This window comes from Homo sapiens, chromosome 7 (genome assembly GCF_000001405.40).
Source record: "Homo sapiens chromosome 7, GRCh38.p14 Primary Assembly".
Taxonomy (NCBI): Eukaryota; Metazoa; Chordata; class Mammalia; order Primates; family Hominidae; genus Homo; species Homo sapiens.
Window position 1 is genome coordinate 24,015,429 of NC_000007.14, and position 551,169 is coordinate 24,566,597.

At 40.1% G+C, this 551,169-nt stretch overlaps 1 protein-coding gene, 3 long non-coding RNA genes, 1 other non-coding gene and 2 pseudogenes across 20 annotated transcripts, besides 28 other annotated features; 4 read left to right on the plus strand and 3 right to left on the minus strand.

Annotated features, from left to right (window-relative positions):
- Positions 1 to 3,190: 3,190 nt before the first annotated feature.
- Positions 3,191 to 12,421, plus strand: LOC105375188 (uncharacterized). The gene is made up of 3 exons (XR_001745008.2): positions 3,191 to 3,293; positions 11,034 to 11,066; positions 12,070 to 12,421. It is a non-coding gene; the product is annotated as an uncharacterized LOC105375188 (long non-coding RNA).
- Positions 104,338 to 104,926: an enhancer, noted in NCBI's record as "OCT4-NANOG hESC enhancer chr7:24159385-24159973 (GRCh37/hg19 assembly coordinates)". NCBI's record gives its function as "activates a minimal SCP1, AML or CMV promoter by ChIP-STARR-seq in primed H9 embryonic stem cells {active_cell/tissue: H9 hESC(primed)}" and the evidence as "EXISTENCE:reporter gene assay evidence [ECO:0000049][PMID:30033119]".
- Positions 113,754 to 114,953: an enhancer, noted in NCBI's record as "P300/CBP strongly-dependent group 1 enhancer chr7:24168801-24170000 (GRCh37/hg19 assembly coordinates)". NCBI's record gives its function as "activates an origin of replication core promoter dependent on BRD2, BRD4, P300/CBP, MED14 and CDK7 cofactors, with strong dependence on P300/CBP, by STARR-seq in HCT116 cells {active_cell/tissue: HCT116}" and the evidence as "EXISTENCE:reporter gene assay evidence [ECO:0000049][PMID:35650434]".
- Positions 117,277 to 117,409, plus strand: RNA5SP228 (RNA, 5S ribosomal pseudogene 228; annotated as a pseudogene).
- LOC107986777 (uncharacterized) lies at positions 125,854 to 429,710 on the minus strand. Of its 16 annotated transcripts, XR_007060257.1 has the most exons (7): positions 429,631 to 429,710; positions 303,929 to 304,057; positions 181,470 to 181,601; positions 167,450 to 167,589; positions 161,381 to 161,473; positions 160,569 to 160,904; positions 155,197 to 157,973 (listed from the first exon to the last, which is right to left on the minus strand). It is a non-coding gene; the product is annotated as an uncharacterized LOC107986777 (long non-coding RNA). The 16 variants fall into 16 exon arrangements; XR_007060256.1 differs by lacking the exon at positions 160,569 to 160,904; XR_007060254.1 differs by lacking the exons at positions 160,569 to 160,904; positions 167,450 to 167,589 and adding an exon at positions 240,133 to 240,271 and having other exon boundaries at positions 156,653 to 157,973.
- On the minus strand, positions 246,181 to 246,286 carry LOC124901831 (small nucleolar RNA U13). Its single transcript, XR_007060667.1, has one exon. It is a non-coding gene; the product is annotated as a small nucleolar RNA U13 (small nucleolar RNA).
- Positions 262,697 to 263,896: an enhancer, noted in NCBI's record as "BRD4-independent group 4 enhancer chr7:24317744-24318943 (GRCh37/hg19 assembly coordinates)". NCBI's record gives its function as "activates an origin of replication core promoter dependent on BRD2, P300/CBP, MED14 and CDK7 cofactors, and independent of BRD4, by STARR-seq in HCT116 cells {active_cell/tissue: HCT116}" and the evidence as "EXISTENCE:reporter gene assay evidence [ECO:0000049][PMID:35650434]".
- NPY (neuropeptide Y) lies at positions 268,762 to 276,434 on the plus strand. Its single transcript, NM_000905.4, has 4 exons — positions 268,762 to 268,847; positions 269,813 to 270,000; positions 274,071 to 274,151; positions 276,235 to 276,434. Exons 2-4 carry the CDS (start codon positions 269,813 to 269,815, stop codon positions 276,257 to 276,259), a joined length of 294 nt encoding a protein of 97 aa, NP_000896.1. The 5' UTR covers positions 268,762 to 268,847; the 3' UTR covers positions 276,260 to 276,434.
- Positions 310,464 to 310,674: a silencer, noted in NCBI's record as "fragment chr7:24365511-24365721 (GRCh37/hg19 assembly coordinates)". NCBI's record gives its function as "represses an EF-1alpha promoter that drives an FKBP-Casp9 reporter gene in an ReSE screen in K562 erythroleukemia cells {active_cell/tissue: K562}" and the evidence as "EXISTENCE:reporter gene assay evidence [ECO:0000049][PMID:32094911]".
- Positions 310,501 to 310,570: an enhancer, noted in NCBI's record as "active region_25740". NCBI's record gives its function as "activates an Ori minimal core promoter by ATAC-STARR-seq in GM12878 lymphoblastoid cells {active_cell/tissue: GM12878}" and the evidence as "EXISTENCE:reporter gene assay evidence [ECO:0000049][PMID:35858748]".
- Positions 328,613 to 329,113: an enhancer, noted in NCBI's record as "H3K4me1 hESC enhancer chr7:24383660-24384160 (GRCh37/hg19 assembly coordinates)". NCBI's record gives its function as "activates a minimal SCP1, AML or CMV promoter by ChIP-STARR-seq in naive H9 embryonic stem cells {active_cell/tissue: H9 hESC(naive)}" and the evidence as "EXISTENCE:reporter gene assay evidence [ECO:0000049][PMID:30033119]".
- Positions 333,484 to 333,984: an enhancer, noted in NCBI's record as "H3K4me1 hESC enhancer chr7:24388531-24389031 (GRCh37/hg19 assembly coordinates)". NCBI's record gives its function as "activates a minimal SCP1, AML or CMV promoter by ChIP-STARR-seq in primed H9 embryonic stem cells {active_cell/tissue: H9 hESC(primed)}" and the evidence as "EXISTENCE:reporter gene assay evidence [ECO:0000049][PMID:30033119]".
- Positions 380,451 to 381,110: an enhancer, noted in NCBI's record as "OCT4-NANOG-H3K27ac-H3K4me1 hESC enhancer chr7:24435498-24436157 (GRCh37/hg19 assembly coordinates)". NCBI's record gives its function as "activates a minimal SCP1, AML or CMV promoter by ChIP-STARR-seq in naive and primed H9 embryonic stem cells {active_cell/tissue: H9 hESC(naive and primed)}" and the evidence as "EXISTENCE:reporter gene assay evidence [ECO:0000049][PMID:30033119]".
- Positions 381,111 to 381,771: an enhancer, noted in NCBI's record as "OCT4-NANOG-H3K27ac hESC enhancer chr7:24436158-24436818 (GRCh37/hg19 assembly coordinates)". NCBI's record gives its function as "activates a minimal SCP1, AML or CMV promoter by ChIP-STARR-seq in primed H9 embryonic stem cells {active_cell/tissue: H9 hESC(primed)}" and the evidence as "EXISTENCE:reporter gene assay evidence [ECO:0000049][PMID:30033119]".
- Positions 383,225 to 383,879: an enhancer, noted in NCBI's record as "H3K27ac hESC enhancer chr7:24438272-24438926 (GRCh37/hg19 assembly coordinates)". NCBI's record gives its function as "activates a minimal SCP1, AML or CMV promoter by ChIP-STARR-seq in naive H9 embryonic stem cells {active_cell/tissue: H9 hESC(naive)}" and the evidence as "EXISTENCE:reporter gene assay evidence [ECO:0000049][PMID:30033119]".
- Positions 385,844 to 386,498: an enhancer, noted in NCBI's record as "OCT4-NANOG-H3K27ac hESC enhancer chr7:24440891-24441545 (GRCh37/hg19 assembly coordinates)". NCBI's record gives its function as "activates a minimal SCP1, AML or CMV promoter by ChIP-STARR-seq in naive and primed H9 embryonic stem cells {active_cell/tissue: H9 hESC(naive and primed)}" and the evidence as "EXISTENCE:reporter gene assay evidence [ECO:0000049][PMID:30033119]".
- Positions 386,499 to 387,153: an enhancer, noted in NCBI's record as "NANOG-H3K27ac hESC enhancer chr7:24441546-24442200 (GRCh37/hg19 assembly coordinates)". NCBI's record gives its function as "activates a minimal SCP1, AML or CMV promoter by ChIP-STARR-seq in naive H9 embryonic stem cells {active_cell/tissue: H9 hESC(naive)}" and the evidence as "EXISTENCE:reporter gene assay evidence [ECO:0000049][PMID:30033119]".
- Positions 391,083 to 391,142: an enhancer, noted in NCBI's record as "active region_25741". NCBI's record gives its function as "activates an Ori minimal core promoter by ATAC-STARR-seq in GM12878 lymphoblastoid cells {active_cell/tissue: GM12878}" and the evidence as "EXISTENCE:reporter gene assay evidence [ECO:0000049][PMID:35858748]".
- Positions 391,189 to 391,760: an enhancer, noted in NCBI's record as "NANOG hESC enhancer chr7:24446236-24446807 (GRCh37/hg19 assembly coordinates)". NCBI's record gives its function as "activates a minimal SCP1, AML or CMV promoter by ChIP-STARR-seq in naive H9 embryonic stem cells {active_cell/tissue: H9 hESC(naive)}" and the evidence as "EXISTENCE:reporter gene assay evidence [ECO:0000049][PMID:30033119]".
- Positions 411,226 to 411,797: an enhancer, noted in NCBI's record as "OCT4-NANOG-H3K27ac hESC enhancer chr7:24466273-24466844 (GRCh37/hg19 assembly coordinates)". NCBI's record gives its function as "activates a minimal SCP1, AML or CMV promoter by ChIP-STARR-seq in naive and primed H9 embryonic stem cells {active_cell/tissue: H9 hESC(naive and primed)}" and the evidence as "EXISTENCE:reporter gene assay evidence [ECO:0000049][PMID:30033119]".
- Positions 411,798 to 412,368: an enhancer, noted in NCBI's record as "OCT4-NANOG-H3K27ac hESC enhancer chr7:24466845-24467415 (GRCh37/hg19 assembly coordinates)". NCBI's record gives its function as "activates a minimal SCP1, AML or CMV promoter by ChIP-STARR-seq in naive and primed H9 embryonic stem cells {active_cell/tissue: H9 hESC(naive and primed)}" and the evidence as "EXISTENCE:reporter gene assay evidence [ECO:0000049][PMID:30033119]".
- Positions 417,483 to 418,041: an enhancer, noted in NCBI's record as "H3K27ac-H3K4me1 hESC enhancer chr7:24472530-24473088 (GRCh37/hg19 assembly coordinates)". NCBI's record gives its function as "activates a minimal SCP1, AML or CMV promoter by ChIP-STARR-seq in primed H9 embryonic stem cells {active_cell/tissue: H9 hESC(primed)}" and the evidence as "EXISTENCE:reporter gene assay evidence [ECO:0000049][PMID:30033119]".
- Positions 419,416 to 419,953: an enhancer, noted in NCBI's record as "OCT4-NANOG-H3K27ac hESC enhancer chr7:24474463-24475000 (GRCh37/hg19 assembly coordinates)". NCBI's record gives its function as "activates a minimal SCP1, AML or CMV promoter by ChIP-STARR-seq in primed H9 embryonic stem cells {active_cell/tissue: H9 hESC(primed)}" and the evidence as "EXISTENCE:reporter gene assay evidence [ECO:0000049][PMID:30033119]".
- Positions 440,730 to 440,779: an enhancer, noted in NCBI's record as "active region_25742". NCBI's record gives its function as "activates an Ori minimal core promoter by ATAC-STARR-seq in GM12878 lymphoblastoid cells {active_cell/tissue: GM12878}" and the evidence as "EXISTENCE:reporter gene assay evidence [ECO:0000049][PMID:35858748]".
- On the minus strand, positions 455,855 to 465,195 carry LOC124901601 (uncharacterized). The gene is made up of 2 exons (XR_007060259.1): positions 465,036 to 465,195; positions 455,855 to 456,161 (listed from the first exon to the last, which is right to left on the minus strand). It is a non-coding gene; the product is annotated as an uncharacterized LOC124901601 (long non-coding RNA).
- Positions 461,767 to 462,431: an enhancer, noted in NCBI's record as "NANOG-H3K27ac hESC enhancer chr7:24516814-24517478 (GRCh37/hg19 assembly coordinates)". NCBI's record gives its function as "activates a minimal SCP1, AML or CMV promoter by ChIP-STARR-seq in primed H9 embryonic stem cells {active_cell/tissue: H9 hESC(primed)}" and the evidence as "EXISTENCE:reporter gene assay evidence [ECO:0000049][PMID:30033119]".
- Positions 462,402 to 462,696: an enhancer, noted in NCBI's record as "tiled region #8696; HepG2 Activating DNase unmatched - State 5:Enh, and K562 Activating DNase unmatched - State 8:EnhW". NCBI's record gives its function as "activates a minimal TATA promoter and a strong SV40 promoter by Sharpr-MPRA in HepG2 cells, with weaker activation in K562 cells {active_cell/tissue: HepG2 | K562}" and the evidence as "EXISTENCE:reporter gene assay evidence [ECO:0000049][PMID:27701403]".
- Positions 462,402 to 463,095: a biological region, named in NCBI's record as "NANOG-H3K27ac hESC enhancer GRCh37_chr7:24517479-24518142".
- Positions 462,432 to 463,095: an enhancer, noted in NCBI's record as "NANOG-H3K27ac hESC enhancer chr7:24517479-24518142 (GRCh37/hg19 assembly coordinates)". NCBI's record gives its function as "activates a minimal SCP1, AML or CMV promoter by ChIP-STARR-seq in primed H9 embryonic stem cells {active_cell/tissue: H9 hESC(primed)}" and the evidence as "EXISTENCE:reporter gene assay evidence [ECO:0000049][PMID:30033119]".
- Positions 462,442 to 462,586: an enhancer, noted in NCBI's record as "145 bp enhancer 39 fragment used in the MPRA reporter construct; PK_construct_3434". NCBI's record gives its function as "activates an SV40 promoter by MPRA in HepG2 cells {active_cell/tissue: HepG2}" and the evidence as "EXISTENCE:reporter gene assay evidence [ECO:0000049][PMID:23512712]".
- Positions 462,509 to 462,519: a transcriptional cis regulatory region, noted in NCBI's record as "NFE2L2 motif; MPRA enhancer 39 activity is reduced when this motif is scrambled". NCBI's record gives its function as "necessary for full MPRA enhancer 39 activity {active_cell/tissue: HepG2}" and the evidence as "EXISTENCE:site-directed mutagenesis evidence [ECO:0005528][PMID:23512712]".
- Positions 463,096 to 463,759: an enhancer, noted in NCBI's record as "H3K27ac hESC enhancer chr7:24518143-24518806 (GRCh37/hg19 assembly coordinates)". NCBI's record gives its function as "activates a minimal SCP1, AML or CMV promoter by ChIP-STARR-seq in primed H9 embryonic stem cells {active_cell/tissue: H9 hESC(primed)}" and the evidence as "EXISTENCE:reporter gene assay evidence [ECO:0000049][PMID:30033119]".
- Positions 463,760 to 464,422: an enhancer, noted in NCBI's record as "H3K27ac hESC enhancer chr7:24518807-24519469 (GRCh37/hg19 assembly coordinates)". NCBI's record gives its function as "activates a minimal SCP1, AML or CMV promoter by ChIP-STARR-seq in primed H9 embryonic stem cells {active_cell/tissue: H9 hESC(primed)}" and the evidence as "EXISTENCE:reporter gene assay evidence [ECO:0000049][PMID:30033119]".
- Positions 506,984 to 507,191: a silencer, noted in NCBI's record as "fragment chr7:24562031-24562238 (GRCh37/hg19 assembly coordinates)". NCBI's record gives its function as "represses an EF-1alpha promoter that drives an FKBP-Casp9 reporter gene in an ReSE screen in phorbol 12-myristate 13-acetate-treated (for megakaryocytic differentiation) K562 erythroleukemia cells {active_cell/tissue: K562(+PMA)}" and the evidence as "EXISTENCE:reporter gene assay evidence [ECO:0000049][PMID:32094911]".
- RNU6-1103P (RNA, U6 small nuclear 1103, pseudogene) lies at positions 521,904 to 522,010 on the plus strand (annotated as a pseudogene).

Sequence of the window (551,169 nt, forward strand, 5' to 3'; positions counted from 1 at the left end):
AACCCACATGTATGGCATCAACTTATCTTTGATAAGGGTGCCAAGAATGTGCAAGGGGAAAAGGATAGTTTCTTCAACAAATGGTGTTGGGAAAATGGATATCCACATGTAAAATAATAAATTTGGACCCTTATCTTATACTGTACCCAAAAATAAACTCAAAATGAATTAAATATTTAAATGTAAGACCTGAAACTATAAAACTCCTAGAAGAAAACATAGGGAAAAAGTTTTCTGATGTTGGTCTTGGCAATGATTTCTTAGCTATGACTCCAAAAACACAAACAACGAAAGCAAAAATAGGCAAGTGGGACTATATCAAACCTAAAAGCTTCTACACAGCAAAGGAAACAACAGACTGGAAAGGCAATCTATGGATGGGAGAAAATATTTGCAAACCACATATCTGATAAGGATTAATATTCAAAATCCATAAGGAACTCCTATAACTTAATGGCAAAAAACCCCAAACAAACCAAAACCCAAAACCAAATAACTAGATTAAAAATTGGACAAAAGAATTAAATAGACATATTTCCACAGAAGACATACAAATGGCTAACAGGTATGTGAAAGGATGCTCACTATTACTAATTATCTGGGACTACAAATCAAAACCACAATCAAATATCACTTTATACCTGTTAGGATAGCTGTTACATAAAAAACACACAAAAAATAACAAGTGTTGGCAACAATGTGGAGACAAGGGAACTCTTGTACGTTTTTGGTGGGAATGTAAATTGGTGCAGCCGCTATAGAAAGTAGTATGGAAGTTCCACAAAAAAATTAAAATAGGACTACCATATGACCAAAAAATTCCATATCTTGGATGAGAATTTGAATTAGCCATTATCAGATTGGTGGTTTCCAAAAGAGAAGCTAATTAATTCTTATCCCAAGTAACTAAAATCAGTCTCTCAAAGAGACAACTGCACTCTCATGTTCATTGAAGCATTATTCATAATAACCAAAATATGGAAGTAACCTAAATGTCCATTGAGAGATGAACAGATAAATAAAATGTGGTATATACATACATGAAATACTATTCGGTCTTTAAAATGAACATCCTGTAATATGTGACAAGTGGATGAGCCTGGAAGACCTTATTCTAAGTGACATAAGCCAGGAACATAAGGACAAATACTGCATTATTCAACTTATATGAAATATCTAAAATATGCAAAACCATACAAATAGAGAATGGAGTAGTAGGTTGCCAGGAGCTAGGAGAAGGGAGGAATGGGGGATTGCTGTCCAAGGAGTATGCAGTTTCAGTAACAGAAGACAAGTAAGTTCTACAGATCTGCCATACAACAGTGTGCTTACAGTTAACAATGTTATATTGTGCACTTAAACATTTATTAACAGGGCAGATCTAAAGTTAAGTGTTCTTACTACAATAAAAAGACTAATGCATTAAAAAGAATTGTTAGTTTATGTTTTTGTATGGATTATGTGTAAAGATGAAATTCTGTGACATCAACAACTGAAAGAGGTGGGGACTGAGCTGTAAAGGAGCAGAGTTTTTGTATGTTATTGAAGTTAAGCTGTATAAATTCAAATTAGAGTATTATAACTTTAGAATGTTAAGTGTAATCTCCATGGTAACCACAGAGAAAGTAGCTATAGAATATACACAAAAGGAAATGAGAAAGAAATGTAAATGCTTCACTATAAAAAAAACAAATACATACGAAGAAAGTAATGCAGGAAATGAAGGACAAAAAGAAGCTATAAGGTATGTAGAAAACAAATAGCAAAATGACAGCAGTAAATATACACACAGTGGAATATTATTCTGCCTTAAAAAGGAAAGGAAGGCAAATCTGACGTAGTACAGCATAAATGAACCTGGAAGACATTATGCTGAGTGAACTAAGCCAGTCACAGTAAGACAAATACTGCATGATTCCACTTACATAAAATATTTAGAGCAATCAAAATTGCAGAGACAGGGAGCTGAGGCAGGAGGATCACTTGAAGGCTGGGAGTTTGAGACCAGCCTGGGCAACATAGCATGACCCATCTCTTAAAAAAATTAGCTTGGTGTGGTAGTGTGTGCCTGTAGTCCCAGCTACTTGCAAGGCTGAGGTGAGAGGATTGCTTGAACCTAGGAGTTCAAGGCTAATGCGCCATTGTATTCCAGCCTGGGTGATAGAGCAAGACCCTTTCAAAAAAAATTGTAGAGACAGAAAGTAGAATGGTGGTTGCCAGGGACTGGGAGGAGGGAGGAATAAGGAGTTATTGTTTAATGGGTACAGAGTTTCAGTTCTGCAAATGAAAAGAGTTCTAGAGATGGACAGTGGTGATGGTTGTGCAACATTATGAATGTATGTAACACTACTGAATTAGAGATGTAAAAATAGTCAAGTCAGTATATTTTATATGTATATTTACCACAAGAAAAAAAATTGTGAAAAAATTGCAAATCAGAGAATGTTGCTCTTTATTGAAACTCTTCAACAGCTTTCCACTGTTCTTAGGATGTAAGCTTAATTGGCTACCATGACCCCTGGAGCCCTTCAGAATCTGGCTCTGCTTCTTCTGCAACCTTATCTCCTCCTCGCTGACCCTCACTCTCTGGACTTCTTTGCTATTTTTTAACACAACAGGCTCATTTCCACCCCAGGGCATTGGTACTTGCTGTTTCCACTACTGGAATGCTCTGGATGTAGGTTTTCACTTGATTTGCTCATTCTAGTCATTTGGATCTTATTTCAGACTTGATCATCTTGTTAAGTAGGCCCTTTTTCATAGCAGTTACTTGAAATTATCTCAGGCATTTATTTATTTTCCTATTTACATCTGTTTTCCCTCTTAAAAGACATAAGCTCTACAAAAGAAACTGGCTTGTCTGCTTATTCACAGTTTCCCTGCCCCTAAAGCATTATTGATATTTAATATTTGTTGAATGAATAAACATTTTCATATAATTGCATTTATAAGAATGTCTTTCTTTTGGTTTCAAAACTGAATAACAACTGGACTAGGTCTGTCTTTCCATTTAAAATGGGCTCTGAAGCTCTACGAGGTTCTAAACATGGATATGAGCTTCAGGAGGATCTGTGAACCTTTTGTAATTGTTATGCCAGAGTGTTGCACAATTGTGTGTTCATTTTTGTTGTAGTTTATAGCTTTCATCATCTACTTGATGGAGCTCATGTCTAAGAGCTTAAAAACCACCAGTTATTTTTCTGTCATTTTCTAGCATTTGTATTTGCAGAAGAGATGGTTTACTTCCTCTGTGGGTAACCAGGTTATCAGATTTGGTGTTTTCCAAAGAAAAGGTAAGAGCGGTCTGCTTTCATTGTCTGCTTGGTGCTAGTACAATCTCCCTCCCAGTTCTATACCTGCAGCCTAGTTGATGTCTCAGTAACTAAAACACTTCCCACTGTCTGGCAGACACTCATCTAGTGCAATGATTTTAAATTGCTTATTTTTTTTCAAGAAGCCTATTTCATATATGAAAAATTATGCATAAGCTTGTTATTGCAAACAGGAAAAAGCGGACTCGCCCTGACTGAATTTCGGAGATGTGCTGAGCCCATTCTTTGACCTGTCCTTTCTCCCTGTAGTGGGAGATATTTTTGGGGAATCTCAGGGCACATAGCATGTTTAAAAAACACTGATTCTGGCCCAGCAGGGTGGCTTATGCCTGTAATCCCAGCACTTTGGGAGGCCAAGGCAGGTGGATCAGTTGAGTTCAGGAGTTCAAGACCAGCCTGGGCAATATAGCAAAATTCTGTTTCTACAAAAAATGCAAAAATTAGCTGGGCATTTTGGCGTGTGCCTGTAGTCCCAGCTACTTGGGAGGTTCAGGTAGTAGGATGGCTTGAGTACAGGAGGCGGATGTTACAAGTGAGCCTAGATTGCACCACTGCACTCCAGCCTGGGCAACAGAGACAGACTCTGTCGGAAAAAAAAAAAAAAAAAGGAAAAACACTGATTCTGCAGGGATGACATTGGTTCTTCTCTCTTACCACTTGCTCCCCACCACCAACCTGGTCATGATCTTTTCATGCGATACAGGGGAAAAGAGTCTATGCTGCTCCCAGCACCCTACCATCCCTGTTTCTACCTAGACCCTGTCATGTGTAGGGACCCTACCTCTTGGAATGCAAGGTGTTTCTATGCTCCCCTTCCTCTTTCTCTTCTATTTACTTCTGAGTAATGCAGTCTTGGTTTCTAAATGGATATAGGTTAAAAGGTGCCATTGAGGGTATAAAGGCAAGATCCAAACCCTACCTGTCTCAAAGCATCCTGCAGAGCCTGGGGGTGGTTGTTGTTTTCTGACACTCTGCTTCTCTGGGTCAGGGAAGACAGAGGGGGAAGGAAGGCACAGTCTTTTCTCAGCCTCCCTATGCAGAAAAGAGTTAGCAGAGTAGAACTAAACTGCTGTCCTTGAAAAGGCCTGCTTCAAAGGGTGGCCCTTGGCTGTCATCTGGGAGCTTAGATTCCCACTATGAACTGATAAGAGTGGCTCACTGTGCCCATTTAACTGTTTTTACACACAGCGTGGTTTACGCCGGACACCTCCTTTCCTTCTGAGAGTTTACAGTTTGGGTATGTGCCAGGCAGGGGGTTGCATCTGGGGACATCCCCCAATAAAAGCCTTGGTCATTGAGTCTAACAAGCTTCCCTGGTTGGCTGCATTTCATACATGTTGTGATGACTTGTTGCTGCGGAAATTAAACATGCCCAGTGTATTTCCACTGGGTGAGAAATCTTGGAAGCCTGTGCCTGCTTTCCCTCTTGCTTCACCCCAGGGGCCTTTTGACTTTGCTGAATGTGCTTGGTACCGTTTTGTTGTTATAGATCATACCTCTGACTACAACTATATGCTGAGTCTTTTGAGTCTTCCTAGTGAATTGTCAAATCTAGGGGAGGTTTTAGGACCTCCTGACATATTGCCACTTTCAGACTAGCATGGCTGTTGGTTTCAAAGGGCAGAGTGTTTGTAAACCACCAGCCAATTTTCTCAAGCAAGCTCCATAGGCCTTGAAGCTGGTGGGCATGCTCCCAGATTCTGGCAAAAAGTTGCTAACTTGTTTTTTGCCTCTGTGGTTATGTAATTTAGTTTTTAATTTTTATGTTTTTCTGATGTCTCCATATGTATTTTAGCAGAAAGGAAAGATTGTATCAGAGACTCATAGCATTAACACTGTTGAAATCACAATTTTGGGCATCTCACACTTTAAAATTTTGAGAGATGAGAGAATTTGGCTTATTCTGGTTTCTATTTTATTTTTATTTCTCATAGTGGGTTGAATAGTCCAAGTTCTAACCTCCAGTACCTGGGACTGTGATCTTATTTGAAAGCAGTGTCTTTGAAGATAGTATTAAGTTAAGGCTCTTGGGATTAAATCAACCTGGATTTAGGGTGAGCTCTAAATTCAATGACAGAGGGTTATTTAGAGACATAGAAAGGGAAAGTCTGGATGAAAGTAGAGGCAGAGATAGAAGTGATATGTTTACAAGCCAAGGAATACTAAGATTTGCTAGTAGCCACCAAAAGCTAGGAGAGAAGTGTGAAAGAATTCTCCTTCAGAGCATCCAGGAGGAACCACACCTGCCAGCACCTTGATTTTGGACTTCTGACCTCCAGAACTATGACAGAATATATTTCTATTGTTTTCAGCCACCTAGTTTATGGTATTTTGTTATGGCAGCCTTAGGAAACAAATACTATTCTTGATGCTTGGAATAATCCCTGGGAGAGGCGAGTGAGGAGGGAAGCCCTGACTTGCAGGAAAGGAGATCTGAGCAAAGTTTGAGAAGGTGTAAGCCACTTTCGAAAAATGTACAAATGAGCCCCATGTGGTGATTAAACCCCTCAAGATGTAGTTTTCATCTTATTCTAAACTGCTTGATCTTGAATGCCAGATGTTCTGGGTACTCCAGGCCTCTCCTCCATCATTGCATTTTGTTTGGGCTCAGAGACCCTGCAACTCTGGTCTACCTGGGGCATCTGACTTTGATTTCAACTCAGACTCTAAGAACATTAGAGAACTCCAAGAAAGGGCATAGCTGCTTGAGCAGCAGGAAGAGCTTATTCCAACCCCCTATTACGTGGCCCCACCTCCCACTACAGACAGGCTCCTCAGGTATGCATTTTTGACATCCAAGCTCTTAAGGCAGAAGTCCATCTGTTGGAGTGTGATGGCGGCCAGGAGATAGGGAAGACCGTCTTTACCCCATGACTCATGGGCTTTTACTTCTCAGTGAATGCTCTGCAGGCCTGAGGGTCACCCAGTATAGAAAACAATGGGTGCAATGACAGGTGCCTGTTTCAGACCCATTCTAGATGCCTGGCCTTTACATAGTCTCTAAAAGTGGCCTTCTTAGAGAAGGCATGGAACTGCAGGGTCAGGCCTGCTTGCCATTTCCCAGATGCTTGAGGAATGCCTTACTTGGCATGGAGACTTCATTGTTTTATGACTCTGTTTCTTGATGTTGTGGATGTTGGTTAAGAATCAGCAAATAGTTCTTTTCTTAGCTGTCACAAAGGCAAGGTGACCATTAGCAATTGATCAGTGACTCCTTCCTATCCTATTGGAAATCCTCTGACCCTCGAACTCTGAAATTCTTTTGTCCTTCCTCATATTGGCCCAAAGACTTCCCTTGCCTTGTTTTGATGTTTGCTCCACAAGAATATCTGGCTATTCTGGCCCCTGTCTCCATATTCATTTTCCTGAATGGGATTCTTTAAACCTGTGGCAGGGACTTTTTGTTCTCTCCCCAATATCCATTCTCCTTCCATTCTTTACCAGAATTCCTGTAGGGCATTTGTTTTTGGAAGGCAGCCAAATCCTTAGCTGAAACAACTATATTTCCCAGTATTCTTTGCTGGGAAAGGAGTGGCCAATGAAATATAAACAGAAGGCATTGGTTGGAACTTCTGAGGAAGCCTTGCTAACGACACTGGTGCCATTTCAGCCGTGCCTACCACTATTCTTCAGGCTTAGAGCACAGCATTGTACGTGCAGCCATCTTGGGCCATGATGCCATCCTTGAGGATGCAAACCATGCACTAAGGATGATGGCACGGAGAGTTGAAGAAGGCTGGTCCCCAAAGACCCTGGGGCTTCCTTTCCAGTCCTGGATCATCAACCTCTGAATTTCTTTTTCTTCAGTGAAAAATATCTTCTTTATGCACCATTATTTAAGGTTTCTAATATATGCAGCAAAACTTAGTCCTGATTGGCTAACCCTCCTCTTTCTCTAGGTTGGAATATTTTGATTATATTTGTCTTTTCTCCATTTATATTTGCCTAACACAGAGAAATTCATTTAATAATCATACAATAGGTAATTAACATTTCACCAATATTATCAAGTATATGATTGCATCTAATGTATTCCACAATTCTAGTTAATAATTATGTACCAAAATAGGTCAAAATAAAATAAAATAAAATAAACAGCAAGGCACATTGCATGTGTGATTCCTAAGATAATTGTATCCCATTATATTTAGTTTTTAAGTTTCTTATTTGAAAATTTAATTTAATGAAGAAGATGTATGATGTTGGAATGCTACCTATGTCACCATCTGGCTCCCCATAGCTGCCTGTCAGTACTAGAAGCTCAAAGTGGAGCCATATGGGCCATTTCTAAAATAAGTTTTTGCCTTTTAGACAGAATGGTGGCTCAACTTTGAGGCTCAATTTTTGTGGCTCATAGGATAAAGGATCAATTACCACCTATAAGCTTTTCTGCACAATTTATATAAATAAAAGATTATTACTGCCAAATGTATCTGGTCTTCATGACTTACAAATGGAAACAGAAAGAATTGGGGACCATAACTTGAAAGATGGCTTCACAGATTCACAGAATAAAAATTATGTATGCTTTTTTTTTTTTGAGATGGAGTTTCACTCTTGTTGCCCAGGCTGGAGTGTAGTGGCGCAATCTCGGCTCACCACAACCTCCACCTCCTGGGTTCAAGTGATTCTCCTGCCTCAACCTCCCAAGTAGCTGGGATTACAGGCACCCACCACCAGCCACCACGCCCAACTAAGTTTTGCATTTTTAATAGAGACAGGGTTTCACCATGTTGGCCAGGCTGGTCTTGAACTCTCGACCTCAGGTGATCCGCCCTCCTCAGCCTCCTAAAGTACTGGGATTACAGGTGTGAGCCACAGCGCCCAGCCTTTTTTTTTTTTTTTTTCTTTTTGAGATGGAGTCTCACTCTGTCTCCAGATTGGAGTGCAGTGGTGTGATGTCTGCTCACTGCAACTTCTGCATCCCGGGTTCAAGCGGTTCTCCTGCTTCAGCCTCCCGAGTAGCTAGGACTACAGGCGCGCGCCACCACACCCAACTAATTTTTGTATTTTTAGTGGAGACGGGGTTTCGCCATGTTGGCCAGGATGGTCTTGATCTCTTGACCTCATGATCCGCCCACCTCAGCTTCCCAAAGTGCTGGGATTACAGGTGTGAGCCACCGCGCCTGGCCTATGCTTCTTTTTATTAACCTTTGTTTTAAAAGAACTCTTGTGTCAGTTAACTGGAAATTAAAAACTGAAAGTGGGGATTTATTTCTTTTTCATTTTCCGTATCTCCATTCTCTAACTGATTATTCATCTTTAGTGAGACATAGCATCCAAAAGCCGCCATCCGTAATTTATGGTACTTTTTGCAGAGTGATTTCTGTCACATTAGTAGAAATTTGTCAACAGTTGCTTCTCCACAAGAGGAATTTTTAAAAGTTGTTTGTTCATTTGCTGAAGCATTAAAAGATAAATGAAATCTCAAAGAAAATTACACACACAAAAAATACAGGGGAAAAAAATCTTTAATTTCCCTAATTTGGAAAGTTTCTAAAATAAATCACCTCTCACTAATTATAATTCAATAAAAATTAAACTGCTAATATGCCCCCAAACATAAAGAAAACATGAAGGGAACATGTTTACAATGAATCAGTTTCAAGGTAGTATCAGTTTTAGATTTTCCCCTTGAACAGAGATGGCAGCTGTTAGAAAGAGTGTGTTTGTGTGGCTAGTTCCCTGAAGAGCCCATCAACTTAGTAAGCACTCACACATTCCCACACTTCTCTTTTTGTTTGGCACAAGAAATCCATGCAGATGGTAAGTGGAAATTAGCTACGAAGGGGAGATAAAAGGTCCATAGTTTGAGATGCAATTCCCCTGAAAATAATGGGCAATCACCCATCATATATTTCTTTGCTTCTCTTAAATGGGACAAACTTCAAAGTGACACGGACAACTTTTCAAGAATGCAGTGCCTCTGAGGCTGACATAAAAGGCTTCTTTTTCAGGAAGCCGTGATGTTTGTGTGTCTCTGCCCTTCCATGACTCCGTGTTCCATCTGTTCAGCCTGGGTGCCTTCAAACCCTCCAGCAGTCACTGTGTTCTGGGTGTTCATCTTGTTGCTGGTGTATCGTCAGATTTAGGGCCTTAACAATTCTCTGTGTCTCCTCCAGCTGGGCAGATTGCATTAGGGGGTGGAGCCCCAGGCATGATCTGTCTGTCTCTGCAGTGCCCCCAGTTATGCATGTTGTGTTCCTCTAGAGTGAGTTTCAGCAAAGACGAGTGTGTCTCTTTTGGTTTGTGTCATGGACAAATGGCTTCTTTCAGGGGGGTATTCTTCAGTAATCTGTTTCCTCACTCTGTGCCTGAACTCTATAGCCAGGTGCTAAACCTAGCCTTGAAAACTGAGGAATATCTGCTCTTAATCCTGACCTGTGAGAATCACTGGTGGTAGCATAAAGGCCTTGGTGCCCTATGAAGCAACTAAACTTTCCTTTGTATTTCAAAGATGACTCATTTGGTACAGTTGTTGGGTTAAGTTTCAAATGACATGTGATGTTTAAAATGCTTTCCCCCCCGGGATGAGCATGCTGGTCCCTGAATAGTTTTGCTTTTGTACTCAGAGACTGAAGGAAATTGTTTCTGTTTTGAGCCTGTGCTTTAGTCTCCCCAGTCCAGCCTCTGCACCTAGGTGGGAGTTGGGAGGATTAGGAGAGGGAACTGAAGAAGCCCACAGGAATGGAATGTGTTAGAAAGCTCTAGCACGATTTCTGGAGATGCAAAATAGACACATGTGAAATGATTTGGAAGGAAGCAATAAATTCCAAAATGTAAGCATTAAGTGCAGAAAGATCAACTTTCAACCGTAGTGTTTACTGTGGTAGCAGGGAAAAATGTAGAGGAAGTGGAGCTTGAAAAGCAAGAGAAGATGCGGGATGGTATTTATGGAGTGGAGACTAGCATAAGCAAAGTTCAGAGGCAAGGGAGTGTCAGCATTGGGTTGACATCAGACAGCATTGCCATGGATTGTGGTGGGAGATGACACAGAGATGTTCCATAACAGGGAGAGGGAGGCCAGATGCCTTTGGGAAGAGGGTACTTCTTTAGGTAGCAAGCGAAATGTCCTAAGAGAGAGAAGAGAAGAAGAGAACAGTACAAAGGGGAAAAGACGGTTTTTGCAAGGAGTTCAGGCCATGTGACCTGAGGGTTTCACGGTAAGAGGCAGGGTACACATAGCTGACTGAAGGGGGTAGCATTCTAAGTAAGGCATGACCCAGGCCATCCAAAAGCACCTCCTCAGATTACAGCAAAGGAAGTGCTTTACAGCACTGAGGAGCCCATTGGAGATAATCTTCTCCCACCTCCAACACCCCAGGCATCATAATAAGTGGTATCAAAAATGCCATCAGCTTCCTGAGCCAGCCATTGAATTAATGTTGCATTAGGTTATTTCAACTTATTACTATAAATTTCTAAAAGAGTTCACATTCAATATTTCATGTATTCTCAGAACTCTAGGTAGGGAGAAGTTATTACTAAACAATGCTCTGAGGAAATTAAATCACTGTGGTCACTCAACTAATAAGTGAGGGGTTAAATCTGGAGCCTGATCTTTGTGACTCTAAACCAGTGACCCAGGAGGCCAGGTAGACAGGATAGTTTTGAGGCAGGAGGCTTTTTCAAGTGTAGGCTCTCTGCAAGTGTATATATTCATTCTGTTTGCTAAATATTTTCATTTCTCCTTCCTGTCAGGCACATGGCATGATTCCACTTCTTGGCTCCCATGTGAGTACTTCTGGCCAATGAGTTGTGAGCAGATGTGTGTCACCCCTAGGTGAAAGTGACTGCCTGCCAGCATGAGAGCCTCCTGAGCTCTCTTGCTTTCTGCCCCAGTGACTGTCAGGCTCCAGATATTGTCTGCCTGATCAGCTTTAGGTCCCAGAGTATGTAGACAAGGAGCAGAACTCCCAACCAACCCATAATGAGCATGTATCATGAGGGAGAAATGAACCTTTGCTGTTCTATGCCACTGGGAGTTTAAATTGCTTAGCGCAGGAGAACATAGCCTGCCCTGGCTGAGATACCAAGTGTGAGGTATTGACAGCCTAGGCAAATAATGGAGGCAGAGGAAATGGGAAGCAAGAGATAAAGACTAAGGAGGAACATGTAGAACTTCATAAATGATAGAATATGATTATGTAGGAGAAGCAGGCTTTGAAGACAATGCCGAAGTTTGCAGTCCAGGTACAGGAAGAATGGAGGTGACTTTGGTTTGACGATAATAAACTTAGCATTTCTTTACTTAAAAAAAATGAAAATAGCTCCTGACCAGATTTTAAAAGCAAAATATACTAATCATAAAGATTCAAGAAATACCAAAAATTATAAAGAAAAAATTAAAAATTGACATGATTTAACACACCTCAATAATGATTGTTTGCATTTTGGCTCACATACACAGACATGCTTGTTTATGTATGCTTATAAACATATTTGGAAAAATTATAAACTATTTGACATGTACATGAAATGGATGTACATATGAGGCATTCATTAAAAAAAAATTACTGACTACCTATCACTAAGCAGGCAGTAGATTAGGTGCTGGAGTATAAATGTTAGTGAATGAGTTACCATTTATTTCCTCAGGGAGCTTAGGGACTAGTAAGGAAAATTCTCATCTATAAGGGAGCAATTGGAAATATGGAATTGGAGTTTACTGTGGTGCAGATTTGGGAATTTCAGGCCACAAACAGCAGTTATGGCTCAGGAATGACTGATTTTCCAGAGGGAAAAGAAGACAAGTAAAGAGATGAAGACTTCTTCCAGGAACCTGAGGTACTTCATTGTCTGCAGAGATGCCTCATCCTACACCCCTCAGTCACTCATATCTGGATACATTGGACCTTGTCAACATCAATAATGGACATACCTCTGATATTTGAACTCTGAATCTCACTCTGTGACCACAACTTTGTATCTTTCTAAGTCTTTAATCTTCAACCTCACAGAACTCTTCATACCCTAAAATATAGTATTTTCACCTGGTCTGTCATCCCCTTTTGTGCCTTCATTTTTTTTCCTTACCAAGACTGGTTCCCATGGTGATCCCATGAATGACTTTATCACTAATAACCACAACTCGCATATATTTCCCCTTTGTAACATGCTTGTCCAGCAACTACTTCAATCCATTCTACAGTCCACCTTCACTGTCTCCCTAGACTGAGGAGAAAGCATGAGAGTGTAAATTTAAGGTTTCCAGTTTGAGCTGGTGGCTGAGAACCTCAATTGCTTGCTCATTTAATAAGAACATACTGAGTGTTGACTGTGTCAGGATAGACACTATGATATGTTGGTGAACAAACCACATAAGAACTCCTGCCTGTGTGGAGTTGATATTCTAGAGCAGACAGATATACAATAAACAAATAAGTAAAATATACGGTATATAAGATGGTGAACATGGCATGGGGAAAAGTGGGGTGGGAAATGGTACAGGGAGGGCTGGAGAATAAATAGAAATTTCAAAGATGGTTCACTGAGGAGGAGTTGAGTGAAGACTTGAAAAGGGGAATACACTATGCAGGTAATCTGGAGGAAGAGAACAGGCAAGGGGAACATTAAATACAATGGTCTTGAGGCAGGGGAATGCCTGAAATATTTGAAGAGTAGCAACTTTGGAATGGAGTGAGGGAGGTGGCTAAGAGCAGGAGATGAGGTCAGAGAGGTAACAAAAGTCATTTTGTTTTGGACCTTGTCAGCCATTGTAAGAACTGTGGTTTTACTCTGAGATGCAAAGTCATTTGGAGGATTTTGAGCAGAAGTGTGATATGATCCAACTTATTTTTTAAAAGGATTGTTTGGGTTGCTATGTTGAAAATAGTATTGGGAGGAATGGGCAGAGGTTTGAAACAGAGAGACCAATTACAGGGTCATTGCAATAATCCAGAACAATGCTTTTGAGTAGTAAAGGGGGGGTGAAGGTAGTGAGAATTTTTTTAACTGTGTATATGTTTTAGAAGTTGAGTCAAGAAGATTTTCTTGCATGGATATGTGAAAGAAAGAGAAATCTCAGAAGTCAAAGATTTTGGCCTGAGCAGTAAAAAGGATAGGGTTACTATGAACTGAAATGGGAAAGACTGAGGAGGAGCAGGATTTGGTGGTGACTTCAGTAGTGGGTTTTAGATTTGCAGAGTCTAATGACTTTAGACATTCAAATGGACACCTTGAGAAAGTTCCATCTCTGGAGTTGAGGGAGAGATTCTTGTGAGAAATAGAAGTTTGGGGATTGTCAGAATGCAGATGTAATTTAAAATCGCAAGAGTGGATGTGATCCCTAAGAGAATAAGGGTGGATAGAGAAGAGAACAGATCCAAGGATCAAGCCCACAGGTACTTGAACATTTAGAGATCAGGGACTCAATGGGGACCCCATGAAGAACGATAAAGAGAAATGACCAGTGAAATAGAAGGAAAATCAAAAGAATGTGGGGTCCTGGAAACAAAGCAAAGAAAGTGTTTCAAGGAGGAGAATCACCTGTGTCAAATATTGCTGACAGGTTAAATAAGATGAGGATTGAGACTTAGTCACTAGATTTTGCAACAAGAAGGTGACTGACTGTATGATTGCATTTATATGTAATGATCAGACTAGGCAAATCCATACAGACAGAAAGTAGGTTAGGGCTTGCCAGAGTCTGGGGGAAGGAGGAAATAAGAAGTAACTGCTGATGGGTATGAGGTTTCTTTTTGGGACAATTAAAATGTTCTGGAATTAATGTGATGGTTGTACAATCTTGTGAATATACTGCATAATTGCACACTTTAAAATTATGAATTTTATAGTATTATGTCAATGAAAAAGATAATGGGAGAAGAGGAATTGGGCACAATGCATATAGACAGCTTTTCCTGTTTGGCTGCAAATGGGAGTAGAGAAGCAGAATGGTGGATTGAAGTGGATATGAAATCAAATTGGAGGAAGTTAAAATAGGTGTCCTTTTGGAATGACTCAGTGGAGAGGGAAAATTTGGTGATACAGTAGAAGAGGGGAATAGCTGCTTTGGCAATGTCCTTAAGTAGACAACAGTGGGTAGGATTCAGAGAATAAGTGGAGGATTTGGCCTTAGATAGGAGTGGGGGCATTTCCTTTAGGAACGCAATGAAACATATAATATGTGGTACAGCTACAGGTAGATGAGTACATGTGGTGGAGAGAGGATGTGGAAGTTCTCTTTAGCTGACTCTAGTGAAACAGGAACAAAGTTAGCTGAGAGTGATGATGGAAAGAAATATTAGAGATTTGAGGAGAGAAGAGAAGGTATAAAATTTTCATCTGGAAGATGGGAAGATTGAATAGACCCAGTAAATGTCATAGAAGTGTTATGCAACTCTAAGGGTCTACTTAAGGTTTGTAGTCACCAATTTAATAGACGAGTCAGCATGATCATGTGGTTTTCTCCAACAAGGCTTGGTTTGCTTGGATGCAGGTATAGAACAAGTAGAAATTCAGATCTAAACAAGTTAGGAGTTTTTCCGTGTGAGTTCAAGAAAGCCGAAAGTGAAGTGATGATAACAACGGACTGAGAAAGGTAAGCTAGGAAAGGATGCAAGTGAGAACATGAAGACATGGAGAATAAGATCAATGCCTGAAGGGCCAGTGGGATTGAAAAATTGTTAGAGGAGGGTTGCCTAGTGAGCAAGAAAGGTAGTGGGTGATGGTCAGAGAGGGAGATTGTTGAAACTGAGATTATGAAGAGGTTTCTGTTATTGGTAATGACAAGGCTGAGGCAATGACCACGGAAATGGGTTGCTGATATGGGGGAGAACAAGGTCATTAAAGAGGTTAGACATGAAAGCACTTGGTGTTAGGGCATCATCCACATTGCTAGGGTCTGAATGTGTCCCTCAAAATTCATGCATCGAAACTTAATTACCAATGTGATGAAGAGGTGGACATTTAGGAGGTGAGTAGGTCATGTGGGCTCTGCCCTCATGGATAGGGTTTATGCCTTATACAAGAGGCTTCAGAGATCTGCCTCCCACTTCCTTCCGTACTTGCCTATATGAGGACACCTAGACAGCACCATCTATGAGGAACAGGTCCTCGCCAGATACTGAACCTGCTGGTACCTCATCTGGGACTTCCATCCTCCAGAACTGTAAGAAATAAATTTATAAATTTCCCGGTCTGTGGTATTTTGTTGTAGCAGCAAGGATGAACTAAGACACACAAGGATGATAACAATGGAAAAAAAGTAACAAGATTGTGTTGGTGAGAGTGACAGTGAGCTGGTAACTACAATCTTAGAACACTAAGAACGAATGACCTGGAAGGTGTAGCTAATTGCAATAAGGAGGGGAAAGTTGGGGATCACCTGTTGATGTGAGTGCAAAAGCTGTTTATTGTTTTTTTAAGAGCAGAGGAGGGAGGGACGAGCATGGTCTTGAAACAGCAAAAAACAAAAAACAAAAAAACAAAAAGGACTCTACCTTATCTCCATGCCCAGTGTGGACAGCTGGGGAGCTAGGAAATAGCCACCACTTGAGAGGGCCATGGAGGAAGCAGATCTTGGGCAGAGCATGTTTTAGTAAAATAAGCAGTGAAGGAAATATTCCAAGAAGGGATTTTGATTATGATTGAACATGAATAAAGTGTCAGTGAGGCCATAGTGAAGTGTTTCAGGAGTCAGGGAGAAGCAGGAGATGAGGTCAGTGTGAGCTGTTGAGAGCTGTATAAGGCATGAGATTAGTTGGGTGTCCTGGCTGGGCTTGGTGGTACTGGATGCAATCAGGCATAAAGGGCACAACTGACAATCAGCAGTGTGTGCTTGTGGGGGTGGTCTTCTCTGGAGCTCCATGGTTCTGGACAACTCTCTTTCTGCTCATCTGCTTTCTCTTACTAATACAAGTGTCATACCCTTCTTCACTTGGCCAGCTCCTGTGCATTCTTCAGCTACAAGGAACCTTTACCAACTCCCTTCAGTGCTCCCTTAACATCTTGTAAGTAACATCACTGAACATCTTACCACTCTAATTGCTATTACCTATTTGTATGTATATCTCCATAAACAGATTTTACGTTTCCTGAGGCAGGATTGGTCTTGCTTGTGTCCTCTGTGCTAAGCACAATGTATAGGATAGAGTACATGAAATATACCTGTTTGTTGCAGCAGCTATGGAAAATAGTATGGGGTTTTAAAAATATTTAAAATAGTACTAACATATGATCTAGCAATTCTACTTCTGGGTATATGTCCAAGAGAATTAAAATCAGATCATGAACTGATATTTGCACTCCCATGTTCATTGCAGCATTATTCACAGTGGCCAAGATATGAAAACAACCCAAGTGTCCATTCATGCATGAGTGGATAAGCAAAATGCAGTATAGAGGCCAAGGATAAACTTTGCCTTCTCCATCTGAAGGTTCACTCAAAAATCAACTAACAAAAGGCAGATTAATAGGAGAAGGCATACAAATTTATTGACATGCATGAGAGTCTTACAAAATGTAAGACCTGAAAGAAATGGCCAGATGGTTGGTGACAGTGTCCAGGACACTGTTTTCCATGCACTGGAGTCATAATTACATGAGAATGCCACGTGAATGTGTTTGAATCAAAACTGTGAGTAATTTGGTTGGTGCTAAAATTCTGTGTTTGCATGGAATGTAGTTTTGATAGTTACTTCATCTGTCAAATGAGGGGATTGTAAGGTTATTGTATGACCTTGGGCATACCAGGAAATCTGTTTCCTGAATAATTAGGTGAATTCCTTACCTTGAGGCCCCAAGACAATTTAGGGCTCCTGAGCCTGTCAGAAAGTGACATTCTGTACTTACTACAGGTTAGGAATGCTGCACAGGGACTGTGTAGACAAAGTATGAGGTAGCTTTCCTAAGGGTCTTATATTTGCTCTATAAATCAACTCTGATTCTTTAAAATTAAAAAAATTAAATGTTTTTTATTTATATATCTTTTTAAACTTTTACTTTAGGTTCAGGGGTATGTTTGTTATTTAGGTAAACTCATGTCACAGGTGCTTGTACAGATTATTTCATCACCCAGGTACTAAGCCTAGTACCCAATAGTTATTTTTTCTGATCCTCTCCCTTCTCCCAACCTCCACCCTCAAGTAGGCCCCAGTGTCTGTTGTTCTCCTCGTTGTGTCCATGTTTCATCCTTTAGCTCCTACTTGTAAGTCAGAACATGTGCTGTTTGGTTTTCTGTTCCTGCATTAGTTTGCTAAGGATAATACTCCCCAGCTCCATCTATGTTCCTACAAAGGACACAATCTCATTTTTTAATGGCTGTATAGTATTCCATAATGTATATATACCACATTTTCTTTATCCACTGTGCCATTGATGGGCATTTAGGTTGATTCCATGACTTTGCTATTGTGAATAGTTCTGCAGTGAGCATATGTGTGCATGTAGAATAATTATAATTTATATTTGTATTCCTTTGGGTATATATCCAGTAATGGGATTGCTGGGTTGAATGGTAGTCTTTGAGGAATTGCCACACTGCTTTCCACAATGGTTGAACTAATTTACACTCCCACCAACAGTATATAAGTGTTCCCTTTTCTCTGTAACCTCACCAACAGGTATTTGCAGGCACAGATAAATCTGTGGCTTGGCTAAAAGCTTTGAAAAGTCTAACTAAGATTCCTTATGGAATAAAGTTCCAACAAAACCAACTAAAAAAAAGAGCCTATATGGCAAATAATTATGCTTGTTGATTTTATGCAAATACTCAGGCCAAGTATAATAAGACTAACACTTATTTTTATAAATAAATCTGTCCTATAATTTGTCTTTAGTAAAAATGGGAACTGGAGAGAGAAAAATTATGTTTGAAAATAAACTACAGTATACCTGTTTTTTTAAAAAAGGAAATCTCTTTCCTTATCTGTAGAATACAAAAGAGGGACTCTATGATCTTCATGTTGCTTCTGATTTCTGAACCCCTTCATTGTTTCTTTTGAGGCAGTTACTATAACTTGTGATCATTTTGTTTGCTTATTTTTTTGAATTTTTGAATTATAACACTAACTTGAATGTAAGTTCCATGGAAGTAGAGACCATAACTATTTTGTCCACTGATTTATTTGGCTAATGCTTAGCATATATTAGATGCTCAACAATAATTTCATAAGTAGTGATATGGTTATTTGGTCCAAACAAAGAGGAACTATAATTTTTTTGGAGGCAGATAGATTTATGACTCTATTTTATATACATGGTCTTGATATTTTTTGGTACACATGGTACTGCTTAGCAGTGATGTTAACTTGATATTAAAAAAAAACCACCCAGCCCTACATTAGTTAAGATACACTGTAATTCTGTAGTATATCTGTACAAGGTCCATTTTAAGGTTAAGGAAATTGAAGTGTACATATTTTGTATATGAATGAGCCTGGGCCCATTTCACTGAGCACATACAAGTACCTAGCTTCTGCTCCTCCCCTCAGCTACTAGTTAACTAGCATGTTACTTACATGCTGTTTTTATATCTGGTATTTGATATATGTGTGAGCACTTGAGCTTGCACTGTTGTTTGGTCTGTAAAAGGGAAAATGAAACATAAATACATTGATGTTGACCTTGAGATAATCAATTAAGCCCAAACAGGTTTACAAAAGAAGCTTTTAGTTTCTTAAAGATGTTAAGATTACACAGAGCACTAAAAGAGCAGAGGCCCAGACCAATTACATCTCATTTTATGAGTCCTGGAGAGGATGTATATTTGATTCTTGTTGTTTTTCCTCACGGAGTCCTTCTTTTTTTCATAAATCAAGACCAATCAGTCATAGGAACATGAAATTCCATTTATATTCTAAAATGACTAATGGCTTGGCTTTTGGTCCTTTAGTTCAAATTGGGATGAAACAGAATAGTAGCTATGTGTAATTCACAAATGGACCCTGTCAGGTCTGGCCATGTGCATGTCCACAGGGGTTGAACCTGAGTGCAGGTGTCTTAATCCATTTTGTGCTTTTATACCAGAACACCTGCGACTGGGTAATCTATACAGAACAGAAACTTATTTATCACATTTCCTGAGGCTGGGAAGTTCAATATCAAGGTGCTGGCACCCTGTGAGGGCCTTCTTGCTGCATCATCCCGTGGCAGAAGGGCAAAAGATCACATGCGCATGAGAGAGGGAAGGGAACCAAATTTGTCCTTTTGTAAGGAACCCACTCCCAAGATAACAAACTCACTCCCATAATATTGGCATTAAACCAGTCATAAGGGCAGAGCTCTTGTGGCTTAGTCACCTCTTAAAGGTCCCATCTCTCAACACTACTGCATTGGGATTAAGTTTTCAACACATGAACTTTGGGGGACACATTCAAACCATAGCACTCAGTCTCCTCCTTATTTTTTAAAGGAGTTAATAATAAGCATGGCTATGACTGGGATGAGACTGAAAGGCCACCCCTGCTTTCCTGAGATCCACCTCCAAACCAGCAGGGTAAGAGTCTCTGATTCAGATAAATGGCTGTGGCTACAGATTGTAGGATACGCTTTTTCCAGAGGAGGAAAAATGTCTCTATTGAGTGGTCTGTCTGTTGTCTTGAAATGTATATCCTTCTTTCCAATAACCCCTTATTCTAATGTCAACATTTACGTAATGAATTTCTTAATGTAATTGTGTAGGTTGATTTCAAACCTGGAATATTCCAGATATATCTTTTCATTAAGGAGTAGAAAAACAGGAAATACGTAGTAAGACATGTGGAGTGGAGGACTGTGTAAGGTTAACATCAGAAAATAATCTTCCAGGAGCAACCCCGTACTTTTTTTGTTGCTGAATATTCAAGGCAGTAGCATTTGCATTTTTGGTTAGCACAGTCAGTAATAACAGCCTTCTATACTGTCACAGTCTAGGAACCTCCAATCCCAGCTCTATTTCTTCTGCTCTTCCTCAGCAGGAAACTTCCTTTAGGATTGGAACATAAAGCCCCTGGCTCACAGGGTAATCAGAGCCATGCCAGTGACAGGTGATGGGAGAAGAGATTTAAAACATTCCTTCCTGGGCTTTAAAACCCAGCACCTACAACCCTTTAGATTCACCTTGGGATCATAACTCTAGATACGCTCTTTCCACTTGTTTGTGAGAGATAGGCCAAGTTACGTCATCAAATCTGTTGAATGCCCTCTAGATACAAAGCAATTTGTGAAGATGAAGATGGGACAAGGAGCCAGCACTGAAAATGATCAGTGTTGCTCAGCAAAACCGACATGTAAGCCTGTTAGCAATGAATGACCAGTGAGGGTTTTCCAGCAGGAGAGTGCCTGATTAGATCCACATTTCAGAAGGGTCATCCTGGAATATAGGTGACCTCAGAAACATGATGATTATGTTAGACACAAGAACTGATGTTATTTGGATTAACACAGCACCAGAAGCGATGGATGGGTGGAGGAGACTGTTGAGACATTTTGGGGATAAACTGAACATACTGAGTGAATCACTGAAAGTGAAAGTAAAAGAGAGGGGGAGTTGGTTGAGCTTTCTAGCCATGGTGTCATACTCCAAGATGATGAGCACAGAGGGTACTGCCCGTTTAGGAAGGGAATTTTGATTTTGATGTGACTACAGGATATCTAGGTAATAAACAGATGGAAATAATAATTCCAGTAAACAGATGGAAATAATAACTTAGAGCATAGCAGAAAGTTGAGGGTGAGAGAGAAAGATTTAGGAGTCATCAGTATAAGAGTAGATCAATGAAACATGCAAGTTTGAAACTGTTGTTACTAGAGTGTCTTCCCAAGATGGTGGCTGTGCTGGTACATCTTTTTGCTCCTGCCAACAGCTACCTCTTTCCACAGAGATCTTGAAAAAGAGGAAACAAACCAAAACAACCAACAGCAGAAGCTGGGGGTATGATTATTCACATGTCCATGATGATAACAGAACTAATGGTTCAGCCAACATAATTCCTGGCCTATGCTGAGGACATTGTAAATTACATATTACACCTGAACCTGCTCTGATCAAGGCCACCTCTGTGGAACAATTGTCTTGTGAAAACACTGCTGCTTTCGCAAGGGTCTTTCATTCTTTTCTGTGGCTAGGCCTTTGAGAGCTCAACTGGTGAGAGCTACTTCTCTCCTTCTGTTTTGTCTTTCTTATGTGTACAGATGGGTGCTGAGATTCAAGTGAATGTGCTCATGAACATGTGGATGTTGGGTGTTAAAGCATTTCTACATACATTGACTTTCTGGAGATGACAGTGGCATCACATTTTAAGCAACCCACAAAGCTGGACATCAGTTGAAAGTGAAAATCATCTCCTAAATACCAGTGACAAACACCTTAATTCTCTCTCCATCTTAGAATTGTAGTGCACGCAGTGTTTTTTTTTTTTAAAATAAATAATTGCTTTGGGGTCTATTAAGAGTTGGAGGTCAGCAAACCTGCTTTCTGTGATTCATATGCTTTGAGGGTATCTTAAAGCAGACTTGACACAAGCATCCTACAAGTCTGACAATACACAGTGCCTGGATACTTGCCATGTAAAGATCCCTCATTGCTATTGCTCCATTTGAGAAAGGTCTTAGATAAGTGATTAGGATATGTGCCATGCATCCATCAAGGTCACAAGCAATGTTTGGGATTTAAATTGCTGCATTAATAGTTCATTGATGCCATTTAGGATACTATCTAAAATTCATGTAGTCCTCTAGCAATACCAAATGAGACATTTTAGATGGCCTTCCAAATGATACTACTCAACAAAACAGCATATCTATGTCTTGTGGAAATTCAAAGACACTTCTAATACAAAAGCTGTCCACAGTGTGCAGGTAAAAGACAGAGAACACAGGAAACAGTGCTGCAGATCAGATTCCGTGGAGCATTCTTGGAGGTTACTGATCTTCTCTGAAGGCTCTGGATGAAACTGACTTTCTTCTATGGAAGTGAGTCTGAGCTGCAAAATTCAGGGTTGTTTCTTCAAGGGACGCAGTCAAGGCTGTCTCAAGGGTGGCCTATTTGAGGCCACATATTGAAGAGAACTTGTGTGACTGCTAGCACCTAGAAACTACAGAGCTCTCTTAAAATGTTAAGGAGGTTGGGAGGCCGAGGTGGGCGGATCACGAGGTCAGGAGATCGAGACCATCCTGGCTAACACAGTGAAACCTCGTCTCTACTAAAAATACAAAAGAAATTAGCCGAGCGTGGTGGTGGGAGCCTGTAGTCCCAGCTACTCAGGAGGCTGAGGCAGGAGAATGGCATGAACCTGGGAGGCGGAGCTTGCAGTGAGCTGAGATTGCACCACTGCACTCCAGCCTGGGTGACAGAACGAGACTCCATCTCAAAAAAAAAAAAAAAAAAAAAGAAAAAGAAAAAAAGTGTTAAGGAGGAAACAGGAGACCTGGATCAATCTTTACAGACTAGAGTGTCCAATTTGGAAGGGACATCACAGATCACCTTGTCCTAACCTTTTCATTAACCAGAGAGATTAAGCGACTTGCTTGACACAGTCTAGACAGTGGCAGAGCTGGGCCTGGAAATGTAGATGCTCCTTTGTAAGCCTGAGGCTGTCCTTCTTTTCTGAACTTGATTATGGCAGGAAGGCACAGAGGAACAAGGATGGCATTAAAATCAGGAGACTTGCGTCTAGGTTCTCTAACTCAGTCACTACTGGCAAGACCTTTGATATGATGATGGGCCCTATTTAACTTTCTGAATCGGTACCTCATAGATTCACCAAATGAGGATAAGGAGCTTATTTCAGGGGTGCCATTCTCTGAATCTCCCTCAAATCACTTCTTATCTTTGGCATTACAACAAACTGTTACAAATAGCATTAAATTGTGGTGGTCAAACTGTTTGCTGCCAAGGACCACTGAAATACACACATCAAAGCAGCTTCCTAGAGGGTGGTGTTGGAGCAGGAATGAGGTGATAGGGTCTGTCTGGAGGTAGGGCTGACTGAGTCTTCTGGTGGATGTGGGCTGCCCTCACTGGCAGAACAAAACAGCCAAAAAACTATTCTCATCCAGTCATATACAATTTTTAGTAATTAACCCTAGGAAAAGCTCAGAAAGATTTAGGAGAGAAAAATAAGTGTTTTCTTCTTTCACACCAAGTTTATTTGAAATAGTTGGAGACAGGGCATAATTATAAATATCGGCATTTTAACAGACTGACATTTGGTTTAGTTCAGGGTCCTTTGAGGACCCACCAGAATACCTTTGAGAATTGTACCAATTATTTCAGTTTCCCACGACTCTAAATGACCTGCTTTTACTCTTCAAGCTGGTTTCATGTTTAGCTGTCGTTTGTGGCAAGGGCTAAATGATATTTTACCCTCTTACCTTATCTGGCTGATCACTGCTACGCTTGCATGAAAACACCTGTGCCAAATTCAAATGTACTACTTACTAACCTACTTACAAAAGCCCATCAATTATCTTCACAGAAGCAGAATCCTCTAAAAGCCTGGAGTTTTGTGCTCCATTTTCACAAGACAGCTGTTCAGATTTGTGCTGCTTATGATGGGAACACTCACGATTGTGAGTCACTTGTACCATTCCACAGGGTGAGGGAGGCTGACTGCCAGGACACAAAGACCTTGGGCCGAATTGTACCTGGATTTTTATGAATACATGTAATTAGAACTGATACGTAACTCTACCCATCTTTTAAAAGTCATGTTTCCTTCTGGCCTAACCTTAACAAGTCTTCAATTGCCCTTACTTTTTTGCTTTAGGTTTTAAGATGTTTTATGGTTATCTGTATTTCAGACTCACTTAGAATTTATAGCAGCAAAGAAGGACAATAACCAATAATCATTATATATCTACCATTTGCTAGTCGGTATATGCAGGGTATACTTTCCACCGCTCTCTTTTCTTTGCTCTTGGCCACCATTGCTAATCAATCATGGGCACTCTTTTCACTGAACCCCGATAAGGCCTCACGATTCTCAGCACAGCACTCCAGGAAACTACTATCAATTGGTCTGAATTAAGATGAAATCCCTTTTTAACTGTAGTAGTAGATATTTAGTATTTTCTTTATTTCATTTTATCCTTGTAACAAAGATTCAAGCAGGCCATATTGTTTCTTACAGTCATGCATATTAGAGCTAAGTTTACTTAAATAGGTTGCCCAACCACATTCAGTAGTCTAAATCCACATTTACGTTTTTGGACATAAATTCCATGCTGTTTATACTACATTATAAAGATTCCCATCTAAAGACAAGGCTTTGTGTGGCTTCTGGATCAAAACATTATAAAATACAGACTGCCCCTAATTTGGGGGGAGATTTTATTCCAAAAGTTCAGATAAAATAGTAGTGATGGTAATCAATGTTTGCACAGCACTTGGTATCTGTTCTCCTTGGGAATTTGGGAATAGGCAAACGTAGAAAAAGTCAACACAACAGAGTCTCTGGCTCCTTAGCTTGTCTATTCATTCATTCCACAAATATTTACTGAGTGTTTAGCACCGTGACAAACATTAGGAAGACAGTAGTGAAGTAAACAGACACGATCCATATGCTCATGGAACTTATGAGCTAGTGGGGCAGACGGGCATTAAACAAATAAACCTAAACAAAAAAGAACGGAGCCTTTTGATAGGAAATAACAAAAAGAAGCTTACATTTCACTGAATGGTGAAGGCATCTCTTAGGCAAAGGTATGCAAGCTGATCACCAAAGGACCCATAAGAATTAGCAAGGAGAAAAGTTGGGGACTAGCGTTTAGGAAGAGGGAATGGCATGTGGGAAGACCCCAAGTTGGCAAAGAGTTTAGCTTGGTTAAGAGAGATTTGATTGTTTCTCTAAGAATCTTCTCTTACATTTTGTAGTCCTTGGAAAAGGGGAAAGTAATAAATCTATTCAGGACTATTTATAGAGATGTTGGCAAATAGCAGCTAAGATGGTCATGTTTAGAAAACACATATGCCTTTATAAAACATAACACTCTTAGTCCTCAGGGATATGGTATTACCTTTTAGTAATATGGTCACTTGGCTCCAAAGTAGGGAAGACATCTTGAGCGAGACCACATTATACCCCCTTGCCCATGACATAATAAGAAATATATATTTGGTCTCTGCCCCTCATTCCTGACACAGAGCTCCTAAAACTTTTGAAATTTCCTGAGTGATGGATGTGATAAGAGCATCTTACACAAAGCTCCTACATGTTTTGGAGTTTCCTGGGTGATAGGAACATCTTTTGTCCTCGAGATGACTCTGGGTAGGCTCCTGGATAGCTTCAGAATGGGGCTGGTCACCAGAAACACCAAACCATGGTTAGAAGCTTGGAACTTTCAGTCCTACCACCCATCCTTTGGGGGAGGAGAGAGGAACTGGAGATTGAATTAATAACCAGTCATGTTTTTGTGAGGAAGCCTCCAAAAAAAATCCCTAAACTATGGGATTCAGAGAGCTTATGGAGAACTAAGGAAATAATTTAAGAAAGCAGTACCACTAATAGAATTTAAAATGGCAGCAGAAGCAATAACAAAAAGCAAAATTGACCTTATAGAAAACTAAATCATGATACAATACCAGCATGATAAACTTAGATGGGTAATCCATCTAACCAAGTTTATGTCCAAGAATATATTTATCCCCTGGATATTTCCAGTTAAGGTATGGTAGTTGGGAAAGTACCAGGTATTTGGAGGTAGGAGTAAATGAGAGATAATCTTCTCTAATGACAGAAACATTCAGAGACTCAGAAACAGATGTTCAGAAAGTGAAGGTTGATTCTGTCTGTGTCTATTAGCAAGCTCCACACAATGAATGCCATGCAAATAATCATGTAGGCAATGTGGACTGTAGTTGAAATTTTTATTTAGATAATTCATGTGCAGTTGAAAGGAATAATACGGAGAAACCTCATGTGCCCTTTACCCAGTTTTCCCCAGTTGTAACAATGTGTAAAACTGTAGTACAATATGGTAACCGGGATATTGACATTGATACAATCCACTGATCTTATTCAGATTTCCTAAATTTTACCTGTGATAATGTTGATTTAAAGGCACTGGAACCAACACTTGAAAACAAGGTCCACTTACTTGTACTGTTTCCAAATCTAACTACCTCCACTAAGTTGATCACCAAACATCCTGTCAATATATCGATCCATGATTGTAAAAGTGCTTAGGGCAGTGGGAACTTAGAGAAGGCACTTCATGAATTTCGGCTCAATCTCAATCTGAAATTCATTTTGGGGAAGCGTAATAAATGTGCTTGCTAACAGTGGTCAACAAGGATGCTGTGCCTCGAAATTGTACATATTGTCCAAAACACTGTGAAATCAGTGTTCTATTCAGGATTCAAAACATAACGTGGAGTGGAAACAGAAAGCAGCATAATTATTTCTTTTGTCAGAGAAGTAACTAGGTGTTTACCATGGCCCAAAGTAGGGTATAAATGCTAATCTAAGAATAACTACCCTCACTTTTCGAGGGTAATTATTGTAATCAAAGGGCACAACAAGAACAGAGCAGTCAGCTGCCTGGTTACATAGTATAAATACGGTAAGTGGCAACTTGAGAAACAATGTGCAGGTATCAGGAGAAAAGCTCTTTACAATATTCTGTTATGGTCAGCCAAGAAGAGAAATGGAAATTTAATGTTTGCAAATGGCTTTTATTCAGGTACCCAGTACGACTCGTTCTGAACATTGAAAGAAAGGGAACATTGAAAATAAATTTCCATCACAGGAAATCACAAATATGCTGAGGGATGCATGGATTCTGGATATGAGGGGGCATTGTTAGTAATGAAACCCTTGGTGCTGGCCGCCATGAGTTGAGTCACGGGTTTTTTTCAAGGTGGATCATCTCTATTTAGTTTGAGGCACTTCTTTTGAATCCTCATATTAAATATGTGCTCTTTTTTAGTTCCGGATCTGTGGTTGGTCAAAATCCTAACTCAATTAAACAGAAAACACTTAAAGAATAGTTTATTTTCTCTCTTTCGAGCAGTGTTTCTCAGCCTGTTAAATGCATGTTCCTCTGTAATTATCCTAAAAACCTCACTTCTTCCTGCATATACTTGATATAGACCACTTTCAACCTTTTCACTTTTCCCCACCAGTCAAGAAGATTCTGTTGTTTGTTTTATAAAAGAGTAGATATTTTTCACCTTTTAGACCTAAAATTATGTTATAATACTGCATATGCTTCTTGAGCCAGTTCCAAAGATGATGATTTAGGGCTGTCGACTGTTGAGTTTCATTGCCGCCTCTGTGAACAGGAGCACTGACAGACTGCTCCAATTAAAACTTAAATAAGATGCTTCCACTTCGCTTGTTTAGCTGAGCTAAAAGGTAATATTTCAACTCACATAATCTCAGTGCTTTTCCCAGGAGTTGCTATCTGACCAATGGGCAGCACCTTGACAATAAAGTTGAATATAAAATCTCACTGTGGCCATTATTCTGATGTCAAGGAAAACATGACAAACACACAACCTACCACTGTTGTTATTCATCTCCATAAATACTCTCTTTCTGGGTAGCACTAAAACAAAGCGAAAATTGCAATGCCAGCTCAAGTTCTATACAGTCTGTGTGAATAGACTCAAAGACGACTAGAGCTGAAATAGCCTTAGGAATTGTTTAGTTGAGTTTCTTCATGTGAGTGATGAGGAAACCAAGGCAAAAATAAAATTGGAATCCACATTTTCCTGATTGTCAATCCTCTAACAATATTTTCAATATAACAAGGACTTCCATGTATATTTTTATGTTTCATTTTGCTTATTAATAAGCAGTTAAGATTTAAATAGATATATACATTTACAAAACATGTCCATAAAAAGTGCTTTCACAAAAACTATATGAGGTAGATACTGTCATTATCCTCATTTTAAAGATGAGAAGATGAAGCTTAGATGGTTTATATGACTTGTCTAAAATTTAGTTCTCCAGCAAGAGGCAGAATCAAGAAGCAGATGAATTTAACTCTTTTGATTCTAAAAACCGTAGTATCCCCACTGTACTACTGCATTGTTATAGGAAAATCAAGAAGATTGTTTCAGGCATCTTTGAACACAGTGTGTGTTTTCATTTGCAAATCAGCTGCATTTGTGAAAGAAGTAAGCAACTCTTCAACATGACTCTATGCAGTCTTATCTTATATTGTCACAACAAAGCATAAATTTGAAATAGACCCAGTACTGTTCAGTGGTTTAAACCCCCAGCACTGCCACATACTAGCTCTGTGATTTTGGGTAAGTTCTTTAACCTCTCCAAACTCTTAGTTTACTCGTTTGAAAAAGTGGGACAAAGATGTCTACTACAGGGAGTCGTTATGAGGATAAATGAGGTAACAAGTTTAAAGGCCTAGCACAGTGCCTGCCACATAGTAAGCTCAACAAGTGGGACTTATTCCTGGTGCCTAGAAAAGGAAGGGAAGGGGGAGAGGGGAAGCTCCTGACCGGCGTTGCTTCTGGAGAGTATAGGCTGCTGGGGTGCTTATGGGTAAACTTTTTCTTCAGGCTGTGAATTCTTAGTCACTCAAATGGTAAAAGAACCCAAAGGCAATCATTATAAGAATATAAATAGAATTTGTAATCATTAAATCGGCAAAAGAAAATTTGATCCATCCACTAAAAAGCAAGCAAATATAGTAAATGAAAAATATGAATAAAGTATAGTAAAGAAAGCACAGTGAATGAGAATCATGAGATGAGGTGAGATGGTAGAAAGAAGTCATAATATCATGGTAATGACAATTTGTTCATATGGATTATACTCACTGTGGTAAGCTGAAAAATGCCTCCCTTCCCACAGATTTTTACACCCTAATCCCTGGATCCTGTCAGTGTTATATGGCAAAACAAACAAACCAAACCAAACCAAAACAAAAAGAAGACTTTGCAGATGTGATTAAATTAAGAATCTTGAGATGAGAAGACTATCCTGGATCATTTGGGATAATCATAAGTGTCCTCATAAGAAAGAGGTAGAGGGAGATTTAATAAGACAGAAGGAGAGATGGTGACGTGACCACAGAGGCAAAGACTGGAGTGCTGTGGCCATAAGCCAAGGAATGCCAGCAGCCACTGGGAGCTGAAAGAGGCAAAAAACAGACTCTCCCTGAGAGCTACTGGAGGGAGTGTGGTGCTGCTGGCACCATGATTTTGACTCATGAAAATGATTTTGAACTTCTGCCCTCCAAATTGTGAGATAATAAGTTTTTGTAGTTTTAAGCCACCAAATTTGTGGTAATTTGTTACAGCAACTGCAGAAAATGGATACACTTATCAATTAGAAGAAATAATCTCCCAGACAAAAATAGAAGATCCAATAGTACATTTTGCATGAGTGACGTAGCAGTAATATACATCTGAATAATATAAATAATGAGACCAAGATTATATATATATGAACTGGATACCCACAAAACAGAGAAAATGCATCCTTTTTGAATTTGGAAAAAACGTTTTCAAATATTGAATATGTACTAGGCCACAGAGAATCATAAATCCAAGGAATTAATATTATGCAGCCTAGGTTGATTATAATGCAAGAAGAATAGAAACCAGCAAAAAAAATCTGACTAGAAATATTTCCTATAACTGGAAACTAACACACTGCCAAATAGCTCTTTGGTTCAAATGAAATTATAAGAAAAATTACAGAATAGTTAGAACTGAATCACAATGAAAATACTACATTTCAACATTTGTAGAATGTGGCTGAAGTGATATTTACAGAGAAATTTATAGTTCTAAATATTTTTATCAGGAAGAAAAACATTAATCTAAGTAATAATTCAATCCAAGAATTTTCTTTTTTTCTCTCTTTTTTGAGAGAGTCTCGTTCTGTTGCCCAGGCTAGAGTGCAGTGGCGTGATCTTGGCTCACTGCAACCTCCGCCTCCTGGGTTCACGCGATTCTCCTGCCTCAGCCTCCCAAGTAGCTGGGATTACAGGCACACACCAACACGCCTGGCTTATTTTTTGTGTATTTTTAGTAGAGATGGGGTTTTACTATGTTAGCCAGACTGGTCTTGAACTCTTGACCTCGTGATCTGCCTGCCTTGGCCTCCCAAAGTTTTGGGATTACAGGTGTGAGCCACCGCGCCCGGCTAAGAATTTTCTTAAAAAGAGCAAAATTCCCAAACCAAGAAAGAAACAATAAAAATAAATAACAATGAACAACAACAACAACAATAACAACAATAAAAATAGAGAAGATTAACAAAATCAAAAATTGTTACATTGGAAGAATTAATAAGTAAATGGATATGGTACGTTTTATCAAAGAAAATAGAAAGCAGATAAATTTGAAATTTAGAATATATAAGGAGAAATAACTACAGAAAGAACAGAATAGAAAATAGTAACAGAATTAGGGGCAACGAAATCAACAGAGAAGTGTAGATTGTTTAATAAATCATGTTAGGAAACTTGATTTATTATATGGGAAAAATAAAATGGGATCCCAATTTACACAATACATTTGGACTCTGGATTTCTCCAACTTCATGTAAAGGGCAAAGCTATAAAAATAATAAAGGTTATATCATTATGACCTACAGTTGGAGAAGGAATTCTTAACCCCCCATAAGGGTATCTGTAAGGTGAAAAATGCATAGATTCAATTATATTAAAAAATAAAAATTTCTGTTCTAAGGTGGAAATCATGAACAATGATAACAAATGACCGATATGCAGAAGATGCCTCCAATGTCTAAAACCAACAAGAAACTAATGTCTGAATAAAAGAATTTTGTAAATTAACAAGTAAAAATAAAATGTTATTATTTTTCAATGGAAAAATGGACAAAGGTTATGAACAACATGCAATTCCTAGATGCAACCCAAATGACTGAAATACTTATGAGGAGATGCGGAAACTCATTAGTATTTAGGAAAATGCAAATGAAACACAATTATGCTAGAAAGCCCAGATATTTGGTCAAATATTATTCTGGATGTTCCTGTGATGGTGTTTTTTTGTTTGTTTGTTTGTTTGTTTTGGGTAGGATTAGCATTAAAATCAATGGATTTTGAGTAAAATGGATGACCCTTCATAATGTAGCTGGGTGGGCCTCATCCAATCAGTTGAAAACCTTAGGAAAATGGTTGATGTATCCTGAGGGAGAGTGAATTCTGCCAGCAGATGCCCTTTGGATGCAAACTGCAACTCTTCCCTGAGTCTCCAGCCTGCCTACCTGCTGTTCAGATTTTGGATTTACCAGGCCTCCACAATTGCATGAGCCAATTCCTAAAAAAGAAATCTCTCTCTCTTTACATATATATTCTGATCTCTTAGCTCTGAGCTCTGAATATTTTTGTCTGGGGGATTATTTCTCTTCTAATTGGTAAGTGTATTTGTTTTCTGCAGTTGCTGTAACTGCAACTGCAAAGGAACAGACCAAAGACCAATAGGATGTGTGTGTAAATATATATATAGTACTATATATATAAATATATAACTATATATCTTATATATTGCAATCTTATTGCAAGATTATATTATCTTATATATTGCAATCTTATTGCAAGATTATATTATCTTATTATATATTGCAATCTTATTTCAAGATCTTATTGCAAGGTGAATCTTATTAAGAATACTCATGGTCTTGCAAAGGAACAGACCAAAGATATACCTCTTTGGTCTATTCCTTTGCAAGTCTGTGATTAATACAGACCCCAAACAAGACGTGCCCAGCTGAGCCCAGTCAATCCTCAGAGCCATGAAAATAAAATAATAAATTATTTTAAGCCACCTGGTTGGGGAGAGTTTGTTATGCAGCGATAAATAACTGGTGCACCTTCCACAGTCACTTTATTTAAACATACACTTTATGTAAATGTGCCTAGCAGAGTGTATGCTTTGGAAAAATAATTTTTGTTAAATCATTGAAAATGTTAGTTGGTCAAAATAGTTCTGAAACTTATCTGCTCTGAATTCTGACCCATATCTACAACGTATTCCGTCTCAGACACAAAGGGACCACCAGCTACATTTATTTTTTAAACCAAGTGTTTTCCACAATGTGATCACATTTAATGCAGCTTTGATTCAAGAAACCACCAGTTCCACCAACAATTTGTCACTGCCCACTTTATCCCCACCATACCTCTTCCAAACTTCCATCCATCGTTCTTCTGTTGCCAGGAGTTGAGGACAGGCTTCCATTGTTTTACGTTTTAGTGGATACCATTCATTATCTCTGATTGCAGGTTATGTATGGTAGTAGTTAGAGCCAGTGAATGCATGCCACCTAGGCTACAGGCATTTAAATGAGCGGATTTTCAGGAGGAATTGGTAATAACAGTTATGCCTCACAATTTTGGTAGATAACTCGATAACTCCTGTAATAGAAGTGTATTTTGGTTGAGTGAAATCCCTTACATTGACGGGAACAAGTGGAAATTTGTTGTTTTTTATCATTTGGTGATAAGCAATTTTCTCAAACAGCTGAAAGGGACAGCTATTTAGAAGGCTAAAAATTCCTTTAGTTTAGGCATGACACACGGTGCCTCACTGAGTTTTCACCCCTCTGTCACAAACTATGCCTGTTGGTACACATGACTTTTATCAGCTAATAGCTGACGAAACCTTGAGGATCAGCTAGCCCAGTCATCATAGCAGGTGCTCTATAAATATTTGTAGATTTGGAAGGCATGCTTCTAACTTTTCATCTTTTGATTCCCTTCATAACTATGAGCTGGGATAAAAGGAGTGGTTTTTGTTTGTTTGTTTTGTTTTGCTTTTTAATAAAAATTTTGAAGAGAGAGTGAATTCTGGAGACATTTGTGGTATGTAAGAGAACTGATGGGAGAGGAAAGGGGATTTCACGAAGTATTCCTGAGGGCTATGCATTCCCTTCAATTAAAAAACAAGCTTAGGTTATTTCGAAATTATTCTTTTTTATAGCATCTTTTCTCTTAACTGCTCTGAGGTGAGTTAAGTTATAGTTTGTAAATGTTACACAATTTTTGTTAGAGTGGTGTGTGAAATGACTGAATTGGCTTTGAGGGGAATTTGTAGGGGCTGTCTTATGAACGAATTTTCAGTTCACTGGTGTTTTGATACCCATAAAAGCTGTTAAAGAAAACTTACGTCCCACTTCTTAGTATTCTAGATAGGTTACTGCATAAAGACATATAGAAAAATTGCCCATCAATGATAGACTGGATAAAGAAAATGTGGTGCGTATACACCATGGAATACTATGCAGCCATAAAAAAGAATAAGATCATGTCCTTTGCAGGGTCATGGATGGAGCTGCAGGCCATTATCCTTTGCTAACTCACACAAGAACAGAAAACCAAATACCGTATATTCTCACTTATAAGTGGGAGCTAAACAATGAGAACACATGGACACAAAGAGGGGAACAATACTTACTGGAGCCTTTCAGAGGATAGAGGGTGGGAGAAGGGAGAGGATCAGGAAAAATAACTGATGGGTACTAGGCTTAATACCCGTGTGATGAAATAACCCGTACAACAAACCCCCCAACACAAGTTTACCTATGTAACAAACCTGTGCTTGTACCCCTGAACTTAAAAGTTAAAAAAAAAAAACTTATAGAAAAATTATTGTACTATAATTTTTCATTGTTCCTGCAAGAAACTTCCATTCTAGATAGGTATTATTTTGGTATGGAACAACTGCTACTGCTGTCAGTGAGTGACAGGAGCTGTGCTGCTGTTGCTAGTAGGGGGAAAGTTCCTTCTTTCCTCCTTGCAATTGGCACAGTCACAATTACCTCATGGGAGGTAAGAGCTGAGTTTTACTCTTGTAACATAATGCACTTGTTATCTTTAAGGAGTCACCGTTTTTGCCCCTTGGTGGTTTCCTTATTTGTAGAAAGGATGGATGATGCGGGAACCCTATGCTTGTCATCAGAGGAGCACATGATGTTGGTGTATTCATCTCTCTTATAGCATAAAAATACATGCCCTGGCTTTGCACAGGCCTGACATTGCTTCTTGACTGGTTTGCCACATACCCTGACTATTACCTCCTACAGGGAGGAGACAGAAGTTTCTTCAGGGTTATACCTGTGCTTAATATCACACCTGGATAACAATAGGTGCTTGATAATTATTTGATGAATGAAGGCAAGATTTGAGAACATGATGTGATAATGTATAAGAAAACTGCCTTGAAATGTCGGGTATTTTAATTACTATCCTTGTTACACTTCTGTGAATTCTAAATTTTGCTTTCGGATGTTATAACTAAACCTTCCCAGCTTTGCTGGAATAATCAATGTCCTTTAGAACAAGGCTATGTGTAAATTTCACGTTCTGAAAAGTTTGAACTTTTACCAGGCACCTGAGCTCTGACAATTGAGATCAAAGCATAGGATCTTATTTAACAGGTGATTGGCCCTCAGGACAGAGCCTTATTAATCAGTAAACTTAAAGTCCTGCATTATGCTACATGTTGAAAATACAATAACAAAAAACATGCATTCTTGACATCAAAGTGCGTAAGGGCTGATGTTATAGGTTGGCTTATGTCCTTCCAAATTCATATGTTGAAGTCTTTGTCTCTAGTACCTCAGAATGTGACCTTTCAAAACAAGGTCTTTACAGAGGTGGTTAAGATAAAGTTATTAGGGTGAGAGATGGGATCAGGCCTAGATTTTCTGAAAAGGGACGTCTGACCTGAGACTGGAATAGTGAAAAGGAGGCACTGTTTGAAGCTCTGCGGGGATAATGTTCCATGCAGAGGAACAGTGGGTGCAAAGGCCCTGTGCAGAGTGAGGTTGGCATGTTGGAGAAACAGAGGGAAGCCCAGTGTGGCCAGAGCACATGGACCAGTGAGAAGGGAGCTGTAGGGAGCTGTAAGGTGAAGTTGGAGAGATAGGACAGTCATAGTAAGGCTCTTTCTAATCAGTAAATGTCCAATATCCAATATATTCCTTTTTTTTTTTTTTTTTTTTTTTTTTTTTTTGAGATGGAGTCTCACTCTGTCACTCAGGCTGTAGTGCAGTGCTGTGATCTTGGCTCACTGCAACCTCCACCTCCTGGCTTCAAGCAATTCTCCTGTCTCAGCCTACTGAGTAGCTGGGACTACAGGCGCACACCACCATGCCTGGCTATTTTTGTGTTTTTAGTGGAGAGGGGGGTTTCACCATATTGGTCTGGCTGGTCTCGAACTTCTGACTTCAGGTGATCCACCCACCTCAGCCTCCCAAACTGCTGGGATTACAGGTGTGAGCCACTGTGCCCGGCAAATGTCCAGTATATTCTGGCATGTTTGTGGCACCTGAATGCATTTTATATGTGTGTGAGAAAGTGTTACCTCTCTTGTTTCTTTCTTTTGTTGTTTTTCATAGCTATTTTTCCTTCCTTATTATTATTATTGAGTGATTTAAGCCTACAGCCATGTTGAGGCATGGTGGCTCAGCAGAGCTGTCTGGGAAAAAATGCACGTGATTGCCAACTTTTGCAGAGTTAAGTGATTGGAAAGATAGTCCTCGCCAGCTGATGCACTTGGAGGAAGCCGAGTGTGCCGTGATACCATTCAGTCTGCATCATTGACTCTGCAGTCTCTGCTGCCCTTATAACTTAATGTTCTGGGCAGCCCAGGTTCCCATTTATCAGCAAGCACGATAAATTGCTAATGACTGCTGGCCTATCCCTATTCTTAAGTTATCTGCTAACACAAAGAGACAGATTCATTCAATTTGGAAAATGTTAATAAGATGCCAAAAACGTGTTCAGGGAGATTAAAGAAAAAGCTTTTTCAAATGGCTTGTATCATTGTTTCCAAAATTGAATTCCAACTGTCCCTGTTTGCGCAGGTGAATTAAAAGACTGTCAAAACCTTAAATGTTTCTATTAACCTAATTAAACAGTGTCTGAGTAGAGACTTGGAAAAGATGAAAGGTGTTCATGGTTCATGCTCTATCGAATGAACTTCCATGACAAAAGATAATGAACACTTGCTCCCCCCACCTAGAAAATCAGTTCTAACACTTTGATTCCATTATTTGGATAATATTGATTTTCTAGAATTAGGAAGTTCCTTTAAGTATGTTAGGCTCATTTTTTTTTAAACTTTACAGGCATGAATTTTAGTTTTGCAATACCTGGATTCCGGGCATCATTGCCGTTGCTTGGTGTTGTTGCTTTCACCACCTTGCCCGCAAGTTTGTGAGACACGTCACTACTTACTGGGATCCCTCTGTGAAAAGGTACAGAAAACTGGCGGGAGAACTGAAATCAGTGATTTTTGAAATCAGTGAGCAATTCATATTGTTGCTAAAGGAATACTTGGTATAATTGCCAAAATTGAAGTTTGGGAGTTATAAATATTTCAATTATTTGTTTTATGCCTGGACAGTAGTAAGTATTCTGATAGACAAAATCTCTTCTTAGTTATGGATCCAATAAGAAAGATGCTGAAGATACTATGTTGTTTTATGCCCTCTGTATGAAGACTATGAGGTCATATCTTTTAGAATTTTATACAAAAAAATGTTCTCCACTCCTGAGGAACTTATATTATTTCTGTAAAGATTTATACTTGTATTTGTTTAATCTTTTTTTAATATTAGGAGATAAGTAACTTGTAAGCCATCTTATTCTCTTTTTGCCTTTGCTGCCAGTACCATATGTAATGTTCAAAAGAGTTATTTAACAATACCTTATATATTTAGTATATTAATTTTTCTCCTTTTCTACACAATAGTTTTTGGGGTTATATATGATTCCTATTATAAGCTTCTTGACACAGTTTTTGGAAGTAGATCATAAATAAGTAAAGTAAATAAATATGTGTATTGTGTTCAGATCCCTGTCCTCTAGAAGGATTTTTCTACTGGATTTGTATTTGTTTCTAATATGTTTTACTTTAGTGGCAATTTGGTATGTTTGTTTTATTTGCTTTTTCTGAGTTCTCTTATCTGTAGTGTGATTCCTTCTGAATGGTGGGACAAACATTTGTGACTATATTTCCAAACAGGTTATTTGATGAGTTATAAGGACTTCAAAAATATTCTCATTCCTTTTGACTTAGTACTTTAAATTACAGCAAATGTTATTAAGGGCATTTTAGTGGGCATTCCAGGCATGATGCAAGGTTTTGGCAGGTGAAGCAACTGGGCCATAATAAAGCACACTTGTCCCGACAGCCATGTAAATAACATTTGGGTTACATGATGTGCTATCTTTCTATTACAAATGACATAAAGAATTGCTTTTCCGTACATTGATTTTTTTAAAATGAGGGTGTCTTGTATTGTCAGATGGGGAATGTAGTTCTGATAGCTCAAGTGTTGTTGAATCAAGTAAAAATCCCTCCCTGTGAAACTACAGGAAGTGAGTTGAAGACTGGAGCCGAATGCGGCAGCTGCCTAAACCACTGATGACTCATTGGCTAAATTGCGATTTAGTAATTTTGGTGTTGATAATTGGTAAGATAAGATGACAAACCAACCAGTCAGCTGCCTCAAGGGTTTTAGTGAGTATAGCGGAGAATTCCAATTACTTTCTAAGAGATCAGACTTCTCACTGGATGGCTTTTTCCCCTCTTGTTCTGATAAAGTATGTTCTCTACATGGCAAGACAAGTGATGATTTTGTCACATCTTCCTGGCTGGAGGTTAAGTTATATAGATTTTTATGGTTTCTCTCTCTGGGTTTTTGTACTTTACTCCTGTAAACCAAAAGCACCTGCTTCTGACACTCCTACCATACTCTTATCCAGGTCTGCTTTGAGGTTTTAGTTTCTCTCTTTCCTCTCTCCCTCTGTATTTGTGCCAACCTCAATGAATGATAAATATTTTAGTAAAGATTTGGAAGGATATGGGGGTTGGGGGTGCAAGGGATTCTTACATGGCATATCATGCAACAAAATCTCTAAATATTCCCTTTACCCATCTCTTTCTTCAGTGTTTCTCTCCCTACAGCAGATGTTCCATTTCTGTCACTTTCCATCTTATCTTCCTGCTTCCTCTCCCACACCTTCTCCACATCTTCCTGTATTCCTCCAGGTAACTCATTCTAAGTCTTCCTCTCCAGATGTTTCTATCGCACTATCTTTTCTTGTGTAAAAGCAGCTTAACACTCCCTGGGCATCTGCAATATGCATCCCTATATGTGCTGAGCCTCCATACCCCCTCAAAAGAGTCTTAGAGAGGTGGTACAATTTCCACCTTCTTCAGAAGGTAAGGAGGGAGGATTGTAAATAATTTGTGATTTTATTTAATTCTTTTCTTCTGAACATCTTTCCTTGACATTTTTTGAACATTATGAAAGGTCCTTAACTTCTCACTCTGTCTCTAAGACAAATCTTCTAAAACCATCTTTCTATAATCAGAGAGTTATATGTTATTCACAAAAAGCCCAGAGAAAAATATAACATCCTGTGTTCATTCTTTTCCTTCTTCTCTCTCCCCTCCACCCACCTCTCCCTGACCCCAGTCTTTCAGTGTATGTGTTCATTTGTTGCATTCTCCCCTCTCCTCTATTTCGTCTTTCTTTCTTTTTAAATGATGGAAATTGCAAGCTTTCCTTTCTTGACAGTTATGATTAAAGGACTGTGCACCTGCTCAGGTAGAATAAATGGGTGAAATGCTGAAGCAAGTATTTATGCTAACTAATTGAGTCTCCTTTCTTGCTTTCAAAAACAAGCCCGCAATTCAGATAAGCTGCTCCTCAAATAAGCATGCTGAAAACCTTTCCATTCAAGCTCTCTGATGTCAAAAGAAGTCCTCAAGTCTCAACTCCGTGAGGTTCAGTGGGGCACAGGTGCTGTTTCTGCAGAGATGAATGAGTGCTTAGTCACAGAAAAGGGGATAAATTGTCTCTTTTCTCTGTAAGAAGGAAGGAAGAAGGAAAGCAGAGGAAAGGGCAAAGACAAGAAGGTTTTAATAATAAAGGGTTTAGACACCCCTTCTCCTTTTCCCTCCCAACTTTTATAAGCTCCAGGGGTTCTAGAATCAAGTTTGACATACTTAAAAACAGAATACCAAATGCTCTTTAAGTTTATGTTCTCATTTTCAAAGCTGTCTCCCACTCCACTGAGGCTTCTCATCTATTTTTTCCCCTCTCTAATGGGAAGAAAGTCTTGCTAGGCATCTAATTAACTAGTAGGTAAACCTCATTGAATAAACAGCCTTTTCTTTAAAAGACAAGCTTTTTGAAAACAGGACACAGATCTTGTCTCTCTCCCTCTGTTCTGCTCACCTCTCCTTTTCTTCCAAATTCCTCTCACCCCTCACCTTTATGGATGGTTCAAAAGGTTCTTCATTGCAATCGGTTAATATATCTCTTAAGCCTATTGATTTTCCTCTCCATTTCCTTTTACTTTATTGCAGTTATTATTGTTTTTAGTAGAAAAAATCGATTGGTTTGCTCTACACAGCTCTCACAGTTTGGATTTTGCTGATAATCCTGGAGGAGGGTTTTACATTGTTTCTTACATTTTCTGTAAATTGACAGTTAGGTCTAGATGTTTGATTCAGATTCAGCACTGAATTCTGGGGCACCAGACTACCTCACAGGTGGTGCTGTGTGCTTCCAGTAAGAGATATGTCATGATGTTCAGTTGTCCCTTTGCTTCAAGGTTTGAAGTCAATAATTATTGCCCAGATTCAATAATTATTTGGTAGTTGCAAATGATGATATTTTAATTCTACCATTTTTCCTTTACCATTAGGTGGAGAACTTCTATGAAGGATTTTTTTTCTTGTCAAATATTTGGTAAGACAAATATTGTAGATGAGGCAGGATAGGTACTCGTTTCTTTTTCCCTGTTTATAGCTTTTAAAAGTAACAAGTTGGTTTCCTAGCAGCCTCTGAAGGTGACTACCTTAGGTAGAGTTCTGGCAAAATCAGACTTGGAAACAGGGATCCGAAGGTGCAGGAAACACCAACAAGGGGAGTGGAGAAGTACGACCAGGAAGGGAAGGCAGCCCAACCAGAACACGTTACTGAGCCAGCTAGCACAAAGGGTGATAGCGTTAAAGCTGCCTGGGACACTCTAAGGGCTAGTGTAGAATGCTTCCATGTTATCCCTTTTGAGGGACGTAGGTTGATGGATGTGCAAAACCCTACCTCTTCTGTCCTGATATGGGCCCTGGAGGCCAGAGAAAGCTCCCGGGCAAAGAAGCACATGTGCTGGCAGAGGGAAGTTGGGCCACTGACCCCTGACATAGTAAGAGGGGATGTGGGTGAGGCACTGACAAAGACTGCTATAGCCCACCGTTTTCCCTGCTAAATGCCCCACAGTAAGTTTACTTTATTCCATCATTGACACTTCAAGGTGGCAGTTAGCGACAATTAAAAAAAATAGACTTGCCACATGAATAGTCATAGGACAATCTACATCCCTCCCCTTTGCCATAGCAGTCCAGAGACTGCAACTATGTTTATCATCTCACTCCTCTTTTGTCCATTCTGCATTCTCTATCACCTTGGCTAGCTTGTCTAGGGTATATGACCAGTGGGATAACCCAGACCTTCATCTCTGAGGGATCAGAACCTCTGGTCGTTTTGCCCTTGTTGGACTGTGGTTGCTGTAGTTGCCTACTTACTGGAATCACTAGCAAGCTTCAAGGGGTAATCCACTGTAGCAAAGGAGGCCATAACTTCCAGCCCCTATTGTGCAGCAGCAATCTCAACCCTTCAGATAATCAGGGTCAGTTGCTCAAGCTGATATATTAATCTTGCTTGTTGAACTACTGGAATGGAAGTCCTAAATAACCAAGTGGCTGCTGTATGTTTAGTAGAATCCTATGTCCCCTAGTGGAAGGATCCCACTCCTTGGAAACATAACGTCTAGTCTAGCAGAATCTAAAGTGGCAGCACAAATTTCTCAAATGGGTCATTTGGAATGGTGGTGAGAGGGGCTGCTCTTACTTCTTCTCCTTAGTTTTTAGATCCAATTATTTTACCTTTCAGCTACCAAGAACCATAGATATATTCTTAGTTCAAAATAGGTACCACATTTTGAAGGATAGAACTTCTAACCTTAGGTGTCACTTCTAAGCTGGTGCCATAGCTGTATCTGTAAGAGACCATTCCAACATACTATTAGACTTGCTGCTTCTGAGTGATTCAATATATGGTAGGATCCTATGATCATGGACCCATTTTCACACCTCCTTTGCCACAATGTGAGTCCCTTGGTTTGATGTGATGTTAGGTAGTATCGTATGTCAGTAAATTAGATACTGTATACGTTCTTAGATGATGGTGTTGGCAAGAAAATGAATACCATGAAGGCATATCATCCCAGGAAGGACATATAACTTTCCCTCCAGGATGAGAGGGCTCCAGTGTAATCACCTAGCCCCAGGTTGCTAGTGGGTCTCTTTGAGGGATGACACCATATGGAGAGCTCAGTTGGTCTTTGTTGCTGACAGGTAGGACATTCAGTGGCAGCATTAGCTAGATCAGCCTGGCAAGGAGTACCTGGTCTGTTGGACTAATGCATAGCCTTCGTCCCTGCCTCCATGGCTACTCCATTTATGAGCTTATTGTATAAGCACTGGGGGACTGAAGTCAGAAGCTGGCTGACCTTCACTGGAAAAGCCACTCTGTTCACCTGGTTGTTCAGAGCCTCCTTAATTGTGAGTGCTTGCTGGTAGGCATTGACAGGAGTTACAAAGATATACACTTTGTTGGGCTGACTCCCATATGTCTACCCACATGCTGCTTCTTAGAACTCTTTGTCTCGGATCTTTTTCCCTCCAGGTCCATGACCAATCAGCAATGCCATTTGCCACCGCTAGGAGTTCACATCTATTTTAACCTTATGCCTCTTCACACTAAGTTAAAGACTAGTTGTACTGTTAACATTTTCCCCATCTGTCTTTCAGGGTCACCTGAAAGGCAGGGCTGTAGTGTGAGAGCAGCACTAACAATGGAACCATCCCATTTGTGAACCACATCTAGATTTTTTTTCATCTTCCATCAGCTGGTTATGGAGAATCCCCATGTGGCCAAAGGTGCGAGCCCAAAGTATAAACTTCCTTTATCCAGCCTTATATTTGGAACTGCCTCCAGCCCTTGTCCATCATCCCCAGGCATGCTCTCCAGGCCTCTGAGGGTGTAAGTTAGCCAGGTGTTACAGCTCTTTTACATCCCTCCTCCGGCCTTGATGATCTTTGACCCCAGCTACTAGCCTAGGAGCATGAGGGAAGACAGTCTTGAGGAGGGCAAGTATCTTACAAGGTATCTGCCTCAGGTATAGCCTCTGCACATTCTTTTGGCAAGGGGAAGCTGCTATCCTCCAGCAAGGGATTGCACACCACCTTTGCAGCCCAGAGGGTTCAGGAGCATCTGCGGCCAAGGTTCTCATTTATGTCCATCCAGATGTACCTGTTCCCTATCAGAGTTTCTAGAACAGACCTCCATCTCTATAGGATGATGAAGGTAGCAGCAATATTTGCTACCAACTACTGATTTGCGCTACAAAAGGGAATGAGCTCTGGGAAGCTGTCAACATTATTGATGGTGGAGCAGAAAAATTAAAATAATAATAGAGGTCTTTGATGGCACTGCTGAATCAACAGCCCCTGAAGTCTGCCTAAAATCTGGACTACTAGATACATGACTCAATACATTATTCACTGTTTATACCATGTTTGAGTTTTTTTTTTTTTGTAAATTACAGCCAAAAGCATGCTGTCTATCAAAGTATTCTGTTAAATGGTGTTAATAAATGGTATTACTAACACCATTTAACAGAAGAAGAAACTGGATCCCGAAGGGGTTAAAGGAATCTGCTGAAAGTTGGCATGGATAGTAAATGACTAAAACTGGCACTTAAGACCAAGTGTGTCTGACTCTAGAGCCCTAATTACTTAATCACCATGTTCTTTGTAGCAAGGTGTGAATCTCAGAGAAAGATAAAGCCTTCCTGAAAGGAGTTTCCTCAGTTTTCCCTTTAATTTATACAAGGGCTTCAAAGGCCCTTGAACATAAACAAAACCAGTGGAGAAGGGAGTCTACCTACCAAGCCAAGTTCTTGTCATGTGAAGGAAGCCATCAGTCCCCAGCCTAGAGTCCTGAAATCACCTTTATTGATGGGCCAGGAGGTACCCCGGGGGGTCCTGGGTAAGACTCGCATGGAGAATTCAGACTGGGGCAAAATTGTGGTTCTTTATGCTCTGCCTTCCCCAGGGGTCTGCACTGGGGGCCTGAGAAATGGAGAGAGCTGACTCTGTAGAACAGAGTCCAGCAGGAGCCTTGTAAACCCACACACCAGGCATAGCATGAGGAAGATGGAGGGAGACTGGCTGAACCTTCTTTTGAGGCAAAGTAATGCCAACTCTCATTATGTGGGACAGGACCTAACATATGGTGCTTCTCACCAATCCTTAGCCATTCCTTTCTCAGCGAAAGGAGAGAGAAGGAGGTTGAAGCCCTCTCCCAAGCACTTCTCAAAGAGAGAGGCAGTGCTGGTGGGCTGAGGTAGAGGTGTGGAGAGAAGGAAAATGTTTTGTCAGGTCAGCAATTTTTCTGTAAAAGGCCAGATAATAAATATTGTAGGCTTTGGGGGTCACATGCGGTTTCTAGTATGTATTCTTTGTTTTTTCCCTAACACTTAAAATGTAAGAACTGAAATGCCAGGAGGAGGGGCCAAGATGGCTGACTAGAAACAGCTGTGGTCGGAGGCTTCTGCCAAGAGAATGAAAATGGCGATTGAGTCCTGCACCAGCAACTGAGGTATCCAGGTTCTCTCATTGGGACTTACTAGGTGGTTAATGTGACCTGTGGAGAGTGAGGAAAAGCAAGGTGGTCCAACAGCCCACCCGGGAGCCACATGGGGCAAGGGGAGCTCCCACCACCAGCCAAAGGAGGCAGTGAGTGATTGTGCTACCCCGCCTAGGAAAGCATGCTTTTTCCGCCAATCTGTGCAACCCGTAGATCAGGAGATCTCCCTCATGAGCCCATGCCACCAGGGTCTTGGGTCCTGAGCACAGAGCTGTGCAGATTCTCTGTGCCACGCAGCTGGAGACAGCCTAAGACTACTGAGTTCCCAGGGGGAGGGGCGGCTGCCATCACCGCAGCTCCGCCATTGACAGAGTTGGGGAGGCTGGGCAGTATGGACTAGGGAGGTATTCCCCACAGCACAGCACAACCGCTGTGGCAGATTGTGGCCAGACTGCCTCTTTAGGCTGGACCCTAACCTATCCCTCCTCACTGGCAGGGCCTCCCTGTGGGAATTTCAGCAACTCCAGCCAGAGGTTTAGGGACAGAACTCTGATCTCCCTGAGACTGAGCCCCTGCGGGGAGGGGTGGCGGCGGCCTCCGCAGATCGGCGGACTTAGTCTTTCCCCCTGCTGGCTCTGAGGAATCCGGGCAGTCTGGCCGAGCGGGATTCCCCTCAGCACAGCACATCCCTTCTGCCAAGGGGCGGATAGAGTGCTTTGTTAAGCACGTCCTTGATCTCATGCCTCCTAACTGGGTGAGACACCCCCAACAGAGGTTGCCAGACATATTATATAGGAGCATTTCCCCTGGCATCAGGTTGGTGACCCTCTGTGATGGAGCTCCCAGAGGAAGAAGCAGGCAGCCATCTTTGCTGTTCTGCAGCCTCCACTGGTGATACCTCCAGGTGCAGGAGGGACCCAGGCAAATAGGGCCTAGAGTGGACCCTCAGCAAACTGCAGCAGCCCTATGAAAGAGAGCCTGACTGTTAGAAGCAAACAAACAGAAAGCAATAACAACAGCATCAACAAAAAAGTCCCCACAAAAACCCCATCCAAAGGTCAGCAGCCTCAAAGATCAAAGCTAGATAAACCTGCAAAGATGAGAAAGAATCAACACAAAAATGCTGAAAACTCAAAAAGCCAGAGTGCCTTGTCTCCTCCAAATGATCACAGCACCTCTCCAGCAAGGGCTCAGAACTTGGCAGAGGCTGAGATAGATGAATTGACAGTAGTAGGCTTCAGAAGGTAGGTGATAACAAACTCCACTGAGCTAAAGGAGCATGTTCTAACTCAATGCAAAGAAGCTAAGAACCATGATAAAACATTACAGGAGCTGTTAACCAAAATAATCAGTTTAGAGAGGAATAGAAATGACCTGATGGAGCTGAAAAACACAACACGAGAACTTCACAATGCAACCACAAGTTGAGGAAAGAATTTCAGAGTGTGAAGACTATCTTGTCTGGCTGAAATAAGACAGTCAGACAAGATTAGAGAAAAAAGAATGAAAAGGAATGAATAAAACCTCTGAGAAGTATGGGATTATGTAAAAAGAGCAAACCTATGACTGATTGGGGTATCTGAAAGAGACAGGGAGAATGGAACCAAGTTGGAAAACATACCTCAGGATATCATCCAGGAGAACTTCCCCAACCTAGAAAGACAGGCCAACGTTTAAATTCAAGAAATCCAGAGAACCCCAGTAAGATACTCCATGAGAAGATCAACCCCAAGACACATAATAATCAGATTCTCCAAAGTCAAAATGAAGGAAAAAATGTTAAGGGCAGCCAGAGAGAAAGGCCAGGTCACCTAAAAAGGAAAGCCCATCAGACTAACAGCAGACCTCTCAGCCAAAATTCTATAAGCCAGAAGAGATTGGGGGCCAATATTCAACATTCTTAAAGAAAATAATTTCCAACCCAGAATTTCATATCCGATCAAACTAAGCTTCATAAGTGAAGGAGAAGTAAAATCCTATTGTCTCAGCCCAAAAGCTTCTTTTTTTTATTTTGAGACGGAGTCTTACTCTGTCACCCAGGCTAGAGTGCAGTGGTGCGATCTTGGCTCACTGCAAGCTCTGCCTTCCAGGTTGATGCCATTCTCCTGCCTCAGCCTCCAGAGTAGCTGGGACCACAGGTGCCTGCCACCATGCCCGGCTAACTTTTTGTATTTTTAGTAGAGATGGGGTTTTCACCATGTTAGCCAGAATGGTCTCTATCTCCTGACCTCGTGATCCACCCGCCTTGGCCTCCCAAAGTGCTGGGATTACAGGCGTGAGCCACCACGCCCGGCCAGCCCAAAAGCTTCTTAGGCTGATAAGCAACTTCAACAAAGTCTCAGGCTACAAAATAAACGTGCAAAAATCACAAGCATTCCTATACATCAACAATAGACAAGCAGAGAGCCAAATCATGAATGAGTTCCCATTGACAATTGTTACAAAGAGAATAGAATACCTAAGAATACAGCTAACAAGGGAAGTGAAGGACCTCTTCAAGGAGAACTACAAACCTCTGCTCAAGGAAATCAGAGTGGACACAAACAAATGGAAAAACATTCCATGTTCATGGATAAGAAGAATCAATATTGTGAAAATGGCCATACTGCCCAAAGTAATTTATAGATTCAATGCTATTCCCATTAAACTACCATTGATACTCTTCACAGAATTAGAGAAAACTGCTTTAAAATTCATATGGAACCAAAAAAGAGCTGGTATAGCCAAGACAATCCTAAGCAAAAAGAACAAAGATGGAGGCATCATGCTACCTGACATCAAACTATACTACAAGGTTACAGTAACCTAAGCAGCATGATACTGGTACCAAAACAGACACATAGACCAGTGGAACAGAATAGAGATCTCAGAAATAAGACCACACATCTACAACCAGCTGATCTTCAACAAACCTGACAAAAACAAGCAATAGGGAAATGTTTCCCTATTTAATAAATGGTGATGGGAGAACTGGCTAGCCATATGCAGAAAACTGAAACCGGACCTTTTCCTTATACCTTATAGAAAAATTAACTCAGCTGGGCGCGGTGGCTCACACCTGTAATCCCAGTACTTTGGGGGGCCGAGGTGGGTGGATCACGAGGTCAGGAGATTGAGACCATCCTGGCTAACACGGTGAAGCTCCGTCTCTACTAAAAATACAAAAAATTAGCTGGGCGTGGTGGCGGGTGCCTGTAGTCCCAGCTACTCGGGAGGCTGAGGCAGGAGAATGGCGTGAACCTGGGAGGCAGAGCTTGCAGTGAGCCGAGATCGCGCCACTGCGCTTCAGCCTGGGTGACAGAGCAAGACTCCATCTCAAAAAAAAAAAAAAAAAAAAAAAAAAAGAAAAAGAAAAATTAACTCAGGTGGATTAAAGACTTAAATGTAAAACCCAGAATTATAAAAACCCTGGAAGAAAATCTAGGCAATACCATTCAGGACATAGGCATGGGCAAAGATTTCATGATGAAAATGTCAAAAGCAATTGCAACAAAAGCAAAAATTGACAAATGGGAGCTAATTCAACGAAAGAGCTTCTGCACAGCAAAAGAAACTATTATCAGAGTGAACAGACAACCTAGAGAATAGGAGAAGATTTTTGCAATCTATCCATCTGAAAAAGGCCTAATATCCGGAATCTATAAGGAACATAAATTTACAAGAATAAAACAAAAAACCCCATTAAAAAGTGGGCAAAGGACAAGAACAGACACTTCTCAAAAGAAGGACATTTATGTGCCCAACAAACATATGAGAAAAAGCTGAACATCACTGATAATTAGAGAAATGCAAATCAAAACTACATTGAGGTACCATCTCACACCAGTCAGAATGGTGATTATTAAGAAGTCAAGAAACAGATGCTGGAGAGGCTGTGGAGAAATAGGAACACTTTTACACTGTTGGTTGCAATGTAAATTAGTTCAACCATTGTGGAAAATAGTGTGGTGATTCCTCAAAGACCTAGAACCAGAAATATCATTTGACCCAGCAATCCCATTACTGGGTATATACCCAAAGGAATATAAATCATTATGTTATAAAGATACAGGCATGTGCATCATTGCAGCACTATTCACAATAGCAAAGACATGGAATCAACCCAAATGCCCATCAGTGATAGACTGGATAAAGAAAATGTGGTACATATACACCATGGAACACTATGCAGCCATAAAAAGGAATGAGGTCATTTCCTTTGCAGGGACATGGATGGAGCTCAAAGCCATTATCTTCAGCAAACTAACACAGGAACAGAAAACCAAACACCGCATGTTCTCGCTTGTAAGTGGGAGCTGAACAATGAGAACACATAGACACAGGGAGGGGAAAAACATACTGGGGCCTGTTGGGTGGGAGTTGGGGGAGGGAGAGCATCAGGATAAATAGTTAATGCATGCAGGGCTTAATACCTAGGTGATGGGTTGATAGGTGCAGCAAACCACTATGGCACGCGTTTACCTATTGAACAAACCTGCACGTCCTGCACATGTATTCTGGCATTTTCCTGCCAGCCGGCATTTTTCCTGTCATCTTCCCCTCCCCCACGCCTCATCCCGTGTTTTTCTCAGGCCCATTTTCTCACTGGGTAGGCTGTGCCTGCCTCCAGATGTTGAAATTCACTTACTAATTCCTGAAGTATTTCATGCTAGCTTTTGGGACCTGTCCCTTTTAAGTCAGTGCAACTGTCCCATGTATCTCCTGTAAGTGTCCCTCCCCTTCAAGGGGTGGTTTCCCCATTGCTCTTATTTTTTTATTTTTTATTTTTGAGATGGAGTCTCACTTTTGTCACCCTAGCTGGAATGCGTGGCGCTATCTCAGCTCACTGCAGCCTCCGCCTCCCGCAAGAGATTCTCTTGCCTCAGCTTCCTGAGTAGCTGGGATTACAGGCACCTGCTACCATGCCCAGCTAATTTTTGTACTTTTAGTAGAGATGGGGTTTCACCATGTTGGCCAGGCTGGTCTCAAACTCCTGACCTCAGGTGATCCGCCCACCTTGGCCTCCCAAAGTGCTGGGATTGCAGGCCTGAGCCATTGCGCCCCACCCCATTGCTATTTGCCACCTGCTGCTTGGAGAGACTGGCTGTTGATGGTTCCTGATGTTTTTTCGATGGTGTCCCCAAGCCATCGTTCCCTCAGCTCTCTGTGGTCTCCCCTGCCTTCCTCTGTTGGATCACATTGGCTCCATCACCTGTTCTGATCTGGTAATAATGAAAACGTCTGGCGCATCCCTCATCGCAGCTCAGTGAGCAGTTAGTTTGGAGTACAGCTTCTTTTCCTTTCACATCTGTTTAGCTTGGCCTTTGAGATCTCCTACTTTTCTCCTAAGGCAAGTTTTTCCTCCCTGGAGTTCAATCGTATGTCTTTTATTTTTACTTTTTATCTTCTTTTCTCACAGCCAGTGTTCTGACTGAAAGACTAAAACTTGTTTCTTAAGCTGATTTGATTCTCCCTTGAGTCACCAAGTAAACCTTATTTGTAGATATAGCATGTTCTTGCTGAAGTCTTTTTAATTCCCTTCTAAGACTCTGGGCTTGAAATAAATTCCATGGGTTTTTTTTTTTTTTTTTTTCCCTGCTTTTCATTCTAAGAAGACTACTTATTTCCTCTGTGATAAGCAACCCCACCTTTCTTTTGCTTGCCACTCAGTTCCTCTGTGCTTGCCCACTGATAAAAGCTGCTGCTGCTTGTGGTGGAATCTACAATTGAGGGCCCTAAAGTCCATCCTCATGGTGGCTTCACGTGGGTGACTTTTGGAACAGGTGGAGGTGACTGGTTTCTCAGAAGTTCATCCCTCTGCATTTCATATCTAGGTCTTGAGGATCTAAAATATAGGAACATAATTTGGGGCCACTGGTCTAGTGCCTCATATTGATGCCCAGCACCAAGGGTTGAAAGATTGGATTCATGTGTTAATGTTCCATGGTGCATGGGGAACTTAGATGCTCTTTGCAGTTTATAATCCTTGCCAGCAGTCCTGGCTAAGATACATTTAAAAGAAAGAAAACAGGCCCTCATTGCAAAAATTATTCCCTACACCTGTAGCTAAAAGGCCCACCTATTGAAGCTTCTCCTGTTCTGGGGGTAGCATTCTCTGGCATGAAGAGACTCCCTCTCCAGGGATGCAATATCTGCTTGGCTAAGCTCAAACTACCCAGAGCCACATTGAGCTGCTGTCCTGACACTGGCCCAAGGCCCATATGCACGCCAGCCGGCTGCTGTGGTCCTAGCATGGTGTTTGGTACCTCTAATGCTGGTCCTTGTGTTTACTTACAAGGTTTCCTTTATACATGGGGTGCTGGAGCTGCCCATTGCAGGCTTTCTCCCCTTTGAGTTTTGACCAATTGAGATCAGACAAAAGAGGCCAAATCAGGGACAACCTGCAGCACCAGCGTTAGGCCTATGGTGGCAGATCCCGTCAAGTTCATAACTGATGTGCCATTTCCTGCTTGACAACGTGCGGATGCAGACCATTCCCGCTTCGCAGCTGACAAGTGAGAAAAAGAAAAGCAGCCCCTGGCATCTGGGAGCTGGCCTGTGTCTACTAGTTAGGCCTGTGTTCTCCCATTGAACATGAACAATGTTGCAGAACATCAAGAACTAAAAATAGAACTACTCTTTGACCCAGCAATCCTGCTACTGAGTATCTACCCAAAGAAAAAGAAATATTTACATCAAAAAGATACCTGCACTGGTATGTTTATTTCAGCACTATTCACAATAGCCAAGATATAGAATCAACCTAAGTGTCCATCAGTGGATGACTGGATAAAGAAAACATGGTATATATACACATTGGAATACTATTCAGCCATAGAAAATGAAATCATGTCTTTTGCAGCAATATGAATGGAACTGCAGGCCATTATCTTAAGTGAAAATAATGTGAAGAGACACAGAAAGACACGTACAACATATTCTCACTTATAAGTGGGTGCTAAACAATGTGTACACATGGACATAGAGTGTAAAATAATAGACTTTGGAGATTCAGGAAGTCGGAGATTGTGAGGGGGGTGCATGATGAGCAATTACTTAACTGGTACAATGTACATTATTCTGATGATGGTTATATAAAAGCCCTTGACTTTACAACAGTGCAATTTATGCATATGCATGTAACAAAATTACACTTGTACCCCATACATTTATACACAAAAATCTACACAAAGACAAAACAGGACTATGCCTGAGGCTACACAAAACATGAATATTGTCCAAACCAAAATATCAAACATCCCTTTTTTGGCTAATGCGAGTGACTGCTGTTGTTTACCAAGTATAGCTTTAGCCATGGTCCAGTCATTCCACCTTCTAGATAAGATTTATTAAGATACCCAGGCCAGATGTGGTGGCTCACGCCTGTAATCCTAGTACTTTGGGAGGCCAAGGCGGGCGGATCACGGGGTCAAGAGTTCAAGACCAGAATGGCCAGCATGGTGAAACCCCATCTCTACTAAAAATACAAAAATTAGCCAGGCATGGTGGTGCATGCCTGTAATCCCAGCTACTCAAGAGGCTGAGGCAGGAGAATTGCTTGAATCCGAGAAGCAGAGGTTACAGTGAGCCGAGATCAGGCCACTGCTCTACAGCCTGGGCAACACAGCGAGACTCCATCTCAAAAAAAAAAAAAATACCTAAGGATAGAATTACCCCATCTTCATTTCCTGCAGCATCCAATTCAGAGGAATATCCCACTACCTTAAACCCTCCCCCAAATAGCTGAACACAGGCCAAAATCCTGTACGTTCTTTCCAGTCTCTGAGATGCACCACAGCCTCACTGTGTGCCTTCTCCTTCACTGAACAAGCAATAAACTCAACTTGTTCAACTGCAGGTGTGTCCATGGTGGCCTTCGGTTGGAGGGCAACTGGCATTAGGAATAGTTTATAAGAGAGACAAAGACACTTCATTCTTTAGCTTTTAAGTTAAAACAAAATCTCCTTTCTTTGGTGTGGGAGAATATGGATTCACTCACCAGTGTGGACAGACAGGGCAGGAGATTTGATGGTAGGTGTGCTCTGAAGACCAGAGGAATGCAGCAGGAGACTCAGGAGTGGAAGAGAAGGAAGAATTAGGTGCAGTGCTCTGATTTTTCTCCCCCGATTATCCCATCCTTTGGGGGCTGAAAGGGAGCAAGGGCCTGGGCTCAGGGGAACCTCTTCCTTGGCATTTGGGGCATCTGAGAGTGAGTGACCGCTGGTGCCCTGCTTCCCACAGGGCCCTCCAAGACTGGCAGCTCCATTTGTGCCATGAAACATGGGTGACGGCCAAATAAGTGGAGGGCATTTAGACATGTGAGGGATCCTAGACCCTACCACATCTTAAAGACAGATCCAATCATTTCCGCTGTCTCCTCATGGGCATGGAGATGAGTCAAGGGAAAGAATAAACATGTTTGTTTGGAGAGACATCGGTCAGGAATAGGGTCTCTGGTGGTGCCAAGGGTGACTCAGGGGCCACTTTGAGGATCAACTACAATAGATTACTGAGGTGAAAGCAGAATCTCACCAATGAGGCCAAGAAGAGCCCAGCAGCTAAGGCCGTCTATGTGTGCTGACCAAGGTTGAGAGGGTGTCCACTGGGCTGCAGCAACATAGGTTCATCAAAGCATTTGAGTCAACCCAGGAGGTGCGGAGACAGGAGTGGCAGAGAAGAGCCAGTCTCTGGCAGAAGCAAGTGGATGAATTGACCCCAAAGATCATTGCTAGAGAAGGTGAAAAAACACAGAATTGGCAAAGTGACCCCAAAGATCATTGCTGCAGAAGGTGAAAAGACACAGAATTCTGTGCACCCGTATACTGCATTATGTATATTGGGTGCACAGAATTTGAATTCAGTTCTAGAAATTTAATATATACACACATGTGTGTGTCTACATACATACATGTGCATTTGCTTATAAAGTGAAAATTCAGGCCCTCATACTGGAACAGTACAGTGGAGGAATGGCCAAGGCTCCTGCCTCCCACATGGTTTGGAGGGACAGGCCCAGTACTGGATAAACAAGCCGAAGTGCCACTTGTTTTGGTAGATGAACCCCACAGGTACAGGAATCAGAGGAGGAGCAGAATGTGCTGTCCTGGGGCCTTGCAGTTCTGTGTGTGTGTGTATTGCTGAAATTTCCTTTCCATATATAAGCTACAGCAAAACACAGGGGAAATAGGAGAATAGCTTCTCCTTTAAAAACTAGTATTTGTCGCCTGCACACATACAGCTTTTGGGGAGGCCATTGGGCAACCCCTGCCTGAGCTCTCAGCTCTAAGGTCAGGACTGGGTTAAGGGGAAGAAAAGGGGCCAGGTGCGGTGGCTCATGCCTGCAATCCCAGGACTTTGGGAGGCTGAGGTGAGAGGATCACTTGAGGCCAGCCTGGGTAATAAAGTGAGATCCCCGTCTCTACAAAAAATAGAAAAATTAGCCAGGTGTGGTGGCATGTGCCTGAAGTCTCAGCTACTCAGGAGGCTGATGGCACCACTGCACTGAATCCTGGGTGACAGAGTGAGACCCTGTCTCTCTCTCTCTCTCTCTCTCTCACACACACACACACACACACACACACACACACACACACACACACACACGAAGGAAGGAAAAGCATGATTTGGGTCCCACTTGGGTTGGAGAAGGTCATAGAATCATGGAGAAAGTCTGGAGCTGAGGATAGGATGTAGGCATCCCCCCACTTCCCTTTAAGAAGTCTATTATTTAAAAATGCACAAATATATTCTTCACTTACAAGTGTATTCTTCTCATAAAAATTCAAACACCGTTAAAATTTTTAAGTCCCCGTTTGCCATCAGCTACAGGCTAGTCTCTTGCCTAGTGGTAAGCTCTATTATTCATTTATTATTCATTCATTATTCAAACTTTATTCTATAAATAAAATTTATAGTCCTAGGTATTAACAAACAGTATGTACTTTCTGTGTCATGCCATTATTCTCTGCACATGTACTTACCCCATCCAAACTCCCCAAATTGGGATTTTACTGCACAGATTGTTTAACAACCTGATTTTTTCCTGAAAAATACTTAATGAACATTTTCCTTAGTCCTTAGATCATAAAAATTTTTTTGAATTTTAATCTAAGCAAGACATACATATTAAGATTTAAAGAAGTAATATAAGGCTTAAAATGAAGACCATCTATCCTCCCTGTGTATCTCTTCCTCCTAAACATTTAGCTGTTGCTTTTGGTAATTACTTTTAAGTGGTATGCTTATACTTATATTATTTAATTCACCACTTTTTGATATATCTAATGAACTTTTATTATAAAAGAGACTTCCTACCCCTATTGCTTCTACTGTTTCTCCTTCCATTCTACAAATAGAAGCATAATTATGGGTTAAATAAATGGAATGAATGTATTTATTCAGTCTTTCTTATATCTGTTATTATGAAAATGTGAGTATTGTTCACTGATGAACCAAGGCGCATGTTATGATCATATTTCCTTCCTTGTACAACATTTTTTCCTTTGCTTAGCTTTCCATCACATTGTCCAATGAATACACCTGGTCAAACATATCAGTCATCCCAATCAGTTGTAGATCCCTCTCCCCTGGAGGCCTCCCTCTAGACTGGTGCCCTCTTGACTTCCTGTACAGCTTTCCAAGTAGGACTTCCCACTGGCTCCCCGCTATGTTAGCTCATCTGTGTCTCAATTCTCCTGTCTTTTTTTTTTTTTTCTTGGCTTGCCCGCTCTCTTTGGTGGGGGCTGTCTTTCATTACACTCCTAGTTGCCTAACCAATATTTACTATTCTATTCCTACTGCTTAGTGGAATCCTTATTTTAACATTATGGGTTCAGCAATGCATTCATCTAATAAAGCTATGTTCTGTAGGCATCCTTGTGGGTAGATGTGATCAATGAGATTTAAGTGCGTGGGATTTCTGAGACAACTCTTTTCCCTGTGTGCTTTCTTTTTTCTTCTCCTTTCTCCTGCCTGGCACATGGATGCGATGGCTGATCCTCTCATAGCTATATTGATTTTGAGGATGAAAGTACTTACAGTAGAAATCAGAAGGTAGAATGAAATATGTCCCTGATGATTTTTTGGAGTCACAAACTGGCTGGAATTCTTACCTCTAGACTTCTTTTACTAGAGAGAGACTACAGTTGGCTCTTTACACAGTTCCTAAGTGATAAAATTGCTTCTTGAGAAAGAGTGCATGGAGATAATTTTTTTTTTTTGAGACAGAGTTTCGCTCTTGTCACTCAGACTGGAGTGCATTGGCACAATCTTGACTCACTGCAACCTCCACCTCCCAGGTTCAAGTGATTCTTCTGCCTAAGCCTCCTGAGTAGCTGGGATTACAGGCGCACATCATCATGCCTGGCTCATTTTTTTGTATTTTTAGTAGAGACGGGGTTTCATCATGTTAGCTAGGCTGGTCTCAAACTCCTGACCTCAGGTGATCCACCCGCCTTGGCCACCCAAAGTGCTGGGATTACAGGCATGAGCCACTGCGCCCAGCCGAAGATTTTTCTTTTATAGCTGGTGTTCTGAAATTTCATAGTGATATGTACTAAAGGAGGTATCTTTTTCATTAATTGCACTGGACATTCAATGAGCCCTTTCACACTGGGAATTAACGTTCTTTAGTTCCTTTCTTATTTACTTATTTACTTATCATTTCTTTGTTTTCTTGGTTTTCCTTTTTCAGGAGCTATTAATCAGATTTAGTCATGAAATAATCTAACTTTCTTACTTTTTTTCTGATTTTCCCTTTTGTTGTCTTTTGGGTGGGTCTGAGAGATTTCCTCATCTTTTAAATTTTGAAAATTTCAGGGGATTTTTAATTAGTTTGTTTTTCCAGAGCTCTTTCTTGTTCTTGGATTTTCTCCTTTCCTCTCTTTACCCTCCCCTCTCCTCCCTTTCCTCAACTCCTCTCTTTTTCCCTTCCTTCCATACACTGATCTTGTCTTAGGGATTCAATATCTTCTGCTTCTAAAGATACTAATTGTAGTCTGTGTTGTTCTGTAATTTATTTTTAGTTTTCTGCCAATGTCTATAGTATCTCTGTTTCTTTTGAGTTTCTTCTCTTTGTATGTTTGATTCTTGGTCTTTCATGTTAGGCTCTCCTCAAACATCTGAGGATGCTTTGAGATGTTTTCATGTTTACGTGCTAAAAAGTTAAAGCTCTGTGCACGTGTGTGTGTGTGAGTGTGTGAATTTGTCATTTGGTAGAGCTCATGGAAAATGACTGGCTATTTCTTTGGGAGACTCAACTACTCTGCACTTATGGATAATTTTTGTGCATCATGTTGGGCATCCCAAGATGTGCCATTTTGGAATAAGGATTATTTGGAGTTGAAGGCAATTGGGAAGAAGCAGGCACAAGAAAAGTTCTCTGCTCTTCTGCTAGCTGCCTAACAGCAGGACATAAATTTGGGAAGATTTCTCCCTGTCTCTTACCAGGAAGAGCAGAATTCTTAATCACCAGGAGACAACTCTAGACTTTTATCAGCCCAGAGGTGTCAAGCACTAAGAAAAATGTACATAACAAATCTTGCTAAATAATCCTTATCTTCCACTGGCTTCTCCCATATATTTTACCTTTTTCCAAATATTTGCCTTCCTGCCCCTAAAAGCCTCAGCCCATTTTCCTTTGTCTTGTCACTTCTCCTCAAATTTACTCTGCTTTGTTAAGAAGCCATGAAAAACTCAAGTTCTCACCACCCCTTTGAGTTACACATCATCGAGTTCTTCCACATGTATGTATGATGCAAGTATTAATTAATAAGCTCTGTTTTTCTCTTGTTAATCTGTCTGCTGTCAATTTAACTTCATAGGCCCAGTCACTGAACCTAAGAGGGTAGAGGAATTTTTTCTCCCCTTATAGTCATTTTTTTTCTGGGACCATTGCATTTTTCCAGAGAAGAATCCACTTATGTCCTCCTGCCCTCTGTTTAGCTGGGTGTTCTTCAAGTTGAGTGGGGTGACAGTGGTTTCCTGGTTCAGTAGAAGTCATCCATTTATCTTCATTTTTCAGTAGATGTCTTTGCCCCACCTAGTGCTCTGGGACCTGGAGCCACTCTGGTTCAATTTTTTCCCCTAGAATAAACCTCCAATGTCCTGCCATGGTAGGGGAAGGGGGGTAGTCTGGCAGATGGGCTGGGGGAAGGAGGCTGGGGTTTAATCTTATGGCAAATTCTAATGCTCCTCACCCCTTTTCGGCCTCCTCGGTGATTACCATCTTGCCACTTCACTGTCAGACATTCCTTAATTTCCTGCAATATGCCAGCCCCCTTACCCTCTATGGCTCTTAGAGTATCCAGTCCATGAGTCCTTCTAAGGCTCTGCAGTGTGAAACAGCTCTGTTCTCACTTTCATCTCTTTCTGATGCCACCTGGTATTTACTTTCCACATCTCTTCTAATTCTTCAGTCCATATTCCAGCTTCTAAGTTTGGTGAACATCTCCTGTCTGCTCTTCCCTAATTTCCTTGTCTCTTCTCTCAAATACTTATTATAATGTGGTTTCAGAGTAAATAGAATAAATTTGTATTTTAAACTATAAGTTAAATGGAAGACCTCTAACTTGCAGTTGAATGGAAGACTTCTAACATTATAAACAAACTGTGGCCAAAATGTGATGTGGCTCTACTCAAGGGTACTCAGTTACTGGCAGAACTGGAATAGAACTCTGAAAGTTTTGAGTTAGCTTCTGAGATGAGATTTATTATAAGTAGGTTCAACCAAGCACCTTTCATTGTTGAGATTAAGGGCCTGAATCCTCCTCTTCACCCTTCTTTTTATTTTATTTTATTTATTTATTTATTGAGGCAGAGTTTTGCTCTTGTTGTCCAGGCTGGAGTGCAATGGCGCAATCTCGGCTCACCGCAACCTCTGCCTCCCAGGTTCCAGTGATTCTCCTGCCTTAGCCTGCCAAATAGCTGGGATTCCAGGCATGCACCACCACGCCTGGCTATTTTTGTAGTTTTAGTAGAGACAGGGTTTCTCCACGTTGGTCAGGCTGGTCTCGAACTCCTGACCTCAGGTGATCTGCCTGCCTTGGCCTCCCAAAGTGCTGGGATTACAGGCGTGAGCCACCATGCCTGGCCCATTTTATTTTAAAAACTAAAGTCTGCTTTGGGGTTTCCCAGTTTCACGTAAACTTCGTTAGCCCATATGTTCATGAGAGAATCCCACTAGGACAGTCAGAGACTCATGGCAGCACCAGTAGAAAAGCCTCATCTGTTAAGATTGCTACCAGGGTAGTGTGCTTGAACCTACGGCAAAAGGCATCCCTACCCGTCAACTCCCCCATCCCCTGCAGAGATAATGCAGCTTGGGACGTCATGGGCTGCAGTTTTAGCAAAAGTGCTTTGGAGGGAGGGAAGAGGAGAGGAAGGGGGCTGGCATACTCCAGGAAATTAAAGAATGTCTGAACAGTGAAGCGACAAGATGGTAATCACTGCCAGGCTGGCTAATTGAGACTTGGCTTACAAGGCTGACAGCAGAGGAAGAACAGTAGTCTGGTTTCAGAACCAAGATTAACAGGAGAGAAAAAAGATCTAATTGGAAGCTGCATTAACTTTTTGAAGAGGCAGATAACCGCTGAGAGGCAGGGCAACTCTATTCATAGGGACAGGCTCATCATGGAAAGGAAATAGAAGATTAATCCACTATGGATTCTCTACGCTTGGACTGATTTAATTTCCAAAGACCTCCTTCAAGTCTGCCTTCTCTTTGCTCCCTCTCAGGGTCATTTCTAGACATGGAAAGGTGGCATTTGTGTTTCCCTTCCATGGAATGAACCTTGTGGGGCTGAAAAGGGGTGACAACCTGGTGGTGCCAGAGAGATGACTGCGAGTGACTGCCAGATGCAAACCGTGGAGGCTCAGGGCTGTTCCAGGTCTCTTGGGACCTCGGGACAGACATGCACAGGGGCTGTAAAAGAATGATTGCCTCCTAGCTGCACCCCGGCCTGAACCAGGGTCAGGGTAGCTGGTTTACAAGGAATTTGTCAAAGCTTTGCAGGGACTACATGTTGAAACGTTGGGGTTGTAAACATGGTAGGAAGGCATGGAGACAAAAGCATTTAGGAAAAAAAAAAATGAGTTACTTGCAAAGAGGTTTTGCAAGGGTGTCCAGGCTTTTCAAGATTAATCTCCAAGTAAAAATATGTTAGTTACTGAAAGAAAAGAAATCAAGATGACCAAGACTGCTTTGTATGTAGTATGTTCCCAGTATGCAAATAGCAGTTTTCTCACTTGATTAAGATATACTCAAAGGTAATCACGGGAGGCCGAGGCAGGTGGATCACGAGGTCAGGAGATCGAGACCATCCTGGCTAACACAGTGAAACCCTGTCTCTACTAAAAATACAAAAAATTAGCCAGGCGTGGTGGCGGGAGGCTGAGGCAGGAGAATGGCGTGAACCTAGGAGGTGGAGCTTGCGGTGAGCTGAGATCGTGCCACTGCACTCCAGCCCGGGTGACAGAGCAAGACTCCATCTAAAAAAAAAGAAAAGAAAAAAAAAAGGGTGATCATGTGTCTGGAGACATCAAGACTTCAGAAGTCAGGAATAAAGTTTTCTGTTGATATTTTTTAGGGAGTCCACGACCTAATGGCTCAAGTTCTCATTTATTTTGAGAACCAGAGTAATCCTGACAGGGTAATCCTGGTTTTGTTTCTTGTTTTGTTGATATTGTTGATCTCGGGTACAAAGTGCCTTCTGGCCGTGGGGCATGGTTTGCAGTTGCTCATAAAGGAGGCACAGCAAGGTTTCAGTTTTGCTTTCACAGACACACCTAGTCCTTAATCCCCTGCAAAGGTGTTGACTTGATCATAAAAGTTTGCTTAGCAATTTTATGATTCATATCATTAATTGGCTGCTTTCTTTTATTTGGCTGGTTTTACTAACCTAGGTATAAAAAGGGATGTTGGTTAATGTATAAATACCTTACTGTGATGTGGTTAATAAAACTAGAGTCAAAGGATACTAAGGCTTGGGAGCTAGTTTCTGTCTGAAAGCTTTATAAAGCCTTTAGGGTTGAATTTTTATTCATTTTATGTGCTAGAAGTATTTTTATTGCTCTTATTAACTTGTCTACTGAGACCAGGAACCAAGACCTGTCCAGTTCTCCTCTCCCAGGTTTCACTGCCAGTAGCTATAACTGTAGGGGCTTCCTACAGCTTCCCATGCTTCTGGCCAGGCAGAATATGGCATTTTTTTTTACCATCTATAAGGCTAGGATTTCATAAGCTACAAAGCATGTGCCAGGCCAGATTTTTCTGTGGAAAATTTATAGGCATCATTTTCTCATATGACGTACAGTTCCTGTTCCTTAGTCATAGGCTTATCATATCCAATTAAATGAGATTTGTTTTTCCATGTGACATTTATGGCATGACTGTGGTTATAAATTTGATTTTTCCAATTATATTCCAGTAGAAAGCAGGACATACTCTTTTTTTTTTTTCCCACATTTCTCCTTTTATTTCATTCTTAGTTAAGTGAAATACTCTGCCAGGAGAAAACTTAAATGACTATCCAATGGGTATTTTGTTTTGTTTTGTTTTTTTAAATAATCTAGTAAATTCAGACACTTTTTCTTTTTACGCAAAGTCACAAATGACATTATATGTTGTTAAGTGTTTTTTATTACTCTTAAGTAATGGTTAACTTAAACTTAAGCCAAAGTTAAGTTTATGATTTTCTGATTTTTTTTACATATCCTTCCTCTCTTCCCTACTTCCTCCCCTTAAGAACTCTATTCTTATTTTCTCATTTATATTCCAAATGACGCTGTCAGGAATTGAAACCTTTTGTAAGGTATGTAAACTTTTTGGGGGTTGATGTTTTTCATTCAAATAGTCTAATATCAATGGATATGAACTCTGCATTTTTTACTTCTAAATCTTATGCATCATTTAAATGTTAACTTTCAAAATATTAATCTTGAATTTTCACACTTTTGTGTGAGTTGGAATTATTATCCAATTAAATGAACATAAATTATACTGCCTACATAGATTGGAAAAATATCTTGGTGGGCTGTGTGTGTATGTGCACACATGCATTTATATAAAAGCAAATATCAACTTACAAAAACCAGTTCAGTCTTTTTTAAAAAATTTATTTGCATAGCTTATTGGGGAACAGGTGGTGTTTGGTTATATGAGTAAGTTCCTTAGTGATGATTTGTGAGATTTTGGTGTACCCATCACCCAAGGAGTATACACTGCACCCTATTTGTAGTCTTTTATCCCTCACCCCCTTTCCCCTTGTATCTCCAAAGTCTGCTGTGTCATTCATATGCCTTTGCATCCTCATAGTTTAGCTCCCACATATCAATGAGAACATACAATGTTTGGTTTTCCATTCCTGAGTTACTTTACTTAGAATTTAATAGTCTCCAATCTTATCCAGGTAGCTGCGAATGCCATTAATTCATTCCTTTTGTGGCTGAATAGTGTTCCATCATATATATATATATATAATAGTATATATATACTATATATATGTATATACTATATATATGTATATACTATTATATATGTATATACTATTATATATAATATATATAATTATATATATAATATATATATATAATATATATAGTATATACATGTATATACTATTATATATAATAGTATATATATATATAATGCCTTTTGGCTGTGGGGCATATATATATATATATATATATATATATATATATATATATATATATATATCAGAATTTCTTTATTTCTTTATCCACTCATTGATTGATGGGCATTTGTGCTGGTTCCACATTTTTGGAATTGTGAATTGTGCTGCTCTAAACATGTGTGTGCAAGTATCTTTTTCGTATAATGACTTCTTTTCCTCTGGGTAGATACTCAGTAGTGGGATTGCTGGATCAAATGGTGGTTCTACTTTTAGCTCCTTAAGGAATCTCCGCACTGTTTTCCATAGTGGCTGTACTAGTTTACATTCCCACCAGCAGTGTAGAAGTCTTCCCTGTTCACTGCATCCATGCCAACATCTACTATTTTTTTATTATGGCCACTTTTGCAGGAGTAAGGTGGTATCACATTGTGGTTTTCATTTGCATTTCCCTGATCGTTAGTGATGTTGAACGTTTTTTCATATGTTTGTTGGCTGTTTGTGTATCTTCTTTTGAGAATTGTCTATTCATGTCCTTAGCCTACTTTTTGATGGAATTGCTTGTTTTTTTTTTCTTGCTGATTTGTTTGAATTTATTGTAGATTCTGGATATTAGTCCTTTGTCAAATGTATAGATTGTGAAGATTTTCTCCCACTCTGTGGGTTGTCTTTTTACTCTGCTGATTATTCCTTTTGCCTTGCAAAAGCTCTTTAGTTTAATTATGTCGCAGCTATTTATCTTTGTTTTTATTGCATTTGCTTTTGGGTTCTTGGTCATGAAATCCTTGCCTCAGCCAATGTCTAGAAGGATTTTTCCAATGTTATCTTCTAGAGTTTTTATAGTTTCGGGTCTTAGATTTAAGATCTTAATCCATCTTGAGTTGATTTTTGTATAGGTGAGAGACGAGGATCCAGTTTCATTCTCCTACATGTGGCTAGTCAATTATCCCAGCACTATTTGTTGAAAAGGGTGAAACAGGACATATTCTTATTAAATCTATGTAAATAACATGATCATGGAAGGTAAAAATTTTAGTAAAGGACTTTTCATAATACTTAACCATTATTATTTCTATTTGAGTTGTTTTATAGAGAAGGCCACTCAATTTGTCAGTTTTACAGAATCATTCTTCTTAGATTTTTTCTGATCATTTATTAGCTTATAATATTATTAAGATCTTTCATAGAATTTTTTATCTGAATTCTGAGAGATTAGTTTGAAGATATCAGTTGGAGAGTGTTTCATTCTAGTTTAATATATGTATAGCCTATTAAATTGCAGTTCAAAGACAGATCAAGAAGAAATAAAAAGGGCTTTCTCATATGTCCATCAACATACATCATTACTCATACCTGAGTTAATTTCATTTGCTCCTAGGTAATTAATTCTTATTTTTCTTAGATTAGTTAGCAGTCTACTTAAAAAAATTTATCGGTTTTCGAACTAAGAGAGTCTTGGAATTACTGACCTGGGTCCCTGGTACAGATTGACAGACATTTGTTGGTGATGACAGTGTCAGCTTACCCTGGCAAACCTGCACCCCTTAGTCTATTGCTTTAATACCCCTAATTAAGAGAACATGAGACTTACCGAGGGTCTTCTGATATTTTTTCCAGAAGATTCCATGTCTGATCTGCATTTTGTGGAAGGAACCTGTAGGTAAGTTTGAAGAAAAAGCAGAAAATACCTGTCAATAATAATGTTTCTGGAATTGGCTCCTTCTGGTGGGTTCTTGGTCTTGCTGACTTCAAGAATGAAGCCGCAGACCCTTGCGGTGAGTGTTGTAGTTCTTAAAGATGGTGTGTCCGGAGTTTGTTCCTTCAGATGTTCAGATGTGTCCGGAGTTTCTTCCTTCCAGTGGGTTGGTGGTCTTGCTGACTTCAGGAGTGAAGCCACAGACCTTCACAGTGAGTGTCACAGCTCTTAAAGGTGGTACGTCCGGAGTTGTTTGTTCCTCCCGGTGGGTTCGTGGTCTCGCTGACTTCAGGAATGAAGCTGCAGACCCTCGAGGTGGGCAGCTCATAAAGGTAGTGCGGACCCAAACAGTGAGCAGCAGCAAGATTTATTGTGAAGAGTGAAAGAACAAAGCTTCCACAGCGTGGAAGGGGACCCTAGTGGGTTGCTGCTGCTGGCTTAGGTGGCCAGCTTTTATTCCCTTATTTGGCCCTGCCCACATCCTGCTGATTGGTCTCTTACAGAGTGCTGATTGATGCATTTACAAACCTTTAGCTAGACACAGAGCGCTGATTGGTGTGTTTTTACAGAGTGCTGATTGGTGCATTTACAAACCTTTAGCTAGACACAGAGCACTGATTTGTGTGTTTATAACCCTCTAGCTAGACAGAAAAGTTCTCCAAGTCCCCACCCGACCCAGAAGCCCAGCTGGCTTCACCTCTAAATAAGATTCAATGGCTTGGGTTAGTTTATTACAACAAATAATATCAGAAAGAGGGATGGTGGATTCCTCTGTTGATATATAATACATTGTGAAATTTACAAGGAGTTAATCAATAATTACCATAGAGGAAAAATATATTGTGGATGGGGTAGATATTGATATATTTCCAGAGCCTTTTAATATAGTCTTGAGTATTTGTCCCCACCCAAATCTTTTTATTTTGAGACAGAGTTTTGCTGTCACCCAGGCTGGAGTGCAGTGGCTTGATCTCAGCTCTGTGCAACCTCTGCCTCCTGGTTTCAAGCAATTCTCCTGCCTCAGCCTCCTGGGTAGCTGGGATTATAGGTGCCCGCCACCACACATGGCTAATTTTTGCATTTTTCATAGAGGTGGGCTTTCCCCATGTTGGCCAGTCTGGTCTCGAACTCCTGATCTCAAGTGATCCGCCTGCCTTGGCCTCCCAAAGTACTGGGATTACAGGCATGAGCTGTCCCTGCCCAAATCTCATGTTGAATTGGAATGCACAATGTTAGAGGTGGAGCCTAGTGGGAACTGTTGGGTTATGGGGGTGGATCCCTCATGGCTTGATGCTGTTCTTGCAATAGTGAGTGTGTACCTGTGAGACCTGGTTGTTTTATGTGTGTGGCACCGCTCGCCCTGACTCTCTCTTGCTTCCAGTCTGTCATGTGAGATGCCTGCTCCTGTTTTGCTTTCTGTCATGAATGAAAGCTCCCTGTAGCCTTTGCAGAAGCTGAGCATATGCTGGTGCCGTACTTCTTGTACAGCCTGCAGAACCATAAGCCAATTAAACCTCTTTTCTTTATAAATTACCCAGTCTTATGTATTTCTTTATAGGAATGCAAGAACGGCCTAACATACCTTTTAATTCAAACCATAATGTGTTATAACTGTTCTTAATTAGCAAGAATATTTAAACCTAGAAACAAAATTTTAATTAAAAAATCCATTTGTTGGAAGTTATGCCAGTCTTACAGGACCATTAGTGTATTCTTTCCAATCTGAGAGATACTAAATTCTAAAACATATTCGGATTAATAACATTTTACTTGTATGTCATTAATTTAGGGAGGTTATGTTTCCCTTCTGATATACTAGCTCTTTTATTCTTGCAGGCTTTGATAAATAGTGTGAAGGTAAGTAAAAATGTGGAGACTTTCAAATATATTCAACTATATCTAGTAATTCTTCTTTTTCAAAATGTGGGAGTGGGGAACAAATCTTTGAAATTATTCAATCTGGAAAATCCTAAAGATCAGTTTAGGTTATAAAGGATAAATTATTTTGAATGGGGGCCTAAATTGGGAAAGGTGATATCCAAAATATTTTTCAAAGGAAACAAGCTATGAGCTGAAGTCATAGGTGTGTAAAGACAAGAAATGAATGACTTCTGACAAGAAAGAACATAACCACAGAAGCATATAACTAATTATTTGAAATCCTAGCTTCTTCAGAGTGGACTTTTGTTAAAATTGTTTCAAGAATGAATAAAGAAAACACAAAGAGTTAAGAGGCTGCTGAGTAAAGAGAAGGCATAGAATGGTTTGTACTGTTTCTTGCTAACAAACTGTTACACAAAGACCAATTTGTCATTTCACAGGAAGAAAACTAAAATCTAGTTTTACTCTTTTTGTATTCTATACATGTAACATTTTCCTTTAAAGGATTCACAAATTTTGTATTGGTTTCTGGGGTCCAAAATTAGTCTCCTCTTTTCTATGTAAACCAGCAAGCAATTTCCATTATTTTATAAATGCATTTGCACTTCTTTGTAAATGCTTGTACCTAGTGTAGTCTTAATCTCTTATATTGGCTTCAACTTTAAACCAAAGTAACTTACTTCCCCCAGCAGGTATGGAGGCATCTGGGAAGCAGGTTGCCGAAAATAGTCTATCAACACAAAGGCTTAAGTAAAGCAGGAGAGCTCCCTTGTGGGCTGCTGTGCCTCATGTGCACACATATTATACATCTACCCATGGTCACCTACCTCCACTTCACCCTTCTTGAGGCAGAAAAAGTAAACAGGTACACTCACATTCCCCAGATAGATCTTCACATCCTTCTCCTGAAGCTGTTAGCTTTTCTCTAATGTATAGAAAGAGGTAAGGGAATGTATACATATATGTATTTGTGTGTGTGTCTGTGTGTTGTGTGTGTGTATATATATGTGTATATATATATGAATAGATGTGCATGTTGAATGTATATATGTGGATGGATGTGTGTATGTACCTAGGTAATATACATAAACTGGGCTGTGTATTTTGCATTCTCTTTATTTCTATGAAGTTTAATATTTAAAAGATTGTTTTTTCTTAATATTAGTCATAACTCTCAGAGTTAACTGAGAGGATTTCAGAAAATTATGTTCCTTAGAAAATTTCTAAGGATTTCAGAAACTGTGTTCAGGCTCACGCAAAACAGGTAAGCACAATTCCTGTTCGTACTATGAGTTTACTAGACAGAAGAAATTTAAATTTTACGTAGATTCATAACTGTTAATCTTTTTAAATAAAGACATTGCTTATCCTAATTTAATTTAGAATTTACAATTTTTATTTTTGATAACCTTAAATATTTTGTGGAATTGATGATTTATTTGACTCATATGATTAGTTTAGGAAATTTAGATAGCTTAAAACAGTTAAGACTTTTCACGGGTAACTAACACCAAGTTTTGTATAAAGTAGAATGTTATGTTAACATTTTTCATGCAATGATAAAACTGGGAATCGTTTATTTTGTTGAGAGTTTACCTTGATTAGAAATATTATCTGATCTTCATTATACATATATATATTACATATGTATATTACGTGTGTACACATTTACATATACACATATATCCATACATATCTTTAAAACTCTTTAACTTTTGTTTGAAAGTACTAAAGTCCTCTTAGGATAATTTTTCCCCCCTACAACTTGCCTTCCTTTGCTTTTTATCTTGGAACTTAGCAACTGTATTAGGCCATTCTTGCATTGCTATAAAGAGATACCAGAGACTGTATAATTTATAAAGAAAGAGGTTTAATTGGTTCACAGTTCTGCAGGCTGTACAGGAAGCATAGTGCCAACATCTCCCAAGGCCTTGGGCAGCTCTGCCCCGTGGCTTTGCAGGGTTCAGGCCTCATGGCTGTTCTCATGGGTAATTGAGTTCCTGTGGCTTTTTCATGTACAAAGTGCAAGCTACCAGTGGATTTACCATTCTGTGGTCTAGAGGACAGTGGCCCCCTCCTTACAGGTCCACTAGGCAGTGCCTCAGTGGGGACTCTGTGTGGGGGCTTCAACCCCATATTTCCCTGAAGCACTGCCCTAGTAGAGGTTCTCTGTGGGGGCTCCACTCATGCAGTAGGCTTATACCTGGGCACCCAGGTTTTCTCACACAGCCTCTGAAATCTAGGTGGAGGCTGCCAAGCATTTTCACTCTGGCACTCTGCATGCCTGCAGGCTTAACACAACGTGAAAGCCACCAAGGCTTATGGCTTGCATCCTTCAAAGTGGCTGCCTGAGCTGTACTTGGGCCCCTTTGAGGACTGATGGAGTTGGAGCAGCCTGGATGCATGGAGCAGTGTCTTGAGGCTGCACAGGGGAGCAGGCTGGACCATGAAACCATTATTTCCTCCTAGGCCTCTGGGCTTGTGATGGGAAGAGCTCTTGTGAAGGTCTCTGAAATGCCTTTGAGGCCTTTTCACCATTGTCTTGGATATTAGCACTTGGCTCCCTTTTAGTTACGCAAATATCTCTAGTGAGTGATTACTCCACAGCCTGTTTGAATTTCTCTCCTGAAAAAGTGTACTTTTTCTCTTCCACATGGCTAGGCTGCAAAATCTCCAGAGTTTATGCTCTGCTTCCTATTTATATATAAATTACATTTTTAAGTCATTTCTTTGCTCCTGCATCTGAACGTAGGCTGTTAGAAGCAGCCAGGCGACAGCTTGAATGCTTTGCTGCTTAGAAATTTCTCCCACCAGATTCCTTAAAAAACTAAAAGTAGAACTACCATTTGATCCAGCAATCACCCTACTGGGTATCTTAGGAAAAGAAGTCATTTTCGAGGAAAAGAAGTCATTTCGAGGAAAAGAAGTCATTTTCGAGGAAAAGAAGTCATTATTCGAAAAAGATACTTGCACATACATGTTTATAGCCCCACGATTCATAATTGCAAAATCATGGAATCAACCCAAATGCCCATTGATCAATGAGTGGATAAAGAAACTGTGATCTCTATCTATTTATAGATAGATAGATATCACAGAGTAGGAGGGGAGTGAGGGATAAATACAAGTGGCATTATAACACAAGATTCTCCCCAGGAACTGGAAAAGATTTGCCTTGACTTAAGAGTCCTGTGTGTGGTGCACCTATCTGCCTGTGGTAGTTCAGTTGGCTCTCATGAATAACACCGCAGGTCATCTCAGTGAAACCTCCAAATCATTTGTACATGCTTTAAGATATTTCAGTATATATTTATGATGAAATACTACTCAGCCATAAAAAGGAATGAATTAGCAGCACTTGCAATGACCTGATTGAGATTGGAGGCCATTACTCTAAGTGAAGTAACTCAGGAATGTAAAACCAAACATGATATGTTCTCACTGATATGTGGGAGCTAAGCTATGATGACACAAAGGCATATGAATGATACAATGGACTTTAGGGACTTAGGGGGAAGAGTAGGAAGGGAGCGAGGGATAAAAGACAACATATATGGTGCAGTGTATACTGCTTGGGTGATGGGTACACCAGGATCTCACAAGTCACCACTAAAGAACTTACTCATGTAACCAAATACCACCTGTACCCCAATAACTTACAGAAAAATAAAATAAAATAAGAAATTTCTTCCACCAGATACTATAAGTCATCACTCTCAAGTTCTAACTTCCACAGATCCCTAGGGCAGGGGCAAAATGCAGCCAAGTGTTTTGCTAAGGCATAACATGTATGACCTTGGTTCCAGTTTCCCAATAATTTCCTCATTTCCATGTGAAACCTCAGCAGCTTGGATTTCATTGTCCATATCACTGTCAGCATTTTGGTACCAACCATTTAACCAGTCTCTAAGAAGCTCCAAATTCCCTCCTCTTACTGTCTTATTCTAAGCCCTCCAAACTCTTCCAATTTCTGCCAATTACTCAGTTCCAAAGCCACTTCCACATTTTCAGGTATGTTTATATTAATACTCCACTCCTCAGTACCAATTTTCTGTATTAGGCCATTTTTACATTGATATAAAGAAATACCTGAGACTGGGTAATTTATGAGAAAAGAGTTTAATTGGCTCGTGGTTCTGCAGGCTGTACAGGAAGCATAGTGCCAGCATCTGCTTCTGGGGAGGCCTCAGGAAGCTTTTGCTCTATGGCAAAAGTTGAAATGGGAGCAGACACATTACATAGCCAGAGCAGAAACAAGAGAGAGTGTGTAGGGGAGGTGCCACGCACTTTTAAATGACCAGATCTCTGGTGAACTCAGAGCAAGAGCTCACTTATCACCAAGAGGATGGCCCAAGCCATTCATGAGGAATCTGCCCATAATCCAAACATCTCCCACCAGGCCCCACCTCCAGCACTGGAGATTATAATTCAACATGAGATTTGGGTTGGACGAACATTCAAACTATATCAGCAACCAATTTAAAACTAAACTCTTCCCCTTCCCCCACCCTATTCCCTGAGATATTGCTTCAGTAAGTATCTGAAGCTTTCTCAAAGGGCTAGCAATTTAAAGCAGTAGAAGTCAAATGGTTCTTTATTTTTCTGAAAATTCTGGATTTCTTTGAAATATATGCTTATTAGTCTTTATAAGACAAAACAAAGTGCTATTAAAATTTAGAGAATTTGTAATCTAATTTATTACTTTCCACTGGAAGTAGACAAGATATACCAGTACGTTTGCTCTGAAAATATTTCGCACTCACACAGTTGAAGAATCTATCAATTCCTGGGCAAGCTGGAGTTTTTAGCCGAATTTCTCCTTATTTTATTGTATGCTGTTTTCTGTGGTGATTGTTCAGATTGTGAATGACACCAAAGGCTCAACTTAAGGTTCATTTTTCTTTATATCTTGACTTGGCTCATTTGAAATCTATGTAATTATCTGTTTCTTTAAATAGAGGGGAGAAAAAGACAGAACGCTTGCATTTTCTTTGGAGGTCACAAAGCAGCAGACAAACCAGCAGTCATCCTACCCTGCCCATTCCAACCCAGGTTCTGGCTCATCCACATGGTTCTTATAAAGATTGTTCAAAGTACACAAAGCTCTTACAGATGTCGCAGATCTCTGTCTTCAAAGCCATACAAATCAGTTTCATTAATTTAAGCTTTTTGTGCATTTTCTCCCTTACATGGGTAGATCTCTGTACTTGGATTATATATCCTATAATGTGCACAAATTATAGATTTTTATGACCAACTACTTTTAAATTTTTGAGAGACAGAGCAGGAGAGAGAGAAAGCAAGAGAGTGACAGTGAGCACTATTAATGAACATAGATATAGAAAGAAGGGCAGTTATTCATAAACAACTTCAAAGGGCTAGTTACCCTCCTTTTGTGGAGCAAGGCAAAGGCCTTTTTATTTATTTATTATTTTACTTTAAGTTCTGGGATGCATGTGCAGAATGTGCAGGTTTGTTACATAGGTATATGTGTGGCATGGTGGTTTGCTGCACCTATCAACCTGTCATCTAGGTTTTAAGCCCCGCATGCATTAGGTATTTGTCCTAATGTTCTTCCTCCCCTTGCCCCCCACCCACCGACAGACCCCAGTATGTAATGTCCTCCTCTCTGTGTCCATGTGTTCTCATTGTTTAACTCCCACTTACAAGTGAGAACATGCAGTGTTTGGTTTTCTGTTCCTGTGTTAGTTTGCTAAGGATGATGGTTTCCAGCTTCATCCATGTCCCTGCAAAGGACACGAACTAATTCCTTTTTTATGGCTGCATAGTATTCCATGGTGTATATGTGCCACATTTTTTTATCCAGTCCATCATTGATGGGCATTTGGGTTGGTTCCAAGTCTTTGCTATTGTAAACAGTGCTGCAATAAACATACATGTACATGTGTCTTTATAGTAGAATGATTTATAATCCTTTGGGTATATACCCAGTAATGGGATTGCTGGGTCAAATGGATTTTCTGGTTCTAGATCCTTAAGGAATCACAACACTGTCTTCCACAATGGTTGAACTAAAGGCAAGAGTCTTTTTATTTACACAAACGATATAAAGAGAACCAGCAGCCTCCATTTCCCAACTGCAACACAAGTTAGCAAAATTCACTGGTTGGTTGCAGCTGGGTAACAGGAAGACCAGGGATACACAACAAGTCAAAGACACACTAGTTATCTGTTTCTTGAGTTACAATCTACTCTCCATTCTAGCGGGACCAACTTTTTTTTTTCTTCTTAATTGACTTTTTTCATAGTGGTGCACAAACAGATAAACCACAGGGAGGTAGCCAGAAGATGTCATAATCCTCAAACAAACAAACAAACACAAAGAGACAACCCAGTTTCTCGTCATCTTCCATTGAACAGATACCAGATTGTCTGTCATCTGCCACCCACAAGAGACCAGATTGTTGGACTATATAACCAAAGCCAGGTTTCCAATGAAAATCATAAAAAATGGTGGCCAATGCAAACTGACTCAGAAACAAAACATTAAAAAAAATAAAAAACAGAAACACAGAAACAGAGTGAGTGAGTCTGAAAGTGGTATTGTAACATAAGATTCTCTCCAGGAACTGGAAAAGATTTGCCTTCACTTAAGAGTCCTGTGTGTGGTGCACCTATCTGCCTGTGGTAGTTCAGTTGGCTCTCATGAATAACACCCCAGGTCATCTCAGTGAAACCTCCAAATCACTTGTACATGCTTTTATCTTTTTATGATATTTTTAATTTTCCTTGCATTATCCATCATCATACCAATCACTAAAATCCCAAACTAAGTTGCTGTTGTAACAGGGAATCATATTCAACTCACTCCTTCAGGAACATTCCTCAGAGCAGTGGTTTCCAACTTGGATATGGGGTAAAACATCATTGTAAGACACCTGTCAGCACATATATACACCACATATTGGCTGTGAACTAAGTAAATATGCATGCATGAATTAACCAGCATTTTATGAGTATTTTGTGCTGCTGTGGTAAATAAAATACAAATTAACTTAGAAATATATGGAATTTATAATCCCTTTTTTGGTCATTGTGTATTTTTTTTCCATGAGTTATTGGGGTACAGGTGGTATTTGGTTACATGAGTAAGTTCTTTTGTGGTGATTTGTGAGATTTTGGTGCACCCATCACCTAAGGAGTATACACTGCACCGTATTTGTAGTCTTTTATCCCTCATCCCCTTCCCACCCTTTCCCTTGGAATCGCCAAAGTCCATTGTGTTATTCTTACGGCTTTGCATCCTCATAGCTTAGCTCCCCCTAATGAGTGAGAACATATGATGTTTGGTTTTCCATTGCTGAGTTACTTCACTTAGAATAATAGTCTCCAATCTCATCCAGGTAGCTGCAAATGCCATTAATTCATTCCTTTTTATGGCTGAATAGTATTCCATCATGTACACATACACATATATATACATACACACATATACATATATATGTACACACACACACACACACACATATATATATACACACACACATATATATACACATATACACATACCAAGTTTCTTTATCCACTTGTTGATTGATGGGCATTGGGTTGGTTCCACAATTTTGTAGTTGTGAATTGTGCTGCTATAAACATGTGTGTGCAAGTATCTTTTTTGTATAATGACTTCTTTTCCTCTGGGTAGATACTCATTAGTGGGATTGCTGTATCAAATGGTAGTTCTACTTTTAGCTCCTTAAGGAATCTCCACACTGTTTTCCATAGTGGCTGTACTAGTTTACATTCCCACCAGCAGTGTAGAAATGTTCCCTGATGACCACATTCACACCAACATCTACTGTTTTTTGATTTTTTGATCATGGCCATTCTTGCAGAAGTAAGGTGGTATTGCATTGTGGTTTTGATTTGCATTTCCCTGATCATTAGTGATGTTGAGCATTTTTTCATATGTTTGTTGGCCATTTGTATAGCTTCTTTTGAGAATTGTCTATTCATGTCCTTATCCCACTTTTTGATGGGATTGTTTGGTTTTTTTCTTACTGATTTTTTGAGTTCGTTGTGGATTCTGGATATTAGTCCTTTGTCAAATGTATAGATTGTGAAGATTTTCTCCCACTCTGTGGGTTGTCTTTTTACTCTGCTGACTGTTCCTTTTGCCTTGCAAAAACTCTTTAGTTTAATTAAGTCCCGGCTATTTATCTTTGTTTTTATTGCATTTGCTTTTGGGTTCTTGGTCATGAAATCCTTGCCTAAGCCAATGTCTAGAAGGGTTTTTCTAATGTTATCTTCTAGAATTTTTATAGTTTCAGGTCTTAGATTTAAGATCTTAATCCATCTTGAGTTGATTTTTGTATAAGGTGAGAGACGAGGATCCAGTTTCATTCTCCTACATATGGCTAGCCAATTATCCCAGCACTATTTGTTGAAAAGGGTGTCTTTTCCTCCATTTTACATTTTTGTTTGCTTTGTCAAAGATCAGTTGGCTTTAAGTATTTGGGTTTATTTCTGGGTTCTCTATTCTGTTCCATTGGTCTATGGCCTATTTTTATACCAGTACCAAGGTGTTTTGGTGACTATGGCCTTATAGTATAGTTTGAATTCACGTAGTGTGATGCCTCCAGATTTTTTTTTCCTTAGTCTTGTTCTGGCTATGTGGGCTCTTTTTTGGTTCCATATCAATGTTAGAATTTTTTTTTTCTAATTTTGTGAAGAATGATGGTGGTATTTTCATGGGGATTGCATTGAATTTGTAGATTGCTTTTGGCAGTATGGTCATTTTCACAATATTGATTTTACCCATCCATGAGCATTGGATGTGTTTCCATTTGTTTATGTCGTCTATGACTTCTTTCAGCAGTGTTTTATAGTTTTCCTTGTAGAGGTCTTTGACTCCTTGATTAGGTATATTCCTAAGTAATTTTTTTTTGCAGCTATTGTAAAAGGGGTTGAGTTCTTGATTTGATTCTCCATTTCATCGCTGTTGGTGTATAGAAGAGCTACTGATTTATGTACATTAATCTTGTATCCAGAAACTTTGCTGAATTCTTTTGTCAGTTCTAGGAGCTTTTTGGAGGAGTCTTCAGGGTTTTCAAGGTAAACGATCATGTGGTCAGCAAACAGTGACAGTTTGGCTTCCTCTTTACCAATTTGGATGCCCTTTATTTCCTTCTCTTATCTGATTGCTCTGGCTAGGACTTCCAGTACTGTGTTGAAGAAGAGTGGTGAGAGTGGGCATCCTTGTCTTGTTCCAGTTCTCAGAGGGAATACTTTCAACTTTTCCCACTCCAGTATTATGTTGGCTGTAGGTTTGTCATGGATGGCATTTATTACATTGAGGTATGTCCCTCGTAGGCCAATGGTCATTGTGTATTTTGATGCTCAGTGGATACTAAAGTTGTGTGACATGCATAAGGAGGCAAATAGTGCTATGAATATTTTTTACATGAAAGTCTTCACACAAGCTTTGAGGGAACTTTACTGGGGGTCGGAGGGGCTGTCATAAATTAATCTCTTTCATTGTTACAGTAAAGGTAGGAACAGAAACTTACCTAGCATTTACCAAGAGTGACTACCCTGAGAAGACAGGAGCAGGGGGAGGAGCCTTAATTTTCTTGAAAGAAATTTAATGGAAAGAAAGGTAATTTCCTGGGGAAGAAAGGTGGCTTTCTTCTTCACCTTTGTGGTGAAGATTTGGAAGTGAGTTCCAGTTCCATGTTCCTGGGGCCTGCTCTGTCTTGGGAGGAGCTGTAACATGAAATTATGGTCTCTGAAGCTTTAGTCATCTGGACTGAAACAAGATGGGGTACAAAGACCCTGTGATTAGGTTTGTGTTGAGAATTGCCTTTCTTTAAAAACTTGTGAAAGAGTTTTCTCTCCACTCAGGGAATATAATGGTGGTGGTTTAAAACCCTTAGTTTAAGGAAAAGGAATCAAAACCAAAGAAGAATATGAAAACTTAATCAGGAAATGACAGCTTGAGAAGATGGAATGACATTAATTGTGCTGAATATATAATGAGAACACAGACTCCTAATTTATGAAGATCTATGCTAATGTTTATGTGAGGGAAATTAAAATACCAAGGGGATATTTACAAATAGTAATGCTTCCAAATAGTCTTGTTTTTATAATTCATTTTCATAGCCCTTTTAGAGAATTCTATATTTATGCTTATAATTCACTCTTGGAGCCTAAACATCTTCATATCTATCGCATCATCCTTAGTTACTTTGCAGCTCAGACTTTTTTCCTATCCTTCTCACTAGCTCTCTTCTCAGAGTTAAGTACCCACTTTTGAAGAGTTCCCTGTGATCTTGGCATGTTTGTCCTAAGGAGAACATTTTTCTGACATCTTAGCTAATTCACTGTGTGTATTATTGGGGGAAAATGGTCTTTCCATTTGTAGAGTTTTTGAATTCAGAGAAAGTATATTTGAATTGTAGACAACTGGTTTAAATTAAATAGGAAATGATATGCACATATTTAAATGTACACAATATCAGAGCTAATGAAGCAGTTGATTGCCATGCAATTTTTTTTTAACTATTAGAAACTTTAATTTGTCTAACAGTTTTTTGTTGTGCTTGGTTTTCTTTGAGTGTGTAAATTATAGGCAGTTTAATTTGGGCCACATGATTTTATAGACCTAATTTATTTCCGCCATGGTTATATTAATAGACTGTTTTCACTTAATATATAATTTAATCTAAATAGAAGCCTATGAGAAAGAAAAAAAGGCCTGTTTTGTTTGATATTTAAAATTTAAACTGAAGAAGTTACCTTCAATTTCTTTTCTGTGAGAGGGAAGGATGGGGGACACAGATGAGGTTGAGGAGGGAGACTGATTTTCTTTTTTTTTTTTCTTAACTTTTATTTTTAAATAATTATAGATTTACAAGAAGGTTAGAAGAAATGGATAGTTCCTCATCCATGCTCCTCTAGTGTCAACATTTAATATAACTATTGTATAATATCAATATCAAGAAATTGACATTGGCAGAATCTATAGAGCTTATTCTGATTTCACTAGTTATACAAGTATTCATTTGTGGGTGTGAGTATCTGTGCAATTTTACTACACATGTAGTTCCATGTAACTAGAAAAGATACATTTTCACTTATTTGTTAATTTTATTTTTATATTCTCTATTATTAAAAAAAATTTTTTTTGAGATGGAGTCTTGCTCTGTCACCCAAGCTGGGGTGCAGTGGTGTGATCTCAACTCACTGCAACCTCCGCCTCTTGGGTTCAAGTGATTCTCGTGCCTCAGCCTCCCGAGGAGCAGGGATTACAGGCATGTGCCACCATGCCCTGCTAAATTTTGCATTTTTAGTAGAGACAGTGTTTCACCATGTTGGCCAGGCTGGTCTCAAACTCCTGACCTCAAGTGATCTGCCCACCTTGGCCTCCCAAAGTGCTTGGATTACAGGCATGAGCCACCGCAGCTGGCCTATTTAATATTTTTAAATCAATACATTGTAATTGTACATATTTATGGGGCACAATTTGATGTTTTGATACATATATATTGTATAATGATCAAATCATGGCTGAATAATATTCCATTATATATATATCACATTTTATTTTCCATTCATCCAGTTTTGAACACTTTGGTTGATTCCATATTTTGGCTATTGTAAATAGTATTGCAATAAACATGGGAGTGAAAATATCTCTTTGACATACTGACTTCATTTCCTTTATATCCAGTAGTGAGATTGCTGAATACTACGAAAGTTCTGTTTTTAATTTTTTGAGGAAATTCTATAGAGTTTCCACAGTGGCTGTACTAGTTTGCAATCCCATCCACTGTGTGTAAGTGTTCCCCTTTCTCCACATCTTTGCCAACACTTGTTTTCTTTTGTCTTTTTAATAATGGCCACTCTAGAGATAGGTAGTATCTCATTGCGGTTTTTATTTGCATTACCCTGATAAATAGTGATGTTGAGCATTTTTTCCATGTACCTCTTGGCCATTTGAATTTCTTCTTTTGGGAAATGTCTATTAACATATTTTGCCAATGTTTAAATTGAGTTTTTGTTGTTGTTGTTGTTGTTGTTTTTTGCTGTTGAGTTATTTCAGTTTCTATGTTCTTGGTATTAAGCCCTTGTCAGATGTATGGTTTGCAAATCCCATTGTGTAAGTTGTCTCTTAACTCTGCTAATTGTTTCCTTTGCTGTACAAAGTCTTTTTAGTTTGATGTAGTCCCATTTGTCTATTTTTTGGTTGTGTTGTCTGTGCTTTTAAGATCTTACTTTAAAAATCCTTGCCCAGCTCAATGTTATAAAGCATTTCCCTCATGTTTTCTTCTAGTAATTTCATAGTTTTGGGTTTTACATTGAAGCCTTTAATCAATTTTGAGGGTTTTTTTTGTGATGGTGAGAGGTAGGGGTCTAGTCTCATTCTTCTGCATGTGGATACCCAATTTACCATGTACCATTTATTGAAGAGACTATTTTTGTTCCCCAATGTTTGTTCTTGACACCTTTGATGAAAATCAGTTGGCTGTGGGTGCATGAATTTATTTCCGGGCTCTCTATAATATTCCATTGGTCTATGTGTCTGTTTTTATGCTAGTATCATGCTGTTTTGGTTACTATAGCTTTGTAGCATATTTTGAAGTCAGAAAGTGTGATGCCTCCAGCTTTGTTGTTTTGCTCTGGCTATTCAGGGTTGTCTGTGGTTCCATGTGAGTTTTGGAATTGTTCTTTCTATTTCTGTGAATAATGTCATTGGTTTTTTTTTTTTTTTTTTTTTTTTTGAGACGGAGTCTCTGTCGCCCAGGCTGGAGTGCAGTAGCATCATCTCATCTCACTGCAAGTTCCAACTCCTGGGTTCACGCCATTCTCCTGCCTCAGCCTCCCAAGTAGTTTGGTCTATAGGCGCCCACCACCAGGCCTGGCTAAACTTTTTTGTATTTTTAGTAGAGACGGGGTTTCACTGTATTAGCCAGGATGATCTCGATCTCCTAACCTCGTGATCTGCCGCCTCAGCCTCACAATGTGCTGGGATTACAGGCGTGAGCCACCGCGCCCAGCCGTCACTGGTATTTTGATACAGATTGTATTAAATCTGATGATCACTTTGGGTAATATAGCCATTTTAGCAACATAAGTTCTTCTAATTCAGGAATACATGATATCCTTTCATTTATTTGTGTCATACTCAGTTTTTTTTTCATTAACGTTTTATAGTTTTCAGTGTAGAGATCTTTCACCTTCTTGGTTAAGTTTATACCTAAGTATCTTATTTTTTTGTGTGAAATTATTTTCTTGATCTCTTTTTCAAATGGTTTGCTATTAGTATACACAAATGCTACTGAGTTTTGTATGTTGATTTTGTATCCTTCAGCTTTACTGAATTCATTTATAGCTCTGTTTTTTGGTGGCATTTTTAGGGTTTTCTTTTTTTAACTTTTTATTTTAAGTTCAAGGTACATGTGTGGGTTTATTACATAGGTAAACTTGTGTCATGGGGGTTTGTTGTACAGATTATTTCATCACACAGGTATTAAGCCCAGTACCAATTAGTTATTTTTCCTGATTCTTCTCTCCTTTCTCCCATTCTTCACCCTTTAATAGGCCCCAGTGTGTGTTGTTTCCCCTTTTTGTGTCAATGTGTTCTCATCATTTAGCTCCCACTTGTAAGTGAGAACATGTGGTATTTGGTTTTCTGTTCCTGCATTAGTTTGCTAAGGATAATGGCCTCTAACTCCATCCATGTCCCTGCAAAGGACATGATCTCATTCTTTTTTATGGCTACATAGTATTCCATGGTAGATATGTACCATATTTTCTTTATCCAGTCTATCACTGATGGGCATTTAGGTTGACACCGTGTCTTTGCTATTGTGAATAGTGCTGCAATGAACATATGTGTGCATGTGTCTTTATAGTAGAATGATTTATATTCCTTTGGGTATATGCCCAGTAACGGGATTGCTGGATCAAATGGTAGTTCTGTTTTTAGGTCTTTGAGGAATTGCCACATTGTCTTCCACATTGGTGGAACTAATTTACACTTCCACTAACAGTGTATAAGCATTCTTTTTTCTCCACAACTTTGCCAGCATCTGTTATTTTTTGACTTTTTAATAATACCCATTCTGAATAGTGAGAAATGGCATCTCATTGTGGTTTTGATTTGCATTTCTCAAATGATCAGTGATATTCAGCTTTTTTTCGTATGATTGTTGGTCATATGTATGTCTTCTTTTGAAAAGTGTCTATTTATGTCCTTGGCCAACTTTTTAATGGGGTTTTTTTTGCTTATAAATTTGTTTAAGTTGCTTATAGATGCTGGATATTAAACGTTTGTCAGATGCATAGTTTGCAAATATTTTCTCCCATTCTCTAGGTTGTCTTCTCACTCTGTTGATAGTTTCTTTTGCTGTATGCAGAAAGCTCTTTAATTAGATTCCATTTGTCAATTTTTGCTTTTGTTGCAATTGCTTTTGGTGTCTTTGTCATGAAATCTTTGCCCATGCCTAGATCCTGAATGGTATTGCCTAGGTTGTCTTCCAGGGTTTTTATAGCTTTGGGTTTCACATTTAAGTCTTCAATTCATCTTGAGTTAATTTTTGTATATGGTATAAAGAAGGGGTCAAGTTTTAATCTTCTGCATGTGGATAGCCAGTTATCCCAGCACCATTCGTTCAATAGGGAATCCTTTCCCCATTGCTTGTTTCTGTCAGGTTTATGGAAGATCAGATGGTTGTAGGTGTGTGGCCTTATTTCTGTTCCATTGGTCTCTGTGTCTGTTTTTGTAACAGTACCATGCTTTTTTGGTTACTGTAGCCCTATAGCACAGTTTGAAGTCAGGTAGCACGATGCTTCCAGCTTTGTTTTATCTTAGGATTGCCTTCACTATTCAGGACCTTTTTTGGTTCTATATGAGTTTTAAAATAGTTTTTTTCTAGTTCTGTGAAGAATCTCAACGGTAGTTTGATAGAAATAGCATTGAATCTATAACTTGCTTTGGGCAGTATGGCCATTTTTACAACATTGATTCTTCCTATCCATGAGCATAGAATGTTTTTCCATTTGTTTGTGTCATCTCTGATTTCTTTGAGCAGTATTTTGTAGTTCTCCTTGTAGAGACCTTTCACCTCCCTAGTTAGCTGTATTCCCAGGTATTTTATTCTTTTCGTAACAATTATGAATGGGATTGCCTTTCTGATTTGGCTCTTGGTTTGACTGTTGTTGGTGTATAGGAATGCTAATGATTTCTGTACATTGATTTTGCATCCTGAGACTTTGCTGAAGTTATCAGCTTAAGAAGCTTTTGGGCCAAGACTATGGGGTTTTCTAGATGTAGGATCATGTCATCTGCAAACAGGGATAGTTTGACTTCCTCTGTTCCTATTTGGATGCCCTTTATTTCTTTCTCTTGCCCGACTGCCCTGGCCAAAACTTCCAACACTATGTTGAATAGGAGTGGTGAGAGAAGGCATCCTTGACTTCTGCCGGTTTTCAAGGGGAATGCTTCCAGCTTTTGCTCATTCAGTATGATGTTGGCTGTGTGTTTGTATTAACGGCTCTTATTATTTTGAAGTATGTTTCTTTAATACCTACTTTATTGATTTTTTTTTTCAACATGAAGGGGTGTTGAATTTTATTGAAGGCCTTTTCTGCATCTATTGAGATAATCATGTAGTTTTTGTCTTTAATTCTGTTTATATGATGAATCACATTTATTGATTTGCTTATGTTGAACCAATCTTGCATTCCAGGGATAAAGCCCACTTGATTGTGGTGGATATGCTTTTTGATGGCTGCTGGATTCAGTTTGCCAAGTATTTTGACAAAGATTTTTGGATCTATGCTTATCAAGGATATTGGCTTAAAGTTTTCTCTTTTTTTGTTGTATCTTTGACAGGTTTGGGATCAGGATGATGCTGGCCTCATAGAATGAGTTAGAGAGGAGTCCCACCTCCTCAATTTCTTGGAATACTTTCAGCAGGAATGGTACCAGCTCTTCTTTGTACATATGATAGAATTTAGCTGTGAATCCATCTGGTCCTGGGCTTTTTTTTTGGTTGCTAGGCTATTTATTACTGACTCAATTTCAGAGATCATTATTGGTCTGTTCAAGGATTCAATTTCTTCCAGTTTCAGTCTTGGGAGGGTGTATGTTTCCAGAAATTTATCCATTTCTTCTAGATTTTCTAGTTTATGTGCATATAGATGTTCATGATCTCTGATGGTTGTTTGTATTTCTGTGGGGTCAGTGGTAATATCCCCCGTGTCATTTCTTATTGTGTTATCTGGATCTTCCCTCTTTTCTTCTTTATTATTCTAGCCAGTGGTCTATTTATTAATTTTTTCAAAAAACCAATTCCTGGATTTGTTGATCTTTTGAATAGTTTTTCATGTCTCAGTCTCCTTCAGGTCAGCTCTGATTTTGGTTATTTTGTGTCCTCTCCTAGCTTTGGGATTTGTTTGCACTTGGTTCTTTAGTTCTTTTAGTTGTAAAGTTAGATTGTTAACTTGAGATCTTTCTAACTTTTTGATGTGGGCATTTAGTGCTGTAAATTTCCCTCTTAACACTGCCTTAGCTATGTCCCAGAGATTTTGATATGTTATATCTTTGTTTGTATTAGTTTCAAAGAACTTCTCGATTTCTACTTTAATTTCATTATTTACCCAAAAGTCATTCAGGAGCAGGTTATTCAATTTCTATGTAATCGTGTAGTTTTCAGTGAATTTCTTAGTTTTGATTTCTAATTTGATTGTGCTGTGGTCCAAGAGATTGTTTGTTATAGTTTCTGTTCTTTTTCATTTGCTGAAGAGTGTTTTAATTTTGATTCTGTCTAGCTAAATGTTTGGTATTTTTTTTTGTTTTTGTTTTTAAAAACTCTTCATTTTGTTATCTTTTGAATTTTTTAAAATCTCTATTTCATTTATTTCTGCTCTGAGTTTTATTATTTCTTTCCTTCTACCAGTTTTATGTTTAGTTTGTTCTTTTAGGTTCTTGGTTGAGTTGTTTATTAGAAATCTTTCTTTTTTGGTGTAGGCATTTGTTGCTATGAACTTCCCTCTCAGAACTTTTGTTGTTGTGTCTCGTAGATTTTGGTATGATATATTCCTTGTTTGTCTCAAGAAATTTTTATATTTCTCTTTTAATTTCTTCATGATCTGTTAGTTATTTAGGTACATATTATTTGTATCTGAAGTTTTTCTTTTTATTGATTTCTGGTTTTACACCATTGTAATCCGAAAAGATTCTTGATATGACTTCTAGCTTTTTACACTTGGTAAGACTTGGTTTTTGGCCTAACATATGATCTGTCTTGGAGAATGTTTCATGTGCAGTTGAAAATAATGTGTATTCTGCAGCTATGAAATGAAGTATTCTGAAAATGTCAGGTCCATTTGCAGTATGGTGTAGTTTAAGTCTGATGTTTCTTTGTTGATTTTCTGTCTAGATAATATGTCTACTGTTGAGAGTGGGGTGTTGAAGCTCTCTATTATTCTTCCATTGCAGTCTATCTTTCTCTTTAGATCTAATAAGATTTCTTTTATGTATTTGGGTGTTTCAAAATGTTGAGTATATATGTATGTACAATTGTTATGTCTTCTTGTCAAGTTGATATCTTTAATATCTTTATCTTTACATAATGACCTTCTTTGTCTCTTTTTATAGATTTGACTTAATGTCTATTTTATCTGATATAAATATGGCTATTCCTGTCACTTTGGTTTCTGCTTGCATGGGATATCTTTTCCTGTCCCTTCACTTTCAATCTATGTTTGTCTTTAACAGTGAGGTGCAGCTCAAGCAGACAGCATATAGTTGGGCCTTGTTTTCCTTTTAGCCATTCAGCCACTCTATATCTTTTCATTGGAGAATGGAATCCATTGACATTGAAGGTTATTATTGATAAATAAAGGCTTACTCCTGCCATTTTGTTTATTGTTTTCTGGTTGTTTTATAGGTTATTCTTTGTTACTTTCTTCCTCTCTTTTTGTTTACCACTGTGCTTTCATGGTTTTCTGTGTTGCTAAGCTTTGTTACCTTTCTCTTTTCATTTGTGTATCTGGTGTAATTTTTTTCTTTGTGGTTACCATTGGGCTAACAGAGTTTTATAGGTATATTTTAAGCTGATAGTAACTTAGCTTTATTCATATAGAAATACTCTAGGCTTCCCCCTCACCCTCACAATTTATATTTTTGTCACCTTAAGTTACTTATTTATTTGTTATATGTTCCTTAGCCACTAATTATGGCCAAGGTTTTTTTTTTTTTTTGCCATTTTGACTTTAAACTTGTATACTAGAGGGTTGAGATATTCACATGGCACCATTACATCAGTGGAGCATTCTGAATTTGATTTATAAAATTTACCTCTATTAGTATGTTTTATACTTTCTTGTCTTTTCATGATAGTAATTATTATTCTTTCATTTCCAGCTGTAGCACTCTCTTAAGCAACTCTTGTAAGGCCAGTTTAGTGGTGATAAATTCCCTCAGCTTTTGCTTATCTCAGAAGTTCTTTATTTTCTGCTTCATTTCTGAAGGATACATTTGCTAATTATAATATTCTTGGTTGACAGTTTTTTGTTTCCTTTTACCACTTCAAGTATATCATCCCCTTCTCTCCTGGTCTGCAATGTTTCTGCTGAGAAATCTGGCAATAGTCTCATGAGAATTTCTTTATATTAGGGGCACTTTTCTCTTGCAGCTTTAAAAGTTCTCTTTTTTCTTTGACTTTTGACAGTTTGATTATAATATGCCTCAGAGAGGATCTTTTTGGGTGGAATCTAATGGAGACCTTTGAACTTCCTGAATCTGGGTGTTCATACCTCTCCTAATACTTGGGAAGTCATCAGTTATAATTTTATTAAATAGGTTTTCTATGCTTTGCTCTATCTCTACTTCCTCTGACACTTCTATAAGTGAAATTTATTCACTTAATAACATCCTATAAGTCCTGTAGGCTTTCTTCATCCTTTAAAATTTTTATTTCTTTTTTTCCCTTCTGACTGAGATATTTCAACAGACTTGAAGTTTAGATATTCTTCTTCTTGATCTAGTCTTTTGTTGAAGCTCTCAATTATATTTTTTATTTCATTCATTGAATTCTTCAAATACAAGATTTCTGTCTGGTTCTTTTTAAAGGTATCTATGTCTTTATTGAATTTCTTAGTGAGATCAGAATGGTTTTTGTGATTTTATTGAATTGTTTCTGTTCTTTTGTATCTCACTGAGTTCCCCTAAGATTGTTATTTTGAATTCCTTTTCAGAGATTACAGGCATTTCCCTTTTATTTTTTTTTTAATTTTTTATTATACTTTAAGTTTTAGGGTACATGTGCACAATGTGCAGGTTAGTTACATACGTATACATGTGCAATGTTGGTGTGCTCCACCCAGTAACTCATCATTTAACATTAGGTATAACTCCAAATGCTATCCCTCCCCCCTCCCCCGACCCCACAACAGGCCCCGGTGTGTGATGTTCCCCTTCCTGTGTCCACGTGTTCTCATTGTTCAATTCCCACCTATGAGTGAGAACATGCGGTGTTTGGTATTTTGTCCTTGCGATAGCTCGCTGAGAATGATGGTTTCCAGCTTCATCCATGTCCCTACAAAAGACATGAACTCATCCTTTTTTATGGCTGCATAGTATTCCATGGTGTATATGTGCCACATTTTCTTTTTTATTTATTTATTTATTTATTATTATTATACTTTAAGTTTTAGGGTACATGTGCACAATGTGCAGGTTAGTTACATATGTATACATGTGCCATGCTGGTGCGCTGCACCCACTAACTCGTCATCTAGCATTAGGTATATCTCCCGATGCTATCCCTCCCCCCCTCCCCCCACCCCACAACAGTCCCCAGAATGTGATGTTCCCCTTCCTGTGTCCATGTGTTCTCATTGTTCAGTTCCCACCTATGAGTGAGAATATGCGGTGTTTAGTTTTTTGTTCTTGAGATAGTTTACTGAGAATGATGATTTCCAATTTCATCCATGTCCCTACAAAGGACATGAACTCATCATTTTTTATGGCTGCATAGTATTCCATGGTGTATATGTGCCACATTTTCTTAATCCAGCCTATCGTTGTTGGACATTTGGGTTGGTTCCAAGTCTTTGCTATTGTGAATAATGCCGCAATAAACTTACGTGTCCATGTGTCTTTATAGCAGCATGATTTATAGTCCTTTGGGTATATACCCAGTAATGGGATGGCTGGGTCAAATGGTATTTCTAGTTCTAGATCCCTGAGGAATCGCCACACCGACTTCCACAATGGTTGAACTAGTTTACAGTCCCATCAACAGTGTAAAAGTGTTCCTATTTCTCCACATCCTCCCCAGCACCTGTTGTTTCCTGACTTTTTAATGATCACCATTCTAACTGGTGTGAGATGGTATCTCACTGTGGTTTTGATTTGCATTTCTCTGATGGCCAGTGATGGTGAGCATTTTTTCATGTGTTTTTTGGCTGCATAAATGTCTTCTTTTGAGAAGCGTCTGTTCATGTCCTTCGCCCACTTTTTGATGGGGTTGTTTGTTTTTTTCTTGTAAATTTGTTTGAGTTCATTGTAGATTCTGGATATTAGCCCTTTGTCAGATGAGTAGGTTGGGAAAATTTTCTCCCATTTTTTAGGTTGCCTGTTCACTCTGATGGTAGTTTCTTTTGCTGTGCTCTTTAGTTTAATTAAACTCTTTAGTTTAATTAGATCCCATTTGTCAATTTTGTCTTTTGTTGCCATTGCTTTTGGTGTTTTAGACATGAAGTCCTTGCCCATGCCTATGTCCTGAATGGTAATGCCTAGGTTTTCTTCTAGGGTTTTTATGGTTTTAGGTCTAACGTTTAAGTCTTTAATCCATCTCAAATTGATTTTTGTATAAGGTGTAAGGAAGGGATCCAGTTTCAGCTTTCTACATATGGCTCGCCAGTTTTCCCAGCACCATTTATTAAATAGGGAATCCTTTCCCCATTGCTTTTTTTCCTCAGGTTTGTCAAAGATCAGATAGTTGTAGCTATGCGGCGTTATTTCTGAGGGCTCTGTTCTGTTCCATTGATCTATATCTCTGTTTTGGTACCAGTACCATGCTGTTTTGGTTACTGTAGCCTTGTAGTATAGTTTGAAGTTAGGTAGTGTGATGCCTCCAGCTTTGGTCTTTTGGCTTAGGATTGACTTGGCGATGCGGGCTCTTTTTTGGTTCCATATGAACTTTAAGGTAGTTTTTTCTAATTCTGTGAAGAAAGGCATTGGTAGCTTGATGGGGATGGCATTGAATCTGTAAATTACCTTGGGCAGTATGGCCATTTTCACGATATTGATTCCTCCTACCCATGAGCATGGAATGTTCTTCCATTTGTTTGTATCCTCTTTTATTTCCTTGAGCAGTGGTTTGTAGTTCTCCTTGAAGAGGTCCTTCACGTCCCTTGTAAGTTGGATTCCTAGGTATTTTATTCTCTTTGAAGCAATTGTGAATGGGAGTTCACTCATGATTTGGCTCTCTGTTTGTCCGTTATTGGTGTATAAGAATGCTTGTGATTTTTGTACATTGATTTTGTATCCTGAGACTTTGCTGAAGTTGCTTATCAGCTTAAGGAGATTTGGGGCTGAGACAATGGGGTTTTCTAGATATACAATCATGTCGTCTGCAAACAGGGACAATTTGACTTCCTCTTTTCCTAATTGAATACCCTTTATTTCCTTCTCCTGCCTAATTGCCCTGGCCAGAACTTCCAACACTATGTTGAATAGAAGTGGTGAGAGAGGGCATCCCTGTCTTGTGCCAGTTTTCAAAGGGAATGCTTCCAGTTTTTGCCCATTCAGTATGATATTGGCTGTGGGTTTGTCATAGATAGCTCTTATTATTTTGAGATACGTCCCATCAATACCTAATTTATTGAGAGTTTTTAGCATGAAGGGTTGTTGAATTTTGTCAAAGTTTTTTTTTTTTTTTTTAAGAAATCTGTTACTAGAGACTTAGTGTTCCTTTGTGGGTATCATGTTTCTTTGCTTTTTTATGGTTTTGTGTGTGTTTGTGTGTGTGTGCGAGGGTGTGTGTGTCCTTATGTTGCTATATGTGCATCTAGTGTAATAGTTGCTGTTTCCAATTTTATGGGGTAGCTTCCCTAGGGAGGGGCTTTTCCCTTTAGGTAGGTCCTAGGGAGTCAGTTGGGTGTGAAGCATTGACTTTGTTCCTGGGTAGACTCAGTGGTCTGGTTTTTATGTAGTTTCTTCAGCTGTAATCCTTGTCAATGCTGTGTTGATTACCTCAGTGGTCTAGGCTTTGGGTGTTTTTAATGGCAGTGGTGTGTTTTTGCTGGGAGTGGGGGTGCCCCCACTCCCAACAGGTTGGATGTTGGACTAATCAAGTGCAGCCATAGAGCGCTGACAAGGTGTCTGGCAGGCTTTGCAGGAAATTTCTGCCAGGCTAGCTTTCAGAGGCTGGGTACATTTGCTAGTGGGTATGGTGAAGCTGGGCAGCTCTGTAGAGGCCAGTCTAAGGAGACAAGGTTGCCACAGGACTTGCTGTCAGTCTATGCATGGGCTTTCATGGGTTCAATGGCTTTGGGTGACTCCATGGAGGTACAACTGGGGACACTGCAGGACTGGCTGTCAGGCTACACACAGGTGCATGTAGGCATGGTAGGGCTAGGCAGGCAGCAGCCTGTCCTAAGGGTAGGGACACAGCAGGACCAGCTGTGAGGCCAAGTGTAAGTGCTTGCAGGCTCAGGAGACAGGCATGGCAGCCAACAGGATGTTTGATAGCTTCCCTGCTGTGCAGGTCTGCTCCCCATACCAAGGGGATAGTTGCTGTGTGGATTCAAATATTAAGTTCTCAGTCATTCTGTCTGGCCTAGGCTCCAAGCAGTTGGGGTTGTAGTGCTACAGGCCCTTGTGTGAGAGTGGTGGAATGATGGCAAGGGTTCAGAGATGGAAAGAGTCAGTTGCTACTGGCCCCCAGGGCAAGATGCATTCTAGTAGTAGGTCCAGTTTCAAGATGGCACTGAGCAGTAGCAGCTTTGGCCATGGGGGTGGGCCAAGGTGGGCTGTTGCTATGAGGCAATGTAGCTGCATGGACTCCTAGCTACTCTCCATACTAAATTGGGGATCTGTGAAGACTGAGGTGATCTCTTACAGCAAGGATTGCTGGCATTTGTGGTAGCAGTGAGGACTGCTGGGGTTCTCTAACTTACCTTTTCCTCATAGGAAGAAGTTCCCCCTGGATCCAAGCTGATCCTGAAGGAAAAGAGAGTGTGGCAGAGGGAGGTTGCCTCACTCCCCTCTCTATGGTGCTATCCTGGGTTTCAGTGCTCCACAGAGTTTTTGCCATTCCGCTGGTGCTCTTTACTTCTTCAGTCACTCTTAGTCGAAATATAGGTCCCTTTTTGTGGGAGGGACAAGCACTAGGTAATCTAGTTGGCCATCTTCCTGACCACACACTCAAGATTATTGACTGTCCCATCACTTGTGGCTGGGTGCAGTGGCTCACAGCCACTTTGGGAGGCTGAGGAGGGCAGATCACGAGGTCAGGAGACGGAGACCACCCTGGCTAACATGGTGAAACCCCGTCTTTACTAAAAATACAAAAAAATTAGCTGGGCATGGTGGCGGGCACCTGGAGTCCCAGCTGCTCAGGAGGCTGAGGCAGGAGAATGGCGTGAACCCGGGATGCGGAGCTTGCGGTGAGCCAAGATCGCACCACTGCACTCCAGCCTGGGTGACAGAGCGAGACTGCATCTCAAAAAAAAAAACAAAAAACGAAACAAAACAAAAGACTCACTTGTGATCTCCTTGTGTAGCTACCTTCACACCCTCCCTCCTGAAACGCTAATCCCGGTAACCACTCACCTGTACTCCCTCACTATAATTATGTTATTTCATGAGTGTTATATAAATGTAATCATACACTTTGTATCCTTTTGAGATGGGCTTTTTTCACTCATAATTTTCTTGACTTTTCTTTCAAATTGCTGCATGTTGTCAGTAGTTTGTTCCTTTTTATTGTTGAATTGTTTTACATGGTATGTATGTACCACAGTGTACTTAATCAAACTCATGCATTGAAAGACATTGAACAGTTTCCATGTTTTGGATATTATGAATAAAGCTCCTGTGAAGGTTCATGTGTGAGTTTCTGTGTAAAAAATAAGTTTTGATTTTGCTGGGAGATATACTAAAGAGTATAATTTCTGATTTGCATGGTAAGTCTGTTTTTAGTTTTGAAAGGAAATTGCCAAACTGTTTTTCAGCCTGGCTTTACTATTTTACGTTTCCACCAGCAACGTATGAGTAATACAGTTTTTCCACATCTTGCTAGTATTTGGTGTTATCACTACTTTTTATTTTAGTTATCCTATAGGTGTGTAGCGATATGTCATTGTAGTTTTAATTTGTATTTCTCTAATGGCTAATGATGTTGACTATCTTTTCATGTGCTTATTTGCCATATGTATATCCTCTTTGATGAATTTTTTCTGCATACTTTTTGCCCATTTTCTAATTGGATTGTTTCTTTACTGAATTTTGATAGTTTTTTACATATGGTAGATATTAATCCTTTGTTGGATACGTGGTTTGCAAATATCATCTCCCAGTCTGTATCTCTTAGCAGGATCTTTTGTGGAGACAAAGATTTTAACTTTGTTGAAGTCCAGTTTATCCATTTTTCATGTTATGGAACATCGGTTTTCTTTTCACCAAAATGATTATAGAGCTTGAAAGGACTTTACAAAGATTCTACAGAACAGTGTTTTGTAAATTTTTGTTATTATTTTAAGCTTTTATTTTGAAATAATTATAGATTCACAAGAAGTTACAAGGCTAGAACAGGGTTCCCCTGGTCGACCTGGTTTCCCCCAATGGTTACTTCTTTTATAACTTTAGTACAATATCGTAACCAGAAAATTGATATTGGTATGATGTGTGTGTAAAATTCTGTGTCAATTTATCACACGTGTAGATTTATGTAACCACCTTATTCAAGGTACAGTACTATTTCATCACCACAAAGCTCTTCATGTTGCTACCCCTTTATTGCCACACCCACCTCCTTAAATGCCCCCACACCCCCAATCCATAACCACTGGCTACCACTAATTTGTTCTCTGTCTCTACCATTTTGTCATCTCAAGAATGTGCCGTATACCCAGACTTCACCACTGTACAATATATGCACGTAAGAAATCTCCACTTGCGCTCCCTAAACATATAACAGTAATTTTCTTTAAAGGAATGCACTAGAATTGGTATTATATAGTATATGAAGTTTTTTACATTTAAAAATTATAAAATAGTGGTGCATTTTTGGCCGGGCGCAGTGGCTCACACCCATAATCCCAGCACTTTGGGAGGCCAAGGTAGGTGAATCACGAGGTCAGAAGATCGAGACCATCCTGGCTAACACACTGAAACCCCATCTCTACTAAAAATACAAAAAATTTGCCGGGCGTGTTGGCGGGCGCCTGTAGTCCCAGCTACTTGGGAGGCTGAGGCAGGAGAATGGTGTGAACCCAGGAGGCAGAGCTTGCAGTGAGCTGAGATTGTGCCACTGCACTCCAGCCTGGGTGATAGAGCAAGGCTCTGTCTCGAAAAAAAAAAAAAGTGGTGCATTTTTGGGGTGCATATGATGTTTTGATACTTGCATACAATGTATAACAATCACATCAAGGTAATTGGGATGTTCAGTGTATGACCTTTTGAAACTGCTTCTTTTCTTTCACTCTGTATAATGCCATTAAGATTCATGCAAATTGTTGTGTGTATCAATAATTCATTCCTTTTTATTGTTCAGTAGTACTTCGTGGTATGTATATACTACAGTTTGTTTAACTGTTCATCCCTTATACGACATTTTGGCTGTTTCCAATTTATGGTTATTACACATAAAGCTGCTGTGAACAATCATGTATGGGTCTGTGTATGGGTATGTTTTCATTCTTTGGTATAAATGCTTAGGCGGGTGATTGTCAGATAGCATAGTAAGAGTATGTTTATTTTTCAAAGAAACTACCCATTTTTTTTTTTCAGGGTAGCTGTAGCGTTTTACATTCCCATCAGCGATATAGGAGAGACCCAGTTTCTGTGTATCCTTGCAAGTGTTTGCTATTGTCATTAAAAAAAAACAGCTTTATTGAAATACAATTTATGCAGCGTAAAATTCACCCTTTGAAGCGTACAATTCAGTGGTTTTTAGTACATTCACAGAGTCGTGCAAGCATTACTGCTATTTAATATTAGAAGTTTCATCACTTCCAAAAAACTAAAAATGACCTTTACCCATTAGCAGTCATCTTCCATCCCTTAGGCCCCTCCCAGCCCAGGGCGACCACTAATCTTTCTCTTCCTATGGATATTTCTAGTCTGAATATTTTCTATAAACGGAATTATACAATACAGCCTTTTTGTCTGGCTTCTTTCACTTAGCATGATATTTTCAAGGTTCATCCATAGCCTGTATCAGTACTTCATTCCTCTTTAAATCTGAATAACACTCTATTGTGGGTTTATACCACGTTTTATTTGTCAGTTCATCTGATGATGGATACTTGGGTTGTTTCCACTTTTGGTAATTATGAATAATGCCAAAAACATTTGTGTACAAGTTTTAAGAACATGTGTGCACAAATTTTTGTGTGGATATGTTTTCATGACTCTTTGGTATATACCTAGGAGTGGAATTGATGGGTCATATGGCACCTCTATGGTTAGCATTTTGAGGGACTTTTAAACTCTTCCAAAGTCCTGTATCATTTCTACATTTCTCCCAGCGATGCATGAAGGTTTCAGTTTCTCTGCACCCTTGCCGACATTTGTTGTTGTCTGTTTTTAAAAAATTATAGCTATCCTAGTGGGTGTGAAGTGATATCTCATTGTGGTTTTATTTGACTACCCTAATGACTAATGATGTTGAACAGTTTTTCGTGTGCTTTTTGCTCATTTGCTCATTTGTCTATCTTCTTGGAGAAATGTCAATTTACATCTTTGACACATTTAAAAATTGGGTTATGTGTCTTTCTATTGTTGATTTATAAGTGTTATTTATATATTCGGAATACAAGTTCCTTATCAGACATATTATTTGCAAATATCATCTCCCATTCTATCAGCTCTTTTTTCGTTGTATTGATAGTGTACTTGGAAGCACTAAAGTTTTTAATTTTCATAAACTCAGATTTACTGATTTTTTCTTCTTTTGCCAGTGCTTTTGGTACTGTCTAAGAAACCATTGCTTAATCCTACGTCATAAAGATTTATTCCTATGTTTTCTTATAAGGGTTTCAAAAGTTTTGCTGTTACATTTTGAGTTAATTTTTAATGTATGGTGTGATGTAGGGGCCCAATTTCATTTTTTTTTAAATGTGGATATCTAGTTGTTCCAGCACCATTTGTTGCAAAGACTATTCTTTCCTCATTGAATTTTCTTGGCAATCTTGTAAAAAATCAATTGATCATAGATACAGTGAGTTTGGTTTTGGTTCTCAATTCTGTTTAATTAGCTATATCTCTATCCTAATGCTAGTACCACACTGTCTTGATTACTATAGCCTTGTAGTAAGTTTTGAAATCAGGAATTACAGATATTCCAATTTTGTTCATTTTTTTCTAAGATTATTTTGGTTATTCTGGGTCCCTTGCAGTTCCATGTGAATATTAGGATCAACTTGTCAGTGTTTGCAAAACAATAAAGCAACTGGGATTTTGATAAAATTGTCTTAAATCTTTAGATCAATTAACAATATAAAGTCTTCCAATTCATAAATATTGGCTAGCTTTCCATTTATTTCAGCATTTTGTCATTTTTTTCAATGACGTTTCATAGTTTTTGTGTACAGATCTTGCATTTCTTTTGTTAAACTTATTCTTAAATATGTTACTGGTTTTGATGTTATTGTACATGAGATTTTTTAAAAATTTAGTTTTTAATGTTGCATTGCTAGTGTATAGAAATACAAATGATTTATGAATATAGGTCTTGTACCCTGAACTTGTTTGATAGTTTTTGAATAGATTCCTCAGGATTTTCTATACAAGATTATGTCAGGGAAGGCCTCACTGATAAGGTGGCATCTGAACAGAACATTTTAAGTGGGGGCAAGAAGGGAGTGACAGCAGAAACCTTGAGATGGGGCATGTTTGGTGGGTCTTCAGGGCACAGTGAGGAGGCTGGTGTGGGTAGTGGTGAAGGCTTTGGATTTTATCATGGGGGAGATGGGAAGCTGTGAGGTGGTTGAGAGCAGAGTAGGGGTATGGAATAATCCTCTTAGCCTTGGCCCTACCTCTTTTTCCAGCCACAATTGCTGCAACCATTTCCACCTTGAATTTCACAAGTGCTTCACTGCAGGCTTGTGCCACTGGCCTAGTCTCTTGTCCTGGAAGCTCCTCTGAACTTGTATGTAGTAAGAGACATCTCCTTAGACTCACACAGGTACAACAGGCTCTTGAAGCAATCCTTGATCACTGGGGTATAGAAGCTAATGCTCCCCTTCTCTTCCCTCAGGTGCATGTCTCTGAGACATACTAATAATGTTCATCAAGAGGTCCCTTGGGGACAAAGCATCACTTGCTTAAGTTACACTTTCTTGTATTGGCCCCACCTCTTTCCTGTTTCAGTGCCTGCCCCTCATTCCTGCTCCCTGCAACCACAATGTCAAATAAAATGTGCATACAGAAGCCTTTGTCTCATGGGTCCTAGGCAGGCATGAGGACTTTGCCCTCAGGGACCCTAGGCAGACATGCACTGGCTTTAGGAGAATCTCTGTGGCTGCTGGACAGATAATAGACTGGGGATGGGGGCAAAGAGCGAGAAGGAAGCAGAAAGAACAGTTAGCCCTGATTCAGTTCACCAGGGAGAGCTGATAGCCACTCAGCCTAGAGAAGGCTGTGAGACTGCAGGATATGGTTGGATTGGAGGCATTTTGGAGGTACAGCCAACAGAATTTGCTAATGGATTGGATGTAAAATGTAAGAGCCGAGTCAAGGGTGACTCCCAAGTGACTGTCTAAGCCACAAGGGAATGGAATTGCTATTGACATTGGTAGGAGCTGGATTGGGGAACTTGGTTCCAGACAATTAAGTTTGAGAATCCCATTAGGCATTCAAATGGACATTCCTTATGTTACAAATACAGAATCAGAAACCAAAAAGGGTGAAAAATCACCTATTCAAGATCATATCAGTAAGAAACAAAAATAAAAGCAAGAAGTAAGAAAAGGCAAAACAAAAACCCATATTTATGTATCTACATTAGCATATATCAATATATATTCTTAATGTCTCACTTCCTCTTTTACCTGACCTCAGTGTGTTCCCAGAAATTTTTCTGGGAGAAAAGTCTTCTAGAGCAAGCTGTGCTCTGGGTGTGAAGTGGCCTTAGGACCAGGATGGCAGGGGAAAAGCAGGGCTGAAAAGTTCAAACGGGTGGTGATCTCAGCTGTCATTTCATGTCCTTCTGAACATTCTTTGTTGATATTACTTACTCTTCAAAACAGCTGAGAGGTGGTGGTTCAGAATCCTCATTTCTACTTGAGGGTAAAGAAGGGAGGCTCAGAAAGGCTGAGTGATGTGATTGAAGCTGTGTAATTAATAAAGTTGATACCTAAGTAAGACTTTATACCCTGGTCTCCCCAGTTCTGGTCATGCCACAGCCCCTCCCACTTGCATGAATGTTCTGGGGAGCCATAGCTACTTCCAGGGGGAGCTCTTCCCAGCCTGGCCCAGGAACTTTGGATCCTGTCACTCTGGCTCCTCTGCATGCTCTCTGAGAAGGGCACGTGAGAGCCATTACAGAGCCCCAGGACTCGGAGCTGTGTTCCTGAGAGGGGCACTGTCCACATACATTTCTCAACTGGGATCCTTGTCTAATGTCTAATGTCTTGACAAAAACTTGCAACTGATATGGCAAAAGATTCCTTCATTGCTATGACATTAACTGAACAAGTGAGTTGTTCACTGGCCCAAGGCTAAGTTTAGCTGTCAGGTGCATGAAAGCTGTGAAGAGAAGATAATGCATTTTCCTCTCCAGGGAGAAGAGAAAACATGTTCTCCTCTTTCATCTGTATCAAAGTTATCAACCTAACTGTTCTCTGAGCTTAGAAAACTGAACTTAAACATCAATAAACATTTATTCTCTTTTATATTTTTGATAAAATGATGTATTTTTGTTTTTTTCTTTAAAGTGTTAGGAGTCTTTGTTCTGTACCTTGCATATTTGAATTTTCTGCCCCATGTGCATTACAAAATGTTCATATTATATGAATGAAAAGTTACAATCATACTTAGGTTTAATTCTAACAGTAATGTACACATAGTGTTGGCAAATGGTCAACAGCAGGTGTAAGGATGAATTGTTTTATTAGCCAATAAGAACTGAGGCACTGGGACCATCCTGGAAAATATTTGAGAATGAGAGTTGGCTTCACAGGTCTGGTAAAATCTCAAGGACAGGCAATAGAGGAAACCATATGAAATAAAAAAATGGAGGAGAAAAGTTATTTTAAACATTTTCCTATTCAAAGCATTAGGAACTAATTAGCACCTGATACCTCCACCCAACAAGGGGATAAATGCCAGGCTTTTTTCAATTTATCTTTTTATGTTCAGTGAAGATGTATAAGTTGGCACAGAAAGCCTTGAGGGTTTCATAAACAGCAAAACAGCTCATCACCAAGCGGAGCTATGTGACTAGGTTCCAACACCAGTATGTTTCTGTGATGTAGGGGTTGGCTTTTTGCCTCGTTAGTAAAATAAGATAATCAGTAGTTATTGCTGACAGAACTCATGGAGAGGTAGAAAGACCATGGATACTTTTGTAAATGTCTTAGAACAATACAAGTTCTGGTATGAATATCAACATTGTCCATTGCCAAGAGTGAGGTGAAAGCCATGCTAGTCTGGTAAGCAGTACTTGGTCGGGGCTTGCATTGGTCAACCAGACCATTTCCTTCTTTCTCATCCACGTCCCTCATCGTCCATGTTATCCTTTTATTTAGAGGTCTTGCTGAGCATTTTCTCGTAACAGGTTAGATACATATTATAACTAGGTATTGCTAACTTTGATCAATGTTTATAGTTTTCTGTTTTGCAGTCCGTCACCCTTCCCACTTCAGCACCATGTCATAAAAAGGGAGAAGTATTGCTTACATGGAGGACTTAACATGTGTTGACTTAGCACCTCTGTGGCTGATCTTCCTCTGCCTACTCTTTATACGTTGGTTCTAAGACTCCATCATTGACTGACTTCTCTTCTTACATTACTCTCTTGTAAAAGTCTTGATGACTTCCAAATTTGCAACCACTGAACACACACTTATTAAAAATCTAAGAGGCTAGATGCTGAGATCTCAAAGGTGAGTAAGACAGCATCTCTCTAGCTGCCAGTGTGCCCACTAGACATCATCCCTCCTTGGGTGTTCAGTGGGTGTACCAGAGTCAGCTTGTCCAAAACAAGCTCATCATCCTCTGAAAGTCTTTCCCTCTACTACCCACCAGTTAACCATCTAGAAGAAATCCTTCATTTCTCCCCCTAAAGCCCCATAACCAATTTGATTTTTTTTTTCTAAAAATCTCTTGGAAGCACACAGCAATGATTATGACTTTAGAGTAAGAATTGCCTGAGTTTGAATCTTGGCTCTACAAGTTTACTATCCATGTGATTCTGTGTCAGTTTCCTTATCTGAAGATGGGAATAATAATGGTGCCTGCCACAAAGTGACTATTGTGAAGTTTAGAGGACTTAACCCATATAGAGTCTTAGAACAGTGCCCATTACACAGAAAACAATCACAATTATAAACATGATTATACTTACATATTTTTTGTAAGTTATAATAATTTTGCAATAATGCATACAATTATAAATTTATGTGTTTATAATATATAGATATATTATAAATTTATAATATACATTGGGTATATATATGGAATCTTGACATTCATACCATAATTTTGTTTATAATATATGGAATTGTAAACACTATCATAACAATTATTTTTATGCATCCTCCCTTGTCACCACCACTGCTTTAGTTTGGGCCATCCTCATCTCTCACCTGGATTATTGCAGTCGCCTCCTAAATGTCTTCCCTATCACCAGGCTTCCTGCTTCCTATCCATTTCTCATACTACCATCAGAATTATTCTTTTTAATCAAAATTTAACCATTTTACTTCTCTTCTCACATTTTTAGGAGATTCGGAATAAAGCCTAAAGTTTTTATTGTGATCTAAGAGACTCTTAGGCCCTGCCTTTTACTCATTTTTCCATTTTCACTTTCTGCTTCCAGTGCTCAGCTGTAACTGTTTCACACCTTCCCTGCTCTCCTCCCTTACCCCCAGCCCACCTGGTAACCTTCAACTCCTTCTTCCAGACTCTTCTCGGGTGCTGCATTTTCTGAGGTCTTTCTATGACCCTCTGGGTTGGGGTTAGAAATGTTTCTGTCATGTCTGTGCTTGGGGCTCACCTCTGTCAGAGGCCTCATCATATAATATGGAGAGTTTGTCCCAGAATCTATTTTAATGGTAAGTGGGAATATGTTTAATACTGTGTCCTGTCAATCATATTGCCCTTGACTTTAATTTAAAAGCCGAAGTTATTTTTTTTTAATTGGGGATTTGTCATAGGTCTGTTTCTCCATGAGATTTTAATGCCTCAAGAGGACAGACCACTGTCCTTGTGTCCCTAGCATCTAATGCAATGACTGGCATGTAGTGGGCACTCAATACCAGCTCGCCAAATGGCCCGTCACCCAGTATGCCATTGGAAGACCACAGTGTGGGGGTCATGGTTCCTTAGATTGTACCACGGTAACCATATTGCCTACTTTGTCCCTTTCACAAATAACCTGCCTGTCTTTTCAGATCCGCAGGGGCAGAAAGTGGCCAGGAGAGCTCCAGAAGAGCCAGGGAGTTTGGGACATATGTAGTAGATAGTCTTAACAATAATGAAGGCACAGATTCCCCTACCCAAGTTCCAGGCATGGAGCTTTATGTACATTCTCATGTATGCTGGCAGTAACCCTATGATGTGAGCGCTATTGTTATGTCCATTTTATATTTGAGGGAACAGAGGACTAAAATCACACTTTTCCTGGTTGGCAGAGTTGGAGTTTGGATGCAGGGCTTGCTTGCAGAAAAGCTTATGCTCTTGATCCAAACTCCGTGCAAGACCCGCCCGCTCCCCCCTGCCCCCACGCCGTCTGTCCTCCATGGGCACCTTCAGCCTGTCTAAGAGAGGGCTGTGTAGGAGGCTTAGAGAGGCCCCCACAGGGGTGTCTGGGGCCCAGCAGAGTGCCAGTTGAGAATGTGGTGCATGTTGGAAATGCCATGCAACTTAGTAAACAGTGCTTCTGTCTTGTTAAGTGACCTGTGCAAAGACCATGTATGCACGCATTGCTAAAGCTGTGGAATGGTGGAGGCAAGGTCGGGAGGTTGAGACTGGCTAAAATGTGGATGGAAGTGAGCAGGGTAGACCGGGCCCAAATGAGCTGTGGAGGGTCTGACCAGCTGCCCTCTCTGCTGCCCTCTCTGCCCCTGCCTCTTTTCTTCCTCCATTCAAGCAGGGGCCTGGCCCTGTGCTCATTAACTCAGTAGGGGCATGTGGCAAGGCAGAAAGCAGAAATCCTGGCTTTTGTTTTCAAAGACTAAGCCATGAACTGGGGAGAGGTTCAGGGCATGGATCATGTATCTTGGTCGGAAACATGGAGGGAGAAGGATTTCTTCCCTCCAGAAGACAATCCTACCTGCCTGGAGCGGATGAGAGCAGAGGGGTCTGAATCCTTTAGGAGGAAGGCCCTGTGCCTGTCTTCCTGGCAATGTGCTGAGAAAGGAATGCCTGTATGGTTGATCAGGTAGACCTAGCAAAAGATTCCAGGTCTCAGGAGCAGCCCAGCCTGACCTTACCTGCACAGGGACACAGTCACTACCGGAACTATGACACCAAAGTGGGTAGAAAAGGAGGAAGAGATACCCCAATTTCTCTTTCCACCCTCCATCTCTTGCTAATAGGTCCCACTGAACAAACTCAACTAGAAGCCAGGCTGCAGGGAGGATACTGGGTGAAATAGTACATAGAACCCAGCCTCTCCAAACTTGGAACAGAGGAGAGAATGGATTTGTAGGTAGGAGCAAATGGAGAATAGTTATAACTCCAGATCTCCTCCTGCATCAAAGGGAAGCAGACATTGAGCCCTCCCTTTTAGGAGCAGAGATTTTCTAGCCTTCCTTCCTGGCATGGGGATTCTTTTCCACTCACCAATGGATGCATCCTTTGTTAATGGCCAAGGTTTTAAAATCCGTACATTTAAATTTCATTTCTTTGGCTACTCTAAACTTTCTTTGGAGGCCAAAGGCTATTAGTATCCTTCTCAGTTTTTTTTTTTCTTCATCTCACATGTGTAGTCAAAGAAGAATTACTTAGAGATTCCTTGGTGGTATCTAGATTAAGATTTGAACTTCCCTATTTGATAGAAACTTAAGAATTGTATGGGACAGAGCCTCCTGGGCTCTGGTCTCTCCTTCTTATGGAATTTTGCTTCCAATTCCTGAACTTCATACTGGTGTGAGTTGTAAAAAGCACAGAAGCTGGAGGGAAAATGGTATTGAGGGAAATGTTCTTATTTTTAAAATTTATTTTTGAAAAAATACCTGTTTTTATTGAAAAGATAATGCATGTAATTTACACAAATAGCATCATACTTACATATTGTTCAAGAACTTGATTTTTAAAATTTAATGTTTTTTTGAGATTTATTCTTATTGATTGATAAATGCAGATCAATTTATTCATTTTAACTGCTATAGAGTATTCTAGGGAATGAATTAAACAGTCTATATTAACATGACCTTTGTAATAGATAAATTAAGTTTTGTTAGCTTTTCACAACAATAAGCAATGCTGCAGTGAACCTCCTTATACCTGGCTCCCTGGGTAGGTATGGGAAGTTCAGTGGATGATGGGTTAGAATGGGCAGCTAGGAACATTTTACAGTATAGTGGGCAGCTAGAAATGTAAACTTCTGTTTGCAAACTTGGTAACACTGTTAAACACCTGCTATGTATGGGGCACTATCCTAGGAAGAGGGAAAAACTGAGGTTAGTAAAGGAAACATAGGCCTTGCCCTTAATGAGTGGACACTGTTGAAGGGAATACTAACACAAAATCAATGGGATCCAGCATAAGTTTTGATCCTATCTACTATAAGTATGACTGTGGGAACAAGGAGGAAAATGTGACTAACTGCTGGGGAAAATCTGGGAAAACCCCAGAAGAAGTAACCACCAGGCCTCGGACATGGAAGCTTATGGTAAGGAGGTAGGTATAGCAGAGGTTCTGCAGGCAGCGACAACATCATGGGTAATCATGGGTACATGAAAATGCAAGACATGTCCAGGGAGGTAAATCCAGGGAATATAAATCAAATAAAAAGAATCTTAGGAATGCTGTGATTTTGTAGCCAATCAGTCTTTCCTGTGGTCTAGGAACCACAGGAACCAACTAAACCACAGCCACCGACTAAAACTCACTATCAAAGCTGTGTCAGTTCATTCTTAGACCCATCTTTTCGGTGAAAGTGGCGAAGTGGCTCCCAAATGCTGAAGGAGCTGAGAAACAAAGGATGAGGCAGAGAAATCCAGTTTGTCACTAAAGGGTCATTTATTTGGGGAACTTATGGATAGAAGTTCATGAGCAGCAAGACAAGTAGACCCTGGTGCTGTTACTACCCAGATCCAGGGCTTATATGCTGCAGGGAATGGGGGATGTGCTCTCCTAGGGACAATTAAAGGTGACCCTTCAGAATTCAGGCAAGAATGCTGTGTGCATCATAGACTATGATTCGTGCCATAACATCAAGGTTGACATGTTCTTATACTAAGGACAGTAAATAAAGTAGGAATCAGGAGGCATGCATGGGACTGCGGCTAATGAGAAGCCAACATAATGAATCAGCATCCAAGATGGAGTCACTTTTGTCTCCATATCATTATACCATGCCGTCGTTTTAAAAAATTTCTTATTGAGGTCTAATTTGTTGCCTTCTGTGGTTTATGTATATCCATTAGGTTTGTATTATAAGATGGGTTAAAAACAGCAACAATAAGTGCTTAAATAATAAAGAATAAGATTTCTGCCCTTTCCATTTGCCTCGAATTGTACCCTTTTTTGTGCAGTTATTGTCACAGTGTGTTATGTACTAGTAATAAGTGTAATTAATTGCTTTTATTACACCTATCAAATGAGGCTCTTAAGGCTCATTACCATGCAGCCTTCCTTACATTATTCTTGCCTTTCCTGGTGCTCAGGTGAATTTGTGAGTAGTTCTCTTCATTCACATGGAGTTAAAATTAACTGCCAAAGATCAAAAGCTGATTGATTCAGAATTGATTTATCAATAAATGCATTTTTAAGACTGGAGATAGACTTAGGTTTTCCAACTTGGTTCCATTCTCCCCGTCACTTTCAGGTACACCAATCAAATGTAGATTTGGTCTTTTCACATAGCCCCATATTTCTTGGAGGCTTTGTTCGTTTCTTTTCACTCTTTTTTCTCTAATCTTGTCTTCTCACTTTATTTCATTGAGTTGATCTTCAGTCTCCAATATCCTTTCTTCTGCTTGATCGATTTGGCTATTGATACTTGTTTATGCTTCACGAAGTTCTTGTGCTGTGTTTTTCAGCTCCGTGAGGTCATTTATGTTCTTCTCTAAACTGGTTATTCTAGTAAGCAATTCGTCTAACCGTTATTAGCTTCCTTGCATTGGGTTAGAACATGCTCCTTTAGCTTGGAGGAGTTTGTTATTACCCACCTTCTGAAGCCTACTTCTGTCCGTTCATCAAACTCATTCTCTATCCAGTTTTGTTCCCTTGCTGGCAAGGAGTTGTGATCCTTTGGAGAAGAAGAGGCATTTTGTTTTTTGGAGTTTTCAGCCTTTGTGTGCTGTTTTCTCCCCATCTTCATGGATTTATCTACCTTTGGTCTTTGATGTTCCTGACCTTTGGATGGGGTCTCTGAGTGGACGTCCTTTTTGCTGATGTTGCTACTATTCCTTTCTGTTTGTTAGTTTTCCCTCTGACAGTCAGGCCCCTCTTCTGCAGGTCAGCTGGAGTTTGCTGGAGGTCCACTCCAGACCCTGTTTGCCTGGGTATCACCAGCAGAGGCTGCAGAACAGCAAAGATTGCTGCCTGTTCCTTTCTCTGGAAGCTTTGTCCCAGAAGGGCACCCAACAGATGCCAGCTAGAGCTCTTCTGTATGAGGTGTCTGTCGGCCCCTACTGGGAGATATTTCCTAGTCAGGATACATGGGGGTCAGGGACCCACTTAAGGAGGTGGCCTGTCCCTAATCAGAGCTTGAACACTGTGCTGGGAGATCCGTTGCTGTCTTGAGAGCTGTCAGGCAGGGATATTTAAGTCTGCTGAAGCTGTGCCCACAGCTGCCCCTTTGCCCAGGTGCTCTGTCCCAGGGAGATGGGGGTTTTATATAATTCCCTGACAGGGGCTGCTGCCTTTTTTTCAGAGATACCCTGCCTAGAGAGGCAGTCTGGCCGCAGCAGCCTTGCTGAGCTGCAGTGGGCTCTGCCCAGTTAGAACTTCCTGGTGGCTTTGTTTGCACTGTGAGGGTAAAACCACCTACTCCTCCCACCAAGATTGAGCATCCCAGGTTGACTTCAGACTGCTGTGCTAGCAGCGAGAATTTCAAGCCAGTGGATCTTAGCTTGCTGGGCTCCATGGGGGTGAGACCCACCGAGCCAGGCACTGGACAGAATTTCCTGGTCTGCTAGTTGCAAAGACCATGAGAAAAGTGCAGTATCTGGGCCAGAGTGCACTGTTCTTCCTGGTATAGTCTCTCATGGCTTCCCTTGGCTAGGAATGGGAAATCCCCTGACCCCTTGCACTTCCCGGGTGAGGCGACACCCCACCCTGCTTCAGCTTGCCTTCCGTGGGCTGCACCCACTGTCCAACCAGTCCCAATGAGATGAACCGGGTACCTCAGCTGGAAATGCAGAAATCACCTGCCTTCTCTGTTGATCTCACTGGGAGCTGCAGACCGGAGCTGCTCCTATTCAGCCGTCTTGCCAGCAAGTCCCAGGGATTCACTTGGCTTTTACTCAAAAACTTAGGACAGCAGAAATTGTTGCCACCCCTCAGTATCTATTATTCCTTTCTGTCTGTTAGTATTACAACTCCCTCCATGGGTTTTAGTAGTATTCCACTACAGCCTGTGTAATTAGGTGGAAGTGTTGTGTACAACTTCTGGGACATGCCTTTCTCCTGCCTTTGGCAGCTGGAACAAACCCTGATACAGGTGGAAGGCTGTATAGAGGATGGTTGAGCTGTACCTTTGATACCTGAGAGTACTCATGGAGCAGAGCTGCCTACAGCCCTGGACTGTCCACCTACTTCTAGTCTGTTATAAAAATAAATGTCTGTCATATTTGAGCCACTGAATTTTAAAGTCTTTTCATTTGTAGCTTAACCTAGAATCTAACTAAAATTCCTAGCTAAAAACATAACAAATTTATTTTTTAAGGATATAGATGAATGTGGCAGGATGGCAGGTCAGCAGACTTTATTTTGTAGGAACTTCTAGCACAGTTTTTTCTCTAATCTGAATACCTTTTGGTGAGATTTACTCTCATTTCCCCACAATCCATACTAAGTCTTATTTTCTTAGATCTACCGAATTCACACATTTGTCTTATCCTTCTGGCTTCTGTGGACATTTCAGCTTGTTTCTGGGAACAATACAAACCAATTTTTTGCAAGTTGGAGACTCTCATTTATTTTCCCCATATGATAATCAGCATAATTTCTTAGCGTCCTGTAGCCCAGACGTGATGACTTAGATCAGATCATACCACTTATGACATTGACTGGGCCCTGAGAATAAATGCCTGAGAATGGAGTGCTGCTGGGACCATCGTGATACCGGTTGACCATGCCAGATCTAGCTTGCTTATGTTCCTGGGGAAAGCAGATAAGAAAACAAATTTAGTGGGGTTCATGGGGGGATGAAGATAAAAAGTGTCACAGCCCAGGAAGCAAAAGAGCCTTGGGATTTTTCCCTGGACATGACAGGGACACTGCTTAATGAAGCCTGAGAACTCAGATATTTCAGTTCCTTAAACCAGCATCCAGTGAAAGTTAAAAAGCCAATTTTATAACTGAAAAAGAAGTGATTTTTCTTCGAAGTTTCCGTTCATCTTGACTTTTGTCACAGTGTTTCAGAAAGAACTGTGGATATGAGAAGTTTAGGTCGGGGCCTTTGGAAACCTTGGGCAGAGTGGCTGGCAGGGCCCAGGAGGTCTAATGGGTTATGATAGGAAATTACATGTGGAGGGGAGCAGGGGCAGAGTGGGGAGTCTCAGCTATATCTGGACCTGGTAATAGAAACCATGAAGTTTGGAAACTAAAAGTCAAAGCGAGTATGAGTTGATGCAGGATGCAAAGTTACCTAAAGCAGAGTTCAGCAAAATTGAAGCCTCTAGTAAGCTGCTGTGGAAATCTGACTAAGAAAGTGGCAACAGGCATCAAAACATCAGCACGACAAAGAGAAACTGTTAGGGACATCTGCCTGGCTTAACGGAGGCTCACATCCCACAGAGTGGCTCACCCAGGCCGGAGTGGATGAGAAATGGGCTGTGGGTTTAAAATGGTCTAGAATGGCACGTCTCAAAATTTCTTCCAGAATCACCAGGGATGTTTGTTCAACATACAGGTTTTGGGGCCCTCACTTAAAATGGATTAATTGCAATATCCTGGGACCAAAGCCAGGAACTGCATTTTTAATGAGTTCCCTAGGTAATTTGAGAGTCAATAATACTCGAGATGAGTTTGACCAGAGAGCACCAATCTGCTCTGAAGCTCTAGGATGTTGTGAACATTTGTGAGCCTTCTACTATGTATTGGGAATACAATGATGAATACGACATTACAGTGGGGGACCAGAAAAATAAATGAAGAATTTCAATACAATAGTAGAGATAGGTAGAAGATGCTATGGGGCCTTGGCTAAGGATGATGGGGAAAGCTTCGCAGAGCAGGTCATGTTTGACCAGGGTATTAAAGACAAAGGGGAATTTTCCAAAGAAAGAAGAACCATTCCCAGCATGTACTGGGTGGAGATGGAAGTGCATGGAAACTGAAAGGCAGCAGCTGGGGCAGTGAGCCCAGGGAAGCCAGATCTTGAAGATGGTTTCAAGAGTGATGTGTGGAAGAATGGATGCATTCTTACTGTCTTGAGAAACGTGAAGAGGAAGCACCTGGGTCAGTCTTTGGAGGCTTGCAGGGTGTCTGATAGAGGAGGTCCTCTGTGCTCATGCTAGTTTCTGCCCTGTGAGAAGGTATGATAGCGAGCAAGTTGTCAGTCTGCTGGGGGAGACAGAACGGAAACAAATATACAGAATTTTTCAAAAGTGGTTAGTGCCCTGAGGAGAATAAAGCAGTGATTTCTCTTTTTGGGAATACAGTCAGCTAGATTATTTGGACAAGCCCTCCTGCTGAAAACAAAAGCTTCTTGAAAGTATGGAAGGGCTGACAAGATCATGAAACCAAGGGGAAACAGGAACTGGGAGAGGCAAATGGAGCAGTGGAACTTCTCATCTTGCAAACCTGAACTTCGGGAGGCAAGCCAAGGTTGAAGCTCAAGCCTACCCAGGTGGAGATGCTGAGAGGAGGCCCTCAGGATGGGATGGACCCAGCCTGCCTGTGGCTGAGATTCCCAGAGCTGCCTGCTGCCTGTCCTTCCCGAGGCTCTCTTTTTATTCAGGTCTTCCTTCTGGCTATCCAATCTCCTGCTAGTAAAAATACTTCTGTATTTTTCAAGTTGCTCACTATCAGTTTCCTTGCCTTCAACCAAAGATCCCCAATCAGCACATTCTTTTTCATATTTTCTCTTTTAATTTTGAAGTCATTTCAAATGTACAGAAATCTTGCAAGAAGCATATGGAGAACATTTCCCCCTCGAATCATTTTTAAGTTGCAGACCTGATACCATGACTTTGGAATATTTTAGCATGTATTTGCTACATACTAGAACATTCTTCCACATAGACATAATACAACCATCAAAATCAAGAAATTAATATTGATTCATTAATATCATCGAAACTTCAGACCTGTGGAAGTTTCACCAGTTATCCTAATAGCATCCTTCATAGCAAATAATGCAGCCCAAGATCATGTTTTGTGTTAACTGTCATGTCTCTTTCATCTCCTTCAGTCCAGGACCATTTCTAGTCTTCCTTGGCTATCATGACCTTGACACTCTGGAAGATTATAGGACAATTTTAAAATTATGTAAAAATCTTGTTTCTCATCAAATTTGTATTCATCAGTTTCAGCAACAATATGTTTCTTGGCTCAATTGTTACTATGATAATTATCATATAATGATTTTCTAATCCTATTAGTATTTCTACAGTTATCAGTTGGCATTATATTGTTGTAAGAAATAGCTTTTTCATTCATTCATTCATCTGACTCCTATTGTATTCAATGAATTGTAATCTACTGATATTACTTATTTTGGTGCTCCACATGGTTCTAGATTTGGCCAGTGGGAGCTCTTTCAGTCTGGCTCCTGTATCCCTTTGACACATACCCATTATTCTTTGAGTTCTTCCTTACTTTCTGACATAATTTAATTTTCCAGACCCATCCTGTACTTTCCCTGTCCCGGCCCCAGAATCAGACATCTCTTCAAGTAGCACTGGTTCCTTTTAATGGGAATGGTATTTGGAAACCAAGATCTGCACACTGGGCTTGCCCATTGCTACACACACACACACACACACGCACACACACAGATCTATATTTGTTCCTATATCTCTCCATACTGAGACCCATGCGTTTATACTAATACTTCCAATTCCAATCCAACACCACATTTGTAACCACCTTATTTAACAACAAGAAATTTGGCTCCAGTTATCCATAATATATTTCGCTGTTGGATCAACCAACCTGGTATGTACTCTCTCTCCTGTAGGCATCACTTTCTCCTACCCTTGCCCCATGCAGATGTGGTCCTGACCTTTCTCCTGCTCTAAACCCCAACTCTGGGCTGCCACTGTCCCCCCTTTACCATGTGGGCCCCCACCTTACTCAGCTCAGGCTCCAGTGCTCCTCATCAAACCACCTCAGGACCCCCAACCTGTTCATGTTCCTCCTCAATGGAGGAGCCCCGTTCATCCCATTTAGGCTCCAACACCTGCTGTTGGCCATGGCCACACCCTGCCCTCCACACAGACGCTCCAGATGCTTGCCTTGCTTGGCCCATATAATGGCTTTTGGATTGGAGTGTCTGGAAAGGCGGAAAGGCAGTCAGGAAAAGCAGGAAGGCAGAAAGGCAGTCAGGAAAAGCAGGAAGGTAGAAAGGCAAGCAGGAAGCTGATATGTTCTTATTGGGGATAATTAGAAAAAGAGTAAACTGAGGAATATAAAAAGTTGGTAACAGAGACAGCAGAGAAGGGGTGGAAGTTAATTTAGTAAAGCCTCAGAATAAGTCAAGGAAAATGGAAACAGACCTTGGAATTGCACAGGAGGCATCGAGGAGAGAGAGGGGTGAGCTGCGTGTAAGAGGAAGGGAGATGGGGCAGTAGATGCTTTGATATGAGGTTATGATGGATGGAGTTAATCTGCATTGTTGAAGAGGGAATTTAGAGATATCCAACAAGTAGGCTGAATAGAGGTTATTTAAAACTTTTTTTTCTTATAAAATAGCCAAGTTATTCTGGGCCCTTGGGAACATGGCAATTTCCCAGAGGCAGGATTTAGGAACTCTGAGTCATAAGGCCCATTATTGTGCAAATTTCTACAACAAAGCAAAATGAATTTATAAACATCCTATTGAAGCTCTAGGAAAAGTAAGCAAGAAAGTTTTTAGCAAGTGAGGAATAGTACATGGAAATTAGTAATGCAGACTCACTGTTATTAATTGAAGGTATGTCAAATGTCATTTATTTCTTTTTTTTTTTTTTTTACCTTTATGTCTCAAGTGGGAGTCCCTAAGTTTCAAGCTATTTCTTTAAGGTGTCACTCCCTAATAGTTCTAAGAAATGTAATCTATGCAAAATGGCTGGCTCCAGAAATTCCTATAAAGCAGCAAGAGCCTATGAGAACATCTAATAGAAATATGACTGGTGAATAATTTGATCTTCTTTCACAGAAGTTAACATTTTAAAAGAATTAATTTCATCACTTACATTTTAATGTTTGTTTCTATTTAAATATTTGACATTAAATTTATATATAATGAGATTTCTAACAGCTTAATTTTATGCCATTTTCCTGTCATAAAAGGAGAGAAATGCTATTAAAACAAAAAAGAAAAGAAAAGAAACATTTTAGCTGCCTAACTATGCCCAGAAACTGGTTATGAATCAAGATGGTATATTCCTAATTAGCAGCTGTTTTATCTCCATTATTTTTCTAGTAAAAGAAAATGTAGAAATATTTTAGCTTTTACAAAGTAACTGTTTTTTTAGCCAGAATTATGAGTATTTTGTATGTTTGACATAAGTATTAAAAGAACTCTCTATTGTCACAAGGTGCTTCAGAATCTCTAAATCTAAAATTATTCTAAAAATAAAACTTATTTTAAAAAATGGTTCAGAGGACTCTAAAAGAAGAAAACACAATGGCCAAAAATAATGTCATATCAACAGATTCACCTCATGAATTGCAAAAAGGATAAAAAGGTAGGACCAAAGTTTAGAGAAATGATGTTTCCTTGACCATGAGTCAAGCAAGTGGCAGACCACACTTCCCCCATTCTCTAAGAAGGATAACATTTAAGGAAAAGACCTGAGAAGTCATGTAGTCCAACCCAACATTATGAAACCTGAGGAAACTAAAGTCCAGAGAGACTGAGGAGCTTGTCTGAGGTGAGGAACCCTTAGGACCGAGCTGGTTCTGGAGGTGAACCAGCCTCTGGGGCAGCCACTTTCCTTGTACCCCTTTGCTTCCTTAGTGAGTCTGTGCAGTTCTCCCTCTTACTCCGAATTATTCTTGGCTTTGCCTTTTTAGACTTTTAAAGTATCTTTAAAGATATCAAGGCATAATCCATACCAATTTGAACTAATCTTGCATAATTATAAAAGAGCAGCAGAAATGAAGAGCAAGAGGAGGTTGCAGAAGGGCACCCCCTAGGATGTGTGTGTGCAGTGTGGCTGGGAGAGAATTTTCTGGTACACGGAAAGCTGGAATGTGTGTTTTTGCAGCCACTGTGTGCCCTTTCTTTTAATTAGTTGGCTTTTACTTAATAAAACAGTTTTGGCCTTGGTGCATTAAATAATAACGATTGTAATCATAATAGCCAGTGATAAACTGTATGTACATTGCATACCAATTAAAATGCTTGTATAGTCAGATTTTTTTTAACTTTCTTTATAAAAGGGGGAAGAAAGGGGGAGAAATTTTATTCACAAAGGAATCAGGGAAGATTAAAAGCTGAGCAGAATGTAATATCTCTGAATTACCTTCTGACCTTTTTGAGGCTGCAACCAGTATGTACATGTTTTGGATTTTGTCTTTTTCTTTTTTCCTTACTTCATATCAGGCTTCCACAGCTGGACACAGTCCCTAAGCTTATCAGATTAATGCAACCCTGATAGATCCCCATTACATTTATATCCCCTAATTTTATCAATTGGCACTTGGATTGTTTCCAGTTTTCAGAATCTATAAACAGCCCTGCTAGGAACTTCTTTATGCAACTTACCTTTAGCTGTCGTTTAGGTTAACTCCTCATGATGTACCTCCCAAAGTGAAATTGTAAAGTGTTGCATGTAAACATCTCCTGGTTCTCTTTTTCATATTGCGGGATTGCTCTCCAGATTGAAGCAACTTACAATGTCAACAGTAATCGTTGTATTTTTCCACAGCATTGTGAACAGTGGGGCTTATTATTTTTATTTATTTTAACAGGAATTTGATGTCACCTCCAAGATTTTAAAATCTGCATTCTTGAATTGTTACTGAGGCAGTGCATTTTTTATAGTTTGCCATTTTTTGCATGTATTTCTCTTTTCTGATTATAGAATAAGGCCTTACATATATGTACCAATTATGTATACAGAATGCAAAACTTCAGTTACATTTATCACATTTCCCCCATTCTGTTGCGTTTCTACTTATTTAAATAGATTTTACCATATTTTGTTTTCATTTTTATATTTATACAAATATCCATCTTTTCTCTGATGGCTTCAATATTTTCAGTATGTAGAAGAGTTTCTCCTCTCTACAGAGATTCCATATAGTTTCTCCAATTTTATTTTCATTCTTAATTGCTGAAGTCTTTAAACTCAGCAGGAATTTACTTCAGTATATTGTAATACTGGATTCATATCACTTTTTTTTCAACACAGATTTACTGTGTCCCTCCTCTGCACCCAGCTCTGTGCTAGGCATTGGTGATATTAAGAAAGGCGACATCTTCAGGGCAGTTCCAGCCCTCAGGGATCTTTCAGTCTACTGTGCTATGCTGGTGAGGTTGCAGAACTGCAGAGCTGTGTTAGGATGTTAATAAGTAGAGGAACACCAAGCAGTTTCCTAACTCAGCTGTGAGGAGTCAAGGAAAGACTCCCCCAGGAAAGGAATGTCTAATCTGAAAACTGAAAATCAAGTAGGAGTTGGCCAGGTAACAAGGAAACAGGGAGAAAGACTGTTTTAGGCAGGGGAATAGCAAATGCAAAGCCTGCAAGAAGAGCATGGTGCTTTCACAGGGAAGTAAAGAAAGAGATCAAGGGTTGAGCAGGATTGTTGTACTAAAGGTACTTTGGAAAGGTAAAAGCAAGGTCACTTTGTACTCACCTATAATTGCTGACTGCCAAAATGAATGGTTCCTAGCTTGCCACATTTTGCTACACTCAATCAATGAAGCCCTGGGATCCTCATACAAGTAACCAGCCCTAGGCAAAAATAGAGCCCTGGAGAAGTGAGGTTCACTTCTGATGCAGCAGAATCAAAGAGAGCAGGAAAAAGAGTGGATGTTTCGTTTGTCTTGACATTTTAGCTTTCTCCAAATAAGCTCTTGAAGTTAGGGGATCCTGTCATGACCCAGGAAGTGTCCCTACCACCATTTCTATGCCAGCAGGAAAGCCTGGACCCAAGAGAGGAAGTATAATGGACAGATGAGTGGCACCAATACTTTCCAAGAAACTCTGAGAAATAGGCCTCTTTCTTAAGAACCTGGTGCTACAAATACTTAATTCAGTTGGCTTAAGTGAATGGGTCAGGAAGGAATTGAGATATATTTGGAATGGAGTTTTTGTCAAATTGCGAATAATTGAGCACAGATTGTAAGGCCAGGAAAGGGTAACAGAATTACTTAATTTTCTAGGATTTGCTTTTTTCACTCCAGATGTGTTCCTAAGATTCATCCATATTGTTGCTTACTGCTACAGTTTATTCATGTTGGCAGATATATAATATTCCATTATGTAAATATTTTATACTTTACGTATCTACTCTCCTGTTGATGGACCTTTAGATTGCTTATGTATAGTCTGTAATTTGTATTTTCACTTTCATTAAGGTATATATTGCTAAATGAGTATTTCTAATTTTAAGATAATCATATTTATCAGTAGATTTCTTCATAGTACTTTTGTGTGTGTTCTTTCCTATTTTGAGGCCATATCTTATCTACTTACCTATTTACCTTTTCTACTAAGTTTAAAACTTTGCTTTTAACGTTAAGCACTGAATCTACATGAACTGATTTTTTGGTATGGTGTGAAGAAAGGGTTCTATTTCATTTGTTTTTCCATGTGGATGACCACTCCTCCCAGATCCACTTATTAAACAGTCATTTCCTACACTTCCCACTGATCTGCAAAGCCACCTCTATTATCCATCAAATTTCTGTATATGCAAGAATCTCATTTTTGGGTGCTCTGTTCTATGTTATTGATCAATTTGTCTATCCCTGTATCAATGCTATGCTGATGAACTATTGCACCTTCTTAACAAATTCTGTCTGGTAGAGCACATTTCCTTTGTTTTTCCTCTTTGAAAATGCCTTAATTATTCTTGGCTCTTTATTTTTTCTTATACATTTTATGCCTGTCCTCTCTTCAGTAGGGCTTTGAGTATACCGTGATTTCACCCCAGCAGACATCTGTACTCCTTCTGCCTTGAGGCTGTGATTTTTGTAGCATGGTGGAGGACAGAACAGGACAGGAGCAGCTCCTCCCTCCTTCACCTTCTCACAGATAAGAAGTAGGCCCTCGCCCCAGGCTCCAGCATGTCCCATTCAAACCAGCTTAAAATAGTCTTTAGCTTCCTCTGTCCCATTTCTAGGTTTATTTCTTTTCATTATTCCTTATATTACAAGTTTTCTTTGCAAAAGTTGGGGAACCAGCTAATCATCATCTTTGCAGGAACTGGAAATATATTTGAATTTGTTATATTTTTGAAGAACTAAGTACAGGTTCTGTTGATACATTTTATTGTCTCTATTTCTCCATTTTGTTGATTTTTAATTTCATTATTCTTTCCTTGTTTATTCTGGCTTGCTTTTTCATCCCCATTTAACAATTTTAAAATTGAACATCATTTCCCCTGAAAAAAAAGACTGTAGACATTTAGAGCAATAAATTCTCTATTGGCATCACAGTGTTCCACAAATATTAACGTAGTTTATTTGTATTTTTTGTGTTAAAACATTTTGTGCCAGGTGTTGTGGATTTCTTCCAAGACTCGGTACTGTTTAAGAACTTTCCTTCCTCTTTTTTTAATGTTCATGGAATAAGGCACATTTTAATTCTTAAAAATTTTCAATTTTATCGCACTAGGAACTGAGAATGTGGCAAGCTGAATTTTTGACTTTTTGTTTTTATTAAATACACATTACATGCCAGAATATGGTCCCTTTCATGAAAGTTTCTTGAGTATACTTGCAAATACCTTTAGTTATTAGTAAAGTCTTCTCATTTGTCTATTACAACATTATTTATTGTATTGTTAACCCCCATAATCTCTTTACTCACTTTTTAAATTGCCTTCATTTGCTTCATATTATTAATTTTGACCTTGGTCTATACTCTCGTACATTTCTCCTCTTTGAATGGCTGTGATACCAAGAATCACTCTGTGTATATGTATGTTTACGTATGTACATATATGTATGTATGTAATTGGTTCTGTTTCTCTGGATAGCCTTTCTTCTGTTTTCAATTTTCCATTGCTTCTTATAGCCGTCTTTGTAGAGTAAGAACTTGTCAAATTATTTCAGTCATTAGGTCTTGGAATATGCTCCTTTCAGAGAGGAGAGCCGGCAGCTGGCGAGCACTGTGATCGCACCTACTTTCTGGTTTGTGCACATTCTCCTCAAGCCTCCTCCGCGCCTCACTCAAGGCAAAGTTTGATCTTCTTCTTCTCCTTATTTTAAACATTATCCCTTTTTATTCTCTGTGATTTGGAGGAGTATTAATTTGTCTTTAATGTCTAAAGCTTGGAAAGTCATTTTGTCTGAGTGGAGACTTCCTTTGAGGATTACTCTCAAGCGCAACCCCATGCCTGTCCCTGCTTTAATACTAAGGCTCGCCTGTCATTCAAGTGAACGGAATCGTTGTCCTTTCTCTGGCTGTGTGGTCTTTACATTTCTGGCCTTTTCGAGTCTATCGGGTTCAGTTATTCACCGAGGGGATCTCCTCTCTCTTTTAGGTCCATGGGTTTATCTTGGACTGTGATCTTTGGCCTGAGAATTTACTTTGGTTTGGGTTTGCCATGCAAGGACATCTTCAGGATTGCTCCTTCTTAGCTGGGTTTTTCCCAGCTATTGCCCTAGGGAATGGTTGAAGTTACGGAGGTTTAGGGAATCTGTAAGAAAAAGAGGTTAGAGAGAGAATAGCAAAGGGCAAATAAGTGCACCCTGGCCTGTGTCTTAGAAGGTATCTGGGATGGGACTATGAGGAAGAATAGACAGTGAAAGGGTAGAAGGATGAGTAAAGGGGAAGGAGAAGGAGGGCCAGAGTTGAACATTATAACTGGGTGCCCCTACAATTTGGAATAACTAATATGCCCTGTTTTTCCCTAGAGTACAAATATCGGAGATCCTCTCCACATCTCTGTCTTTTCAAAATAGAGTTCCCAAAGTTCTGACCATCTCCTTTCAAGTATTTAACTTGTTAGTGTTCAGGGTTCCCTAGTACTTATGAGTTTTAGGGCTGGGGACGGCTCAGTCTGGCTCAGTCTTGTCTCATTTTTCTGACTGTGAATAAGTAGAAAATCATCTTGGAGAGTTGTGTCCAAATAGCAGAACCTGGGTGACGTCCCAGTGATTCAAGTCCTTCAGATCCTGATGACTCAGAAAAGGCAGGCTGTGGAGGTTTGAGCCACTGTGGATGAGCACCCCAGCTGGTTCAGAAACACTGCGGGCAAGGTGTGTTAGCTTTCTTCTGTGGCTGAAGCTCAGGGGTGGAGTGAAATTCTCAGCTATACAGAGGGGAGCACTCATGATGCTGGGGAAGCCGTCCTGTACCCAGGGCTCAGACCACACTGCTGCAGGCTGGTCCTCGTCTCCTGGAGGCTAGTCCTGGTCTTTGTGTAAATGCTCTCTCAGCCATTGTTTGAGAAGTGAGTTTCCAGAATCACATTCATTCACAGGGTGCTCGAGTCCCAGAAAGCTGGATCCTGCATGCTCTCCCACTAGTGAGGAGATCCCCCAGGTTACATATCAAGCTACTGACAGGGCCAAAGCAGGAGTCAGAGGCCCAGGTCAGAGTACAGTCCCAGTACAAGACTCCTTCTTGCCTCCCTGATCACCCACACCTCTCCCACCATGGGCACTCTTTCCCCCAGCCCCTCTAAGGGAGGCCCCCTTTAGGAACAGCCAGGTGATTTCTTTCTCTCACCTGGCATGTAGTTGGCAACTTTTCTAACAAACACAGATTTTATCCATTCAGAGTGCCCTTCTGGTGGGACCTCCACCATCTATCACTGAATCCAAAGGAAGAAACCATTCATCAAGAAAGGGCACAAAAAGGAGGGTGGCCAGCTAGAGAGAGAACTGAGAAATTCAGTCAATATTGTTCCACTGATGACCTGGAAGAGCACAATTTCAGTAAGTTAGATCAACAGAAGCTGTACTGGAGGGAGTTTTGAAGGAAATGAGAAAATAGAGACAGCAGGTGTATTCTTAGATTATAGGAATTTAGTAGTAAAGAGAAATATATGTCAGCTATGGACACTGGGTGATTGTTTGATTTATCTTATCTCTGGTTATAGCCTTTCTAGTGTAAACCCCATGGTACTGCATACACTACTAGAATTGCCTTTTCTGCTTGGAAATATGCTGACTGGCCCAACTCCTACATATATTGCAGCAGGAGTCTCAGTATATGGCTCAGCAGGTTGTAGATTGCACAATGCATGCAAATGGTGTGAATGATGTTCCTGAGAATTGTACAGTGTACAGCCTGAGCAACCATATACAGCAACCCTGATTTTAGCACTCTGTTTTGAAGCAGAGAAGTAAGTATGTGCTACATTGTTTGTTTGACTCTGAATATATTCCTTTTTGTCTGGCAAGGTTGGGGAAATGATGCATCTGTCTTCTCTCATTTATGGCCAGAGTATAAATATCATTAAAAAGTAAATAATGACAAAAATAAATCTTATAAGCATATCTCTGACAGTAGTAGTAGCTGTCTTGAGGAGAACATATGGTCATTGGCTGAGTATGGGATAATAAACACATAGAGAGAAATTCAATAGAAACTCAAGGTCATAAATGTAATGATTCTCCATTGGAGAGCAGTACACAGTTATTATTTTCAAGTAATATTCCTTGCTTCACAGGAGTAAACAAGGCTGGATACTTAAAACATCTTGCAAAATCATTACCTGGTAGAAGCATTAAGCAGGCTTGAATTTAATAGCATTAAAGCTACAGGGAAAAATGTAAAAATTGTTCTTAGAAAATTGATCTTAATATATATTAACATTCTGATATATGTCAAGTATTAAAGTTGAACACATGAGTGTATATGGAAAATCAGAAAATGAAAAAATAACTTAATCTAAACTTCTCATTTTACAGAAGAAGAAACCGGACATAACAAGTAATTTGTCTAAAGTCACACAACTAGTTTGTATCAAAATTGGAACTAGACATTTAGATCCTTACTAAATGCAGCCACCAGCAGCTATTTACAAAATCATATTCTAATACATAAAAAATCTTCTAAATAAGGGAGTTTAGATGAATTGTTTTGCAAATTAAATCCATATGTATCCTACTTCAAGCAAATCTGAAATGTAAAATTACAGATTTACAAAATATATAAATTAGAAGATAACTTTAAGGTGATTATATGTATTACATATATAGATGTATATATAATAATAACTGGAATCATATATATATATGATCCCCTTAAATAGCAAACGCTTCCTTTTCTGGATTCTTTTACTTAAAATGCAACCTGACTCACAAAAGTTCAGTCAGCTTACACATTTAAAAAAGAATCTACTGTACAAAGCAAAGTTTATCTGTAAGTGTCATCCAATTTGTAACTTTTAAAACTCCCATTTTCATATGTTCTACAGAGAAGCATAGCACTAAAAAGGATTTATTAGTTTTCTTGAATATCTGGACCATCTTAAAGATTAGCACTTCAGAGCTGGCAAGCACAAGACTTCTAATTATGGCTCTAGCTGTAGTAGGATTCTGAATACATTTTCCCACATCTATTTCCTGAACCTTCTGCATTTGAGTGTTTTCCTTAGTGATGAATGAATGTGTAGAATATGGATGTTTTTTGCATGTGATCTTGACCTAAGTATTATGGATGCAAATGGTATCAGATAAGTTTCCTTGTTCCAAGTTTCATGTCAGAATTCAGCTCCTATTGAACAGAGCCCTGTTTGGCTGAATAGAGAGAAATTTTCTAAGATTGGTAGAAATGGCCTCAAAAGATTTTGAATTCCATTGGTGTTCAGTATGTTGCAATAATGAAATTTTGCTGAAATTTCCTTTAATATTCAGGAATCGGTTGAGCAGAGAGGGATTTTATCAGAAATTTAATTCCCACTGACCCCACAGGGTGGCTGGGAGAATCCAATAAGATGATGGGAGCAAAAGTGCCTTGTAAATGGTAAAGAACCACATAAAAATGCCATGTAACCAGATTTAAGCTTTAGGTTGGCCAGACATGTGTTGAGTAAGGACATTACTACAGGAGCATTAGTAAGGGGATATTATCACAGCTATGCTGCCCCGAACATGCCCCATCTCCTCTAATCTCAGAAGCTAAGCAGGGCAGGGCCTGGCTAGTACTTGGATGGGAGAAAGGGAACATCAGAGGACTTGCAGAGTCATGGTAGTGAGATGATTTTAACCCCTTCTGCTTTGGGAAGGGCAGGAATGTACTATTTACGGTTTGCAGTCCAGCGCAAGAGCCCCAGATAGGAGGTGGTTGTGGTCTAGAGTTGGCTAGTCTAGGGTCAGCAAGGCCCCAGATGTCAAAACATCAAAAATACAGAAAATAAAAAGGACATGCTTACTACAAGAGAACACGTTAAATGAAGATTTCTACTGCTTAGGCTGATGGCCTGTCAACACAACCTCCCAGTGTATACTAAAGAGACTGTGAAGTCCCCTCAAATGACCCCATCTTGGGATGGCTTAGAGGCCTAGGAGGTGGGGCAAGTACCCAGGGGAGGAGGCAGGGGGCAGATGCCACACAGGGGCCTAAGAAGCTGTGGAAAGTCTGAAAAGGACTTCCTTAGGAGGACTCTTGATGTGGTGATTAACTGACATAATAACCTTTTTCCTACCAGTTTTGGAGATTGCTGAGAAACACTTTCTCTACCTGGTCAGATTTAAAGGAGCACTGTGATATGGGTTTTTAATTTGATGCAGTACTCAGCAGGTATAACAACAATTGTGTTTTTCTTACTAGAAAGACCTTTCTCTTGTGTCTTTTAAGGTTTCGTAGAGAAAAGGTGGATCACTCTGTGTTCTTTTCTCCTTTAGGCCATTTCTAAAGAAAAAAAAATCAGGTCTTCTGTGCTCACAATGCCTTAGCTATATATGTAGGTATATAGGATCAACAACTTATGCAAGAGAACTCAGTCATGCCAGGAAGACCAGCAAAAGCCTGGTTCCTGCAACTGTTCTGGGACCAAGCCTCCCTTCTTCCTGCCAGTGGTGGGCCATGGCCAGGGAAATGTAAATTTGCCATTTAAAGATCCTAGCCTTCTTTGGTTTGAACATCTCCATTGAGTAAATGATCTACATCAGCCTTATGGGCTTCTCTACCCTGGCATCTCTCAGTCAAAATGGTGTCTGGATGAGGGCAGGAGCTTTAGGGGAAGGAAGTTGGTCTGTGTGGGTTTCTGTGTGGTCGCCGGGTTTCTCTTCCTCTGTGGGGATGCCATTAGTCTCCTTGGTCACTGGGTATCCTGCTCGTGTCTGCTGTCATAGTCCACCCTGGGGTAAGCTTCTGGTCTTTCTAGGGGACACATCAGGGACAGGCTATTTCCTATCCCATCTCCTGCGGGCTCTCCTCTGAACTGCTCTTTTTCCAACAGTAGGGCTTTCCCCATCCTTCCTGTCTGGTGGGCTACCCCCTACTCCCTTCCCAGCAGAGCCTCACTTTTCTTCCCTGTGCGATGAACTTCCCCTGATTTGGGCAGCTCACATCCCCATCTTCCTTGGCACACTAAACCTTACAGCTGAGTCTCAATAGCTGCTGGGACCACGGAGAAAACCCAGCTTCCTTATGAGGAAACATATGTTTTTACATGTTGTCACAAATGCACAAGTGTTTATAATGAGTGGAATTACTGGGAAGAAAGGCCACCTTAAACTAAGAAAAGGTTGTCACTATTGAAGCTTTTCATTTTCAAATGCAGCTATCCCATCCTTTCATACCTGAGAGTGGGATTGCCAGAATTAATTACCTGGAGGCTCTTGTGTGGTGGTTCTCATGCCTGGCTGCTGAGGGGATTCTAGAATATTGGTGTCCATGCTCAAGTCCCACTCACAACCAATTAAATCAGAATCTTTGGGCCTGGGGCCTGGGCTTTAGTATTATTTTAAAAGCTCCCTGTTGATTATAATATGCAAGAAGGGTTGAGAATAACTGCCTGATACCTCAGACCAGCAGCATCGACCTCACCTGGGTACTTTGTCAGACATGCAGAATCTCAATCCCAAGCCCAGACCCGCAGACCCAGAATCAGCATTTCAGCAAGATCCGCAAGGGAGTCCTGTGAGAAGTGCTGATAGTTTCTGGGTCCTTCCCTGGAGTCAGGACTCAGCGTGAACTCAAGGACCTGCAAGGCTCTGTATTGGACAGACCAAACCCTGCCTTGTGTTTCTCTGCCTCATACCTCAATATTGCTTTGTGAGTGAAATTAAGTTATAATGTTCATCAAGTGCAGCTTCAGTGATGACAACAGCCAGTCCAAGGTATGCACAGAGAGAGAGAGAGAGAGACAGAGAGAGACAGAGAAACAGAGAGAGAGACAGAGAGAGAGAGAGCGGCCCATGTGCTTGGCATTGGTGGCTTGGTCACCAGTGAGATAAACATGCTCCCAAGCCCCTTTGAGTTAAGGTGTGGTTGGCCTTTTGCTTATTTGAGCCCCAGGGCTACCTCCCTCTGGACTTCCTCTCTCTCACTTTTCTGGATTGCAGAAATAAGTGTTGTTCAAACCAGAGAGGTGGGAAGTGTGAGTGTGGAACAATGCATGGCCTTGGAGGCAGACAGACCTGAGTCCAAATTCCAGTTTCCCATGGAACTTTGTGCCATCCCATATCTCACCAACTCCCTATTATTAATTGGTGCTCAGGGAGTGACACTGTTTCTCTTATGGGTATCAAAGAAAAACTCAGTCCGAGGCAATAATTAGCCAAGGCTGATTTTTCATAAACTTGTGGCAGGGGCACCCATTTCCTGTTCTTTCATTTCAGCAGGGGTTCAAGGGTGTTTGAAGGAAAGTGAGGTTTTTAGGGTAAAAAGGAGGAAACACCAAGGCTGTGTCTGATTGGCGACTGTTCTATTAGGGTGGGATTTTTTAAGGCAGGGAACACTCTTCATTTGGCCTTCGGGTACATTTGACAGTCAAGTTTGGCTATAAGGGGACAAGCTAGCAGGTTGGGGACATTTCAAAAGAGGAAGGAAGGTTTTCTGTGGCTTGGCCATTTCCCAGAACCAATGGGGATTGATGATGAGGTGCTTTTTCAGGGTCACTGCCACAGCAGGTTTTTTTTCTCACAAAATTGCAGAGAGGATATTATTTGCATCTGAGGCCTGGACATGGCAGGCAACAATAGAAAAGTCCATCTTCCCGGGCTCCATCTCCTAGGGAAGCTGGAGTCTACTTTGTTGTTTTAATTCACAAATCTACCTTCATTCCCCTTGCTAGGAGCACAGAGGCTTATTCACTCTGAGTTTCAAGGTCAGATGTTTCACCTTGGGGGTTTTATTCCCTGCCTACAGCTGGAAAAGTGATAGTTTACAATTATGTCTTTCAAACAGATTTCTCTTCAAATAAAAACAAAGAAGTATGAGGTGAAACTCACCTAATGACAGCAACGCAGCACTGAAAAAAAAAAAAAGCTGGGGCATTAAATCACCATCCTTTTGGGTGACCTGTGTTAAATTAAATGTCATCCAAGTCATATAAATTATTCCCAGAGATGGATGAGCCACTTCTGCCTTTTTAACTACCGGTAGCCATCCCCACTGTTATGAAAGCAGTGAATTGCCTTTTGATGGAAATTGTGTGGTTTTGGCTGTCTTCAAGTTACCCATCTAATCGACATTGCTGGCTAAGAATTGGAAGAGAGTTTAAGGCTCTAATATAGGCCCTTTGGAGCATGTGGAATGCCACATCCTTGCATGTTTTCCAATCCTCTATACTTCTTGTGCCTTCTAGGAAAACTAGGCTTTTACAGAGTGACACGTGCCCTTGCTAATCCCAACTTTAAGACAAAGCAAGCCTTTGGAATGTTCTTATTTAAGTATACTGATGTCGGCACTGGGGAAACCTTACCAAGTCATCCAGCCACCTCCCCTCCCCACTGAGGGCTTCAGCATTCCTCACCTACTTTTTACCATCTCCCCTTCTCCTGGCTACCACCTTGAAGCTGGTTACTAGTATGGGAAATTGGGATCAGTTTGGAGGAAAAGAGTTTCTGAAAGTGGGAAGAAGGGAAGCCAGTCCTCTCAAATAATAAGGATTTTTGCAAAATTCTAGTGTGCCTGGGGCAAGAATAAGTGATTCAAGTTTGTATTTTTGGGGAGGAGAATATGGATCAGTAGATGAGGACTTGTAGAGGTCAAGGACAGGAAAGGAACATGTAGGAACCCAGCCTGGGGAGAAGGCCTCCTTAGAGTGAGTAACTGTCCCCAAAATACAAGTGAGTCCATCTGTGATGAATTTTGACACTGGATCATATTCAGAGACACATAGTGAAGACATCATAAAGTCACGATCCATAATTCAAATCTTTACACAGTCTCTGAGGGAAGTATGTCCCTAATGCAGCAAACTATCTTAAAATCCTCTCTCTCTCTAACCCCTTCTCAATTGATTCTATGCAGAATGCAGCTAATTCCTGAATCTCTCCTTTCCATTCCCTTGACTGTTAAGCCCAAACTTCCAAAATCCTGCATGACTCTTCTTTTCTCTGTCCATGTTACCCAGGATTTCTAGATGGTTTTACTTTTTCTTCTTTTATTTCAACATTTTTGCTTTTCTTTTCCTTTTCAAAATATATCTTCTTCCACTATGCATGACCTCAATGTGTGCAATGAAGTGTGAGCTGGGGGATGGACAGAGGGGAGAATGCCCTCTGAATTTTCAGACATTCCTAATTTTTGTCCGTGTCTCATCATGTTAAGGGGAAGATGTGTGAATCGATCTTGGAGGAACCAAGGGGTCCCAAAGGGTACAGAAGAAGGAGGAAGAGCAAAGGGATAAAAGCAGAGGAGACATGCTGTCTCTTTCTCCTGGGTTGATTGCCTGGGAACAGGCACCTCATGGGGTGCTTCTGAATGAAGGCCAGTGAGTTTGGTCATTGTAGGGAGGGCTGCTTCTCCTTCACAAGCATACACTTGAGTGCTGGAGAGCAAAGGCATTGGCTTTCTACTGAACAAGGGCTCTTAGAGAAAGAGCTCTGGCCATGACACAGAAATGGGAGAGAGGGCAGGAAAGACAGACGAGCCTGGAGTTTAGGGCTGGGGAAGTACTGCCTAACCTGGGATAAAGCAGAAAGGATTTGGAAGAGACTTAAAGAGGCATCAGACCATGCCATGCTAATTGGAGCAGGAGAGACTATGAACCCATAACTTACTCTTCTGTAACTGGGTTATGCTCAAAGATGCTTCTTCCTTCCCCAGCTCATCAGAGGACCATGTATAGCTATTTTTCCCAGGGCAGTGCCTGACCCCTTCTCATGGGGGGTCAGATTAGGATCTAGGGGCTTGAGAAGATGAGAAGGGTGAGAGGGCATGTGTTATTTGAGATCTGAGTTTGCAACAGTGCTTGAGAATCTTTCCTTCCTTCCTTAATTCAGCAATCATTAGTTCAGTGTATCTGATATGCCAAGCACTGTGCTGGTCATGTCACAGATGGAAAGCTGAGCTTCTGATGCCCAGCAACTGACCTGAGGTCACCAGTCAGACATGAGCAGAGCGGGTCTCCAACCCTCAGGACCTTCGCTATCACATCCCAAGGCCTTCTTCTCCCTTAATCAATCAAGCCACTCTGTGAATTCTAGTCATTTGCATATTTTCTTCTCTGTGAATGCAAAGGATCTCAGCCTAGAGTGGAATGACTTATCCTTGATAGCCCAGTAACTTTCTATTCCTAAACCCAGTGGACCTTCCCAAGATGTGAGCTATTGAAAATCTCTTCTTTAATTAAAAAGTTTTCCTTAGATTGAGCATAGCCCTGTGGGCATTTCTCATACCATTAGTCACTGGACACATTCAAGAAATGCATCTATGTTTCTGGTAAGTTGCATACAACTTGTTTTCTGTACACAACACCAGTCAGGGCTGAGCTCTGGACTATCTGTGCATGTTAGCAGCTGCAAATTCTAAACTGGGCAAAATGCCACTTGTTTGAAACACTGATAGGGTGCATCTAGGGGGTAATGGGATTGTTTGATATAGAGGCAGGAAATAGTTCAGTCAAACTGTAGGAAAACTACAGTGATAATTTCATGTTTAGACATTCCAAGGCCCCTTTTGTTACAGCATGTCAGGGAAGCATTTGAATGTACAGTAATACCTCTTAGTTATTCAAAACATATGTCCATGAAATATTTGAGCTTTTCAATAACACATTATTATAAAGGGCTTATATGTTATTTCTTCTTTTTGAAGGAAAAACAAAATAAGACCAGGACAAAAGAGAGAAAGTATAGAAAAGAGGGAAAAATATTGTTTTGATTTTAAATGCAACTCACGTAAAAAAATGAATCCTCCCTGTAATCCCAGCACTTCGGGAGACCGAAGGGGGCAGATCACGAGGTCAGGAGATCGAGACCATTCTGGCTAACACAGTGAAACCCCATGTCTACTAAAAATAGAAAAAAATAGCTGGGCTTGGTGGCGGGCGCCTGTAGTCCCCGCTACTTGGGAGGCTGAGGCAGGAGAATGGCGTGAACCCGGGAGGCGGAGCTTGCAGTGAGCCGAGATCGCGCCACTGCACTCCAGCCTGGGCGACAGAGGGAGATTCCATCTCAGAAAAAAAAAAAAAAAAAGAATCCTCAGAAGTGAGTCAAAATTCTTTCAAATCTGACTTTTCTGGATGGATGAAGCATAGGCAGGATGCGAGGAGGAGACTGAGTTCCTCTTCCGGTCTGGGGAAGAGTGTGTCACTGTGGGGCAATGAACCGAGAACCTGAAGCCTTCTTTTCTCTGTAAGTCACAGATGTGAAACCCCGAGGCTCAGCTGCATACTGGACCCTTGTAATGATTCTGCCCCGTACATGCAGGGCATTGGACAGAGGGAATAAAATCTTGAGGATTCAGTGTTTCAAGGCTGGGAGACTCGGGAGCTGTAGAAAAGGCATCTGGGAGTCTTTCTCCCCATTGTGGTCCACTGGCAGTGAATTTCTCCAACAGTACCAGGCAGTTGAGGGAAACCTTCATTCATTCATTCACTCATTCATTCCTCCACCAACAGATGCTTATTACGACTTCAATGTCTCAGGAGGGGTTTGTAAGTTTAAAGTCCCTAACTTAATTAGCCAATGTTACAAACGTATTTTTTCCAGAAGGAAGACAGCCATGCAGTGGGGAGCAGAAGCAGCAGGTCTCAGTAGAGCATCCTCTGGCCCCAGAGTCAGTAATGGAACACTCTGTTTGCCACGGTCTGAACTGATCTAGAGACCTTTTTCCTTGCCATGTCTCTGCCCTTGTAGCCTCACTGCAAATAACTCACACTAGCAGTCTATTTGCTTTCATTTCAGTGACTATTACAAATGTTACTCTTTCTGATTCTTGTGTAAACTCAGCGTCGGCAAGGATCCTTCCTCCTCTGAGAGGATAAAGCAGAATCAGTGCCCAGAAGTTCGAACCAGACAGTACCTCTGCCTTGCAAGACCGTACTACAAGTCAAGAACTGACTTCTCTGGGGACTCAGTGAGAGCCAGACACTCTGGGTCTATGCCCTGGAGGAGCTTGCAGTCAAAAAGGAAAATCAGGAAATGTGCCTCTGCCCAGAAGGCACAGTGGCCAGTGCAAAGTGCTGCAGAGGGGAGATCTCATACACAGTGCAGCCCTCGTGACTCTGAGCCATGCTGCCAGGCTTCAGTATCACTCTGCTGCTTACTAGCATGTGAGCTTAGGCAAGTTATTGAGGTGGTCTGGGCCTCAGTTTCCTCAGCTGTAAAATGGGCTTAATAATAAGCACCTACCTCTTAGAGTGGTCCGGAGGAGTAAATATCAATATATGAAAAGTGTGTAAACAGTGCCTGGTGAGCAGTCCATGTTGCCTTTTGTTATTATTATCTACATCTGCTTGTTATAAAGGTCAATTCCCATTACTATGGAACTCATGTTCATTGCTAAAAGCAATAGTGTGTGACCTTCCCTTGTCTTTTTATTCTTTGGAGCTTGTTTTATAAAGAGAGTGTTATCTCTCTGCAATGCAGCAGACCTTTGGAGATAGCACCAAGTTGGTGTCTGCACACACAAGCCATACCATACTTCCTTGGGCTGTCCAGAAACTCGTTGGCAGGTGGCCCTTGCACCCACATGGCTCAATGGGGTGGCCCCATGGTTGTGCCACATTGCCCAGGGACTTAACAAGCACCATTCCTAGCTCTTCTGGATCCCACAGTAACTTTTCAGGTGAGTGCTTCCTTTCCTGGATCGCTTTTTTTTTTTTTTTTTTTTTTTGAGACAGCATTTCACTCTTGTTGCCCAGGCTGGAGTGCAATGGCACAATCTCAGCTCACTGCAGCCTCTGCATCCCGGGTTCAAGCAATTCTCCTGCCTCAGCCTCCCAATTAGCTGGGATTAAAGGTGCTCGCCACCATGCCCAGCTATTTTTTTTTTTTTTTTGTATTTTTAGTAGAGACGGGGTTTCACCATTTTGGCCAGGCTGGTCTCGAACTCCTGACCTCAAGTGATCCACCTGCTTCGGCCTACCAAAGTGCTGGCATTACAGGTGTGAGCCACCACACCTGGATCCTGGATCACTTTTAAATGATGTTTAAATGTGTTATTCACACTTCCTAGATTTCTTCTAATGAGAAGAAAAGGGCTAATGAAACTGGAAGCCTTCTGGAAGCTTAGTGCCCTGCTCTGTATGATGGCATCTATACATCCCTCTCCATGCCTATCTTTGAGTCTCTCCTCTGCAACGATGTGGCTTTTCTCTATTTCCAGGCTTCCCGGGGTCTCTTAGAGTCTCTTACTATCTGTTTTCCCAAGTTGTTGTTAGACACAGCACCACCCTTTTGTGGCATGCGTTTCTGGTGTTTAAATCCTGGTGGCTTCATGAGATGTAAATGGGGACTCTTAGAGGACGTAAAACTGTCCATGTTTGAGGATGGAATGGATAAGACAGCCAGCTATTTAAATGTTGGTAGATTGAAATCAGCCATGGTAGGAGTCACAGAACATCATGGAACTTGGCAGATTCAGAGTGCCCCTTGCAATCTTGTCTTCTGGCATTTCTGGCATGGATTAAAAATAAGAAAGAAGTTGGAGCTGGAAGCAAATCAGAGGTATGCTTTCTCAGCTGTCTTCTTGAAAGTTTGGCTCACTACCTTAGAATCCAAGCTTTTCTACTTCCTAAAACAACAATAACAACAACAAAAAAGACCATTAGTTCACAAGATTTAAACAAAACAAAACATATTTTTTCTGCAACAAATACTTACCTTTTTGCCCTACTAAACTAGCTTCCCAGGGAACTCCAGCCAGATAAATGAGAAGAACAGAGGAGTGAATTCTCCTAGGAGCCATGAAGGAGGAGATATTCATTAAATAACCCAGTGTGGGGTTGCTAAATGTCACCATAATTAAGCAGGTCTACCTAGAGACGTTTAACTGGCCCCAGCACATTGTTGGTGATGACTCCTTTCCAGAAGTCCCCCGGGCAGTTGGCAGGACTCCTGCTCCCAAGCCAGAGATCTGAGCTTCTCTATCTCTCTGCCCAAGCAGTGTATGCACGGCTTTCCATTTCCCTTTTCACGGTGTCTCCTGAAGAGGATGAGCCGGGGGCTGCTTCATTTAGCAGTTAGCTTCTCGCTGATCCATAAATTTCTTGGCAGGCAGGGGGCATGGTGCGGAATAGCCAAGTGGATGTCAGATCCAGTGTGGGGGCACTGGGGAACTGAGCGGAACGTTGGTCCTGACTCCAAGGCAGCTGCTGGCTCGAGCTGTGCCAGCCTGCACACCAGGCAGAAGAGATGCTGGCCCGTCAGCCATCGCGGAGTCCCAGACCCATGGGGAAGGTTGACGTCAGCCACACATTAGAATCATCTGCGGCAGTTTTTAACCTTTCAGTGGTTAAAATCTAAAGACATAGCTTAGACCAATCACATGAGACTTTCTGGTGATGGTGCCCGGGGATAAGGGGTTTTGAGATAGGTGATTCCATTGTGCACTCAAGTTTGAAAACCACTGCCCTGAAGAGTGAGGGCAAATTCCCAACACGGATCCAGCTGGTGGTTCTCATTCTGGGGTAGCACAGCCTCTCTAGGGGGACATTGGAGAACCTAAGAAGGTTTGACAGCAACTGGGGCTACTACTGGCATTTAGGGAGTGTGGACCACAGGTATTCAAAGCCTCTGTATTTTGTAGGACAGTTCTTCACAATGATAAATGCCGAATCTCTAAGGTAGGGGTGTGTGTGTGTGTGTGTGTGTGTGTGTACTGAATGTGAGAGACACTGGATACATGTGGTCTCATCCGCTGTGGAGGAGGGGAGGCAGCCTGGTCAGCTTCAGTTGGAGATATTGGTAATGCAGACACGAGATGTAGAGTCTTTTCCTAGAAAATCAATAACCTGCTTGAAGAGGCCTCTCCACAGAGATTTGTCTAGAGAGAGCACACTGGCTTTGTATGTGTGTGTGTGTTTAAAGTAAGCTGCAAAATTCTTTGCTATTTTTCCCATTTCTGTGGGAAGAATTGCTATTTTTCCCACTTCTGTGGAAGATTCACAGAATATTCCTGAATCTGAATGCGAATCATGGCTGAGAGGCCAGGTCGGCGAGGTTGGGGTAGAGGCATTTGTGCAAATGGCACTGGCCAGGGTTCCCCAAGAAGGCAATGACTTCCCACCTTCTTAATTTGGCAGATTCCACATGATCCATTTGGTGCCCAAAACAAAGCAGATGAAATGTCTGGCCATCCCCATGCCAATTATGAAACACCTATGAGATCTGCTATTACAGGCAAGGAGTCACCTATGAACTATGAAGGTGTGTTGTCTAAATTTAATCAGCCACCTGCCCTGCCTGCATGGATGTGTTGTGTTTCTGTGGTATTTCCAGCATCTCACCTTAGTGTACAGCCTTGCCTTGCCCATCACGACAGACATGTCTTATCATGGCTTGCATACCATGGCAGACACACTTCATCATGGCTTGCACACTACATCAGGTGCATATTATGGTTTGCACATCATAGCAGACACACTTCATCATGACTTGCTGCAGGTTTTCACCACGGCTGGCACAGTGGGGAGACTGCAGCAAAAGGAATGGAGCACTGAGCTGGACCAAGAACTGAAGGTTCTCACTGGGCATGTTTCCAGGCTCCACAGGGTGGCCTGCGGTCACAGTCCTAGAGAGTCAGAGTTCTCTTTCGAAGAATCTGATCTTGCTGAAATCACCATCAGCTAGTTTTTTTAAAGTGTTTGTGAGCCACTCTGCCTGAGGTCACAAAATGCAAGGGCACTAGGGTGTGGGAGTCTGGTGACTTGAGAGCAAAGGACCTGACGAGGGGTTCCCAATGCCAGCCACTTTAGAATCAGCTGAGAGAGCTTTTTACAAAACACCACCTACGTTCCTACCATAGGCCATTTGAATCAGAATGTCTTCCGGGGGTCCAGGTATTACTAAACTCTCCAGGTGTGGAGGACACACTCTAGGGTGACCCCTGAAGATGAGTCACATCCTGTGGAATCCCCTCCCATTGAGCGTGTATAGAACCTGTGACCTGCTTCTAACCAATAGAATATGGCAAAGGTTAAGGGATATCATTCCCATTACATTATATGGCAAAAATCAAGGTATTTTGCAGCTATAACTAAGGTCCCTAATCGGTTGCCTTTGGGCTAATTAAAAAAGGAGATTATCCTGGGTAGGTGTGATGGGTGTAACCTTTACAAGAAGATTTAGACCTTCCAGGAAGTCAGAGACTTAAGACAGCAGAAACTCTCTCTTCATTGCTGGCTTCGAGGAAACAAGGTGCCACGAATTCAACCATCACAAGAAAATGAATCATTCCAGCCATCTGAGGGAGCTTGATGCCTCTTGATCAAGCCTCTGTGTGCCAGTGTTCTGGCCAACATCTTGATTTCAGCCTTCTGAGATCCTGAGTAGAGAACCCCTGCAGGCCATGCCTAGGCTTCTGACCTACAGACCTGTGAGATAATCAATGGGTATTGTTGACTAAGTTTCTGTTAATTTGTTGTAGAGCATAGAAACTAACATTAAGCGATTCTAACATTCACCCAGTGTCAAATATCCCTGGACTATGTGATTGCTAAGGGTCTGTCCAGCTTGGGAGTGCTCTGATTAATAATGAGGTTAGGAATGATTATCCAGAATTCAGAAATAAGGAAAAAGATGACTTGCATGTCATTGCTAACAGGCTCATGCAAGGTTTAATTATCTACGGGAATGAACTGGTGTTTGCTTAACTATTTGATTATATCCCAGATACTGTGTTAACTTGAATATTTTTTGTCCAGTGGAAATACAAATGATACTACCTGCCAGAAAAGATAATCCCAAAGGTTATGACTTATTGCACTGTAGTATCTTTACCAGTTTTGTAACTAACCCAGCAATTTTATTCTGACATTTATTTATTAAATTATATATAAATACTCTGCTCCCCAAATGTTCTTTGGACCAGACTTACTAATAACGATCCCTTCATTAATTAATGAATTAAATAAAATCTCTGACACACATCCATTTTATATTTGTGTGATTCATTTTCAGTTTTCTGAAAATTAAACTGATGACTTTTACAAGGTGATTTCAGGTAACAATATTTTTATATACACTCTTATTTGATGCTGTAGTGGCACAGGTAGGAAATAAAGGTGTGTATTCATTTTGCAGGTGAAGACACCAAGTCTAAGAGAAAGTAAATAATTTGATCAAGACCACGAAGCTAATAAGTGCTCCTGCCTCAGCCCTAACTCAGATTCTTTGCCAAGTCGTGTGTTCTTTCCCAACACCAAACTGTCCTTCTGCCTTACACAAACAGCACTTTATAAAGAGTGTAAAAGCATTGTTTCCCATTTAATCCTTCTAACAGTCTTTTGACATAGGCACTATATACTCCATTTTAAAATTAGGAAACTGAGCATAAACAGTTTTATATAACTTGACCCAAATCTCACAATGGCAGTTAGAATTCAAACAGGCAGCCTGGCTTCTGCATCCAGTCTCTTACTCCTCGTGCAGTGGCTCTGAAGAGGACTCTTGGTGAAGCAATTGCTTACTGGCCCAGGGTCCCCACTCCCATCTGAAACATCTGGTAAGTGGCTCTAAGACGTTGGAACTGCTCTGCTCTGAGATCAGATTGAATAGCACACCAGCCCAGGACCTGAGAGAGACTGTCAGCTCCTTCTGTGCATTTCTCATGGTTCCCTTTGTCTTCCACAATAGATAACTTAGAGGTTTGCAAGCGATTACAAGTGGGCGACTGCAGTCATCTACGAATGTGGTTAATAGGCAATACCTAGCCAGAACCCAGCTGTCTACTTTGAACCATTGATTATGAGTGAAAGAAAAAACATTCTTTTCGCTATGGGAAAGACATTTACACTCATTTACAGGGGGCAGTGTGAGCTCACTCAACCAAACAGAGCTATAGCTAAATTGCAAGATTTTTAGAGACAAGAGAGAATATTTGGGTTATCAAATAGTGGGAAATGTCTCAGTCACACATAATGTCTGTATCTTAAACTTCTTTAGTTTTTCTGGATCATCCACAATTTCATTTCATCTAGATCCAAATTCTCTTTCCTGTTAGAACCAGCTCTTGATATACCTGTTTTGTGATTAGGATAATGCTTTTTTTAAACTTGTTGCAAAAGATCTCTCTGAGGCATCAAGGAACATGGCTTGATTCTACTGTTGAAGGGCCAGAACTGATCTGTGGCCATCCCTCACCCACTCATATGATTGTATTCGTTATGTTATTCACTCAGTTTTCTTCTTTCCAAACTGGATTTCCATTTCTGTAGTGGCAACAGGGCTAACATGTATAACTGTGTCATGCCAAAGGGCCCCCAGCTGAGTTGGGGGGGCCTGAATCTGAAAGCTCAGTCCCCTCTCTGCAGGCCAATTGGGGTATCCCAGGGTCAACTATGTTTGCCTGAAGGAAAGGGCTTCTCTTTCTAATTCACACGCAGGAGCTATATGGGCAAATAGAGTATCTGCTGTAACCTGTCCTCACATGGAAGCTGAAATGGAGAATTCCTGTTTAAAATGGCCACTTCACTTTCACAAGTGAATAAATGTTTAAAACTTTATGCATTTAAATAGTGTTCAGTTTTTAAGGGAATTCTCTAAGTATTTCTCTATATCAGCAGTCCCCAATCTTTTTAGCACCAGGGACTGGTTTCTTGAAAGACAATTTTTCCATGGACTGGGGTGTGGGGAGTGAGGATGGTCTGGGGATGATTCACGTGCATTACATTTATTATGCACTTTATTTGTATTATTATTACATTATAATATATAATGAAATAATTATACAACTCATCATAATATAGAATCAGTGGGAGCCCTGAGTTTGTTTTCCTGCAACGAGACAGTCCTATCTAGGGGTGGTGGGAGACAGTGGCAGATGATCAGGTATTAGATTCTCATAAGGAGCGTGTAATCTAGATCTCACATGTGCAGTTCACAGTAGGGTTTGCACTCCTATGAGAATCTGATGCCACCACTGATCTGACAGGAGATGGAGCTCAGACGGTAATGGGGAGGGGCTGTAAATTACAGATGAAGCTTTACTGGCTCGCCCACCGCTCCTCCTGCTGTGCAGCCTGGTCCCTAACAGGTTGTCTGTGACCCAGGGGTTGGGGACCTCTGCTCTATATGACAGAAATACAGTACAGGAAGTCAGCTAATATAATTTCCCATGGAAACTTAATATTTCCTAATTGATGTTTTCATCATGAAAACTATCATCTTTGCTTTGTTATGACCATGTATACTTGAGTGAATTTTAATCTCAATCATATAATTTCCTTGAGAAAAGCTGTACTATTAGTTACAAATTGTGTCCAAGAAATTATATAGAATCCAAATAAACTATAAATGTTTGAGGTGATGAATGTGCTAACTACCACGGTTTGATCATTACATAAAGTAGACATGTGTCAAAACATCACACTGTGATATGTGTAATTATTATGCGTCATAAATATGTATAATTATTATGTGTCAATGAAAAACCAAAAACAAAGATAACAAGTCAGTTTTTAAAAATGATTGCTATTATAGAGGGTGGCTTGCTTATTTCTAAAGTAGCACATCCTTCAAAATAGTGTAAGGAAAGGTAACATTCAGTGGTTGTTGTGGAGATGTTGCCTTGAAAAGCATGGTTGCCTGCATTCTCTTTTAAGGAAAGAAAAGAAATTTATGAATTGGCCTCCAGTGCTTAAACTGCAACCCCTCCCCCCCACAAAAAAAATCCTCTCCTCTTGTCTCCTATCAGATATGCAAGTCAAAGACGCTATTACTCTAAATCTCAATTCATGGCATTAAAAATTCAGGTTTATTGAGGTCTTAACTTCATGCAGTAAAATAAATCTTGTTAGAGTACACTGCAATGAGTTTGACAAAGGCTTATAGTCATGTAATGACTACCACAATCAAGATATAGAACAGTTCTATTACTCCAAAAATTTCTCCTGTTCAACTTTTTTTGTAGACCACCTCTAACTCTATCTGTAACCCCTGGCATTCACTAATCTGATTTTTTTGTACCTATAGTTTTGCTTTTTTTAAAATGTCATATAGTTTTTTTATAAAACTTCTAGAATAAATAATAGGTAAAAATATGTAGTACTTTGAGTTTAGTGAGCTCCTACCATTGAGGAAGGAGAAGGATGTCACACAGCATGTAGCTTTTTGAACCTGGCTTCTTTTATGTAGCAGAATGCAGTTGAGATTAACCCATGCTATTGTGGGTATCCATAGTACATTCCTTTCTGTTGCTGAATACTGTGGATGTACAACAGTTTGTTCATCTACTCATCAGTTAAAAGATATTTGAGATGTTTCTAGTTTCTGGTGATTATCAATAAAACTGCTGTAAACATTCATGTATATGTTATTATGTGGACGTAAGTTCCACTTCTCTTGGGCAAATACCTAGGAATGGGAGACTCGGTGAATATGTTTATCTTTACAAGAAACTGCCAAACTATTTTTCTTCCCAGGTAGCCGTATGATTTTGCATTCCCACCAGCAATGAACAAGAGTTCCAGTGGCCACTTCACTAAAACTTGATATTGTCATTTAAAAAATTTATTGTAGCCCTTCTAATAAGTATGTGGTAGTATGTGAGCACTTTTTCATATGCTTATTTGCTATTTTTATACCTTCTATAGTTATGTAATTATTGCCACCCCCTTGTAAAATTGGGTTGTTTTTCTAGTGTTTTGAGACTTCTTTGTTTTGAGAATTCTTTATATATTCTGGATACAAGTTCTTTATCAGAGATGTGATTTTCAAATATTTTCCTCCAAGTCTATGGCTTGTCTTTTCATTCTTTTAAGTGTCTCATCCGCACTGTTTAATTTTGAGAAATCCCAAATAATTACTTTTTTAAATCGATCAGGCTTTTTATGTCATATTGAAAAAGTCATCACCAAACTCGAAGTACTACATATTTTTACCTATTATTTCTTCTAGAAGTTTTACAGTTTTAAGTTTTACGTTTAGTTCTTTGATTCATTTTGAGTTAATTTTAGTATAAGGTGTCAGGTGGTTTGAGTTGTTGAGATTCTACTTTTTTTTTTTTTTTTTTTTTTGCCTATGGGTGTCCAACTAATCCAGTACCATTTATTGAAAAGTCTATTCTGGCCAGGTGTGGTGACTCACACCTGTAATCCTAGCACTTTGGGAGACCAAGGCAGGGGGATCACGAAGTCAGGAGTTCGAGACCAGCCTGGCCAATATGGTGACACCCCATCTCTACTAAAAATACAAAAATTAGCCAGGTTTGGTGGCACGTGCCTGTAGTACCAGCTACTCAGGAGGCTGAGGTAGGAGAATCACTTGAACCCAGGAGGCGAAGGTTGCAGAGAGCCAAGGTTGCACCACTGTACTCCAGCTTGGGTGACAGAGAGAGACTCCATCTAAAAAAAAAAAAAAAATTAAATTCTATTCTTTCTCCATTGAGTGGCCTTTTAAACTTTGTCAAAAATAAGTTGATTGTGTTTGTGTGGTCCAACTTCTGGTCTTTCTACTTAATGTGTCTATTCTTTTGTCAAGTCTACAGTGTCTTGATTACTATAGCTTTTATAGTAAATTTTGAAATTGAGTAGTGTGAGTCCTTGAACTTTGTTCTTCATTTTAGTAATTGCTTTTGCTAGTCTAGTTACTTTGTCTTTCCATGTAAATTTTAGGATTGGCTTGTTGATATCTAAGCAAGAGCTTTTTGACTGAGATTGCCTTGAATCAATTAGAGAGAACTGACTTTTTAACAATATTCAATCTTCCGATCCATGAACATGGTGGATCTTTCCATTTATTTAGATCTTCTTTGATGTATTTCATCAGAGGTCTTTCATCAGTATACAGATCCTATGTATATTTTGTTTAATTCCTACCTAAGTGCTTCATTTTTTGTGCTATTGTAAACGGTATTTTTTTTTAAAAATTCTAAATTCCAATTGTTCACTGCCTGTATAGGGAATATGATTGACTGTTTTCTATTGGCTTTGTATTTCTACTAATTTTACTCATTAGTTCTATGAGCTTTTTGTGTACATTAGTTAGTCAGTTCCAGAAGCTTCTTTTTGTAGATTGTTTGGGATTTTCTACAAAAACATGTTGTCTGTTAATAGAGATTGTTTTATTTCTTCTTTCCCATTCTATTTGTCTTTTATTTATTTTTCTTCTCTTATTGCATGGGCTAGAATATAGACAATATTAAATAAAAGTAATGAGTGGATATGTCTTTCTTGTCCCATTTTGGGGGAAAAACATTCAGTCTTTCAACTGTTAAATATGATGATACCTGTAGATTTTTTGTAGATGCCTTTTTTAGGGGTGAGGTTCTATTCTTAGTTTGCTGAGAGTTTTTGTCATGACAAGATGTTGAATTCTGTCAAATGATTTTTCTGCACCTATTGATCTGATCATTTGGTTCTTCTTCTCTAGTCAGGTGATATCATGCATTATATTTGATTTTTGAATATTGAACCAGCCTTGTATTTCTAGGATGATGCCAACTGTTTCATGATTTTTTTTTATTATTGCTGAATTTTATTTGCTATCATTTTGTATGCATCTACATTAATGCATCAACATTAACGAAGGATACTGGCCTGTAGTTTTCTTACTTTGCAACGTTTTTGTCTAATTTTGGTTTTAGGGTAATGTTTTTCTTCCTTTCCTTGTGTGTGTATCTCTTAATTTTGGATTGAATGTGAATACTTTGTGAGATGGTAGAGACTGAAGTAAATATATTTATGCCTAGAAATGAACATGGCTCTTCTGATTGGCCACAAGAGTGTGTTTGGTGGGGGGTAGTTGGGAGTGAAGATGAATTGATCTGGAATTGAGCTGGATTTGGGCTTTTTGGTTGCTGTGGTTGCTGTCAGTTCACCCCGTCTGCTACTCTAATAGTGTTACATTATGCTTAGGGTGAGGACTGGGTTGCTGGAGGGCTTTTCTCAATGTTTCTCTCTGCCTACTCCAGAAGGTAGTCTCTCTCTGTACTCTTGCTCTTCACACAGCATTAATTTACTGTTTCTTGTCACTCTGTGTTTGCTAGCCTCGGGGCGGGAGGTGGCCCTGTCTCAGAATCAGGCGCCCTGTGCCTGTGGGTTTCACAGGCAGGGCTTTTCAGTCATCCTTCTCCTTCCTCGATGGTAGGAGCTCTCTAACATTCTGTGCTGATAGTTTCCCAATCCTTCCCCAGGATAGAGGTTTTCCTTTCTTTCTCCTTCCTTCAGACACTGTGGATCTTTCTCTGTGCCCCGGAGGCTACAGGTTTACTCCCCTTACTCCAGGAAGGTGAAGTCATTTGTTTCACAGGGGAGAAGGGCTTTGGAAGGGGTGATATTCACTACCAGAGGAGGTTCTCTCACATCTCCCATCCTGCCCTTCTCTGTGCTTGAAGAACCTGCAAAGTCCCTTTGTGTCTGCAGTTCCCAGGGTTTCTCTTCTTTGATGCTAGCATTAGCCTGTAGCAATACATTAAAAATTTCACCTGAGTTCTTACTTGTATGGTGCTTGGCTTTCCTGCCTTCCATATTCTGCCACAGGTGAGTTTGTGCCCACATTTCATCTCTTCTTGGAGATACCTGTCTTTCCTTAGACTTGGTTGCCTGTGGCTTCAGCTCTCTGATGAGTTTTACAAACTATAATTTTCTATTATCTGGATTTTTCTTGTTGTTGGTATGTTATCAAAGCTCTTTCCAGCTTTCAACATCCTAAGCAGGAATCAGAACTCCCATCCATTGCATCTTGATGGATACAAAATGCAAATGCTAAGTACAGTCTCATCCACATTCAATGCTACTACCTTTCCTCCTTGGTTTAAGATAATTTTATATATCCTTGATTTTTCTCTGCATTCCTAAAAAACTATTATGGATCAGTGATTTTCTTCCTAAATGTTCTTCTTACTCAATGCCACTTTTCTGGAATGTTTTCCTTCATAAGTCCCATCCCTTCTCCTTCTCCCCAGTCTGGAGCAGTGCTCAAGAGCCAGATTGGAAAGCATGAACCAGGGTTATGCAATGACGTGCCTGGGGCCAGAGTTCCTGTGAGAGGTGGGACCTCCTGAGGTCAAGTAGAATGGGGGCTGGGTCTAGTGTCATTTGGGCATTAAAAGAAAATAGGACCCCTTGAGTCCTGAAAAGTTTGAAATATCAGAATTTTAAACACTCTAGGAGGCAGATTGTTTTGACTGGTGGGGATATCTGGAAGATATAGGAAGAAAGTAATTAGGAAAAGAAAAACTCTTAAAAACCCCTCTCTTGATGCTCTCTTCACCTCTAAGCACTGTGTAGTAGACAATAAACTGCTCACTAAATATTTCCAGTTCTCCAGGTGGCACATGGTAGAGTTGCCTTTCCCTCCCCCTTGAGTTAAGTGTAGGCATGTGACTCACTTCTGGTAATAAAATGTGAGCAGAAGTGATGTGTGCCACTTCGAGGTGGAGGTTTTCAGAGCCAATGCATCATTTGCCAAGTTTTCATTTTACTTCTTTCACAGCAATGGGCAGTGTTCCACATAGGGACTGCCAGGCTGGGTCCTAAAGAGAGGACACAGAGCACAGTCCCCAGTTGTCCTCAATGAACTTGTAGCATAAGTGGAAATAAAATTGGAGCCTTGTTTGTTTTTGCAGCATAAGCTAACTCACCAGGACTAATACACATGAGAAAGGAACAATTGATACTTATTAAAGTTTGGATCCTAAGATTTGAGGGTCCTAACGTTCCTTTCTCTCAGCTTGTTACAATGCTCCCATTTGGCTTATGGAGACAGACAAGGGGTGTGCAGGGACCTTCCTGGGGCCGTGCCCTGGACTGGCTTCTCTGGCTGAAAGCAGAGTAATTTGCACTCACCCAAAATTGTCCTTTGTTGCAAGAACATTTTTTGTTTATAGTTAACCTTTTACTGTGAAATCCATCTGTTCTTTTACTGCTTGGGCGTGTCTCAGTCAGCTTGGGTTTCTATAACAACATACCTTAGACTGGGTGGCTTCAACAGCAGAAATTTATTTTCTCACTGTCTGGAGGTTAGAAGTATAATATCAAGGTACTGGGTGATTTGGTTCATGGTGAGGACTCTCTGGCTCGTAGACAGCTGCTTTCTCACCGTGTCCTCACATGGGAGAGAGCGAAAGACAGAGTAAGGGAGAGAGAGCAAGAGAGCAAGCAGACAAATGCAAACTGTTTGGTCTCTTCTTACAAGGGCACCAACAGTCCATCTTGAGGGCTCCACCCTCAAGAGTTAAAGTGAGCAGTTTATTTAAAGTGAACTAAATATAGCCTGAGAAGGACTCCGTACTTCTATATTTGAGTTCTTGTGGACAAACTGCAACCTAGCTTAATAGATAGACAAGATTGAAAACCTAATTTAGGAGTATGAGCCTGTAACAATAGCTGAGTCTTGGGCAATGCAGCGGCCATTCATATACTGCTGAGTGTTCAAACTGTGTTCAAATAAGGCAAACGCCGAGCTGTAACCAATCCAGCCATTCTGTACCTCACTTCCCATTTCTGTATGTCATTTCCCACCCCCCCCCTTTTTTTTTTGTCTATAAATCTTCTTCCATCACATGGCTGTGCTGGAGTCTCTGTGAATCTGCTGTGATTCTGGGGACTGCCTAATTCACAAGTTGTTCATTGCTCAATTAAATTTAAATTTATTTGGCTGAAGTTTTTCGTTTATCAATCCTCATGACCCAAAGACCCCATCTCAAAATACCATCACATAAGGCTTCAACATATACATTTTTGGGATAACAATTCAGTCGTTAGTGGGAGAAATTAAGGGTTTTAACTTTTCTTGCTGAATGTGTGGCATCTGATGAGAAAAAACGTTCTATCCCCTTCCCATGCTTTGTACTGCACATGGTGGGATACAGTGGCACACCTAAAACAGCAGGATCAAGTCTAAAGACTGTGGGATTAAAAAAGAAAGTTGATTTCTGACCCTAGAAAACTAAGAGAAGGTAAGATAAGGTAGGGAAGGACGAAAACCTAGAGACCCTGGAAACCTTCCCTGTTTTGAAGCAAAGGTGATTGTCTTTTTCCTGCACTAGTTTATGCATTTAAATATAATCCTCAGAAGTGAAGTTTTCATTTAGCCTGATGTTTGTAGAGACTTTTTTTCCTGAGTGAGTGGCATGGATAAAAATCTTTTTCATATATTTTTAAAGGAAACTAGTTACCACTCCTTAGCTAGCCCACAGACTTGGAGAATGATTCACATGTTGGTGGTAGGTATTATTGAGGAAAAATAATTCTAATGGTCATCCCTTGGTGGAATGGCCCTGTATGTATGATTAACAAAGATGTCTATGTTCATGCTTTTATTTTATAACAATCCTGTAAGTTAATTAAAAGCATTATTTTAATTCCCATTTTATAGCTAAAAAATTGAGATATTTAATGTCTGAACTATGTCAAAGATAGTGAACAGTGACTATGTCTGCCCTCATCATTGCCACTATGCTGGACCATGCTAAAGTGGAAATTTTGATGCCTCTACAGACAGCTCTCGATTATTTGCTATAATGGGAAACAGGCCCAATGCAATTGATTGGAAGTCCACTCTCCATCACCAGCTCTCAGTTTAGCTTCCTCTGCAGGCCCAATCACTACCTTGATTTAAGGCTACATTGACTTAACACACCTTTCTCCTTCCATTCCTTTATCTTGTTTTTTAAATCCTCTGTAGTAATGCTAACATGCATTTAAAAACATGCAATTCTGGGATGAGAATCAAGGAGACCACAAAAAGCTACAAACTGGCAAATGAATAATGGAAAACTTAGTGAGTGTTTAGTGTTGTGTTAAGTGAAGCCAAGTCCTGTGCTGAACATGTGGGGGATAGGGGCTGCCATCTCCATATTTGCATGGTAGGTCACACACTGTATAGCTTTTTCCAATCCAGCATCCTTTTCCTTTTTTCTATTGTGGCCGCCACCTTAATACAGTGTCACAGTAGTTGGGAAGAAAGTTGGAGGACTCTGGAGATTGACTATTATTGTTATGCTGTTACCTGTCACGCTTTGAAAGGTCACAGATTTTTCTGTGTGAGGCGCTAGCTCTGTTGGTTCTGCTAACATGAAGGGAGTGCGGTGCTGACACAGGTCAGGAGAGGGCCTCTGGGAGAGGGAAAAAGGGGGAAACAAGGTCAGCCTAAGCTGGAGAGGGCTACAAAACCACAAGGAATCTGCCTGCTCCTTAGAACTGCACAAGAGGGTAGAATGATGTTGCACATTTTTTCAGACATTCATTCATTTATTCAAGAAATTGAGGTAGGCATGTATTATGGGCAGGACATGAGGGGTAGAACGTTCTCATCTAATACAATCTTGGGAGGAGAGTCATGTATTTGGAAAACAAACAAAAAACTCTTACATCACCAAGCAGAGTGACAGCTGAGGGGTTTGCATTTAGAGCACCCGAGCTTTTTTCAGATGGGACACAGGGGTTTAGGAGCTTCATGGAGGAGCCAGTGACTTAATGGCTTTCTCATTATCATTGCAACCTGATCTAACTCAGTCTAGTCACATTCCAAACCTAAAGTTCTTTTGGGGATGATAAAAACAGATGCCAAAGAAGCCGTGAGGTGGGTGGGGCCTAAGGCTTTTCCATAAGCTGACGATTGTGTGATGTGGAAGTGAGACCAAATCCTGCCACGTGGACAGTTATTTATGGAACAGAACATACATCAGCAAGCACTCATCAGTTAACATCCTGTTCTGTGAAGTCAGTAAAGTCCTGGACCACTCAGAAAACCAGAATCTTCCCAATCAGGGCCTGGACACAGGACCATTTAGGGATGAGAACTAAAGCACCATTCCTAAGGGTGCAGGTGACAGCATAACTGGGCTCTTATACCCTAGGCAAGAAATAAAGAGATATGTCTCTAAGGATTTCAGCTAATCCATATATTTTAAATACCTGTAATTTTTATCGATGAAAGCCCATTTTTAGCATTTATCATCGCTAGTTATCAAGTCATTATTTTCATAATAAAATCCCGTTTCTGACATTCACTTTGCTAATTAACAAGGTCTTGGGCACTGATTGCTAGATGGAGTGCTGAAGCACGTGTAGTCATCTCCTCTAAAGGGTGGTGTTTCTGATGTATTGCCAGCTGGCCACCTTTAAAATGTGGGACTTCTGTTAGGACAGTTGAATGCTTAGAGTTGATGTTTACACTAGTTGTCAATTTCATATGTCACACTATCTATGCTGGGAACTATTTTAAAGTGACACCATGAGTAATATTGGCACCTTTTATTGAATATTTTCCTATTGAGTTGTCTGTTGGTACTAGTCTCTGCCTCTTCTGTCACTTTTCTGGAAATTACTCCACCCCTCCCGTCCCATGATAATTAATATCTATGACCCTGCCCTCCCTGGTCAGCAATGAACATAACCCAAATGTGGCTGATTAGCCTCTTGTCCTATAAAATAGGAATTGGGGCTCAGAGGGAGACCCAGTTACTTTTTGACAGCTGGACCCACCACCACAACAGTTCCAAAGCTCCCCAGTGGGCTACTCCCCAACAATAACCTTGCACAGCAGGATGAGTTACAGGTCCATTCCTGCAAGATACAGGACTCCTCAACCCAGAAACTTTGGTTCTAAGGTGTCTTGTGGGCCTGCCTGGGATGTTCTCCAGCTGAGCTGCAGTCCAAGGTTCTTTCTTGCCCAACCCTGCTTCCTTCCCCCTCTTCTCCACAGGAGTCAGACCTGCACCACGATCTGCAGGCTCTTTTTGTCTTCCCCAGCTCCTTCCCCTACTCCCTTTATGGGTAGTTCCTCCAATTAAACTCTTCTACAGCTAATCCCATCTTGGCATCTGCATCAGGAGGACTTGAACTAACACAGTGGCTCTAGTCTCTTCCTGAGGCCTGATGATAATCCTCCTCTTGGGCTTTATGAGCTGTGTAGCCTAATTTTACATTTCCATTTTTAATGCTTAACCCACATGAGCAATTTACTGTTATTTGCAACCAAAAGAACAAATAGAGTTACCAGGTACCAAGGGTTTTGCTAAGCTTCACAGATTTATTTTCTCACTTAATTCTTGGATTACCCCTGAGAAGTATGTATTTTTATCACCATTTCCCAGAAGAGGAATGAGTTTTAGAGACTGAGTAGTTTTCCCAGGATTACACCGTGGATCACACACAGCCTTAAGAGTGGAGAGGCTAGGATTTGAACTCAGAATTCTCAGACTCCCTGAGACTCAGACTCCAGAGCTTATGCTCTAAGCTATTCTTTTCTGCTGGGGTCTACATGATGATACAATTAATACTTGACCTCTGCCTCTTAAACCAAACTTCCCAGCAACTCCGTATTTCTTGGGATATCTTCCTGGACCCAGGTAACTCATTGCCCTTTCCTTCTTGCCTCTAAATCAATGTTGAAATATTCCTCAGACCTTTCATCCTCTGAGCTTGAAACATGTGCCATCTGTGGGCTGGAAGACAATCGGCTTCATTCCTATAGTAAATAAGGAAAGGTAAAGATTGCATGGCTGCCATCTCTCTACCATCTCCATAAATAGGCCTCATTTACATTGGTGTCAGAACTAGAGGAGGCAGAACAAATGATACTTTGTGAGGGGACAGACATAATTCAAAATGCGAAAGGAATTACAAAGAGACTTTCATGTGTTGTGCAATGCTGCAAGTCAGGAGAGACTTGGTGGCTCTCCCTACAATTTTAAAAATAGATTTTTTAAAAAACACCCCAAACATAACCCAAGTAAATAGTTTGACAGATTACTGAGAATTGCTATATTCTTGAGCCACTGAAGCAAGATTTTCACTCTCTTTAGAAAACAGCGCAAACTGGGCAATCGAAAGTATGAAATCCCATCTGGGAACAAAGTACAAGATGAATACAACTATGAAAATGGAAAGCAGTCAAGCCAGAGCCATCCCTTTCCTAGCACACACAGGCTGCCTACCTGGGGGGGTTATGCCCCTCCCCATGTACTACCCCTTAGGGTACAGCCAACAACTGACTGACATGGAGGACAAAAGGCTGGTCCCCTTTCCCCACAGAGGGATGGGCTCTGTGGTACATTCTTGTTCCAGAGCTCTCATGAGACCAGGCTCTCAGTCAGGGTCCTGCTGAGATGGCACACTTGCTTAGCCCCTTTCTCTGCCTCATCCTGTTTGTCTCATTTCTCTTTTGAGAACCCTCCTTCTTTGATAAGTTACATCTACAAGAATCCTTGTCTCAGGCTCTGCTTCTAGGGAATCCAATCTAAAATAGTGGCTTGCAGGAGTTTTATTTGGGAAGAACTGGAATGCAGGCTATCATCCTGGGTACTTTCTTGGACCCTGGGGAATGTTGGAGAACAAGTTTTGGGGTGGTAGAAAATCTTTAGAAAAAGGGGAGAGAGAAGAAGAACAATGCTGAAAAGTGAGAGAAGCTAGTGAACAAATGAAGCAAGAAACTCTTGACTGAGGAAAACTTTTCTCTGTAGGAGTTCAGATTCCTAAGAACACATGAGCATATCTGTCACCTTTCCAGGGTGTCCTTAATCTGGAAGATGGGGTATTTTGAGGATGTTGTTACAAATGCTCTTGTTGGATTTTGACTCCACCCTTCCATGCTTTCTGATTTGAACTTATTTATTTATTTATTTATTTTTTGAGACGGAGTTTCGCTCTTGTTGCCCAGGCTGAAGTGCAATGGCATGATCTCGGCTCACCACAACCTCTGCCTCCTGGGTTGAAGCGATTCTCCTGCCTCAGCCTTCCGAGTAGCTGGGATTACAGGCATGCGCCACCACGCCTGGCTAATTTTGTGTTTTTAGTAGAGACGGGGTTTCTCCATGTTGATCAGGCTGGTCTTGAACTCCCGACCTCAGGTGATCTGCCTGCCTCGGCCTCCCAAAGTGCTAGGATTACAGGCATGAGCCACTGTACGCGGCCTAAACTTATTTTTAACATTAAAAAGATTTCCTTGAACTCACTTCCAGTCAGTCTCAGCAGGGGCTCTTGGTTACTCAGTGGAGATTTTGCATTCCTTTAGCTGGCAGCTGGCATTGATTATCCTTCCACAGGATAATTAGAGTGCTGGCGCCTCTGCAGAGTACAGCATCTGTACAATGATTTGCTGTAATAGCTAAAGGAGATTCAAGAATTAGTCACTTCTTTTGTTCAGATCAGTCTGCAAGCTACCATTTAAGAAGGATGTGTCCGGGACTCAGGGAGGCATGAAGTTCTTTAGATAGCAGTAAAGTGGAATGGTTCAAAGCTTGGGCTCTGTGGTCAGCTTCCCTATATAGGGTTTGCAATGGTTAAATGAGACGATACTTTTAGAGCGTGTAGCACAAGGTGACATGAAGTAAGTACACACTAAATGTCACCTATCATGATGATGGATCCTGAGCCCCTCCAGCATTGATTCCATGAGTCCTCTCATGTTACCTCTTCCCTTTGCTCTGTCTAGTTGTTGGTGCTTTGGGGTCTCAAAGAGGAGATGCTGTTTTTGAGGATGACCCAGACCCTCCTTGTTGACTCCCAAACTGTTTAATCTTAGTTCACAGATGATTAGCTCCATAGGACCCCATGCCAGCTTCTGATCCTATCCCTTAGCTATGCCCCCATCCCATCATCCCCTAGTCTCTGCTTTTGGCAACTTATGCCTGGCCCTCCCAGTCAGCAATTCTTGCCTTTCAGATTTTTTTGTTTTGTTTTGATTTTTTCGAGACAAAGTCTCACTATGTTGCTCAGGCGAGAGTGCAGTGGCTATTCACAGGTGCAATCATAGTGCAGTACAGCCTTGAACTCCTGGCCTCAACCGAACATCCTGCCTCAGCCTCCTGAGTAGCCGGAACTACCGACTGCATCTCGTTGCCGTTCAGATTTGGACACTTACTGTGATCTTGGGTGAGAAAATATTTCATCCCATTATGTAGCTAGGGAGTTACCTGGAAACCTATCAGCTACACTTGCCTTCCCACCTCCTGAGTGGAAGGGAGTGCACCCCTCTCTTGCTTTGAGGCATGGAAAAGCAAAGACTTGGGAAGAAAGAACATACTCCAGTTTTTTGTTTTTTTTTTTAACCCCACCTTCAGCCTTGGATACCAAGACAGGATCTGTATTACCAATCAATATGCACATTAAAAACATGTTTTGTGTTAACTTAGTTGGACTTAATTGCTATTTTTACTTCCATTTGACTGGGGAATTATATGCTTTGTTACTATTTTACTAGCATCTCCTCACTATCTAGGCATGGCTCAATGCTCTCCATTCCTTTGGTGGCCAACTGCATTGCTGATGAAGACATGAGTAGAACATTTATGCAAGACAAATTTATTGTACTTTGTGATTTTCAGAGGTATGACCTGTCATGACAACATTTCAGTGCTTTGTGGCCTCAAGAGATTTGTGTTTGGGGAATGGAACACAGTGGGAGTGGGTGTCTCTATTCAACCTTTATGCCTGAAACCCTGTACTCCACATTCCTGATCTTTGAATTTCTCCAACTTTCCTACCTTAAGGTTCACACCAAGGCCTCTCCCAAAACCCAGTTCCCCATGATCATATTTTGTGTAGGATGCGGGGATCCTGGCCAAGGCAGCTTTTTCTTGAACATTTACCTGAGAGTAGGGTTAAATGCTCAAGAAACATGGAGCCTAAGACAAATAGGAACTTGAAAAAATAATCTAGCAGCTTATTTGTTTATGCATTTTTTTTAAATGAAAAACAATCCAGCAGTGCTGGGGATGATTTTTGTTGTTTGCTCTTGCTAGTCATTTTGCTGAAAGACAAAGTGCTGGATGCTAGTCCAGCCCAGGCTTCTCCATTTAGCAGCTGTGACTTTGGACACAGGACTTCACCTGGTTAAGACTTGGGTTCCGCTTCCTTAGAATGGGGATAATACCTACTCCATGGAGTTGTTAGGAGAATGAGTGCACCTGGCACACAGGAATCATGTAATACATGAGGAACATTATGATTATAAACTGCAAAGATTAGTCATAAAATATCACAGCTGGAAGGGGACCTCTATTATTGAGAAGGTTGAGGTTTTCAAGAAAGAAAACAAAGGTACCAGATGCTGCATTCCCTTTCCCATAACTTCCCATAAAAGTATTGAGTGTGATATGAAACCAGTTCACAGGCAGAGGAATAAAGACTGGTGATTTAATGTCTAATGAGGTGTTATTCATGTTTACTAAGGTTGCAATAGATAAACCTATATTGCTCACTCTTATTTCTTATGATTCCAGAATTTATTTTTAAGTATCCTTTTGAGATAGAGGTTGAGAAAGGAGAGACATCGTGGTTGAAGGTAGGAATAAAGCTTGTTCAACTCTAGGTATGTTTAATTCATTTTGTGAACTATTAGTACAATAAATGCTGATTTCATTCACAACTAAGTGGGGCTATTTATGTTTGAATGAAAAGCACGTGCACTTGCTCACACAAAGCTCTATTGTGAACTAAAAAAATCAATTTTTATTGTTCAAACAACTATGCATTAGTCAAAGGCCCCAAATGAGGGTTCTGAGAATTGTGGGCATAAACTAGGAATATTAATGTGTTAGAATTTTTATGTGGTTTCATAGGATGGATGGGGATGTAATAGAGGTGAGCAGGCTCAAGAATATTTTCCAGTGGCCTTGATGCTGCCCACTTAAGCTTTATTATGTTGCATTGGTGATTCTATAGCACACAGCAAGACAAGTCTTTGATTTATTCACAGCTTCATAGTGAATGAGAGATCAGCAATGTCTAAAGAAGCAGCAGCTGTGTTTGTGAGGACTACTTCACTTAGGGGTTCGAGAAACAAACAAGGAGTGCCACATGCATAGAGCCCACAAGTGCCTTTAGAATTGACAGAGATTGAAGCTCTGGAGGTCTAGAGAGAGGCCACAACACATTCTGCATTCCCATTGGCTTAGAGCTATGTCCACAAGGTCAGTTTTCAGAGAATGGCCATTCCCTTTATGCATTTTATACTCATATATATGACCTCCACAGGCAAAAAGCACCTTTAAATAACTGTTTTCTCTGGTTTCTATGAAGAATATTTGTAAATTGGGAAAATTCAATAAAATAGAATGAATAAAATAAACATCTTCTCAAATCTTCCCTAAAGATAACCTCTGTATCATCATGGTGTGAATAAATAGTACATATAATATACTCAGTACAGTGTCTGGAAGGTAGTAAGTTCATAATAAATAACTAAAAATGTTTTGTATGTAATTTTTCTTTCCGTTGTTTTCCCTACTTATATACATGCATTTGTTGAATAAGTGAATATCCAACAAATATTCACTGAGCACCAGGCACTTTGAAATGGGCTAAGGAGAAGGGAATAACACAGTGGCGTGAACAAGACATAGTCTTTTGCCCATAAGTTGCTCACAATTTTAGTAGAAGTTACAAACAGGTAAATGGACCGTTGCAATGTAATGGGAGAGGTGATGTAGAATGTGCTACGTTGAGACTATCAGACTGCTATGGTTTGGTTCTGCGTCCCCACCCAAATCTTAGCTTAAATTGTAATCCCCACTCGTTGAGGGAGGGACGTGGCTGAAGGTGATTGGATCATAAGGGCAGTTTCCCCCAGGCTGTTCTCATGATAATGAAGGAGTTCTCACGAGATCGTGTTGTTAATAAGTGTCTGGCATTTCCCTTGCATTGTCCCTCTCTCTCTCCTGCCATCTTTTGAAGACAGTGCTTGTTTCTCCTTTGCCTTCTACCAGGATTGTAAGTTTCCTTAGCCATGCGGAACTGTGAGTCAATTAAACCTCCTTCCTTTGTAAATTACCCATTCTCAGATAGTATCTTTATAGCAGTGTGAGAATGGACTAACACAGAGAATTGGTAACAGGAGTTGTGTACTGCTATAAAGGTAATATGAAAATGTGGAAGTGACTTTGGAACTGGATAACAGACAGAGCTTGGAACAGTTTGGAGGGCTCAAAAGAAGACAGGAAAATATGGAAAAGTTTGGAACTTCCTAGAGATTTGTTGAATGGTTTTGACCAAAATCCTGATAGTGATATGGACAATGAAGTCCAGACTGAGGTGGTCTCTGATGGAGATGAGGAACATATTAGGAAGTAGAGCAAAGGTCACTCTTCCTATGCTTTAGCAAAGAGACTGGCAGCATTTTGCCCCTGCCCTAAAGATATGTGGAATTTTGAACTTGAGAGAGATGATTTAGGGTATCTTGTGGAAGAAATTTCTAAGCAGCAAAACATTCAAGATGTGACCTGGCTTATTCTGAAAGCGTTCAGTTATATGTGTTCACAAAGAGATGGTTTGAAATGGGAACTTATGTCTAAAAGGGAAGCAGAGAATAAAGGTTTGGAAAATTTGCAGCCTGATCATGTGATAAAAAAGGAAAACCCATTTTCTGGGGAGGAATTCAAGCCAGCTGCAGAAATTTGCATAAGTAACAAGGAGCTGAAAGTTAATAGCCAAGACAATGGAGAAAATGTCTCCAGGGCATGTCAGAGACCTTCACAGCAGCCCCTCCCATTAAAGGCCCAGAGGCCTAGAAGGGAAAATTGGTGGGCCAGGCCCAGGGTCCTGTTGCTCTGTGCAGCCCTGGGATATGGCACCCTGCATTCCAGCTGCTCCAGCTTCATCCACTGCTAAAAGGGGCCAATGTACAGCTCAGGCCATTGCTTCAGAGAGCTGAAGCTCCAGACCTTGGTGACTTCCATGTGGTGTTGGGCCTGTGGGTGCACAGAAGACAAGAGTTGAGTTTTGGGAGACTCAACCTAGATTTCAGAGGATGTATGGTAACTCCTGAATGTCCAGGCAGAAGTGTGATGCAAGGATGGAGGCCTCATGGAGAACCTCTACTAAGGCAATGCAGAGGGGAAATGTGGGATTGGAGCTCCAACACAGAGTCCCTACTGGGGCTCTGCCTAGGGATCTGTGAGAATAGGGCCATCACCCTCCAGACCCCAGAAAGAAAGATCCACCAACAGTTTTGACCATATGCCTGGAAAAGCCACAGGCACCCAACGCCAGCCTGTGAAAGCAGCTGCAGGTGCTGTACCCTGCAGAGCCACAGGGGCAGAGCTGCCCAAGGCCTTGGGAGCCTACCTCTTGCATCAATATGTCGTGGATGTGAGACATGAAGTCAAAGGAAATCATTTTGGAGATTTAAGATTTAATGACTGCCCTGTTGGATTTTAGACTTGCATGGGGCCTGTGGCCCCTTCATTTTGGCCAATTTCTCCCATTTGGAACAGGAACATTTACCCAATGCCTATACCCCCACTGTATCTTGTAAGTAACTAACTAGCTTTTGATTTTATGGGCTCATAGGCTGAAGAGACTTGCCTTGTCCCAGATGAGACTTTGGACTTGGACTTTGGAGTAAATGCTGGAATGAGTTAAAACTTTGAGGGGGTGTTTGGAAGTTATGATTGGGTTTGAAACGTGAAAAGAACATGAGATTTGGAAGAGTCCAGATGTGAAATGATATGGTTTGGCTGCGTATCCCCACCAAAATCTTATCTCAGATTGTAATCCCCACGTGTCAAGGGAGTGTCACAGGATCCTTTAGGTGTTGCCTCACCAGCCAGCAACCTCTGTGGCTGGTTCTACTTACTTGGCCCAGCAGGCTATGCCTGGCTCATGCTACTGGCCCAGATTCCACACCCGCCAAGGGTAGCCAGGCATGCAATGGTAAGGGGTGTATGAGCAAGCAAGTGTGGGGTCCAGCCACTATGCACAGACAGGCATGTTGGCTGCTGTGGCAGGGTGGGCAGCTCTAGGAACTGGCACTGGGGGCTGTGGCTGGACCAGGCATACCACAAGTGGCTTCTGCTGCAGGCACCCACTTCTGGACAGTGGATGCAATGGCACCTGAAAACTCAGAGATGCCAGCAACTGTGGAGTCCCAAGGGGTGGAAGGCAGTGTGCTATAGCTCTCATTCCTGCTGTGCACAGCTGGGCAAATGGTGGAGGAATGTTTTCAGTTTGTTCAGACCCACCACCTTGCTCTGGCCTGTGGCTCCTGGGCTGGCCCAGCCCCACTGCCCCTTCCTGTCACATGAGGTGGCCACCCAGTAGCAACAGAGGGTGGGAGGGCTATAGTGTTACAGCTGTGGCTAGGGGATTCCTGAGGTCTGGGCCCCCAGAAAGGTCACTGCTTTTCACATCCACACTCTGGGAAACAGGAGTGTGTCACCACCCACATCTTGGTGAACCAACCAGAAACATGTTACAGCCCTTTTTGCTCCCACTTGCAGCTCGGTGAGCTAGCCAGAAAAGTGTTACAGCCCTTTTTGCACCCACCATTCAGCAGGTCCCGAGTTCTTGTCCTGCATCCAGTAAGAATGAGGTTAGGTGGAAAACTGGAAGGTGAGCAAGGCAGAGAAGAGTTTTATTGAGTGACAATGGAGAGGAGACCCTAAGTGGGTAGCTTCTATTAGCAGGCACGTGGTCCTTATGTGTGGCTGAGTCTGGGGGTTTTTATGGGCTTAGAATGGAGCGAATGCATGCTGATTGGTCCATGGGTGGCAGGAAGTGTGTGCTAATTGGTCCATGGGTGAGCTTGGAGAAAACAAACACCATTTGATTGGCTGAAAGGCATCAAGGAAGCTCTCACTCCAGGTTGTGGATTCTACCCGGAACCGAAAGCCTGGTTTTCAGGCTTCAGGTTGTCTTTGGCTTGAAGGTTGGCTTTCATGGGGGACCTTCCCCTATCTGCCTAGGAATTTGTCTCCTGCTGCTATCAGGAAGGACCTGGTGGAAGGTAATTGGATTATAGAGGTGGTTCCCTAATGCTGTTCTTGTGATAGTGAGGGAGTTCTCATGAGATCTGGTTGTTTGGTAGGTGTCTGGCATTTCCCCCGTACTTTCACTCTCTCCTGCCACCTTGTAAAGAAGGTGCTTGCTTCTCCTTTGCCTTCCAGCATGATTGTAAGTTTCCTGATCCATGCAGAACTGTGAATCAGGTAAACCTTTTTCCTTTATAAATTACCTAGCCTCAGGTAGTATCTTTACAGCAGTGTGAGAACAGAGTAATACACAGAGGCTCCTTAACCTTGGCAGGGGGCTTTCTGGAGAAACTGACACGCATTTTCAGACCTGAAGGATAAGCAGGAACCATTCAATTAACGGAGTAGAAATGAGAAAAATGTTTTCCACAGAGAAAGCAAACAAGCTACATTCCTGAAGCAAGAGAGAACATCACAGCCCATTTATGAAATAACACAGAATTCTATGTAGCTGAAGTGTACACAGTTGTGATTCAATGAGATAAATGGTGGGAGGGTTGGAGGGTGGAGTTGAATGGGTGGGACTGGGAGGAGTCAGCAGGAATAATAAACAAGGATACTGAGATGTGAGTGAGGCTGAGAGAGTGAAGGGCTGTGAAGATGCCCTGTGAGAGAATTTAAATTTTATCCTGAGGGTAGTGAGGAGCCACCGAAGCATGAGAGAAGCAGGATCAGATTTGTGCTTTAAAAAGAATACTTCTTAGGCCAGGTGCAGTGGCTCACACCTGTAATCCCAGCACTTTGGGAGGCCGAGGTGGGAGGATCACGAGGTCAAGAGATCAAGACCATCTTGTCCAACATGGTGAAACCCCATGTTTCTACTACTAAAAATACAAAAATTAGCTGGGCATGGTGGCACGCGTCTGTCGTCCCAGCTACTCAGGAGGCTGAGGCAGGAGAATCGCTTGAACCCGGGAGGCGGAGGTTGCAGTGAGCTGAGATCGTGCCATTGTACTCTAGCCTGGGCAAGAGAGCAAGACTCAGTCAAAAAAAAAAAAAAAAAAAAAAAAAGAAGAAGAAGAATACTTAAAATCAATACAAAATAGGTTGCCAAATAATCAATAAAAGAATTTGAGAAGAGTGGTCAAAAATAGTCTATCTTGAAACCTTTAAACGTCTTTTATATTTTGGATATAGCACAAATTTAATAATTATAACATTTAAAAAATAAACAACACTGACATCACTACATATTAAAAGCTGTGGTGTGTGGGAAAAGTGGCATCCCATGCGAAATTTACAGGCATGAAAGTATTTATCAGAAACTAATAAAAACTGAAAGTAAGTGACCTAAGTCTTCAGCTTAAAGATAAAAATAAATAAAACAGAACATAAAAAGTGTATTTGAACAATAGAAGCAAAATCTGATACTTCAAAATGATCAGATAAAACAGCTTGATTAAGATAAGATGGATGACCCTAGTAAATAGCATTAAAAATGAATATGAACACCAATAAGACCTTTTAAAAATGACAAAACTATGTGCAAGTTTATACCACTATGTTTAAATAAGATATACATGATTTTCTATGAAAATACAGATAATTAAAATAGATTCAAAGAAATAGAAAAACTACAGACTAATAACCATAAAAAAAACTGAAAATATAAGCCCTATTCCTAAAGAAGACAAGAAATCATTTTTAAAGTAAATTCTACTGAAACACAAGTTGAGAATAATTATTATTTATATAAATTCTTTAAAAGAATATGAAACATTTACGAACAAGGACACAAAGATAATAAATCATATTTTTAAGTTGAAACTAGCAATAAAATGAAATGATAATACATTATGACAAAGCATGCATTATCCTTGAAATGCAAGGATATTTTAATATCAGGGATCTGATATTATAATTCATTACATTGCTATATTAAAATATAGAAGTCATACGATCATTTCCATAGATACTGAAAGAGCACTTGATAAAATTTTAACACCTGCTACCAACAACAGTTCTTGACAAACTAGGAATAGAATAAAGCTTCCTTAATTTAGAAAATGTTAATAGAAACCTATAGCAAACATCATACTTAATAGAAAAAAGAAACATTCCTATTAAGTCAGGAACAAAACAAGGCTTTCAGCTATGACTTCTGCTGTTCAACATTGTACTAAAAGCCATAGATAATGTAGTAAAACAAGAAAAGAGATAAGAAATGGCAATATTGGAAAATTAAAAGCAACTTATTAATTGCAATACTAAGTTTTAGGAGAATCAACTGAAAAAAAAACCCAAAATTTTAAGTGATATGAGAAAGTTGAACAGGTAGAAGATCAACATTTTTCAAAATGAATAGCTTTCCTATATTCCTATTAGAAATTGATAGGGAAAAAGAGCCCACAATTACATCGATACTAGGAATAAGCCTAACCAGCAAAGTGAAAGATTGATATGCATGCATTTCAACCAATCTTAAAACTTTACTTAAGGCCATAAAGAAAAACTCAGCAAACAAGGAGATATTCTATGTTTTTTACTGTAAAGACTCAATACTGTAATGAAGTTAATTCTCCTTGAATTAATTGCTAAATTAAATATAGCCCAATATGATTTTTTAATGAGTCTCAGCAAAATAATGCTAAAGTTCATTCAGAAAATAATATGAACAAGGATGAAAATTTTTTAAAAAGATAATGAGATTTTCCATGCCTGATATAAAAATAAATGCATAGATAATAATAATTAAAACAATGTTATATTGGTCAGAAGTTAGGGAAATGGATCAATGGAATAGAATTTTAAAAATCCATAAACAGACCTGTGGAAACAGACTTATGTACAGACTGTCCATTTAGTATATGATAAAGGTGGCATTTAATTTTTCTGGAAACTGAGAATTTGATTTAATATAATGGCTTTATATTGACATGGTTCAAAAAATGAAACAATATAAAAGCTGAAAGAATATATTCAGTCTCTGTAACAACTTACCACAAACTTGGAGGTTTAAATAACCCAAATTTATTATTTTATAGTTCTGTAGGTTAGAGGGTCAACCTTGATCTCAAAAGACTGAAATTGATTACTCAGCAGGGTGCATATCTTTTTGGAGTCTCTAAAGGAGAGTCTGTTTTCTTGCCCCCTTCAGCTGCTGGAGGCTGCCTGTATTCCTTAGCTCTTGGCCCCTCCTCCATCTTCAAAGCCAGCAACCTTGCAGCTTTCAGAGCTTGCTTTTCTTCCATAGTCAGCTCTTCCTCTGACCCTCGCCTTTTGTCTCTCTCCCTCTTCTATCTCAAGGCCACTATGCTTACATTGGGTCCACCTGGATAATCCAGCATACTTTCCCCATCTTATGGTCATTTGGTTAGAAACCTTAATTACATCTGCAGATTCCTCAAAGAGGAAACTGCCAAAAAGCAGAACTACCATTTGACTCAGCAATCCCATTACTGGGTATATACCCAGAGGAATGTAAATCATTTTACCATAAAGACACATGCACGCAAATGTTCACTGCAGCCCTATTCACGATAGCAAAGACATGGAATTAACCTAAATGTCCATCATTGACACTTTGGATAAAGAACATGTGGTACGTATACACCATGGAATACCATGCAGCCATATAAAAGAATAAGATCATGTCTTTTGTGGGAACATGGATAGAGCTGGAGGCCATTATCCTTAGCAAACTAATGCAGGAACATAAAACCAAATACCGCATGTGCTCATTTATAAGTGGGAGCTAAGTGATGAGAACTTATGAACACAAAGAAGGAAACAGCAGACATTGGTCTACTTGAGGGCAGAGGGTGAGAGGATAGGGAGGAACAGAAAAGATAACTATTGGGTACTGGGCTTAGTACCTGCATGATGAAATAATCTGTATAACAAACCCTCATGACAGGAGTTTACCTGTGTAACAAACCTTCACATGTACCCCCTAACCTAAAACAAAAGTTAAAAAAATCCATCTTTGTCACACTGCCTAACAAACATTCACAGGTTCTGGGTATAAGGAAATAGTCATACCAGGGCCTGGAGTAATTTTTCTGCCTGCCACAAGGAAGTATTATTCCCATTTCTGTCCCATCCACTCCATTCTGTCACTTCATATCTCCTTCAGATAATCACTTATGTTATGATTTTGTTTATTATTTATTTCTTTATGCAAATATAAGCAAAAACAAATACATATTTTCTCCCTTTCTTACATGAATAGTATATGCAGTCTTTCCATACCTTACTCTTTTTTCCACTTAATAATATATCCTTGCCGGGCACGGTGGCTCACGCCTGTAATCCCAGCACTTTGGGAGGTCGAGGCAGGCAGATCACGAGGTCAGGAGATCAAGACCATCCTGGCTAACATGGTGAAACCCTGTCTCTACTAAAAATACAAAAAATTACCTTGGCGTGGTGGCGGGTGCCTCTAGTCCCATCTACTCGGGAGGCTGAGGCAGGAGAATGGCGTGAACCCAGGAGGCGGAGCTTGCAGTGAGCCTAGATCATGCCACTGCACTCCAGCCTGGGCAACAGAGCAAGACTCTGTCTCAATAATAATAATAATAATAATAATAATAATAATATATCCTAGTAAGCTTTCATATTGACATTGGAGAGGTTCCTCATTCTGCATAACATACATTGTATCAATTAACAATTGTTTGTTTTTTGAATGGCACTTCAAATCCATGAGCAGAAGGTAAACTACATAATAAATGGCATTGGGATTACAGAGAATGTAACACATACATACATATATGTCTTAAATGCTTAGTAAAATATCCGTAAGTATAAACAGACTTTATTAGAGGTTACTTTTAGAGAAAGTGGGGTGAGGAAAATGAGAGTAAAAAGCAACTTTCATATTTTATGTAATATTTCCATGTTACGTAAATTTTTTTACAATGACATATATTCATGTATTGTATAATTATATAAACATAATAGTTTTTATAAGCATTTTCATATTGCTTATATAATGTATAATATGGAAACTACATCCTTGTGGATATTTATGATTACGATTTACGTTTCCAGAAGTGAAATTTTCAGATCCAAGGTAATTTACAATGCTCCCTAAAAAAGAGCTCTCTACAATTAACTTACACACCCATTGTTGAACGTATACAAGAGTGTTCATCTTCTCCAGGACTTAGTCAGTAGGACTTTTTTTTTCTGTCCACATTTTGCTCATCAAACATATGCTAAGAATAGGTTTTCCCATTGAAATTAAACTGGTAGCTGTTTATATAGCAAGTAAATATTTTGAATAAAAATTTATTGTTTATAAGTGGTACTAAAAATATTGAGTTTATCTTTTCTAAAAGTGATATGTGCTCTTTATGAACCTTCACATTCATTTCTTATGTTTGGGTTGTGAGTAAAGAGAGGAAAGGGTGTGAGGTTTGGTTCATTTTCAGGGGATGAAAGAAGGAAAAGAAAATTTATCAAATAACTACTATGTCCTAGGTGACTTCATCTACAGTATCTTACCTGTGAGATTTTACATTATTTCATAGAAAGTAAGGGTCAGAGAGTTTAAGCCGCCATTAAGGTTATGAACGTCAACCACAAAGAAAATTCCTAGCCCCCTAAGTAATTGAATGGGCCCCCTTCTCAGACAACGGGATTCCAAAGAAACCTAAAAAACTAGTCCAGGCTATATGGAAAGTAGGGGTCAGACGTGCTTCATTCTACTCGCTCCCTTTTGGAGTTTAGATGCAACAAACCAGCATTAACATTCAAACAGAGATCTTAAAACTGACAAAACAGACTCTTTGTAGCAATACAGTAACAATTTCAACCTGAGTCAGGTATAACATCAGATGACAGATAGCAGGCCCTGAAGGAAATGGAAATATTTTACCCCAAAATATATCTTACTGACATATTTTGAAATGGCCCTGCAAAGCTGTCTCTTGTGGGAAGGGGGTGTGGGAATTTACATTCTTTCAAGGTCCTTTTCTGATCCTGAAGAGATTAGCTGAGAGTCTAGCATATTTTTTTTTTTTTTGAGACAGAGTTTCGCTCTTGTTGCCCAGGCTGGAGTGCAATGGCGCGATCTTGGCTCACTGCAACCTCTGCCTAGTTGGGATTACAGGCATGCGCCACCACACCCGGCTAATTTTGTATTTTTAGTAGAGAAGGGGTTTCTCTATGTTGGTCAGGCTGGTCTCGAACGCCCGACCTCAGGTGATCCGCCCACCTCGGTCTCCCAAAGTGCAGGGATTACAGGCGTGAGCCACTGCGCCTGGCTGAGTCTAGGACCTTTGAAAGGTCTGAATAGGAAACATTTGCCATCTATTGCTTCTAAGGGCAGCCTTCTGTGAGACTTATCTACATAATAAGAACTTTGATCTCCACAACCCCTTATCTTAACCCAGACACTCCTTTCTATTGATTCCAGGCTTTTAGATAGTAACTTAACTCTTTTCAGCCACTTGCCAATCAGAAAACCTTTGAATTCACCTATGACCTGTAAGCCCGTGCTTCAAGTTGTCCCACTTTTCCAGACCAATCCAATGTATACCTCGCACATATTGATTGATGTCTTATATCTCCCTAAAAATACAAAACCAAGCTGTAACCCAGCCACTTTGGGCACATGTTCTCAGGCCCTCCTAAGGCCGTGGGTCATGATCCTTAACCTTGCAAAATAAATTGATTGAGGCCTGTCTCAGATACATTTTTGGCTTACACATAGCCAGGGCATGGCAAGTTGGCATCTGAATCAAGCCTGGGTCCATTGCCCCTCCCTGCATGTCCCACCATGTGTCACGCTAGCGTCCTTTCCATTTTCCCTTCTCTTGGCCTCTTAGCAACCCAACCCCCAAATGAATTTTCTCCCCAGATGCTCCATTCAGAACCATGAAAATCTTAGAGGAAATAGCTTTTCCTGAATCTCTAATCCCTACATCTTTTTTCTACTTTGGTCGATAATCTTGGGCATTTAACACCTGGGTCTATTTAGACCTAGAGTCCTGAATCCTATACTTTAACCCAGAGTCCTTGTCTCCTGGACAGCATGAGCAAGCACCATTCAAGGATAAACTGCGCCTAGTGTGAAGAAAATCAGAGATTTTAGACAGACCTAGCCATTTCCCTAGAGCTGCTTTTACTTCCTGACAGCTAATTTATCCCGATGATTGGCCCTGGACCCATAAACCGTCTAGCTCAGCCTGGCCATTTGTGAAGGCACAGGCAGTCGGCTGGCTCTCACCTCTGATAGCTGTGGGAACCAATTACTCTGCAGCAGGGCTTGGTGTGTGGCTGGAGCATCTGTGTGGACCACATGGGCCCTTTCAGCTTGTAGGATGTGTGGTGACTTGGAGCTGTTTGTTTTAAAGGTTCCTTTTGCATTATCAGCAAAGAATATGGAAAACAGCTCAATTTCAGCTGATTACCCACTAAAGTGCCTGGGAGCCACTCTGTAATTTTCATCGCTGCTTGCTGGGCTCTTCAGGAAAAGTTTGCAGGCGAATTTAATGGAACGTATTCAGTCCTCTTGAACGGCAGACAGACAAGACAACAACTTCCTGTTCCTTTTGTTTGGAAGTATCTGTTATCACAACATAGTAAACATTTTTTTTAAAACCATTCTGAGAACAGTTATTTGTGAGATGCCTCTCCAGTATAGCCTTACACCCAGACTTCAGTTTTCCTACAACCTCAGCCCAGCAGGAATTGTCTCTATCACCCAAGGCCAATGAGATTGACTGTAACAAGGTTTCCTAGTAAATGGCTCCTGGCCATCTAGATGGATAAATTCTCCTAACACTAGTTAGAATCAAATGACTAAACTCTAGCCTCATGGCCCAATCATACAGTGGTGTAATTGTCAACAATTAAAAACGATGTTGCAGATCTGGGCTTTTCATACCTTACTGTGCAAATCGGTCACTTGGGGATCTTGTTAAAATGAAGATTCCAGTTCAGTAGGTCTGGGTGGGCCTCAGGTCCTGCACTTTTAACAAATTACCAGGTGATGCTGATGCTGTTGGACCTTAGAATTTAGTGGAATATTCCACTAAATGTGTACTCATTGACACAAACTTGTATAGGATCTCTGCACATTCTTACATGTGGGTTTATCTTAAAGTGGAGGATATCAAATTATATGAGTACGTCATAATTTTTTAAATGTACAGGATATCTAGATTTAGAAATAGATGTGCTGTAAGTAAAGCAAGCGTCAGACAGTACTGTTTAAAATATACTGTTGGCCGGGCATGGTGGCCCATGCCTGCAATCTCAGCACTTCAGGAGGCCAAGGCAAGAGGATTGCTAGAGGCCAGGAGTTCAAGACCAGCCTGGCAACATAACGAGAGCCCGTCTCTACAAAAAAAGAAAAATTATCCAGCCATGGTGGCACACACATATAGTCCTAGCTACCCGGAAGGCTGAGATGGTAGGATCACTTAAGCCCAGGAGTTCGAGGTTGTGGTGAACTATGATAGCACCACTGCAGTCCAGCCTAGGCAACAGAATGAAACTGTGTTTCTAAAAGATTTTTTAAAATTCTGTTATAAAATTATATGTGTGTGTAGGTATAGATATATACAATTAAAATACAATTTTTTGTCCCCACCATCACTGCCTCTGTATAAAAATGATATCAGGACTCTGGTTTCTTTGCTCATTTTAGGTAACTGGTAACAATTATGTTAAGTTGCAAACAGTTTTCATTCAGTACAAAAATAGAACATCAATCCTTTGTGTTGGGCAAACTTCCCACCTGATTTAGGCTTAAATGTTCGCACCTCCTGGAACTCAGATCTGGTGCTGTGAAGGGAAAGTGGGGTGTGGTCTCTCTGCTCTCTATTGGGAGGCCCAGGATGCAAGACTTTCTAAATCTGGAAAATCACAGGCAAACTAGGGCCAGTAGGACATCCCGAGCTGCTGTCTTTCCAGCACTTGCACTTGGGGCAATCTGATGTTTCTGAGCCCACTAGGCAGAAGTAGCAGAAGTGCTGAAGGGCACGGGTGCAGGAGAGTTCTCACCTTGATTGGGAGCTTCATGAGCTGATGCTGATGCCTGGCTCTGCTCCCAACAGTGGGAATAGCTGGCTTCCAGGCAGGCCCAGCAGGGAGTAAAGCTGAGTATTTCTGGTGCTTAGTTGATTCCTCAGATTATATATATGTATGTATACACATAGATGTATATATTTATGTGTGCATATATATGGATGTATATACATATATACTTATATATGTGCATGTGTGTATATATACATATGTGCATAATACATAAATAACTTGCAATGAACAAGTGTTACTTTTATAAATTAAAAAAAGCAAGACACAGGCCGGGCATGGTGGCTCATGCCTATAATCCCGGCACTTTGGGAGGTTGAGAAAAGAGGATTGTTTGAGGCCAGGAGTTCAAGGTTGGCGTGGGCAACATAATGAGACTCCATCTCTACAAAAAATTTAAAAAATAGCCAGGCGTAGGGGCATGTGCCTGTAGTCCCAGCTATTTGGGAGGATTGCTTAAGTGCAGGAGTTTGAGACTATAGTGAGCTACGATCAAGCTACCATACTCCAGCCTGGGAGACAGGGCAAGACCCTGTCCCTTAAAAAAATAAAATAAATAAAAATAAAAATAAATTTTAAAAAGACAGAGATGTGATTGTGTCAGAAAACCCTCAGTCTAAACTCAGTAACTTTCTAATTGTATTTAAAGTACATAACAACTAGCCATAATTAAAATGAGATTGTTTTGTGTCACACAGATAATTAGTGGATAACTTTATTATTTCTACAAAAATATTCAAATTTAAATAAAATTATAAGGAAAAAGTTCACTTCAAAAAGTTTTTCTCTGGGTTCTGTCTCCTGGAGCTATTTCATGGAGACAAAAGAGATTCTTCAAAGCCAGTGGCTATGGGGAGTGAACTATTTTAGGTTTTCAATTTGCATGGGCGCTAGAGTAGATGGAATGCTGCAGCGGGGGCTTCAGCGTGTGGGGCTGCGAGGCTGGCTGTGCTCTGTTTCTGCAGCTGTGTTGATGAGCTGGCCCTCTATTAATGGCCTTTGGGACTGAACTGTCATGTCTCAGAGATGTGCTTCTTTCTAGGTGTCTCATCATTGCCTCATAAACGCCAGGACCCACACTTGAAAGACAACCTGTCAACAGTGAAATCCGCCTTCATACCTTTTCCTTCAGCTTTCTCTCATGTGAGAAACTGGTGGAAACTCAGGCCTCTGGGTGGCCCCCAGTAGTCTGTGGGTGGATGGGAATACGTTGAAACAGATGAATCTGAATTAATGGCTGGAGGTGCCCCAAGTTTCTGCGCCAACCTTTAATGCATGGACAGGTTATGCCTGTGACCCCTGAGAATGGTCCCAGGGAAGTCCAGCCCTCAGCTGGATTGTGGAGGGGACAAAATGCCCATGGATGGGATCAGTGGGCCCAAAGCCTTCCATGAGAACTTCAGTAAAATCCTGCATCTTCCAAATACTTGTCTTGTATCTCAGAGGAGTGCAAACTCTAAGAACATAAGCATGTAGAATTGGAAATATTATAGAAGACTGGAAAATTCCAAATTCAAACATGTGTCCTAGTTTACAGAAATTAAGAAATTCAGCTACAAAAGCATTATGAATGTTATGCATGTGTGTGCATTATATATGTGTATATATATGCTTTTATATATTATCTTAAAAATAAGATTTAGCTTACAATTTTAGCTTAAAATCTATATTTAGCTTTTATCTTAAAAATCTATATTTTATCTTAAAATGCTTTTATCTTAAAATCAGTGTTTCTCACACCAAGATTTGTAAGGCCTGACCCAGCTTCTGTCTCTGCATCCCTGCTCCCCCAGCCTGCAGCTTCAATTCCTACTACGTGCTCCAGCCCTTGCAAACTTCTCTTATAAGCTCTGCCCCTGCCTGGAGCATTCTTACCCTCAATCTCCTCCCCGGACCACCCTCTAGGCAACCTTTCTGTCTCCCCTTGCTTACCACTTTCTTTTGGAAGCCTTCCAGGCCTCCAGGTGCTCTCTCTGGACTCCATGCAGCTGCCATTGCTTTGCACAGTCTGGGCACCTTGCATCCCTGCAGGTTTGTACATGTTAGGGCAGTGAGGCCACCAGCTCTGCTCTGGGCTGTGTCCACAACATCTGGCACAGCCTCAACTTGGCAGATAAGTGCTCAAAATTATTTGTCAGGGCATCAAAGAGAAAAGAACAAGGGAAATCATATATTAGAAGACTTGGTATTGGAAAGATGTCAATTCTCTCCAAATTGATGTATAGATTCATGGAACTCCAAACAAAATAATAGTAGTTGTTTGTTGCAATTCACAAGCTGATTCTAGAAATGATATCAAATCTAAATAACAAAACAGATTTGGGAGCTGAAGAAGAAGGAAAAGGAGGAGAAAGAAGAGGAAGAAAAGAAATAATCACAATAAAGCTTAAGCCCCTAATGTCAAGAATTATTATAAGGATATAATAATTTTTTTTGGATTTTTTAATAGAGACGGGGTTTCACTGTGTTAGCCAGGATGGTCTCGATCTCCTGAACTCGTGATCCACCCGCCTTGGCCTCCCAAAGTGCTGGGATTACAGGCGTGAGCCACCGTGCCCGGCCGGATATAATAATTTAAAACAGCTTGCTATTCTCACAAGAAATGAGAAATTGTCCAGTGGAATCTGTTGGCAAGTCCAGAAACAAACCCAGCACTTACACAGTCACTTAATTTATGATAAAGTTTACAGTGCAGTGGGGAAAGGGCGATGTTTCCATAAATAGTACTGGATCAAAACAAACAAAAAAAGAAAAGAACATGGGAAATACAAATACTTTTCTTAATAGTAAGACAGGAGGGTTTTAGATTTTTCCACTTTTCTATATTATAAAAGAAATGTGAAAACTTAAAAGTAATTTAAAAACAATAATCATACCACATTAACAAAATGACTTTTATTTTTCTTACTCTAAGATTTTGTCCATACATACCTGTTTTAATAGTTGTGCATTGTTATGCATTTTTATCTGTTTTGAAGTAATCGTTATTATTTAGGATGATAGTGTGTAAACACACTCCATTTTTCTGCATAGTGCTTAATAATTATATTTTTACATGTTGTGTAATGGATTGAGTTGATATGCTACACTTTCCTTTTAATTTTGTGATTATCTCTGGTATAGTGAATTTCCTAAACTCAGTGAAGTACAGGCATAAGCAATCTATTTTCTTCCAACTACCACCTCCCTTGCCTGTCCTTCAGTGACATCTTGGGCTGATCCCATAGCTTTAAAGTCATATCTCATTATTAAAAGTTCTATCTGGTCCAGTTTAAAATCTAATCTCATTTTCTCTTTTCCCTTCTCTCTCTGGCTGTATCATGGTCTTTGAAACCTGTAGTTGGGAGGGAATATGTTTTGGCTTTTACTCCTCTATCACCAGAGGGTTGGGTGGGGAGGAGGAGAAATTGGAGTAAAAAGGGAAGCTGTCGGGTTCGGTGGTTCATGCCTGTAATCCCAATGCTTTAGGAAGCCAAGGCAGAAGGACTGCTTGAGAGCAGAGATTATAGACCAGCCTGGGCAACATAGTGAGACCCCTATCTCTAAAAAATAAAAAAATAAAAATTAGCCAGATATGGTGGCACACACCTGTAGTCCCAGCCACTTAGAAGGCCGAGGTGGAAGGATCACTTGAGCCCAGGAGTTTGAGGCTGCAGTGGACTATGATCACACCACTGTGCTCCAGCCTGGGCAAGACTCTGTGTCTTAAAATAAAAAAATAAAGAAATAAAGGAATGGGGAAGGTTGAGCTACCTACTGTCACCCGTCAGTGGTGGGCAGTGGCCCTGAGCTTTCTACTGGTCACTCTGGTTGGCTGTTGGTGTGTTCTGCTGACATTGTCTTTGTCTCATGTGATTTTCTGGGCATGTGTTTCTGGTCCCTTTGTCACTGAGGACCCTCTCAGAAAGTAACAGCGGCATCCCTTTTAAGCCATGCCGTTGACGCACACCCTCAACCCCCTATCTCGGTAGGACATTACTTCCCTTGGCCAGGGCACCGTAGTTTCTGCCTCCCTCTTTACTCCTCAGCTCCCTCATGTGAGCCAGGAAAGCTACTGGTTTCTCCTCCATACCCTGCAAGGGCCACAGGGGACTGGAGGGTGGAGTGCCATCTTTTACTCAAGAACAGCTACACCATGATCCCTTCTTGCTGCTGGTGTGAGCTGCCCTGGCAAATTCCCACCCTCAGAAATCTTCAGCCAGGTAGCCATCTTCAAAGTGGGCCTGCAGAGACTGAAGCCTGGTACCTACCCAGTCAGCTGGTGGCTGCTGGGCTCCTCTTGCCTAAAAGTCACCTTTAGTCTCTATTTTTTGGAGTCCCAGTTTCTTGAACACCATAAGAAAGAGGGGAGGGCAAACCTCCTCAGCAGGAACACTGTACTCCCAATGATTCCAATTCCTGTCCCTGGGTGGTCTGCTGGTGCCTGGGAGTGGGTGTGGGTGATGGCTGGGGTAGCCTCATTTAGCAAGTATCTGGCCCTAACTGTTTTCTGCTCAATTAAAAATGTTGGAGGATGATTATGTTCATTTGATTGTGGTGACGGTTTCTTGGATGTACACATAGGTCAAAACTTAACAAATTAAACACTTTATGTGTACCTTATTGCCCATCAATTATGCTTTAATAAAGCTGTTAAAACTGTTGGGGGAAACTTACTGCCTGTTTGTCCACTTCAACATTTAGTTACACTTTTGTAAATAATGCTGTGTGAACACTTTTTCCTTTTGATGTTTTCTTAAGATAAATTCCTAGGAGTTTGGATTACTGGCTAAAAGATAAAAACCATTTTTATAGCTCCCAATACATATTGCTATGTTATTTTTCCAAACAGTTGTGCCAATTTCCAATGTAGCAGTAAGTATGAATATACTAGTTTAATAGCAACCTTATACTTGAGTATTATTTTAAAAAATTCTTCCTAGATATAAAATGTTTCATTAATTTTTATTTATTTGATTACAATAAAGGATAACAGGTGTGTATGTTAGATCACTTTTTATTTCCTCTTATGAGAACCACCTGTTCTTATTCTTCATCTATTTACCTACTGGGTAAATAAATGAGTTTTGATGTTCTTTTATTTTGATTTCTGTAAATGTTGTCAGGAAGTTGTTTGTGAAATACAAGGAATGTTTTCACCGAAAGTAGTGTTTATTCCCATGGTTAGAATTTGAGAACAAATTGACCAGAGTAAGTGCTGACTGTGTGGGCCCATCAGCTGCCTCTCCTGGTTTCTGGAACAAGGGTCCCTCTGTGCGGGCAGGTCAGGTTGTTTTCTCCAGGCATCCCTGTCTTCCTCTAGTCACACAGGTTCCCTGATTGTTAGCTCTCCTACTCTCTGAGTGAGTTTTCTCAAGCTGATCTGATTAGAGCAGCACATTTCCTCTTAGGACAGTGGTTTTGAACCTGGGAAAGTAGGATACCTAGGAATTGGGAAGAGTAGGGGTGGGGGTAGCATGTGCAATTTTTTAAAAGTCTGTGGAAAGAATTTAACCTCCCTGTCAAGGCAGTCATAATTTCATTTATAGTATTTTGAAATTGCAAATAGTATAAAAGGATTTATGTACAAAAACGAGATACCTAAGACTTTTATAAATGTCAAAACAGAATGAAGCCACTTTAATTGAGAGACTCTGCTCTTTGCTTCTTTTCAAGATGGTAATATGAGTTCAAGTTTTAAATTGCTCCAAATACAGCGCACATGCATGCGCACACACACATGCACATACTCCAAAGATAGCCATGCTCAAAAACAAACATCTATGTAGACAAAGGTCAAAATAGAAGCTTCTAGCCATAAGTGCAGGCTGAGGCCACCAACCCACTGGATTTTGAATCTAGAAATGCTCAGAGTTGGCCAGAACTTGGATTTCTGTGGGGTAGAAAGGACCTACAGCACATTGAGCCCTACTGGATAGTAAGAGTGACAGCAGCAAAGAGGTGGGGTTTCTTACCATGAAAAGAAACTGAGAAGAAGACATGACTGGGCTATAGCTTGTATATATCTAATTTAATACTGGCAATTAAAAGAAAGCTTTTTGTTTGTTTGTTTAAAAGAGTTAATGCAAGAAAAGCTAAGTAGCTGTGTAGCCAGTGTGGCCAGAAGGAGCAGAGAAGGCCGTGGAGACAGAACCTATGTCAGGGCACCTGCTGATTCAATAGCTAAATGTGTGAAATTGCCCCAAGAATGGAAGCCCTTGGCTGTTGACATAAGGCCTGTTCTATCATCGGAGTGCCAAGAGTTGGGTGGAGGTGCTGCAAAACCACGAGAAAAGAGTGCATGATGAGAGAGGGGAAATAATAAAGCACATAAAGAAAAACCACTTTAAGAAAGCAAGTCAATAAAGTGTGGAGAATTAATTCTTGAAAAAATAAAAATTAAACATTCTCAAAATGAATTTAAAATAAGTATGTGTAACTTATTCAGAAATAAAAGAAAAAATAATAACCATAAAATGTTTTGTGAAATTTAAAAGTGGGTAGAAATCAAAGATAAATGGATATAAAGAACCAATTTTAAAACCTGAAACTAGGCCGGGCACGGTGGCTCATGCCTGTAATCCCAGCACTTTGGGAGGCCAAGGCAGGCAGATCACGAGGTCAGGACATCGAGACCATCCTGGTTAACACGGTGAAACCCCGTCTCTACTAAAAAAAAACGTGAAACTAAAAAATGTGTGTAATAATCGAGACGAAAACTCAATAAATGGGATAAAATCTGACTGGAAAAATCAAAGAGAATTACTGAATTTGAAAATAGTATTGAAGAATTTACCAAGAAAGAAGCACAAAGAAATAAAGAGGGAAAAATATTAAGAAGATGTTAAGTGAAATAACAGTTGGATTGAGAGACTCAATATTGTTCCTCCCACCTCCAAAATTCAACCCACCCACAAACTTCTATTGAAAGCACTACTAAAGAACTCAGAACGTTCTTTAGTAGTTCTTTCAAAAAAAAGAAAACCTGGAATGATATGGGATGTAAGAAGCATTAATGAACAAAGTAATAGATAAAAAGATGTTGTTAAATTAATTACTGACAATTCAAGATTAACATTTTTGTTTGCTTAAAAGAGTTGGGAATAAAATGTAGACAGTAAATACAAGGAGGATAGAAGAGGTGGAATTCAATGGGCCAATGTCAACTAAGATCATCACTTTGTTTAAAAAGATGAGGATATTAAATTTCTTTAGACTTTGTCAGGAAATATAACATTTTATATGTATGTTGAAAGTAATCACCAAGATGATAGAAACGCAATCTATAGCTTCCAAACCATTAGAAGAGAAATAAAAAGAATAAAGATAATTTCATCAATCCTAGAGAAAGAATATAAGGGAGAAAAAAAGAAGCAAAAACAAAGTTGGGGGAGGTGGTGACGGGAAGATTATACAATGAAAACACAGCACAAAAGTGTATAAATTAACCCAGCTATATCAATTATCATAATAATTGTATATGGGTCAACCTCAGGCTATCTAAAGAAGATGATCATATTTGGTTAAAACAAACAAACAAATGCTGTTTATCAAAGACATACCGAAAGCAAAAATACCTGGAGCAACTGAAAAAGATATAACAGGCAACTACTAACAAATAGAGAATTTGGTGCAGCAATATTAATATCATATAAAGTAGAATTAAAAGCAAAATCATCACTAGTGATAAAGAAGCACACTGCATTATGAGAGGAGTTTTTCCTAGAAGATATAACAATTGTGAATTTGTATGCATTAACAACATGGCTTTAATACATATAAAGAAAAACTAACAATTATAAAAAGATACAGACAAATTCACAATCATAGTGGATAACTTAATATACCTGTATCAAAAATAAAGCCATCAGACTGGGCGCAGTGGCTCATGCCTATAATCCCAGCACTTTGGGAGGCCAAGGCATGTGAATTGCTTGAGCCCATGAGTTCGAAACCAGCCTGGGCAACATGGTAAACGTGGTGAGACCCTGTCCCTGCAAAAAAAAAAAAAAAAAAAATTACCTGGGTGTACATGCCTGTAGTCCCAGCTACACGAGGGGATGAGGTGGGAGAATCAATTGAGCAATTGAGCCTGGGAGGCAGAGGTTGCAGTGAGTAAAGATAGTGCTACTGCACTCCAGCCTGGGTGACAGAGCAACACCCTGTCTCAAAAAAAAAAAAAAAAAAGAAAGAAAAGAAAAGAAATAAAGCCATCAGACAAAAAATATTTAGTAAAAATATAGAAGATTTTAACAACACAATTAAAAAGCTTCCCCAATAAATATTTAAAACATCAAGTTAACATTCCTCTCAATCATATAATAAAGCATCTACAAGTTTATTAAAAACAAGTCTCAATACATTTAAAAGGATTTAAATCACAGAAAGTATGTTTTCTGAACCACAATGGAATTAAATCAGAAATCAATAATAGAAAAAAAGATAAAATTTGCAAATATTTAGAAACTAAGTAGCATGCTTCTAGATAACCTGTAGATTTAAAAAAAAATCTAAAAGAAAATTAGAAACTATTTTAAGCTGAATAAAAGTGAAAAAACATACATAAAAGTTGTGGGATAACACTGAAGCCATAGCAGAAAGAAAATTTCTAGCACTAAACATCTTTATTAGAAAAGAAGAAAGATCTTAAAATCAATGACTTCAACTGCAACCTTAAGAAATTAGAAAAGAAGAGAAAATTCAGCCTAGAGTAAGTAAGAAAAAGAAAATAAGAGTAAGGAAGAAACCAATAAGATAGAAAACAGAAAATCTAAGAAACCCAAAATGAACAAGATTAATAAAATTAATAAACCTCTAGCTCTGCTAATCAGGAAGAACAGAGAAGACACAAATTACTAATATAGGGCATAAAAGAGGTGACATGACTCCAGATTCTATAGATACTAAAAGGATAATATGGGAACATTATGAACAATTTTATGCTAGCAAATTTAATAATTTAGATGAAATGGATAAATATCCTGAAAGACTCATATTACTAGAGACTTCTTAAGAAAAAATAGATAAACTCATTAGCTTGTGTCCATTACAATTGAATTTGTAGTTAAAAATATTCTCACAAAGAAAACTCCAGGCCCAGATGGCTTTACTGGTGAATTCTGCTACATATTTAAGGGAGAAAAAAAAATAATTCTATATGAATTCTTCCAGAAAATGAAAGAATAAGATATACTTCCAAAATAATTGTGGAGGTCTGGCTTTATGCTGACAGCAAATACAGACAAATTACAATAATGTAATGTAGTAAACATAGGAGTGAAAATGATAAGCAAATTTAACAAAGTGAATCCAACAACCTAAGAAAGGCATAATATACATCATGATTAAGGGAGATTTATCTCAGGAATGCCATGCTCATTCAACATTTGAAAATCAACTGGTTTGCCATATTAACCAAATAAAAAATAAAACACACATGATTATCTCAAGAGATACAAAGAAAGCACTTAACAAAATCCAACATATATTACTTATAAAATCTTTTAGCCAACTCGGTATAGAGGGAACTCCCTCAACCTAATAAAGGGCATCTACAAGCAACATACAGCAGCATTATACCTAATGGTGGAAGACTGAATACTTTCCCTTGAAGATCAAGACTAATACGAATATATCTGTCTATTCTTACCACTTCTATTCAACATTATATTGAAGGTTCTTTCCAGCGCAACAAAGAAAAAGGAAAGACATCTATTATGGAAAGAAACAAGTAAGCCTGTTGTTATTCACAGACAGTGTAATTGTTAATATAGAAATGCAATGGAATCTGTAAAAACACTTCTAGAACTGATACAGAACCAATAAGTTAGTCAAGTTGCAAGATACAAGGTCAATATACAAAAATCAATTCTACATCTATATACTAGCAACAAACAACTTGAAATTCAAATAAAAAATACCATTTACAGTATCATCAAAATTATCAAATACTTAGGGATATATTTTTTAAAGATGCGAAAGATCTATAAAAGGAGAACTACAAGATATCACTGAGTTAAAGTAGAACCAACTAAAAGGAGAAATAATGTGTTCATAGGTCACAAGACTCAATATTGTTAAGCTGTCAGTTACCCCTAAGTAAATCCATAGATTCAATGCAATCCTAACCCAAATCTAACAGGCTTAAAAAAACTTGTAGAAAGAAAATACAAACAATACCAAAGAAAAGATGGCAAACTGTATTAAAAAGTATGTGTGTCAGTATGATGCTGGCCCCATAGAATGAATTAGGGAGGATTTCCTCCTCCTCAGTTTTTTGGAATAGCTTCAGTAGAAATGGTACCAGCTCTTCTTTATTTATCTGTTATAATTCAGCTGTGAATTCATCTAATTCTGGGCTTTGTGTGGTTGGTAGGCTTTTTATTACTGATTTGATTTTGGAACTCATTGTTGGTCTGTTTAGGGATTCAATTTCTTCCTGGTTCAATCTTGGGAGGTTGCATGTTTCCAGGAATTTATCCATTTCTTCTAGGTTTTCTGGCTTGTGTGCATAGAGGTGTTTGTAGTAGTCTTTGAGGGGTTTTTTGTTTGTTTTTGTATTTCTGTGTGGTTGATGCTAATGTCTCCTTTGTCATTTCTGACTGTGTTTATTTGAATCTTCTTGCTTTTTTAATTAATCTAGCTAGCAGTCTCTCTACTTTATACTTTCAAATAACCAACTTCAGGATTTGTTGATCATTTGTATGGTTTTTTTGTATCTCAATTTCCTTCAGTTCAGCTCTGATTTTGGTTATTTCTTGTCTTCCTTTACCTGTGAAACCCTCTATGTTCTATCCTTCATCCATTTCTCACTTCCCACCCCTGAATATAATCACTATCCTGATATTTGTAGGAAGATTTCAAACTATTGGTTTAATTACTTTAATAGGTATCAGATTATTTAGATTTTCTCTTCTTGGGTCAAATTTAGCAATACACTTTCTAGGAACTTGTTTATTTCATGTGTTTTCAATTTTATTGGCATAAAGCTGTTTATAATTCTCTCTAATAAATTGTAAGTATCTACAATATCCTTTCATTTCTTCTTTTGCTTCTGTCATTTTTTTTCTTAATCTATATTGGCAGGGGGTCTGCTAATTTAATTAGCCTTTTAGAAAGTACTAACTTTTGACTTTATTAATTCTCTATGTTATCTTTCTTTTCCAGTTGAGTACTTCTGTCCTTATTTCCCTCTTCTTGCTTCTTTAGTACTTCTTCTCTTTTCAACATGTTTAAGTTGGATACTTAGTTCTTTAATTTCTAGCCTTTAATCTTTTCTAATGTAAATGTTTAATACCATAATTTATCTTCTAACTGATGCTTTAGTTGTATCCCGTAAGTTTTGACATTATTATAATTTCCACTTTTATTTCTTCTTTGATCCAAGATTTGCTTAGAAATACACTTTCAAATTTCCAAGTGCATGGGTTTTTTAAAATATATTTTGATTATTGATTTCCAACTTAAAATGACCCCAATGATATCAATATTTTGAAATTGAGACTTGCTTTATGGATTACTGTGAAGTCAATTTTTATAAATGCGTCAGTGTTTAAAAAGAGTGTGAATTCTCCTATTGTTAAGTGTCATGTTTGAAATATGTCCCACAAATGTTAATTGTGTAGGTCAAATATAGGATATACTTATTTTTGTCAGCATAATCTGTCAATTATTGTCAGAGATATGCTAGAATTCTTCAGTATATTTGTTGATTTATTGATTTTATTTATAAATATGGAAATTTTTATTTCTGTAAGTTGAAGCTGTATTTTCTAAATTAATGGACCTTATTTTTAAGAGAAGTTTTAGGTTTACTGAAAGTTGAGCAGATAACACAGACAGTTTTCATATGGCCTCTGTCTCCCATGCTCACAATTTTTCCTATTACTAACATTTTGCATTTGTTACAATTGATGAACTAATACTGATACTTTATATTGACTGAAGTCTGTAGATTACATTAGGATTCACTCTTTGCCTTGTAATGCTCTATGGGTTTTTGACAAATGTGTAATGTCATATATCCACCATTACAGTATCATACACAATAATTTCACTGTCCTAAAAATTCCCTGGCTCCACTACTCATCTTTTCTTCCTCCAAATCCCTAGCTAGCAACTGCTTTTTATTTTATTTTATTTTATTTTATTTTATTTTATTTTATTTTATTTTATTTTATTTTTTTGGCAAAATCTATTGTTTTGCTTTTAACAGAATGTTATATAGTTGGAATCATAGAGCATGTAGCCTTTTAGACTGGCTCCTTCTTCTAGGAAGAACACATTAAGATTTCTTCATGTCTTTTTTTGTGGCTTGATGCTCATTTCTTTTTATCACTGAATAATATTCCATTTTATGGATGTACCACATCTTCTTTATTCATTTACCTACAAAGACAGCTTGGCTGCTTCCAGTTTTGGTAATTATGAACAAAGTTGCAAAATATTTGTGTGCAGGTTTCGTGTGGGCATAACCTTTCAACTCATTTGGGTAAACACCTAGGAGTATAATTACTGGATCATATTGTAACACTATGTTTAGTATTATAAGAAACTGTCTTTCAAAGTGATTCTATCATTTTATATTCCCACAGCAATAATGAGAATTTCTGTTGCTCCGCATTCTTGACAGCATATGGCATGTCAGTATGTTTTGAATTTTATCCGTTCTAATAAGTGTGTAATGGTATCTTGTCGCTTACATTTGCAATTCCTAATGACATATGATCTTGAGCATCTTTTCATATGCTAATTGTCATGTGTGTGTCTTCTTTGATAAGGTATCTGTATAGATCTTTTGCCCTTTTAAAAATTGGGTTGTTCATTTTCTTATTGAGTTTTAAGCGTTCTGTGTATGTTTCGGATACAAGTCCTTTATCAGGCAGGTATTTGGTAAATATTTTTTCCAACCCTGCAGTGTATCTTTTCATTTTCTTAACAGTGTCTTTTGCAGAGCAGTTTTAATTTTAATGGAGTCTAACTTAACAATTTTTTCTTTCATGGATTTTGCTTTTGGCATTGTATCTAAAAACTTACCACCAAACCCGATTTTTTCTGTGTTATTTTTTAGAAGTTTTTAAATTTTGCATTTTAAATTCAGGTCTGTGGTCCGTTTTGAATTAACTTTTGTGAAAAATGGAAGGTCAGTGTCTAGAGTAATTTTTTTAGCATATGAGTATCCAGTTATTCTGGCACCGTTTGTTGAAAAGACTTTCTCCATTGAATTGCCTTTACTCCTTGGTTAAAGATCAGTTTCATGTATTTGTGTGGTTCTATTTCCGAACTCTCACTTCCGTTCCATTGATCTATTTGTCTATTCTTTCACCAATACCACACTCTTTTAATTGTTGTAGCTTTATGGTAAGTCTTGAAATTAGTGGTGTCAGTTCTCCAGTCAGAGAAACTTTGTTCTTCTCCTTCAGTATTGTATTGACTATTCTGGGTCTTTTGCCTTTCCATATAATCTTTAGAATCAGTATGTCAATATTCACAAAATAACTTGTTAGGATTTTGACTTAAATTACACTGAATATTAGATTAAGTTGGAAATAACTGAATCTTAATTATTGAATCTTCCCATCTATGAATATGAAATATCTCTCCATCTTTGTATATCTTAGAGTTTTAAAACTATCCTCATACAGAAATTATATATATTTTGTCAGATTTATTCCTAAGTATTTTATTTTTTGGTATTGATGTAAATGGTATTATGTTTCTATATTTTCTTTTTGGTTGCATGAAGTTTAAAACTGTGTTATCTTTTTGGTGAACTAAAAATCATTTCGTTATGTAGTGAATTTATTTATCTCACTAATAATGTTTGTGTCAAAGTATCTATTATTTTTGTAAGCAGCCATAAGATCTTCTTTTTAACCTCATATATACTTTCAGTTTTTTGATTTTCAACTTTTCTGAGCCTTTATGTTTTAGGTTTGTCACTTGCAAACAGTATGTAGTCATACGTGTGTGTGTGTGCATGCAACACGTATCAAATATGACAATACTTATGTTTTAATTGGAAAGATTAATTGATTTGTATTTGTTGTTATTAAGTTACAATTTAACTTTATTTGGTCAGAGAACATACTGCATATAAATTTAATCCTTTTAAATTTATTGATAGTTGTTTTATAGTATATCTTGATAATGTGCATTGTACAATGGAAAAGAATGTGTGTTTTGTTGTTTTGGGGTGGAACATGCTATACATGTCAATTAAGTATTGAAATGTATTTAGCTTTAACTGTGGATTTTTCTGTTACTCATTGTATTTCCATCAGTTTACTCCATGCATTTTGAAGGTCCATTATTAGGTACATAGATGTTAAGAATTGTTATGTTCTTTTGATGAATTAGCCTCTTTATGATGATGAAATGACCTACCTAGTCTCGGGTAATATGCTTTGCTCTGAAGTCTACCTTGTCTAATATATTAATATTAGACACTTCACATTTCTTTTGTCACTTCACATTTCTTTTGACTAGTATAGCACATTTTCCCAACCTTGTGTTCTTTAACCTATTTTGTATCTTCATATTTGAAGTGCATTTCTTGTAGGCAGCATATAGTAGTCTTGCTTTGTTATCTAGTTCAACAATCTGTGTATTTTATTTGGAGTATTTTGATAATTTATATTTAATGTAGATATTGATATAGTTAGACTTAAATCTATCACTTTGCTATTTGTTTTCTATTTGTCCCATTTGTCCTTTGTTTTCTTTATCCTCTTTATGACTTCCTTTGGATTGAGTACCTTTTATTAATTATTTTTTTGTCTGCTTTGTTAGCTTATTAGTTATAACTCTTAGGTCGCTTTAGGGTTTATGCTGTTCATCATTAGCTTATCATAGTCAATCTTCAAATTATTACACTACTTCATATAGGTGTAAGAATGCTATAATAGTATACTTCTGTAATTAGGTTTTACCCTTTCTAGTTTTTCCTCTTTTCTTTTCTGTGTGTGTGTGTGTGTTTTTATTTTTTTTTAGATGGAGTTTCACTCTTGTTGCCCAGGCTGGAGTGCAATGGCGCAATCTTGGCTCACTGCAACCTCCACTTCCTGAGTTCAAGCAATTCTCCCGCCTCAGCCTCCGGAGTAGCTGGGATTACAGGCGTGCACCATCATGCCTGGTTAATTTTGTATTTTTAGTAGAGATGGGGTTTCTCCATGTTGGTCAGGCTGGTCTTGAACTCCTGACCTCAGGTGATCCACCCACCTCGGACTCCCAAAGTGCTGGGATTACAGGCGTGAGCCACTGTGCCCGGCCACGCTTTCTAGTTTTTGTGCAGTTACTATATACTTTATTTTGCACATGACATAAACTCCACAACATATTGTAATTATTTTTATTTGAATAATAATCTTTTAAATAATTTTAAATAATAAAAGATACATACTTACCCATGTATTAACCATTTTTAATGCTCTTTATTCCTTTGCATAGATCCATCTTGTATCATTTTCTTTCTGCTTACAGGACTTTCTTTAACATTTCTTGTAGTGCAGGGCTGCTGGAGATTAATTCTTTCAGACTTTGTATGTCTGAAAAAGTCTTATTTGCCTTCATTTAAAAAAGACATTCCTGCTAAGTACAGACATGTTGGGAGTTTGTTTTGTTTTGTACTGTCAGTAGTTTCAAGATGTTGCTACAATAACTTCTCATTTATATTGCTTCCGAAGAGAAATGTGATATCATCTTCATTTTTGTTTCTCTGTTCTTAATGTGTCTTTTTTCCTCTGGCTAACTGTAAAACTTCTCTTTATCTCTGGTTTTGAGCAATTTTGTTATGATGTTCCTTGAAATTTTCTTTGTTTCTTATGCTTGGGGTTCGTTGGTAGCCTTGAATCTAAGGTTTTATAGTTTTTATGAACTTGAAAAAATTCCACTTTCATTTCTTTAAATATATATTTTTTATTCCCCTCCTTGCTCTTCTCCATTGGGGAATCTAATTGCACTTATATTTGGCTTCTTGAAATTGTCCCTTAGATCACTGGTGCTCTTCTTGTTTCTTAAAAAATGAACAAACAAATTAAAAACTCATCTTTTTTCTCTGTTTTATTTGGAATAATTTCTGTTGCTATGTCTTAAAGTTCATGAATCTTTCTTTTGAAATGTTTAATCTAATGTTAAGCTAATCCAGCACATTTAAAAATATCAGATATTGTAGTTTTCATCACTAGAAATTCTTTTTGGGGTTTTCTTATATTTTCCATGTCTCTACGAAACACTTTGAACATATTGAATACAGTTATAATAAATTTTTTTTGCTAATTCTAATATCTTTGCCAGTTATGGGTCTATTTTGATAGATTTTTTCATCTTACTATAAATCATATTTTTCTGCCTCTTCACACATCTGAACATTTTTGATTGAATGCCAGATATTGTGAATTTTACTTTGTTGGATTCTGGTATATTTTTGCTTTCATATAAATATTCTTGAACTTTGTTTTTGCACGCAGTTCAGTTACTTGAAAACAGCTTGATCCTTTTTGGTCTTGCTTTAAAAATTTTTAGATGAGGGAGCATTTAATTCAGGACTGATTTTTCTCATGACTGAGACATGGTCCTGGCCCTTCGGCATACTACATTCAGTGCCCTGTTAATTATGAGCTTTTCCAATTGGCTGGTAGAAACAGACGCTATTCCTGGACTAGTGTGAGCCATAGGTAATGTTCTCTGTAATCCTTTAGGGTAATTTTATCTCCCTAGCTTTGAGTCATTTCCTTATATGTACATACTGATCAGTGTTCTCCCGAATATTCAAGAAGGACCCTGTGTAGATCCCTGGAATTCTCATTTTGGGCAGCTCACTTATCTCTAGTACTCTGTCCTGCAAACTCTAGCTGCCTTTATCTCCCCTGACTCCCACTTGTTCTCCTAAATTCAAAGAATCTATCAGGCTCTGCTTGGCTGAAGGTGGTAAGCTGAGGTAATCTTAGGGCTCTCTTCATTTGTTTCCCATCTCCTGGGGATTACTTTCATTACCAGTATCCAGTGTCTTAAAAAACATTGTTTCTTTTATTTTGTCAAGTTTTTTGGTTGTTTCAGATGGGTTGGTAAATCTGGTCCCCGCTGGTCCCTGCTATTCCATCTTAGCTGCAATTGAAACTCATTTCCTTGTTGATTAATGATGGATTTGGAAATTTTTCTGCCATTTTATTTTGTACTTTCTATTTATCTTGATTTTTTAAACCAGATCTTATTCTATATATTTCCTCTCTTTCTATGACCATAATCAGACATTTATCAAGTGCTTATGACATGCCAGGCCCTAGACTAGGTGGTTTGCATAGTTTCCTCATTGAATACTTGCAATGACCCAAGGAGGTAGCTATTATGAACGTGCTTTATTTACATAAGAGGGAACTGAGTCATAGAACTTTTAATTACCCCCTTCCCTTACCCAAGGTTACATATTGGGGCTGACGTCCAAGTCTTTCTCTAAAGCCTGTGCTTTGTGTATACAATACTGTCCCACATCTAGATGAATGATTTCAAACCACCAGCTTACAGCTAATATGCTATACTCTAGGTATGTTAATTCATGTATTTGTTAAGCTAATAGGACATTTCCTTCTTTGGATTGAAGGATCAGTGATTTGGTTGGCTCACTGGCCTCTACACTCATTTTCTGTGGAGCTAATCCAGAGTAAACTCTGGCTTATGTTGTCAAATAATTTAATATTAGCAGAGTAAGCTATGATATTAGTAACTATGAAAATGCTGCGAATAGTTTAATGACAAAGTACCTGGAGAAATAAGCCTATTGGTTTGGGAGAGAATGGATTATAATAATAACTTATTTAAAGATATTATTTTATCTCTCTTGGTATAGAAAGCAGACCCTGGGTGTCAGTAGAATTCACCCTCTGAATTTTAATAATCTGTTCATTACTTGAAGACTTATCCTGATTGTCTATCTTACTTGCTCTAGAGCTTAGCACAGGCCTCGTGATACTGAAGAGCAAACAAACATGTTGTAAGAAGGCTCCACTCTTACAATGCCTGAGCATTTACAGTCTGCACCTGGTGCCCGACCTCTGCTAGGGGTGAAGGGCACCAGGAGCCTGCACTCTTGGAAGTTCTCTTGGCTGCTCCCTGCACACTCTGTATGACTGTCATAACCATAGGGTAGTTTACCCGTTAGGAGGCATCCTCTGTTGTCCTGCCGCTTTGCCAGTGGAGCTGCACAAGGTTGTAGCAGGAATTTCTAATTTCATGTCATCAAACATTTATTTGGTGATCCTTAAATGTGCCTACCTGAGGCTGGTAATGTGACACAAGAATTATCCATGAAGCTTAAAGGCAGAAATCCCTTTTGAAACAGGTTGTACAATGGCATGGTATGTCATGTACCTCATTACTGAATTCTGAGCGTGTTCAAATCTTTGAATTTTATGATTTAATTAACCAAATGCACCTTTCAGAGCAAGGGAAAAATGGAAGACTCTGAAAGCCCTCAAATTTCTTAAGTCCCTGCTATGAACTACATTGAGCAGGTATCGCCTTGCAGACAAAGATGGAAACTTATACAAGCCCGAAGGCACAAGGCTGCTTCCTACTGGAGCTGTCATGAGAACAAATGGCGGAAACAGGAAGTCTGTACCGCATGGTGGAATTTATGCCAGAAAATTAAAGGGATATAATCCATTCGTTCCAGCTTCACAAACGGCGTGTTAGACATTTGCAGTAGGGAATGGCCTTGGGATTTTAAACATCTCTTTCCAAAGAATTGAAAGTTTTTGAGAAAGATTATTATTAAAAACTTGAACACACCACACTTTCCACTGTAAGGAGAAGACAAGCAAGAAGATTTGTAGATTCTGTATTCTTCCAGCAAGCCAGGGATGTGAGTGAAGAAAAAAATGTACTTCTGCATTCAGAAAGAATTTATAACAGGTCTAGGCTGTGTCAGAAATTGTGCTAGATGCTCAGGATGAAAGCCGGATTAAGAAAAATACAAAAATGACCTTCAGATTTGAGGAGAGATACATAAACATGCATAGGTGACAAGTAAGTAGCAGACGAAGTGGGGGTGCAGAGAGCAGGCAATATTGCTTGGGAGAATAAGAAGGTGTTGCAGAGGAGGCGAGGTTTGAACCGAGCCTAAAAGGATGTTTAAATGTCTGTAGGGAGAGAAGGGCAATATGGGAAGAGGCCACAGCGTGTACAAATGCATGGAGCCCTGAAAATAACCCACACCTGTGCTGGAGACAGTTGGTCATCCAGTCATTTATTGTGTCCTTTCATTTGTGTTACTATAATGGAACACCTGAGGCTGAGTAATTTATATAGAAAAGACGTTTGTTTGGCTCATGGTTCTGCAGGCTGTACAAGAAGCATGGCAGCAGCATCTGCTTTTGGTAAGGGCCTCAGGAAGCTTTTGCCAAGGGTAACTGATGGGTCATATAGTAAGAGAAGGAGCAAGAGGGAGGAGGAGGGGTGCCACCCTCTTTTAAAAAACCAGCTCTTGAATGAATGGAGTGAGAACTCACTACAGGGGAGGGCACAAAGCTATTCATGAGGGATCCACCCCCATGATCCAAACATCTCCTACCGGGTCCCACCTCCAACCTTGGGGATCACATTTCAACATGAGATTTGGAGGGGACAAATATTCAAACTCTATCACCTGTGTTTAAGAATGATTGGAGATAACAAGAAAAAATGTCCAGGTGTGGTTGGAGGCCACATTATTCTGTGGATTTACAGTAGGGGCATAACTGGATCATATTTGTATTGAGGAAGTTAATTCTGAAAGTAGCATGGAAATGAAAGAAGGCCTAAGAGTACATAGACACTAAGAAAGCACTGCAGTGCTCTGGGTGAAGATGATGTGTGCTAGACCATGGCTGAGGCTGTGTTTAGGTCTTTGTTGTTATTCGGTAATGAGGTTTGCCAAAAGACATGGCCTTCATTATCACCTGCCTGGTTCTATGACTGAAGGGTTGTTCTGGCTTTCTCCCACTTTTGTGTTTTGTTCTGGACTAGGCAAAACTGTGCTCTGCTTAAATGTCAGACAGGCCTGTGGTGGAATCCCATCTCCACCTTCTTTCAAATGTGAGACTTGAGGCCTTTCTGGCCTAACTTGACTCATCTGTAAAATGAAACAATGGTGCCCAGTGCAGTGCCTTTAATAAATTTTGGCTGCTTGTGACTCTTGGAAGGGGCAACTAAGTCTTATACATTTTCATAGACTGGACTCAATGCATGGATGTTAATTAATTTGTCTTGATTCAAACAATAAGTTCAAGCAAGGGATTTAATCTCCTGGACATCTCAACTCTTCTGTGTAGTGTGCTGTCTGTCATCCTTCCACTTTGGTGTAGTATGAGAAATTGCTTATGTTAACTTTACTGAGCATTGCTAGATGACATGATTCAATTTTGGAGCCAGATGTGCCTGTAGATATCATCTGTTAAATTTTCTTCTTCATGCATCCATTCATTCAGCAAACAATAACTAAATATCTAAATGTGCCGGGTGTTAGGCTAGGCAGAGGCAAAAATGAATTAAGCCAAATCTCTGCCTTCTGGATGCCCAGAGACTTTGGGGGTTGTAAGCACATAGTTTGTAATACAAAGTACTATGGAATTTTGGGGAGGAGAAGAGAAAATAGGGCTTGAATGAGCAAGAAAAGGATACAGAGGGTTCATGAAAGAGTTGACACTTGAGCCAAATTTTGAAAGATATATCCAGGTTTACTAGGTTGGCATTGGAGGTGAAGGTGGGTCAAAATTCCAGTATTTTTGTGTAACAAACTACCTTAAAACTCAGGAGGCTACAACATCAGTTTTTAATTTCTCATGATTGTATGGGTTGGTTGGGCTCCCTGGGGTAGTTCTGTTCCACATGGTGTTGACTGAGGTCAGTAAAATTGGGGGCTCTGATTGATAGGTTAGAAGGTGGCTTCTTTCACATGCTAGTGCTTCAGCTAGGATGGCTGGAATGACTAAGGTCTAGCTGAATCAGCTCTCCCTCTTCTCTCTGTCTGTCTCTCTCTCACATTTAGTTGTCAACCCAAACTTCTCTATGTGGTAGGCTGGATCCCAAGAGGGAAAAAGGAAAGGGGCAACACCTCTTAAAGTCTAGGCCCAGAAGCCTCAGAGCATCACTTCTGCCATTTCCTATTCATTGAAGCAAGTCATGAGCCAGCTTGGATTGAAGGGCAAGGAAGCAGTCTCCATCTTCTGACGGGAGGAGCAGCCTGCATGCAGACAGGTGGGAGGAATGGTTGGTGGCCATCTTCGGAGACAATTTAGCCCAGTCAGTCCAGGCAGAGGCCAGAGTATTTGTAAGAGGTGCCTCTACTCTCAGTAAAGGAAAAGACAAGGTCAGCTGCTGAGAGCACAGAGGAAAGGGGAGGGCCAGGGACCTGAGGAGAATAAGGGAATAGATGAAAATATCTGGTAGGGATCCTGAGGGTTACAGAGCCATGTTGCAAACCATACCACAGTGGTAACTACAAAATAGATGTTAGTTCCTGACCTCTCCCCCTCTCTTTGTTGTGAGATCATCTCCAGTGGCACTCCTCAGTGGGCAGCAGTGGAAATGACCTGTGAGGAATCAGACCCAGAGAGAAAAGAAGTTATCTCAGGTCACCCAGCAAGACAGTGGCAGAACCACGAGTCTCCCATACGAGACAGTGCTGGGCTTTCTGTGCACTATAAGAAGTCGTTTTGATACTACAAATTGCTACTCTCATCACTTCTGCTTCACTTTTGGTGATCTAGGATTGGAGAGAAGGTGGACACACAATGGGAAAGGATAAAAATAGTACTTACATATCTTTCTGGGGCACTGGATCCAAGAGATCAACTCATTCTAACAAACGTTTATTGAGAACCTACAATGAACCAGGAACTAAACTGCAGACACAAAAATGAGTAAGACGTGGATCTTGCCCAGAGAGGCTTATAGTCTAGGGGAAGACAGACATTCCAAGAATTAATTTCAGTACAGTATGATCAGACAGTGATTGACCAATACACAGAGAGGGGGAGCGGTCAGGAACTAACATTGATTTTGTACTTACCATTGTTGGAGACTGAGGCAGGAACTTTAACCTCAGAGGGACACTCAAAGCAGGAAGACAAGTTAGGAGATCAGTGTTCCTAGGCATTTGAGAGCATCTTACTCCAAAGAACTTAGACTTCTTTGCTTCTTCCTGAAGAAAAATCAGTAGGGAAATATTCAAGAATCGAAGACTGCAGATTGTCTCTGTGAATACTTGTTTCTAGTTGTTTCTTTAAAAAAAATTACTGTTAAGGCAGCTGGAAAGATGAATTGAATCAGGAAAACACTCAAGCAGGAGTGCAGTTGGGAGACCAGTGTCCAAGATGAAAGGGTTCAAGTGCTTCTTAGCGCAACCAGTGGGTTTAAACTTTTTTACCATCACCCCCCACATTAAGGGGTAGGCACAACACCTTGTCAACGGTGGTTCATCCCACCCGTGATTTTCCTGAGTGGATTAAAATCGAGTAGTGTTTAAAGGATTACTGTTTCGACATAGCAATGCACAGAGTAAAATCTTCGCCCCTCCTTCCAGTGGCCCTTCTCATTCTAGCCTCTCCCCAACCCTCCTTGTTTCCGTTTATCCTGTGTTCTATTTCACCAGATATTTTTGGCGTGTCCATTGTGTGCCAGATACTGCCAAGCACTAGGGAAATGACAGTGAACAAGATATAGTTTTAGACAGAGTGGTTTACTAGTAAGAAGGTTATAGGAGGGCACTTTCATATGGGGGGAGCCTATCTATTATCTTCCAAATCATATGGAAGCATACTGTTACCCTGCCTTGAAGAACTGGATCTGCAGAATAAAACAATCCCCACGTTTCACCCAGGACAAATTGATAAAAATTATTCAACATGGAGGCGTGATGGTATTTTAAGTTATTACAGTCAAGGATAAAGGAAAAAATTCTTTAGATATCAGGCCTAAGGAAAATAATAAATTACCCATGGGGGAAAATGGTGCTGGCCTCAGACTTCCCCACAGTCCCAATATCTGGAGACGATGTAGCAATGTCTACAAAATTCTGAGGGAAAAAAATGACCCAAGAATAGTAAATCCTGGCAAGTGTTTGTATAGACATAAGAGCATCAAGCAGATATTCCCAAGCACAGAAGAATTTAGAGATTCAGCGTTTCTGAGTCCTCCTTGAAAAATCCACTTGATAGACTCCAGTCAACTAAGACATGAGTCAGAATGAAAGTATTCAGGAATGAAGAAGCTATGTGATAAAAAGACAAGTGAGCAATAAATCCATTTAAACTGAGAACCCAACCTACAAATCCTGGAGTTATGAAGTTACTTCCAAATCCTGAGAATTATGAGTATAGCGTAGAATGTAAATGTTAAAAATCTTATTATTATCGAGTAAAAAAAAAGTAATATAACTAATGAAAATCAGAAGGTGTCAGAACGTGGGAATTAGGGCTACTTTCCTCACCTTTCATAGCATAGAATTAGTTAATGGTGTCTGAAATTGAAATATGAAGTATATAGGCCAGACACAGTGGTTCACACCTGTAATCCCAGCACTTTGGGAGGCCGAGGTGGCTGGATTGCTTGAGCCCAGAAGTTCAAGACCAGCCTGGGCAATGTGGCTAAACCCTGTCTCCACTAAAATACAAAAAAAAAAAAAAATTAGCTGGGCTTGGTGGCATGTGCCTGTAGTCCCAGCTACTCAGGAGGCTGAGATGGGGAGTTCACTTGAGCCAGGGAGGTTGAGGCTGTAATGAGTCTTGATTGTGCCACTGTACTCCAGCCTAGGTGAGAGAGTGAGACCTTGTCCATCTCTAACTAACTGTTTTTGATAAACTTATTTTCTTAACCCTAAAGAGCTTCTTTAGAAAATAATACCTCCTGCAGAGACTCATTTCTTCAGTTTCCTCTTTTTCATTCTTAGAACCAAGTAAAATATAATTTTACACACTTTATTTCTAGAAATAATTGCCCATTTTGTCTGTGTGTCTAGCCAGCTCCAGCTGGGTGTACACGTGTATAGCAAGGTATCTGGAATAATGCTTACCTAATATTAGTAAGTTTTTCCTGGATGGTGATGATGTAGATTAGTTTTGTTTTGTTATTCATGCTGTTATGTATTTATTGATTTTTTAAACAATTAGCAAATAGTATTTCCATAAAAACAATAATTTTAATACTAAAGAAAAAAGGCAGAGAAAGAAAGAAGGAAGGGAAAAAGTAACACCTAAGACCTGTTATAGGGAGGCACATGGCAGGCATATGTCTGGGCATGAGATGCAGAGCTTGACTTTTCTCTCTCTAGGCCTCGGTGTCCTCACCTGTGAATGGGATGAATAATTGTATCTGCTTCTGAGGGCTGCTGGGAGGAGCAAATGAGAGAATGCCTGGGAGGCACATGGTACAGTATCTGGCCCATCAGTAGTTCAATACACGTTGACTTAAAAGGTTAAAATCATGCAATATAAGAACAGAAGAAACTTCAGTGATTCACCTTTTTATTTAATTTTACCCATGAGAAAACTGAAGCCCACATATGGTTGCCCAAGATCACATGGCTAGGTATGGCAGGACTTCCGTCCTCAAAGCCAGCTCCTTGTCCATCCCATCCAGCAGGCATAGGAATGAGAACAGAGGCATATGTAATACACAGTCATCCAGTACTTGGGCTAATACTAAAATTACTCTTTAGTATTCTCAGAGCACACACCAATAGATACATAATAGGAGAGGATATCTACGTACCCTTAGCTAAGGAGAAACACTTGCATTTAAAATTTTACCCCAGAAAACTCCACAGCATGGATTACACATTTGTGGCTAACTAAGAGGTGACTGAAGTTGGTCCTTTTATCCCCATCCAGCTAGAGTTAATCCTATCTTTATCATCTCTTTCACTTTGAGATAATGAACTGAATAGCTGAACTCCCAATTGTTCAATTAATTAATTTTTTTCTATTGCCACTTTGTGGCAATAAACATGGTGTCTCAATAGACCCTGCCTCTTGAGTTTTTCCTGAGTCATTGGGAAAAGCCTATACATTAATATTCATGGCAGGGTGGGCATCAAAGTAGACCTCCTGGCAGAGATTTCACATGCTGTTTGTGCAATTAGTGAAGATTAGTGATTCTCGGAATGGATAGGGTTTTGCAAATGGTGGAAAGGAGAGAAGGAAAAAGTAGAAGATCATTTCATAAGCAATTTTAAATTTAAAAGTATGACATCAAGAAGCAACCTCCCAGGGAGAGATGTGATTATCATTGTGAAATTTGTCAAAGAAAAAAAAAAAAGTCAAGTTGACAGCTTCAAAGCCAGAGCAGTGATGTTATCACTTCCTGTGGTATTATCTGTACCATGGAGCAATTAGACTAGTACAAAGTGGGCTGGGTTAACATAGTATTCTAAGTAATAGGCCCAGACCATCCAGCTGCCTAAATTGATTAATGATATGCAAATGGAATTTACAGACTACAGTCATCTGTTTTCTTCCTCTAGGCTGTCTGTCTTTTCCTAACCCCATTCTTTGCTTTCACTAAAATGAAGAGAAAGTACTGTGAATATCAGGCAGCAAATTACTTTCTTTTTTTCAATTTTAGCTTTCTGAGCTATGATTCAAGCCATCAAAAGTCTATCTCCAGCCTATAGGGAACTGACATATTCATTGTTGTATGTCACTTCTCCAACTCTGCTGCCGTCATTTCAACTAACCTTAAATTGAATACTGTCGGCATCAGCTAGAATCCCTAACAAACGGCGCGCCTCATCACCATACTAATTGAATGAAAAATGTTCCATGATTTAAATACCTATTGCTTCATCATTTCCCCAGTCTTTGGCTTCCATTTTGTCAGGCATGAAGTTGGTGATTAAACCCAAGGCATAATTATTAGCAACAGAGAAACCGTTGTCCCATCTTGCAGTTTCCTGACCAGGTGCAGACTCCCAGCTCCACACTGAGCATGTCTGTCAGTCTTATGAACAATCCCCACAGAATAAGTGACTGATTTTCTCTTTATAATCACGGAGGCGCTTTACAGCAAATTGTCCCACTAGACCTCTACTTCTGAATGGCATAATGAACATTTCAGTGTGGCGAGAAGTTTATATATTGAAAGGGGGTGTCAGAGTTGGAACTAGGACGCTGGCATCTTTTATCAATACACCTACCGTGGCTGCCTCCCACCACTCTGGCCTCTGTTGCTTTTGACAGTTGTGTAAAATGAGGAAAGCCTTATGAAGCAGGGTGGGAGCAACCTGTTTACAAAGTTCTGGATTTGAGTGCAAGTAAAAAGGAAGCTTGTCTGAGCCTAAAGAAAGAGCTGTGTACAGGAGGGGTGTTGTCATAGAAAGCAATTTACACAGGAGAATGAGGACAGTTTTGTGTTCAGGAGTTACAGAAAGGACACTTTTTAAAAGCTCGTTTCAGAGACTAACAAAACAAGGCTGATTGACTTTAGATTTGAGTTACTCGAATTTGGTGCATCCAATTCAGTGAACCTGTCTGCCAAGCTATCAGATGGAGAAGATAACCTGGGTGAGTGTGATGAAAGACACTCAGAGTGCTACTCTTCCTCCGCCTACCACTAGAATGCAAAAGTGCAGCTGGTTTTTCTCACTTGTCCAGTAATAGAAGCTCTGGGGTTTGAAAGCCTAATGCTTTGTAGCTCAACCCAGATATCTGTGGACTTCATATGGGTTCTGCTTACACATTCTAAATTCTGGGCATTTTCCCATTGCAGGGATGATGTACCCCTTGAAGCGAAGTTACCATAGCATCTTCTTCTTTCAAAAGCTTTCACATTACTAATATTCATTTATGTCCACATTAAATTAAAAGGTAGAAATCTTCTAAAACTCAAATTTGTATCTGGCAGAGACTTTTCCTCTATGTTAATGCTCTTTTTCTTGCACCCAGATGCATATCCGTGGACTTTGAGGCTACATTCATGAGCCATTTCCAAGAGGTGTTATTTTCTTTCTTCTCAACTGCAAGGTTTACAGATTATTAGATTATTTGCAGATATGGAAATGTCTATCATATATTTACAAACTACAAACCACATAAAAAGAACATTGTCTTTCTAATTTACATTTTTGAAATTTAAATACTTGATAACTTTATGTGAATAAGTAGCTTGAACTTCTGGTGATTAGTTTTTGATTATTTTAACTTTTGGGAATAATTTATAGAACATAGAGAAATGTAGAATGCCCATAAAGTAATAGACCATTGCTGGGTGGTTTTGAATAAAATCTCTTCCTAATGAGAATTCAAATACATTAGGTTCTGGAGTTCCTCCACTTAAAGTTTAAGGTAATATTTTTAATGTCACATTTTTATCCATCCAGACTTTGAAAAAGTGTTTCTTCTACATCAAATCCAAAGGCAATGTGGTGTAAAACACCAGAAAATTGGGTGTAAAGGTGAAAGAATCCTAATCTAACCACTCATTGGCTGGTGACCTTGAACGAGTCACTCTACCTGGCTGTCAATCATCTGTAGAATGAGAGGTCATGACTCTAAGGTTCCTTGCAACTTGAAAAATTTTGTGAATTCAATCTCAGTGCTTTGCATAAAGTGGAATATGAGATGCCTGCTCGGAATATGTTTAGAATCTATTTGCTAGTCACATATTGAAAAATATCACAAGGATAAGGAATTCCATCGGCACGCAAATATTAATTTTGACTTGGAAATAACAAGACAAATGGCCGACTAATCACCCTTGATACAGAGAAAGTCAGGTTCAACTCCAGGATAATGTATTATTCTTGTGTGACAATGTGTGAATTGTATAACAGAATAAGGAATCTACTTGTATGTTAAGTGAATACACTTCTTGTTATGGAAAAAGCAATGTTTTCAAAGATGATCTTAAAGTCTGGGATGTGTTAGAACTCACTGTAGAAAGTATTGATGATAGTAATAAGTAAATATTAAATGAATGAATGAAGCATATAATTATAACAGTGGCTTTCTGAGTGTGTGTTTTAATAGGATATACTGTGAATATTTGTGCCTTGAAAAGTGCTAGGGTGAATTGTATCACAAATACATGACTTTGAAGGTTTTCAGGTCAACTCTAATGTGACAACAAATCTCATGAGCCTTGCTGATCTCTGCCTGCATTTGTTGTAATGCCATAAAAGTCATTCTGTGACACATTACACCATGACAAATACTTTGACCACTGCTCACACATCGATGAGGAGTAAGTTTTCCGGCCAGTTTCTGGTGGGGGAGGGAGAAACCACCTCCCATAATCTATCTATTAACCATCAACAGTATGAAACAGAAATTTAGGAAACTTTTCACCTGCTCATTTGATTTGAGTCAGTTCTAACTGGCAACTCATGGCAGCATCATTTTCCAGGAGGTTTACACAAAAGAAGCTAGAGGAAGTGGCCCTAGTTCCCCACATCAGTCAGTTTCTTCTTCAATTTTCTGGCTGTTTGAACCTCAGTCTTCCTGCAGGGTTTGGGCTTTGCCCACTCTTGCTGACCTAAGTGGAGGGGACCATGCCATGTTCTGGCCTTTTCCTCCTCTCAGGGTAGGTGACAGTCAGACATAGTCCCCAGAGATCTCTCCCTACCTGATCACCTCCAAAGGTCTCACAGTGTTGACTTGCCACATTTCAGTGGGCTGCCTATTCTTCCTTAACCTTTCCCAGAATCACAGCATGGCTTTGTATATATAAGAAGATTCAAAAATTCAGGTTATATAGCACATAGGACATGGAACATAGACTGCACAATAGCCAAGACACAATGCAGCAACAAAAGCTCAACCATGAAAGGAGAGGATATGTCCATTGCTTACAATCGATCATGCTCTGGCTGTTTATACTGATGGTTGAATGAAAGGTGCTTTGAAAGAGAAAGGATTCATTACCTTGTTTCTGTGACATATATTAAATCTCTGTAAAAGGGACAAGCCTCAAAAGAGAGAGCAGAGGAAAGCCAAGCTCTTGGGCACAAGGAGGTATCTGGCATCTTTTGGATGGATCTTATGGAACAGACTCTTTGCCCTATCTCTGATTAGATAGAGATCCTTTTGCTGACATTCTGGTTGGATAGGGCCCCTTTTGCTGTTTGGATAGGGATCCTTTTGCTGAATTGAGGATGACTAGCACTTACTTAGAGAGCAACTTTTGTCCCCAACCCTGGTTTTCAGATGATGTAACTGAGACTCTGAGAGACTGATGGACATCCTCAGGATTACCCAGAGACAAAGGGGGAATAAAATAAGATTCCAGACTTTCAGATCATACTATTTCCTTGTGAACATCAGGAAAAATGAGTTTTAAACATGGACAAACTGCTAGTAATGGGAATCCACTAATTCATTTAACAATTATTTCTCCTACTCTGTGCCAAGGCCTACTTCTAGGGGTCTGGAAATACAGTAATGAAATAAATACTGTCATTGCTTATATTCTATATGCAACTAAGCAAATAAACATCAATTATAATGTTATGTTCTTATTAGTGCTAGGAACAAAAATAAAGCAAGCAAGGAGAGAAAAGTGATATGGGTGCTATTTTAGATGACAGGGAAGCCCTCTCTGAGGAGGTGGTATTTGATCAGAGACCAGGACATAGTGATGGAGCAAGTCTTGTGACAATGTGGGGACAAGACATGCCCAAGCAGAGCCCCCCAGGCGGGATGGTTTGTGTGTTTAAAAAACACTCTAAAGGCCAGTGTGGCTGGATAAGAGTGAAACAGGAAGGGAGAGGTAGGAAGAAGACTGGAGAACCATCAGAATTGAGATCCTGGAAAGCTTTGGATTTTACTCTAAGTGTGATGTGAGCAACTGGAGGATTCTGAGCAAAAAGTGACAAAATGTGATTTGTTTCTGAGAACCATCAGCCTGGTTTTGGTGTGATTAATAGACTGTGAAGGGCAGGCATGTAAGCAGGGAGACCAGTTAGGTTGTCCAGGAGAGAAATAACAATGGGTTCATATGCACACACTGTGCCATGGCTTACCCAGCACCAATTCTCCATTTCCTCTCCCTTTCCTTCATCTACTAGACAAGCTGAAAAGCCAGATGTTTGGTCTCCTGATTCCCCTTGCAGCTCTAGGTGGCCATGTAATGTGGCTCCTGCCAGTGAGATATAACAGATAATCTGCTGAGAAAGCTTTAGGGAGATCCCTGCTTTTTTGGTAAGAAGGGTGACAGATATGGTTGACACTATTTTTTTTTCCTCCTTTTTCTCCTTAGCTTATCCCCTTCTTCTTATATGGAATTTGAACATGATACCTGGAGGTGCAGTAGTCAGTTTGTGACTGTAAGGCAATAAGCCAAGAATGACAGAATAGAAAACTAGAAAGATCTTTTGTCCTTCATGATATCATTTGGCCCCTGCACCAATCTTTGATCACATGCCTCTGGATGTCCTTACATGAGCCTAGTAATGACCCCCTAAAGTCAGGGGTCAGGATAATTTTTCTGTAAATGCCCAGGTAGCAAATATTTTAGGCTTGATGGGCCAGATAGTCTCTATCACAATGACAACTTTGCTGTTGTAGCACAAAAGCAGCCATAGACCACACACAAAAGAATGAGAATGGCTGTGTTTCAATAAAACTTTATTTACCAAACTAGATGGCAGGCCAGATTTGGTCTGGTGACCCTACTTTGCTGATCCTTGGTTTAAGCTTAAGTTTTCTCCAACTCTAGACATTCTTAAGTGATTCATGTAAACCAGAGTGGGACTCATGGAGGTGGCAAACGTGATTAAATTCAGAATGTATTTGGTATCAAGGATGACAATAAAGTTTGGGGTTTGAATTGAAAAACTAGTTGAATGACGCCATTTACGGAGATGAGGAACACTAGGAAGGATTAGATTGAGGAAGAAGATGGAAGGCAGTAATCTTGTCTTGGACATTTTAAGTTTGAGGCATTTACTTGGCATCCAAATGGAGATATCAATGAGGCAATTGAAAGAAAGGCTGGGGCTAGTGATATAAATGTGGATGCTATCATTGAGTAGCTGGAATTGAAGCCATGGGATGGGAGGAGATCACCTAAGGGACAGTGTAGATAGAGAAGTTCAAGGATTGAGCTCTAGGAGATTTGAACATTTTGAGATTAGGGTGAGGAGAATGATTCAGCAAAGGGGACTCAGAAGACATGGCCAGGTCTTTAGGAAGAAAATCATGACAGTGGGATTTCCTTGAATCCTAGTGAAAAAAGTGCGTGAAGGGCTTTTGAGAGGTTGAGTAAGATGAGGACCAAGAATGGGCCATTTGGTTTGGCATCATGGAAGTCATTAGAGACTTGACCAGGGAGATTTTGCAGAGTGTTTTTGATGGAGCGGTTTTGGTGGAGGATTGGGGATAAAACCATAACTCCCAAAGATGAATGGGCGGTAAGAAATTGGAGGTATCAATATTACAGAGTTATAATAGTTAGCACAATTTGGTGCCAATGAAAGGATAAACAAATAGACTAATTAGGACAGAATGAAAAGCCCAGAATCAGGCCCATGCATGTACGGACACTTGATTTCTCAAAAAAGTGTTGCCAAGATCAGTGGAAACGGATGGCCTTTTCAGGGAATAGTGCTGGGAGAGTTAAATATCGGTGTGGGAAAAAATAATTTCAGATTGTACACAAGAAACAATTACAAGTATACTGCAGACATATTTATGTATAAAAGATGAAGCAATAAAACAACTATAAAGTAACATAGAAGAACAGCTTCATGATATTGGAGAGACAAATATTTCTTAATCAGAACCAAAAGAGCAGTACTAATTATAAGGAATAGATTAATAATTTTGATTACACTGAAATTAAGAACTTCTTTTCATTAAGATACAGTATGTGATTAAGAGAGTGAAAAATCAAGCCAGTGAAAGCTGTGACTTTTGTAACATCTGTAACCAACAAATGCTTTATATCCAGAATAGGTAAAGAACACTAAAGCTCAATAAGAAAAAGACAAACAGCTTAGTGAAAATATACACAGGAGATATGAACAGATACTTCTCTAAAGAAGATATCCAAATGGTCAGTAGAGACGTGAAAAAGTCTCAACCCCATTAGCAATAAGGTAAATCAAATTAGACCACACATGCCTCTACATATCCATCGTAAAGATTAAAATTAGAGCCCCCAAAACCAAGTATTGGCAGGAATATGAAGCGACAATCCTATACTTTAATAGACAGTAAATTGGTACACACAACCGCTTTTAAAAACCGTTGACAGAATTCTACAACTGCACCTATGCCAACTCTTCGATCCAGCAATTCCACTCTTAGATATATACCACACAAAAATGCACGCAAGTGTGTGTTGGAGAAATGTACTGGAATCTTCATAGCAACATTGTTTATCATAGCCCCCGAACTGTAAACAGCCCAAATGCCCATCAATAGTATAATGTAGAAATAGTTTGTGGTAAATTTCTACAATATTATAACACAATAAAATAAATAAAATTCAAGTATTATGCAATAAATCATGAGACCTCACAAACATAGTGTTGAGTGAAAAAGGCAGACACCAAAAAATACACATGGTGTATGACTCTATTTATGTAAAGTCCTCTTGGGGAAGGGACCAGGCACCTGTTATAATATACGGCATTTAAGGATGCATGTGAGTTTCGGTGGCAAAGTCATTTTTAAAAAGCAAAGGAGTGATTACTTTAAAAATTAACTCTCTTATGCTGGGTTAGACTGGAAGTGGACTCAGAGGGAGTTTTGCATGCAGAAGATTTATTGACAAGTGCTTTCATGAACAACACATGTAAAGAGGAAAGAGAAGCAGTACTGGACAGAAGAGGAAGTTAAACTGCAATGCAATCACAAGGCCTTAGCTGATCCACAAAAAACTCTAGAGGTGGGATGTTCTTTAGAGTTATTCCCCCATTGAAGCAAGGTGGTTAGGCCTTTGTGCCCCATACAAATCAATTATCAGACACAGGCTTCCCCTAAGGAGGGGACCTATTTGGAGTGAAGCAATACCCAAATGTGATTTCCAGAGAAGGAATATTTCTGGTAGCTGAGGAAATGAATGCCTTTGTCCTGAAGAAGGGATCTGTGGTACATCACAGTGTCTACTACCTCAGGATAGTGGTTACCTTTAGTGGGCAGGTTGGGTGAACTCAGCATCTCAATGGTGTAATAAAGGATTCCATTTCTTTTCTTCCTTCTGCTCTGCTACCTCAGTGTGTTGGCTTTCCTCCATCGGCCAGCAGCTCTCATGGCTCCAAGATGGATGCTCCCATTGATGTAGACATCAATGTCCAAAAAAGACAAGGATGGGTTTTGTGAACTTTTTAAAAGCAAGGGGAATATTTTTAGGCACTCCCCACAGACTTCATCTCATATTTCACTGACCAGAATTGTGCCGCATGCCCATATTTAAACCAACCAAAGTGAAGGAGACTGGAACTATCCGTGATGGGCTTAGACCTGTCAAGAATCTTCCTCTGGGTGAGAGGAGGAGGGATGGTGGGTGAAATCCAGGTGTCTCTGAGACACATGGTCAACTGACACCTAAACAACATCGCAGTTTGCTTAGCAAGATAGAATGGCTATTGGGTGGAAAACCACCTGAATTTGCCAAGGGATACACTGAAGGCCTTTGACTCATGTCAGTTGGGTGCAAGATGGAAAAAAGAGCAAAAAAGTAGGGGTGGCAGTGCATAGACCCATTCAAATTTAGATGAGCTACCAAGGCAGTCGTGGATGATAGGCAAATCTATGGGCTGGATTTCCCAAACCCATTGAGCAAGACTCTACACTGTCTTCAGCTTAACATCCTTTCCTGTGCAATTTTGTATCAGATTTTGCCAGATCAATCTACATTTTAATGCAGAATAAAAATCCAATCTAGATATCAAGTCTGATCAAAGACCGGTGAAATATGTCCACAGTGTGCTATTCAGGTGCCATTCTGTCATATTTGAAAGCATCCCTCTGGAGAAATCTATAAACCATGTTTCCCTGCTTTTTACTTTATTATATTGGTAAAACTCCATTGCCTATTATTTTCCTCTGTCTGTTTCAAAACACTGTTTACTGATATGGAACTGGACTAATCAGTGACCTTTTAAGTACATCCTACATGCCCCTGAAACAGGAAAGCAACCGGAGGATACGCTTATGGTCATTATGCACAGATCCCTTTTTCTCCTTCAGCCTCTTTCAAAACACATGCCCTGTTATATCAAACACACTGGCAAGGAAACTCTAAATACGTTTGAAAATAGGTTTAAAAGATATCACTCTAATGTCACTTAATGCATGTGCAATAGTACAGCCATGCCATTTTGATCATTCTGAGCAAATGTAACTGAAATTGATTACTAAGTATTTACTGAGCGCTTCCACTGTTATTGAGGGGCTGTTTAGAACACAGAATTAAGCAGCATTCCTTACCAACAGAGTGCAATTCTCAGGGAGAGTCCAAGTGTTTAAAAACAGGATAAATGTTTCAGTCTTATAGGGTTTTCTGAGAGATATTGTTTCAAGGGAAATCAGAACAGAAGTGTAAAAGAAAAAGAAATAAAACACTACCAAATTATTAGGGAGGTCATTTTAGAGCTCAGTAAATCCTGATCTATCCCCTACTAAGCAGTCTTCTAAGAATTGCTTAGCAGGATTTTTTGGGGACTGCCAGGGTTCCATTTTTAAATAGATCAAAGGACTTCTGATTTAGAGGACTGGTTCATTAGGCTGGCATAATGAGCCATTTTAGGATGATGGGGTCCTATGGAAGCAGCTGTTGCTGGAAGCCACCAGCAAATGTATGAATGATCAGTGCAAGAATGATGTAAAGAACACTTAAGATATAATCTCATCAACTTTCTCTGGACTGGCAGGAAAAGCCAAGTCTTGGGAACTTCTTTGGTAATTTCAGGGAGAGTCCACACATTGTCATAAGGAGACCACTGTATGGCCCACTTTTTCATGACCAATGTCTCTGTGGCCAACCTGTTATCTGGATTTATAGACAAAGTCATGGCTAGGAAGATATATGTCTCACTCAACACTATTTCCCCTTCCACATCCTTGGAAGATTCTACCAATTACTAATCAGTAAAATATCACCCTACTCTCCTCCCAAGCTCAGATGACACCTCGGTATCCTTCTTTGCAGTGGGCTCCAGTGGACTGGAGATTGACTCAAAGCCTTCACCTTATGATTATGATTTTTGTCATCTTTATTGCTAGCAGTATTGCAATAATAATAATAAGCTAGCTATTTATTAATAGCCTTGCCTATTAGTAATAATAGGCAAGCTGGCGTTACTTTTTATGTTTTCTTTCCCACCCACTGGTTTATTATGTAATCGTTGCCAGAAACCCTTTATAAAATCCTTACATTATATTTTTGAATTTGCTATTGATTTTACTTGAGATTTTACTTTAAGAAGTAACTAAGCTTGCCCAACTAAAAAAAAAAATCTGAGTTTACTTCTCCTCACTGGCATCTCTTTATTCTGTTCACAGATGTCCATGCCATCTTACTATAACCTTTCCATCTCCCTGCAAAGAAACAAGTCCAATTCATCGACTACTGCTCTTGCGGCAAAAGCTCTATTTCTGTCCCTTAGGGCCTCCTTTCTGGCCCTGCGGTTCTCCTTGCCCCCAAAGACTGAAATCTAGCTCAGGGAAATCAGTGTGGCCTGGGAATAGCCTGGAAGACTCCAATGAAGAGCCAAATTTGGGTAGAAAGTGGCTGGATAGAGCTTTGCTGGGTAGTTAAGGCAGGCTAGAGGCAGAGGCATCACAGCAAAGGGAAAGGGTATCTGTGACTGACCCTGCCATTGGCCTATGCAATATCCATGACTCTGTTTTCCTACTAGCGAGCTCAGTTTGACTTTGGTAATGTGCCCAGTTGAAATGTGCATCTTCTAAGAGTTTTTCTGGGGCTCCTGGGCCTTTGATGACATCACTGACTGCAACATAAGCTCTGGCCTGGCAACCACTATACTTCTTATAATTAAGTGTGTCTTATATTAAGTGTGTCTTAATAATTAAGACACACTTCTTAATTATTTAAGTTACTGCAGCAGTAGGATTTTTCTGTTGCTCAGGATTGGATGCAATCCTAAAGGAGCAGGGTTTCCTGATGACCTCAGCACTGTTGTTGACATTTTGGACTGGATATTCTCTGTCATGAGTGGGGGTGTTGTGGTGTATTGAACAATGTAGGATGTTTTGCAGCATCCCCTGACCTCCACCCCCCCACTCAATGCCAGTAGCCACCCCCAGGTGGTGACAACCAAAAATGTCTCTAGACATTGCCAGATGTCCCCAGAAAAACTGCACTGCTTGAGAGACTGCAGCAGAACCTCCAAAGGCGTGGATGCAGTTATTGGTTTGAGTGGACAGAGATTCTGTTCAGATCTGTCACTGCATCTCTACAGTGCAGCTTCGAGTTTGCTTTCTATAACACTCTGCCTTGAATGTTTTGGGTTTTTCTGTGGCATTTACAAGGTAAGCACTGTTTTTCAGTATCACCATGTATTTTCCCTTGTCATTACTGTTGCCCCTTTTTAAAATTTTACATTCTATTTTTTATTTAAAAAAAACCAAAAGATTCTGCTTTATCCTTACCCCAAGATACCACTCTATTAATTGTTTATATTTAATTTGTGAGAGGTTTGAAGTTCAATTTTTAAACCATGAGGAATTATTTGCATTTTTATAAACATTTAATATTTACTTATGACTATCTGAAAATCAACTACACAAATTAAAACTGAATAGTATTTTCTATAAGAAACTCCATCACTTGGCTCATTCCTGGAGACAATCCCTGTTCCTGATTCCTTTTTCTTGTTAGTAACAACAGACACATTTACCATGTGACGTAAGCAGGAAAGAGGAGAGGGTACACCTTAGGTTACCCAGGCTCTACCTGGGTGGCCAAGCCTACAGGTGCATGCCTTGGTGGCATATGGCACCTTTGGATGGGTTCAGCCTGCAGAGGACAGGCTGTGAGATGACTCAACCTCACTCAGCCTCAGCCAGGTACCCCAAGGCCCTGAGAGCCCAACACAATCACATATAGTGGCTCTGCTTAGACAGAATGAACTATGATTTGTTGAAACTGAGGTTCTACAAGGCCATTCTGGCTTTATTAACTGAGAAAGAGTTTCTAGAACAAAGCTCCAGTCTGCTCCCCACCAAAAATGGCCTCTCTTTTAGGATTAGCATATATTTGCTGCTTATCTAGACTTTAGAAAATAGCTCATCAACTGCTTCCCAATTTAATATTTTTTAAAATTACAGGCACAGCCTCTAGATAAGAGGAGGGTAGTCTGCTGTTTCCACATCTTCTTGGTTTTAGAAAGAAAAACAGCCAAAAGATTCTCCTAACAGCTCCTCAGAATTATTCTTATCCTCCCCATGGTCTTCACAATTGAAAACGGAAATCTCTTCTCCATGCTGAGTCACCCTAGTTGTGTTATACTAAGCGGATGCACATATGTGTTGCTAGTGAAATTAACAAGGGACTTCAATCTTGGGGCTCAATTCTAATACTCAAAACCCATGCTAAGTAGAATGGTTGATACAATAATATTTATTTTTTTGGAGTGTTATCTGAAAGCAAAATGATAATACTTTTGGAAAAATTGTAGAAATCCAAGAGTAGCCTGTTAGCCTGTGGTTACATGTTTCTTATTAAATGGAAAACAATGGAAATATCAGAATAATAATAAAGCCAATCACTTCAAACTGTCTCACATCCACTTTAGACAAACAGGGTGAAAAAGCATATCGAAGAAATATTACTGCCATTGAAATGTAGAAAAAAATACCTAAAAGGATTACAGAAATGATGGCCTGTTACATCTTTATTTCAGAGACAAAAGACAGTAGAAAGAAGTCTTCAATAAACTCTTTTACTGGAGAGTGGAAAAAACATTGGGGAAGTGGATCTTCTTTTATGCCTAGTAATGGTTCTTTTATAAGGCAAGATGGGACCTTTAAGGGCCCTGGATTACCCAGAAGGACCATTAGAAAGTGGTGTTTACGTTTTTAGTTTCTTGTTTCATAAAGTTAGAACCATGCATTTGGTCCACCCAGATCCAAAACAAATTCAGTGGAGTTCACATAGAGAAGACTTGGGGGGCTGGTGGGGATCCAGTGGACAAGAGTGACCTGTGACACAGGGCTTCAGCATCGCTGGCCTACAGAGTTTGGCCAGCTGAGTAACCTTAAATAGGTAACTTAACCTCTCCAAACCTCGATTTCCTGAGCTTCCTAGCTGGTGTCAGTGATAGCTGCCTCACAGGGTTGAGGAGAAACAAAAATGGATCATGTATGCAAAGCACTTAGCGCTGGGTTGGGTACACACTAAAGAAATAATAGATGCATTGAGAAGCTCATTCTTTGACATTGTAGAAATAGCTGCTGCCTCAGAATCACCAAGGAGAGGGTCCAGGAAGCTGCATTTCTAACAGGCCCACCTGATGAGACTAATGCACCTGGGTTTTGAGAGCCACTGGTTAACCAGATCCATCTCCACTTACAGCTGGCTCAGAACCCACTTCTGGAATCTACTCTAAAGAGCAATTGACCAACAACTGCTGCCAAGTTTCCGAGTGCACTCACATGATTCTGGAAGTGGCAGTTTCAAGCAGCTGTGATGAGGTGGTGAGCAGTGAGTTGCTCCTCACTCATGCAGTGGGCCCTGGAATGAAGAGGAGGAAAGCAGACCTGGTAGGCAACCTGTCCTGCCCTAGCCCTGGCTCAATAGGAAAAATGGGTTGGAAGAGCACAGATTTTCTCAAAGATGCTCTAATGATGGGTCTACGTCCCAGAGGGACACAGACAACATGGCTTCTTTGACAAGGGACATCCAAGGGAAGTCCTGGGGCCGCTCTAGTGCCCAGCTCATCCACTCCTAGGCTATTAGGCTCCAGGTCTGGGCAGAGGTGGGAGCCTGGGTTCACTTGATTTAAGACAAGACACGGTGAAGGAAGAAGTACTTTCCTGCCAGAACGCTGCGGATTCTCCTTCCTCACTGCTTCCTCCTTCCTGCCCTCTCCAGAAAGTCTTTTATTAACTATACCATAGCTGTGTTACTCCTAAAAATCCTATTATGAATGTGCCTCTTTTTATTTCGGGCAATTCTATATGCTAGGCACTGCACTAAGAACTTTACAAACCTTTGCTCTTTTGGCCCTAACCACCACCCTATCAGATGAATATTATTGTTTTCATTTAATATGGCTGAGGTTCAGACATGTTTGGTGGGAATTTGTTTCTAGATGATGGAGTCAAGATTCCGACCGAGGCTCCCAGGACTCCAACCCACATCTGTTTTGTTCCAAAGCCTGCACTTTTTCTTTTTTTAATTTGACAATGCATCTAATTATACTTATTTATTGACCTGCTTATTATTTGCCTCTATCGGCAGTGAAATCACACGCACACACACACACACACACACACACACACACACACCCCTTTAAAATATGCTAGATTTGCCTCTGCACCATTTAATTTTAACTGTAAACTCTATCTGTGCTTACTCAGATGCTCATTGCGGTTATATTTTTTGAACTTAAACTTCAGGATATATTCATCAACAAAGGAGTTTTTTAAAATCTTTCCTATTTTAAATGCATTTGTCTGAAGAGACAAGAGCAGGCCAAAATATTTGCAATTGAGACTGTCCCAGAAAATCTGGGACAAATAAATGATTGCTGTAAACTGTCGATGTAAAAAATATTGAAAGGACTCTTGCCAGTTACCATTGCTGCTTGTTTAAAAACTGCACAAAACACAATTTCTCTCTTCCACTTTGCCATTTCTTTTTTTTTTTTTTCCTAAAGTAAAGTATACATGTATTATTTTCTTTCTTGGAAATAAAAGTAAGGAGAAAAGGGACAATTAACTATCAAAAGGAATGTGTCAGGGCCGATAAAGACACAGAGAAGCCAAGGACACGAATGGTCATTTCTCCCACAATCATCATAAAAAGGACAATGTATCTGTGATGACATCAGGATAACTGGGGTGATGAATGGCAGACACTGGACTGGGAGAACTGCAGACACAGAAATCAAATAGTTTCCTCATAAAGCAAAACTCCGAGGAAATGAATGTCTCGCTAAAAACAAAGCAGCAATCTGGTGGCTGCTCTCAGGAAAGCTCCCTCACCACAGTCACAGGCAAAGAAAAAAAAAATCTAATAGAAAATTTTTATCATTTAATGGCAGGAAGGGGCCATTAGCATCCAATATGCCAAGAGGCACACCTTACAGAAATATTTCTTGGATTTGTAATTAACTCTTCAAAGTGCTAAATCTGCTTAAAGAAAAAAAAAAGCCCCCTGACAGTTTAAAGGTGGAAGCAGTTCTTTTTTAATGTACAACTTATCAAGATTTACCAGGCACGGGGAAACTCACCGGCCAATTAACATCCTTGGAAACTGCTTTACTGAAGAAAGGCAAAATGGGCAGTTTAATTACATAGGCATATGTGCCCTTATTTCTCTAATTTCTCAATTAATGGGTCTACAAATCGCTTGGAGGAGAATAATTCAGTAGCCTAACATCCCAGCAGGAGACATTAGCTCCGTTAGCGCTGACAATTTTTTTCTTTAAAAATAAATGTAAGTAAGTTGTGTCTATTGCTTTCCAACTAGAAAATTATTCCCCTGTACAAATGGGCCCTTGATAAGAAACTACTGGAGCAGTAGGTCTCTATAGGAGACTGTTTTTGGAAGTACCTGCAACACACAGGGAAATGTGTGGTCCCGGGAGAACAAGGATGTGCAATGGACGCACAGAATGAGGGGACAGGGGCGATTTACTAATGAATCAGACAAGATCAATTACTGACTTCACTGTGCAGTATGAAGACGAGAAATATCGATGCACTAATTCTTGGCTTCTCTGGGGCTAGAGGCTGGGCCAACACTAACTTGGTGATCAGAGTGGCCGTAAGTGGGAGCCCTGTTAAAGAATATTTTTTTTTTTTTTTTTTTTTTTTTTTGAGACGGAGTCTTGCTCTGTCACCCAGGCTGGAGTACAGTGGCACCATCTCGGCTCACTGCAAGCTCCACCTCCTGGGTTCACGCCATTCTCCTGCCTCAGCCTCCCCGACAGCTGGGACTACAGGCACATGCCACCACGCCCAGCTAATTTTTTTGTATTTTTAGTAGAGACGGGGTTTCACCGTGTTAGCCAGGATGGTCTTGATCTCCTGACCTCGTGATCCGCCCACCTCGGACTCCCAAAGTGCTGGGATTACAGGCGTGAGCCACCACGCCCGGCCTGTTGAAGAAGATTTTAATATTGTTTCTATTTTTCCTTGTACTCCTACAAGGAAAATTTCAAGACCCTGTGTATTTATTTCTTGAAGAAATATATCTGATGATTCCATATTTTCATTGCATTGGAAAATGAGAGATAGTTTCCTGTGGTAATATGCCAGGAACAATTGTTTTCTTCTTACAAGAGCTGTGCCACTTTTGCATGAATGGGTAAACTTGACAGTGAGAGTCAGAGTTGCCTTCAGGTTAGGTCCCATAACCGCTATGTTTAACTGAGCAAGTACTTGCAAGTTCCTATCATGGGATTTATTCCACACTTTAACCTTCCCCCAAGTCAATCATTTTGCTGCTTCTGGGTGAACCTGGTTGAAGTGCAGTTTCCTTTGGATTTAGTAATAAGAAGTCTACCCTCTTTAGCCCCTAATCAGAACATGAACGCTCAGAATTCTGATGGGATTTGTAGTTTGTTCCAGAATGGGCTTTGAAAAGTGAAATTTCATTAGGGCAGGGCGACAAGATGGAACATCTACCTTTTCAGTTTCCCCTGCTGCCCCAGGCCACAAGGTCAGTCAGTGGACTAGAAAGCGCAGGGGCTGTGGAGACAGAAGACAGCTCTGAGACCTTGGCTGTGCACAGCACTTAGCAGAGTGCAGCTGGCTTGTCTGATCTCAGGATTGCCTCCCTTGTCCTGGATTCCAGCTGGCCAAGGTGTTGAGCAAGTAGTAAATTGCAGTCTAAGGCTAGGAGCCTCAGAAGCATTACACAGGCCACCCCCAGCTTACAAGGTCCTTGGGTTTTTAAGCTCACTTGTTAGTCACTAGTTAAAAACTTGGAATACATACTACATTCCCAGGCCAAACCACAAAAGCTTATTTAAGCTGTAATATAACTGAAATAAAATATGATAAAATCAAGTTTTTCATGTATGTTAAAACCTTATTCTTGAGGGAAATCTGGCATACCTAGAAAGGCAGAGAAGGACTTGAGGGATTCTAAAAAAGGCCTCCTTATCACTTTGAAGGACTTCCATGGCTCTGGTTCCTCATTCTGTCTAAGCAAATGTCGAAACATCCAGCTTTCTTTTCCTTCATGTGTCTCTAGCAGATCTTTATCATTCTGTTTAAGACTTGAGAGTTTTTCCCCTTCACTCATAAATGGAACAAAGAGAGAGGAGGAGAAATGGAAGTAATACAAAAGAAGATAAAATAGTAAGGTGCCTTGTGGTGAAATTAAAGGGATGATAGAAAAAAAAAAAGAAAAGGGAAATAACTTGCAAACCCCTTCTGTCTGTAATAAGGAGGGCTGGAAGGCACGTGGTTTCAGAATGGTGGGAAGAAGAGAAGGTAGAGTTTTGGGCGATATGAAGGACTTGTTGATGATATTACAGAAAGATGTCAACAGTGTGGCCGATTCTAGCCTCCAGAGGTAGTTGTGAAAATCTCTCCCATCCCACATGCTCCTGGAAGGGAAGAGGTTCAGGTCTCCTCCCCCTTGAATCTGAGTGAGCTTGCGACTCACACGTAACCAGTAGAACGCAGCCTGAGTAACGCTGTGTGACATCTGAGACCTGTCACAAGAAGAGATGCAGCTTCCTCCCTTTCTGCTGTGACACTGACTTTTGGAACCCAATTACCCTGAAGATCCCACTGGGTGAGGAAGCCCAGGCCACATGGAGAACCCATCTGTAGGCACTCCTGCCAAGCCCCTGCCCAGGCCCCAGACATGTGCATAAAGCAGCCTCCAGGTCATTCCAGCCCCCAGCCTTGGAGTCACCCCCAGACCACCAAGTCTTCAGCTGAGGCCCCAGACATCATGGAACAGGAGCAAACCATCTCTGTCATGCCTTTCCTGAATTCCTGACCCACAGAATTCATCGTTTCCATTTTATACTAAATTTGGGGCTGTTTGCAGCAAAAAAACACCTGGAATACATAGCAATCATCATTCTTATTGAAAATAATTGTTCCATTTGTTATTTCTGATACTATTTTCAAACTAGGCTTATAATACTCTTATAACAGAGAAATGACCCAAAACCTTCTAACCCTTGGGAAGTTGGACTCACTGTCATCTAATGGCAACACCCTTTAAATAGTTAGATTTCCTGACTCTGCAATGAACTCTTATCTATTTAAAGAAACTTTTTTTTTTTTTTTTTTTTTTGAGAGGGAGTCTCGCTCTGTCGCCCAGGCTGGAGTGCAGTAGCCCAATCTCAGCTCACTGCAAGCTCCGCCTCCCAGGTTCACGCCATTCTCCTGCCTCAGCCTCCCGAGTAGCTGCGACTACAGACGCCCACCACCACACCGGGCTAATTTTTTGTAATTTTAGTAGAGACAGGGTTTCACTGTGTTAGCTTTTTTCTTTATGGGACAGCGCCCCTTGCTTGGAGGCTTTGGACTCAGTTCTAACAAGCACGGTTATCCAGTTTCCCAGACCACGGCAGATGCAGAGGAAACCCAAGGAGGTGAAAGAGGTGCCACTCGCTGCTGGAGGCTATGATGGTGGCTGGCTAGGGTGCAGGCTGAAAATGACCTTCTTGACAACCCTAGCGGTGGGTACTAATTATTATTAACACCTTTTATTAGAAAAAAAACCCTGATGCTTAGGGAGGCTAAGTAATTTGTCTGATCCTCAATTTGAACCTAGGCAGCCTCCCTTGTTAACCAACCAGTAGGATGTGATTCCTTTTGCTATACATCTCCTCTGGGCAAGTCAGAGTAAAAGCAAAAAGTAAATATACTGATGCTGAAGATGGTCTCGATCTCCTGACCTCGTGATCTACCTGCCTTGGCCTCCTAAAGTGCTGGGATTACAGGCGTGAGCCACCGCACCTGGCTTTAAAGAAACTATTTATGAGGAAGGTGAAAGGCCTGGACGACTTTCAAATGAGAAGGAGCATGAGTCAGAGTTGGAGTTAGCAAAGCCTTAGAGTCACCTCAGCCCACCAGCCAATTCTCAATTCCAAGTGCATTGAGTTTGAATCCACCAACGTGCAACTCACTGACCCCAAGACAGCCTGTTTCATCTTTGGACATTTCAGACTGGTGAAACAGTGTTCCTTGCATTGATCCCAAACTGTCTACTTAAAGTTTTCACACTTTGGACTTAATTTTACTCTAAAGCCCAAGTCTAATCTCTTTTTTCAAAAGTTTAGTGGAGCATGAATGGAGAACATCAGAATTAACATTATTTTTGCAGACAGCATTTAAGTGCTGTGTACTGGACTTCCCCACCACCCCACCACCATTTTAACTATTATAAAGTGTATAATCCACTGGCCATTAGTGCATTTACAGTGCTGTACAATTGCTACCTCTACCTAGTTCCAATACATTAACTCTTAAACTCACCCTTCTCTCAAGTCTTCTTCATTAAGGTTCTCATCTTTAAGAGTTTCTTCTTTTTGTCAAGAAATAACAGATGTTGGCAAGGTTGCAGAGAGACAGGAATGCTTTTACACTGTTGGTGGTAATGTAAATTAGTTCAACCATTGTGGAAGACAGGGTGGTGATTCCTCAAAGATCTAGAACCAGAAATACCATTTGACCCAGCAATCCCATTACTGGATATATACTCAAAGGAATATAAATCATTCTGTTACAAAGATACATGCACATGTATGTTCACTGCAGCTCTATTCACAATAGGAAAGTCATGGAATCAACCCAAATGCCCATCAATGATAGACTGGATAAAGAAAATGTGGTACATGTACACCATGGAATACTCTGCAGTCATAAAAAGGAACGAGATCATGTCCTTTGCAGGGACATGGATGGAGCTCAAAGCCATTATCCTCAGCAAACTAACAGGAACAGAAAACCAAACATCGCATGTACTCACTTCTAAGTGAGAGCTGAACAATGAGAATGCATGGATAGAGGGAGGGGAACATCACACACAGGGGCCTGTCAAGGGGTAGGGTGTGGGGAGGGAGAGCATTAGGAAAAATAGCTGATGCATGCGGGGCTGAATACTTAGGTGATGAGTTGATAGATGCAACAAACCACTATGGCACATGTTTACTTATATAACCAACCTGCACTTCCTGCACATGTACCTTGGAACCTAAAATAAAAATTAAAAAAACAAACCACCACAAAAAAAACAACAAAAAAGAATTTCTTCTTTTCTCCTCACAGAACAAGGTGTTGAGCTCCCACTTCAGGACTCCTCATCCTTCCAGCCTTGAGTTGAGATGGAATCAGACTGGTTGGAATTACCTACACTAGGGGACTCGAATTAGGCCTTCTAGTTGGTCATTTCTCTTCTCCATTGAAAGGGTCAAAGTGGGCCAATAAGATGGGTAGAGATTTGCTCATAACATATCTGCAGGTGCTCGGAAGTTGATAGTGCTTCAAGTCTCTGACCTCCTGGAGGTCACTCTAGAACACTCTAGGGAAACTTCTCTGAAGGCCAGTCCAAGAAGAACCCTGGTGGTACCAAGGAATGTTTTAATGACAGCGAAAATTCATGCACCCTGAAATATTAGAGGAAGAACTCAGATCATCTGACCCAATCTACTCATTTTACAGATGGGAGAAACTGAGACCTAGACAAGCAAATTCTACTATTAATAGAATGAAAGAGAAAAATCATATGATCATTTCAACAAATGCCTCAAAAGTATTTTATAATACTCAACACTCACTCAAAATAAAAACTTCAAACTAAGATGAAATGGAAACTTCCTTAGTATAATACAAAAATCCTACAGCCAATATACTAAATGTTGAAATACTGAAGATTTTCACTATGAGATCAGAACAGAACAAGGATGTCCATTATCATCATTTCTATTTAACATTGTATTAGTGGTATTATGCAGTATAATAAGGCACGAAAAAATAAAGGATATAAAAATTGAAAATAATAAATGTCTGTCAGTATTTGCACACAACCTGATTATGTTCAGATAATCTATTAGGATTAATACACATATTTAGCCAAAATGGTTTAAAGGTAAATATTTAAAAATTAACTGCATTTCTATATACTAGCAGCAAGCAATTATAAAATAAAAATGGAAATATAATAGCATTTACATTAGCATAAAAAATAAAACATAGAAACAAATCTAACAAAGGATCTCTTAAACAGGAAACTACCAAATGGTTACTGAGAGAAGTTTAAGAAGTCCTAAAATAGTTGTGGTCATGTACAAAGTTCATGGATTAGAAGACTTAAAATTATAGAGATACCAATTGCCATCCAAATTGATCCATAAATTCAATGCAATCCAAATAAAACTTCGGGTAGCATTTTGGGGCAGCTCACAATCTGATTTTAAAATTTCCACAGAAATGCAATAGGTTGAGAATAGCACTGATGATTTTTATTTATTTATTTATTTTTTGGTCAAACTTGTTTCTCTTGCTAAGCACTGCTAAAATTGAAAAACAGAGTTGAATAACTCACAATGCTATCAAGAATTACTATAAAGTTACACATATTACAACAGTAAAGCGTTGGCACAAGGATATACAAATAGACAATGGAACCAAGTAGAGTCCAGAAACTGACTTATACACACAGAGTCACCTGCTCTGCAACACAGATGACACTGACGTGCAGGGGTTGGGAGTGGTGACAGTCTTTTCAATAACTGGAGCTGGACCAATTCCATAGCAATATCAGTGAAAAAATCTTAATTCTTACCTCATGTTATACTCAAATATCAACTCCAGAGGAAGTTGGAATAGTGGTTACTTTTTGGGAGTGTGATTTCTAGGAGGGTCATGAAAGAGCCTTCTGTAATGCTGGTAATGTTTCACATCTTCATTTCTATTGTGGTTTATTAGGTGTGTTTGCTTTGTGAATACGCATCAAGCTTACTCTTAAGATTTGTGCACTCTTCCATATGTGTGGTATCATTTTAATTAAAAATTACTGAAATCTGTATATTAGGCATATGTTTTATTATTAGGTTGGTGCAAAAGCAACTGTGGTTTTTGCCATTACTTTTAATAGCAAAAATACTTCACATTTTCCTTTATGCTTGGAAACCTTTATAAGAATAATAATCCATATATGCTAGGCAATGTAAGGAACACCAATATAGACATGTGATAGTCTGCTGTGATGCTATAAATTGGCTGGGTAATGAGCACATCTGTCCTCTGCAGCCTCAGGACAGAAAAATCACTCTTTTTTTTCCAAATTCAACATCTGGTTATGTCACCTCTCATTTGCAGGCTTTCCATTGCTTACAGGAGTAAGCTCAAAAACTCCTGAGCAAGATATATATAAAAATCACTGTTTCCAGTGCAGTCTTACTCCCAGATGTATATGCCTCCCTCAGTGTCACACTCCTCTGCCCCAATCCATTCCTCTCCACTGAATGGGCCAGTTATGTGGAAATGCCCAAAGTGTGGTTGCATCTCTGTATCTTTGCTGCTGCCCTAGTTTGTAATAATGCCCCTCTCTTCCACCTCAGCCTGTCAGACTCCTACTAGCCTTTTAAAATCCCAATTCATAGACTTCTTTTTCCCTGAAGTCTTCCTTAACACTCCCAAGTAGAGCAGAGCTTTCCCTTCTTTATACTACTGCTTTGCCTTATATTTGCAATGATTTGTGGTTTTTACTAGTTTTAAATGCAAAATGCATAAGCGACACAGACTATCTTCTTTAAAAATGAAAATATTCATAAGGTTGCAGGACACAAAATCAACACAAATGTAATTTTTGTAACCAGTTACATTTATATACACTAACAATGAACTATCCAGAAAAGATTAAGCAAACAATCTCATTTATAGTAGCATCAAAAAGAAAAAAAAAATACCTAGAGTAAACTTAACCAAGGACGTGAAGGATCTGTACACTGAAACCTATAAAACATTGATGAGAGAAATTGAAGGAGACCAAATAAATGGAAAGATATCCTGTATTTATGGATTGCCAGAATTAATATTTTTAAAATGTCAAACTACCTGCCTTAGTCTGCTTGAATTCCTATAAATAAATACCTGAGGCTGGGTAATTTATAAACAAAAGAGATTTATTTGGCTCATGGTTCTGCAGGCTGTACTAGAAGCATGGCACCAACATCTGCTTCTGGTGAGGACCTCAAGAAGCTTCCAATCATAGCAGAAGGGGAAGGGGAGTCAGCATATGACGTGACAAGAGAGGGAGTGAGAGAGAAGGAAGTGCCAGTGTCTTTTTAACAACAAGATCTCACAGGAACTAACGGAGTGAGAAGTCACTCATTACCCCAAGGACAGCACCAGGCTAGTCATGAGAGATCCACCCCCCATGACCCAAACACCTCTCACCAGGCCCCACCTCCAACATTAGAGATCCAATTTCAGCATGAAATTTGAAATTTGGAGGGGACATATATCCAAACTATATCACTACCCAAAGCAATCTACAGTTTCAAAGTAATTCCTATCAAAATTCGAATGGGATTTTTCTTAGAAATAGAAAAAGTAATCCTAAAATTCATATGAAACCATAAAAGTCCCCAAAGAGCCAAATAATCTTGAGCAAGAAGAACAAAGCTAGAGGCATCACACTTCCTGATTTCAGAATATATTGCAAAGCTACAGTAATCAAAACAGTATGGTACTGGCATAAAAACAGACATATGGACCAGTGGAACAGAATAAACAGACCAGAAATAAATCCACACATTTACAGCCAACTGAACGTCAACAGGGTGCCAAGAACACACAATGGAGAAAGGATAGCTCTTCAATAAATGATATTGGGGAAAAAAAGGTTAAACTCTTTTTTGACCACAATTCTTCATTCATGTTCCCTCTCCTCCCACGTGTCTAGGGGTAACTACTGCTATGAGTTTGGTGTGTATCTCTAGGGTCCTTCTCTCCAAGACTCTGTGTCCTAGAGACCTGTCTGTATTTTTACCTATGGAAGTAGATCCTTTCTATTAACAGCTATATAAAATTGCATAGTGTGCATATACCACATTTTATTTAGCAGTTATTATATTGATGAATATTTGGGTTGTTTCCATTTTTTTTAGCCCAATCATACTACAGTAAACATTTGTAGCTGCATCTTTCCACATATGTGTGGACATTTCTTTAGCTAGCCCCTGAAAAATGCAATTGCTAAATCATAAGTTATGTGGCAGTTTTTTCTTCTTTTCCTTTTTGTTGTTGTTGTTGTTGTTGTTGTTGTTGTTTTTCACCCAGGCTGGAGTGCAATGATGTGAACTCGGCTCACTGCAACCTCCACCTCCCAGATTCAAGCTATTCTCCTGCCTCAGCCTCCTGAGTAGCTGGGATTACAGGTGGCTGCCACCACGCCCAGCTAATTTTTTGTATTTTGGGTAGAGATGGGGTTTCACAATGTTGGCCAGGCTGGTCTCGAATTCTTGACCTCAGGTGATCCGCCCACCTCAGCCTCCCAAAGTGCTGGGATTACAGGCCACCACTCCCAGTCAGCAGTGTTAAAAGTAATTCTATCTCAGCTAGCTAGATGGTGAGCTGCTGTCTTTGTTTTTGTAACTGTAAGCTTACACAGAACCTGATGTGTGTATACTATAGGACCCAGCAATCCTACTTAGTGTAGTAAAGGGCTCAATGAATAGGGAATGAATTAATGAGTGAAAAGATGGATGATTTTTCAAGGTAATAGATTTGGCTCAGTTCTTACTAATATGATATTTCCTGTCAGAACTTTGAAAATTAATAAGGATCAATTAGAGAAAAAAACCAAACCCTCCAATATGATGCCATAAATGAAGTGGGCATTAAAGTATATGTCGATAAGATGATTTTAAGGCGATGAAATGGTGAGACTACAGCTTTTATGGGCAAGACCCTTACCACAGTATCTAACAGGATAATGATGACAGACCTGGTTTTGGCAAGCACAATGTACAGAGCAACATGCAGTGGCCAGCGAGGTAGGTGCTTCCTGTCCCTCATTATATACTGGTACTTGGAACGCCAACCTTGCTCTTTGTGGCTGTAATGCTGGTCATGATTTCCAAGAACAAATGGACATGGACGGATATTTTCTCAATTATTCTCTAATTTTTTACCTTCCAGTTACTTGGTAAACATTTTAAAAATATATTACCCAAAAGGACACTGATGAAAGCAGCTTGTTCTTGGTGTAGAAGCCACGTCCAGGGCCGGAAGACAGCACACAGGGAGAGTGCCTGATGTGCTCCGTGAGCACAGCCAGGGCATCGGGGCCTTCTTTTGGTTTTACCCAAATAAGGGAGTCAGAGTAACAGAAAGGCTCAGGTGCTCTGGCCCGGCCTTTAGGAGTTCCACTTACAGAATCAAACCAAAATTGGTGCTGTTGACATTTTGGCTAGATAATTCTTTGTCGTGGGGGACTGTCCTGTGCCTGGTAGGACATTTGGCAGCATCCCTGATCTCTATTCACTGAATGCCCGTAGCATCCCTCAGTTGTGACAACAACAAAAATATCTCCACACATGGCCAAATGTCCCCTGAAGACAAAATCGCCCCCAGGTGAGAATCACTGCATTAATTCCATTTTCCTGATTCACTTAAGAGATTCCTTTAAAATCCTTTAAAGACACGTTTAAAACTTTGTGGCTTTTTTTTCTTTTTCAACTTTTATTTTAGGATTAGAGGGTACATGTGCAGGTTTGTTACGAAGGTACATTGCGTGATGCTAAGGTTTGGGGTATGATTGAGCCCATAATCAACATAGTGAGCATGGTACCCAATAGGTAGTCTTTCAGTCTTTGCCCCACCTTTCTATAGTAGTCCCCCTTGTCTATTGTTCCCATCATTATGTACATGTGTACCCAATGTTTAGCTCTCACTTATAAGTGAGAACACATGGTATTTGGTTTTCTGTTTGTGGATTAGTTTACTTAGGAAAATGGCCTCCAGCTGCATCCATATTGCGGCGTAAGATGTGATTTCATTCTTCTTTATGGCTACATAGTATTCCATGGTATATATGTACCATGGTATATATGGCTACATAGTATTCCATGGTATTCCATTTTAAATACCAAGGCCACTGTTGATGGGCACCTGGGTTGATTCCATGTTTTTGCTATTGTGAGTAGCATTGCAGTGAACATACGGGTTCATGTGTCCTTTTGGTAGAATGATTCATTTTCCTGAGAGTGTATATCCAATAATTGGATTGCTGGGCCGAATGGTAGTTCAACTCTTAGTTTTTTGGTTATTTTGATTATCTTGCTCTTTTAGATTATTTTGTACATGTGTACTTATTTGTACATGAATTTACACTGGAAGTGTGCAGTGCAGAGGCAGCACAACAGGTCTTAAGTTGGATCCTCCAATTTCTAGCTTTGTGACTTCAGGTAAGTCATCTAACTTCTCTGAGCCTTAGTTAACCTCTGCAAAATGGAGATACTACAGTGCTTGCCTCAGAAGGTTTTTGTGAGGGTCAGATGAAATGATATGCGTGTAAAGTTCCATAACTGCAGTTTCTTCTAAAAGTCATAATAATTTTATAACCCCATGTATGCATGTATTGTTATTCATTAATTTAAAAAATACATGACTAAAGATTATTGTATAATCAGTCATACTTTTAAAAGAATTTGTATTTGAAATATTATAGTACATATAAGTGCCAGGCATTACATTTATTCAATATATAGGACAATGCTTAGCGTCTGTGTGAATTCTCAGACCTCATTCAATAATCCAATGCCCTCAGGGCTTTGGGGGCTGCAGACTAAAGGTAACTAAACTGCCTTGAACACCTCTGAATTGTTTACTTGCATTGCTCTTTGTAAGAGAAAGACCTTCACTTCCCATCTTCTGGCCAGGACACATCAATGAGAAATTTCTCCTAGGTGGAGTTTACCCTCCCACTGCTTCAGGGAAGTCTAGAGGTGAAGCTTCTGCTGCTCTTGCTCACCCTAAGTCCACCTGCCACCTGCACATAGAGAGTGCTGCCTCACACCCTCTGGCCTCATTCCCCTGGGAGCTCTTGCTCTTCCTTGCCTTCTTTTGGGGTTAGCTTTCTCAGTCCCGATCTCCATGACCCCAAGAGCAGCCTGTAGCTCTGAGATAACCTGCCTTTCATTTCAGTCTCAAGGCCAAGCTACACTGTGCATGAGAACACAGCCACTGGGCTCCCAACTCACTCCTGCCTACAGGCCTTGCAGCAGATGCTATGAACCAGTCATCCATATCATGTGGCACTCACCTCTATACACCAAAGACTGCTAACCGTGAACACTTGTGACTCTCTGCCCAGGGACATTTCAGCCTGTAAAAAGGAGTTTGTGGCCTCAGAGCAGATGAGCTCCAGCATGGCCTGACTGCACAAAACACACTTCATTTTCTTCCTGTCCCTTCCCTGTCTCACTTCCCTATATCTACCGGTGTTTCCAGGGATCATCTCACAAGAAAAGTGCTTATATTCAATCCTTATCTCCAGCTTGGGTTCTGGGGGAGGCCAAACCCAGACGAAGGCCCCCTCAAAACTGTATTATTATTTTTTCAAAACAATTACCTTTGGATTTAAAAAAATGTTTTTCAGATTTAACCATTAACTTGAGGACAGAGCAAAGCTAGTGAAAGGAAGTTGAGGTTAAAAGTGTAGGCACCAGCTGATGAACAGTATGCGGTAGATATGAATGATAAAACCAGACACTTCAGAGTAGGGAAAAATCTGTTCTGTGATTTAATCTAACTTCCTCATTTTACAGAAATGGAGATGGGGCTCAGAGTCCCACAGCCTCCCACTGGCAGGCCCGAGTATCATCTGAAGCCACCCAGCTCTGTGCCTGCCTGCAGCCCCAGACCTCCAGCTTTCTACTAACGTCAGCATTGCCTGCCCTGGGGCAACCCCTGTTTCTCCATGTGTCTCCTCTGGGTCTGGTCATGATGCCTGGGGAGCCAATGCTGCTTTGCTGTGTTGTATCATTTGGGATCAACTTGCCTGACTCTTACAAAGGACTTGAAACCTTGGGGTATGGCCCTGTTGGGGGAGGTCACTGGCAGGACCACGGTAATATCCAAAGGGCAGGGGCCTATGTCAGCTCCAGCTACTCCACCACCCCGAATCCAGAAAATCCTCCTCCTGTTCTTACCGTGGCTCTCCGGCTGTCTCCCCAACCTGCAGCTCTAACTCCCCAGGCCCTGACCTCTATCCTAACCCCTCCCTACTCATCCCAATCCAAAAGCTTTCAGGAGAAGCTTGCATTTCTTGTTTGCAGCAGGACGCTCCTTAAAGAAGCTTACCTTTTTACCCCTACCCCCAAAGCTTTGATGAGCTATTTAACAGTAATTATTTAATCTTTCCTTGTGGACAGTTCTCTGTGCATTCACCCAGGCTGGAGTGTGTGCTTTTTGCCCTTTTGTGACTTGATCAGAACCCCAAGATTTTTCCTCCCAGCATGTTTCCTCCTCTCATGCATACGATGCCTGAAAAGAAATACATATTCTTAAATGATGCTGTCACCTCTCACTCAGAGGAGGAATAAATGTGCCAGAAAGCATTCACAGCTAATTCTGTGGAACAACTGGGACATTTAATAGCTAGCATTTTGTTGGCTCCATAGGGAAGTTAATGATTTGATTTGATTTATTGAGGAGTTTTGTTTGTTATGCTTTGCTGTGTTTCGCCTCCATGCAGAGAAGGAGAAAATGACAAAAGAAGTGTAAGACCCAGGTAGAGCTCTCTTTTAAGGCAGCATTTCTCAACCTCAGCGCTATTCATAGTTGGAATGAATAATTCTTTTTTGCAGGGGCCTGTGCTGTGCATCAGAGGATGTTGAGCAGTGTCCCTGGCCTCTACCCAGCAGATGCCAATAGCACCCTCCTTTCCAACTGTGACAATCAAAAATGTCTCCAGACATTGCCAAATGCCTCCTTGGAGCCAAAACCACCCCTGGTTGAAACCACTGCCTTAGGGTCATCTCATTTTGATTATTCAGATAGCACATCATCAAATAACCTTCTGCTCCATCTCAGCTTTTCTCCAATAAGTCTAAACCTTAGTTAAGGGATTGCCACTTACTGGTTATCAGATGTGGCTTTTTAGCTACATCTGAATCTGCCTATAAATTAATAATACATAGATAATCTAGTTTATAAATCTATTGTTAGTTTAGCTTAAGTGAGTCCCTCTTCCAGACATGAATATACACTGAAGTAAAAAAAAAAATTAAGTTTCTGAATCAATAAAACTGACCATCAAAACCTGTGCCAAGGAATTTTGGCTGAAAGACCTGTAACAGCCACACAGGCTGGATCTTACATCCCAAGCAGGAAGAGGGTGCTTAGGAAAAGATACAAGGAATAACTACACACATCTACATAGAAAATTACATACGGCCTGTCTTGACTCAACTTGTGTTTCCATAAACTAATTAGCCTATCTGTGATTGGTAAATTTTTGGTTACCAATCACATGTAACTTAATGACGTGGAAGCTGTCTTGGTTCAGGTGTGTTTTTTTCCCAAGGTGAAGGGAGCCAGAGAGGAGAGAGTCAGTAGAATTAGAACCTCCAACGGGAAGAGAAGAACCTTTGGCTTGCCCATGGGACTAGTAGGAGCCCAGTCAGATCTAGTGTATCATGCTGTAACAGAAAAACCTATTGTCACAGGAAAAGAAAAGGCTGGAAAACATCTAAGCAGGGAATGCTGTGGCCGATGAATAGGCATGGTGGGGGTCCCCTCACGAGGATTCCGGTGAATATGAGGTACTAGTAATTACAGACTTCTCTACTTCCTTCTATGATTTAGGAGATAAATAAAATTCAAGATACCTCAGGCTCTCAGCAAGTCACAAGAAAACAAGAAAACATGATGCTGTCTGAGCAATTGGTACAGGAAGCCTGGACACATTGCTGAGGAAATCAGAACTTCTTTGCAAAAGGCAAGTTCACGTCTCTTCCCAGTACGTAGATATTATGATGCTGACAGCTCCTGATATCACCTTCATCTCTGTTTTACTAAGCATCATGTTTTTCCTGTATTATGATCCAGATGGTGACAATCTGTGGCCAAGATGCTGCCGGGAGATGATTACAGGCACAGGAGAGGAGTTTCAGGCAGGTCAGTGAGTTCATGTGTATTTCAGATGAAGGGGTTGTCATCCACGTCAATATTTAAATAAATTCTTCCTGGTGCCTAAGTGAACTCTTGAATAGCTGACATTCTGTTAACCAGAATTCTCTACTAACTGTCACTTCTGCACATCTGTTGCCCAAATATGATTGGCGGTTGTAGTGAAGATGCTCTAGGATTTCACGGGATTCTCATAAATCATCCAAGAAAATTTGGATGAGGTTGAGAATCATTTTAGGGCTTAATTCATTTTTTCTGGGTTCAAATTTTTTTCTGGGTTAAATTTTTTAAAAATTGATATTCTAGGTATAAAACACATATGGTGATCCTCTATAAGCTGCTCAGTGGCAGAAAATAGCTGTCCAGTTGCTAGGTTTATTTTAATTTGCTTATCCAAATGTTCAGACAGCAGCCTCAAAGCTCAACTCTTATTATTACAACCAAAGATCAAATTATGGAGTTGCAATAATGATGGGAAAATATCTTGATTTCTGCTTTTGAAGGGGGTTCTTGTAGTCTGTCTTCACTAATGGAAAGACTCAGCCTATACCATTGTGACAAAATGTGGGATTTCAGGGGCTGATGTATATAAGGCGGGGCCTCACACATTCATCTGAGTGATTGTGCACTGTTTATAATATTTTTTTTTTGAGACAGGGTCTCATTCTGTTGCCCAGGCTGGAGTGCAGTGGCGTGATCACAGCTTATTGCAGCTTCTATCTCCTTGGCTCAAGAGATCCTCCCACCTCAGCCTCCCCAGTAACTGGGACCACAGGCATGAGCCACCATGCCCAGCTAATTTTTATATTTTTAGTAGAGACAGGGTTTTACCATGTTGCCCAGGCTGGTCTCAAACTCCTGAGCTCAAGTCATCCACCTGCCTCTACCTCCCAAAGTTCTGGTATTACAAGCATGAGCCACTGCACCAGCCTATATTGATTTCTATATGAATTAACAAAGAAAATCTTGGCCATGACTACACAGATAGATTAGCAGTGGAAATGATGCTTTCCTAGCCAATGCAAATACTAAATATTAAAACATATGTGGCTGAGGTGGAGACAGAGCGATTACAAGGTATCCTTGTATCATTGACGAAGGAGAATAAAGAGCAAGAGCCAGAGGCCTCGGGATTCCGAAGCATAATCCTGGCTCATTCCCTGACTTTTTTCCTTTACAAACACTGGAAAACAAATAGTGCAGTGAGATTCCCTATCTCAATTCATTGGAACTGACTTGCTACTTCTAGGTCAAGCCAAATGGATTAGAGAACAAACTAGGTAGGCCATAGGAATGTCTACGGGGGATCAATTTTTTTTCTCCTGTGCCATTTGAATTGGGGGCTTGACTGAGCCTTTAGACACTCCATCCAAAAGATGTCTCTTGTGAGGGCATTGGCTTTCTTCTCTAAAGAGAGGTTAACAATATATCCTCTATAACAGAAGTTTGGAGGAATAATTAATAATAATAATAATAAATTGTTCAAAAGCTAAGCACCAATCATGAAAAAAAGTTTATCTTGGTAGCCATTAGCTTTAAGCATGCACTTCTGGCAAACCACCAGAAAAATGCCATACTTTTATCTTGCTGGTGTGTGTGCTTGGAAATAGAGGAATTTTCTTTGGCAGAAAATTCCTAGAAAAATTTTATTTTCAAAGACTAGCCAGTTCTGGGTCAGACAGAGGAAGCATACCACACCTTGTGTCTCCTGCTGAATGCAGTTACAAATCTTGGAAAGAAGGCAGTGAGGAGTAATTTGAGGGCTCCGGGAAATAAGTGCTTTGCAGAAAATGTAAGCCATTAAATGCTTATATTAGAAAAGAAAAAAGTCTCAAATCAACAATGGAAATTTCTCCTTAAGAAAGTAGAAAATAAGAGCAAAATAAAACTAAGCAAACAGAAGAAAAAAAATAAATGGCAGAAGTAAATGAAGTTGAAAACAGAAAAGCAAAACTAGTGAGACAAAAGCTTGGTTTTTTTGGAAAGAGCAACAAAAATGGTAAGTTTTTAGCAAGACTGATAGAAAAAGGAGAGAAAGAGAAAAGAGACAAAAAAGAAACAAATTACCATGATCATAAATGAAAGAGAGGAAATCATTACAAGCCCCACAGACATTAAAAGGATAGCAAGCAATACGACAGGCAACTCTACACATATAAATATGGCAACTTAGATTTAATGAGGTAATTCCTCAAACTATCAAAACTCATCTTTGATGAAATAGATAACCTGAATAGTACTATATCTGTACTTTTATCAAAAAATAAATAAAATAAATAATTTATCTACAAATAAATTTTTAGATAAAGACCTCCTGAAAAAGTAATCTCCAGGCCCAAATGGTTTGGTGGGCAAATTCTATCAAACATTTAAAGAAGAAATAACATTAATTCTACACATTCTCTTCCAGAAAACAAAAGAAGAGGGAACATTTCACAACTCATTTTATGAAGCCAGCATTACCTTGGTACCAAAACTGGGCAAAGACAGTACAATAAAATTTCAGACCAGTATCCTTCATGAACATAGACACAAACACAATCAACAAAATATTTCAGCAACATTCATCAACAAATTCAAATCCAACAATACATTAAAAGGAACAATACACCATGGCAAGGGCAATTTATCCCAAGAATGTAAGGTTTGTTCATCAAAAATGAATCAATGGAACTGTCAAACTATCAGTATGAAGAAGAAAGAAACACATGATCATATTAATTGAAGCAGAAAAAGCATTTGGCAAACTAGAACATGTATTCATGGTAAAAACTTTCAGCAAACTAAGAATAAAAGAGAACTTCCCCAACTCTGTAAAGGGTGTCTACAAAAACCCTACAGCTAACATCCTACTCCATGCTGAAAGACTGAATGCCCCTTAATTCAGAATAAGACAAAGATATTCTCTTCCACCATCCAAATGTTCTTCAACTAATGGATGAATAAATAGGCCGTGGTAGATACATACAATGAAATTGTACTCAGCAGTAAAAAGGAACAAGCTATTGATACACATGACAGCCTGGATAACACTATGCTTAGTAAAAGGAAGCTAGTCTCAAAAATTTACAGATTGTATTATTCTATTTATTTGATGGTCTCAAAAAAAGCACTGGAAGACAGGTCAGAGGTTGCCAGGGATTATAGGTGGGGAAGGTGATGACCACAAAATACAGCATGAGGTGCTTTACTGAGGTGGTAGAGCTGTTCTTTATCCTGATTATGGCAGTGTTCACATGAATCTATACATGTGTTAAAATTCATAGAAATGTACACCAAAAAAGAAAAAAAGCATCCCTGAGAAATCCTTTAGGCCACCTGCATTTGTTCAAACAGGAGGATATGGAAGCCATTTCAGCCAGAATATATTGCTGGGGAAACAAATTCCATGACCTCTCCTGGCGCTAGTCCTAGAACCATCCAGCCTCCTGCCAACCACCACCTTCCTTTTCAGCGTCTCTTTCTCTGCCTCCTTCCTGCCATCTGCATCTCTGTGTGTTCACCTCCAAATCTGCTCCCAGAAAATATTCTTGTGTCAACCACTGGATATGAGTCAGTGAGTTACCTTGTTCCAAGTTGTCTGCATATTAAGTCTTCATTTTAAATACCTAATCAGAGTCTCTCCTTTAAGGGCATTCCAGGCACCTAAGAGCAGAAAGGAGTTGTTTTGGGAAATCCTTCCAGTGCCCATGAAATCACTTATGTAGGCAGCTGCCTATGGATAATGTTGGCCCCACTGCTGACTTTTTGGAACTTTCCATTGTTCTCAGCATTGCCTTTAAATTCGGGTTTTTTTGTTTGTTTGTTTTTTCCCACATGTCATAAAATGGCAGCCAGCAGAAATCAAGGCTCTGTGCCTCCTTACTCATATTTTGCAGGAGAAAGGCAGCATTAACGTATCTTTCAATCATGGAATATAGCTGAGTTTTTTCCCAGGAGATCCATGGTCGCCTCTAAGCCAATAACAATTGCCAAGAGAAGGAATGGGCTGTGTGTTGGACTAATTAACAGAGGGAAAATGTCTTTTACAGGGTCTTCATCAGTAGACACAGTAATGACGTTGGAACCTCTCAGACCCAGGTTCTAATCCTGGCTTTCTCTTAGTTATTTCAAGCTGACGATTTTCTGCTTAAAATAAAATTTTAGAAGTTATGCATGAAGCATTTGGTAGCTAGGAGGCACTCGATAAACGCTACTAAAATAATTATAACAACCCCAGAACCAGCTCATTTAGCTGCCAATATCTGAAAGCATCATAGTGATGGAAACAAATGTGAAGAGGAAGTGATGATGTGACAGGTACGGTGGAACTGAATGAGGAGAATAAGATATTTCTAATTCATTACTCTCTTAGGTGAAACTTAAGCCAAATAAGATATTTTTTAGTCCATTAGTCTGTGAAGTTTTTAGCAACCCCTAGTGTACAAAACAGCTTAGAAAAATTGTTTTTTTATTCACCCTCTGTATAGAAATACACTAGTGGGGGATCTGGAAATTATAGTAATTCACAGAAATCTGCATAAATAGGGAGACTAGAATTTTATTTCTTAGGCCTTAAGGGGGAAATAAAAACCTTCTACAGAAGTGGTTCCCATCCTTGGCTGCCCATTAGAATGACCTGGGGAGCTTTTAAAAGCCTTAAATGCCAGGTCATTAGACTCAGACCAATACCAGTAGAGTCTCAGAATGGGAGCCAGGTGGTTACAATGTAGAGTCAAGGTTGGGAGCTAGCGTGCTACAGGTATATGGTGCTTTTTGCTGATCTAGTTGAGCTTTACAAGAATGGACCACCTTATTAAAGAGCTTCCACTGAAGTCATTGAGATGATATATTCTGTTGAGTGCAAAAGCCTCTTAAAACGACACCCTACTGGGATCCTTAGCGAACATACAGCCACAAGTAGTTTTTAGGTAATCTCGACAGAGCTGAATTAATAATGTATTTCTGGTTTGGGTGAATAATTTCATACTTCAGCCCAGTAGGAGTTCCATCATTTCTTCTACAACTCTTCTCTATTTGCCACCCATGAATGAATTTTACATTCCCAGAGTTAAAGGCAGGGAAAGAACATCCTGAGAGATGAAGAGATTATGCAGAATAAAACACAAAGCTCTATTATTCAAATAAGTATTTGTGAAACAAAGAAACATTCACTCTAGCAACTTTGAGGAAATAGAATGTGGAAAGCAATTAGTCATCAACATTTAATTTCAAATTGAGAGCTTTGGCTAGCTGTTTTGCTGGAGGAACATGTATCTTCACTTAAAAGTGCACCTCAATTTAAATATGCCAAGTTTTCTCACTTTCACCTCTTCCCTGGAAGCCCATTTTGAGATTTATCAAATTGATGCCTTCTTATGTATTTACTGGCAGTGCATTTTAATCAACGAGTCTTCAAACAGTTTTGCTGAATTACAGGACTAGCTTAACTGCATTAAAATTGTCTGCTATAATTCTACACATAAAGAGAGGAATAGAGAGTTTAAAATTTTTCTAACAAATTCTCACAAGTAGACACTTGATGAATAAAAATTTAAAAATTCAATTTCAATAGAACTTCCCAAACCATTGCAAAATGGGTTATATAAAGAAAAGAAGGTTATTGTCAGTTTACTTTGAAAAAACATTGTGAGATGCCAGGAAAAACTTAAAAGAAGAAGAAAAAAATCATCAATGAGTGGTAATTTGATGACATACTGGATATGTATGTAGTCTCAAAATAACTTCCCGCAAATCACTTATTAATTCTAAGGGAGAAAGCCACAACTTTCCTGTAGAAAAACCTGGCAGACAATACCTAAAGGAGGTATCGCAACCCTCAGCCCTTGGGGAGGTTTTAGCTACCATGAAATCATATTATGGGAACTTACCTCCTCCCTTGAAACAGCCTTAGCAAAAACTGGTGCAAGTCTATCGGTGCTGGAAAAGTCTTTGGACTCACTAGCGGGAATGGCTTTTGATAATAGATGAGCCCCGGAATACCTCCTAGCTGAACAAGGAGGAGTCTGTGCTGTCGTCAGCAAAACCTGTTGCACCTACATTAATGTGTCTGGAAAAGTGGAAACTAAAGTGGCATCATTTGTCTGGGGTAATACCCAAGGTTTGTTGACTCATGCCAAGGAAATCAAGGATGTGGACACACGAAGAGTAAAGTTAAGAGTGGAGGTTTAATAAGTGAAAGAAAGAGAAAAGTTATCTCCTGCAGAGAGAAGGGTCCTGGAGAAGTGGGTTGCCACTTCCATGGTGAAATGCAGAAAGTTTTACAGATGAGCTTGAGGAGGTGGTGTCTGATTTACGTAGGGCAAAAGATTGGTTGGACCGGGCATGCCATTTGCATAGCATTCAAGAATCTGGCCACCCCCACCCCAATTTTTTATTATGCAGATGAATTCTCTACCTGGCCGGTGCCATGTTGCCTGCTGCTTTACTGTACATGTGGTGACAAAGAAAAGGGAAAATGGAGCCCCCGTGTTGAACACGCCTGGCTCTCAGGTAGCCTTTTCTATTGGCACAGCTGCCAGCATTCACCCGTGCAAGCTTCCAGCTTGCTTATCTATGCCTGCAGCTCGATTTTTCAGGCTGCTCTTTGTTAGAACAGAAATTATTTTTGGGGCTGCCTTTTGTTAAAAGAGAAATTCTGCTGAGGACTCTGTTGCTCTCACTATCTGCCTAAATAATTTCTTTCTAGCTCCTGTATCACTAATTTGAACATTAATGTTCAAATAAGCCAAATGGCTACACACACTTTCCCAAAGTAACCAAAACGTGCCAAAACCTTTACTGACTGGTTTCCAGAAATCACTTGGCTTCTCCCATTCCTTGGACCTTTATTCCTCGTTATTCTTCTTTTAATATTTGATCCTGCCTCTTTAAAACTCTCATTAAGTTTATATCTTCCAGATTACAAGGATTCCACCTGTAGATGACTAGGCAATCCCAATATCGGCCTGCAACAGCAACTTCCATTTACATGGGGCCTCTTGCTGGAATCCGGTCTTTCCCCATGAACAAGTTTCAAGTTTTTCATGATCTTTCATTCCCTTCATGACAGAGAGCAAGAAAGGGAAAAATGCAACTCATCCCCTCTATGGCCCCTTTCAGCAGGAAGTAGCCAGACAGACCCAATGCTCCTCTTCACTGTGCCATTTTCCCTTTCTTGAGACCGCAATAGGCAGCAGGTAGACATGAGGATGGAGGAATATAAAGCGGAAAAGATTCAACCAAGATATTTGTCAGGGGGAAAATGAGGAGAGCAAAGATCACCTGGTGGCCATCCAGCAGAACATCCAGAGGCAAAAATCTTTATCAGAAGTAACTGGACTTCCCTATTATCTAAAGCAAGCATCTGGTTCCAGGTTTCTTTCCCAAAAATTTATAAGTAACTAGAATTTCTATACATCTCTGGAATGCAAGCATATAGAAACTCCTCGTGCATTCCTTGCTGACTTAGGCACCAATGTCTACAAATGTCATCATTTATTATGATTTATTATGATCATCATTATTATGACCTGTGTGGCTAACATGGTCCAAATTACCCTTAAGCCCCCGTTTAGGGTTCATAAATACCCCTAAGGAAAATACCCCTGAGACAGGCACGCTCAGTCCTTGTCTCGCTGAAGGGCCTCACTGCACTCTTCTGCAGCGTTCTTCCTTTCCTTTCTAATAAAACTTTTCTTTTTCAAACCTATACTGTTGTCTGTAAATTCTTCTTACCAACCTGCAAGTGGACCACTTTCTGATGCCAGGGCTCTGACACCTCACCCAGCAAGAGGTGATTAAAGTTAACATCAGTAATGGGGCAAAGACACTTCATGTACCTCCTGCTTGGATGCACTGAGAACACAATATTGTTACCGTGGCTTTCCTACCAAAAATGCACAGTCTAAATCTAACCACAAGGAAACACCAGACACACTCAAATTAAGAGACATTCCACAAAAGAACTGACCGGTGCACATCAAAAACATTCAGTTCATGAAGGATTAAAGCAGTCTAAAGAGACATGACATCAAAGCAATGTCTGATCTTGAACTGGATTTTTCCCCCTTTTTCTATAAGCGACATTAGTGGGGAAAAAATGGCTAAATTTAAGTAAGTATTGTATGTGAAAGAATAATGTAGAATCAATGATAATTTCCTGATGCTGATAATTTATACTGTGATTGTATAAAAGAATGTTCTTGTCTTTAGAAAAATATACTTTGAAGTATTTACAAGTAAAGGGAAAGCATGTCTGTAACTTAGTTTCAAATGTTTATTAAAAATGTATGTATATATAATATACATATATGTGCATATAAATACAATTATATGTATAGAGAGAGAGAGGGGGAAACAAAAGCAAATTTGAAAATTGTCAACACTCAGAGAATCTGTGTTGATGAATCAATTTCAAGAATCATTGAAAATTGTTAAACTATTACAAAGGATTGCAGCATTCTTCGCAATATTTTTGCAATTTTCAGTGACAAATTATCTCAAATAAAAACTAAAAAATAAAGGAAGCAGAAATCTCCATGTTTTAAGGACAGATAGATGGGAAGGGCAATCCATATAATCCTACTATTTGGCACATCTGGGAAGTGCAGGAAGGTCTGACTAAATTGGGAAGGATATTACGAGGAAAGTTCAACCTATGCTCAGTGGAAGTTCATGAGTTTCTTTTTATGATTTAGGAATCAAGACTCCGAGAGTTTGTGCAACTCCTGGAGCATTTTGAAAATTTGAACTTGAGGCCCGGCGCGGTGGCTCACGCCTGTAATCCCGGCACTTTGGGAGGCCCAGGCGGGCGGATCATGAGGTCAGGAGATCGAGACCATCCTGGCTAACACGGTGAAACCCCCTCTCTACTAAAAATACAAAAAAAAAAAAAAATTACCCGGGCGCGGTGGCGGGCGCCTGTAGTCCCAGCTAATCGGAAGGGTGAGGCAGGAGAATGGCGTGAACCCGGGAGGCGGAGGTTGCAGTGAGCCGAGATCGCGTCACTGCACTCCAGCCTGGGCTACAGAGCGAGACTCCATCTCAGAAAAAAAAAAGAAAAGAAAAGAAAAGAAAATTTGAACTTGAATACTGCAGCAGTTTTCTTTTTTAGTTAAAAGAAAACATCTGGATTTTGTTCTAACTTATCTTGTTCATATTGTGTCAAATATGATATTCACACTGAATTATGTAACATGCTTGGACCTTTACAAATAATGTTACTTGCTGATCCTGTGATTATCTGCAAGCATATAGGTAAGTACAAATAATGTTACTTGCTGATCCTGTGATTATTTGCAAGCATATGTGTAAATGCAAATAATGTTATTTGCTGTTCCTGTTACTATTTGCAAGCACATATGTAACTAATTACAAGATTTAATCAGTAAAAATACTTTATCAGCCAGTCATGATCTGTAGAACTATTCTCACAATGAAACAAATGAAATTACTGATCTTTTCTATATGAACAGAATATATTTTTAGCCACTCCTAGAGGTGAACAGTTATTGCCTGATTATTTTCTGGATACTCAGATAAGTTCTTGTGATAGAATCGATCCTAAAATCTATTGGGAGATATTATCTTTTTTTTTTTTTTTTTTTTTTTTTTTTTTTTTTTTTTTTTTTTTGAGATGGAGTTTCGCTCTGTCGCCCAGGCTGGAGTGCAGTGGCGCGATCTCGGCTCATTGCAAGCTCCGCGTCCTGGGTTCACGCCATTCTCCTGCTTCAGCCTCCCGAGTAGCTGGGACTACAGGCGCCCGCTACCACGCCCGGCTAATTTTTTGTATTTTTAGTAGAGACGGGTTTTCACCATGTTAGTCAGGATGGTCTCGATCTCCTGACCTCTTGATCCACCCGTCTCGGCCTCCCAAAGTGCTGGGATTACGGGCGTGAGCCACCGTGCCCTGCGGGAGATATTAAATGCACATTTCTTTCTATTGCCTTTAGTTGGAAACTGTAAGGACCAATTTCTGCATAGAATAGATCTCTATCCCATAGGAAAGTGATTCAGGTGCTGATAAGTTGCCCACTGATGGTAGCATTGACATGTTCCTTCGACTCCCTGTAAATCTGTATCACACTATCACATCTTTATTCACAGCTGGCAACATCACCCCAAGCTTTGAACGTATGAGACAAATTCATGATTAAGAATATTTCATTTAACAAATATTAATTATCTACTAAATGCTTGACATTGTGCTAGTCTGTGAGGTTTTTCATGTGAAGTGTGGTTGTATTAAAAATCATTTTAAATGGAAAAGAAGTTTTTTTTTTTAACCTAGAATGGTAAGTCTCATTTGGTAGGTTCAATAGAAAGTGTAGTGTGAAGTGATGACCGGGTATATGCCAAGACATAGAGGTTTCCATCCAATGAATGGAAGCAGGAGAGGGAGGTTTACATTAAGCAGAGAAGGGAACTGGAGTACATAGACCACTGATATCATCAACCCTTCCTAGAGAAAAAATGGGTAACAAGAGAAGGGAGAGCAGTCTGCCCTCCCTAAATATTAAAGAAAGAGAAATAACCTCTTTTTTTTTTTTTCTTTTTTGCTAGAAGATAAAACTCATTTGACTTGAGGATGCTCTCAAAGAGTCAAAATTTAGGTTAACATAAGGGAAGGCAAATAGCACAACCAACCCCATAGTCACTAAAAGAAGAAATTATACTTCTGCTCTCAGCTAAAACTTAAAACTTGGGTATTTTTGCTTGGGAAGAAGATTCAGTATTCACCGTCTCTCCCATCACCCGCAGGTATCTAAATTATTCAGGGCATTTAAGCAGGAGCTAGTGACAAATTGGTGCCCAAAGCAGCAGACCTTAAAACCGAGTCATGTGATTACACAGGGGAGGGTCGCCTCTTCTGGGCTCTTTTGAAACCCCAGTAAGATAAATGAGAAATGTGTTCAAAGAAAGAGAAGAATTGTTAGGCTTCCTGTTCCTATAACATTAGACTTGCAGACAATGGGTACTTTCTAAATAATATCTCATGCCTTAAAAACAACAAACAAAAAAATTGCTTGGGGCTATTGTGCCATCAGAAAATTATACTTAAACCATGTACTGTGTGATTACTGAAAGCTCTCATCGTCATGAGCAGAATCAGGGTTTGTTTATGGCATTGTTAGTCGCAATGTTTTATTATGTTTGTCACAATTTACTCTCATATGGAAATGCATTTTTGATAAGGGTAAACATACTATTTTGGCCACAAGAAGGCTTTATCAGTGGAGTTGGAATTGCTGAGTGGAGCTCTAAAATTACTCATACATAGAACTATTGCATTAGTGTAGCTAGAATGCAAACCCACTCACCCGGAAAACGGAAATTACTTCGGCAGAAAGTCCTTCTGCGGTGGTAGGGATGAACCTTTTTCTCATTTCAGCTTTATTTTCCATTTGGCTTTAGTGCCCCTATCTTTGAAAAGCTCTGTTAATTTATTTTTAAATCACCAAAATATAATGACTTCAGGTACTTTTCCCAGAGTTGTTTTGTCCCCAGTCTCATAAAATTTCCATATGTATGTATATGCCAAGTGCACACTTTAGTTACAGGGCAGTCTATGATGCTTCAAGGTGAACTTTCTCTCCCCATCAATTAAGTAGTTGAGTGTTTTTCTCTTTGTAACAGTGGACAAAGAAGTATAAGGAGCTGCATCCAAATCGCCACTTCTGTTCTTAATATATAGGACCTGGGACTCAATATGGCAGACAGGGTACTTTACAAGGGGGGCTTGGATGGCATTCTCCTGGGAGAAATCTAGGCACTTGTGAAGAAACTGTCATGTACAAGCACTGGCTAACTCTCTCCCTAAAATGTCTATCTTTTGTCTTATGGATTGCCTATGAATTAAAAACTGTTTAAATCAAATTCCATTTTTTAGTTGGGTTGTTGCTTACTTATTTTTCCTTTTTTTTTTTCCTTTGAGACAGAGTCTCGCTGTGTTGCCCAGGCTGGAGTGCAGTGGCGCGGTCTCGGCTCACTGCAACCTCCGCCTCCCAGGTTCAAGCAATTCTCCTGCCTCAGCCTCCCGAGTAGCTGGGACTACAGGCACATGCCACCACACCTGGCTAATTTTTTGTATTTTTAGTAGAGACGGGTTTTCACCATGTTAGCCAGGATGGTCTTGATCTCCTGACCTCGTGATCCACTCTCCTCGGCCTCCCAAAGTGCTGGATTACAGGGGTGAGCCACTGTGCCCAGCCCTTCCTTATGATTTAATTTAAAAAAATACACTTTACACTAAAATCAAATATGGCTTGCATTCATTTCTACTCCTTTTAGTTAACAGGGTGTTAAAATTCTTCCTTCATGATTAAATAAAATATAAGTATAGGATTTATCCTCCAAATTAGACCATGCTATATATCATGTTTATCAGTATTTCACAGCTATTTTCCAGCTATAGTTCTAATTCATTCTTATAAAAGAGCGCATAATATTCGACACCCTGGATATTCTATAACTTAGTCCCTCATTTGCCTTTGGTGGATATTTAGTTTCTACTCTTTCGTCAACATAATCAGTGTTGCAGTTAGCATCCTTATGGACACATTACTGTATTTTCCATTTTCCCATTTGTATTTCTTCCTGTTAGATGTCCCCCAAAATGGAATTGCTGAGTCAATAAGTATGAATACTTTTAAATATTTAAAAATACCTTTAAATTATTTTCCCAAAACATTGAACTACAAAAATTCAACTCAGCCAACAAGCTATGAAGTATTTTGACTTTCCACGTCTGAAATCATTGGCTCTTTTAAATTTTGTCCAGGTCTGGGGGAAGGAATGCCTAAGATGAGCCTGGGACATCTTTGCATGCCAAAACCCAAGGATGCTTTCAGAGACTAATGGTGCTGGGCCACGGAGTCACATAAGCAAGTTCGAAGGGGGTCTCCCACAGATAAACTTGGGAGAATTTAAGCACCAATAATAATAGTTATTATTATAATGGATTTGAGCATACACACACACAGATCTTCATTTGTATCATATATGTGAAGGTAAGTATACCATATATCATAATATAAAATTCTTAATTCTTTTCAGCAAAAGACCACCAGAAACAGCTGTACTTGAACAAGTTAGATGACTTTCTCTCACTTATTGCAGCAAAGGAGAATGCATATCACAGGGAACAGGGGCTGATGGCGCGGAGATTGGAGGAGGGGAGAAGGAAACATCTCAGTAAGAAGGTGTTAGAAAGAACCTGGGCATTTGGGCTTTGGCTGGATAGTTTTGCGGGGGGTGGGGGGGTGGCCAAGTAAGGTTTGTTCTAAATTGGGTGTTGTCAGAAAGCAGAAGCAATTCTATGATTGAATATCTCAATAAATCTTATCTACAGGCAGGGCAGATTAGATTGAGGATAAAGCCATAATTGGTAAGGAGCAGTCACTCATATTAGCCAAGAGAGGCGAAGGTTGGTATTTTGTGGGCTGCACCATGACTGTCTGCAGTGGATGTTCTGTGAGATTGTTCATGTCCAACAGGATAGCAACATGACTTACCTGTGTTAGATCAGTCAGTAAGAACATTGAGACTTACCTGGCAGTGTCAGATCAGCTCAGAGACCTGCTTTTCCTATATAGGTAATGATAGGTAGGTAGATAGATGGAGCCAAACAGAGAAAGCCACATTGAAAAAAAAAAAAAACAACAAATGCAAGAAAGAAAAAAGAAGCTTCATGGGTCACCACTGGAGGTGGTTATTAAACCTATTTCATTTCAAAATTGGTTATTAAGCAGAAAGAATTAGTATTTATCCTGCTTTTCCAGAAAAAGTCTACATTAGGATAACCGAGTAGCCCCAGTTGATAAGGGATAGTTCTTCATAGAGAAGAATGGCAGCCAATAAATGTGGGAAAATGATAAAATTAGAAAATTGCCATTTTGCAACCCATTTAAAAAGAAGACTCAGGCTAAGATCATCTGAGGATGCTAAAGCAAATAGGGGAAAGATGAATGGAGAATTGGATATTTACATGTTGCCAGAATATCATGTAACAAATTACATACTGGTCACAACTGGAAAAACACAACTTTATAATGCAGGATCAGATTGTTGACACTTTGGATGAGAAATGCTAGACCCACTAATAGCGGACAGCAGACATTTTCTCTACATTATCTGTACACTAAGCAGTGCACTGCCTCAATATGATGTTTACTGCATCTTTTTGGTAAATAATCTTCATCAATTTTAAGTACTATAGTTTTCTTCTTCTTTTACTGTTTTTTTAAAAACCAAGAATGGCTTCTGAAATTAATTAATTGTCTTTTTGGTGTCTAATCATGTCGGATTTTTTCTGTTTAATTTGCTAGTTAATAAATTATTGATTGATTTAATAATATAGTACTATCCTTATATTGTTTAATCTGCGAACCTGGAGGATTATATTTTGAGATTACCCAGGTTTTCTTCTCTGCATTTCTGTGTGTGTGTGTTGTACTCATTGCCCTTAGGATATTCAGAAAGGCAGAAAATCTTTTGTTTGACAGGGCTTATGGAGCTCCTAACTGTGTACAAGCGCTGATTTAGGTGTTAAAGGTAGAACAGTAAAAACACAGGAAAGGCTTCTGCTCTCATGAAGCCGATATTCTAGTGGAGGTAAATAGATGATAGATAGATAGATAGATAGATAGATGATAGATAGATAGATAGATAGATAGATAGATAGATAGATGATAGTGTAGGTAAATAGATGGAGGTAAATAGATGGTAGATAGCTCTAGTGGAGGTAAATAGATGATAGATAGATAGATAATAGATAGATAGATAGATCAGGTTATATAGATAGCTGACTCATAAAGTAACTGGATGAACAAGAAAAATATCAAATAATGATCAATCTTAGGCAAATAAGGAAAATATTGTGATAGACAGTGTTCTATTTATCTATTGCTATATAACAAACTCCCAAAACTTAATGGATTAAAACAACAATCATTTTATTCTCTCACAATTCTGTGCATGAGGAATTTGGGGAGGGCTCAGCCAGGCAATTCTTCCATTCCACGTGGTGTTAATCTGGGTGGTATTTGGCTGATGGCTGGCCTTGTCTGGGTGTCTGGTGCCTGGGTGGATGGCTGGGGTTGTTGACTGGAGTGCCCACCCACAGTCTCTCCAGCACAGCACTGTCAGGGTAGTCAGACTTCTTAGATGGCAGCTCAGGACTCCCAGTAGGAGTGTTCCAAGAAGCTCAAGCAGAAGTTGCAAGGAACCTAGCTTCAGAAATCTCAGAATGTCACTTCCACTGCATCCTATTGGTCAAGCAAGGCACTAAGGCCAGCTCAAATTCAAGAAGAAGGGAATGAGACTTTTCCCAAGTCAAACAAGACTTGGGTGTTTCAGAAGGTTGTCCAAGGATGTAATATTAAAGATGAGAGCTGAGTAATATGAAGAATTGGGCTTTGAAGATATGAGGACTGTGGAGAGCAAAGGCTTGGTATGCTTAAGAAACTGAAAGTGACCACAGTGAAAGGGCAAGGGGAGGAGAGGAATGAGATGAAGTCAGCAAAGCCATCAGGCACAAATTATGTAAGATTTTGTAATCTGAGGCTGAAATTTTTGGGTTTTATTCTAAATACTTATTCCAATAATTCACTAACAGGGTTTTAGCAGAGGCCAATCAAATTGGGCAGATGTGGGGAATTGTTTATCAGGGGAGGGGCAAGAGGAGAAGCAGGGAGGCTAGCTAAGGGGCATTGCAATGGTGTATGGAGCAGTGTGCTTGTGAGGAAGGTGATGACAACTGAACAGATCCAGGATGTGTTTTGAGGTAGAGTCTAGTATACTTACTGATGGATGAATGGAATATAGAAAAAGCAAAGAATCAAATAACCAAGATTAACTCCACTCCAAGGTAGATTTTAAGAATCTGAGAGCATAAAGTCTCACAGAATTGCCTTCTTGGTTTCTCTGGTTCTTTATTCCATGTGCTGTGTACAGTCCATCAGAAAGCTCTGCTCATTCTACCTTCAAAACACATCCCAAATCCCATGCTTCTTACTGCCTTCTCTTTCACTAATCTGAGCCACTAGCAACTTTCACCTGGATTATTGTAATAAACTTCTAAGTGGTCTCTGCATCTATGCTCATTCCACCATCATCAGGTGTCCACGAAGTGGCCAGAGTGAGCCTTTAAAATTGTAAATCAGATCATGCCATGCCCCTTTTCAAAACCCTTCCATTTCTATCTCATTTGGAATAGAATGCAATGTCCTCTCCATAGCCATTAAAGCCCATCAGCATTCCACCCCTGTTGCCTCCTCAACCTCACTTTCACTTCCACCTTACTCTGCACTGGTTGCAGTGGTATGCTGTTCTGATCACAGGCTGAATGTAGCTGCCTCAGGGTCTTTGCACTTCCTGACTTCTCTGCCTGGAATACTTTTCTCAGAGATATTCACATGGTTTACTCACCCACTTCATTTGGATTTCCACTCAAATATTGCATCCTCAGAGACACCCAGAGGGTGTCTTGCTATCTTGCCCCTTAATCCTGTTTCATGTATTTTCATTGCACAAATTATCCACCTGAAGTTATATTTCACATGTTTGTTTATCATGTGCCTCCTCCATTGTAATATAAATTCCATGAGGGAAATGGTCTTGCCTGTTAGGTTCTTTGCAGTACACCCAGAGCCCATAACTGTGCCTGACACAAAGAAGGCACTTAAGTAATATTTGTGGAAATGAATGAATGAATTAGCTATTATTTTTTTAAATATTATGAGCAGTTGCCATATCTTCTTGATTTTTCCTTCTAAATGTCTCTTCATCCATTTCATCTTTTTGTGGCCTGGCCACCACCGGAATCCTCTTTCACTCCACACCTGGATGACTGCTGTCACCCTCTTCCTGGGCTCCATAAATCTAATCTGTTTCCTTTCACATACTCTGTCGTGTGACTGGTCAATCTTTCTGAAACATTGCTTAATCATTTCACATCTCCTTTCTAGCAGTATAAAGTCTAATCACTGCAGACTGATAGCCATTTCCCTCACAGCTGGTCTCCTTTTCCGGCTTAATTTCTCATTACTTCCGGTATGAACCCTTGCCCCAACCAAATTTCTATACTTGCTCAAAACTGGTACTTTTCCGCTCTTGTGATTTGACCCACACTATTCGCCCCACCCATCCCAAACTTCTTTACTATTCAAAGCCCAGTTTAAATCTCCCATTCCTGGTGACTGCCTCGGAAACAAGAACACACACACACTCTGTCTCTCTCAGTAGTCTTACATATATTTTCCTCACTATCCATTTGGACCTTGTATTGACTTATTAATTTTATATTGAGTACACCACTCTGTGTATGTATATATGGGTGTGTATACATAGTCCTATTTTCACAAATTATAACCAGAAGGTCCAATCGGTCACTTCTGCTTAAGGCTCTCAGATTGACCTCTTGCCCTATCCCTTACTATGTGAATTTGGACAACTTCTAGAGTCTCTGTTTCCTTTTCAGTAAAATAGGGAGTAATAATGTCTACCTCATAGTGCTATTGTTAGAATTAGATGAATTCAAGTACAATGCTTAATTCGCAGTGGGCCTCAAGTAATTGTTATTATTCCTTTATGTATTGCCCACAATGCTAATCAATGTGTGGATGGTGGTACTGTAAACAGGCAGAGAAATATCTGCAACAGGTATTATACCACCAGCTGGATTACTGCTTTAAGAAAATGTTTATTCTGGATACCTCTTTCTTCCTACTGTGCGTTAAACATTACCGTTTTTTCCTAAATGGCCCTACTCCTACGGAAGCACCAATCACAATGTCTTTCCCACTGTGGGAATATCAATAATAAATGAGAATGAGAATGATCACTTTTGCAATTAGATTCCTGGAAGATAAATGATTCAAGCAATGTGGCTACCAGAGAAGAGATTATCTGAGCAGCATGACCATTTGCTGGGATTGACTCAGGTACACATATTTTAATGCTCAAGCAGAAAAGATCTCTTCTCCAAAGTCTTAGGTTCCAGTAAAGTTGTCCCCATAATACTGAGCAGGTTGCCTCCTGTCCTAATGTTGCCTTTTTTGGTAATAGTATAGTTTATATTTTTGCTTCTTTCTACTTTCCTCTTTGTGATCCCAGCAGTTGAGTTGTTGCTAGAGGCCTTGCTCTGTTCTTTCTATGGTGAAAAATCAACACAGAGTGGGAGACAATGATAAAGAAAGCCCTGCATATTTGTCATTGGGTTTCACAGCAAAGAGTCAGCCTCTGCATGGGGATCCACAGTACATGCTCAGAGATAGCTGGACAGGGGGACAGAGGAATACACAGAACTGGTGGGACAGTATGCTTTGGTTTTGCTTCTCTCCTAATCAACAGGGACAAAACGGAGAATTTATAATTTGAGACTGAGTGATACAGCCAGGTAAATCATTCAGGATCTCAGCAACACCTAGCACACTCAAATGGGGAACTGAGGAGAGCTCAATAAAGGAACTGTTTACATAGGTGCATGCAGAGGTATGTGAAAGAAGGGCTGTTTCAATACTCCAGGCCAGCAACAGTGAGAGCTTGTGTCCTCTAGGCTGAAGGGGTAAGAGAAAGGAGGGATTACCAGAAGCCAGAGAAAGTACCCATAGATCTAAGAGACAGCACCCATAGATCTAAGAGACAGCCACCTAGCAGATGCTGTGTCTTCAGCAATGATGTTTCTAAGCTCATGGTGACCTGGCAGGGAGCAAGCTAGAGGAATTAAAGACCCTGACTTAGGCCGGGTATGGTGGCTCATGCCTGTAATCCTAGCACTTTGGGAGGCCAAGGTGGGCGGATCACCTGAGGTCAGGAGTTCAAGACCAGCCTGACCAACATGGAGAAACTCCATTTCTACTAAAAATACAAAATTAGCCAGGTGTGGTGCCATATGCCTATAATCCCAGCTACTCGGGAGGCTGAGGCAGGAGAATCGCTTGAACCCGGGAGGTGGAGGTTGCGGTGAGCCAAGATCAAGCCATTGCACTCCAGCCTGGGCAACCAGAGTGAAACTCTGTCTCAAAAAAAAAAAAAGAAAGAAAGAAAGAAAAAGAAAAGGCCCTGACTTCTCTTTCCTCTCACTGTGTATCTCCCCATAGTACCTCCCATTGGCTGAACCCAACTGGGAGGCAGAGGACAAGGGTGCCTGTTGATGCCTTCCATAAATTTCAGCCTCTCTTGTCACAGAGCAGAGTAGAGAAGTGTAGAACTTGGTCTGGAGAGGCAAAGGAGAAATGTGTTCAACATATTGGGGTTCATAGTTTAGGTCTAAGTGGTTTGGATAAATCAGGAGGGCAGGCTTACCAAGAATCAAGTTAAATGAGATAATTTGACATTGAGGGCTCAAAAAGAGGAAGTGGGTTTTGGAAAGAGGGAGATCGTAAAGGGAATAGCATGATGTATACTTTGTGATTTCCTGAGCTCATCCCAGGGACTCAGATTTGAACCTTTAAGAATAGAGGGGCTAGGTCGGGCGCGGTGGCTTATGCCTGTAATCCCAGCACTTTGGGAGACCAAGGCGGGTGGATCACGAGGTCAGAAGATCGAGACCATCCTGGCTAACATGGTGAAATCTCGTCTCTACTAAAAATATAAAAAATTAGCTGGGCGTGGTGGTGGGCGCCTGTAGTCCCAGCTACTCTGGAGGCTGAGGCAAGAGAATGGCGTGAACCCAGGAGGTGGAGCTTGCAGTGAGCTGAGATCACGCCACTGCACTCCAGCCTGGGCAACAGAGCGAGACTCCGTCTCAAAAAAAAAAAAAAAAAAAAAAAAAAGAAAGGAAGAAAAAGAATAGAGGGACTATCCGAAGGAGCTAAAGTGACTTTTCTTTTCAAAAGAGAAATAACCCACTGCCATCTTCTTTCCCCTCATGTGACTCCACTTTCCCCTTTCAATAAGCCCCAAACCCAACATTGACTCTTTTAGCCAAAGAAGCCAAAGCTTCTGGGGCTTTGGTGAAGAGTGAGAAGGGGAGTAAGTTCCTTACTTCACTGAAATAAGGTGGAGAGTTTTAGGGTATGTGGCATTTTTCTGGCCAAATGGGGCTTTGTAACTTAGGAACTACAGAAAATAAACTTTGATTCTCAAAGAATGCACCTTGGGGCATAGATATTTTAAGAGTGGCTAAAAGAGGAAGATCATGAGCTCATTTAAGATATCTTCAGGGATGACGTCTGCAAGATGGTGGAATAGGAAGTTGTAGCCTCCACTTTTCCCCACAGAAAATTCAACTAGCAACTATCCAAAGACCAGAACAACTTTTTGAAAACCCCAATGCAAGGAACAAGCCTGAGACACCAATGTGGTCCACAGAACTGAATGGAATTAAATTAGAAGGGTAAGGAGAACAGCCTCATTACAGCTGTGCTACCTCTCCCTCAGTTCAGCCCAGTGCTAAACAGAGAGGATTTCCATGGGCCCACAGTTTCTACTGGGAGAAAAGATACTCAGAGACAGTTATCCAGCTTTCCTAGCATTCCAGGAAGCCCACTCCAATCTCGCCTCACCTCACAGGGAAAACTGGGGATAATGGCATGGTTAGACCACCTTGGGTCACATAGAAACAAAGAAAGGAGGCAGAGATTGTAGTGACCAGCATGCAGATCTTGGTGGTACTTCTATGTTCTGCCAGCTGTAGCACCCTATTAGAAATATCAGCCAACTTCAGAGCCCACCTGCAAAGCTGAGCTGGTTGCCTTCAGAAGCATGGTGGGAGTTCAACCTAACTTGAGTCCCTAGATAGCTAGTCTCCATGCCAACCTCAGAGCCCACTACCAACCTATACCAAGTAGGGAGATGCTGGCCTTTGCCTATTTTGGACAAAGCATAGGGGTTAGACTTGCTTGACATGGGAAGACAAGCAGCAGTTCCACTCAGCCGAAAGCCCACTCCTTGGTTCCACCCTGACAGGGAGGCAATCCTCAATTGTGCATTTCTAAGGAGCATAGACTCTGGTCCTGCTCATCTCAACCAGTGACTCCACCTAACCTCAGAGCCCAGTCAGCATCCCTGCCCAACTAGAAATCCCAAATAGTTGAATTACCCAGTAGGGACTACATCTTGTGACCTGATTAGAAGCCATTGCCATCACCCACCCAATAGCTCCACCTCATAGCAGAGCCCACCCAGTGGTTTTGCCAGATAGTAGAGCCCATCCAAAAGCTCCATTCCACATCAGAGCAAAGGCAGCCAACTCCTACGACAAGCTCTACCTGCTTAGGGTCATCACTAGTTGGTCCTTCAAAAACCACAGACTGAATAGTGAAGGTCTATCTCTAGATGTTCTTTAGGAACATCTGCAAAGGCCAGAACAGGGGACTGTCTTCTTAAATGCAAAAATGCAGGTACACAAGATCATGAGGAGCCAGGGAATTGTGACACCTCCAAAATAAACTAATAACATTCCACTAATAGACCCTAAAGAAATGGAGATCTATGAATTAACTGACAAGGAATTCAGAATAATCCTCTTAAAGTTGTTCAGTGAACTACAAAAACGTATGGATAGAAAATTAAATACAATTTGGAAAACAATACATAAACAAAGTGAGAAGTGTAACAAAGAAATAGAAACAATAAAAAATAAATAGAAATCTAGAGATAAAGAATATAATGACTGAACTGAAAAATTTGATAGAAAGCTTCACAAGCAGACTTGATCAAGCAGAAAAAAGAATTAGTGAACTGGAAGACAAAACATTTGACATTATCCAGTCAGAGGAGCAGTAAGACGAAAGAATGAAAAAAAAAATAAATCTTGTGGGAATTATGGGACACCATCAAGAGACCAAACCTTTGCATAATGTAGTTCCAAAAGGAGAAGAAAGAGGAAAAGGGCCAGGAAGCATATTTAAAGAAATAATTGTTGAAAACTTTCCTTATTTAGGGATAGATGCCAACATTTAGGTTCAGGAAGCTTAGAAGTCTACAGTCAAATTCAACCAAAAGAGGAGTTCACCAAAACACATATTAATAATAATCAAACTATCATGATTCAAAGACAAAGAAAAATTCTAAGAGCATCAAGAGATAAGAAATACACCACATAAAAAGTAGTGCCAATATGATCATCAGCAGATTTCTCAGCAGAAATTCTGCAGGCCACAAGAGAAATAATACAATTCACCCTTGAATAGCATGGGTTTAAACTGAGCAGGTCCACTTATACAAGAATTTTTTCAGTAAAAGTTACCCAGTTTGCCTGCCTCTCCTGCTCCACTTTTCACTTCCACCTCTGCCACTCCTGAGACAGCAAGACCCACCTTCTCTCTTCCTCCTACTCTTCATACTACTCAACAGGAAGACAAAAAGGATGAAGACCTTTATGGTGATCCACTTCCACTTAATAAATAGTAAATACATTTTTTCCTCTTTATGATTTTCTTAATGACATTTTCTTTTCTCTACCTTACTTTTTTGTAAGAATACAGTATATAATACACATAACATATTAAATATGTGTTAAGTGACTATGTTATTGTTAAGTTGATAGTAAGCTGACATCAAAAACAAAATGTGAGATGGAGGAGTAAAAGTATAGAGTTGTTGTATGCAATCAAACTTAAGCTGTCATCAGCTTGAAATAGGCTAAGTATAAGGTGATCTATGTAAGCTTCATGGTAATCACAAAGCAAAAATCTTAGTATTTTTATTTTTATTTTTATTTTTTAGACAGAGTCTTGCTCTGTCACCCAGGCTGGAGTGCAGAGGCATGATCTTGGCTCACTGCAACCTCCACTTCCTGGGTTCAAGCCATCCTCCTGTCTTAGCCTCCTGAGTAGCTGGGATTACAGGTGACCACCATAATGCCTGACTAATGTTTGTATTTTTAGTAGAGATGGGGTTTCGCCATGTTGGCCAAGCTGGTCTTGAACTCCTGACCTCAGGTGATCCACCTGCCTTGTTATCCCAAAGTGCTGGAATTACAGGCAGGAGCCACAGTGCCTGGCCTGCAAAAATCTTTAGAAGTACGAAACAAAAATAGAAAGGATTTAAAGCATACCACTACAGAAAACCATCAAACCACAAAGAGAGCAAGAAAGGAAGAAACAAAAACACTTTCAGAAATTCCCACAAAAATTGAGATTTGAGTAAAAGTAGGAGATACTGGAGTAGGTGGTAGATACAAGGGAAATGTGGCTTTCACCATTAACATTGCCCCATTTGTACCCAGACGCTAATCAAGTTAGGAGAAATATACATTAGATTGAAATAACTTTTGCAGATGGGCTTATATTTAGTTCTGTCATACTGTGGTTAGCAGGATAATCTGTTTACATTTTAAAGTATGTTTTCCCTCCATCTCTGTCCTTTGTGTATTCTATAAATTTGCATCCCTATGGTGGGTGTCCTGAAAACTTTTTGTGCCATGACCCCCTTTGGTAATCTGCTAAAATCCCTCCTCAAAAAATTTTAAAATGCATAACAAAAATCAAAGAAAGACAGTAATATTAAAATGCTTTTAATATTATCAAAATATTTCAAATGTGCCATTATAAAATATATACTCTTTCATTAATGCTTTAAATAAAATCTAGTGGTGGGGGCCACTAATCACCACATTTTTAAAGTTGTTGTGGATATAATGCTATTTTCTTGTTTCTGCAATAACTTTAACATGACATAAACTTACTATGATTCCTATTGGTATCAAAATCACAGGTATTGCTAACACTGCTGTGGTTGTTGCCCACTTTCATGATTAAATATTAAATTTTAGTTAAAGAATAGTGAAAATAAAGATGTATTTTTACAATTCAAGTTTATAGACATCCCGAATTCTATCCACAGACTCCTTAAGAACCCCTGCTAGGATCTCATCCTTTCTCCATCTGAAGCAGAAATAAAGGCAGCATGAGACTAAAATTCTCAGATGTATAGTTTCAGAGACATCTGGTCTACCTCATCCCAACTTCTCCCTTTATGCCCCAGAAGATTCTAGGTGAAGAATAATGTTCCCAGGAGGAAGAGATAGAACTACCCCATTTTGAGGAGATTGGAAGAACATTCAAGGTGATTCCAAGAGACCCAGAGAGCTGACTCAGCTCCAGCCTTGCCCCAGAGACATGGCTGTGGAGGACACCCCGCTCCCTGGCTGCAGCATCCATGGTCAGCTTGTTGCCCACTGAACATACAGTTTGGAGACATACTCTCTGGTCAATCCCCCAACAATCTCCCTTGCACCCCTTCCCCCTTCTCCCATGGAGAACCCACTAGAAGAGAGAGTTCGAACATTTTCTAGGATAATCATGACATGAAGAGAGAGTCCAAACCTTTGACTAAAATTGCACTAAACACAATGTACATATCTAACTACTTTATATCCATGATAAGGTAAACCAGTTGCCAAGCAAAAGATGCCTGAGTTGAAAAGAAGTTGAGAGAATAAACTAATGACAATAGTTGTAGAAAATATCTGAAAATTAATCACAAATCCTAGCCCCCAAATGTGTTCTAAGTTATTTAGAGGATTTACAGTAGCTGCATACATTTGCATATTCAGATACTTCCTTCCATCTTCAGCAATATTTCAGGATTCTAGACAGTTAAGCAAGTTTTGGAAGTATTTCACAGACTCAGTAGGTGCTAAGGTTATAGGCACAGGCCTGAAGAAAACTTGCTATATCAACAAGATGGGAGACTGGTTCTAAGGCAGCTCCCTGGGCCATATTAGGCCAAGCAGTGAATGAATGGTAGATGACACCATTTCAATGGCTTGATCTCTAGGTCACTCCTGTGATTCCAGAGAAGCCACCACTACCTGAAGGGGGAACTGTGGTTCTACCAACAAAGTTGAAAATAGTTCATATTTTAAAGCCAAAAGTCAATAAGGACAATGAAAAATATAGTTTTAAATTCATATTAGTCCCCTTAGTTATCTCTGTCCAACTTCTGAGAGGTTCTAAGAGACAACTGGAAGATAGGGGAAGATGAGCATGATGGGCAGCAGGGTGGGGCCTCTTCTCTGGGCCTGGCCTCTTTGAGTCCCTGTGGTAACAAGGGACTGTTATAATAATAGACATTTGAGATCCTAGGCAAGAGGGAAGGACAGAAGATTCTGGCCCAACTCTTCCATTTTATGAAAACGATGACTCAGAGACTTGAAATGATTTGCTCAAAACAAGACAGTTTTAGATAAATAATCTAAGACTAAAATGCAGATTTTCTGACATCCGGCCATTGTGCTCTCCCAACATTAAAGAAAAATATTCTAAGTAAACGACAGAATATTTATATCTCAGCTTTCATTGCCCTGTCTTTGCAGCGGAAGGGGAAGTGGTTGGCGTGGTTTCTCAATGATGAATCTTGAAGATGAAACCTGGAATGAGTAGGACAAGATGCCAAAAGAACCCAAACCTACTAGGTAGACACTGAAAACGGGATCATTTAAAATCCACTCACATCCCATTCCATGCTTTCTTCTGTTATAGGCACTAGAAAGATAAAACTTACCTTCCCAGACTTTTTTGCAGCTAGCAGAGACAATGGTAGATCTGATGAATGAAACAATCCCAAGTTGGCTGGGCTTCTTCTGCTGCTTCTTTCTTCTTGACTAGAATTTGAGCTTGATGCTGGAGGTACATCAGTCATCCTCAGGGCAGTAGAGCAGGAAGAAAAAATGCTCAGTTCCCAGATAGCATCCTTGAACTACTGTTCCAGCCCTAATCTACTTCAACCCAGACTTCTTCTCACATGAGGCAGATAAATCTCTTCCTTGAGTAAGTCCATGTTCATCAGATTGTAAGGTTCTTGTATTGAACATAGCCTTACCTTATATTTTAGTCTGAATCAAAAGTGGAATCAAGAATGGCAAAGTCAGGCCAAACTGAATTTCAGCCAGGTAAAGTTCACAGACTAATATGAGCTCAAAGCTGACATGAGTCAGCAAAGAGGTCCAGTTGAAGAAGATAAGAAAACTGTCTAAACGAAATACTGAGTTTGTATGCAGTGCTTTTAAAGGCCCAGAATGTGATCTGTGGATGTGCCTTAGTTATCTCATTGACATTAGCCAGGACAGCGTGATTCAAGGAAGTTACTACTGTACTTCAGGCCACCTATCTTAGTTCCCCTCTTAAAAATAAAATAAAATGGCCATCAGAGGGTGTGAGAAATGGAATACTGAGGCAAAAACATGCCAGCAAACCAGACTGCTCTAAGAATATTGGCACAGTGGAGGCTGGAGGCAGCTTGGGGTCTGCTGGAAGAAGCGAGGATGAGAGGCAGGCATCAGAAGCAAACTTAGAAGAGGCTGGAGAGCTTTGGTTTCTTGGCCTTATTTCATCCCACTGGAGACAATTATCTTACCAGATAGTATTGCTGTAGCATTGAAATTTAAACAATAATATTCTCATGAGTAGGCTGCAGTGTGTTTCCCAGTCAGAGAGGATGCTCTCAAGATTTGGTTAAAATAGCCAAAGGTGCACACAGTGTGTGCTTGATTTAATTATTCCTGAAGGCCCTCTCATGTAGGTGGTTTTAAATTATCTCCCCCAGGACCTAATGAGAGAGGGAGAAAAAAAAAAAAAGAATTTGAATTGAAAAAGAGTATTTGGGCCACGCGCGGTGGCTCATGCCTGTAATCCCAGCACTTTGGGAGGCTGAGGCAGGTGGATCCCCTGAGGTCAGGAGTTCAAGACCAGCCTGGCCAACATCGCAAAACCCCGTCTTACTAAAAGTACAAAAATTAGCCAGGCATGGTGGTGGGCGCCTGGAATCCCAGCTACTCAGGAGGCTGAGGGAGAATAGCTTGAACCCAGGAGGTGGAGGTTGCAGTGAGCCAAGATTATGCCACTGCACTCCAGCCTGGGTGACAAAAACGAGACTCCATCTAAAAAAAAAAAAAAAAGAAAAAGAAAAAGAGTCTTTGAACAATGAAATAAATGCTTCCAAATGCAAAATCAGGTACTACCTTAATTTATCAAATAAGAATAAGGGTAATAAAATAAGGAGTTATCAATATTATGCTTTGACATTCCCGGAAAGCTAACAAATTGACCCATCCTTAAGATGCCCAAATACATTTATAAAAACCTAAGTCATTACTTCCCAATAGTACAAAACCATTAGACATGTAAGGGGAAATTTTGTATTTCAAAATTTGAACTTTGAAGTTGTTTCAAAATGAAAATAACTTTCTTGAACTAACACTGAAACAATTAGAGCCATGGGTATTTGGAAAAGAACTTCTGGTGAGCTCATCAGCATTTTACAGGTCTATAAAAAGAGGCTTCCCATAACCCCTATAGTTTAATAGAAACAGTAGGAATTCTCCATCCTCATTATGGGTCCATTTATTAACTTGCTCTTCCTTGTGGCTCAGTTAGTTTTTACTTCCCTTGGGTTCTAGTCCTATTATGGAGCAAAGATATTTTGAACACAGACATGGATTTTTCACTTTGGAAAGGGGATCCCTTCCATCTTGTCCTGAGGCCAGATGGGGGGACCAAGAATTTAAGCAGACACATTCATCTTCCTATCTTCAGGTACCTCTGAAGAAACTCCTGTACCTCTTCTATAAAAGCACACACCCTCTTTGGGGAAACACACTCTCTCACACATTATTGATACATCTCTTGGGAGGAAAATTTGGTAAGAACTATCAACATTCAAATGCATGCTTTCTTTGACCAAGAAACTACTTTTCCAGGAATTCAACAGCCACATGCACACATCAGCAAAGACAGATGTCCAAACTTACTTCTTGCTACAATTTTTGTAACAGGTGGAGACTAGGGAAAAAATTAAATGTCCATCAAAAAAATGACAGAGTAAATATATTTGAGAAGAATTTTCACTCCTGGCTATGATAGAGTAGCTTCTAACAGACTGTCCCTCCCGTCAAAACAACCAGAAAAGCTGGACAATACACATAAAACATTGTTGAAGGCATTTGAATAGCTGCTAAGGCAAGCAAGGGAAAGGGGACAGCCCAAGTAGGCAGATATCCTGGAAGTTGCTTTCCCTTCTGGGGCACTTGCTGATTCTTGGTGCTGGCAAGAGAGTGCAAGTCAAGGTGGAGGGTAGCTGTTAAGGAACAGAGAAACCTGCAGAACTTTGGGGGCTCTCAGAGAACTGAGGAGACAAAAGTTGGAGTTGGGGGCCCTGTGCAATGGCTCACACCTGTAATCCCAGCACTTTGGAAGGCCGTGGTGGACAGATCATCTGAGGTCAGAAGTTTGAGTCCAGCCTGGTCAACATGGTGAAACTCCATCTCTACTAAAAATACAAAAATTAGCCAGACATGGTGCCCACGCATGGTGGCTGAGTAGCCCAGCTACTTAGGAGGCTGAGGCACAAGAATTACTTGAACCTGGGAGGCAGAAGTTGCAGTGAGCTGAGATCCCACCACTGCACTCCAGCCTGGGTGACAGAGCAAGACCTTGTCTCAAAAATAAATAAATAAATAAATAAATAAATAAATAAATAAATAAATAAATAAAATAAACAATAAAAAATAATAAAATAAATTGGAGTTGAGGGTTGCCAAGGATTTCAGTGGTTAAGATCATGGTGAAAGAGGAGATGTAGGGAAATAGCCCAAAAACAACTGGTTTCTCTCTGAATGAATTGGAAAATTTTTTGCTGCAGAGGGCAAGAGATGAAGAAGCTAAGTGGAAAGCCACTGAGAAGCAGAGCAGAGGGTTTTTGGAAGACTGACTCACAGTCCTTAGAAAATAAAAAAAAATGGAGTCCAGGACCCACCAAAGATGTCCATTTGCTGACCTAGTAAATGCTCCAGATCTCAGTTCTGAGGTCCATGTGTTATCCAGAAGGAGATGGTAAAAGTATAATTTGTATTTGACTGTATTTAGTATAGAATCTCTAGAGTAAAAACCAAAACAATAGGAAAATAATATAGTAACAGCGGAAGAAGAGAATAACATAATTTTAAAATTGAATTATCCAAAGGCAAGAAATTTTTTAAAATGAACATAAAACATGATGACAAATAAAAAACAAATGGAACATGATAATTATAAAACCAAATTCGTTAGTAATTACATTAAATGTAAATGAACTAACTGGCTAAATTTAAAGACAAAGATGGTCACTCTGGGTGGGGGTGAAATAGTTGTAGGCTGCTTATGAGAGACACATTTTTAACATAAGGACACAAAAAAGGTTGAAAGTGAAAGAACAGGGAAATAGATTCCATGAGTAGAAGACACTGTGAGTGCCCTGCTTCATCTCTTGGCATTCGTCATGACTTTCCAGATGTCTTTCAGTGGCATGTAGCACTAGGTCTTGCCTGAGGGCATTCTTTAACCCTGGAAGCAGGCTGGTGGTGAATTTAAGCTGGTGGGAAATGGGACAGAGTAGAAATTCTGAGGAGCTGATGCCCTCAGGAGCAACCCTTGTCTAGTGAGGATGTGAGCTGGCAGTAAATACTCCAGCTTGCTCACCTTCAGGTGGAGAAATTCCAAGGTGTTCCCATGCAGTCTCCCAGCAAAGCCACTGAGGAGCCAAGAGGAGACTTCCAAGAGGGGAAGTGAGCCCTAGCTGTAAACAGCCAACAGCTCACTAGTGCATCCATTGTCAGCTTCCTTCCCTTCCGTGTCTACTCAGGCAACCTTACCAGTGTTCCTAGGTTTACTTCTCACCTTCTGTACTCAAAGTCTGCTTCTCAGGGACACTGGCTTAATACACCATGCAAACATTAGCCCCCCCAAAGCTAGTATAATTACATCAATATACAAAGTAGAATCTAAGGCAAGAAGCATCACTAGAGAGTAAGAGGGGTGTTTCTTATATATAAAACGGCCAATCCACCAACAAGATACAATAACTTAAAAATACATGCACTTGATATTATGGCTTTAAAATATATAAAGTGAAAATTGACAGAAACCAAAAAAAGGAAATAAATCTATTACCAAAATCAAATCTATTACCAAAAAACAAATCTATTACCAAAATGCAAGGTGATAACACAGTTCTCTGAATAACTAATAGAATAGGTAGGTGGAAAAAAAGGAAATATGTATGTAGATTTGAACAACACAATTAACAATTGAATATGCATTCTTCCTAAGTGCACGCAGACCATTTACTAACACTGATATTATGTTGGGCCATAAAGCAAATTTCAGAAAATCTCAAAGGATTGAAATCATACACAGTATGTTTTATGACCATAGTACAATTAAACTTAAAAAATACTATTTGGAAATTGTACAATAATAATGGCAGTGCATGGGTTAAATGAGAAATTCCAATAAAAACTAGAAAATATTTTCGCTTGAATAATAATGAAAATTCAATATATTAAAACTCATGAGATGTAGCTAAATTTGCATTTGGGGGTGATTTATGCAATAAATGCATATTTTAGAAAAAAGAAATGTTGAAATGGCAATTGGCTAAGTATAATCAAGAAGTTAGAACAACAGCAAATTAAACCCAAAGTAGATGAAAGTCAATTTAAAAAATGAGAAGAAATTAATAAATAGAAAATGAGCATGAAATAGGGAAAAATAAAAAGCTAAAAGTTTATCCTTTGAAAAGATTAGTAAGATTAATGGACAGCTACAAGGACAGATAAAAACAGAGACAAGTCACAAATTATCAATGTCAGAATGAAAAGGTGTACATCACTACAGACAACAGAGATATTAAAAAATAAGAGTGAGGCTGGGTGCAGTGGCTTACACCTGTAATCCCAGCAGTTCGGGAGGCTGAGTCAGGAGGATTGCTTGAGCTCAGGAGTTTGAGACCAGCCTAGGCAACATGGTGAAACCTTGTCTCTACTAAGAAAAAAAAAAAAAAAAACTTAGCTGGATGTAGTGGTGTGTATCTGTGGTCCTAGCTACTCAGGAGGCTGAAGTGGGAGGATCGCTTGAGCCTAGCAGGTGGAGGTTACAGTGAGCTAAAATCACACCATTGCACTCCAGCCTGGGCAACAGAGCCAGACCCCATCTCAAAAAAAAAAAAAAAAACAGATATGAGGAACTACTTTATGCCAATAAATTTGGAAATGTAGGGAAAATGAGAAAATTCCTATAAAAATAGACCTTACCAAAATTGACAAACAGAAATACGAAACTTAAATAGTTCTATATCTAGTAAAGTAATTGAACGTATAAATTAACACTTTTCCACAAAAAATTTCCTCAGCCCAGATGACTTCACTAGTGGATTCTTCCTAAAATTCTTCAAGATAAAAGAAAAAGAAGAAACACTTCCCAACATATTTTATGATGCCAGCAAAACTTTGATATTAAATTCTGAAAAGAACATTACTCAAAAGGAAATTACTTGCCAAGCTCTCTCATGAAATATATATAAGAATTTTTGTAAAAACAGTAAATTAAATCCTGTGATATATAAAATGGTTACTACATCGTGACTAAGTGACTTTTAGTCCAGGAATGCGAGAGTGTTAAAATTTGAGAACGAATCAACGTAATCAGACACATTAACAAGGTGAAATAGAAAAACCACATGATTATGTCAGTAGATGCAAAAAAGTATTTGATGAGAGTCAAAATCTATTTTTTTTCTTGTCAGATGGGTAATGTGCTGATGATGTAACAAACTTTAAGGAAGGCATATCTCACACATGAGCGTGAAAAAACCCAATCATCACACTTACAAACTACAAAAGGATCTCAAAATCTATTTGTGATAAAATGTCTTAGCAAATTAGAAATAGAAAAGAATTTTATTAATCTGGAAAAAAGTATATACAAAAAATATAAAATATGGTTAAAATAAAATTTAGAAGTTCTAAGCAAATGGAGAAAAATACTACCTACACCTTCTATATAGATATCCAATTGAATCAGTACCATTTATTTTAAAAGACCATTCTTCCCCCCTCTATACAGAAACTAAGTCATAATTGAGTCATTAGATATGAATGGATATGTTTTTATATTTCCTAGTATCAACTCTGCACTGTCTTAATGACTGGAACTTTATAATAAGCCACAATGTCCTGTATGTAGAGTCTCCAGTTTTTTTCTTCTTAAGGTTATCTTGGATATTATGCCCTTTGCATTTTCACACAAATGTGAGAAACGAATTGTTGACTTCTTAGAAAAACTTTGCTGGGTCTTAACTGGGATTGTATTGAATCTATAATCAATTTGGGTAGAATCTTTTCAATGTCAGTCCTTTCAATCCATAAATATGTTATTTCCCTTCCTTTGTTTAGAATCTTAAAATTTTCCCTTTCATTTGCTTAGAATTTTAAATTTTTCTCTTAATGATATTTCATAATTTTTGTGTAAGTTATGGCATAAGGATGGGTAGAGAGTCTTTTTTTTTTTTTTTACTGTAAGACTTTTGTACTGGTTACTTTGTTTCTATTGAGCATGCTGCTTTTTCACTAAAAAAAAAAAAGGAAAAAATATTAAGTTTGAAACACAAAACGAAACCCACACAAACTACACCCTGGGAAGTGACCCTGTTGGTTGCCTAACAGCCATCCTCCCATTCTTCTTTGCTGTCACAGCAAATTTTTTTATTTGGGTTTACTCTCAGGGAAAAGCAAATCCATCTTGCAATCCAGGGTAAATTCTGACTGATTGAATTCAACTCCTGAGCTCCCATTCCCATTGCTAGAGAACGGGTTAGGCAGAAGCTCAAAACCAGGAAGGCAGGAGGAAGTGGGAGCTAAGAGCATCCACACAAAGTTCTAGCATTTGTTAAAAAAAAAAAAAAGAAAGAAAAATCACACAGAAAAATGCACATTTTGGTACAAAAATACAGTTAGAAGGAGTTAGTTCTAGTATTCAATAGTAGGGAGGGAAACTATAGTTAATAATTTATTGTATACATCAAAATGGCTAGAGGAGAAGCTTTGTAATGTTTCCAACACAGGGAAAAGATACATATTTGAGGTGATGGATATCTGAAGTACTCAGATTTTACCACTGTTCATCATATACAGGTATCAGAATATCACACATACCCCCTAAGTATGTAAAACTATTATATATCAATAAAAAATGCAAACCTTTCTTCAAATGGATGTTGGTGTATCTGAATGAAACCAAAGCTGGGGACAAACATTTAACAACCCCTCAGGGAGCTAATCTCCAAGTCAAAGCCATCATGTCTTGATGACAGAGCAGAACGGTGGAGAGAACCTCTGCCTTGATGACATAATTGAACAGCTGAATTAACTTATAACAGAGATGCCCTATCTTTGGGCTTCTTATTTGGGGAGACAGTTTTCCATTACTTGCCGCCAAGCCATCCTAACTGTCATGACACTCTTGCTGTGAAGTGAGCAGCCTTGGAGAAGGAAGATTTAGTGGGAGTTCTTGGACTCTGCATGCTCCTTCATGCTTCCAGATGCCAGCTGTCCTTCCAACAGCACACATCTCTGAGAATCATGCCCTAGATCTCCATAGGACCATTTTCCTCGCTCCAGCAGTTAAAGTGGGCCCCTGAAAGCAGTTGGATGAGGCGTAATGCCTTATAGAGGCCTGTGTTTTCCATCTCTGAGACTCAAGAGAACCAATCTAACAGTGTTTCTCCCATGGTCCTGCTGTTGCTCGGAGATCTTAGTTTCAGGCCTCGGAATCTATTCTAGTTACTTGAAGCAGAAAGAGACTTATTAAAGGGTAGAGTCTGTAGGGGTGGGTGGCAAAGACGCAGGCTCTAGGTTGAGCTTCCAGAAACAACTCCGGAAACCTCACTGCAGAACCAGGCTGCCAAGAACACTGCCGCTCCTGCCTCAGTCAGGAAGTTGCAGAATCTGGAACCTTCCACCAGGGCCACCTGCTCCAGGCCACACTGCCTCTGCCTCAGTTTGGGCTAGGAAGAGGATGCCCACAGCCTGTTTCTCTCCTTATATAACTTATGCCCTTCGTAACTCAGAGTTGTTAAAAACTTTTTTAAAATGCTTAATGGTATAAATGGAGAAAATGGGACATTTCATTAGTGTTATAATTCAATTTTGAATCAAAGTCCCAAGCAACTGGATCTGATCTAAATCATATCTGAATTCTATCAGCAAATGAGGTTGGGAAAGTGGTGGTGTCTGGAGTCCTAGGAGTCTAGAAGTGCCTTTCAGTGGGTCTTGAAGGACATCCAGTCCACACTCTCCACACCAGTCTTTAAAATTGAAATGATACATCCTCATATCAAGCCTGAAACTTCTTCAAATCCAACTTACCAGAAGAGAAGACAAGACTCTTCAATAAGCCTACAGGCTCATCAGTGCTGTCACCTGAGGTGCAGGTTGCTTTCTGCAGCATTTGTGTCATCTACACAACAGGAAGTCAATATCTTCCTAGAAAGTCTGCCTTCAATGTGGCAAAATGAACTTGTCATTCCCACAGTCACCTTTAATGTTTTATTCTCAGTAAAATAAGGATTCTTCTATTGTATGGGTTGGTAAAACTAGAAGTATGGGACACGTGCTAATAATAATAGAAGACAAACTGTAACTGGTCAGAATAACACAAAGCCAGTCTCATCTCAGCACTATGGGTGCTATTTCAGAATCTTCAGTTTGTGCCTGCACATGCAAAGTGGAGGAGAGAATTGCAGCTATTATCAGAATATATTCAAATCTAAAAAATATATTTTTTCCTGCAATTATATGGATGTTTCAGGTAGATTTTGAGGTAATTTTGGTCCAAATAATCTTTGTAATTGCCACAGTTCTCTTGTACATGTACTTCTAGATACTGCTAAAAATACATAGCAATAGAAGCAGTGTTATCAATAAACTCTTTCAATTTCACAGATTCTCTGTGAAAGAAAATGCAGGATCAAGAAATTTCCCTGCTTCCAAATCTAACAAAATGCATAAAATAAGTAAGAATAGCCAAAGGGGGAAAGATGTTAGGAGCTTTCAAATTAAGGAAGAAGTACCACCATACTATAAGGGTTTAAAAATATCTACAGACAGCAGATTCTGGAAATTGACCGTAGCTTATGCTGGACTCCTCCGGAAGCAGTACAGTGGACAAAAATCTGAAGAAACAATGACTGAAAAAGCTCACTGATACCCTTTAATTTGGAAGGAAGCAGGCTAATTGAGAAATGGTAGTTGGAGAAGAAGCTCAAAAGAAAAGATTCAGAATCCCTTTAAGTGATTGCCTCTCTATACCAAGAGAGAAAAGTAGATATTCATTTATCAGAGATAGGAAGAACTACTAAGAATTGGGATTGGTTTGTTTCACTAGCTGGGAAAATAAAACACAATATGCAAGCAGAAAAGGGACAATAGGGACGAACTCTTTATTCATCCATTTTTTTTTCATAACCTTCCTACCTAAATCCCAGAAAGAAGCAGGAGAAGCAAGCAGGGAGAGGAGAGGGGAAAAGAATCACTGAAGGCAGCTTGTCTTTGAGAGAAGAAAAGGCTCTGAGTTCACCCAGGACCTGATGAACAACCTGAAAGCCACGGGCTTTTATCACAGAATCAGAAATAGCTCCAACTCTGCAGAGTAAACCTCAGTACAGGATTTTTAACTAACTTATAGAAAAAGCAGTGTCGAAATCCCCCAACTGTGATACCCATAGCCCTGGTTCCACACTTTCTCCCAGACTTCACTCAGTCCCATCCTTGCCACCATCTCAGACAACAGAAAAGCAAATGTAACACAACTCTTGAATACAGAAGGCCTAAGTTAGCCCTTATCTTTGAGATAAGGAGTCAACGAGAGCCCAGATAGCATGGTAAGAAAACAAAGGAAAATCTACTATAAATAGAAAGGTAAAAGTAAGGCCCAAGTAGAGATTTCTTTTATTAAAAAATAAATAACTTGAAAATAAAAAAATAACAAAAGTAATAGAGGAAAAAAGTCAAGAATGAGAAGTAGCTTGTTAATTAGGAATGCTTTTGGCTCCAAGTAGCAGAAAACCCAGCTACCAGTGGCTTAAACCATATGGTCATTTATTACTTAATGAGACATCTAAAGGCTGTAAGTCCCAAGACTGGCTTGGCATCTCACTGATTTTGTCAGGCACCTAGGCCCTTTTGGTCTTTGCATTCTGCCAGCCACAGTGTACTTTCAATATTGCTCTCATGACTGTAGGATGGCTACCACAGCTCTCAGCATCACCTCCAAAGTATCATCTCCAAAGCAGAAAGAGAGGGAATTATGGCAAAGGACATGCCTCTTCCTTGACAGAAAGAAAACCCTTTTTTAGAGTCCCCCAGCTGACTTAACCTAATATTTCATTGGCCAGAAACAGGTCAGAAATTCAACCGTTAACCAATCATTAGCAAAGGTGAGAGAGTTACCATAATTCAGCCCCTTGGCTGGAAATACAGATATCAGGGACCTATTAACAAAGAAGAAGGCAGGGGCTGGGAGCAGTGGCCCACGCCTCTAATCCCAGCACTTTGGGAGGCTGAGGTGAGTGAATCACTTGAGGTCAGGAGTTCGAGACCAGCCTGGCCAACATGGCGAAACCCCATCTCTACTAAAAATACAAAAATTAGCTTGGCTTGGTGGTGGGTGCCTGTAATCCCAGCTACTCAGGAGGCTGAGGTTGCAGTGGGCCAAGCCAAGCACTCCAGCCTGGGTGACACAGCGAGACTCCATCACAAAAAAAAAAAAAAAAAAAAAGAAGGCAGGAGAAGCGACTAGGTGGGCAGACAAAATAACAACCATTGTTCGGTTCAAATTACTCAAATTTGTTAAGAGAAACACTAGCGGAAATAAAACAGATTATATACTTTCCAATTGCCAAAATAAGAAATAAAAAAAAGATCACAGATCTTAAAGGATAGAAAACAAAGGAAACACAAGACTACTAAAATAAACCAAAAAAGTAACATAAAGGAAGGTGATGAAATATTAAAAGTATATTCAGCCTAATGAAAAATTACTAGAAAATCAAAAACACTGAAAAAAGAAAGAAAGAAAGAGACCAATGATGGCAAATGTGGAACAAGCCTTAACTACGTATTAACCCACATTACTAAAGCAGTGTGGTTCTTATACCTGTATAGGCAGAAAGACCAACGGAATAAAACAGAAAATCCAGAAATCAACACACATAGGAATTTATTACTGTATATGCTAAAGGCGGCATCCCAAAGCTGGCGGTCGTGGGTGAGGGGGCGGGGGAATTATAGACTTCTCAGTAAACAGCATTGAGAAAACTAATTGTCAATATAGAGAAAAAAACCTTGAAACTTTAATTTATTCACTATATCAGGACAAAAGCTACGTTTTTATGTAAAAAAAGAAAAAGCAAAACAAAAAGGAAAGAAAAAATAAATTAATCATAAAATAAAAGCACAAGAAAAAAAAAAACATGAACAAATTTACTTTTTACCATAGAGCAAGGATTGGCAAATCTTTTTCATAAAGTGTCAAATGTTGTAAATACTTTAGATTTGTAAGCTACCACCCTCTCCAAACATCTTTCCCCACAACATAAACTGCTCTAGAATATATAGTATTAAATAAGAAATGTTGTCTACTATTCTATTTAGTGGTTATACATAGTTCCACCCAAAATATAGTATTTTCTCATCATTCACTGTTATACTGAAAACTTTATGTAGTGTGTATTTACCACCATTTTAAAGTCACAACTACTCAGTTATGCCGTTGTGGTGCAAAAGCAACCATAACAAATGAGTGTGGCTGTGTTCCAATAAAACTTTATTTGCAAAAACAGGTGAGAGACTAGATTTGGTCCTTAGCCCTATTTCACAGACCTCTGCTGTAGAGTGTGGAAGGCCTTTTAAATAAACTAAGAGCTAAAATTCAGAAGCACACAAGAAAAGATTGATACATTCAACTTTAAATTTAAAACTTCTGTAAGGCAAAAACAACACATTAAAGTCAAAAGATGAGTGACAAACCACAAATTAGTTTTTGCAACTCATTTCACAAAAGAAGAAACTCTCAAATATATAAAATCTTCTAGAAGCTCTCACCTTCAGTGCCACTTTTTCTTTCTTCCTGATCATTCCATCCAGCAGACCAATATGCTCCCTTTTTCCCCATCTTAAAAGACATTTCTCTTGATGTCATTTCCCTCACCAGTTACTGCCCCTTTTACTACTTTCCTTTGCAGTGAAACTCCCTGAATTGTCTCCAATATCTTCTTTTTCTCTCTTAAATCCTATCTAGTGTCTTTCCTTCTGCCACTTCTACTGAAACTGCTTTTTGTCAAGACTCCCACATTGCTCAAGCCGGTGGTCAATTTTAGCCAGTGGTCAATTTGACTTTACTTTTCAGCAGTTGATGCAGAAGTCCATTTCCTCTTTCTTGAAAAAACATTTGCACATGACATCTAGAATACCAAATCTCAAACTCTTTTGGTTTTCCTCTACCTCTCTGGTCCCTCATTCTCAGGCTACTTTGCTCTTCCTTTCTCACCTTCTGGCCTCTCAATGTCAGCTCACTGCAAGACTTGATGTGGACACCTTCTTGCCTCTTTCTCCACTCAATTCCTTGGTCATCTTATCTATTGTCATATCTTTAAATGTCATCAAAAGGCAAACAACTCCTGAATTTATTTATCAAGGCCTGATCTCACTCCTTAACTCCAGATTTGGAGATACAACTGACATCTCAGGGTCTAATAGACATCCAAATCTTGACATATCTTCAACTGAGCTCCCAATGCCAACCCCAAACCTACTCCCTGTTACTGTTGGGGGCAACCCCATACTTTCAGTTACTCTGGCCAAAAAATCTGCAGTCATCCTTGGCTGTCTTCCTTCTTTCTCACAGATTATTTGCTCTATTTTTAACATATATCTGGAATCCAACCATTTTTCACCCCTTCCCTGCTACCACTCTGCTCATGCCCTCCTTAGAGTCATCATGTCAGGTTTTCTGTGGTCTCGGATGCTCTGCCCCCGTGATTTGCGTGGCTCACTCCTTCACCTTCTTCAAGTCTTTGTGACTTTCTGCATAGCACTCATCACTGTCTCACAAACCAAGTCATTTACTTGTAAAATTGTGTCTCTTATTCATTTTCTGTTTAAACTGTAAGCCTTGTATGTATTTTGTTTTTAAATATATCCCAAATGCTTGGAACAGTTCCTGGCCACAGTAAGCTCTCAAAATATTTATTAAAAGAATGAATAAAATTGATTTTAAAAAGATCAACAACCCAGAAAAAAGGTCAAAGAATATTTTAGATATTCTTATATAATATCTAATATTATATATAATAGAAAATTTTTAAGGAAAGGTAAAAAATGGCTTGTAAATACATGAAAAGATGCTTAATCTCATTTATAATAAAAGAAATGTAATTTAAGATAATTCAAAATACCTCTTCCCCTTCCCCCTTTTTTAATTGTCACATTATAAGAATCCAAAATGTGACTATATGTGGTTCAGGCTGTGGGAAAATGACATCTTTTAGATTGTTAGTGAGAGTGGGACTTTTTAAATCCCCTATGTACAGCAATTTGGCAACTATGTATAAGATTTACAAATGTCTGTTGAACCCACAATCCCACTTTGTTTTTTTTCTTTCCCACTCACCTGGGCTGGAGTGAAAAGGAGTGAAGACGGCTCACTGCAAGCTCAACCTCTCAGACTGAAGCGATCCTCCCACTTCAGCCCCCCAACTAGCTAAGCCTACAGGCTCGTGCCACCACACCCAGCTAGCTTTTTTGTATTTTTAGTAGAGGCAGGGTTTTGCCATGTTCGCTAGCTCAGATTGGTCTTGAACTCCTGAGCTCAAGTGATCTGCCTGCCTCAGCCTCTCAAAGTGCCTGGGATTACAGGTGTGAGCCATGGTGTCCAGCCTCACAATCCCACGTTTGAGAAACTTTCCTACAAATATACATATAAAAAATGACAAATTTATAAAGTTATTAGTTTCGTTACGTTTTAATAACAAAAGACTGGAAACAAAGTGCACATTATAGAGGACTGGTAAAAAAATTACAATACATCTATACAATGAAATTTTTTCTGTCGAAAATTGTTTTTAACAAAGATTGAAGATGGCTTTTAGTTCTAAAATGGAAAGATGTCCAAGAGAGAATATTAAATAATAAAATCAAGATGCCAAGCAGTGTGTATAGCATGTTGCATTTGTTTATAAGAAAAGGAGAAATATAAGAACATATATTAATTTTTGCTTTTATTTGCATAAAGAAAGTTGGGAAACATATGCAAAAAGTTAATAAAAATGATTACCCCAGTGGGAGGTAGGAAAATGAGATAAATGTTGACAGGGATAGGAGCAAGACTTTCAAGTTGCATCTTTAAAAAAAAATTACGGCCGGGTGCGGTGGCTCACGCCTGTAATCCCAGCACTTTGGGAGGCTGAGGCGGGCGGATCACGAGGTCAGTAGATCGAGACCATCCTGGCTAACATGGTGAAACCCCATCTCTACTAAAAATACAAAAAATTAGCCGGGCATGGTGGCAGGCGCCTGTAGTCCCAGCTACTCGGGAAACTGAGGCAGGAGAATGGTGTGAACCCAGGAGGCGGAGCTTGCAGTGAACCGAGATGGCGCCACGGTGCCACTGCACTCCAGCCTGGGCGAAAGAGCTAGACTCTGTCTCAAAAAAAAAAAAAAAAATTCAAATGATAATTCAAAAAATTAATCAAAAGAAATTATGTGTATGCATTAACAAATTTTAAAATAATTTTTTAAACTACATAATATAAATGTACATAGCATAAATTCTCTAAGAGAAAATAATCCTCAGATTATTTCTTAAAATTAAACTATTAGATTATCATCCTTTATCATTCTTAAATTTAGTTTAATTTTTATATAATGGATAACGTGGTCTTCTAGGTTACTAGAAAATATAAATGTTGTGTCCTTATCATCCCTTGCTTCTCTAACATCTAAACTAATTGTGCCATTTCTCTGTCCTATTTTCATAATTTCAGTTCCACTAAGAAAGTTCCCATCTCAAGAGGATGCTGTTTGATTTCTTGTTATTCACCATCCGTGTGATCCATGGGGGGAAGAAAAGGTATTAAAGAAGAGAAGCATATTAATGTTATTACTCCTTTCTAACTTTACAGAGTGGCTACTCTTTTAAATTCTTTTGAGACAAACACCTGAAAGAAAATGTTGATATGTGAGATAAGCAATAAGCAGTGTTTGAATACATGCATATGTTAAAGGACACCATTAAAATTAAAAATAACTCTAGAAAGGAAACAAAGCATGCAAAATTGCCTTATGTGGCTTGCTAGAAGTAAAATAAATGTTGAAAAACTAGAGTTTGTTTCTTAAAAAGCAAGCAGAGCTAAAGGTACGTCTTGCAATCTATAGTTTACTAGTGACAAACCTCGTATATTGATCTCTATGTCTGACTTCTGACTATTGATCAGTTTCCATGGTGCCATGGTGGCGGCAGGAGTGGTGGGTAGTTGTTATTTGTTGGACCCCTAAAACCCTAACAAACTTCAGCTACAAGTTATATATATAATCACACGCCAAGTCTCATGATCATTTAACTCATTTTTATTGAGCACCTACTAAGAGCCAAGTATCTTCCAAGTATACAAGTATGTTATTCTAAGTATGGGGATTTTAATGGTGAGCAAAACGAAACACGTATCCCTGCTCTCAGGGAGCTTACAATTATGAAATGTTAGACACATCAAACTAAAAATAACACTTTGACTATATACCTAAATAGACAGTTAGAGCTATCTTTAAAGATAAAGTTCTTTAAAGGATCTTTAAAGGTAAATTATAAGATATCGTGGGATCATACAATGAGGTGAGTTGGAGAGGAACCTAATCTAGATTGAGGGATCATGGAGAAATGACATATAGAGTAAATGTGAAGGATAAGTGGGAGTTCGCTGAAAGAGAAAATAGAATGATGAAGAGCCCCGGGCAGGAAGTAGTTTGGCATGCTCAGGAGAAAATAGAATGAGGAAGAGCCCCGGGCAGGAAGTAGTTTGGCACGCTCAGGACCCTCAAATTGTCTATCATGTTTACTTACCTATAGTTTATGTAAAATATTTAAATTCTAAATCAACGTTCTGCATACTTTCTATAAAGAGCCAGAAAGTAAATACTTTAGACGTTGTGAGCCATACAGTGTCTGTTGTAACTTCTCAACTTTGTCATTGCAGCAAGAAAGCAGCCATAAGCAATATGTAAATGAATAGGTGTGGCTGCATTCTCACAAAACGTTATTTACAAAAACAGGTGGTAGGGAGGTGGCCCATAGGTTACAGTTTGCCAATCCCTGTTCTATCAGGCCCTTCTAAAACTCAGTTATAAACTTCAGTTGCATAAAGATATTTATTTTGATCAATACATATTTATTGGAAATCTATTGTCTTAATTCATTTGTGTTGCTATAAAAGAATACAGGGTAATTTATAAAGAAAAGAGGTTTATTTGGCTTATGGTTCTGCAGGCTGTGCAAGAAGCATGGCACTAGCACCTGCTTCTGATGAGAGCCTCAGGCTGCTTCTACTCATGGCAGAAGGTGAAGGGGAGCTGGTGTGTGCAGAAATCGTGTGCCGAGAGAGCAAGCAAGAGAGAGAGGAGGGAGGTAGTAGGCTCTTTTAAACAACCAGCTCTCACAGGAACTAATAAAGCAAGAACTCATCCATTACTACAAGGACAACATAAAGCCATTCATAAGGGTGCTACCCCTATGACCCAAACACTTCCCATTAGGACTCACCTCCAACATTGGGGATCAAATTTCAACATAACATTGGAGGGGTCAAAGAAACCAAACTATAGTATCTATTGAGTGCTGGGAATCATAATAGAGATGCATCGTCCCTTCTATTAAGTTAACATAACAAAATTTATAGATATTAAACAAATACTAATACAATAACTAAAGAATACATGTAAGATTGAACTGTAGGTATATGTAACTAATGAGAAATTTAGGTCCTGTTAGAGCATATAATAGGGAACTAATCCAGGCTGGAAGACCAAGAAAATCCTCCATAGAGAAGTGATATTTCTTTTTTCTTTTTTTTTTTTATATTATACTTTAAGTTCTAGGGTACATGTGTACAACGTGCAGGTTTGTTACATATATATACATGTGCCATGTTGGTTTGCTGCACCCATTAACTCATCATTTACACTAGGTATTTCTCCTAATGCTATCCCTTCCCCAACCCCCCATCCCACGACAGGCCCCGGTGTGTAGTATTCTCCACCCCATATCCAAGTGTTCTCATTGTTCAATTCCCACCTATGAGTGAGAACATGCAGTGTTTGGTTTTCTGTCCTTGCGAAAGTTTGCTCAGAATGATGGTTTCCAGCTTCATCCAAGTCCCTACAAAGGACATGAACTCATCATTTTTATGGCTGTATAGTATTCCATGGTGTATATGTGCCAAATTTTCTTTATCCAGTCTATCATTGATGGACATTTGGGTTGGTTCCAATTCTGCTATTGTGAAGAGTGCCGCAATAAACATATGTGTGCATGTGTCTTTATAGTAGCATGATTTATAATCCTTTGGGTGTATACCCAGTAATGGGATCGCTGGGTCAAATGGTATTTCTGGTTCTAGATCCTTGAGGAATCACCACACTGTCTTCCACAATGGTTGAACTAGTTTACAGTCCCACCAACAGTGTAAAAACGTTTCTATTTCTCCACATCCTCTCCAGCACCTGTTGTTTCCTGACTTTTTAATGATTGCCATTCTAATTGGTGTGAGATGCTATCTCATTGTGGTTTTGATTTGCATTTCTCTGATGACCAGTGATGATGAGCATTTTTTCATGTGTCTTTTGGCTGCATAAATGTCTTCTTTTGAAAAGTGTCTGTTTATATCCTTTGCCCACTTTTTGATGGGGTTGTTTGATTTTTTTCTTGTAAATTTGTTAAGTTCTTTGTAGATTCTGGATATTAGCCCTTTGTCAGATGAGTAGATTGCAAAAATTTTCTCCCATTCTGTAGGTTGCCTATTCACTCTGATGGTAGTTTCTTTTGCTGTGCAGAAGCTCTTTAGTTTAATTACAACCCATTTGTCAATTTTGGCTTTTGTTGCCATTGCTTTTGGTGTTTTAGTCATGGAGTCTTTGCCCATGCCTATGTCCTGAATGGTATTGCCTAGTTATTCTTCTAGGGTTTTTCCGGTTTTTGGTCTAACATTTAAGTCTTTAATCCATCTTGAATTAATTTTTGTATAAGGTGTAAGGAAGGGATCCAGTTTCAGCTTTCTACATATGGCTAGCCAGTTGTCCCAGCACCATTTATTTAAATACAGAATCCTTTCCCCATTTCTTGTTTTTGTCAGGTTTGTCAAAGATCAGATGGTTGTAGATGTGTGGTGTTATTCCTGAGGCCTCTGTTCTGTTCCATTGGTCTATCTCTCTGTTTTGGTACCAGTACCATGCTGTTTTGGTTACTGTAGCCTTGTATAGTTTGAAGTCAGGTAGTGTGATGCCTCCAGCTTTGTTCTTTTTGCTTAGGATTGTCTTGGCAATGTGGGCTCTTTTTTGGTTCCATATGAACTTTAAAGTGGTTTTTCCCAATTCTGTGAAGAAAGTCATTGGTAGTTTGGTGGGGTTGGCATTGAATCTATAAATTATCTTGGGCAGTATGGCCATTTTCACAATATTGATTATTCCTACCCATGAGCATGGAATGTTCTTCCATTTGGTTGTGTCCTCTTTTATTTAGTTGAGCAGTGGTTTGTAGTTCTCCTTGAAGAGGTCCTTCCCATCTCTTGTAAGTGGATTCCTAGGTATTTTATTCTCTTTGTAGCAATTATGAATGGGAGTTCACTCATGATTTGGCTCTCTGTTTGTCTGTTATTGGTGTATAAGAATGCTTGTGATTTTTGCACATTGATTTTGTATCCCAAGACTTTGCTGAAGTTGCTTATCAGCTTAAGGAGATTTTGGGCTGAGACAATGGGTTTTCTAAATATACAATCATGTCATCTGCAAACAGGGACAATTTGACTTCCTCTTTTCCTAATTGAATACCCTTTATTTCTTTCTCTTGCCTGATTGCCCTGGCCAGAACTTCCAACACTATGTTGAATAGAAGTGGTGAGAGAGGGCATCCCTGTCTTGTGCCAGTTTTCAAAGGGAATGCTTCCAGTTTTTACCCATTCAGTATGATACTGGCTGTGGGTTTGTCATAAGTAGCTCTTACTATTTTGAGATACGTTCCATCAATACCTAGTTTATTGAGAGTTTTTAGCATGAAGTCCTGTTGAATTTTGTCAAAGGCCTTTTCTGCATCTATTGAGATAATCATGTGGTTTTTGTCATTGGTTCTGTTTATGTGATGGATAATGTGTATTGATTTGCGTATGTTGAACGAGCCTTGCATCCCAGGGATGAAGCACGCTTGATCATAGTGGATAAGCTTTTTGATGTGCTGCTGGATTCGGTTTGCCAGTATTCTATTGAGGATTTTCTCATTGATGTTCATCAGGGATATTGGTCTAAAATTCTCTTTTTTGTTGTTGTTGTGTCTCTGTCAGGCTTTGGTATCAGGATGATGCTGGCCTCATAAAATGAGTTAGGGAGGAGTCCCTCTTTTTCTATTCATTGGAATAGTTTCAGAAGGAATGGTACCAGCTCCTCTTTGTACCTCTGGTAGAATTTGACTGTGAATCCATCTGGTCCTGGGCTTTTTTTTTCGGTTGGTAAGCTATTAATTACTACCTCCATTTCAGAACTTGTTATTGGTCTATTTAGGGATTTGACTTCTTCCTGGTGTAGCCTTGGGAGGGTGTATGTGTCCAGGAATTTATCCATTTCTTCTAGATTTTCTACTTCATTTGCGTAGAGGTGTTTATAGTATTCTCTGATGGTAGTTTGTATTTCTGTGGGATCAGTGGTGATATCCCCTTTATCAACTTTTATTGTGTCTATTTGATTCTTCTCTTTTTTCTTCTTTATTAATCTTGCTAATGGTCTATCAATTTTGCTGATCTTTTCAAAAAACCAACTGCTGGATTCACTGATTTTTTGAAGAGTTTCTTGTATCTTTATCTCCTTCAGTTCTGCTCTGATCTTAGTTATTTCTTGCCTTCTGCTAGCATTTGAATTTGTTTGCTCTTGCTTCTCTAGTTCTTTTAATTGTGATGTTAGGATGTCGATTTTAGATCTTTCCTGCTTTCTCTTGTGGGCATTTAGTGCTATGAATTTCCCTCTACACACTGCTTTAAATGTGTCCCAGAGATTCTGGTACATTTTGTCTTTGTTCTCATTGGTTTCAAAGAACATCTTTATTTCTGCCTTCATTTCATTATTTACCCAGTAGTCATTCAGGAGCAGGTTGTTTAGTTTCCATGTAGTTGTGTGCTTTTGAGTGAGTTTCTTAATCCTGAGTTCAAATTTGATTGCACTGTGGTCTGAGAGACAGTTTGTTGTAATTTCTGTTCTTTTACATTTGCTGAGGAGTGCTTTACTTCCAACTATGTGGTCAATTTTGGAATAAGTGTGATGTGGTGCTGAGAATAATGTATATTCTGTTGATTTGGGGTGGAGAGTTCTGTAGATGTCTATTAGGTCTGCCTAGTGCAGAGCTGAGTTCAAGTCCTGGATATCCTTGTTAACCTTCTGTCTCATTGATCTAATATTGACAGTGGGGTGTTAAAGTCTCCCATTATTATTGTGTGGGAGTTTAACTCTCTTTGTAGGTCTCTAAGGACTTGCTTTATGAATCTGGGTTCTTATGTATTGGGTGCATATATATTTAGGATAGTTAGCTCTTCTTGTTGAATTGATCCCTTTACCATTATGTAATGCCCTTCTTTGCATCTTTTGATCTTTGTTGGTTTAAAGTCTGTTTTATCAGAGACTAGGATTGCAACCCCTGCTTTTTTCTGCTTTCCATTTTCTTGGTAGGTCTTCCTCCATCCCTTTATTTTGAGCCTATATGTGTCTCTGCATGTGGGATGGGTCTCCTGAATACAGCACACTGATGGGTCTTGACTCTTTTTCCAATTTAGCAGTCTGTGTATTTAATTGGGGCATTTAGCCCATTTACATTTAAGGTTAATATTGTTATGTGTGAATTCGATCCTGTCATTATGATTTCAGCTGGTTATTTTGCCTGTTAGTTGATGCAGTTTCTTCCTAGCATCAGTGGTCTTTACAATCTGTCATGTCTTTGCAGTGGCTGGTACCAGTTTTTCCTTTCCATGTTTAGTGCTTCCTTCAGGAGCTCTTGTAAGGCAGGCCTGCTGGTGACAAAATCTCTTGGCATTTGCTTGTCTGTAAAGGATTTTATTTCTCCTTCACTTATGAAGCTTAGTTTGGCTGGATATGAAATTCTGGGTTGAAAATTCTTTTCTTTAAGAATGTTGAATATTGGCCCCCACTCTCTTCTGGCTTGTAGAGTTTCTGCCGAGAGATCTGCTGTTAGTCTGATGGACTTCCCTTTGTGGGTAACCCAATCTTTCTCTCTGGCTGCCCTTAACATTTTTTCCTTCATTTCAACCTTGGTGAATCTGACAATTATGTGTGTTGGGATTGCTCTTCTCGAGGAGTATCTTTGTGGTGTTCTCTGTATTTCCTGAATTTGAATGTTGGCCTGCCTTGCTAGGTTGGGGAAGTTCTCCTGGATAATATCCTGAAGAGTGTTTTCCAGCTTGGTTCCATCCTCCCCATCACTTTCAGGTACACCAATCAAATGTAGATTTGGTCTTTTGACATAGTCCCATATTTCTTAGAGGCTTTGTTCATTTCTTTTTATTCTGTTTTCTCTAAACTTCTCTTCTTGCTTCATTTCATTAATTTGATCTTCAATCACTGATACCCTTTCTTCCACTTGATCAAATCAGCTACTGAAGCTTGTGCATGCATCACGTAGTTCTCTTGCCATGGTTTTCAGCTTCCTCAGGTCATTTAAGGGCTTCCCTACACTGTTTATTTTAGTTAGCCATTCATCTAATCTGTTTTCAAGGTTTTTAGCTCCCTTGCAATGGGTTCGAACATCCTCCTTTAGCTCAGAGAAGTTTGTTATTACTGACTTTCTGAAGGCTACTTCTGTCAACTTGTCAAAGTCATTCTCTGTCCAGCTTTGTTCCATTGCTGGTGAAGAGCTGCAATCCTTTGGAGGAGAAGGGGCGCACTGGTTTTTAGAATTTTTAGCTTTTCTGCTCCAGTTTCTCCTGATCTTTGTGGTTTTATCTACCTTTGGTCTGTGATGGTGGTGACCTACAGATGGGGTTTTGGTGTGGATGTCCTTTTTGTTGATGTTGATGTTATTCCTTTCTGTTTGTTAGTTTTCCTTCTAACAGTCAGGTCTCTCAGCTGCAGGTCTGTTGGAGTTTGCTGGCAGTCCACTCCAGACCCTGTTTGCCTGGGTATCACCAGTGGAGGCTGCAGAACAGCAAATATTGCTGCCTGATCCTTCCTCTGGAAGCTTCGTCTCAGAGGGGCACCCGGCTGTATGAGTTGTCAGTTGGTCCCTACTGGGAGGTATCTCCAAGTTAGGCTACACAGGGGTCAGGGACCCCCTTGAGGAGGCAGTCTGTCCATTCTCAGAGCTCAAAAACCATGCTGGGAGAACCACTGCTCTCTCCTGAGCTATCAGACAGGTACGTTTAAGTCTGCAGAACTTTCTGCTGCCTTTTGTTCAGCTATGCCCTGCCCCCAGAGGTGGAGTCTACAGAGGCAGGCGGGCTTCATTGGGCTGTGGTGGGCTCCGCTCAGTTCGAACTTCCTGGCAGCTTTGTTTACCTACTCAAGCCTCAGCAATGGCAGATGCCCCTCCCCCAGCCAGGCTTGCCACCTTGTAGTTCGATATCAGACTGCTGTGCTAGCAGTGAGCAAAGCTCTGTGGGCATGGGACCTGCTGAGCCATGTGTGGGATATAATTTCCTGGTGTGCTGTTTGCTAAAACCGTGGGAACAGCACAGTATTTAGGTGGCAGTGTCCCAATTTTCCCGGTACAGTCAGTCATGGCTTCCCTTGGCTAGGAAAGGGAAATCCCCTGACTCCTTGCACTTCCTGGGTGAGGCGATGCCCACCCCTGCTTTGACTTGCCCTCCGTGGGCTGCACTCTTTGTCCGCCCAGTCCCAGTGAGATGAACCAGGTACCTCAGTTGGAAATGCAGAAATCACCCATCTTCTGCGTCGATCAGCTGGGAGGTGCAGACCAGAGCTGTTCCTATTTGGCCTCTTGGAACGGACCTAAAGAACACTCAGAAAATATTTCAAGGTAAACCCAGAAGGTTGTGTAGGTGTTGGCCAGGTAAAGAGTAGGGAGAGAGAATATCTCAGAGAGCAGACACAGCACAATGAAGGCCCAAATAGGAAAGCTGATTGGCATATTTAAGGAGCAGAAAGGAGGACAATGGACAGAAATACAGGGAGTGAAGAAAAAAATTATGTTAGATGAGCCTAGGAGGTATGTAGGGTCCAAAATATGTGGGGCCTTATAGTTCAATGGAAGAATTTTGAAAACATTTTACACTTCATATGATATTTAATTAGACATTCATGTTAGTGGAAGCTCCACTTTGATAATCTAAATTTGAGGCCCTTGATGGAGTTTTTCTGAGCTAGACGTATCGCCCTGGTTTCCAGGTATGAAATCTGAGCTGAAGGGAGAGATTTCAGGATCATAAGCTGTAGGAGTAGATGAGCTTATGTGTGCAGTAGAAAGGTTAAGGCTAAGACTATGGGTACAGAAGGGTGAGTCAGCAAAGGAGATGGTGGTACATTCAGAGAAAAAGGAGGTGAATCAGAGAGACAAGAGAAAGTAATGGTTAAGAGATGTCAAATATCTGATAAAGATCCATGTGGTTTGCAATTAGAAGGTCTTACTGATAGCAGGTTTATAACTTGATTCAGATAGAACCTAGATCACAGTGGTTTCATGACTACACCTATGGTGAATAACCAGAGACAATGAATAGAAACATCTTTTTAAAGAAGCCTTGCTACAAGACTTGCTCTTCTGGCCAAGATGAAGAAACAGGAACTGGATTTACCCTCCCTGCTGAAACAACTAAAACACTAGACAAAAATAGATGAAACAACACTTAAAACATTGGACATCAGTAAAGGACAGTAATATCTTAGAGATAGAAAACAAATGACAAGAGCCATACAATGGTCCCAGATCACTGCCTGATATGGTTTGGCTGTGTCCTCACCCAAATCCCATCTTGAATTGTAGTTTCCTTAATCCCCACGTGTTGTGGGAGGGACCTGGTGTGAGATAATTGAATCATGGGGGCAGTTACCTACATGCTGCTGTTCTCATGATAGTGAGTGAATTCTCACAAGATCTGATGGTTTTATAAAAGGTTTTTTCCCCTTTGCTCGCCACTTCTCTCTCCAGCTGCAATATGAAGAAGGACGTGTTTGCTTCCCCTTCCACCATAATTGTAAGTTTCCTGAGGGCTCTCCAGCCATACAGAACTGTGAGTCAATTAAACCTCTTTCCTTTATAAATTACCCAGTCTTGGATATTTCTTCATAGCAGCATGAGAATACACTGCCTGAAGGAGTCATCCAGGCTACAGTGCAGAAGGAAGGAATTGAATCATCCTGGCCAAGGAGCTGGGGCTGGAAGTGTAGGGAGCCAGGGCAGCTAGTGTCCACAGGAAGATTATCAGGTAAAAGAAAGAATACTCTGAAAGTCTGAAGGGTGTCCCCCTTGAGGATTTAGTTGATTATTGATCAGATTATACACAAGAACAAACCACCTGAGACCAGGAAAAGAACTACACAAAAAGATAAGGGTAAACTGTGTCTGATGCTGACCAAGGGCTGGGAATAGTGTCTATCTGAACAGCCAGAGGGGAGAGCTGTGCAATTTGAGGTGTGCGTGTTGGGGGGAAGTCAGTTACCAGTTAAAGTAAAAAGAAGGAATTTTGCCTCAAAGTGTGGAAAGAGTAAACCTAGTCTAAAACCAGCTCTGGTCCCACCTAACAAAACTCACATCCAAGACCTGAATGGATAAAACTGTCTTTAAATTTTTAATTGTCTCAGAACAAGCTCAAGAACAGTCATAGAAAGACAAAAAAACAAATAACAAGGTAAAATCCACAATATCTGACATCCTATCAAAAATTATCAGGCACACAAAGAAGAAGAAAAATATAAGCCATAATGTGGAGAAAAATCAATCAACCCAAAGTATACAAAAATCACACAGATGTTAGTAGTACAAAAGTTATTATTAATGTATATTCAAGAAGCTAGAGAGAAGAGTGGACACGTTTAGATACGGAAGATATAAAAAAGATTCATTGCTTTATATTGTCCTGTAACTTAAAAAAAAGATTCAAGTTGAAACTCTAGAGATGAAAGCTACCAGGTATAAGGTGCAAAATACACTGGATAGGATTGGCAGTAATCAGATATTACAGAAGAAAACATTAGTGAACTCACAGACATAGCAATAGAGACTATCCAAAATAAAATATGAAGGAAAAAATGAGCAAAACAGAAGCAAAAACAGATCACCAACAAACTGTGGGCCAATATACACTCACCGTCTGACTCAGCCATTCTGGTTTTAAGTATTTTCCAAGAGAATTAAAGGCTTTATGTCCATACAAAGACTTGCATATGAATGTCAAGGCAGCTTTATTCGTAAAAGTTTCAAGTGAAAATAACCAAAAATTCATGAGCAGTAGAATTGATTAAAAATTTTGAAGTATATCATATAATGAAATACTGCCCAGCAATAAAAAAGAATAAACTATTGCTACATTTAACAATGTGAGTGGATTCAAAAATAATGATGCTAAGTGAAAGAAGTCAGACAAAGAGTACCTACCGTGGAACTATATTTATGTGCAATTCTAGAAAACGCAAACAAATCTCTAGTGATAGCAGATCAATGGAGGAGGGGGTGAGGAAGAGGCAAAAGGAAGGAATTACAAAGGTACATGTGGAAATTTGGGGAAGTGATGTATAATCTTCATTTTCTTGGTTTCAGTGATGGCTTCCTGAGCATATAACACACATGCATATGTGTAAGAATATATCCAATTGAATATTTTACACATTTGTAGCTTTGTATATATTCAGCAGTATCTATTCATTCCTTCTGCTTCTTTACCTTAGGTTTAGTCATGAAACCACTGGGTTTCATGTGGTCCAGGTTCTATCTGAATCAAGCTATGAACCTGCTATCAGTAAGACCTCCTAATTGCAAACCACATGGACCTTTACCGGTTATTTGACTTCTCTCGGTCATTACCTTCTCTAGTCTCCACTGATTCACCTCCTTTTGAATCTCAACAAGCTCAACAGTATCTCAATGTTATCTTAACAAAGCTGTTAGAAATAAACAACTTGACTTTGAAACAAAGGAGAGAAATGGCTCAGCAGCTAGGAGAAGATGCAGGGTTGAGTTGCCAACAGTTGGTTTTGTTTGTATTTTGGCCAGGGGATGTGGCTTGGACTGGAGAGAAAGGAGATAAGGATGTAAGCACATGTAGGGCATATCACCCCCTATTTTTTATTCTCTGAATCCTTAACCCTCAGAATAAGTTCTTATTCTTGAGAATCAATGACATTATCTTAAGCTAAATTAATCAAGCCTCCACAGTGTTCTTCTCTCAATAGTGGTGTGGGCCTTCCTAGAAGTAATTTTTCCCAAATTCAGTGATACATTTTAAGTTCAGATTTTAATTGATATGAATCTGTGATACACTCTAAAATAAGATTATTTTATTGAAAAGTGGACTGTAACTTTCCCTTTATCTAGGAAGAGCTCTAAGTTAGAAGATGTTTTGCACTTTTACCGAAGGCTGTGTCTTGTAAGCACCCCCGAGCAACTCTGAGAGCCTTGATTTTTGTGTCCTCAGCATATGTTTGTGTAATACAGAAAGAGAAGCAGTTGCCAAGTGAAAGGGATGTTGGTCTCCAAAATTATAGTTTGATCCCACAAACACACAAACACATACATGCAAAGGATTGTTTGCTTCACGGTTTTTGATATTTAATTCAATGCTGTTGGAACAGCACAAAAACTAAGTGTCAGTTTAACAGAATCACTTGTCCTTTTAGCATTAAAATAACATGGAACTTAATGCTTTAATTTCCCAACATGCCTTTTTATTTAGAAAGATTCAGACTTATATTTCATTTAGAAATAAAATGCCATTTTATTTAGAAAGATACAGGAGCATTCATTCACGGAACTTTCAGATCTCAGTCCACTGCATAAAATCTTGATCCTGTAATAATAGTTTCTGTATCTTGCATATTCATTCAACAGGTTTAACGCGATGAGCAAATTAATGTTCATCGTTTTTAACATGTTTCATCTTAATCAGAACCCACATTCTCAACGTTAATTGAACGTACATAGGACTATACAAGGGTTAGTAAATAAGACAGAAACTGTTGTTCATTTAACCACCGTCACTTTGGACCAAAAAAGAAAAAATATATATTTTTAAAATTGAGCTTAAAAGAGTCTCTAGAAGCTGGAAGCGTGGCTCTTTTTCAGCAAACTGGGGGAATAGGTTTACCGTGTTCCCCCTCTGGGGAATTTTGAGTCGCCACACTCATGTCTCGACCGAGCCTGGCTCGCTGCGTCTGAGCGAGTACTTGAGGAAGGCTGATCTAGAAAAACCAGCTGAGAGAAGGGGCAGAAGCCCCTGAAACCACGGGCGGGGGTGGGGTGGGGAGCGCAGCTTTGGGACCCTCTAGCCGGAGACTTCCGGCAGCTGCCTCCGACTTGTTCTAAGTACAGGAAAAATCTGTGCGCCCAGTTGCCTCACTCCAACAGCGCGCAGTTGTGCCCGGCGAGGATGCCGCGCTAGTCGTGGAGATGCCCCACCACAAAGAGGATTCAGGTGCTTCCTACTCCGGCACCCAGTGGGTTGGTAGTCCTGTTGGCAGGAGACAAGAATCGTCTGGGCTGCTCCTATCTCTGGCAGGACTAGACGGGGCGTGAAGGAAAGAAGGAAAGAAGGAAAGCAGGGATCGGGCACTGCCCGAGGGCAGATACTTGGGCTTTGGTGTTGTCCAGCGCGCTCGGAGTGCGCTGCCTCGCTCACGCGGTCCCAGGCCCCGCTTCTTCAGGCAGTGCCTGGGGCGGGAGGGTTGGGGTGTGGGTGGCTCCCTAAGTCGACACTCGTGCGGCTGCGGTTCCAGCCCCCTCCCCCCGCCACTCAGGGGCGGGAAGTGGCGGGTGGGAGTCACCCAAGCGTGACTGCCCGAGGCCCCTCCTGCCGCGGCGAGGAAGCTCCATAAAAGCCCTGTCGCGACCCGCTCTCTGCACCCCATCCGCTGGCTCTCACCCCTCGGAGACGCTCGCCCGACAGCATAGTACTTGCCGCCCAGCCACGCCCGCGCGCCAGCCACCGTGAGTGCTACGACCCGTCTGTCTAGGGGTGGGAGCGAACGGGGCGCCCGCGAACTTGCTAGAGACGCAGCCTCCCGCTCTGTGGAGCCCTGGGGCCCTGGGATGATCGCGCTCCACTCCCCAGCGGACTATGCCGGCTCCGCGCCCCGACGCGGACCAGCCCTCTTGGCGGCTAAATTCCACTTGTTCCTCTGCTCCCCTCTGATTGTCCACGGCCCTTCTCCCGGGCCCTTCCCGCTGGGCGGTTCTTCTGAGTTACCTTTTAGCAGATATGGAGGGAGAACCCGGGACCGCTATCCCAAGGCAGCTGGCGGTCTCCCTGCGGGTCGCCGCCTTGAGGCCCAGGAAGCGGTGCGCGGTAGGAAGGTTTCCCCGGCAGCGCCATCGAGTGAGGAATCCCTGGAGCTCTAGAGCCCCGCGCCCTGCCACCTCCCTGGATTCTTGGGCTCCAAATCTCTTTGGAGCAATTCTGGCCCAGGGAGCAATTCTCTTTCCCCTTCCCCACCGCAGTCGTCACCCCGAGGTGATCTCTGCTGTCAGCGTTGATCCCCTGAAGCTAGGCAGACCAGAAGTAACAGAGAAGAAACTTTTCTTCCCAGACAAGAGTTTGGGCAAGAAGGGAGAAAAGTGACCCAGCAGGAAGAACTTCCAATTCGGTTTTGAATGCTAAACTGGCGGGGCCCCCACCTTGCACTCTCGCCGCGCGCTTCTTGGTCCCTGAGACTTCGAACGAAGTTGCGCGAAGTTTTCAGGTGGAGCAGAGGGGCAGGTCCCGACCGGACGGCGCCCGGAGCCCGCAAGGTGGTGCTAGCCACTCCTGGGTTCTCTCTGCGGGACTGGGACGAGAGCGGATTGGGGGTCGCGTGTGGTAGCAGGAGGAGGAGCGCGGGGGGCAGAGGAGGGAGGTGCTGCGCGTGGGTGCTCTGAATCCCCAAGCCCGTCCGTTGAGCCTTCTGTGCCTGCAGATGCTAGGTAACAAGCGACTGGGGCTGTCCGGACTGACCCTCGCCCTGTCCCTGCTCGTGTGCCTGGGTGCGCTGGCCGAGGCGTACCCCTCCAAGCCGGACAACCCGGGCGAGGACGCACCAGCGGAGGACATGGCCAGATACTACTCGGCGCTGCGACACTACATCAACCTCATCACCAGGCAGAGGTGGGTGGGACCGCGGGACCGATTCCGGGAGCGCCAGTGCCTGCACACCAGGAGATCCTGGGGATGTTAGGGAAAGGGATTGTTTCTTTTCCTTCGCTCTATCCCAGGGCAGGACAGTATCAGGCACTTAGTCAGCTCTAGGTAAATGTTTGTACAGGGCACACTCTACACAAAATGGGTACCTTCCATTTTGTGCAACTACAGTCACAGAGTCGTGATCCCCAGATTCAGGTTCCCCAGGCTGGTAGGCTGGCAATCTCCTCTCACTCACCTCTTATGGTTTGTTGTGGTTCTTACGGCAGTGGGGCCCGGTCCAGAAATCTCGAAAGTACCCAGTGAAAGGGGCAAGAATGCGCCAGAGAAATGCTGTAGGGGGAAACGCTAGCAAGGTGTCTAGGAGAAACAGAACGACCACCAAAGAAAACCAAACCAAGGAGTAAACTGCAGGGTTGCCACAGACATTGTCAGACTTTCCGGCCTGCCCAGGGCTAATTGAATGACAGTATTTAGAAAAAGACAAATAGAGCTATTTTCTTTTCTTCTTCACTGTGTTTTTTTTGCAGTCTCACTCCCATATTTGAAAATTCTAGTCCCAATAATTAGAGATTTAGCCTGAAAACAGTTTATCTAAAATGCAGAGGTCTCCCTATTTTATAGCTGGTGAATTCTGAAAAGAAAGTGCCCACTTGGTATTTCATTAAGAAGAAACTTACGTTGGTCCAGTAACTTTAGGATGAATTCAGGGATTACATGGAATCTGAGAAATTGTAAACTTTATTCTGAACATTCCGAAAGTCAAAATGAAATGCCATATTTTCACTCTCAACATTGACAATTAAGGGAAAAATCAAATCCAAACTATTTTACAAATTACATAGGATTTAAATTTTGTTTTCAAAATTGGTTGATCTTAGTTCTAAATCATTTAATATCTTATTTTAATTACTGAGATTAAATGATTTTAGTCATTTGACCGTATCTAAAGGATAAGCCCTTTAGAAGCATTAATGTTAGTTAACATGTTTAAATTATATGTTTAAAGTATTGTGGGGTTTATATATTTATTTATTTAGTCCATATTTTTACTGTTTACAAGTCAGGGAGTAGTTGGAAAGGATCCAAAAGGGGGGAAGATTTATACTTTTAAAATAAAGTTTGCTTTTTCCTGTTTCATCAAAAAGGTATTTAACATCCTAAAACACTTTTGAAAAAGCCCCAATTTATATAGAATCTGAAAAACATGAAAATGCCAGAATTAAATAGTAGTTGTTTGTGATCCCTTGAAATCTGATCATTTTAATTAGCAAAAAGCAATAATATTTTATATTCCATACTTCCCAGAAAGTTAATTGATTCAAATTCTTGCTATGTTATGCCGTCATGCAGATCAAAGAGAACTTGTACAAACAAAAAGATATTAACTGTTTTTTCTAGAAAAACCTTTGTTAGTTATTTAGCTGTAGCATAATACACAGTAGAACTCATTTTTCCGAAGATGATTGCCATAAAGCTTTACCATTTTACAAAGCTCTAGCATTTTAAAATGTTTTCCTAGGCATTCTCTCATTCAGTCGTTACCTCAAAGCTTTGAAGGGAGTATAATTATCTTCATTTCACAAATCATGAAGCTAATGACATTTCATGGAAGCTATTTTTATAGGAATTATGGAATTGGAGCCCTCCTTTGAGTGTCTTTGGATGTTGTCACCACCATCAACAGGCAGTGTTATCTCCAACATGTTTGATGAGAAAAAAACATAAAGGAAAGGGACTTGGGTTTCATGGCAAGAGATTCAGCTTAGATGGGAATGAGCTGGTCTCTGAGGCAGAGTTTCCTGTCTCATCTTTGTATAAACTCCTTCTTAGAAACCAGCAGAGGCTCTTAATGTACGTCCATCTTCTCCTTCCCACCACAGACACCCACTCCTATGTGCGTTTCTGAAAATTACAGGGTCATTTGTGGATGTGCTTTAATTTAGTATAGATATAATCTGATATCATTATCTTTCTTTCCCCCCGCCCCCCGCCACCAGCATTCCCCCTGCACTCAATTTGTGCTTATATTCCTTTTGCTGTATATATACCCCTGGCTCATTGCTTCTGGAAGCTGCATTACTTATTCTAGAGTGTGGGTCTCCTACAATTTATTTATATAGCCCCCTAAATCAGTGGTTCTCAACTGGGGGTGATTTTATGCTCCCCAGGTGTGATTTGGCAGTGTCTGGAGACATTTTTGGTTTTCACAACTGGAGGTGGGCACTGCTGGTACCTAGGTGTATAGATGCCAAGGAGGCTGCTAAATATCCTACCATGCCCAGGACAGCCCCCATTACACAGAATAGCCAGTCCCAGAGAAACTCAGCCTTAGATTAGTGTTTCTCCTTCCTGGCTGCACATTAAAATTATCAGGGGAGCTTTTAAAATACACTGATGCTGGGATCCACCCCTGACCAATTAAATCAGACCCTCTGGGATGGGGCCTGGGCTTTAGAGTGTGTTTTTAACACTCCCCAGGTGATTCTAATGTGCAGCCAGGTTTGAGAATCTTTACTCTAAGGACTCAATCTTTGAAAGTTACAGCATTGTAGAGGGGAAGGATGATCCAGAATTAATTAAAGAAGGAAGAAGAGTGAACAGTACTGAACTGGATGCAAGATTATGACTGTGCAAATCCTCCTATTTCAGATTTAGGTTCTTTACTGGTAAATTGGATAAAAAGTTGGCAGTTCTTTTACTCACTGGAGCATGATGAAGATAAATGAGTTACAGTTGCCCTAGACTTTTACGATTAGTAAAACCAATGGATGGACAGAATAAATAAGTATAAGCAGACACCTATAGTCTAATATCGCAACTCCAGAAAATCTTTGAGAAAATCTCACACATGATGGGAGTGGGACAGGGAGTTGTTTTGTTTTTGCTTCCCTTGAGTCTCAGCAAAAGAACAGTCATAGAAAATATTTCCAAAAAATTTAGATATAATTTTGCTTGGCAATTAGAATATACCCTCTGTCAGCTTTGTTCAGTTGTTGGACCTATTAACCAATCCATACCAGACTAATTTATTTCTAAACAAAGTGGCGAATGGTGTCCAATGCCTTTTCTGAGAAAGAGAAAAATGGCCTCTTCAAAAGACGCAATTTGGTATAGACTTGTCTGGCCGTTTTGTAGTGTTCTGGAGTGGGGAGCATATACTACCCTCACAGGTAAACGAAACCTTACCTGTATGTATTGTCTCACCCATATCCTGCTACAGGAGAAAAAAAAAAAAAAAAAAAAAAGAACATTTCCATGGATCAGTTAGATTCCTTTAGACTTACAGGGAGGCTAAAATCACAGCATTAGGAAAGACTTTAGCATTTGGCACCTTGAATGAATATGGAAAATATAAGACCCAGGGTCTGTTGGTAGCCAGAAGAATGGATGCATTTCAACAGCAGTAATTTGCATGCGTGTATCACTTTGTCACTTTGAAAGCATTGTGACTCACATTTCACACTGGATGTTCACAAAGACTCTGATTTAAGCAGGGGTTGTTTTACAAACGAGAAAATTGGGATTCAAAGACACAGGTGGGTCTTGGACGGCAATCTGCTGATTTTTTTTTTCTAGGACTGTCTTTGAAATATCATCTGGTCTCCTTGTTAAGATTTAAACTGCTGTGTATCATCAGAACAATAGCCAATTAACTAATTGTGGAAACATTTACAATCATGCTTCCATGTTTTCAAATTTCCTGTCACCTAGTTATAAAAGTATGTATCTCTATACATATTATTTGTGGTTGTTTAAGAAGGCAGGAATTTGACTAGGAATTTTGGTTCGGTTTAAATAACCTCCTAGATTATTTATTATTTGAGCAAAGTTTAAATATATATACAAATAATTTGAAATAATATTTATGATAATGTTTCGATAATATATGCTTCATACACCTAGCTTGCTTGTTACAGATGAACACCTGACAATAATGTTTAGTTTTCATATCCCAAATAGGAGACTATCTTCCTTTTTCCTAAAGGTTTTTATGCCTATTCCAAACTTGCTTTAAAAGACTTTTTTTTTTCCAGATATGGAAAACGATCCAGCCCAGAGACACTGATTTCAGACCTCTTGATGAGAGAAAGCACAGAAAATGTTCCCAGAACTCGGTATGACAAGGCTTGTGATGGGGACATTGTTGCAGAGCTCAAGGTGCCCAGGGGAGGGAAGTCAGAGACAGGTGCCTGGTGGGAGGCACCACCAGGCTTCTAGACTAGGGGAGATTTCGGCAGAAATGAGGATGAAGAAGCAGGCAGAGGAGACCTCTCTTTTCATGTACTCATTGTCAAATCTCTAAACTTCTGTGGAATAACATTTTTTTAGCTCAGGTTATTTGGTGCTCCTTTGACGATTTTAAAAATAATTGACTTTTAACTTAGAAATTATATAGAATTTCTAACATTGTTGGAGTCAGGGGAGCATAGAGTGAGTCCCTGACTCTAAATTGAAATGACCAACTGTCCATCTCTGGCTGGGAAGATCTGTAGATTTTATATATGTGGAGTGTCCAGATGTCCTAGGAAATGTCCCATGTGGTTTTTACTCCAACTTTCCCAGTTTTACATGAAGCTGTAGGTAAATTAGGTGCTCTGGATTACTTTTTGACATATTTTAATTCAACTTGTGTCATATAGTGATTTATTACATTCAACGAATGCACGTTGAATGACAGTATTCTTAGGAGTTTATCTGTAGTCTCAGGACTTTCTTGCAGTTTGGGTCTGTCTTGGAAAGAGGTGCCCACCAATGTCTAAGTGTTAAACATTGAGCTAAGGTTTTCTGGTGCCTCCTGGACAAGGAGTGCTGCTGAAGAGGAGCCTGGTCCTCTTCCATCTTCATAACCTCCTGACTCTTCAGTCCTTGCTTCCTGTCTCTAACCACAGTAAGATCATAGTTCACAGGGTCCACCCACGTCTGTGGCAGCTTGGCTGCCTTAAACCAAGTTCTACAATGTCAAGAACCAAGTTCCCCAGAAGAGGTCACTACAACACTTGCTCAGTGAGTGTGACTGACGTGGCTCTCCATCAAGTTCTCCCTAGAGACTCAGCAGGGTGACCCGCTGGGCCACCCACCTTCCCTTCTAACCTCCCTCAGTTCTCTTCTAAAATGGCCAGCCAGCATGAAGGGTGTTAGTATAGAGTTGTGAGATTTGTTTTCTCTAAAGGGAACAACGATTTGAACTGAGATAAAACTCCAGTGCTCCTGTCCCTGGAGGAACCAGCCCAGACTTAAATAGCAAATGCAAGGGAAACAGGCAGAAAATTTGTAAGGGTTATCTTTTTTTAATTAAATAATAATAATAATAATTATTATTATTATTCAGAGACAAGGTCTCCTTCTGTCACTCAGGCCAGAGCACAGTGGTGCAATCAAAGATCACTGCAGCCTCGAGCTCCCAGCCTCAAGAGATCCTCCCTCCTCAGCCTGCCCAAGTGCTAGGATTACAGTTGTGAGCCATAATGCCTGGCCAGGGTTGTCTTTAACACTAAGCAGTAAATGTCTTTCCATGTTTCACTGACATGCATATGATGTTTGCCACAGTAAAAAGTTTAGGGTAGACTATATCGACTTACTGTTAGAAAAATAACAACGCAGACCTACTTAGAACCTTGGTTTTTGTCTTTGTTTTGTGGCCCAAGGTCACACAGTTAGTGCATGAAGTAAAATTAATTGCAACCTGATTGACAGACTCCATCAGGTGCAGTTAGAAGGAGACAAAACTTGACGGTCTTGAAGTTGCCTATGAGTGCTATTTTATTATAAAGGTCTTATTATAGTCTAATAAGTAGCATCTTACTACATAATAAAGCTGGCAGGAAAAGGAAGCATATTTAGAGTTGAGGAACAATAACTTTCCTGTCACAGCTTCATGTGATTTCTGTAATTTTGATTTTCAAAAGATCGGGGTGTTCTTCGGCTCCTTTGATACATACAGAGCCTTTCAAATGCTCTCTCTGATGTTTGCCCAAGACGCCTGTCAACATCGTGGAATGCTGCTCAGCTGGGGCTGTGCATATTGTGCCTCCGCCTCACGATCTGATATTCCACATGGCTTCTTATTTAGAATGCCAACAGGAAACTTTTCAACAGTTCCCGGTCATCTTTCACTTCAGATCTAAATGTCTCACCCTTGCTCATACCTCAGGAAGTTGGGCAGCTTTCCTTACATGCTTTGCTTCTTATGTTTTACAGGCTTGAAGACCCTGCAATGTGGTGATGGGAAATGAGACTTGCTCTCTGGCCTTTTCCTATTTTCAGCCCATATTTCATCGTGTAAAACGAGAATCCACCCATCCTACCAATGCATGCAGCCACTGTGCTGAATTCTGCAATGTTTTCCTTTGTCATCATTGTATATATGTGTGTTTAAATAAAGTATCATGCATTCAAAAGTGTATCCTCCTCAATGAAAAATCTATTACAATAGTGAGGATTATTTTCGTTAAACTTATTATTAACAATTAGTCATTATAGTCTCCCTCAACTAGCAGATTCAGGGTTCGTTTCGCTAATATTAAAACAGCGGCTATGAAAGATATGAAGATATGATTATTCATGATAACCAAGATCAGCTGTGTGGTGTGTGTGTATGTGTGTAAAACATATAGATGCATTTGAAGATATTGATCAAAGGAATGCTAATTTGGGAAATTTTTCTGAGCTTTCCCCCCATTAACATTGGAACCCTTTTGCTAACCTTGTTAACCAGTGCTGTCAGCAGAAGAACTTCCTGACTAACTAGAGCTTTCTGTGGAATGTCCTTTATCCCTCTGTCTAATATGGCAGCCACTAGCCACATGTGGTTTTTGAGCCCCTGAATGTAGTAAGTGCAAATAAAGAGATGAGTTTTAAATTTTATTTAATTTTAATGAATTTTAACTTAAATGGCCATTAAGTCTCTAGTGGCTACCATATCAGACCGTTGAGGTCTATACATCTATTTTGGTCACTACTGTTAGAATTTGAGTGAGAAATACAATGAGTGGGATGATTATCTTTTCATACAACATGGGGCATGTTAATTAATTTAGCTGAAATTTATTAAACTTCCTCCTTCAAGTACCTACTTGCATGGGCTTACTTTAGAATGAATGTTATTATATTTTTACATGTCATTTCTAAATCAAAGAAAATGAGTCTCATCCCATACTGGTACTTCATACCACACTGTAAAAAATATGTATAAATATGTTTATATGACATCTTAAAACTTTACCAAAAAATGCATGAATAGCAATATTCATCATGACCTAGGGAATCTTGTAGAATATACAATATTCTCTGCATATAAAAAATTATAACTTTTTTTCAGGCAATGGAGTCAGTGTTGCTGCAAAATGTAATTTCCTTTAATGAAACTAAGATAAAATTGTTCCGCAATTTCCCTAAAATTTCCTTTATTTTTATTTCTTTATTCTTGGAACTAAATACCAATATGTAAAGCATTTTTAAAATCTAAAAAGTTAAGTAAGTCATAATTTATTACACATCAAAGTTATTAACCTAGTATATCTGGGAATTTTCTTTATTAAAATTAGTAATACACAAAGAAAGTTGACTGAAAAATCCATCTTTCAGCACAAATAAGCTGAGTACTCATCACCACGCATATAGTCATATACCACTTCACAACATTTTGGTCAATGATGGCCCACACGTATAGCAGTGGTCCCATAAGATTATGATACTGAATGTTTACTGTACCTTTTCTATGTTTAGATACAAAAATACTTACCATTATGTCACAATTGCCTATAGTATTCAGTACAGTCACTTGCTGTATAGGTTTGTAACCTAGGAGCAATAGGCCATATCATATAGCCTAGGAGTATAGAAAGCCATACCCATCCAGGTTTGTGTAAGTACATTCATTCTATGATGTTTGCCCAACAACAAGATCACCTAACAATGCATTTCTAAGAAAGTACCCCTATTGATAATTGATGCATGACTGTAGAACTCTTGATTACATGGAGAAGAGCAAACAGGAATAATGTATATTACCCCTTCAGAGAGAATCCAGGAATTCAATTTTAAACAAAAATTTTAATCTCTTACCTCATCAAACCTAAATGCCTAGAAAACTTAGCATTAAACAACCGCCTTTTACTTATACTCAACCCAGGCCTTGATCCCTCTGCTTCTTCACCTCATCTTATTGGAAGGAGGACTTAACCTTCACACCGTGTGGGCCCCATGAACCTGACTCAGTGACTTTCAAGCTCTCTGACCTTCAAATTCACTACATGGCTGGGTTCTCATCCATGAGATGGGGATAATTATTCCTGCCTAAATTTCCATGTATACCTTTATGGGAATCAAAATTCAGGTTAAGATAACGTTACAAGTAATAGAAAAGAAGTGGGTAAAAATGAAGTTTTTGATGACTCCTGTGTTGAATTCTAAATCCCTAATGAACCAGAATTAGCTTTCAGAAATAAAAAGATAGCAAACTTTTAAAAAACTGCAAAACTGCATTTCAGGAGATTCTCTATAGTAATATTTCTCAAACATTTTCAGGTTTAGAATGGGAATAGGTTTGAAATACGTTTAAATAGGTTATAGAATAGGTTTAAAGGCACTGGATCACTCAGCTGTCATTGCAAACAATAATGATAATGCTTACTAGAGTTATAGTAAGAACAATCTAGCCTTCATTAATGAGATCCCTATGAGCAACATAATCATTATCAAGTAAATCCATCAGCACTTATTAAGGTCTCCTCTCACCCTAGCTCTAGTCCATCATCTATGAGGTATAATGTGTGCATAAATTTTGCAGGTGTCATGTTTTTATTTTGATTCCTGCAATACCCAAGACATACTCAAGCAGATGAATACTCCCCCAATTTTCACAGAAAGGCCTATAGGAAGTAAGTGACTTATCCTACCTCATTCAAGTTAGTGGGACAAGACAGCAGCTCCTCTTTACTTGAAAACTTTGCCCTGCTTGACAATGTCTTCCAGCAGTGAATGCAAATGGAGATCAGGTTGTGTATGATCTAGTTAAGAGCATAACTCTGGTGTACCACACTGAAAACAAATTAGAGAGTAACGAAGTACTAAACAAATTGTGTGAGAACTATTGAGAAAAGGAAATTAGTGTGGGCCGACTAGTTGAAAAATGCTTACCAGAGAATGTGGATTGACCTGAGAATAGGAGGTTTTGGGTCTGGGCTAAAAACTGTGTGGATTAGCACAGCTTGTGAAGGGAACCTTCAGAGCTCTACTTGACAGGAACAGAGAGAGAGTAGCAGAGGCTAGATTGATGAACTAGGTCTAAGAATGGCCAAACTCATTCATTCACTTAACATATTTTCATCACCTAATATGTATTGGTACTAAGCACTGAGGATACAATTGTGCTAAGCAGTGAGGATACAAAGATTAGTTTCTCAGGGAATTTACTATCTAATGAGGGAGGCAAATAATTACAGTACATTGTTGGAAGTGCAGAGATGTGTCAGAGGTCTAAGAAGTAGTTAGGTGCTAGAACCTTCCCACTCATCATGCTTCCCTTTGCAGTTTCCTAACAAGGGAGCCGTACATATAAGAGTCAGTTGCCAACTAGGAAACAGAGCCAGGTGAACAAGCATCCAATGAGGCCCAAATGTAGGGCTGCCTGGTAAGCTGAATCAGGGTGCCTGGCTGCCGCCCAAGCCTCCAGAGCACCCCGTTTCCAAACCAAATCTCAGCAGCCTAGTGAAGAGTGACAGGAAAAGTAAGGTTTCTGGGGAAGATTCCCAAATTCACTTACACAAATAGCCACATAGATCAGAAGGGCCAGCCTGTCACTTCTAGCAGCAGATGGAAAAAGAGAAACGCCACTTGTGACTGCTCATTACCTTTCAGTTGTGTCCCTGCCTGTTAAGACAATGTGGCCTAATGAATCAGTCAGAATAGCAACTGTCTCCCATGCAGAGGGAGACAGGAAAAGAGAAAGAACAGAGGCCAGAGGTCTCATGGGTTAAGGCTAAAATGTGGACATCCTATAGACCATTCAAATTCAATATGTTGGCTGGGCACGGTGGCTCACAGCTGTAATCCCAGCACTTTAGGAGGCCAAGGCAGGCGGATCATCTGAGATCAGGAGTTTGAGACCAGCCTGGCCAACATGGTGAAACCCCATCTCCACTAAAAATACAAAAATTACCTGGGTATGGTGGCACATGCCTGTAGTCCCAGGTACTTGGGAGGCTGAGACAGGAGAATCACTTGAACCCGGGAGGTGAAGGTTGCAGTGAGCCAAGATCGTGCCATTGCACTCCAGCCTGGGCAACAGAGTGAGATCCTGTCTCAAAAAAAAAGTTCAGTATGTCCAAAATTGGTATTTCCTATTTCAGGGGTAGCAATATCTCCTTCCTTAACAAGAAGTGGGCCGTGCTTTTACTGGGATAGTGAAGGTCACTCACCCCAGGCTGAGGAGAGTGCAGGAGTAGGACAGACTTCCTAGGGCAGCTGACTGATGCTTGAGCTGAGGTTTGAAGGATGAGCAGCAATTGCCAAATGAAGAATGCCAGATAGGAGGTAGAGAACATGCAGATATGACACAGTAATGCATATTTTGATTACTTTTTAATTATTTGTGATTCCCATACTTTGAATTTGATAGTGGCAGGCCTGGACAACTGGGTTATGTTCTAAGGCGAAAACCTCATTTAGAACAAAATCAAGTCTAGTCTCACAGTCATCTCAAACTCTTTTCTCCCAGGCATTCCTTATTTTTTATTTATTTTTTTTAAAAACATCCCATCTGCTCTTCCTACAGACTTGACTCCAGGGCATACTGAGGCCTCTCTACCAATATTTTTCCTTCAGCCAAATTAGGATTAGACTTCTCAGACTGAGATCTCTTAACCATAATCTTACGGACAAATTAACAAATTCAGAGAATAAATGTTGTAGGGTGGTTCCACACCCAGGGTCAGGAAGGCAAGGATTCGCTATTTCTTTGGAATATTTTATCTTGCATCCTCTTTCCCCTGCCTAGACAAGGGTCAGAACAGAAAAACAGATTTAAAGAGAAGGAAAAAACAGCACCGGCTTGGAGTTTGCACACCATCGTGTGATGCTTCCCATTAGGTGAAGTAAAGATGGTGGATGCGGCCGGGAGCGGTGGCTCCCGCCTGTAATCCCAGCACTTTGGGAGGCCGAGGCGGGCGGATCATGAGGTCAGGAGATCGAGACCATCCTGGCTAACACGGTGAAACCCCCGTCTCTACTAAAAATACAAAAAATTAGCCGGGCGTGGTGGCGGGCACCTGTGGTCCCAGCTACTAGGGAGGCTGAGGCAGGAGAATGGCGTGAACCCGGGAGGTGGAGCTTGCAGTGAGCCAAGATCGCACCACCGCACTCCAGCCTGGGCGACAGAGAAAGACTATGTCTTCAAAAAAAAAAAAAAAAAGAAAAGAAAAAAAAAGATGGCGGATGCAAGTGCTCAATATTATTAGATGGGTGCAAAAGTAACTGTGGTTTTTGACATTGAAAGTAATAGCAAAACCAATTTCTTTTCACCAACTTAGCACACCCATGTGCAGGTCCCACATGTGCTACTGATGACAGGAAGGTAAACATGATGATGGCAGTTAATTATCTCCTCTCTTTCTAATGCACAAACATTATGCTTATATGGTTACATATTAATATGTATACAATAGAAAATTGTTCTTTTCTCCTCCATGCAGAACATTGGAATCATTTACAATGTCATCAGAACTAAACAAATACCTTTTCTATCATCATAAAGGAAAACAACCTTTTGAATGAGGTGTTTCAGTGGGATATTCTTTTATCATGGTTCTGGGTAGGAGGAATGTAATATTGTCACAATAAAATTATTGCCTTTTCTTCTGCCTATTAGAAAAATCAGCACAGTGTGAAATCACACAGGATCTTTTTCTCTTTTTAAAATCAGAATGGAATAACATATAATTAATCATATGTGTCATACGGGCTCATTTTTTTTAATGTGCTAAGTAATAGCTATCAATTTAAACTCATTCTGATGCTGCAGTATTCAAATGCTGTGCAATTATGGGAAGGGTGGTATGGATATGTTGATACTGCCCTTGTTGCCTGACGCACAGGATTCTCCACGAGAGCTAGTTCAGTCTGAAGTTGATTGTAAATACTGAGAATGATCCCAGAGGAGCCAGAACAAGTGCAATGTTTGTTGAACAGCCTCACAAAGGTTTTTTGTGGTTCTTTCAGGAGGTACAGGTAGCATTTATGCAGGGTCTTGACAAAAATATGAAAGTTTATTTAACCATAGCTTTGTGGATCTCTGAAAGTTACTGGTTGAATACACAGTTCGTTTCTGTCATCTTGGAAGTTTGATTTACCTGGCATTACCTTTAATATCAAGTTCTTAAAAAATCTTTTTTTTTTCCAAAGAGTCTTGAATATTGAAGTACCAAAATTCTGTGAAATGCTTTTTGGGTCACTGATGATTTTTTCCTGGCTTTGAATTTAGTGAAGATTTTGGAGTTTTCACCAATTGTTACCACTTATATTGCATACTAATGTATTGGCTCTATTTAGGGGGTATATTTTACAACTCTTTATGTCCTTGGGTAAATTATTTTGATATTTAAACATAAAGAATTTGTTTTTTTTCAAACTGTTTTATCTATAAGACATGGATTCCTTTGATTCCCAATTTATTCCTAATTTCAGAATTCTTTGCTTTTTCAGAATTTAATTGAATTTTAAACTGATTTGTTCGGTGTATTTATCTGAAATTTGACTTCACTCATTAGTTTGGCTGCTTTACTATGGTATTATGAAGCAATTTAAGTTGAAATGAGAATCTTTCTATAGAATATAAAAGTCACATTTTACCCTTTCTTCTCACTAAATAACACCTTACTATTTGGGAATTATCTGTTAGAGAGAATAACATCATTCAAATAAGTTTTCAATTAAAGCTTGCCTAGAATAATTTGAATTTTATTTATTCTAATACCTGTATCTTTTCTATCACTGCCAAGTCTTCTCGAACCAGAACGGCCTACTGAATTAACTGGTCTGTGAAATTTAATGCAAGAATAAGCAATGTTGGCAGAACATATTTAATATAGTCACTCTTTCTAACAGGCTGGATTATTGATCAGGTTAAAATGGAACCAGCTGATCTCTAATGGGTTTCTAGAGTCCCAAGGATGTTATCAATTTCTGAAATATTCATTGAATAGTCTCCCTGTGACTGGTACTCTGCTAGGTTCTAGGGGTGATATAAAATGAGTGAGACAGTTTCCCTGCTCTTAAAGACCTAACAATTTATAAAGGAGATAGACACATGCTTAAGGAACTATAATGCAAGGCAGATCATGATCAATGTTTAAATAGAAGCATAAAGTAAGTGCTATGGGAGAACAGGGGAGGCTGAAATCATTTCCACTAGTATATGTGAGGAATGGGAAGTGTCATTTGAATTGGACCTTGGTGGATGGCAGTTGTTCAATAGCCTGTGCTTTACTTTTGTGGATGTCAAGGTCATTATTAACAACATCATATTCCTAGAAAAATGGCTGTGCAGTACTTAATCAAGCTCCAACTGGGATTCTGAAATCACTGTCTGGGGAAGTGGTGATGGACCATGCATCTCAGAGTGAGCATCTGTTGTCTGAGTTGATATGTGTGGGTGGTGGGATGAGAGAATAAGGACTGTGGAGGGGATATGACAGCATCTGATCCTCTTTTGCTGCTTATACCTCCACCCTGAACATGGGGGCCTCATTTTGGGCAACAATCAGAGAAGAGCATGTGATCAGAGCTAAAAATATCATGTTTTTGAAAGATGTGTTTTCTAGGCATAGGATAAGGCACACTGGGGTCTAAGGGATAAAATGTAACAGACAGGAAATGCTTATTTTATCTCCCCACGCAGAAGCCAGAGCTATTCGTCCCTGGGGGCTCAGGTGACTGTCAGAGATCAAGTGTTGTGCCCAGCCATACAACAGGAGGAACTTCGGCTCCTGGCAGAGCAGGGTTCCGATGAAGCAGCAGTGGCTGAGGCAGGCAGATCAGTTTTGGGGTGTTGGCCTGGCAAGGTGACCAACCATTCTGGTTGTCCCAGGACTGTCCTAGGCTTAGCATTGAAAGTCTTGCCTCCTGGGAAATCGCTCCGCTTTAGGCAAACCTGGATAAGTTGGTCACCCAACTTGGGAAACAAACTGCCATTTATGATCTTGTTTTAAGGGAAAACATGCTTGAGTGTCAAGCTGCTTACAAGTGGGCATCTCAACCAGCAGTCAGCATTTACACACCTGAATATAAATGTTCAACTGCATGCTATTTTCCTAAGCAACCTTACAGTACATTATTCCCGTTAGATAATTGTAAAAGGTAATGTAAAAATATTCCCATGATGGAGAAACATCAGCTGTGAAGACATTAAAACATCTTATAATTTCTAGACCAGCCACTTTCATATTGTAACATTATAAATACATTGGTTCTATGAATGCATAAATATTTAATTTCATGGATAATTAACTCTTCATAAGAAAAATGTTTTCTGCTTGAAATCCTAAATAGCTATTTGCCTTCTAAAGTTATAAGTAAGTTTTGCAGGTTTTATTTGGTGATAAGAAATAGGGCATGAGGGAACTAACATTTATTTAGAAACTAGTATAAATTGGCCCTTTATTTACTTTAATTATTTTAATTATCACTGAAACCATGAGAGGCAGAAACACTGGCCACATTTTACAGATGAGGAAACAGGCTCAGAGAGGTGAAATGAAACAAGACAACAAACGTGGTGGTTGGCGAGGCTGGAACTTTAACCAAGGCCAGTCTGACTATATACCAATGTTCCTTGAGTTATACCTTTTTACCCACAGGTAATTTAAATCATTGTGTGACATCATGCACTATGGTCACAAGGGAGAGGCAGCACTGAGAATTGCTAAGATGTCAGAAAGACCTGGGATCCTTATTATCATGTACCAACCCTCCTTAACCTCAAAAATGCATTTCATCTAGAAGTCTAGTGTGTCTAATACTCATAACAGCTATGCTAGCTTTAAAAAAATTGATATTTACCTATTTCTTTTATCTATTAACCTTCAACCTTTAGTAGCCATTAAGTTCTAGTTGTATCTTTTGTAACACAATGTAGCTATTTGAAAAATGTAAACAAAAAGTTCTCTTAACTAGTAAATTTAGACTATTTACATTTATTATGATTACTGAATATATATGGATCTATTTCTACAACTTATTTTGTTCTTTCTCTTTGCCATGCTTTTTTTTTTTCATTTTTTTTCTTTTTCTTGCCTTCTATTGAATAAATCAAATTTCCTAATTCCACTTCATATCTCTGCTAGCTTGGATACTATATTTTCTACCTAAACAAAGTAAGGGCATTAAAATCTGTTCAATTACAATAACCCGCTCTAGACATTTTGTTTGTTTGTCCTCCCAAGCTAGAAAGGCATTTTTTTTTTAAATGTATAGTCAAGGTTTATTTATATTTACTCATGTTTACCAATGTTTTGTTGTTCGTTGTTCATTATTACTTCTTTCAATGTATTCCTTCTTTCTGGGTTCAAATTCCTTCTTCCTGGAGTATATCCTTCAGTAGTTCTTCAAGACAGGGTCTTTCAATGCTAAAATATTTTAGTCATTTCTGTAAATATATGTTTTTCACCCTGACTCTTGAATGACACTTTAGCTGCATACAGTGCTCTACATCTCCAATTTTCTGTTAACACTCTGAAGCTAGTATTTCAATGACTCCCAGCCTCCACTGTTGATCTTGAGAAGTCTGTAGTCATTCATAACTTATTTTCTATCTTTTTTTATCTTTCCACTATGGTTGCTTTTCATCTTTTCCTCTATGGTTGATTGTAAGAATTTATCTTCGTCTTGGTGGCCTGAATTTCAGGATGATGATGTGTTCAGATGTGGGATTTCTTTTTATTATCCTTGTAGAGACTTATTGTGGTTTTAAATACATGAATTTATGCCTTTTATCTATTCACAGCCACCTCTTTAAATGTTGTCTCTCTCTTACTTTCTATGTTCTTTTGTTCATCAAATTCTATTGAGTAAACTTTCTTATTCTGTGTTCCAAATCTCTTAATTTACTTCTATTTCCCATCTATTTTTTACAATCTATGCTGCATGCTGAATAATTTATTCAAATCTTTCTTCTAGTTTCTGAATTTCTCTTCAGTGGGTCCTTGAGCCCTTACTACCTCAGTGTAGTAAGTGTACCCATCTATCTTTTGTGTTCTGCTTCCCTGTGGAAACTCCATATAACTTGGATTGTGGGAATGATCCTTCAGAGCAGCTTTGTATTTATATTTGCCAAGTATGCCAGGGGAATCACCAACCATCTCATATCAATTTTTTGGCTTGGTGACTTTTGGATTATGGGGGTAATAGAAATCTAACTGCCAAACCACCATGATGTACAACTAGGGTTTCAGTTCCCTATGAAGACAACCTCCCCACTTTTATAGCACAGGCATGGACAGGCAAGCTAAGCCATGGGCATAGTTTTTTCTAGTCCATCCTTTCATTATTTGTTGTATCTGTAATAAACCGCTATTTGATGGCTATTTGTGTTTATGCTGAAAGATCAGTTCCACCTTCCCAATTCGCTTGGGCTGGAGGCCTAATTTATCACCCTCGTGTAAGCATTAAAATCTAAGTTCCTAGTTTACTTGAACTTATTCCTGGTACTATCTTAGAAAGGCTGAAGCATGAGCACAGTTGCTTAGATCTTTGATTTTTTAGTTTTAATTTTAATTTCTGGTACTGTTATTCTTTTTGTGAGCTCTATTTTACATTTTCAACATTGTATATTCTATTCAGCATTTCTAATTTGTTTGTATCATCTTAGTACTTGAATTTTACTCAACTGGATCTTACAGTCACAGATTCTCCACTCGTTACTATGTCCTGTGTGTCCACAAAATGGCAGTCATTCCTTATGTCTCCTGCATGTACACGAGACAGTTACACAACTGTATTCAGGCAAATGTATCAGTAAGGCTACCATCAAAGAGAAAGGAAGATGCACATAACTTTATACCATAAATAGTTAAGGAAACCACAGAATAGTGAGAAAATCAGCTCCTATCAAAGAAGTATGGAATAGAAGAAAGAATAGGCACTTTCTTATAACAGGAGTTATAATCATGCTCCATCACTTACTACTTGGATGATCTCAGCCAAGTCACATTCTCTGTCTCCCTTAGTTTCAGCTTCTGAAAACATGATTAATACAACCTTGCACAATTGCTAGAATTAAATGAGGAAATGAATAAGATACTTGACAAAATACCTGGCATATAGTGAGTGCTCACTAAATTCTTGTTCTCTCCCTCCACTAAGACATAGCAAATAGGTGTGTATGTTGTCATACCATTAATTAGGGATGGTTTTACAAAAAGGGATTTCAATAGCTAATTTAGTTACATCATCAACCTGGCCTTTAGAAATCTGAGTCCTATGGATTCAATAGGGAAAGAAAGGACCAATAAAGATGCAAACCCTGACTTGTCCCTCACTCACGGCACCTACCACATTGATGACCTATAGCCTCTGAGTCCCAGATTGCGGGATCTCTCTAACAAAGTTGGCAATTAATATCTTTGAAAGATCTGAATGGGGTCATTGCTTTAAATTCCTGTTGCATCTGATCTTATCAAGGAGAAATGACTTTGGTATAACTGTTTACCTATGCATAACTGTAGAATGTTTCCCCATTGATGTAGCATTCATTCTCCCACATCTCAGCTACTAAAGTGTGAGGGGAGGCAGTAAGTAAGAAAGACAGCCACATCCCAGGCCACTTCTTCATAATGCCAAAATCGATGTCAGTGTTCCACAAGGATCAAGAGATAGGAGGAACTTTAAAAATAATTAACTTGTTGGAAATTGTCAAACCTTGTTCCTGGTATCAGTCCCTAGCAGCCTTTATTGGTAGTTTTTCATAACAGAATGATGAATAGTAATTACATCCTGAAAGATTACAATGCAGTTGCTCTAGAGGAACAACTTATACTAGAGAACTAAAAATTGTCTTCTACATTGTTAACATGGTATTTTCTAAGATTGGGATTTGCCAGAATGTTAAAGGTGGACTGTTTATTCATTTATAGCACAGACATTTATTTGTGGTTCATACTATATCTCGAAAAAATTTTTTGAAAGTAACTTTCCTTGGGAATAAGTTGTCATGGTCTATAGTACTGCAGGATGACTAGAGTTAACAATAATATATAGTTTCAAATTGATAGAAGGAGGATATTGAATGTTCTTAACACAAAGGAATGATAAATGTTTGAGATGATGGATATGCTAATTACCCTGATTTGATCACTATCTATTATATATATTGAAAAAGGTAACTTTTTTTATTCCAACCTTGTGGAACTTAATTTTCTTGCAAAGTAACTTTCACATTGATGGTGAGAAGAGTTAAACTTACCAATTAAATGTAACTCAATCTCCTCTGACTCATTTTAGGTATGTAATCAATTTAAATTTCAAACTCTATATCTGGATTGTTTCTCTCCTTCAAAAGTTTCCCTTCCTTTTTCCGACATATAATCTAAGTGCAAGGAGAAGCTTGGTGTTGGGGGAAGGACTTTTGACCTAAATGTTGCCCTCCAGGGACTTCTTACCCCCAAAGAAGCAGCAATTTATTGCCACTCGTGTCTGGGCAGCAGTAGCCTCTGCCCTCACTCATTATTGAAGTGCTCTTGGCTGTGATCCCTTCTCTCAGGGTGGTTCAAGCATCATGTGTCCTGTCTAACTGGGCCTTCACATTGCCTCTCATTATGCTGTTGATCCACTAATCTCTGGCTGTGAATCACATCCATCTAAGAGGTTGAACACTTACTCTCAATCCTCTGCTAGAGGGACACTGTGCCCTTCAACTGAGCACACGTGGTCCAGCCAGCACTCTGAGCTGCCTCCCCTGCCATACACACAGGAAAGCAGAGGGTATTGTCTTATCCTTTTATCCACCTAAATATTGCATGTTGCCATTTTTTTTTCTACTCTGGACACCAGTGTTGGAGAAAAGCATCCTACAAACCCCTTCCCTTTTTCTGGGTTTTCTATATTCTTACTTCTCCTCCATTCCCCATACACACTGAGCTAACCCCAAAGAGCAGCAGCATTTGAACCATAGTCTTATCATGTCTATATGTTGTTTTCTGTCTGGTAAAAGGGCCTCTACTTGTCCTTTCCACCTGTTGCCTCTATACCATATCGCCTCTTTCTTCCCACCTTCTTTGTTCTGGGCAGTAATCACCTTCCCCTTTCCTAGAGCCATAAAACAGCATTAATGGTGGAGGGGGCATTAGAAACTAAATTGCTGAGAGGAGATATGCCTAACGAGGTATTTCAATGACATCATCTCTGTTACATACTCAAGGACAAGCCAAAGTAAAACATGTAAAAACAGCGGTGGTACAGGGAAGACAGGGTGTCAAGTAACAGCTAATGGCAGAGCTCAGCTCAGCCTTGCAGCTCACGTGTTTCAGGAGAGCCTCCTGGGACCCCAGTGGCTGGTGGTGTGAGGCCCATGGGGCAGTGAGATCTTGGTCTCATTCTTGCACCGTCTCCAGTACAAGTTCTCTAGTCCTGGAGCTTTGACAAAATTTCTGTTTTAGGTAATTCTGAGATTTTTGTGTCATTGGTCACTCCAATCACCTTGCAAAGTGAAACATTAATCCAATCTTCACATTTCAGAGGTGACGAGACTGAGGACAGCAAAGTTAAGTACCTGTCCAAGAGCAGGGACTCAAATTCAATTCTTTTGACTCCACGTCCAGTGCTCTACATGATTAATGCTTCACAGGTAGAGCAATAAAATAACATGAATGAGGTGAGGAGGGGGCAGGTGGGAAGGCCCTCTCCAAAATATCTTTCTAATTAACCTGCTCCATACTTCAACACCATATGGTCCTGTTAAAAAGCAGATAACATATACCTGGGTGGGGGTAGAGGGCAGTTTATACATCATTGTTGAACATTACTAGCTTGGTGTGAATAGTTTATGAGTCCCTTTCCCAGGGACAGCCATCTGAGAGCAGATTTTAATGCACAGACACAGATAAAGCAGGACATGGGTCCTTCCCAAGGAGGGATCTTGGCTGGGGAGTGTGGGTGTTTTGGGTGGAACAACAGATAATGAGCATGAGCGAGGGCAGAGTGGAGCTGGGGAGAAGATTGAGGAAGGGGAGGTAGGAGGACTCCAGAGACAAACCAGACCTGCAGCGGCCATGGGCTATTGCTGGTGCTGGACTGAGGCATGGGTTACCTGGCCTCTGTAAGCCTCAGATCATAATCATTTCTGCCTCTCATAAGACTCAAGCAAGTTGGTGATCTGAAAGTATTCTGTAAGCACTAAAGCACCATACAAATGATAGCCATTAAGACTATTGATGTTGTTATTATTACTGAAGACCACAGGAATCATTTTGCAATATATTTTTTGATTTATTGCAAAATGTCCTTGTAATCTGTAAACTTTTTCATTTGCTGTACATTTTAAAAAGTGACAAGAGAACATGCTAGTTCAATGAGTATATAAAATTTTCTTTTTAAAAAAAAGTGAATATATTTTCCCCATTTACTTGAATAACATATTTTGAGATTGTGGTAAAAACATAATTCTGCAGCCTTTGTTCCCTGCTATTTGGCTTATGAATCTGGTGATGTGTTTAGGAGAAACAAAATGTTACCTGCATGTGACATGAGAAATTTACACGAAAGGCTAAGTACCAAAGCTAATCAATGCACCCAAAAGTTGTTGAGTTTTCAGCTCACAGGTAAGCTGAGTGGCAGGAGGAAAGGTGAAGAGCTCCCTGTAGTGGATGCTGTGGTGTGCTGCCCAGATTTCCCCCTCGGGTGTGAGGCACTCACTTCCCTAAGTCCTGGGGATGTTGACTCTCGGCTGAGTCTCCCTCTGGGAATTACCCTCAGCTGAGGACAGCTGGTTCACTCAAGGTCAAATCCCCTCTCTAGTGGCAGCCCCCACCCAAGTCTCCTCAGTGCAGAGGTATAAAGACCAAGCCCCCTTGCCCTAATTTGGGACAATTCTCCAGAATGTGAGACAAGACTGTGGGGACCTTTTCTATGACTGTATAGTAGTTCAGTTTTTCTCTCTCCAATCACAAGAGCACTCCCCAGGGAACTTCCTGACCTCGAATCTCCATCCAGAAGCTGTTTATCTGGAATCCAAACAGAGACACTCCCCCTGCTGAGGCTGGTGGAAGCTCAAGAGAGCAGGGAAGCAGGGCTAGTTATTCCAGATGAGATAGAGAGAAGCTGGGAATGAAGCCACTCTCTGCCGTCCTTCGTGGGGCTTGCTTGTATAAGGAGAGGATTATTTGTACTTGTTCACTCAACATGTAGCTGATTAAAAATTAATTTAGGCAACAGAAATAATGATGGAGCCTTTTGGAGCAGCGATGTTGAGTCAATAGGGAGGATGTTTGCTAAAGATCTTATTTTAGGGATCAATGTCTTTCAATTGACCAGTCCTTAAAACTTTTTTGCAGCATAGGAAACTGCAAGGCTGGCAATGTGGTAAAATTCCTGTTTTATATATTTACTAATTGCAGCGTTTCCTTATCTTAACATATAGTAAGAAAAAGCTGAGAAAAAATAAACAATAAGCTAAAAATACTTACTTTATCCATTGTAGATTACTAGATTAAAACACCCTTATTATCTGCCCATTGGCAAAGGTGAAAAAAATAATGTTTAGTGTGGGTGAGGCCATGAGGAAACAGTCACTGTCATAAAATATTGTAAAGATTTCAATTCTCTCTCAAACTAAAGTAAATAAAATACTGATTATAAACCCCACTGAGATCTTTACAAGCAGATTCTAAAATTCATCTGAAAGAGAGAATGAAAAAACACAAAAGGCTTTAAGGACAATATACCAAACATAAACACTTAAACTATAAAACTATTGGAGAAAAAAAAAAACTATAAAACTGAAGAAATGACATGCATGGCAGTGATTGACAAAAAGAGCAATTAATCATTGATACAGAATAGAGCCTGAAGCAGAATTTGTTAGATGACTCATTTTATATCAGTAGGAAAAAGAGGAACCTTTCATTGAACGGTTTTATGTCAACCGAGAAGATAAAGTTAAGTTCCTGCCTCACAAAAACAAATAAACAATAAAATAAATTCTAAGCGTTAGTTGGACATCTTCTAGAAGGGGTCAGATGGTAAATATTTTCAGCTTTGGGGGCAATATAATTTCTGGCAAGTATTCACCTCTGCTATTGTAGCACAAAAGCAGTCATCAACAATATGGAAACCAATAGGTATAGCTGTGTTCCAGAAACACTTTATTTACAAAGATAGGCTACTTGGTGGTCCCTGGATAAAAAACTATCAGCATTAAAAAAGCAAACTATCATACAAAATTTTGGAAAATTTGTTATAACATCGGCATGAGGAAGTCCTCACAAGACACAAATAAAAGAAATTTACTGGAACTATGTAGTCTGGGCAAGAATGTAAGGCAAGGCTTTAAAATGTATTCCTTTGAGGCATTAATTTCATTACAAGGAACTTATCCTGTAGAATAGATTGCATCCATACACATTGATATATCTACATCTCCATAAACCTGTGTACAGAAAAAGTTGAAAATAAACCACATGTACATTAACAGAGAATTAATTAAATTATGGTCCATGGGTACCAGGTCTAGCAGTTAAAAAGAAAAAGTTCTACATGTACTGCTATGGAAAGATATCCCTGATACACTGTTTTAAGAAAAGCAATTACCTTATGAAGTGTAGAGTAAAATCTCAGTTTTGTTATATATGATGTATATTGTATATATGTGTAGAAACAAATCTAGAAAGATAGACATCAAATTGGTTACCTCTGAGAGCAGGGTGGGGGTGGGGTGAGCACTGGACTTCCTATAGTATATCTTCTTACTGTATATCCTTCTATATGGTTTGAATGCATTATTGTGAGCACGTATTAGCTAAAAATAGGAAAGAAAGACCTTCTAAGAGGCGGCACTCAGAATTCTGAGAAGTGCAGCATGGAATTAGATGACTCTGGCCAATTTTTTAGAGACAGAGATGAGAAGAAGGAGAGGGTGTAGCTGTCTTACGTGTTGTCGTGGAAACATTCACAGTGTATGACATGCATACAGCCATGTCATAGACATCTGGGAGTGGGAGGAGGCAGATACCCACATGAGGTATGTTATCTCATGGACAGGAGGTAGTGAGGATGAAATGGGAAGAACACACCTTAGACTATAGGTGTAGTCTTTGTCACTGCTTGGCTTCCTGCCCTGGCACTTGGCCTTCAGGCTACTGAAAAGATTTGTGGCCAGGGTTAATGATATAGCAGATGTGTAACCCAAATATAACTGTCACCCTCCTGGCTCACGCTCAATGCAGCATCTCATTCAAACAAACAGTGATCTCATTAAGAAGTCTTGAGAAACACCAGAGCCCTTTTACTGCAGTTGTCCATAAAGTGGTGGCTTAGGCCGGGCGCGGTGGCTCACGCCTGTAATCCCAGCACTTTGGGAGGCCGAGGCGGGCGGATCACGAGGTCAGGAGATCGAGACCATCCTGGCTAACACGGTGAAACCCCGTCTCTACTAAAAATACAAAAAAATTAGCCGGGCGTGATGGTGGGCGCCTGTAGTCCCAGCTACTCGGGAGGCTGAGGCAGGAGAATGGCGTGAACCCGGGAGGCGGAGCTTGCAGTGAGCCGAGATCCCGCCACTGCACTCCAGCCTGGGCGACAGAGCGAGACTCCGTCTCAAAAAAAAAAAAAAAAAAAAAAAAAAAAAGTGGTGGCTTAAGGGTTTTACAAAACAAACAAACAAACAAGACTTCCCAGAAAGCCTCTTTCATCATCTTCTTTTACTGATGGCAGCTGCTAAAACCTCTGTCTCATTCATGTAGCCCCTTCACAGACACATGGTTCCCACATTTTCTTTGTCTTTCCCCAAACAATTTAGCTTACACATGACACCTGTGCACAGGTCCTGGCACCATGTAATCTGTCTTCAGCCAAGTCTGCATTTCCTATGAGAATCATATTGCCATGGAATGTGGTGAATAAAAGAAAAAGTTGAAATTTTCAAGTGGCTTCATGACTAGGATCCTCTTTATTCCTCCAGCTTTATCTATCCTTCCCTCATGCAACTCACAAATTCTCCAAGTTCACCACGCTGGCCTCTCAATTTTGAACACCATTCCTCCTTCATCTGACTAACTTCCATTCAATTGACAGGTCATAGCTTACTTGGTATCTCTTCCAGGAAACCTTTTGGGATACTCCTAGAGCTGGTTAGGTGCCCCTTCTCTACAGCACCTTCCCTGGCACCTCTGTTGACATCATTGGCCCTGCTTTACAGCTGCCTTTTGTGCCTACATGTCACTCCAACAGAAAGCAAGTTCCATGAGGATCAAGATCATGTTTGTCTTGTTCACAATCTCATTCCCAGCAACTGGCACAAAGCCTGCACCTAGAAGACAGTTGACAAGTGTTTGCTGAATGCTTGAAAACAGAGACAGGCTGGGCGTGGTGGCTGATGCCTGTAATCCCAGCACTTTGGGAAGCCAAGGCGGGCACATCACTTGAGGTCAGGAGTTCCAGACCAGCCTGGCCAAGATGGTGAAACCCTGTCTCTACTAAAAATACAAAAATTAGCCGGGCATGGTGGTGTGTGCCTGTAATCCCAGCTACTTGGGAGACTTAGGCAGGAGAACTACTGGAACCCAGGAGGCAAAGTTGTAGTGACCCGAGATCGCGCCACTTCACTCCAGCCTGGGAGACAGAGTGAGACTCTGTCTCGAAAAAAAAAAAAAGAAAAGAAAACAGAGAAGCCTAGCTTGAACAGCTCAGGCAATCTGAGTTATGTATCTTTTGAGGCCCTTTTTTATGCACAAAAATACTCTCAAATATCAGCCTTTTTAGTTTTAGTTTTAAATTCAGTCTATGATTCACATTCAAGGCCAAAAAAATTATTTTCACAGTGGGAGCCCTCTAATTTAGCCTCTGTGAAAAACAGAAAACATATTGAATGTCAGTCAATAGAAAAATGATTGGATAAGACATGAAGCATTCGTATTTTGGAATATCCTACAACTTCTAAAGAAAAGAAATTAGAACTGCATGTGCTGACCTGAAGGGATATCCATGATACATTAAGTGAAAAAGACAGGTTGCAAAGCAATCTTGTGTATTAGGATGTGATCTCATTTTTTAAATAACAACAACAACAAAAATGGAAGGAATGAAAAGGAAAAAACACATATAGGAGTATATATATTTGTATATGTGTGAATAAACATAGATTGGTGTGAATGAATTCCTGTCACACTATTAAATTTGCTTCCCTTCAAAGAGTGGGAATGGAGAAGAGAAAATGATGAACTTTACACATCTTTGTAACATCTGATGTGTAAAAATGAATATGTATTTTTAATATCCAGTAATTTAATCCAGTGGCAAATATGGAGATCACCGTAGATCCCCCAACTTTCAAAATATTGTATATCTGTGCTTTATAAACCTGAGTATGCGTAAGGATCACCTGGAGGTTTGTTAAAATTCATATTGCTGGGCCAGTCTCTGGACTGAGATTAGAGCAATTTTCAAGTGTAGTGCTTGAGTACCGTTAGTGATGGGGAAAATGTACTCATTCTGTTCAGTGGCACTTATCAACTCCTCAGAATCTGCACTGTGACTCTGGGATCAGAAGTCGTCCTACATGTTCAAGGACATTATGAGTGTGGGGCTATAGTTGGTTATCATTATTCTGAGCCTTGCCGTATCTTTCCCACCATATTCTTATGGTAGGCAGTTGCTTCCCTGCTTGCTGCTTGAAATAAGGTTTTGCCGTTATTGAAGATGGAAATACGGTGGACATATTGGAAGGCGGCAGCATGCTGGATCCATCCAGCCACTGGGTGAAGGGTTTAGGACAATCAGAAAAGGAGAGTGGAGTACCTTTGGGCCAGAAGAGCAGGGAGCAGTTACTACTCTTTCACTCCATGGGACAAGGAGAAGGAATGCTTCTTAGACACGCAAGAGGGTAACTGTATAGAAGGGTAGCTGTAGCCTTTGGTAGAGGGAAAAGACCTGGAAGGGAGGAAGCTGGGGGGAATAAATACCCCACCCTAAGACTTTCTACCCTCTGATCTCCCTCTGTTGCTCCCCACTGGTTGAACCAACCAGAATCCAAAAGGCAAGAAGCCTTTTCATAGAGTCCATGCAGGTCAGCCTCCTGGAGCACATAGCAGGACTGAAAAGCATGGAAGAGGAATTACAGGGTCAAGCAGTGGATACCCACACACTAACCAATTAATTGCTTATATTTTTCTTTTTATGAATACATGAGAGTCATATATGATTCAAAAATCTCTGTAAATACATCTAAAATATCTCATTTATCAGGTATACAATGAAAATTCTAAATGATAGCAAAGTTCTGTTTAAAATGCAAATTGTAAATGATAGAAAGCAAAGCTCTGTTTAACTGTAGGAGCTCTAAAGCCTGGTAAAGCTTCCAAAATCCAACCTCACATCATACTCTCAAATCAATTCCAAGTAGCACATAGAACTAAATGTAAAAGAAGAACTGATACAGCTTTTAGAAGCTAATGTTGGAAAATACTTTCTTGATTTGGAGCAATCAAAGATGTCTTTAACAGGACATAAAGAACAATAACAACAAATAAAAATATTGATAAATGGAACTACATTAAAATTAAGAACTTTGGTTTATCAAAAAGGATATGAAGAGCGAAAAGGAAGCCACATAGTAAGAGGAGTTATATGCAACACGAATAACATATGCAGAACATAAAGAATCCTACAAAACAACAGACCAGGCCAATCACCCAACAGAAGAAATGGGCAAGAGACTCCAAGAAGTAGCCAATACACATATTAAATGTGTTCAACCTCCTTAATTATCCAGAAAATGCAAATTAAACTCACAACAAAGTACTAGAACAAACCCACTAGAATAGCTAAAATTAAAAATATGGACAAGACCAAGCATTAGCAGGACCATGGCAGTATGAGAATGTTTATATGCTACTGATGAAGTATAAAGAGCTTAACCACTTTGGAAAACTGGTTGGTATCACATTGTTATGTTGAATACAAACATACAATATGATCCTGCAATTTTATTTCTAGATATATATCCAACAGAAAAGTGTGCATATGTAAATCAAAACATGAACAGAATTATTCAAAGCAGAAGGATCATAATGTCCCCAAACTGGAAATAAGTCTAACGCCCATCAATAGGAGCATACTATTCAGCAATTAAATGAATGATCTACAGCCACACATAACCACATGATGCATAAATTTGCATTCAAAATCAGGCAAAATTATTCTGTGGTGTAGAAGTCAGAAGAGTGGTTATTTTTGGGGAGAAATAAAGGGGCCACTGATTGGGAGGAGGTATGAGGAGCTCATGCAGTACCAGTAACGTTCTATGTTTTGACCCGGGTGGTAGTTACATGGGTGTGTTTGCTTTGAGTTAATTAATTGAACTGTACAATTAATATTTGTACTTTTTTTTTCTGTTTGCAGATCCCAAGTTAATAAAAAGTTTAAAAACAAAGAGCTTTATAAAAGCTTGTAAGAATTAGATATAAAAGAACATGAGGTAAGACCTGATTTGGGAAAGAGAAAGTCTGGGATGGATGTAAATGACTGAGATTCTATTTTAACCCCCATAAGCACTGACTATAATAGATCATCATGTGTTGCCTCCCAACCCAAATCTGGAAAATCATGTCCTAAAAAGAAATTGTTATAGACTTTAAATTTCACCCTATCATCCCTGCCCATTTCCAACCAGGCTGAAATTATAGCTCTATTTAAAAGTGAGTTCATTTAATATAACTTAAATTGACTGGCTTATCTGTCGAAGCCAGCACTACATTTCACAGCCCTTCACATGCCAGCAAATGCATACATAACACTTTGTTCTTTCCTGTTCCCAAGGTCTAAAGAGCCTGCACATGAACAAAACAAATCCGTAATACAAATTATGGGTATGGATAATATAAAAGCAATGGACCAAAATTATGCATTTTAACAATTTCTAAATAATGTTTTATACCTAAAAGCATAATTTGAGGAACTCAATAAAGCAATAAAAATCTGTTAACATTTCTATTAGTCCAACACCATCTCCATTTCTTCAGGACACCTAGCACATCTCAGCAGAATTTAACAGTCACTGCAGTGTGAAGGGCAAAGACCCCCAAACTCTAGCTACCAACCTGAGTCATATCAAGATTCAACCCAGTCAGGGGCCTCATGTACTGATAGGAATTTGCTCTTATGTTTCTACTTGGGTGTGACAATTAACCCACCCAGCACACTCGAATCAGTCAGTAAAATAAACGTAGTTGATATTGTCTAAAACTTGGCTGCAATCACACGGAACTAAGCAATGTGCCATTTGAGCCTGTGGTCATTGAATATTGCAGACCATTCTCTGGGTCAACAACCACTTCTGAGTGAGTGCCCATTTGTACCTGGCACCTGTCTGGGTGCTGCAATTACAAAGAAGAATGAGGCCCAGTTCTTGTCTTGAGAGTTCATGATCATCAATTTATTCTAGGGAATTTAGATATTATGTATAAGCAACTTGAATAAAGCTAAAATCCTTTCCATTTTACCACCTAGAGAGAACATCTTGATAAATAAGCTTCCATTTACAAACACCCAAACAGTTTTTTCTTTTTTAAAATCCCAACATGCTTATACTGTACATACCATTGTGTGACCTGCTTTTATTTTCATTAGTATTTTGGAAACATCTTCCTACTTTCAGAGACGCTGCATGTGGGTGAACCATGTCTATCCTGCTCGTTCCTGAATTGAATCCCTAGCACCTGAAAGGAGTTCCTCCATCAATAGTCATTCCCTCCAGTCTCTCTCTCTTTTTAACAGATACTTCACAAACAAAATGGGAAAGCTTGTATGTTTGACTCCCACTAGAAGTAAAATGAGGGAAACTTTACAGTTTGCACAGAAGCTTTTTATTGTCCCAACATCCCTTAATAATGGTCTTTAAATTTACATATAAAAATATATTTTCCTAAATACTTTTTTAAATTTAAAAAAGAGGCTGGATGCAGCAGCTCATGGCTGTAATCCCAGCACTTTGGGAGGCCAAGGTGGGATGATTGTTCAAGGCCAGGAGTTTGAGACCAGCCTGGTCAATAGTGAGACTCTGTCTCTTAAAAAAAAAACAAAAAACTAGCCAGGTGCTGTGTCATGTGCCTGTAGTCCCAGCTGCTCAGGAGGCTGAAGCAAGACGATCACTTGAGCCCATGAATTCCAGGCTACAGTGAACTATGATGGCATCACTGCACTCCAGCTTGGGTGACGAAGTGAGACCCTGTCTCAAACTAACAAACAAAAACAAAAACAAAACAAAACCCAAACAAAATGGGTTTTGGATGGCAGATGAGCAGCCTCATCTGCTCCAAGATGCTTGTGGCTTGGTTAAGACCAGGGGCACTGGAGGCAGAGAGGCTGGACTCCTATTCCAGCTTTACCCTCAGGAGCTCTGGGATCCTCTTTTCTACATCTTAAAAAAAAAAAAAGGATTAGGCCAGGTGCGGTGGTTTGGGAGGCCAAGGCAGACAGATCACTTAAGTTCAGGGGTTCGAGACCAGCCTGGCCAACATGGTGAAACCCCATCTCTATTAAAAATACAAAAATTAGCTAGGCGTGGTGGCAGGTGCCTGTAATCTCACCTACTTGGAAGGCTGAAGCAGGAGAATCACTTGAACTTGGGAAGTGGAGGTTGCACCACTGCACTCCAGTCTGGGCAACAGAGCAAGATTCCCTCTCAAAAAAACAAAAACAAGGACTAAAAGTTGGGACTGCTTCATAGGGCTGTGATAACCTTAAGTGAGCTAATACTTAAAATAGACCTAACAGTGCCTGATATAGATAACTGCTCAATATCTTCCACATTTTTTTTTTCTTAGCTCTTGCCACCATAACTGAAGAGACTAAAATTCTCGGCAGCAATGTCTGAGCCAAGGCTGATTTTATACAAAAAAGCTTTACTCTGAATGCATTTCCTTTTGAGTTATCTCTGTATTTCAAAATTATGTCCAGTGAAATGTATAGAATAGTTGCACAGTAGGTGCTTGGTATTCTCTGATTTATCACTTGACATCCAATCAGCCTGGTAGGACTCCCAGGGGCCATGGCAGTCTGTCTTTGTGAATGGGCTCCTCAGACAGCAAGGAGGGTCTGAGGGCTGAGTGGCCGAGTGGAGAGGACACTTAGCTGACCACTAGGCTTCTGCTCCTGAACGTGCTGGGTTGCCCTTTCCTCGTCATTACACACAGAGTGATGCCTATGAAATGTTAAAAGTGTTGTTTTTCTGAAAAAAAAAAAAAAAAAAAAGGAAGGAAAGAAAGAAGGAAGGAAGGAAGGAAGAAAAGAAAAGGTGTGTATCAAGTGTGTATGGAAGAATAAGGTTATGTGCTCCTTATTTCACTATTATTAGTAAAATTTCATTTTGCCCATTTCCGTCAATAAAACAGAGCCCTACCAGCTAGCTTGTTTTGTTTATACTACTAACTAATGGAATTTCAGAGCCTGACCTTAAAAATGCATGCCTTCATAATTAACAAAAGGAACCTCAGAAAGACATGAAAGAGATGCCGTCTTCTCCCCTTCTACAGAGGGAGACAAATCTTTTTCCCATAAAACTAGTTCCAGTAATCTAATTTGATAAAACACTAAATTGAGAGCAGTCAGACAAGTATCAGTCTTGCTTTTGTGTGTGAATGACTGTTACCAACTTATTTTCTTCCTTTATCAAAAATCTGTCCTTGAAAACTAATATGAACAAAGCAATCTTGTAAAAGCCCTAAAACTAGAAATTGTTGCCATGGCCTGCAAAATAACAGTGCTTGTTATTTTCCATTATTCTTCCCTGCTCCCAAGATCCATTCTCTTCTTTTCTAAGCCTTGTACTGCACAGAACGCATCACCCAGCACCCCACTCCGACCCCGCCCTGCCCTGTGTGCATGGGCCTGGGTGGCTTTGACCAACGGGAGGGCCTCATGAGACTTGGGGGAAGCAAGCAAAATACTCATGCAAAATCTAAGGAGGTCTTCACTCTCAGGTTCCACCCTGGGCAGCATGAGCCTGAGAATGAGCATCTTCCTTCCTCACTCGGGAATTACGGGGCAGGGTATTCATTCCCACTCTCTCTCTATTTTGGGCTACGTTTCTACTTATGGCACCAGCCCCCCTGCCCAGGAAAGGGCTAGAGGTGACAGGGGAAACTTCTTCAGGGATCCACTTCTCCTTGGGCTCCCCTTGCCCCTCCAGCCCTACAGATAGAGATGGTTTCCCACTGCTATTGGTCTCTGGGTACCCCAGCTTCCCTTAACGTTACTCATACCTTTATAAGTAATTCCTTGAACCATCTGAGTTGGAAGTTATTTCTCACAAGAACCAATAATCTTTAAAAAAAGGTAATTCTGAGTATTGATCTTACTTGATAGTTTATTGTTCTGGTAATAATGTGATGGATAGCTCAGTATTCTGTGAAAGGAAAATAAATCTTGGGGCCCCCAAATCACTAAGCTAAAGGGAAAAGTCAAGCTGGGAACTGCTTAGGGCAAACCTGCCTCCCATTCAATTCGAAGTCACCCCTCTGCTCACTGAGATAGATGCATATCTGATTGCCTCCTTTGGAAAGGCTAATCAGAAACTCAAAAGAATGCAACTGTTCCTCTCTCACCTGTCTATAACCTGGAAGCCCCCTCCCCGCTTCCAGTCTTCCTGACTTTCCTTCAAGTTGTCCTGCCTTTCCAGACTGAACCGATGCACTTCTTATATATATTGATTGATGTCTCATGTCTCCCTAAAATGTATAAAACCAAGCTGTGCCCCAACCACCTTGGGCACATGTTATCAGGACTTCCTGAGGCTGCGTCACGGGTGTCCTCAACCTTGGCAAAATAAACTTTTTCAATTAACTGAGACCTGTCTCATATTTTGGGGGTTCACAATTCTTAACTAGTGTAATTAATGAAAATATCACTCTATCAAACCAGAAAAGAACTGGAAAAGAACTTGAAGTCAATGCATTTGTGTAATTTCTTATATTAACTGAAAAATCAAGAGTTTTGTCCCATTTACATAAACATAGGAGAGTGAAAACTTCAGTGAATGTTGGAAAGCATAGATGGAGGAAGCGTTTAGAAAGCAAGTCTATCACAGCCTACAAAGACATGGTCATAGTGGCAAAATTTTGTTTTGTTTTTTTTTTTAAGAGTATCTAGCTCTATCCTGATTTTCCAGCATGTAATCTATAATAAAGGGACAGAGAGCCATCCTGAGCCCCATAAATTCAGGTGTGTGTCTTCAGCTAATGCTGCACAAAGCATGTATGGGAAGATGGCTTATGTTGCTGCACAAAAACTCCTATGGCTGGCACAGCAATTTCTTTTTTTTTTTTTTTTTTTGATGGAGTCTCACTCTGTCACCAAGCTGGAGTGCAGTGGTGCCATCTCGGCTCACTGTAACCTCCACCTTCCCGGTTCAAGCAATTCTCCTGCCTCGGCCTCCAGAGTAGCTGGGACTATGGGCGCGCACCACCACACCCAGCTAATTTTTGTATTTTTAGTAAACACAGGATTTCACCGTGTTGGCTAGGATGGTCCCAATCTCCTGACCTCGTGATCTGCCCGCCTCGGCCTCCCAAAGTGCTGGGATTACAGGCGTGAGCCACCGCACCTGGCCAGCAATTTCTTTACCAACACAACTTCTTTCCCTGAGCGTTCGGAGCCGCCCAATTGCTTTGTCCTCAGGGGAGTTGTTCAACAAGTTGTGACTATCTTCCAGCAAAGCACAGCAAAATCCAGCTTGCCCACATTTTGAAAAGGTACAGCTTTAGTTTCCTGGGACTGAAAGAGGGAGGGGGAAGAGGTAAAGAAGTCGCCGCTCAAGTTCTGGGGTTGTTACCTCAGTCCTGCAGGGGATGCTATTGTGTCATCATTCCATCCACTGCTTGCCAACCAAAGGATGGGCCACAATGAAGCTCAAAGTCATTGCTCATCTATCAGAGCATGGTATCGACCTATTCGGACACTGTGTTAAACGAAGAGGCTTTTAGAAGCCACCATTTCCACGCTTCTCAGTTCTGCTTTGATAGCAAAGTAATTGCAATTTTCCAGTGTGAAGTTCTGTAGGCAGCAGAGACACTGATGTCTTGATTTACACATGTACAGAACTGGACTAGCTATTATTATGAAAATGTTAATTAGTGTTATAACTGCTCTTTAATTTGCATATTCTGTTAATTAACTTTCTCTTAAGAGTGACCACATTTAGAAAATGGGAGTGAGAAGACTATGGAAAATCAGAGGCAGGAAAGATTGTAAAGAACTTTTTCCCCCTTCTGATACTAAATCTTCACCTTGTTCTTACCCGGGGTTCTTTCTACTTTGGCCTGCACACTTCTAGTGATTTCATTGCAGGGGAGAGGAGGGGATGGGTACCATTATCCAATCATTGCTGGGTATTATGTGCTAGGCACTTCACATTTTCTCCTTTATTCCCCACAATCACCATAGAAGGTAGATATTGTTACATCCAGTCACAAATGTTGAAACTGAGGTTCAGAGAGTTTTTAAGAAACCCGGTTTTAGAAACAAGTATGTAGACTTCTGGTTTCAGTTCCAACACATAAGAACTTGGAAGTCACCACTTTTATCCTAACAACAAGAAAAAGCTGGACAAACTGAAAATCAATGACTTGTACTTGTACAGGACAAATGATCACCCCAAAATCTGGAGAGACAGAGAATATAGCAGAGGTCTGCTTACCTGGAACAGAAGCAACTGGAGCCATAGACTGGCAAGAGCATGCAAGTGGTCACTTTGACAAATTGTTGGAAGTTGCCAGTGGAGTAGCTGGAGAGTGAGAAACTGCTGGGGCCAAAGTTTTTGTTGCCACTGGAAACAAGGGTAAGAATTATAGCAGAATTCTTGTCAGAAACCATGCAAAAGTCAAGTGGGGTGAAATCTTTGAATCATTGAAAAAAGATAACTGCCAACTTAGAATTCTAAATCCAGAGAAATTATCCTTCAAAAGTGAAGGAGAAATAGACTTTCTCGGACAAACAGTCTGAGGGAATTTCTCACTAGCAGACTTGTTCTGCAAGAAATATTAAAAGTTCTTCATGCAGAAGGAAAAGGATATAGGTCAAAAACTTGGATCTACAAAGGAGGAGCATCAGAGAATTGGTTGATCTAAAAGATAACTTTTTGGTTAAAGCAATAGTAGTAATAACGTACTGAGTGATTAGAGCATATTGATAAGCAGAACAAATGTCACAATGGATGGGAGGAAGGAATTGAAAATATTTTAAATAAGATACTTGCACTATATGTGAAAAGGCACAATGGTATTATTTGCAAGTGGACTTACATGAATTAAAAGTTTATATTACAAACCCTAGGGCAACCACTGGAAAAGTTTTAAAAAATGTATATAGTTGAAATGCTAAAAGAAGAGGTAAAATAAAATAATATAAAATATCAAAAAATCTATAAATGAAAACTAAACAAGGCAAAGAAAGAGGGGGAAATCAAGCATGTGTATAGCGCTGTTCTAACCATTAAACTAATGTTAACTCTTTTAATCTTTGTTACAATCTTATGAGGCAAGTAGTATCATTATCTTCATTTTCCTGGGTGAGGAAACTAAGGTATAGAGGGTTAAGTGGCTGGTGCAAAGTCACACACCCAGTAAACAGTGGAGCTGGGATTGAAATCCCAGGCAACCCTTGCTCTTAAGCCTCAAGCTAAATAGCCTTATTAATGTTACAGCCAGAATTTCAAATAAAATCTCTCTGACTCCAATTGCTGTGTCCTTATCCACTATGCTAGGAATAAACTCTGCTATTTCAATTTGTAAATCATTTTATCTTCTAGTCACTTTGGTTTTTATTTTATTTTATTTTATTTTTGAGATGGAGTCTCACAGCCCAGGCTAAAGTGCAGTGGCGCTATCTCGGCTCACTGCAACCTCCACCTCCCGGGTTCAAAGGATTCTCCCACCTCAGCTTCCTGAGTAGCTGGGACTGCGGGCATGCACCACTATGCCCAACTAATTTTTGTATTTTTAGTAGAGATAGGGTTTCGCCATGTTGGTCAGGCTGGTCTTGAACTCCTGACCTCAGGTGATCTGCTTGCCTCAGCCTCCCAAACTGCTGAGATTACATGAGTGAGCCACCACGCCCAGCCTCTTCTGGTCACTTTGACCTTATATTTTTAAAGAATTTTTTCTACGTTATTAAGATAACGTGAGTTCACCACAAAAAAAGAGAAATTAGTACAAAAATATGTAAGGAAAAATGCAAAAATAATTCTATTATCCAGAGTAAATCACTGTTAATATTTCAGTAACTGTGCATTTATACATCTTTCTATATATATATGCAAATGTGTAAATAAAACTATACTAATAGAACATTATACATATGCTTTTATTATAAACACATTTGTTTTCTTCTAGTCTTTACTTTTTATTCTGTGTTCACTCCCTCAGCCTCTCCCCAGCCCCACCTGCCCCAAATGGGGAAATCAATTTTAAACTAAACTTATAAATATATATTAACATTTATAGAAATTTTGTCATTTGTTTTTAAAAAGTAGATTCCTGGCCGGGTATGGTGGCTGACGCCTGTAATCTCAGATTTTGGGAGGTCGAGGCGGGCAGATCACGATGTCAGGAGATTGAGACCATCCTGGCCAACATGGTGAAACCCCGTCTCCACTAAAAATACAAAAATTAGCTGGGCATGGTGGCATACGCCTGTGGTCCCAGCTACTCAGGAGGCTGAGGCAGGAGAAATGCTTGAACCCAGGAGATGGAGGGTGCAGTGAGCTGAGATCGTACCACTGCACTCGAGCCTGGGCAACAGAGAGACTCTGTCTCAAATAAATAAATAAATAAATAGATAGATAAATAAAGTAGAATCCTATTTTATACATTTATCTGGGCCTTACTTTCCACCTAACAATATATGATGGAAATCCTTCAAATAAACTGTTATAGATATTACACCTTCATTCTAGCGACTGTCTAGTACTCCAAGGTAGGGAATGAACCACAGTGAATTCCAAAATTTATTTAACTGAAGTGCCTTCTTGTGGTATTTAGTTTTTTGCCTTTCCAAAGTGCTGCAATAAAAACTGTACACAGATCTTCTTCTTAAACAGACAGATTTAACTTCGATTTTCTTGCCAAATTCCACTAAATTACAGTAAATGGATTGTTTTAAAGGCATAAACCCACAAAGAGAATAGAAGAAACAGCAGCGACACAGTGAAATGGCATCTAACTTAGCAGACTTTGGAAAGTTGTAGGAAAGCCAAGATCAGTCTGGTATACATCGCAGAACCCCAAGAAGCTTAGGAGTTGGTGTTGTCAGGTGCCTCTGGACATGGGAGGAAAAGTGGAACTGAAAAGAACAGAACTGATTTAGTTTCCGTTTGAGAAGCAGTTAGACTCCTGGATCCCCTCTCCAATTTGATGCAGCTAGGTGACTGCCAACCCCAGCCATGAAGTTTCAAAGTTTATTTTCTGGAGCGGGTAAATCAGAGGGTCTCTAGACTGAGAGAAATGAAACAATTGAGGGCAGAGGTATATATTGAAAACAAAAGAATTCAATATCCAAAAAATTTACATACTAAATACCCTGTTTCTCCTCTAGGTTCTGATAATGCTGGAAGCCAAATGTATTCTTATTAGTCAGGCAACTAGAAGTGTCCTCTCTGGGGAATGTAATCAGCCTGAAGACAAGACCTAAAGATACTGATACCAATTGTTTCCCAAATGAAATAGCCCTGCCATACCATCCTACTAAGAAGACCACAATGGTAAGGTCGAATGAAGAGAGCTTTGAATTAGCTTCTCAATATCTCAATGTTACATATGAAGTGTTAGCCAAAAATCATTAGCTATTTGAGGAAAATCTCTAATATGAGAAAGTGACCAAAAGCAACTGGGATGAAACAGATATTAGAGATTTTAAAAAGTTGAAAACAAATAAAAGCTATCCTCAGGTACAGAAAATATATTGCACTCATGAAATAATAACAGAATACTTGAAATAAAAAGATCATTCAGATAACACAAAAAAGAAGCTCCTAGAAAGTAAAATATGAAAAATAAGGTTTGGAATCGCTCCCCAAAATAGAGCAAAAAGTTAAAGAAATGGAAATTAGAGCTGCAATGAAGATTAGAAGAGTTACTGTTTGTTCCATGGTTAGAAGACTTCCTGGTACACAGAAAACAGAAAAAAGTGATAATAATAATTACAGAAAGATAAAATGAGGGGAAAGAAATTGCCAAAAAAATAATTCAAGAAAAACGTTCAGAATTGAAGGATGTGAGTATCAATATTGGAGAAATCATTAGAGAGCCCAATACAATGAATGAGGCACGCCGCTGTGTTTTCAAAACTCTTAGAACAAAGAGAAGAAACTTCCGGAGAGAAAAACAGGTTTTGTACTATCAACCTAAATAAGAAACAGAAAGAAGCCCTCTAAAAGAAAAAGATATTTAGGAGTACAGCACTGCAATGGGAATATGCATGTCATAGTCAACTCTATGTGTATTTAGGGAAGTAAGAGAAGACAAAGTGTTTTAAAGGAAAATGAGCCTGGCTCTATTTGTCAGGCTTTTTCAGCACCAGTGACTCCATTTTGATTCTGACAACTTTCACAATATGAATGATCAAGGATGCCATTGAGCTTCTCAACAGCAATTATGGAAGCCAGAAAATAATGGCTAGAATAGTTTTAAGATTCTAAAAGATGTTCCCCTTCCTGTGTCCAAATGTTCTCAACGGGGCCCGTTGTGGGGTGGGCGGAGCGGGGAGGGATAGCATTAGGGGATATACCTAATGTAAATGACGAGTTAATGGGTGCAGCACACCAACATGGCACATGTATACATATGTAACAAACCCGCACGTTGTGCACATGTACCGTAGAACTTAAAGTATAGTAAAAAATACATATATATATAAAAATTCTAAAAGAAAGCATTTCCAACCTAAAATTTTCTCCTCAGCCTACTAATCAAACATGAAAGTTGAATAATGATTTTTTAGAAATCAAATGTCTTGAATTTTCCTTCCATTTATTCTCAGAAAGGTACTAGAGGACATATTACACTAAATGATGGAGAAGATCTTTCCTAAAATGAAAGACATTCCTGACCTCTTCCTTCCCACTTTTTCTTTTCACTGCCCCAATCCCCACCATTACCATGGTAATTGCTGTTATTTCTAATTCTATAACCTAAGATCTCACTGGATTTTGGCAGCCATATCAACCCTCAAATCTTCTGCAAAACTGCTTCTGCTAAACCACGTCTCACCATCACTACCACATGCACATCAGGTACCTGCACTTAATTATCCCAGACTTCAAGATTGATATGAATAATTTCCTAAGAATATGCCCTGAGTCCTGGTTTGTTTTACCTAAGTGCAGGATCTTCTTTCTATTGCTGATAAAATCCATCTTGTTAGATTTATCCCATTGCTCCAGCCTGTCAGTCTTTTTGGTCTTAATTCTATCAGCCAATGAATTTGCTATCCTTTCCAGGCTCTTGTCATCCACAAATGAAATCACTGTGCCCTCTAAACTTTCAGCCAAGGCATGGATGTAAATGCCAAACAAGCCAGGGCCGTGTCCATCCGGAAGTACATTGATCAATGCCAACAGCTGTTCAACCAGTTATGAATTTCCTCAACTCTCATGGGAGATGCTCCTGCAGATAAAACCGAATCTGTAGACCAAAAAAAACTATAATGTTATTAATATGGAGTATCTGGTTTCTCTGTCTCTAATGCAACTCATGAGAAGTGTGCCATTTGGAGCCCAAGTAAGTAAAGAAACCCTTTGAATAAGTTGAGTAGTGAATACATTCAGGCTCAGCTTATGAAAACTAGCTACAGAGAAAAATACGAGAGAGAAGCATCTTGTGCAACAGTTCCATTCTATTTTCTTTTCTTTTTTTTTTTTTTGAGACAGAGGCTTGCTCTCTCGCCCAGGCTAGAGTGCAGTGGTGGTGAGATCTCAGCTCACTGCAACCTCTACCTCCTGGGTTCAAGCAGTTCTCTTGCCTCAGCCTCCCGAGTAGCTGGGACTACAGGCGCAGGCCACCACACCTAGCTAATTTTTTGTATTTTAGTAGAGATGGGGTTTCACCATGTTGCCCAGGCTGGTCTCGAACTCCTGAGCTCAGGCAATCCGCCCACCTCAGCCTCCCAAAGTGCTAGGTTTACAGGCGTGCACCACCACACCCAGCCAATAGTTCCATTCTAAAGACAATATAAAGTGAACATTCTCTCTAGTCATCATTACCCTTAAAAACCCTTTAGCAAAGAGCTGCATTGGAAGCCATCTCAGTCTCTCAGTAAGGTCCCCAACACTAGCTTTTCTTACAGTGGTGGAACAAATTGCAATCTCTTTAGTAGAGCATCAATGAAGTGGTTGGCTCAATTTTAGTAGCTATGTTAAAGAAAAATATGCATCTTGTAAATACTAGAATCATGCTTAGTGTGGCAAGATGCTCCCACTGTTAGAGAACAAAGCAAAAATATTGAGTGAATAGTAGGTGCTCCTCTCTCCTTCTGACTCCAGGGCTTCCACTCAGTAAGTGGAGGAAATATTAGTCTCTCTCTGTCTCTCTCTCTTTCTCCAGTTCCTCAGAATAGAATTTGTTTAAACATGGGTATGACGTCTGTTTAGTAGTACCACATTTTTTTTTTTTTACAAAAAAGTCTTGGGAGTTCTAGGCAGGCAGATGACAAGGTCAAGAGTTTGAGATCAGCCTGACCAACATGGTGAAACCCCATCTCTACTAAAAATACAAAAATTAGCTGAGCATGGCATGCCTGTAATCTCAGCTACTCAGGGGGCTGAGGCAGGAAAATCGCTTGAATCCGGGAGGCTGAGGTTGCAGTGAGCCGAGATCCCACCACTGTACTCCAGCCTGGGCGACAGAGCAAGACTCCATCCCCCACCCACCCACCCACCCCCAAAAAAGGAGTAAAAAATACGCACACTTCTGATACCTGAGATCGGAAAGTTCAAATGTTTAGAGGAGGACAATTATTCAAAAGGAGGTGGATTACAATCTGTTATCTTGGGGGATTCAGAGTAGTCCATTTCGGCATTGGAGTGTCTATTACAATCCAGGCAGGTTGGTTAGTTTAACTACATGTCTACCTTGGGGAATTACTGGGTGCCTGCACCTATTATTTGTAGGTACTATGCATCATTGCATCTGTGCCTGATGAGGTTCTGAAGAGACGAGGTCAACAGGAAGCTGGGATTTTACAGTGCCATTATTTGTAGGTACTATGCATCATTGCGTCTGTGCCTGATGAGGTTCTGAAGAGACGAGGTCAACAGGAAGCTGGGATTTTACAGTGCCCTAATATTTTAAAATGCTAAGGAGAAGTCAGTGCTCCTCCATCGCCCCTCCTGAACAGCAACCCTTAGGTGGGAAGAGAACTACCCTTAAGTAAGGAGTTAGTGGGCTTGTCCTCCATTACAGGAAGCTACAAAATTAAAACCAGGGATGTACTGAGGAATGCCTCCTAGGTGTGCTTGCCTAGTGCCCTCAGTAAAACTTCTTTGAAAGAGATGTGGGCAACTGTAGCAGCCACGAGAGTGGAAAGTTGAGAACCTAATGATCTGATTTTGGGGAGGTTAGAAGACCTGCCATTATCCTTGACCTGAAAGGAAGGTAAAGATGGTTGGTCTCTCAACACACTCATCACCACAAGAAAAGAATAGCATTTTAAATCCAGAAATCTCTTAGTCAGGGCCTAAGCCACATATGGTTGTGTGAAATAGTAACAGTGCTCACACCCCTGCAAAGGCAAGGTGCCTGGAGAGGGATGCGCAATGTTGAAAATCAATGCCTGTCTCTAAATGAAAAACTTAGACGCACGTGGGCTTTGGCTACATAACGAAAGCACTTGGGTTCAGTAATTTACAGAATTAAATGAGTGCTCATATTCAAGAGCTTTTAGTAGAAGTGAAACAATTAAATGACCAATGTTTTAGAAAAGCATTTTTAAAACCTTACTCTTAATTCAATTTGACCTTTTTAGAAGAATTATTTAGCAGATAAATTTTATCCCAAAACCAGACAAAAGAATAAAATGAAATCACACTTATGATTTCTCACATGCTGATATTAACTTCTTTCATATATTTTAAACAATGGCAATAGACTTTGTACTGAAATCTAAATCTACGTTGTAAAATACACTCAGGGCCGTGTCACTAGCTTCCAGTTTAGTGGCTTCCAGCACTTATTGATCTCACAATGTCAAAACAATTTTTTTTTTGCCTCAAGGCACTTAATCTTTGATCAGAGGGGATCAGTTACCAAAATTGACTGTATGAAGTTTAACGGCTGAATTTAAATTGTACCAAGTAAACAATTATGTCATTTATATTTGTTATAGGGCGGTCACCATCTGCTTTATTCTGCTTGTGCTTTAGGGACCCAAAGTTACAGGGCAATTTTTCTAGTGAAAGTTTTTAATCAAATTGTCATCTCCTGTCTAAGCCACCTTGTTGAAACATGACATTTCTGACCCTGGTAGCATCATGAGAATTTGAAATAGAATATAAATTTGTATTACTGGGTTTTCTTATTGGTTGACCAAAAAGAAAAATTAACCTTATATGTATCACAAATTAAAGTATAAAATTTTAAAGGATCTTTGTCCCCAGAAGTGGGAAAGCAAGATGTAAATTAATAAAAGTCTCTTGAAATGATTATGCATCTTATTCATCAACAAAATTCTAGCCACAGGACCACAGCTGACATTTACTAACACTTATTACATATGCCAGGCTCCATGATTGCTGAATTGTATATCACTTAATCCATACATGAACTCTATGTGACATGTTTTATTGTTGCTTTCAAGTTTACAGATGAGGAAACTGAGGCATAGAGCACATCAGTACCTTGCCCAAGGATATGGGCGAAGGACTGGTTTTCAGTCCAGGCAGTATGACTGCAGCACTTGTTTCTACCATACTTCCTCTGAACAACCCACCTGTAGAATAGGAAGATCCTCACCTAACCCTTTCACCCAGTAACTATAAAACACAGAGAATGGACTGGATGAAAATAGTGTACTTTCAAGTCTTCTTACCTCATTTCCCTCTCAAATGCTGTTCCTATTCCTTCTATAAGTTTTGAAGAGCCCTTGGCCAAGCAAACAGACCGGGCTGCTCCTGTTTATGAGTTTTTTTTTTTTTTCCATGAGTGCTATATGTAGGAAAATAAAAAGGAAGCATAATTTGTAAAAAGCACTTAGGCCACCTTCTCTGCTTTTAACAACTTTCTAAAACAGACCCAGACTCTTATTTGTAATAACAGTTGCTATGAATCACCTTTTGGTTATTTTGGCTTCTGTAATCAGAGGATTCTGGGCCTTTTCATTTGGATTTTCTCTCTTGTCTTTTTCTCCCTGAAAAGGACATGAGGCATTTTGTCTATTCTCTACAAATCTAAACTCTCTAAACATGGCTTGATCAGGCTGTGTTGTGGATATTTCGCAATAGGAACGAATCTAGATGGTGTAACAACTACTCACTTTATTTGATGGAAGTCAGAAGTAACGATGAGTGATTTGCTTAGGGAATCATTTTACATTCTATTTGGGAAGCAGCTGACAGTTCAAGTGGTTTAAGCTATTACACTGGGAATGAAATAGCACTTTTTTTTTTTTTTTGAGACAAAGTCTCACTCTGTCACGCAGGCTGGAGTGCAGTGGTGCAATCTCGGCTTACTGCAACCTCTACCCTCCAGGTTCAAGTGATTCTTGTGCCTCAGCCTCCTGAGTAGCTGGGATTACAGGCACCCACAATCATGCCCAGCTAATTTTTGTATTTTTAGTAGAGGTGGGGTTTTACCATGTTGGCCAGGCTGGTCTCAAACTCCTCACCTCAGGTGATCCACCCACCTCGGCCTCCCAAAGTGCTGGGATTACAGGTGTGAGCCACTGTGCCTGGCAGGCACAGCACTTTTTACCCAAGGTGGCTTGATGGTGTCTTCACAGGAGGCAAAATCATCTCTAGCCTCCAAGTCAGTAAAATAACTATGTCTTACATGTTGTGCAAAACATAGATACGTGGAGTTTCCTAATCTGCTTAAATTTGCAGTTGGGAGCTGGGACAGAGTATACCTTCAAGGAACTTTATTTTCTGCCTTCTGTCTTTTCCTCAAGTTTTTTAAACATAGAAGGAACTTCAGGGCTCATCTAGTTCAACCCTGGATTTTGCCCAGAGAAAGAAATTCTTCTAAGTGAGAGATGTTCATCTTCAGCCCTTTTCTGGGGAGGGGAGGATTGAGCTCTGAGCACCAGCTTGGTCATGAGGAATACACCTTCTACTACATGGAATCTACCAATGTTTCCTGAGCACCTGATATGTGCAAGGAACTGCTTGGCTCTCAGAATGCTAAGTTGGCCAGCTATGGGCGGCTAAATTTCATGGGAGTACAGCCATGCATATTTGTGTATGTATGCCTAGGGCTGCTTTTGAGCTGCAACAGCAGAGTTGAGTAGTTGTGACAGACACTGTATGGCCTGCAAAGCCGAAAATCTTTGTGACCTGGCCCTTGACAGAAAAATTTTGCCCATGCCTGTTTCAGTGCCTCTCCCTTTGGGGTTTCATTGAGAGGAGCATTTAGAAACTGAATGAGTTTGCTCAAGCAAGCATCATGTTTTTAAAAACAGAATCAATGTCTCTAGACGATGCTCAGAGCCCTCCAAGTGCAGCTCACTGTCTTTCTAAACCCAGCATTTCCACATTTAAGCTATTCTGTGGCTTCTGAAGGCATTTGAGTTGGAGAGCCCTGATTTAGAGCAAGGCCACATAAGGTGGAGAGAATGAGGAGCAGGTCGTTTTCACTTAGCTTCAGTGCTGAGCCCTAACATAGGGACATTTCTTCTTTACCATCAGTAACACTGCAGGAAGAAAATCATTAGGTACTGATTGGCTTATAGACTGAAGGTAGTAATGGAGAGTCTAGTCTATTATAACACTCTTTTGACCCCAGGTACAAGTATCTCTTGGCCCTCCAAACCTGGAACAGCTCCTGGCACATAACAGATCCTCTATAAATATTATGGGGAATGAATCAATAATGGAAAAGAAGGGCAGCACAGAGCAAATAATTAATAATGTTTTCTAACTGACCAATGAACATGTTGAAATTGCCTCATTGTTTATTCATGAATTTTTACATACTCCTTTTAATGATGTAAAAGCATCTTTTTTTAATTAGGAAACTTGTCCAAGAGGATGAAGAAGTTCTTGTGCTTTGAACAATTAATATAACCAGTTTATTACCAATATATAATCTCTCAACAATCATGAAAGAGAAAGCCTAGAAATTGAGTGATGGCAACTCTGGCTGGGTCTTTCATAAGGTGACTCAACTTTATTTTATTTTATTTTATTTTTTTGAGATGGAGTTTTGCTTTTGTTGCCCAGGCTGGAGTGCAATGGCATGATCTCAGCTCACTGCAATCTCCGCCTCCCAGGTTCAAGTGAATCTCCTGCCTCAGCCTCCCAAGTAGCTGGGATTACAGGTGCCTGCCAGCACGCCTGGCTAATTTTTGTATTTTTAGTATAGAGGGGGTTTCACCATGTTGGCCAGGCTGGTCTCGAACTCCTTACCTCAGGTGATTAGCTCGCCTCTGCCTCCCAAAGTGCTGGGATTACAGGCCTGAGCCACTGCACCTGGCCAACTCTATCAATTTTTAACTAAATTTATTTTTAAATTTTAAGCCTTAGCTGGTTCATGGGTTTCTACTTACATAAAGGTCTTGATGACTAGATAGAGTGATTATCACTTTTATCCTATAGGCAATAAAATCAACTTTTTATAATGATTAGAAAATATAACTTCATGTCACAAATAATTAAACCCAAAGAAGCCATGAAAGAGCCCATAGTTATCTCCCTGTTGGCTGGCAATATTCCCACTTGAGCTAGACAACATGAGTTCACTCTACTTAAAATATTGCCTTTTATAAGTGGCTTTAACACCATCATCAGCTATCACTTATTGAATAACAGGAACTGTGCTAATTGTTCTATGTGCAGTATTTAATTAAGTCACATGAAGGAGATTGACTTATTATTTTCATTTTATATATTTGGAAATTGATGCAAACTTAAAGAGGTTAACTAAATTACCCAAGGTTGTACACACATGTATTGGCCAAGGCAATCCACATTTAATTCCAAAACCACTTAGCCATTGAACCACCAATGCAATAACCTGCCTCAACAGTCCATGTTTATAATAAGGTTTTGCACCTTCTCAGTACTAAAATTCTAGATGGAAATACTGCCTAGGCCATATATTGCAGGGGGATCATTCAAAGCACTTCTTAACCTGGGATCTAGGGACACCTTCCAAGTTTATGAGTGCTTCAAGGACACTGCAAAATCCAGACATTTTATGCAAATGTGTGTGTGTGTGTTTATGTGTGTGTGTGTGTGTGTGTGTGATGTGCATGAGGGTATGCATTTTTCTGGGAAGAGTTTTCATCCAAGTCTATGACCCAATAGAATGCTAAGAACAACTTGCTATTTCAATCACTCAATTATTCTTTGATTCACTCATCAACAATTTACTGAATATCAACCGTGTGGCAGGCACTATGCAAGGGGGATACTAAGGTGAGAGACTGCATTAAAGTTGAAGCCCTTTCTGCCATTTATTTTGTAATTAACCTAGCATAAGGAGGTCCCTGATGTCTTTCCTTATTTAGGACTACAGAATCTAACTCATATCATGCATTAATTTGCTAATTTAAAGCTCAATAAAAATTTAATAGTGCTAAATATGTTGACTGAGTTAATTATAAAAAATTAGACACTATTCTCTACCAAACAATAAAAAGCAGCCTCTGTAACATCTCTTCATAAATTGCATGTGTATTCTGTTTTTATTGTATTACCTCAGTTTCTTAAAGTAATCAGTCTTTGGAAAAAGTAAAAATAAAAAGATTTTTAGCAATGAAATTTAGTCTTTTCATACCAGATTTTTTTTCCCAGGACTCTTTCAGTTTCAAGTAACAGAAACCCAAGCTTAAATAATAACAGCAATGTATTGAGTTAACACAGATGAAATATCCAGGGAAGATTTAGTTTTAGAAATGTGTGAGTAAAGTCCAAACAATAGTGTTTAAATCCTATTTATCTCTGTCTTTCGAATGGGTTCTTGCTACATGGTGAAAATGACGCCAGCCCCCTCATTCTACCGATTTAGCAACCCCAATGGGAAAATAATGTTTTAAAATCTCTCTCAGAGAGGTCACAAGCGATATTTGGATTCACCTAGGTTGGACATTCTCAATTCAAAACCAACCACTGTAATAACTATTCAGTGCATTCAAAGGAGACAGAGCATTCAAAGCCAGACTCATGCAGGCCCGTGCTTGGAGCTGGAATTGGGGAGGAAACTGCTTGATGAATTCAAATAACAGGGTCTCTTATGGAATACAAGTATCCTATCACCATAAGAGAAGTGAATGGGTCCTGATGGACCAGAACCAGAGATGCCCATCATAGTAACTGTATTAGTCTGTTCTCACACTGCTAATAAAGACATACCTGAGACTGAGTAATTTATAAAGTAAAGAGATTTAATGGACTCACAGTTCCACATGGCTGGGGAGGCCTCACAATCATGGTGGAAGGCAAAGGAGAAGCAAAGGCATGTCTTACATGGCAGCAGGCAAGAGACCTTCTGCCAGGGAACTCCTATTTATAAAACCATCAGATCTCATGAGACTTATTCACTACCATGGGAACAGTTTGGGGGAAACCACTCCCATGATTCAATTATCTTCACCTGGCCCCACCCTTGACACATGGAGATTATTACAATGCAAGGTGAGATTTGGGTGGGGACACAGCAAAACCATGTCACCAACATATGTATTCTAAGGAAACTGCCTAGCAGGCTGAAAGCCTATCCTTTACTCAATGACAGATGTCCTTTGTAATGTGCTAGGCATCTCCCTAGGCACTAGATACAGGTTTTAAAAAGGCAAGCATCCTGCCTTCATGGAGCTTACCTTCAAAGTAGGGGAGATAGTCAATAAACAAAACAAGCAAGTAAGTTACACAGTAAGTCAGAAGGCAAGAAGCATTATGGAGAGATACAAAGCACAAAGGAGAAGTAGGGTATATCTGAGGAGAAAAGGAGATTCAGTGTTAGAGGTCATGAAGGCTCCACTGGGTGACTTTGAACAAAAACTTGAAGGAAGTGAGAGAGGTCACCATATAGATACCAAGGAGTTGAGCAGTCAGGCAAACAGAAACAGCATGTGCAAAGGCCCTGGGGTGGGAACACATCTGGCATGTTCAAGGATTAGCAAGGAGTCCACCAGTGTTGACACTGGGAGAGCTGCAATGGGGAGAGTAGTAGGAGATGAGGTCAGATAAATAATGGCATATTTTTTCAGGACTTTGGTTTTCACTTTGAGTGAAATAAAAAGCCATTGGAACATTTAGAGCAGAGTTAAACTTTTTTAAACAATATCATTCTGGATGCTGTGCTGAGAATAGGCAGAATAGGGTGCCAGGGCAGACGAAGGGAGAGCATTTTAGAAGGTTTTGCAATAATCCAGGTGAGAAGTGATGACCTCGGCCAGGCTAGTAGCAGGGCACGTGTTAAATAATGGTCAGATTTTGTGTATACGGTAAAGACAGAACTGCTCATTTATCCTCTCTGATTTTGATGTAGATGTAAGAGAAAGGAGAAAAGTAAGGCTCAATTCTAAGATCTTTAAGGATGGAGTTGATACTAACGAAGTTGGGGAAGATGGAAGGGGGAGCAGATTGGGGGAGAAGGGAGAGATCACAAAGATTACTGAATTCTACCAAACTATGTTAAAATCTATTTTCAAACCCCCAACATTTTCATTTATGTCCTTCTCAAGAAAGTTCCTTGCACCTACAAGCACTACCTTGTAGCTGTCCTTAAGCTAGATCTTGTGTAGTAAGCTATACACCCACAGTTTGCAGACTGTGTGAGAAGAGAAGGTTTGCCCACATGTCTAAATAATGGTAGAAGATTTAAATAGTAGTAGAAGATTTGAATAACCATTGAATTATACAAAATACGTTGCAATAGGGCTAATTCTGCAACACAATGTCAGTAAAAATCAGATAAGGGAGGTCTCAACTTTTCTGATCAAGACAAGCAAGGTGTAATTGAGAAGGTAGGATTTTGGTTGGCTACTGATGGAACAAGATTTGGATACATGGAGAGGGTTAGCTGTAAATTTCATTGGTTTTATGTGTGTGTGTCTGTGTGTATCTCTAACTTGGCTGCTTTGATTCATAAATGAGCTGTAGAGCAGGGGTTCTCAACTGTGGCTGCTTGTAGGAATCACCCAGGAAGGCTTCTTTAAAAATTACTCTAATTTAATTGATATGGGATGAGGCCTGTGTACCAAGAGTTTTCAAAGCTTCTCAGTGATTCCAATGGCAGCCAGGGTTGAAATCCTATAGCAAAAAGCAGAGCATAGCAAACTACCCACCATGGGCCAAGTCCAGCTGTTACCTACATTTGTAAATAAACTTTTACAAGCACACACCCCTGTCCATTTGTTCACAACGTGTCTATGGCTGCTGTCATGCTATAATGGCAGTGTGAGCAGCTGCTGTTTGGCCTTTTACTGAACAAGTTTGCTGATCCAGGGTGTAGAGAAGGAGGAGCATCACACGAACCTGGGTCTGAATCCTATTTCTACTAAATATTAGCTATGTGACTTACAGCAAGGTAGTTAACTGTCTCCTGGTTCCCCTACCTGTAACATAAAGACAACAGGTAGATTATGAGGCTCAAAGATAATCTGTTGAAGAACCCAGCGTAGAAGCTGGCACAGAGAAGTAGTCAATGACGACTGGTTTCCTTTCTTCCATATACAGGGTAGACTCAATCTTCAAGAATCTTCCCCTTGCAAAAAAACAAAATAACAACAGCAATAACAAAAACCCATAATTTAACGTTTTTATGTTCTTGTAACCTTATTATGTAGCCATTGTGGAATTTGTGCTTCCTCATTGCCCTACAGGTAAAAGTATCTGGCAGGTCCTTTAGGCACTTCGGGTAGCTAGATGCTTTTAAGATGCCGAGATGGACCCACATTATATTCTATTTTACTAGATAACAAAGAGTTGTTCATGTATTTGGTGTATTTAATATGTAATAGAATAAAAAGGGACTTATGTGTCATGTCAAGAGGTAGAGCATAAATGATTGTGACAAGGGAAATGGAAGATCAGATGGTATAACCTCAGTTGACAGCAGAATCAGCATGATTAACGCTCCTGGCTAAAATAGCCAGCTTTCAAAAGCATCCTTCCAGCCTTTCCAAGGAACTGGGAACATGAACTGTTTCATAATGAGAAATGACCAAGTTAGTTTCCTGAGTGCCTCAAGAAATAATGGACAATTCTTAAATTTTCAGAAAGATTTTAGAAGAAAGCTACTTGACCAAGGACAGGGATGTGGGAAGGCAGACTTGTAGAAGACCTTCAGTGAATCAAACACACATACACACACACAAACACACACACACACACACACACACACACACACTCTACACCATTTAAAAGGACAAGTAGCTTGACACCCAATCCTGACTGCTAGTTCTAAAAACTCCTGTTGCATGCTGTGTCATTAACATCCTTTTTTTTTTTTTTTGAGATGGAGTTTCGCTCTTGTTGCCCAGGCTGGAGTGCAATGGCAGGATCTCAGCTCACTGCAACCTCTGCATCCTGGGTTTAAGCTATTTTCCTGCCTCAGCCACCCAAGTAGCTGGGATTACAGGCATATGCCACCACGCCCAGCTAATTTTTTTTTTTTTTATTTAGTAGAGACAGGGTTTCACCATGTTGGTCAGGCTGGTCTTGAACTCCTGACCTCAGATGATCCACCTGCCTCGGCATAACATCTTAAATTGTCATCATCATGTGTGTCATTTGTTGTTCAAATGGATTTACAACTAGAAATGACAGACACAAGGGCTGCACTATGACTTTTGGGGACTCTAGCCACTTTTGCCATCATGGGCCCTTTCTTCCATAAAAAATATTTTAAATGGTATTTCATGACTAACTACACAGGCTTAAAGATGAGTATAATTCAAGCTGGACTGTATTTTTTTTCTTCTGACTTTAAAAGAAATTAAAACCTCTTCATGGACCACTAATAACATCGTGAGCCTTGGGCACTCTGTGTATTGCACCAAATGGATAAGTCAGCTCTGGACAAACTTGTACCAAGGCAATATATTTCCTCACTTCAGGAACCAGCAAGAACTAACACTAAGGAGAGGCCACTTCTTCTACATTCTGAAATTCTGATTATTAAAGTCCGATAATGAGTCCCAGTGTGTCGTGGTGGCCAAAGACCATATATGATATCTCCTGTCTGGATGGAGGTTACATTCATCAATGACATAGCAATTGTCCTACCTCTACAGCTGTGTCCTCATCACTCATGTATAGTCATTCAGAAACAGTGTGGAGACCAAGGCAGGCAGATCACTTGAGGTCAAGAATTCAGGACCAGCCTGGCCAACATGGCGAAACCCTATCTTTACTAAAAATATAAAAATTAGCCAGGTATGGTGGTGGGTGCCTGTAATCCCAGCTACTTGGCAGGGCTAAGGCGTGAGAATTGCTTGAACCTGGGAGGCAGAGGGTGCAGTGAGCTGAGATTGCACCACTGCACTCCAGCTTGGGCAACAGAGTGAGACTCTGTCTCAAAGAAAAGAAGAAAAAGAAAAAAGAAATAGTGTGGAGAGGAAGGAGTAAGTTGAAGAAAGACAAGGATGACAAACAGGAGAGAGTATGGGGTGTCTCAGCACTGCCAACTGGGAACTGAGCTTTGCACTCCCCATGACAGATTGGAGCTAATGGCTGAGAAATATGATCCTGAAACTATCCCCTAAATGCCAGTTCAAAGAGTCCTCCTTCTCACACAATGACTCAGTGGAGGGAGGCGGCAATCTGAACTTGATGATGGAACGACAAGGCAAGTGTCGGTTTGTTTTTCCTATCAGGTGTCGACTTCGCGGAAAGCTCCATCTCAATTGCCATGAGTCAAAACTTGATTGCTGAGAGCAAGAAAGATGGGTACAGCAGGAGTCGCGTACTTAGTCACCCATACATGTTACAAAGTTCATTCAGAGTGTCCTGGGGTCTTCAGCTTCAACAGCAGCACCTCAGAAAATGTCCAAAGGGCAATTTTCCCACAGTATCTGGGATGACAAGAACCATCCTCAGATTCTGGACCGGCTCTAACTTGGCAAGTTAGACTAGAATCACATGCACAGTCCCTGGTGTGGTCTCTACTTGACTACTGTCCTAGGAGCCAAATAATTGGTGTAGTCAATGTGCTTTACTTGGGGGAGGAAGGGGTTGATAGTGAAAAGATATGAACAATTAAGAAAAGAGATTAATTTTAAATTAAGCTGAATGTCAAGAAGATTAGCGTAACTCTGACTTCTTTACCAGAAACAGACTTCTAAAATGAGACTTAATCTAAAGACATAAATAAAAAATATCCCTTTAAATGATGTATGGAAATATGAGCGGACATCGAGTGAGGAAGGCAGGCAGTTGTGCTGGATCTAAGTAAGTAGGTGTTCTGCAAATCAATCCACTTCACAGAGTCATTTGTGGAGCTATTGTTCAGGATATTTGTATTTGAATAGAGCTTGTCTCTCTCCTCACCCTGCCTCTCTATCCCAGGAGTCTAGAATGAAGGCACAAACTTCCACCAGGATGACTGTGGCTGGTTGCCATGGAAATAGCGAGAAGGCACTGGATTCAGCATTTGACTTCACTGTGGATCACAAGCCCAAGCATGAAGACTGAGTCGCGTTTAACTAAGAGACTTGCTAATTAATGGAGCGCCAGGTACAGCTTAAAGAGAAAGTCACACAGTAGATAAAGCTAAGTTTTCAGGGCTCTCAAAAGAAATAATCGCAGCCCCAAGCGGACTGTGGAAGAGAATGCTTTCTCCTCTGAGATCTATCTTCTTTTGAGTTCTGACGGCCACTTTTCCCTGACTCTCTGGAGGGAGGTGGAAATGGAGCCATTTAGGAAACCTTCCAGCTAATTGAATTCAAGAAGTCCATCTACGGACAAATGGATAAAGAAAAAGTGGTATATATGCACAATGGAATACTATTTGACCATAAAAAAGAATGAAATACTGTCATTTGCAGCAACATGGATGGAACTGGTGGTTGTTATGTTAAGAGAAAAAAGCCAGGCACAGAAAGACAAATGCTGCAAATTCTCACTATGTGCAAGTTTAAAAAAATGATCGCATGGAGATAGAGAATACAATGATAAATACTAGAGGCTGGGAAGCGTGTGTGAGTCAGTGGGGAAGGATGAAGAGAGGTTGGTTAGTGTGTTAGATGGAAGTTAGATAGAAGAAATAACCCCAATATTTGATAGCAGAGTAGGATAACTACAGTCTGCAACAATGTAATATATGTTTTCGAGTAGCAAGAAGAGAGGGCTTGAAATGCTCCCAACACATAAAAATGATAAACACTCAAGGTGATGGACACCCCAAATGCTCTGACTTGATCATCACACATTCTATGCATGTAACAAATATTCACATGTACCCCATAAATATATAACATTTTGTATGAGTAAAAAAAAAAAAAAAAAGAGAGAGAGAGAAAGAGAAATGAAATGGCACAACTAAATCCTCAAAAGGCGACGGTGATTTTCCCAGCCCTGATCTCACTCTGCCTCTTTGTCTCTGGGGGGCAGGTTCTTGGAAGGAGACAGTTTTGGGAAGACACCTCCACTACCCTGCTATGCACTGCCTCCCCTCCCTTCTCATTCATAGCTCTTCCCCTAGCAAAATACAAGTTCACCACCGCCTCCCCTTGGTCTTCTTCCTCCCTCGCTTCCTGGCCCATTTGCAAGGCCATCTCTTGACCAGCCAGCAGAAATGCAAGAGCATCTGGTGTAGCAGAGTCCGTTTGAATAAAATGTGAAAGCACAGTTGTACTCCAGTCAGTGCACAAATACCAGCTGGTGGAAGTGGAATAGGAAAATCATTTCCTCACTGGTAGCCCATTTTTAAACACTTCATAACGAATGAAGAAGATTGAATTGGTCATTTAAAAGATAGCAGATTTCATTCCACAAATGCCTTCTGAGTGCCATTTACTGAACTGGGTGCTGGGGAGGTTTCTTAGGTAAATCAGACAGATTCCTACTGTCAATTACACAATTGTCAAGCAGACAATTCCTGCATCACATGGAAGGAATAAGCCTGAGATGCCTGGTGAGATGGAATCTAAATAGCATGCCAGCCTCCTCTTCTGCGTCTAGAGGTGAAGTCACCCGAAGACATAGTTTAACATTCACAGGGTGCGCCTCCGTGCTGAACACATATGGTTGAATTTGGCTCATAAAGGTGTGTTGTGCTACAGCACTGGATAGAAGTTCTGCTGAGCTTCTGCTGGGGTCTAGGGCCACTGTGGGCAGTGTAGCAGCTATTGCAGTGTGCGGCTATGGTGAGAGGCCACTCCAAGTCCAGCCCGTTGGTAAGGTAGCCAAGCTTTACTAACAAGGGCTTACTAACGGGCTGAGCTGATGACATATAAAACCTGTGATCCTTTAGCTCCAGTTTAGGGTCCCACTATGGCCTGGGCAGGGATTTGGACCAGCTGAGGCGTGGCCATAACAGCAGAAAAGCATCCACCTGGCTGTGCATGACAAGGGTTCCATAATAATCCCACGTGGGAACAACTAAAGCCACAATGGTAATAGACTGACCAGAGTGACCTCTTTCTCCTGGCACACAGAAGCAAAACTAACCTCTTTTAAATAAAACTTCAAGTGTTAACAATTTGGGGTGGAAAAGAGGTCTCAAAGGTGAGATAACTGACTTTCTGCTAATATAAACACATGAGTGCTCAATTAATTGGATAAATAAAAGAGTAAAAGCCAAAATCCTTTCACTGGTCTACCGGATCTCTTGTATACTGCCCTCTCTCTGATCTCATTTCTGATCTGCTTAACCGTGCTCACTCAGCACCAGGCAAGGCAGCCTCTTTCCTGTTTCTCAAACATGCTCTCACCTCAGGGCCTTTGCACTGCTGATCCCTGTGCCTGAAATACTCTTCCTGAGTGCTTCACCTGTCGGGACTCTGCTCAGACGTTACCTTATTGGTGGTCTTCCCTTGCAACCTCATAGCACTCCCTCCTGCCAGCATTCTCTCTCTTTCCATCCACTTTTGCTTTTACCCACAGAACGAATCACTATCTCATATTACATATTTACCAGCTTATCACCTCTTACCCCTATTTGAATATAAGTTTCACAAGGGCAGAGGCTTTATTTCTTACTGTTACACTAGCACTCAAAATTGTGTTTGGCCCACAATAGGTGCTTAATAAACATTAGATGTTGAAGGAGATGTGAATCTATTTGTACCCCAATTGTGGGGGTTGCATTCATACATGTAACAAATAAATACTAACATAAGATAGGGTCATAAGAGTGAGCCAGATAAAATGTTCTCAGAATCTAGAAGAAGGAGAGAGAATTCCAACAGAAAGAAATCAAGGAACAGTTCATGGAGAAGGGACCATTTGATCCGTAAAAGATGGATTGGATTTGAACATTTGGGGATGGGAGGGAAGTTTCAGTGAAGGACATTAACATGAGCAAATGCATAGAGGTATTAAGAACAGCTTCTTTTAGCTAGAACAGAGGAGTACAGAAAAGATGGTCTAAAAGGTAATGAGCTTAGATTTTGAAGGGCCTTGCTCTCTATTCTCTGAAAATTAATTAATTATAATTCTGTAAAGTCTGTAATTATACACCAGAGACTGATGTGTAAAACAGGTACAAATCAAATTCAGAGCCAGCTAGGTAGGGCAAGGGGGATACAGGCCTCCTAGACCACACACCCACTCTCCTTTCTATGAACCCCTAGGGCACTGCTGTTCAGAGTCTAAAAATTACTGTTCTATAAATAGAGAGCTATCAGAGGTGTTTGGGCTGGGGAGAAACTGGATTAGAGCTATGTTTCAAAAAGATTAATCCAGCAACCAAAAGACAAATTGGAGAGGGAAGGCACTAGATGCGGGAAAACCAGTTATGGTACTCTTGCCACTGTCTGGATGAGAGGTAATGAAAGGCACAACTTAGGCAGGTGAATCACAAATTCATGAATTAGGACTCTGGCAACATGAGAAAATGACTATGAGGGAGAACACCTGGATTGGGTGGTAGGGTTGGGGAAGCTGACTCAGGTGGTAGGTGTCCAATGGGCACCAGAAGCTCAGGTTGACTCATGCCTGTACCAATATCTCTGAGTTAGGAAGATACGAGCATCCAGGACTGTTACAGATCTTGCAGATGTTCATGTCGTTCTTCCAGGTCAACTATATTCACTGCAGGATCAAGTCATCACTTTGGAATATGGGAAATCAAGAAAACAAATCCAAAATCCAGGGAAAATCTTAGAGCTCAAAAAGCTAAAGTCCCCAGTTCATCTCCCAAAGTCAGACTGCTGAGCCTGGTCGGAGAAAATCACACAGCTCTGCATACAGGTGCTACTAAAGTGTAGTCTTTAGGTTGTTTGAGGACATGAAGTCTTCCTATGTGTCCTTTATCAATTTATTCTTCTACCCACTTGACAAAATATTAGTACTCTCCTCGAGCCCCTACTCTACTACTTTGCCTCTGATTTTCAGCAGACAGCCATGTTCCTTCTCTCTGGGATTGATGAATTCCAGCCCAATATTTTAAATGCTGTCTCAGGGGTGAAGTTTCCACAATCTGTAACTCTTCCCATGATCTCTTCTCTGTGTCCAAAACTACTTATCTATCTATTGAATATTCCACAGACACCTCAAAAACAGCCTGGCCTAAACAGACTTGATTTCTACCCTTAAATCTATTCCTCCTCATCTCTTTTTCTATCATAGTAAATGGCAACACCGTTTACCCAGAGGCACCAGCTTCACAGCTAGAAACTATCTTATTCCCTTTAGTGTTGCTACAAAGGGATATCTGAGGCTGGGTAATTTATAAAGAAAAAAAGATTCATTTGGCTCACGATTCTGATGTCTGGAAAAGTTCAAGATTGGGCTCTGCATCTGGGGATGCTCTGAGGCTGGTTCCAGTCATGGCAGGAGAATGGGAACTGGTATGTGTGGCGATCACATGGTGAGTGCTGAAGCAAGAGTTGGGGAGGTGCCAGGCTCTTTCTAAACCAGCTCTCATAGGAACTAATGGAGTGAGGACTCATTAGCATGAGAAAGGCACCAAGTCATTCATGAGGGATTCACCCCCATGATCCAAACACATTCTATTAGGCTCCAACTCCAGAATTTGGATCAAATTTAAACATGAGCTTCAGAAGAACAAACATTCAAACTATGGCACCATAGCACTATCCTTGATTCCAATCCATCAGCAAGTTTGGCCTACCATATATAGAGAGAGAGAGAGAGTAAAAAAATATTTTACATATATACACACACACATGCTTCCCTCTCCATGACAACAATAACCCCTTAACTAAGCCACCATCACTCCATGCCTGGACCACACCCACAGTCTCTTAGCTGGTCTCTTTGTTAGCTCTCTGCCATTCTCCCTCCATTTCCCACACATCCAGACATCTCCATGTATTCATCCTCATCTCAATTCACCTCTTAGCAGCGTTTAACACTATTAGCCATTTCCTCCTTTTTGAATTCTTTGTTCCTTGGCTTCCAGACATATCAGTCTTCTGGCTTTCCTCCAACTGTGTGGGCCTTCTGTTTTTTAGGTTTGTCCTTGTCGTTTAGCTGTTAAATATTAAAGATCCTCCAAGCTCTATCCTAGACTCTCCTCCTCTTACTCTATATTCTCCATGATCTCATTAGTGCCCACAACATCAATTATGCTAATGACTATGCTGATGACTAACATATTTGGATGCCTAGCTTGCATCTCTTCTTTGAGCTCCAGACCTATATATTCAGCTGCCTCCTTGACATCTCTTGAATATCTCAAAGTATCTTAAATTCATCATGGTAAAAACTAAGCTAAAATCGAATTCCTTCCCCAAACCTGGCCCTCTTCTAAGGCTTCTTAGCCCAGCACAAGGCCCTAGAGTCCATGCAGTTTGCATAAACCAGAACCAAGAGTCCCCCTTAACACCTGCCTCTCCCTCATCCCTCAGGCCCATGTCCTTATATCTAATTTGATGGCAAATGGGGTAGCCACTTCCCAGCCTGGGTAAATGTCTTAAAGTCTCTTGCCTTGGTTTTCACACCTGTGAAATTGGTCTTATAAAAGCACCTATCTCATAAGGCTACTATAAACAGTAAATGAGATAATATACGTAAGGTATTTAGAATGGTACCTAGCACATTATTTTAAAAAAGGCATTCAGCAACTGTTAAATATGATTATTATCCAATGCATAATGAAATCCTGCCAATAGTGCTTTTAAACAAATTTTAATCAGTTCATCTTTTTCCTTGGGCACCTTTGCCACCCTAGCCTAATCTATCATCACCACTTACTTGGACTACTGCAATGCAGTAGACTCTTAACCGGCCCACTCTGTCCCTTTGCCCCCATCTCTGCCACAAAATATCTCCTCCACAATGCAGACAGAATGGCCTCTTCAGAATGCAAACCTGATCACCTTACCTCCTACCTCTTCTCCCCCAAGTCCTCACATTTTTCAGTGACTCCTTGCTGGTTTTGGGACAAATATGAAACTCCTCCTCATGGCCCTGCCTGCCTCAGGCCCTGTCCACCTCTCCAGCTCACTCTCACCCTCTGCTCCTGACACGTTAACCTCCCTTAGACTCTTGTCTGGCCCTGTCCCCTCCCACCCAGGGCATTTGCACAGCCCATTTGGCTCATTCGTTCTGCCTAGAAAGCTCTTCCCTCCCCTCTTCTACTAATTAAGGCTCCACCTCATCCAGTAAATCCCTGCTCAGGCATTGTGCCTTCAGAGAAGTCTGTGCAGACCCCCGAATCAGAGCCCCTCCTGGCTTGGGGCCCTCTCCCTGTAGCACATCACACAGCTGCCAAGTTCCAACTATTGGTGTGGGTGTAAGAGATCTGTCTTCCCCATTGAACTCTGTATCTTCCCAGGAGGACAGAGAGCATATGGGCTTCTGCTCACCCTTTGTCCCCTGCTGGTAGCATATTGCCCAGCAGAAGGTAGGCACTGCAAAACTATGTGTCTTTTTCTTTTACAGTACCACTTGCAGAAATGCCACTGTTAAAGAATTTCGACAATTTTTGATGAGCCCCAGTGAGGTGATAAAGAAAAAGAATCCATCTGAGAGACTCAGTAGCCAAAAAGGGCATATTGATTGTCACAAAGACAGCCCATGCCCAGCAAATAGAACTGAAGAAGGAGGGCGAGAACAATGCGAAGAAAAGTAACAATGAGAGTGTCAAGGAAGATTAAAGTGCAGCTCTTTGTGGAGCTAATAGATAAGGATTTACCAACAGAGTAGAGTGGATGCATTAAATGTGAGAGCAGTCAGTTTTGGGATGGAAACTAACACTCAGACACTCATGAAAGGAATATTTCAATGTATGGAGCTCAAGAGATGGCAGAATTCTTCTCTCGTTCCCTTACTTTTCTTAAGACTTTTATCATAGAAAGGACAATCAAAATTTATTTTCTCACCGTCTGAAAGCTACAAGTTCAAGATTCAGGTGTCAGCAGGTTTGTTTCTTCTCAGGCCTCACTCCTTGGCCTGCAGGTGGCTGTTTTTCCGCTGTGCACTCACATGGTTGCCCCTTGGTCTGTGTGTTGTCTGTGTCCTCTCTCCTTTTATGAGGACATCAATCGGCTGGGCACGGTGGCTCATGCCACGGTGGCTCCAGCACTTTGGGAGGCTGAGGTGGGTGGATCACCTGAGGTCAGGAGTTAGAGACCAGCCTGGCCAACATGGTGAAACCCTATCTCTACTAAAAATACAAAAATTAGCCAGGCACGGTGGCAGGCGCCTATAATCCTAGCTACTTGGGAGGCTGAGGCAAGAGAATTGCTTGAACCCGGTAGGTGGAGGTTGCAGTGAGCCAAGATTGCGCCACTGCACTCCAGCCTGGGTGACAGAGTGACAGAGCGATACTCTGTCTCAAAAAAAAAAAAAAAACAAAAAAAAAACAAAAAAAGGACAGTAATCATACGGGCTCAGGGCTAACACAGATGAACTCATTTCACCTTAATCACCTCTTTAAAGGCCCTGTCTCCAAATATAGTCACATTCTGAGGTATTGGAGGTTAAAACTTCCTATAAAGTTCTGGGAAACACGATTCAGTCCATAACACTTTTCTATCTATTTATGTTATGTCTATGACAGCTGTCCAGATACACATGGCATACTTATTTTTTAATGCTATGTAATATTTTGTTATATGACTGAACCAAAATTTCTTTATTAATTCATTTGTTAAGCACCTGAGTTGTTTCCAGCTTTTTGTTTTCAAGAATGCTGCTTTGAGCATTCTTGTACATACTCCTGGCATATATACTGAATTATATATGTGAGAGTAGAATTTCTGGATGTTAGGATGAATATGTCTTCAGTTTTACTAAATAATGTCAAAAGGAAAACAAATTTCTGATAGATACTCTATATAATAGTCCTGGTTAATAAAGTTTTGTTTTTTAAAAAATTATGAACTATTTTTATTGAATATTTGTTCTGTGTCTATTAATTTTACTTAACAAATACATACAGCAGATGCTATGAGTGACACACTGTACTTAACAGTTACCAACTATCTACTGGAATAATCACTTTTTTTATTTTGTTAATATGATGAAGAGCAGTAATAGTCTTTATAATGTAAAATTACACTTGCATTTTCAGAATAAACTTCACTTGATCATGATGGATTATTTTTTCATCCATGGCTGAGTTTGCTTTGCTAATATTTTTCTAAAGATTGTTGCATCTATGTTCAGGAGAGAGATTGGCCTATAATTTCCCTTTCTCACTTTGTCCTTGTCTAGTTTTCATTAGCAAAGTTGTGCTAGTCTGTTAGAATGAGCTGGTGGGGGAGAGTCCCTCTTTTTCTTTTATCATAAAGCATGTGTATAAGATTTTTCAATCTTATATGATCTGTTCATGTACATTTTTGTAATCTAGTTTTAATCTATAAACCTAGTTAGACCTGGTGTTTTCTTAATTGTTCAATAGCTTCTATTTATGTGGGTTTTATTTTTAATTTTTTTATATTCCCTGTTTTCAAACGTATTAAACATGTTTGTTGTATAGTTTAGTTTTCCTCATTTTTTACTTTAACTTTAAATAGACTATCAACTGCGTATGTTCCATAACTTGTTCTTTTTATTTTATGCTGTATCTGTGAGAGTTATCCAGGTAAATTTCCAGCAATTCCAATATATTTATTGTCTAGGTTTGATTCCATTATGGTTGCTTCTGCTGACTTGGCTCACAGAGCCTTGTTTGCTTGTATTTCTACTGTAAATTTATCTTCATTGGAATTTAATTTGGGGGAATTCTCTGAGGACTTGTTGAGGGTGCATTCCTCCTGAAAGTGTTTCTGTTTGCTTTTGTCAAACGCCTGGTGCTATGAGTCTGCTTGAAGTTTTTACTGTGCAGTTTTTTCAACCGTGCCAAGAGTGTACATTTGAAGCAGGAGACTACTTGCTGGTCAGCCTCGAGTCCCTGGTTCTCAAAGGAGCTTTGTATTCCTCCTCTACCCAGCGCCAATGCTGAGACAGATTTTTTTCTCTCCTCTCTGCCTTTGAGCTGTGGAATTTTTCCAGTTTACCCTTTCACTGGGCTTCTGTGGTCAGGATTTTATGAGGGATCTCTGCTCACATCCTGCGTCTTGCTCAGGCCTAGGGGCTTGGTCTCCTGTCTCCCCTGCACGTGGGGAGACAAGAAGCTCTAGGCCTTTAGGGTTTGACAGAAGCCCGCAGAGTAGCTGATGGTTCCAGGGTCCACTTAGTTCTGGCTTTATGAACTCATTTCATTCCAGCCATTGAAGGAGCTCCTGTACTTTGTTGCAACTTAGGCCATATTTAAAAGGGTGTTTTAAAGATTTTATCCACTATTTCCAGGTGTTTTATAATAAGATTTCAAGAGATCTAAGCTACCATATTATGTGAAACAGAAGTCAGACTTCTTTTTTTTAATCCACATTTAATCTAATTGACAGTTTCTGTGGCTAACCACTGTTTCCCTCCTTTTCATCATCCTCTATCCTAAGGTTTCTTCTTACTCATTTGTTTTAGGCTAAAAACCTTTCTTGAGTATTTTTATTAGGTGAGTATGTGGATGACACATCTAAATTCTACTCCCTTTAGAATAGCTTTCTTTAACTCTGAAAGAACAATTTCTGAGTTTTAGTCTTTTTTTTTTTTTTTTTGAGACAGAGTCTTGCTTTGTCACGCAGGCTGAAGTGCAATGGCGCGATCTCAGCTCACTGCAACCTCCACCTCCCGGGTTCAAGCAATTCTCCTGCCTCAGCCTCCTGAGTAGCTGGAATTACAGGCGCTCACCACCATACCCGGCTAATTTTTGTATTTTTAGTAGAGATGGGGGTTTCACCATGTTGATCAGGCTGGTCTCGAACTCCTAACCTCAGGTGATTCACCCGCCTTGGCCTCCCAAAGTGCTGGGATTACAAGCGTGAGCCGTCTTGCCCTGCCTAGTCCTTTTGACTTTACATAATGTTGATATTATTTAATCATCTTCTAGCTTCTTGTGTTGCAAATGCCCGTCTGATTATTTTTCCTTTCTTTTGTTATTTATTTATTACTTTTGCTTAGGAGCTTGTTAGCTTTTGTTCTAATCATATAGTCTAGGAACTTTATAAAACTATACCTACATCAGTGGCATTTTTCTCTGACCTTGCTTAGAACTTGGTAAGTGCTTTCAATCTGCAGATTTTTCTTCAGCCAAGGGATGCTTCTTTTATTACGGTACAAACCCATGAAAATGCAGATCCATATTGCCGCTGTCATCTGTCCATCTCCCATCACAAACAGGAGTGGTCTAAAATGCTTATGCTCTATGTGGTGGAAAGGAGGAGAGGCATGGAATCGATGATGACATGGCAGCCAGGTGGTGAAACTGCAGGCAACCTTGCCTTGGGAAGTGGGATCATTTTTCCTCTGGTCCAATCTCACATCAGATTGATGAAATGAGCACCAACCAACTGGATGATTTCTCAGATTGCTTCTGTTGATCTAGAGGTCCCAGCCAACCATAGCATCCAGATATGTCCCTATTGATATTTAAGCTGGAGCAGAGAGCTGTCAGCAGGTAGTACAACCCACAGCTGGCCCAGGAAGACTTTGGATCACACAGCTGGACATCCAGAAATTCCAGGCTGGCAATCCACACAGGTCCACCCAGGACACTGCTTGACCTCACAGTAATGCACACCTCATAGTTTTTACAATTGACTTTTTGGAGCCCACTTAAGCTATAGTAGCAGAATTCAACTGTATTTATTTGTTACATTTTCCTATCTATTTATCTCCTTTTGTTACCAAGACACTAGATTTTCTGGGTCAATTCTCTAACCTTCTTTTTCCCAAAGCATTCCCACCTCTTTATATTTTTGCTCTGTGACGTGAAATATTTCTTCTATGTGACCTTAGACATTAGTTTCTATCCCAAGATTGATTGCTCTCTCATTTAAGGCATCTGCTCCACTGTTTATTGGGGAAAACATTATCTATTAGCTCCACAAACTGCTGTACTTTAATCTTCCTTGACACTTTCATTGTTACTTTTCTTCACATTGTCCTGTCTGCCTTCTTCAGCTCTATTTGCTGGGCATGGGCTCTCTTTGTGCTTATCAATATTTCTTTTTGGCTACTGGGTCTCTCAGATGAATTCTTTTTCTCTATCAGCTCACTGGGGCTCACTGAAGTTGTTGAAATTCTCCAATGGTGGCATTTCTGCAAGTGGTACAGTAAAAGAAGTGTTCTCATCTCTGTGGGTCATGGTGCAGCCCACAGAGGGCTCCAAGGCCCCTGATGAGGCATGATGTGGAAGGCACTCTGGCTGAAGGGCCCCCCTCACTCCCAGGCCCAGAACAGGTAGCATTCTGCCACCCTTTCAGCTCCTGCTCTACCTATTGGTGGCCAGCCAGTCCAGGCACACCCACACAGAGCCTGTGAGGCATGGAATTCTGTGTGTCAAGCTCTTTCCAGAAACCACCTATTCTTGATCCTGATTCCGATCTTGGGGCTCTCCAGTGCTACTCTCCAGGCTCTTGACTAACTCATGAAAGAGGAAGCCCTGCACTGGTTCTCCTCCTCAGGACCCCCAGAGTCCGAGGCTCAAGTACACCCACCTGTTGAGCATCCCTGCAGCTGCCTGGTTTAGGAAAGGCAGGTAAGTTGGTGTGGGAGGGAAGCCCCGGCTAGCTATGGATACGTGGTTATTGTTCCAGGATTCTCAGCCATCCCATGTGTGTTATTAAAAGTTCACTGCGACCGCTAATCATTCATGTACCTGCTCAACACATAGTTTTGGAATACCTACCCTCAACTGGGCAATATGCTACCAGCAGGGGACAAAGGGTGAGCAGAAGCCCATATGCTCCCTGTCCTCCTGGGAGGATGCAGAGTCCAGTGGGGAAGACAGACCTCTAACACTCATACCAAAATTGGAACTTGGCAGCTGTATGATGTGCTACAGGGAGAGGGCCCCAGGCCAGGAGGGGCTCTGATTATGGGGTCTGCACAGACTTCCCTGAAGGCACAATGCCTGAGCAGGGATTTACTGGATGAGGTGGAGCCTTAATTAGTAGAAGAGGGGAGGGAAGAGCTTTCCAGGCAGAACGAATGAGCCATGCAAATGCCCTGGGTGGGAGGGGACAGGGCCAGACAAGGGTCCAAGGGAGGTTAATGTGTCAGGAGCAGAGGGTGAGAGTGAGCTGGGAAGGCAGACAGGGCCTGAGGCAGGCAGGGCCAAGAGGAGGAGTTTCGTATTTGTTCTAAAACCAGTGAGGACTTAGGGGAGAGGAGGTGGGAGGTAAGATGTTATCAGGTTTGCATTTTGAAGTGGCCATTCTGTCTGCATTGTGGAGGAGATATTTTGTGGCAGAGATGGGGGCCAAAAGGACAAGAGTGGGCCAGTTAAGAGGCTGCTGCATTGCAGTAGTCCAAGTAAGTGGTGATGATAGATTAGGCTAGGGTGGCAAAGGTGCGGATGGAGAGAGGTGAACAGATTCAAATTTCATTTAGGAGACACAATGATGAGATTTGATTACAAAGTGGATAAAATTATAGGCAACAAATATTTAGCAATTTATAAGGAATGGTTGAAAATAAAGTCTCAGGTGTAGAGATGCTAGGCAGAAGCAAAGAGAAAGCAGAGTTAAAATCGCACAATGTGTAACTTAAGATTTAAAATACTAAATGGGATAAAAAGGACTAGGTAATGAAAAAAGTCAGTATTTAAGGAAAACTTATATGATCTAGCACAGCCATGTATTGACAAGTGGTTAAAGCAAGCACGGACTAACAGAGACTACCGACACTTGGGTAATGCCATCAAGGTTACTGAAAGGTGGCTCACGCCTATAAATCCAACACTTTGGGAGGCCAAGGTGGGAGAATCACCTGAGCCCAGGAGTTGGACACCAGCCTGTGCAATGTAGGGAAAACTGTCTGATATGGTTTGGCTCTGTGTACCCACCCAAATCTCATCTTGAATCATAGCTCCCATAATTCTCACATGTTGTAGTAGGGACCCAGTGGGAGATAATTGCATCGTGGGGGTGGTTTCCACCATCCCCCATACTGTTCTCGTGGTAGTGAATAAGTCTCATGAGATCTGACAGTTTTAGAAGGGGTTGCCACTTTCACTTCCTTCTCATTTCTCTCTTATCTGCCGCCATGTAAGACGTGTCTTTTGCCTTCCATTATGATTGTGAGGCCTCCCTAGCCACTTGAAACTGTGAGTCCATTAAAATCTCTTTTCCTTTATAAATTACTCAATCTCAGGTATGTCTTTATCAGCAGCATGAAAACAGACTAATAACACTGTCTCTACCAAAAATAATTCTTTTAAAAACCAGCCAGGCATGGTGACACGTGCCTGTATTTCCAGCTACTCAGGAGGCTGAGACAGGAGGATTGGTTGAGCCTGGGAGGTCAAAGCTGCAGTGAGCTGTCATGATGCCACTGCACTCCAGCCTGGGTGACATAGAGAGGCTCTAGGATCTGCAGCAGCAGCAGTGACATCCTGCAATGGAGGCACCAGGTTCCTCACCCGCAAACCCTCACCAGCCAGTGTGCAGCTGCAAATGAAGCATCAGAAGGGGTGAGGACATCTAAGACTCTTAGGAAGCGGAACGATCCCCTTGCAGGCCCAGCCTTACAAGCACAAGTTGAGTGCTCAGCCTGTAACTGGGACTGCACAGAGTGGGGAACCAGCTGACCTGGGCCAGGAGCACACCAGTCATCTTGGGGTTTTATACTTCTCAAAATAATTGCTAGAGGACAGTACACAGTGTAATCAGGACCAAACAAACTTCATACCCATTATTCTCTCACCTCCACAGGCTAGCACAGCTTGCTCTAAACACATTCCTAAGCAACTTTAAGAAAAGTTTAGCAGAGTTCATAGTATCATTTGTTAAGGTGCCTAATAATATAAATGTTCCAAAATTGTCTCAATCATAGCAATAAGCTCCTGGAAATGGAAATGGGAAAGAGAATAATTTCACCAGGATGACAAAAACTATTAAATATTTTAAAATAAATTAAACAAAAGGTCCAGGACTTAGATGATTAAAACTGTAAAAGCTTATTGAAGAATACAAAATAAGATCAAAATAAAAGGGAAAATATGCCATGTTCTAAGATAAGAAAATTGATGTCTTTAAAAATGCCATTTTTTCCCAAATCAACTTATAAATCTAATATTTCAATTAGAATACAAACAGGTTCTTTTTGTTTGTTTTGAGGGCTATTTGTGGGCTTTTTTAGTTTGGTTGGATTTTGTCCTTTATTTGATGGGAGGTGGGCTGGGAGTAGAGAAGAAGGAGGTTTTAATGTCTGAATGGAAGGAAAAATGCCCAAGAATAGTTATGACGAGTATGAATAACAACAGTTTCAAGGGTGCACTTGCCTCAGTAGATATGTGAACATGCTTTAAAACAGAACAAGATATTTTAGAATGTAGAGGCAAAATCAAATCAATATACAAATAGATCAATGCAAGATGATGAAAAAAAATGAACATAACACAGTAAAGAATCCAGAAATGGATGTCAGTATATTTGGAAATGTAGCATATGACAAAGATGATGTATCCAGTAAGAGGGAAAGGGGTATTATTTAATAACTAATTATTGGCACGACTAATTATTGATCAGGAAAAAAACGTATTAAAAATAGCAAAAAAAAAAAAAAAAAAAGCCAGACGTGGTGGTGCACTCCTGTAATCCCAGCTACTCAGGAGACTGTGGCAGGAGGATCATTGGCACCCAGGAGTTTGAGGCTGTAGTGCACTGTGACGATCAATAGCCACTACACTGTACCCTGGAGAACATAGTGAGACTGCATCTCTTAAAAAAAATTTACAAGTGATTTAATAACCTAAATGCTTTAAAATAATAATAATAGTCTTTCAAAGTAAATAAAAATACTTCATGTAAAATTTATGGATTGAGAGAGGACTTCTTAACCAAGACTAAAATCTAGAAGCTAGAAACAACTGTGTTTGACTATATAAAAATAATATTTTGCAGTAGTGAAAGATATTATAATATCATCAAAACCAAAAACTTGGAAAATCTTTATTTACAATGTAGAAATCAGCTAATACCTTATCATGTAGAGAGATCTTTCAAAATGACAAGGAGGCAAGTAATCTATTAATAAAATGAAGGAAGAAACAATTCATAGAAGAGAAAGACCAAAGAGTAAGCAAATCAATGAAAAAGCTAACTCACTCTCTGAGCAGGGCATCTCTGAAAGAAAGGCAGCAGCCCCAGACAGGGGCTTATAGATAAAACTCCCATCTCCCTGGGACAGAGCACCTGGGGGAAGGGGCGGTTGTGGGCAAAGCTTCGGCATACTTAAACATTCCTGCCTGCTGGCTCTGAAGAGAACAGCAGATCTCCGAGCACAGTGCTCGAGCTCTGCTAAGGGACAGACAGCCTCCTCAAGTGGGTTGCTGACCCCCATGCCTCCAGACTGGGAGACACCTCCCAGCAGAGGTCGACAGACACCTCATACAAGAGAACTCTGGCTGGCATCTGGCGGGTGCCCCTCTGGGACAAAGCTTCCAGAGGAATGAACAGGCAGCAATCTTAGCTGTTCTGCAGCCTCTGCTGGTGATACCCAGGCAGAGAGGGTCTGGAGTGGACCTCCAGCAAATTCCAGCAGACCAGCAGCTGAGAGGCCTGACTGTTAGAAGGAAAACTAACGAACAGAAAGGAATAGCATCAACATCAACAAAAAGGACGTCCACACAAAAACCCCATCCGAAGGTCACCAACATCAAAGACCAAAGCTAGATAAATCCACTAAGATGAGGAGAAGCCAGCGCAAAAAGGCTGAAAATTTCAAAAACCAGAATGCCTCTTTTCCTCCAAAGGATCACAACTCCTCGCCAGCAAAGGAACAAAACTGGGCAGAGAATCAGTTTGATGAATTGACAGAAGTAGGCTTCAGAAGGTGAGTAATAACAAACTTCTCTGAGCTAAAAGAGCCTGTTCTAATCCAATGCAAGTAAAATAAGAACCTTGATAAAGGGTTACAGGAATTGCTAACTAGAATAACCTGTTTAGAGAAGAACACAAATGACCTGATGGAGCTGAAAAACACAGCATGAGAACTTCGTGAAGCACACACAAGTATCAATAGCCAAATCGATCGAGTGGAAGAAAGGATATCACAGATTGAAGATCAACTCAAATAAAGCATGAAGACAAGATTAGAGAAAAAAGAATGAAAAGGAACAAACAAAGCCTCCAAGAAATATGGATGATGTGAAAAGACCAAACCCATGTTTCATTGGTGTACCTGAAAGTGACAGGGAGAAAGGAATGAAGTTGGAAAACACTCTTCAGGATATTATCCAGGAGAATTTCCCCAACCTAGCAAGACAGGCCAACATTCAAATTCAGGAAATACAGACAACACCACAAAAATACTCCTTGAGAAGAGCAACCCCAAGACATAATCGTCAGATTCACCAAGATTGAAATGAAGGAAAAAATGTTAAGGGCAGCCAGAGAGAAAGGACGAGTTACCCACAAAGGGAAGCCCATCAGACTAGAGTGGATCTCTCTGCAGAAACCCTACAAGCCAGAAGAGAGTGGGGGCCAATATTCAACATTCCTAAAGAAAAGAATTTTCAACCCAGAATTTCATAGCCAGCCAAACTAAGCTTCATAAGTGGAGAAATAAAATCCTTTACAGACAAGCAACTGCTGAGAGATTTTGTCACCACCAGGACTGCCTTACAAGAGTTCCTGAAGGAAGCACTAAATATGGAAAGGAAAAACCAGTACCAGCCATTGCAAAAACATACCAAAATGTAAAGACCATCGACACTATGAAGAAACTGCATCAACTAATGGGCAAAATAACCAGCTAGCATCATAATGACAGGATCAAATTCACTTATAACAATATTAACCTTAAATGTAAATATTATGTATTTGTAAATTGCATAAATATTATGTAAATGTAAATTGGCTAAATGCCCCAATTAAAAGACACAGACTGGCAAATTGGATGTTACCTGCATGGACCTTGGGGGATTGAACAAAGGGGGGCGAATGTAGGAATAAAGAGAAAGACAAAAGAGTGTATTTGGAAGAAGGGGCACCTTGCCTCTAGTGGATAAGGGCCCAGACTTTCCACAGCCCTTTGAATTTCTTGGTAAAAGAGATAGCCAGAAGGGGGGTGGAAGAAGAGGTCAGCTGCTCAGGCCAGAGTAGGCTTGCAAGACTGCATTCCTTGAACAATAGGCTCTAGATATCCCAGTAGATAACCTCAAGGAGCCCAGCACTAGGGAGTGACCGCCCTCAGCAAACCTTCTGGCGGCAGGCACAGTGTGAGTTTGCCCACATCCTGCATTCATGATAAACCGTTTGCTGTTTGATCATATAGCCTCCAGTGGAAAGCTGAGCTGGTCACAATCCCTTTGGCCTTTTTGGCTCCCAACAGATAAAGAGTCAAGACCCATCGGTGTGCTATATTCAGGAGACCCATCTCACATGCAAAGACACAATAGGCTCAAAATATAGGGATGAAGGAATATTTACCAAGCAAATGGAAAGCAAAAAAAAAGCAGGGGTTGCAATCCTAGTCTCTGATAAAACAGACTTTAAATCAACAAAGATCAAAAAAGACAAAGAAGGGCATTACACAATGGTAAAGGGATCAATGCAACAAGAAGAGCTAACTATCCTAAATATATATATACCAAATACAGGAGCACCCAGATTCATAAAGCAAGTTCTTAGAGACCTACAAAGAGACTTAGACTCCCACACAATATTGTGGGAGCCTTTAGTACCCCACTGTCAATATTAGACAGATCAACAAGACAGAAAATTAGCAAGGATATTCAGGACTTGAACTCAGCTCTGGACCAAGTGGACCTAATAGACATATACAGAACTCTCCACCCCAAATCAACAGAATATACATTCTCAGCACCACGTCACACTTATTCTAAAATCGACCACATAATTGGAAGTAAAACACCCCTCAGCAAATGCAAAAGAACAGAAGTCATAACAAACAGTCTCTCAGACCACAGTGCAATCAAATTAGAACTCAGGATTAAGAAAGTCATTCAAAACTGCACAACTACATGGAAACTAAACAACCCGCTCCTGAATGACTACTGGGTAAATAACAAAATTAAGGCAGAAATAAATAAGTTCTTTGAAACCAATGAGAACAAAGACACAACATACCAGAACCTCTGGGACATAGCTAAAGCAGTGTTTAGAGGGAAATTTATAGCACTAAATGCCCACAGGAGAAAGCAGGAACGATGTAAAATTGACACCCTAACATCACAGTTAAAAGAACTAGAGAAGCAAGAACAAACAAATTCAAAAGCTAGCAGAAGACAAGAAATAACTCAGTGCAGAACTGAAGGAGATAAATGAAAAACCTTTAAAATATATATATAACTATATATATAACTATATATATAACTATATATAACTATATATAGCTATATATATAACTATATATATAACTATATATATAACTATATATAACTATATATATAACTATATATAACTATATATATAACTACATATAACTATATATAACTATATATAACTACATATGACTATATATAACTATATATAACTATATATAACTATATATAACTATATATATAACTCTATATATAACTATATAAATATAACTATATATATAACTCTTTATATATATAGTTGTATCACTGTAACATGATATCAGAGTTCTTTATTGCACAACACAGTTCACTAGAACGTTCTGCAATGATGGACATCATCTGTGCTGCCTAATATGGTGACCACTAAGTGTACGTGTCCACTGAACACTTGAAATGAAGCTAGTGTAACTGAGGAATTGAATTTTTAATTTTACTTAATTTCAATTAAAATTAAGATTTAAACAGCCGTATGTGACTATGGTTACTGTATTGGATGGCACATGTCTAGCAGGTACTTTTACTGTCATCAATTCTTTATTGACATTATGAGGCAACTATTCGTTCAAGTTTCTATCCACTTTTTAGGTGTTGAAACTAAGTATTATTTAAGAGACACTCCCTAAATAGCAGCAAAATCCTTTAGACTCCCCTCTGACCCAACCTCATATTACTACTGTTTGTGGATCCGCTGTTTTGACTAGTTAAAAAAAAAAAGCTAACTCACTATAAAGTACTAAATTTTATATACACACACACATATGTATGTATATATGCCTATGTAAATACGTATACTTGCATTCATCACAAAGAAAAAAGATAAAGCAACATAGAAGGACTTGGGGGAAGGATACATATATTTTTGGTACAAATCTTAACAAATAAGAACTTAGAAAAAGAATCTGGAAACATCTTAATGTAAAAAATACATACATAATTTGATCAAGCAATTCTACTACTGAGAACATATCCTCTAGAAATATCAGCATGAATATGTAAGTATATACATACGGGATTTTCTGTTCCAGCATGGTTTTTAGAAGCCAAAACTAGAAGCAACAATCAAAACATAAGGGGAATGCCCGATATATGGAAGTCATAAACAAAAAGATTGAGTGTGCTAGCTTCAGCAGCACATATACTAAAAATGAAAGAATATACTAAAAATGAAAGAATGATAACCTATGCTAATTGACATAGAGAACTGTCCATGAGATACTATTGAATGAAAAAAATCAAAATGCAGCAAATATATACAAACATGTGTGTATATACGTGTGTGTATACATGTGTGTGTATGTATGTATAGGAAAGCTTATATACTAGATTAATAACTACAGTTATCAGAGATAGAGTAGAATGAGGGCAGTAAGGAAATGATGCAGTTTGGGGAAGGACAGTCATATCAAATCACTTTTCTGCTTAAGAAAACCTTTAATGATTATTCATTTAACTTGCACACAAACAGAAACCTCTTACCATGGCCTACAAAGTCTGGCATAATTTTCTCTCCAGGTAGCTCTTTAACCTCGCCCCGTCCATTCTTTTTTCTCACTGTACCCTAAGCACCCCGATCTTCTGAAAGGTCCTAGAAGTGCAAAGTTCTTTCCCAGCTCAGGCTTTTGTACCTGCCCTTCCTTATTCCTGGGAAGTTCTTCCAGGATCCCTGGCTTCTTGAGCTCTAGGTCTCACCATCCAGAGATACTAACCTTAACTGTCCTATTTAAAGAGGTACTCTCACCCTGTTCTTCATTACATACAGTACACTGTATATTTCCTTCATGGCATGTTATCACAATTGATGATTTAAAAATTTTATTTTATTTTTTTTTTGCTTATGCAGGGTAAGTTTCCCTCTTTGGAATATAAGCTTCATGAAAGCAAAGAATATGCTTCTTTTCTCACCACTCTGTTCCTAGCACTTAATGCAGTTATTAAATAATGAATGATCCATCCTCTTCTTTACAGACAAGCTGGAATCCATCACGCAAAACCCGATAACTTTCTGTTCACTGTTGAGCAACAAGTATTAAGAATATTGACACTCATCCTTTCTCTTCTAACAAAGGCATCTTTGCTTTTTTTTTTTTTTTCTTTTTGAGATGATGTTTCCCTCTTGTCACCCAGGCTGGAGAGCAATGGCCCGATCTCGGCTCACTGCCACCTCCGCCTCCCGGATTCAAGTGATTCTCCTGCCTCAGCCTCTCGAGTAGCTGGGATTACAGGCGCCCACCACCATGCCTGGCTAATTTTTGCATTTTTAGTAGAGACAGAGTTTCACCATATTGGCCAGGCTGGTCTCAAACTCCTGACCTCAGGTGATCCACCCGCCTCGGCCTCCCCGAAATGCTGGGATTACAGGCGTGAGCCACCGCGCCCAGCTGGCATCTTTGCTTCCTACCTGAGCTCTGGGCCCTATATTTTGCCTCTTCCTCAAGAACCTCATTTCATCAATTATTAACTTCTTTTCTATATCTTCAACATCTCTGATCCTTTCTCCAGCATATATGCACATATGCTCAGTCCTTTCCACTCTAGAAAGAAGAGGAAGAAAGAAGGAATAAAAAACTCTCCACTTCTCTATAATAAAATGCACTTTTGGTTGAAGAATCCCCAGGAACAAAGATATCTTTAAAAAGCAGCCACCGTACGAGGAGGAAGGGGCAGGACAGGTCACCTATAAAGAAGCAACAATTGGGCAGGGCGTGGTGGCTCACGCCTGTAATCTCAGCACTTTGGGAGGCCGAGGCGAGCGGATCATGAGGTCAGGAGATGGAGACCATCCTGGCTAACACGGTGAAACCCCGTCTCTACTAAAAATACAAAGAATTAGCCGGGCGTGGTAGCGGGCGCCTGTAGTCCCAGCTACTCGGGAGGCTGAGGCAGGAGAATGGCGTGAACCTGGGAGGTGTAGCTTGCAGTGAGCCAAGATCGCGCCACTGCACTCCAGCCTGGGTGACAGGGCGAGACTCCGCCTCAAAAAAAAAAAAAAAAAAAAAAAAAAGCAACAATTAGACTCACTGCTTTTTTTTTTTTTTTCAATAGCAACAGTAGAAACCAAAATACATTGGAATGATGTCCTAAGCGAAAATAATTGCCATCTTAGAATTTCATATCTGGGGAAAATATCTTGTAAGAATGGGGATAAACACGTTTTTGGACAAACAAAAGCTAACATTGTTTTCCATCAACAGAAATTATAAAAAATTTACTTCAGGCAGAAAGATAGGGACAGATGATAGGTCTGAGATGCAAGAGGAATGAAGAACACAAAAGTGTGACTTAAATACGAACATCATGCATGACAAATTGAAAAGAATCAGCAAAGAAAAGATGATCTTTTCAATAAATGGACCTGGGAAAATTGGGTTATGAAGAAAAATGAAATTGGACCTCTGCCAAATAACATACAGGAAAATTGATTCTACGTAGATTAAAATCCTAAATGTGAAAGGCAAAACAATAAGCTTTTAGAATATATTATAGGAATATAGTTTCATGACTTCAGGGTTAGAAAGTATTTTTTAAACAAGAACCCATAAAAGACAATGGCTAAATTTGAGTACATTAAAATTAAGACGTTCTATTCATCACAGATACCATAAAGAGGGTGAAAAGAGAATCACAGCTTGGGAGATGTTTGCAACACATGTAATAAACAAAAGACTAAAATCCACAAATATAAAGAACACTTACACAGTAAGTAAAAAGAGACATAATACACCTTAAAAATGGGTAAGTGACTTAAATAAACGTTTTATTCATACATTGGAGTCTGTGGTCAAAAATCGATGGGAAAAGTACTGCTTCATAGCAATTTCCCAAGGAATGAGTATTTTAATGAATAAGATTAGAAAATGGTGCATGAGCACTCGCAGGCTCTGTCTCCAAGCTTAGGAAGTGGTTCCTGCATTTCAAGGCTGGATCTTTCACCTCCAAAATGTGCTTGGGGTATTATGTTTGGAAAATGAGCTTCAGAGAGGGCCCTTATTCAATACAGAGAACTATTATGAGATTTTGCAAGCAGGTTGCAATTCAGCATTTCTAAAATTTCTTAGCAGATTAATGTCATTTTGTACTTAGTGAAAATGTGTATTTAACTTTATTCTAAATTAAATTTGCAGGTGCCAAGCGCAAGAACTCATTAATAATAAACATTTCTTTTAATGAACGTAAATATTTTTGACTTAACAATTTCACGAAGGCATTATTTCCCTGTCTTCTGCCCCTTTACCTCTTTCTCTGTCTCTCCCATCTCCCTGTCTTAGCTCCTGTTCATCCAAACCACTCCCATCTCCCACCAAGCCTGATCTTTCTACATCTCTACATTTTACAACATTTCTCACAATTTTCCAATGGAATTTTCTTCAATACGTAATTAATTACTGGAAGGAAAAATCAACACAAAATAAAACTGACAGTAGTTAAAACCACATATTGTAAAATTTATGACTAAATAGTGCTAAAAATCTTACTTTTGTCAAAGTTTATATCTTGTCCAATTTAAGCCAGGTGGATTGGCCAATAAATAACGGCCTCAAAAGGAAATGTATGGCAATAATTATGAAGAGTAAAATTTGATAGGAACACAAACTCAATCATTGAATCACATTTGTGCTCTGAAAGTTTCTCTTTAGAAAGGAACTGATCACATTGAAAATGTGTTTAGGAAAAAAAAAGAGAGAAAAATGTAAATTGTATATCTCTTTTATATAGAAAAACTGATAAAAAATAATTAGCTCAATGTAGTTGACTCTGGAAGATACTACATCATTCTGATTAAAACACTTTTTCCAAATTATTCTAGAGGTTAAGAAGTTTAGTAAAATATATTTTCCATGAAATCCTGCAATTCATTTTTGTCTATAAATATAATTTTTATGTTATATAAATTAGAAAAATGGTAAATGTTTACCAATAACCTGGTATCAATTACTAATACTGATTGATATGCCACACAGTTTTGCAATGAACATTTGTTGAGTGGCAGCTGTGTGCCTTCACTGTCTAGGTACTGGGAAAACAGAGATGCATTAGACAGATTTCTGCCCTCAAGGAATTTACATATGCACTAAAATTGCAAACACGAGTCTGAAATTGATTCATTTTGCTTTACCATATTTGATTATATTAATAAATCTGTGAATTTTAAACATGGGCATGGTTGAAATTCCACTTATAAATTATTTATTCATCACTCTGCTGTGATGTTGTCTCTTCAAGACAGTGTCCTCTCCTGAATTTTCATTTATTTAAACATATCTGCAAGGTTTAGAAATCAATATCAAAAGCCTCTAAAGCATTACATTCAAAATATGAAGTTGGCATTTTACATTCTGTTACAGCCTTGCGTTAATTTAGCCTGTCAGAGTCAGTTTATCCTGTCAGTCCTCCATAAAGTCAAACCATTAATTTCCTCAACTGTCAGTGTACATATCACTTTTAGGATAAATCCATCGAATAAAATCTGACATCTCCCAGGCTTTGCCATCATTAGATGGTGATTAATGTTAAAAACTTCCATTCATCTTTAACACCCCCATTTCTAATTCAGTAATTGGATCAAAGAAAGAGATGCTGTGTTAACGGGCAGTACAGCCTATTTTCCAGGTGGCTCCTTCAGCTCCTGAGATACAAGTTCTGGGCCTTCCCTAAACCATTCCTAGCTTGAAGCTTCAATGACAGACCACCCCTGGACTTCAGCTTCAGCAACTGTAACCCCAGGACTTCAGTGTTCTGGTGATTCTTCATGAATCTTAAAGCCCAGGATGAATGCATTTCAAACTCTGTCCTGCAACAATAAATTAAGCTCCCAGAAATCGGTCTTTGAGACTTTCTTGCACTGTGTTACTTAAAGCATAAAGCCTTAGATTGAATTCCCATTGCTCCACTGCTCATAGGAAAAAATCCCTTAATAATCTGTCCCCTACCCAGTTCTGCAGCCTCTTTAACCTTTCTCTGTCTCTCTGTTTCTTCTCTCTAGCTTCATGGGCTTCCTTGCAGTCCTTCAAATGCCCTGCTCCTTTTCCCTCTGTGGGTCTTTGCCTTTTCTCTGTTTGGATTGCTCTTCCCCCCATCCTCATCCAGTTTCTCTTCTCTAACTTCTGATTAGAGGTCACTTCCTCAAGGACTCTTCCCCCAAATACCCACAGTAGTGTTATATGTTGTCAAGTACCTTTCCCTCATCACACATAACACAATTCTCATCACTTATTCACCTGATGATCTGCTTAATGTCTGTCTCCTCTCATTCAACAGTAGACATGAGAACAGGGAAATTTTCTGGCTTTTCACCATTTCATCACCATAGCGTAGTACACACAACAGCCCAGCTTACAGAAAAATGTTTTTAAAATATCTGTTAAATTACAGTAGGGTTGTATTCAGGTCCCAGTCTGGGAGGGCTCCATTTTTTTCTTGTATAAACAGGAATGGAGCTTAGGCACAGTGGAGTCCTTTGTGAGCACCTGCTAATGACCAGGACTAGCAAGGACCTCTACCCAACAAACACATCTACAGCTGTCCACACTGGTGGGTCCATTTCCCACTCACTTGCCTTCCTGAAAGCACGATGAAGACAAAATGGGCAGCCGGATTCAGCACAAATAATTAAGGGAAGGGTACCCACTGAAATGTTCTGCCACAAACATATACGCCAATAGCCGGACAAGCAAGAGTTCAAATGTTCTCGAAAGCACCAAGCTTAAAAATATAATCTTGACTCTGTGTTCATATTCAATAAATTCTTTCCTATGAGGGTTTGACAATCTTATCATCAGCAAATGTATCCACTCCACTCCTGATCTGCCTCAAACTGGATTGCTTTTTACTTACTAACCTAGGGTAAATGGGAATATGTTAGACTTTGGGTTTGCAGAGTAACTATAGCTTGTTTGTTTGTTGGTTGGTTGGTTGGTTGGTTGGTTGGTTGGTTTGTTCTTGGAGGCAAGGTCTTGCTCTGTCACCGAGGCTGGAGTATCATGGTACAATCATGCCTCACTGCAGCCTCGAACACCTGGACTCAAGTGATTCTCCTGCCTCAGCCTCAAGTAGCTGGGACTACCCACCCCCACACCTGGCTAATACAGCTAGTTGTTTATTCTAGCTTTACTTACTGCATGAGAAGTAGAGTCAAAGATTGAGCAAGTATATGCCTAGAAGGCTCTTATACTTGGCTGGTTGTGGATATCTCAAGAGGGGATATTCAAATCTGTCCATTTTCCCCAGAGCCATCACTGCCACCTTAGTTCAGGCCAGTAACATTCTTGCTTGGTCTACTGTATTAACCTCTTAACTTTTTCCTGGTTTTCTGTACAATCCATTTTCCACTTTGAAGACAGAGCAGTCTTTATAAATCAAATAAGATTGTGCTTGCCTTGGCCTAAAACCTGCCAATGGCTTCTCATCATACATATCTACTTGTTCTATCAATTACTAGAAAGGGATCTTAAAAATCTTCTGTTATGATTGTAGATTTATTTCTCCCTTTATTTCTGTCAGTTTTTGCTTCATGTATTTTGAAACTCTGTTATTAGTTGCATACATGTTTAGGATTATTATGTCTTCTTAATGGGTTGATTCTTTTATCATTATGAGATATCTCCTTTATCCCTAATGATACTTTTTGCTTTAAAGTCTCTTTGTCTGATATTAATATAGCTATTTCTGCTTCCTTACAACTAGTTTTATGTTTCTTAAGTTCTTATATATTTAACTTACTTGTGTCTTTTTATTTAAAGCATACGTGTTGTAAATAGCCTATGTCTGGCTCTTGCCCTTTTATCTAGTCTGAAGATATCTGCCTTCATGTAATTAGTAATACAATTGAATTAAGACTACCTTCTTTTATTTTTTCTCCATTTATGATATCTGGGTTTTGTCCCTTTTATCCTTTTTTACTGCCTTTTTCTGTGTTAATTATTTTTATTGTTTTACTTTATTTCCTCTATTAACATTTTAGTTGTGCTTCATTTAAAGTTTTTTTTATTGGGTCCTCTGAGATTACAATAAGCTCTACTAACTTAATGCAGTCTACCTTGAAAAAATATTAGACTACTTCATGTATAAGAAACCTACAACAGTATGCTTTCACTTGCCCTCTTCTGTCCCTGGTACAGTTATTGACATACATTTTACTCCTACATTTTACAAACTCCATGATACATTTTTATCATTTTGCTTTAAACAAGTATTTCTTAAAGAGATTAAGAAGTGAGGGAGAGAAGTCTTTTCTTTTCCCTTTTTTGAGAAAGGATCTGGCTCTGTCACCCACGCTAGGGTACGGTAGTGCAATCTCAGCTCACTGAAACCTCCACCTCCCAGGTTCAAGCCATCCTTCCACCCAGCCTCCAGAATAACAGGGACTACAGGTACATGCCGCCACACCCAGCTAATTTTTGTATTTTTTGTAGAGATAGGGTTTTGCCAGGTTGCCCAGGCTGGTCTCGAACTCCTGAGCCCAAGCAATCCACCCACCTTGGCCTCCCCAAGTGTTGGGATTACAGGCATGAGCCACTGCACCTGGCCAGAGAGAAGTCTTTTATATTTATTCACATATTAACAATTAAAAGTACTCTTCATTTCTCTGTATAGGTATGAGTGTCCATCTGGTATCATTTTCCTTTGTTTTCCTGAAGGACATTTTGATTTAGCAATCTAATGAAGGCATTACAGATGAAGGCATTACAATTATAAGTCAAACAATTTACAATGGTTCGACTTATAATTTTTTTGACTTAATGCTGGTGCAAAAGCAATATGTTGAACAGAAGCCATATTCAAATTTTGAATTTTGAACTTTTCCTGGGATAGCAATATGCAGTAGAATATTCTCTCTGGTTGCTGGGCAGTGGCAGTGAGCTGCAGCTCCCAGTCAACCACGCAATCACAAAGCTCAACAACCAATATTTCACAGTGTGCTGTGTTGCAGATGATGTTGCCCAATTGTAGGTTAATGTTATTTTCTGAGCATGTTTAAGATAGATTAGGCTAAGCTATCATGTTCAGCAGGTTAGATGTATTAAATGCATTTAGTTTTTCAATATTTCCAACTTAGGATGGGTTTATTAGGATGCAACCCCATGATAAGTTTCAGACCATCTACATTGTGATTCCCTTTTCTTCCTCCTATCTCCTGTCTCACCTCATATCCATTGAGCTCCCTCCCACCTCCTCCAGTCCTCCATCTTTCCAAGTTCTTTAACATTTCTCATAGTACAATTCCCAGAGTGACAAATTCTCTCAGCTTTTATTTATCAGAAAATAGCTTTATTTTTGCCTTAATTTTTTGGTGGATACATTTGCTGGATCTAAAACTTAGGTTGACTTTTTTTTTTTTGGCAGTATTTCAAAGATGTTGTTCCATCTTCTAACTTGCCTTGTTTCTTATAAGAAGACATGTTAATCTTATCATTGTTCCTTCAAATGCAATGTGTCTTTTTTTGGTGCTTTTACTATTTTCTCTTTTTTATTTATGGCAATTTGACTGTAATGTGCTTAGGTATGATTTTCTTTGTATTTATCTTGCTTGCGGTTTGTTTGAGCTGTTTGAATGTAAATTAATATTTTTCTTTAAATTTGGAAAGTTTTAGAGCATCATTTATCCAAATATCTCTCTTCTCCTTCTGGATTCCAATTACACATGTGAGACTGCTTGACAATGTCCTACAAGTCAGTAAGTTTCTCTTCCATTTTTTCAGGGTTATCTCTCTCTGTGTGTTTTAGTTTAGCCAGTTTCTATTGTTTTTCTCTTGTGCAGTGTTCAATCTGTCCTTAAGAGCACTGTTTGACCTTTGAAATCTCTGTTCAGCTTACAGCTCCCCAGAAGCTACTCTCAGCCCAGCCATCAGCCTTACCCTTTGCATGTGTACCTTAATATTTGGCCGAAGACTGAAGAGAACTCCTATGCAGATTTTTGGAGTTTCTTCTGGGTATAATTCCTTCCTTTCTGGCATTCTGCCCTGTGAAATTGCAGCTGCTTTAGCACCCCCAAACATGGATCTCTGCCTACTCATCTCAGTGAGACTGCTATGCTGTGCCTGTGCCCTACTTCCCTACACTGTGTTCCAGAAAGTGCATCCACACAGAAGCCAAGGTGCTTCTCTTCTTTCAAGGATCAGTTTTGCTCTGCCTTTTATCCAATGTCTGAAAGCCATTGTTTCATACATTTTTGCAGTTATACAGTTGTTTACTGTAAGAGAACTAATCCAGTACCAACGACTCTGGTTGCCCCAGAATAAATTCCAAACTCCTTGCCCTTGTTTATAAGGCCCTATACAATCTGGCCTGCCTACTTCTCTGAGTTCACCCTGGCCTCCTTTCCCCTCCCGAGACAACCAAAATACTTCCCACTTTAGAGCTTTTGCACTCCTATGCCTTGTGTCGGGCATGCTGTGTCTCTGACCTTCACATGATGGCCTCTTGCTTACCATTCGAGACCATCCGAATTAAAGTATCCACTCAGTCATTGTCTCAGAAATCTGTTTTAATTATTTGCAGAATGCATATCACATTCTAATATTTTTGGTTTTGTTTGTATATTTAATTTATTTTCTCTTGGCTTATTTTCTGTCTTCCTTCATTAGAACAAAGTGTCCATGAGGGACCTCTTCTGTTTGGTTTACTGTGGTATCTTTAATGCTGGGACTATGTCCAGCACATGGGAGCACTTGATAAATATTTCTTGGGTAAATGGATAAATGAATAAAACCTATTTTGCTTTTATGTTGCTTCATATGTTTCCTTTAAAATACCACACTTCAGTGGGCATGTTCAACTTTACATAACATACAGATAATGGTGAGAAAGAAGATAATAATAATTCCTAATATTTATTGAGCTCTTTTACCATGTGTTAGTCACTGAACTAGAAGATTTCCTTCTATTATCTCAATTAATCCTCATTACAATGCTATGAGGTACCTGCTAGGATTTTCAGCATTGCAGATAAGAAAACTAGGGCACAGAAATTCAGTGACTTTCTGAGTTTCTCACATCTAAAGTAATGGTTTTACCCACACCCCAGAGCTGATTTTTCAGCCAGATTTTCCAGAGTTGCTTTTGTCCAGGCTCTGCTGTTCATTTCCACATGACAGGAGATGGGTATATCCTGCCTTTGAGACATGCTCAGGTCATGCTGGTCTCTAGCTCGGAAACATCATGTACCACATCTGTCACCCATTACTCTTCCTTGCCAAAATAGTCCATATTGTGCTGTTGTATCCAACCCCCATGTTTCTACTGTAGCAAAAATATGCTTAACCAGCTGCTGCTAACACTTCATAATGCTCGTGACAACTCTACTGAGAAGCCCCTCTTCATGGAGCAGATGGTGTGAAATCAAGCAGGCAAGCGGAAATGTAGCGGAAGAGCCTGGGGAGGAGGTTCTGGTCAGGGGAGGCACTGCCTCTTTTGTTTTGTTTTTTTTTTAGACTTGAATCTAAAGTAGGTCCTATTCACATCCCTATGAACATGTCCCAAAGTCAGTGTAAGAGCTGGGATACGGTGTTAAAGGAGAGACATTTGGAGAGCGGGAAAATAGAAACATTGTACAGAAGTGACTGATGAAACCACAGGAATGAATATGTTTCTCCAAAAAGCAAATGTAGGTGGAGCACAACAGAAGGCACTGAGCAGAGTTAGGGATTCGGGGGAAAACCCGAAGGGAGGATAATTGTCCCAGAAGAGTAAATGGCATATGTTAATAATCACACTATTAAGAGATGTCATTTTGAATAATGTAAAGAGAAAAACTTCGAAGTCAAACAGACGGGGATTCAACCCCAGATCCACTGCTTGCAAGCTGTAAGGCCCCAGGCAAGTTCCTTACCCTCTCTGGGTTTAAATTATTATCCTTTGGATAATAAATCCTACCATAAGATTTATAAGAGGGAGGTTTGGGATAGAGGCTGGTTGCCTAGGGGGACAACATGTACAACAAAGCCAGTGAAAAGTCCTCCCACAAACCCCAAACTATGAGTGGGTAAAGACCAACCTCCAACACTCACAAACCCTGCAGCGTGTTGGAGGTGGTGCAGAGGCCATGGGGAGGAGGGAAAGAAGGAAATATCAGTGTGTCTGACAGACTTCAGAATAGGAGACACCCCAAAGAAGCAAAAAGTATTCCACTGGAAGGCACAGCAGACCAACTGGAGAAGAGCAGCTACAATTGCTACAATTGGGAGTGACTGCAGTAAGGGTGAGTGCAAGGGATCCAGGGTAAGAAGTTCTGCAGGATTCGAGCAAGGGATGCCCTCTTTTTCTCCTTGGTTGGCAGGACATTTAGAGTCTCAGGGAATCTAATATGCTAAGGGTTATATGAAATGCATGTTGCAAGAAACATTCCAAATTTCTCAGTTAAATTCATAAAAAAATTTGGATGTTTATGAAATCAGGGTGTAAAAATATTGATTTAATTTCCTTTGAGACCAAGTATCAAGTCTCCTGGCTACAAAACTATCCACACTGAAAATGTCCGGGATTCCATGAATGTGGAATGAGTTTGCAAAGCCATCTACATTGCCCTTGACCAAGAGTTGTAATCTCTTGCAACACTGGCCACTGCCAACTCATGGTCACTCATTCTGGCAGTTTCGAGCTTGCTTACTCCAGAAGGAAGAAAAATTATGACATTAAAAAATTTATCTGATCCAAGTGCCTACTTGCCTCTGGTAGTTTGTAGACAAACTAGGTTGGTGCTATTTGGGAATAATTTACATTATTAATGACACTTGAAAGCAAGATATCTTAGGCACAAACTTTCTTTGCCTCACTTTTGCCACAAGCTCCATAAAAAAATGGGAAGGGTTGCAACTTTATTTAGGGTGTTTTGGGAAAGCTTCACTGAAAGGGGACATTTGGGAAGACATAGGAAGGAGGTGAAGGAGTGAGCCATGAGGAAGAAACATTCCAGACAGGAGGATTCCTGATGCGTTCAAGGAACAGCCAGGTGATCAATGTGACTGGAGCAGAGCGATCAAAGGTCACAGAGACCACAGGGAGCTGGGCAGTGGGGCCTTATAAGGATTCAGGCTCTTACTTTAAGTGGCTGTGACACCATTTGGAGGGTTTTGAGAAAAATGACATAATCTGACTAATGTTTTAAATAAATCACTCTTGCTACTGTATTTGTGAGAGTTACTGATTAGACTGTGGGTGGCAAGATTAGAAGCAAGGAAATCAGGCCAAATTTTTGTATTTTTCTGTAGAGACAGGGTTTCACCATGTTGCCCAGGCTGTTCTTGAATTCCTGGGCTCCAGGGACCCTCCTGCCTCAGCCTCCCAAAGTGCCGGGATTATAGGCAGAAGCCACTGCACCCAGCATCCCCTTATTCCTATGGAAGCAAAGAAATCAGTAGAAAACTGCTGCAGCTATGAAGAAGAGAGACAAGGGCTGCCCATGGCCAACACTCCACTTGTGCCCTCCTTCCCAATCCCTCTCTTCTATTCAAGCACATCACCTCAGCAATTCTTTCTTCTTTTACTTGCATTATGACTTTCCTTTTCTATTCTAGATTATTTCCCTTCACATATAGGATTGTTGCTCCATGGCATTAGGCTCTTCTTGTATTGCTATAAAGAAATACCTGACACTGGTTATAAGAAAAAGAGGATTAGTTGGCTCAGAGTTCTGCAATCTTTATAGGAAGTATGGTGCGGGCATCTGCTTGGCTTCTAGGGAGGCCTCAGGAAGCTTATGATCATGGCAGAGGTAAAGGGGGAGCAGGCATGTCATATGGCAGAAGCAGGAACAAGAGAGAGAGAGTGGGGTAGGGAAGTGACACATACTTTTAAATGACCAGATCTCATGAGAACTCATTATCACAAGGACAGCACCACACCATGAAGGATCCACACCCGTGACCCAAACACCTCCCACCAGGCCCACATCCAACATCAGGGATTGCAATTCAACATGAGATTTGGGAGAAGAAAACTATCCAAACTATATCACCCATATTAAACATATGTACACACATACACGCATACATACACATTCCCACTCAACCCACTTATGCCTCCAGCTACTGCTCAATTTCTTTGCTTTTTGTTTGCTTGATTTTTTTTTTTTTTTTTTGAGATAATGTCTCACCCTGTTGCCTATGCTTAGTGTAGTGGTGTGACTGTGGCTCACTGCAGCTTCAGCCTCCCAGGCTCAAGCAATCCTCTCACCTCAGCCTCCTGAGTAGCTGGTACCACACGCACAGACAACCATGCCTGGCTAATTCCTTTGTACTTTTTGTAGAAGGTGTTTCTGGATGAGATTAACATTTGAATCCATAGACTGAGAAAGGCAGATCACCCTCCCTAATGTGGGTGGGCCTCATCCAATCAACCGAAGGCCTGAATAGAGCAAAAACTCTTAGTAAGAAGGAATTCCACCTGCCTGACTTTTGAGCTGAGACATTGGTGTTCTTCTGCTCTCCGCCTGGAACTTATGCAGTCAGCTCTCCTGGGTCTTCGGCTTGCCAACAGCAGATCTTGGAACTTCTCAGCTTCCATAATTGTGTGAGCCAGTCCTTAAAATAAATCTCTCCTTTCTCTCTCTCTCTCCCTCTCTCAATAAATAAATAAATATATATATACATATATAATTATATATATATAATTTTGTATATATATTAATTTTTTTGTTAGGCAGGTAGATGTGGTTCTGGGAACGTTTACAAGTTCTTTCAGAATGCTTCCATTTTCTCAGTGGAATACGAAGCAATGTCATTCACTAGCTGAGAGAGAGAAGTAGGGATATATATATATATATTTAGAGAGAGAGAGATCTTTATATATATATACACACACACACAGATCTATATACACACACACACACACATACTGATACACACACACATACAGGAGTATGTATTATATATCACCTATTGGTTCTGTTTCTCTGGAGAACCCTGACTAATACAGAGAACCCTCACATGGCTCATCGTGTCTCTGCTGCCTCGCAGGGGATACCCTGTGGGTGGACTCCTAAAGGGCAGGAAACAGAAGAACTCGGAACACTCTCCACCCCCTAATAGAGTGTGTTCCTCTGTGCTGCCGCCTTTAGTGGGGAATTAATGAGCTGGAGGAGGTGGGTGCTGCTTTCACTTCATGGATTATGCGCCCCTATAGGATGTGTCATCTCACCTCCCTCACCCTGAAGACCACAGGTGGACCCTTCCCCAGTCATACCATGGGCAGTCCTCCTGATTTTGTGTGTCCTTGAACTAAGAATGCCTTGTATATTTTTAAACAATTGGGAAAAAATGAAAAGACATAAAATATGTTGTGACATGGGAAAACTGTATGCAATTCGAAATTGTGTCCACAGAGTTTTATTGGAACACAGCCACAGCTATTTGCTTAGGTAGTCTCTGTTGCTGCTTTCATGGGCAGAATGGAGTAGTTGCAACAGGGACCATCTAAAATAGTTACTAGCTGGCTCTTCACAGAAAAATTTTTCTAACTTTTACCCTCTGTCATGGGGCTCCATCTCAGCCCAGAAGTACTGTCAGGAGCCAAAGTCTCTGGGCCCAGTTGGGTCAGGCCTGGAAGCTATAGCCGCTTTGACTCCTGTCCAAAGGCCAAATCAGAGCCCAATGTCTGGGGCTCTTCACTGAGTGGGTTCTGGAGGAGGGTTATTGGGTAGGGCAAAACAAATGTGGGTGCTTCATACACTGAGTTCAATACAACATCTATAAAGTTATGGAGAGTTAGCTCCAGAAAGGACTTTAAAGATCTCATAGTTCATTTTACTTATGAGGAAAACCAAGGTCGATAGAGAAAAAGTCATTTTAAAAAGTCATTTCCCAAGGCCACACAGCTGACACTGGATTAGAACCCACATTTTTCTTACTTCCTGTTAATACTCCCATGCTCTTCCCACAGCCCCTGCTCCATCATCTTTCTGATACTTCTGGAATCAGAGCCTATTCCTTCAAACCTTTCAGTGAGCAATGTCCCTTCTTGCAAAGTTCGCTATCAGTTGTGATATGGGAATCCAGGGCCTATGAAGCACATGTGTCTCTAAATTGGGAATTTCTCGTATCTGACATTAGGATGTTGTCTCATCAGTAAGACCAGGAAATGTCTAAAGGCACCATCCTGCAATTGTCTGGAACTCCTTGCTAGGCATAAGGGCATAGAGTAGCTTTTGCCATTCAGAAGTTGTTCTCTGCCTTCAGATTCCAAGACCATTCTAGCGACAGCCTTTCAAACATGACCATGTATCTAATTAATAATATGGATTTTCTGTTGTAAGTTAAAGCCCAAATATAGCTTCAAAATTTGCTTGGCCAGGCACATTTAATAATACCTAAATGCCCCCATGTGTTAAATATTCATCCATTTTTTTCCATAACTGCTTACAATAAATATTGATGATCGTCTAACTTTGAAAATGGCTATGTACATGGAAGAATATTCATGTGTGTCTCACTGATTTTCCTGACAGCGCCAAATGGAGCAGGTAAGCCAATTTAACACAACCAATTTCCACTTTTGCGCAGACCAAATAGGAGAAGTTCTGTGGAAATGAATAATCAATCTCATACCATTATTAATAATAATATTTAGCTTACATACAGCTCTTTCCATCTTCTAAGCACTTCGGCAACATTAACAAATTTATTGTTAATACTCAAGGGAGGCCTTTTTGTAATGGGAATGAGAAACCAAAAGGGATGTAAATGGCCACTTAGGGCTGAGGGACAAGTGCAAAGCAGGAGAAACTGGTGAGTCCCTGTTCCCATGGGATTCCCTAAGCTCTTCAATATTGCGGAAGTGTTGCAAGCCTAGGAGGCAAGTCTAATTTTTAAATCTTAGTTTTAAAAGGTGTGTGCTGACCATAATAGAACTACATTTATTACTATTTTTTGAACACCCACTTTAGGCCAAACACTGCTAAGTGTTGGGAACATTAAAAGAAAACAGCTTCTATCCTGAAGAAACTTACAGAATAGTGAGGGAGAGGGAGACCTGAATCCCCCAACAGCCTGCAGTGGGATGAAGGCCCATCTGAGAGACACACAGAGAGGCACAGCTGCACCGAGGAGCACCCAGCACCCCATGAACACCTTCCCTGAGAAGGTGTTGCTCCAGCCGAGCCCTACAAGGCAGCTGAATTAGGAAGGGGGATTTGAGCAGGAGAGACATTCTAGAGAAAAGGAAAAACATGAAGCAAAGGCAGTATGGAAGAGAATTGTGTCTTCTGGGAACTATAAACACTTTAGCTGGACTGGAGTGAAGAATAAGACAATGAGATGCAGCCATTACAGCTGAGCAAAATCCTAAAGATGTCTCCAGTAATATCTCCCATCCCACATGCTCTTCTACAATGGGAGCTTGCCACCCTCCCCCATCTAGAGGCGGGGTTACATCCCCTCCACTTGAATCTGAGCAGGTTTATGACTGCTTTACAAATGCAGCAGAAGGAAGCGATGCTATGTGACTGCTGAAGCTAGGTCAAACGAAGCACTTTTCTGACTCTTGGAACACTGAACCGCCAGCTGAGAAGTCCAGCTGGCCTGAGGCCACCGTGCTGGTACTCAGGCCACCAGGCTACAAGGAGAGGTCGCAGGTGGGTGCTCAGGTCAACAGCCCCAGCTGAGATCCCAGCCGACAGCCAGCATCAACTCCAGATGTGAGTGATGACACTTCCAGATCATTCCAGCTCCCAGCTATTAAGCCGCCCCCAGCTTGGGAGTTTCCAGCAGAGACTCCAGACTCTGTGGAGCACAGGCAAGCCGTCCTCATTGTGTCCTGTCTGCATCCCGACTCACAGAATCCATGAGCATGATAAAATGGCTGACATTTGGGAGTGGTTTGTTACCTAGTAATAGTAACCACAACGCCAACACCGCAGATTTTTTTACTTTATTTTCAGTTAGTAGAGAAGCATTGAAGGATTTTCAGGCGGAGTGTGGTGTCATCAGGTTTTGTGTTCAGACGGAGGGGCAGGAACAGGTGGGTCCTGTGTGAAATGAGAAGACCATCTGGCCAGTGGTTTCTGTATCTCAGGCCTATGGATACTCTCAGATGAATCCAGGGCATCACCTTCCTGTCACTGCTGGCCAGTTTCCCTCTAGCTCAGTGATTTGTATTTCCGGTTCCACGGTAGGATCACTCCGGAGAAGCAAAAATATCCCATTTCTTGGGTCCCACCCTAGATCAATCAAGTATGAATGTCCGAGGAGGGGGATCTGACGTTGGATTTTTTTTTTTTTTTCAGAGTCTTGCTCTATCACCCAGGCCTGTAGTGCAGTGGCGCGATCTCAGCTCGGCTCACTGCAACTTCTGCCTCCCAGATTCAAGCAATTCTCCTGCCTCAGCCTCCTGAGCAGCTGGGACTACAGGAGCCTGCCACCACACCCGGCTAATTTTTGTATTTTTAGTAGAGACAGGGTTTCACCTTTTCGGTCAGGCTGGTCTCAAACTCCTGACCTCAGGTGATCCACCTGTCACGGCCTCCCAAAGTGCTGGGATTACAGGCATGAGCCAGCATGCCCGGCCTGGCATTGGATTTTTAAAGGGTCCCTAGATAATTCTAATGTGCATCCAAGGTCGAGGATCACTGAGAAAGTTGCTCGCTGACCATACAACTCAAACTGGAGAAAGTTGTTCATACTGCAGATCTGAAACTCTGTTGAAAACTAAACTTACAAACTGCAAAAATCAATATACCCTCCTACCTTCGTAGAAAAAGAAATGTCTAGACACTGGGGGCTGGTTACTGTAACAGAACCAAAGGAAATATATCAGACCTGAGGCCATATTATGAAAAAGATGTAAGGTCTTGAGGGTAAATTGATCAAAAAGGGAACACTGAGACTCTCTCATCAGAAGGATTGTCTGTTTATGAATAGAATAGAGAGCTCCTTTCTTTCAAGCAGAGCTTGGTTTGATGCAGACCTCTTCCAATAAACCACTTTCTTTTGCTCTGACGCTGCCCCAAACCAAAATGGGCCAATTACATAATCACTGCTCACGTCTAGGAAACTGGATAAAAAAGAGAAATCCTCCCCCGTGTGCCTGTAATTGGAGGGATGTGGGAGAGACAGGACCAGGGTCATAACATTGGAAAGTAGTGGGCAAATCAGGATGGTGTAGAAAGGGACTGGACAGAGGAGAAAGAAGTCATGATGCTTGGTGACCTTGGGCAGGCCTCATGGCCTCTCTGAGCTCCAATTTCCTCATTCATATAAGAAGGTAGGATGATTTGGAGGTCTCTTCTTCAGCTTGAAACTATGATGCTGTGGTTAGGTTCCAGAAACCTGTATATTTTTCTTTCTAAGTACAGTTCTGCCCCAGACTAGCCCTGAGTCCTAATGCACAGCACCTCATTCCTCTGTTTATTAACAATGTGTTTCTGATGCTTTGACACCTGGGGCCTTGCTGACCCTGGAGAAACTGCCCTTCCCGGAGACAGCCAATTTCTAGAGATAATAAAGAACTTATCTGCAAGCACACTTTTGATATGCAAACAAAACATTCCAGAGCTCACACCCCAACCACCTGCTTTATCAGGCTCTCGCCTTCTGGGCCATCATCCACCTGCTCTCATCACCCAGGGTCAGGTACCAGATGGCTGGGGACAACCTGTGTGACCCAGAGCCTGCTGAAATGCTGAAATGGTCAATCCTCAGCCTGCTTACCCTGCCTCACCCATTCCTTTTCCAGGGAAATCATGATAAAGCCTGTTGCCCAAGTCTTCCCCTAACCCCCTCTGCCTCCTGATCCACCCTGGTGCTTCCCCATGGGACCCTGTGTGGTGCAGCGTGCCTCCTTTTGGGAACTGTAACAATTATCTTCTCAATAGTGGTTGTCTTCTGATCTGTTGGCCGTAACATACCCGAAAAATTAAACCTATATTTAAAACACTGTGAACACAGCATTCTCACTTGTAAATCAAAGATGGGAATAGCAACCTCCCTTCCAGTGATTATGAGAGCAATCAGTGATCACGGTAACATAAATACAGTCCACTAAAGCACATGTGCTTGGAAATCACAGAGACATTTCAGATCAATACATAAAAGCACCTTTAGAAGTCCATGTATTGTGATGGGTTGATCCAGGCCCCCGTTCCCTTGACCTTAGAGCTCTGCAGATCACAAAAGAAATTGTCTGCAGTGTCACAGCTGATTGGGATAGAAATTGGGAAAGCAAATACAAAGTCCTCTGGCATGACCCAGCAATCATGGCAGTGTTGAATTGAAGAAATTGACATTAACCCCTCCAAACAAACACTCCATGCCCAATGCTACATATTCCCATCAACACAACAGTCCATTTTCCCTGAATTTGTATCATAATGGTGCACTGATATTATATAAAAGGGACCTACAGTCTCATTTCAGTCTCCCCATTTTCGTAACTTGCACAGCACGTTTAATTTCACAGCTTTTAGTTTCATGACATTCAAATACCAACAATTGATTGGGGGGAAGGGAAAGACCCATGTTTATTGGAAATATCAGTCACTGTAAAAAATCCTGAAGGAAAACTTGCCACATTGTAAAAGGTCACCAGATAAATAACTGCCTTCTGAATTGGGATGATTCCTGTTGTCATTAAGCCCCAGCAGCGATCTAATACACTTTAATACTTCCACTAAATTCTGGGAGACAACTTTGCAATCACAGTCACATAGACAATTAAAGCTAAGCAATTGGTGCCTGAGTCAGAAGGCTTTTTCTTTTTTCCCCCCATTTTTAATGCATAAGATGAAACGATACCCACTTCTCAACTCTTATCCTCCCTTTTTGGAATGATAATCATTTTACCCCTGTGAACACAATTGATTTAGGGCTTAGTTTCTCAAGCCTAACACAAGACTGGCTGGCATTAGCTTTATAGCAGATGTTTCCCATTCCAGCTCTCACATCTCCCCGCCTCCACCAACAGGGAGAACCATTGTATTCACCAAACAGTGGGATCTTCCTAAACCATCCTTCTGGTAAGTGGCTGCTGTGGACTAAATTGTGTCCCCCAAAACCCTTATGTTGAAGCCCTAACCCCTGATGTGACTGTATTGGAGACAGTGCCTATAAGGAGGTAATTAAGATTAAACGAGGTCGTAAGAGTGGGGCTGTGATTTAATAGGATGAGTGTTCTTATAAGGAGAGGCACCAGAAAACTCCTCTCTCTCTGCCATGTGTCTGCCATGCCATAGAAAGAAGGCAGCCCCTGCAAACCCAAAAGAGTGCCTTCACCAGAAACTGAACCCTACCAGACCTCAGTCCTGGACTTTCCAGCCTCCACCACAGGGAGAAAATAACTTTCTGGTGTTTAAGCCAAGCAATCTGAGATATTTTGTTGTGGCAGCCTGAGTAAGCTAATACAGTGGCCTTCTAGAGATAGCAAGAAAGAGATCTCCTCACTTCTTCACTGAGTGGGTCCTCACAGCCACAACAGACTGTGGACACATTTTGGCCAGCAGAGATGCAGGACATTTCCTGCTACAGAGAGGGAGGTAGTCATGTTAGCCTGCAGCCACATGGGCAAAGGGAATGGATGAGGAGAGTCAAGGGCATCAGACCTCATCTAAGGACAGGGTTATGCACAAAAGCTCTTATAATTAGGCATCCTGTGCCCATGTATAAATGTCTGTCTTTTTGCAAGAGGTCTTTATATTAGAATGAGGAAGAGGGCATGTCAGCATGGTGTACGTCTAGGTTATAACAGGGGCTAACTGAAGTGGTGACAGTATTCACTTTCCCCTTGAAAGCTGGTCCTAGAATTATCTGAAAAAATGGTCAGTCAAGCTCACTGACCCATGACCCCCATGGCTGCTGCAGGTTGTTTTTCTGCTCTGCTAAGTAAAGTTAATATAGCCCAGGACTCCCTGGTAAATCCTTCCTTAAGCCATGGTGCTCAAGAAGCTCCTGAGCTAATCTGAGCCTGTAACCAAGTAGTGTACATTTACATGTTCCAGAACTGAAACCTCAGCATCACAGACATGTCTCCTGGACTTGGAGTTGAATGTTTACAAATCACAAGTGAGTTCATCGAGAAGGTTTAACTTTGTTTAGGAGAAACTCCTGGTTCTACCACACAAAGCAAAATAACTCAGGCTGTGTGTGTGTGTGTGTGTGTGTGTGTGTGTGTGTGTCCTCTTAATTGATCTCTTCCCCAGGAAAGATCCAAGATGTAGAAACCATCTTGTAGTGACCCAGCATTTTCTGAGCACCCAATCTGAGCTAGGTGTTTTATGTAATAGTTGCCAGTGTTTATTGATTATTTTGTTAAGGTAGTGAACACATTATTTAAGCCTAGCAAGAAATATATTATTATTATCCCCCATTTATAGACAAAGAAACTGGCCTTGGGGGTTTGGCAACTTATCCAGCCATAAAAAGTTAGCCAGATTAGCCTTCAACCTAGGTTCCTTTTGCTCCAAAGTCTACTTGTGGCTCTATATCTCACAGTAACCCTATGCAGTAGGGATTATAAATCTACTTCACCAACTAAATAAAGTTATTTGTTCAACATCACACAATTACTAGTAACAGAACCAAGCCTTACTCAGACCTGGACAAGCCCATGAGCACTCCATTACCCAAGGGGTTATCACATTCTGGCACACACAGAAAAGGTCTGGAACAGTGCTTCTCAAGTCTTAGTGTGCAGTACCATTTGACCCAGTGAGTCTACTCTCATCTACCCAAGTGAAATAAAAATATATGCCACAAAAAGACTTGTACACAAATGTTCTTTTACGTATTACTCATAATGGTCCTAAAATTGGGAAAAAAACCCCACAAATGCCCATCAACTAATGAACACATAAACAGAATTGATAGGGACAGAAGGCAGGGAAATTCTGGGCAGAAGAGGGCGGTCCCCAGCTAGAGTGCCATCCTCTAACCTGGAGCCACGGCCCAAAGTGGGAGCATACATTCCCACTTTTTTCCCCACTCGAATGTTGCCTTTTCCAAAACCATCCATGGCCAACCTGCTCCCCATCCTGTGCCCATAAGAACCCCAGGCTCCACTGGCAGAGGAAAAGAAGAGAAGAGGAGAAGCAGCAGAACATCAGAGACTACGGTTGGATGTCAAAGAGCAGCAGCTTGATTTAGAGGGACAGCTTGATGGCGTTGCTTAGGAGTCTGGGGACAGCCGAACTCCAGGGGAAGATTATCTTCTCACTCCATCCCTTTTTCAGCTCCCCTTCCATCTGAGAGCCACTTTGGTCAGCAATAAAATCCTTGGCATTTACCATCTCCAATTTGTTCATGCAACTTCATTCCTCCTGGATGCCAGAAAAGAACTGGGGTGCAGGTGCAAAAGGCTGCCAGACTAACCCTCCACTGAGCTGTTAACACTTAAGCCATCCGTGGACAGCAAAGCTAAAAGAGCACTGACTGTAACACTCTTTCTGGGTCTTCAGGGTTGTGGGCACCCCCCTAGGTGTTACTGGGGTGGGGAGGGCTGCACACAGTTTTGTTCCTGCCGGTGCCCAAAAGTGCTCACCCTGGCTCCTGCACCCACTCACCAGCATTCCCCTTCCTGTGAGGAGTAGAACACAGCAGGACCAAGCAAGTGGAGTCCGCCCCTGTTGGCACCTAAGCAGCGGCTAGTTCTAGCACCTGTGCACTCCAGTTCCCACCACAAAGGAGTCAGGGAGATTTCCTGCTTCGGAATGCGATATAATCATAACAATGGAATGTTATTTGGCAATAGAAAGAAATGAAGTACTGGTATCTGTACAGCATGGACAAACCACAAAAAGCATAACATTAAAGAGGCAAGACACAAGGGATCACATATTGTATAGCTCCACTTATCTGATAAATTTATAAGAGACAGTGGATCAGGGGTTGCCTGGGAAAGAGATGGGAAGGAACCAGATTGACAGTAAAGGGAATGAGGGATCTTATTGGGGTAATATTATAGAAGTGTTTTAAAACTGATTTATAGTGATGGTTGTACAACTTGGTAATTTCACTAAAAATTATTGAATTGTACACTTGAAATGGGTAAGTTACATATGTAAAATATGCCCAAATAAAGTTGTAAAACAATTTTTAAGGTGCAATTGAATCATCTTAGCGTCTTGTTAAAATGCAAACTGAGTAGTAGGTACTATGGTTTGAATATGGGATTTTTTGGCCCCACCAGGTCTCATGTTGAAATTCTATCCCCATTGTTGGAGCCTTATGGCAGATCCTTTATGAATGGCTTGGTGCCATTCATAAAGGGATTGAGTTTTCACCTTTGGTTCCTGAGAGAATTGGTGTTGAAAAGAGCCTGGCACCTCCTCCTCTTTTCTTGGTCTACTCTCCACGTGCTGTCTGCACGCAGCCCCCCTTCACCTTCTGCCATGAGTGGAAGCAGCCCAAGGCCCCACCAGAAGCCAAGCAGGTGCCAGTGCCATGCTTCTTATACAGCCTGCAAAACTGTGAGCCGAATACACCTCTTTTCTTTACAAATTGCCCAGCATCAGGTATTCTTTTCTAACAACGCAAATGGACTAAGACGGTAGGTTTGGGGCAAGGCCTAAGATTTGCATTTCCAGTAAACTCAAAGGTGAAGTTGATGCTGTTGATCCAGAGACTACATTCTGAGTAGCGAGGAGACAGATGTCCCAAATTCCTACTTCTCCAATTCAACTAACCCCAGACAAGTCACTCCCTCACTTGGGCTTCATTTATGAAGATGTAGCATCCTCAATCATCTCATTCTGAATACTTCATTGGCCTTGAACCATGTCATGAATGCAGCAAATCCTAAATGAAAAATTTGTATTTCTCCCCTCCTTTTCTTTGTTTGCCTAAGCCAGCATGTGAAACTTTAGCACGTCAAGCTCACCCAAGAAGCTGTTTAATATGCAGATTCCCTGACCCCCCGCCGCCCCCCACCCCCAAGACATTCTGAATCTGTAAGCCATCACTACGAAAACTGCCTTTTTAACAAGCACTTCAGGTAACTCTTATGCAGGTGATTTAAAAATTGTCTTTTGTGCACTGTTAATCTAAATGAGCACAGATCAATAGAAATATGATGGAAGCTCATATGTTATTTTAAATATTCCAGTAGCCACATTTTAAAAAGTAAAAAGAAACAGGTGAAATGAGCTTTTATAATATATCTTATTTAACCCATTAAAACCAATATGTTATCATTTTAACATGTAATCAATATAAAAATATCGAGATAATTTATGTATTTTTTTGGTAGTAAGTCTTTGAAATCTGGTGTGTATTTCAAATTTATCACACATCTCAATTCAGACTAACCATATTTCAAGCACTCAGTTTTGGTCACCGACCCAAGACCTGTTGGATCATAAACTCTGGGTATGGCCCAGTAAGCTGTATTCGAGTAAGCTCTCCAGGTGATTCTCGTATTCACTTGAGCTTGAGAACCACTGATCTATGCTATTGTTTCTTGAACTTGACTGCACGTTGGAATCACCTGGGAAACTTAAAAAAAAAATGCTTATGCATGAGTCCGAGTCCCAGAAATCAAGATTTCTTTAAAAAGGCCTTCCAGATGATTCTAATATGCACCAAAGTTCAAAAGCTGCTGCTCACTGTCTCTTAAAGATGCCTACCTTATTATCTTCAGCTCCGAGAAGTTACTGGGCTCCTTTCATCATTTTCTGTGATGTATCATGCTCTGCTCACCAGTCCCCCCAAGTCCACATTTCTTGTTTATTCCACTTTGAGTTTTTAGAAAAAAAGTAATCATCTAAACCACTACTGCAATTCCCTTCCTAAAAGGGAAATCTCTGAAAAATCTGCATCCTTCAGCTTCTCCCCGATGATTGCTAGTCCCCACCTGCTTGACCCACTCAGCAATTCTCACCCCTTACTCCATCTCCCCATAGCCCCCACGGACCCTGATTCATCTTCCGGGAGCATCAACCCAATAACAGCTCCATCCCACTGCCTATGTGGCTCCCAAATTTTGGACACTTATCGGTGACTTTTAATTGAGCTGTGGCCCTCTCCTGTATTTCAAAGGAATCCCTGAAGGCCCAAATCATCCCTAAAAGTCTCCTCCAGAGAAAAAGAGCAAAAACAGAAATCAACCCATGAGCCTCCTTTCCTACCACTGCTAAGAGTTTCCATTCAGTAGATCTCCATTTCCCACTACCTTGGGTTCCAGCAGCTCACTGGGAGAGGAGGGATCTTTGAGAAGGTCATCTGATCATGTGTGGAAGGAGTCGAGGGAATTAAAAATCAGATTGCATGCCCATGTCATAGACTGTTCGGGAAAAAGCAGCTGCTTGGCATGTGTGTGTGCAGCCCACACAAACAACATAGGTCATGTTTACGTCTATGTAAATATGTATAGTTGAAGCACCCTCTAGTGGAACACCTAGAGAAGGTCACACTCTCTGGAGAAACTCACCCTTGGAGAAAAAAAAACAAAAAACAAAAAAACAAGGTATTTGGAAATCTTATCTGCCCAGAGCATCCATGGTGAGATATAAGAGCACAAGTCTATAGTGTATTCATGTACAGGGGCACAGGCCAGCCCGGTGTCCACCTGGTCTGCTGGGTGAGGAGGGGGCATGAGCTGAACTGGCCTTTCTTGAGGCCTCACATGGAGGCTTTGATTCCCCTGTTGCCTGAGGTGTAAGAAAGCAGTGTTGGGATGTATTTTACAGATTACCACGGGTTCCTTTCAGGCTAAGAAGCTGTCCGTCTCCATTTCAAATCAAGGAGTGGGGAGAGAAGATAGATTATTCACTATTGGGACAACTGGATTGCTATCGGGAAGAGGATAACTTTGAAGCATGAATCAACTTTCATACACTAAATAAATTCCAAATTGAAACATAAAGAATTTGAGAAAAGGAGTGAAGATTATGTTGAAGTAGGAAATACCTTGCCAAATGTAACCCCAAATCGTAAGTCATTTTAAAAACCATTGAGAAAGTTTAACACATAAAAACAAAACATTTCTACATGGCCAAAAACAATGCCATGAACAAGGTCAAAAGACAAATAGCACACAAGGGGAAAAATGCAACGGATAGTACAAAGGGATAAAGTCCTTAATCTAGATGGTGTTCCTACAATTAATAAGCCACACACTCGGAGTTCAATAGAAAAAAAAATGAACAAGGGATATGAACAGACAGGTCACAGAAAAGGAAAGAAAAAATTATGCTCTTAAACATATAGAACAATGTTCATTCTCATTCGTAAGAGTTGTTTTTCAACATCACAGAGTAGGATCATATGCTAAGCAGGGCAAGTACAAGGAAGCAGGCACAGTCACATGTGGGAGTGTGGAATAGAAACTGGCACACTGTTCATGAAGGGCAATTTTTTAATAGCCTTGGTCAAAATAAACATTAGCCATACACATTGACCCAGCAAGTCCACTTGTAGGAATTTACCTTACAAATATGCTTACAGATGTGTGAAATGATGCATGCATGAGGAAATTCATGGAAGCATGGTTTGCAAGAGCAAAATCCTAGAAACACTGTAAATGCCCATCCAGAAGGGACTGGGGAAATAAATTATGGTACATCCATACAATGGAATACTATGCAGCCATGGGCTCCACGTTTCCAACATAAGTCATCTCTATCTGTGGAGATGTGGATTAATTTTCTACATACATAAAGTGAAAATAACAAGATGAGGTGAGGATGTGAAGATTTTCATTAAAAAAATGAGGCTCCCTGGGGGGAAAAAAAAAATGTTTCTCAGGTTGTAGAACCAGCTGGTGATATTTTTATGATTTTGGTATAAATGTTGCTTGTTTTGTTTTTAATTCAATAGTTTAAAATTATCACAGAGGGAATACATAAATGTAAGAAAAGAATGGTTAGTTTTTATGTTATGGGCACGACAGTCATATAACTGCTTGTATTTTCCTCTGCATTTGCTGCTAGAAAGCTCAGAGCCACATTAGTAGCCCACCTCTTGTTGTACAGTGTTTCAGGGCATGTGTATTTTGTACTAAACTCTCTGCTGACTTAGTTTTATTTTTTTACAACTCTTTACTTTCCTAAACAATTATTTTACATAGATTATAATAAACTGCTTCAAATGCATCTTGTAATGAGACAGTGCTGTATACCGACTGTTTGTGTCACCCCCACCCCAAGAAAATTCATGTGTTGAAATCCTAACCCGCAGTGTGGTGGTATTAGGGAGGTCGGGCCTTTGGGAGGTGATTAGGCCATGACGGTGGAGCCCTTGTGAATGGGATTAATGCCTTTATAAAACAGGCTCCAGAGAGTTCCCTCACCCCTTCCACCTTGTGAGGACACAGCAAAAAGATGGCTGTCTATGAATCAGGAAGCAGGCCCTCACCAGACACTGAATCTGCTAGTGCCTTTATCTTGACTTCTCAAAATATAAGAACTATTTTTTTGTTGTTTATAAGCCACCCAGTCTATGGTATTCTGTTATAGCAGCCCAAATGGACTAAGACCGATAAGCATATCTTTTTTAAAAACACTAGAAAAAGAAAGCAAAGTGAAGAAAGTAGTATACGCTTCTGTTTGCATTAAAAAGAATACATGCATATGCACATTTGCATAAAAATATCTCTGGAAGGTTAGTAACTCTAGTTTCCTGCAAGGGCTAGGGAACAGAAGACAAAGGGAATCTTATTAATTACTAATAACTAGTTAATAAAATACAAAATAATTTTTAAAAGTTGTTTTATGCCATATACATCTTTAATAAATATTTTTTAAAGTTATCCTTCCCTTTGCTCTAAAGAGCCACTTGATTGCTTTGAGCACCGCTCTCCTGGTTGCTACTGTTCCGCCAACAGGAAGCAGTGTAATAGAGGAGAAATTGACTTACTGTCACCCACTGACTTTCTGCTGTAATGTGGACTCACTGGTTCTGTGTATTGTGCCAGAGCTGCTGAAATATCTATAAATATTTTTACTGTATTATGAAAAATGAAAACTTGGCCCATCTCCCATAGTTTGCATTTTTTTTAAAAAAACGCAATTGGAGATAAATATGATTTTTTAAAATGTATTGAAAGTGAGGTCCTTAGTAGGGGAAAGACAAGGGCATGATGAGTTTTCTAAAGAGTGAGGCTTTCACTTTCATTCTCTACTAAGGCTCACATCTATGTAAGTCCCCAACAATGATGCACTGTGTATTTTTTAAAGTCAGGTTTATTGAGGTATAATTTATACACTGTTTTATATATATACAATTGACCCTTAAACAACATGGGTTTGAACAGCATGGGTCTGTTTATATGCAGAGTCTCATCTGCTCTTGACACTCCTGAGATAACAAGACCAACCCCTCCTCTTCCTCCTCCTCTTCAGCCTACCCATCGTGAAGATGAATGAAGACCTTTATGATGATCCACTTCCACTTAATAAATAGTAAATACATTGACTCTTATGACTTTAATGACATTTTCTTTTTCTAGCTCACTTTTATTATATCAATACACTGTGTAATATATAAAATATGTATATACGTATAACATACAAAACATGTATAAATTGACTGTGTTATCAGTAAAGCTTCCAGTCAACAGTAGGCTATTAGTAGCTACATTTTGGAGGAGTCAAAAGTTATATGCAGATTTTCAACTGCAGGGGTGTTGGAACCCTTAAGCCCTGCATTGTTCGAGGGTCAACTGTATGTATAACTGTTATATATAAAAAATTCACCCTTTTTAGGATATAGTTCAGTGAGTTTTATTTATATATATATATATATATGACAAACATATATAGTTCATATATAGAACATTTCCATCACCTCAAAAATTTCCCTCCTTCCCCTTTATCATCAAACCTTCCCTTATCCCCAGTTCCTTAACATTTTTTTTTTTTTTTTTTGAGACAGTGCCTCACTCTGTTGACCAGGCTAGACTCGACCTCCTGGCCTCAAGCGATTCTCTGGCCTTAGCCTCTCAAGTAGCTGAAACTATCAGCGAGTTTTAAGTTTTTATTTGGGAGCAATTTTACAGTTACAGAAAATTTGTAAAGATAGTTCACAGTTCTCATATATCCTTCATCCAACTCTCCCTAATGTTATTATAACATCTTACATAACAGTGGTTATACGTATCAAAACTAAGAAATTAACACCGGTAAATTACTATGAAGCAAGCTTTTATTTTATTCAGATGTAACCAGTTTTTCTATTAATGTCATTTTTTGGTTTCAGATCCTATCCTGGATCCCACCTTGTGTTTAATCATCATGTCTCCTGAATCTCTTGTGACCTGTGACAGCTTCTCAATCTTCCTTTGTTTTTCATGACCCTTTTTAACTTGTTTATGCCTAGTGTTCCATTATTGGAATGCTAAGTGTGTGGGAGTTATTTATATCCTACTGCTCAAGGTCATTGTCAAGGTCTGATTTTTCACTCATGCAAAAATTCAAAAAATTGTTAAGAATACTGGTCAGATAGTATGTAGTACGTCTCTCAGTTTGGGTTTGTCTTCTGTTTTCTCACAACTAGACTGGGCTTATGGATTTGGGGTAAAAATGCCAGAGAGATGAGGTGTCCTTCTCAAGGCATCATGGCAGGGCACATACCATGGTTATATAAGATGTTAACTTTAGGGAGAGTTGGATGAAGGATAAACGAGAACTCTGAACTACCTTTGCAAATTTTGTGTAAAGCGTAAAATTGCTCCCAAATAAAAAGCCATAACTGACCTATAATTCCAGCTATCTGGGAGGCTGAGGTGGAAGAATCACGTGAGGCCCATGAGTTCCACTTGATTTATCATTGGTGATGGTGACCTGGATCACCTAACAGTTTTCTCCACAATAAAGTTACTTTTTCACTTTCCAAACTCCATTCATCAGAAGCACTAAGTCTGGCTCACTCTTGAGGAGAAGGCAACTAAACTCCACCTCCTAGAGGGGAGCTCTCTCCACATATTATGTGGCCACCCCCCTCCTCCAGGCGGTCTTCTCCCTGTGCCATCTTTCTCAGGGAGCACCTGCAAAGGCCTGTGGAGAAGAATCTGCATGTGTCCCTGTGACTTCCCCTTGTGACTGCAGCTCCTCACAACTCTCTACTCTCACCCTGGTCCACCCTTGCGATTTACCACCATCTACAGTTTTAGCTGAATCCTTCATATTCACTTCTTAATCCTTGTGTAGCCTGGGCATCTCTCCTATGCTCTGTTCTGCTGAGCTGGTGGTTCCCTCCCATCTCTCCTTGGAAGTCCCCGTCTTTTCTTGGATTTCAGGCTATTTGATGGCCTAAACCTCATCTTTCTAATGGTTTCAAGAAGAACTGTCACTATTGTTTATCAAGCTTTTTACTTGTTAAGGTGAGAGTGACACTATCTTCAGCTTCCTACATGCTGGGTGGAAGCGGAACTTGTACTGAACTTGAAATCCACTCTCCTCTGAGGGGAAAGTGAGAGCCAAGGGATGCACAACTGTGAGAACATCAGAGAACATGCTCAATTCCATGACTCCCAATTAGGCCCACTACTGGCTGCTATACCCTGGCATACCAGGTCCTATGACTATCCTGAGAATGGTTGGAGCCATTCTGAGAAAGAATGATCAGACTAACTCTAAGCAAAAGCTGCTGCAGTTTCTCCCTCCGATCATAACCCTCACTCAGTCCTCACTCGCCTAAGGCGCCCCTCCAGGTAGCCCATGTCTTGGGTCTGCCATAGCACCCACCAACTGGGGTCATCTACTCTCATCACAGCACTTGGTGCTCCCCCAAGCCCTCCTGAACCAGTGAGTGATGTGAGCACGTGCCAGTGTTTGATGGTGGCTGCAGTGACAGCTCAGCTAAACCCACACACTTATGTCTCTGACAATTTCATTCCATCACACACTCTTTCATTCCTTTATTCATTCACTCAACGAGTAGCAAATATGGCAGGAATTATGCTGTGGAAATTATGCTGGGCTTTGGATATCCATCTAGTGAACCCCATAAAAACAACTTAACATTTTTTTCTACAAGGAGAGGCCAAACAACAATGATCTTTGAGTGTGTTTCGAGTATACACAATTGTCTTCATAATAAGCTTTGTATCTGAGTAGCTATTATAAAGTTCCATTTGAGCCTCACAACAGCTCTGTGAGGTAGATGAAAGATTGAAAGTGAGAGATATTAGGTGCTTGCCCTGTGATTGCACTGTTCATGTCTGAGCCAGGTCTTGAGGCTTTCTGACTTCAAATATAGTGTTCTCACTGCTCCAATGCTTGCATCTGTGAGAAGTAGTAAAATAATCAAAACTCAATGTGCCCTATGTAAACCAAGGACCACTCTCACCAAAATATAAAAGAATAGGTGTCCAAGGTGATTGGGTTTCCGTGACTAGGATTCAGGCCTAAATTTATATATTATTTCATCCCTGGTCCTTTTACCAGCTCTATCCCAATCACAGCACTCCAACTGAGGTCCAGAGAATGACCCTGGAACCCAGTGACCCAAACTATCTGCTATAGTGATGGGCACTGGCAAATAAACCTCATTATTACCAGCTTATTAGCAGTAGAGAAAAGCCACATGCAGATTTACAAAAAGAATGTTTTGAACCTTCTCAGGGAGCCCTAATCAAAAAACAGCAGTGCACAACAGGTCCAGACCTCTGTACAGGCACTCATAAACTGTCTGTGACCTTCCTGGGTGCCACTCTGCACAGGCAGCCCTGTAGACCTCAGATGCTATCTGCATGGAAATCTCTGGACCAGGTGCTGCTCTGGGCATGTTTGAACTTCAGAGGAAAACTGGGTGAACCAATGTCATTATTCCCAAGCAAATTTACCCAAATGCCAGATAAGCAAAGCCTTTTTTTTTTTTTTTTTATTCACTACATTGGTCACTGGAGCAAGAAAGCTATTGCTTGCTCATTTCATCTGGTGGGACACTTTGGAATTTGTTTTTAAAAGAAGAGGCAAGATCACCTTCTCAGAGGAAGATAAATACAGACAAGAACAATTTCTTGACCTTCACATAGAAGAGTAACCATAAAACTAAGCTTTTCTCTATGATTTAAAACAAAGAAAAATTCTCAGTGGTCAGGCTTCATCTTTGGGGATGAATAGTGCATAATCTAAGAGGCTTTTTAGCAAAATGGATTTGCCAGCTTTTGGTGTTTGTCCTGAAGGAAACATTTACATTGTATAGTAAGGAGAATGTGTCAGCCTACCCTGAGGTAATGTCACAACATCTTGATGAAACATATGCCACAATAAAATTATATCAGTGCAAAAAAAATCAATGGTTATATTCGCCTATGTGTTATACACCTCCGCCTAAACTTGTTCGTTTACTGGAATAAAAACTTAGCAAATAAAATAGGAGAAATAAATTGTTCCCAATAAAAGTGGAATTCCCGAGAAGTTTATTTTAAATAGACCCCCAATCCGTTATTTTGTGGATTTAGATGGGTTTTGACTTAAACTCTACGCCCTTATAATTGTCCTGCATAATGAAACCCCATACAGTAAACTGATTGTATTTGTAAGGAACATGTTTGGAATTCTCTTTGAATCCTAACTTCATAAGCAAGGAAAGGTCTGTGAGAGTTGGATGTGTCCTATGTGTATTGCACACAACAAGTGAAAAGCCCAAATTTAAACAATTAAATATAGAGCTTCTTGGGTTGTGTGGGACATAGAGCAGAGAACATAGAACCCCTTCACTTGCTTCTCTTTTTCCTCTAGACAACTCCCTTCCACACTCCCTCCCGCCATTCCCTTCCCCCTTCTCCCAACACAATTGGCAGTTTCTCAAGCACCTCTTGGAAATATTGAGTACTGTTTGCTATATGGAGCAGTTGCTTGAATGCAGCTGCACTAACTGATATCTATGAAAGAGATCTTGTATTTATCTGCCAGCAAAGATAAATGACCTCCCCATACTGTCTAGGAAGCAGTTAGGTGGGCTGTGGTTCTATGTCCAGATTTGTGGTTCTATGTCATATTTGATATACTGTTGCCTTTAAAGACTGTAATAAAATTGTCACACTCATCTACACACCTTCAGGTCACTCCTCCTTATCCCGAGAGAATTTTAGCACCTGATTCACTCCCTTCCCCTCAACACTATCCCTGATATAGTTCTTGGTGATTTCAGAATCCACATAGATGATTCTTCCAAAACTCTGACTTCTCGTTCTTGACCTCTGCTCATCCGATGACCCTCCACACTCCCATTCCCACCCCTACCAGCCACAAATCCACTCCCATGACCATGCCCTACATTGAGTCATTGTCAAAAAGTACACCCTCCCCATAATCTCAATTTCAATCCTCCCACTCTCTGACCCCATCTCTTATTTTTCTGTCTCTCTCCCAGTACACTAATTTCAACAGGTCCTCAACCCCACTGAACCACTAATCCACTGGCCCTACTACTTTTTACTGTTCCTCTAACCCCTATGGCTTCAATTTCCTCTTTTCCCAACTTAGACCCTTGGTCCATCTTTGTACTTGCTCTCCCACCCTCAGCAAAACACAGCCCTGGTTAAATCCAGTCCTCTGCTCACTTCTCTCCAGCTCCAAGGCAGCTGACTGTGACTGAAGGAGAACACACAACTGTGCTGATTGACCTTGCTGTAAGTGCAAAATCACAAAACTCTAATGTTATTGAGAGGTCTTGTTGTCCACCTATAATGACCTACTTAACTCACAGTTCCAGTCTCTTGGGTGACTCTTACATAGCTCTCTTCTTCTCAAACATCCAACAGCTTCTTCCCCACTTTCTCTCTACGATTAGAGGCAAATTTCCACCCATTCCCCCTGCCAGAACCAGCAGTCTGCCTCTCTGACCCGCCTAATGGGCCTTCTCCCTTGTTACAGCGGTGAGCAGCCCATGCACTTTCAGAATCAACCCTTTAGCTTCAGCATCAGCTCCCTCCCTCTTCCCACCCTGAATGCAGCTCTTTCAGGTTTCCTCTCTCTGTCCCACATCAACAATTGCACCCTCTCTTCTTGATCATTTACATCAGGACACAAAGAGATAATCACCTATTTGTAAAAGAAAAAAAAATCTTGACTCTACAGATACTGCCTCATTGCTTTCTTCATTTTACAGTGAAACTCTTCTAAAGGGTTTTCTGTCTCCACTCCCTCTGCTCCCACTCTTTCTGAATCTGCTTCAACAAGGCTGTTGTTCCCCTCACTCCACTAAAACTGCTTTTGACGAGGTTGCCAATGACTTCCATCTTGTCAAGTCCAGTGGTAGTTTCTCACTAACCATTTAATTTAACGTATCAGCATTATTTGATGGTAGATCACACCCTCCTCCTTTCTTAACTTAGCCTCCAGGAAAACATTCTCTCTTGGTTCTCTTCCTACCTTATCAGCCACTCCTTCTGAGGCCTTTTTTGCTAGTTCTTTCTGTCTTTCCCATCTAAACACTGAAGTGTCCCAGGCTGAGTCCTCAGACCTCTTTTCTTCTCTATCTTCACTCTTTCTCTAGGTGATCACATGATCTCATGGTTTTAAATTCCATCTACATACAGATACATGCAAAATACATATCTCCAGTCCAACTCCAGACTTGTATATGCAATTGGCAATTGGGCATCTCTGCTAGGATATGTAATAGGCATCTCAAATTCGACATGTTCCAAAACAAATATGTATTTTTCCTTACTGCTCCTACCATTTTCCACACCTTAGTTGTTGAAAATTCCAAGCTTCTAGTTGCTCAGACCCAAATCTTGGAGCCATCCAGGATTCTTCTTTCTCTTACATAGCATATCTAGACCATAGGCAAAACCTGCCAGCTCTCCTTTTGAAATGTCTGTTGAATCTGATCACTTTTCACCCTCTGTCCTGGTCCATGCCACCATAATCTCTTCATCTCTTATCTCTCACTTGAGTTATTGGACTGACTAGCTACCTTTTTCCACTTTTGCTTTATTTATTTATTTATTTTATGAGACGGAGTATTGCTCTGTCACCCAGGCTGGAGTGCAGTGGCACCATCTCAGCTCACTGCAACCTCTGCCTCCCAGGTTCAAGCTATTCTCCTGTCTCAGCCATCTGAATAGCTGGGACTACAGGCATGCACCACCACACCCGGCTAATTTTTGTATTTTTAGTAGAGACGGGATTTTGCCATGTTGGCCAGGCTGGTCTTGAACTCCTGACCTAAAATGATCCACCCATCTCGGCCTCCCAAAGTGCTGGGATTACAGGCATGAGCCACCACACCCGGACTCTACTTTTACTTTAGACTGTGGCCAGAATTGTAGCACCATCACACCTCCACCTCCACCCCCACTGCCAAACCCAGCTACATCCCACTTCTACCTCTAGTCTTGGCTTTGTCCGCAGCAGGGAATGTAACCTTTGACAATGTCCCACCCCCTCAATGGGTCTGTCTCCTCATTTGTAAATATGGTAGTTGTATTAGGTTACTTAGGTTTCTTGCAGCTTGAATATTTTAGGGTCATCTGTTTAAAACACCCTCCTTCTCCAGAAGTCTGATGTAATACTCCCACCTGACTGACTGGCCCTTCCCTGGGGCTCTCAGAGTCTTAGTGTGTGTCTTAGTGCTTTTCACATGGTCCCATAATCCTTGATTCACTTGAGTCTCCCTCATCTTGAGACTACAAAGCCCTTTAATGCAAGGAGCTATGTGTTAGTTGCCTTTGTGTCCCCAGCACCTAGCATAGTTCCTGGTACATAGTAGTGCTCAGTAAATGTGTGTGATATGAATGAAGATAAAGCAGGTCACCTTCATGCCGGGAAAGAGATTGAAAAGAGAAAATCACAGAGACAGACCCTGAGAAGTTGGAGGCAAGATGAGGATGCTGAGGCAAAAAGACCAAGTCTAGAGTGATGGGTTTGAAGGAAAAAAGGGGAGAGGGGGAGCCGAGCGCAGTGGCTCACACCTGTAATCCCAGCACTTCAGGAGGCTGAGGTGGGTGGATCACGAGGTCAGGAGTTCAAGACCAGCCTGGCCAACATGGTGAAACCCCATTTCTACTAAAAATACAAAGGTTAGCCAAGCGTGATGGCGGGCTCCTGTAATCCCAGCTACTCGGGAGGCTGAGGCAGGAGAATCACTTGAACTCAGGAGGTGGAGATCACACCACTGCTTTCCAGCTTGGGCAACAGAACAAGATTCTGTCTCAAAAAAAAAAAAAAGAAAAAAAAAAGAAAAAAAAAGGAAAGAAAGGAGAAGAGAAAAAAAAAAAGCAAAGAAAAGAGAAACGAAAGGGGAGGGGCACCTTAGGGACACTGGAGACACTGGGGCCTGCCCAGGTATCAGCTTACATTTACATTCACAGAGGGCCCCCTGAGCTCAGCCCCAAGGAAAGGCTTATAAGAAAGGTAACACAGACTTCTAGGAAGAGTAACTCTCTGCCTTCAAGAAGCTAACTAGCCTGCTGGGCAGAAAATCCATGGATGGACTAGAAGCCACTTTAAATTGTACCAGACAGTGCATGGGCAGGAACCAAGTGCTAAGTACTGTGGTGCAGATTACTAAAACCATAGGCAGGGAAAGGTCAGCGTGAGCTGGAACCTGTCCCTGCTCAGCTGAAGGCAAATCTGTGCCTCCTTCCTAGTTTTTTCCAGTTTTAAAAAACCTGCCTATAATTTCTTTGTTTATGCCCCCATATACGGCTTTCACTCAAGAATCATGACAGCAAGACCTTGGTGGACCTAGTTCCAAAGATTCCCGGTTTCCCTTCAAATAAATGTGTCAGGTCTAGGAGTTAAAAGGTTTCAACCACATGATCAAAGACCACAAGTGCTTACTTCCATAATAGAGTCTTTGAATGGGAGTCTCCATTCCATCACACCTCACTTGGCTATGCACTCCATGAAAACAGAGACTGTGTCTGTCTGCTCAGTGCTGGCTGCCGTACGCTTGGTATTTGCATGGGAGACTGTAGAGGACCAGTGAATATTTCTTGAAAGAATGAATAAGCCTCAGGAGTGTATGTTAGAGGTGGGAAGATTTATAACTAATTGGCTTATATCTAAAATGTGTTAAGTATTCAGGGAGACATTTTATTTAATTGTAAGAAAATAAGTTATTGATAGTTGAGAATTGTTCAGGACTACCTCATTTCTAGAAGTGTGATTTCATCTTGTAGCTTTGGTAGGTGAATGGATAAACAAACTTTGGTATATCTACACAATGCATATGGTTCAGGTCTAAAAAGAAATGAGCTATCAAGCTATGAGAAGGCATGGAGGAAACTTAAATGCATATTATTAAGTGAAAGAAGCCAATCTAAAAAGGCTACAAACTGTATGATTTCAACAGCATTTCATTCTGGAAAAGGCAAAACTGTGGAGAAAGTGAAAGATCAGTGGCTGCCAGGGATCAGGAGACGGGGAGGAGTAAACAGGCAGAGCACAGAGGATTTTTAGGGCAATGGAACTATTTACCATTGTTACTCCAAAACGTAGTGGAGCTTATTATTTATTTTAAGCCCCTGTGCTTTGGAGTAACAATGGTGAATTGTGAATTTGTCAACCCATAAAATGGGTTAGGTACAGTGGCTCATGCCTGTAATCCTAGCCCTTTGGGAGACCAAGGCTGGAGCGTCACTCGATCCCAGGAGTTCAAAACCAGCCTGGGCAACATGGCAAAACCCTGTCTATACAAAAAAATTAAAAAGTAGCCAGGCATGGTGGTGTGTGCCTGTGGTCCCAGCTACTTGGGAAGCTGAGCTGGGAGGATCACCTGAGCCCAGAAAGTCAAGGCTGCAGCGAGCTGTAATTGCACCACTGCACTCCGGCCTGGGTGGCAGAGTGAGACCCTGTCTCAAAAAAAAAAAAAAAAAAAAATCCCATAAAAAGTACAATACCAAAAGTGAACCCTAATGTAAACGATGGCCTCTGGGTGATGTTCCAACACATGTTCATCAATTGTAAGAAATGTACCAATGTGGTGCAAGATGCCAATAGTGGGGGAGGTTATACATGTGTGTGGAACAGGGGCTATATGGGAACTATCTGAACACTCAGTTTTGTCATACTTAAAATTGCTCCTAAAAATGAAGTTTATTAATCTAGAAAAAAAAAGGTAGAGCTTATTCTCCTCCTCTTGAATATGAGCGGAACTCAGTGATTTGATTCTAATGAATAGAATGTGGTAGAAATGATGCTATGATAACATCTGAAGCTGGGTCATAGTGACAGTAGCTTCCACCTGGCTCTTACTTTCTTGGGTGGATCACTAACTTTAGGGGTCATGGGAATTGACTATGGGAAGCCATGTAGATGTCACATCCTAAGGGCCTTCAAACAGCTTATGGACAGGCTCATGAGGGAAGGAACTGAGGCCTCCCACCAACATCCAGCACCAACTTGCCAGTCGTATCTGTGAGCCATCTTGGAAGCAGATCCTCGAACCCCAGTCAAGCCTTCACATGCCTACAGCCCCAGCCAACATCTTGACTGCAACCACCAAGCCAAGCTGCTCCCAAATCCCTGACTCACAGAAACTCTGAGAGCTAATAAATGTTTACTATTATTTTAAGTCACTATGTTTTGGGGTAACTTGTTCTGCAATAATACATAACAAATACAATCTTCATTAACAATTGTATATTGTGTTTTTTGTGTGAATTGGCATGGAAGTGGATGTAAAACTGGGTTATATGTTATTGGGTTTTCAATATAAGAAGGTTGTTTAATTAACTATGACAAGAGTTGTAAGGTTGGAGATAATTTTGTCAACAAGTAATACAAATCCCAAATAAAACTGACAAACAATACTCTACATATGGGTTCCCATGCCTAAAGGCCCAGCAGCAGGTTGGGTTTCCAATCAATTTGTCTAGGGGCTTCTGCTGCATCGCCCTGTGACCTTCTTGCCTCAAACCTCCCACACAGTGTCAGTCTTACCCTCACATTGGGTAACACGATGGCTGCAGCAGTTCCAGGCCTCACATCAGTACATGTCAGTATCTAAAAGAAAAGTGTCACTTCTGGAACTTTGCCCAGAAGACTGAGAACTTTGATGCTTCTCATTGGCCAGAATTGGGTCACAAGCCTATTATTGAGCCTTCACTGGGAAGGAGGATGGGATTACCCACAGGTCACCCAGGGCCACCCCTGCAGCTGGGAGTGGTATCGGCTTTCCTTCAGGCCTGTGGGTTGAGTAGGAAAGCAAAGGGAACCCAAACAACAAGAGAGTTGTGTTAGGGAAGAGAAACAGGGGATCTCTGCTGGACAGGCCACCAACAGCAGTGTCTATGTGATGTGCTTTACACAGACACAAAACAGCCATGTTAACTTCTAGTTCCGAGAAAAAGCAAAAAAATAGCTAATAAACTTTGCAAAATCTTGACAATAACACATTTCATGATGTTCCCATGGGCTTTATGCTTTCGAGCTGCAGTTTTCTTTCATCTCAGGTGGGGTATTTTTGTTTATATGTAGTGTTCTTTTTTTGGTTGTTGTTACAGAATTTAGGATTTAATAAATACTTAAGATTACTAAAGGAATTTAAAGCTTTAATAAAGCTCTAAGTTAATTTATAGGTCACTTTGAGGAGGGGGTAAAAAGCTTGGAAGAGGTCTCTTTGTCAGGCCTCTGAGCCCAAGCCAAGCCATCGCATCCCCTGTGACTTGCACGTATATACGCCCAGATGGCCTGAAGTAACTGAAGAATCACAAAAGAAGTGAATATGCCCTGCCCCACCTTAACTGATGACATTCCACCACAAAAGAAGTGTAAATGGCCGGTCCTTGCCTTAAGTGATGACATTACCTTGTGAAAGTCCTTTTCCCGGCTCATCCTGGCTCAAAAAGCACCCCCACTGAGCACCTTGTGACCCCCACTCCTGCCCACCAGAGAACAAACCCCCTTTGACTGTAATTTTCCTTTACGTACCCAAATCCTATAAAACGGCCCCACCTTTATCTGCCTTCCCTGACTGTCTTTTCGGACTCAGCCCGCCTGCACCCAGGTGAAATAAACAGCCACGTTGCTCACACAAAGCCTGTTTGGTGGTCTCTTCACACGGACGCGCATGAAATTTGGTGCCGTGACTCGGATCGGGGGACCTCCCTTGGGAGATCAATCCCCTGTCCTCCTGCTCTTTGCTCTGTGAGAAAGATCCACCTATGACCTCAGGTCCTCAGACCGACCAGCCCAAGAAACATCGCACCAATTTCAAATCCGGTAAGCGGCCTCTTTTTCCTCTCTTCTCCAACTTCCCTCACTATCCCTCAACCTCTTTCTCCTTTCAATCTTGGCGCTACACTTCAATCTCTCCCTTCTCTTAATTTCAATTCCTTTCATTTTCTGGTAGAGACAAAGGAGACACGTTTTATCCGTGGACCCAAAACTCCGGCGCGGGTCACGGACTGGGAAGGCAGCCTTCCCTTGGTGTTTAATCATTGCAGGGACGCTCTCTGATTATACACCCACGTTTCAAGGGTGTCAGACCACGCAGGGACGCCTGCCTTGGTCCTTCACCATTAGCGGCAAGTCCCGCTTTTCTGGGGAAGGGGCAAGTACCCCAACCCCTTCTCTCCTTGTCTCTACCCCTTCTCTGCTTTTCTGGGAGAGGGGCAAGTACCCCTCAACCCCTTCTCCTTCACCCTTAGCAGCAAGTCCCGCTTTTCTACGGGGCAAGAACCCCCAATCCCTTATTTCCGCACCCCAACCTCTTATCTCTGCACCCCAATCCCTTCCGAGCCCCAACCTCGTATCTCTGCACCCCAATCCCTTATTTCCACGCCCCGACCTCTTATCTCTGTGCCCCAACCCCTTTGCCCACTTTTCTAGAAGGTAAGAACCCCCGAACCCCTTCCCTCCGTTTCTCTACTTTCTCTTTTCTCTAGGCTTGCTTCCTTCACTGTGGGCAAACTTCCACCCTCCATTCCTCCTTCGACTCCCTTGGCCTGTGTTCTCAAAAACTTAAAACCTCTTCAACTCACACCTGACCTAAAACCTAAATGCCTTATTTTCTTCTGCATTGCCGCTTGACCCCAATACAAACTCGACAGTAGTTCCAAATAGCCAGAAAATGGCACTTTGAATTTTTCCATCCTGCAAGATCTAAATAATTCTTGTCGTAAAATAGGCAAACGGTCTGAGGTGCCTGACGTCCAGGCATTCTTTTACACATCAGTCCCTTCCTAGTCTCTGTGCCCAGTGCAACTCATCCCAAATCTTCCTTCTTTCCCTCCCGCCTGTCCCCTTAGTACCAACCCCAAGTGTCACTGAGTCTTTCTAATCTTCCTTTTCTACAGACCCATCTGACCTCTCCCTTCCTCCCCAGGCTGCTCCTCGCCAGGCCGAGCTAGGTCCCAATTCTTCCTCAGCCTCCGCTCCTCCACCCTGTAATCTTTTTATCACCTCCCCTCCTCACACCTGGTCCGGTTTACAGTTTCGTTCTGTGACTAGCCCTCCCCCACCTGCCCAGCAATTTACTCTTAAAAAGGTGGCTGGAGCTAAAGGCATAGTCAAGGTTCATGCTCCTTTTTCTTTATCCCAAATCAGATAGCGTTTAGGCTCTTTTTTATCAAATATAAAAATCCAGCCCAGTTCATGACTTGTTTGGCAGCAACCCTGAGACACTTTACAGCCCTAGACCCTGAAAGGTCAAAAGGCCGTGTTATTCTCAAAATACATTTTATTACCCAATCTGCTCCCGACATTAAATAAAACTCCAAAAATTGGAATCTGGCCCTCAAGCCCCACAACAGGACTTAATTAACCTCACCTTTAAGGTGTACAATAATATAAAAAAGTTGCAATTCCTTGCCTCCACTGTGAGACAAACCCCAGCCACATCTCCAGCACACAAGAACTTCCAAATACCTGAACCACAGCAGCCAGGCGTTCCTCCAGAACCTCTTCCCCCAGGAGCTTGCTACAAGTGCTGGAAATCTGGCCACTGCGCCAAGGAATGCCTGCAGCCCAGGATTCCTCCTAAGCCATGTCCCATCTGTGCGGGACCCCACTGGAAATTGGACTGTTCAACTCACCTGGCAGCCACTCCCAGAGCCCCTGGAACTCTGGCCCAAGGCTCTCTGACTGACTCCTTCTCGGCTTAGCGGCTGAAGACTGATGCTGCCCGATCGCCTCAGAAGGCCCGTAGACCATCACGGACGCCCAACTTCGAGTAACTCTCACAGTGGAGGGTAAGTCCATCCCCTTCTTAATCAATATGGAGGCTACCCACTCCACATTACCTTCTTTTCAAGGGCCTGTTTCCCTTGCCTCCATAACTGTTGTAGGTATTGACAGCCAGGCTTCTAAACCTCTTAAAACTCCCCAACTCTGGTGCCAACTTAGACAATACTCTTTTAAGCACTCCTTTTTAGTTATCCCCACCTGCCCAGTTCCCTTATTAGGCTGAGATACTTTAACTAAATTATCTGCTTCCCTGACTATTCCTGGATTACAGCTATATCTCATTGCCGCCCTTCTTCCCAATCCAAAGCTTCCTTTGCTTCCTCCTCTTGTATCCCTCCACCTTGACCCACAAGTATAAGATACCTCTACTCCCTCCTTGGCGACCGATCATGCACCCCTTACCATCTCATTAAAACCTAATCACCCTTACTCCACTCAACACCAATATCCCATCCCGCAGCACGCTTTAAAAAGATTAAAGCCTGTTATCACTCACCTGTTACAGCATGGCCTTTTAAAGCCTATAAACTCTCCTTACAATTCCCTCATTTTACCTGTCCTAAAACCAGACAAGCCTTATAAGTTAGTTTAGTTCAGGATCTGTGCCTTATCAATCAACCAACTTGTTTTGCCTATCCACCCCGTGGTGCCAAACCCATATACTCTCCTATTCTCAATACCTGCCTCTACAACCCATTATTCTGTTCTAGATCTCAAACGTGCTTTCTTTACTATTCCTTTGCACCCTTAATCCCAGCCTCTCTTCGCTTTCACTTGGACTGACCCTGACACCCATCAAGCTCAGCAAATTACCTGGGCTGTACTGCCGCAAGGCTTCACAGACAGCCCCCATTACTTCAGTCAAGCCCAAATTTCTTCCTCATCTGTTACCTATCTCTGCATAATTCTCATAAAAACACACGTGCTCTCCCTGCCAATTGTGTCCAACTGATCTCTCAAACCCCAGCACCTTCTACAAAACAACTCCTTTCCTTCCTAGGCATGATTAGCGCAGTCAGAATTCTTACACAAGAGCCAGGACCACACCCTGTAGCCTTTCTGTCCAAACAACTTGACCTTACTGTTTTAGCCTAGCCATCATGTCTGCGTGCAGTGGCTGCCGCTGCTTTAATACTTTTAGAGGCCCTCAAAATCACAAACTATGCTCAACTCACTCTCTACAGCTCTCATAACTTCCAAATTCTATTTTCTTCCTCACACCTGACGCATATACTTTCTGCTTCCCGGCTCCTTCAGCTGTACTCACTCTTTAAGTCCCACAATTACCATTGTTTCTGGCCCAGACTTCAATCCGGCCTCCCACATTATTCCTGATACCACACCTGACCCCCATGACTGTATCTCTCTGATCCACCTGACATTCACCCCATTTCCCCACATTTCCTTCTTTCCTGTTCCTCACCCTGATCACTCTTGATTTATTGATGGCAGTTCCACCAGGCCTAATCGCCACACACCAGCAAAGGCAGGTTATGCTATAGTACAAGCCACTAGCCCGCCTCTTAGAACCTCTCATTTCCTTTCCATCGTGGAAATCTATCCTCAAGGAAATAACTTCTCAGTGTTCCATCTGCTATTCTACTACTCCTCAGGGATTATTCAGGCCCCCTCCCTTCCCTACACATCAAGCTGGAGGATTTGCCCCACCCAGGACTGGCAAATTAGTTTTACTCAACATGCCCTGAGTCAGATAACTAAAATACCTCTTAGTCTAGGTAGATACTTTCACTGGATAGGTAGAGGCCTTTCCTACAGGGTCTGAGAAGGCCACCGCAGTCATTTCTTCCCTTCTGTCAGACATAATTCCTACAGTCTGATAACAGATGAGCCTTTATTAGTCAAATCAGCCAAGCAGTTTTTCAGGCTCTTAGTATTCAGTGAAACCTTTATATCCCTTACGGTCCTCCATCTTCAAGAAAAGTAGAACGGACTAAAGGTCTTTTAAAAACACACCTCACCAAGCTCACCCAGCAACTTAAAAAGGACTGGACAATACTTTTACCACTTTCCCTTCTCAGAATTCAGGCCTGTCCTCGGAATGCTACAGGGTACAGCCCATTTAAGCTTCTGTATAGACGCTCGTTTTTATTAGGCCCCAGTCTCATTCCAGACACCAGACCAACTTAGACTGTGCCCCCAAAAAACTTGTCATCCCTACTATCTTCTGTCTAGTCATACTCCTATTCGTTCTCAACTACTCATACATGCCCTGCTCTTGTTTACACTGCCGGTTTACACTGTTTTTCCAAGCCATCACAGCTGATAATCTCCTGGTGCTATCCCCAAACTGCCACTCTTAACTCTTGAAGTAAATAAATAATCTTTGCGGGCAGGACTATGCTGAATCTCCTTAGGCACTCTCTAATCAGATATCCTGAGTCGTCCCAATTCTTAGACCTTTTATACCTGTTTTTCTCCTTCTGTTATTCCATTTAGTTTCTCAATTCATCCAAAACTGTATACAGGCCATCACCAATCATTCTATACGACAAATGTTTCTTCTAACATCCCCACAATATCACCCCTTACCACAAGACCTCCCTTCAGCTTAATCTCTCCCACTCTAGGTTCCCACGCCACCCCTAATCCCGCTTGAAGCAGCCCTGAGAAACATCACCCATTCTCTCTCCATACCACCCCCCAAAAATTTTCGCCGCCCCAACACTTCAACACTATTTTGTTTTATTTTGCTTATTAACATAAGAAAGCAGGAATGTCAGGCCTCTGAGCCCAAGCCAAGCCATCGCATCCCCTGTGACTTGCATGTATACGCCCAGATGGCCTGAAGTAACTGAAGAATCACAAAAGAAGTGAATATGCCCTGCCCCACCTTAACTGATGACATTCCACCACAAAAGAAGTGTAAATGGCCGGTCCTTGCCTTAAGTGATGACATTACCTTGTGAAAGTCCTTTTCCCGGCTCATCCTGGCTCAAAAAGCACCCCCACTGAGCACCTTGCGACCCCCACTCCTGCCCACCAGAGAACAAACCCCCTTGACTGTAATTTTCCTTTACGTACCCAAATCCTATAAAACGCCCCCCCGACACTTATCTGCCTTTTCGGACTCAGCCTGCCTGCACCCAGGTGAAATAAACAGCCATGTTGCTCACACAAAGCCTGTTTGGTGGTCTGTTCACACAGACGCGCATGAAACTCTTCATAACACAGGTTAAAATATGCGTTCTTTTCTTAGCCAGGGTGACTTCATGCAGGGCTGTTCTTCATGTTATTAGGTGGCCTTTAATATCTTTGAAATATGGCACAATTAGAAGCCTGAACCTTACTCTAATGTTTATAGCAGCACTTTATCAAACTTGGTTTCGGATCATATACAAATTCTGACACTAGAGGGAGTGCATAATGTATTACAGAAAGGGAAAGCATACACCTAATAAATTCAAGGTAAAAATGCAGAGTAGCAAGACAAGACTTTCATTATCTTCCGTTCAGTAAGCCCCATGCCTTTCCCCCACAACCCCGAAATTACTAGAGGCCTCTTTCCCCCTTAGAACTGTAGTTTGAATTGGTAGGAGGTTGGTAGGTTGCTTGAAGAACTGTGAAAAGAGTGTTTTATTTTAGAGCCTTTCTAGTGTTTTGTTTTCATTTTTAAAAAATTGAGACATAGTATTTCCTACCTCTCATACATTAGATGGCAAAATTAAAATTACTCCTGGCCGTTTTGTTCTGTTTCTGACTTGGTTAAGATGCTTAACTATATAGTAATGTCACCTATAGAATGAAAAGACTCGGGCTTTATCCTTTGCTTAAAAAATGTAGTCTAGTCTTATGAAAGGGTAAGCATTGTTTTTAGCATTCAGCTTCATAATTTATTCCCTTACTATAGGTGCTGCTCTGATAATTTAACAGCCAATGTCAAACAATTAACAAATAATATTTAAGGCATTTTTATTTCCTAATGTCAAAAATTTCTCATGCTCTAACCAAATGGAATGCCTAATGCCTGAAAACATGTAAATGACTACAAATATGACTGAGCTATTAACACAGCAACAAGAGATTCGACTGGCTGAAAAAGTGAATGATCATTGCCACCAGTAAGACTCAACAACTGTTCTCGAAAAATGTGATCACTGCTGTGTGCTTTCCTAAAACCTTTTTGTGTATTCATTATACATTCCACAATTATCGTAAATCCATCTTGTACTCACACAAATCTTTGAACTACCGGTAAACTGTCTCTTTAATGGAAATGAAAATTAGAAAAATTAAAAAGCAGGCTCATTATGAAAAATCCTGTACTTTATCCAGATGAATGAAATGACCCACACAAATGAAACATCCAGACTCACATTACCTTTTCCTAAAATACCGAAACCATGTCTCTGACTAGGGCATATTTGTACAGACTTACCTGACAGAGAGCCTTTTGGTTAATGATATTTCACCATAATGACTTCTGGAAAGTTAAACCAGATTTCAGGCAATAGACTATGCAGGGTGTATGTGTGTGTGTGTGTGTGTGTGTGTGTGTGTGTGTGTGTCCATCTGCATATATGTATGTGTCTATGTGTGTGTGCTGTGTCTGTCTATGTCCATCTGTCTGTGTGTATGTGTCTGTATGTATGTCTACATGTATATGTGTATGTGTGTCTGTATATGTATATATGTGTGTCTGTGTGTATGTTTCTGTCTGTGTGTGTCATGATTTTTTATTCAAAAGCACACAAGTAAACACATCATGAGAAGTACTATTTCAACATTACAGTTCCAGTTAAAACACATATGAATCAATTTACACAATATCACAGTTTCTAGATAGCAAATATCATATGGAGCAAGTTTGAATCCTGCCCCATGTTTGGATGAATGCCAGATATTTTACTCTTGCACACACCAAATAATGGGGGTGAGGATGCAGCAGATTCTACGGCTCTTCAGTCTGTGGTGCCCATGCACGATTTCTACCTGTTTTCAAAGGTTCTCACCTTTGTGTTGCCCTAATGATGTTTGCCTGTGCTTTAATCTTATTAAGTGCAGTTTGAGTGTGCTGATGAGCCCAGACACTCTGCCTAAATTGGTCACTTGATTTTTCCCCACCTCTTACACCTGACACTCTCTCTATCCACCACCACCTGTGATCAAGCTTCTCTTCCCCCCTTGGTGAGTATCATAAACCTTTCTCACTTTTCATCCACACATTACATTTACTTATTTTCAAACTGTTGTACATTGCTCATATATATTTATCTTTATCATTCAATTGAAATGTTTTCTTTTCACCTGTAAAAATTGGTTAGATATATTGGATTGGGATGAAATTAATCATAATTTTCCCCATTAAAAATAATTTTTCATGTAACAGCTTTCACTTAGTGGCAGAATTTTCAGGAATTAATTCAAAATGGTAAGAAAGGGATACACAAATATTGAAACACAGAGCACCCCACCGGACAAGTCTGGTAAGTCCACTCACATTCTCCAGGGGAACAAAGGGCAAGCCTGGGAGAGAAGAGATGAAGTACCCACCCTCTGCATTAGTGTTTATGGTATTTTATTTTTTTTCTTTGAGATGGAGTCTCCCTCCAGCGCCCAGGCTGGAGTGCAGTGGCATGATCTCGGCTCACTGCAGCCCCTGCCTCCCAGGTTCAAGTGATTCTCTTGCCTCAGCCTCCTAGTAGCTGGGATTACAGGTGTGCGCCACCACACCTGGCTAAAGTGCCATGTTGGCCAGGCTGGTCTCGAACTCCTGACCGCAAGTGATCTGTCTGCCTCGGCCTCCTAAAGTCCTGGGATTACAGGTGTGAGTCACAAGTGTTTAGTATTAGTGACAGTGCCTCAGTGTTGCAGATGGTTTCCAGAGTTCCCAGAATTTTTGTTTTGGGGATGGGGTGGGGAGTTGCATGGGAGAAAGAAAAGTGTCTCAACTCAGAATCTTGGGGAGATTCAGGAGATAATTGGATAACCAGACAATCCCCACAGATATCTTTAGTGATTTTTTAAAAATTACTTTATTTTCTTAATTTTTTTACTCTTTACAACTATGTTGGTATTCTGTTTCTAGACTGTGATTTAGGTTAAACACAAAGTTTATTTAGTATTTGTTTACCCAATTATATCATCTTTACACATAAAATAATTTTATAAAAACATTAAAATTACTACCATTTGTAACCTGAGTATCATGATTTTATCTATCCTATGTACAGGATTCAAAACATAAAAAGTTTCCCAAAAAAACTTTCTGTCAAACAGTAGGCTGGTTAGCATCAATACTACCATAGAAATCCAGTCTGGCCTGATCTTTTATCCTCAGATCTCTAGTTGTATCTGAAATGGAATAGATACCCCAAAAGTAGAAAATACTCCTTATTAGATGCATTGTGTGAGAAATGATTGTTTGAGATGTTAAGGAAAACAACACTATTTCTGCAGCAAATCTAAATTCTAAACATGCATAAGAGGATGCCCTATGTTGGTCTGCAAAGAAACAGGTTGAAAGAAGCACCACACTATTGTTCTGTCCATTAAAAATTAATCAACAGTGGTGAAGAAATGCTTTTACTAACATAGAAAGATGTTTACAATACACTGCTGAGTGGGAAAAAAGTAAGTTACAAGACAGAATCTGTGTTTTTCTTAGAGAAAAAAATGTATATGTAGCAAAATGTAAAAAGGAGCTCTCTATAGTATAATTATAGATATTTTTATCACTTTCTTCTGCTTATATGTATTTTTCTAAGTTTTTTTATATAATGAGCATGAATTACTTGTTTGATGCTTTATGTATGAAGTTTGAAAACTCTACTAGCTAGTAATAGCTTGATACTGACTTTGAGTAAGGTTTAGACCAGTGATCTTCATCCCTGGCTGCACACAGAATCACTTGGGAAGAGGGGGTTAATTATGACCCCATGTTGTAGAAAAGGGTGGGAACAGTAACCAATTAAGTCAGAATCTTGCTGGAGGGGGCAGGGAAGGAGCACTGTTTTTATTTATTTCTTGTTAAGTTCCTTAGACAATTCTAATATGTAGTCAAGGATAAGAATAATTAGTTTCAACAGTATCGGTCACAGTTTATGATCAGATTCACCAGCGAATGTTATCTGAACATTCCCATTTTACTTCTCCCTGAATACTGCCTAACTTAGAATCACTGGCTTTTCTAACTTGAAGACAGCTTAGTTCAATTCTGATGATCAAATGTGTTGATTTCCTATTGTGTGCCATTACTTGCTAGGTTCTGGCAGTTGAAGGTGAATAGCACCCAGACCCTCCCCTTACTGAGTTTGCATTCCCCTTATGGAGCTTGCATTCCAGTAAGGGAAACACACTGGGGGAAAAAACTGCTGCAATACAATGCCGTTGGTTGTATGATAGAAGCATGCACATGGAGAACTGGGGGGATATGGTGAGAGGCACCCACTTAGGGGGGTTTGGGGAGATCTGCCTGGAGGAGAGGATCATGTGTTCCCCTTGGAAGGTACATGACTGGTTCAAGATCACACAGACAAGTGTGAGGGGCCAAATCAGGAACAGAACCTTGCTATTCAACACCTACTCCTGTACCATTTGATGACTCCGACAAGCTGAGACAAAAGGCCTGACTCAAGGGTACAGAGAACACCCTCCCTTCTAGAATATCCCCTTCCTGTACACGCCCACACATGTGAAATAAACCACAGAAGTATCAGCTGTAAGATGTTATTAATGAAGGCAGGCCTCTCAGGCATTCTGACCTGGCACAAAAGTTGTCAGATTAATGGTATTAGAAAATTTGCAAATCAAATGGCTCATTATGTATGATACTGTACTTGCAAATAGGATTAGGTTGATTATGCACTATAAATAGCATTTTTAAAAGACTCCCTCAAGGCCGATTGGGCTGATATCTTGCTAGTCAGATTTTTTTTGAATAAATAATATTTGTACATATTTATGGGGAACATGTGATATTTTGATACATGCATAAGATGTGTAATAATTTAACCAGGCTCTCAAAGTAAAGGGTTACTGAACTGCTAAACAGATGACACCTTGTAGTCAGAGCTTAGCTGCCCAGTGTAGTGCTGGAGAGCTAGGGTTTGGTTCGTGATTGCCTTTAGAGACATCTTTTCACTAAGCCTCTGGTGACAGAGCCTTGATCGTTTTAGCACCTGGACAAAGTGATCACAGGGGGCTTCTGTCATGCACAATAGAGCCAGTGCTGCAGCCTGAGACAGGCTTGGCCACAGGAGGCCACTGCCCAGGCCAGGAGAGCAACTGCATTCCTAGAGGAATGAAGGCAAGGTAAGGGTGAGCTTTGAAAAGCACCTGAAGGTTCTGACAGCAAATGTCACTTCTGTCAGCTTCACTATGCATCCTCCTGCATAAACCTGTTTTATTGCATACTCTTCTGCCCTCCTGTCTCAGGAAACCTAGCCAGTCTTTAAGAGACTACATAGACATCGTCCCTTTTCCAGAATGTGGAGACCATGTGGTAAATACTCAAGGAAGATGGTATTCATTCACATAAATCAAAATTGGTTCTACATAAAAATTTCCCAGCTTGCTGCATGTGTTTGCTCATTCTATTCTTCCTGACGGTCAGCTGGGAAACTATTCTCTATTAATGAGATTATATTTCCCAAAGTGTTTTTTTACCCCACTGTCCCCAAGTATTTCTTTCTGTAGCAGCAACATAGTAAAGCCTGAGGAAATGAAGCAATTGGAAAAGGCTACATTGAATTAGAATCTGAATTAGAATATTTTATTACTTTCAAGCATAGAATTATTATGTGCATCATCAACAATGTTTCCTCATGTAAAGCTCCCAGCAAAATTGCTTCAAGAAATAAAGAAGGATCATTTGAGATTTGCATGTCAAATGTGAAGAGCCAGGGCTGCTTATTTTCTTAAGCAGGTTAAACATGTTCTCTAAAATTCTCTATGTCCTATTAATGTGCTTCAAAATGACTTCCCCCTTTTTTAATATAAGTAATCAAAGGTAAATGTAATCCCCTGTCCAAATTCTCATTAATTCTGAGTCGATACAATTCTATTTCACTGCAAGTTTTTCTCTATTTCATAAATATGCTTACCTCCAAATCCACCTAACAGAGATGGAAAAATGTATACTATTGCTAATAAATGTTTACATCATCTTAGATTCCTTTTTCTCAATTGTCACCATCTCCTTGGGAACTCATTTGGTAGAAAGATAGACTTTTGATACAGACAAAACTTCACGTGCCTTCCACTTGCTAAATGTGTGTTGAGCAGCTTCCTTAAGACTGCCAGATATTATACTAAGGTGTGGCTATCAAGTTAAGTTAAATCTCATACCTGCAGTTTCTAAGGCCACCTGTGTGACAAACTGAAGACAAGTTAATTAAAGACACCTAAGGAGTCTACACTCAGCTGAAAGTGTGTTTGTTTCACTTGAACTTGAGAAGGCTGACCCTCTTCATCTCTTCAGTGGACAGTTACAAGACAGTAACCAGCTCTTCTCCCATGCTGCTGAAAACAAGGCTAAGAAAGTAAACTGCCATGTGAGGAATTGCAGGTAATTATATGGGAGAATGTCTCATGAGAAAAACCTACTGGAATGGTCTAACCAAGGAAAAATTGGGATCTTCATTACTAGAAAGCGTTCTAAAATATCACCAAAACCTATTCATCAAGACAGTTCAGTTGTAAACCAATCTGGCAACAGGAAGAACAAGAAGGACTTCGAGTTTTCTCCACTTCCTTTTAGAGAATTATAATTAAGGTATGTTTGTGTTACTATATACGCTTCAAGAACTTGCATTGAATAAATATCCTGTGTACAAAAACAGGAATGAACCATCCTTATTTGCAGAACTCTGAACCAAACCCATATACTATTTTTTCTTCACTAAACCAAAAGCTTTAACGAAAACATCCGAAACAAACTGATCTAGAACTATGCTCATTTAAAATGTTTGAACTAGAATAGCTACGTCTTCTGAGTTAAACCTAAAGTGAACTAATATTATATTTAAGTACGTTTGAAGCTCTCCCATAGGCCCTATATAGATTATTTGTATTATGTATGATGTCTTTAGCTGGATATTGTCTCAAGAAACTATATACCCACAATGACTGCAGATAAAATCTGTTTTATAAACACAAAAGACTATCATAAACACATCATAATCCATGTTAAACTACGCATCATGATCTAATGAGCCAGGAAGTCTGAAGATTACAGGTTAGCTGGTATACAGAAATAAGGGTTACCCCAAAACTCAGCATATACCTTCTTCACTGTGGCTTAAGTTACCATATTAGAAATGCTAACCGCTCCAACGACATTTTCACCTAAGAGAACCTGTCTCGCACCCCCAACCTCAGCAATGGGATTTGCATCTTGTAAATTCATCTTGAACCACAGCTGATTAGATCAGACCTGAGCACACCCTCCGCCCCTCAATGCACAGAGAAGCATTCCATAGGCCAGACCGAACCAAATTCTCTGTCTGACTCCATTTGATCTAAGAGACACAGCAGCAGAGTCAGGTGGTAGCTAAAGCTCACGGATGATGCAGCACTGGTGTCAGTGTCTGTAAATCACTGCCGCTGAGGGCTCAGGGGCAGCCCTGCTCCCTGAGTTCTGGGACCACAGCTTTTCTTTTGGGTTCCAAAAATATTTTAGTTTTCTTGTAGCATATTTTTACCTGAGATACTTCAAAAAAATTTCTGTTCCTCACCTTTCTGACATTCTCTCAACTCCCTTGCTTTCTCACCTCTACCCATGCTCACCTCGGTGGTAAACCCAGGGGAAGAATTACCATCCTGTTAATGGAGGGAAGAATAGGCCAAAACCATCAGAACAGTGCCAGATGCTAGATATCAGCAGTGAAGCCACATAAAGAAAGACAACCCATGGGGTCAGAAATCAAGGGGATGTGGACAGGCTTCAGAGCCAAGCCTGTGAACATATGGCGACCTCGGAGGCCTGTTATTCAGCTATGCCATCCGCTTGGTACAGGGCAGACCTGGTGGGCCAAAGCAGGGCTTTTCCCACTTTAATGTGCACATGAATCACCCGAGATGCTAGTGGAATGCAAGTTCTGATGCACTAGGTCAGGGGAGGGACCTGAACATCCGTTTCTAACAAGCTCCCAAGTGATGCCAAACATGTGGCTTTGGACCACACTTGAGTAGCAAAGGTGTAAAAAGCTTTGCAGGATTGAATTGTGCAGCAACAATAAAATACATGATGGATAACAATAAGCAATAAAATAATAATAACATAAATAATTAACATATAAATAAAATAATTAACAATAAACAACAATAAAAGAACCTCCATCTTCAGGTGGTGATGGAAAATTATGAAATCTCCAGGTGATGGAATTACTGGACCCCAAGTCTCTCTAAGTGCTGTACACAGCATCAGTGATTTATGTTATAGTTGATCGCTTCTTCAAGCTGAGAGTAGAGACACTAGAAGCTCATGGTGAGGCAGATATGGATGGAAACTGGAGCCTCCATATTCCATCAAATAGGTAGGCAAAGCTTAGAATGCCATACTTGGCACTGTGACCAGCCCCCAGATATTAGCCTTTCTGAATACATAACTGCTATATGAAAACTAAACTTGGGTCAGACCAAGTCTATGCCATATATTTCAGGAACAATTTGCAAAGTATCTTTTACTGTCTTTTCTTGCTGACTAAATATAACCTGCCTATACGGGTTGAGCATCTCAAAATCCAAAAATCCAAAATCTGAAATGCTCCAAAATCCAAAACATTTGAGTGCCAACATCACATCCAAAGGAAATGCTCATTGGAGCATGTTGGATCTCAGATTTTTAGTTTTGACGAGTGGATAAAGAAACTGTGGTATGTATATATGATGGAATACTACTCAGCCATAATAAGGAATGAATTAATGGCGTTCACAGCAACCTGGATGAGATTGGAGACTATTATTCTAAGTGAAGTAACTCAGGAATGGAAAACCAAACATCGTGTGTTCTCACTCATAAGTGCGAGCTAAGCTATAAGGATGCAAAGGCATAAGAATGATACAGTTGGCTTCGGAGACTCGGGGGAAAGGGTGGGACAGGGGTGAGGGATAAAAGACTACAAATTGGGTTCTGTGTATACTCCTCAGGTGATGAGTGCAACAAAATCTCACAAATCACCACTAAAGAACTTACTCATGTAACCAAATACCACCTCTTCCCCAAATGGAAATAAAAATTTAAAAAAAAAGATTTTTAGGTTTGGGATACTCAACAAATATAATGCAAATATTCCAAAATAGAAACACTCTGGTCCCAAGCACTTCAGCTAAGGAAAACTCAGCCTGTATGCCTAACTTAACTGCAACAGAGATCCTTCTTTCTTTGATTAGACCACCTGGCTACATTCTTAGACGAGAGAACTCACTGGTGCTGGTAGGTGGAGCTCCAAGATGGAAATTCATGCCTAAAGAGTTTGGTTTGGGCTACTGAAAGCCTTTTTGCTGTGTGTAACTGAGGAGGAAGTAGAGATTAATTTGGCTCATTTTCAGCCCAACTTATTTCCAGACCGTGGAATCTATCAGTGTAAATTTTAAGTCTGGGAAGGCTGCTTTTTATTTAAAAGACAACACTGGAGGTGACGGTGCTTTTAACTATGCAAATATAATGAAGCTCCCAACTTAGTAATGGTTCACTTAACCTAAAGTAAACTGAAAAGCCAGGCAGTGAGCCCTGTGCTTTATTGACTGAAGGCCATATAATGAATTTCCTTTTAAAAAGTGCATTTCATGTTGCCTTTATTTACTGATTTCTCACGAATAATCAACTTTAACCATTTTTAACTACTATTTTAACCATTTTAAACATAGTTGCAGAAACTTCTGATTCAAGGTGATAGACTGACTTCATATTTTCATATCCTCTCTCTCCATAGGCCTCCAGGGGAAGGTAAATGAGGTCATTCATTTATTCACTGCTACAGCATCAGGCACAGTTCTGGGTAAAAGTATCATGGTAATAGGCAAGACAGATAAAGACTATTCTCACAACACTTGAACATCCTAGATGAGTAGAGGTAGATGATAAACAGAATATGAACCTGAAATTACTGAGACTGAGATAGGTATTATGACCAAAGTGAAACAGGATGATTTTATAGAAAGTAAATTGGCAGCCATATCGTCAGGGACATTTAAGCTAAGACCTCAATGACAAGAAAGAATTAGCCCTGTAAAAATAGGAGGCAACAGCTATGGTAAAATCATTAAAATGAGAATGTGCTTGACCTTTTTAAGAAATCAAAAGTAGGCCCGTGTGATTGAGCATACTGAGAGAGGGGAAGAATAAATGGAGTTGAGAAGAAAGATCAGGGCAGATCATATGTGGCCTGTAGGAAGCCTGGAGTAAGAAGTAGGAGCACATTGTATAGGACCATGGCCCATGGAGACCACAGAAAGTGGGGACCAGATGGCATAGGCCCATGGCCCAGGGTAAAGTGTTTGGATTTTATGTTAAGAAAGCAGAGAAGTCCTTAGAGCATTTTAATCAAGGCTCAAAATACCCTTATTTGTGCTTTTAAAAGGGCATTCTGTGCAGAAGAATTCCAAGTTATTTATGTGGATACTTTGCCCTCAACGTAGTGGAACACAACTCCCTACTCCTTAAGTGTGTACTGGACATAATTACATTCTTCTTAAGAGTACTATATGGAAAGGATGGGAAAAGTAACTTTACAGTGGAGAAACCTGAAAACACTACCTTAGCCAGATGGTCAAAGTCAACATCAATGGTGATAAGTCATGTTGATAGTATATACCTTTGATATGATGTAATAAGAATGATACTTTACCTCGTCGTCTCCCACTCCAAAATTCATAACTTCAGTCTAAACATGAAAAAAAATCGGACAAATCCCAGTGATGGACATTCTACAAAATACCTGACCAGTACTCCTCGAAGTCATCAAAATAAGAAAAGTCTGAGAAAAAAATCCAGCCAAGAGGAGCCTAAGGAGAATGATGACTAAATCTAACGTGGGATCTTGGGTCAGAAAAAGGACGTTAGGTAAACACTAAGGGAGTCTGAGCAAAGTATAAGTATGAGCTTTAGTTAATAATAATGTACCAGTATTTATTCATTAATTATGACAAATACACCATACTACTATGTTAGTAACAGAGGAAATTGGGGGTAGGATATATGGGAACTTTCTGTACTATCTTCACAATTTTTCTGTAAATCTAAAACTGTTCTACAATTAAAAGTTTATTTTAAAAAAGTCTATTCTAGCTGCCATGTGCAAACTGAACTCTGGAGCACAAAAACAGCACTTTCTCATTCTAGTATCCCCTGGGTCCCTGAAAACCAGATTCTTTGTATTTTAAAAAGGAATTACAGATATAAGATAGAAGAGTTCATACTAATACTTGCCATTTAAATCCAAGACTACAGAGCTTTTACATAATCTGCTCTACCTCAGGCTAATTGGAGGATTGTTCTCTACAGAAATAAATGATTACAGGGCAAAGGTCTCTGAATTCAAGCATTTTTGGAACTCTCAGAATAAGAGCCAGTTTCATGCCTGATGACCCTAAAAAGAAGCCTGCCAATCAGTAACCTGCCTCATATCAGGTTCTTAATAAGTTTCAAGGCCTTACCCTTAAAATGTGTGGATAGCCAAGAAAGATGAGACATCCAAGGAAAGCCTTGGACACGGAAGAAAGAACCAAGAAAAACACAGGGAAAAAGCATAACACCAGAAGGAACATATAATTCAAGAAACAAAAGAAAACTTAAAGGAAAATAAATTAATGATTATCTTCGGGGATATTTGAGAAGATATTGCATGATGAAAACATAACAGAATGCTATGAAAAAAATGGAGGAAATAACCCTTAGATATAAAAGATATATTTAATAATAACTGAAATAAAGAGTTAAGTTCAAATAGTAAAGAGTTAAGTTCAAAGACAAATTTAGAATTATCTTTCAGAAAGAAGTATCCCAAAAAAGAGATGGAAAATATAACAAAAATAATTAAAGGTTATGGATTATCATTCTAGAAGATCTGACATCAGACTAATAAGAGACCGAAAAGAAAAGAAAACAAGGAAAAAAATGATCAAATGAAAAATATGAGAGAATTTCCAAGATCTAAAGTACAGGGGTGCTCATACTTAGAAAATCCAGCAAGTGCCCAGCCTAGTAAAATAAAAACATTCACAGCAGGTTGTGAAATGTCAGAATATTAATTTTTAAAAAAATATCTGAAAATCTTCCCACCAGAGAAGCTTCCCTGGTCCTGTACAAGAAACAAAATACCACACTAGCCTCAAGGTTTCTCATGAAGTTAGAAGACACTGAAGAAGGGACTCAACATTTCTGACAGAAAACCATTTTCACTTATCATTCTATACCTAGCCAAACTGTCAATCAAGTGGGAAACTAGAATAAATACATGTTTAAATCTACACAGGCTTGGAAATTCATAGCCCACACCAGTTACCATAGGAGATGACTTGATGTGACCCAGAACAAAAAGTAAAGGAAATCAAAGAAAGAGGAGGCTGCCCTGAAGCCTCAAGTACTCAATGGTGCAGTAAGAAACAAAATACAAGAGTTGGGATTTGTAATTATAGAGTAGCAAGATATTTGGATCCTAGAACTCAACATCAAGGCCAGATGGCATGGCTTGGAACACCCTGGTTCCCTCCTTTGAAAGGGGAAAAAGGCAGAAAGCCTGCCGTTCTAGGGTTCCCTGACCAGTCAGGTCACTTACCCTCCTGGCTGCTGGGACCCCTAGATTTTTACGAGAAACAAGGGAAGCTGTGAGGTGGGAGATGGAGGAGGTGAAGCTCACTGATACCATTATATATCATTAATCTCATGGGCAGCCTTTGAAATAACACTAAACTGAAGTCAATGTAATCGTGCCCAATTCTAGGTTGTCCTCTTTCCTTGCCTTGCCTGGACTGGCCTTTGTGGTCTGTCCTAGCTCACATGGGATTCAGACAACAGTAGATCCAACCCAGAGGCGTAATGAAGGAGGATCCTAATGAGGTAACTGTGTGGCAGGCCTAAGAACAAGCAGTCCAATTTGCTTCAGGAGGATAAAGAACTCCAGGAGGGAGGGAATTCGGGGGCAATTAGTATCCAAGGGATTTAATAGTATTCCTGAGAATGTCGAATTATTTAAGAAGATGACAAAGAAGACGTCCTGAAAAACAAGGAGGAGTCAGAGGAAGAAAAGTGAAAAAAAAAATGCATTCATAATAGGTAACATTTATGTAGCACAAACTACAGACAAGGAGCCACTCTAAGCACTTGATGTTTATTAGCTCCCTAATCCTCATAACAATTCAGAGACAGGCACTATTATTATACCCATTTTATAGATAACGGAACTGGGGCACAGAGAGGATTAGGAAGAACTTGCCAAAGGCCTAAACTTAGTGAGTGGCAGAGCCAGGATCAAATCCTGGCAGTCTGGCTCCAGCACCTGAGTGCCACGAACCACTACCTGAGACCGGAAGCACAATACCCTACCTCGCTGTGCTGGGGACAATATTTGAACACAACAATAAGTCCAGGCGTGGTGGCTCACGCCTGTAATCCCAACGCTTTGGGAGGCCGAGGTGGATGGATGACTTGAGGCCAGGAGTTCCAGACCAGGCTGGCCAGTATGGTGAAACCCCGTCTCTACTATAAATACAAAAATTAGCCAGGAAAGGTGGTGCATGCCTGTAGTCCCAGCTACTTGGGAGGCTGAGGCAGGAGAATCACTTGTACCAGGAGGCAGAGGCTGCAGTGAGCTGAGATCACACCACTGCACTACAGCCTGGGCAATAGAGTGAGACTCTGTCTTGGAAAAAAAAAAAACAAAAACAAAACACAACAATGAAAGCACTGTTTATTGATTTTCATCTTTTAGAATAAACATAACCCCCAAATCATTGTGTTTTCAAAACACAATGTTCTGGCAATGTAAAATTAAAGGACAAGTGGCAAAGTTGGGAACAGGAAAAATAGAAAAAGTGAGGAAAAAGGTAAGGGTGCTGGCATCTTAATCGTACAAAATAAGGAATTGAGAGATACTGTCTCTAATTTGTTTGCACACTTATTTCCCGTCTCCCTACAACCCTGATGTCAGCCCCACAGGAGCAGAGACCTTGTTCATCTTGTTTGCTGTTATATTTCCAGCCCCCTACAGGAATACAAGGCATGTACCTGAAGGCACTCAATAGATATTTGTGGAACGATGAATGAATGAATGAATGAATGAATGAATGAATGAATGAATGAATGAATGGAATAATAAGATTCTGAGAATAGCATTTAAATTTATAAAAGTAACAAAGAGGAAATAAAAATACTGAAAGAATTTTATTAAGAAGGAGCTATGGGAGGTGTGAACAATGGAAGTCATCTAAATCGTCACCTATCATAGCAGAAAGTCAAACAGAATCTATATTTGATAAATTAGGAAATGGATATAGGCATATCATCGTCCCTCAGGATCCTTCAGGGACTGGTTCCAGGACCACTGTGGCTACCAAAATCCTCGGATGCTCAAGCCCCTTATGTAAAATGTATGTAAAGTATAAAAAATGTATATAAAATATTGTATAAAGTGTACTTCCATATAACCTACACACATCTTCCTGTATACTTTAAATCATCTTTAGATTGCTTATAATAACCAATATAATATAAATGCTCTGTAAATAGTTGTGATTCTGTATTTTTATCTGTATTATTTTTATTGCTATATTGGTTTTTTAAAAAAATTGGATTCTTTTCTGAATACTTTTGATCCACAGTTAGTTGAATCTATAGATGCGAAACTGCAGATAAGCAGGGGAACTATATTCTTCAGGAAAAAACACAGATAAATAAAAAAGAATTAAAAAGAAGAACATTAAAATTCTTAATAGTGACAGTGTTTGGATGTGGGATATGGATGGAGACAGGTGGGGCAGGAACTGCTTGCTTTTATTATAAGCTCATCGAGATTCTTTTTTCTCTATGTGCATGTATTACTCTGATTTAAAATACAACTTAAAAACAAATATAACCACAACATTCAGGACTTCTCCAGCACTTTTCCACGTTAACTTGACTTTAATCAATCAATTCTGTAAAACCTGCCAGGTAATTTAAAATAGATGCAGCCTTCTTTCTGTCCAAAATCAATCCTATAACCCCCTAGTCAGAAATATCTCCATCAGTTAACTGCTCTGTCTCATCTTCAACCAATTATTTTCTAGTGACTCTCCTCAGCTTATAAAACATGCTCAAAACTCTACTACAAACAAAATGGGAAACCCTTCTGCCTGCACCCCTTTCCATCTACCTCCTGCCCATGGCTCTCTTTCCCTTCAGAGCTGAGCTTGAAAACTAGTTGCCCTCCTTGTCTCGATGTCCTCACCTCCCACGATGCTCTCATCAACACTTTGCTTTCTACGTCGGGCCCATTTTCCCCTGATTTGCTCCCACAAAAATGGCTGGACCTTTATTGCCAAATCCAGAGGGCAGTTCTGAGTCCCCCTCCTGGTTTTTTTTAACCTCTCTGGAACATGTGCTACTGTGAGCCCTCAGGCTGCTCAGTGGGACCCTTTTCCTCCAGTCACTGCAGTTCTGCAGGTCACATGTTCTTTATGTTCTTCCTCTGAGCAGTGTCATCTTCTCTTATGGGGTCCATGGTCCTGCCTATCTAGTGGTGGCAGCCAACTCTGTCTAGCTCCCTGGCCTGTTCCCATAAACAGGTTAACATAGTTTTTTATTTACTCACACATCTAAATTTCTTTCTCACATTTTAGTTTTAGAAGATAGGTTTTGAGGTGATTGTGTCCTTAAAGCTCTCTTTCTTTGGAAGTACTCCCACTCCCAGCCTCCACCGGTAGGTTCCGTCTGGGAAGTCATGTTGGATCAGGTGACCCAGCCCTGTGGCCACAGCTGATAGGACCAAGGACAGACGTCAGACGGAATATGGGCTAATCAAATTCCTCGCCTGAGATTGGTGCCATAATAAGGCGAAGCCTGTGGCTGCGACAAGTTTAAATTATGAGTACATTGTGAAGTGACATCCAGAAGCTGTTTAAGAGTTAAGAGCTGCAATTCTAAAAACAAACTGCCAAGGTTCTCATGTCAACTTTACACACTGTGTGACCTTGGGAGAGTTACATCAACTCTCTCTTACTTTATTTGAGCTAACTTAGTTGTCTTTCTCTTCCAGGCTCTTAACAAATACTTATTGATAATAAGGTTTATAGTTAGTATTTTAGGGGGTACAGTAAAGTTCTCCTTGGTGATTCAAAGACACTTTTTAACATAGAACCTGGGGGAAAAAAATCAACTTCCATAAATTATTCATTTATGGAAATCATAAGCCATGGATCTTCTAAGAAGTTAATGTGGGTTTTCATAGTCATTTTCTTCATCTATTGAATGGGTATATTACCAACCCTGGCTGCTTTCAGACAACTCTGGAAATGGCAAAATGTTAAAAATAATAACAGCAACAACAATGATAACAAAAGCGATCACAACAAGCACTTCTTTTACGCATATTATGTGCCAGGTGCTGTCCTGGGTGCCTTACATATATTACTTTAAGTTATTCCCACCACAACTAGAAGGTAGGCACTATTATTATCCCCCTTTTACAGACGGTGAAACTGAAGCACAGGGAAGTAACTTTTCCTCAGCCACAAAGTTAGTAAGAGCTGGACCTGAGATAAGAACACAGGCAGTTTGGTTCTGGAATCTTTGCCCTTAACTCTTAGATACCCCCAAGTCACTTGACAATTTGTGATGCATTCCCTCAAGGATTGCACCACATAGCCAAGGGGTGCTGTTTGGGAGATACAGGTCTTACTCTTAATCTGAAACAGTCTTTATGAAAAACAGAAAGTGATAAAAATTTGTTAAAAGCTTAAATGTGTTGATGACCATGAGGAAGATCTCACAAAAATGTCAATAAACCCATTCTTATATCAGCAGTATATATAATACGCTATGTTATGTACATGCTATATATCAATCTCTACATCTGGGATAATATGTATCCATCCCTACATTGAAATAATACAGCATATCAATACATACTATATGTGTGTGTGTATCCACAAATACATACATACATACACACACTGTTAATAATCAGTGGTATTTTTAATTCTAAGATCAGGTAATGTATTAGAGCACTGGCTAAGCTGATATAACAAGGAAACCTCAAAATATACTTATTTAGGAGAGAACTTCCCTCTCACATAAAGATCCAGATATATGTGGTGCAGATCTGGTAGAAATGCTCTGGTTGTCTGGGATCTGCTCTGCCTGCCACCTTCCCAATATGTGGCTTCCATTGCTGGGTGGAAGTGGATGTTACTCCCACCTTCGCCCTCTCCCAGGTGGCAGGAATTAGGAAAGGAAATGGGAATGCATGGCCAGCTCTTTAAAGGCCAAGATTCACCCATTAGTGGTGTACTTCAATTCTGTTCATAGCCTATTGGTCCAAATAGTCACATGGCCACACCTAGTGGCAAAGGGGGCTGGGAAATGTAGTTTTTAGCTAGATGGATGGTCACATGCCAAACTAAAAAGATTTGAGCAAACACTCAGGAATCCACTACAGCACAATTATTACAATTATTTTATTTTCTCATCTCCTAACGATAATAGCAAAACTCATTTCTCTTATTTAATTCCTTTAAGAATAAATTCAGATGAGGGAAGAAAACATTGATTTTAAAGGAGTTCAGAGACATGAAAATGGGATAGTGAAATATAAGGCTTAGAGTTTTTATCTTTATTGGAGGACCTCTAAATGAAGATTATGTTTGGCCACATCTCTGCAATTCAGTGATTTGTGTCTCTCCCTGGCTGCTGTCCCTCTCTGCTTCTAGAATTCCTGGCCCTTCTCTGCTTCTAGAATTCCTGGCCCTTCTCTTCTCCAGGGCTATCCAGCCACATCTGGTTGGAGAGAAAAGCAGCAGACACCCCCAAGAGAAAACTACAGAACTTTCCATAAGGTTTTGATTAGATTGGAAAGTATCCATTCCTTCTCTTCATTTCTTCACAGCAGATCTCTTTTTTCCCATTATGCTAATCAACTTAGTTTTATTTTCATCTTTAGAGCTGTCTATTTTTTCTCTGTCTCCACTTTCATGATTTCAATCACTCAGCCTTCTTTTTTTTTTTCATTTTCTCATTCCCTCATCCATTCTTTCTGCTCACTCATTCATTCATTATCCATTTTTCCACAGCTTTGGTTGCCATGATTAATTTTATTAATATTCATTTCCATTTTCTCATTTCCTTGCCCATAAAATGAACATCTCTAATTTACTGTGTAATCTTTTCTCTCATTCACTACTTTATTCCTGATCTCATTTGTTAGATTTCCTCATGCCTGGTCCATTCTTCAACTTATTTTACCCATTACCTCATTCATTCTATGTCACCTTTCTTCTACTTTCTTATCCCTGCAATTGATCCTCATGTGCTTTTTGCTATTTTCTCATTTTATGCATTCTTTCCCCATAATCCTGAGGTTACATTTCTTTTACATCTATATTTGGCATTCTATTATCTACTGTCTTAGCTTTTTTTCATTTACCCTATCTCAAGTATAACCATAAAGCATAAGTTACTCTTTTTTAAAAAACTGGGTCAAAATTTATTTATCTTTATCCAAAGTAGTAAGACAGACGGCTTAAAAGCTAAAGCTAAGCCCTCTTTCACAAAGATTGCCCAAAATATTTGGAGACCTTCATAAGGAAACATTGTCAGAGATCTTTACAAGCCACCTTCACAACCAGTTTCAAACCTTTATGGTCCTATCTCATTTTTGTTTCCAAATAATATTCATCAGCTTGATAATCCACCCATATACCAAAATGTATTTTTTAAATTACTATGGAATGTTTATAAAAATTTATGTCTATACTCAAACATTGACAATGGGCTACCAGAAAAGAATATAAAGATGATACATATGAAGGAAAGCCTGAAAGTGAACTACCAAGAAGTATTTGAGCACTGGCGACATGATTGGAATAAAACTACAGCATCTTGAGATGACTGCTCTGAAGAAACCGGCACTCTTTGGTTGGCATATAAAACAACACAATAGATGCCTAATACATGTTCCTTTCTTTTTTCTTTCTAGTGATTGTTACAAAAATCAATCAGTCTCACTGCTTTTACTCAAAACTTAAATTTGGCGAAGCACAGTGACTCACACCTGTAATCTAAGCACTTTGGGAGGCTGAGGCCAGTGGGTCACTTGAGGTCAAGAGTTCAAGACCAGCCTGGCCAACATGGTGAAACCCCGTCTCTACTCAAAAAATACAAAAATTAGCAGGGCATGGTTGGGCGTGCCTGTAGTCCTAACTACTCGGGAGGTTGAGGTGGGAGAACCACTTGAACCTGGGAGGCAGAGGTTGCAGTGAGTAGAGATCACACCACTATACTCCAGCCTGGGCAACAGAGTGAGGCCCTTTCTCAAAAAACAAAAAAAAAAACAAAACCAAAAAACCCTTAAATTTGCTTTTCCTATTTTTTTATTGCTTTTGGTTTTCAATGCAGATTCATTGGTGTTTTTTTTCTTTTTTTTCTTAAGGGAATGGGAGAAATCCAAGAATTTTAAAACACATGATAAAATGAAGAAATAAGACAATGAAAAAAGACATCAATTTCTTTTTTTTCTTTCTATTAATTCTACAGTTTCATGAGCCAGGTATTTAATATTTTTCTTGATCACTTCATTTTCATTTGTTAATCTCATGGTTTTTAAATCTGTACCTTCAGCCCAGATGTATCCCTTGAACTCCTGACCTATACAAGTTGACCCTGATATTCTCACATCATGCTTCCCAAAGACTTTCACAAATTGCCAAGTGTGTAGAATGTTACTGCAGGGCCTTATTTTCCCTTCCCACAGTAAGTATAGAGCTACAAAGCAAGTTGAAGTATAGGTTCCAGGAAGTAGACCACAAACTTGATCACTGGTAAAGTGGCCCATTCTTATATTAATATATTGGCCTAATCACATAAGATAAACTCTTCCCATGTCAATTATGAAGAATGAAAATCCCTTGCAGCTTTTTCTCACAATGGGAACTAAATTCTGGGTTGTTATCACACAGAAAAAAGAGAAGAGGTGTATTCTAGGGTCAAAGAAGCTTAGAGAATTAAATATTTTTCTGGAGGACTTTTTAGAGCTTTTAATATGCAAATATACATTGCAACTATTCAAGAGGGCTATAATATTTATTCTTTCTATTATAACGAATATATATCACATAGACATGAATTCTCCATCTCATTTTCCATTTGCAATGCCTTTTATAAATCTCCTCTTTTGTCCAATTATGTATCTCCTCATCTATTCTAAACCTGTGTTTCATTTTCTGCCTGTTTCTCACCCCTCACTTTATTTTACTGCTATTATATCACTCTTATTTGTTACCTCGTCTTCATTTTCTGTCTATGTGTGGCTTTGTTTCTCAGTTTCCTGATTTCTTTCTTTCTATTTTGAATCAATTCTCCCTGCTATTGTCTGGGCTCTGCATGTCCCTCTGCTCCCATGCAGAATTTGAGAACAGAGAGGCAGCCTCTGGGGTGACCCACCCTGTCAGGGCACCCTGTCTCAGTCAGATCTCATTTTCTCTCTCCTCCCAGATCTGCACCTGCAGCAGTCCAGGAAAACATAAAGCCAGTTATGAGCCAGAGGCCCAAGGACAGCTGTTGATCCTGAAAATGGTTTTAATTTGTCTCTGTCTCATTAGCTTAATGCTGATGCTGGTGGCCCCCAGGCTGCTGACCAAGCTCAGTGACTTTCTTTTCAACTTGGCCTGCAGCTTATTATCAGGGCCATAGATGAAGCTGACAGCTCAGGCAACCTTCCCTTTGTGACCCTGGCCCTGTGTGTCTACTCCCCAAGGACTTTCATTCATTTCTGGGCCCACAGTAATTAAAAGCTGGAGGGGAGACCGTCCTCATTGGCATGACAGGCAAAATCACATAAATAAATGCTTACAGTGCAGAAACCACCTTGTAAATGTAGGGCTCGCTTTGATGACCACCTGGGAGAATTATCCACCTGACACATGCTGCAGTGAATAGGAGTCCAGAGGCTGAATCGTCATAAATTGCTTTCAAAATCGACCCCAGAAGACCATCCATAACTAAGAAAGACACAAAGCTTGAAGAAATGTTTTTCTTTTCAGTAAATGATTTAAGTTGCCACATTTGAAAAACAGAGGGTTAGGTTTGAAATTGATCCAGTTAAGAATCTATTCAGGCAGAGTGCAGCAGGTAAATCTCTAAGACAAATAACAGTGCTGTCTCCTGGCCTGAATATCAATTTCTTGATAATTTTACCATGCAACATGAACTTCACCTCATTTGTATTTATTACGATTGATGCCCTCTGTGTCTTGAGACGGTGAGTGGCAGTGACCTAGGAGAACTTGCTGAGTTGGGAGATACATGAGTTGTTTTGCCTAGACCCCATATGCATGCTATTCTACACTCAATGTCTGATCAGTTCTGAGCTGATATGTTCGTCTGGGTTTCATGAAGGGATCCAGTTCCTGGGCAGAGGTTGATGAGGGTAACAAACCCATTCCAGCCCATGTGATAGTTAATTTTAGGTATCAACTTGACTGGATTAAGGAATACCTAGAAACCTCATAAAGCATCACTTTGGGTGTGTCTGTGTTTACAGCGAGGGTGTTTACAGAGAACATTGTCACGTGAGTCGGAGTGGACTAGGTGGGGAAAATCGGCCTTTAATGTGTGTAGGCAACATCCAATCCACTGGGGTGCACAGAAAACAAAAACAGAAAAAAGGCAAATGTGGGCGTGGCATGGTGGCTCATGCCTGTAATCCCAGCACTTCGGAAGGCAGAGGCAGGTGGATCACTGGAGGTCAGGAGTTTGAGAGCAGCCTGGCCAACATGGTGAAACCCCGTTCCTACTAAAAGTACAAAAAATTATCTGGGCATGGTGGCGGGCACCTGTAATCCCAGCTACTCAGGAGGCTGAGGCAGGAGAATCACTTGAACCCGGGAGGCAGATGTTGCAGTGAGCTGAGGTCATGCCATTGCACTCCAGCCTGGGCAACAAGAGCGAAACTCCGTCTCAAAAAAAAAAGGCAAATGTGTCCATGTGTCTATTAGAGCTGGGATAAGCCCTTCCTCGCCTGTCCTTGGACAACAACTCCAGACTTTCTCGCCTCTGGACTCCAGGACTTATACTAGCATGCCCCACAATGGGCCCCTGCCCTGCCCAGTTCTCAGACCATTGGCTTTCCTGTTTCTGAGGCCTTTAGACTTAGACCAAGCCATGCTGCCAGCATTCTGGAGTCTCCAGTCTGCAGAGGGCCTCTTGCAGGATGTCTTAGCCTCCATAATCGCATGAGCCAATTCCCCTAATAAATCCTCTCTCATGTATCTCTATATGCATCCTATTGATTCTGCCTCTCTGGAGAGCCCTAACCAATACAACCTAATTAAGATGAAACAAGCCTAGAACTTCACCTTCCCCTCCCTGTTCCAGAGCCTCTAGTGGTCACTTTCCTTTACCAGGATCCCTTCTCCTGCCCCTGCTGCCCCCAGGCTGCCCACCCTGGAAAGCATCTCATCCATTCATTCACTCAAACAGTATTCGGTAGGTGCAGGCTGTGTCAAGAACTAGGCTACGAGGCCTAGAGATGTATAAGTAAGGGCTTCCACCTTACAGGAACTCATGGGTCAGAAGAGAAGGACCTGAGAAACATGTGGTGATCATGGAAGAGGAGGGAGCCATAGTGTTTGGGAGCCCGGAGGACAGTGTTACCAGGGCAAGGGAAGACACGGGTGGGAGGTCCAAGGAAGCTCTTGGAGTCTTCCCCTTCTACAGCAATCTGTCTGCCTTAAGTTGCCCTGCCCCCAGACAAGCTGTCAACCTCCTGAAAGCAGAGCTAGGTGTACCCTGCCCATGGGGCATCCCCAGGGCCTGGCAGGGGCCTGGCAGGTACCTGGCATAATACCACACTTGCAGTGGGTTTTCAGGCTTATTGATGAATTAATCTATGTAGGACTTATGTGGTCCTTCAAAGACAAAACACACTGAATTCAGGAGATGGAAAAAGGGAATGGGCTATTATTATTTTGCCTTATTTAAATCATTTATGTATTTGAGTAGCTAATATAGTCACAGAGTTCAAAAATCAAAACAATATAACAAGAAATACATTAAGAGGTCTTACCTCTACCCTGATTCCCACCTATTCCTTTTCCCACCCCATCATACTCACCTCAGCCTCCTATGAGTTATAATTTTAGTTTTTGGTATATTACTCCAGTGTACCCTTATGCAAATAAAATCACACACATAGTTTTTCTTATTTTTACTCCTTTCCACACAAATGGTGGTAACTGAATAAATTTGCTTTTTTCTTTTACTCAACAATATATCCAGGAGCTCTTTCCCTAATAGTACATTGAGAATGACTCATTCTTTTTTACAGTTGCATAGTACTCCATGGTACCTTATCTGAAACTCATTTTAAGCACCTGTATTTGACTAGCCCTTTTCTCCTCCCCCATCACACCAAAACTTGCCCTCAAGACACTAATCTTCTTTAAGTGTCTAATTTAATAAAACAATCATGACAGTGCATTCAAAAAATGGCAGGGTGTGTTTATATGTATACTTTGTAAAACAGGCCATGAGGGCAAATGTCTCATTTCAGAGGAGTCAACTCCAAAGGAAGCAAGTGGAGAAGCATCTTGGTGCAGGGACTGTGTCTCCAGGCTATTCATATTCTTAAAAGGATCCCCCCATGCTTAAGACACTGAGGGGCTGAGCTCATTCTGGTTGAGGAAAATCGATCCTGTGGTGATTGTTGCAGGTTCTGCAGGCTGCTGATAAAGGAACTATTCGAAGTAGGTGCCCTGCACACTTTCTCAGCAATCTGGCACTCTGTCAACAGATGCAATCCTGGCTGGTGGTGACCCAGGATTTTTCTTGGCCACTTTGCTAACCTGGGACCTCCATGGCTGTGGGAGGTGCCCTGCCCACTCGGCCTGCTGGGCCATGCCTGGCTTGTGCATCAGCTCAGCCCACAGCTGGGCCAGGCGTGCCTCAGCTCACCTGTGTTATAGCTTGTACCTATGTTTGGCGGTTCCCAAATTCTTGTCCCGCAACCAAGAAGAATGAGGTTATGCTGATAATTGAAGGGTGAGGAGGGCAGAGAAGAATTTTATTCAGTGGCAGAACAGCTCTCAGCAGAGAGGGGATGCAAGGGTGGTCCCCCACCTGAAGCTGGGTGGTCTATCTGTGTGCCTGGGTCTGGGGCTTTTATGTGCTCAGAATGGGAAGTATGTGCTGATTGCTTTGCAAAACAAGGGTAAGACAAAGGCACCACTCTAAGGTGGGCACAACAGTGTAAAAAACCAATTAGAGAAAGGTACATATATGTAAAATAGATGAAGAGTTGGGATCAATCAGAGGAAAGCATGCCAAACAGGAAGACAGGTTTCTCAACCTTGTCTGTGGATTTAGACAGGACTTGTAGCTAGGCTTTACAAGCTGTCTTTGGTTTGAAGGTGGGGTTTCACCAGGGACCCGCCCCTGTCTGCCTAGGATCTGTCTGCCTCTTGCCACTATCAGTAGGAGGGTAGGGGATGGGTGCTTTCTGGTCCAGTCTACCCTCACTGTTCCAGAATGTAATAAGATTGTACCAATACTCCCTTAACCTTGTTTTCTCCCTTAACTAAAAACTTTCTTAAAATTAAACCAGATGAGATTATAGGTAATAGCATATTCGATTTTGCCTAATTCCTTCCAGCCAAACTGCAAGTGTGCAGCATATAAGATCTGAAACCTGAGCTGAGAATAAAGCCAACATTTTTATGTTAGTAATTATTGCTGACTTGTTTTTTAGCTTTTAGTATTCTAGGCAGCTCTGCTGCTTTGTGTGGCTGCTATTTTTAGTCATCTTTTATCTACGATTTCTCCCATCTTAACACGTCGGTTTTTCATTTCCACAGTTGAGGAGCTCAGGTATGTCATTCTTCCTGCAGAAGGACATGGGCTGTATTTGTATGTGTGAAAAGACCAGCGATGCCACCCGCCCTCTTGTTTTGGTTGCCTTAATGATGATTGTGGATTGTTATAGAACTGATGGGTCTGCAGACTCTGGATCAATAAGAGAGATGGTCAAAATGACCAAACTGGCCAGGTTGTCTTGCTGCTCATTCACCCTATTCCAAAATGGCCAAAAACTCGATGATGGCTGGGGCAAAAGGACACTTTGAAGGTTGTAAACTGTAAAAATTCCCTGCCCCAAATCAGCATGGGTCTTGGGCCATTCATTCTCACTGGAGGATTGAAGTACTTGAGAAAAACAATTGTGATTTCAAATGCTGAGGCTAGAAACCCTCCTAAAGAGGGCCTTTGTTGTTGTTGATCACCCAATTAGACATGAAAAACCAGGCTGCAGGGCAGAACACTTCAAAGAAGAAAGCAGAACAAAGAAAAGGCTACATTGCTCTGCACAGAGAAAAGAAAAAGAAGATTCGGCCACCCAGAGGAGTCTGAGCTTCCTGGCAGGAGGCTGGAGGAAGGAGAGAAAGCAATGGCTGGCCAGGTGTTCCTGGGGGCAGGAATATTTGGGAAATATCTAATGTTCAATTGTAGGTTGTTTTCTGGGCTGCAACTCTTTTCTGTTGCCCCTCGCAAATCTTCAATAAAATCTGCTATGAACATTGCCTGTGTCAATGATATTATGGGGAGAGGTGGGAAATGGAGTGGCCTGTGACACAAGGTGATGGGGTAGGAAGTAGAAGCCTCCTCCCACAGCCGTGGAAAAACAGACCTTAGGCTGAGGGTGCAGTGGAAGGAGAAGGTCTGAGCCATTGTGCAACTGATATACATAAGCCCTTTGAGGATTCCCAGAGGTGTCTGCCAGGACCCTGGATTTCTCCCTTTATATGGGCTGGTGGCTCAAGCCATTGTAGTTCAGTATTATAGAAAAAGGTAGCACCATAAATATGAAAGAATGCCAAACCCCAGGTTGCCAACTTCTCACTCAGTAATAAGTATAATTGAGGTTAATTTATACAAATTTTTAAAGAAAAGAATAGCAAGATGTTCTAAGTCCAAGTAATAACATTTTTTCCTTAGTATAGGTCAACAGGAAAAATGTAGCAGAATCAGGGTGCCACAATCTTGGGAGGGCAAGGAATACACACTCACACACACACACACACACACACACATGTATATTTTTATATATGTATGTACATAAATACAGCTAAACTTAATTTGTTTCCATTGAGAGTTCCCATTCATCTTAGTCAATCAGTGTATACAAGGTTGCATCTGAGCTGGGAGACAGAGGGTGAGAAGGGAAAGGACAGATATGCCAACCAGGTCGCACTGTGGCCACTCTACATTCTGACCTGGGAGAGACGCTGGGTTTCCCTCGAATCTTTGATCATTCATTGGTCCATGTGATTGGCAGCTTCCTTCATGCTCAGGCACAAGGCCCTTGCAGGTGCAGCTTTTCCTGAGCTCCTCTGTGTCCTCACAGGCTCTCAAGAACCTTTGCTGTTTGGGGGCCACATTCCCAGGGAGGGTGGGGAACACCATGGATCTGCCTAAGACCATTCATCACCTCTGGACCCCTCTTTGGTGTATGCAAAACATTCCATTATTTCCTTGTCACGTGGAGGCACAGGGGCTCAGATCCAACTCTTTAGGTAGTTGCACGTGGGAATGAGGCTGCAGATCTGCCCTGCCAGCAGCTCCTTCAGACCATCTGGTGGTTTTGGTTTATTTCCCCCACCCCAGTGGGGATAGAAGCAGGCCCTGAGTTTCCTATCTCAGATACCCCCTACTTATAAGCATTCCTCTCTTCCCCTTCAATGGTGCAACTCTGTGCACTGGGGGCTCTTCAGGCTTCCTTGCAGGAAGCCACATTCTCATGTTGTCAGATATTCTCCCAGATCTGCAGAAATAAAACGTCTGAAACTCAAAAAAGCTGCTGTTACCCTGCAAGGCACCTCTTCCCTAAGACAAAGGTCAAAGAGACTGTCACTGTTTCGCCATCAGTGCCTATCATTGGGAGTTAACTGCCAGTCATCAGGTGGAGGATTTCTCAGATCACCTCCATTCAAGGACAAAAAGCTCAGTGCTCCAGGACGCCATGAACCCAAGGGTTTATTAAATGGTGGAATGAAGAGAAAGCACTTGCAATTCTCTGCTACTGAGAATGAGGATGATTTCTTTTTTATTCTTGAACTAGAAAGAATCTAGCTCCTTCTAAACTGTTTCCTTTCATTATTATTATTATTATTATTATTATTATTATTATTATAAGTTTTAGGGTACATGTGCACAATGTGCAGGTTTGTTACATATGTATACACGTGCCATGTTGGTGTGCTGCACCCATAAACTTGTCATTTAGCATTAGGTATATGTTTCCTTTCTTAAGACTGGGTTTTTTTTTTAGTATTCAAGTGCCTTCTACCTTAAGACCTTTTATTCATATCAGACATTCTGAACCTGAAATTTGTGAGCTCCCTGAAATAATGGAAAATTGTCTAGATGACTTTCTCTGAGATAAGCGGCCATGATTTTTTATCTGCTTGTTTGTTTCATTCTTAAAAATCAGTTTCTTCAAAGAATTTGTGATCCAGATAAGGGTAAGAACTATTCCTCCAAGCCAAGGTCATAAACCTATTTTCTCTTGACTTTTGTGCTTCCCCTTGACCATGCTTTGAAGCTCAGAAAATACTTAAGATCTGTTTAAATGAAAATTGTCATTCTGTGCACTGAATTAAAGCCTTAAAATATGCAAACTTTAGCCTGTTATCCCTTCCCACAGGTTCAACTTATGACAGCACCTTATGGTTTTGAGGTAAAGCTGGATGTGACATCTGTCACCTCTTGATCACAAGGTCTTGGCACAGGTCTGCATCTCCTGACTGTTCTAGATGATTGCTTCCCGAGACTGGACATTTCATCTTCAATCACAGGGTGCAAGGAGCTCAGCTCCTCCCCTGTTCAAACCTCCAGAAGCTTACCTTCACATAGCTATTTGCACAGGATAAGGCTCTTTTGTATGCATTTTATCATTTGATCCTCACCATAACTCCAGGCAGATATTCCTGGCCCCATTTTATAGATGCAGAACTGAAGCTTAGAGAAGATAATGACCACTCCACGGTCCTGCCAGAGCTCATGCACAGCAGGGGGCTGCCTACAACTCTTTCCAAGATTGTTTTTAATTAAAAGTAATATAAGGCCGGGCGCACTGGCTCACACCTGTAATCCCAGCACTTTGGGAGGCCGAGGTGGGCAGATCACGAGGTCAGGAGATCGAGACCATCCTGGCTAACACAGTGAAACCCCGTCTCTACTAAAAATACAAAAAATTAGCTGGGCGTGGTGGCGGGCGCCTGTAGTCCCAGCTGCTTGGGAGGCTGAGGCAGGAGAATGGCGTGAACCTGGGAGGCGGAGCTTGCAGTGAGCTGAGATCGTGCCACTGCACTCCAGCCTGGGCGACAGAGCGAGACTCTGTCTCAAAAAAAGAAAGAAAAAGAAAAAGAAATTAAAGTCTCCGAATAGGCCGGGCATGGTGGCTCATGCCTGTAATTCCAACACTTTGGGAGACTGGGGCAGAAGGATGGCTTTTGGCCAGGAGTTCAAGGCTGCAGTGAGCTATAATAGTGCCATAACACACCAGCCTGGGCAACAGAATGAGACCCTGTCTCTTAAAATATACATATATAAAATTATATAAATATTTATAAATATTAAATATTTATATATTTAATATTTATATATTATATATGTATAAATATTTATATATTAAATATATAAATATATAAATGTATATATAAATATATACATAAATGTATATATAAATGTATATATAAATATATATAAATGTATATATAAATATATATAAATGTATATATAAATGTATATATAAATATATATATAAATATATATAAATGTATATATAAATATATATATAAATGTATATATAAATATATATATATATATATATGGCTGGGCACCGTGGCTCATGCCTGTAATACCAACACTCTGGGAGGCTGAGGCAGTTGGATCACCCGAGGTCAGGAGTTCCAGACCAGCCTGGCCAACATGGTGAAACTCCATTTCTACTAAAAATACAAAAAATTAGCTGGGCATGCTGTCAGACATCTGTAATCCCCAGCTACTCAGGAGGCTGAGGCAGGAGAATCATTTGAACCAGGGAGGCAGAGGTTGCAGTGAGCTGAGATCATGCCAGTGCACTCTAGACTGGGTGATGGAGCAAGACTCTGTCTCAAAATAAATAAATAAATAAATAAGGGCTGGGCACGGTGACTCACGCTTTTAATCCTCATACTTTGGGAGACCCAGGCAGGAGGATCACTTGAGGCCAGAAGTTCGAGACCAGCCTGGACAATATGGTGAAATCTCATCTCTACTAAAAATACCAAAATTAGGCCAGGCACAGTGGCTCAAGCCTGTAATCCCAGCACTTTGAGAAGCTGAGGTGGGTGGATCACGAAGCCAGGAGTTCAAGACCAGCCTGGCCAAGATAGTGAAACCCCATCTCTACTAAAAATACAAAAAAAAAAAAAAAATAGCCAGGAGTGGTGGTGGGTGCCTGTAATCCCAGCTACTCAGGAGGCTGAGGCAGAGAATTGCTTGAACCCAGGAGGCAGAGATTGCAGTGAGCCAAGATGGCGTCACTGCACTCCAGCCTGGAAGACAGAGTGAGACTCCATCTCAAAAAAAAAAAAATACAAAAATTAGTTGTTAGTTTAGTTGCTGCCTAAAAGCAAGACTAGGCTCTCATGGAGGTACAATGGGGCCGGACGCGGTGGCTCACGCCTGTAATCCCAGCACTTTGGGAGGCCGAGGCGGGCAAATCACGAGGTCAGGAGATTGAGACCAGCCTGGCCAACATGGTGAAACCCTGTCTCTACTAAAAAAAAAAAAATAGCCGGGTGTGGTGGCTCATGCCTGTAATCCCAGCTACTCAGGAGGCTGAGGCAGGAGAATTGCTTGAACCTAGAAGGCAGAGGTTGCAGTGAGTCGAGATTCAGCCACTGCACTCCAGCTTTGGCGACAGAGCAAGACTACATCTAGGCGGTGTCGGGGGGAAGAAGTAAAATGGACAGCAGCAAACCACAGGTGTGATAGGAGAGAATACTGAGCTGAGATCAGTCTCCTAAAATTTGAATCGGATTTCAGGATCATTCATTTATCTGACTGTCAAGAATGCCTCTGAACAGGAGGAAGAATTTGGGGAGAGGGTGGGGTTTGTTGAAAGGGCACCGAGAAGGGAAGGGGGTGGTACCCAAACAATTTGTTTACATAATGTTTTTTGGACCTAAAATATGTAGAAAAGTACTTTGAAACTAAAGTACTGTACTGAAGTTTAATATTTTTCTTATTGCTTGCCTATTCTCCCTCCCAGATAATTTACAGAGGGCACTAAAGCTGATCCCCTGGGAGCTTCAGAGTTTAATGACTTCGCCTGACGATTTCCTATTCTTTTCCACAAGGTGCTAAGTCAAATTATGGCCAAATTACCAATCGCATGGTAATTCAGCTTCTAAATATATTTTGTAGAGTGTTTCCAAAAGTTAAAAAAAAAAAAAACTTTACCTAAATTGTTTTTACTTGCTTCACCTTAAATCAGTTATTCGGTTCCTTTGAAGAACATGTTGCTTTAGCAACCCCCAAAGTGAACCCAGATACCCAGGACTACTGATTGTTACATCAGAGTTTTTGAAAACGCCAACACTGGAAACAGGCCGACAGTTAAGGAGAGGCAGGCCTCAAACTAAAGCAGAACCTTCTCAAAACTACTTATATTTCAAGAGATGGATTAAGCGAAAAGAGCTGTACAAAGAAGCCATTGTCTATGCGCCTGTTATATGCAAGGCACTGCACTCCCTTGTCACTTGTTAATTTACAAGAAGACTCGCGGGTCCAAGGAAAGGGAGAGGGGAACAGGTGCAAGGTTTGTGGAGGGCGGCAAACTGCACTCCACGTGCCGCGGGGCTGCGCTTGCGAAGACCAGGGTTCTGATGCCTGGCGCCGGCTGCCAGGTAGGGGCGCGCATCCTGCGCAGTTGCCGCGCGCGGCCTCCTCCAGCTTCAGGCCGGGCCAATCAGGAGGCGGGCGGGAGGGGGCACGGCGCCGCGAGGGGGCGGGGCCGTTCGGGCTTTGCTGTCTGCTGGCCAGCTGGAGTCCAAGGTGGGCGGGTCACAAGGTCAGGAGATCGAGACCATCCTGGCTAACACGGTGAAACCCCGTCTCTACTAAAAATACAAAAAATTAGCTGGGCGTGGTGGCGGGCGCCTGTAGTCCCAGCTACTCGGGAGGCTGAGGCAGGAGAATGACGTGAACCTGGGAGGCGGAGCTTGCAGTGAGCCAAGATCGTGCCACTGCACTCCAGCCTGGGCGACAGAGCGAGACTCCATGTCAACAACAACAACAAAAAAAAGTAATATAAGGCATTCATTTTTGTTTCACTGCTCTAGCATGAGTTGAATTGTGTCCCCTCAAATAATCCATATGTTGAAGTCCTAACCCTCAATACCACAGAATGTGACCCTATTTGGAAACAGGACTGTTGCAGATATAATTGGTGATAATGAGGTCAGGCTAGAGTAGGGTTGACCCCTAATAAAATATGACTGGTTTCCTCATAAGAAGGGAAACTTTAGACACAGACACATACAGGGAGAATGCCATGTGAAGAGACAGGCAGAAATCAGAGTGACGCTTCTATAAGCCAAATACTGTGCTGGACCCATATTAACCTCAACAGGGATGGCACCAGGTTCAAGAAGTTGAAGAAGAGACCCAGAGCCAGCAAACGAGACCCCGTGAGACACAGAGTTTTATCAGCTGGAAACTTACATACAGAGCGGTTCCATGGTGGTGAGCTGGGCGGGAGAACTGCCACTGCTTGTAAGAAGCATGCAGTTTACATAGCATTTTACCTTAGCACCCTCCCCCTAACTACCTGTACCTGGCAACCTTCATTTAACTCAAAACAAAGAGCCTCAATCCCCTGCATAGCCTACATTTCATGGGACAGGCTTGGGGGACAGTCCAATGTTCCTCACGGATAAGGAATAAGTCTCTGGTTTGGCCGCTCCTTAGATTCCTTAGATTTTGTAACTCCAAACACACATTCAGGCGCATCTGCCATGTAGGCTCATTCTCAATGTAAGCTTAAGTCAAGTTATCATTGTCAGGTGCATCTACCATACTCTAAGGAATGCCAAAATTGCTAGCAAATCATCAGAAGCTAGACAAGAGGCTTGAAACAGATTCTCAAAGCCCTCACAAGGAACCAAGCCTGGACACTTCTAGCCTCTAGAACTGTAAGACACTATATATCTGTTGTTTAAGCCACCCAGTTTGTGGCACTTTGCTATGGCAACCCTAGAAATTAATACATTCCCTCTTTCACAATTTTTAAAAAGTAAAGAAATAGATGCATCTTTGCTTTGGCATGAAATATTAGAACAACACAAAAATATGTAGAATAAAAAGTGAAATGCCCCCCCCTTCACCATCCTAATACCATTCCTCTCCAACATAACCACAATTATACTGGGTAGCTACTCCTCCAGAACTTTTTCTGTGCATTTACACACAGATTTGTAGAGATGCTCATATGTGTTTATGAACCCAGTTTTTCTGACTCTGGGTTTTCCCTTACATGTTATTATTCACTCGGATACCTAAGATAATGTTTACTCGTCTATTGATTGTTAATTCAAAGTGTTTCTTCTTTTTAACAACCCATTGAAGTTGTGTGCACGTGTATGTGTGTGTGTGAGTGTATTTTCATAATCATTTCAGGAAGAAAGAAAAATTCAAACAAAGAGACCTCTCTGAGGTAAAATGTGCACATTGGAAAAGCTTTTAGATATTGCAGACATAGATATACTTGCTTTGCATTCATCCTACAGCTAGAGACCAGGTGAAAAGTGTGAAATACAAGTTTTGTGATATGTTTTCCCTCAAGCTCAGAGGGTAATTCATGCTTCCACGTAAATACAGGTGGTAGTTATCTACCCACAGATGTGACTGCCCCCCTCCAAGTTTTACCTGTTAAAAATGCATCTTTTCCCACTGCCTGGACAAGGTGCTACTCTCTCCTATCAACTCAGAAATTTCTGCTTTTTAAAAACAAAGCCAAATAAAAAAACAACACTGTCTCCATATGGCCACTGTTGCAGAGCGCATATGGTGCCTGGAAGGAAAGAGAAAGCCTTGCACTCCTGTGGTCCTCTCCAGTTGATACATAGACTAAAGTTCAAGAATGCTCAATCTGCATATGAATGGAGGGAAGCGTGGGGTCTGAAAGGGGAAGTCAGCAGGTACCTCCTGCAGCCCTGGGTGGCCTGTTTCCAAGTCCGGTGTCCTTCCTGCCTCACTCACCACCGTTCTTAGAGTACTTCATTCCCTGGGTGCCACACAAATGAGGCATCCCACCAGCCAAGATGGAAAATATTTCATTAACTGTGCTGCCCATGGAAAATAAAAGTAGAAGGGAGAGCCCAGAACAGAGGCTGAGGCAGAAAAGAGAATGGTGGAGGTGAAAGCCTGAAGCCCAAAAGGAAAAAAAGAAGCAAAATGAAGATGTGGAGTGGCAGCCGTGGGAGGAGAGGGGTGATCACAAGGGGGTGGACAGAAAAGGCCTTGGCCTAATATAGCAGTTTGGCCCCTGTCATGGTTAATTTTGTGTCAATATTTGGCTAAACATTTTTCTGGATGTTTCTGTGAGGGTGTTTTCTGCGAATGAGATTAACATTTAAATTGCTGGACTTTTAGTAGCATGCCCCTTCATAACACAGCTGTGACTTATCCAATCCATTGAAGGCCTTAACAGAAAAAGACTGACCTCCCCAAGAAAGAAGAAAATATGCCAGAAGATTGCCTACAGGCTTGAACTGCAACTCTTCCCTGGGTTTCCAGCCTGCTGGTCTATTCTGCAAATTTTGGACTTAGCCTCCCCACAATTGTGTAAGCCAATTACTTAAATACAATGCTCTCTCTCTTCTTCCCATATTGGTTTTGTTTCTCTGGAGCACTGGAAACTTATCCTATTGGTTCTGTTTCTCTGGAAAAATTACTAATATAGCCCACAACAATCTCGCCCCTCCCTGTATGCCCATGCCACTCCTCATGTCAAAAGATAGGGCTTATTTCTGCTCCCCTTGAAGCAGAAATAAGGGGATCGCTTTGACCAACAACATGTGTCAGGTGTGAAATTCTAAGACTTCTAAGTGCAGGCTATAAGAGAACTGGGAACTTCTACTTCCTTCCTCTTGCAACCCAGCTGCCATGCTTTCAGAGACCCTAGCTACATGGAGAGACTGTGTTGAAGAGAATCTAGGTGCTCTGATCAACAACCCCCATGGAGACTTCAGCACCACCAGCATTTTCCAAAACCAGATGATCCTCAGATGACTGTGGCTTCAGATGATATCACATGGGGCAGAAGAACCACCCAGCTGAGCTCCATCAGCTATGGCCTCATGAGAGATAATAAAATTGGTGTTGTTTTAAGCCACTAAGTTTGGGACTGGTTTATTACACAACGATAAATAACCTGCCTTGAAATTTGGCTCAAGGTAGACCCTTTGTCCATTAAGACCTCTGTCTTCCTGGATGGCTTTTCCTATGCCTAGCAAGAACCCATTTGACTCCCTAGAGAAGGGTTGCCCTTATTTTCAAATCCAGGATACCCCTTCCCTAGGTCTTTAAGCAGTTCCTGCCAACCATGCCAGAGACAAATCACACTGCTACAGCTATGTTTGAAGTCACCAGCTAAAAACTACTCCTCCAACAGTGTTTCCCAACCGCCAGAATTAGTTCATTTGCAAATAAGTGCCCTGAACCCTTTATCATGTTAAGCAAAGTGATAGTGGTGTTTGGTGGAGGCAGACACTTTGCTAGGGAGTCATTTGAATTAACTCCACTGTTATTTGCTTGGTAGGAACCTGGCCTTAGTGGCTTCTTTCAACATTATATTACACTGCATTGCCCAAGGTCATTATCAATCCAAACCCCAGTGGAACTAGGCCAAGCTGCTCATAAACTTCTCTTTGCGATCTACCACAGGAATGTCCTCCATCTCTCAAAAAGGGAGTTCATTCTGTACCAATGATGTTAAGACCTTTACAATGTAGATTTAACTTGAAAGAATATAGAATATAGGAAACTCATATAATCTTATGGTAACAGGGTCTAAAATTTATATTCATCACTCAGGTATGTAAAACAAACATAGTTTATCTATTCCCTATAAATAATCTGACATTCTTCAGGCCTACCTTATTGACTAGTTGGGAGAAGGTATTCAGATACAAAATTTGAATTCGCCACAATTTATGGCAATGCAGTCTCTTTCAGTGTAAGCTGTCTTTCTTAGATGACTCAACTTTCTCCTCCACATGCTCTTCTTGGTGAGGGTAGGCAAGTGTAATGAAGTGTGTGCAAGGGCCTGTATCCCTTCGGGGAGCTTCAGACTCTTATTGTTCTGTTGGTGAGTGAGACCTCTGGTCTAGTCTCTGAACTGATGACCACAGGGGTCTGTCTGGTTGCAGACATTTGCCCCAGTCATAAACTTTCCAAGCTTGCTCCCAAGGACTGTTCACCTCTGTGCTGTTTGCCAAAGTTTGTGGGGCCTTCTGACCCCCACATAAGAACTGCTGCCCCAGCTCACCTGTTGCAGTATTGTGCCCTGCCACATTGGCAGTGCCTGAGCACAGGACTTCTCCTAAAAGCTCCTTCACCATCTCCAGGACAGCCAGAAGAGCATGCCACTAGCCCTGTACCTTTAGTGACCTCAGATTCCTGAACAGCTGAATTTTTTCACTATGGACCCCCTGGAGGACCCTGCTCGTACAAGGCACAAGCAAGTACACATGTCTGAGCTTCTCCTCTCTCTGCTTGCAGTTTACCAGGGCTGGAAAGGGTGTGTAAGGGTGTGTTTTCTTTTCTTTTTTTTTTTTTTTTTTTTGAGACAGAGTCTCACTCTGTTGCCCAGGGTGGAGTACAGTGGCATGATCTCGGCTCACTGTAACCTCCATCTCCCCAGTTCAAGCAATTCTCCCTGCCTTAGCCTCCTGAGTAGCTGAGATTACAGGCACCCCACACCATGCCTGGCTAATTTTCGTGTCTTTTAGTAGAGATGGGGTTTTGCCATGTTGGCCAGGCTGGTCTTGAACTCCTGACCTCAGGTGATCCGCCTACCTCAGCCTCCAAAAGTACTGGGATTACAGGCTTGAGCCACCACTCCTAGCCAGAAAGGGTATGTTTTCTACTGTCTTTGTCATAACCTGGGTTCTCTGTGTGCTGTAGAACAGGGTTTGGCAAACTTTTTTTATGAGGGGCCAGATAGTAAATATTTCAGTCTTTGTGGTCCACATGGTCTCTGTAGCAGCTACTCAACTCTGCTGTTGCAGTGTGAAAACAGCCATAGACAATACATGAATGAATAAGTGTAATAGGGTTCCAATAAAGCTTTGTTTGCAAAAACAGGTGGAAGGCTAGATTTGTGCTGTGGGCCAGTTTGCCAGCCCCTGCTATGGAAGAAACCACATGAGCTTAGTCTTCCAGGTGTAGATCTTGATAAGGCAGTATAGTGGGTAAGAGATAACCACAATTTCTTTTTTACACTCTTGACTTCAAATGGTAGCTCTCTGCATCTTTACCTTAAACCTGGTTGAGTTAATGGCTGCTTTAACCAATAGAATATACTAGAAATAACAATGTGCCCATTTCTGGTTCAGAGAATGGCAGATTTTTTTTTTTTTTTTTTTTTTTGGTCTTTTGGAACATTCACTCTTAAAACCCTGAACCCTGCCACGTAAGAGGTCCAATTACCCTGGAAAGACTATATGGAAAGGCCCTGAAATTATGTGGAGACAAGCAGGGTGCGGTGGAGCTCAGCCTTCCAGCCATCCCCACCACAGCACAAGACCTGTGAGCGAAATTATCATAGATTGTCTAAGGAAGCCCAGAAGCCAGTGGAATTCCACTGACATCCCCCAGACCAAGCTATGCATGGCAGAAGAATCACTCAGCTAAGCCCTGTCCAAATTTGTGGCCCACAGGAATCATGGTTCTTTGAAGTCACTAAATTTAGGTGGATTGCCAGAACAGGTTATGGCTGAAAACTCCCTGGATTACTTCAAAAATATTATTCTCATTCCAATTAAAATCTAGCAAAGTCACTGAATCTCACTGTTTCCACCTCTTGGTAAGCACAAGGTGAAGCTTCAACCAACTGACTACCTGTCTTACATTTTGGAGCATAAGATTAACTTTTCCTGCCAAAAAATTTCAGCAAAAATGTTCTTGAAAGAAGCATGTGCAAATCAAATGGAAGAATACGTGGTTTGGGAAATGAGAAGACTTTAGCATTGTGTTTGATGAGCATTACATTTTTACGGCCTGTAGGGGCTTGTAGCTTCCTTGTCCTGATTATGCAATCCCACAGCATGGCACACAGGAAAAGATGTGCCTAGTGCCTGTTGAAGCAGAGCAAGGATAAGAAGGATAAATGAATATGAAGTCTTTCTATCTTCTTTCTGCCTTTCAGGAAGGGTTTTTGCTTTGTGGCTGTCAGCACCTGAACTTTCGTTTTTGGTGCAGAATCTGGGAAATGGACAAATTTTTTCCCAAGAAAAATAATTGGAGTAAGAGGCCAGACTATACTTTCCAAAGTTTTTTGTAGGGAGCACAAATGGAGGCTCTAGAGTGGGAGTGAGGGTGAAGGGGAAATAGAGGAGACATGTGGAAGTAAAGGAAACGCAGGAATGGGAGAGGAAGAACCAGATTGTCAGGCACTGTTGAGTGGAAGACATTGTGCTGGGTGCATGTGGGGGGAATATTCTATAGTGGGGAACTGGGAATGGGGAATTGATTTACAAAGTAGCAACTTCTGCCTATGTGGAAAATAGTGGAAGATTAGAGAAGATGATTAAGATATTTTGTTAGACATTAAGAACAGCAACCCCACTTCCATGCCTTTGGTCTTTTCTAAAACACTGAATACCATTGAAATAGTTGATTATCATATGTGCCTATTGTAAACTGCAATGTTTTCTTTTTTTCAAAAGTATCCTTTAAAAGAGAGGAATCATAATCAAATCCCTCCAAAGTTTCTCATATTATAGGCTTTCTATCATTGACTGTACTTTATTTTGAACAGCTGGTGCTGTTGGGAAAGGGACATTGGCCTGAACTGATCTCAATCAATGCCAGTTTTGGGTGATTCTGGAATCAGCTGATGGGGTCAGTTAGAAAAGAGCAAAACTATTTAATACAGATTTACTTGTCTGTTTGTGGGATATCATCTCACAGTTGTAATTGGTGATATTATCGATAGAATTATTTTAAAGATCTTTCAAAAGCAAAACAGTACGTGCTTCTGTTGTAGAGATCAAGTGTAAACACAAACAAGATAAACAAAAATAAAAACAAGTGATCTAATATTTCACAAATGGGTACTTAATCCTTGGGATGACATTCCCAGTGATGACATAACACATGCTGTCAATGCTATTTCTCTACAAAGAAAGATGATATGCTCTGCAACACTGTGGAGAATGATTCAAAAGTGACTAGTCATGTTTTCAGTGATTTTTCTGATTAGAGAAAATAGGAAATTTATTGATACATATAGTTGTTTGCATGAAATCATATAGACAAATATTCATTTCTGCTTTTCTGCTGTTTCTTTCCATTGACATGGCACAAAAGTGAAGCCACATTGAGTCCCAGCTACATTCAGGTCTCACAATATATTATTTAGAGCCCACATGGGTAATACAAGAAAAAGTAACCCTTTGGTCTAAATTTTATATATGTTTCAAGAGAGAGTATGGGGTTTAGGATCTTTGTTATCCCCAAATACTAGTTTTGCATTTCTTAATACATGTAGACAATTCCAGAAAACACTCAAGGTGAAATCTCAGAGGTGATAATCACATATACACGTGCTTCTTGAGATTGGCACATAATTTTGTAATATTATTTTAACTTTCTAAAGGAGAGGGTACAAAATAAATTAGAAGAAAAATTAATTTCATCCTTGTGCTAATTTGGTACAAGAGGAGTTATGATTAAAGGCATGTAGTTTTCTATTGATCTAACGTTGATCTACCATAAAGGCCATGAATTGACTCAGTCAGGTCAGATCTGACTCAGAGACTTGCTTTTTTTGGATTGCACAGTGTTTTTGTTTAAGTTTTCATCAGTTCCTTTTAAATGAGGATTCTATAATTCCCCCAATCACCTCTACCCACTTACACCTTGCCTTCTTAGCCAAGTATATTATCTCGCTGGTTCCTGCAGACATTTTTTACCGTCCCTGATGAAAGTTTATAGAAATTAGTTTTGTAAGTTGGCCATAAAACCTATAAAACAATTCAATTATGAGTCAGTTGCCATATCATTCCCAGATTTACTATAAGTGAGCTCAGAAGAGGAGAGGAAGCATTTGGTTGGCCCTGCCCTTGGCTTTCTACATGTTACACTTTAAATTTATTCATAACTTTTCACCTAAGAATAATATTGTGGCACTGAAATTAGCACTGATGGTGTTGGATAATTCCCTCTGAACAAAGGATGTTAGTGTTACGGAAGTCTGGCATGGAGATTCTCATAATTATGAATGTCCAAACTGTACTCCCTGAGGGAAAAGTCTATGTGAATGAAGCCTGGCTCTGACAATCCACACATTTCTTGAGGGCCTATTAGGAATCTCTAGCATTTTCCACATTTCATTCAGCATTTTGTGTTTCTTTTTCCCACTTTATAGACTAAACGAATAGATTATAAAGACGAGTTTATTCTGAAAAGACCACGTCAATCTCATTAGCACCTACTTGAAATGGTATCCCTGTGTGTTAGAATTCCTTAGTAAGTCTCCTTCCATTTTTCTAGAAAAAATCTGCGTAGCAATAATATGTGTTTAAAAATAAAAGCCAGCTGCTCCTCACACATTCACAGCTTCTCCGCCCGCCCTTCTTTGCAGGGCATACAGGAAGTCAAATTTTCAGTTTTGTTTTGCTTTTTAAAAATCATCAACTACAAGACTATTTTCTATTTAGATGGATCTGGTGCCTGGAAGTGGGTATTTTTGTGCCCTGCCTCCCTAAATAAAAAAGGTATTTATCCATTTAACATGTTGTCCATTTCAGCCCTTTTTAGACCAGAGGGACTAGACAACATATACATTTTGGAAGACTCATGTGCTATTGCACTAATTAATAAAACCACATTTTAAGCAAACATGCTGTTCTCTTACCTATTTTTAGGGGAAAAATACCTAAGGTGTTAGATGCAGTAGGTTGATTACTGAAATGACCCCATTTTCTACCCCTCCTTGTATCCAAACCCATTGCAAAGTGACCTTTCAGCTCCTCCCATCAAGATGTGGATTCTATTTCCCCACTCTTGAGTCTGGGCTGGTCTTATGACTGTCTTTGGCCAATGTGGCAAAAGTTGTGGTGTGCCAGTTCTATGCCTAGTCCTCAAGAGGCTTAGTGTGCGCCCACTCTCTTGAAACTTTGCCACTGCCATGAGAAAAAGCCGGGCTAGCCTGCTGGAGGATGAGAGACCACATGGAGAAGAGCCAGGCCACCCCAGCTGAGGCCATCCCGGACTGGGCAGCCCCCCGCCAACCTGTTAGCTGATTGTAGGGGTGTGAGAGATACTTGCCAAAATCAACTAAACCCAGCCCACATCAGCAGAATTGTTCAGCCATCCCACAGACTTGTGAAAAATAATGAAGAGCTGTTTTTAAGTTGCTATATTTAGCAGCAGTTTGTTATGCAACAATAGCTACTTGATACACTCTGTCACAAAATATAAATTTAAAAATGTATTCACATATATAATAGAGAGTATGAATATAGATGTGACTGCACTGTGGCTTGGGATCTAGTGTCAGATTCACCACGTTCAAATCCAGCTTTTTCACTCACAAAAATGATAACAAGTTAATCTCTTTAAACTTTAGTTTCTTCCTGGAAACTAAGGAAAATTAGTACATTGTAGCACTGTTGTAAAAATTAGAGAATATATATATATATTCTCTAATATTGAGCACAGTTAGTGCTTAATCAATGAAAGACACTAGCATGTCTATGCATATGGTTATGTTTGCTCTTATGTGACTTGTAACTAATAAATTCACCTTTCTATGGCCCAGAGATTACAGCCAATAAGTAGTTACCTATGAGAGTTGTCTGTGTGTCTGGCCCTCACAAGGAGACCTGCCTAATCCCCAGGCCCTCTAACGACTTCCTTTTCCTAGAAACATCTCAAGGTACTTCTCCATGGAGGCCTATGGGCTCAGACCTTCACTCCAAAGCACAGCCTTCACTTCTGCTGGCCTTCTGCTATGCTTCAGTGTGACTGCCCTCACCTTGATCTGTCTCCTTGATTTACTGCTATTGTTTGATTGCTTCTCCCTTGGTCTTCATGATTGCTGCCACATTGACATTATCACTCCAGCTCGGCTTCTCCAGCCATTAGCCCAACCTTTTTACTCTCCTCACTGGTACATTTATCAGGTTCTCACCATGTCATGACACCATGGTAGAAACTCACCAAATTCCTTTTTCTCTCTCAGTACATAGCTAGACTACATTTTCCAGCCCCCTCATATCTAGTTCTCAATAATGGAACTCTCACGCTGGAGCGATATATAACTTCTAAGAAGAAACATATAAAAGTGGGTATGCCTTCTCCACATTTTCTTTTCACTTCCTGGTTGGCTGTTTGGAAAGCATAGAGTGGAGGACAATTGTGGCACAGGGGATGACAAAGGTACTAGTTGGAAACAACCTGGATCCCTGTGTCACCACCTGGAAGAGAACAACCCGAGAGGACATGACCAGAAACATCTACATTGAACTTTCCACGAGTTAGAAACGAATTTTTATTATGTTAAGTCTCTAATATTTTAGTGGTTTTTTGTTACCACAGTATTGCTTAATGTATCCTGACTAGCACAACTCCCAAATTCTGTAGCCCTACTTTCTGTTTCTTAACATGCTTCTAGCATAACAGCTATAATTTGCTTCTCACAGATCCTTTGCATCTTTAAAGTTGGGCAAGTTACCTAGAAGTTTGGTAAAAAGAAAATATAAAGTAACTCAAAAAATATTTTTGAATGCCTATTAGTTGCTGGGTAGTGGGCTAGGCACTGAGATTATGTAGATGAAACACAAAAGTGATAACATAGTGCTTCACTCAATATTACACCTCTGGGGGCTGAGTTATCTCTGCTCCCAAGATATCTTCACTCTGCTCCCAAGAATAAATTCCCTGTCCATACTGGATCTTGTAGGAAGGGTAAAAGATAGTCTTTTTCCCTGTGCTTCTTATTGACAAGTCTCAGTCCTAAGGCTACAAGGCAGCTCCCATATATCTTGTTTTTTTTTTTTTCCTTCTGAAGATCCACTGGAGCCTCTTATGAAGATCCCTCACTGGCTGCCCTAACATGCCAGGACTTCACAGGTGACTAGGAAAATAGGTAACCCCCCACAACACCCTCCCTGTAGTCATACAATTTTAATGTCACAGTATGTTTTTATATGTTGTTGGTTGTTTATTTTTTCTCCCTAGATGCCCAGAAGGGTGGATCACAAGATTGTGAATTTGACTTTCACTCTAGCACTCTGTACAAGAAAAACTGTATCTGGTAGAGACATGAAGTTATTTTAAATGGGAAAATAAATGATTAGTAAAATGATAGTTATTTTAATTTTCACTAGAAAAGATAAGACACTTAAATAAAGAGGGAGACTTTCCATCTTTTTGGGAGAGCAAATATGAGGTTGATTTAAAATTTTTTTTAAAAGCCCCAGCCATGAAACTTACTCTAAACATAACAAATTTGCATTTCCATTTCCAATTTAGCCTTATAGTCCTGAAAACATTTCTCCTTCCAAAGATTTTTGGTATTTCATCTGCTACTAAACAACATGCTGCCGGATAATTAAAGAGCCACATTTGGGGTGTTTTCAAGAATCTCCGTGTGTTCCTGGGATGGTTCCACAGAACTTCAGATTACATCGTCTGTTATACATTGTTAAAGGGAATTGTTGAAATCAGAGACGTCCATTGAGCCCAGAAAGAACCAGAGGAGCAACAATAATAGCTGGATGCTATAAATGCCTCAGTATTTGAACTCATCTTTCAATCATTGCACTCACCGTAGGTAGAATATTCAGCAAAAGGACGTTTGCCACAGAACCATCATCTGTTTCTCACTCTGCAGTGTCTGACAGTGAGTGAGATCGGCTCACTTTGATACTGAATGTGTTGGTTGGAGATAATTAATTCCCAGCCTGTGTGAGTTAATCATTGTTTCCCCACTTTTCTCAGCTTTAATCAGACTCCCATGAGCCTTCCACTGAGCATGCTCACAAGAGCATTCACGTGCCCCTTGTTATTGCTGTCAAATCCCGTATGCGAAAGGAATCTACTTTACAGAACGACAGCACAGCATTCTTCACTTAACAGCAACTAGATTCTACTATTCAATTTATGGACTAAAGTTGACAGATATAGCCAATTGGCCATTGATAATAGTACAACATACAATAAAATTATATTTTAAGACAGTGCCAACTTGAGTACCTTTCTTCCATATAAACAATTCACAAGGTCCCTCATGGAGGAGGAACACTGTTTTCTGATTATCCTGTAATTGGTACAAAATATTTCACTAGGCCAGGTGCGGTGGCTCACACCTGCAGTCCCAGCACTTTGGGAGGCCAAGGCAGGTGGATCACTTGAGGTCAGGAGTTCGAGACCAGCCTGCCCATCATGGCAAAACTCCGTCTCTACTAAAAATACAAAAAAAAAAAAAAATCAGCTGGGTGTGGTGGCACGTGCCTGTAATCCTGGCTACTCAGGAGGCTGAAGCAGGAGAAGCGGCTTGAAACCAGGAGGTGGAGGTTGCAGTGAGCTAAGATTGTGCTACTGCACTCCAGCCTGGGTGACAGAGTGAGACTCTGTCTCAAAAACAAAACAGCAAAAAAAACAAAACAAAAAAAAATTCACTACTGAATTGGAAGTATTGCATTTTCTTTTCTCTCCGTATTCATTTTTTGGTTGTTGTTGTTTGAGACGGAGTCTCGCTCTGTCACCCAGGCTGGAGTGCAGTGGCACAATCTTGGCTCACTGCAACCTCTGCCTCCTGAGTTCCAGTGATTCTCCTGCCTCAACCTCCCAAGTAGCTGGGATTACAGGTGTGCACCACCATGCCCAGCTAATTTTGTATTTTAGTAGAGACGGGGTTTTGCCATGTTGGCCAGGCTGATCTCGATCTCCTGACCTCAGGTGATCCACCCGCCTCAGCCTCCCGAAGTGCTGGGATTACAGGTGTGAGCCACTGCACCTGGCCTAAAATATTAAAAAAAAAAAAAAAAAAAAAAAAGAAGCCTAAGTATTTCTGACTCTTCAATACTAGAACCTAGCAGCTAACCCAGGGAAGGCTACTCAACAAACAGCTATTGAACTAAAATCTTTCCACGTTTGTTCAATTGAAATGGTTGTTTTATCTTTACCCTGACTTTTATCTGCTTGGAATATCCCTCTGGCAATAATGCTGTATTCTGACACACAGTTCTTTTTAAGTACTAAGTTACATTGCTGTTGGAGTTTTAGATTTTGAATATTCCCCGTGTGGGCATTTCAAATGATAGATGGAACACCTATGCCACTAAAAATTTTTAACTACGTGAAAGAAAAATTTCTCTACTTGTTTCTCTTCAACCATAATATTTTTAATCAGTACTGAGATGATAAATTAAACTAAATAGATTGCTCAGTTGATTTTTTGTGTGTTACTGCCGACTTTATTTTTCTTACGATCATTCTGACATTCTTCTTTGGTTAAAAAGAAAGAAAACTCAAAAAGATGTACCCTTTGAATTAAAATTTTGATAAAGATATAGAAAGAAAGAAAAAGAGAAAAGGGGAAATGAAGAGAAGGGAAGGAATTCAAAGATGCTTTGATATAGATATGAAAGATCTTGGCTTGAGCCTTCTGTTCTCTGTAGGGTCCAGACCCTTCCAGACACATTCATTGATCTAGGGGGATAGGGAAGCCTCACAGGCCTGTTGATGTGGCTGCTAAGGAGCCTCCGGAGAACACACTAGTTCTGTTTATTGCTGGCATGCAGAAACATCTGGCACTTCTCAAGGCCAGGTGAAGGGGATAATGGGATCCTGGGGTAAGGAGAGGTGTGAAGAGCCTATTTAGAGAAAACTCAACCTAGGAAAGAAGACACTAGGTACTTTGACCTTTAAGTAGCCACTGAAGTGGGGTGGGGACTCCTAATAACAAGACAATAACTATACCAGATCTACCCAGCCTCACCTTCAGACCCATGTCTGCATCTGCAGAGAAGAAAGCTGTGAGTAGAAACAAAAAGAGCTGCTTCTCTAAACTGTCAGGGGCATTAGGCACAGATGCCCCATTGTCAGGGGGTCCCCCACATTCCTGAAGGTCGCTGTGTGACCTTGGCACTTGGCCACTGTCAGAGTGGACACTTGTGTTCAGCAAAGCAATCCAAAGCAATGGCACATTCACTGTGGCTGGTGGGACACTGTGGAGTGACCAGCCAAGTATAGTGGCAACAGGCAGAGAGGACGGCCATGCCTGGGGGATGGGAAGAAGAGTAGTGAGGTTCAGCAGCATCACATGGTCACCAGCGCAATAGTACACATGAGGAACACCTTCTGGGAACACCCAGTTGTTGTCAGGTGGACTGGAGATGCTGTGAGAGCAAGCAGAGGCACTGGGCCAGCAAAAGGTCGGTCTGAGTGTGTACTGGTCTGTCCCATTTATCCTCCAGGGGTGACTGAGGCCTGGAGACACTTGGGATAGACAGAGAAAAAGGAATCCTGAGGAGATGTCCTTATCAAATGAAGTAGGTAAAGAAATTTTTGTTTAAAACATCAGGAAAACTGGCCAGGTGCACTGGCTCATGCCTGTAATCCCAGCCCTTTGGGAAACCAAGAGGAGCAGATTGCCTGAGCTCAAGAGTTTGAGACCAGTCTGAGCAACATGGAGAAAGCCCGTTTCTACCAAAAAATACAAAACATAGCCAGGTTTAGTGGTGCATGCCTGTGATCCGAACCACATAGGAGGCTGAGGTGCAAGGATTACCTGAGCGGGAGAAGTCAGGGCTGTAGTGAGCTGTGATTGTACCACTGCACTCCAGCCTGGGAGACTAAGTGAGGCCTTGTCTTAAAAAAAAAAAAAAAAAAAAAGAAGTCGGGAAAATCAGTGTAAAGCATTGAAAATCACACATGTATGAGGCACCCACGTGTGCCAGTCTCTCTGCTGGGTGCCTTCCGGGCCTGCCTTATGTGCTCTCAGCCAGCTCTGTGAAAGGGCATCACGTGATTAAACAAAAGCTCAAGGTGTTTGAAAATAACATTTCTAAAATCACAAAACCAGTGATAGTGGATATTCAATTCATGTCTTTCTGACTCAATGCCTTTATCCTTTCCATGGTTTCTGAACAGAAAACCATGCAAAATAATAACAGTTGATAAATCTTTGTGAAGGGTAGGCAGGAGTCCAATGTGCTATTCTTACAACTCTTAAGTAAATATGATTTTTTTTTTCTGAAATAAAAAAGAAGAGGCCGGGTGTGGTGGCTCACACCTGTAATCCCAGCACTTTGGGAGGCTGAGGCAGGTGGATCACCTGAGGTAAGGAGTTTGAGACCAGCCTGGCCAACATGGTGAAACCCCATCTTTACTAAAAATACCAAAAAAAATTTAGCCCGGCACGGTGGGGCATGCCTGTATTCCCAAGTACTTGGTACACTGAGGGTTAATAATTGCTTGAACCCACAAGGCGGAGGTTGCAGTGAGCGGAGATCATGCCACTGCACTCTAGCCTGGGCAATAGAGCGAGACTCTGTCTCAAGAAAAAAAGAAAAGAAGAAAAGGAAGAGGAAGAAAAATTAAAATCATGCAAACCAAAATTTGAAAAGTGGTAGGGATCTACCGTATGATCTGTCGAGATCACCAAGAGATTGTCTGCCCTGGGCCTCCCTTTCAGAGGAATCGCTGCTTCCGTGCCCCTTGGCTTCATTCTCATAAATCACCTGGATTGGGTGGAATTCTAGGTGGGCCCTGTTTTCCTGTCCTAGGGCTGCTGTAACAACATATCACAAACTGAGCGGCTTCAACAACAGAAATTTCTTCTCTCACAGTTCTGGAGGCTAGAAATCTGAAATCAAGACATCAGTGGGGCTGTGCTCCCTCCAGATGCTCTAAGGAGAATCCCACCTTGCTTCTTTTAGTTTCCAGGGGTTGCCAGCATTCTTGGTGTTCCATGGCTCATGGCAGCAGCCCATCTCTGCCTCCGTCTTCACACGGCCTTCTTCCCTGCGTCTCTCTCTGCCCAAATTTCCCCTTCTTGTAAAGACACCCCCAATCCAGTATGACCTCATCTTAACTCAATCACATCCACAAAAATCCTATTCCCAAACAAAGTCACTTTCACACGTCCCACGTGGACATGAATTTAGGGGTGACACTATTCAACTCAGTACTGTCCTCCAAGATCCCCACCTTCTGGTGTACATGTCCCAAATAATCCCCTCTCCTCAAGTGTAAGCAGCACCTGCAAATATGACGGGTTAGTCACTTCTTTTTTCTTCTTTCTCTCCTTTTTTTTTTCTTTTGAGAGGGAGTCTTGCTCTGTCACCCAGGCTGGAGTGCAGTTGGCGCCACCTGGCTCCACCTCCCAGGTTCAAGCGATTCTCGTGCCTCAGCCTCATGAGTGACTGGGATTACAGGCACACCACCAAACCCAGCTACATTTTTTTTGTATTTTTAGTAGAGATGGGGTTTCACCATGTTGGCCAGGCTGGTCTCAAACTCCTGACCTTAAGTGATCCGCCTGCCTTGGCCTCCCAAAGAGGGTTAGTCACTTCTGGGATTCCATGATATTACAGAAGACTCCATCGCAGCAGGCTGGAGAGAGCTTTAAGTGATGGTTTTGAGGAAGGGCCTGATTAAGAGCTTTTTCCTGATGGCTTTGAGGAAGCACATGGCCATGCTGTGGGAGAGCCACATGGTTAGGACCTGAGAGTGGTCTCAAAGAGCTCAGAGCAACCCCCAGCTAACAGTCAGCAAGAAAATGGGACCTCTGTCCTATAACCACAAGGAGTTGAATGACCTCTGCTGACAACCAGAGTTCTGAATGGGCTTGAAAATGGATTGAGCACCTCCAGACAAGAAGTCAGCCTGCTGAGACCTGAGTGGGGAACCCAGTGAAGCCATACCCAGATTCCCCACCCATAGGATGAGCTGATAATAAATGCGTATCTTTTCACTGCTAAATTTGTGGTAATTTGTCATGTAGCAATAGAAAACTAATGCGTCATCCAGTGTCTTTTTCCCTTTAGATTGGTCTGCAGATGGCTCAAACAAATTATAAAGATGTGAAATTTGGAGGAGAGACAATAGGGCTAGAAAACTTTGCATCTGATTTAGATTTGTCTTCCCATTTGGAGCGGCTCTGAATGGTTCCTGGCTTTATCATGACTTGGTAGTTATTGTGTCCCATATATCTTCCCCAACCATTTGCCCCACCCCACTTAAGGAAATCAAAACTGGTTTCTGTTGTTTGCAATCAAAAGCACCTAATTAATTCAAAACTATAGAGTGTAAATGTTGTGGAAGTGTATATTAAGTTACCTATATGATAGTGTGAGACTAAAAAAAATGAAAATCATAAACTTTAAAGAAAGATTTCAGCTAAGAAAATTAGTACTATTATGTGGAGGTGATAAATGAGTATTGTATTATATTATATTATATTATAGTTACCAGGCTGTGTACTTTACATATATAAGCTCATTTAATCCTTACAAAGACCTCATCGGATAGGCAGTTGCTACCTTTAATCTCGTTTCTCATTTACAGATTTAACAAGTGATCAAGCTGGGATCTTAACCCAGGTCTGTCTGACTCTAGGGCCTGCCTTTTAAATCACTAAGCAATATTGCTTCCAGCAAAATAATTAGTGCCATATATTGTCCTCAAGCCGTAACCTTGGGTTTAAGAGTCTCTTAGTCTACCAAATGAAAGAAGAATAAAAATCGTCTTGTAAATAATGAAATAAAATCCAGGTAAAATTAAACAAATATATTTTCTAACGACGTCAAAAAAAATGAAAGCCATTTGTTTTGGAATAGGATTTATCAGACTCTGCCTGGTTTCCAGGTACCCCTCAGTGTCCCTCCCCACCACGAGTGACACTACTGACCCCTCCACCTGTGTTTCAGTTCGGCTCCGGTTTCTAGGGCCAAGGCTCTCAGCCTGGGCTGTACATTAGACCCACCTGGGGGCTTTTAAAATCCTGGAAGCCACCCAGTTTGTGATACTTACATCAGAATCCCCAGGTGTGGGGCTCAGGCTTTGGTATGTTCTTCTGGTTCTCCGGGTGTTCCCATTTTGCTGTCACAGCTTCGAGAACACTGCTCCAGGATTCACGCAGACCTCGGGCAGAAAGACAGAAAGGCTTCTAACCTAGCCTTTGCTTCTAGTCATATATGCTGTCTGCAATGCAGCTTGACTGGGGACCCCAGGGCACAAGGCTGGACTTCCACTTTTACCTCCAGACCCAGGCTCCGTCTTGTGCATCAGTTCTAGTTACAGAGACCTCCTTCTCATTGAGTCTGAGTTCCCGTTTTAATAACCTGTGCCTCACTCCACTTCCTACAAGTTTGGGGGTTCATCTGTCTTGCTTTGTCTTGTTCTCCCTGAACCAGAGTTCTACCTACAACCTACTAAATGGCCTAGACCCTGCCATTCATGGACAGCTGTTCCTGAAACCACCACCCATTCCTGCATCAACCTTTGCTGGGCTTTGCACACTAAGCACACCTGACCGTTGGTGGTCATTAGCTGCCTGACTACGTCATTGTCCTCCTTGTTCTGGACTTTTCCTAGTCCCCTCCCTGGGCTTGCCCCCAGCTCCCATCCTGTCCCCCACTGTCAGTTTCTCTGCACCTGTCACCACATTGCACTTTGTGGAATCCTCTCACAATCAAGGCGGAGCACTTGCTGAAAGTAAGCAGTCACTCGCTTGTAGAAATTAATACATTTCATCCCAAAACAATTTAGTAGTGTTTGAAAATGCATTGAAGAATATGTGTCATTTACACTGCCTATTACACAACAGATCAATAAGAGAATACCTGTATTTTATATAATTAAATATATGTTCATTCATTCACCTGAAAACAGATTATAAGAAGCAGGAGTGAATGCAAGAAGAACTGTTGGAAGGAAAACTGTATCAGTCCAGATGCATTTGGCATGGACTAATGGGGTTACAGCACAGACAAAAAGAAGTGGGTGGATTCAGAACAAATTCGAGAAGCATAGCTGATACGAGGAAGGGTCAGAGGTATAAGAAAGCTGTTATGGACTGAATGTTTGTATCTCCTCAAAATCTGTATATTGAAATCCTAACCCCCAATGTGATGGTATTAGAAGGTGGAGCCTTTGAGAGGTAATTAGGTCAGGAGAGTAGAGACCTCAGGAATGGAATTAGTGCCCTCATAAAAGGGACCCCAGAAATCCCAGTTCTCTTCCCACCACATAAGGATACAAGAAGAAGACTCTCACTGGAAGTGACCACACTGACACGGTGATCTTGGACTTCCAGCTTCCAAAACTGTGAGAAATAAATTTTTGTTGTTTCTTAGCCACTCAGCCTATTGTATTTAGTTATAGTCTAAAACTGAAGTGAAGATGCCAGAACCACTTTATAGATGGGAAGTTAAGCGAATGGTTAAAGGTAACGCCTTCTACTGAGTTAGTGAAGATGGGGGAAGGACAGATTCAGCAGAAGATACCAGGTGATCTGTGGATAAGTTTAAAGTGCCTATTAGGCACCCAATCACTAAATAACCTGTTACACATTCAATATCCTGGGCAATTTACGCGGCAAATAAAAAAGACATAGCATCCCCACACGTTCTCCCCATGTCTGTGTGGGTTTTCTCCAGGTGCTCCAGTTTTCTACTATATGTGCGTGTTAGGTTCATTGACATGTATACATGGTACCAACATGAGAGAGTAAGCGTGTGAGTGGCCCTGCTATGGGTTGGTATCTAGTCCAGGATTGGTTCCCACCGTCAGCTACCCAGATAAGCTCTGGCATCCCGCAATCCTGAACTGGAATAAGCAGGTTGGAAAAGGAATGAGTGAATGAATATAAACTATGGTCAAATAAAAATTAATAAAGGAGATGACAATCATACAGATGCCCAACAATAAATGATGTGTACAAAAGTGCTCAAAAAGGACAACCGATTGGTGATTTTTTTTGAACTTTGTGGTGGCAGGAGGTACTCTTACGATTTTTGCTTTGCAAATATTTATTTCCTGATTTAACTCACCACCACTATGACCACCATCACTTACTAATTCAACAAAAATGGGCAAATAATTTTTACCTTTAAAAACTAATCTTTCTTAAATGTATGTATAGCTCACATGGATTATGTTAGAAGTGTTGGCGTCTTTAGAAGTTTGGTGATGTTTTTAATTCTCGTTTTTATCAATTAACCTATGGTAAAACTGGTTTTGCTATATGCCGTTTCATTTGAAGTCACAGTTTGTAAGAATCTATGTTGTGCAGAACCCCTATCAGCTCCCATGGGGATGGCACCAGGTTCAAGAGGCCAAAGAAGAGACCCAGAGCCAGCAAACAAGACATGGCGTTTCACCGAGGCTTACATACAGAAGACAGAGCCCATTGGCAGCAGGATGGACAGACGTGCCCTATATACAGTCCAGTGGTGAAGGGCTGAGCAGGAGAACTGCAACCACTTGCAAAAGGCATGCAGTTTATGGAACATTTTCACTTAATATCCTCCCCCTGACAACCTCCCTCTGGCAACCTTCATTCAACCCGAAACTCGGAGGCTCGATTCCCCTATATGGCCTATGTTCCATGGGACAGGAAGGGGGCTCAGATGTTCCTCATAAACAAGGAACAAATCTCCAGCTGGCCATTCCCAGTTTCCCTAGCTCAGAACACACATTCAGGTGCATCTGTCATACAGGGTCATCCTCAGGGTACGCTAAAGTTATTGCTCTCAGGTGCATTTACCATACAATCTATAGACAATGTTAAGTGAAAACTTACTGTACTCTGGCTGTGAAACAGTGTTGTCAATACTATTCTATTGTTACTACTTTCAACAACTTGGCAAAAAAACCTTTGATAGTTATTTGGTATTGAACACACACGTCTAACTTGTTGTCCGTGTAATTGCAGGGTCTGTCAGTGGTAACGTGAACAGGAGCTGGGGAGGCATATTTGTGAGAAGCCAAATCTGAGTGCTGTCACATTTCATCCTGTCTGCTGACTAATATCCACGTTTGGGAGGGAAGTTCTCCGAATGTCTTGCTTCTTTTTTCATCCTCAACCGTGACTGTGTTACCCCGCTCTGACCGTGGCATAGCATCCTGACATGAGAGTACTTCCAGCTCTTCAGGGTATTCATATTGCAGAAGTTTTGAGTTTAAACAACTGTGGAAAGTATATTATTGCTAATTTTTGTTGAATTATTATTTTATTTTTAGAGACAGGTTCTTGCTCTGTCACCCAGGCTGGAGTGCAGTGGCACAATCATAGCTCACTGTTAACTTGAACTCCTGGGCCCGAGTGATCCTCCCACCTCAGCCTCTTGAGTAACTAGGACTATGGGTACGCACCACCATGCCCACCTAATTTTGTTTGTTTGTGGAGATGGGGTTTCACTACCCTGTCCAGACTGATCTCAAACTCCTGGCCTCAAGGGACCCTCCTGCCTCGACCTACCAAACTGCTGGGTTAACAGGCATGATCCACCATGACTGGCCTTGAATGATTATTGTAGAAAATTGGGAAATAATTATAATAAAGGAAAAAAAGCATCATTTGTGATACCATCAGGCCAGAGGTAGACACCCTTGATGCTTTGATGCATTTTCCTCAACTCTTTTACATGTGTGCATATATATTTTTTGCTTTTATAAAATTGGGGGTTTCCTGCTTTTTTCACTTAAAGGTGTATCATATGCATTTTCCTGTATCATTACTTTTCTAAAACATGATTGTTATTGACTGCAATTATATGCATATCTCATAATTGTTTAGCTATTGTAGATTATAAGCCTCAAGACAAATTTTAAAAAATAATTTTCTGTTTTTGTTTTGAGATGGAGTCTCGCTCTGTCACCCAGGCAGGAGTGCAGTGGCATGATCTTGGCTCACTGCAACCTCCGCTTCCCAGGTTCAAGTGATTCTTCTGCCTCAGCCTCCTGGGTAGCTGGGACTACAGGCGCACACCACCATGCCTGGCTAATTTTTTGTATTTTTAGTAGAGACAGGGTTTCATCGTATTGTCCAGGCTGGTCTTGAACTCCTGACCTTGTGATCTGCCCACCTCAGACTCCCAAAGTGCTGGGATTACAGGCGTGAGCCACTGCTCCCAGCCAAAATAATGTATTTATAATGATTGTTTATGGGATGGAGTTTACTGCTTTGGAATTAGAGGGACTGAGGTTTAAGTCCCCTCTTATGAGATATTTGACCTAGGCAGAGGACCAATCCTCCCAGCCTCACCTGTAAAATGGAGCTAATTTAAATAACTAGGTTATTGTAAGAATTACATGATATAATCTCTGCACCCAGAAAAAGTACATAGAAAGCTATTACAATTGATTTGTTTTCAGAAAGCTTGGAGCTAGAAACTCGCATACCTATACATAATATAAAAAAAGAATTTTGGAGAGGTCCTACAGTGAAAAACCAAGGATATTTGTTGTGAACCTAGAAAAATGTCCTGGCACAGGGGCATAAAAAGGTTAACTTTTTGCATTTTAGAGTGTCCACAATGCGGTGATGTTTGGCCCTTTCACAAGTTAAAAGGATTGAGTTAAAGGGAGCAATGATCTCTAGAAATAGGGTTTGGTGGAGTCTCTAAAGGGGTGTGTGTGTGTGTGTTCTGTTTTTAAAAACTGGAAACTTCTCTGCTAAATGTTCTGTAAACAAGCTCTGTTGGATTAGCAGAACTTGCAAAAATTATGGTGACTGAAACCAGAACCATTGGTATGCTCTAGCATGCTGTGGTTTTCAACCCTTTCTAAAAGTCTCTTATGCAAAGCAGATTTCAGCAAAGCTGCTCTGGTGGAAGAGGGAGACATGCCCCATGCCCACTCTGCTTTTCCTCAAAATGCCATCCTCTCCCCTCCACGCGGTGACAGGGAACTGAGAGACCTAAGCTCCCAACCCAACGATCCCACTAACTGGCTGCGTGTGATTTTGAATAAGTACTGACCTCCATATTTTCATTTCCCTTGCCCATGAATGAGATGACTAGGCACTAAGGTCCCTTCCACTCTAATAGCCATGATTTTCTGAGTCTTCATATTCGCTTTTCCTGGAGTCCCTCCAGCCTCCCTGAGCTATGAGAACTCCACATTTGGCCTCCAACATTGGCAGAGATTATGCCTTTTCCCTTATCCAAGAGGAGTCAGAATTTTCGTGGTAACTAAATGATACTGTATCTGGTGCTGTAAAAGAGATTATAGGCTGTGACTGTCCAGATTTGCAATGTGGTTTGGGGGAAACTTTAGGAGAAATAAACATTGGGAGCTACAGATAAGGAACCAGTGCTAAGAAGGGAAGGGGCAGGATTTCTGTGAATAATCACAATGTCAATGACATTAAACAAACAACACGCATATATAGTTAACAATCAGAATTAATTATATTTATATCTATGTCTCAGACACTTTTTGCAGTAGCATGAGAACAGTGATCCTCCCTCAATTCTGAGTCAGGATTTAAAATTCCAGAAATCCTTCCACCCCCACCCCACATACACACAGAAATTTCAAATTCAATTGATGTGGGTAGAGCCTAGCTTCCAGTATTTTGGGGATTCTGAAGTCAGCCAAGGTTGAGAATGGATGTATTTAGAGAACTAATGTGCCTGTCTGTTTCTTCATGGAGGCAGACATTTCCACGTGCCCATCAAAAGCAAATAACAAAACTGAAATCCTTTTATCATTTACCTGACTAAATCTCACTTTCAGAGGCTGTCATTACTGTTGCAGTATTACCTAACTCAGGCTTGGCACACAAGAGACAGTTAATATTTATACTGTTTACAAAACCGTTCAATAAGTACTGGGACCGTGGCACACAGAGAAGAATTTGCTGCATCATGATCTCATTTCAATTCCCTGATGGCAGTTCAGCCATCTGTGTGACAAAGTTCAGGGACTTTGGACTATCAAACCTTCAGACTTTGTGAGTCCCAGATCATAGCCCCTTATCTTCAAGAATGTAACTTAAAAAAAAGTTTGGAGGAGCAGGATAATAATGCTCCAGCTGAACTTATTCCCTGGCACCTGGTGACCTTGTTTATTCCAGAAGGATTGGCATCCCCCATTAAACCACTGTGCTTCCAGCAGCTGTCCTTAAATGATTAATGTAAGCAGGCAGATAAACCTTAGGTCATTCCTAAACCAGAGAAGTATCTGCAAATTAATACACAAGCTTAACCTCGTTTTACTGGGGTTGAAGATTTTCTTGAACTGATGTCCATCTGACATCACTGCGGGGCTAAGACTATACTTACTCTAAATCATACTCTGCCAGGGCAGATTCAATCACTCGTTTGCTTAACTCAGTTAACAAGCCCTTATTCCCACAATAGCCCACTTGCCACACAAGTAATACTCCTCAAAAGACTCTTTAAAGTTGACTGGGAAGCAACCTTCTGCTTTCTTCCATGCCACTAAGACCAAAAAAAAAAAACCAAGTGTCACAAATAAAGAATTTCAATGAAGAGACCTAGTAATTGGATTCTGTCTGTCCTGAGTTTTCAATCATACTCCAAAATCTGACTTTTCTAAAATACATAATACCTTCCAATTTTGAAAGAGAGCTCAATAAATAATTTCTTAAAAATATTATCTTTGCCTCAATAATTCCATTCCCAGCGCTTTATAATCTGCCTTCTTTCCTCTCTTCCATAAGGGAAGGAGGAAGGAAGGAAGGAAGGAAGGAAGGAAGGAAGGAAGGAAGGAAGGAAGGAAGGAAAGAAGGAAAGAAGGAAAGAAGGAAACGTGTTACACATATAGATGGGCTTCAAACAATAAAGAGATTGGTTAAGTCAAGTGTACTATACCAACCTGATGAACAGTTATAAAATAATTGTGAACACTATAGAATGACATGAAAATGCTAATGTTTACCAAAAAAGCAAAATACAACACTACATAACAATACATCTTTCTTTCTTTCTTTTGAGACAGAGTCTTGCTCTGTTTCCCAGGCTGGAGTGCAGTGGTGTAATCTTGGCTCACTGCAACCTTCACTTCCTGGGTTCAAACGATTCTCCTTCCTCAACCTCCTGAGTAGCTAGGACTACAGGCGCGCACCACCATGCCCAGCTAATTTTTTTTTTTTTGTATTTTTAGTAGAGACGGAGTTTTACTATGTTGGCCAGGCTGGTCTCGAACTCCTGACCTCGTGATCCACCCACCTCAGCCTCCCAAAGTGCTGTGATTACAGGCGTGAGCCACCATGCTCGGCCCCAACAATACATCTATACTATGCATTGTGGATGTATTTATATGTATATGAACTAGCAAGAAATAGGAAGAATAAAAAGTCGATATTTGGTAGCTGTGGAATTCTGAGAGCTCACTTCCATTTTCAAAATTTCTATTAATGCTGTTACAATAGAGTTAGTGCAATTTTTAAAATCATCTCTTTTTCTGCAACAGTTTAAATGTTTTCATATAAGTATAATCTAACACTAAAGTGTCCTCTAAAGGGTAAAAACTCATTCTATTCTGTGAAGACTTGAAGATTTTTGAAGATTTAATATATATGTATTTAACATTTAATATTTATAACAAGGGTGGAATGTATATATCATTATCCCTTGTTTGATAAATGAAGTCTCAGAGGTGTTGCGACATGAATGGTTTGACCAAGGTTGTATCATTTATCAATGACAAGCAGGAGTGGAAGGAAGAACACCATAAATCCAAGTCTTGAAACTAAATCCAACTCACAATCTCTACTTTGTATTTTTCAAAGAGCCCAGTAAAGTACAACATACTCAGTGAGAACTTGGTGAACACTGATTTTCTTAAGTGCCAGGATTAGTAAAATTATAGAGACTGTTAGCCAGTCTTCTTGACGCCAGCCTCACCTTTTGTCTTGTTCATCATCTACATACAACTGTGAGGTGAATCTTGAAATAGAGCTTTCATCCTCTCACACTCCCATACTCAAGAACCAATAATGGCTGCAAGTTCATTTTTCAGACTCTAGATCCTGGCTTTCAGGGCCATCTATAATACGACTCTATTCCACTTCAGCCAAACTTTTTGGTTAGACCTACCTGGAGGGTACCACCCTCCCTTCCAGTAGAGCCTAGCTCTCTAATACCTCCTGTGTGATGAATAACCTCCTACGAGAATGTTTAAGTTTTACATTTCATTTTCGCATTAATCTAAAAAGAAATAAATGTTTTTTTTAAACCTGGGCTCTTTGGATAACCAGTTAATATTGGGTGTTGACTCTCAATATCAGTGCCTGGATTTATGTCTGCACAGAGGATCACATTGGCATCAGGAAGATACCTTTAGTTGCTACGGGCTGATGTGAAAAGAAAACAGGCAGGAACAGAACACAGTGATGATATGCTAGTGCTTTATGGAGGCCAGATGCCACTGTGCAATGTCTAAGCAATGGGTTCATGGTAGTTGAAATGGAGCAGGGTGGTGGGAGAATTGAGTCATCACACAGCGCTCGCATATCAATCTGCCAAAAGCTTGTGCTGTAGCATTCACCTTTTAATGACATAAACATCAATCTGGTGACTGAAAAACATCATTTGTCAACATAAATTAACCTATTTCAACTGAATATTACTGGTTTTGTAGTTTTACGATTTAATTTGTAAATTTGCTTTGGTTTATAAATTGTGTTAGGCTGTTTTTGTGTCACATAAAGAAATATCTGAGGCTGGGTAATTTATTTAAAAAGAGATTTAATTGGTGCACAGTTCCGCAGGCTGTATAAAAAGCACGGACTGACATCTCCTCAGCCTCTGGTGAGGGCCCCAGGAAGCTTACAGTCACGGCTGAAGGTGAAGAGGAATGAGCATGTCACATGGAGAGAGCCAGAGCAAGAGAGGTGCGAGAGGGGAGAGGTCCCAGACTTTTAAACTTGAAGTTTAAACTTGAAGATCTCACATGAACTTAGGGAGAACTTACTTATCACCAAGGGGATGGTACTAAACCATTCGTGAGGGATCTGCCCCCATGATCCAACCCCCTCCTACCAGATCCCACTTCCAACACTGGGAATCACATTTCAACCTGAGATTTTGAGGCGACACACTTTCAAACCACATCATAAAGGTTTGAATGTCTTTGGTTGTTGTTATTATGGCTGAATAACAAATTTCTCCCAAATTTAGTGGCTTAAAACAACATTTTATTATTATCTCTCAGGGTTCTAGTGGTTAACTGGACTCAGCTTGGCAGTTCTCACCCAGAGTCTCTCCCACAATTACTGTGGCTGGGAGAGGAGGCTTTCTCACATATCTGATGCCAGATCTGGGAAGACTCAAACAGTCAGGACTGGAGCAGCTGTGGCTCCTTGGGCATGTAGTCTTCCGACATGGTTCCATGGTGGCTTTAGGGTAGCCTAAATTCATACAAAGTGGCTCAGGTCTCTAAAGTCAGAGAGAAAGAGGGAGAGAGATCTGGGTAGGTAGGTAGATTAATTGATTAAATCAATCAATAGACTTACGTAGGTGGATGGATGGATGGATGGATGGATGGATGGATGGATGGATGGATGACAAAGTGACAGACACACTGTATCACATCTTCTAATATAGTATCAGAAGTCACCCAATCTCACTTCCACCATATTCTACTCATTAGAAGAAAGGTACCAAGGACAGCTTACAGTCAAACAGAGGGAAAGTAGACTCTACTTTTATGGAAATGTGTCAAAGAATTTGCAAAAGTGTAAAACCACCACAATTATACAGTTCCTTCCCCTTCTTGTTTGCTAATCTAAATCTTGTCATCTTTTGCAGCTGGCTTAAGTGTCCCCAGCCCCTAGAAGACACCCCAGGTTTCTCCAGACCTCAGTCTCCTTTGATAAAACGAGTCTCCTTTGATAAAACGAGTCTCCTTTGATAAAAGGAGACTATATTACAGCCTATAGTCTGTAATATAGAGGTAAACCTTTCATTGTATTCTGCCTCATATTGCTTTGTTTCTGATGATGGTAACAAAAGTTATGACCGATATTATGTATCTACATAATCTAATTACATTAAAATCCTTATTTTATATGTATGATCTAATTAAATTAAAATCCTTGTAACAATTCTGTCTTCTTAGCCCAATTTTACAGAAGAGATTCAGAGAAGTTGAGAGAATTGCCCAAGATCACTTCTACTGAGCTAAAGTCTGTTTGACTCCAAAGCCTCTTCTTAAGCACTATGCTATATACTGTTTCCTATAATTTAAGTCGTATATGTGGAGTATGATTGAGAAGCATAAAGGGTGGAAAATAGAAGAGGAAAAGGCGGAAGGAACAAGAGATACATGAGGACAGTGATGTCAGAGCCTGACCATATTGGCTGCTTCAAGGAAGCCCAGCACCCTGGTTACCGACCCTCCCCCTGCCACCATTATCTTCTCCAACACGCTCCATCTTCTTCCTGCATTCCCCGTCTGGAATTGTTGGGTCAGTCATTAATTCAACTCTCCGTAGCCCTGTCAGTCTCTCCATCTTTGAGGCAGCAATCATAAAATGCACCTGCATCCACAGTGACATTTGGAGGACAAAGGTACTTTGCACATATAAGTGCCAAATATGCAAGATCACCACTCAGAGATGAAAGGTGATCAGGGAAACTGAACTCTTCAGCTGAAGTTCCTAACACTGATTTATCATTAAGTTTAGGCACACCATAAAGTCAACACCCATTTGAGTGCAAACACAATATGCCCTATCACTCACTGCATTTAGTACAATCAATTTAATGTCCTCATTTAAATATCTCTCTGAAAGATGATCTCTGGAAATGGGGTGGATTTTCGGTGTTATCCTCAGCAAGTGAATTTTCATAATATGAAAGGCCATTTCTGAGGGTTTGCAACTACTTAAATAAGAAGTGATAAATAAGGGTCATACAAATTTATTGCTGCTAGAATGCTTTACATTAGTAGGGGTACTGCAAATTTGCTTTTCATTAACCTAACAAGCAGAATTTAATAGTTGAACAGGACTTGGAAAGTGCCTGCCCATCAGGCGAGGCACCACAACTTTTCCACTTGGAACAAGAGGCCAATCCATTAGTGAGATTGCACAATGATGAAAACGTATCTAAGTATTCAGTTATGTCTTCAGTTATATTTATGCCCTGCAAATGGGGTTGCCCTGCCAGAAATTTGAGCACTGGCCAGTTCATGACTGCCAGGGGGTTAAATTTAAAAGCTATTTTTTAACCAAAATTATTAGGAAGACAGAAAGGGTAAAGTAAAATGAATCTGAGCACTGAAGGGGATGCAGTATGCTGGATAAGAGGGCAGTGTTGGGGCATTTTTCTCTGCCACGGACTAGGCACATAACTTGGAACAGGTTACAGTATTTATCTTTAAACTTGAATCTCCTCATTTGTGAATTGAAGATCATAATAGAGTTGATTCAAAAATTATAAGAATATCAATAGAAGTGTTCAAAACAGTGAAAAGCATAAAATAAAAGTTCAATACATTATTGTTATTACTATCATTGGGGAATACAAAAAAATGTCATTTCTTCTGTCTTCTCTCTCTCTGTTATAATGGATTTATTTAATCTTTTGTGATTTATAAACCCCTTTAAGAATCTGATGCAAAACTATAATCTGTTTCTCCAGAAAAGTGCACATATGCACACACTCAATATTTTGCAATTTCAGAGTTTCGAGGACTCCCTGGATACCTAAAAGCTCTGCTCTCACTTATCTTTCTATTCTCCCTTACTGTCATTTTGAAGTTCTGTGGCTATCTATATTTTACAACTACTTAATTAGTCTTAATCGTAGCTTCCGAAAATAAAAAAGCCAACTCTGTAAAACTATCAGCATTTATATTTCAGATTTGATAAAATTTAAGATCAAGGTAATCAGTCAATCAAAACATTACAGTCTGTTTTAAGCTTATTAGCCCCTTTCCAAAAGAGTGATTCTAAGTTGATAGTAGAGTTCTCAGAACACATTAGCTCTTAGTAACTGTATTAAAAATGACAGCTCCATTACCAGGACACTGTTCAGAACATATTTAGCCCATGAGGTTAACACTGAACTAATTATCTTCTCCAACAAACTCAATCTTCTTCCTGCATTCTCCATTTTGAATTATTGAGTCAATCATTAATTCATTTACCCATTCAGCAACTATACTAAGTGCTGGCAAGGTATAACAGAAGAAATCAGGCCCTACCTTTCAGGAGGAGAAATGTAGGTAAGCAAATCAAGGATTCTGGGGACTAGAATGAAATATGAGCCGGGTGTTGGGCAGTGGAGTACATTGTATGATTTTTTCCCCAGGTATTCATTCTGCCCTTCTCTAGAGGTAAACCTCCCAACCTCACTGATGTTGGTCTTGGCCATGGGACTTGCTGTGGCCAATGAAATATGAGCAGGCAAGTTGTACATCACAAGTGAACAGAAGCTTTAAATATAACCATGTGTTTTGACTAGGACTTTTACTTGCACTTCTGATATCTGCCACAAGAAAGAGCATATCCCAGGGAACAGCTGTTCCTTCAGCCTGGGTCCTGGGATGGAGAGGCAGGTGGAGCAAATCTGTAGCCAATCTGCAGCCCAGAGCAGAGCTGCACCCCTCAGCCTTCATATAATGAGCATGAGATAAGTGTCTTTTATTCTAATCTGGAGTTGTTAGTGCAGCAAAACCTAACCAATACAGATGAGCTTAAAGAAGAGCATATTCATTTCTACCTGAGGAGACAGTGCAGCCAAAAAGATTTTGAGAAGCTAATGATGCTGGTAGGGTTGGTATGGAGGTTGCATGGGTATCGTAGTAACCTGAAGCTGCAATAACAAAATACCATTGACTAGGGTGGCTTAAACCACAGAAATTTACTTCTCTCGCAGTTCTGGAGGCTGGGAAGTGATTTGGGTGCCAGGTGATTCAGTTCCTAGTGAGAGCTCTCTTTCTGGGTTGCAGACAGCCGCCTTCTTGTGTTCTTACATGGCAGAGAGAGAGAAGGCTCTCTCCTGTTTCTTCTTATAAAGGTATTAATCGCATTCATGAGGGCTCCATCCTCATGACCTAATTACCTCCCAAAGGCTCCATCTCCAAGTACCATCATACTGGGGGCTGAGATGTCAACTTATGAATGCTGGGGGGAAACCCAACTCTGTCCATAGCAGCAGGTTTTGAAGTAAGGTACAGAGATTGAGGCATCTGAATTGATCATTGTTTTAGCCTACTTTGTGCTGCTATAACAGAATACCACAGACTAGGTAATTTATAGCGAATACAAATTCATTTGACTGAAAGTTCTGGGAAGTCAAAGATTGAGGGGCCACATCTGGTGAAGGCCTTCTTGCTCTGTCATAACATAGAGAAAGGCATCACATGGGTGAGAGAGCAAGGCAGGGCAAGACAGTGTTGAATTTGCTTTTATAACAAACCCACTCCTGCCGTAACAACTCAAATCCATTTATGAGGGCAGAGCTCTTATGACCTAAACAGCTCCCAATAGGCCCCACATGACATTGTTGTATTGAGAATTAACTTTCCAAGACATGATCTTTGGGGAACACATTCAATCCACAGAAGTTATGAAGGGCCTAGTACAGCAAACTAAGGAATTTTATCATATCTTTAACACGTGACCTTTAACATCATTTTAAAAAATGGAGCAAAAGGGGCCTAATTTGCATTTCAAAAAGTTATTTAATCATAGTGTGGTTGTGTGGAGGATTCACACAGATATAAGGCCAGTACCAAAGATATTAGATGATTACAATAGTCCAGGTGAGATCCTTGAAGCTTTGCAGCCAGGCTGGCCACGTGACGTGATTCAGCAGCCCTGATTAGCACCAGAGAGGGTAAGGGGGTGATGTGAGGCATGATAAGGAGTACAATTTCAAGGACTAGAATGCTGATAAGATACAGGAAGTGAGATAAAGAGAGGAACAAAGAATCACTCCCAGATTTCTGCCTCAGATAACAGGATCGATGGCAGTGCCACTAACAAATATAAGAGAATAACAGGAAGGGGCAAAGGAAAATAAGTCATTTAGTCTTGAATATTCTGTGCTGAGGTTCCTTTGGGACACTGAGGTCCACGTGCCAACAAAGAGGTTCGAATTGGAAATTCTGCTGTGGAGTGAAGGGGATCATCCTAGGAATGTGCAGGTAAAGGGAACTAACAGGCCCTGAGAGCAACTAATAGCTGAAGCAATGAGAAGCTGAGGAAGAGAAGCCCACAGAGGAGACAGAGATGAAATGATCAGGGAAGTAGGAGAAAAGTGAAGAGATGGTAGTGTCACGGAAAAGAGTGCGAGTACTTATGTACTGAATCTTCTCTCCACTGAAACCCAAGGTGAAAAAGGGATGCCTCCAAACTGAGATGTAAAGTAGCCCCCAAAGAGAAGGGAACCCTTCACCAGCCATAGCTACTAAAAGCCACAGAGAGAAGGTGACCCATTGCCATGACAGGAAAACGCTCCCTTGGCAATCACAAGTAAAAATGAAGTGGACAACACAATGCAATAGGAAGAGCAAGCGCCCACTGCCATGACCAAAGAACCTCTGGCTCTGTTGTGGCCATATTTGTATTTAAAATGCAGTTTGGAAGTGGGGGTTTCTACATGCTAGTGACTTCCGTTTTGCACAGCACTATATGGGAAACTTGGGACTGCTGAGTAATGACTAGGAGTTGGGGTGCCATTGATTCTCAGTGTGTCAGAGGGAGCAAGCCAGCCTGAAGTCGACATCCATCAGTTCAGTTATTTAAAAAATGGATTGTAACCAAAGGGAGATTCAGTTGATTGCCACTTGCAAAACCGAATAACAAGGATGAATTGTGATAGAAAGTCAGTGACTTTATTTTTCCATAGCTAGCAGTGAAGAAACTGTCCAGTCTCCTGTCTTAACGAAACCGTATCAAATTTTCAAGCAAAATGCAAAGGAGTTAAAAAGAGGAGTTTGGGGTGAAGGGCATGCAAGACGGGCAAGGCTGTGCAGGTCTACATGACTTGTTCTGATGACTTAAGTTACTGCTCCATCTGGTGAATAGGCTGGTGCCATCTTGGGCTCAACCAGGTTATAAATTAACTGTGTCCTTGAAGCAACCTCCTGGTAGGGGAGAATTCCGTAGGCACCTGGATTGTCTCAAGATTCAGTCTTTGGAACTTCTAAGCAAACATAGAATTAGATAAGCTACCAGTGCAAGGGAGGGCCTGGTGGAAAGGAGAGTAAAGGTTATTATTTCATTACTAAGAAATTAACACAAAGGGCAACAGAAAGAAAGCTTAAAAACAGGGTACCTGGTTACAATATGACCTTGGCCAAGTTTGTTCATTCATGTGTCTATTTGTTAATAGTTTATCAGTGCTTACTTTGTGCCAGATGCTATGCCAACAGTTGGAGATACAGTAGTGAACAAGATTGATAAGTCTGCCCTCGTGGAATACTGATTTCTGGAAGGAGATGCAGGCATTAATCATGTAAATAAATAAAAAGATAATATCTACCTGTGATAGTAACATTAAGGAAGTAAACAGGCAGATGAGATAAACTGATGGCCCTCAAACTCAAGCGGCACGTATTGGAGTCATAGCAGTAGGGCTCCTTGAAACAGACTGCTGGACTCCATCCTCAGAGTTTCCGTGGGTCTGGGGTATGGCCTGAAAGTGTGCATATTTCACAAATTCTCAGGTAATGGGGATACTGCTGGTCCAGGGATCAAACCTTGAGAACCAAAGAGATAGAGAGTAACTACAGGAGGTTTTTAAAATAATAATAAATAACACTTATGTAGGCTTTATGGCATTTCAGGTGCTAGTTTAAATGACTATGTTAACCCATTTAATCCTTTTTTTTTTTTTTTTGAGGCAGAGTTTCACTCTTGTTGCCCAGGCTGGAGTGCAATGGCGTGACCTCGGCTCACGGCAACCTCTGCCTCCCGGTTTCAAGTGATTTTCCTGCCTTAGCCTCTTGAGTAGCTAGGATTACAGGCATGCACCACCAGGCCCAGCTAATTTGTGTATTTCTAGTAGAGACGGGATTTCTCCATGTTGGTCAGACTGGTCTCGAACTCCCAAACTCAGGTGATCCGCCCACCTCAGCCTCCCAAAGTGCTGGGATTACAGGCATGAGCCACCACGCCTGGCCCCCCTTTAATTCTTACAGCAATTTTGTGAAGGAGAAACTAACAGGGTGCCCATTTTAGAGATGGGAACACAGACACAGAGCTGGTGTTAAGTCTGATGGCCTAGGCCTTTAGGCTATTGGATGGAGGTATTGCAATTCAGCCCCCAGGCAGTGGGCTGCAGGGCTTAGTTGCTCTCCTTTCCCATGATTTGCAAGTAAAGGCTGGCTTCTCTGAGCAGGCGGTGTTTGAGTTGAGACCTGCAGGCTCTGAATGAGAAACCATGTAAAGAGCTGGGGAGAGAGCATTCCCAAGCAGAGGAAACAGCAAATGCAAAGAACCAGGAGTAGAAGAGAGCTCAATGTCATTAAAGTAAAGCGACAATGTGGCTGGAGTTAGAAACGTGGTACAATAAGAGGTTGCGGTGTTAGGCAGAGGATAGGATCAGTGGACACCTGTGGGCCACATTTTGTTTGCATTTTATTTTAAAAGCAACTGGAAGTAAAAAAAAATAATGTTTTAAATTAAATGTTTCATTTTAAGAGATAAATGTAAATTCCCATGCGGTTGTCAGAAATAATACAGAGAGAATGGGTGTTCTCTTTACCCAGTTTCCCCCCAGTGGCTGCATCTTGTAAATCCATAGTGATATCACAAAGAAGATATTATCATTGATAGAGTCAAGATTCAGAACATTTCCATCACCACAAGGACTCCCCATCTTATCCTTTGATAGCCACTTTCACTTTCCAGTCACCTTCTTCCCTTCCTCCATCCTTAACTTCTGTTAACCACACATCTGTAATAGACTTTTATAATTTTGTCATTTCAAGAATGTTATATAAATTGAATTGTATAGTATAACCTTTTGGGATTTACTTTTTTCACTAAGTAATTCACTGGAGAGTCCATTGTCCACTTTGTTGTATATGTCAGTAGTTCATTCCTTTTTATTGATGAGTAATATTCCATGGTGGGATGGACCACAGTTTAACCATTCACCTGTCGAAGGACAACTGGGTTATTTCCAATTTAGGGCTATTACAAACAAAGCTTCTATAAACATGCATGTATAGGTTTTGCATGCATTATTTCTCTGGAATAAATGCACAGGAGTACAATTGATGGGTCATAAGGTAGTTGCATGTTTAGTTTTTCAAGAAACTGCCAAACTGTTTTCCAGAGTGGCTATGCCATTTTACATTCCCACCAGCAATGTATGAGTGATTCCATTTCTCTGCATCCTCACCAAAATGTGGTGTTGCTACTATTTTTGATTTTACCCATTCTGACCCATATGTGGTAATATCTCGTTATAGTTTTAATTTACATTTCCCAATGGCTAATGATGGTGAACATCTTTTCATGTGCTTATTAGCCATCTGTTTATGTTCTTCAGAGAAATGTCTCTTCATTTCTTTTGCCCATGTTCTAATTGGATTGTTCAATTTTTTATTCTTGAGTTTTGAAAGTATTTTGTAAATGCTACATTCTAATCCTTTGTCAGATATGTGGTTTACGAATACGACCCCCTACTCTGTAGCTCATCTTTTCAACTCTTCACAGGGTTTTTTGCAAAGCAAAACTTTTTAGTCTTGATAAAATACAGTTTATCAATTTTTCCTTTCATGAATTGTACATTTGGTGTCAAGTCTAAGACTCTTAGTCCAGCTCAAGGTCCTAAAGATTTTCTCCCATTTTAAAAAACGTGATAAGTTTATGTTTTACATTTAAGTCTGTGATTAATTTTGAGTTAATGTTTATATAATGGGTGAGGTTTATGGTGAGGCTTCATTTTTTTGTTTGTGAATGTCCAACTGCTTCAGCATCATTTCTTGGAAAACTTATCGTTCCTCTGATGAACTGTTTTGCACCTTTGTCAAAAATCAGTTGGGCATATTTGTATGAGTCTATTGCTGGGTTTTCTGTTGTGTTCTATTGATCTATATGTCTATCCCTTCACCAGTACCTCATAGTCTTGATTACGTAATAGGTCAAAACTGGGTAGATTGTTTCCTCTTCCTTAACTTTTTTGAAATATTTTAGCTATACTACTTCCTTATTTTATATAAATTGTATAACAATCTTGACTATATCCACAAAAAAATCCTATTGGAATTTTAGTAGAAATTGTGTTAAACCTGTATATCAATTTGGGGAGCATTGACATCTGTAATATGTTGAGTCTTCCAATCCATGAACACTGTATATCTCTTCATTTTTTTAAATTTCTTTCATCAGTGTTTTGTAGTTTTCATCATACCAGTACTATTCATGTTTTTATAGATTTACATCTAAGTATTTCGTTTTTGTTCTTGAATAATTATAAATAATGTTAGTATTTTTATTTCAGTCTTCAGGGTTTCATTGATAATATATGAAATACAATCAATTTTTGGATGTTTATCTTGTATTTTGCTGAACTTACTCATTAGCCCTAAGAATTTTTTTTTTTTTTTTGGTGAATTCTTGGGGATTTTCTAAGTGGGTTATTATGTCATCTTCAAATAGGGATAGTTTTATTTGTTTCTTTCCAAACTGTATGTCTTTTATTTTTTTTTCTTGCCTTATTGTACCAGTTAGGACATCCAGCACTATGCTGAATAAGACTAGTAAGAGTAAACAGTCTTGCTTAAGTCCTGATAAAACGGAGAAAACATTCAGTCTTTCACTATTGAATTTAACATTGGCTATAGATTTTTTTGTAGGTGCTCTTTACAATGTTGACAAAGTTCTCCCTATTCCATTTTCTGAGAGTTTTTTTATCATGAATTATTGAATTTTGTCAAATGTTTTTTCTACCATGATTGATATGATCATGAAATTTTACTTCTTTAGCCTGATAATATGGTGGCTTCCATTGGCTTATTATCAAATATTAAATCAACTTTGTTTCCTGTAATAAGCCTCACATTGTCATGGTATATAATTTATTTTATACGTTGCTGAATTCTATTTGCTAATAGTTTATTAAGGATTCTTGTGTCTATACTCATAAGGAATATTGGTCTGTAATTTTCCTTTTTTGTGCTGTTTTTGTCGAGTTTTGATATCAGGGCAATACTAGCTTTTAAAAAAATGAATAGAGAAGTTTTTCTTTCTTTCTATTTTCTGAAAGAGATTGTGTAGAACTGGTTGTTAACTCTTCTTTAAACATATGGTAGAATTCTCTGATGAAACCATCTGGGCCTGAAGATGTTCTGGGGAATTTTTAAATTACAAATTTGATTTCCTTAGTAGTTATAAAACTATTCAATCTACTTCATGTTGGGTAAGTTGTGGTCGTTTTTGGTTTTCCAGGAATTGGTTTATTTTGTCTACATTTTCAGGTATATGTGTGTAGAGTTACTCATAGTATTCCTTTATTATTCTTTTGACATGTTCAGGGTCAATAAAGATAGCCTGTTTCCTGCCTAATGTTGGTAATTTGTGTCTTTTCTTTTTGTCTTTGTCAGTTTTGCAAGATGTTTCTCAATTTTATTGATCTTTTCAAAGAGCCAGTTCTCTGTTTCACTGATTTTTTACTATTTTCTGTTTTCAATTTTATTGATTTGTATTCTAATCTTCTCATTTTATTCCTTCTGCTTGTTTTTGGCTTATTTTGCAATTTTTTTTAGGTTCTTGAGATAGGAGCTTAGATTATGGATTTAAGAGTTTTCCTTTTTTTAATGTACACATTTAGTGTTACAAATTTCCCTCTCATTGCTGCATTAGCTGTGTCCCACAAATTTTGATACATTGTAATTTGACTTACATTTAGTTAGTTTTCTTTATTTCCCTTGAGACTTCCTGTTTGACCCATAGATTATTTAGAAGTGTATTGTTAATTTCTATGTGTTTAGAGATTTTCCTCCTGTAAGTGTATTGTTAATTTCTATGTGTTTAGAGATTTTCCTCCTATCTTTTTTATAGATTTCTATTTTTATTTCAATGTAGTTGAAAAACACACTGTATCCTTTTCGTTCTTTTAAATTCATTAAGGTTTGTTTTACGGCCCAAGATACAGTCTATTTCACATATATTCTATGGACACTGCTATTATTGGGTGAAGCGTTCCATAAATGTTGATTCCATCCTGGTGCTCAGCAGTGTTGAGTTTTCCATGTCCTTGCTGATTTCTGTCTGGGTATTCTGCTAATGGTTGAGAAAGGAGTATCAAAGTTTTCAACCATGACTGTGGGTTTGTCTGTTCCTCCTTTCAGTCCTATCAATTTTTGCTTCACATATTTTGCAGTTTTTGCTTCACATATTTTGCAGCTCCACCTATTGAAGGAAATAGTGTCAAAGTATTATGGGCAAGTTTTTTTTTTTTTAACTTTTATTTTAGGCTTGTGGGTGGACATGTGTTAAAACCACATGATATAAAGCAAATCCCTTCACTTATACCAAAGGACATCACTCTAACAAGTGTCCCCTTTCTCCTACATCATCCATTTTTACATCTCTACTTGATCATTCTCATCATTTAACAAACTTGTCATTTTCCCAGCTTTTAAAAGAAACTCCCCCAGATACACTCAAATATTTTTCTCGCCTTTGCAGTAAAACTCTTCAAAGGAACTGCCATTAGTGTCTTCCCACTCTCTCTTAAACCCATTCCAATCAGGCTTTCATTACAATTGGTGAAAACTCTTCTTGTCAGGTCACCAATGACCCAATGCTGCTAAACCCAATGATCAATTCTGAGTCCTCATATTATTCGATAATCAGTAGCAGTGATCACTCTCTCTTCCTTAAAACACTTTCTTCATTTGGCTTCTAGGTCACCTCAGTCTCTTGGTTTTCCTCCTATTTCAGTGGTTGCTTCTTTTCAGTCTCCTCCACTGGGTTCTCTTCTCTGCAACTTATTAATGTTATAATGCATCAGTTCTGGGACACTGGTTCTTTGTTTATCTCAAACTACACTCACTGTCTTAGTAATTTCATACAATCTCATGGCTTTAAATGTCATATAGGCCATGACTCACAACTTTATACCTGCAGTGCAGTCCTGTTAGCTGAACTCTTGACTCACATATTCAACTGCTTATTCAACATCATCTCTCCTCAAATGTTTGGTAGATGTCTAAAAATCAACATGCCTAAAACTGAGATGTCTATGTCATACCACAAATTTGCTATGCACTTAGCCTTCCTCGCCTCAGCAGTGGCAACTCCATCTTTCCAATTGTGCAAACTAAAATCTGGAAGTTATGTTTGACTTGTCTCTATGTCTTATAGCACACATCTAATCCATCAGTAAATCCTTTTGATTCTTCTTTTCAAAACGTATCTGGAATACAACCTCTTTTTACTATCTCCATGATCACCTAGGCCTTTCATGTCTTTTCTCAGATGTCACCTTCTCATTGAAGCCTATCCTGACCACATTGTTTAAAATTGCATCCCTCACTTCTGCCCAACTTTACACTGCTTTATTTTTCTTTTTCCCCACATATAGCACATAACATCTTCTAACATACTATGTAATTTGTTTATTTATCATATTGATTCTCTCCACAAAGGCAAGGGTCTTTGTTTTGCTCACTGGAGGGGTCCCAATTTTGTTTGCTTCACTGCTGTGACTATAAGGTACATCTATAGAGGCATTCATAGCACATAGTATTTGCTCAGTAAATATTTGGTTCTGAACAAACCTTGCTTATGTTTTTTTAAAAAATACGCCTATGGCTGCTGTGTGGATATAGATTGATGGGAGTGGAGGGAAAATATATATCCCTTAGAAATGTTTTCACCTGCTAGTAATAGACAAAAATCAGACCACTTTGGATGAAACAAGAGTTATTTTTCCCTTAGAATATGATGTGAGAGATGTAACTTTTGGACTTAGTATATCAGGGCTAATGTCTCTGTGACTATAGTCCCTTTTTTCTCATTCTCACAACTGGTTACAGCAGCTCCAGCCATCAAATTTACATTCTAGATGAGGAGATGGAGGAAGGTAAATAGGGAGTTTCCAAGAGTCAGGGATATTTTGCATTAGCTTATACAAAGGTGGAGATGAAGAAATGCAAAGAGATTTTGCAATATATGTTTGTTATAAACTGGGGGAATAGTAATGAGAAAGGTGACTCCTAGGTTATTTATATGAGTGATTGGGTAAATGGTGGAGTCATTTATTTAAGTAGTTCAAATGCAAGGAGAAAGAGATATGAAGAGAAAAACTCAAGATCTCCAAACTGGACATACTAAATCAGAGATGCTCACTCATTATCCAAATGTAAATTTCAAGTATGCAGTTGGATATACAAGTCTGATGGTAATGGGAGAGGTTTGAGCTGGAGAGACACACTGGAGAGTCATGAGCACATGGGTGGTATTTAAAGCCATTGTACCAGGTAAGATCACCAGCAAATGTAGATAGTATTCAAAATTGAGTCACAGTTAAAGGGGAGGAGGAGAAAAAGCTAAAAGACTGAGAAGAAGAAAGGGGAAAATCAGGAAAATGTCGTGTCACTGAAATCAGAGTTTAAGAACAGAATTACTTAGCCTTCTGGAATCCCAGTTTTCTCCTCTGTGAAATGAGGTGAGAATAGCTATCTCTTAGGGTGTTTATGAAGACAAAATGCTATCATGTGTGTAAATGTCGGGATAGTGGCTCACCATGATAGGCACGCAATCAATGTCTGCTCCCCTCCCTTTGGGAGTAGCCTCCTAGGCTATGTTCCCAGACCCACGGAGGAAAAAACACTTTCCAGATAACCTTTTTACATTCCAGCAGGCTACGTTGATTCAATATGGTAAATAGCCATTTGTCTGGAAAACTATTTATGCAGGATGACTAGAACAAATATTGATTTTGTTTTATCCTGATATCCATATAACTCAAGGACAAGGGAAATTCAGTACACGAATTTTAGAAACAGTAAATGTGTTGCTCATATTTTCAAGTCTGTATTAGTAATGAATAAATTAACACTTGTTTGATGAATAAACAAATGAATGAATCAAGTGAAAGGGAATGAGGTAATGTCTATTCTAGGGCAGCATTAAGCTGTTTGTAAGTGTATGTGTTAATTATCTTAAGGTGGTTGGCTTAGTTGGTTCCAAAATGGTGTTATCAAGTTAATATTGCAGGACTACTCCTTGCTCCAATACCACATATTGAACTATTGACTACCCAACAATGGACCAGTGACAAGCCCATTGCTACTGTAGGAAACAGTAAAAACTCAACGCAAAGAAGATAAACTCTACCTTAGGTCAAGAATTTAGAAGATGTCCTCTACTTTCTAGGGAGTGAATGTAGAATTTGCATCCTCTTTATATATTAAGGCCAGATTTAGCTTCTGGGGACCACTTCATGCAGTTTCTGCAAGTATATTTGTGGATATGTCTACATGTCTGTGCAGGCAAGGTAAATTCACGTCTTCGGACAAAGGAGTACCAGCCTACACTGATCCCGGAAAGATTTACTCACTTACAGTCAAGTGAATGAAAATTAGAGTGGAAAAATCAAGGGATGTAATTTGAAGTGAGAACAGCATTGGAGTTTGTTTTATTTATACTGATAATGAGTTCTTGGAGCCAAACATTTTTTTTCTCCTCGGTTGGTGGCTCTCTGTTGCTTTTTGCTCTTTTTTTTTTTTTTTTTTTTTTTTTAGCTTGCTTTGAAGCCACCCTGAACAAATCCATAGCAATAATCAAATGGAGGATTTAAATATGACCCACATGGAACTGTTCTGACAGTTGGGGTACCTGAGAACTGTTCAGCAAAACTTAATTTACCAACTTCCTTTTCCCTCACTAGTGAGGGACGTATGTACAGACTTGAGGGGACATGATTGAATAATGGTTACCGGATCTAATTTAAACTTGTTTTTAAATAGCAATAAAATGTATACTGGGTTGAAGAATCTATCTCACAGCTGCCTACAGCCGTTTTTTAAAATCACTCTTTTATGCAGCATCCCTGGAAAGTCATCCATTAACCCAAGAGAGGGAGCATGGACTCCCACAAAGGAAGCATTTTGTTGCCCACTGAACACATATTGAAAGCACTTTTCTGTAGTTTGAAAATCTTCAATCTGCTGCACCCTTTAAATCTTGGCTGGCGAAGACAGGACCTAACAGATCACATTCCCAGAGTTTTGCTGGCAGTACTGATAAAATGAAGAAGCCAGTAAAATAAAGGCCACATTGCTAGTGTGTGAAGTTCAAGGAAGCCTGGTCAAAAATCTAATGTTTGTTAAATGGAAAGGGAAACAGCCTATCCTCCAGCACCTGCTAAAAATGTAATGATTTTCCTGGCATGCTTTAAGGGAAGGGCAAATCATAGTTCTGAGTTCAATATCATGTGGCCCCTTGAGAAAGGAAACTGAAAGCAGCAAAGAAAAACTCTAATCAGGAGCAAGATATTTGCTGCTGGTTTTCCCTCACAACCCATGCCAACCAGTGGAACAACAGCTAAAATTAACGGTTTTTTTCCTGAGTGCCTTTGGGAGGCACTGTGAGCCCAGGTGAGTCTAAGCTAAGCACTGGCCAGGTGCAGAGAAAAGAGACTGGCAGGAGCTAGGGTCCGTAACGTCAGGCAGCCCACGTCGGAGCTTAGATTAGGAGAGAGTAGGTGACGGGCCTGTGGACCAGGGATAGCTTTGGAAGGGGGTGGGGAGGGGACTGTGGTTATAATAATACAATAAGAGCTAATTCTGATTAGGTACTAGCTGTATACCAGGCACTGTACCAGGTATATTACACAGATTATCTTTTTATTTCATAGAAGTTAGTTACTATTATTACTCCTGGGTTCACGGATGAAGAAACAGGCTCCGGTAGATTAAGGGTGTTGCCCAGGGTTCCCCCTGCAGTGAGTAGGGGAGCCAGGGCTTACAACCAAAAGCTATGACTCCAGGATTTAGCCTTTTAACACACGGTGCTAGATCAGGCCTCAGGGACTCAGTGGCTGAGTCTCTGTGTTGGGGCATGACTGTGACATCCTCTTCTGTTTTCTTCCTTCTGCTGCTCTTCTGCAGACCTGGCCATCACCCAGGCTCAAACACAGATAATGGGAGAACAGAGACAAGTGAGACAGCCAAGGAGAGGAGGTAGGCAGTGCAGGGCCCAGGGATAGGAAGAACTAGGCCACTGGGAACTCGACAGCTGATGGGAAGGACCAAAACACAGCTCATGTTGGCGCTTCAGAAATCCGCTGGCGTTAACTTCCAGAGAACTTCTTGACAGTTGTCCCCAATTACTTCATCAAGGAGTCAAAACAATAAAACCGGGATAGGATAATGGCCAAATAGTGGATTAAAACCCACACTACGAAGTAGTGTGTCCAAGAGTTTCATTTTCATTGGTATTTTTGGCCATAGTAAGGAAATAGTTTAGTATGTTGCAAATTGTTTACTACTGCCTTCAGATCTTCAAAGAGCTTCAGTGAGGGAGGGAGCTGATTGGTTCTATGCGGCTTCCAGAGAAGCATTAATTCCTATTAGTTCTATTCGGAAGGACTGTCTATCAGTGTGCAACCAACCCCACAAAGCAGGACTTCACCACAGAGCACAGCCGAGCAGAAGCGAGGTCACTGGTCAGGACTTGGCTGCTCATTATAATCCCCTGGGAAGTTTTAAGAAAGTCTGATGCCTTGGTCTCACCCCCAGAAATTCTTACTTAGATGATCTGAGGTGGAGCCCTGGCGTTAAGATCTTTAAAACCTCCCCTACGTGATTCCAATATTCAGCAAAGTTTGAGAACCACAGAGTTAGATATCTCATCAGGGAGGCTGCAGCACAAATTGAGTAGGAGGTTGGTCCAGGTTATTTCTAAAGTCCCTTTCAGTTCTAAGATCCTAAACTGCTAACCAAGTACATTCACTGTGAGTTTGCTGTTTATGATGGCTATGGATAATTTTATGATTAATTATTAGTGACAGTGGACTACAATTTTTTACATGTAGAAAAGTGACACGCTGTAAGCAACAAAAGACCACATCCACTATTTTGGATTTCTGTCTCTTTGAAATTATGTTTAAGGAAAAGAAGCTAAGAAAACGTACGATAAATTTAGAATGCTATTAATCCGAAACCACCCTTCCTCCCTGGCTCTGTATCCTGGCACACTGGAACATGGAGAGTTTCTGGAGATTAATAATAACAGTGCACATGGATCTACTTGCATCTTAGATATCCAATCTCATTGTTTCAAGGGAAAAATGATATTGGACTTAGACAAATTTTCCAGAGGGAAAAAAGACTGTGCAGTATGACTGCCAGTTGGAAAGCACAGGCACAGAGCAGACCTATTTCAGCCTCCACTTTATATCCCTGCCATCTTGCATCGTTTTTCTCACTCCTAGATCTAAGTATTGTATTTGGCAGAAACTGTCAGAATCCCTTCAAACCGCAGTCTGAACTTCATACAAGGGCCTGAACTAATTCCACACAGGGACTTAGAATCACAGTTGCCAGTGGACTATTTAAAGACAGAAGTGCAGGACTTGTATCAACATAACTGCTTCCAGTAGATGCGGCAGGGTTCAAGGAGTCCTGCCTAGTGGAAACAAGTTCTTGGTCTGATTTTAACCTGCCATGATCCCTGCAGCGTGACTTTGGACCAACTATGTCCCCCTCAGTGCTTCAGTAACCTTAGAAGTTAAGCAAACACAGAAATGCTGACTCACTTCAGAGGGGGGCATTGTGAAGCCCAGAAAGAGGCCCTGCATTAGTAACACAAAAGGAAGCTAAACTGTGTTTTCATGATCCCAGACTAGAGTCTCCAGAACTTTTAACTTGATATAGCTTTATGGTTCCCACTGTGGGGCGGGCTGTGACTGACAGTGGAGCTAAAGTAGTTATTCAGCACTTGTCCACAGGAATATCCTAAAGCTTGATGTTCTGAATATTACCACCTCTAAAAAATATATTGTGGAAAACTGCACTGTTGCTCTGTCAGTTAAGAGTTTAATACGTTATATTGATGACAAATCAATTTCAAGCTGTCCATGTTGAACTTGTCAAGCAGCTTTGGCAAAACAGAATGGGTTGGCAAACAAATAACTTCCTGGAGTGTGGGGGCAGAATGATTTAGAAACCTCGGAATTCAGGGAGGTGAAGGATGCTGGGAAAAGAGCAACAGAATCTGGGGTCTGAAATGTCCACTCATCTAGGGAAGGAAATTTCTATGACTATTGAAATCAGCTACTTGGGCAGGTAAATGATTGGCAAGAACAGAAGGCAGTTAATGAACCATCCAACAGCTTTGGAAGGCAGCAAATGATGGAGAAACCAGAGGGAGGCTGAGACAGAGAGGAAGGCAAGCAATAGCCCGCCTTATCAAAGAAGAATCTTCCCAAATCCTACTGCAAGGAAGGGAAAGGAAATCAATACCACAGTAGGAGATGATGGCACATGAAACCAATTGGCTGAAGATTATGCCCAAAGAGAAACTGAACTTTACGAGTATATTTTTCTAAGGGACATTTTGGCACCTGACTCATAATCTCTACCTACTCTAACTCTCCTGCTGTCCCAAGCAAGGAAGCAGTTTGTGGAATACCCATCTCTCACTCTTGCTTGAAAGTTTCTTAATCTACTCTGCTCCATTCACCTTCATCTAGGCCCCACTTGAGCAATCCACTCTTCTGGCCACACTGGGATCTTGTTTATGACCCCAAACCAACTCCATCATTGAGACCTTGAACTCTGATCGGCCATACCCCAATCTTATCCCCTTAAGTGGTTAACACCCTGTCTCTATTTGCTCTCATTGCACTTGCCTGTGGAGCCCATGAGACCTCATAAGATCAGTCTTCTTTTTTTTTTTTTTTGAGACAGAGTCTTGCTCTGCCACCAGGCTGGAGTACAGTGGCGCGATCTCGGCTCACTGCAACCTCCACCTCCCAGGTTCATGCTATTTTCCTGCCTTAGCCTCCCGAGTAGCTGGGACTACAGGCACCCGCCACCACGCCCAGCTAATTTTTTGTATTTTTAGTAAAGACAGGGTTTCACCATGCTGGCCAGGATGGTCTCGATCTCTTGACCTCGTGATCCACCCACCTCAGCCTCCCAAAGTGCTGGGATTACAGGCATGAACCACCGTGCCTGGCCTTTTTTTTTTTCGAGGCAGAATCTCACTCTGCTACCCAGGCTAGAGAGCAGTGGTGTGATCTCAGCTCACTGCAACTTCCGCCTCCTGGGTTCAGGTGATCCTCCCGCCTCAGCCTCCCGAGTAGCTGGGACTACAGGCACACACCACGCCCGGCTAATTTTTGTATTTTTTGTACAGACAGGGTTTCACCATGTTGCCCAGGCTGGCCTTGAACTCCTGGACTCAAGAGATCTGCCCGTCTTGGCCTCCCAAAGTGCTGGGATTACAGGTGTGAACCACTGAGCCCAGCGGTTCATCTCTGTCTCATGTATCCTGAACCCATCCATCACTCCCAGGCCAATCAGTTCTCTGGTGGGGGGGTTCCACTGCCTCTCCTACATACCCAGAATCATACCATGATGGCTTGTCTATTTAACCATTCCCTCTCAGTAACCCTAACTCTCACTACACCCACCACCTCAAGAGACCCTTCCCCAAATTCGCCCTTCTAATCTCCTGCATCCATGCTGCCGAACACTGCTTGGAAAAAAATAATACAAACATCTAATTACAGTCCCCACAGTTTGTGGTTTCCAGCTTCTGCTGAGCTTGCAGTGCTGCTTAGCAAATCTTGCCTTGCTCTGGTCACCTCTCAGCAGCCAACCCACATCCCCAGTGCTCCCGGGAAGCTGCCCTATTCCACCCTCAACCCAACCTATCTATTCTCCACCTTGCCTCCCATCCCACAGAAAAGATGAAGTCAAGACATGTTAAATCTTTCTCTTCTCAGCCTCACCATCAAACTTATCTAGAGCTGCATCCAGGCCTGCCTATTTCCCCCTGCTCTGGAAGAAGGAACCTCGCTGGGCGTTTGAAATCATTGCCTCCTTCCCTCTCTGTGCCCCCTAGCCTGGTCCCTCCCTTTACCCTGGCTTCTCTCCCTCAACTTCACACTTGCTCAAGACTCTCTACTCCTCCAAAACAAACAAAAAGGACAACCGTGTCTCCCTTCTATTCTGCAACTCCCTCTAACCATCCCACCTCTCCTCTTTCCTTTCCAGCTAACCTTCTTTAAAATTACTTCCATATTCATTGCTGGCAGCTCCTTACCTCCCATTTGTTCTTTGACCCACAGAAATCTGACTTCTGTCCTTTCCACCAGAACTGCTCTTGCTCTCACCAATGAGCAACTTCCAGATCCCAGGGATAGTGTTGAGTTTTTATCTCGCTGAACTTATTTCAGTTTCTTGAAGCCACTTTCTCCCTGGACTCTCTTCAGTTCTTCTTCTGCCTCCCAAACTGCTCTTGTCCCTTAAACTTCGCTGCTTGCCAGGATTCTCTCCTCTTCACTGCTCCCCAGCTCCTGCCCTTGCCTCTGCTGGCACCTGCTTTTGGTCCTTCCTCCGTAAAACCACCACTATGGACTTTCTTTTCCAAAATGCAAATCTGATCATGTCGCCACTCTACCTAGTGCCTCCCCAGCACCCACTGAATGGAGACCCTTCTCCTCGTTGCTGAACACAGGGTTTTTCTCAACCTGGCTGCCAGCAATGTGTCCAGCCTCATCTCTTTTTCCTGCTGAAAAGCATTCTGTGCTACAGCCATTCAGAAAAACTTGCACAAGCCCTGTTAAGCATGGACAACCTATGATAAATACTAATGAAGTAATATTAAATAAAGGGACATTCTAATAGGAATTACTTACAGAGGGTTCAATTAATGTCTCCTCATCTTAATATTATTTAATATTTAAATGATTTTTTTCCTCCGGAAAGGTTTTTTCATACTTCTTTGTCTTTGCACAGCTGTTTCCTCTGTTTAGAATGGTCCTTCCCACTTAGTAAATTACTCAACCTTCAAAATCCAGCCTAAATGAATATCCCAATCTCTACAAAGCCACCCTTTGCTTGCCTCTTTCTGGCCTTGCTCTTCTGGTCCAGGAGAATAGCGGCTTCCTTTTTTATCCACAGCATCTTGTGTCCCCTCGACTGTGGCCCTTGTCCAACTGCACTGCAGTGTTTTCCTCAAGTGCCTGTTTCCCTCACTGGTCTGTGAGCTCCCTGAAGGCAGGTATCATGTCTTAATCATCTTCAAATCCCCAAACCAGCCCATCCCTGTCACATAGCAGGCTCGATGAATGATGAATTTTATTAGGTTAGACCATTTGAAATTGCCATTTTTATAGGTCACAAATAATCAAATACCAGCAATTTCATATGATTTGACCTATTACTGTAAGTATTTTTGATGTCTTACTCTATGAAGCTCAAAGTACCTTATAAGCATTGTGTAATTAATCCTAGGGAAATTCCTGCAGGATACCATGAGAAATCATGATAATCACTTTAAGGGTGGTTCAGTAGGTCAGTGACAGGAGTGGAGCTGGAACTAGACATTCTTCTGGTCATATCCCTCATCTTAGGGTCCGCAGTACTAGACTCATGGAATTCTAGAGTGAGAAATAAATTCAAAGGGTCACCTGCCTGGCAGCTCCAGGCAGTGGGACACATAAATCATCTTTAAATGGTTCTCTGTCTTTCCTGTCATTTGTGCAAAGTTGAAGATTATATGATCTCTTGCAATAATAATTTAACATTTCCCTCTCACACCCTCACCAGGCAGTCCATTTCTAACCCATCTTTCTCTTGCTGCAATATATCAATTTCTGACTTTATAGAGATAAAAGCAGCTGCAATGTACCCAGCTTATAATAACCCTCCTACTACTTATTACAGCCACTTGTCCTCCCCTCAGTTTCATTTTACTCCTGAAAAAAGTCCCTTCTCTTCTAAACTCTATTCATAGGATCTTCGCATCATTTTAATCAAAAGATTTCAGGATCTTCTAAAACAATATTTCCCAGTTTCATTAGACCATGTTAAAAATGGAATATCCATTAACATCCTCCTGACCTAATGTTTGGTGGAGTAAAATTTGGGAAACAGGGCTCTGTGATGTTCACACATTCCTTTTTAAATGTTAAGATTAAAAATTAGATGTGATTTCCTAGTAAAGGTGTCACTTGTATCACCTACAGTACAAAGATGATTTCCCAGCCTTTGCAAAGTCATAATTCTGTTTACATACTTATTATTGCAATAGTCTTTTAAACTGCAGGCTCATAATGTCACCTCATACTTAGAACATACTTGTGCTTTTATAGTCTTGAATAATAATTGAGCTTTCATTTCCTGTCTTGCATAATGACTAAGTTTGGATTTTATTTATTGCATATGCTATCTTGATTGGGTTCTATCATCTATTTCTTTCTCTAAATTGTTCTCATCATTTAAAAATTCCATCCATCTGAAGTCTTAGCAACCACCCCTGTCTTGTCACCTGCACTCCCCCAACCCTCAGAATTGAAATGTTTGTACCTTTTTGTCTTTGCACAGCTGTTTCCTCTGTCTAAAGTGGTCCTTTTCGCCGTGCAAATTGTATTAGGTTGCTTTCAAATATACCACCTTTGAAGTTTTTTATTTTATTTAAATATATTAGATAGCTTGGGAGGGAAGTTTCCTGATAAATTTCAGCAGGCATTTAATCGTACTTGCTACCTGTTTAACCCTGTGCTAGGTACTGTGACAGCTTTCAAAGCTCACGGTTATCTCATCTTGGTGAAGTGGTAGTTCATACTTATAAGTAGTTCACTAACATTGGAAGGTATTATACAATCAAACACCTAGAGGAATAATAAAAAAGCAAGTGTCATGCAGATCTAAGAAGAAACCTATCAAGTTTAGACTTGATCTATGATGTGAAAGATTAGGAGGATTTAGGCATTCAAAAAGAATGAAGAGGTGATGAGATGAAGTGCAGAAGTAACAGCAGGTGCAAATATGATCTATCTCTATTGTCCATATGGATGGGTAAACAATTAGCACATAGGTCAGTTACAGCCCCTATTACTCTATACTAGTACTAGCTGTATGTAAGTCTGCCATCCTCACTGCTTTGTGACTGCAATGATGGCAGAGACCATAATGTCCTTATCTACCTAGTGATTTTAAGTGTGCCTGGCCTATAGTACATGCTCAGTAAACATATGTTTAAATTTTTAAAGGAAAATTGGTTTGAATGAAAAAGCAAGTTAATATGCGGAACAGTGAGTGAATTCAGATTATTGAGGCCTCTGAAAGGCACCTGGGCAATTCCAGCTTCCTTGGATGGGAGCCGCTGGAGTCCTGCATGGGAGTGACAAGATAATGGGATATTTGGGGAATTTATCTGGCCATAGTGTTCAGAATGAATTAAAAGAGGAGAAAGGGAGAAATGAAGGAATAAAGGCATTGTCTAATCCTCCACCTATCTCTCTATCTCTCACCCTCCCATCTCATGCTTCTAGAAAGATCTTTGGCATTTTGTTATCTTCATATCCCATTCACTCCTCAGCTCCTTCAAACTTCTCTTCTGTTCCCACTTCACAGCATTTAACTACTCAATCTCTCTGCAGTATTTAACATCATTAACATTTATCCTTTAAAAATAGCTCTTTTTTATTACATAATTATTGTAACAAATTTAAACAATACTTAAAATGCAAAGAAGCAAGTAAAACGTACCCAAATCTCCTCTTCCAAAGATAATCACCGTTAACACTTTGGTGAACATTCTTCCAAACATCTTTCTAGTCTATGCATACATGCACAAGCAGATGGCTCTGTGCATAGAGATTTACATAAATTGCATCATATAATACTCATTTCTTGCAGTGACTTGCATTGCTTTTCCTAAACAATAAATATAAATGCCAATAAGCATAAGCATAAGCCTGTGTAACTTTTGATAGGGGCATTGTCCTCTAATGAGTCCATAGCATTATTTATATTACAAGTTCTCCAGAGGATGAATGTTAAAAGTTTGTTTCCAGTTTTTACTATTCTAAACAATATTTCAGTAAACACTTTTATGCATTTATCCTTTTGCCATCTGTATTGTATTATTATTATTATTATTTTTGAGACAGAGTCTTGCTCTGTGGCCCAAGCTAGAATGCAATGGCACGATCTTGGCTCACTGAGACCTCTAACTCCCGGGTTCAAGTGATTCTCCTGCCTCAGCCTCCTGAGTAGCTGGGATTACAGGCGTGCACCACCATGCCTGGCTAATTTTTGAATTTTTAGTAAAGGCAGGGTTTCACCATGTTGGCTAGGCTGGTCTCGAACTCCTGACCTTGTGATCCACCCGCCTCAACCTCCCAAAGTGCTGGGATTACAGGCATGAGCCACTGCGCTCGGCTGTATTGTATTATTTTTAATAAACCCACTTCTTCTTTAAATTCTATTATACATTACACATTCTTATAACCTGTCTCTGTTTTGTCCATTGGCTCTAATTTTTCCTGGTCCTCCCACCTCTCTGAGGTTTCTTCACAGATTTCTTCATGGGTTCTTTCCCTGGCCCTGGCTTACCCTTTAAATATTCGTATATAATTGATTATCCTTTGCACATTCTTGCCCTTGTTCTATGTCCTTTTTCCAACCAATCTCATTTATTCTCATAGTTTAACAACCGCATCTAGATGGATAACTACAATTTGCATTTCAAGAAAGATGTCAGGATCTTCATTGCTGACAGCTTTCCTGAAATTCAGATAGGTATCTGCTAGCTGCTGCACCCAGATATCCCAGGCAAATCAGTGTATTTGGTAGATTTACTCTTCTCTCAAACCTACTCCAATTCCTGTGCACTCAGCCATTTAGATGTCTCATACAAAAGCTTGGGGTTCATTTCTTATTCCTTCTTCTCTCATTGCTCTATGTCCAATCAATCATCAAGTTTGTGAATTCTCTGTCCTAAAAATATTATGAAATGCCTTAAGATTTTCTCAGGAAGCTACTGGAAGATGTGCTATACCAAAACAAGGGGGTAAACCAAAGAAAGGAAGACATGGTAACCCGGATACAGGGACACCCAAGACAGAAAGCAGAAGAAAGAAATACCCAAGATAATGGGGAAGAAAGTTCCAAGGCAACAGGTGTTCAGCCAGCCCAGGCAGGAACCTGTCTAAGTGGAGCAGGATGATAGAGGACTCTTGGAGGGATGTTGTCAAAAAGAAAGGGAAACTGCTAGAAGGTGTAAGGTGTTTGAATGTACCAGGAGATGTTATTACAGTTTGGTAAAATTTTGGGGGTTAATTAAGTGGCTGCTTTACAGAAAAAAAATACATATATATACATGGCTCAACTCTGACTAATAATTCCATAATCATAATTATGATACTGTCAACATGGAATATTGACTTAATTGAAAACATGGATATAACTATACTGGAATGATGGAATTTTTAAAAAGTGTTTTGTGTATGTGGGGGTAGGGGGGAGAAAAGGTATCTAAGGGAGGCTAATTCCCATCTTCTATTTTAGGATATGACCTTTTGTACGTTTCATTTTCTAAAAATGAAAAATAAAGAAACGGGACTTAAAGAAAATAATCAAAAGAGTAGGCAGGCGTTGCATCAAAGAAGAGGGTAACAGGGGTGAGAAGAAATGGGAGGGGCAACTCCTGTTTCTCATTGTAAGCCCAGTAGTACTATTTTATTTGCCTTCTTAAAGTATATACAGTTGGCCCTCCATATCAGCACGTTCCACATTCGTGAATTCAACCAACTGCAGACCGCAAATATTTGGGAAAAAGATTATACTGAACATACACAGATTTTTCCTTTTCATTGTTTTCTAAACAATATAGCATAACAAGTATTTACATAGCATTTCCATTATATTGGGTATCATAAGTAATCTAGAGATGATTTAAAATATATGGGGGGATGTGCATAGGTTATATGCAAATACTATGCCATTTATATCAGGGATTTGAGCATCTGTAAATTTTCATATTTAAGTGAGTTCCTGGAACCACTTCTCCACAGATACCTAGGGACAACTGTATATACATTACTTTGATTTAAAAAAATAAAAAGAAAGAAAAGTTGAGGCTGGGCACAGTGGCTCACACCTGTAATCCCAGCACTTTGGGAGGCCAGGGCGGGTGGATCACTTGAGGTCAGGAATTCGAGACCAGCCTGACCAACATGGTGAAACCCCATCTCTCCTAAAAATACAAATATTAGCCAGGCGTAGTGGCACGCACCTGTAATCCCAGCTACTTAGGAGGCTGAGGCAGGAGAATCCCTTGAATCTGGGAGGTGGAGGTTGCAGTGAGCTGAGATCACACCATTGCACTCCAGCCTGGGCCACAAGAACAAAATTCCATCTCAAAAAAGAGAAAAGAAAAGAAAAGTTGAGAATATCCAGCAATAGACAAATAGACAAAAAATATGTCCTTCAAATAATGGAATATAGGTCACTGTTGAAAAAACAAGGTAGATATATGGAAAAAAAAATAAAATTGTCCAAAACATATTAAAAAATTAAAAAAAACACAAAGTTCCAAAAGGTAATAATGTTACTTTCAGAATGAATCAAATTAGAATAGTAACAAAACCATTAATGATTTATGCAGTGAAATTTCACGTTTCATGTTACATAGTTTAGTAATGTTTGAATTTTGTATAAAGAAAAGGTTTTTTTTTCTGGTTACAAAATTATAATAAACAGATATTTCTCATATGTACCATGTCCCCTTCATTCCTAATACTTCTGCCTTTTTTAAAGCCCTTACTTAAGTGGCTTATTGACAGCCCCAGAATAAAGTCCAAGCGCATTAGGATGGTATTTAAGACTTTCCAGGAAGGGCTCCTTACTGTCGTGTCTGGTCTGGGCCTTGGCCACTTTCTACCTCACCCTCAGGAGCTTCTTGCACATTTACTGCGTGTCACTCTTGTGCTCTCCCTACCCTGCCCAGGTGACCCATTTCTGCACCATGGTCCCTCCACAGACTCCTCCCTCCACCCTCAGCCTCCACCAGAGTCTAAGTATCAGCTGGAGGAAGTCTAGGCATCCTCTGCTTCAGGAAGCCTCCCCTTCCCCCTGAGCTGGGTTGGAGTCCCACCTCCAAACTCCCCAGAGCAGTTTGTGAATGACCTATCATAGGACTTACTACATTGTTCAGATGTGATTATTGTTTGCACTAGCCTCCTATCACTAAACTATTAACTCCAAAAGCATGGAGGCTGTGATTTACTCACTGCTACATCATCAGAGCCTAGCATAGAGTCTAGCACTAATGAACATTCAATATACGCTTAAGTTAATTGAATGATTCAGGCACAAGTTGATGAGAATTTGTTCTATACCCACTAGGGCTAAACATTACTATCAACCTCTACTTTAAGGGACATGACACTTTGAAAAATGTCAGTGCACTGGCCATCTCTAATCTAGGATATGGAAGAATGGAAAAAGAGCAGGTACCACTGTCTTCCTGCCCACCTTCGTGTGAATGTAGCAGCAATCACGCACAAAATGGCGGAGAGTGTGTGAGCAGACCACTTGTGACAGCAAGAGACAATGCTCCCTGCTCATTGCCTGTCACTTTCCTGAGTCTGAGACCCTCTCCTCATGTAATCTTTGCCACACAGGCATGCTTCAGAAGGCTGACTTTACCTGTCTGTCGAGCTGATCTGAATCAACTCCATGGCATTCAGATTCAGCACTGATAGACTTAACATGCGGTAGAGCCAACATCCTTGCTGAAGTCCAAGCAGATTCCATCTGTAATCATAGTTCTTCAAACCCCACAAGTTTGTGGATTCATGTGGGGTTTCATTAATAGTAATGATCCCAGTTTTACTAGGCAAAATCTGAGTTCCTCTTATGATCTGCCCCCACCAACCTCATCTCATACAGGTCTCTCCCTTTCTCACTCTTCTGCATCCGTATCAGCCTCTCTCCTTGTTTCACATCGATTGCTAGAACCACATCTTAGAGCTTAGCAATGCCAAAGGTATAAATATCAAACATCCTACATTTGAGAATATTTCTCATGTTGTAGCTTCTTGATAGAAATTGAATGTAGTCAATCAGTAAAATAAATAAGCACTAGGTTTAAAGTAAACCATTAATAAAAATGAATACCTGTAAGTCACTCCAAAATAATGTGGATAGAAGTTAGACTTTAAAAAATAGACCCTGCTTTGTTGATTTGATTTTTGGACTATGTAAATATTTTAGGTAATTACAAAACAAATTTTAAAAACCCAATTCCCATAAATAAAAGTAAACCACACAGAGAGGAAATTTTCCAAGTAGTTTTAAACACAGTAACTTTAATTGTATACATCCTTAGCGAAATATACCCTACTGACAAAAATAATTGCAAAAATAAAATATGAAACTGTTTCCAGTATTCTTATTATTGGTGCTAGTGTTAGTATTCCTATTCTGAAACTGTTATATGTGTATTGTGGAGTGTTTTTTTTTTAAGAGTAATTATACTAGTATAATTGAGAACAAAAATTTTTTTTTCTGGTAAAGGAAATACAGATATAAGATTCATGAGGTGGCTCACACCTGTAATCCCAGCACTTTGGGAGGCCGAGGCAGGCAGATCACTTGAGGTCAGGAGTTCGAGACCAGCCTGGCTAACATAGTGAAACCGCTTCTCTACTAAAAATACAAAATTTAGCCAGGTGTAGTGGTGGGCGCCTGTAATCCCAGCTAATCGGGAGGCTGAGGCAGGAGAATCACTTGAACCTGGGAGGTGGAGGTGGCAGTGAGCCGGGATTGCACCACTGCACTCTAGCCTGAGTGACAGAGTGAGACTCCATCTCAAAAAAAAAAAAAAAAAAAAAAAAAAAAATATTCATGAGGTTAAGTGAAAACACTATAGCTCTACATTGAATTGCAAGTACCAATACAAATTCATGATATATTTTGTCTTTAAAATGAAAAACACGTTTCCTAGCCCTGTCACACTAAAAAGACCTAGAAACTACAGTAATCCAGTGGCAATGAGCTCCCTGAGTAATCAGACTGTGATCTTTAAATGCCATCTCCCAATAAGGGAATCAAGGTTCTTTGCAGATATGACTGTAACCAAGCCTGGGATTGAAAAGTACAGGATGAGTCTAAAGTATTTTGTCAGAACAGATAGCTCAGAATCTATCAATGGCTATCAGGGTCATGTCAAAGCAGCCAACCTCAATAAAAAAATAAGTGCAATGAATTCAAATACATCACATACATTTTAAATCACTGAGTTCATATTATACTGAAAGAAGAAAAATCTTATTGTTCACTTTTGGAGGATGCTCAGGAGCCAATTCATTCCTTTGAAAACTGGTAGGTAAATGAAAATAATTAAGCATTGATCCTACTTTTCTATAAGAACTATACCTCAGGAAAATTAAATAATTGAGAAGGCATTATTGTTATGGAACTATTTTAGCTAATAATGAAGAAGAAGAAATGTTAGAATTAGAATATTCCCATTTTGCAACATCTAATGAATTGATCTAGTTTATAATTATCATAAAAAAGAAGCAACCAGATATTATATATCATCCTATGGAAAAACACAACATAAGTTAGTCCTGCCAAAAAAACAAAAAAAAAAAAAGAATCTAAATCTGATCAAGTATCTAAATTTAACTACCAATTGATAAGAATTTAGGGAGCAGAAGTCAATGTTAAATAAACCACAGAGAAACAATAAGCAAAATCCAAAGTTTGGGAAACTCTACAAAAAATTATTTTACATCTTATTTAAGGAAATTTCCAGGAAAAGGAAAAGGAGTTAGAGGAGAAACCTATAGATTAAAGAAGACCCAAGAGACATATAAACTAATCTGTACACTTATAATAACAACGCATGGATTTTATTTAGATTCCAATCCAAACAAATTAACTATTTAAAAATTCTTAAGACAATTGGGATACTCTGCAACTATGTAGGTATTGATAATGAGGAACTATTGTTAAATTTTTAAATGTGGAAATAGTATTATCCTTTCTCTTTTAAAATTATTATCCTTTATCTCTTTTAGAGATACATTGTAAAATATTAGCAGATGAAATTATATGATGTGTAGAGCTTGCTTCAAAATAACCCAGAGTAGACATTATGGTTAGGGATGTAGGTGCAATATGACCATAAGCTCCAAGTTGATAATTGTTGAAGCTGAGTGACAGGTATTCTGAAGTTCATTATTCTATTCTCTCTACTTTTTCACACATTTGAAATTTTCCATGACGAAAGCTTTTTTAAAAATAGATAAGTATGTGTCATCAAAAAGAATGAGTCTGGTCTGGAAAAGAGATTTTACACCCATGTTCAGAACAGCGTTTTCTTCACAACAGCCAAAGAACGGAAGCAACCCAAATGTCCATCAACAGATGAATAGGTAAACAAAATATGATATATCCATACAGTGAAATATTAGTCTTAAAAGGAAGCAAGTTCTGCCACATGCCTAAACATGGATGAAGCCACAGGACGTTATGCTAAGTGAAATAAGCCAGACACGGAAGGACAAATATTGTATGATTCCACTCATATGAGGTATCTAAAAGAGTCAAACTTATAGAAACAGAAAGTAGAATGTTGGTTGTCAGAAACCAGGAGGAGGAGTGGGCTGGGAGTTGTTGTTTAATGGGTGTAGGATTTTGGTTTTGCAAGATAAAAACAGTTCTGGAGATTGGTTGCACAGCAGTGTGAATGTACTTAATACTACTGAACTGTACACTTAAAAGTGGTTAGAATGCTAAATATTATGTTATGTGTATTTTACGATTTAAAATCTCTAATTTTTTAAGTACGTCTGGATCAGCAAGATTCTGGGAGAACAGGCATGATCAAAGGAAGACATTATACAAATAAGACAGTCTTGGTATAAAACAGAGAAATAAACTTAGATGGAGTTGGATGTTAAAGGAGAGGATAAACATTGGAAACCCATGGAAATGCAGTTAAGGGGGGAAAAAGGATGATAAGGAGCTACTGGTCTTCAGAAGAGCGGGATCCTATAAACGCCTGTGCTGATGTGTATGAATACCAGAGTACATGAGCCATTCATATCCCAGGCTCCACATTGCCTCCCTATATTGATAGTGTAATGCCTGGACAGAGCTCATTCTCCTAAGGACCTTTGTAGGTTGATGTGAACTTGTGGTCACTGAGGCAGCATGATACCTTGATTCTTGTCCCAGTCTCTCACTCTCATTCCCAATTGTCCAGACTCCCCACAAATAGTAGACTAGGAAAGATAAGACGTTAAAAATTGCCTTTAAAGCTGATGGGTTAATTTTGACATCTTCACTTGGAGAGGTACATGAACTTTAAGACTGAAATTTACCCCAGAAACTGATAAATAAACCTTTATACATAAATATTTAAGTACTTTTTCAAAACATCAAGCATTCTGCTAAAATATAATAAAGTATTAAGGCCAAGAAAGGGGTACTTTATATAATTGGAAAAAGCAGACTATTATGAAACACCCATTAACATTTTTAAGACTAATGCATAGTAAATTTTTATACAATGTAATTAAACAGAAAAAATAATGCAGATTAAGCATTAGTACTAAAAAGGATGTCAGTACTTTTTGCAAAAACATTATGGTGTACTCTCTGTTCAGAACAAGTATTTAAAACTAATGAAAAAATAAGCATTCAAAAAGATTTGGTAGCAGAGAAAATTAAAAATGGATTCCGAATTATTTCTATTCTAGATCTTCTGTTCCAGCACCCTAATGAAGTTAAATAGTGCAACTAAAATTGTAATTCTAGTTAGATCACTGAATTTTTTTTTTAAGTATACCTATGCTGCCATAGTAGTTAATTGGGCTGAAAAAGACGGGGTTGACTAAGGAAAGTTAAGAAATGAACAGAATTATAAAAAATAATAGATACTGTCTTACATAGCCTTTTTCAGGCTATGTCTGCATATTCTTAATATGTTTTTAACGAAATATCTTTATTATCATTAGGTCATCTTTAGCCCAAATCTCTACATCTAAGGTGTTTTATTGTCAGTTCCAGGACTATGAGAGGCTACAGAATGGTAAAGACCATTCAAGGGGCTGGCTAGAGGTGGGGCAGGGGGCACAGGATGGGCCCAGGATAGGGACAGATTCTACTATCAAAGCAGAGTCAAGGGTATGAATATATTCTATCAATGCAAGTGAGAGCAGAGGATCAGGAACCACTTTCAGTGTCCCTCCTTTGTATTCCCCTGGCATCTTTAACAAACCTCAAACATTGCCCAAGTAGATGCTTTATCACAATTATTAATTTATTTCTCTATTGTCTCCCAAATGCTTCTTTAAAATTGCCCCCCCTTGACTTATTTGACTTTGTGATTCAAGCCCCGGATGGTGTCTGATATGAAGTAGGTATTTAATAATAGCTCTTGGGTATCTAGTTAAAAGATGGAATGAATAGTATGTAGTTATCTTCCAAGTCTATTGTCTTAGTCTTGATTTTTATCGTGAGCTCAAGATCCATATTTCCAGTTGGCTGTTGGACAGCCCTGCCTGCATGCCCCAAAGACATTTTAAACAGATCCAAAGTCACTCACCAACCTCTCTCCCCACCCCCAACACTTGGCAAACCTGTTCTTTCTCCCATTCTTCATATTCCTTTCCTCAACTAAGTCTTAAATATTTAAGCGAGGCAGAGAATTTTACAGCAGATAGCAAATGCTCATGAAAGAAATGTATTTTTCTAGCCTTCAATCTGAACACTTTTAATACTGAAGTGATGGAGACCTCAACAATAATCTCAAACATTGCTCAGTATGTGAGATGGGTATGTGTGGATTTGCTCCCTTGGCATTCCTTTCCATAGGGACCTGCCCTATCCAAGCCCTCTGAGGTTCTACAGAGGCTGCCAATTACAGGTCTTCACTCCTCTTGACCACACTGCCCAATCAGAGTCTCGCTTCATGGAACCAGCACACTGAGCAGAGACAGTAGGCAGTTGGAGCCAAGTCACTCAATAACCAAGTATTTCTTTAAAATTCCAAGAGCTGGTCTGAGTACTGCTCTTCTCAAGGTCGGGGGTATCCTTCCTCCTTAAATCTGTGAACCCTCAGGGATTCTTTCAGGCAACATTTTTTTCTTGTGTCAGAGTCTGTTTCTATAACCTAAAATCAGAGAACCCTGATACAAAGGAAAACATACTCAAATATGCACACTGATATTTTAAATTGTTTTCCAAATGGCTAAAGAAAAGATAGATGTGGAAGTTTTATAATGAAACCCAGGATTTGAGACTCTAAAAGGAAATAACAGGTCTCAGAAAGAGAGGGGGATTTGAGGGAGTAAAATCCTGCCTTCATTCTCATTCTTTCTCTCTCTCTCTCTCTTTCAGGCACACATGCACACACTCTAGATGAGAAAGAAAGGGGGAAATATCTATGGAAACCACTGTGGATATCCAAGAGTTTGGAAGTAGTCCTTATTTTTAAAAGACATGCAAAAACTAGAAGAAGGGGCTCAGAATCAAGGCTAAACAGAAAAGATCCTGTGTGAATAGAATTTCAGAGCTCAGATCAAGGTGAAGCTTGTGAAAAATGCTGATATTTGTAGTTGTACATGGAAGATGGGAACAAAAGAAAGTTAAAGGGGAAAAAAACTAATGTTTTTGAGCACTTACTGTATGTCAGGTATTTTACATAGATGACTCAATTGTGAAAAAAAGAAAAAAAGAAGGGTAAGGATACAGATGGTCAAGTCCTTTGTTTGAGGTCATTAATATAACCTTAATAGAGGGAATCTTCTTCCTGTAAACTAGAGAAATTGTAATGTTTTATCTGACACTTACAGGCTGAGTAGAATATAAATGGAGGCCACTTAATCGTATGTCTAAATATTTAGAAGTTATAAGTCGAGCTTGGCTCATGCCCAGCTCATGTTTCCACCCAAGGCCCCACAGCCATCCCAGAGAATCACCCTTGAAATGCAAAGGCTAAAAAAGCCATCCTCTTTCCTGGATGGGAGCACTGATATGCTGGGATAGGGGCAAGATGGAAACTGCTCCTGGGCCCAGGAGCCCAGGGCGGGCACTAGGATAGGGACAAGCCTGGTCATCTGGTCATTATCACCATAGAGAGCCCCAGGCTAATTCCCTTGGCTGCCTTGCTTTTCCAACAGAAGCAGTTCAAAAGGCTTCCCAAAATTACTCCTCAAAAAAGTGCAGTCAGCTGAGAAACCCAGCCTGCCCAGACACCTACTCTGGGGTATTTGGGGTGGTCAACATTAAACACAGCAGCCCAGCTCTTTGCCAGATTTCTAGACAGAGGCTATGATTTTCTTCTAACTACTACCCCGTCGTACTGAGATGGGGGCGTTTCCTTATCTCTCTCACAGGGCATGTGACAGGGGTGTGGCTAGCTTCCCACCTGGCTGCTCAAACCCTAGGGGGAGCATGCAGATGGGCAGGTGCAGAGGCCATGGAGAGTGCTTTTGGGCTCTGGCCCCACAGCAGCATCTAGGACTCCTGAAGCCCAAGTGGGCACGTGTTACAGTATGCTCTTTCAGCTATACCATCTGCAGATGGCTTGTGTTAGTCAGCTTAATAGACCCTCTGCCTTATCACAAGGACAGGTGGCCAGTGTGACAGCCTGAGTTCTTGCCCAGTGTACCAGAAGAATCAGATCACATGTGGGCTGAAAGGCTGAGTGCAAGGTTTTATTGTGTGGTGGAGGTGGCAGATAGATGGGGAGATATATGGGGAGCTGGAAGGGGTATGGAGTGGGAAGGTGGTGTTCCCCTGGAGTTTGGCCACCCAGTGGCCAGACTCTTCTCCAACCATCCCCGGCCTAACTTTCTTGGGCGTCTGTGTCGTTCCACTGTTGCTGGTCTGCCAGTGTCTGCCGGTGTCTGCTGGTGTCTGCTGATGTGTTCCTCTGCTCTTCTCAATGTTCAGCCACTTGTGTCTGTGCCTGCTTAAGGTCTCAGGTTTATATGAGCACAGGATGGAGGGCATGGTGGGCCAAAAAGCAACTTTTTGAGCACAAAAACAGGAATGCTTGTCCCCACTTAGGTCCGTGGGCACAGGCCCACGGGTGGAGCCCTTACCAGGGCTCTCTACCCAGCACTTCCCTGCCACCCCCCATATCGTTACCCACTAAGTACCCCATCATGTGCTCATCCCAGCATCCTCCATCCTCCTGTGAGGCTGGAGTAGGGTCCAGTTCCCACATGTGTCCCTTTACCAAAATTTCCATTTGATCAGTTATCCAATTTTCAAAAAAATCTATAAAACATAAAGAAAAAAAGTATTTCTCTATCAATGTTTGTCATACGTAGAGCCCTCTAAAACCTGTGACCAGGGCAGATGCCCTTATTGCTAGATGTAATAGTGGTAGCATTTGTATCTATACACCTCTTAAAATGTAGCATGCAAAGTTGAAAACAGCATATAAATATAATTTGACCAAGGCAGAATATATTGGGGCTATTACTTTCCATGATCTTGGCACTGTTCTAGCTGTGCAGCCCAAGATTATTAGCTTTTTAAACAGTCACATCATATTGTTGGCTCATATTAAATTAAGAATTAATTTGAACTCTTAGGTTGCTTTCACAGGCGCTTCTACCAAGCCAATTCTCTCCCATTCTATAATTGATGGTTTTGAATCTAAATGCAGGATTTTACATATATTACTATTACATCTTCACTTATTAGTTTTGAATTTTTTTAAGTCATTTGTAGTGTTTGCCATCACTCCTATGCTTCTATCATGGGAAAAATCAGTAAGCTATTCTGTATCTTCATTCAGGTATTTGATTAAAGTGGTAAGTAGGGAAAACAGCAGGTATAGAATCAATGACGGAAGCTTAGAGACAGCAGGTTTCAACCGAGCTGTTTTGAAATGTTATTTCTAACAATTAGTTTTCTATCAATGGAATGGACTTCTTGGGAAGATGTGAGAAGAATTCAAGCAAAAGCCAAATGAGGCTCAGCAGAGGCCATAGAAAGAATTTTTGGATATGTAGACGTCTAAGGACACTTCCAATTCTAAGATTCCATAACTTGATGATTCTAAATTCCAGAGTTATGAGAGAATAGCTTGGCATTCCTCAAGCCCATGTTGGATTGCTATAGGAAACCTTTCAGTGCCCACAGACTAATGCAATGATTATTTTTTAAGATCCCTGCTCCACTCTGTCCCTTTCATTGTTCTTACCATAGCCCACCTTTTTCTATACAGTAGCTGTTGGCCTAAGGGCCTCATTTCATCATAAGCTCCTTGCATTCAAGAACTACATTTTATTTATCTTTATTTCTCTTGTACCTGTAGAACCCAATTTGTACTTAGTGGGTATAATACTAAATTGCAGGTAGGAAACAAGGGAGTGGTTTGGAGTTTGAATCCAGGAGACAGATAGAGCTCCAGGTGCAAAGGGATCTTAGCACTCCCTGAGTAGGTGCTCCATGAAGGCAGAGGCCATGCCCATCTTGTCCTACTCCTCAGCAACCAGCAGAGTGTTTCACATGGTACACACTCTGTGAAATGTTTGTAGAATGAAGGTTGAGTCGACAAGTTTTCTGAGAAGTAATTAACTTTAATTCATTTTCTGAGTAAGTGCTATAGGAGTTAAGAAGAAATTATTTAGGCAGATAGTAAGGGTAAGGAAGTCCTTAGTAAGGTTTTCCTTTTAATGAAAAGCAGCCCCAAAATCATTTTGTTTTCTAACAAAGAGCAGCTTGTAAAATCGAGCTGCACTTGCATGGGTGAATGCCAGCAGCTGTGCTAACAGGAAAGGGCTACCTGGGGGCCACGCATGTCCAATATGGAGGCTCCATCTTCCCCTTTCCTTGTCAACCGCATGCACAGTAAGGAGCAGGCTACATAGCACCGGCCAAGCAGAGACTCCACTTGCATAATAAAAGATTAGGGTGGGGTGGCCGGCTTCCTTGTGCACTATGTAAATGTCATACCTGGCCCAGTCAATCTTTGGGCCCTACGTAAATCAGACACTGCCTCCTCAAGCCTGTCTATAAAACCCTGTGCACTCGCCATGGGCCAGAAGTCCCACTCAGGCGCCCCTCTCTCTCAAGGAGAGAGAGCTGTTCTCCTTTCTCTTTCTTTTGCCTATTAAACCTCTGCTCTTAACCTCACTCCACATGTGTCCGTGTCCTTGATTTCCTTGGCATGAGGCAACAAACCTCGGGTATTTACCCCGGACAACGAGGCCACTTCAGTAGGGCAGGAAGAGGCGAGAGAACATGAGAAGAACTGAATCTGACTCGGTTTAAAAGCACAAACTGGACAGCAAGGCCTCAGTTGTCCTAATTGTTCTAGGAACTCACCCCCAAACCAGTCTCAAGACTTTCCACCTGAGAATAATTCTCTGACCTGAGAGCCTCCTGGTGTCTAACATCTTCCACCTATCACCTTTTGAGTCATACTTCTGTTTTAGAGTAGGCTTGCCAGATTTAGCCAACAAGCAAATATCCAGGATACCCAGTTAAATTTGTATTCTAGGTAAACAAAAATATTTTTTCAAGGTAACTGTGTTTTACGCCATCTCTGAGGCATGCTTATCTTATACTAAAAATAAAAAACTGTTATTATGTGAAATTCAAATTTAACTCGGTGACCTGTATTTTATCTGGCAATCCTATTTGGGAGGCACACTTCGCACTTGCTTTTCATAGAAATTGCCTTTTCTTAAACTGTCACTGGGCCCATGTCCTCAGTCTCATCCCCTTGCACAGCGTTAAATGCAGGCTGGGGATTATTATGGAAGTAACATCAAATGTCGAAATGCTATTTATTAGCCATCACACTGTAGGTCATAAAACTTGTCATCCAATTTAGTACTTGCCCCCATGTTAGAGGGCTAACAGAAAGAAATTGAGTTCCTTTCCTCGGTTTTCACAACAAGTCATTGTCAGAGCCAGAATTATAATCTAAGATTCTGAATTTGGAGGTTCTCTAAATTATATTGCCTCTCTGTGGGAGACTATATTCTCTTTTGCAGTTCTTCCTCTCTTAAAAGTCTTAAAATTGGGCCAGGCATGGTGGCTCACACCTGTAACCCCAGCACTTTGGGAGGCTGAGGCGGGTGGATCACCTGAGGACAGGAGTTCCAGACCAGCCTGACCAACATGGTGAAACCCTATCTCTACTGAAAATACAAAAATTAGCCAGACATGGTGGCACACACCTGTAATCCCAGCTACTCAAGAAGCTGAGGTGGGAGAATCACTTGAACCTGGGAGGCAGAAGTTGCAGTGAGCCCAGATAGTGCCACTGCACTCCAGCCTGGGCAACAGAGAGAGACTCCATCTCAAAAAAAAAAAAAGTATTGAAATTACTTGACAATCCCCTGGGTATATAGCTGAGGGGTTGGGGGAGGGAAGAGCAATGGCATTTGAAAAAGGAAAGCATCTGTTACACATGAGCTTTCCAGAAGGCCACTGCTGTGACCTAAGGCACCTAAATCCGGTTGGAGTCCACTTTGGCATCAGAAGGCTAACTCCAAAATGCTCCTTTAAACAGCACCTGAGGCAAGAGAACAAATACAAGTGACTTCCTCGTGGCCTGTTTGTGCATATCTCTGTGTTGTTCAAGGCCTGAGAAGATTACAAAGGGGGAAAAAAGAAAAGAAGGAACAACAAGCTGGCTGGCTGATTTTTTTTAACCTCTAAGTCCCTTACACACTTTAAGTGACATTCACAAATGGCATAATTTTTGAAAGTTGTTTTTGTGCTGAAAGATTGGATGTTTGATGCCTCAACCCTGTGGTTCTCCCTCCAGCCCAGCCAGGATTCAAAACATCTTTCAGTAAAACCATCTGTTATTTAAAACATTCTTGTGTCTTAAAATATACAAAACTCAAGACCTAACTGCTCATCGAAACCCCAAACACACTCTTTTGGGGCTGGGTTCCTCACAGAGAGCGATTCATAAAACCTTGCTTATTATTTGGAAACAGGTCTGAAGTTTGTCCAATTTTATCCTTTTTGTGGTTCATCATTCTAAAATATTTTGGTGTGGCAACAGGTTATTAGCTTCTTAAACTTCTAGCTGTAATATTGTGCAGAATCCATTTCATTTCATAGCAAAGCAGGAGAGACATAACTTCCAGATGAAGGTAATAGCCGTGCGCATATAGAATTGAACCAGTTTTTCTTTGTCAAAAACTGTGCCACAATTGTCTGAATTACAATCCTGCTTGAAACCTGTTGGAGACCCAGGACATGAAAAATGTCTAGGAATTTTACCGAAAGATCAAGCCATGAGCACACATCTTCTGTGTTATTAAGTATTTGACAACAGGTACCAACCATAGTGACAAGCCCCAAAAGTGTATTTTTTAGGGTGAAATATTTTAATGACTTTGGAATAGACTGGTCTGGAAATATCTTCTTCCTATAACTGCCAAGGTACACGGACAAACTCAATATTATGGTATAACGATGACAGCAGCATTTTAAAGCCTTGGCTGACATCTTTGCTTTTCCACCAGGCAGGCAGCCCAGGTGACAGAAGCTTCACATCTCAGCTGAGAGCCCCTCTGTGAACAGGGACACTTTGGGTCAAGGTCCTGCCAGTGTTTGTGTCTCTAAGCTCAAGAACTAAATAACCATTTCTAAACAGCCTTAGATCTTATTCTATTTTGGAAATAAATTAGCAATGTTTAATATTAATGAGGAAAAATTAAGACATTCTTAATATAGGAGGTACATGTAGACTTGGATGCAAACAATGTAGTTTCTAAAAAGTTCTGATGAAAACAAGATGGTATGCAGAGAATAACATGATGTTTGCAAATGAGCCCAGCTAGATGAAGAATTCCCGTTCAACAGCCTGCCGGGGCTGTGGTGCAAGAGAAACAGCATGATAAGCTCCAAATTGCTTTTCTGCATTCTCAGGAGGTAGAAGACTGCAAGATGGGGCTGCTGAGAGGCTGCCATGGTTTTCAAAGAATGAGCTCAAGCTGGACTGGACCCTCTGGTGACAGCTCTGTCAAAGAAGAAGGATCAGATACACTCAAAAATGAACATCAGCATTTACATTCTTGTGGCTGTGGCCAAATCTGTCCTCTTTCTTTTTTTTTTCTTTCTTTCTTTCTTTTTTTTTTTTTTTTGAGACAGTCTTGCTCTGTCTCCTAGGCTGGAGTGCAGTGGCGCGATCTCGGCTCACTGCAAACTCCGCCTCCCGGCTTGTATGCCATTCTCCTGCCTCAGCCTCCCAAGTAGCTGGGACTACAGGCATGCACCACCTACACCCAGCTAATTTTTTTGTATTTTTAGTAGAGACAGGGTTTCACCGTGTTAGCCAGGATGGCCTTGATCTCCTGACCTCGTGATCTGCCCACCTCGGCCTCCTAAAGTGCTGGGATTACAGGCGTGAGCCGCCGCGCCCGGCTATCTGTCCTGTTTCTGTCTATGGATCAGCATACTGAGGGAGGGCCCTCAGGATCACAAGCAATTTTGTTTTTGAAAAGCCCCAGCCCAGTGGAGGTGGATTTGCATGTGCCTGCAAGTGCCATCTAATAAACGCTACTCACCAGCCGGGATCGTGAGAACTGAACACAGAATAATACAGCTGAGGAGTGGCTGGGTAGAGCCTGACTGTGGCATCACCTCTAGGAAGGACAATGTGGGCAGCATTCCTCATGGCTTTATGCTTATACAACTCAGCTAGGGGATATTGATTTTTTGGTAGTTACACCAAGCACTTCAGGGAACTAAAAATCCACATGGCACAAAAATCCCTTTCTAGGTAGGATGTTTTAATTTGCAAATCACTGTGAGACAAGCTCAAGTAGAACAGAATCTTATGTTATAGGGGTTTCCAAACCACTCTGCCTCTTTCTCCTAAATATCAGCTCCAGAGAAAGCTGGAGAAATGTCTGCCTGCCGAGGCACTGCAGCCTGGCAGGAGGTGGTCTCAAGCAGGATCAACATCTGTGGACAGCACTTTCTGTATCTGTTTGTGTGAGATGCTCGCGTTCAGCTTGGGGTCTGTTCTAAATGGAAGGCGACTTCCCTCACACTGCTATCCTGTCTTCGCCAAGACAAATGCTGAATTGTTTGTTCTCGCAGAATGATAGCCCGAGTGCCAAAAACTCCAAGATGAAAATGAATCCCCCCCATTATGGATTCAGTTCCAACATAGCAAGTTGCACAATCTCTTGGGACCACTACCCTTGCCAACCAAAAATTAAAACCAATTTGGCTACATAATAAGAAGCTACAAACATAATTCTTTTTTCTTCATTGGCCAAGAATTTGATGTTCCTGCAAGGATGAAAGTGAGGCATTCAGAGCTGTTTTAAGAGAAAAGAAATTGAGGCTGAAAACATGTTATTCCATTTTCTTTTTTTGCTGAAGAATCAAAACACTTGATTCAGACCCACAGCAGAAAAGATTCATGGAGTGAGAAGGTATACAAGTTGTACTTTATGCTACCAAAAGCACACACCCATGCTGTTGAATTAGGAAAAGAAAACATTTCTGTGGAGCTGAGTAGACATAGAAGCCCTACATCAGAGTCTGTCAAAAATATTGAGTTTATAAACTGACTTTTGTTGCTGCATGCTTTTAAAAAGCCCTCAGAGGGACAAAAAAGAAAAGAAAAAAGAAAGAAAAACAAAAGTCCACAATAAAGATGACTAAAAATGAATGTCAAATGATAGAGACTTAGGTAGTTATTTTTTATGTGTACTGAATGCCTGCTACATGCTACATCTGTTCTAGGTACTTTGCATGTATTGGTATATTCTTAATCCCATTTTACAGATACAGAAACTAAGAAACAGAGAGGCTGTGTAACTTGCCCAAGGTCACACAGCCAGCAAGTGGCAAAGCCAAATTTTAATGCAGTCTAGCACCAAAACCTGTGTTTTTCTTTCTTTTATTTATTTATTTTTTTACTTTAAGTTCTGGGATACATGTGCAGAACGTGCAGGCTTGTTACATAGGTATACAGGTGCCATGGTGGTTTGCTGCACCCATCAACCCGTCATCTACATTAGGTAGTTCTCCTAATGCTATCCCTCTCCTAGCCCCCGACACCCCAGCAGGCCCCGGTGTGTGATGTCCCCCTCCTGTGTCCATGTGTTGTTCTTCAACTCCCACTTATGAGTAAGAACATGCAGTTCTTGGTTTTCTGTTCCTGTCCTTGTGTTTTTAATTAGCAGACTTTGCTGCCCCTTGGGATCCTTTAATCCTTTGTTTCCCACTCTGATAGATATGATGTGATGAGCTAAGCATAATAAACACAGCATTTGGGATATCCCCAATTTTTGACACAATTTTATGATAAAGCAAATAGGGCCACACATTTTTATTTTGAACATGGCATCTATTAATATGCTTTTATATGAGTAATAAAATCAGTCATCTAAAGGCATCCAATAATACAGACGGCTAATCTAACTGTTTAACTGAACATTTTTAAAGACAATTTTTTTCTAGACCTCCACTCCAAAGTTAATATTGATAAAGTCAGTGAATATCACTAAAGAACAAATATAAAGAAATTTTGTATTTCTGTTGTTAAAAATAGAAAATAAAATATAAATTTTAATCTTATTAATATGAATAATATTGCAATTTTTACTTGTACCATGCAAGTAAAATCTCTTTTGATTCTATGACCATAACTGTTGTGTTATTATTAACAGATAAGTGCAGAGCATCATTCTTACTCTCATGCAATGCAAATATAGATGTATTTTACATATGCCCTTTATCTACCCTTGCCTTAAAAATGTATTCATGGGTAAAATTAAAAAATAAACAGAAGTTGCTGTGATCACGAGTTGCACATTTTTAATCACAACTATAACAGACATCAGTAACTATCAAAAGAAATCATATCAGAATGGAAAAACGTGAAGCAACGTCACTATAAATATAAACTTGAATCAGTTCTGATTTCTTTAAAAAAAAAAGAAAAAGAATTTCAGAACCCTGTTTTATAATTATTAACCAACTAGTTGCTATATATTTTATAACTCATCATAACACATCACTGTGTCTTGATATTATGGTTAAGAGCAGGTGAACTGGATGGATTTTGCCACAGCCCAGTTCAGCTACTCATTCATTTATCCATTTATTCAGCAAATAGCGAATACTTCCCATGTGTCAGGGTCTGTTTGCCCCTGGGTGGCATATCCATCAGAGATGGAGTTCTCTATACCTCATGCCCAATAAGAATATTCAGTGTATCGAATAATATAATATTTATTAAATACTCTGGGCTTTTCTGCCTTTTTTCAGTTCTTTTTCCTGGCAGCCTCTCATCCAAATGAGTGGCCCTGCTTCCTCTAGAAGAGCACAGTGGAAGTTAAAGACCTTTCATCCTATTCCAAAGCACCCTCTACAAATTTCATTTCACTCCTGAGTAAATTGGAGCTTAATAATTCCAAACTCTCAGTGACAAACTACCCCAAGACTGGTGCTCATTGTCACCTGTCTCTGGCTGTTTGTCATCAGCATGTCTGAAAGCCCCTGCAATCTCGTCTGTCATTGTTGGGAGGCAGATGGAACAAAAATGAGCTGGGATGGTCGCAGTTGGTGAAAGAAATCAACATTCCTCCTGAAAGGCAGACTACTTAAGGAATGATTCATGGGCTTTCACTAAAAAAAATAAACAAATAAATAGTAAATGGCTGTTGACTCCTGACTCTAAAGTTGATTTGGGCTATAGGGAAGTCAAAGTCAATAGCAGAGAGAAAAGTCAAGGTGGTAAACCTTGAAGGAAAAAAAAAAAACATGACTGTATTCTAAGTGCCATAATTAGAAACCTCTGAAAACCTCTTTCTCTTTCTCTCAGCTATGAATTTCAAAAATATGATGGATTTTTCTGCTTGAAAATAACAGTCTTAAGGATAAAAGACCCTTGGGAAATCCAAGAGGAGGCAATTACCCAACCTCTACAAGGCAATTAGCAGTCAATCAAAGTATTGTTTATTTGCTTTTTATTTAAAAAAAAAAAAACTTCATTGTTTACACGACTGCATTGAATTTTTATGAAGCCCATAATAGAAACTTACTGACTCATCCACAGAGCTTGAGTTGATTCAGAAAATGCTGCGATAAAAATCCCAACTTGGTATTTCGGGCCTTCTTATAAAGGAGAGGGTTTTAGCAGCTCTTTAAACCAAATCCTGGCCTGGCACGGTGGCTCACGCCTGTAATACCAGCACTTTGGGAGGCCAAGGCGGCCAGATCACAAAGCCAGGAGATCAAGACCATCCTGGCCAACATGGTGAAACCCCGCCTCTACTAAAAATACAAAAATTAGCCGGGTGTGGTGGCACGTGCCTGTAGTCCCAGCTACTCGGGAGGCCGAGGCAGGACAATCTCTTGAACCCAGGTGGCGGAGGTTGCAGTGAGCCGAGATCACGCCACTGCACTCCATCCAGCCTGGTGATAGAGTGAGACTCCGTGTCAAAAAAAAAAAAAAAAAAAAATCCTGAAAACATAGTTCTTAATCGCTCGAGACATTTTTCAAGTTGTCATGTGCGTGCGTGTGTGTGTGTGTGTGTGTGTGTGTGTGTTTAGCGATCCTGTATGTAGGTTTCTTTTCTTGTATTTAATAATACAATGGCATTCTTTGTTTTACCTTGAAATTACAAACAAACAATACACATCACAACTGCAAAATTCATTTAACAACACAGTGGAGCAAATGAATCACAGGACTGTTGGGAGATGGATTTTTAACTTGCTATGGAAGCACAAAACAAGACGTGTCTAAGTCAGCAGGCTTTTTGCTTTCTGAGCAGATGTGAAGTGTGTTCTCTTCCACTGGTGATGAGCCTCAAGAGGTTGGAGGAACTGGTCTGGTTTAATTCAAAGTCACCTGAAGCCTTGTTTGAAGTTCATTAAGGCAATTCAATTCAATTCAATACACATTTGCAGAGCTACCTCATGCAAGGAGGTAAGCGTACTAAGGGCTACAGAAGCCACAGAGATACTTGAGAAAAGCCAGCCCCCCAGAGCTCAGAAGACTGACATCCCCAGCAGCATCATTTTACAACCTTCTTCATAATTGCTGTTAGTGATCCTACAAAATGCACTAGGCACAGAGCTACCTTGAAAATGAAAGCAAGCCTAAACAGCCTATTTCCTGGAACTTTTGGAACCTACAGGTTCTAGATCAAAAGCAAGAAAGGAGAAGCCAAATATTTAATGCACCATTCACTTTGGAAACCCTTTTTTTTTCCACATAATTGGTTTTTATAGCTATGTGATTTTTATGCTCATGTATTTTCTCTGTGATAATAACTTACTAAGTTTTATTAAACTTATTTAGACTTAAAGTATAATTTCATTTTTTATCCTAAGAGTTCTAATTTTTAATTTAATTTTTAATTATTAAGCTTTGAGAGAAATGATAAGGCAGATAGAGAATTAAATATTAAAACTTTCAAGTTTGATTCTCTATCTCCCCTATCATTTCTTTTAAAGCCTAATAATAGTAGCTAACATTTATTACACTTGCTCAAAACCAATAACCATATGAAGCACCTGAATATATTACCTCATCTAATCCTTGCTCTATTTCTACGAAGTGGATATAATTACTATTCCACTTTTACAGATGAAGAAATTGAGATTTCATGAAATTAAGTAACTTGTCCCAACCACACTGAGGTTTGAACGCTGGCTTATTTTCTTCCTCTCTGACCCACTCCTTCTTTCATATTACTCAGCTATCACATTCTCCAGGCTTTCTATTTATTTGCTTCCTTTATACTCTTGGCTTCCCATGAACCAGACAGCAGAGCCATTCTCTGGACTTTGTGAGTCTCAAGCTTCTGCCCCAACTCTGAGGTCTCCATCCATGCTCCAGGCCACAGATTATCAGTGTCTACCTTAGGGGTTCTCAACTAGGGGTGAATGTGCTGCCCAGGGGACATTTGGCAGTGTCTGGAGACATTTTGGCATTACAGCTGGAGGTGGCTGGGGGTAGGGATGCTCCTGGCACCTGGTGGGTAAAGGCCAGGGATGCTGCTGAGCAGCTTAACAATGCACAGGAAATACCATTCCAAAATGTCAGTAGTGGTTAAGGCTGGGAAATCCTGACCTACATTATCTACTTGATCTTTAACAGAGGCTCTGTGACCTTGTGAATTGTATGTTTCTCTGACTCGGTTATCCATGGGACCCTAATCTAACACTTCCATATCCCCAGTGGCCTAGCACAACACCTTATCCAGAACAGGTTCTTAATAAATATATCAGTAATCATGAGTCATTCTTCTCTTCTTCAACACTCCCTTTGCTGTTCCACAGATAATTACTGAATATCTTTTTGAGGTGGTACCAAGTTGGACCCTGAGGATAACATGTAAGTGATAGAGACATGCCCCTGCCTTCAAGAAGCTTATAGTCTAGAGGAGAACAAGTGATGAGTGCCAGGGAGGAGATCTGGGGGATCTATGGGTCTATGGGCAAGGAAAAGCATAGCAGGGATAAATAATAGGGGGCAGCGGGGTTGGGGGGGACAGGATGGTGAGAGAGGCTTCCTGGAGGAAGAGACCATTAAGAGACAGGCACCTGAAAGATGACAAACAGCTAAACAAAGGAAGAAAAAGAAGTATTTGGCCTGGCACGGTGGTTCACGCCTATAATCCCAGCACTTTGGGAGGCCGAGGTGGGCAGATCACCTGAGGTCAGGAGTTCAAGATCAGCCTGGCCAACATGGCGAAACCCCATCTCTACTAAAAATAGAAAATTAGCTGGGTGTGGTGGTGGGAGCCTGTCATCCCAGCTACTCAGGAGGCTGAGGCAGGGGAATCACTTGAACCAGGGATGCAGAGGTTGCAGTGAGCTGAGATCATGCCACTGCACTCCAGCGTAAGTGACAGAGTGAGACTCTGCCTAAAAAAAAAAAAAAAAAAAAAAAAAAAAAAGAAGCATTCTAGGCATGAAAATATTATGTACAAAGGCCAAGAGATAAGAAAGTAACACAAATATGAGGCCTATGGTCAGGCCGTGAGGGCCAAGTTAAAGGAAATGAAGGGCCTGTAGGTCACATGCAAGTGTTTGAATTGTATACCAAGGATAACAGGAGGCCATTGAAAGGCTTTAAAGAAAAGAGTGACAGAATCTGATTTTGTTTTTAAAAAATGACTCTGGACAGGGAAATGTAAATCAAAACTACAATATCATGTCATAGATGTTGGGATGACTATTACCAAAAAAACAAAAGATAAGAGTTGGCGAGGCTGTAGAGGAATTGGAACCTTTGTACACTGTTGGCGGAAATGTAAAATGCTGCAGTCACTGTGAAAAACAATATAGAGGTTTCACAAAAAATTAAAAATAGAGTTATCATACGACCCAGCAATCTCACCTCTGGGTATATACCCAAAAGAACTGAAGTCACTAAGAACTAAGATCTTGAAGAGATTTATGCACTTCCATGTTTAACGCAGCATTATTCACAATAGCCGAAAGATGGAAGCATCCTAAATGTCCATTGAAGGGTGGATGGATAAGAAAATGTGGTATATACATACAATAGAATATTATTTAGCCTTAAAAAAGAAGGAAATCCTGCCATATGAAACACCACGGATGAACTTGGATGATGGTATGCCAAGTAAATACCAGCCACAGTAGGACAGATACTGCATGATTCTACTTATATAAGGTATCTAAAATAATCAAACACATAGAAGCAGAAAGTAGAATGATTGTTGCCAGGAACTGGTGGGGGTTGCAGGGAGATTAGGAGCTTTTCAATGGGGATAAAGTTTCAGTTATGCAAGATCAATGAGTTCTAGAGATCTCCTGTATAACATAAGTGTCTGTAGTTAACAGTACTGTATTATGCACTTAAAATTTTTGTTAAAAGGGGTCCATCCCTTAAATTTTTGTTAAAGGGTTAAGTGTTTGGTTGCCAAACTAAACTTGGGTCTGCCCACCTGGTGCAGCAAAGCCAAACTTTGTAGAGAATAGTAGAATTTGCAGTGAGAGAAAGTGAGACATTTATTGCAGGGCACTAAGCAAGGAGGATTGGGCAGAACTTTCTAGTGGCTTAGGGGTAAGGGTTTTTAAATGTGGGGAGACAGAGGTTACAGGCAAAGTCATAAATCAATACATGGAGGCCATACATTCATTTGGCCTGAAAACGCAGGACATCTCAAAGCAGGGACCCACAGGTCAAAGGTGGATTCAAAGATTTTCTGATTTGCCATTGGTTACGGAAACAAAGCTTTGTGTAAAAACACGGGTCAGCAGAAAGAAATGTTGAGCTCTGGCTGGTGGACATGAATTCCTCCAGGCCCCTGGGGAATAAATTCTGATCAAAGAGGCAGTCAGAGTTCAGTCTTCAGCTCCCTCTTATCTGAGGTCTATGTGCCAGCAGAAGGCATCTTCCATTAGGTAAGAGTTCGGGTTTCTAAAGAACAACTCAGGGACAGATGTTCTAAAGAACAACTCAGGGAACAACTCAGATAACATCAGAAAGATGTTATCTTTCTCTAGGGGACCAAATATTTTATGGCTCTAACTTCTTTGACTATTGTTTTAAGGTATTACTGCCGTCTTGCCTATTGGGTTACTCATTTACTTCTCAAGGCTAGTTAAATGCCTGCAATTTTCCTTAACGAAACTCAAGGTTTTTCTCTATTTCTGTGCTTGGGGGGCCCAGCAGGCCCCTATAAAAAGTTCCTATTCCTGGCTCACGCCTGTAATCCCAGCACTTTGGGAGGCCGAGGCGGGTGGATCATGAGGTCAGGAGATCGAGACCATCCTGGCTAACAAGGTGAAACCCTGTCTCTACTAAAAAAAAACAAAAAATTAGCCGGGCGCGGTGGCGGGCGCCTGTAGTCCCAGCTACTCGGGAGGCTGAGGCAGGAGAATGGCGTGAACCCGGGAAGCGGAGCTTGCAGTGAGCCGAGATTGCGCCACTGCAGTCCGCAGTCCGGCCTGGGCGACAGAGCGAGACTCCGTCTCAAAAAAAAAAAAAAAAAGTTCCTATTCCATCTCGGTTCTTACCACAAAGTGGGGTGAGGCACAAAGAAACTTTTGGAGGTGATGGATATGCTTATTACCTTGATTATGGTGATAATTTCATGGGTATATGCATATATTCAAACTCATCAAATTGTATGCATTAAATACTATATGTGCAGTCTTTGGAATATCAATTATACCTCAATAAAGCTGTTTTTTTTTTTAAATTTTTTTTAAGAGTTTTGGCTTAAAAGACAAGAAAGTCACCCTGGGCGCTGTGTGTAGTCTGGGCTGGGAAGTTGATGGTTGTAACAATCACAGAGAGGAATTTCTTCAGGGCAACAAAGTACCCCTACAATTTGATATTATGGTTTTGAAATGTGTAAGGGATGGCTGAGTCCTTCAAATTCTAATCAAGGAAGGTAATTGCAAAACACAAAAGTTTAAATCTTTTCCATTTTATTACACTCAGTCTGAAGAAAGACTGCACTGCTATAAGGTCTTGGCAGCCTAGGGCCAAACGCTAGGAACAGAAAGTGAACATTTTAGCAGTGTGTCTTCAGCACCAGTGTCCAGACTTGTAGGTGCAGCCTAATGGTATAAATAAGCATATTAGTCTACTGCAACTTGATGGCACCAGCTGTTAATTTCATCCTGCCTAGTAGACATTCAATTAATATTTGTTTGCTGTAAATTGTATTAAATTGGATTCCATGCTCACCAAACAACTTTCTGATCACAATTTGGCTTCCTGTGAATCTTGTCTATGAACATAAAATGTACTGATTAGCTGACACAAACTTTTGAGTCTGGTTGACATTTGTATTTTTTCCATGATTAAGTTGGCACTATCACTGACAAATCCATATCCATTGTGTTTGGTCAGGATAGCCAACACTTGTGGTTGTTTATCTAACATCCATCTCCCATGTCCCCCTCCAGTCAGTAAAACTTTTCCAATCAGTTACCTGTCCTTGTGCTTTTTGGCTAACTGACCCGACTTCCAGCTCCAGGCAGCCCCTGATTGTTTTTAGCCAATAATCACATTACACCACAGCCACATGGATGGTTTCAGATTTTGGCACATGACCTAACCCAATCTAATCTGAGTGAAACTCAAAAGTCTTGCCTAGAAAACTGGAACAGAAATGATTTCTATTCCTGAGGATGAAGGAGGAAGCATGTTGCTCCTGGACATCACGGGAAGCCGGTTAGCTATTTTGATGCTTAACTTTAAGTGCCAACGTCACTAGGCTATAATGCTCCAATGCTTGGTCAAATATCAGTCTAGATGCTGCTGAAGGGATTTTAAATATTTGATTTACTTTGAGTGAAGTAGATTACTCTCCATAATATGGGTGGACCTCATCCAATCAGTTGAAGGCCATAAGAGAAAAAGAGTGGGGTTCCCTGAGGAAGAGGGATGCCGGCTTGCAGGCGGCCTCCAGACAAGACTGCAGCATGAACTCTTTACTGGATCCTCAGCCTACTGGCCTGCCCTGCAGATTTTCGACTTGCTAGCCCCTATGATTTCATAAGCCAATTCCTTAAAATAAATATATCTCTCTCTTTCTCTCTTGCTCTCTCTAACCCTTTCTCTCTACTCTTGGTTCTGTTTCTCTGGAGAACCTTGACTAATATAGCTAACACTCATACAGCTACTTTGGTCTGAGAATAAAGCTGACACACAGAGTAGAGCAGAGTGAGACAATGATTTATGGGTCACAAGCCAGAACCTGGACCAAACCCAGTCCGAAGCCCACATGTATCAGCCAGGATGATCTCAGCAGCAGGGGACAGAAAACCTAACTACCTTCAGTAGTGTGTAAACGTTTGCATTGCAAAGTAGAAATTCCAGTGGTAGAACAGGCTTCAGGTCAATTGATTCAGCAGCTCAGTGATGTCATCAGAAGGCAGGTTCTTTGCTTTGCTCTACTATCCAGAGTGCCTCATCTCAACTCTCTCATCCTTGTACTTATTAGCTAACATTGACAACATTCAGGGCTACTCACTTCCTCCATCACATCCAGTGGAAGGGATTGGATTTCCATGGTTCTGATTCTCAAAAATGAGTGTGATCCTTCATATCACATTAGCCCAAATTGACATGGGTTCACCCATCCCTTAAACAATCACTCTCAAAGGGGAGGGAAAAGCAGGGAGATTATCATGATTGACTTAAATTAGTCAAGACTGACCCTCAGAGCCTGGCCAGTTCCTTAACCTGCACTGCAGCTACACAATGAGGATAGATGGACTGGACAGTAGGCAGGCAACAATAAGGTCCCCTGCAGACACCAACTGCTACATTTTCAGATGTATCAGCTAATAACATTGCCTGTTCAAACAATTTTAAATTGGGCTTTTAGTGATTTACTATCAACTGCTATAGCAGCCAATGAACCCATCCTCAAGGTCTGATGGCCGCTGGGTACCTTCACAAAATCAAGTTCCCGGACCTTCAGGACTGAAGACAAGACCCAGACCCTATTTATTTTTTATTTTATTTTTTTGAGGCAGGGTCACGCTCTGTCACTCAGGCTGGAGTGCAGCGGCATGAACATGACTCACTGCAGCCTCAATCTCTCAGACCAGCCCCTAAATCATGATGAGCTCCTGGGCTGCATTGCCCTCTGAGGTCTTGTTTCCCTAGTCCATGTGTGTGCGTTACCTCCACCCTCCTTTTACCCATACCACCTGTAAAACTCTCTGGATCTGTCACTCACCTAGCTCATTAGCACCCTCTGAGCCCCAGACTCCATAATTAACCACCACAGGGCATCCCCTTCTCCCTGACCCATGGCCCCTGACTTTCTGTCATGTCTTGGGCATGGGTCATCAACCCAGGATTACACCCATTGCATGCTTGCCTTGCTGCTACTACTGGGCTCCCAGAGGGGGAAAAAATCACTAATATTTTTCTATTAACTTACTCAGCACCAGGTGAGATGGTTTCCAATTTAAGTCTCGTAATAACTTTAAGGAAAGGGTATCAGAATCCTTATTTAACAAATGAGGAAACTGTGGCCCAGGAAGGTTAAACAACTTGACCAGTGTCATGCTGCTAGGAAGGGACTTAAGTGTTGGTTGATCTCCTCCCAAGCCTGCACTATTTCTGTTGCACCATGAAAAATCATGCTAGCCTAGTCCACTATAGAATCTTGTGGCCCAGTTTCCATTTGAAAGTTATGTGTACACTATACTATAGTCTATTGCGTGCAAGAGCATCACGTCTTTTAAAAAGAATGTACAAAAAGCAGTATCATACTATGCATGTTATCCAGCAAATTGTTCTCACTTGACAATAATGTCCTTCAATGATGTACCTGATTCTTTTTTAATACTTGCATAACTGTCCTTTCTAATTCAATCGTGCCCTATAGATAATTGCTTATTCCTCCTGTTTTTCTCTATGCTTCAATGAGCATTCTTTCAGACATTTGCAGTGGTGTGATGGCAAATGTTTAACAGCTGACAGTTTAAATAAAAAAAAAAGAAAAAAAGGGCAGCCTAGGCACAGCTGCTCATGCCTCATGCCTGTAATCCCAGCACTTTGGGAGGCTGAGATGGGAGGATTGCTTGAGCCCAGGAGGTAGAGGCTGCAGTGAGCTGTAATCATGCCACTGCACTCCAGCCTGAGCAGCAAAGCAAGACCCTGTCTCAGAAAAAAAAAAAAAAAAAAAAAAAAAGCAGCTCTGATGTGTAACATTTGCTGATTTCCATGGTGTAAATACTCCCGTTATTGGAGATTTCGAGCTACCCATATGACACCATAGGAGGCAGAGATAGAAAAAGATGTACACAATCAGTTCACCCTAGCCCGTCAAGGCAGCTCCAGCACGCTGAAGTTGTTATCATGTATATTCTTTTGAGTGTTTTACAACACAGGGAAAAAAAATATTAAAAGGCAATTATCCCTTGCCAGACAGGGGAAACATAACTAGCTTATTAGCTATAATAAAGCCGAGCTATTAATTAAATGCATTCCTTTTGGATTCTAAAGGATGTTCTCTGTCTGCTCCCTTAAATAGATTCTGTTTAAAAGCCAAGAAATTTCAAAGCCTTTCTTTTCATTTTTCCACCTGAGAAAATTATTTAGACTTGATGTGTGACTAAAATATGTTTTAAAGATTCTAGAGATTTGCTATGAAATTCACAAATTAGTATATTTAGACACAGACACCGCATGATGAAAGAATGCCAACCTTTACTCTTTGGGATACTCATATCACCCAGGCTGAATTACCCGTAGGTGCACAAAAGAACCACCTTAAACTTGTGGATACATCAGAATCACCTGGAGGGCTCATTAAACAACTTATTGCTGGGTCCTACCCACACAGTTTCTGATTCCAAAGGCCTAGGGTGAGGCCAAGAATGTGCATTTCTCTCAAGTTCCCAGGTAATGCTGATGCTGCTAGCCTGGGGAACCACCACTCTTCATAAACTCTGAACCCAAACCTCAGAGAATCTTCTTCCAGACTCTTCTATTATGTAAAATTCTATCGCAGATCAGTTTCTCTCAGCTAGAGACTTTCCTTCTGTTGAACCTCAGAGAAATTTAGAAATACGGCAAATTCTTACTAATCAAAGTATTTGAGGACAGGTGTGATAGGGAAGTGGCTCCAATATGTTGTTATAGAGGAAAGCATACTGAGGTTTGTTCTCTGAAAAGGAAGGGGATGGCTTACGATTGCTATTAATGCTCACAGAAAGGGTAAAGTTTTAAAGTAGTATCAGTTAAGGAGCTCAAATTTCTCATTTACAGTGTTGGTGGGCACACCAACAACATCTGGGTCTGAATCCTGTCCCTGCCAATTAACTGTGCGACCTTAAGCAACTTACTTAACCTGTCAGTGCCTCAGTGCCCTCATCTGTAAAATGAAGATGATAATAGTAATAGTTACCTTATAGAGTTATTAAGAGGATGTGCTAGGTATAGAATCCGACGTGTGGGAAGGACTTCGTGAGTGCCTGCATTATCAGTTAGAACTCCAGTTCTGTATTAAGAAGAAAGCATTTGGCTGGGAGCGGTGGCTCACACCTGTAAACCCAGCATTTTGGGAAGCTGAGGTGGGTGGATCACTTGAGGTCAGGAGTTCAAGACCAGCCTGGCCAACACTGGTGAAACCCAATCTCTACTAAAAATACAAAAATTAGCAGGGTATGGTGGCATGCATCTGTAGTCCCAGCTACTCAAGATTGCGCCACTGCAAAAAAAAAAAAAAAAAAAAAAAAAAAAGCATTCTTTATGTAAGTGAATTTGAGAAACATTGAGTTAAACAATGTAAAGTGTCTTTTTTTGCAGGACTTCTCAGTACTCTCAGTACTTTTTATGTGCCCATGTACACCGTGAATCCTCTAAAGGAGGATATAAAACTTACTGTTCCCAGGGATTATTGATTTAGCCACAGAACTTTGTTGCAAGTAGCACTTTGAGGATAACAATTTTTAGAATATTGTTACAATTACGGTAAAAGACTGGTATTTCTTGACTTAAATATACACTTGACAGAAATCAGCATATGACTCCAAACTAAGACATGGGGACAGGATTGGGGTAAATTAAAAACGTTCTCATTACCCATAAGAATTTCCTACAGTCCTTCCGAAGTGGTAACATTTCCCTCATTCATTTCTTCATTCTTGCCCGCATTCAGTATTACCAACAAATATTTTCTGAGTGCGTTTAAATAACAGGCACTGTAGGTACTAGGGATTCTAAGATATACAAAGTTCCTGTTCTCATGGAATTTGTCTTGTAGAAAACAGATGATATACAAATAAGCAAGTAAATGTATAGCATGTCAGATGGTGACAAGTACTAGGGAAAAAATGAGGTGAGACAAAGGGCTGAAGAAGACAGGTGTAGGGCAGTGAGCCATTTAAGCAGAGACCTGGGGGAAATGACGGGGCAAGCTGCAGGGACACCCAAGGAGGAATTCAGAGCAGGAAAAGGGAAGTAAGTACAAACAAATATCTTAAAGTGGGAGAAAGCCTGATGGCAGAAGCCAAGAAAGTAAATGAGGGAAAGAGAGAAAAAAGAGAAAGTTGGAGCCCAGAGAGAACCCTACTATGGGGAAGATGATGCTAGCTGTCCCACTGCAGAGCAAATCACCCCAAACTTTGTGGCTTAGAAGAACAATAACTATTTATTTCCTCCCCCAGCAGTTTCTGTATGGAGGAATTTGGGAGTGGTCTAGCTGGGCAATTCTGACTTGGAGTTCTTCATGAGATTCAGTCAGGTGTCGGGTGTTAGTCCCTTGGAGGTACTGGAAGAAAACTCATCATCAGTGGAATAGAAAGAACCAAGGAAGGCCGGGAGCAGTGGTTCATGCCTGTAATCCCAGCACTTTGGGAGGCCAAGGCAGGAGGATTGCTTGAAGTCAGGAGTCCAAGACTAGCGTAGGCAACATAGAGAGATCTTGTCTCTACTAAAAAACAAAAAAACTTAGCTGGGTGTGGTGGTGTGCACCTATAGTCCCAACTACTCGGGAAGCTTAGGAGATGCAAACATCTGGAAGCTTCAGATGCAAACATCTGAAGCCTGGATAAGGCTGGAAGAGGTTCATCACACAGCCAAAGAGTTGGTGTCAGCTGGTGCTCAGGACACTCCATTCCTCTCTGTGTGGTCTCTCCACAGAGCTGTCTGAGGGCTCTGCTGTATAGGCCCAATGGGTTCTTCTTGCTTGCTACACAGACAAAACTGTTGTTACTCAAATCAGTCTCCCCAAGAACTCAGAGGCTAGGTTTTTTTTGCGGGGGTAAGCAGGGGCTAGGGAATGGGGGCTGCTGATTGGTTGGGGATGAACTCATAGGGGCATGCAGAAGCATCCTCATGAGCTGAGTCTGCCTCTGGGTCTGGAGGCCACAGGACCAGCTGAGTCATGAATCACAGGTCTGGGTGGAATAGGTTGGTTGCAAGAATGCAAAAGTCTGAAAAGCATCTCAAAAGAGCAATCTTAGGTTTTACAATAGTGATGCTATCTACAGGTGCAACTGGGAAAGTCACATATGTTATGACCTCAGGCCACATGACTTCTGATCAGCAAGAGATTATAGAAAAGCAAGCTAGGAGACAATAGCTGGTTATCGTTTCGCTACACCTACATCTTAGCAGAATTCAGGCCCCTCCCACAATCCTAATCTCACGGCCCTACACTCATCTTACAAAGGCAGTTTGGGACCCCAGACAAGGAGGGGACCAGTTTCAGGGAGAGACTATTATTAACCTCACTTTAAAATTGAGCTGTAAACTAAATTCTTCCCATGGTTAACTTGGCCTATGCCCAGTAATGAGCAAGGACAGCCAGCCTGTGAGGCTAGAAGCAAGATGGAGTCAGCCATGCTGGACTTCTCTTGTGGTCATAATCTTTGCAAAGGTGATTTCCCTGCATGGTCTTTGGCTTCCCTCAGAGAAAATAATTCAAGAGACTGACACAGAAGCTGCAATGCCTTTTGTGACCTAACTGGAAGTCACACACTGATTCCTGATTCCGCATAGAAGGGATTCTCCGGGTAGGAACATCAGGATGTGAGGATCACTGAAAGCCATTTTAGAGTTGGGTTACCACACCATTGCAAGGTCGTTAGCTTTTACTCTGAATAAGAGGGGAGGTTTGGGATAGAAGAGTAATTCAATCTGCCTTATGTTTCAGAAGGACTCATCTGAGTGCTGCATTAAGAATAGACCATGAAGGGGTGGGTTGAAAGAGTGGGAACGAGGAGAACAGCAGTGCAGCAATCTCAAGAATCCAGGTGAGAGGTTCTGGTGGCTTGGACTTAATGGTAGTGGTAAAGGTGGTAAGAAGTAGATGGATCCTTCTGGCTATTCTTTGAAGTTAGAGGCAACAGAATTCCTGATGGATTAAATGCATGGGCTGTGGAAAAAGAAGAGTAAAAAATGACGCCAAGGCTCTTGACCTTGGAGTAGCCTGGTTGAATAGCCATTGCCCTCTTCTATATCCTAGCACCAGGCCCATCCTTTGCCATGGAAACTCATGGAATTAGGAGGAGAGCTGCCAGGGTATTGATAGAGTATTACCCACAGTCTGTCTAAATGGCACTAATTTAACACCCTGGCATTTTGCACAAAAGAATCCAAGTGTCATTTCAAATAAAATATAGAAACCAAAATTGTTGTAAGTCATTAAGAAGTTTTAAGGCACAGACATTCCCAAAACTATGGCTAGGTTAATTATAATCTCTCTGCCCCAATTCCCCTTACCTGGCAGTTTTTAGATCACAAAATATTGCTTTTCATTTTTCTTGTTTTAATTCCACATTAACAGAAAGAATCCTGGAATCTGTCAGCTGTAGAACATGTTCAACCGTTACACAATTTTAAATAATCTTTCTTTCCTTTATAATAAAAGCAATATTTATTTAAAACTTTTAACTTTTCCAAGCATTAAAAAATTGCTCCTCTGATCTGATGTCAGAAACTTTATGCTGAATATTCCAAATCATTTTGGAGATCAGTATTCTACAGAACAATGTCAGAGTACACTTACAGCTTAATTGCCTGGGAACTAATCTCTAAAATAAATTTGTGTTTTCTTAGGTCCTGAGTTTTGAGACCCTTGCAAATTGGCAAAACAATTTTATTCCAATCTTCTGAGACTCCACATTTAATTCTAAGACTGGGTCTTTGAAAGGATTGTCATTGATTCACTCACTTATTCAATATTGACTCCACAATTACATTTGAGTCTTGTTCTCTGTGCTGGTGATTCGCAAGTGGACAAATCCTTGACCTCAAGGAGCTTACACTATATTGGGAAAGACAGATGAGAAAACTGATGAGGTGCTACTATAGAGTAAAAGCAGGGGACTATAGGAACACATAAGAAGGACCACTAGCCCAGTCATGAAGAGTCAAAGAAGTGAGGTTATCAAGCCAAGACCTGAAACACAGGGAAGAGTGCAAGGGTGCTCCAAGAAAGAGGGAACTTGGCACAAGAAAGTGTGAGGGATACTCAATGAACAGCAAGCCAATTCAATAAGGTTGAAGTTTAAGGTGGATGGTGGAAACTGAAAAGACATCTGGAGAGGTAAGCTGGTGCCAATCCAGGAAAAGCTTAACTTAAATTTCAAGGTGTTTAGCCAGATGGCAATGGGGAATCACTGAACAGTTTCCAGCAGGGCATCATTAGAATTAGTTGGTGTTTTGGAAAGATCACTCTGGCTATAGTTCAGAGCAAGGACTTGAGGGAATCCAACCTTTGCTCCACCTCTTCATCCTACCATTACATTCAAGTAACCATCATTTCTTTCTGATACCAGCGTATCAGTCTCTCAAAGAGTCCCTCAATCCATTCTCATTAAGTCAACTAAAAATCCAAATCAGATCAGGTTACTCCATTGCTCAAACAATGATTTGGAATCCCATTGTCCTTACAAAGAAGCAAAAAATCTTAATAGGGTTCACAAATTTTTGCTCAGTCTGGTCCAAGGAACCCATCCAATCAACCCCATCTCTACTTCTTTGGGTTTTTTTTTTTTTTTTTTTTGAGATAGGGTCTCACTCTGTTGCCCAGGCTGGAGTGCAGTGGCACAATCACAGCTCACTGCAGCCTCAACCTCCTATGTTCAATCAAGCATCCCACCTCAGCCTCCTCAGTAGCTGGGACTACAGGTGCACACAACCATGTCCGGCTAATTTTTTGTATTCTTTGTAGAGACAGGGTTTTGCTATATTGCCCAGGCCGGTCTCGAACTCCTGGGCTCAAGTGATCCTGTCTCCTAAGCTTCCCGAGTAGTTGGGAACATAGGTGCGCACCACCACACCCAGCTAATTTTTTTTTTTTTTAGTAGAGACAAGATCTCTCTATGTTGCCTACACTAGTCTTTGACTCCTGAATTCAAGCAATCCTCCTGCCTTGGCCTCCCAAAGTGCTGGGATTATAGCCATGAGTCACTGCTCCTGGCCTTCCTTGGTTCTTTCTATTCCACTGATGATGAGTTTTCTTCCAGTACCTCCAAGGGACTAAGCTCTCATTTCCACTTCTCAGGGACCCCAAATGGGTTGTTTTCTCTGCCTAGAATACTGGACTCATCTGTCTGTGACTTTTAATGCCTTTCATTCAGATCTCAGCCTAACCTTTACTTTCTCAGAGATGGGATCTCTTGATTAAATGATGCCTCTCACCCCTACCCACTACACTCTAGACCCTCTTATTACACCAGTGTCCCCATCACCTAGCACAATACTGGTCAGTGTATTACTCAATCATTATATATTGAATAAATGAATGAAGGTAAGGAGAGAGTCAGGAGGCGTTGCCTAAACTGAAGGATTAGAGGGAAAGGATTTGAGTTTTGAGTGGTAAGAGTGACTAGACTTGAAAATTAACTGGAAATGGGAAAAATAATTGGGAAAAAACATAGGCACTTGTATTAGTCCATTCTCATGCTGCTATAAAGAACTGCCTAAGACTGGATAATTTATAAAGGAAAGAGGTTTAATTGACTCACAGTTCCACATTGCTGGGGAAGCCTCAGGAAACTTACAATCATAGCAGAAGGGGAAGCAAACATGTCTTTCATCACAAGGCAATAGGAGAGAGAAATGCCAAGCAAGGGGGAAAGCCCCCCATAAAACCAACAGATCTCGTGAGAACTTACTCACTATCTCGAGAACAGCAACAATGGGGTAACTGCCCCCATGGTTCAATTAATTCCCGCCAGGCCCCTCCCATGACACATGGGGATTATGAGAACTGCAGTTCGATATGAGATTTGGGCGGGGACACAGCCAAACCATATCAGCTCTTATGTGACAGGTTCACCCACTGTATTGTATGAGCCTTGAGCAGTACCTGGGACATGGTAGAATACTCAACAAATATTTGTGTCAAATGCATGAGTCTGGATAAGTGGAGGCCATCACCCGGGCTTCTGGTGTGGGTTAGTGAGCAGCTCCATTCCCCAAAAGAGGGAAAACGTGAGCAGAAGTGCTTGTAGAGAAAGTGCCTCAAACAGTACTACTCAGCTATTTGCTCTAGAAAAGATGATACAAGTATTCAAAATGACATTCTATTAATAGAAAGGAAAACAAATCATGACTATGTGTGAAGCATTATTAGGTTGTATTCAATATTTTGTGTTTATATTAGTATTATAATACTTGGAATTTTAACCAGATATTTTTGTTAGAATAATTTTATCTAGCTGACTTCAATTTCTGGCAAAGACAAACAAGTTGTGATTTCAGATGGGCTGCTCCTGAAACTTGTGACTGACAATTGCAAAAAATTACTTCCTTCCTCTTAGAGGGGAAAAATTACAGAGATTCTCTAAAAACATCTCCACTCTGACCAGCTATACATCTTTGAACTTCAAAAAATGAAACACACAGCATTTCCATTTGGAATAATGAAAAATTTCTGGAACTAGATAGTGGTGATGGTTGCACAACATTTTGAATGTACTAAATACCACTGAAACATATACCTTAACATGTTTACTATGGCAAATTTTATGTTATGCGTACTTTACTGTAAAAAATTTTACACAAAACGTGTTCAGCAAAATTAAAAGTTTGACCACCTTAGGCAACTTAGTTAGATATTTTAGAAATGTGAGAAGCTTCACTCTGTTTGTGAGATTCTTTTGAAAATCACAGCAGCACAATGCTGTGGAGGTTTTTTCCGGCAACAACATTTGGAGCCCAACATCTGAGAAGGGAATGGAATTCAGGTTGTGTGTGACATGACTTTGAAAGTAAGAAAAAGACGGTCTAAGTAATAACAGAAAACAATCACTTCCCAAGCCTAAAGAAAAGGGCTGTCCTTGGTTCTCTCTCCATCTAATTCTATTTGCTTCTAGAGTTGTATTCTTAGAGAATTTGGATTCCCAATGCAATTCTGTATTTAAGAAAAGATATGGTCTATACAGTAGTTTTCAGCTTTGACCAACAAGAACACGTTTATTTATTATTTTCCTTCAGGGATTGCATGTGTTTGTAAGGTAATGTCTATTAAACAATATCAAAGTATACTTATTAAATAAAAATTAACTCATTTTCTATTTTTGACTTCTTAGTTATATTATACACATATACCCACTTATCTGGGTCACTGATTAACATTCTGCAGCCAGTAATACCACACTCAGTTGCTATAACTTCAGGTAAAAGCAAATAATTTACTTTCTGGTTATCTGTCAGTTTTTTCATCTATAAGTGCCTTTAGACATTTCAATGAAAATTTATTAGGTTTCTAAAATACTGAAAGTAGCCTTGGGCACCTCCATTGCTACCTTTCAGAATCCCTAAATAAAGATTCACCAGTCTAATGATTAGTGTTTATATCAGTTTATCTCAATGGAGAAGAAGCATCTACCTTTAAAGGACTTATCAAAATCACCTCAGGGACTTTTGCAAGCTACAGCGTATATTTCCTTGAGCTCCTGCAGAGAAACTGATATACCCTCCATAGAAACAGGGAAGATGGAATCTTTTTCTTTTTCTTTCTTGAGAATTACTGCTATAACGAGCCTCTCTTACTGAAGAGAGTGTATTGTACCTTTCAAGGGTATTAGGACCAAGTAAAGTGTGAGAATCACATTGATTTATATAACTGTTTATGTGAGGCTTTCAGGACAAAACAAATTTCTAATAGCAAGTCATTGTCTCACAGCCTATACTGGATAACATGGGCCAAGAAACAACACATAAAGTGCTCCAATAAATTGATGAGAAAAGTATTTAATGTCCATGAAAAAAAAAAAAAGCAACAAAAATAGAGGGGAAACTAAAGTTACTGACACATATGGGGGGAAATGTTTTGACCTCACCAAAAACTGAAAAAGGTAAAATGTAAACTGCACCATGAGTTTGGTTTGCTCTGGCTAAGATGAATAACAATGATAAGATTTACCCTCCCTGCCTGAAGCAAATGAAAAATGGACAAACTATAGGAAACAATGATTTGCATGACACTGGATATCAGTCAGTGAAGGACAGTGATCCCTGAGAGATGGAAGCAAACAAGGCAAGCTCACTGCATTGAGAAAATTTCCAGGTCACAACTCCTGCAGAGAGATTCAGGCAGAGTCTAGCAGACTCCTGAGTTGAAAGATGGAGCAGAAAGTCCAGGAAGACCAAGGCATCCAGAACCTGCAGGATGGAGTAATGAGATGGAGAAAGCTGAACAGAGAGAGAATTCCAGAAATCTGCAGGAGGCTGGCTCTCTGTCAGTCTTTAGCTGAGCACTAATCAGCAAATGCACAGGAGGAGACCGCCAGAGGCCAGGGGAAGAATCTCCTGAAAGGATTGAGGTGAACAGTGCCTGGAGCTCAAGTAGCACAGGACTCACTGGCCAGACTGGAGAAGCTCATGATTCATGGGACATTACATAATGTATTCAGAAGGACTTAACTCGGTGGTGGAAAATTAGTCCTCAGCTGAAACAATGCTCCAGTCCTGTCTAACAAACCTTAAAAGCAAGACCCCAAAGCATCAAACTATTTCCAAGTAATCTAACTGAATCCTGGAATAAAGCTCAAGACCATCACGTGAATACAAAAATATTCAGTACCCAACAAGGTAAAATTCACAATGTCTAGAATGCAACCAAAAATTAAACAAGTGTGCAAGGAAGAAAGAAAAATACTCACAATGAGGAGATAACTTCTTTCAGCTTTTTTTACCTCTTGCCTGTCTAAAATAGTCTTTAATTGGCTTTCAATTTTGAAAGATATTTTCTCTGGGTACAGAATTCCATGTTAATAGTGTTTTTCTTTCAGTATTTTAAATATCTTGCTCTTTTCTCACTTGAATTTGTTCCTAGTGACATAGCTGCTGTCATCCTTATTTTTTTTTCTTCTACATGTAGCATATCTTTTTTCTTCTGGCTGATTTTAAGATTTTTTTTTCTTTATCACTGGTTTTGAACAATTCCATTATAATATGCCTCGCTGTCATTTTTCTCATGTTTCCTGTACTCAGGGTTAATTGGGATTAATACAGGTGATTAATCTAACACAAATGTTAGAATTAGGAACTAAAAGCAATAAAACAATTATTATAACAATATTCCATATATTTAAAAAGTTAGAGACATAGAGGACATAAAAAAAGATACAATATCAAACTTGTAGAGATGATACTACAATGTGTGAGATGAAAAACACACTGGATGGGATTAACAGCAGGGCATGCATTACAGTAGAATGGTATTAGTGAATTTGAAGACACAGCAATAGAAACTTCACAATACAATGAGAGAAAGAGAGTCAGAAAAATAAAGAGTATCAGGGATCTGTGGGACAACCTCAAGCAGCTGAATGTACCTGAAATGGGAGTCACCATGTGTGCAGAGTCAGGGGGAAAACAGAAGAAATATTATTTTTATGTGGAACAATGGTTCAAACTTTTTCAAATTTGATGAAAACTATAAACCTACATATCTAAGAATCCTAACTAACCCTGAGCACAGGAAACATGAGAAAAATGACAGCAAGACATATTATAATAGAATTGTTCAAAACCAGTGATAAAGAAAAAAAAATCTTAAAATTAGCCAGAGGAAAAAAAGATATGCTACGTGTAGAAAAAAATAATAAGGATGACAGCAGCTATGTCACCGGGAAAAAATTCAAGTGAGAAGAGAAAAGAACAAGATATTGAAAGAAAAGCACTATTAAACTGGAATTCTATACCCAGAGAAAATATCTTTCAAAATTGAAAGCCTATTAAAGACTTTTAGACAGGCAACAGATTAAAAAGCTGAAGGAATTGATTACCACCAGGTCCACACTACAAGAAATGCTAAGAAAGTCTTCAGACACAAAAGAAATGATATAAGATTGAAATACAAAGAAATGATGAGATTAAAAATGGAACTCTGTGGGTAAATGAATTTTTTTCATCACTTAAATCTCTTTAAAAGATGTAGGCTGTTTAAGTAAAAATAATGGCAATGGACAGTGGGCTTTCTGCCATTTGTACCAGTGAAGTGTATGGCAATAATAGCACAAAAGTCAAATAAAAAGAAATTGAAGTTGTTTCTTACCCTATATCTAAAGTAGTAAAATATCACTTGAATGTTGACTGATATATTTTTTAAAATCAGTAAGAATATGGAAGATTTGAACAATACTATTAGCCAACTTGACCTTGTTGACATTTACAGAATACTCCATGCAACAAGAGCAGAATACACATTCTTCTCAAGTACACACAATATTTACTGCGGTAGGCTATTTTCTGGGTATAAAGCAAATCTCAATAAATTCAAAAGGATTCGAGTCATACTGAGTATGTTCTCTGACCACAGTGGAAATGAGTAAGAAGACATAAACATCTTTAGAAAAGTCTTAAAATATATGGAAACTAAATATTCCACTTCTAAACAACCCATGGATGAAAAAAGAAATCAAAAAAAATTAGAACATGTATTCAACCAAATGACAATGAAAATGCAAAATGCTAGAATTTGTGTGCTACTGTTAAAGTAGTATTTAGAGAGGAATTTACAACAATTATTGCAGTTTTTAGGGGATAGTTTAGGTCTATATTAGAAAAGAATAAATATCTCAAATCAGTGATCTCAGCTTCAACCTTAAGTGACAAGAAAAAGAAGAGCAAGTTAAACCCAAAATAAAAGAAAATAAATAATAAAGATCAGAGCAAGAATTAATGAAATAGAAAATGAAAAAACAATAAAGTCAATAAAATTAAAAAGCCTAGTTTTTTGATATCAATCAAATTGATTAACCACTAGCCAGATTGATTAGTCAAAAAAGAAAGAAGTTACAAATTACCCGTATCTGGAATGTGGGAGGTGGCATCACTGCAAATTCTACAAATACTAAAGGATAACAGTTGAATATTAGGAACAATTTTAAGCCAATAAATTCAACAACTTAGATTAAATAGACAAATTCCTCAATAGACACAAATTATCAAAGCTCACTCAGGAAGAAATACATACCTGAATTGCCCTATAACTATTAAAGAATTGAAATTGTAGTTGAAAAATATTTTGACAAAGAAAACTCTAGGCCCACATGGCTTCTTTGGTGAAATCCACCAAACAAGTAAGGAAGAAATAATATTAATTCCATACCAACTTTTCCAGAAAACATTACATTAATACCAAAACCAAAGACATTAGAAACTTATACATCTGTCAAGTGCGGTGACTCACACCTGTAATCCTAGCACTTTGGGAGGCTGAGGTGGGCGGGTGGCTTGAGCCCAGGAGTTTGAGACCAGCCTGAGCAACTTAGTGAAACCGTGTCTCTACAAAAAATACAAAAATTAGCCAGGCACAGTGGTGCACACCTGTGGTCCTGATCGCTTGAACCTGGGAGGTGGAGGGTGCAGGGAGCTGAGATCATGCCACTGCATTCCAGCCTGGGTGACAGAGCGAGACCCTGCCTCAAAAACAAAAAACAAAAAAACTATAGACCAATATCCCTCATAAACATAAAGGCAAAAGTTCAGCAAATTGAACACAACAATATTTTTTAAAACGATAATACATCATAGCCAACTGAGATCTATCCCAGTATGCACATTTGGCTGAATATTAAAAAATTTTTAATGTAATTGACTGTATTAGCAAACTTTGAAAAAGAAAAAACCTTTGATTATCTCAAAAGATGCAGAGCAAACATATAGACAAAATTCAATACCCATTTCCAATAAAAACGCTCAGCAAATTGGGAGTAGAAGAGGACTTCTTCAGCGTGATAAAGAGCATCTAGAAAAACCTATAGATAAATATCATACTTAATGGTAAAGTATGAATCTTTCCCACTAAGATCAGGAAAAAGACAAGGATGTCTATTCTCACCTCTTCTACACAATATTTTACTAGAGGTTCCAGCCAGTACATTACGGCAAGAAAAAGAAATAAAGTAACCATATTTGAAAGGAAGAAGCAAAACTGTCTATATTTGCAGACAACATGATTATCTATGGGGAAAATCTGGTGGAATCTACAAAAAATTTTAAAAACTAGTAGAACTAAAAAGTGAGTTCAGTAAGGTTACAGGACTCCAGGTCAATATACAAAGTCTAGTATATTTCTATATACCAGCAACAAACAATCAGAAATTGAAATTTTAAAAAATATTTACAGTAGCATCAAAAAGTATTAAATACTTAAGAGTAAATATGGCAAAAGATATGCAAGTCTTGTACACTGAAAACTACAAAACATTTCTGTGGGAAATTAAAGAAGACCTCAGTAAATGTAAAAATATATCTAGTGCTTGGGTCAGAAGACTCAATATTGGTAATACGTCAACTCTTCCCAAATTAAACCATAAATTCAACATGATCCAGGCAAAAATCTCAGTAGGTTTTTTTTTTTTCTTAAATTGAAAAAAAACAGACTCTAAAATCACCTGGAAATGCAAAGGGCTCACAATAGTCAAAACCACTTGGAGAAAAACAAAATTGGAGGACCAACAGTACCTTATTTCAAGATCTATGTTAAAGCCGCACTAATCAAGACAATCTGATATTGCTGTAAAAACAAAGATAGATGAGAGAGAGAGAGAAACATAGAGAGTCCACAAATAGAACTACATATAGCAGCAACTAATTTTTAACAAAGTGCAAAAGCAATTCAGCAGAAAAATGATACTTTTTTGACAAAATATGACAATTTTAAAAACTAATAAAAATATAAAACTTCATGAAGAAAACATAGATGCAAACTTATCTGACTTTGGATTATGCAACAATTTTTAAAACATGACTTCAAAAGCATAATCTATAAATGAACAAATTTAACAATTGGACTTCTTCAACCTATAAATGAACAAATAAAAAAATTACACTTGTTCCTCAAAAGATACTGTTAGGGAATAAATAGACAAGCCATATACTGGGAAATGTCTTTGCAAAGCAGACAGTCCTATATTTGATATACGACTTGTATATTGAATATAAATAGAATTCTCAAAATATAATACTAAAAAGAAATAATCCGATGAAAACTAGGTAAAAGACTTTGACAGACACTTCACCAAAGAAAACATACAAATGGCAAGTAAGCACATGACAAGATGTTCAATATCATTCGTCTTCAGGAAAATAAAATTAGAACTACAATGAGATACCACTACACACCTATTAGACTGTCTAAAACTAAGTACTGGTAAGGATAACAAATTAAATATTGGTATGAATGTGGAGGAACTAAAGTCTCACGTGCTAGAAAGAATATAAAATGACCCAACTATCTTAGAAAAACAATTTAACAGTTTCTTAAAAACTTAAACTAACACCTATCCTATGATCCAGCCATTTTACTCCTAGGTATTTGACAAAGAAAAATGAAAATATACATATGCATGTTTTCATATATATGTGCGTGTATATACATATGTACATGTATATATACAAATATGTATTAGTCCGTTTTTATGCTGCTGATGAAGATATACTCGAAAATGGGAAGAAAAAGAGGTTTAATTGGACTTAGAGTTCCACATGGCTGGAGAGGCTTCAGAATCATGGCAGGAGGCAAAAGGCACTTCTTACATGGCGGCAGCAAGAAAAAAAATGAGGAGGAAGCAAACGCTGAAACCCCTGATAAACCCATCAGATCTCATCAGACTTATTCACTATCACGAGAATAGCACAGGAAAGGCCGGCCCCAATAATTCAATTACCTCCCCCTGGGTCCCTCTCACAACACGTGGGAATTCTGGGAGATACAATTCAAGCTGAGATTTGGGTAGCAACACAGCCAAACTATATCAACATATATATGCATATGAACATATGTATATATACACAAAAACTTGTATACAAATAAAATTTATAGCAGATTTATTTGTAATAATCAAAATCTAGGAAAAAAACAAATGTCCACCAACAGATGGTATATCCACACAATGGACTACCCACTCATCAACAGAAAGGAAAGAATTATTGACACATGCTACAACACAGAAGTATCTCAATATAATAATGCTTAATGAAATAAGCAAGATTAAAAAGTGCATACTTTATGATTTCATCCATATAGACTCCTAGGAAATGTGAAGTAAGGAATAATGACAGAAGCAGATCAGTGGTTGCCTGGGAATGGTATAGGGAGTACAAAGCAAGGACCAGCAGGAGGGAGAAAGGAGTGTGAGGAAACCTGGGTATGATGGATATACTTATTATCTTGATTATGGTGATGGTTTCACAGGTGATACAGATCTTTAACGCACAGAATCGTATGTGTTTAATTTTAAATTTATACAGTTTATTGTATGTCAATTATAGCTCAATAAAGGTATCAAAAGCTGCACTGTGATATTTTTGTTTATGGAAAGAGCAATTATTATTAAAATGATTGTACTCAGTGCAGGTAAGCATGGAATGTGAAGGACACGCCTATATACAACTGTTTTGAGCAACATTGGTATAACTTTTCTGCAGGGAATTTGGCAAATATAAAAGCAAGTGTAAATAAGTTCATATTCTATATCTCAGTAACATCATTTTCTAAGTGTTCATATCTGAAAATATGAACAAAAATAACTAAAAACCTGTTAGTCATGATGTTATTTATAATTTTAAATTTTTAAAATAAGGAAGTCACAAATAAATCATCACAAAGTCATTCAAGAGAATGTTACTCAACCATTAAAATTATGCTAAGAAAGAGTTTAATAATATGGGAAACTAAAATAAATTTCAAAACTAGGATATAAAACTACATATAAAGTTTAATGTTACACATACACACACACAAATATACGCATATGTATATTTTTTAATGTGAGTAAGAAATGTTTCCTAGTATGGAAAGAAATATACCAAAAGGTAAATAGTGATTGTTTCTGAACGGTGACTTCAAATTCTTTTTTCATACATTTCCATATTTTCTATAGTAAGCATGTATTACTTTTATAAATTCAAACATTCTTCTTTAAAAGAGGTAAGAAGGTAGTTTTTTAAATAATGGCAGAATAGGCATCTGATATTCATCTTACCATTATCTTTGCTGCTAATGCTGCCATTTGTAAAACAACTATTCCCTAAAATGACGGAAGCTTTAACTATTATAAATAAAATGTATTAAATTTTGATTGGATCATTAAGCATTCATTCCTGATTGATATAATCTCCTGTTTCAGAACATTCAAACAACTACTTTCATTTTCAAGCTTTTTTTTTTTTTTTTTTTTTTGAGACAGAATCTTGCTCTGTCACCCAGGCTGGAGTGCAGTGGCACCATCTCCGCTAACTGCAACTTCCACCTCCCCGGTTCAAGCGATTCTCCTGCCTCAGCCTCCGGAGTAGCTGGGACTACAGGCGTGTGCCAGCACACCCGGCTAATTTTTGTATTTTTAGTAGAGACGGGGTTTCGCCAAGCTTTTATTAAAATCCCATCTTTTAGTTCCAGTAAATCTTCTCCAAGGTGGAGGATAGAATATAGAAACATAAAGAATAAAACTAGGGGAAATGTTTGTACTAAAAATTAATATATACACAACTAATCATCACTAAATAATGAGAAACGTTGGCTCTATCAAAGAAAGTGAGCAAAGGAATAAAATAGGTCTACAGAACTATAGTCAACAAATATATTAAAGGAGTCTATCTTAATTAATAATCAAACAAAAGCAAATTTAAACATCAGTGAGTGCCATTTTTCAATCCATCAAGTTGGCAAAGTTTTAAAAATCCAATCCTCAAAATTGGCAAATGTGCAGGGAGGTAAGCACTCACCAATGCTATCTTTGTCCATCCAGGCTGCTATTACAGAATACTATAAACAATAAAAATTCATCTCCCCACAGTTGTTGTAGGGAGAGAAGTTCAAGATCAAGGAGCCTGCAAATTTGGTGTTTGGTGAGGGACAACTTTTCTGGTTCATAGACGGTGCCTACTTTCTGTGTCCTCACATGATAAAAGGAGTGAAGGGTTCTCTCTGCAGGCCACTTTTATGAGGGCACTAATGTGTTTCATGAGGACTCCACCCCATGCCTAATCACCTCCCAAAGGCCCACCTCCTAATATCATCACCTTGGGGGTTAGGATTTCAACATGTGAATTTCAAGGGGAACACAAACATTCAGACCATAGCAAATACCATTGGAGAGTGCATTAAAACAGTATACATTTTCTTGAAAACAATGACTCAAAGATTTGTGCAAGGAAATATGTTTATCAAAGCATCATTTGTAACAAAAAGATCAGAAACAACCCAAATACCCAATAATAGGGATAATTAAAATAATTATGGTGCATTCATGCCATAGAACATTTTAAGGCTGTTAAAAATCAGGTATTTAAAGAATAATTAGAAACAAGGAAAATTGCTTATGAAACAGTGCTGAATTTAAAAAGAACTAAGTAAGTACATGACCCAATTATGTTCAATATGGAGACAAAGAGAGAAAGAGAGAGAAACTGGGGAGCAGAAGGGAATAAAACCAGAAGGAAATATCCACATGTATTATCAATGATTAATCTCTGCTGAGGGGAGGGAGAATATTATTAGTAATTTATTTCTATAAGTATATATATACACTTATCTGTGTCTCCAAATTTTCTTTCTTTTATTATTAGAAAGGTTAATGTTACTGAATTTTAAGAAAAAAATAAAAAATTGGGGAGTGAAAAAAGAAAAGTAGAGAAGCTTAATGACTGCCAATGTGTATCTTCAGTCTTACTTATCCCTCAAACCCTGCCAGTATTCACAACTGAGCATACCCTCTCAGATGTCCACAGATATTTAAATTAAGAAGCACACAATTAAGCTCCTCATCTTTTCCCACAAATTTGTACTTCTTGTTAATCTTATTTAATAAGATCCCCCATTCATTAATTTATTTATTTAACAAATATATATTGAATGTGCACTATGTGGCAGGCACAGTAACAGGGAGTGTGGGGGGCAGTGCAACAATGAATAATGAATAAGATGTGGACCCTTCCTTCAAGAATCTTCTGGTGTTGTGATTAAGATAGACAATCATGCTATGTCATACAATATAACGTAAGTGTTATGTAATGGGAATTTGAAGAAGATGCCACAAAAGTACAGAGGAAAGACAACTAAACTAGCCTCAGATGCTTATAAAAGTCTTTCTACAGCAAATAAGATATAAACTGAGTCCCAAAGATAGAGAAGAGTCATTTAAGAAGGGGCCTGATCATAAAAATCCTTGAAAACCATTAAGGAATTGGGATTTTATTCTGTATCCGTGAGATACTGTTAAAGGGTTTTCACTAGCACTAAGTACTCCTATATCCATGCAGTTACAGATTCTGAGAAACAGAGCTTCCTCTCCCCCAGATGCCCAAGTCTACTCAGTGGACTCAGAGTCATGGCTGAGCCACATGGCTTCTAAATGAGAACGGATATCACTTGCTCTTGTGACCATTACTGGCCTCTGCCATATTGCAGCTTCACCACGGTGGCTGGTAACTGTGCCAAAGATCTGTGAATGTCGCCATCTGAGTTGGGGCACACATTCCTCTTTGCAATCACACTAGCCTCTGATGCATTCAACCCTTATAATGCCTCTCCTGCTGGTCAGTCTATTGTGAAATAAAAGTGAAAAGTTCTCCTTTCTGTGGTTATGCTTTGTGGGGAGGGGGTCGGAAGGAGGGGATGGTGTCCCACAGCAGGGTGGCCCAGGAAGAGATATCACAGAGTTTAGTATCACTGTTCTATTGTTTGCACACCTAGCCATTTTGTCCTTGGGGAGCACGCCCACCAGAGTGATTGGATCAGAAGTTTCAAGTAATGACCACCATGACTCATTGCTGCCCTCCAACACTTAGAACCTGTTGCATAGTCTGGATATTTATGCCAAATTCTTTCTTCCATCAGGTGGCTTGCTCTCAGGAGAACTTCAGTCACTCATTTTGATGTGGCTTGTTTAAGATATCCCAGAGTCTGCCACATGACATGTATCTGAATGCCACTTATAGAAACCCTTTGAGTCCTTTTCCTAGCAATTTTCTAAAGCCCCCTTGCATCAACAGGGCTAAATGGATACCAGAAATTTGTGGTGAAGTGGAATCTGCTGGTTCCATTTACCAGCTATATCTCAGTTATGGACCAAACAAGACACAAATTGATCCTTACACAGTGAAAAGTTTGAAGGCTACAGACCAGATGGGAAGTGGAATTTAAGATGCTTTTTCCCTCTAGTTTCTTATTTTCATTTTCTAAGTTTTTTCTCAGAAACCATAGTAACTTGTACAAAATGTTCATAAAAATAAATAAGCACTACTATGATTAAAAAAACAAAAAGAATAGGGTGGGTGTTGTAAGGGATTTGGGAAACAAGCATTCTCATATAACTTGGAAGGGAGTGAATTGCCTTTGAAGGTCATTTGGCAATATCCATCAAAACTTTGCTATATTCTATGCCCATCAATCTATCCCACAGGTATATTCTCTTAAAGCTACGCAAGGCAGCATAAGTTGTAGTAGCAAAAACCACAAATATCCTAAAAGTTCATCACCAGGGGAACGACTAAGTACATTCTGGTATATTCATGTCAAGGATGTGGCGCTAAATATGAGAAACAGATTTCTGTCTTAGTCCATTTTCTGTTGCTTATAACAGAATATCGGAAACTGGGTAATTTACAAGGAAAAGGAATTTAATTCTTATGGAGGCTGAGAAGACCATGATTAGAGGGACACTTCTGGTGAGGAACTTCTTGCTGATGGGGACTCTACAGAATCCGGAGGTAGCGCTACCTCAGGTCTCTCCTCCTCTTCTCTTCTCTAACCAACCCCACCCACTGTCTTATGGTGCTGATGTTCCTCTTCTTATAAAGCCACCAGTCCCACTCTCTTGATAACCCATTAACCCATTAATCCATGCATGGATTAATTCATTCATGAGGGCTCCACCCACTGCTAGACTTACTCTCTGCCTTTTACTTCAAAACACCCTTTACTTCCCCTTTCCTAAAATTCATTAGAATTATCACTACTTGACAGTTGTCTCTCTGCTACTGCACTATAAGTTCAATGATAAAAGGGGTCTTTTGCAAATATAGCCCTGCCCGACATAAAGACATTTTTGTCAATGACAGACTGCATATATGACAGTCTGTAAGATTATAATGGAACGTTTCTATCATATTTCTACTGTACTTTTTCTATGTTTAGAGAGGTTTATTTTTTTCCAAATTTTATTTTAGGCTCAGGAGGTACACATGCAAGTTTTCTTACACAGGTAAATTGTGTGTCATGGGAGTTTGGTATACAAATGATTTCATCACCCAGGTAATGAGCATAGCCCCAATAGGTAGATTTTTTAATTCTCCCCCTCCTCCCACCCTTCACCCTCAAGTAGGCCCTCGTGTCTATTGTTTCCATCTTTATGTTCATGTATACTCAATGTTTAGCTCCCACTTATGAGAGAGAACATGCAGTATTTGTTTTTTTATCCTGCATTAATTCACTTATGATCTAGGTATAGAATCATATCATCTGCAAAGAAAGACAGTTTGACTTCCTCTCCTCATATTTGGATGCCTTTTCTTTCTTTCTTTCTTTTGCTTGATTGCTTTGGCCAGGACTTCCAGTGCTATGTTGAACAGGAACAGTGAAAGTGAGCACTCTTGTCTTATTCCAGTTCTTAAGGGGAATGCTTCCAGATTTTGCTTTGAGTATGATGTTGGTTGTGTGTTTGTCATAGATGGCCTTATTTTCAGATATGTTCCTTCAATGCATAGTTTGTTGAGGGTTTTTAACATGAAGTCGTGTTGAATTTTATCAAAAGCCTTTTCTGTGTCTATTGAGATGATCATGAGGTTTTTTATTTTAGTTCTGTTTATGTGATGAATCACATTTATGGACTTGTGTATGTTGAACCAACCTTGCATCCCAGGAATAAAGCCTATTTGATTAACTTTTTGATGTGCTGCTGGATCTGGTTTGCCAGTATTTTGTTGAGGATTTTTGGATCTACGTTCATCAAGGATATTGGCCTGAAGTTTTTTTGTTTTTGTTGTGTCTCTGCCAGTATCGGAATGATGCTGGCCTCATTGAATGAGTTGAGGAGGAGTCCTTCCTTGTCAATTTTTTGGAACCATTTCAGTAGGATTGGTACTCACCCTTCTTTATACATCTGGTACAATTCAGCTGTGAATCTGTCTGGTCCAGGGCTTTTTCTAGTTGGTAGATATTTTATTGCTGATTTAATTTTGTAACTTGATATTGTTCTGCTCAGGGTTTCAATTTCTTCCTGGTTCAATCTTGGGAGGTTGTATGTTTTCAGGAATTTATCAATTTCTCCTAGAATTTCTAGTTTTTGTGCATGGAGGTGTTTGTAGTAGTCTCTGAGGGTTTTTTTGTATTTCTGTGGGGTTTGTGGAAATGTCCCCTTTGTCATTTCTGATTGTGTTTATTTGCATCGTCTATCTTTTTTTCTTTATTAGTTTAGCCAGCAATCTATCAATCTTATTTATTCTTTTAAAAAGCCAGCTTTTAGTTTTGTTGACCTTTTGTATGGTTTTTTGTGTCTCAATTTCATTCATTGCAGTTCTGATTTTGGTTCCTTTTCTTTTGCTAGCTTTGAGATTCATTTGCTCTTGTTTTTCTAGTTCTTGTAGGTGTGATGTTAGGTTATTAATTTGAGATCTTTCAAACTTTTTGATGTGGGTGTTTAGCACCATAAACTTTCCTCTTAACACTGCTTTAGCTGTGTCTCAGAGATTCTAGTATACTGTATCTTCTTTTCTATTAGTTTCAAAGAATTTCTTGATTTCTGCCTTAATTTCATTGTTGACCCAAAATTCATTCAGGAGCAGATTGTTTAATTTTCATGTAACTGTATGGTTTTGAGAGATCTTCCTGGTATTGATTTCTATTTTTATTATGCTGTGGTCCAAGAGTGTGGTTGGTATGATTTTGGTTTTTTTGAATTGTTGAAAATTGCCTTAAGGCTGAGTGTATGGTCAATTTTAGAGTATATGCCAGGTGCAGATGAGAAGAATGTACAGTCTGTTGTTGGGTGGAGTGTGCTGAAGATATCTGCTAGGTCTATCTGGTCAAGTGTTGGGATTAAGTCCCAAATATCTTTGTTAGTTTTCTGCCTTGATGATCTGTCTAATACTGTGAGTGGGATGTTGAAGTCTCCCTCTATTATTTCGTGGTTATCTAAGTCTCTCCACCGGTCTCTAAGAACTTGTTTTATGAACCTGGGTGCTCCAGTGTTGGGTGCATATATATTTAGGATGGTTAAGACTTCTAATTGAATTGAACCTTTTATCATTATGTAATGCCCTTCTTTGTCCTTTTTGATTGATGTTGGTTTAAACTCTGTTTTGTCTGATATAAGAATAGCAACCCCTGCTCTTTGTTGTTTTCCATTTGCTTGTCTATGATTTGTATTGTATTCAAGATGTATTAAGAAAAAGCAGTTTGCAAAATACAAAACATTTCTGTGGGAAATTAAAGTGTGATACCATTAGAGGAGAAAGATAGATGGATGGTTATACAGATTGATAGATGATTAGCTAGCTACCTAGAAGATTAGATAGATAGATAGATAGATAGATAGATAGATAGATAGATAGACAGACAGATAGATAGATAGATATAGATAGATGGATGATAGGAGAGAGAGAGTCAGATAGATAGATATGAATATGCATAGCAAATATCTGGAAAAATTTGGTGTTCTACTGTGACATTTCACTTATCATTATGTAATATTATATTTTTCACTATAAACTCATTTGCACTCATCCCATGCTTCCTGTGCTCAGGCCGATAGTCCCCAAAATACCAAGCCCCTTTAGGAACTCTGACACTTGTATTTTTTTCTCCCTTCCTCTTCCTCCTTCATCTCACAAACTCCTTTTTTTCTAGGAAAGTTTCCAGTTCAGTGATACTTCCTCAGTGATGCTGCCTTCAGGGCTCATGTTCTGTTTTCATTATCTGTTAGCACTTTCCACGTGTTATTGTCAGATTGATAGATAGGTATGTAGATTTTTTTTTTTAACACGCATACTTTCCTCACTAAAAGGTAAGCTTCTCCAAATGGGAAAATCATGACTTGAAGTCTTTGTAGGTCAGAATCTAAAGCCATGCCAGGTACCTAATGAATACCTCCTAAATGTTTGCTATTGAAAAAATAAGTGACCTTTTTAAATATGAAAGTCTAACCTCCTAGAATTAAGGAATTAGCATCACACCTAATCTATTTATAAATCTGGAGTTTCTTTTTAAATAAATGCCCATTGAAAACAAAAACCTGCAGGGCAGGAAGATATTGAGGCCCTGTATGATTAAAATAAGGTTGCAAGCTAAATGGATGCTTTGAAATGTGAATACCTTGAGTAGATGATCAGTCTTAGTCATGACTTTAAAGAATTATTCTGCATTAAACCTTAAAAATCATTTTCCATTTCAACTAATTTTCCAACTTTTCTTTATATGAGGAAAAGATACAAATGACTGGATTTTATTGGCATTTTTCAGTTCTAATTATATATCTTATTTTAAAAAGAAGCAAATGATCACAGCGTTGGTTAAAGGTCATATATTCTGTGATCTTTTTTTAATATTAGGACTTCTATTCTTGTCTTGTTCTTTTACTGTAGTTCAGATATGAAAAAAGGGTAAGTAAGGAAAGAAGCAAAATCTGATTGACAGCAAACGCTAATGGTAACCAACTCTTCCCAAAGAGACTACAGTGGAGTGTGAATAATGATATAAATCATAATAGAAAGCAAAAATCAGTTTGTTTCCACATATAGCATGTGCTGCATGATTTTATGAATGCAGGAGGCATATGGATGATTGATGGATATCGTGTTGTATGGATAAAAGTGGTGTGTCTCAGAGTCACTTCTGCTTTTAGTGAATGACAATGGAGCTTTTGTAATACTAATAATGTTGAAACCTGGTGAATGCAATGATACAGATAAATGACAATATATTCCTAAAATTTCCATGGACAGTTGTGAGTTCAAATATTTTATTCTATTGTCCCATGAATCTATTTTTATGCCATATGCCCCAAGATTTCTTTCTAAAAACATTTACTACTGGAATTGCAGTCTGTTAGGAAGAATATTGTTTTGTTTGGGAAGATAAGATTAGATCTGTCTATTAAGTCTTCAAAATAAGCTGTAAATGAATTTTTCTGTAATAAAGACTTACTTCCATCGACAAAATGGGCCATCTACAAATGATTGTTGCTCCTTATCAAGATGGATAGATAAAGAGATATAGATAGATATGTGCTCGCTTCGGCAGCACATATAGTAAAATTGGAACTATACAGAAAAGATTAGCATGGCCCCTGCACAAGGATGACACACAGATTTGTGAAGCATTGCATATTTTTCAAAACAGCATGGTACTGGTACCAAAACAGAGATATAGACCAATGGAACAGAACAGAGGCCCTCAGAAATAATACCACACATCTACAACCATCTGATCTTTGACAAACCTGACAAAAACAAGAAATGGGGAAAGGATTCCCTATTTAATAAATGGTGCTGGGAAAACTGGCTAGTCATATGTAGAAAGCTGAAACTGGATCCCTTCCTTATACCTTTTACAAAAATTAATTCAAGATGGATTAAAGACTTAAATGTTAGACCTAAAACCATAAAAACCCTAGAAGAAACCTAGGCAATACCATTCAGGACACAGGCATGGGCAAGGACTTCATGACTAAAACACCAAAAGCAATGGCAACAAAAGCCAAAGTTGACAAATGAGATCTAATTAAACTAAAGAGCTTCTGCACAGCAAAAGAAACTACCATCAGAGTGAACAGGCAACCTACAGAATGGGAGAAAATTTTTACAATCTACTCATCTGACAAAGGGCTAATATCCAGAATCTACAAAGAACTTAAACAAATTTACAAGAAAAAATCAAACAATCCCATCAAGAAGTGGGCAAAGGATATGAACAGACATTTCTCAAAAGAAGACATTTATGCAGCCAGCAGACACATGAAAAAATGCTCATTATCACTGGCCATCAGAGAAATGCAAATCAAAACCACAATGAGATCCCATCTCACACCAGTTAGAATGGTGATCATTAAAAAGTCAGGAAACAACAGGTGCTGGAAAGGATGTGGAGAAATAGGAACACTTTTACACTGTTGGTGGGACTGTAAACTAGTTCAACCATTGTGGAAGACAGTGTGGTGTTTCCTCAAGGATCTAGAACTAGAAATACCACTTGACCCAGCCATCCCATTACTGGGTATATACCCAAAGGATTATAAATCATGCTGCTATAAAGACACATGTACATGTATGTTTATTGTGGCACTATCCACAATAGCAAAGACTTGGAACCAGCCCAAATGTCCATCAATGATAGACTGGATTAAGAAAATGTGGCACATAAACACCATGGAATACTATGCAGCCATAAAAAATGATGAGTTCATGTCCTTTGTAGGGACATGGATGAAGCTGGAAACCATCATTCTGAGCAAACTATCACAAGGACAGCAAACCAAACACCACATGTTCTCACTCATAGGTGGGAATTGAACAATGAGAACACTTGGACACAGGGTGGGGAACATCGCACACCACGACCTGTCGTGGGGTGGGGGTAGGGGGTAGGGATGGGGGTAGCTAGGGATAGCATTAGGAGATATACCTAATGTAAATGACGAGTTAATGGGTGCAGCAAACCAACATGGCACATGTATACATATGTAACAAACCTGCACGTTGTGCACATGTACCCTAGAACTTCAAGTATAATAAAAAAATTTTTTTAAAAGATATGGATAGATAGATAGGTAGAAACATATAAAGATCTCAGTACTTAGTACCAGTCCTTACACAAAATAGAATGCCAATAAATACTTGTTGAGCTAATTAAAGACTGGAATTAAGAAAAAATGTATTTAGGCCACTCAGAGAAATTAGTCATCTCTTTTTCTAATACTAACCTAATTTTACATTTGCCTAGGGTTGGTCATTCTTGGGAATGTTGTCACACATTCTCTAGGACTTAGCACTGGGGTCCTGTTCAACTTCTTTAGAAGTCAACAGAGAAGCCCCAGAATTTTCAGCATACCAACACCCACAAACTCTGCCATCCACTGCCCACCCTACTCACTGAGCCTCAGAAAATTTATTTGGTACTCCATTTGTTTGCTTTTGTGACATTTGTCCTAGAAACTTAAAAAGTATCTTTGTTCATGTTTTTATTGAATTTCAAATTTCAAATGTTTGGAATGAGGAAAAATATCACTGAAAAACAAACTCTCTATGCTTTGTCCCTGAATGATCCAGTGATTAAATAGGATCAGTTGAATATGGCATTTTACTTGTCATTTCTAATAAAGAAGTTGTAAGCTTCATCTGAGTTTTCAAAATTAAGAAAATTTTGAAGTGAAAACATGTAATTGAACTTCTTTTTAAAAAATATTTCTGTTATGACATGCATATTTGAAAAGTTTTTCACAAAACAGCCCCGGGGATCTCTTTAAATATCTGATTACTGCGCTCCACACTTAAAACTTTCAATGGTTTCCCACTGACCCTACAACAAGATCTGAACTTCTCACCCCAGCCTTTAAGGCCTTGCCTGTCCCATCCACATCTAATTCACCAGTCTTATCTCATACCCTTTCTCCTCAATCCTCACACTCAGCTGCATGAGCTTCTTTCTGCTAGATTTCCCTCTGCTGGGACCTTCTCCCATGCTCTTCCCCAGCCTGCCATACTCTTCTCTATAGGCACTGCCATCTTGACCACACCTGTAACCACCTTCACACCTTTACCTGGGTTTCAGCATAAAATTTACCTCCTCACATTAATGCTTTGGTTTCCACAGGTTAGCAGTTCCCACAGCATCTAACATTTTTCCTTCACAATTATTTCTATAATGTCTGTCGTCCACGCTGAGTTGGATATTCTCTGATAACCTTGGCACTAGTGTATCTTTAGCTCAAGCACCATATGGTACATAACAATGAGTGACATGATATTGTTGAATATGAAATATTAGAAATTACCAGGGTTCAAATGTAATACATTCATTTTTAATCTAGATCTAAATGATGGACAAACGCTAAATGTTTTCTACTGCCCAAAATTCCATGCCTAGAGTGATACTGGACTGGAAACGGCTGAAGGCCTTCAGCTGTGAAGAAAACAAGCCAGAATAAAATTCTTCTTTTTCAAATATTTTATCCATTGTCCTCCTGCTGAGAACCATGGCTTTTTAGGTGGTTTTTTTTTTTAGGTTTATTATGAGTTTAGGCACCTTAAATATTTCAACATTTTAGGGACGAAAGAGAGAAGCAGGGAAGTAAGACACCTCAAAGAGAATGTTGAATCTGACTCACTTTTAACTGGAGACCTTTAGCTGAGGTCTGTTGGGGAACACTAGCCACTGGTCTCTGTCGGAGATAGCTTGACTCATAGCTCCTACAGAGACGCATGAAGCTACCCATCAACATGCGAACTCCTAGGGTAGAAAGAGTCAGGAACTTTTGGTCTTTATATCCAAGTGCCTGCACAGCAAGCACGCTGGAAATGTTTGGGGTACATTTTTACTATATTTACTGTATATCAGTTTTTTCAATATAAAAAGTATGTATATACATGTGTATATACTTTATGTAAGTAGTAAAGCATATATAGCATACACATATATTTATGTAAGTATGCGTACCTTATATAACTAGTAGCTTTGAAATATAATTCACATACAATTCATTCATTTAATGTGTTCAATTCAAAGGTTATTAGCATATTAACAGAGTTGTGCAACCCTAACCACAATCACTTTTTTTTTTTTTTTTTTTTTTTTTTGAGACAGAGTCTCACTCTGTTGCCCAGGCTGGAGAGCAGTGGCACGATCTCTGCTCACTGCAGCCTCAACCTCCTGGGCTCAAGTGATCCTCATAACTCAGCCCCCTAAGTGGCTGGGACTACAGGTGTGTACCATCATACCCGGCTAATTTTTGTATTTTTTTGTAGAGACAGCGTTTTGCCATGTTGCCCAGGCTGGTCTCAAACTTCTGGGCTGAAGCCAACCACCTGTCTCAGCCTCCCAAAGTGCTAGGATTACAAAGACGAGCCTTCGCGCCCAGCCACAATCAATTTTAGAACATTTTCATCACCCTATAAAGAAATTCCGTACAGATTACTGGTCACTTTCCATTAACCTCCAATCCCCCAGTGCTAGCCAATTATTAATCGACTTTCTGTCTCTATAGATTTGTCTTTTCTGGACATTTTGTATCAATGGAATAATATAATATGTGGGGTGGAGTTTTTTTGGCGACTGGCTTCTTTTTTTATCTTAATATTTCAAGATTTATCCATGTGGTAGCATCTCTCAGTACTTTTTTTTATAACAAAATAATGCTACATTATGTTTATCTATTCATCAGTTTACAGATGTTTAGATTGTCCCACTCGTTAGCTATTATGAATAATGTTGCTATGAACATTCATATACAACTTCTTGTGTGGATATATTCCTTAATGTCTTGGATATATACCTAGGAGTAGAACTGCTGAATGATACAGTGATTCTATGCTTAATCATTCCTAACAGCAGTGAATCAGGGTTCCAAATTTTCTGGATCCTCAGCACCACTTGTTACTTCCTATGTAATCATCCTAGACAATGTGAAGTGGTATATCATTGTGATTTTGGTTACTTTTTTTCCTGATGGCTAATGATATTGGGCATCCTTTGATGTGCCTACTGAACATTTATATATCTTCTTTGGAGAAATGTCTATTAAGATTCATTGCTTTTTTTTAAGTAGGGTAATCTTTCTACTACTGACATGTATGTATTCTGGATACAAGTTCCTTATCAGCTATATCATTTACAAGTATTTTCACTCATTCTTTTCCCTTTCTTGGTGGTATTCTTTGAAATGCAAAAGTTTTTGTTTTTGGTTTTGGTTTTTTTGAGACAGGGTCTCACTCTGTCATCCAGGCTGGAGTACAGTGGTACAAGCACGGCTCACTACAGCCCCAAACTCCCAGGCTTAAGTGATCCTCCCACCACAGCCTCTCAAGTAGTTGGAACTATGGACACACATCACCATGCCTGGCTAATTTTTTATTTTTATTTTTGTAGAGATGAATTTTTGTCTCACTATGCTGCCCAAGTTGGTCTCAAACTCCTGGGCTCAAGTGATCCTTGCACTGGGATTACAGGTGTGACCCACCATGTCTGATTAAGTTTTTTAAATTTGAAGAAGTCCAGCTTATCTACTTTTTCTTTTGTCACTTGTGCTTTTAGCAGTATCATATCTAAGAAAACTTTGCCTGACCCAACGTCACAAAGTTTTACCCCTAGATTTTATTCTAAGAGTTTTATAGTTTTACCTTTGAATTTACTTATTTGACCCATTTGAGTTAATTTTTGTGTATGGTGTAAGGAAGGGGTACAATTTTATTATTTTATATGTGGATATTCAGTTTTTCCAGTATCCTTTGTTGAAAAGTTTGTTTTTCTCATTGAGTTGTCTTGGCATTTTGTTGAAAATGAACTGTCCATAAATGTGAGATTTATTTCTGGTCTCTCAATTCTAGTCTATTGGTCTATGTCTTTCCTTATGCCAGTACCAAAGTGTCTTGATTACTGTAGCTTTATAGCATGTTTTGAAATCAGGAATTATGAGTCTTTCTATTTTATTCTCCTCTTTCAAGATTGTTTTGGCTATTTTGAGTCCCTTGCATTTGCGTGTGAATTTTAGGATCAGCTTGTCAATTTCTGCAAGAAGTTTCTCCAGGATTTTAAGAGGAGTTATATTTAATCTGTAGATCAGTTAGGGAATATTTCTATCTTAACAACATTAAGTCTTCTGGTCTGTGAACACGAAATGCCTTTCTATTTATTTAGACCTTCTTTAATTGCTTTCAACAATGTTTTATAGTTTTCAAGATGTAAGTTGTATACTTCTTTTATTAAGTTTATTTCTAAGTATTTTATTCTTTTTGATGCTGTTGTAAAGGGGATAAATGAATCTCCTAAGCAAATTAGCAAATATTTATATTATATAATATAATTTGGATGACAGTAGGAATATGGAGCTCTTTCCTTGGGCATTAGAAATTATATTGTATTATTTAGGCAGTAGTGTACCTTGCCTTCTCCAAAGCATGTTCTTTGTTTTTTGTAAGCATATTTCTATTATTATTGTTATACATATAAAATGTCTAACTCAGTGCTTGAATGATTATTGCTTTCCAATAAATAATTTACTTTAATATTGTTATTATCATCATTAACATTAATTCAAAATCCTCAGATCCAAACAGCTCCAAAATCTTTTTTTTTTTTTTGATAACACACATGCAGTGATCTGAAGTCTTTTAACTTTTATTTTAAGTTCAAGGACACATGTGCAGGTTTGTTACACAGGTAACTTGTGTCATGGGGGTTTGTTGTACAGATTATTTCATCACCCAGGTATTAAACCTAGTACCCATTAGTTATTTTTCCTGATCTTCTCCCTCCTCCTACCCTCCACCCTCCACTAGGCCCCAGTGTGTGTTGTTGCCCTCTATGTGTCCATGTGTTCTCATCATTTAGCTCCCACTTATAAGTGAGAACATGTGGTATTTGGTTTTCTGCTCCCGTGTTAGTTTGCTAAGCATAATGGCCTCTGCAAAGGACATGATCTCATTCTTTTTATGGCTTTATAGTATTCCATGGTGTATATGTACCATGTTTTGTTTATCCTTTCCATCACTGATGGGCATTTATGTTGATTCCATGTCTTTGCTATTGTGAATAGTGCTGCAATGAATATATTCGTGCATGTGACTTTACAACAAACAATTTATATTCCTTGGGGTATATACCCTGTAATGAGATTGCTGCATCGAATGGTATTTGTGTACTTAGGTCTTTTGGTAGCAAAATCTTATCTGAACTGACTGAGAAGTTATTCGTGTCTTTATTTACTGTATAAATAACCATATGTTTTGCTCTCTAAATATTAATGTATTTATAGTGAGAAAAGATATTTGGTTCAACTTCCTGAACTAGGTTTGCCTATTTCTTGGTCTGAACTCCAAAGGATGTTCTGAATAGAAATACAGTCAGGTGTCAAGCTAGACACCACAGATATTTAAATGCTAAAATAGGCAATAAGGAAGGAGATTATACATACAGACACACACAATTGTATATAAGGAATATATTACACACACATATACATATGTATATCACACAAAACACATAAGTATCTTCCATTATTCATGAAAATAATATTTATGGAGTGTCTACTATATACCAGGCACTATTCCCAACCCTGAGGGTATAGCAGTAAACAAAACAGAGATGTTTGGCCAGGCACGGTGGCTCACGCCTATAATCCCAAAACTTTGGGATGCCAAGATAGGAGGATCTCTTGAGGCCAGGAGTTCAAGACAAAAAAGAGATGTTCCATTTTCATGGGACTGCTATGTTAGATTACTTTGTATTGGCCACAGCAACTAACACAATAAGAAGCACACAGGATATGCTTAAATCTCCTGATTATCCTGGGAACACTATCTGCATCAGTCAGGGCTTGGTCAGAGGGGCACAGTTCCCTGAGAGTTATGGAAGAAGGGGCTTCTGTGTGAAATTGACCTCAGAGAGCTGCAGGAGAACCTGGAGAAAGATCTAGGGAAGGAGTCACTAGCCTATCAATCTGAGAAACCGAGATGTCCAGCCGCAGCAGAGGGGCTGAGGGGAGGGTGATGGGAGCCACTGCTTTCATGTTGCTGTTGCCTCTGAAGGTCTTCAGTCAGTCTCTGGGGTAGGCTGGGGCAGCTGTTGGCCAACAGTTGAGAAGAGAAGCTGGATAGGAAACACAGGAGAGCAGGACCCGCTGACACTGGCTGGGCATTTCTGCAACTGTCCATCACTGCTCTGACTGTGACAACCATCAGAGATTAATGGCCACTCCACCTGCCATCCAATCTCATAGATGTTCTACAGGGACAAGATTTTCCCAGCGTAACAAGGTTGATACAGTACAAAACACCACACCTGCCATCAAGACAATAATATGTTGTGTGGACAGACCCTAGGGTAGTCCTCATATTTCCTGCCTCCTGATGTCAGTGTCTTTGATTAATTCCCTCCACTTGAGAGCAGGTGGGACCTGTGGCTTTCTTCTAATCAATAGAATGCAACAAAGGTAATGGAAGTCATTCCTGTGATTATGTTGCATTATAGAAGACATTCTTAGCAGATTGGGCAAGCAAGACTCTCCTGCTGGCTTAAAGAAGCAAACAACCATGTTGTGAACTGCTAGAAAGAAGGTCACAGACAACTCTGTGATCTGTGAAGGAGCAGCATACTGAGAAACACAAATCAATCACAGAAATCACACATTCTCACTTCCAGCTTCTAAATATACTATTTCTTTTTCCATCCTAGTACAGAGTTTCATTAACATTTTGGGCCAGATAATTTTTTGTAGGGGACTTTCTTGTGCATTGTAGGAGATGTAGCATCATCCCTGGTGTCTTCCCTCTAAATGCTCACCACCCTCCCTTCATTGTGACAACCAAAGATGTCTCCAGACATTGCTAAATGTACACTAAGAGGTAAAAATGCTCTGGTTGAAAACCACTATTCTCATATATAAGAGCTACTGCAGCCGGGCGCGGTGGCTCACGCCTGTAATCCCAGCACTTTGGGAGGCCGAGGCGGGTGGATCATGAGGTCAGGAGATCGAGACCATCCTGGCTAACAAGGTGAAACCCCGTCTCTACTAAAAATACAAAAAATTAGCCGGGCGCGGTGGCGGGCGCCTGTAGTCCCAGCTACTCGGGAGGCTGAGGCAGGAGAATGGCGTGAACCCGGGAAGCGGAGCTTGCAGTGAGCCGAGATTGCGCCACTGCAGTCCGCAGTCCGACCTGGGCGACAGAGCGAGACTCCGTCTCAAAAAAAAAAAAAAAAAAAGAGCTATTGCAGCAATATGTTCTTTGTAGCCAAAGGGAAATCTTAAAAAAGAGAAAGATAAGCCTTGGGCACAGTTAATTTGCACAATAGAAAATCTATTTTCTGGCCGGGCGTGGTGGCTCACACCTGTAATCCCAGCACTTTGGGAGGCCAAGGCGGGTGGATCATGAGGTCTGGAGTTCAAGACCAGCCTGGCCAGGTTGGTGAAACCCCGTCTCTACTAAAAATACAAAGAAAATTAGCCAGGCGCAGTGGCGGGCGCCTATAGTCCCAGCTACTCGGGAGGCTGAGGCAGGAGAATTGCTCCGAGAGGCAGAGGTTCCAGTGAGCCAAGACTGCGCCATTGCACTCCAGCCTGGCAACAGAGCTAGACTCTGTCTCAAAAAAAAAAAAAAAAAAAAAAAATCTATTTTCTGAAATTACATCCCCAATTTCAGAGCTGGTGTTTGCAGCCCTAGGTCCAGTGGTTTTTTCACTTTGCTCACCAGTTGATAATGAACAAAGTGCTCAGGTGAACACAGTATAGGTACAAATTGTTTGAAAAAGAAAACTATATTTTTAACAATACATGTGGAAGCATTTGACTTAAACCATTGAATAACACAGTGTAGATGTAAGTCCTGTTCAAACAGCTCCCGTTCTGTAGGAGAATGCATGAAAAGACAGACCTTGGGAGCTTCTGTACAAACAACTAAGTATACAGAGGGTCTTTCTGAAATATTTGCTTGGGATTTCAGAATATTTTCTCATCATATTTCAGCATACGCTGCTGTGCTGTATAAAGTGTTGTGACCCAGGTGATATTTTGGGATACTAATGCTGATATGAAATCCTATAAGTAGCACCAATTAGGCACAGAATTATTTTGAAACAGATGCCCTATATATAGTTCTGCTAGCAAAACCAGTCCTTTAGTAACAGAGCTCTTTTAAAATAAAGTCAGCCAAAGTAAGAACTAATGGGTGGATAAATTCATTCTTGCAACCAGTCTTTATTAAGAAATGACTACACATCAGGCTCTCTTGTTGTTGTCAGAGACACACTAGGTAAAGGCAAAGATTTAATGGCTAGGGCTATGAACATGACAGGCTCATTGTGTAATGGGAGAGACAGAAGAGTAAATGGGTAAATAGGTGAAGTAAGTACTATGATAGGCCACGCACAAGGCACTGTAGGAGCTGATAGAGAAAGCACCTAACTCAGCATGGAGACCAGTGGCACTTCCCATAAAAAAGTGAAAGATTTGTTTGTTATCAGTCAAATGAAGAAGCTGGAGATGTTGTGTGGCAAATGGAAAGACTGATAGAAACCTGATTCAGGTAAGACTGAAGAAGAGACCAGGTGTATCCAAGTGGAAGGAAATGAGGCTGGGTGGGCAGGAGGGGCCAAGAGATAATGATGATGCCTTTTATGACATTCTCAAAATGTTTAAGTGCATCCTGAAGGTGACGGGAACCACTTTGTATTTCACGCAGGGCTGTGACATGACTGAATTTGCATTTCTGGAAGAGCTGACCTCTATATGGAGCATGGACTGTGCCCAGGCAAATCCTGAGGCAGGAAGGCTTTTAGGAGAGTGAGGCTCGAGTAGCGCAGAAGATACTCATCAAAGCAGGAATGGAGAGGAGAGGACCAAAAGTTTCAGCAAGCTCTCACCTCCTCAGTGCTGGTCTGTAGAAGCAACAAAGAGGAATGAGTTCCTTTTCAGAGACCTTTATTTTTTGGGAAAAGAACAGGGTGGGTCAGTGCTTCACTGGCAGGACTCTGCGCCCCATAAAAAGAACCATTCAGATGTGGACAAGCCACTGACACAGACCTTCAGAGCCTGCCTCTCTTGAAAAGAGAAGAAAGGAAGAAAGAATTAGCCTACTTGGGTTCTGGATGGAGGAAATACAACTTCCTAAATGTCTTATATAATTACTTTTATTATAGAGAAAATACATTTACTCCCTCTATAAGAAAAGATGTTGTTTGGAACACATATTCATTAAAAAGGAATTATCATATTGTACTTTACAAAGTCAATCTGTCTACCATTGTCAAATAATGCCCTTAGTATCTCTGAGGAAAATCACCAACGTAGATATGCATGTAAACCACATGTCATTTTTCTCCCTTACGCCTAGTCTGTAGACATCACTCAGTGTAGCAAACAATAAGTGATCTATTTTATACATTTGTGCTGAAGAAAAACTGCTGGATTCAATTATATTTCAAGTGGCAGAGCAATAACCCATAAACACGGAAAGTAGCAAGATGTTCAAACTAGGTACTTAAACAGTTTTGGGGCATATATTTATTGTGGATGTCAAGGTGCTTTTCTGCTATAATAAGAATTTTTAGGTGTATCATGTTGCTGACTTGACACCAGTTTGTAATTTTAAGCAAAGACTTATTCTTCACCCATTCCAGGCCCAACAAATGGGCTAATCTTAAAATGATGGGAAGCAGAGACAGAATGTGATAAACTTACTTATATAAATATAGCCCTGAAAGACAAGGATTTACAGTTGATTTGTCCAGAAACCACTAGACCTATACTTATCATTGCCTACATCTTTCAAAATGGAGTGCACTCTAGATCAAGCCTGAACTGGCAGAACTGCTCCAATTGTTTCTATTTTCAAGTTATCTAGGCTGATCTAAAGTTTAAATACATTTTTAAGCTTAATTAAATGAAACACTTAAATTATACAAGCATTTAATACTTAGTTGGAAATTGAAAAACAGATACCATGCAATCCCTAGGTAAAAAGAAAAATCCAGCAACATCTGCTAGTTCCATTTCTCTATCACATGGGATGGATGTGTTTATAAAGACTCAAATCTTTAAATAACCAAATGCCTCTGAAATGATTTAAAAAAAACAAAAAACCTTTTTGCTCAGTAGTGCTGGTCGATGGAAAGGCCTGGAGATCCTTACAGAGCTGTTCTCCGGGGATGTTTTAGAAAGCATCAGGATGAGACAGCACTCACCACAGGTGTTCTGATCGTCACTTCTTGAAACTTAGAAACTCTGGAAAAGGCGGATCACGAGGTCAGGAGATCCAGACCATCCTGGCTAACATGGTGAAACCCCGTCTCTACTAAAAATACAAAAATTAACTGGGCGTGGTGGCGCGCGCCTGTAGTCTCAGCTACTCCGGAGGCTGAGGCAGGAAAATGGCGTGAACCCGGGAGGCGGGGCCTGCGGTGAGCCAAGATCGCGCCACTGCACTCCAGCCTGGGCGACAGAGCGAGACTCCCTCTCAAAAAAAAGAAAGAAACTCTGGAAAAGGTAGGAGAGAACCTAACTCCTGGTCAAGGCAGTACCAGAAATCAAAGAGTGCTTACAATTTTGGTATAAATTGTATAGTGATCCATTTATGGAGGTTTTTCTCCCTGACATTTAGCAGTGCTTTTTTATAGTGGTGAAAAGGGAAAGTGATTTAATAAGTTATGGGGCAATTACAGGACAGTGCCATACACGTACTCAATAAGTATTGCTTTAATGAATTAATAAACAATCAGCAAGAGCACCGCTTCTTACAAAATAAAGCATGAGAAACAGAATTTGAAAACTGTCAGAAGCTTTGGCATCTATCTTGGCATCTTGTGGCACCACACACATCCAATTTTAGAGACGCATAAACCAAGACCCAGGGAGGTTAAATAATTTGCCCAAGATCCTTCAGTTAGTAGTGAGAACTAGACATGCGACACAAAGGAGAGGAAATAATTCATTTATTTGCTCACTCCCTAGTGAATCAGCTGACTTATTTATATACACTAGGACCTCCCCTTAAAAGCCTGTACATTCTATGTATCCAATAAATGTGAGTGAAATTAATTATCTGGCATGTTATTTATTTACTCATTTATTCACTCATTCATTCATTCATTCAAATCATCTGTATCTAAATACCTTGCCTTTGCCAGGTATCAATTATATCATCATTTGGATCTTTTTCTCCTTCCAAATAAAATATACTAAACCAAATACATATGTTCATTTCTTGAGAAAGAATTAAAATTCCTATTTGAAATCATATCATTAGCCTGTCTAGTACTATACTCTGCCTCCAACACAATTCTCTAGCTGGGATCTTGTGGGAAAGTTGAATCTCCCCATCCCAAAGCCCACGTAGCCCATTATGCAATGCTTTGCATCACCACGGGGTCCTCAACTGACTGACTACCTCAAGCTGTCAGTTAATGCTCTGCTTCATGATATTTGACTACCCTTCTTAATGGTAGTTTACATAACGGCAAATGTTCCCTGGTAACTGCAAAAGAATTCAGCTATTTTAAAATAGCTCTGTCAACCCCATGAACAACTCGCTGAATTCCATGGTAAGCATATAATAGAATGCTTCTGTTTACCTTTATGTTATTTATAGCATGTGTCCTTTATTACTTTTTTAAAAAAATCTACCTTAACTTTTTAACCTGTTAGTTTTCAGCCCAGTCTAGTTTTGACCTTTCAAAAATCAGATTAGCCTATCTTAGCACATTATCATACATATTCTTGCTTAATTGAACAGTTTTTATTTCAAACATTACTAAATTTTTTTTGTCATTGTAGTATTCCATTCTACATCCTTGTGTGCTTACTATAAGCAAAAAGGTATTATATTTCATCCTGGGTCATATGCATTATATAGAATAGCTTGCTGTATCAAACATAATTTAACACATTCTGAAAAGAATTCTAGATTGGTCAAGATGACAATCCCTACACTTTTATTTTCAATTAACCAGGAGTTCTCAAACTTAAGTGTATATGAGGATCACCTGAAGGATTTGTTAAACCACAGATTGGCAGGTGGAAGCAATCCAGTATCCACTGATGGATGAATGGATAAACAAAATGTGGTGTATATAGACAATGGAATATTCATCAGCCTTAAAAATGAAGGAAATTTGGCCGGGTGCGGTGGCTCACGCCTGTAATCCCAGCACTTTGGGAGGCCAAGACGGGCGGATCACCTGAGGTCGGGAGTTTGAGACCAGCCTGACTAACAGGGAGAAACCCCGTCTCTACTAAAAACACAAAATTATCTGGGTGTGGTGGTGCATGCCTGTAATCCCAGCTACTCTGGAGGCTGAGGCGAGAGAATTGCCTGAACCCAGGAGGCAGAGGTGGCGGTGAGCTGAGATTGTGCCATTGCACTCCAGCCTGGGCAACAAGAGCGAAACTCCATCTCAAAAAAAAAAAAAAAAAAGAAGGAAATTCAACACATGCTAAATGGATAAACCTTGAGTACATTATATTAAGTGAAATAAACCAGCCACAAAAAGACAAATGTTATATGATTCCACTTACATGAGGTACCTTGAGCAGTCAAATTCATGGAAACATACAATAGAATGGTGGCTGCCAGGCACTGGGGGATGTAGAGAATGGGAAATTGCTGTTTAATAGGTACAGAGTTTCAGTTTTGCAAGACAAGAAGAATTCTAGAGATTGGTTGTGCAGCAATGTGAATGTACCTAACACTACTGAACTGTACACCTAGAAACAGTTAAGATTCTCACCATTAAAAAAAAAAGAAAATTAAAAGTGGCTGGGTGCAGTGGCTCATGGCTGTAATCCCAGCACTTTGGGAGGTCAAGGCAGGTGGATCGCTTGGGTCCAGGAGTTTGAGAGCAGCCCGGGCAACATGGTAAAACCCCATCTCTACAAAAAAGTACAAAAATTAGCCAGGTGTGGTGGTGCATGCCTGTAGTCCCAGCTACTGGAGAGGCTGAGGTGCAAGAATCGCTTGAGCCTGGGAGGCAGAGATTGCAGTGAGCTGAGATGGCGCCACTGCACTCCAGCTTGGGTGACAGAGTGAGACCTCATCTCAAACTTAAAAAAAAAAAAAAAGTATGTGAGGTGAATGTGAGGTGATACCTATGTTAATTAGCTTGATTTAGCCATTCCACAATGCATATACTATTTCAAAACAACATGTTGTACATGATAAATATAATTTTACTTGCCAATTAAAAATAAATTTTAAAGTGATTAAGATGGAAAATGTTATGTTCTGAGTATTTTACCACAATTACACCCACATACGCAGATTGCCAGAGTTATTGATATAGTAGGTCTGCGGTAGGGCCTGAGAATTTGCATTCTGGGCCCATAGTCTGAGAACCACTGTGATACGGTTTGGCTGATAAAATCTTGAATTGCAGCTCCCATAATTCTCATGTGTTGTGAGAGGGACCCGGTGGGAGATAATTGAATCATGGGGGCGATTTCCCCATACTGTTCTCATGGTAGTGAATAAGTCTCATGAGATCTCATGTTTTTATAAGGGGTTTCCCCTTTTGCTTGGCTCTCATTCTGTCTTGCCTGCTGCCGTGTAAGACATGCCTTTTGCCCTCCACCGTGATTGTGAGGCCTCCCCAGCCATGTGAAACTGTGAGTCCATTAAGCCTTTTTGTATTTATAAATTTTTCAGTCTCGGGTGTGTCTTTATTAGCAGTGCAAGAACAGACTAATACACGCTGCAGTGAACAAAGTTAGTGATGACTCCAGAATTTCTGTCTAAAAGGAGTTTATGAGTAACAACCTGGTTGGAAGAAGGATGAGGGGATTTGCCTTGCCAGTTAGCATAGCAAGCACAGTGTCTTCAGATTGTATGTTTGTTTGCAGAAGCTTTCATGGGAGACCTGAAGAAATGATGACCAGCTGCACACACCCACAAGTCACTTCTTGATGACACAGCTGTACCTTGCTACTTGCTCAAGGCATCTCATAAATCTTAAGTATAGTGGGGAAAATATGAGAACTTGACATTTTTGCACTTAAGAGATATATTCTCCTTTCTTTTATTTCACAGTTTTTCTTTTAAATTGGAAGAAGAGTAAGTAGGCATTGGGAAAAGAAGATAGGAAAATCTGAAACATAAATAAAATGAAGAGCTAAGTATCGAATACCTACTATAAACAGAACAGATATTTATTGTTTTGTGAAAATCAAGCATGAAGCAATGTGATAACCCCTATCAAATTAAAATTCCTAATGCTCCCCTGGGAGTGGTAGAAGAGCAGTCTCATCAATGCTGCTGAGAGTATATATTACTACAAGCACCCTGGAAGGATTTGGCCATATATGTGAAATATCCATATCCTCTCACTTAGTAATTCCATTTATAGAGATCTATCTTAAAGAAATAAAGTGTAGAATATAAGAATATTTAGATGATATAATGTATACTAGCAAAACATGGAAACACCCTAAATGTTAAGGTGGGCACCAGAGAGAGGCTAGATTAATTTCAGTGTATCCAGACAACAGAATTCGCAGCTATAAAAGACATCTGTTGTTTTAGAGTAGCCCACAACCTTTTGGCAGGGAAAGTGGACCTCAGCTTCCTTTATTCTGCTTGTTTCAGTCGAGAGAACTCCCTATCACCTTCTCTGACACAGAGGAGGTGTTCACAGCTCAGTGAAAGTCAGAGTCCTTTTGTAGGGACAGATGTGGATGCTTGACAAGAGAAGACCTCTTGCCTTGTGAGACTGCAAGCAGGAAGGGCAATGAAAACCTGGCTAACACTGAGGAAAGCAGAGGCCATAGATGGGGAGAAAGAAAGTTTCCTATCAATATTGTTTGAGTCCCTGGATCTCATTATACCTGACTAGCAAGTCTGCCTTTGACTTCCCAGTTATATGAATCAATGAATGCCTCACTTTTTTCCCTCTTAAACTCACAACTAAAACATTCTTAGCTAATACATTGTTATTAAAAACCACATTTTATATGAATGCATATGAATACACATTACATTACTAACTCAATTTTTATATATACACATCTTAAAATGTGTACATATAAAATTTAAGGAACATTAAAATGCTTTATGAGGTTGTAGTTTTATAGATAATCAAATATTTTTACTTTTAAGGATTATTCACTTAGGCCAGGAATGGTGGCTCATGCCTGTAATCCCAGCACTCTGGGAGGCTGAGGCAGGCGGATCACGAGGTCAGGAGTTCGAGAACAGCCTGACCAACATGGTGAAACCCTGTCTCTACTAAAAATACAAAAATTAGCCAAGAGTGATGGTGCACACCTGTAATCCCAGCTACTCAGGAGGCTGAGGCAGAAGAATCGCTTGAACTCAGGAGGCAGAGGTTGCAGTGAGCCAAGATCACACCACTGCACTCCAGTCTGGGCAACAGAGCGAGACTCTGTCTCAAAAAAAAAAAAAAAAGATTATTCACTTAAAAGGTTTGCCAACGTCTTAATTCCCTGGCTATTGAGCATTCTAAGAGAAGAGGGTTATTGCATAAAATATAACCACATATCTTACTGGTCACTTGTAAAAAATAAAAAATGGTACAATGCCTATGGAGGGAAATCTGGCAACACCTAACAAAATTACATATGCATTTGTCTTTGACCCAGCAATGCCAGTTCTAAGGATCTCTCCCACAGATACAGTAGCAAAAATATGAAAAGATGTGTGCATAAGCCTATTAATTGCAGCACATTTATAATAGAAAATGTTTGGAAACAGCCTAAATTTTCATTGATAGGGAACTGATTGAATAAACTCAGGCACATCTATGCAATTGAATACTATGTAGCTGTAGAAAAAAATAAAATCTTACTACACTGTATTATACAGAGATCTCTAGGATATACTAAGTGAAAAAAAATCAGTGTGCATAACAGAAAACAGTATATGGAGAGAATTACCTTTTGTCTAATAAAAGGGCAAAACTAAATAGTAGAAGAATAAATTAAAAACTAGTATACATGATTAGTATAAGGGAAAAACAAAATGAAAGCACGGTGAGATACCTACCAGAAGGGCTAAAATTAGTAAGACATAAATTATCAAGTGTTGTCAAATATGAGGAACAAATGGAACTCTTATACACTGCTGAAAGAAGTGTGCATTGGAACATTCACTTTTGGAAACTCTTTGGCAGTATCTACTAAAGCCTGAACATACACGTACCCCATGACCCAGCAATTCTACTTCTGGGAGTATACCTACGAGAAATGTATACCTTGTGTATCAGAAGACATGTACAAGAAGGTATTAAGAAGCACTATTGATTAAGCCAAAAATGAGAAACTCATTTCTCCATCAACAGCAAAAGTCATAAACAAATTATGATATACTGTATGTTCAATATGATAGATTATGGTAACAGGAATAAAAAAGACAGAACATTTCTACTACACACAACATGGATGGATGTCATAAATATATTGTCAAGTGAAAGAAACCAAGCACAAAAGAACATATACTGTATTATTCCACTTACAGTTCAACATCTGGCAAAGCTAATTCATAGTGTTTCAGGAGAGCAGTTGTCTCTGGGGAGAATGGGGAGCAGCAAGCAAGAAGGGCACAAGAGCAGTTTCTAGGTTGCTGGTAATATTCTGTTTCTGCACCTTGCTGGTGGTTACACAGGTATGCTCAGCCTATGAGAATTCATCAAACTCCACATTTATGATGTGATTCCATCATTGTATGTATATTATACTTTTAAGATGTTTAAAAACATCAAAGAAGTCTTATTTCCCAGCCCATCCCCTCCACCCTTCTCCTCCTTCCCTTCAGATGGGCTGGGAAACAAGATTTCTTTGATTCTGTCTTGTTACATAGTTTTGGCTTCGGAATAATGTGCATGTTTTACATATGCAAAGAAATAAATTATGTAAAAAGAAGAAAAATTTATAGATGCATGTATTAAGTGGCGGTAATTAAAACTATGTTTGGCCAGGTGTTAAATTACAAAAGGTGTGTGTGTGTGTGTATTTTAGGGTTTAAGTAAGTTCGAAAATGGATGAGGCCAAGTCATATGAAATTTAGAATGATAATTCTGGATTTGGCCTAACAGCTTGAAAATAAATCATGGATGCTAAAAGCTCAAGCCCTAGGGAAACAAAGAAGGAAGGTAGAAAAATAAACAGCTGGAAAAGCGCTCGTTGTTATCCAAAATAGACAGATGTACTGTGGTTAGGCACGTACTAACCTAATGGCCTTTTTGGAACTGACAAAAAGTGTGTTTGAGAAGCCATAACATCAAGCCAGGCAGCTCTATGAGCTGAGCATTAAACTCAATGCCCAGACAGAGCCCGTCCCCACTTGTTTGGCTTTGGCCTGAGTCAGTTATTGAGTATGCTTAATAATACTGACTGCTGCAGAACTGTGCAAAATGGTGAATGAAAAAGATAGTCAAATGGTTCACAATTCTTTTTTAATCAGGAACTCTGGCTTCTTCTGCCAACTACTTGACGCCCAAGAGTTTCCCAGATGGTCCTAACTAATACAGAGTGGAGGATAATGGGAAGAAGGCTAGAATTTTCATCTTTGGGAGAGTCCAGGAATGTGATTATACAGGTGTATCAGATGAGCAATTGGAATCTAATCTATAGAGAATTCTGACCCCCAGTGGATCCTATACCACAAATGGGGTCAGAAGTTTGAACAGTCTTCTAGTTTGAGGGTTCAGTTCAAATCTAGCTCTGTAAATTCAAATTTTGTGACTTTGGCCATGTATCTTTATCTCCTTGGGCCTCAGCTTTCATCATCTGTAAAATGATAAGGAACACTATTGAGCTGTTCTAGGATTAGATCAGTTAAGGCACATGAATAACTTAGTACTGTCTAAGCGTTTAAGACATCTAACACTATCCCTCTACCACACTGTGTCTTATCTTTATGCATTACTAACTAGAAAAAGGTGAATGGAATGAATGAACATTTATTCTCCACCATTATTCACCCATTATTATGTGCTGGGTGTTTTATTAAGCATTTAAATAGTATAAATTTTATTTATTTTCTTTAATCTTTACAGAACCCTTATGAGGTAACAAGTGAAAAAGTGATGCTCAATGTCACACAGCAGATAAGTGGCAGAACAAGGATTTGAGCCCAGAAAAAAATATTTTTCTTTGTCTGTAAGACAGCAATCATCAGGAGGAAAAAAGAACCATATCAGGATGGTAGCCCATGACTGCCAAAAAAGCATTCATTGGCCATTCATAAATTAGTTCCTACACGTATATCAAGAACTAAGGAAAAGGACTTTCTCCTTCTAAGAGTGGACAGAGACAGTTCTATTTGGAAGATGGAGGCGGCTGGAATGAACAAAGTGTGGGTAAGCTAGAATTGGGCCTGGAGAACAGAGTGCCTGACACAATAAGTGTCTGTTCAATGAATGAAGATATTTAATATAGAAAAAAATGAGGTCCGCAGTCACTATCAGTTCCTGGGTTAAGCTGAGGTCAGAATTTAGTGGACCAGGACAAACAGAGGACTTAGGCCAAAAGAACATACACTCTATACCAAAGCCAGGAATCATACAATGTAAAATTAAAATTGCCCTGAAAAATCCAGGAAAGATGAATGGCTGCTGTAGATATAACCAACATGTGGGCTCATGTTGATATTCGGAGCTCAAGTTTAGCCAGGGGTCATAAGTAGAGCAGAATATGTGTACAAGGCATGAACCAATGCAGTTCAGGCTGGTCAGTAAAATAAACAGAAAGGGAAGAAAATATAGACTAAGCAGGAAGGCATAACCAGTTTTCATCTGTGGATCCCAGGACAGTAATGTTTGTCCACTGTTCTGGTTTTAGATAATAGTAGTAAGAGTAAGTACCGCTTCATGAAACTTCCAAAGTGTGTTCTAGATCACACTGTAGAATGTATTTTTTTTATTTATTTATTTTACTATGGACTATGGCCAAAATATTTGGAAATCTTCTGCTTTAGGGACTATGCTACCTACTAGAAAATTACATCCTTGTCATTGGTAGTTAGGCAAATTAGCTACAGTAGTTGATTAGGAAAGAGTTATGGTCTAGATATGCCTCAAGAGACAGTGTTACTTTGATAAAATCACCATGTTCCAAGGTCTATTTTCACAGCTCCATGGGTAGGGAAATTTGACTATGCAGCCCATGAAGAGATGATCAGTATTTTAGGACTGACTCATTTATTAATTTCCAAAGAGAAATATGGATACATGAAGCCATTTTGATAATTTGCTCCCTGTGGGAAAAATCTGCCTGAGATGTCATATAAGAATGTGGCTTGGTGCACATTGAATCAGAGTAACAGTAAATAGTTTAATATTGTAAGTAGTGGTGACATTTGGGTAGGAAGCCTCTCTATAGTAATAATAACAGCTAACATTTGCTGACCACTTACTGCAGGTCAGGCATTGTACTCATTTTATACCTCATTTCATCCTCATCCTATGAGATTTTTCACTGCAGAGATATACCCGCCAAGCAGGTGACGTATTGATATCAATTAGTCAATCTACCCCTCTTCTGAACACATGCTAACAAACTCTCTTTGACTCTATTTTCCCGAACTCTGTTAATCCTGTTTGCTAATACTGCATTCCCACCCTCGCCTAAGCATACTCCTAAAGGTACCCAAGGAGTGCCAGCAGGCACACCAACCACAGAATAGCATGGAAAATATTCAGAGGATCAATCTTACTTGATGGTAAACAATATAAAATATTTTTACATGAAATAAATTGGTTGCATTAGAAAGTATAATGCAAAATTTTCCAGGCGTGGTGGCTCATGCTTGTAATCCCAGCACTTTGGGTGACTGAGGCGGGCAGATCATCTGAGGTCAGGAGTTCAAGACCAGCCTAGCGAACATGGTGAAACCCCGTCTCTACTAAAAATACAAAAATTAGCTGGGCATGGTGCCACACACCTGTAATCTCAACTACTCAGGAGGTTGAGGCAGGAGAATCATTTGAACCCAGGAGGCGGAGGTTGTAGTGAGCCATGCCGTTACACTCCAGCCTGGGTCACTGAGTGAGACTCTGTCTCAAAAAAAACCCCAAAAAAGCACAATGCAAAATTTGAATGAATGTTTAAGGATAAGTCTAGAAGAAATTTTACACTTGAAATTAAAATCTTGAGCTCTCTCTTTTTTGGTATTTAGTGCAAAATTTTGAAAATCATTATACTACACACAAGGGCAACACAAAACAGCTGAATAGGCTTAAGTTTCTAAATTATAATCACATATTTGTCAATCTCCCTATAACACTGCCCAGTTCTCTCTGATTGAATAGGGTGTTTTAAATTTCATGAGTCTTGTATTGACAATTAGCTCTTAGGTTCTATCTATAACTAGTTTTATCCATTAACATTTTTTCAAAATTAGAATTTATTATCTTTCTCTGACTAAAAAAAGGAGTACAAACTTATTGTGGAAAGTTTAAAAAATCTAGAGAAACATAAATTTAAAAATTGGAAGTGCCTTAAATTCATCAATTAGAAATAAGATTATTAACCTGCTATGTGCCTGGGCTACTTTATGAACTAGATAGTCAAAATCCTTGCCTTAAAGATATTCTTTTTCTTTATTCTTGTAGATATGAGTATTAACATAGACATAGATATACAAATACACACACACATTTTTATAAGATTGGGATACTACTAAACGTATTCTTTTATTAGGTGAATTTATTTAATAGTATGTTATAACTGTTATTGTGTTTTATTTTATTATATTTTTATCTACACCATAGTTGTTAAAAACTGCATGGTAATTTATTTTGGGGACATGATATATTATCTAATAAACCTCCAACTTATTGTTCGTTGTTTTCAATTTTTTATTCTTATAAACATACAGTGAATTTTTATAGACAAATTTTTCTGCATATCTATAATTATTCTTTTTGGATGAACTCTTTTCAGAGCAACATGATCCTCGTTTGGAGTCAAAGATTAAGGATATTCTCAAGGCTTTTGACCCATTGCTAAGTTGTATCCCAGAAAGATTTATACCAGCTTATATTTCCAAATGCAGTTTATGATGTGTATTTTCCCTTACCCTCAACAACATTAGGTATTTATTAAAAATTTTAAACCAATTTGTAGGTGAAAATTGGTTTCTTGTTTTAATATGCTTTTTTGATCTCTTATGAGGTCAAACATTTATTGGCCTCTGTAGTTCATCTTTTGTGAATTCCTTTTCTTGTCTGTCCCTTGGCCATATTTCTGTTGGGATGGTTAGCTTTTTCTTTTCTATTTGTACGGGTCTTTTTTTTTAAAGTATATAATGACTTTTTGCCTGACACTTATGATACAGCTATTTTTCCTAGTTTCTAACTTGCTTTTTCATTTACTTACTGAGGGTTTTCTTCTTTGAATTTTTGAATTGTATGTAGACACATTTATCAATAATTTTATAACTTCGGTTTCATAGCTTAGAAATTCCTCTACTACCTCTGCATCTATTATCTTTTTATTTCTTTCTAACTGAAGAATAACATCACCAAATGTGTTGGACACATTCTGAGTATCTTCCAGGTTTGAGAGAAGCCACATGATCCTTTAGTTTTCAGAAGAAGGAATTAAGGGGTCTTGGGGAGGTGATGTGCAGGCCTAGAGACAGAGATAGAGAGACAAATGGTAGATAGTGCTTTGAGGCATGCATATTTACTGGCTTTTCTTCCTAGAAAGGGGCAAGGCTCTAATCCAGTGGTTTTAGATTGGGCCCAAGAACTTGCATTTCTGACAAGTTCTGAATTGAGGCTTGAGGCTTCTCTAAGTGAGAACACTGGAATTAATGTAACAACCAATTTGAATTCATTTATTTCTTCCTTTTCTAATCTAATGACTTTCTCTACTTTGATATATTAAAATAAGCTTACATGACCTGAGCAAATATTTTCTGATCTCTGACCCCACTTGGCGACCACTCAAGGCTCGGCCAAGTAAGAAAAACCTTGTCGAGACACTAAGTTTCCAGCAGGGCTCCGTGGCTCCCTGAACACCTGTGATGTTCCTGAGTTGTCAGTGGCCTTGTCTACTTCTGGCTGAGTACTGGAAGAGGGTAATCTTAGTTTCCTGCCTTAGCAATCATTGTGTAGATAACCTTTGTGGTGAATGTTGATTTACAGTTTCCTCTGAGCTAGAAAGCGGTTCTTTTCTTTTGAAGTAGCAAACCAAATTTCCACTTCTGAGATTTGTATTTCTTTTTTAAAAAATAGAAGATGATGGCAAGTCCAACCTCAAAGCCGGTTAATACCAACCTGCCTATCATCCCCATCCTCCTTGTCTAAAAGGCAAGCCCCTCGGCCTTAATCTTCAATTCATGCTGTTCTATGTGTCCTCCTCAAAGACTGCTTTGCTTTGCTTGCACTGTGCCTTCTGAAATCCCTTGTTCTACTTCACATGAGTCCCTCTATATTTTCTCCTACTTTCCTCCCATCTGGGAGTCATTCCAGACCCCTTCCTCATTCCTCACATCCAGACATCAAATCTGGGAGACTATGTCATCTCAGTGTCTCTCAAACTGGTCCAGGCTTTGGTTTATCATCATTATTGCCTTAATCTTAGCCCTCACAGTCTGTCCCCTGGAAAGCCAGTATGGTGCAGAAATAAACCCACACATGATTTGGTATCACAGAGACCTGTGTTTGGATCTCACATCCATTCTTATTAACTGTCTGATACTGGGAACAGTAACTTGACTTTTTTGAGGTGGCCTCCTGTTTAAAATGGGAGTCATATCTATTTCATGAGCATGCTGTGAGGGTTAATAAGATACCACGAGTGAAAGCACTTCATATACTGCCTCCACAGAGTGCATTTTCAACAAATATTGGTTTCCTTCCCCCACCCATTTGTTTGTTCTTTGGTTTCCATCAATGTTTCCTAACAGGTCCTCTCATCTCCAAACAAAAATCCACACTATGACCAGAGCAGCCTTTCTAAATCAGATATCTAATTTTTTTAAAAAGTAATTCGATCTTACCATTGCGCATAGGACAAAGCCACTCCACAAGGTGCTCCCTCCACTCACTGTCTTTCATCTGCATTTCATCTTCTATGCCTCCCTACTAGATGCTTCCCGAACTGCACACATCAAGTTGTTTCATAACTTCCTGATTTCCCAGTTCTCACCACTGTCTCAAATATCTTTCCCTTTTCCCAACCTTATTTAACAACTCCTTGCTACTCATTCCTTAAGTACCACCTTGGCTGGGCACAGTGGCTCACACCTGTAATCCCAGCACTTTGGGAGGCCAAGGCAGAAGGATCGCTGGAGGCCAGGAGTTCTAGACCAGCCTGAGCAACATGGTGAGTCTCTGTCTCTACGAAAAATTTAAAAACTAGCTGGGTTTGGTGTGTGGTGGTGCATGAACCTGGTAGGGGGCAGGTGGGTATTGCGGGGAGATCACTTAAGCCCAGAAGTTTGAGGTTACAATGAGCTATGATCATGCCACTGCACCCTAGCCTGGGTGATAGAGTGAGGCCCTGTTTGTTTAAAAAAAAAAAAAAAAAGTCCCACCTTAAGCATCTCCACCTATAAGAAATTTTCTCTGAATTATTTACATAATTCATCTTACCTCCTTTTTTGTTTCTATTATACTTTGTATAAAACATAAGTACATCCTTTAAAACACTGTAGTGTAATAATTATTCGTGTGTCCATTTATGTATTGGACTGCATTCCTTGAGGATTAAGAGCATATGTTAAATAACTTTAAATAGCCAACACCTAATAAAGAGGAATATTTTAACTCGAACCCATCTAGACTGCATCACAGTTTATACAAAATTAAAATGAACTCCCATTTCCCAAGTAATATAACTCTTGCTACATTTTGAAAAAATTTTATAATTGTGCTTTGAAAATTATTTAGCTATAAGCAACTGGTTTAATTCTAAGGGCTAGCTATGATTTCAAGGCAGTTTTTAAGCAGACCCAAAATTATTGTTAAATATAATGAAATAGTAACTTAACAATAACATTTCTGTAGATATTTGACAAAATACTTCTTCTCTTAAAGTTGCCATTTTTTTTTTCATTTGTTTTGGAACCGATAAAGAGGTTTTTCAAGTCTCAAATATTTTCATACCCTCGAAAAGCTCATGAACCATAGGACTGTTCTTATGGTGTATAATTGACAACAACAATCGTTCTACTGATACATATTAGGTACTAAATAAATAAGTGTTTTCATGAAATTAACAAATAGCTATGGCCCTTATATACTTTTAATATTTTGCTACCATTTATTTTGCCTTTGCCAGCTGCCTTGTACTGTACTAAGCGGTTTTTATATGTTTTAACTTAATGCTCACTATTATCTCCATCCTTACAGATGGAAAAACTAGATGCTCCGGAATATCAGGAAACTTGTTCACTCAGTTAATTGATGGCAGGGCCAAAATTCACCAGGCTGCCTGACTCTCAGGCCAGGTCTTAACCACTATATAATCTTTAGTAGGCCCATCAAACAATCTGACTTATAGCTTCCTCACTTATAAACTGGAAATAATTACATATTTCTCAAAATATGTATATTTTGAACAAGAAGTGAAAAGAGTCTAGCACAGTACATAGAACATAGTTGTTATTCAATAAGTAATTTTAGTTTGTTGGGGATTGAAAATAATTCCCCTGTGCTGGGATAGTAAGTGAGTTTGGCATTCCTATTATTTGCTCCCACAGCAGCCTGAACTTTCCCTATTAGAGCACCAGTATTGAATCTAATATACTTGTGTCATTGTCTCCCCATCTAGACTCTGAGCTCTGTGAGGACAAGAATCATGTCTGTCTCTGTCATCTTTGTAACCTAGTTCCCAGCCCGTTATCTGCCATAGGTATTAGGTGCTTGAAATCAATATTAGTTGAATTGTTAATTTAGAAAGCACCTACCTAGTGGTAGGATTCCTTTCCTTTCGAAGAAAGGAATTGAAGTCAGGTCTTATGCTCATAAGTAGCCCACACCCTAGTTGGGATGAAAAAGTCATGGGATGGTATTTCTAAAGCAATACATAGTCAAATCAGTTATACAGTAACATCTCACAAAACCTTACCACTTTTTCTCTCTGTAGAATCCCATTAAGAATATAATATGAAAAAACATTGCCACAATTTTACTAATATTCTTTAAGCATACTAAGATATGCTTAAGATGTAAGAAGAAAATGAAAAACATCAAACCCATAATGATATGCAAATGATATTGATCTAATCAGTCATGTTTGCTATCATAAAGAAGTCCACATGATTACAAAATATTTCACATATTGTGTGAGCATTATTATAGTGTACATCATCATCATTAAACACCCATCTGTGTAAGGCACCCTGGTAAGTACCATGAAAAAGACTTTAATTAAAACAAGTTAAATCCCTACACTTTAGGAATCAAATTTACTCAAATAATCCTCTCTGCTCAAAAAAAGAAGTTCCCTAATACTTTAAGTTTTAAATTTAAAGAAGAATAATTTGAGCGGCTGGATCCTATCCCAGTGACACTTTCATTAACCTTCATAAATCATCGAGTGTAAAAAGATGAATCCTAAAGAACACTGATTCAACCAAGCTTACATTTGTCATTTATTAATTTAAACTGGATTTAGTTACTTATGTTTATACTAACTTTTAGGTATTCTTTGTATATGAAGACTCTGAACACTTTGCCATGACTCAACTTTATTTCTAAACTTATTATTTAATTTTCAATTTTAATTATGGTATCTCTTTTCCAAAAAAATTCATCTAGTCACAGTTTTTAGTCCTTCAATTATAGTTTCTATCTTGATATAATGGTGTATTTCTCTTTTAGATTTAAATCTTTAGTTCAACTGGAATTTATTTTCTGAATGGTAATTTTAACACGTTTTGCTAATTATCTTCACACTATTTATTTAGTGATCCAAACTTTTTCTACCAATTAAAAATAATCACTTTTGCATTCCTAAATTTCCATATACACATGGGTCTATTTCATGACTACTTTATTTCATTAATCTATTCTTTCTCTAGTACTCTACATTTAAATTGCTTTGGCCTTATATTCCAATTTTTGGTATGGTACATTTTTGTTTCAATTGTGAATGTGATATTTTCTTTTTCAGTCTAGTTTTCTATCTAGCTATCATATATACAAAAAAACCAACTGCATTTTATAAATTTTGATTAGATCTACCAAATCTTTCTTTTTATTATTTATTATTTATTTTAGTTGATTATCTTGGGTCTTCTAGAGAGACAATTTCATCATCAGTAAATAATGATAACTTTATCTCTCCCTTCCAATATTAATACCATATCTCTTACTTATCTCTTTTCTTTCTTATCTTATTGTACTGGCTAGACCTTCCAGATCAAGGCTTAGCAATAGTAGATAAAATGGAAACTTTGTCCTTTTTGGGAGGAAAGATAATTTAATTAAGAGCATTCTTAGCTTATAATTATGCACCAAAGTAAATTAGCAAATGACTATTTGCTGTCCTACAACTACACTTTTGTGAAAATAATAATAGTAATTACACTCTTCTCTGAAAAAGCAACTATATCAGGCATTTGATAGGTTTAATTAATAATTCTTAAAACACCCTGCAAGGTAGGCCTATTATACTCATTTTGCATTTGAGAAAAGAAAGATTCTTATATACTGAAAAACATTCCTAAGGTTACTCAGCTCATACGTGGTAAATCTAGTAGAACTTAGAGTTATCTGATTCTAAACTCTTCTTTTGTACCGTATTACTTGCACTATATAAATACTATTATGATTTAATTCTGATACATACAAATGGATCTGTCTCATTGGTCAATTGGTATAGGGTTGCAATGATATACTTAATATATCTTAGGTATTCAACTTGTGAGAATTATAATACTGACTTTGAATGACAGAAATTATAATTATTACTCTTAATTTAAAAATAGAATTAATCAAATAAATATTAAGTACCTACAATATGTCAGTGTCTTCATAATTATTTACCTAACTATATCATTTAATAATATACAGGTTGAGCATCCCTAATCTGAAAATCTGAAACTTCCTCAATGCCAACATGATGCTACAAGTGAAAAATTCCACATATAAGTACTTAACACAAATGTTATTTTATGCATAAAATTATTTTAAATATCATATAAAATTACCTCAGACTATGTGTATAAGGTGTATGTGAAACATAAATAAATTTCATGTTCAGACTTGGGTCCCATCCCCAAGATATCTCATTACGTATTTGCAAATATTCCCAAATCCCAAAAAATCTGAAATCTGAAACACTTTTGGTCCCAAGCATTTCAGATAATGGATCGTCAACTTGTATTGATTAGACTGTGACTTAGCATTTCATAAAGGTATAGCTTCTGCCCCAAATAAATCATCTATAAGTCAGAACTCTATTGGTGACAAGTGATGGAAACTCAACTCAAATTATCTTAAATTTAAAAAGGTCTCATGAATTTATGTAACCAGAAAAGTCTAGAATTAAGGCTGGCCTCAGGCATGACTAAATCTTCCCTTTTTTGAGATTCTCAAAGTGTTGATTTGAAAAGAGAAAAAAAAAACAAATTATCTTTCTTCCTACTGCAGTACAGAAAAATCCAAAATTTTCTTTATTTAGGTAACATGTCTACTTCTTGCACTAATCCCTATGGCTGAAGGGATGGGGCACTCTTATTGGCCAGGCCTGGGTCACATGGCCACTCTTGTAATTTAAGAATATGGGGAGGATATGGTGATTAGTAGTCCCACCAGAATCTAATGCAAAATAGATAGCCTTTCCACAAATGCTACATTGTTAAAATACACACATACAGTAAGTCT

What these genes read in the sequence shown, in the direction of transcription:
- NPY (NM_000905.4), top strand. Translation starts at nt 269,813, where the DNA reads ATGCTAGGTAACAAGCGACTGGGGCTGTCCGGACTGACCCTCGCCCTG. An exon ending in AACCTCATCACCAGGCAGAG is followed by an intron (nt 270,001 to 274,070) that starts GTGGGTGGGACC and finishes TTTTTTTTCCAG; the next exon opens with ATATGGAAAACGATCCAGCC. An exon ending in GAAAATGTTCCCAGAACTCG is followed by an intron (nt 274,152 to 276,234) that starts GTATGACAAGGC and finishes TATGTTTTACAG; the next exon opens with GCTTGAAGACCCTGCAATGT.